Here is a 483,619-nt window from a genome sequence, read left to right on the forward strand (position 1 = left end):
GCAAGCCAGAGATGCCCCACTGACCATGGGAGCAGGGAAAGGCTGAGCCAGAGCCCAGAAGGGGCCTGTGGCAGCACTGGTGTGTCTGTGCCAAGGAAAATCTGATTGATGTGTAACCTGCTGGAGTTAATGTTCACCCAGTAGCGTTCTGTGACAGCTAAACTTTAGACTTAGCTCAGAAAACACCAGCTGAGTGCAAGAGAAGATCCTGGCAGCCTCCTTCTCTCTGCTCCTCAACCACAAAGACATCTTCAGAAATGGATGGAGCCTGGGTCTACCTGGTGACAGGAGGATGTGGGTTTGTGGGGGAGAGGATTGTAGAGCTCCTGTCTCGACAAGACTACATCAAAGAAGTCAGAGTTTTTGATTCGGTAGCAAGAGAAGAAGTAGAAAAATTCAGCACAGGTAAGAAAAGGGCATCAGCATCTATTTAGTGACCTTAACCCTCCCTTTCCTGGCAGCTGGGATAACACTGGAGATGCCTCAGTCACAGGCGTGGGGCAGGGGATTAAACACACTGGGTGAGGAACAACTCCCAGCTCACAGGTTTTACAGCACAGGACTAAATCTAAGAAAAAAGCCCCCTAGGGATGGATCACCCAAGAGAAGTCTCCCAGTCCCCAGGCAGGGATCAGTTGTTCTTGGATTTGGTTTCTAAGAACCCCCTAATTAGGGGTCTTTTCCTTACAAATTCTGTACCAGGGTTTAAAAGATGAATGGAACCTGCAGCTTCAGTCTTTAAAGATGTTTCTTCAATCCTTTATCTCATGGTCTGGGCACTGCCTAACACCAGGATTAATGCTCAAGGTCTTTTAAAAGTTTCTAATCCAATTAACTCTTAAAACAGACTATGTTTTGTGCCAATCATCACTGTGGATTCTGGACATGCAATTTGTACATCAAATACCTGTCACTGATGTTTTTGTGCCACTGTCACAGCAGAAGATGGAGTCAAAAGAGAAGAACTTAAGGCACCACCCAAAATTCTCCATCTTGCTCTCGTCTACTTTCATTCTAAAAACTCAAACCTACGAATTTTTACCCTGTGACAAACTAAACTACTGTCTATTTTAAATCTTTGTTGTTTTCAGTTCACCTCTAAGTGTTGGAAGCTTTTCCCATGGACTAAGGCCAAAGGCAATGCTTTCCTGGGGTCCCAGCCAGGGGCTCAGACCCTCCTGGGCAGTTTGAGGGGTTTTCCTCCTGCCCTGGACTCCAACAAGTTGTGAGGAGCCACGTGCACTCAGGGCTGTGACATGGGACCTTGGCTGCCCTGCTGCTTCTGCTCAGCCACTCTGACACAAAGGGGCTGAAACAACATCCTCTTGAGCTGCTCCAAGCAGCCACTGCTTCTGAGGGAAATAACTAAAAAATCCTGACAGCAACAGAATCACTACTGCAGGCATTGTGAGATAAATTATGGAAATAATTGAGAGAAACCTATAGCAGCCTTAAAAAAAAAAAAAAAAAGAGGAGATAAGCCTCAGTAAACACTCAGAGATACTGAATTAATCCATTTGATCATATTCTGAGAGCTGCCTTCACACAGGGTTGAGCAGAGTGAGATTTGTTGGGGGGGAAAACAGCCTGTTTTACTGGATTCAGGAATACCCACGCAGAACAAGGCAAGGCAGCTCAGGGTGCTAATGCAGGGCTGGGTGCCCTGTCCCCGGCTGCCCAAACCTTCAGCCTGCTCTAAAAGAGGCAAAAAATGCTGAGGGAGATCCTGTTGGGAGATATGGACAGAAAGGGGATGCGCCCACAGCAAGTCAAGACTCCCAGGGAAATATCCCAAGCAGAACCCTCCCTGGCAGAGGAACTCAGCAGACTGGTTCCCCCGGGTCTCAGGGAGCCAATGACCTTAAAAGCACCCATAAGTGAAGCAAAGGCTGTTTAAACCTTAGGGAGGTGCCCAAATCCATGCTCCAGGAGAGGTCTGTGGCCTGACACCCCAGCTAACCACAGAAAACTGGCAGGAGCAGCCTGAGGGTTCACCCCAACCCCATCCCTCTGCCCAAGGCAGAGTCAGCCCTGCCACAGCCTCCCCCACAGATGTTTATTTGTCCCCAGGCCACCCCGGGCAGCCCATTTATTTCTGCCCCAGCAGGGTACAGTCTGGGTCCTTGATTTCCCATCTAAACTTACAGGTAGAAGAGGTATTACAGGATTACTGTGATTTTTTTTTTTTTTTTTACAACAATCTTCACCATCTGCAAACCACATCCTTCCACTCCATACTGGTTTCTGCTCGAGGCTAAAGCAGCTCTCACACACTCCTTCCTCCTCCTCTGCTCCATCCAGCACTGCACTGCTCCTGTCTGCAAGGAGGGCATGGAACTATGGTGGGCTGTGGCCATCCCATTGCTACAAAAAGCTGATGGGTTTGTCTCCTCCATGCTGCAATTTATCCTCCTGTTTCACCTGTCACTGCAATTGTGCCTTTATCAGTTGACAACAAGCAACAGCTCCTGAGCTGCTCTGGCCCAATTTAATTCCTTCATGAAGATCAGCTGCCTCTTCCCTGCTAAACCCAAAAAACTTCTCTTTGTTCCTATCAAATTTCACCTGTTTTTTTTTTTTTCCCCTCCAGACTCTGTTAGTTCTGTTCAGCTCATACTCAAATCCTCCAGCACGGTCCCTCCCAGCCTGATGTTATCTGCTGATTTAATGAACAAATCTGCCAGATTCTTGATGAAAACAATCAAAAGGACTCAAATACAGCAATAAGCCCCGGAGAGCCCCGGGGCAGCCACCTACCACAGCTGGCAATTCCCTGGGAACTGTAATTCCACCAGCTTTGTGCTCTCCTTAATGGGGCTTATTCAGCCCATGTTTTACTGACTCCTTGTGAGAATGAGGCAGAGTTCCCAAAGCCCTTCCAAAATCAAGACAGATGACATCAACCTGCTCCACAATATCCCTCCAGCCTGTTCCCTTGTCATAAGGACAAAGGAGGTTTATCTGCCTTGATTTGTTCTTGACAAACGCGTGTCAGCTGCTCCCATTCTCCCCAGCACCCCACAGGTGCTCTCTCTCTCACACACACGTGGTTTGAGTGCTCCTGGATATCCTGAGGTTGAAACCAAAATGTTCTGTAATTTCCTGCCTCCTCTTTATCTCCCTTCCGAGCACAAGTGTTTCATTTGCTCTGCTGAACTCTCCCAGTGCCTTCAGGACTCCTCCAAAGTAGCTGATAACACACCAAAAGTGCAGTTACAGCCCTCACCTCTTTAGGAGCCCTGGCAAGAGCTCATCAGCCTCTGTCAATTTGAAAATTCCTCAAGGTCGCTTGACAGCAGCTGCCTTAACACAGGCGGTGTGAAAAAGACTATTTAACACTTCGGCCTGATGGGTTCCAGGCTTTCCTAAACCACAAGGTAGCAGGAAAAATTCCTCCCCCTCCCCAGAGGGCACCCTGCTCCACCTCTCAGCAGGAGCATCCTCCTCTGCTCTCTGGTGCTCCAGACAAGGATTTTAGCTCTGCTGCGTGGACAGTTCCTTCCTTCTCACCCTCTGTTCTCACTGAATCGACTCTGAGCTTTACTACTAAATTAATATTAATACCCAATGTTAATTAATTTCATATTAAAACTCCTCGGAGTGAGTCCACTGATGGTTGGCTATGCTAATTAAGAAAGCAGCCTGACCCTTTGGTAAAATTTCTGTCTCCTCCTCCATCCCAGGCTGCTCAGAGATTCACCTGCTGGCTTGGATTCCATCCCTCCTTTTGGACCATGAGGAATAATCCTCTTCCCACCTTGCTCTGTTAGCTCCTCTCTGAGGGTTCCCACATCATCACAGCTGGAGCCACGGAGCCTTCCCCAAACTGCCCATTGTGTGATCCTCCAGAAATTCCTGGCCCTGGGATGTGTGGGGCTCTCCGGGCAGAGGAGACATCTCCATCCCACAGCAGCAATATTGGCATATTGCAAACCCCTGAGGAGCTCTCCCAGCTTCTCCCCGGCCTATTCCCAACTACGGCAAAGGAAAAAAGGGAAAAATCCTTCTTAAGTGTTACAACAGTGTCTCAAAGCAAGAAAATAAATAGGAGATGCCGAGAGTAATTGTGGATGCAGCAGCTACTGTGAGGAAGGAGGAGGTGAAAGGGAATAGGGGGAAAATTCTGAGTGGCTTTAAGGGAGGAATTTGCTATGAAATGTTTTAAACCTCTAACGTTATTTTCCTTTTTAATCTACAGTATTTGCCATTTAAACAAAGCTCTGTGTGATGCCTCTTGAAATCACCAGGTGTCATTCCCAGCAAGCCCTAAAGTGTTCTGTCTGCAGGAGAGAGTCCAGCACAGCTTCCCTGACCCACAGGGAATCCACAGCCCTGGCCAGGGGTGTCCTGCTGCCAGGGCCACCCTTGGGTGCAGACTGGGAGTTCGCAGTGACAGACCCGGTGATTCTGGATGCAGAGCACCGTGTTGAGTTAAAACCGGGTGCAAACCTGGCTTCTTGGAGTTCAGTTTTAAAAATAAAAATAATTTCCCCGTGGTGTGCCGGATCCAAACAGCACAGCCACTATCAGAGAGCGCTTTCTGAGGGGACATCCCACGCTTTGCAGGGAGGTGAGGATGCTGATTTATACTCTTTTTTTCTCCCCTTTTTTGCACCTGTGTCTCGTTTTCCTGCAGCTGCCACTCGTGTGACGGTGACGCGGGGGGACGTCGGGGAGCCGGGCGCGCTCCTGGCCGCGCTGCGCGGCGTGCACGTGGTGCTGCACACTGCTGCCCTGCTGGACTACAGGGACACGGTGCCCTTCGGGGCCATGAGAGCTGTCAACGTCGGGGGTGAGCCTCAGCCAGAGCCCCGAGCAGTGCCCTGCCCTCACACGCAGCTGGGCGCTCCAGCAGACACGTCCAGCTGTGCTCCTGAACCCTGCACACCCCAGACCTGCCAGCAGGGAAGGTTCTCCCTCTGCCCCTCTGGCCTTGCTCAGGGCTGGCCACACTGCTGCTCCTCTGCACTGCTCACCGAATCTGGGGTTCTGCTCCAGGACAGAGCTTCCCCTGATGGCGCTGGGGTGGTCCAGGACACACCGACAGCGGTAAGGAGCTGTTTGGTGGGTGACGAGGACAATAATTAGAATTAAACTCTGTTTAGATAAGTCCCAGCTTTCCCAGGGATTTTTGCCCTGTTGAACTGCACCCACCAGAAGGGAGTGATGCTGTGTTAATTAGCAGTGATGCTGTTTAATTAGCCAGAGTTCCCAGCTATCACGTATTGACAGGCCACGTGTAACTGAGAGCTCCACAATCCTGTCCTCCCACCACCAGCCAATTCCGTGTTTGGTGCAAGATCTGCTCAGAGAAAATTTGTTCATAAATCTAGGAAATAAGCACAGGCTATAAAAATAATGAAATCCCTATTACAGCAGCAATTCCAGTGGTACCTCAGGCTGTTAGCTACTAAAATAGTCGTTAACCAAAAGGAAGGAGGTTTATTTTTTTTTTTTTTTAATATATATACATCTCCAACTCAATTACTGCTTAGGGCTTTGACTATTTGCTGATACATTCAAGGGTAACATTTAAATTCCAGCCTTCTTTTCATTGCTGTAGTTGTTTTCAAAACTCAATGCTTTTAAGAGCCTGTATTGTGCTCTCTGTGTTCTGAGAATATTCAGAGCCGGAGGGTTCCTGCTGCTTTTTAGTGGCTTTGTGAGCTCTTCCCCTTCACTGTTGCTGTGAGCTCTGTGCTTCAGCACAGGGAGGGTTTACAGACAGCTCTGAACCTCTTGCAGATGTTGGTGACATTCCCAGAAAACCACACACAGGAGGATTTTCCAGTGTCACCGAGTGACTCTTGGAGGAGCACGGTCTGGGATGGTTTAACAGGAGCCTGTCCCTGAATTTCTGCCTCCTCTTGGATGGCTCTACATGGAACTCCCCAAGATGGGGTTCCTCAAAATCCGGAATTGAGAGATTAGTCTGAAGTTCTCTATTAAAATCATGGCAGGTAAAAGAATAAAAATGGTATTTGATACCTGCTTCAGGGAAAAAAGTAGGGCCAGGAGAGGTCAAGTATTTAATCCACTAGCTTCGTCCTCTGTGCAACTCAGGCCACAGAAATTCATCCAATTACTGCCCTAAGCCCAACGATTTGTGGTGAAATTGGACCATTCCTTTTCAAAACACTTGTTGCCTCAAATTAAGGGTGCAAGTTAATGGGCTATCTATCATGGCTTTCAGCAAGCCATAACAATGCTGAGGAGTGGTGGTGTGGCTATGGTTAATTATCATTTCTGGCCAAAATTTACATCTTCTGCTTTGATTCCCTCCTCTGTTTCAACCACTGGCTGCTGAATCCTGTTAGAGCCTTGTTGGCTGAATTGAAGAGATCTCTTCTATGAGAATTATTTTTTCCATCTAGTCACTTAAAGACTTTTTAATCTGCTTTTTGTTGAGCTGAATGGATTTTAACTCAGCTGTTTCTCACCAGGGGTTCTCAGTGAATTTTACATATTGTGATAGGCTCCTAGAGAAGCACATTGATTCTTTTTCACTGGGATTTCAGGTGGATTCGTGTGCTCTGAAATGATCCTAAACTCAGGATTTCCTTGGTAATTTCAGATTATGCCCTTAATAGCAAAGGGAAGAGAAATCCCAAGCCCTCCCACACAAGATGTGCAGGCAGGGCTCAGGGCAGAGCCTGCTCAGCCAGGTACAGAGAGTGTGCAGGTTTCTGGAAGCCACCCCAGGAGCTGCTTTCAGATCTGCCTTGTCAGGTCTGAAGGCCCTCAGTCCTTGTCACTGAGGTTCTCACAGGTTCAGTTTGGATCAAAACCACAATGAAGGCAAAACCCACACCTGCAAGAGTCATAAATCACCTGAACCCACCAAAATAGTCCAAAATAACCACTCTAAATCACACACACACTGACCAACTCGTTCAGCCAGAACTACCTTCCTTAAAGCAAGCCATGTTTTGGATTTATCCGGATTTCACATGGAATTATAAGCTGCCTTCATTATTTTATTTAAAGTCCTGCAGCTATCAGGAGTCTGATGGACTGATTTCACCTTGCAGAGCTTCTGGAGAGCAACACATACAACTACAGCACTGATCCTTTGCCAGAAGGCTGCAGTTCACCAACAACCTGCCCACAAGTGAAAAAACGTGGAGTTTTGCTCTGCCAAGCCCTTATCTTCCCTTTGTCAGCAGCTCTAAAGTCGCAGTTAAGTCAGTTGCCAATGGCCATGGAGGTTCAGCCCCACCAGAGCTGTGGATGTGACTGCTACTCGTGCTCTAAAGCCTCCTCTCCTGAGGAAATGCAGCCCTGACCTGGAGCTTGATGTATTTTCAGCCATAAAAAACAGATGGATTTTTCCAAATTGGAAAAAGCCCAGAATTGTTTTGGTGTGCACTAAAGGAATCAAGGCAAGGTGGCTGATGTTTGTCCTTCCCGTGCTGCCCCACAGGCACTGAGAATGTGTTAAGGGCCTGCTGTGTCCTGAGCATCCCACACCTGCTGTACACCAGCTCCATCGCTGCCGTGGGACCCAACACCTCCTGTGAGCCCCTGCTCAGGTGAGGCTCAGCAAACCCTCTCCCCTGTTTGTGCAGTCAGACAGCAGTGGAACTGCAGCCAGAGGGAGATTTCAGCTGTGGTCACCAAGGAGGAGATTTGTGTTCCCTTTCCTGTCTGTTCCTCTGCTCTTTCCTGAAAACCCTTTCCTTGCTGCTCTGCCCCTTCAGGAACCACAGCTTTTCCCACCCTGAGGCTGGCAGTGATACCCCAAGGTGAGAGTTTGGTGTCCCAGCTGCTCTGCCAGGCTGTCCCTGGATCTACAGCCCTCCTCTGAGCCCTGAAATCACTTTCAGATAAGGTTTCAGGTGCTCAAGGTTTGGGGTATGGCCAAACTGTATCCTGCTGTTGGGTTGGGTTTTGCCCCAGTGCTGCCCCTGCTCCTCCTCCCAGCTCCACAGGGAGCTGCTGCAAGCCTGTGCCCAGCCCCTGTGCTCAGATGTGGGCAGATCTCTCGTAGCATTATCCCAGAAAAAAGCAATTTGCCATGAAATCTTAGGGGGCAGATGAAGGGCGTGAGGCTGCCCTGCAGGATTCAGACTCAGTCCCATCCTTTGTGACCTGCTCCTGACCTGTAAATTGTACCCTTCCATCCCATAAAGTCCTTCTTCCTGGAACGTGCTCATGGGGGTATCTCCTGGGCTGCTGATGTCCCCACTGCAGGGCATTGTGTTCATCCCTTCTCTGCTTCTGACTGAGCCACAGACAGAGAAGCAGAAGCAGAGCTTTAGAAAACTCTCTGTGGCAAAGGTGGCATTGGGATCAATGCAAAGACAGTGGTCAAAATAACAATTTTAAGGGTTTTTTTTTTTGTTTGATCCCCAGAAGTGACTTTGGCAATCAGCTGACAGCCCTGCTCAGGGCTCAGCATCAGGACACCTTTTGTATTCCTGGAGCAGCAGCACCTGCAGAGCATGTGAGAGAGCAGGGCTGGTATTTCTGAAACCCAGCCTGGTTGTAGCCACACAAAATGCTCAGCCCCTGGAAATCTGTGTGCCAGCGGAGCTGGCTCCAAGTCAAGTGGTGTCTCCACAGGCAGCCAGGCTGGACACAGCTGCCTTCAGTCACTTGGCCCTAGAAATTTGAGCCCAGCTAGAAAAGACATAACTTAAAATTACCTACAAGCCTAAATTTCATGCTCACAAGTAAGTCAAAGCATAAGCCTGTTGTTTTGAAAAGTGTCTAAGCACTCAAATCTGTAGAATAAATGTCCGGCTTATAAAAAAAATCCATGAGGACAACTCAACCCACTTGGGACCACAAGCACTGGAGACTGTGTCCCTGCAAAGCTGTGGAATTTGGGCAAGAGCAAATACAAATAATTCCTAAGAATTCATGTAGATACAGCCACATCCTTGTCCTGTGACTTAAGAAAGAGATGTGAACAGATGTCTTGAAAAAAATCATCCCCAGACTGTGCCTGAGCACAGTCCTTTGTCTTGTCATGGTGGCACCAACAGGGACAAGTAAACCCACGCAGGGTGATGGCCATGGAGCCATGAACAGCCCTCCCCACCCCAAACACCTTTTGCAGAACACACTCAGAGTCTCCCATTTTGCTGAGAGGAGGCCATAGAGAGGAGTCTTCAGTCTCCAATTATTTTGATTTTAAACGAAGGGAATTAGATAATTATCTATCAGCCCCCCAGTCCAGACTTCCCCCATCTGTCTCAGGGAGCCCAGAGGTGACTGGGAGCAGCATCACAGGGCTCTGTTCTCCCGACTGAGAGCACAGGTGATGCCTTTCTCCTTCCTCCCCTTCTCACCTCCCCAGCCCATCTGTCCTGCCCTCTGCCTTTTCCTTTTCCTCTGTCCCCCTTCTCCATCATCCCTGGCAGGATTTATTGACCTCCCTTTCAGGTGCTGGGGAATTGGCAGAGACAAAGCAGGAGGAGCCTCTGGTGATGGGCGCGGGGATAATGCTCACACCTCAGCAGCCCACAATAATAGAAAATGCCTCTGTCAGTCTCAATCCCTGGGAGACAGGCACTGCTGAGATACCTTCTGACAATGCTGCTCCAGTCTGATTAGCGTTCCCTTATCTGGGATCGTTTTGAAAAGCAAGAGCATTATGCTGAGCTCTTTGTTACTACCCAGCTTCAGAGGGGTGGGGGAAGGCACACACAGCAGAGCCCAGGAACAGCAGGCAGGTTTGTCCCTTTGTGGAGCTGCTGCTTTTTAACAGCTTTGCAAGGCAAAAAATAATAATAAAAAAAATTGATTAAAATAAAGAGAGAAAGCAATTAAATCTAGAACTTCTAGATAACCCCCCACTAATTGTCTTGGGCCTCTCCTGGGCTTGCAACAAACCTTGCACAATCAATCTTTTGTCTTGCTTGTTTTTTGGTTTGTCTCTTGTTCATGCCCTGTAAACAGGAGAAGGGGAGGAGGGTTTTGTGATTGAAGCCCAGGGTGTGTGAGGAGGCTGCATTTCTGATGCTCCTCATTTATTTCTGTAGCTGCAGCACAAGGAGAGCCTGATCTCAGCTGGGATATCTGACACACAACGTGCCAGACTGCTGAACAGGCAACAGCAGCAGCCACGTTTTACACGGGCAGATCTGAGCACAGAAAAGAGAAAACAACTTGTCCAAGGTCAAAGAGGGAGCCTGAGCCAGAGCTGGCACTCCCAAGGCCCAGTGTTTGACAAAAACATCTCTGCTGCAGGAGATTTATCCAAGCCCATCTGCCACAGGAGGGTGAGGATTCCTCTTTGCTCTTCCATGGGGTGCCCCATGCCTGGCAGATCCTGGTTTGCCAGGGTGGGTTTCTCTTGGATGGCAAAATATAGAGTAAATTAATTTAAAAATGGGAAGAAAGTCTCCAGCAGCACATGGAGGGGGAGAGAGCTGGTCTGTGCTGCCCAGGGGAGCACAGGAGCAAGTGGATGCTCCTTCCCAGCGCTGCCAGCCAGGTTTCCTCACCCAGAGCCCCCTGGAGGTGTTTCATCAAATCCCATCATGGCCTCGGGCTGATCTAAAACCACTGGGACAAAACTCTGACACCCTGTGGGGAACAGAGCTGCTTTCTGCTTTCTCCTTGGAATTATTCCAGGCCCTCTGGGGCCAGCTCCATGTGGGATCCCACAGGCTTTCAGCAGCGGGTTGTCATCCACTGTCACAATCTAGTGTTCCCTGCTTGTCCTTGGCTCTGGGTCCTCTCCTTCTCCTTCCCCTCAAGGGTGATTTGGGAGGGGAGGTGAAGGAGCAGCCCAAGCACAGCCCTGCTATTGCAAGGCTTCCAGGAGATCTCCAGCAGCCCCACCACATCCCCAGCAAACGCCTCCCAGCTTTAATCAACTCTCTGAGAAAATTAAGTAGCAGTTTCTCCTTTTAGTTTATGGCTCATGAGAGGCTTTTCTCTGCCTCTATTGAAAAAAATGAACTAGAATTGCTCTCATTTTCCTGCCCTCCATCTTCTTGTGCTCTTTCCACCTCGCTCAGCTTCTGTGAGCTGCTGAAAAACGTTACTCTGCTGCCTTCTAATTTGCCTGATTGTTATTTCAGTCATGCCATTAGCCAAAACTAAATCCAGCTCTGAGAAATTGCTGCAAACCTGTGAACAGCCTGAAGCACCTGGTGCTCCTTGAGGTCTGATTCCTGATCTCAGAATTCCCATAGCTCCCAGGCAGCAGGAATCCCTGGGGAGCAGGGAATGCAGAGCAAACCAGGCTGGGACAGATGTCCCCAAGCCCTGTGCTGTGCTCTGTGGTCACTCTGTGTCCCAAAATCTGCTCCAGGGGGAACGAGGACACTCAGTACAGCGGGGAGGTGGAGCTGCCCTACGGGAAGACAAAAGCCATGGCAGAGAAAATGGTGCTGGAAGCCAACGGAAAAAAGGTACAAAATCCAGAGGTGGCACCCCTGGAATTACAGCACAGGGAAGGGGGGATGGCTGGAAAGAGCCCACAGCTCCTGCCTAAATGTGACCACATTGTCCTAAGCCTCCAAAGCCTGATATTCCCACATCAGCAGGAAGCTGCCTGACTCTCCCAGGATCAAAGGCTGTGCTTCAGCTCCAGCAGGAGTGTGACTTTGGGAAGGGCTGGGCTAAATTCGGGCAGAAGGAACCAGGTACACCTAGTTCATACTGAAAAAACCCAGTGTAATTTCCAGGCTTTCCAGAGTGACTTAAGAATTAAAATATTGGTGTACCCAGGGCCAGCCCCCTGCCCAAGGCAGTGCTGTGCTCTGGACTGGCAGTGCAGGCAGCAGAAATTGTTCTTCTGTGTTCTTCTAGACAATGAAGGAGAATGTAAAAATGAGACTTGTGCTCTAAAGTGTTGCCAGGAGCATCTGTCCCAGCCTGAGGCCACCCACTTGGGCTGGCTGGATCAATACAAATATTGGTTTGTATTGATCCAAATGGTACCTGGTTTGGTTGTTGCAAATCCTCTTTCGTACACCACAGCTGCAGGAGGGTTCATGCCAGCAGCACTCTTCACCTCTCAAGGAGCACCATGTGGGTGCTGTGAAGAACAAAAAAATTAAATAAAATCAAATGGCCACCTCCTTGTGTTTTTAGGGACCCAAAGCATGTGCCAAGCATGCAAAGCACCTCTGCAAGTGTTGACTCCCCTAGGCCAGTATTGCCAGGGTTTGGGTTTATCTGGGAAACCAAATGCAAGATTCCATCTCTGGATCCATCTAAACTGGATCCCAAACCTGATGTCCCTCCCTGATGTTACAGCTGAGCAATGGTGGCACCCTCAGGACCTGCATCCTCCGTCCCAACACCATCTATGGGGAGAAGGCGACGTTCCTGCAGGAGCTGTATTTGCTTGCCAGAGCCAGGGATGGAGTTCTGAATTACCTGGAGCCCGAAGACACCGAGCGAAATCTCACCTACGTGGGTGAGGGAAGGGCTGAGCTCTTTGCTGGGTGCTCCCAGCTTTAGTCACAGGGGATTTTACACGTCAGCTTAGCCATAATCTCCCCAGACAGAGAGATGAGGAGGGTGAATGAGCACAAATGGGTTTGGAACCATGAAACTTACACTGGTTAAAGGATTTAAAAAGCAATTTTTAAAATTTTTTATTATATTTTTATTATATTTTATTATATTTTTATATTTATTTTTTATTTAAAATTGTTACTTTAAAAGCAGTATTTTGTTGTTTGTTTTATTATTTTATTACTGTTTTCCTAGGAAAGGTTTTCTTTTTTTCCCTTTGAGAAGTGTTTCAGGGATATATGGCAGGGTAGAGACAGAAATTCCAGCTATGTTTTTAAAAATGTTTTTGCAAGGAAAAGACACTTCTTCATTAGAAAAAAAAAAAATTAAACTACCACTGCTTGTCAAGTTCTTTACAGAAAAGGCTGCACTACATAAGCAGTTGTAGTAAGCACAAGAAATTCCTCACAAAACCTACAGGAAGAGTTTGTTCTGGTGCCTTTCAGGGGGATGTCATTCACCACCAGACCATGCAGGCAATTCAGTGATTTCTGTGCAGCACACTTCCATGTCTCTTCCCAAAAGTGCAGATTTTGAAAACGCTGTTAGAGAAGAATCAGGCCCAAATAAATCAAGTGACTCCTTCAAAGGCTCACAGCAGAGGCAGGGATAAAACCCTGGAGCACTGCCTCCTATTCATCCTGCTCTCACTACAAAACACTGCCCTTTTGCTTCACGGGAACCAGGATCACAAGGCACATTAATTGTCCAGCTCAAAGGGGAGAGCAGAGGTCTACAGGATCTCAGAGGCCTGGATTAAGCACTCAGACTCTCTGCAGCACAGCTGAGCACACCAGGAGTGCCTCCCTGGAGCTCCAGAGCCAGTGCTCTCATTCTGCACCAGACAGGGAGACAAATGATTTGTTAAAAAATATGGATATTGATCTAATGCCGATATCCAACTATGGCAGACAAAGACTCTCTAACAGTTTGAAGTTAGAAAGTGGACGTTTATTACATTTAAAGTCAGAAAGTGGATGTTTATTACAACAGGATGGCTCCCAAATACACACACACAATTCACAGATGCTCACAGGGTCTTTTTATGTACGAGAGTGTTGAATACCCAAAACACAAATGCATATTCATAACTCTGGTCCATCCCATTCCCCACTCGTATGGTAATTAGCCAAAAAGCAATTAAGCATGTGTAGTTTGTTCTTTGAAATGGGTCAGTGGGTCCTTCTTATGGGGTGGGTTCTCAAAATGATGAAGTAAGATGGGTCTTCCTCACTTTGACTTTTTAACCTTTTAGTGTTGGTGACACCTGGATCCTGTTTTCTCAAGACTCTGATTTATGATCACATTGTGTTCTTGGAGTCTATTGATTAAGTTGACAGGTCTCCTGATTTATCAGTTCCTTAAATCCGGCTTCTGTTAACAAAGGAAAATTTACCTCAACAATATCCAGTTAGCAAAGGGAAGTCTTACCTCAGCAATATCTAGTTTAACTAAAGCCCTTAATTCTTCAAAATTAATGTCTCGCTGAGCTGCTCCTGAACTCCTGTTTCTGTCATTTCTCCAGGGAATGTGGCCTGGATGCACGTCCTTGCAGCAAGGCAGCTGCAGCTGCAGCCAGACCTGCTGGCCGGCCAGGTTTACTATTGCTATGATGACACCCCCAGCACAAAGGCTGTCCTGGTCAGGTACCAGCTGCTGTCCAGTGCAGACCCCTCGCTGAGGCTGGGCTCTCACATCCCCTACTGGAAGATGTGGTTGATGATTCAGCTGCACAGGCTCATCAGGGTCATCCTGCCTCCGTCCTGGAGACCACAGCCTTTCCTCAGCGTGGCCCTGCTCAACACCATAGTCACCAGCTTCTCCTTCCAGACTGACAAAGCCTCCAGGCACTTCGGCTACAAGCCCCTCTTCACGTGGCAGGAGAGCAGGCTCAGGACTGCACGGTGGCTGAAGGCAGCTGCAGGGAGCCTGGGACCCCCCCAGCTGCATGAAAAGAAGAACTGAACAGCATTTTTTGGGGTGAGGAACTCATCACAGCAGCAGGTTTCATCCAATCTTCACAACCTGCAGGGAGCTTTGCAAACACAGAAATGCTGGTACAGAAACAGAGAAGGAGAAAAACTCAGAGGCTCCAAGTCCTACCCTTGCCATGCCAAAAATCTCAGTGATTTTGTGCCCCTTGGGGGCATTTTAATCCTTCCCTGCACACACACACGGGCTTTGCTGGCCTCCCTCATTGCCATGGTGCCCCCACTGCAGGGCTGACCTGGGGGAACCAGAGAGAACAAGCTCGGGTGGGAGATGGTGCCCAGCAAATTTTCCCTTTGTGGTAAGATCAGCGAAGCAGTTTTGTTCCTGGGGAGCCTTGGTCTGGGGCTTCTGAGCTGTGCCTGGCTCAGCCACTGAAGGGCTTTTCAGAGGTAGTTTTGGGGAGGACAAGTAAAACCCAGCAGGTTCTTGCTCTGATTCAGGGTTTAATAAAAAGAAAAAAAAAAAAATTCCCCCTCCCAAAACTGCCTCTTGTCAGGTGCTTCCTGATATTCTTTACATGTGGAATACTGAATATCTATTCTGAAATATTATCCCCGTAAAATAAAAACCTCCAATCTTTTGTCCTAACAAGACACAAGCTGATTTACCTTTGAATTGTGTGGATGGAGAACTGGTATCTACAAGCCCAAAGGTGGGATTCACGTTGTTTGCAACCCCAAAACGCTCCCCACAGAGCACTCCAGTGGCAAAGCAAAGCAGATTAAAGCCCGTGTTCAGCTGCTGTGCTGGCAGAAAGCAAGTGAAGGCCTTAGGGGCTGCATTTCTGCTAAATCACATTTGAACTGTGGGAGGAAGAGGTCATTTCAGCTCCTTCCATGGCTCTGGGGCAGCACAGATCCGGGAGCAGCACGGCACAGACGATATTTTCCTCGCACAGATGGGGTGGGCACTTCCAGGAGATTCACAGCAAAACTGTGGGTTCTATCAGTTTATCAGCTTCTCTATTTTTAAGACTTGCAGAGAGGCTGGTAAATCTGCATTATGCACAGCGGAGAGTTCAGTTTTCACTTGAGCTTGGAGGAATGGGGTATTTTCACAACACTGGCTCAAGCTGAAAATTCACTCTGCTAACATCACACTTGTGTGTTCTGTGAATCTACACCCATCTCTTGAGTGCTCCTGGAATAAAAGTGTGCACAGGCACAAATAGAAGCTTATTTTAATTACAAGTGCCCTGATACTCCTGGAAAAAGCAAGTTTCAGCATGGCATCCTTGATAGAGATGATGAAAATTTGCTTCCTGTTAGTCCTGGTAATTACCCAGGAAGGAAAGTGGAGCAATACAGAGGGAGCTGCCAAGTTAAATTTGCCGAAATTTGCTCTCACAAGAGAATTCTTCTTCAAAATGAGCTTACCAGTCAGAAATCAGTTGCTCTGCTAATTCATTACTAAGCTCATATAACAAAGAAAACTGGCCCGAAGTGTTGCAATCTGCTCACCGAGAATTTGAAAAGGTGAAGTGTGTAAATTACCTGTTCCCACTATTTTTCCCCTTCCACTTGTGCTGCGGGGAGGAGTGATTTTAAGGAACAGGATCATAAGATTTCTGATTTTTCTATATTCACTTAAAATCTCTTTTGCAGATTTTTTTTTTGCCTTTATCCAAATGGTACCCGACAACTCTAAAACACAAACAAACACACCCTCACCTCCTCACACACATCCCGGAGCATCCCCACGGTGCATCAGCCTTAACCTCAACAGGTTTCGATGCCTCTGAAATAAATGATGGATTTATCCTGCCAAAAAAGAGCCACTGGGTGGAGCTGCGAGGCTGGGAACGGGTCCCTCCTCGCAGAGCCTGGCCGGGCTTGAGCTGAGCTCTGCAAGGACCGAAATCCCAGGCTGGAGGACCTGTCCTCACTGTGGCACTGGGAATTCTTCCCTCACCTGCCTGGAAGCTGGCACCATTTGATCTGCATCTAGCCCTGTAATCAAAGACACCGAGGAATTTTTATTTTTTTTTTCCCACTCGGAGCTCATTAGAATAGGAGTTTGCTTTTTGTTTTTAAAAATAGAAGGGATTTTGGCACCCTGACCTCTGAGAAGCCTTGCACAAGCACAAGAGGCTGATGCCTTCAGTCCCAGTCCCTCAGTAATTCCTCTGTGGGATTTGGAGCTGCTGCAGATATCAGATGGGAGAGTTGTCAAGCCCCAGTCCTATCCCAGATTAATGCCTTACAAGCTTGCCTGCTTTCATAAACCTTGCTGGGAACCTCATCACGCTTTTGTTCCTGTCCTGCTCATGATCACCTATGATTCTGATGCTTATCAGGGTGCAGATGACATGCAGGATAAGCAGAAGGGATTTTCAAAGGAGGTTAAGCGCTGGCTTTTTCAAAACTATCTGAATTAGCTGGCTGCTCAGCTTTTTTTAATACCTACTCACCTCCCAAGCTTTGACAAAAGCAACCAGAGGATTCCCTTTCCCTGGTCATGCTAGAAATAGGGGGAAAAGTTAGACAGCAAAGCCTCTGTGCTATTTTCCAAAAAGATGAGTAAGCTTCCTTTGGCTGCCCTGCCTTTTGGCTCCTCCAAGCTAATGCTGCTGCAGACTTCCTGTTAGATCCTTGATTTTATCAGATTATAACTTGTTTTCCCCTGGCAATGCTTTAATTCTTTCTACTGCATTGGGTTGTCATTGGCTTTTCTTTTCAGGGTCTCAGCCTTATTATGTAACAGAAGCAGCAAAGAAAAAAAAAAAAAAGGAGAAAAGAAAAAAAAAATATATTTCAGATCTGTTTCTACTTCTGGAGAGGAGCCTTTGTGCACAATTACTCATCCAAGAGATTCAGCAGGTATAACTGCTTCCCCCAGGGGCTCCATTATATAATTGGATTTCAGCCATACAAATTAAATCCTATCTTACCCCTTAGTTAAGCCAGGCAGTAAGTATTTAATGCTAATATCCCTGACAACTATTGCAGGGAGAAGCAGAGCCGAAGCACGGAGGAGACAGATGCAGGCAATCTCTGCTGCAGGAGCAGGGAGGATGAGCAAGGACTGACACCTGCTTGTATTTTCAATGGTTCACCTTCCCCAGGACTGGCCAGGCTCAGCTGGAGCTGTTGTGTGAGCTGGAGCAGGGTTCCCCCTTGGCTTTCCACGCTCCAGGAGTGCTCCTGTGTGCACACTGAGCACACTTCAAAGAGCCACACGCCTAACCCTGTTCGAGTTTCTCTGGAAGTCTCTGTTCTTGTGCAACGTCTGAAGGAAGCAAATTTAGCAATATTAAAACTCAAGCCAAACACAAAACCAAGCAAAGAATATCCCCAAATTAAAAAAAAAAAAAGCAAATCTGGGCTGAGTTAGTCATTCATCTGCATTTTCCGCCGCGCTCGGTCTTCTCCCGGCGTGTTCCTGTGAGACAAAGCCCTCTGGGCAGAGCCCATCTCTTTTGGTGTCTGCTACATCAGTCACAGAGTCAGGGCATGGTAATAAAGCAAAATAGATTCGTGGTAGGAGCTCAACCAGTCGGTCTGGTCCTGCAATTGGAACATAATCTCATATTGACAGTGTTTAACTCAGGAGGAGCAGATGGCACCGCGCCAGGCCCCCATCGGCCCCCAAGGATGGCAAAGGTGTTTTCCAAACCCAGCTCCTCGGCTGAGATGTCAGATTTGCTTCTCCAAAAGACTTGGAGCCCCTCACTGATCCTGGCTGAAGCCCCATCTCTGCCCAGAGCCCAGGGCCTGATGGCAGGGACTGCCTTGGGGACACGGGGACAGAGTGGGAGCAGCACCCAAAGGGCAGAAGGCTCCCAAGTCTGCTGGAATTCTCACTGAGCCAGGCGGTTTTAGCTCCACGAGGGTCCAACACACACTGAAGGTTTAATAAAAAAAAAAAAAACCACAATATTTCACAGAAATGGCTATTTTAAATAACTTGTGAGACAGCAGGATCGAGTGTGCCTTCAAAAAGCAAAAATGTTTTAATTATAGAAGAAGATAATACAAACCCAGAGACCAAAAGCCGCACACAGTGTAGGGACGGGTCCCACCTGCTACAGCACCCTGAAAAGGCTCTGAGAAGCCTTGTGCTCCTCCTAAAATATTTAACGATTTGGGTGGGTTTTTTGGCAAGCAGCCCAATAGAGAATAGCTGTTTATCTGAGGAACAGGTAAAGAGATAGATCAGTGTCTTTGTCTTGGTATTGAGCCAACCATGGTCAGGAGGGCATAGAAACTTCTATTTTCCTTCCCTTAAAATGTCCTGGGGTGAAACAGAGACCCTTTTCCCTGGATAGGAAACATCCCCCTGGTGCAGTGCAGCTTTGTCTGCCTGGGACAAAGAGTCCCCAAGCTCTCTGTCCTCCTGGGAGCCTCTCCCTGCCAGCAGCCCAGGGGTGCTCTCAGTGCCAGGGACACCCACCCCTGTCACCTGTCTGCTCCTGTCCTCACCTCTGAAAGCTCCAGTGGCAGAATTAACTCCACAGAACACACTGGCAGCAGTGACTGATTCCTTCCTCCGAGCCCAAAACCTGAGCTAAAGCAGGTGAGAGGAGAGGAAAAACATTTATTCCAAGACTCATCCTATGGCAGAGTCCAAGTGCACGCACAGACTCAGCTTTCCAAGGGTGTGGGAGAAGAATACCAAGCTTCTTATAGCTGCTGCAGGAAGTTTAAATTGATTTTTCTCCATTTCAGCAATTAATTCCCATTAATCAACTTACTGTACAATGCTGCACAATAATTCACAAGTTTTATGTATTATATGAATAAAATTGCACATATATTTTTATGTGATTTTCATTTAATTGAATTCCAAGGAGATTTATCTGCCGGGTTATTAATAAATCTTAATATGGCCTATAACACTCAATTGATATTTAATTAACCTGCAATAACTGCCTTGTAAAATGTAAATTAAATGCTTTATTTTTTCCAGGCATAAAACATTAAATCAAGTCCTTCATTCTACCAGCAAAGCAAAAAAAAAAAGTGGGGAAAAAACCAACATTTCAGGCAACCAAACCTTACACCTGAAAACATCTGATCTTTAAAGAGGTTCAAACTGGAAATTAGATCCATGCTTTCTAATCAGTTCTTCTCTCGAGGAGGTACTTTTCCACTCTTCCCACTTTTAAAGATCACAGAATTTGGGTGGATTTAGATGAAACAATAAAATCTCAGGAGGCTTGAAGAGAAGCGAGAGGCGCCCATTACTAATAATAAGGTTGCAAATTCCCAAAGGTATTGTGGTATTTGGCATTTTTCTGAAAGTCTTGGCTCCTGGAGTCTCACTATTAAATGAGAATGTCAATTTTCATTAAAAAAAGAAAAGGAAAGGAAAAGGAAAGGAAAGATGTTAAAGCCCTTTGATAGGGGAAGTTTGCAAACCTGGATGTCAAAGGCATGAGAACTAAGAGACAAAAATACATAAAATTTGATCCTTATCTTTAAAAGTAACAGAACTTTCTGAGACTGAGATGTTTGAAAACTGGGAGGTGGCAACAAATGTTCAAAACAGCCTTTACAAGAAAAGATGAGAACAATCCAAATTATATTTTAAGATCAAACTCTTCTCCTCCCCCTCCCCTAGCAATTTACATAGATCTACATTAAATACTGCAAACTGCAAAAACAACTGGTTCTGATTTCCAAACCAGGAGAGCTGGCTGCCTTTTGCAAGGGGATTTGAAAGCTTCAGGAGAACATGACTGTCCAAAATTGATAAGTCTATAAAGTTTTACTGCCAGAGCATCTAAACGTAGTATATCTTTCTTTTTTAATGCATGGAGGGGCCAGTCTGTCTCTCAATATTTTATTAAACAGGGTATTTCCACCAAAGGACAGTAACCCTCACTGTCTGTAATCTGTCTGCATTAGATCACTTTAAAAGGTATTAAATGGAAATAAAAAGTTAAATGTACCACGGATTTTAAGGGTGTCACAGCATGGAAGAATGAAAATGAAGAGAATGGATTCTGACTTGCGGTGAATGAACAGAAATAAATCCAGAGCTGCTGGAAGGGGAAGCCTGTCCCCACTCAGTGCTCATCCTCTGCAGACACTCCTCCTCCTCCTCCTCCTCCTGCAGCAGCCCAGGGCAGGGATTCCACGGGCAGCTCCAGGGCTCAGGGGGCTCTGAGGAGCAGCAGGAGGGGATGTGACCCTGCAGCCCCCCAGGACCTGCCCTGCCAGGACCAGGCACTGCTTCTGTCCCCAGAGCTGCCAGGACCTGCCCTGCCAGGACCAGGCTCTGTTTCCAGCCCCAGTTTGGCCACTTCCCACAAGAGCACCCACAGGAGCAGGGGTCAGCACATTGTGGCCTCAATGTCACCAGAATTGGCTGGGGTTTAGCAGATTTTGGGGGTTAATCCCCAGTTCCAGCATGGACTCACTGGATTTTCGTGCTGGTTTTTACGTTTACAGCTGGTTTCTTCCTCTCCCCATCTCTCTACATTTTATGATTTTGGGAATTGATCAGGAACAGCCTTTTCTCCTTCTTTTGCCTTTCATCCTTCTAAAGGAGGAGAATGTATCCCACCAGTGTGGGCTTGTGCAGCACAGCCCCTCCCAGCACACTTGTGTTTTCCTGCACTGGACTTGGGAGGGGTTTTTCCCCTTAGAGTGGGTTTCTAACGGAGCTGCATGCAGCACTCGTTAAGGCCTGACCACGACTGACATTTCACATTACCTTGGGCAGCACTTTTGGTCACCTGGGAGCAGCCACAGGAGTCACAGGCTGCTCCTCACGAGGCTGCTGGGAATTCAATCTCAGCCCGAGGAGCAAATGGAGCTGGTCACAACATGTTCAGGATTGAGACCCGAGAACCTCCTCACAGGGGTTTTACCACAGGGTTCTCACAAGCCCAGAGCAGGACTGCTGGGTGCCCTGTGAACACCCTGATTTTGGGGGATAGATCCATCTCCTGAATTATTTCTCTGCCCCACAGTCACCCCCGTGCCTAGTCCTAGTCCTAAACCCCTTTCTGACCACACCACCCATGTTGAATCCCAGCTCCACCATCTTTCCCTTTGAGAAGCACAGCAGGCTGAGTATTCCTGACATTTCCACGATGCTCAGTGTCACCTTTGGCACAGGACTCTGACAGCCACAGCCTCGCTGGGGACAGAGAGATGCCCTGAGAGCAAACCTCTGACCCAGCTGCTGACCAAAGAGCAGAACACCCACAGTCCTGCTGCTGGTGGTTTTACTGGGAGCCGTCCCAGTGACTTACACGGAGATAGGGACTGACTGTGGGGGGATCCCAAACAGGAGACAGCACTTGTGACTTCTGCCTCTCTCAAAACTCACACCGGGAAATGAGCAACTGAGCAAGAACCAGCCACGAGACACATCTAAACCAGCCCATCCTAGCTCTGGGGCCATGCCCTTAGCTCACACATCGGGGTGGTTCCACACAAACCTCTCACACTGCGGATGGTGCTGCTGCATCCTGTCCCTAAATCCGTCCCCACGCCCTGCCCTGGGGCAGGAATAGGGGTTTGACACCAAAGAGAACGATTTTGTGTTCCATTTCAAAGGGATTTAGAAGCTCTGCTCCCTCTCAGAAACCTGCCCAGCCTCCCTCAGAGGCTGTGCACAGGCTTGACATGACACCAGATAATGTTTGTGGGCTCTGGCATAACTGGGGATTACTGCTCTGAAAAGGAGGACTTGCTGAAGTGGCTGTGGTTTAAGGGAGGATTTGAAAGGGGAGAGAAGTACAGAGGGAAGCTGTTCTAGACACTAAGTCACATAAGAGAAGGCTTAAAAACCGAGAGCAGGAGGAAATGAAGGGATCTGAAAAGGAAGGGATTTGGGATAAATGAGTGGAGGAGGAGGAGAAACGTCAGCTAGCAGTGAGATTACATGGGGCAACGTGTGAGCTCCTGCAGCCCCTCTTCTTGGAGTGACGAGAGTGGTGAGAAAGGAGAGATGGCCCAGTGAGCTCTGGGCTGGCTGCAGGAGGAAAATGGGCACCTTCCTGGTGGGAACTGAGGGAATTTGGTGGGATGGCAGCCCTGCTTGCTCAGATCACAGAGTAACTGATGCTGGGAACCTCTCACAGGCAGCTCCAGCTGAAACTGGGACCGAAGGACAGCCAGTGGGGTCCCAAGCACCACGACAGAGGTCAGGAGAGGTGTGGGGAGGAGCACGGTGCTGGCGGAGGCTAATGGTGTAATGTTCACTCAGCAGGCTGAATTAAACAGGGCTGGCTCTGTTCATGGATTTTCCTGCACTAGTTTGCACTGGTTATCACAGATAAGCCCCATTAATGCAACCCTCTAATGGTGTTGGGAAACCTCAATAATGGAAATTACCTGCTCTGCACGGACAGATGAATGGAAGTTACACAACTGCTGCCCTATTTCCGAGAAGCACGGCAGCGTTGAGTGGGTGCAGCCAAATTTCATGGCTCTTATCAAAACCAAGGAAAGGACTTCCATTCAGGAGGTAACCAGGAGAAAAGCAAGGACTTGGGAGCGTTGCCCAACCCCAGCAGCTCTGGACTCACACCAACAGCAGCAGCTCCAGAGCTGGAACAATGCACCAGCTTCAGAGCTTTGACAGGTGGCCAAGGGCCTTACAAAACACCCCAAACAGTTAATGCAAATCCATATTACCAGGCCTATTAATGGCCTGTCATTGCCTGTCTGCAGATGGCTGTTTGGTGCCAATAAGCTCTAGATTTCCTCAATCAGTTATCCTCAGCTGACATTCCTAGCACTGGGGGGATTCCATAAGGTCCTGAAATCTGAAGGACCAACCTCTTCTCTACCCACTGAATCACCATTCCCCCATTTCTGGCCTCGGTTTCCTCCTCTATTTAATGGGGACAACGTCTTGTACCTTCACTGTAGCCACGGGACATTCGTGTCCGACTGTTTTCAGAGCTGAATAATTCAAGCAGACGTTATTTTGAATTTCTTATTGTCTCAATTTAGGTTTTAAACTGATTCTTACAATCTTTCACACACATGACAAAATGATCAAAAGCCACTTGCAGCTGGTTTTAAATCTGCACCAGACTTTCCTGCAACCTGGTGTTTCTGCCCCATTTGCAGAGGACTTGGCAGGGAGGACAGGAGAAAAAAAACTGCATTTCCCCTGTCTCTGCTCCCTTGTCTGTTAACGTGAAACCTAAAATACTCCCCTCCATTTTGGATCAATGTCACATAACCTCATTTCCTCAGCTTAAGAAAAAGCCTTAGATTTTATATGTTGCACTAAAATATGTCAGCACTGCTCCGTTAATAAACAGTGCTAAATCAAAACCAGGCCCCAGTTCGTCGATCATGTGAGCAGTGTCAAACACGGGGAGTGATACCACAGCAGAGATGTAATGGACAGGCTCCTTAGCCCGGCTTTATGGCTGTGAAAGAGAAAAACCTGGTGTTCAGTCACTTCTCATTCACCAGAGGCTGTCACACAATCTCTCACAGCTTTTTGGGTTATGTTTATTTTTCCTGGGGTTCCCAAGGGCTCTACCTTCTGATCCCCCTGCAAAACCTCCTCTGTGACTACCCAAAGGACTAACCCCTGACTTACAGCCAGAACTTGAAGCTTTTACTGCACGTTAGAGCAGATCCTTACCTGATAAATCAGAATATCCCCCATCCATTTACACCCACAGAGGAAACAATTTTCACAATTCAGAGGAACAAGGGCTTTATTTTCTCCTCCATGTTGACTTTTCCTGTGTGGTGACTGTTGAAGCCAAGAAACTTCTCTCCCCCTCACTTGTCAGCAGGACACCCCAGCAGCTTCCAGGGCTGGGATTCAGCACCTCTGGCCACCCTGGCCTGGCAGCACCACTCCCTGCCCCAGCCAGGGCACACCGCAGGTCCTGTGGGCTCCTGGTGAAATTAAAGGAATGAATCCCATCAAACTCTCCTTGTTAGTGCCACCTCCAAACCAGCATCCTGAGTTTGGGGGGCAACAATGAGGAACATGTCCTTGAGGCTGTCACACGTGGCCATTCATTATTCCCATGTTTCTGAAGACCACCGTGAGCAGACAGACCCACAGAGAGCCCATTTACTGCCCCTCACACCTGAAACACGACCAATTACTGCGTACCTTCGGAGATTAATAGTGAAAAAGCTCCTCTCACTCGCCGCTGGAAAGAAAATGTTTTTGGAAAAGCCGTTCCTGTCATTTGATATTGTCCAGTTTTTCCACTGAGAAAAGCCAAATGTGAAAGACACGGGCTGGTTCAGTTTTTCCCTTGGCAATGCCCAGCTAAAGGCTGCTCAGTGTATCCACACACCTCCTCCTGCTGCTCCTGGAAACTGCCAGGGATGAGCACAGGGGTGCAGCCAGAGCCAGGCACTGCCCAAGGCCACCCGGGGGTCGTCCCCAGGGGGATACCTGGGGGACAAATGTCACACAAGTGTCCATCCAGCTGTAAATACTGCAGTGCTGCAGCAGGGAACATCCCAACCCTGGGAGAGAGGAAGGGCTACAGCAGTGCAAGGACTCATCCCTGCCATTCTCAGCTGAAAAATCAGCCACCCAAAAGTTAGTTTGAGTTTGAACTTCCTGCTGTGGTGGATGGAGAGGGGAAACTGGCACCTCTGGAGGGGCGTTCATCCCTTCCCAAGGTGTCTGTCTGAGACAGGGAGGGTGGATTGATGCTGGAGGTGCCAGAGTCTTTCAACAGGGGCTGTAAAAGGAGCCTTGATGATTATCTTGGACTTTTAGGCAGAGTCAGTTAAGGTGAATCTTTGTTGGACAGAAATCAGTGGTGGTTTCGCCTTTGCCTTCAGAGGGGCTGGGTTTTCACCACGGCGATGCGAACAGATTAGGAAAGAAAAACAGAAATAGGGAAACACGTCTATAAGGGAATGAAATATTTATTTCCCCCGATTCACAGAGAGCAATTAAGATATGAAGAGATTAGGGGAACTCTTCACAGTCGCTGAGTGGGCTTACACTGAACAAGAAAGGAGGCTTTGGAAGCCTGCAAGCACAACTTGAGCTCTCACAGCCACCCTGCTTCTCCTCCCAGGAAAAGCATCATGCAAATGTGAGGAGGAAGGAACCGCGGCAGACATGCCATCTGGGAGGATGATGGACAACAAGCTGACTAGGAATAAATAGCAAAATATAATAAATTCCGAGCCATGCCAACAGCAACTGTTGTGCTATGAATTAACAGTGCTATTAAATGTTTACGCACACACTTCTGTCAGCACCTGTCAGCATTTATGCAATACATACGTTGGCAAATCTGTATTACGTTATTTCTTGCAACTGATCTGCATTAATACTGCCCGTGCACATGTTCAAGCAAATTGCTACACTTCTTTTTTTGACCTATCCATGTGCAAAAGGTGCAGCAGTTCACAGGATTTTATGCCTATGCAGCGAATTGGAGGTTTTTGTGCCAGGCAGCAGAGCAAGGCTGGGGGATAGAGGGCAGCAAAGGAAAGAGAAAGAGGAGCAGGGAGGAAAAAGGGACCTGGAAAGCCTCGGCCAGGGCTGGAGGATGCCTGAGGAGATGGTGGTGGGCTTAGGGCAAGGCTGGGTTCACCCCAAACCGGGCCAGAGAAGGGGAGGAACGCTACAAGCCTCCCTGAGCAGGGAACAAAAGGACAGAGGGGGGAGAAGCCCCAAAATCCTGCCCTAGGCTGCAGCCCCAGGAAAAAACACACTTGGCCAGGGCTTTGCTCAACTCGTGCTTAGGGAACACTTATGCTACAGCCAGCATGGACCACATGGACCACAGTGCTCCTCATTTAACTTCCCCCTCTGATTCCCTCTTTTTGCTCTCCCCTCCCTTCCCCAGCCCCGGGTGCAGTAGCTGGGGTGGAGGAGAGAAAAATGTGTAATTAAGGGAGTTGCCACTTGCTAAAGCTGGAGCAAAAGAGAGGGTTTGTGGTGACAGGGCTAAATCTGGGACCCGCCAGTGGCTGCTAATGATGAGAGCTGTGGTTGCTGAGCCACCCAGGCAGGAGCAGAGGCAGAAAAACTGGTGGTTGAAAAGGGGCTGTTGGAGGTTTTGGAGTTTGGGAGGCTCAGGGATGCACACAGGGACAGCCCAGCAGACACAGGCAGGGCAGTGAGAGTGGGAACAGGTCACAGTGGTGCCTGATGTGGACATCCCAGGGTTTGGGCCAGGGAATGCTGGCTCTGCTTCTGTCACTGGTGCAGCAGAGCAGGACAAACACACAGAGCCTTACAGAGCTGCTGCAGGGCCTGGGAAGTGCTCCTCTTCTCCCTCTCCTCTTTGTGCACAGACACCACACACACACACACTTTGTGAACTTTTGTCTGTTTACCCTCGGCTGATGTGAAGCACCTAAAGCAGGGATTTAAAGGAGCAAACTTTTCGAGCTGCTCCTCCTGGTCTCATCAGGGGGGATTTTAGTTGAAGTTGAAGCCACAGCAGAATTCCCATCCCTGCTGGGAGCTGTGGCAGGATGCAGGACAGGCAGAGTTGGCTGACACCAGCAGAGTGCCCCACACACCCCATCAAGCTCAGCTCAAACTCTGGATTTCCAAAGGCCATTTGGGCTCAGCACAACCCACTGAGATGCAGGATGTGTATGGGCATTTTGCTGTGTGAATTAAACAGGATTCAAAGAGAGCAGGGAGCGAAGAGATCTACCCTGGCCATATTTACCTTCAGTCAACAACATGAATTTATCAACTATATTCCTGTGTCTTTAAACACATGATTTTGACTCACACTAAAGAAGGGCTTTTATACTTTACATTGGAATTAACCTGACAAGCGATTAACAGATCATCAAGAATAAGGCTTCTCTTAATAGTGCTAATAAAAAGGGAGATATTCTTAATGCAGTTCCTAGGATTAATAATTGCCATTCTGATAGAGTCAGAATTTCCAGCGTGAGCCATTCCCTCCATAGCCACAGGTGCAGATGGATGAAGCAGCTCTGAGGAGCTGAAGTTGATCACATTTTCCATGTAAAAGGGCACAGTAATTACAACTGATGAGGGTGCTGGAGCCAAAACACTGGGTCTTGGTGGGGAAAAAACCCCAGATTTATAATCAACAGGGGTAACCACAGGAGAAGTTTTAAAATCCTAATTTAAAAGCACTTAGCAGTAGCATGCTATGCTCCTCCAGGTTCTGAGTGTAAGGACACTAAAGGAGAGGTAGGAAGTGTCCCTGGAAAGTGCTGCTGTACAGGGGACTCTTCAGTGGAATTCACTGGGATTTCCAGTGCTCACACACCTGAAACTCATGGGGGTTTTTTCTTCTGTTTAAGGAAGGCACAGAATATTTTATTGCATCTCCAAGATCAAGTGGAGAAGTGAAGAGGTTGTTGTTTAAGATTCAGTTTTGAGGGCTGAAGTCAGCCCGAAGGGATAACAGCTCTACATCCCCATCCCAGAGCTGGAATATCCTCACAAAACAGAAGCATTAAGTTTAATAATGTAAGTGTGGATTTGTGTCTTTAAATAGCACTTGCTTTACCGAAAAAGATGCAGAGATCTTGTCCTGGTGATTAGTAAATCGATGGCACCTAGAAGCTGAATTTCCAGAGGAGTTCAGCCCCCCGGTTTGCAGAGCAGCTTTGTAGCACAGAGTGATTTCTGTTTGTCTAAATGAGTGTTAAGATCCTTGGAAGTCTTTACTCCTGGTTGTGGGTTCTGCATACCTTAAAACACGCCCCTGCTCTCCTCTAACACACTGAACCCCGAGGAGAAATACCAGCAGGGTTAGAAACCACCACCAGATACATTTCCAGCTTGATTGCCTGTATTATCTTAACACCCTGTTGCTCCAAACCCTCTGAAAAGGACATATCTCATCTTTCTATTGTTATTACACCCAAAGGATATGTCTGCACCGCAGTGCTCGGTGAGCTGCCCATGCCAGAGCTCCCTTTGCTCAGCAGGAGAATTGGGGCTGCTCCTGCCCTGCTGAAGGTGGCTGTGAAAAAGCAACGGGGAGCTTTGGCTTGACTCTTTCTGGCAACACACGAATGCAGCAGGGCAACCACTCCTGATTAGCTCTCTCCCCAACACCATCTGTTTTCCAACTCTACATGGACTTCCTGGCACAGAGATTCCTGTTGGAGGATAGGAGCTTGTGTACAACAGTTTACCATAACCAGCAAAGCCGAGCTGACACTCCCTCCCTCAGAGACAGCAACAGTTTTTTTGCTTGGGTGGTTTGTTGGGTTGTTTTTTGGGGTTTTTTTTTTTTGGGTTTTGGTAACCCTTTGCCTGTTTTGCAGGGCTGGTATCCCACTGCAGGGGGGCAGCTGCAGAGATGGCTGTGCCCAGGGCAGGTTTGCTGGCACGCAGTGGAGCATCTCGTGGGCAGGAGATGTCAGGGCCAAGCTGACGTAGGAAGGAAAAGCTGATCCCCCCAAACTGAGCGGGTCTCAGGGCTCTCTGCAGCAGCTCTGGGGTCCCTGGCAGGGCTGCAGGATGAGGGGGTGAGGAGCTGCAGATCCCCCAGAGGTGCCCAGGAAGCTCAGCCCAAGGCAGGAGCTGCACAGCCCCTCTCCTGACACTCCTCCCTCGGGCTGGCAGTGCTGGAGCAGCCTTAACACAATGCAGAACCCAGGCCAAAACCCAAAGCCACTCTGTCTGTCTAACCCTGTCTGGCAGTGGTGCAGTACATTATTACCTTCTGTAATTCCCCCAAGTTATTTAGGGCTGTCTCCTTATTATCTCGATATCTTGGCTCCCATAATAATTACAGACCCAGTTTTACAAGGGCAATTTTTTTTTTCTTGATTAGTTTCCAGGATTCTGTTGTTGCATCAAAGCTGTGCTCGTTTTTGTGTATTCCTGACAGATGTCTACTGGGGGAATTACAGCATGGGCACGCAGAGAGGAAGCCATCCACGGTGAGATTAAGGAAACAAAGGGCAGTTCTGTGAATTTAAAGAAAAAAAAAAAAAAGGGATTTCTCACGCACGTGACGCACACCCAGCTGGTCAGATGAGCACACACACACACACTTTGGCACTTGATCTTCTGTGATTTCTCCCAGCTTTTGCCCACCCACAGCAAAACACATTACAGAACATCCTCTGGTCTGTGCAAGGGCAAAGAACAATTAAACTGAATTTGCCATGTCTAATTTCTTATTCTGTCTGCTCCAGCCAAACCTCTAACAGACCTTCACAAAAGAGATGGTCCTTAATTTCGCTTTTCACAGCAAGGAAACTTTGGTGAGAAGTAATGAAGTGGACAGTTAAAAGCAACTCGAGGAGCAGCTGAGCTGGGATTAAAACAAGAGGTCTGCAGAGCCCTTCCATCCTCACCACAAGCTCACGTGTCTGCTCTTCTCTAAACTCAGCCTGTCCACAGCCCTCTGTGATCTGCTGCCTTCACCAGGCCTTGGCCAAGAATAAACAACAACAACAAAACACCCTGGTTATTTGTACTGCAGTGGTGCCTAAAAAAATACTAATTATCCACAGCAGTGCGGTGCCTGCAGGCCTGAGGTGAGACTGGCACCCCATTGTGCGTTAGGTGTTACACAAAACAGGTTATAAAAAGATGGTCCCTGCCCTGGAGAGCTTATAGACTAATTATGCAAGAGAAGGAGTGGGTGGAAACAAGTTCAGAGAGAGAGAGAGAGTGATTCAGTATCTCCCACAGCAGGGCTTGCCAAGTTCCCTGGCCTCTGAACTGGTGCTCACCCACACCTCGCACAGGAGGGTCCTGCTGCTGCCTCTGGGCTCCCAAAAAACTCACAAAGGCAACAGCTCCCGGCTCTGGGGCAGCCTTGGAATGTGCCTCTGGTCTCTGTCGCCCAAGAGGTGACAGTGGGAAGAGCCACAGGGCCACCAGGAGCCACCCATGTCCCCACCACTTCCAGCAGCAAAGCCCTTGGCCATGCAAGAACATTTTCTGCCACTGCCAAAGGCAGGGGACGGGACCTGTTGGACAAAGAGCTCAATCTGGAATGGCAAACCCTGTATGCTCAGGGCTGGTGATGAGTAGATCAAACCGTGTGTCAAATAAATCAGCCACTCAGTCCAGAGCCATACATGAAAATACAATTAGAGATTAGCCCACGGAGTGCAGAACTGGCAATGCATCAGCTACAAATCATTTTAAAAGCATGTAGCTGATCTGGCCTCCTTAATTCCTTGAGTTGTTGATTCCAATTATCTACAGCCAAGTAGCAAAAGGTTTTTTTTTTTTATCCCAGAAGATTTCTTACTTTTGGATACAATAAAAGTCAATTTATTCGATGATTACTAGGACATGGGCAGTTAATAGGTTGCGTCTGTTCTTTCTCCCCTCAGATACTTCAGAGTGGATCCATTAACACATTTACAGAGTAGACTTAAACAATAATAGTGCTGCTCCTTCTCTGGGGGTCCCCAAACCAACCCACTTTTTGCACGGGGCTCTGGGATGTTTTTTACTATTACAGCTCCAGAGGAATTTACATAATTGGTTATGAATAATTTGTAACTTGTCTAAGAGTCTCCATGTAGCTATCTGATTTACTACAGCTTCCCACTCCAGAACCAGCAGAAGATTTTAATACAGTTTTTAATTGCAAGATCATAATTTAAGCATATCAGTGGTGCCTAATGCAGACGTGGGACGTGGGACCAGCTCCTGTCCACAGCCTCCCCTGTATCTGGCACCCAGCTCCAGGAGGGTCCTGGAGTGCAGAACTCTCCTCCTGCCCTAAGTGCAGACCTCTCCTCCCTCCTTGATGTGTCTGACTCCAAAACATCTGATTTTTACAGGGAGGAAGGAAGCAAAACCCTCGTGGTTTAGGTGTTAATCTCCTGCTGGGGCTGCCTGTGTTCAGGTGATCCCCCTGTGCATCTTTGGTCACTCCTTTATTCTGGCCACAAGGGCAATAATGCATCTCCCCTTGGCTGAGGCTGCTGGAATGGACATGGGGAACACTCCAGGGATGGAGGGATACTCCAGGACCAGGTTTATAGGGAATACAAATTACCTTCATCAGGGCTGGGGTGCTGGAGGAATTAACAATGCAGTACCAAAGACTTGGATTTTGGACAGAAATCTGGATTTAAACTAAGCAGTCTCTTTCAGGAATCTGCCCGTCTCATGCAGGCAGGGAAAAATAAAATAATCTGATTTTGTATAGGTATAGAGAAGTCTCTTGCCTGTACAGAAATCAGAGGACAAGGCCAGCAGCCCAAAACCAGAGAAATGAACTGGGAGAGCCCCTGCACAAAGGCTGAGTGCCATGGCCTGAGTCTTCTCCACACCCTGGGCCAGGTGTCCTCTGCTCTGTGCCCCAGGAATGCTCTGCTGCCTCAGCACTGACATTCCCATGGCAGACCTTGACCTGGATCTGGGAATTCTCCTTTCCCCAGGCACCTCATCCCACAGGAACCAGCTTTCTGCCAAAACCTCCATCCAGTTTGGAAGAAATCAGCCCTCAGATCCAGAGTCACTGAGCACCACAGGCTGACTGCACTGGCTCTGTTTCCTAGGAAAATGGCACCAGAAAAAAAAGATTCCACATTTGCACTCAGTTTGGAAGGAAGTCTAAAGCACAAGACTGCAACAAACTTTCTCTCATTTTTTCCCTATATGATTTTTTTTTACTTCAGCAAACGGAATTTAGGACTGGGTCACTGAGTCAAATCTCTGGCTCCCACAGGAAGCCTCTTCATGGACCCCATTTAATTATTAATATTTCTGCCCCCCCAGTTCAGCAAAATCACAGGAACACTCCTAAATTTGTTTAACTTGAGGCGACTGCTAATCTTCAGCTGCCTCCAAGTGGCATCTCCAAAGACACAGTGCTGATGTGCCTTACAAAACGCTGGTTTAATAAAAGATGTTATATCTCTTTCTCCAAATTTCACTATGCAAAGGGTAAATAATTGCTTAAACTCAAGTGTTTAGTCAAGAGAGCATAAGCTTCATTGAGGCAAGTCCCCAGTGAGACTTAAGGATATGCCTAAATGCTTCCTCTGATTTGGGGACTGAACAACTAATTGGCCTTTGCTATGATAGGGCCTTTACTGGTTTTTTCTCTTTCAGCTACACTTTCTTTGAAAAAAATTAATCCCATCAAACTACTGAAAGAACCACCTCACTTCCTTTAACTTTCTTCCCAACGTGTATCAAAAAGATGGTTTATTGTCCTGAAACCAAACCCATTCCAGCCTGTCAAAACCTTTCTGTAAGGCGGCAGCGAGCTGAATAATACATTTCACATTAAATTACACAACTGTGTCATCGGGCTAACATTAAAGGTAAGTCATTAATAAAAAGAGAAAATAAAGTGGTCCTTAATTATACAAGACATTAAAAGGCTGAGTGTTTTGCTTCTGCAGCACCCTCACTTTGTGAGAATAAACGCTTTAAGAGCGGTGTGAAGTTTTCTCGGTGGAAATCGCGGCTCCGGGGTAATCCCTGCTAATGCAGCCCTGTCCTCTCCCCTCCCAGCTCCTCTGCCTGTGCACAGGGCCAGTTCCCAAACCCCTGCCTCGCTCACTCACGCACCAGCCTCAGCTTTGGTTTGGTTATTGATGGGGGACAGTTTCAAAAGACTCGGGTGAAAGCACTTAATAGCTAAACCTCATTGATTTTCTGTAAAAATAGCACATCCCGGTGCTTTTGACAAACACCCGAGCACACTTTGGAAACTGGAGCCTAACAGGATAAAGGCAAAGGAGCACAGAGGGAATCCAGGCATGGAAAGCTCAGGGTTGGGGCCAGGTAACGAGGATGGTGGCAGGGACAGAGGGGCACCTGCAGGCTCAGGGGATGTGGGGACACACTGTCCCTCCTGCTGCCAGGTAAATCCACATCTGGGAACCCCCACAGCTCTTCTTCAGTCACAAACCCAGTGGGGACAGGGTGCCTTCTGCACATCTCCATGCACAGTGATTGCTGCACCCTGCAAGTGACAGCAGAAACTCCTCGGAGCCAGAACTCCTCCAGGAAAATCACAGACGTAAAGATTTTGGGGACTGAGATAATTTTTTCTTTTTTTTTTTGCCTGCAGAGCACCTTTTCCCAGAAGGAGAACAATCCTCTCTGCATTCCTTCCTGGCTGTTCCTTTCCCCTCTGGCTTCCAGAAATGCAAAGCTCCTGCGTTGAGACCCTGTCGCCCCTCAGGGACTGAGCCAGCCTTGCCCTGGAGCACAGGGCTGAGAGAAGCACCACTCTGGGATGTTCCCCAGGAATTCCTGGGCTTCCACTCCAAGCCTGAGCTAAGGAGAGAACTCCCAACAACTCCTGCAAGCCCTGCACAGCTCCCATGGGATCTCCACCTGGCAGCTGGGCAGGGATAACAGGGTGGGTGCCACAGCAAAGGCTTGGGAAAAGAAGGGTTAAGGACACCCAGGAATATCCGTGACTTGTGCTAAGGATAACCCTGCTCTGCCCACAGAGCTCAGCTAAGTGGAGGAACTTTGCATTAACCTGCTTTTGAGGACTCCAGTCAGGTAGGCTGCGGATCCTTCCCCGGGGGCGGGTGGAGCCCGACTTCTCCAACAAAAACAAATTGGAAGGAAAATTTCCAAGGAAACATGAAAGGTTGTGAAAAGTGTCGGTTTGCGTGTGGAAAATTTTTTGTCCTCTTTTTCCTGAAAAACCAAATGCCTGAAAACAAAAGTATTTTTGGCCAAACCCCTGAGTTTTTCAGTATTTGAATTTCTGAACCATAAAAGAAGAACTTTTCTTGGGAACGGCAGATCAAAAAAAAAAATCCCCCTAAAATTAATTTCCTTTTAGTTTGCATTTAAATTGTCTGCTTTATTATGGCACTAATTCTAGCTTTTTTTTTTTTTTTTTTTTTTTTTTTAAGAAACAAACTCTTCAGCATTGCAGTTATACAGAGATTGAGAAGATCTCTGTGTTGTGGATACAGCCTTTCATCAAGGAGACTAAAATTTTCCACAAAGTTTCAATGCTGGGGAGCCATTTAAGGCTTTGGCTCACGTAGCCAAATTGGCCAGGAATTAGTTTGTAAAGAAAACATCAGGGATTTAACCATATGCACATCCCAAATCACGGCTCTACAATCTAATCAAGTGGGTTTCTTTCTGTAAATGCCAATAGAATATTTGGTACATCTTAAAGGATGCTGATAAAATTCACAAGGTGAAGTGAGATTCCTGCCACGGACACAGTGTGTGCCCCTCCTGTGCACCTTCCAGGTTTCAGCAGCACAGTACAACAAGGTGCATGGGGTGTATTGAAATTAGTTTGAAAACGGGAGGGGTGTCTGGGTGATTTCCTTGTTTGGTGGCACCTTCCCTCTGGTGCCTGCCTAAAATCATCCCTGCCAAACATTATTTACCCCTGGAGCTAAAGAAAATGCTTTGAAGAGCAAGTCTCAGCATACCAAGTGTTAAATATTTCACATGTGCAGGGGTAGCCTTCACATTAAAAGATGTCTCCTTTACCTTGGAGTAATTAACTCATTTGAACTATCCTGAGGTTAAAGGAGGAAAAAAAAAAAAGTATAAAACTGAAACAAAACAGGAAAAAAACCCTCAACACCAGGTAAAGACCAGACACCTGAAGTTCACCAAGCTGTACATCCAGCAGTGCTAACCCCAGGAGATCCTGGATGGATTTGTGGGTGCCCCTCTCAGGGAGAACCCAAAGCCTGTCTGGGCTTCCCTTTATTGAGAGAAGCTTTGCTGAACTCAGAAATGGTCACTCTGAGGTAAAGAAAACAAACAAAGAAATAATTTTTTTTAAAAAAGAACCTTAAAAGAGGGGGTCTGCATCCCCCTACATAAAACCAGTGAGACACCCTGAGAGGGCCAGCCAGCGGAGGAGCAACACCTCCATCAGTTCTTTTCCAGTGACACACCAGGAAAAACTGCTCGTGCCAAAGCATCTCCCATGCTCAGTCCTGCCTGGGCTGCCACTGAGCAGCAGCACACTGCCTGCTCCTCAGCAGCCTTCAGCCCTGAGAAAGGAGCACATTTTTTTTAGAGAGTCCCCAGCTAAAACGCCAACAGTGTGTTCTGGCTCCATTTCAGATCAACTTCCTCTCCACCTCTCACCCCCAGCCTTGGAAACAGTAAGTTGTGATTCATGTGCAAACACTGCTGTATTTCCATTATTATTAAACACTTATTCCCCCTGTCCGTGGGGTGGTACAGGAATTACTGCAAGTACAGACCCCCAAAACATCCACACAATTCTGTGAGAGCCTTTCCTAGGGCTGGATGGGAGGGCAGAGGGCTGGGGATGGTGGGAATGACCCAGAATGACAGACAGAGCCTTGGGCTTTGGAGTGGAACAGTTTTGCACCAGCGCAGCGTTTTCCGTCGTGACCAAGATGGAAATCAGGAAACCAAACAAATGGTGGAGGCTTTGTCCCTACAGCCTTGGGACAGGACTCCCACCAGGCCGATGAGGATTTCCTGGAGTTTCCTGAGCTGCTCTGGAGCCCAGAGTGGTGGGAAGAGCCTTGGGATGAGCAGCACCACTGCCTGTGCTGCTGCCAGCCCCTTCCCGGAGCCCCGCAGGATTCCTGGAGGATTCCTGGAAGCTGCTCCGTGGAGTGGGGCTGGCACTGGGGTCCTGCCCTTTCATCAGCCAAGTGGCACCGAGTCTGTGTCCCTGACAGCTCACCAGTGAGGAGGAATACAATAACCACAATGGGGTATTTTACAGCACTTGGGCCTTTAACCCAAGGACCTCAAATCCCTTTTCAGATGTTCATTATTCCACTATTCCATTATTGGAGATGGTCACAAATGTCCAGAGCAGCAGAGCACTGTAAACTCTTCTCTGTTCTCATTGTATAGGCAGGATCTAAGATGTCAGGTTGAACACCCTGGTTTGACTCCCAGAGATAATAAGGGTAGGCTGAAAATGGATCCTCAGTATGGAAAGGCTAAACCAGGATGTGCTCTCCGAAAAGCTTTCCAGAAAACCTGGCTGGAAATACCACAATGAAAGCTACAATGTGCTGAAAATAAAAGCACACTTGATGCCAGGCCTGAAGGTCACCCTTTCTTAAATCCTGAAAAGCCAGTGACAGAGTCCAGTACAAAACCAGGAATGTGGAGTGCCTTGGTGAAAGCCAGCCCCACCAAACCTCACCAGGGCCACAGCTTCTTTCAGTTTCCTCACCACAAAAGTATCCTATAAGTTCAAAAGTGGAATGAAATTCAGGTGCCTAAACTCCCCCTGCTCTCTCATCTATCCCCACACTCAAATCCCACTCATGGATTCAGGGTCAGCCTCAGCACACGCAGACAGAGCTTTGCCCTCCAAATCTCTCATGGTGCTTTTTCCAGCAGGTCTGTCAGAGAGCTCAGATAAGGAATTATTTCCCTGAGCTCCCAATTCAGTATCACCGTGCCTGAGCAAGCTGCTCAACTCAACAATTCTTGTTTCAGAGTTATAGAGGCCAAGCCTAGCTAATCTTTCTTTATAATTTATTCCCCAAATCCCTGAATAACTTTGGCTGCCCCTCCAACGTGCGCCACGCTCCCCGTAATGAGGGAACTAAACCCTCACACAATGGCCTACGTGTTTTATTGCATGTTCCCCACTGATTAATGCTGAATGCTTCCATACAGAATGTCTTTACACTAAATGCTTCAATATCTATATGTCTATATCTATATCTATACATATATATACTGCAATAGTCCTGCTGCTTTACTTCGCAGCTGCCAATTTGTGCAGATGGCCGTAGAGTATTGAGTCACCCCAACATTCCCCTCCTCCTCCTCCTCCTCCTCCTCCTCCTCCTCCTCCCAACAGCCTTGTTCTCAGTCAGCATTTCACATGGCATTTCCTTTCAAGGTATCCATGGCTATTTTTGGCCCGAGAGTTCCTGGTGTATTAAACGCAATGAGACACATCCTCGGCTGGTGTAAATCTGCACAGCCCTAATTCAGTCAGTGGAGCTGGGCCAATTCACAGGAGTGGAAACAGTCCCATAAATCTCTTATCAGACCAATACATTAAGGCAGCTTATTTAAACTACTTCTGCTCTGGTTGTGTTTATTTACAGATAACCCACAGCAGGTAAGGCTGATGGGTCTGTACCACGGCAGGGGCTGGCTGGGGATGAGGACAGACACCCAGACAGGTCAGTCAAGCACTGCTCTGGGATCACTGAAAAACCTCCTCTCTTTGGTCTCCTTTTGCCTCAATAGCAATTTGTTTCAAGCCCCAAAATGGATGAAGGCAGTTTTAATGTTAAAGGGAAACAAAAGCGTAGCTAAAAGCAAACCCTGCCACACCTCCCCATCCTGAACTGTTTCCTGGTTGCGACATCCTCTATTTTCTGTCCAAAAGCCAAATTTTTACCAGTCTCTAGGCTGGCCTTTCAGAGCAGCCTGTTTCATACAGAGTCTGCCTAAACTCTTGGTAATCCAGCTCAGCAGCAGCTCCCTGTACCTTGCCTACAGCCTGGAGACACTGGAGAGGAGCAGGGCACAAGGGAAAAAACCCAACCCATTAGACTCTTGCCTGCGTTCCTTAATGCTTTGAGGTGAATGATTTAGACTGTAAGAAAAAGCCTCCTGACAACAAGATCTATTAGTGTATGGAATAATCTTCCAAGGGAAGTGATGGAAACATTGCTGTTTGGCACACAGCTAGTGTTTGTCCAGACTAGTTTTTAAATATACAATCCTGAATTGGCAGAGGAAAAGTCTAGTCGAGGTAGTTGCTGTTATCTATCTCCATATTCCAGGATAAATCAGGTCATCTCCTTTGTTCTAGTCTAAAAATTGAGGAATGCACTTAAAACAATTCATGGAGTTTTAATCAGCTATGATCTCCCTTTTATGATCCACATGGGTTGTATCTTATTAAATTAGATATATCTAGCTGTTTCTTTTTAATCATCGAGTTTTTCTAATGTAAGGCAGCAGCAGTGTCTAGCACAGCTGGCACAACCAGGGCTGTGAACACCTTTGGGTCTCTCCCTGGCTATGCCCCAGGCTCCCAGGCAAGTAAATAAACCTCTACTGAAAAATAAAATCAGATCACTCCCTAATTTGGTTTTTTTGTCACTCAGAGAGCCTGGGACTGACTTTGAGAGGTCATGAGTGTTGATGGCTCTGGATAAAGTCACCAGCTGAGGGGAACTGGGGTAAATTTCTGAAAGAGAAGGGCTCAAAGGCGTGGAGATAACACAGCATTTTTGTGGTATAAAAACATGGGAAAAAAGATCCATAGTGCAGACTGAATAAAGACTGAGAAGCACTGCACACTGAGAGTGGGGACTTCAGCCACAGTGCTATTTCGAAAGGTTAAATAAAAGTAATAATGTTCAAAACTGGAAAGAAAGGTGAGTCCTGGAAAAAAAAAATTAAAAAAGCTAAAAAGGAACACGTGGCATTAGCACATTCCTATCTACTGGAATGTGAGGTGTTTCTCCCAGTGCTCCCAGTGCAGCTCCCTCTCTCCTCCTTCAAAGGGGTCACACTTGGGACATCAGTGATGGCCAGAGCTCCTTCAGTGCTGCCCGTGCATCATCCAGCTGGGTGGGACACAGAGGCTGGAAAATGACAAATTCCTGCCCCTTGCCTTCCTGAGGGCTCTACCTGGGATCCCAAGCATGACACAAGAGCACACAACCCCATGAATTCTGAAGGGCTCATGGATGTGATTCCCTTTGTTTTGCACAGGCCCCATCCTGAACAAGGGATGGATTTTAGCCATCACCCTCCAGCGCAAAGAAACCTCGAGATCACAGATCACCAGCCTAAAGCATCTGCCCTCAACAGACAAAGCCTCAGGTTCTCTGAGACTCTTCCCATTTCTTGTGACATTTAAACCATTCTTTGAATTCACTGGAAAGAACTTTTTTAGCGGCACAAATTTGCTCGAGAAACAAGAAATATACATTGGGATAAATGTAAAAAATTATGAATAAGATACAGAGCAGCCATTCCAACAAACATAAATTTAGCCTTATTTTCTTTCCAAGGTCTCTTTATCAGATCTTATCTCCTGCAGGAGACTGATGTTTTTTTTTTCTCTCAACTCCCAAACACTCATCTATTGTTTTGAAAATAAAAAGGCTGACAGCAGAACGGGACATCTTTAGAAGAACGTCTGATATGAGAAAGTCACAGTAACTCTGGCATTGCTTAAGATTCCAACCACTGTTACTTAGTTCAGAGGCTGCACCATTATTCAGTGTCAAATTTGGTCCAGTTGTGATTAAAGAGTGTGCAGTGGGTCAGAATACAGGCAAGATGCAATGGATTTAATAGAGGGCACAAACACATTTGGGGGCACTGAACAGTTTCTTGAGCAGGACTGCAGAACTGAAAATAATGCACGTTTTCTTGAATAATATTTTGTAATTTTGATAGGGGGTTGTGAGCTTATTCTAAATATGATGGCAAGAGGAATTCATGAAACGTATCAAAGCAGATGAAAGTATTTTGGTTATTATCAGCTGTACCCTGTAGCTGCTTTTTGTGCAAAACAATTCCTAAGTTGATGTTCAAAGGGACAAAAGCACTACTCCCCACAGTGAGGAGGTGCTCACTCACTGGTGTCTGCAAACACAGTCTGATTTTATTTTTGTGTCTGGAGCACTACTGCATTTAGTGAAGGAGTTCTAGCCCCAAAGGTGCACATATGGATCTTCGAGTTCTCTGGAAAGCCAAAGCTATTGGGGGCTTCCTGAGCTCCCTGTTATCGCTGTGCAGCATCTGGCTCGTGGTCAGCTGTTTCATGTTACTGACTTCTACATTTGTTTCTGGAGAAATTAGCACAGCTTCCTTCAAATGCTACATTCTGCAGTGGTTTTGGTTTTGATTGGAACATCTCGTTGTTCATCTCGAAATCAAAGTCATTTATGGAAGCTGCAGAATTTTAATGTTCCTCAGACTCAAAAGCATTTGTTTAACCACCACCAGACAAGGAGATGAATAAGAGAGACTGTCTGCTCTTGATTTAGCGGGACCAGATTTTTAGAAGAGTTCAGCAACCAATGTCTGTCTTCAACACACTTAAAACTCCTTTGGACAGCCTGGGGTATTTATTAGTGCTTTAATGAGAATGACTCTCATGAACACCACGACCTGAGTGAACTGGACAGTTAATACACGCTATATATTGCTATATTTCCATCTGAAGGAGGGGATTTATCCATAACTTCAACCTGCAATTTAAAAGCAGCTTTTGAGTGCCATTATTGGTTTTATTGCTCACCCAAAAGGCCCATCTGCACCTCTGCTGAGCTGTGCTCAGGAACTGCTGCCTCCTGCAAAATGATATGCAGGACAAAAACAAAGAGACAGGATCTTCTTAGGTAACTTTTGTTTAAGCCCTACACAGAGAACAGAATAGATTAAAGCAGTGGGAAAAGAAGAGATCAAGCCTTGTGATGTGGCACAGGCTGCTCCTTCCAGCCAACCGCACTTCATTTCTCTCCACTGCTGCTTCCAAGTGGTTTTCCAGGATACCCCTGAGCAGAACTCATTGTAATAACTGGAGGAAATAAATTAATGGAGAATTACCGCAAGGTTCATCTAAGAGGAGTTTTGATAAACAAGACTTCCAGGCTGAGATATTCAGCACAGCCTGAGGAACGTGGACGTTCCCACTGCCATCAAACCCAGAGGGTGTCACTGCCTCTGGGTCAAGCTGGGAAGCGGCTGCCACCACCACCAAAAGCAATCCTGCATCTCAGGTGCAGTCAGACATCAAGATGTTCCCTCAGACTGAAAATTTCTGACAAGGCAAAGAGGTGAAAGCAAAAGCATCTGACCCACCCAGATGGCAGCAGTGCCAGGCTCAGCCTCAGCAGGCAAACTCTGCAGGGAGCTGCAACCTCTGCACTCCCAGTCTCTGTCAAGAAAATTGTGCAATCTTCAGATGGAGGAGACAGGAAAAGGGACAACAGGGGGATCACTGCCCAAATGCCACTCTAGGTACAGAGAGATGGCCCAGACATGTGCAAACCAGAAGAAAAGCTTACAAAAATCTGGGCAAATTAAATATTATCGTATTGCTTCTGTCTGGATTCTGCCCAGGCAGAGTCCCCTCATGGCAAAGGGATAGCTCATCCCTGAGCATTACATTATTTAAGTCTTCTCCAGACCAAGATTTTGGCAGACCTTAATTGGTGCTGGTCTTTAGGCTTAGCTGACTGTATGGAGCAAATGTTTCCCACTTGAAATTATTTTGAAACCACCACTGACACCTCTGCAGCCACAGGTACACCTGGTACTTCTGTATTTTAAAAAAGCCACACACACCCCCCTGGCACTCTGAACCCAGGCTTTACCTCATTTGTACCCATAGGATGCTGGTGAAGTCATCGTGATTGCACGGGATAAACAAAGGTTGACGTTGGCCTGTTTAAAATAGGATTTTTTTAAACCTGTATATTCTTCCCATTGCTAAATCTTTTACAGAGGCTACTAAGGCAGAGAGCTGCTGAGCTAATCCTCTTTGACTCCCTGCCATCCTGGCAGGTACAGCAAAGCCTAAGGTAAAGTGGAGCATCAAAAGGAAAATTAATGTCTTCTAACAGCAATTAGAGGAAATTATTTAGATATAAATCTTGTTTTATATCTTCTCATACTTGTTTTTCAATCTTTCCCCTTTGATTTTTTTTTCCTTTCAGGCTTTTCAGAAAGAAACATTTAAAATCCATCCTGTAAACCAGTGGCATAATTAGCTGCATGTTACACCTGGTATTTTACTCTTCTACAGAGTAATTCCTTTGAGCTTTCTTTTTTACTAAGCCCCGAGGTCTCCTGAAACTGAATCTACTTGTTCTCTCATCTGCTGGCTGACAGGAACCAAAACCTGGGCAGGGATTGTCGGGTGCCCTCCTGCCACCCCTTCTGCCAGCCCCAGCCACGGCAGAGGGTGACCAGAGGTGCCAGCTGTGCCCAGCCCTCCCAGGGCAGGTAAATTCACCTCCTGGTTGCCAGCACTTGGCCTGTGCCATGGAGCAAAGCATGTAACCTAATTGTGCTCTGATAACATCAAACAAAAGTCTCTGTGATCCAGCTCCTGGCACGCAGCCACCTTATCTGGGGTCTGATCTGACAAGGCTGCTGATTGATCAAATCATTATCTGCCCGTGTAGGTGTATCAGCTAACACCATCCAAATTCCTCCAGTTGCTGCTTCTCTCTTTTCCAGGGAGGATTCAGGGCTGGGACTCGGCTCCTGCTCACCCAGGGCAGGCCCTGCTTTCTGCTTCCCCAAAAGGGCTGCTGTGCCCACACTGTTATCACAGCAAACCTGCAAGGAGAAGAGAGAAGAGCAGATATCTCTTCTCAGCACGGAAATCTCCATTTCCAGAGACCAGCTAAACCTGCTGACCCTTCCAGCTCTGCCACATCCTCCAAGCCTGGCTCATGTTGTGCACAAAGTGGCACTGGACTTTTTGGGCTCTGTTTCCACTTCCCTGTTCCTACTCACAGGATGACTTGCTTGTAAAAATCTCAACTATTTGCACCTCTGCAAATCCCATCTCCACATGAGAGATTTCCCTGTCTGGAAATGCCTTGCCCTGGAATTGCATCCCTGTTACTGCCCACGAAGGACAGGGCTTCGCTTTTATGATTCCCTCATAAAGCACCAGGCTCCTTAAATTCTGGAAACAATCTGAGAACAAGATTTCCTCTGAGCAGGAATTACTCCTGCTTTTGAGAAGGTGGAACTGGACATTGCTCTGGAGCTGCACCGAACGTGACCCAGCCTGGAGGGCTGGGGGTACCCAAGGCAGACAAGGGCAAGGTCCACAAAACTCCAGATCCCAACAGCCAACTCTTCATTTTGGCTTTTGCTCCTGTCCAAAGAGAGTGAGTAGGGCAAAGTGGGGTTTAAAGCCTCAGGTGGCCCTTTCTCAGAGAAAAAAAAAGGAGGCAGTCACAGACTTACAGAATGTCCTGAGTTGGAAGGGACCCACAAGCACCACTGAAGCCCAATTCCAGTCAACCACACTGCAAACCTCTGCAGACTCCTCTTGGCACTGAGCTCCTGGTGAAGCCATTCCATTTGTGACATATCCCATCTCATCAGCCCCCAAGGAATAAAGACAACACAGGTGGATGTTTTTCCCAGGAGCAAACATTCTCCTCCTTTTGTAACCTTCTATCTCAGAGTTACACAAAGGCCTTGGCAGGGCCAGGAGATGCTGGACCCATTTTAGCACCACTGATGCAGGTCAGCATTTCATCTGGCCACCTCGTGGCACTTCCCGGAGTCCTATTTCAAAGTAAGCCATCCAAGGTAATTTATGTGGTTTATATGCTTTATTTTATCCACATAAATCATGAAACAAAGTCCATAGGGAACAGGCACTCTATACTTATCATAATATGTAACTTAGTTCCCCAGAGACTGAGTATGTACAGAACAGCTAATAAATGGTTCAAAAAAACCCTGGGTCATTAAATCTTGTTTTATATCTTCTTGTTTCCATCAAAGTATGCAGGAGTGGAAATTCTCTTTCTAAGACAGGCTCCTACTTTTCAGCCAACTGGGAATAGAGCCAGCTGAAAAGAGAGAACCCCACATACAGCCCTGACAGCTGTGCACAAAATTCATGAGCTCAAGAGACAGACTGCTGCAGAGACAGGTGTCCGAGATCTAAGTTTAGCTTGGAAGATTAAAACAGTATCTACTAAGAATGCATTTATTCTAATCCTCTCCGTGCTAGAAACTACACATGCATCGCTGATGTACACATCCTGGAAACACCCGAGATGTGCCTTTCTCGTGCAGGATTTGATCCCATTGTGTTCAGGGATAAAACAGGACAGTGCTGGGAGCACAGGAACACACGAGCCCAGCACAGAGATGTTCCTGCTGTCTGAGGAAGGGATGGGAGCAGTCAGGATCCAAGGGCACTGAGAGGTGGGGTCCAGGCTCTGCCCACCCTGGCAGGGAGCAGCCCCACCCCAGATGTTCCCAACACAGCCAGGATGTCTTATGTAAATAAGAGCTGGGAGGCAGATCAGGTGTGGCTCTTGCAAGACAAATGTGCTTGGGAATTATGTATGATTCCATGTTTAGCTACCCTGGTACAAATCCAGAGTAATTCTTTTGATCTTAAGGCAGCACTGCTCTAAATACCCATGAAATGGAAGAATGTACCCACTGTCCTCACAAGAGGCAAAGGTACAGGAGGACTTGGCTGTGGTGGAGCTACAGGCTGGAGGGAGGATGTTCTTCCCCTCCCTGACTGGGTGAAGAATCCACTTCCTTGTGACAACCACAGATAGAGCAGAGCAGATTTTGATGCCTTAAGCTTGTAGTCCCTAAATTAGAGACAGCCTGGGAAGGCAGGAGATCCAGGGTTTAGATTCTCAAGAAACAAAGGATGAATCACATATTTAGCATCATGTGATGTAGTGCAGTTGCATTTATAATTCTCTATCAATACAGGCAGAAAGTATCATGTGTTAATAGGAAGAACTTGATATCAAAGTCATAAAGTCAACAACAAGGCAGGCTTAATAAACTTCACCTCTCCTCTCAGTAAAACACGGGGAGCAAAATCCCTGGGTTCACAACAAAAATTTTACAGGTTCTTTCCCCTCAGAACATATTGAGCCATAATGCTGGAATTTTTAGAACTATTATCTCTACCAGAGAAACAGAAGTAACAGAAGGAGGGGTATTTTAAAAGGGCAGACTCTTAAACCACAAGATTTCTCCACATCTGTCATTTCTACAGATTCAAGAACGTTCCCCAGTTTTGTTCAGGGCGGGGGGAATGGAATTTGACATTCATGAAAATTTGCAAATACTTGTTTAATTCAGCACTTTCACAGGGAGACAAGATATCATTCCTAAGATCTCATGGCAAAGCTGCTCCTAAGGGTATCACAGAGATTACTGTGTTGGCGCCGACCGGCACAGAATTATCATACATGGCTGGAGCTGCCATGCAATTCCTGCAAGCAGGAGTAATCTCTGCCCTTGCATCATCAGCCCTGGCCAGCAGGAGCTCATGTGATGGGTGCTCCAGACGTGGGGGAGGACAGGAGCAGGGAGGATGTTTTTAATTTATGTATTTAACATATCTGTAATGGGCACCTGAGAACTGAAGCTGCGCAGTAACTTTTCTGCAGCCTCTGGGAAAACCTCTGTGGGGAATTGGCTGGGCAGGGAGAGGATGAGGAGGTGAGGAGCAGGGAACAGCTTCAGCAGGAGCTAAACCAGCCTAGGGGTGGCCACAGCCACACAGCTGCAGAGTTTGTGATTCTGAACACCCCCAGAGCAGGCAGAGAAACCTCTGCTCAGTGGGAAGAACTCCTCATAAACCCAAGGCTGGGTCAGGTTCTCCCACCCCTCCAGCATCACAAACACCTAGGCAATATTAATGATGATAAAACAATAACGAGAATAATCCCTACAAACCCCCGGTGTGGTGGGGAAGCACTGGCTGTCCCCGCAGTGCAGAGGGACACGAGGGCACAGACTGAGCATTTTCCCTCAGAATTACCCATAAAACGTGGCAGGCTTCCAACATGTGGTGCTTTCACAGCAGGATCAGCTTTCCATGCTGAAGCCTGGTTAGGAGGGGGAGCAGTGGGGACTCCATGGGCTGTCCTCAAAGCCTCCTCCTTGGGCTTTCCCAAAGCACATGGCAAAGTGACTCCCAGTTAACAACTCATCACGAAATGAAAAGCATCTCTCCCTTCTCTCTGCTTTCAGGGCAGCTCATGTGTGAGCTGTTTAACTTTGTCTGCTGGCTCCTCAGGGCTGGGTCTTTGGGGTTTTCTTGGTGGATTCCTACCCTAATGCAATAAGAGACACCAAGAAAAAAAGAATTAAAAAATCGTCATTCCAGCACTGATATTCATGAACATCCCCTGGGTTTCTGACAGCTCAAGTGCTTTGGCCTAATTGAGATTCCGTGGTAATTCACAGCTGTTCCTTCCCTTTCCCTGTGTCACCCCTGGGACCCCAAACCCACCACAGCCTCAGGACACCACGGGAGGATTCCCACACCTCACAGCAGTGAGACCCTTCAAGGAACAGTTTCCTCAGGCCTGTGAGGGTGAAGCTTAAGGGGAAGAAGCACTAATATGCATTTGAAATGGAGAGAACAGCCTGCGTGGTGAACCCAACAACTCTGTCCCAGAGGTAAACCCCAAGGTCTCCTTCCCAGGGCTTGGGGACACCCTCACCATCCTGCTCCACCAGGTCAGCGGAGGAAACGAGCCCAGTGAGCCACCAGGCTCATCCTTTTCTCCTCCTGACATAATCCAAGGTCACTAACTGAGAAGGAATGCTCTTTAATTCTTCAGCTTTCAACCCTCCCCAAGCACCGCTTCTTTATGGATTTCAAACCAGTTTGACAATACACAGCTCTTTTGGTGTACGTGTGAGTTTTGGAGCAATGTTTAACAGCTAAATTGGATGTGTGAGTAAAACACACACAAGGCTGCCTAGATATTAGGTGGGGTCTCGTTATATAAATGCAATAACAAAGACCTTTATATTGCAGCAGGCAGGAGCAGCCCGGGTTTGTGCCCAGGTTCACTGCTGGGAAGTGAACTAATAGCTGGGGCGTTTGAGGCACCATTATTCACGGCTTTTGCATTAAGCCATTCCCACTCTTCTAAATTCCCTTTTAGGCTGCCCCTATTATTTTAATCCCTGCTGTTTCCGAGGCCCCTGTGGCAGAGCTCTGCAGGGCTGGGGTGGTGCAGGCTCTGTCCCTGGGGTCACCATCCCTCAGCCACAGCATCAGCTCCATGTCCCCTGTGCCCTGCCAGGGAGAAGGAGCTCCCTGGCCAGGGGCCAGTGCCCTTCAAACCAATCTGCACATGGCCTAATCAGAGCTGTGGTCGGCTCTGTATCCTCAATTGGCTGAGTCACATCAATTTGCTGAGTTTCCTCTCCCTTTAGAAAAACACGCAAGTGCCGTTTTCTAAACATATTAACTCTCTTCGGGCTATTTTGTTGTGTAAACAGAAAGACAAGTGACTGGGCATTGCAGGCAAGAAACCAACACTCACGGTGGCCTGAATCCTCTGCAACTTCACCAGTTTTGTTGCGCCACTTTAATGTATCTTTTGTTTCGTGATGCCATTTTGAGAATTATGCTGCGCCCTTTTTCTTAGACAGCTCCAGCTGTAATTAAGCTGGAAAAAAGCCCATTCCACTGCTGGTTAAACAGAAAGTGCTGCACATCTCCATCCATGCTCAGAGACCCTTCCCAGTGCCCAGAACGACAATGGGATTAACCCTGAGGTTGCCAAGGCCACAAATTGTCACCTTTGCTCAGAGATCTCCCCTCCACTGCCAGTCCTACAGCCTGGTGTTCTCCTGAGCCACGTCTGGAGCCAGCACAGGCGGGAGGCACAGCAGCCAACCCACAACAATTCCACCCTTCCCGCTTCTCAGCACTCCTCCCCAGCTCTGCTGCTCCCTCCTGCCCACGGGAAAAGCAGCCTGGCCTCAAAACCAGTCCCAGGAGGGCCCAAATTGCAAATGAGGAGGGCAACACAACTGGCTTTGCTGCAGGCTGTGAGAAACAACAGACAGACTGCTGAAGGTGACTTCAAGGTCAACATCGAGTTGCTGTTGACGTTCCCTTTCTCTTGGGTTTTTTGCTGGTATCTTCCATCAGCCTCTCCCCATCACTTCAAGTGATCTTGGAGGTTGTTGTCCACCCCAGAACAGCTTTTGGAGAGTGCTCTGTATGCTGTTAGTGAAGCACACCCTAAACCAGGATTATCCCTAGGCTGCCTCTTCGCAGGATGTTTTCCATGCCACCACGTACAGCTCGTACCAAGGCAAAGCTTTTCAGCTTTCTTCCCTTTTGCAGAGTAAAAACTAAAGCCCAGTATTTGTTCCCTTTTGTGTTACAAGATCACAACCAAGCTGCCAATCATCTGGCCAAGGGGGTTATGCAAGAGTCAGGTTTACTGTAAAGTTGTACAAATTTTATAGGACCACAAACACTTTAACTACCATGATGCTTAAAACTCAAGAGCATTTGGAGAACAAGGAGAGTCATTCAGGCTCCACACCATTTTGGCTGCATGTTTTCCAGGTGTATGATTTCACCACATGGAAAAACACAGCCATTGCCAAAGTGAACTCATAAAAACCTTTGATGAGTAAAGTTTGGATAAGCACAAATCATTTGAACCGACAGTTGGTCCAATTCTCAAAGGGGTTTGGCAGACATAATATAATTCGTGGTTTCACACACAGACCATTTTTCCCTTCCCTCCTCCCCACCAGTCTTCACAAATTCGGAAGATGTTGTTCTAGAAGGTGCACTGGGTTGGGTTTGCTCTGTTTTTCTTTTCCCCCGAAGGGTTAGGCACCGCACTCTTGCAACTCAAAGCCATTTGGGGCTGTGAGTAAGCCAGCAAACAGGTTTTCCAGAACTGTGTTTAGATAGTTGCATGATCTGCCTAATAGACATTAAAAAAAAAAAAAAGAGAGAGAGAGAGAAAAGAAAAAGAAAAATTAAACTCTGGGTCTCTCACCACCCATTTGCTAGCAGGCACGTAATATAAGGCAAAGGCTTTAACAATCTCTTCCTCTGACACATTGGAACATGTTATTTCAAGATGTGTGGCGTCATTTAAGGCTGTGCCATGAGATAACAGAGTATTTACATCTCAGGGCTGGGAGCAGGGTTGCTACAGCTTTTAGACATTATTGACATAATATTTTCTTTGATAAACAATCTATCAGGAAATTGTCATATTCATAACTGAGGTAATGCCAGGGACTGAGCAATCCTACACAGTGCAGGAGGCAGCTAGAAATAACATTAGAGAGCACAAACACAAAGGAGATGAAAATCCTGCTCCGAAAGGATTTTGCTCAGCCCTGCTAGGGAGAGAAGAGTTCATTTATCACTCCCAATGTCCTTCTCTATCCACATGGGTAGATCCAGCAGGCAGCAGAGCTTCTGTCTCTGTAAACACAAGCAAAACCTGCTTCTTCCTCCAGAACTGGAGTGAAACACTCATCCTGTGAATAGAAAACTTGAAATTGGCCATTAATTAGGAAGTGTGGGATATTTGAGCTGTAAAATCCTGTGTTTTGCCCTTTGTGATGCAAACAAAAAATTGGGAGAGATCAGATGTTTAATTTCTATAGCATGAATTATAATTCTCAGTAGACTTCATATACCTCGTCTTCAACAAGTCAGCAGTTTATCTGCCCCTTGGGCCAACAGACTTCCAGCAAATCAGCAGGGCTTTTTTCCCCCCACTTTCCATTTGTGGAATTTTTCCACAATTCAGGAAGAATTTGTAAACTGATGTTTGCTGTTTGTAACTTCCCAATGTCCAGAGAAAATCGACAATATTCCAATTGCCAAAGTAGAGACTTTGGGTGGTCATGTGATGTCTCTCTGTCCCTTGCTCAGGTGTATAAAAGAGAATCAGCAACACACAGAATTTCTTGAAATAAACTCACTCCCCATACGAGCTTTGCCATATTTCCTTATAAGCCTTTCCAACAAACACTCCTGAAAATTCCTGCCTGCAAATCCACTGGATGGAATAATCAGGGTAAGCACATGCAAAGTGAGAGGCAAACTCAATCACCTTTTTGTTTGCTTTCTTGGAATTTTTAGAATTTGCTCGGTTTGTCCCAATCCTCCCTCTTTTCACCCTCATGAATAAACCATGTTTCCTCCTACAGGAATTCCAGGATGGGACTGAAGTCGCCCTCACACAAGCCAGAGGCAAACCCAAACCAGAGGCGTGGACAACAATCTCATGAGATATTAATTTTGAAGAATTAAGGACTTTAGTTAAACCAGATATTGCTGACGTAGACTTCCCTTTACTAAATAGACATTGTTGAGGTAAACTTCCCTTTTTTTAACATAAGCCGGATTTAAGGAACTGATAAATCAGGAGACCTGTCAACTTAATCAATAGACTCCAAGAACACAATGTGATCATAAATCAGATAGTCTTGAGAAAACAGGATCCAGGTGTCACCAACACTAAAAGGTTAAAAAGGCAAAGCGAGGAAGACCCATCTTACTTCATCATTTTGAGACCCCACCCCATAAGAAGGACCACCGACCCATTTCAAAGAACAAACTACACATGCTTAATTGCTTTTTGGCTAATTGCCATACAAGTGGGGAATGGGATGGACCAGAGTTCTGAATATGCATTTGTGTTTTGGGTATTCAACACTTTTATACATAAAAAGACCCTGTGAGCATCTGTGAATTGTGGTGTGTATTTGGGAGCCATCCTGCACACTGCCCAGCGTCGTAATAAACATCCACTTTCTGACTTCAGACTGTTAGAGAGTCTTTGTCCGTCGCAGCTGGATATTGGTATTAGATCAATATCCGTATTTTTTTAACAAATCACTCACACCACCATCTTCCACAGCAAGGTCCAGCTTTTCTAAGGACCACAGACTGTCTAAGAACACAAACTGTCACTGCTGTGCCAATTGTCCTTCAAAACACCCATGTGCTTTTTGGGGAGTGTCTCAGGCGTGCCCTGGGGAGGTTGGAAACAAGCTGGACATGAAATATCCCAGCCCAAATGAGCTGGGCCTTCCCTCTGTCTGTAGGATTTAATCCCAACAAACTCCCCTGGACTTCAGTCTTGGCCCTGAGTCGTGACTTTGCTGCCGTGTTCATCTTCCTGGGCTGCTCCTCAAGAGCTCAAGCTCACACAAGCCTAACGATTCCCCTCACTGTTACAAGCATATTCATGTTTGCTGTCAAACGCATGAGTTACTTTTCTCCAGGCTATTGCAAGAGAGCAACCAGTAATTACTGCAAGTGCACAAAACGCTTTTTTTTTTTTGATTTAGAAATGGATTTCAAAATGGGTTTGGTGATTATACCATGGCTCTCCCAGAACTAGGTAGTCGCTGGCAAACTGTTCTTCTGCTCTGGATTTGTAGAAGGTCGGTGCATTTTGATGTCCTACAGAATTATATTTCCTCTGCCCTTCCCTTTCCATCCTGCATGAAGTGATTTTTTACCTTCCTTTTTTTTTTTTTTTTTTTTTTTTTTTTTTTTTTTTTTTTTTTAATTCTGTGCCTTTAGGGGCTTGGTGGAAGATTTCCAGACAGGAGGAAGTGTCCTAAAAGTGCAGCAGAAATGCACATTGAGTCCTTACCGAAGCTTTTAGAGGCACAATTCCTTTGTGGAGAGAGGCTCCAAACCACAGTGTGCAGGGAGAGCCCTTGGGAAAGGCACTTCCCTGCACAGACTCAGGATGGCACCAGAGCTGGAGCTCAGAGCTGGGTTTGCAGCTGGACACCCCACAACTTCCAGAAAAGTCTCAGAATTATCAAACACCGAACAGCACACACACTCGTGATAATCCAACTGTTATTTGGTTATCCACGTTTGAGTTCTGGGCACCTTCCAGAAAAATGTTCTGCTTCTCTCAGAAGAGACCCGAAAGCCTCCAGGTTTCAAGCAGAGAAAAAGCAGCTCAGGAAGCAGGAATTCAAGTTTCAGCTCGTTAGTTTCGTTTCTGAAATCAAATTAATAAATAGGTAATATAGATTTATAGACTTGTTTATATAGCAACTTACAAATATGATGTATTAATATGCCATACTCGTTATATAAAAACTTAATATGTATTAGAGAAAAATTCTACAGGCCCCCAGTGGGTTATCCTTTCCAGAGTTCCGTGTTTTCACTGACTCCAGCTGTTTCTTTGGACATCAGTGGGGACTGTCAGTGGGACTTTTCCCACACATGTTATATAATTACAAACTCAATCCTTGAGTGACGCCAGATTTCACAGATTTAGAAACTACATAAAATCATACTTCTCTAATTAGCTTTTAATCAAGCACCAGCAAGTAAACATTTAAACAGCTGAGCCCAGATCCCCCTTTTTAGAAAATTGCTTCCACTGACAATTAGTGTTGTGAACTTTTCCTATTGTCTTTTTGCAAGAAGAAAAGATTGTTTTTCTTGACAACAGCTAAAGAATAGTTCACCTTTTCATCCCTGCTTCTACAAAGGCAAGAGAAGGACCCTTTATTTTAGGAAAAAAGAAATAGGCTGGGCACTATTTCTGGGGTTGAAGGTCATTAATATGCAACTGGGACCTCATTCCCACCAGTGATTAGAAGGTGAGGGATGAGGTGGCCTGGAAATGGTGGTTTGGAGTGATCAGGTCTCCTACTCCTCTGCTGCCTCACACTTTTCTAAATAAAAATTATTATTTATGCAAATCTCCAGCTCAGGTAACTTGCAGAAGCTCACCACTGTTACACTTCAGGATGCAGGATCATCCCAGAAATCATAACACCTTGCACAGGGACATAAAACTTTGTTCAACATATCTGCACTGCACATTTCTTTCAGTTTTTCTTTCTTTGTGTGAAATCCTCAGCCCTCAGAGAGCATCTACTGCTTCCCTGGGCTTTGATTGCCCTTATTTATCTCTTTATTCATGAATGAAAGCATCCTTAGGCAGAAGGTGGTGTCCAGAGCAGAAGCAGGCAGAGTTTCTCAGCTCAAACTTTTATCCCAGCCCAAAGAAAACAGGCATATTTGGGTCAATAAAAGCATTGCAAATTTATGTTGGATTTGTCACTTCAGCTGAAAAAATAAAAGTCATCAGTCTGAAAGTGCTTACACATTTTCAAACTGAAATTAATAAATTAATTTCAATTAACAAGAAAATATTGCAGGCTCTTTAATGAAAGGAATCATTGTGTATTGAGTCAAAGAGCATTTGATTCAACCTGAGCCAACTCCCCTTTTTGGTCCCTTCACTTACTATCACCATCCCTCCAGAATCCAAGGAGCTTTTTAAGAAACATTTTCCTTGCAGCTTTTTGGAGCAGACTGCTCTGCATGTTTATTCCCTGCAGCATTTCAACTCCTAACTGCCTCTTCCAGGAAAATTTGTGCCTACCAGTACCAAGACCACTGTAATTAAGAAACTGGAGGAATTCTTGCTGGAGACAAAACTGTCCCGTTTGCTGGTAAGCTCAGGGACAATCTGACAGACTTTTTTTTGTATTCTGGGAAATGCAAAGCTGCTGTTGAAGGCAGGTTTTGCCTGTGCCCAGCCTGCTGGGACATGAGCTTGTGAAAATGTACCCTCCTTAGCCAAAAACTTTTTGACTCATTCCATCCAAGAAAAGGATCCTTAAAAAAAAAAAAAATTAAAAAATCAGACCCCCCTCAGCCACTGTCACCCAGGGGTGAGAAACTACTTAAAATACAGAGATGGATCTGAAGGAGTTTAATGGTCTGTAAGGACAGATACAGAGCCCCTCCAGCTGGATGTCACAAAAATTAGAGTAGTCACTTTATGAGGACATGTGGCAAAAGGGATCCCTTCATTGATTCTTCCACCAGAGATCCAGCTAATTACCTGCCAGATGGGCACAGCCGTGCTCAGGGGGGTTGGCTGCAGTGAGAGGGGTGTTTGACATCCCCTGGGCTGCTCTGCTGCTGTCCCCTGCCAGTCCTTCACCTCTGATCTCAGGTGAATGCTCAGGCTGAAATGCCCAGCCCTGCTAGGACATGGACACGGATCCATCGGGCTGTTTTGGCAATGCCCAAATCTGCTCACTGGTTTGCTCTCTCAGCAGCTGGGGACTGCCCAGTCTGCTCAGCTGGGCTCTCAACTACAGCCCTTGGATCCTGAACCTTCCCTTAGTGGCCACAGCCATAAAATGCAGCCTGTCCTGGTGGGAATAGGCTCCAGATTTGGACACAACAGAGTGGGACAGGTTTAGGAGGTTTAGCCCCCACTGAGTGGAGAAGGGGGAGGATTCATTGCTACTGTCCATTCACAAGCCTTTTTGGCTTGAAACCATGGGAAAACCACGGGCTGATGCTTGCTTCCAGTCTTCTCCATCCCTTCCCACCTGGCTGCTGCTTCTCCGGCAGAACAGGCTGGGGTTGCTTCCTTGGAAAGAGCTGGGAGATGCCTTTCTCTTTTCTGCATTCTTCAGAGTCACCCCTAAAGAAAAGGAGCCCCATTTCTGAAACACCCAACACAGGGAGAGATGCTCCAAACCCCACTGATGGTTTCTTTATGGTTTGCAACCCCATCCCATGGCAAAGTTCCCCCAGAAGGGGCACTGCACAGGGCCTGGGCACTCCTGTGGGTGTGATCTGCCCAGTTGTGGTGTGATTGCTCTGGCAGGAGCCTCACACAGCACAGGGAGCACCTGCACAGCCAGCACAGTTTGGGACAAGATTGCTTGTGTAGTCCTAGTCAAGAAAACCTCTTCATCAGGGAGCAAAAAACGAGGCAGAAACATCTGTGGGGCTCATTCCCACTGTAGCAATGTGTCTGAACAGCTTAGGCCACACTGTGCTCCAGCCAAACCATCTTCAGTCATTCCTATCAGAACCCTCTGGAATTCATCAAGGTTACTGAGACATAAGTTGGTCTAAAATAAGAAGGAAGAGGCTGAGAAACAGAATACCAAGACTGCAAGAACTGGATAAAGGAGGGCCATGGAGCACTGGACTGGTACCAACCATATTTCCTGAAAGGTGCCTGCTGAATGCGTGGACGAGACAGAGGCACCAATCAAGTAATGTGTGAACTTTAGAATGTATAAATACAGCTTAATGAAAAAAAAAAAAAAAAAAAAAAAAAAAAAAAAAAGAGGCTTCTGCTTAATCATATTAGTTAGTTGTCCAGAAGTCCAGAGCTCCCTCATTCCCACCTCTTCCTCCTGATAATCCAGCCCATCCCTCCCAGCCCGTGCTGCTGTGCCAAGCTGCATCACACCCCGGCTTGTGGGATTACCAGAGATGGTGTGTGAAAGGGAAAAACCCTGCTGGCTGCAACAGGCACCTCACCCTCTCACCAAGGCACGGCTTGGACTGCAAACGTGGTCCTGTTAAACTGAGCAGCACCAGCAATGCCAGCGTGCCCAGGATAATGGGGAGCACACCCTGGAGGAGGAGAGGGAATTGATGTGCAGCAGCGTGACAGGGCTGGACAGAGGCACCAAGACAACCATTTCCATCACACCAAAGCTGCTAATTGGAGTTTAACTCGTCTAACCAGCCCCTCCGCAGCACATCAAGGACATCAAATTTGCTGCCACCCTGGAATTTGTACTCTCAGGTCTGCATTCCTGGTTTGCCAACATTTAATGTGTGTTTCAGGTGGAGCCAGGATGGGCTCTGGTGGAGCTGATCTTTAATTGTGGGCAGAGACCGAAGGTGGGAATTCAGCTGGATAATTTACAAATGGGAGGTTTGAGGGTTGGTGTGGTGGAATGACATTTGCTTCATCAGAATCCACAGCTGATCAAATTCAGATCCTTGTGCACAGACTTCACAGACCCAAAGAAATCAATGGAATCACCGAGCCTTTGGGACAGAATTTGATTAAGGACACTAAATATTATTTTTGGAATCAGCGAGCTTTCCTAGAATCCTACACAGAACCCAACCTTGCAAAACGGTGCTGTGAGATGCAGAAGATGCAGGAAAAGCAGCATGGAAAAACCAGCACGTGTCATCTCTCTTAGATGGAAGGATGGAATGGGGGATGACCCTGCCACAGGACAAAGAAACTCCTCAGCACCCACAGACCCTCCTTTAGCCAGGCACTGCTGAACACAGAACTTCAAACAGCAGCAACCCAGAGAGGGACCCAGTCTGGCTCCTGAGGTGCTGTTGACCCAGAGCTAAACTAATTAGCCCGTTTCCTCTTCGAGTGTTCTCAAACGCCTCTCGGCCGCGTCGCCGCACACCGGAGAACGCTGGAGCAGGCTAATTACACTGGCAAATGTTTGATTGAAAATTACACTCCAGTGGCGTGGACTGCAAGAGGTTACCTCCCTCTGCCTACAAGAGGCCTGATTCAAGGCTCTGGGGCAGCTCCCCTTTAAAGTCAGCGTAATTTCTGCAAGTCCAGGAAGCATGGAATAGAGAAAAAATAAACTTATTTTTGGCACGCAGGGCAGATTCATTTTACCAGCAGTGCCCCTCTGATGCAGCCCAAACGTGGCCCATTACAGCCTTGAGTGGCTCAGAAGTGGGCAGGAGGAGGGAAACACCACCTTATTCCCCATTGACAACAGCCCACAGGCACAGCTCAGCCGGAATTTTAAGCTGCTAAAACACTAAGCATCGACATGAGACTCTGTCCCAAAACTTCCTGTGGGTTACATTTGCACCTCAGTTTCTCTACCTGTAAAATAATAATTACCCAACACCACCAGTTCTTGTAGGACTTAATTAGCACTTGTCAACCTCTTAGAGCTCCTCAAGGGAAGAGGAGCTGTGCACCACAAAGTACTAATTAATGGACGGAGCCTTTGGAACAAAGTATACGATTCTGTTGTTGTCAGATCTAATAGAGTCATAAAAAAACAGGGCTGGAAGGGATATCAAGAAGTAACCTAGGCTGTCCCCCTGCCCTGAGGCATGATCAAGTATATCTAAATCGCTCTTGATAGATGAATACCCCTAAATCTTGGGATGCTGGAGCTGGGGATTAAAAGAGATAAAGATGGGCTCGTGTTACACGTGGCTCTGCGGAGCACAGGCAAACACTCCCTCCGCACTCGGGGCCTCTCCAGGGCTCTCTGCACTGGCCTGGAAGAGGCTTTGCTGCAGCCACAGTGGAGGCACTGAGCTGCCTGGCTCCTCCTTACCCCGGCTCAGCAAAGGAAAAGCCCCACTGCAGCCTGAGAGCCCCAGAGCTCAAAACTGGAATTGATGAGACTCTCAGAAAGGGAAAAACTGGGAACGAGGCAGAGAGGTATTAAAGGATCCGCTCGTGGTCGTGAGGAGCTTCAGCCCAGAACCAGAAAATGAGTGCAGGTCACCCAAGCCTCACACGTGGCTGGATTGCAGGATTTCCATCCCATAGTACCTTCCCATCATTTCTGTTGTGTTTCCCCCACTTTTCTCCCCCCTCTGCAGTCCCAAGAGCCCATCTAGAACACCCTTGGGCCTAAGGTATCATTCAGATGTGGCTCCTGAAGCACTGCACAGCCTTAAGTGGAAAACTCCCTTTTTTAAGCTACACAAAGATTTTTAGAGGGTTTTGTTAAATGCTTTAATTGTAAAAACGTGTCAATTCAAGCCCTCTTTCCAAGACATACACGCAAAGTACAGTAGGAGATACCTTTTATTTGATTAACTTCATACAGGAAAGCTTTTGAAACTTATACTTTCTTCATCAGCCTGGTGGATAAAAGCTAAGCCAGGCAACTGATACAGCGCTGCAGAAGTTTATTAAATTAACCAATTAAACTGAGGCAATATACAATTTACAGAGGCCAAGGCAAACAATAGAAGGTGGAACACACTCCCGGGGCCGAGGCGATCGAGTCGTGTCAGCGTTTCCATGATGAAGCTACTTCAGAGTTACTGTGGGAGGTGTGTCATAAAAAAAAAATATAAAAAAAAAAGGTAAATGGTTTGAACCACTGAATTCAGTCATTCGTAGGGATCCCCAGACATGCCCAGGCGGATGGAGGAGCAAGAGGCAAACCAGTTTTTCCCTAATTTTGTCACTCCAATTAGAAAGGAGGTGTGGCCTGGGGAAACAGGTTGGCAGTTCCAGGGGAAACAAAGGGAGGCTGGTTCTGCACAGTGCCCTGCTGCTGCCTGGCTGAGAATATGACCATAATGAAAGTGATTAATCAAGTGCAGCACGTTTGTGTGGGCTGAGACAGAGCCTGCCCAGCAACAGAGCCCTTTGTGGGGCTGCAGCAGCATCCTGCCCTCATCCCAGCCACCCCACACCAAGACCAACCAGAGACACAGCAAAGCTGCTGCTGTCCCCAGAGCTGAACCACACAGGTGGATCAGTTTGCCTGCTTTTCACTGTTTGCATTTTGTTCTCATGCAGCTTCAAATAAACTATATACATATTTTTAGAAAATTATCTTTGTTTACATTCTTCTCCTCTAGAAGGAGAAAGATGACGGATGGTGATGTTCACCAACAGAGTCGAAGAGGTGGCAACCTGTGTAGCCAATTTGGACTGTTTGTAAAATTGTGTATATATGGAGTCAAAAAAATAAAGCAGGGCTCTCCTGCTTGACCTCCTGCTGCCTGCCTCATCCTTTCGTGCTCCTAACAGCAGCCACAAGTGGTGACCCTCCGTCACAGACCTGACCCATGGATTTGTCACCTCTCCAATGCTGAACAACAACCAAAGGGCAGACTTTGGATACGGGGAGAATCGAGTACCAGCTGAACTCCCCAGACATTTGGGTGCTTGGCATCAGGTTCAAAGCCCAGTTTTAAAGGCTGCTCCTTCCCTGTATAAACAGTGCAGGTTCTTTGAGTAACGAAGATCAGGTTCTTTAACAAAGATCCAGTGGTTTCACGTTGTATTTCACAGCACACGAAAACCTTTTCATGAGGTGCAAACCTTTTCACACAGGGAAGAAAGAAAGGGGAAAAAAAAAAAAAAGACCAATATGGAAACACTGACACCACATTTACTGTAACAGCCTGATCAGCAGCAACTAAAATTCTCCTTCAAAAGGTTACACCCAAAATGCTTTCTTTGGCCTGTGTACCTTGTATATTGCCTTGGTCTAACTGGTTAATTTAATAAGTTTCAGAGGTATTTAGTTGCCTGGCTCTAGCAGTTGGACACAATTTAAAACCAGGTAGCCTGGCATGTGACCACAAGTTGTTCTTGGGATGGCATCCCCACGGTTCAGTGCAGCATCCCAGCTCTGCTCTCTGCAAACCAAACAAGGCCAGCTCAGTTCCCAGCAGCAAGAGCAGCCACAGGGCTCTGGGGAGGGCAGCAGAGTGACAAATGAGGGGTAAATTGAATTAGCTGGACCCCCTCAGTGCTGCAGCTCTGCAGGAGGGTTTAAAGGAGCACTGGGAGAGCACGGGGATGGCTGGAAGAGGCAGGATGCCACGGCAGATAAGGACCAGCCTGGAGCCCAGGAGACCCACTGCTGTTCCTGCCTTTGCCAGTGGCCCACCACACGACCCTGAAGAAGTAACTCCATGTGGTTTTTTTCTTTTCCTTTCCCCTGTTGCTCTTTTTCTGCTTTGATTATGATGCTTTCCATGTGATTTCATCATCCCGTTTGTACAAAATATGTATTTGCATAACATCTCACACAACAAGGCCCTGATCACAGCTGGGGCTCCTAGACATAAAAGTTATGAAGAGACATATTAGCAAATTCAGTGTGTGAGTTAGCAAATGCCCATTGTGAGGCTTTTGTAACTAACGCTGGAGATTCTCTTGTGTTGTTTTGCCAAGTGACAGGACAGAGGAAGGTCCTGCATGGAGAATGTTGGCTGATGCTACTCTTTACAAGGCAGGACCTGAGGGGCATCTCAGAGATGGAAGGGGAATTAATTAATTTTTAGGATAACAGCAAAATCCTTGAACAATTGCATAGCTCCAACAATCCAGTCAAGACATATTTCTACCCCAGCCTCCAATTTCACCAGATCTTCTCACAGGTTGTTGGTGCCTTCAAACCCAAATTCATTGATTTGGCCTCACACAGACACACTATTCAGTCCAAATCTAACCAAATCTAACTTTTAATCTATGATTAAAAGGATACCTCATGGATCATTCCCAAAATAAACATTATTTCTGCACAGTGTGTTTCCCTTTATACTCATCTCCAAAATGGTGAACAGTGAATGAAGAGGAGAAAAAAAAAATTAAGACAAGTGGTGCCCAATCTCCCATGTCCCAGGTTTGCAGTGAACAACTGTGTGACCAGAGAGCTGCAATAAAAGCCAGCAGCACCAGCAGGAGCTGAGCTGGAGCCTCCAGTCCTGGCAGTAGCAGTGGCAGTGCCCCAAGAACAATCTTTAAAAGGAGCAAGGCAGCAGCCCCTGTCCAAGATCTAGAAACCCCATCCTTCTCCCTGGGGAAGGTGCAAGATTCCTGCTAGCACCCAGGAGTCTGGTCTTACAGCCTACAGGAGGGAGAAAAAACCAGCTGTGACCTTTATTGCTGATCCTCCACACTTTATCCCCTTCCAAAGCCCCACAGATCTCCCCAAAACAGGGCAGAGCAATAACACCAGCAGCAAATGCTGTAGAACAGCAGGAAAAAGCAGCATTTTCAGAGCTTGATTTTTTGACATTTGTCCTGTGAGCTTAAATGCAGATTGGATTTGAACGATGCAATTCCACACAGGCCAGGAAAATAATGGATATGCAAGTTATCATCCTCTACCTGGCAATTCCTGGGGGCCTTGAAGGCTCCTGCAGAGCACCCACTTCACAGTGCCAGGAATCCTAACAGAGGGCCACAATTACTCCAAAGACAATCAGATGGGCAAGTGCAAAAGCGACTTGTTCCAGAGTTCATTGAGACAGTGACAGAATTTGGGACCCTTCACCTGGAGTCCTGCACCCCCACCCCTGGCTCCCCACTGCAGCCCTCAGTGCCAGAGAGCACGATCCAACCGAGCCTGTGCTCGCCTGCTCCTGCTGAGCTCAGTGGGAATTTGCCACAATTTCTGCAAAATTTGCAGTTTAGGTTCTTGCCAGGCAAAGCTGTGGCATTCCCTGCACGGCTGCAGCATGGACAACACTCACAGTTTGGGGTTGCAGCACTCAGTGCTGTGCAGCAGCAGGCACTGCAGCCAGGCAGAATAAACCCTCTCACACTGAGCACTCCTTCCCTGTGTGCTCCAGCTGAGGCTGGATGTTCTCTTCCTAATCTCAGTACCTGGGTGGGGAGGTTTGTTGTTTTTCTTTTCGTATTTTGAAACTCCTGAAATTAAAATTGCCCTTTCAAAGGGGAAGAGAGGCTGGATTGAGTCAAATCCCTGTTCCATTGGGTGATTTGCTGCACAGGCAGCTGGGACAAAGCTGGCTGGAATGTCAGATTCCTGGTGCTTTAACACAACAGGCCCATTACCCTCCCAGTATTTCTCTAAGAACTCAAAGATTCCCTTCTCCAGAAAACACCTGAGCAGAAATGACTCACTCACCGTGTTGGCAACTGGCACAGACCCTCAGCCCTGGTGCCAGGGCTACATTTATATTGTTGAAATACTGAAAGGGGGAATTTTCCTTCAGTGGCTTCCAAAAAGGCTTGTCCATCTCTATTTCATAGAAATATTGAATGTCATGGGCTGGAAGGGACCCACAGTCCTTGGCCCTGCACAAACACCTCAACAATCTCACCCTGTGCATCCCTGGGAGCATTTTCCAAACTCTCATGGAGTTCTGGAAGCTTTGGGGTTGTGCCCATTCCTCGAGATCCTTTCCCTAATATTTTGCATAAATAGTAGCCTTATGCCTGTTTTTGTTAAGAGGGGTAAGAAATAAGTTGGGGTAAAGCATATCTGTGAGACCAGCCATACAGAAAAGTAATTTTTTTCAAGCTCATGGAACATTATAATGCATCTATCTCTAATCAAATAACTTTTTATTTTTTCTGCCTGACTTCCTTCAAAAATCCTGCATATATATGATCGTGGTGTGCATGAGCATGCATCTCTAATGACTTTTGAATGAGTTGGTTGCTTTCAGCCCAATTTGAGAGTGAGGAGTTTCAGAGCTGTCACGTTGCCTCAAGTTTCATGAAAACAAGCAGCTGCATGGAAAAGAAAGATCCAGAGGCCGGAAAGGTGCAGAGTGAGCTCAGCCAGTGTGAGACACCACAAAAATGACATTGTAAAGGCACTGACACTTGGGAGAGCCTCCATGGAAAGTTACAAGTGGCCAAGAGATAGAAAGTCCCAGTACACCAAGTCCTACCTGAGTATTTATTCTGAAGGTCATCACAATAAAAGTCAAAAGAATTACTGGCCTTCAAGATACAGGACTCAAAGGAGCAGCCAGGACAGCTAAATACTTCAAAGGAAGCCTACAAGAAAAAGTCTTATTAATTTTAACTAAATCCTGGGCTGGACATTTCTCTTACACCCATGTAATCATTAATTTCAGAAGAGTGACTTCAGCTATACCCCATGGTAAGCCCCAGATCATACAAATCCACTCTTTATTGCCTGAGCAGTGCCGTTGAAAATCAATAGGATTACTCATAATGGTAAAGTTAAGCACCTGTGAAAGTGTCTGCAAGACTGAGGCCTAAGGCCTGGTCTAGGCACAGCTTTTGTACTTGAAAACCTGGTTCACTTAAAGGTTTGTTTTGTTTTTGGTTTTATTTTTAAAGAAAACAACCGAATAATTAAAGCCATGCAACCACTTTAAAACGGGCACGTTTTTATTGCTATAATGGGAACTTCCAAGGGCACAGCCATTCCCAGGTCAGTTGTGCTGCTCCAACTGCACTCCTGGTGCAGGGAATTGTGCCAACCCTGTGAACAGCAGCCACAACTTCTACACCTTGAGCAGCTCGAGGAGCAGTGCCAGCCACTCAGTCTACTCAAAGCTCTCCAGATAATTCATGGAAAGAGCCTGAAGGAACAAGCAAGATCCGTGTTTAAAGGAGATTTGGTCTGGAGCCTGTCAAAAAATAAGATTTTTTATTTTCTCTCTCTCCATAATTTTCTTGCTCTCCTCTGGGTGCACACCCATAGGGAAAATATTAAAAGCAACACTGAACACACCTAAGAAAGTTTTGAGTCAGACTTTCATGTGTGCAGAATTAAGGAAGGTGAAAAAGATCAAGATTGCCCCACAAGAAGACAACAAAAAAAGGAGCATGCAGTCTGTGGAAAGCACCACAAACTTTAGGAGATGCCAGGAGGAAGAGGGGGTGGAACAGTGAACTAACATGTCTGGATTGCTGAGAGGTCTAAGAAGTTAAAAAAAATGTCACACTTTCAAAGAAGAAAAAGACAAAAGACATTAAGAGTAAACAGGAAATTTGGGAAATCTATTTCACTCAAAGTAGAAAACATCTGGAATGAATTGTCAAGAACTTAAGACCATCAAAGCGAAGTATTAATGAGGTTAAGAGGCAGCTAGGCTGGAGGAGGAGACTGAAGAATACAGGGACAAAGGAAAGAGGTGGAGCTGGAGAGAAACCTGGAGGCAACAGCCTCTTCAGCCAAAGGGCTTTGTTTCTCCCTCTGCTCAATATTTCCTTATCTTCTTGTTGCTCTGGGGTAAACTATGGGGAGTTTCTCCTCATTTTTGCTTTATGGAAAGGAAGCAACTCTTTTTATTTTCCCCCCCCTAAGAGTTCCATGCTGGGATCCATGACATGGTACGTCATTGTTGAGCCTCCCAGTGCTTAACTCGGAAAAGCACGAGAAAACCAAACACACGCCACCTCTTCCACCAAGCAGAGCTCCCTGAAATCTGAAGTTCTCATCCCTCCCTTCCACACTTCAGATTAGGAATATTTCTTACTTTTGTTGCCAAACGTTGCTTGAAGATGAAAACCCACCATGCCTTTAATCAAAGGATTTAACAAGGAGCTCCATGGATTCGAGAGCTGTCTTTCAAAACTTTTTGGTTTAGAGTAATTCAAACCAGGCTGAACAACACCTTTAAAGATGACAAAAAGCAGTAGGCATAAATGAATAAGAAGGAAATACTTAGCATGGCTTGTCCTTTAATATCCAGATCCCTCTCTAGTAGGGATAATCAGAAAGCCATGTTGGCCCTGACTCAAAAGAAGGGAATGGTCTCCCATCTCTGCCTGGACTGTTATTAACTATATTGGTTGCATTCATGGTCATTAACATCCTTTAAAAGATGATCTTGGGATTTCATTTTCCACCTCCCGTTATTGAGCAATGGAATATTCATAAAACAGTAGACGGAAACAACCCAGAAGAAAAAGAAAAGAAAAGCCTCCAAGTTCCCAACCCTGCCAGTAAAATTACACTAAAGCAAGGATTCAACAACAAATTGATTCGGGAGCAGCAGGATATACGCACACACATGAAAAAGCACACTGAGGGGGGATGGAGAACAATAAAACATGCACTTGCCTGTCCTCTGCTCTAATAACCACACGCAAACTTCAGCCAAGCCTGACAAGAGTGGGAGAGGTTTCAAAGATATGAAGTTCCTGTGGGTTTCACAGTGCAGGCAGCTGGGTAAAGGACAAAGATGCACTTGAGGGCTCCACCAAACTCAAGTGTTTATGAGACACAAGAGAATCCAGCCCAGCCTTCATTGTGGTCTAATAGCACAGGGCCCTCCTGCCGTTTGTTATCAGCCAGGCACCCACATCTGAGGAGTCAATGTTTTATTGGGAACATCTGCTCTGGTCTTGGTGAGAGCAGCTGAAGCTCTGCCTCAGCTGCTTCTCCATCAGCTGTTCCCAAATCCATTCCTGCCCCTTTCTGCCCACAGCAGGGCTGTGGGAGGTCACAGGGAAGGCTGAGGGGCACCTCCTCAGAGCCCCCCATGCCCCCACGCACTGCTGGGGCTTTATCTTTAACCCAAAGCTCAAGAAATATGCCTTGGTACTTGGAAGGAGCACTGAGTGAGGCCAAAGGAGTTTTGAATGACTGGGCACATTCAATGTACCTGAGTACATTGAATTTTGGTGAATTTATCCACCAGTACAGTGGTCATTAGAGGAGGGGTCACTCCTTCAAGGAAGTAGTTCAGACCCAGCACATCACTTCAAAGTGGCGTGGCCTCTGGTCTGCCCCTCACTGAACATAACAAAAGCACCAAAATTCCTATTCCTCACATCAGCCCTTCCACAAAATGCCAGCAATGCCCACAGCAGTTAAACTGGCCCAGGGGTCCTATTTTCCTCCCAGTCCTGACATGGAAAACCAATGACAGCAGGGCCTGGAGGATCTCAGCTCCATCTTCTGCACTGTTTTTACCTGGAGATTTAAACACAACTACGGGGATCCATCTAGAATAAAAATGTTATAAATGCATATTATAAAGTTGGCTTTTCACAAGATGTGTACTGTATGATTAATAACTTTGTGGTAAGGATGTAAGTTTTTATTTGTGCTGTTAATAAAGAAAATTAGGCACAGTGGTAGCAGTGATAGAGTAGTTACTTAAAGTGTCTGTTTGGCTGGGATAACACCCAGTGAACATGTAAAGAAGACTCTGCTATTGATACACCAACTATCAGCATCTCCCATCTGAAGAAAACACGGACCAAGGCCCGAGCTGGAGGTGATAATGAAGACACAGCCAATGAACACGCAGCTCTAAAAAGGCAGAGCCAAGGAGGGGCCATGCAAAACAGCTCCTGGAATATGGAAACTTGTTTATGCAAAATTATGAATATTCAACAGATTGATACAATAGGAAGGGTATTTAAAGAAAGTCTCTGAAATACCAGGGTGTGGTCTTGGCTGAATGCCAAATCACCTGGCCTAGCTGTATTTTGCTTTTTTATCTCCTAATTGTCTTATTTTCTATTAAACCTATTTCTTAAAATTTACATAAAAAGTGAATCTCGATTTTCACAAAAATAACGATTTTTTTTTTCCTCCTTCATCCGGGTACACAGCAGGAAAGGTCCTGCCATAAGGACACACTGCCCAGGACTCCAGGGCTTCACCCACTGCAGCAGGCACAAAACACAGGAGATCTTTAACAGTGAAAGCAGGTGCTTGTTTTTCCAGGGACTTTAATGAGTGTTGTAGTGGCTGGAAAAGGTGATAAGCTTTCTATGTTATATGAAAAGCCAGGGGGTTACTTTATATAATCAGCCACAGCTGACTAAACAGGGCACTGAAAGTCACTCACAGCCAAGGGAAGACAAAACAACAAAACCCCCACAACCTTCCCCGTCCCTCCTCCCCAAAGAACCTGTCCCCCAGGCACAATCCCAGCGTTGTTCCAAGGCCTCCAAGCCCCTAATTAAAATTCTCCTTGGAAAAAATCCAGCGGCTTACCTTGGCACACCGAGGGCTGGGCTCCACCTTGGCTGGAGTGGGGACATGGGATGAACCCTCCCCATCCTCTCTGGCAGCTTCCTTGGGGCAGGAGGAATTAACAGCCCCCTGTTAATGAACCTGTGGGGCTGGAGGAGCACCAGGTGTGGGGCAGTTCCTGCTGCCAGCCGTGCTCCAGGGGTTTTTTTCTCCAAAGGTATAGAAACACTGGAGCTAAGAAAGAAGTCTCCAACACGTTGCCTCAAATACTCGCCAGTTGTCCCCAGCAGCAGCTCCAAGGCACGACAGTGCTTAACAAACCAGGGTTTGAGTTTAGCAAACCTGAAAATATTTCACATGGACTCATGAGGGTGCAGTTTGATGTAAAACAATGCAGGTGAAAAAGCTCATGCTCAGCACAGGGAGAGGGGCCCCGGCCAGAGCCCTGAGCTGTGGCTGTAGCTCAGGGTGAGAAGGTAAAACCTGGTGGCATTTGGTGCCACTGCAGAGAGGACACTGAGGGGTCACTGCCGGGCTGTGACAGCCTCTGCCCACACTGCCACGTCTGTGCTTTGCCTTGGAACAAAACTGGCCTTTCCCACCTTTCCCAGCGCAGTAACACACAGTATTTCAGCATTACCTGTTTGGACAAAGCTGAGTGAACTGTAGCACCAACTTAAAAAGAAATCACTGGTTTTTTCCATAAGTCTTTTTGCAATTCCAGACAAAATAAGGATACTTGTAGTCCTTCAGCACTTGGTTCACACCAGTATTATTTTTCCAAGCATTAATTTCTGTCACAGCCTTTGCACTCTCAGCCTGGCTGGGGAGAGGCACGATCCTTGCCGAAACTGGCTAATGCCTGTTCTACAAAGAAAATAAAACAAAACCTTTCTGGCTGCTATTTAATCTGCATCCTTTTTACATTGATATTTTAAAGGCACTGGCTTACCAGGAAATTCGTGGAGATTTATCTCTTTCTGGCCTGTTAGAGGAAGCTCCTCCCCATCTCACTCTACTCTCTGGTCATGAACTTTCTACTCATCACAGCTGTAGTGGTACCTGCAGCTTCCACACCTGAAAGGGATAAGGCTGTTTGCATCTCCCCTCCCTTTTACATAAGTTCTCTTACCCCAGGAAAGGGCAGCTGCTGTCTTTTAATCATTATATTAAAAAGATTCCTGCCTGGCCTGGCATCTGAGCTGTGTATCCCTGCTAAAGCAGCTGACCAAACACGAGCTTGCTCGTATATTTTGCAAAAAAAAATTTATGTTTCTCAGGTCAACAGGCACATCAGGCAATCATTTAAACTGAAAGGGACAGTAACAAATGGCAACAGTTCACCAGATAAGGATTCAAGGAGGTATTGCCACGCTTGACCTTAAATACCTGAGCTAGCAATCCTGGCTCCTGCTTTACAGCCAGTGGGGCTGGACAGATGCTTGCAGGGGCTGAATCAGAGCAGAGAGGAGCTCCAGTGCCACAAAATGCCTGCTCCAGGAGCTCTCTGCCTTCAGCCTCTGAAGAGAATTCCAGCAGAGAGGAGCCTCCTTGAATATACACCACATCCAAGTGGCCAAAGTGAAGTCAGTACATGTGAGAATCCCCCAAGTTCCATGATTCTCATAAAACTTCCCAGATCTGTATGTCAGCAAACTGTTTTTTCAGATACTGTGCCCACATGTGCTTGAAGGATCCAGACTTTGGCTCCTCCCTATGGCTCCCAAAGCCTTGAGTTTGGAAAAGGGCTCCACAGCAGGGAAGGGACCCCAGATGCTGCAGCTGGGCAGAGAGCTCTGCACAGCACCAACACCCCAGGAGCATTCACAGAGCTGGGAATTCATGTCCTGGGTCCAGCCATGGCCCTGGGATTTGGAGACTTTTCTGGTGCAAGCCATGGGCTCTGCTTTAGGAATCCAAGGGGATTTGCTCTTGCACATAACCCAGCTGGATTGAAGTTGTTTTTTGCCCATTCACAGTAGGAAATCCCTCTCCTTGGGCATGAGAATTGTCATAGGATGGCTCAGAGAGATGTGGCTCATGGACATCCTGCTGGTGACCACCTGAGTTCAAACAGAATGAGGAGAAAATGAGGTGAGGCCCAAAGGTGCAGAACTTTCTCTGTACCTGCAGGCAGGTGAAAGACCAGTGCCCCTGAGTACAGCTAAAAGCATGTCCAGTGTGAATTCTCACTGATAAAATCAGGAGACATTTCAGGGATGACAAAGCAGAAGGAAGAGGAGGAGGATGAGACTGTCCCAGGGTAAGATTCTGTTCAATATTAACATTTTAGAGGGTGAAACAGAGAACATACAAAATATTTGGATGATGGGCTATAAGCTAAGGCAGCTTATGTGGAGTTTGGGGGACTGGGATAGAATTCAGGACAGCTTTAAATTGAAGGGGAGAGAGAAAGCCAAGGAGAAGGAATCAAAGATCAGTGCAGGTTGTTACATGTTAGGAGAAAGTAAAATTCAAGGAGTAACTGGTCAGGCTGCAGCTGCTCAGGAGATGATCCAAGGTTCCAAGCACAGATTGATCAGGTGTCACCCCAGTGCAAGGACAGTGTCCCCTGGGCTGTGCTAAGAGTGCTGGCGCCTCTGACATCAGCATCTCGGGGGTTTGCAGTGGGAAGCCACCACAGGGGATTGTCCAGACCAAACCACCAGCTCAGAGCAGCATCAGCTACAGCAGGATTCCCAGGGCCAAATCCAGCTGGGTTTGGGATATTTCCAGCAATATTTGGGAGCTCCACAGCCCATCTGGCCAAGCTGTTCTGATATTTGAGCACCTTCACAGTCCAAAAACATAAAGGGGCTTTCCTGTATTCCAGAATGCCCATTCCCTCTCATCCTGTGCATGGACACCTCCGGGAAGAGCACGGATTTGTTGTACTCGGCCCCATCACCCAGGTCATTGATGAAAATGTTGAACACTTTTGGCATTGTTTTCAAATAGAAAAATCAGGCTCCAGACAACCCACACCTCGTTAACATCCGTGAAAACTGAAGGTATGTCCTCAGATAACCCCTGCTGGCACATCACCAAGGTAGCAGAGGCAGAGGGAATCAGATCTGAGGAACTTTCTGGGATAGACAGGAGAAGCTACGGGGGGATCAGAAACAAGCAGTTATTAAGGAAGAGAGGTCTGGAATAAACTTCTACCCACATTGCCTAGAAACATTCATAACCTTCAGTGCTGCTGAATCACAGAGGGGGGGATTGCTTTGTTTGGCTTTTTACAGACAACCAACCTCTGAAATAATTATTCCAATCTTGCTGGTGCTGGAATTTTGTGTCCAAGTTGGCATATGACGTTTAAAAAACAAAATATGTACAAATTTAAGGTAATCCTAAAGAGAGCAAGAAAAATTAGGAGTGGAGAAGATTACTGGGAGGAAAAGTTGGAAAAAGAATGTTGAAAAAAGAAAACTAAACAGGCTTCCACTGTGCTAACGTCATTACAGAGAGGATGCAAAGGATGAAATTGGCTTAATTTGCAGACAGAAAGATTTAGGTTAGGGGGAAAAATGTATAAATCTAAGGCTAGCTTTGGACTTGAGGCTACCTACAAAGTTTAGACAGGTCAGACAAACGTTTGTAACAACAATCCTGCCTCTAAGCAGAACAACAAACTGGGGGAACTCATGAGAACCTTTTCTCTGCAGTCTCTTTCAAAGGCTGCTCTACCCTTTCACAAGGTTTTGGAAAGGTTTATGGGATTAAACTTTCAGGAGTTAATAAAATACATTATCAATTCTATCCTGCTTTGTTTTTTCCCATCCAAATAGCAAATGTTTGTGAAAGGGCTGACACTGAAGACCAACTGCCAGGGTTCATGCAAGTTCAGTTCCCATCTGATCATTTTAATGATGCTTGGTGAAAGTCTGTTTTGTGGAATTAATCTGAATTCTTTGTTCCCTTTGGTTGTTTGAATCTGCATCCAAACCCCATGAGCACAGCCCTATGTCCCCTATGGAAATGGAGACTGAAATGAAATTGGGGTTGATACAGGCTTGTTTTGAATCTTGAATATTTTCATGATGTTTATCTGAACATTTGTCCTTCCCCTTTACAGAAGGGGAACATGACAATCCCAGATTGTCTCTCATGATGACCCAAGGGTCCAAGGTGCAACCAGATTGGTGGCATGACCCAATCCAAAGATCTCCTCAAGCAATCTGCAAGAGGCTCCTCAGCTGCACTGCCCTTGAAGTGCCATAATTCTGGGGTAACAAACAGAAAAAGAAAAAACAAGAAATGGATTTCAGATCAAGATAAAAGTGCAGCAACAAGGAAGGAGCAGAACTGCAAAAAGCCTGAAGGCACACGGGGTCAGATGGAACCCGGGGCTTTGTGCAGCCACAAACCACTTCAGAGGGTCTTGAGAGCTCTGGTGGTTGGGAGCACCCCGGTGGTGCTTCACTGTTTGGTGCTGCAGGGCATCACAGCTGCACCCTGGTTTGGTCCCACCAGGAACCAAAGGGAATTTGGACTGAATTCCAAGCAGAGCCTCTGGTTTAGCTTCCTCCAGAAAAGTTACCCAGGTTGCTCAAGGTAAGTGAGGGCAATCCAGAGATTTGCTTCAAAATTGCAATGCTCCAAACTAAACTGCTCCTCATGACAAACCTGGCTCAGCCTGATCCACGCTCAGGTCGCCCTGATTTCCATCCTCCCCACAGCTCTGAGCTCCTGCCCATCTGCAGGTGTGAGTCTGCAGCAGGGAAGGACAAAGTGACCTCAGCAACAGCCAAACATGGCAGAACTAAAGAGGGATGGCAGCTCCCAGAGTCCAGAAAGGAAATTTAGGGACAAGAAGGTTTCTTCTCAGTCAGCATCTGCTCTGTGTGTGTCTGAGCCCTAGTGCTGGCTGCAGAGAGGGAGGGAGAGGGTGCAGCCAGGGCAAGGGAGAACGTGGAACTGCTCAGACCAGACTCCCATCAGCCTGAGAAGTCACAGAGCTGCACTGGAAGAAGCCATGCAACAGTTACAGATGAAAAAAGACTCGTCAAAAACTGTGCTTTGATGGAAAAGTGTGACCTCATCTTTCAACAGCATTATCCTCCAAGTTTTTGCCTCCTGCCTTGCATGAGGAGAAGTAAATCTCTCAAGATTGAAGGCCAAAGGTAAGCCTGTGTGCTCTTTCATCTCGTCCTCAGCCTCATTCTGAAATCGTCACACAGTGTAAAAACCATAAGCACGGTCTGACATCTGATGCCTGAGTGACTTCAGCTCAGCACTCCTTTGGTGGGCAATGTGATTTTGTGGGGCTTATACGTGGCAGCATTACACTTTGTACATGTGTTTGTGCCACACAAGAGCATTTTACAGACCCACCTCTCCAGAAATTTCCAAATTAGGTCTGCAAATGAAACCTCCATTTTGCAGCCCTCCCCCATGAGCAGCTCAGTTCTTCGCTCAGAGGAGCTGTCACTTGCTTGGGTCTGCAGAAGAGCCTAAAGAAGAAGCTTATATAAAAATCATCTTTTTGACTGTGCCAACAGAAAATCCTCAGCCTCCATGACCTCCCACTGCCAGTCTACAGCCCCATCCCATGGGCAGTGGTCATGGACCTGTGAGGAAAAACATCCTGGGGAGAAAAAACAGTGGGTGAGCCAGGAGGTGCAAGGACAGGTCGTGTGGACCCTTGTATTGCAAGAAGATTTCTGAGTCACCAGAGCCCAGTGAGGCTCCTCATTGTGTCAGACGGGACAGCTCTGGGTGTTGTTTCAATTGTTACAGGAAGCAAGAAGTGCTAAAGCCCCATCCACACCTTCAGCAAGGTTTGTACAGGAAAGGAGTGATTTTTGCCCCAGCTGTGTCCACTGGTATTTTTTAAAAGACATCATTCCTACCAGAAACAAGAGGGAATCAACTTGTTATATTGGAAAAACAGTGCTGGTGCAGCAGCATTCACAGAGCTCCTGCACTCAGGGGCAAGGAGAGGTTTATTTTATGAATTTTCTGTGTGCTAAGAGCCTTCTCACTCCAGTTGTTGTCTATCTCTGAGGTGCACAGAGTGCAGGATTTTGCTGGAACAACAGAAAATGCAGGTAGGGGTGAATGTCACATCCCTGAGTCATGCAGGTGTTAGAGCTTTCTCATGGAATTTCTGCCGCTCTTGAGGAGGGCAGAATTCCACACATTGCCCTAAAGTTCTTTTCCTGCAAAGCCCAAGGAGATGGAAACAGTGGCTTGTTGCTTCCTCTCAGTGTCTGTGGGACTGTGGCTCCAGCAGGCACTGATGCACAAGGAAAGCATTTTCATGAGCTGTTAAAACAGCAGAAGCTTGTTTTCCTTTGGCTGCAGCATCCTTCTGCCTCCCACGCAGGAAGTGTTCATGCAATATTCCACATAGGCAGAATACGTCCCGTTCCTAGAAGTCTAAATACAAGAAACTGTAGCCCATTTAAAAACCAGGCTGCCCTTGGATTGGAAAAGTGAGAGGTAATCTGCTTTCCTGGGCTACAGTTCCCAAATTGTCCTCTTTGTCCCCAGAGTTGATGATCTTTGGCCAGACACATCCTCGCTGTCCATGTCCCACCTGTAACCCGAGAGAGATGGCCAAGGGTGACAGACCAAGTGTTACTGTTGTGTCATGGACAACCTACTCCACATAATAAAGATGTCTCTGAGGGAGGAAATTAATAATTCCTGGATTCTAAGTGCACCTAGGTAAATTTTACAATGAGAGAAACTGCCAATATTCCACTATTTCTGCTGCTTTGCACCAAAGCAAATGAGTCAAGTGGTTTCCGGAACTGGCCACATCACTGGGATGGAGAGGGCATATTGCATATTCACAAGAGCTTAAGATTGTTTTATTTACACTTCCATTGCTAGGGGCTGTGGAATGGAACATAATTCTATTTGCCAGACACTCTTCCTGGTGCAATAAGTTGGAGGAATTCTCAATTAATACATGGAGCTTATTTACAAAAGACAAGAGGTTAAGTAAGACTGCAGCGCCCAATGAACCATCTGGTGAACATTAAGTTTGTCAATAAATCACAAAAGCACCAGTTGATCAAAAAAAAATTCCATTTCAAACCACTGACGGGAAAAAAAAAAAAAAAAGATGGGGGGAAAAAAACCTCACAAAACTGGTATACTGATATTTTATAAAAACAGGAGCATTAAGTAACTTTAATCTATTTTCAATTATTTTATTGGTTCACTTCTGATGACCACACAGCTTCACATCCTGGATGCTTAGCCCTTTGTCTTGTGCACAAGAGCATCATGCAATAACTCAGAGCATGACCACAGGAGAAGCTCCTCTCTCTGCCCTCAGTCTTTCTCCTCACCGTGGGTGATAACATAGCAGAGGTTCTTGTAGTCGAGGTTCCCAGAGACATCTGGAGGGAAAGCAGCAAACATCTGGTTGATCTGCCAAGCAAACAGAGAAAAGTGTCACAGACTGTGGGACAGCAGCAGGGACAGATTTTCATTTTGAAACCAGCTCAGCTCCCTGGTGCCCTGGTCCTTTAACCACCATGGAAAAGTTTTCCTTGGGCTCCATAAAATGAATAAAGTGAAACCCAGAGTTGGAACATGACTGATTAATAAAGTCCTGCCAGAATCCCACAAGTTCCCTGTTGAAAAGAGCTCTCCCTGAAGCCCAGGGAAGCCCTGGCTGATAAATGTACAGTCCAGTCTCTGTTCTGACTGGAACAGACTGTCCAATCTGACTGGAACTGCTCTGTCCACAGACCAACTCCACTCCATCTCCTCTTAGGAAAATAAAGTTCCCCTAAATTCCTCCTAACCAGTAGAATCCATGCTCAGTCTCACACAAATCACCAAGTCAGTACCTTATTTCAGATTTCAAACCAAATAACTCACAGAAATGGAAACCAGAACACAGTCCCCACCCAAATCCACTTGGATTCCAGTAAATCATTTGCCCAGCTGCCCATGGGGAAGAACAGCACGAGATAGGCCACACTTGCACTTGGATGGGAGTCCAAAGAATCTGTTTGACTTTGATTTAGCCATGCAGCTCTTCAGAAGAGATGCTTTGAATTGTTTCTAATTGCCAGAGCTGGCATCAACCTCCTCTCAGTCTGGATTTCAGCTAAATTCATGCATTTAAAGAGGGGCGAGGACTCAGTGCTGAACAGGAGCTGGAGCTGGATTCCTGTTGTGAATAAAGTTTCTTACCTCTTCTTGACTGAACCGGTCTGCCTGTGTCATAAGCATTTCTTTGATGCTGTTCAAATAAAACGAAATAACCTGATTAAAGGGTGATAATGGCACATGACAATTCAGATGGCAAGATCCCTCCTGAAGTTGCATGAAAGAAAATCTGTGTGACCGCATAAATTAGAGCTGTTAATCCTTACATGATATTGTAAGAGATTTTCTGTGGGCACCCATCAGTGTCAATGCCTCGCTCTGCCAACTTATTTCTCTTTTGTGACATTTTATAGAGGTTTAAAATTGTTTAAGGTTATTACTGTAACTGAAATACAGCAATTTCATATGCTTATCTTAACCTAAAATGGTAGGTTTCCTCACTTGCTGCTTAAAGTTTGGATCACTTAACAAAGCCAAAAAGAGAGAATATTTTCTGTAAAATCTGGGGATGAAAGGAACAGAGCATGAAATGAGAAGGAGGACTTGAAAGAGAGCTCCAGCCTCTGTTCAGAATCCTCACCCGAGAATCCTTTATTTGCATGCAGCCATTCCCAGAGGAGGCTGTGGGGCTGCAGGAGCCCTGCTGCATTTCACGGTGCACTGTCTTGATCTGGAGCCACAGCGCTGTAACACGGAGCTTATCCCACACACAATCTGCATCCCGTGCAATTACATCAAAGAGAATATTTTGGGGGCAGACTCTCAGCTGATTTACCCTCTGTTTTAAACCCATTGTGAGGAGGCAGTCGAGCATGTAATTTCTTTTTTTTTTATTTTTTTTTTTAACCTAAGTTTAGAGGTGAATAGAAAAGCCAGGAGGAATTATTTCTGTTTCTAGTCTAACCCCTGTAGATAAAACGTCTTTATACCTGCCCCAGCTGCTCATGTGCTTTGGGCAGCACATGCACCACGTGCTGGGACATCCACCAGCATAAACTCACTTAAATTCACATAAACATCCCTTCAATAACACCAATAATTTCCCCTTCCTGTAGAAGAATTCCGATATTAATCTCACAGTTTTCCTTCATGCTGAGGAGGCAGAGTTGTCTCGTTTTGTCACTACCAAATGTATTAGTACATTATCAGACACAGTTCTGGGGCAGTAAAACAAACTTAAAGCTGTGATAAAAGGTGAGCAGTCTGTTGTACAAAACCAAAAGCTGAGGCAAATACAGAAAGCTGGTTTGCTTTGTAGAATTGAAAAAAGGCTGCTTCTTTTAAGAATTTGTTGTGGGGAAGTGAGAGCGGCAGCTCTTCTGGAAGAAGCCCTTTTTGCTTTTTAAAGGGAATATTTAAAACTATTTATAATAGAAATCATGCCTGAACAGGAACACTTCCAGGGGAGAAAAATTCACCTACCACGGGTGCAGATGTTCAGGCAAAACAGTAAATCTTCCCTTTCTGCTCCCATACACTGCACATGAGAAAAGTCCCCCACACAGAAGTGCAGTTTGGGTGGTAAAGCTGCAATGGCACTCAAAGCTCTGACAAATGTGATTTTTTTTTTTCCAGGAAAAGGCTCCACATCCCAGATTGTAACAGGGCATATACACTTGTAGCTACACTTCTGCAGCTCTTGTTGTTATCAAGTGCATATTGGGAAGCCCAGGAAGGGAAAATTGAAAACAGAGGTTTCTGGACAATGAATAAGGATCTTTCCCAAAAGGACAAGTGTGAAAATATATGTGCAAGCTTTGGGACACACTCTGAAGTCACAGACACAGCTTAAGCTGTTGGATATATTTTTCCTGCATTACTTCACCATTCTCTGTAGTTAGCTAAGTTTCTTCATCTCTTCATCTCAAGTTTCTGGTTCTGTTCTGTTCCTCTGGCCATTTGGGATGGGACTGCATTTTTGAAGGCGAATTCTCAAATGATCAGTGGGTGCAAGAGTAGAGAGACCATTCCCCTCAGCATAAATTGATTATTGGATATATATGCCCATATATATGCCCTGGACAAACAGCATTAGCAAATGTAAATAGGAAGTGTGATCCAGGAAGGAGCTTGGTGAATAGAAGGAAGCACTTACAGCAATTTTGTCCAAAGTCACAAATAAACTTCGTGGCAAACAAGCCTGAATTAAAAAGAGATCTGGGCACTGTGTGTCTTCTATTCACATGCTTAAAGTATTTAGGGGAAAAGAAAAGATCAAATATCTAATTATAATCTTCTGATGCACAGCCCAGTAGGCTCTGGCACACTCGTAAGGAAGAAGGACTGACTAAAGGATCTATGCACATTTTCCATTATTTATTTTATAGGGAAACAAACACTCACAATTTCCAAAGCCAGAAATTATGCACTATTTTCTTTTTGTATCTTGTTTTCTTTAGAAGGCTTATTTTCTTCTCAAAAAATACCCCCAAAATCAAACCAAACCCCAAGTCTTATAGACCAAAAAACCCCAAAACAAAACAAACAAGCAAACAAACAAAAACAAAACCTAAAAAAACCCCCATTTGCCTTGACTTAGGAGGCTAAATGTTATCCCTTGTCCTGTCTCACGTCAATTCCTTCTACAGTAACAAATACCTTGTTGCATTCTGATATTAAAAAAGCCTTTTTAAAAATTATCTGTGAAATCTCTGGGACATTTTTGGTTTTCCTTTGGGTTTGCCCTTTCTACAGTGCTGTCTTGGAGGAAAACAGGTGAGTGGGAAGGAGCAGAGCTCTACAGCTCCGAGGAGGATCATCTCTAGCTCAGCCAAACTCCTCCAAAGTGCAGCCTGGGACCTTTTCCATCCCCCTGGGTCCATTTTCATCTGGCCCAAATCTGAGAGGTTTCATTGGCCTCAGCATTAGGCACAGTTGGTGTTGGCCTGACTCACCCTGCCCCACGAGTGGCATTTGGGACTGAATCATCCAACCTTTCCAAACACTGCCCCAGCTCACACCAGCTGAGAATGGGACCGAGAGCATTTTCTCTTTTTGACATCGTGCTGTGGGAAGGGTTTTTATGTGTGGTATAACCATGCAGACAAACAAAGTCTGTCACTGGATTTGGAAGTAAGTTATAAACTCCTGGAGCTTCTGGAAAGGTTAGGAGGCTCCATCCCAGCTCCCATCACATGGACTAAGTGAGTCATTTCCAGACTAGAGGTGAAAACACGCAGAGGGAAGAGACACAAAAATCCCCAGAAGGATGTTAACTCCATGAACATAAAAAAGGATTTCTGATTAAAAGGTCAACATGGCTGGTTTTGGAGAGAAACATTCCAGGACTTTTTAATACGGAGAAATATTATTTATTAGCATTAACTGTCGCATTGAAATGGTTGCATGAGCCAACAGAAAAATTATTTCAAAACTTCAAATGTCTACATTTTGGAAGCATATGAATAGAAGTTAAACCTCAAAGACATCCACGGAATTGATTTAATGGTTTGTTCTGTAATGATCAACATTACCCTCGGGTCTAATAAGTAAACATTATGCTCTGTTGTGGTGATGAACTAAAACAATTGTCTAATGTTAGCTGTGCAGTGGGGGTGGGGACAAGGTTGACCTTTTCCATCAAGGAAAAATAAAATATTTCTCTCTCATCTTCATTTTGGAGTGTGATACTGCATTCCTAATTTGCCCCAAACTCCAACTGGCTTCCAGCATCCAAGGAATGTGGAGCTGGACACAGGGTGGCAAGCTGCAGATTTTGTATGCTGGATATTGTTACAGATAGTGGTGGGAAATAAAACATTTCATGGGTTCTGGAGTATCAGAAGTTAGTATTTCATGGCTGTGATTTCACTGCTGTGTGATCTGCCCTATTTGGCAACAGACTACATTAATTCTGTTGTTTGACTCACTTTTGATATGATCCCCTGACTCTTCTGCCCAAGTTGTTTGGGTGATGTTAAATTCAAAACCATCAGGACAACTCTTAACCCTCCGCTCCTTCTGATTGATTGCTACATCCACTTGTGTTTTAATTAATTTGGAAGTTCTTACTCAAAGGACTGTCTCTCATATTTTGCATATTGCAAAAGTTCTCAGACCCACTGGGGCACTACCATAGAAAACCACCTTGGTAAAGGAAAAAATATTGTACATGAATTTTACATTTTCAACTAACTTTCATCAATAATTGCAGATAATGTCATGGAAATCTCCATGGGGGTTCTGGTCAGAGGCTATCACAACATAAGCAGAAATAATTGATGCAAATACAATTTTGTAACTCATTGTTCCCAGATAGACTCCTTGTACATATCATGATTTATAAAATCTACCTGAAATGGCTGCTGCAGTAGAAGTACAGATCCCAAATTCACTGTGAAATTTCAGCATAGGAACAACTTTAAACAAATTTAAACAAATGTGCACAAATCTAGGTACATAAAACTTCTCTGGAGCAATAGGTCCAACCTCCTCATCCTCTGCCCTGATTTGATATCATTTCTCTCAGTCACCTGAAAGTCCTGCTTGCACTATTCTGGCAGTGCAAAGAGAGTTTGCATTTGTGCAAATGCCTCTTAAAATCCTTTTACATTGCTTTGTTGGTGCAACAGGATATGAATCCAAATTAGTTCCTGCCTCCTTATTTAAAAATAGCCATATTGACAATAATTGCCAGATTATTAATAGTATTATTTGGTTTGGCTCTCACCGTATCTAGTGGAATTTTACAGCAAATTATTTCTAGAAGCAGAAGGCTCAAATGATAAACACATAAAAAAGGGAAATGTCCTGCACTAAAACCATGTCTCAGAGTTAATTAAATTGATCACTTTTTTGAAGAGGGCGGTAGCTTTTCCATTTTAGTCAAGCACTGAGAGTTAGGCACCAGACATTCATTTTAATTTTACATACGGAGTTAATTTACAAAGACTCATGTGTCGATTTATATCCAGACCTTCAAAAAGAGGCTATCTAATGGCCTACATGTGATTATATTTCCGTTGGCTCTTGCAATGTCTGAAGACAATAACATCTCTTTTTGGTATACAAATACATTCATGCAACAGCCCAGACTTTTAACTCTGGCTTACAAAGCTAAATGTTTCTCTGCCTCTTAAAATACTGTGAAAAATACAGCTTTTAAGCAGTTCTTTAAAACTGTGTTATTATTATTATTGTTGTTATTCTTCTAAAGGATTGGAAATAAACTTACTAGTCTGCCTTTATGCGGCCTTTTCCTTCTGGGTCGAAAATCTTAAAAGCATTCAGAATGGTTTCTTCTGGGTCCGTGCCTGAAATTAATGAAATATAATTTAGAAGCCTGGATGTATTTCTCTGGCTGCAGAATACTTGCTAAGTAATTACATTGGCTTGAAAACAGTGCAAAATGGAGAATTCTGCAGTTGTGGGTTGGGAGACAAAGGTTCCCTAAGTCGGCAGCATTTGTCATGTCAGATAAACAATAGAGGTGAATAGTTCAATGCTCAGAAGCTTAAAAATAATAACTCATATCTATTCTATGTCTGCAGGAGAGAAAACTTCCAGGAACTGGTCTCCAATATCAGTACCCAGAGGATTAGTGGCTTTCAGAAATGAAAATATAACAAACTGTTTCCCTCACTGGCTTCCTTTAATCTTGCACTGTACGTTCCTTGTAAAAACACTTTTTGATGTTACTTGTTCTTGGCCATATAGAGAAGAGGTTATTTCCCTCACTAAAGGAAATGGAGCTCATCATAAAATCCAAATGCCAATGGAATGCAGTGGAAACAGGATGATCAATGTGAGATGGGGATCTGCACTTACATCCCATTGTGCCCTTCCCCTTAAGTGTCTCTTCATTAAGTGTTACTTACAGAAACAGGATGGTTTAAAGAACGAGACTTTGGCTACAAGATTTTGCTTCTGCTCTTAGCTTGAAGGGCCACAGATTTTTGGTATGTCTTTAATATCCCTGTCCCTCTGTTCCCAGCAGTAAAATGATTGTAATGGTCTTCCTTTTCTTCCTTCCATTATCTATCCCATGTCTTTAGACTGGAAAACATTTGTGTCAGGGACTCATTTTCACAGTGCCCTAATCTTGGCTGGGGCTTCTGACTATTCTGTAATTCTGCAGAATTTGAGTACACTCATTTTCAACCCACACCAAAGGATACACTGTGTACTCTGTTTCTGACTATTCCCCGATATTTCAAAATATTACCGTAGTATCCATAATACAAATCTTTGTAACTGCGGGAAACCAAATTTACAAGCAGATGAACTGATTCCATGGGCAAAATGAAGCTGTTTGGTATGCTGAAAGAGTGATCAAAAAAGGATACAACACAAAGGGTTGCAGATTCAAAGTTTGTTTCGAAGTTTGGCAGAGGTAGAACCAGAACAGAACCCAGCCAAGGTCCCCTGCTCTACAGGCTCTCCTGATGCCTTCACAGTTTGCTTTGTTTGAAAGATTTCACAAGGATTAGCAGGATCCTAGAGGCTATAATAGTGAACAAACCTCGGGCTGTATGGCCTCCTCCTTGCCACACAATGGCCATGTATATCATTTTTGCCAGGCTGTAGGCAGTGTATTCAAACTGCAGAGAATCTGTGATCAATACAAAGAGCATTGGTGTTTAATGAGTGTTTTGATTGTCCCATGAAGAGAAACATCCCCCAGCTCCAGGGAGAGGGCTGCATTTTAAGTAGTCACCGCTGTGGGGGGGATTTTTTTTTTCCTTACTATGTTTTACATTTTCTACTCTGTCATATCCTTGGACTTTGGCTTTGAAGAGAAGCAATGCAGCAGGCATTCTTTATTGATTAGCTGGTAAATAAAGTGGTTTCTTTGATGTGCGGCATCTCTGTTTTCTGTACAAATTGTATTATTCTGACTCCCTGTAGAAGCAGCTCCATGTGGTTGGCATTAACATAAACCGAGTTTTGTTAGCTGTTCATCTGGCATCATAATCTCAACATACAAAGCTAAAGCTCATCCTGAAAATCCCAGCTTCCCCTTTATGACAGAAATCAATTATAGCACAACAAATTTTACTTAGAAAGCACCTTTCACCAAATTCTCTGAGTGGTACTTAGCTAATAAAGAGTGTTGCAAAATTGCCATATCCACTTCCTCTAGCCCTTTCTCCCTTTCTAATTGCACTACAAAGGCTCTTCATCCCAATTAGTTTTGATTGGGAATGTGCAGTCTTTTGGCTCTGCTTCCTTTGCATGACAAACCCAACCAGAAGGGCATGACAAGCACAGCTGTGATTTTCCCTTCACCAAATGGAAATTAAAAAAACCCTCCTCCTTTGCTAGTAGCCAACAGGAAACCTGCAGACAAGAGGGTTCTGCTTTGCCATTCACCTTCCTGTGCTGGCTCTGCTTTTAGGCCACAGGATTGGCAGGGCCAGAGGCTTTGCCAGCTCCAGCAACTGCACAGGGCAAAGGGGAAGAGGGGAGAGGAGGAAGAGGGGAGAGGAGGAAGAGCTCAATTCCATGCTCACAAATGGAAGGGCAGCAGGGCACCCCAAAACAAGCATTCACATATCCCAGGAGGAAGAATATGGAGGAGGGCACTCCCTGCTCTGCCAGAAGACACCTGGAATGTCCTGGTGGAGGTACCACAGACAGGTCGATGTCTGAGGAATAAAATCCCCTCCTCAGTTAGCCTTCTCCATCACCTCTGTGCTTCCCAGACTTCCTGCCCTCTTTAGCAAGAGTGTCTTTTCTCCAGAACCAGCTACATGAATTCTTTCTTTCAGACCTCTCTGTTTTCTATTCCAAGCATAGAAAACTCTTCACTGGAATTGTGTTCAGCAATACAAAGCCACAGCCCAGCAACAAAACAATAAATGTTTCTGAGAAGATAGGATCAGATTTTTCCATTTTTCTATTCATTAGTTGTTTTAACAAACTTCTGGAATGTGCTTGGCTAAGGCCAGCCCTGCCTTGAAGGCTTTCACCTTTCTCTTATGCCTGTAGGAAGATGACTGGAGTTCTATCTTGGCCTCACATCCCCTCTCTTGCAGTTTCCAGCCATTAACTGGAGAAGAGATATGAATAAACTACCAGCTCATACAGCAAATTTACTACCCACATTTCCTGAACTTCCCCTAGTGTTCCCTATATATTCTGTGGCAATGGATAAAAGCCCTCTCTCTTATCATTGTAAATCCACTGAAATTTAATTATTTCAATTTATCCACTCCATTAAGGGTTATTCAGTGAAATCTTCACCTAATGGCAAAATCACTATTAGCCCTCAAGTGACACTGAGGCTGGGCCACTGAGTTACAATGAATACAGAAAATGAGGGAAGCCCATGTTTGCTTAATGTGACAAAGGAGTGCAAAAAAGGTGAGTGTTTTAGAAACGCTTCAAACCAGCTAACACTGGGAATGCTGTGACTGGAGCATGAGTTCAGCCCAGGAGCCTTCTGATGGTGAATAACTCCCCTGCACCGTGCTCCAGGCTGCTGAGGTTTCATCACTTTCTGGATCCCAACTCATCACTTTCATGTTAGCTTGTGTAAGCTAAATCACACCTTTGAATTGTCCTCTGCATCGTCCCTTAGCCTTTCATTCTTCCCCTCTGTCTGCAAAACTGGAGATCCCTCCTTGCCTCTAAGCACTGTTCTGTGGAGACATTATTATAATTTGCAAGGTGCTGAGATATTTCAGTGCCGAGGATCTTTGACAGATACCTCTCCAACCCCCCAGAGGTGCTTACCTTTCAGCTTTTCCCCAAACATAGTGAGGAAGACAGTGAAGTTAATAGGACCTGGCGCCTCCTTCACCATGTCTTCAAGCTCTTCATTCTTGACATTCAGACGACCTGCAGCAGAGATCATTTTTCATAATAAATCACAAATTGTGTTTCAAAAAACGATTCCCATTCATCTCCTCCCACTGGGGAGCTCAGGGCTCTGTGCAACTTTGCTAATAACATGGTAGAACACAACTCCCGAATACCCCAGTGAAAAAGAAATTGGCAGAGCTGGCTCTGAGATCAAAGGGTGACTGAAGGAGCAAGAAGGATAAATAACACAGGCATGGCCAGCAGTGGACGAGAGAAAGGGCACTTCCAAATAAACTGCTTTCTGGGTTGGGGTTTTTTTGGGATTTTTTTTTTTTTACCTCAGGTGAAATATGGGCCCCATTGATATTAATATAAGAGAGATCAAAGTGACTGAAGTGAATCCAAGGTCTCAGTCTTTGCCCTCCTGTATATTGAGCCACCTCTCTGAGTAGAGGGCAGATGGATGAGCTGAGTAGTGGTATCCCTTCCCCATCCTTGTGCAGCCCTATTGATGAGAATTTAGACCCTGGCAACCCTCCTCAAACTGAGTGGTAATTTGCTGTGAATGTACTTTATAGGCATTGAAAGGCTTCACTGAACAGGAAAGATAGCAGAACTTGGCCTTAAGAAATAAATATTTCAGGGTAACAGTAGCTACAGGCCAAAGTTTGCAAACCTCATTGTCACAATAAAGAGTTCAGGAGCTTCTGCTCCTTGCACTGACTCTGCTGGCGTCTGATTCCACCCCAGGGAGCACTAAAGATTCTTATCAAGCTCTTTTTAATAAGCTCCAGATGGCAAAAGCCCAAATGCCTACATCACTGTTCAAGCCTCAAATACTGCAACAAGGCTACAACTCCAGGTTTGGGATCATGAGCACTTGAATTTTTTCTTTCCTTGGGAGGATTTGCTCTGATCTTCCTGATATAATCCAGGCTGTGATAGCCATGGAATGGACAGTACCTAATCTCATGACAAGCACATTTCACCCCACACAAACTCACAGCAGCACAGAACTTCACATGAAGCCCTCCCAGGTTTGTGTGGGCAGAGGGGCAGCTAGTCCATGACTGCAGTGCTAATCAGTGAGTATTCCATGGCTCTCAGATGAAAAAGGTGCAGCCTGGGAAGGCTGGATTCAGAGACAAATCAGAAATGCCTGGCATGGACCCCTGCTTGGGCAGGCTTCTTCTGAAATAGTTGCAGGGGAGGGATCAGATCTTCATCCCACTCCCTACTCAGGAGACTTTCCAGCTGGAGCTCTGGAGTGAGATCCCAACTACCACAGGGAGGAAGGTCAAACTGAACAGCTTTCCTTTTGCCCCCTGTGTATCTCATTTCTTCCCTCACTGTCATTCTAACACCAACCTTTCTCCTGTGCTTGAAACTGAGACAGTATATCTCTTAAGCATTGAATTATCAGTTTACCTAGTGCAGCAAATGTGTCTCTCAAGTCTGCTTTGTCAATAAAGCCATCTCTGTTCTGATCCATGATGGTGAAAGCCTGTGGGAAGGAAAAGGAACAGGTATTGCCATTTCCATTGCACAGGACAGTGCTCCAGTCACACACATCAGTCCATGGGAGGATGATATTCATGCTGTAAAAAGGAATATTCAACTTCCTTTGATTCCTCCACATCATTGCGCTTTCCTCACTTTCAACACATTACTGTATCTTGGCAAGGGGCTTAATTAAACCCAGCCAAACTTCTTCTTACTAAATTAATGCTCAGTACAGCGTGCATTGGGTTGAAGCCAATGCTGGCAGCTCCAGCCATTCAGCCCTTAACCCATAAAAGTTTGAATTAGGGAGGCTTTAGTAAGGGCAGATTTAGCCAGAGGTTGCTCTGTGTCCCCACACTCCATTCTTTGAATGAGACTGAAATGTTTCTGTAAAATATTTAATTTCTGTGGATATCTCTGTGCTATCAACCTGAAGTCGATTCCTCCTGAGCCTTGGAATGATCCATCACACAGAGAAAGCTGAACTTTCAATGAGAAAGAGAAATGTAGGTTTCATAATATTATATATATATAATATATTATATTTCATAATATTATATTCATAATATTTATTCAAAGTTTTTTCTCCTTTCCAATTCACTGCATCTGTGAGACTGAGCTTTGTGCTCTGACTGACACTGATGTCCTGACTTTAAATACTCTAGTCTGGCAAAATTTAACTTTCAATAGAAAAAAAGTTGGGTGTTTTTTCTTTTTCTTTTCAGCCAACATAGACTTCATGTGCTCTAACCACTGTTTACCAAGCCAGCTCACTGCTCATCTATCTGTTCACCCATTTGTGTGTCCATCTCTTGGCTGCCATCACACTTACAGTGTTCCATTGATTTGGAAAGATTTCAATGGCCTGAAATTCCCCTGCTCATGCTATGGGGAGTATTAGTTGATCCTGGCATGACTCTGGAGCTGGTTATCTGACAGACACATCAGGATGGGAGAGTATCTTTGCAATGGTCAGGAATTATTCTTTCTTCAGCGTTCTCCTGAGATTTCAGTAACTTGCAGAGTTTTAAAGTCCTACAGGGTGCACTTCTTCCCATGAACAAGTTGTCTCCACACATCTCCAGGTATTTTCTCCTCCAGTTTCTTGCAAAGCCCCACTGCTCACAGCCCAGTTTGCCCATGAGACTCCATTCAGCATTATGTTCATAATCTTACCTTCCAAACCATCCCCTTACAAAAAATTAAGCCCAAATCTTTAGAGATGTTTTTCCCTTGCTTTAAATGGTGATTCCCTACAATTTGGAAGCAAACCAGAAAGAAAATATGAAGAGCAAAGCTGAACCTAGGCAGCTCACAGGAGACAGGAAGAGCATCAGGCACTGTAATGGATGAATTTTAAATAACATAAAAGGCAATGCTGAAACATTTGCTGATGAGCTGGTTGAAATCTCTAGATAAAAATGTTCTAATCCAAACCAGCTTTTCAGAAATATGTGTCCCAAATATGCAGTTCTTAGACACAACATGGTTTTGGGTTTCACTTGACCACTCCAGTGCCTCATGCTTTTGCCATTATTCTGCCACCATCCCCCCTAGAAATGCTCATGATATCATATTTAGAGAAGATCACATAATTCTGTCCAGTTCTTTTTGTTGGTCCATCCTCAAACAGTAATTCTTGAAAATAAAATGGAAGTTCCTAGGACATGGAGAAGAAGAGAGTCAAACGTTCCCATTGACTGTGGGGAAACGATTAGTGATTCCAATTAATTTAGTTGGGTCATATTCCCAGGCCTTGCCTTGGGGTTTAGTCTCATCCATCACTGAGCTTTCCTGGTGGGAATCCTCAAGAAAATTAAACTTGAAAGCCATGTGAAAGCATAAAAAGAAACAGCAGATATTTATCAAACTGGAAATTCCTTTGGAGATATGAGATATAAAAAAATGGGGGAAAAATCAGTAATTTAAAATGGCAAATCAGTGCAGAATGTGATGGTTACAAGGACCCTCTAGATTGTCCACACAGAAAAAGAGCATTAACTCATCAAACAGATTATCTGTCTTTTATATGCTCCAGCTTTTAGGCCACCCCATCACTTTTACCTCTTCACAGGTAACTGGGCAAAGAACCTACAGTGCAACAGAACAGCAAATCCCTTGGGAGCTGAAGGATGCTTCATTCATCTCTACGTGTTGTCTTGTTTTATTGGCATTTGTGGAGGAAGTCGGCTGAGGGTTTCTTGGCATTTGTATTTCTAGTTTGTGGGCAGCCTTAGAAGGGCACAGATGAACATTTTCTGTTGCTGTTGTGGAGCAGAGCACGAATGAAAGCCCTGGCTCAGCCTGGCATCTCTATTCAGGACAATACTTGAGCATGTAAGACTATTCTTATTTAAACTACCACTTAACTTTAAACATGTGCTCAAGTGTTTTCCTGAATCAGGGCTGAAGTGGATGAGAGGATGCTTTTCCTTTTTTTTTAGGGTGGGGGATTAGGGTGCTTTTCAAATAAGTCTAGAGCTTGAAACAGGGGAGTGAGTGAGGGAAGAAATGAAAGAAAGAATGAAAGAAAGAACAAACAAACACACAAGGAAAATGATCTACCAGCCAAAACCACAGGGATGATTCAGAAAACTGTGTGTTCTATTAAAGCAGATGGAGAATTGAATAAGGATTACAAACAAAACCTATGTTATTCATTAGCAATAACAGGAGACTATAGAGAACAGCAGAGTAGTGACCAACCTCTTTGAACTCCTGGATCTGGGTTTGTTCAAACATAGAGAAAACATTGGAACCACCTTCAATCTTCTTTTTTGCCTTTTTGGGAGCCTATAACACAAATAAGAAGATCAGATACATATTCCTTTGTCTGTTAAGCACCCATGAAAACAAATTACATCTTCAGCAGAAGGTAAAAACTACACAGTCAAGTAATACAAGAGGATTCTGCTTTGTTATTACAAGGTTTTAAAATTAAATCTTACAGACAGATAGATTTAGATATATGTATGGGATTGAAAAAAATACATATCTTTATACAAGGAATAAAAGTTGCTGCCTTATGAACAGATTGAGGCCTTTTGCCACTCCCTGCTGTGTCCTGGGACCCCACAGCTCAGAAAAACCAGGACAGTTGGTCATTGTGCTGCCTTCCAAAAGGTGAGGGACCCAAAGTGTGACTCAGCATCCTGCCTGGTGCACTGCTGGTTCCCCCCAGGAGCTGCCTGCTCCTTGGGCAGGGTCATCTCCCCCCCAGAGGGTCCCAGAGCATTTCACACAGGGGCCATTCCCCTTCAACACTGGCTCTGCAGAGCTCAGGGGTGATATCCCTTGGTGTGGAGTGGTGTCACTTTGGAGATATGAGCTAGAATTCCCTGCCTGCTGTTCTCAAGAAATTCCAGAATTCAGGTAAGTGCCTACAAGGGCTCCTCCTTCCCAGTTCCCATGCTGGGACTGGCAGCCAGACTCCAAACCAGGCCCTGCATGAAGACTCAGCTCAGGAACTATAAAGGGAAGTTATATCATTTCCTACTCACACACAAATGTTTAAAAAGCTGCTCAGTCTGGACCAGCACTGACAGAAGAGGTTAACCCTTCCCAAGCAGGAGCACCTTCTCCTCTTGGAGTCTCTATTCCTGCACCAACCTATGGCACTGCAGTGCAGTACCTTACCAGACCATGTAATTTCAATATTCGAGATAGGCATCTTAAATGAAAGGGCAGGACTGCTTTTATCACCATACTTGAGTCTGGAGGCTGAGACAGAGCAAGGCTGGGGAAAGAGCTACAATGATATCTAAAAATCTAATGCTCACTAAAAATCAGTTAGAACTAGGCTTCATTAAATATCTTTGAATAAGGGCCCAACCAGCTTGCCTAAGACAATGCAGTTCTTGTTCTGCAGTAAAGAATAAAATCTGTGATTCCAGAGGATTACAGAAGTGTTTTAACCACAGTGTTCTCCTTACTTGGGGCAGGATAATGAGCTGCATTGCCTTTTGAGTTCCCTTCCAGACAGATTACTTTTTTCTTTATCATTTTTACTTTTAAACTTCATTATCATAGTCCCACCTGGTTCTCGTGTCACAGAAAATTAGTCTTACTTAGTTTGGGCTATTCTGCATGAAACAGAAGGCAACTTCTACTGTCTCCTTTCATCAAAATAAAAAAGCCTGTGAAAGTTCAGATCCAATACTGATTTCAAATATCCTGAGGAGCAGAGCAGCTCAAGGAAATATTCCCACTTGACTCTGCTTGAAGCATACATTGTCTGATCAATTTAATTTGCCAGGCAGATTTCTGCACTCAACCACCCTGGTTTAGATCCCTGGATATGGAAGGGGGGAGATTAGAGCAATGTTAGACACTCTCCCACATACCCACACTCCAGACCTGTCAAGCTCCTATCAGCTAATTCAAAGAACTAGAATCTGGAAATAGGAATGGAAATTAAGTGAAAAATATACTTGTAGTGAGGATAAAAACAAGGATAGAATGTCACCAAAGGCATGGAAAAAATAAGTTAATAAGTGGAATGTTTAATGAATGTAGAAATATTGATTTTGGAATAAACAGATTCCCTCCTCCTCCTACACATGAAATAAGTGTTATTTTGAGCAGTAATGGGCAATCTTCCACATAACGTGAGGTGCCTGGAGGAGGCTTTCAACACTTGCAGATCGAATGGAAATATTCAGAACAATCCCATGTATTTACATGTGTTTTTTCCCTGAGGTGAAGCAGATGTTACCCAGGGGAGAGCCCTGCCAGCTGTGGGGGGACTGACCACAGGCCTGGGGCTTGGATGGGGCACTGGGGCTGGTCCTGCTGGGCTCCTGCAGCTGCTCCTTCTGGACACAAAACAGGCTTTGCCCTCCTCATGGTCTGTTCTGCTGTGGCCAAACACAGCAGCCATGCTCAGCCTGATAAATATTCCCCGTGCTAGCAAACCATCTGCATTTTTTCAGCTATCACCACAGCCATGGACAGTGGGGTCCAGCTCTTCTAAATGCCAAACACTGGAAATAACTCCATTATTCCTCAATTTATTGGGTTCTCTGGGCTGTAAGGCTTCAAGCAAGGGCTATAGCTCTAAGGAAGGATCAGATAAATGCAAAAGCTGCAGCTCAAGATCTATTAGAAACAGACCAGCAAGTCAAAAACCACCCAAAAAGCTTCTGTACATTAGAGAAGTCCTTTTCAAGGCAAAGAAGATTGAAAACTGATTATACAGGGAACAACTACTGTGCTATCATAGAATCATAGAATGTTTTGGGATGGGAGGAACCTTAAAAGTAAGTTTTCTTCCAGCCTAGGAGAAGTACTAGAAAAATTCATCCTGACGTATTTGTTCACTGTTACTCTCTGGTTTGTTGTCTCCACGGCTGACAGAGGAAATCAGTGCCCATAATGCTCAATCAGTTTTTAGTTTTTCTGCTGGAGGTCTGGATACGGATCCTATTTATGACCTGCTCATAAATAGGAGGGGGCTGAGACCACAAATACATTTCACAGGGGTCCATGAACATCTGCCAGCTGGGGTTGGTTTCCATCACCAGGTTCAAGCTAAGCCTTGTAACATCCAACATTGAACACCTTGGATTGCCAGCTCCCAGTACTGGGACTGCAGCTTACCTGCCCTCAAAAGCCAGGAAATTTGTTATCACAGAAAGAACTGCACCCCAACTTTGCACAAGCAGGGAGGTGCTGTGAGGTGGAAGGCTGAGAGAGAAGTAGGTGGAGCAGGAACAGAGCAGAGCTCATTTTCTTTCTGGTGGGTAACTTGAATTAAAAGACAGTTTTAAGAGAACAGAAATAGGTCTGTGTTACAGAAAAAAATTACTCTGAAAATAGAATAGTTCTGTGCTGCTGTCTGACAATCCCAAACACTCCAGAATTTTTTTAATGAACACAGCCAGGATTCTGACTCCAGAGTCTCTCTCTGAAAGAATGACATATTAAAAGGAATATCACAGAACTGAACAAACATGTGGCTTCTAAGACATCAAGGATTTAGTAGGTGACCCACAGAGGAGAAAGTGGGTGACTGACACATCACTTCTGCCTGCCTTGATTTCCCCACTCTTGAAACCAAAGTGTGCCAGGCTGCACTTTGCAAAGATAGAGCAGCTCTCATTGCAACATGTGCTGTGAGACTGACATACAAAACGTGCCAGATGAGAAACTGAAGAGCTGAGGGTCCCCTGGGCTCAGATTCCGAGGCCTCAATAGCACAGCAGTGGGAAGAATGTTGCAACAACTGAACAAGCCTATTAATATTCCTGCCTGAGCGTATTAATCATCCCATTGTGAAGAAAACAACACTTCACTTTAGAGGAGAAACCACAGGCTTGTCGTGTATCACTCATTTGTCTTACCAGTGTTAGCACTCTTTCAATTAGCCTGGATTTTAAAGGGTCTTTTTTGTTGTTGTTGTTTTGTTTGGTTGGTTTTGGCTTGTTTTAGAGGCTTTAAATGAAGAAATGGAGCCATACCAGAATCTGGTCCCAAGAAAACTCTGTTGTACCAGACATTTTCTTTGAGCTGAGTTTCCCTCACTGAGGTTCTTTATGTTTCTCCTTTCTGGCAGTGTCAGGGAGCCCAAAAGAACAGGGGCGTGCAGGGACACAGGCAGGCAGAGACAACGGGTGTGTGTAGCCTTTGCCTCTCTGGATGTAAGAATAGGGATCCATTTTTTATATGCTGCAAAGGTGTGTGTGGTGGGGATGTTCAAGGGAATCAGAGGGAAAGTTGATTTCAGGGTGACCCAGAAGAAAAGGAGTGGGGAATCAATTTCTGTCTCTACATACAAAGGAGGAAAGAGATGAAAATACCTTGTTCTTACTTCAGAACATGAGGCATTGTTTGGTCTGAAAAATTCATAAAGAGGTGATGCTAGAGCAGATCCATGACACGGGATTATTGCAGAACTTCATCATCTCCACCCTTCAGTGCATTTTGCAGACAACTCAGAAAAATATGGAAAGCCAGGCAAGATGCTGCAGGTCCTTCAGTGAGCAAGGTTCTTCAGTGGCTGCTCAGAGGCACACTTGTACCCTTCAGTAAGCAGGAGGTAACCAACTTGGCATTTCCTGCAGTGCAGGAACTTCTCCACGGGCAGTCAGGAAAGATGAGCAGCACTCTGCCACAAGCCACGGCTTTGGTTTGGTTTGGTACGGTTCAGTTTGGTTTGGTTTGGTTTGGTACGGTTCAGTTTGGTTTGGTTTGGTTTGGTTTGGTTTGGTTTGGTTTGGTTTGGTTTGGTTTGGTTTGGTTTGGTTTGGTTTGGTTTGGGGAGGTCACTCCCTTATTTAGTCCATCATGCTCTAAGCCCCTCAGAAAACACTCTTAATAATTAACAATGACACAGTGTGGTGCTCCTGACAGCAAAGTCAAAAACACAAACAGAAACTTTTCCCTACTCAGCCACTTTTTGTATGTTTTCCTAATTTTTCTACCAGAGACAATCTCAGTGGGTAAGCCCTGCAAGGAGAATCAGCAGTGGACACTGCTAAGAGCCTGATTCCGTTGTCTTGTACCTTTAAGTGTTTATTCAGTCCAGGACAAAGCAGACATAAGGTACCACCAGGTTTTTACTGTTTCACATTTTGTACTTCCTTCCTCTGCAACTGCATCTACAACTACAGAAAAGACAGAATCATCCATCATTTTGCTCAGACTCCGTCCCCTGCTGTGATCCACTGTATGATGTTAACTCTCAGTTACCATTACTTTTTCATCCATCACACTCTCTCCTTGTTTTTCATCCACTCTGGGATCTCGGTGCTGATGTTTCCTGTCTTCGAATTTTTGTTACCATCAAATGCAGCTTCTGAATCAGAAGTTACATCTCAGGCCTGGACAAGGGATTGCTGCAGCATGGGACAGGATATTTGCTGAGTTTTGTCTTGCAAGTTTGTTCTGCTGAGATAGTTTACACTGCATCTGCACCAAACATCCCAGCTATGGACAAGCCACCTCTTTTTAGAGTGGTTTAGGTCCTTTCCCTGGCAGGTGAGCAGCACAAGGCCAACCCAAGTGCATGCATTTGAGGGAACAGTCTACAGGAGTAAGCAACACAAACTGCTCTAAGGGCACGATTTGCATTTCAAACAGGCATCAGCCTCAGAGCATTCAAATAAACCACGTTATCAGAACTGAGAAACAGAGGATCTTTTTATTACCTGCTCTGCAGTGGCAAACAGACCCCTCCCTTCTCATCCTCACTCCATCTTGTGTGTAGTCCCAGCCTGCACACACCCACACAGACACACCTTTGATCCCTGACAGATACAAAATTCTGTTGGGCTGCAGCCTCCAGGCCTCACACTCCTGGACACTGAAGTGCTCTCCTGCTCCCCACAGAAACCCTTCCCAGGCACAGCCTCCTCCTGCAGGCACGCAGAGGGAAGGTTATCTCCCCAGAGTCATCCCAGAGCAGCTGATAACCTCCAGCCGCAGACTCCAACACCTCCAGGACCCCAAATCCAACAGAGGAGCCAAAATCCAACAGCTGCTTTTCCCAACCCAGCAAATCTTCTCCTTCATATGAACAGTCCCTGTCTGCATGCACAGGGCTGTCACACACATGGGTGGACACATGGACACACACACAGACACACACAGACACACATACTCATGGATACACACAGACACACACATGGACACACACACAGACACACGGACACACACACGGACACACACACGGACCCACACACAGACACACACACTCATGGATACACACAGACACACACACGGACACACACACAGACACACATACTCATGGATACACACATGGACACACAGAGCTGTCACACATGGACACAAATGGACACACAGACATGGGCACACACAAACATACACATGGACACAGACATGGACACACACAGACACACACATGGATGCACACACACACACATGGACACACACACACCACACAGGGCTGTCACACACACTGACACACACATGGACATACACAGACACAGACAGGGTTGTCTCACACACACACACACATGGACATACACACACACACAGACACACACATGGACACACAGACACACACAGGGCTGTCACACACACACATGGACACACACATGGACACAGACACACACAGGGCTGTCACACACACAGACACACACATGGACATACACAGACACAGACAGGGTTGTCTCACACACACACACACACACATGGACACACACACACACACACAGGGCTGTCACACACACATGGACACACACATGGACACACACACACACAGACACACACATGGACACACACACACCACACAGGGCTGTCACACACACATGGACACATACATGGACATACACAGACACAGACAGGGTTGTCTCACACACACACACACACATGGACACACACACACACACACACAGGGCTGTCACACACACACATGGACATACACACACACACACACAGGGCTGTCACACACGCACACAGACACACACATGGACACACACACACAGGGCTGTCACACACACAGACACACACATGGACACACACACACAGGGCTGTCACACACACACATGGACACACATACACACACACACACAGAGGGCTGTCACACACACACACAGACACAGACATGGACACACACACACAGGGCTGTCACACACACAGACACACACATGGACACACACACACACACACACACACACACACAGGGCTGTCTCTCACACACACACACACACAAACACGTCAGCAGTGCCACAAGCAGCCCCGTTTCAGCTGGTGGGGTCAGTCAGCGTGGCTGTGCTGTGGTCAGTGCCCGTCTCAGTCCAGGTGGCACATTCCAGCCTGCAGAGCACATCTGATCAGAATGCAGGCTATTTTTGGGCATGCAGCTCCCCTCAGCATACAGAAATTCGCTATGAGGTGTCACTCGAACTGAACAAACACAGAAATGTTTGGGGAATAGGAAAAAGGCTTCCCTCTCCTTCCTTGTGCCTCTGCCCTTCCTTCTCCCATCAGCACTGAGCATGGAGGGAGACATCACAGACCCAACTCGTCTGAAATTCCCTGGAATAAACAGAGAGCAGTAGACAGTTCTCAGAACCCCATTCCACAGCACTTGTGTGGTCTGCTCTTGTTAGAAAAATTATCTCCCTGAACCCTGCCTCTCTCACTGTCATCAGCCCTGGATGTCAGAGCCTAGTAGCACTGGCTGACTTGTAATTATTTTTTACTATGCTGCTTTGTCTGCACTAATCCTTTGAAAGTAGCTTTACTGCACATCTGAAATATTATGATGCTATAAAACCTCTGTAATATTTATAAATCCCTTAAGACATCATAAAGAGAGAAAAAAACCTCCCCACAGAGTTCATCTAGCATAATTACATATACATTTCCCTCTGATTAATAAAAAATGATCACTTCCTTATGTAAAGATATTCTTCAGCTTTCTTTCATTAAGGCTATTTTTTTCTTTCCATTTTAAATCTGTTTCATGTGTCCCTGTATAGTAAGGTACCTCAGAAGAGATTTTCCCAAAACAAAAGGCACAATGAAAAGAACCACCACAGAGCATCGTCAGTTGAGCTGGGAGCGAGGAGACAGACGAGTCTCTCACTGTATTTTCACGTCTCCTAACTTAAGCATTTCATCACAGAATGTCCTGGAATATCTTCAAACATCAATGAGTGTTGGTGTGTCATTGAACTAAGTAGGTAGGGAAAAAAACTGATAAGTGAAATCTTGGGGGGAAAAAAAAGAGAAAAAGAAAAGCTAAGACCCAGCACTTGTCCCTCACAAAAAAGGGCTGGCTTAGACTTTACTGAGGCTGATTGAAGGGAAACCTGTAAATCCACACCTGAAGAGACATAATCAGCACAAGGCACTGGTGCCTTCTGAAACACTGGTGAGGGACAGGATTAGTGTGACACCACTGACACTGGGCTGGCACTGGCTGAAACTGGAACCTGTTTTGTGCATGGATTTTAGAAATGCCATTGAATGTGGGTTTGCCCAGCTCTAAACAGCACGTGGATCACATTCATCACCTGCTTAAATAGGATCAAGTTTGAGCTAAGCATTGAGAAAGCTTTTCATATACAACTCCCTCTCTGGTGTTCTCCACAATCAAATATTCCATAGCCCCAGGGAGCCACTGGGCAGCATTGCTTTTAGACAGCCTGAAAAGCACCTACAAAAAGGAGCAAAATAAACAAAGGCAAAATCACCTGCTCTTTTTTTTTTTTTTTTTTTTTTTTTTTTTTTTTTTTAATAATATTGTTGTAGTCATTCTTCTGAATTTACAAGACAAAAATCTGCCCAATCTGCCCACAGTTCCTTAGGCAGGAGTTCATTGCTCCTTTGGAATCACATCAAGTGAGGTGGCTGGTGGAGTCCCAGAGCTAAAAGCCACCAGTGAGCAGGGCAGAGAGAAGACACAGAAATTTCTGCAGTGCTTTCTACTTCTCCCCACAGTCACAAGAGCAATGCAGTCACAGTTCCAGAGCAATCCCTTTCCCTCAGTCCCCACCACAGCAGACTTTAATTCTGTCTCACACCAGCCATGCCAGGAGTGTGAATGTGGGACAGAGCTGCACAAGCTCTTCCTTTCTGCACATTCATCTACATTCTCTGCCTTCCTCATTTGTTAAATAGATGCAGAAGAGTCCTTGGGAGTTCCCAGATCACTCTGTGGGGTACATCTGCATTCCGGATGTGAAACTAAGGTGAGATTTCATGGGATGCTGTGTGATTGTTCCTGCTCTCTTTGAATCATTAGAGTCAGAAAGAAATACACAGATAAACAGATATGGGGAAGGATAAAACCTACCATGGTGCTGCTGCTCCTTCCACCCCTTCTCTGCCAACCAGTCAGCCAGCAAACACAACGCCAATTGTCTCTTTATATAGTGTCACCAAGGAATAAAAATATGCCTGCTCCAAGTTTAGACAATAGATGTAAGGTTGGAAAAGTGCAGTAATTGGATCCCAATACCATTCCAAGCATCTGTTCCATGCATAGCTTTTGCTTTCACAGAAATAATGCAGCAGATAAGTAGAGGAGGCAGTTGGGATACAATTGTACAGCACTCACAGCAAGCTCGAGCTGAAGGGGTTTTCCCATGTACTGCTAAATAATGAACACAGGGCATGCACTGGAAGATTTTAAGTGGACATGGCATCCTCAAAAAGCAGGAAGGGAAACACACTCCTTGAGAAAATGCTGGGGAAACCAGCAATAATAATCCTGGCCACTTCAGTAGCCCCAGAGCCTGGTGCAGGCATTCAGAGCTCCAGAAAAACGCGTGAGGCTCTGCAGGACTGCATCTGTACCTGGAAGGTGGGAAAGCACCTCTCTGCAGATGGCAATAAAGTGACCCAGGTCGGGTCTCTTTTCCCTGAATCTATAAACATGCCTGAAGTCCAGGGCCATATCCCAAGGTACTGCCAAGTGGTGGAGAGTCATGGACTTCAAAGCATGAAAACAGAGCTGTGTGGAAATGAATATGGCAGTGGGAGAGAGAGGAAACAGGAGGCAGCGTAGGAGCCACAGGGGCTGTGTCTCCCAGGGAATGCTCATGGACATTATTACACATTCCATCCCACTGGAATTACTGCAGTGGGCCAAAACATGAACCAGTATGAAATGGCACAATTCCACTGACATGAAATCATGGTTCCTGAAGGTCTGATCTGTGTCTCCCAGAGTATCTATACAGGAACATCAGAACATTCAATTCAGCAGAAACAGTAGGTTTTTCAGGACGCTGCATCTGAATTTCTTCTCTCCATCAGTCACCCCAGCCTTGAGTCACAGCAGTGCTTAACCAATTGACTGAACTTTGAGACAGATGTGCATTTAAGTTTCTGGCTGAACAAGGACCTTGTTCTTTCTCCAGGTCCAGCCCCTTGCAGTGCTGTCATCTCTAATCTTAGATCTGACTGCGTGCTCTTCAGGGCAAGGACTGCTTTAGCTGTTGTGGGGCACCTCAAACACCTACAGGGATAATTTAGTAATAAATAGGCATAATACAGCTCATCTGGCTTTAGTGAAATTGCCGTGGATGCACGTTGGAAGTTAGCCTGGTGTTCATCGTTCTGACTTAGTGACATTATACCAATCCCCAGTGTAACAGAGCATGAAAATAAATCCCTCAGTCCTTCTGCCTGCAAGTGCCTGCTGGAAAGCAGCCCCAGGTTTGTGTCCTAGGCTGGGTCTGGAAACCTGAAAAACTCACAGTGAGGTTTCTGAGGGAAGTCGTACACAATTTCCAAGGTTCACTGTGATAAAGATGTCTCATGTTCACAGGGTTAGATCCTGATTCATCAAAGCTGTTAAGCATCCACTTAACTTTTAGGGAGGAATAGTCCCACAGAAATCCACAGAACAGCTCACAAACCTTCATGTGAGAATGTGGTTACTCATTCTGCAGGATCAGTGCCCTAATTCCAAGAACAGACACAAATCAGCAGCAACTTTGTCACAGAGTCCACTGGCCTGGGATTCCATCCTGTGAATTTTGTGTCCTTTCTTGGAATAATCCTTATCCTTTCACCCAGCCATTTCATGGTTTTGTCCTAGCAGCTCTGTTAACAGACTTCTGTATTGTTTTATTGGGAGTTTTGTTTTCTCTTATCCAGTATACCATCAATCATCATTGTTATTATCAATTTGCTCCTTAGTCTTGTAGCTTGATCTGCAGGCATTTTCCAATAGTGCCTGTATTTTCTGCATTGATCTTTATCTTTTCACAGAATTTCTATATTAAATGAATCCTTCCAAGCTGTTTTTAAATGACATGACACGTTGGGATAAAACCCACACAATGCTGTATGTTTGTAATGCACATGTCCTGAGAGACCAGAACCCTCTCTGCTTAGTCTGTGAAACGAATCCACAGAGGAATTAAGGGAGACATACATCTTGGCTTTAAAGGTCTGCTTGCTTCTGCAACTGCCTCCAAATTATAGAAAGGCTCCAGACTGGAGAGGGGAGGGAGAGAAGGGGGGAATAACATAAGGACTGAAAAAGAAAGGCTTGAATTTAATTGCCCTAAAAATTTCAATCATTCAATCTGTAATTAGAGAGCTGGCTGATTCAGAAAGCAATTTCATTTGGAAAAAAAAAAAATAAAAAAAAAGAGCCCAACAAGATAATTGATGCTAAGTGAATATTTTACCTGAAATATTAAATACCAAACTTAAGTCTGCCTCCAGGGCCCTTTCTGCTACCCCTTTTTGATCTGTCTTTCTCCTTCTTTGTATTTTCCTCTCACATGACTCAACAGAACAGGACACTCCTTCAGAGAATCAGATTGTCACAGGGACAGGTTTATTTGAACTCTCTGTGCTGTGGAGGAGACAACATAATGATTTATTAGTAAAGAAAATAATAATAGGAAGTCTCCTGAGATGCAGCCTGGCTGCAAATCTCAGTGAAATTTTCCAGTGCTGTCTCTGTGTCTGGCCATGAGCACAGTCTGATGTCCTACCAAGGGGAACAGTTTTCTTTAGGAGCTCATCAAGTACAGGGTAACAGCTTTCTTTGTCAACTTAACAAGGATTAGCAGAATGTTTCATGTTTAATTCTGGACTCTCTAATGCCAGGAAATGATACTTCAAGGTAGAGCTGTGCAGTCCTGCAGAGCACTGTGGGTGTCAGTGTCACAGGGGTCTGATTGCACAGGTCTCTTGGCAGGATGGAAAGAGGAGCTGGTTTATTGCACACTGCTCAGGAGGGGTAACTGCTCATTCTCTGGAATTAAATGGCCTAATGAACAAGGGCAGAATCCCATACACACCACAAAGCAACGTTGTGTACCTGAAAATTAGCTAGATAATAATTTATGCTGCATTTATAGATGGAGAAATTATAAAGAAAATGCACATGACTCGTTGGATTCCGGCTTCCTGTGCTGTTCTAAGTGCTCACCTGTGCAGCATCTTCACACAAAATGTTACACTTTATTCCTGTTAGTAATGTTAAATTGTAATCTTAAAAGACCTTTTAAAGTGAGATTCTACATCTATTACTGCTCAGGAAGCCCACATCAAATGTATTCAGGTGCCTTTGCAATTTCCATCTTTGAGACTGATCATGAGAGTGTTTTGATCTGTATAACACTCACCATCTAAGAAGGCAGATGACAGGTCTTGGGGACAAACCTCGTGGGGAGATGGGATGCCAGATGCAGTGCCAAATGGAATGTGGCCTTTTTTTGCAGCCAGAAAAAAAAGATCCACTAATGTTGAATATGCTATGTAGGAGATGTATGGCAAGTGCTTCTGTAAATATTGGGGCTACTGCAGGTTATTGCAAGTTTTGAGACCAACTTCATACCAAAACATGACCCTGCTCCTGCCCACAGAGAGTATCCTGGCCTGCCTTTGAGTGGATTCCTTCTAAAGAGACCCGTGGCAGTGAATCAGGCTTGGGAACATCCTGCCAATAGGTGGGAACAATCCCCTGACCTTCAGGAGAGCTGCATTCCATCCTCCACACCAAAGGACTCCAGTTTCTGTGAAAGTCCTGGAGCTGAGCAAACTCTGGGTCAGGAGTATAAACCAAGGCACTAAAGGGAGAACATCAGCTAATTGCAGCAAAGCCACCAGGCAGAACCATCAAGCTAAGGTGGATTTCAAGCCCTCCAGAGAAAACAAGCAACTTGCCTTGAACCACCAACTTTTCCTTAACACCTTAAATTTATCAGGAGCTCCCATTCTTTTAAGAGCCATAATAATGCCCTTTTCTTTTGTCTGTATAGTTGTTCTCTCAGTAGCTGATTAAATTCTCCATACAGAGGACAGGTTACCCCGTGCTGCTCAGGATGTGTGGTCTCAATACTGTATTTTGGAGCCTGGCAACAAAGCAAATCTCAGGCAAGTGAGTCTTATGTTCACTGTGTACAGAGCTCCTGCAGTACAGGTACAGAAAAGAACTATTACAGATATCTCTGCAGAATTTTAAATGAATTAAACAGTGCAAATCCCACTGTGAATCTCCTCTTTCTGTCGAGCAGAGACACAAACACCATTTTGGAAACAGCCAGGGCTGCTGTAACTGTTAATTAAGTTCTGTGCATTTGTTGTTCAGGACACTGAGTGCAAACCTCCCTCTCTGAGCTACCCCTCCCTCTCTGAGAATTCATAGCCACTATCTAATCTGACAAAAACTGTGTACTCTTTTATACTTGGAGGTCACTTTATGTTACTTACAGTGTGTTGCATTATGTCAAAAGGCATAACAGAACATAATGAAAAGCAGACTAATATAACTCAACCTGACATCAATGACATAATATGATGTGGCTACTGAGAAATGCACTGTTGTCATTGTTTTGTGTTTTCATCTGATACCTACTTGCCATTCCAGCACGGGGCATTTGTTGCAGAATTTGGAGAAGAAAGACTGAGCACACCTGATTCTGCTGTGGGTCCCCAAATTTTTGCCCTGAGATCACCTGGTCGGATTTGCTGGGGGGGGTTCCTCCTCATCTACACTAGCAAGAATCAGGCTCTAAGAAATCATCACATAAAGAGCAATTACATTAGGAAAGCCATCAAGTTGGAAAATGCAGCTCCTGGGAAATGACAACACTGTTACAGTCCCTGTAACCTTAGCTCTGCCCTCCTGAGCAGTGCAGGAGCCTGCACTGTTTTTCCTGCAGGACGTCATTTCATTTTGCAGGACTGTGTAGCAAAGCAGCTGTTCAATATTTCTCTTAACTTCTTCACGTAGTCTGTGGTCCCATATCTCATTTGGTGCACATCAAACAAATCCTTTTGTGGCTCAGGTACTTTTTTTCTTCCTGTTTTTATTTGCTATTGTATTGTTCTAATTACCACAGTAGATGTGTATTTCAAAACCAAGGCTGAATCTATCTTCCCAGTGCACCCACAAGGTTGAAATGTGCTGTTATTCCTTCCTTGTTCCACAGACAGGGAGCAGATATACAAAATTGCATCTATAGGCCCAATGGGAAGCCTGTCCTAGACAAGGCTGCAGCACAAGGCAGCAAAATTCCAGCCTTTTATTTAATTATTTAAAATATTATTTAAATTAATTATTTAAAATTAATTATTTAAATTTTTTTTACATAATTTTTTATTTTTATTCCCTGGCTGCTTTATCCTGCCCAGATCCTCCCTCAGTGGAAAAAGCAGGCATGAGCCTCATTTGTGGAAGCCTTGGGCAACAAGAGGTGAAAATGGATTGTTCTGGTGATGAATCCATCCAGCAGAACCAAAACAGGAGACCCAGCAGTAACCAAAACAATTGAGCTGGTGGACTATAAGGAAACCCACTGTACCTTCCACTAAAATTTTACAGACAAATCCATCAAAAAACTCATCTCTAGCCTCTTCTCCTCTCTAACTCACACCATAGAGTTTTATGTATCAGTTTCAAGCCCGTGTCTTCTGGTTGAGCTAGAACCTATTTTTAAGCTGTTGTGGTTGTTATTAATATTATCTTCTGCTGATGGTGGCTGACCAAGCCAGCTGCAGCCATGGCTGCCTCAGGGACAGAATTCAGCCCCCAGGGACTCTCAGCCAGGGTGGTCAAAGGAGCCACCCTCACGTTCCACACTCCACCTCCTGCTGCTGGTCATTCCAGGGCATGGACTGTTTGGGAAGCCTTGGAAGCAGTGGGACAGATCACAACATTATTGCTGCAAGACAGGATTTGATGAGAATGTAATTAGTTTCTGCTGACAAAGCCTGTTCTTCCTGGCCAGAAACCCTGCTGAGAAGTTCGGGTTTAGCAAAGCAGAAGTCAGGAGTGCAGGGAGGTTAAAGGAAAGCTAAAGAGCTCTGGGAAAGCTGGTGAGGTTTAGACATCTGCCAGCATTCTGGCCAGGTATCCCCACAGAAAGGAATTACATTCACTTAAAACTTTCAAAGAATGAAGGAACAAGACTTGACAAATGGTTCTCCCTGTCAGAAATTTTACCTGAATATTTCTGTCTTTTATTTAGCTTTTGATGCGGTCAACGATCCCATTTTCTGTTAGGATGAGATTTTATTTTCTAAATTAATCTGCTGCATTTGCAATTTCTGTCTGTGCCAACACACATGCATAATTTTTACAAATGTTTCCAACATGACATGGAGCTTCCTAGAATTTCAGGGAGAGAAATTGGAGTTCTTCACCTGAAATCTTACAATGTAACGTTCTACCTCCTCTGACAAAAATCAGCATAGCAAAATCCAATTTTATTTACAGAAAACAATATCTAAATATTGACCCAGTGACTAAATTCGTGGCAGGTGTTTGTGGTTTAATTGCAGGTGAGTCTCAGAGTTGGTTGGGTCACATCACACTGAGATTTGGAGCCAGTGGTGGTCCATTGCAGACACACACAGAGTGGAATAGGACACAGGCAGCAGTACCACCTCAGAGTACAGCACAGATTTTAGGCTACACCACCCACAAAAGCACTAGAAAAAGACTGTCAAATGAGGGACAATTCAAGAATTTAAATGCAGTGGAAAATGCCAGCTGAAATAGTCACTTTGGAAATTATGGATATTGTAGCTTGGCATTGCTTTGCAGATGTTGAGTGTAGAACATGGTAATATCCCTCCAGCACAATAGCTGTAAATCCAGGAGCCACAAAGGCATTTAACAACTTTTTGTAAATGTCACAAGTTCCTAATTCAATCCTTTGGCACTTTTCTGAAAAAATTGTTATGGGGCAACCATCACATGGCGTAGTAACAAACTCCCCTGTTTGTGCTAATGAAACAACCCACACGCCTAAACCTGGCATAAAATTATGAGAAGGACCACAGCACGTGAGAAAGGTGTCATATTCTGACCTCACAAACAACAGTGTAAACCATTTGTCACCTCCTAGAAAAGGCGGGATTTTTTGGGACTGACCACCATGAGACTGAGGACAGAATCTGGATCCTCTGCAGCATTCACAGGGTCATGGAGTGGTTTGGGTTGGAAGGCAGCTTTGGAGCCAGCTTCTCCCTAGTACTGGGAGCTGTGGTTCCACTGCAGTGCAGGAGCTGCAGGTGAGATGTGCAGGAGGGAGGATTGTCCTGGCAGAGGAGGCACAGTTGTCACAGTGGGTGACAGCACATCCTGCCAGTAAAGGACCTTCAGGTGGGACCCTGACAGTGCCCAGCTCTGAGATGAGCTGAATATCTCCTGTGAAAGTCTTCAGAAAACAGACAGACAGATTCACAACGGTGCTTCAGCACCTTCGACCCTCGCACTGACTCCCTGGGGAGTACTGCCTGAGTACTTTGGTGTCTGTGGGTAGAACATAGAGATCCAACAGCCTGAGCCATGCCTGAGTGTCTTTGCTCCTGCCTTTGCCAGTCTGTGCTAATCCTTACTCTGAGCTGAGACTAATCAGCTTCTTTTAACTTAGGACCCCCCAAGCTATCCTCGTTCTGTTGGATGGATTACTCTGTTGTGACATGTCTCGACCTGCTGTTTGACTCAGTTCTCTTGCTAACCCATTTTATATTCCTGGCACTTCAAAACACAGACATTAGTTATGTATGCATGTGAGCCAACCCCAATGTACTCAGAAATGCAACACAAAATCCCCTGGTAGTTTGAAAATACACATTACAGTCACTCAAACAGGAGGAAATGCAAATGCCACACTCAGACACATTGGCATGTTCCCATTTAGTCCATACAAGTATCCCAAAAGCAGGACTCCACACCCCACAAGTCATGTTTTAGAGGACACAAGGTTTGAAAAATAACAATAAATTGTCATAATTGCCTCTCAGGTGGGCTGAATTACTTCTTGAGGAACTAGTCTTCCTCACTTGTCTGTGAAGGAATTACCTTTAACTTGAGCTTTTTGGTTTAAAAGCAGTCTGCGCCATGATTCCAAGATCTTGGCCATACAGACACTCCCTAAATCCCAAAGCCTAAAGTGCAGAACATGAGAACAGACAACTTTTGTAAGGAACAAACTTTACCCACATCGTGCCTTTCAGTAGAAGTCAAGACCAAGGCTTCTAAAAGTCAAAATCTCACCTGAAAGGAGGAGCAGCAAACAGGTCAAGGTACATCCTTCACTAGGGGGTTGCAGGTTATGGTGACACTGCTCCACAATCCATCTGTTGTCCCCTCAGCAGGGATGGAAGCTGCTCCTTGCTGAGGAAAACAAGGGCAGGAGAGAAGAGCAGAGCCCAGGTAGCTGCAGGGTCAGCAGGAGCCAGGTCCCTGCAAAGGGGGGACACTGAGCACACGCTTTGTCCTCAAAATAATTTGGGAGAGGCACTGCCATGGTACTGCTCAGCACAGCTGTGGGTGAACATCGTGCACCTCCTCACTGAAAAAGTACAGAACAATGCACTGAGGAAATTCTCCTTTGGGAAAGAAAAAATATCTGGAATCCAAACTGGGAGATGCTTACAATGAATAACTGTGGCTCCCAGCCTACAACTGGAATGCAGGTAATAGCAATGACTGCAGAGGCAGGGCCACCACAACTTCCCACAGGGAGCCAAGAACTTAACAAGCTCCTCAGAAGACAGAATTATACAGCAAATAGCCACCTTTTTCAAGTTTTTACATTTCTTATGGTGAGTAATTCTCCCTCATCAATGCCAGGCACTGAACTCATTCTGTATTGAAAGGAAAATGCAAACTCACCCAGGAAATTCTCTGTGTTCAGTTTGAGACATAAGGATGCCACTCAGAACTCACTGGTCACGTGTATGTATCAGTTATTGGGAGCACAGAAGCAAACAAAGCCCCCCAGGTTAGTCTGCTGTGAACTCCTAACCTAAAGTTCTTAAATATGCCAGGCAGAAGGAAATCCAATTTTCATTAACCTCATTAAGCCAGACACTCTTTTTCTGCTGAGTGCCCACTTCAGTGAGGCAGGTAAATGTACAGTCTGTTTAAACCCTGTATTTATCTCTTGTTTCATGTGTTTATATATGATCAACCCCTCTTCTCTCATTCAGCCACTGTAGCTGTGCACTTGTGCAGAAACCCACGTGGATAAACGTGGGTTAGTGATGAGAGAGAGGTCATTTGCATTTTGGTGTTTGTCAGTGTGACATGCAAAGAGTTTCATGCAAGGAGGCATCAGTTACACATCATCCTGCTTTTGGGGTTTATAATTTTATTTTTTTTTTAAATATAAGGAAACAGACAAAGATTTGAGGCTAATAGAGGTGCAAAGAACTACCTTTAGTAAATTCAGTCATCACTCCACACTTGTCCTGGGCAGTTTGCCTGCTTCTTACCAGCAAGCTGGCAGGTCATGGAAGAAAGGACAGACTCTGGGTACATTACTCCTACATTACCTTACTCCAGTCTTTAGGTCAAGGAATGTGCTATATATCCTGAGATTTCAGTAGCAGCTCTTGGGTACTCAGAGATTTTTTAATCAACTCACTTATCTACTTGACAGAACGTACAATTTTAGTTCCTCGTGTATAAGACAGGATGTTGAGGTGTCCTGCAATGCTGAGTGGTTTAAAAAAAATGCACCCCAGAGCTCTTCAAGTAGCTCTTCCTCGTTGTAAACCATGCTTGACTTCCTGATTTGTTTGAGGAAAAAGCCACTGAGTGTGTAGACATCTTTTATCCCTCTTAGCCACAATTCCTTTGAGAAATCCAACAGCGAAGGTGGATACAATTATTGTAAATAATGTTGGATAGAACCCAGAGCAGATGAAGGTGGGAGGGTACAGCTCAACAAGAACAGAAGTGGTTTCTAATGAGAGAGGGAATATTTCACTCTCAGCATGGCTGTTATTATGTCCTACACATTAATTCAGCCGAGAAGTCTTGAAGTAGCAGAATGGGTTTGTATTCACTGAAGTGGAAGGCACTGGCATGGCTGCCTTCTTTTCTACTCTTACAATTAATACTTTCCTGATTTCTCAGAGAAGAAAATATGAGAGTTGAACCCTGTGAGGCATGAGGCACCTCACAAGGTCTCAAAACTTGCAATATTGCAGCCTAGTCCATTCACAGCAGTATATATTTCACTTTCAGTTTTATTTTGATTGTTTTCTCTATTTTTCCTAGAACTGTTGGACATGAATCACCTTCTTGAAAAATAAACCCTAATAATTCTATCAGAGATGTGAATTCTTCTGCCCAGGAATACCCATGGTTGGATTGTTTCCTAAACCCTCCCCTACAGTTCTTGTGGAACTATCCACTTTGCCCTGAACTGTCCTTTGTACAACAGAGCAACCAGCACGTGAGCTGGTGTAATGGCTGGCCTCAAAATCTAGAGGTTTTTCTCCATCTTTGTTTAAATCCCTGTTCCCTCACTGTGCTTTAATTCTCTAGACACTCCTGACTTCTGCACAGGTGGAGGTCACCAATCCTTCCAGCCAAAATGTGAATAAGTTCCTTTTCTCCTTTCCCTGCCAATGTCCTGCAGGAGCTGCAGGGCAGGATTATTGTGCTATTTATGAGGATCTCTTTTCATGCTGCTTTCCACAGCTAGAGCTGACAGGAAAGAGAAGGACAGGAAGTGTGAGGGGATTATTTCCAGGCTGACAGAGGTACCCAGGAGTAACATCTTTGGTGGCGCCATTCTAAACCCTTCATCTCCATTTAAGAACTTTGCATTCCCAAACCTGCTAAAATCCTGAAAGTTTGAAGTGGAATTTTGCTACGGTTAATTTAAGTCAAATACAGCCTGAGTGTTTGATTCCCTAAAGGATCTAACTATAAATCATATATCCTTGTGACATCTCCCATATCACAGAAGAAGAAAAATGCCCCACATCCTTTCTCTGTGTATTTTTCTTATCACTTGCCTTGCACTCACATCTTCCTCTCCCTGTGCCAGGAGCTTGTTCCTTGTTCCACAGACCTGCAGCACCCAATACAACACACCCCAAGCCCACAACCTCATGTCTGGGGTGCTATTGCAAGGCTGGTAGACAAATAACTGTAGCCAGCAGTGAAATCTGCTTTTGGGCAGCACAGCCCTGGAAAGGAACAAATCCAGGCGAGGGCTGTGTGCCTGCAGCTCCCACTGACTCCAGGCCAGGCTGTGGTAGCTGGGCAGCTCTCAGCATCTCACAGGATTTATTCTGCAGAGTGTTTGCTTGTGAGGAAGGCAGTGTGTGACTGCAAACCACAGCTCCCAGCCACTTCTCCCTGGGTGTTGAGTGAGAGGCTGAGCGCTTGCAGACCGGCCCTTACCTTTCCCAGGCGGGAATAAAAACAAAACACGGAGCTGAATTTATCTCCAGCCAGCGGAAATTTCATATTGAGGGTTACAGGCGTCCTGTGCCTCTTAAAAGCAAGTAATAAAATGCTGCTCTCAATTACAAATTGTATTTACATTTTAAACCCCCATATGGTTTGGGGGGGTGGAGGGAGGTTTCGAATGCATTAGCAGCAGCGCTGTGCCATGATTAGTTACAATTTTTTGCTCTTTGTAATGAACAATTAATGTCTCCACCTTTTTTTTTCTCTGTCTCTTGCAAACGGAGCCTGTGGCTATGCCAGATATAGTCAGTAAAGAAGACACAACTCCTGCCTCATGTTATGAACCAAAACAGGCAAATGCATGAAGATGACCACCTCTAAAAGGCCTCTTAGAACAGGACTCACATGCTGAGTATAAATTCGATAACAATTGATTTTTCTTATATAACTTCTGGGGCTGAACTCTTCAGTGTGTAGGGACATTTAACAGGGAAATGCAAAATGCATGCAAATGTGCGCAGCTCCATCCTTCTGTGCTAGGAAACCCAAATCCCTTCTCCCTGCCCTCAAGCACTGCTGAAGACAAAGCACTCCTTGTGTTACATGGTCACAACAGGACCCACTAAAGGATTTTACCCCAATATTCTTTTAAGTCCCCTTTAAGTACCAAAAGGCCACAATTAGGTCTCCTAGGAGCCTTCTCCAGGTTGAAAAACCCCAACTCCTCCAGCCTTTCCTCATAGGTGAAGTTTTTCAGCCCTCATTTTTGTGGCTGGCCTCCTCCAGCAGATCCTTCCGTGTGCTGGGAGCCCAGAGCTGGATTCTCCAGCTGGGAATCCCACCAGAGCACAGGAGAGGGGCAGAATGTGCCCTCGCCTACTGCCCACGCTGGAGAATGAGCCAGCACTCAGGATCCCTCCTGACCCCTTCATTCCCAGCTTGGATTGATCCCAGGGGCTGCCCTGCAGAGCTGGGAACAGCTGGGTGCAGAGCTGGACTGGGAACAGAACTGGGCTGGGAACAGAACTGGGCATAGAACTGGGAGCAGAACTGGGAGCAGAACTGGGAACAGAGCTGTTCCAGTTTACCACAACAAACCTGTTTTGGTTTTATTTACAAATAATACATTTATGACACAAAGGCTATAAATGCTATTTCATTACTTTTACTGCTTATTTAGATATTTCCCTAGAGGGCTAATACAGCATTACTGTTGTGTTGTTATTTCGGCTTCTGTTTTTACAGAAGTTTAGTTTGCAGCTAAACCATTTGGCCTAACTGGGGCTAGGCTGAGCTCAGAGCTCAGCTTTGGGTGAGGAGCACATTTGGTGTAATTAGATTTGTGGGTTTAGGTGTTTGGGGTTTATTTTTTTCTGTATAACTCCATAATAAAAAGAAATAGCTGTAATTTATAGCCCAGCATTTGGCAAGTGGCTTGTCTGGTCCTGGATTATTTTTTAATGACTGAAATTTTAAATTTAGGTGAGAATTTCAAAGAAGCTCAGTACCCACAATTAAGGCAGGTGTTCAGTACTGCCAAGCTCAAGCATTAAAAAATCATGTATCAGGCATGAAAATACCAGTATAAACTCAAAATAAGAAGACGTGGACACAAACTAACACCCACACATGCACGTGGATATAAAAGTACCTCTGAATAAGGCTAATATTTAATTTTGTATCAAATTCACTCCTAATGAAAATTTATGTTTTCATATAGGATGTAACATTTGTGACATTGAAAAAAATCTTATAAACAAAACCATTTTGATGTTGGATTAAGTATACTTAAGGCAATAAAATTAAAAATATTTTTATTTTGCTTAATAAGCAGCAGTTTTCAGTGAGAACTTGGGACTAAATTAGTCTCTATCCCACAATATTGCATCAATTTGGGTCATGGCTTTGGATTCCTTTCTTTAGCAGTCCATTATTTGTTTTCCATGTGCATTTTTTCCCAAGCTTTTCTCTATGATAATGAAAGCTCAAAAATTCCTGGTTTGAGTTTCACACAAGCTAAGATTCTCTAATCATCCAGCTTTGGGAACTCCACACCTAAGAAGAACACTAAGCATGATAAGAATCATAAAAATATCAGGAAAAACATGAACAAGGTGTGTTGCTTTTCTTTATCGAGAAAGCTGAAACTTTGCTTTCTTTACAGAAGTTCAATCCCCAGCATGAAAAATACTTGCCCATAAAGAGAACTTCTAAGACTTTCTGGAAGACATAATTGCTCTTTTAGGTGCCTTTGTAGAGCAAATACTCATCAGATGGTACAGACAAATGCCAACAGAAAGAGACAAACATGCAGTCAAAACATGTTCTGTGAGTGCACCCACATTGCAGTGCACATACATGAGTGCACTTACAGAACATTTACTGCACTCTGGGAATGGGATTGCAAATGTTTGGGCATCGGGAAAGAGGGAAATGCAGCATTGACCCAGCTTCTTCCAGAGGTATCCCCGAGCAATGGAAGTGTGCTGTGACTTCCACTGAGCTGGGATCCAGTCCTCAGAGTGAAAAGGTGAAAAAGGCTCTGCAGGATTCTGAGAGCAGGTCCTCCTCCAGGACTCCGAGAGTGTGTCCTGCATCTAGAACACTGAGTGTGTCCTGTATCCAGGACGCTGAGAGCAGATCCTGCTCCAGGACTCCGAGATTGTGTCCTGCATTCAGGACTCCGAGATTGTGTCCTGCATTCAGGACTTTGAGAGCATGTCCTGCTCCAGGACTTTGAGAGTAGGTTCTGTATCCAGGACTTTGACAGCAGGTCCTGCTCCAGGACTCTGAGATTGATTGTGTCCTGCATTCAGGACTTTGAGAGCATGTCCTGCTCCAGGACTTTGAGAGCATGTCCTGCTCCAGGGTACTGAGACCATGTCCTGCATGCAGGCACAATGGGGAAAGTGCTGATTGTTTCCTACTCCCCCAGTGCAAAAGGGGACTGCAGGGACTGACACTGTTTTTCCTAAAGCAGAAGCCCACTTGCCCGTGTTATTGTATGCACAGAAGTGATGCCTTGGTGCTGAAATCCCGAGAAGCAGTGGCACATTAACACCACGCTGCTGGAACACATCAGGGCAATTGTGCTCTCGTGCTGTGTTACTGACTGCAGGGCATCGCAGGAACAGCACTCCAGTAACCCAGTCCCCCTGCTGAGGTGAAAGAAACATCTTAATGGGAGACCCTGACATTTCTGCAGGCCCATCTACATTCCTGCAAATCAACACAGCGATTGCCCTCGCATGAGGTCACAGGGAGCCCTGTAAAAACATTCAATCACAAAAAAGTGCAAACCCCAAGTCAAAACAACTCACAGGAGTAGTGAAACCGTACTGGGCTCCCAGCTAACTGCACTGGCTGGGGAAACAATCAGGGTGGTGAAAGAAGGGCATTTCAGAGCTCCTCAAGAAAAGCTTTAACAGTGTTCTATATCATGAGTCAAAAACTCAAAAGCCTACACAGTGGTCACAGAGCAATTCACTTGGAAGAATTCATGCAAAATGTCATTTGTTCTGGCTACTGGATCTGAAGCTACCAGGGCATATAACTGTTTATTCAGGTTTTAAAGCAACACTGATCCTCCAGCCAGGCCTGGGAACATTTCAGCAGACCCTGCAACAGAAAGAATTACCTATACAAAAGAGCTGCACGAGATAAACTGAAATAGTTTTTAAAAAAGCATAAGCCCATCATAGAGATTCTCTTTCCAGTTCCAGTGACAGCCTGCTGTTCATATTGATTTTGGGTAAGTACAGCATCAGCTGGAGATTAAACCTTGTCCCACCATGGCTCTGACACTACGAGTCCTTCTTTTGTCTCAGCCAAAGCTCAGTCAGTGTAAGGGGGCTAAAATGGAAAGTTTGTGTAAAGTGAACCAGAACATTGTCACCATGTAGAAATCAAACTGAGAACTAAACACACAAAGGCCTTGTCTCCTTCCAAAGCTGGGACAGTGGGGATCAACAAGTACTCACCAGTCCAGCTGGAGCTCACATTCAAACAGCCCCTGAAAGCACCAGAGGAGATGTTCAGTGATCTGGCCTCTAAAGCACAAAAGCATTTCCATGGGCAAGGTCCTGCTTTCCTCTGCAACAAAAGAAATTTTATTCAGAACTTCCCTTGGAGGTTTTGGGTTCATTTTGATTTTAAATTCCTTTCATCCTGAAATCTTGGGGCTTGATTCTTACATCTTGAGAAGTCCTTCATGTGTGTGGAGAGTGGAAGTAAGAAGTTTCGTACTGAGAGTGTCGGACAATCCACACTCACCATTCCATGGGCACAACATGCACATCCCAGTGCCTGCCTGTTCCTGCCCAGGGTCCCAGGGCAGAGCCACCTCCAGCAGCAATGCAGGCACCTCGGGGACACACGAGTGGCCAGAGTGCTGGCACCTGTCCTGTTCTGCCAGCCCTGCCACAGGGAATGTGGCCTCTTGCAGACAGGTAGGACAGACCACACAGAATGTTCATTTCTTGCCCAACCTCAATAAAGGACATCAGAGTTCATCTGTAGAATGAAGCAACTCAGTTCAAACAGGCTCTCAGCAAGCCAGTGGCAAACACTGACAGTGGAACCTCTGTCTTCTACGTCCCAGAGACCAAGCTTTTGCTGCTCATCAAAACTTTACAACATTTTTATTCAATAGCATTTTTGCTAAGGTGTTCTTCCAGAGGTAGATATCCACTTCTCACAAAGTGAAGGCAATCAGGTTCAAGCAAACCCATGATGCTCACAACAATCTTTGAGTATTTAACTGGGATTTCATGGAAAATTTGGGATTTCACTAAAAAATCTGCAGACTATTTACAATGTTTGTTGTGCGTTTGGTTTGCTGATGGTGGTTTTGGTGAAAAAAAATTGAGTGAAATCTGATTAATCAAAACAATCCTGTTTCTGAAAGAAGACTTTGGATGTTTTTAGATTTCCAGACTAACTCAGAAAAAGACCAAATTTTGTGTCAAAACATGTAAAAATATGACTGTTCAGATTTAAATGTCAAAAATAAATATTGTGTCAGTTTGTGAAGAACTGAGCACAAAGCAGCAGCAAAATGTGAAAATCTTATCATGAAACACATAAATATTACTTCTTACCCAGCTACACAGATGCTACTACACAGCAACAGATCCCATGAATGTGCATGGGAGAATCTCATCAGCAGGAGGCTTGATCTTTAAATATTAGAAATACCTAAAATGCCAGAGTGACAGCATAAAGGGCAAACAGATTTCGTAAATCATTCTGATTCCAGCTCTCCCTGAAAAGGTTGTAATGTCACCTGCAAAGTATCCAGAGGAGTAATTATTTCTCTTTTAAGTGAACACTCAAAACTTGGAGCAGCCCATTGCTGTTTGTTTCTGTTGGGAGCTGGTTTGTGCTGTGTCTGAAGGGCGATTCCCATCCCGTGCCCAGCACACAGCAATGAGGTTAAATTTGTGTGGATGATATCAGCTATATGTAATTAAACCAGCAGCCCATGGCTGGGCCTTTCTGTGCCCATGTTAGGTGTTAAATTAAGGTCTGATTAAGAGTGTGCTGCTGCAGTGAAGGTCAAGGACTAAAGATCACAAGCTTTGTTTCATCTAATAACAATAAAGACTGTCTGGCTGCCAAATACCACAACAGCCCTTGTTCTGCTATCAGACTGCTGTCCAGCTAGAGGGATCTGATTTCACTGGTATCCCTTTTTAAACCCCACTTCTAAGAGGGTTTGTAGCTATTTCATCTGTATTAAGCAGCGCTGTGTTACCCGAGGCTATACAGAGCATTCTATATGATCAAAGCAGAAATGCAGCGGCTTCTGACGAAGAGTTACCGTGGCTGAGGGGAACAAAATATCAAGGAAGGAGAAAAAAAAGGTACAGAGCTACAAAATACCAGGTCATGCCACCAAAGTAAACACCCACAGGTAAGTTCAGAACAGGAGACCACACAATGGTGGAAACTGTGCACATGTGTTTGCTTGGAACAAATCACAGGCTTGTCCCACCAGCAGCCAGCAGGAGAGATGTGTCACACAGGAGAGACAGGAGATAAAAGCAGAGTGGTGAAGAGAAAAGCCAGCAACTTATTTGTAGGATGAAGACAAGAATTGGTGCATAAGGGCTTCTCTCTGCACAAGTGTTTTCCACAAAGGCAGGTCAGGAGGCATTAGCAGAGCAGTTGTCTGTTAGGAAAGAACAAAATTCCTAACAGCCCAACAAAGTCTGCTCCCAGAAGATGCCCATATCCTTCTCCAATGAGTACAGGGTGCTGGGACATGCCAGTTTCCTGAAAAGGAGGGTGGAGCAGAGTAAAAACCATATGGCCCCAAAATAATCTCTCACAGACACATCCTATTCCATACTCTGGGTTCAATTTCAGAGCAGATACTGATTCATTTTTCAAGAGTCATCTGAAGTGTCTTTCATTTGCTCCTAGTACTTCATAGACTATTAATAGAGCAGTGTCATACCTGGAAGGACAATTTTGTTGCTCTGCAAGGCTGCACACAGAAAACTCCTCACAGAGACACGCAAACACACTAAAGCCAGAGCTTGGTCAGTTCTTTGTGAATTGTTTGATACATGTGATCAAAAATGTTCCTCGAGGAGTCCTGAGCTTTACATTTCAGGATTGGACTTTGTTTCCTGACAAGCTCTGAGTGAATCCCAGAAGATTCAATGGTTCAGCTCAGCATGGATTAGCTTCCAACTCCTTGCTGTTGCTGCTGAGCTACAGATCCTGCAGAGCAGACTTTGGGAGCTCCCAGACTTCCTGGAATATGAGTTGCATCAGAAATACGGTGAACACCACAAATCAGCCAAGTGTGAAAAATCACTTCTCCTGAACAAAAGAAATACGTTCGCCACCAGGAGCCAGTGCCTGAACTGGAAAGCAGCACTTTACTGAATTGGGAAATTCCTGTACACCTCATTTCTCACCTATTCATGAAAATACAATGAATCATGTGCTAGTCCCACTTGAGTCCAATTTTCTAATGATAACAAAAAGCTTTTTCTGTCACCACTTAAATTTCAGAACACCAAATCTAAAAAAAATTCCAATCGAAGTCAAAGGTTTGGTTTGGTTCACTTGATCATTCTTATTTCTGAATTTTGCAAGCCAAGACTGTATGGTGAGAACCACAGTTTTATCGCCATGTTCGAGATGCTGGTGAAAGCTTCTAAACAAAAGGTTTAACATTGAACATAAATATCCATATCATCTGGGTGACAGAGCTGAGAAGTCATAATTAACTACTGCAAGTCACAGGAAGCTGCTCTTGGAAGTGACCATTCATTCTGACAATTGAACCACTGCTGCTGAGGTACATTTCAGAGATGTAAATTTAAGCACTTCAGCTTGGATCCACATAATATCCAAGTTCAGTACAGGTAGGAAGTCAGACCAGCACAGCTCAGCCCCTTGCTGGAGCAGCATGACAGCATCATGTCCTCACATCTGTGACTTCCCAGGGTGAATTCCAGGGACTCTGTCACCAGCAAGTGGCCCAGGGATGGCTTTCACCACAAACAGGGAGTGAACTCAGGCTCCTGCTCCTGCCTCTGGAGCTGTTGAGGGAAGGATTGCTTTTGAAACCTTTCCAGTCTTATCCTGGGGAGCTGCATTACGTTATCTCAGTATCTGCACCAGTCCCTGAGCTACACTTAAGCTCCTATAAGAGGGATTGTTGTACATATTATTGGTAATGTCATTTATTTATTTTATGCAACTGGAAAATTTAAGAGCAACCACTTCTCTTCTGTGCTGTGTAGATTAGAGTGTTCACAGTAACACCTGCTTACTGAACAGACAGCAAAAAAAGCCCTTATATTCCTTCTTTATTGCAATTTATTATTATAGCTTGAATGGTTCCTAGTGACTTCCTAAGATTAATGTTAATATTCTAATCGGAGTCTCCCCTCTGGAGTTTTATTGTGGATTTTGAACATTCATTTCATTTAACATACACATGGGACAAAGTCTGGTGGTTCCAAAAATATTTGTAGTTGGAAATCACAGTGATTTTGTGTTAGGCTCGGTGCCAAAGAAATCACAAATCAGAAGTCTGTTATAGAGTAGTTCTAATTCCTTGGCATCAAAACTCCTCTTTATGTATGTGCATAGTGTGATGTTTTCCTGGGCCGTATGGCACTAACAATTAACTGAGAAATGCACTGCTTATCTATTTTTCAGGGTTTCTGGTGGAAATAGAGAGCTTGTCTCGCTGGCTGGGGATTCACAGGGATTTTATGGACTTCCTGTGTGAGCCAGAGCCTGCCCATAGGATATGCATCACTCTCTATCACAGCTGGTGTTTTGAACCAAAAGTGTGGAGTAGAAATTTCATCCCTGATTTTTTTTGGCTGGATTGATTGTTTAGTCTAGGAACTCTCAAGGAGACTTTCTAGGTGCTGGAATTCCTCTTATTCTTCAGTCAGCAGCTGATGCTGTATGGTGAGCATCAGAGTCTAGATTCACATCTTAGTGAGCAAAGATTTATGTTCCTCCTAAGGCTCCTTGACGTTAATGAGTATTGCAGACATGTATCCCCATGGATTAAGCTGAGAACATACCCCAGAGTGTGTGTGGAGTTTGTCATTAGGGTATCAGACTATTAAAACCAACAGAGAAATTCCAAGGGTAAGAAAGCAATTGGATCTCTTCCCTCCTCTCTGCTGGAGCACATGTAAGAGATACACTTTAAATCTTCTCCTGTTTCCAGCCCTCTCACGCCGACTCCTGCACTCGTTTTTGGTTGTTCATGACTTCAAAGAAGAATTGGTTGCCACTTTTAAGGCACTTCCCATAACAACATTATGGGGAGTATGTTGCTGGAAGAGAATATTTCTGTAGCTTTATAGTGGTGTCTAATGAAGGAATTTCCATGTGGCTGGGGGAGACAGGGGAGGATTTTTCCTCAAGTGGCTGTTTCAGGGATGGGATCAATACAGTGGGATGACCCTGTACACTCCATTATCTGGGGATTGTGACTCCTTAATGAAGGGCTATGGATCCTGGGATGTGCCACCTGAGAGCAGATATCAGCCACCAAAGGGACAGGCTCTGCTGCAGCACAGCAGGCTGGGTCCTGCAGATCCATGTGCAGTCCTGGCTCTCTCCCCTGCCCTGTGCTCCAGGTTTTGAGGATATTTTGGGAGGCACGCAGTCTGCTCTATCATCTGGACATCCTGGGGACAATTCAATTGCAACCCAGATAAACCAGACACAGAAAATAGACTCCAGATGTAAATTCAGTCTCCCCCAAAGCCACATGTAAAACTGACCTGTGGGGGAGAGTCAGTGCAGAATTACCACATCTCTCAAGCCCGTGATCTACCTACAACAAACAACTTTGGAGCCAGGATTTTTGGATTATCTTCCCAATATCCCAGCCATAGGGCAGGCACAATTACTGTGTGTCTTGTTGGTAGAAGTTTTCTGGGCTGACTCTTGTCACACGTGAGGTTTACTAGCCCTGTCTAATCCTGCCTATACCAGCACACTGCAAGATGGAAATAAAAACTTTATGTGTTCCCTCAGAGCCACTTGAAACCTTTTGAAGAAAATTTTCATAGGAGAATTCTAATTTAGCTAATTTGAAAGCACTGGATCCTGGATCAGTGGCTCCCCTGGAAACACACACTTTGCTTCCCCAGTAAAAGGAAGAAAACAATACTAACAGAGATTTCTAAAATCCTTTAAGATCTGTGAATATAAAGGGCTGTCTGTAAAGTGTTTAGAAAACTTCAAAAAAAAAGGTGCTACATAAATGCATATTTATTGCAATGCTGACATTCTTGTGGCAGCTCTGAATGCAGAATCAAAAGCAGAGGGGGCAGAATGTAACTCAGAATAAGAAACTGTCAGCCTCTAGCCTCTATCTTCAACTACTTTGAAATGTTGCAGACATTCAGAGAATCTAGTTTGCCAATATTGTATGTCCTACAGTAATTACACCAACCTGGAATATAAATTTTCCTTCCCCTTTCCGAGAGAAGGCAAAGCTCTTAGAGATACACACAAATCCCACAAACTTTAATGCCTGTACCTAATGTCAGGCAGCAGAGTTGTCCCACTGATTTCAGCAGCCCTGCTCAGATGCATGTGTGGAAACATTTGTGTGATTAGAAGTTAATCATAATAAATGCCAGTTCATAAGAGATCCCTGTGTAAACAATCTATTTCTGCATGCAAGTGATGATTTTATTGCTGTTCTGTAATTCTGTGTAGAGGCTTTGTGAAGAAGTCTTATATTTTCTGAAGCACTAGAATGGTTCTGATAGTGTTTTTCATTGCTAGCTCTTTGGGGGCTAATTAAAAGAAATATCTGTTAAATTTATTCATTGCTTGGTTCCTTGAAAGCAAGAGGCACCTGGTGTAAACATTAAAAAGAAAAGCAGGCAGCAGCCAGACCTCACTGTATATTAGATGCATTAGGACACTTTATTTATAAATATGAAATTGGTTTTAATGACTTCAAAAGGAGGAAATGCCAGGAAGAGCATAATATGAGCAAGCTCAGTAAAGCTGTCATGAGGATGCCTAAACCCACAAAAAATCTAGGAATTGTACTTGCTCCCCCCTTCTCCTCTTAAATAGGAAGTGGCAATTCCAGCTGCAAGTGGCAAAAATGTACGTGAAGAACTGCAGCACTAACCAAGAGAAGCAGCAGATGAGATGGAGCACCCCAGTGCCTGTCTGCAGGGGAAGTGCCACCAGTGGGAGATCAGAAATAGCTCATTTCTCAGTGAGCCAAACCCTGAATTTTGACCCCTATGATTTAATGTAAAATCTTTAAGAATGATAAATCCATGCTTCTGTTGGAACAACATTTAAAGAGGCACTTACATTGAGCATCTGCTTTACATTCACTTGACTTTAGTTTCAAACAGGCTGAGCACTGCTTTGTTCTGTTCCCACTACAGGCTTCAATAAATCAGTAATGAACAGTGACTCAATACCTTATAATCCAGCATACATTCAGCACTGTCCCACAGAAAGATGCAATAAATTAATGATCAATAGGCTGTGCAAGTGAGGAATATCAGCAATGGTGCTGAAAAAGTTCTCCTTCGTGAAGAAAAAAGTCTACCCTAAAGGTAGATTTCACCTCAGGGCATGTTATTGCAACAACATGCTGATTTGAGAAAGGTATTTCACAGGAGTAAATCTGACGTTAGTGAGATCAATGTCCAGCTTTAGTGGGAGGAACCACAGCATCTTTTCTCATTGAAAGAGCTGAAGGTTTGATCCAGGTGTAATACACAGGAAAAAGTCCAAAGAGGTAGAAAGATTTATGTCACAGGAACTCTCATCCACTACTGCTTGGGCACTTAAAAAAAGTGCTAAGCAAAAGGAAAGTTTGACCTAAAATGATGAAAGAGCAAACTGATTTTGATAATACAAGAATGAGGATTTCATTCCAAGTTAACCTGTTATGTGAAAATGTAATATAAGCCACAGATTGTATCAGGTCTCCAATGCTCCTACACCTCTTTTAAGTGACACTTGAAACAGTTGGCCATGCAGAGGAAGTAATTGCTTTAATCGTGGTTGGGATGGAAAACCTTCAGTAGTTATTGTCCTCTTTTCTTGTAGTGGAGAACAGTTCCTAGATAAGCAGTGTGAGGAAGGCAGGTAGAACCTTTCCCATGCATTTTCTCAGTTTTAGCACTGTACAGATTGATCCTGTGGGCAGGGAATGTGCCATGAGTGGAGGAGAGAAATTAGGAGACCTCTTGCAAAAAGAATCTGTAGCCTAAGGATGTTTTCTGACCTCCTGGAATCCCATGGGTGTGATCTTTCCAAAGGGTGATTTCTCAGTTTTAAAGAAGCAGAGTTTTGCTGACTTTTTAATCACACCAGAGGTGTCTTGCTCCTAGGGCAGGAACTTTTCCTCATGTCCTTGCAAAGCAAACAAGCAGACAGTGGTTTTCCATCCTGCCCTGACTTTTGGAAGCTGTCATCTCTGCCAGTTCTGAACTTTCTGGCGCTGGAGAGACCAGTTCAATCCTGAGTGAGGGAACTGAGCCACCTCCCAAATCCCCATCACACTTCCCACAGGTTAACACCTGTGTTTTCCTTGGAGGTCACTCCATCCAACAACTAACCAGGTCTGGCCCTCTTTAACTTAGGAGATGCAAGCAGCAGGATTGTCCAGACCTCCAGAATCAAATATGAAACCCCAGAGAGCCTCAGATGAGGCAGGGAGCACAGCCCCAGCACAGAACTGCTACCACAGGACACCAGGGCAGTGAGCTATGGACAAATCCTCCAGCCCAGGTTTCAAGTGATTCAGGGACAGGCCCTGGCTGGGTTCAGGATGAAAAAGAGGGGGAGCTGCAAAGGCTGCAAGTTATAAAGTGACTCATTCCTCCAAGCTCTGGTAGGTGAGACTTCTGCTTCCACCAAACCAGGTGACATTTAGCCACAAAAATATTGAACGTGCTTTTTACAAGGATGTGCATCACTGACTATGATAAAATACAATGGTGGGGGAGAGTCAGGATGCAGCTTTTTCATTGCAACTCTCCATGAAGGAAAAATGGCAATAAAAAGGAAGTCTTGGCATAAGGAAAACATCCCCATGAAATCCTGCCTTTTAATCTTGGCCGCAATCTCTTCTCATCATCTTTCCTGCTTTTTCATGCTCTGCTGCACTTTTTATATTGTTCACTTTATCAACTTCACCTGTCTCAAAAGTCAATAAAAGCAGAGGCCACAGTTTTAAAATCCAGGCAAATGAACTGAGGCAGCAAACTTCTCAACTTCTCCAGAGGTGCTGACTGCTCACAGCTGTCAGGAGCAGCAACACAACCTGTGGGTGATCAGTGCCTTTAAAAATCACTTAAGTGCTTGAAGAGGAACATAACTGGAAAACACAGAGGATAATACTTTCAAAAGCTTCTGACTCAAGAGTCACTATTTTACTTTCAGAAGTGATTTAAGCACTTGGGAGTTCAAGAACTACTTAAAAATCAAGTGCATTCTGAAATGCATAATACTTTCTGTGAATGGTATACTGATACCTCTTCTGGTAATGTACTTACCCAGGAGTTTTAGGCTTCTCAAAGAGATGATTCAATGTATTGAAATTCCAGTCCAGGATTGGCCACACTCTCACCTACACAAGCTCCACCAATATTCTGATGGGAAAGTAACTTCCCATGCTTATTGCCTGAGGAAACCTCAGTAGAAGAATGACCTAAACAGCATTGCACTGATTGCTGTTGAACAATGTGAGGAAAGACTCTCCTGCACTTTTCAAGTGCCTCTGATGGAAAATGCTTTTTTCAGGCTTCCTCCTGTTACCATTTTTCCCCTGACATCTGTTATCACTAAGGCAGCAGTAGAGTCAGTGTCCCACCACGATGGATGTGAGCTCCCAAAACACTCTGAGCAGGAGGAAGAGATTGCTAAGTGTACAGAGACAGCAAAGGCAGTCATGTCATGGCTTAAGCCAGCTTGTTGATAGAGGAGGTTTACAGCTGTCATTAGTGAAATGGAGAAGAGGCTGCTGACACAAGCTCACACCACTGACAGCTACAGATCAAGAAAAAAAATCTCATTCCACTGCTGAGCTGTTGGCCTGAAATTCTGTTAATATTTATCCAATGTGCTGATCTTTAACATTTGGATTGCAGCTGGTAGCAGAGAGTGGAACCAGCCTGAGACCTTCGCAAGGTGAGTGTGTTGTGTGGCCAGAGGCAGATTAAAGCTTGACAAGTCCTGCCAATAGTCCAGAGGCATTTGCACCTAAAGGTGCAGCTTGTGCCTCCTTGGGCTGAGCTACCTGGATCTTCAGCGGTTCCTGAAGGCAGTGGGGAGGATGGGATGCTGCACATATCCCATTTTTCCATCAGGGATGTGGTCAGTGTCTTAGGAAGACAGAACAGCTTGGTCTTGCCTCTGAAACAGAGGCTTGCAGGTCACTGTTTGTGGGTGTTCTGTCACCACCCTTGCTGCCCATCACTGCAGAGTGAACTAGAGCACACTGGGGTTAATATCTTGGAAGTATTCAGGTTTCAAGCCTTTTCTCCTTGGAAAGATGTTTTTAATAGAAAGGCACATGCTATTTTCTCTTTCAGCATATCTAAAGAGAAGGAAGGTTCTCCGTAACTGTTTTAGAATCTTGTTTCTATGATTGAGTTCAAGCTCTTTCCTTGGAACAGCACTTTAGTGGTTCTTTCTTAATTTAGACAAGGTTTAAGTCACATATTTTGATGCACTCAATTTTCTTTGGTTTTCTCTCATACAGAGAACTTGTTGGCTTCCTGTTCTTTAACACCATAGACCACTCCTAATTCAATCCTAGCCACCTACCTGGTTACATCCAAAAAAGTTTTCTCTCCTGGCCTGATGTGCTGCTTAGATCTCTCTCACTGCAAGAAACCTTCCCCTCTTCTGCTATTCATCACAGCAATTTCTCATGCTCTCTTCAGCTGTTCTCTCCACGGGCTGGTGAAGCTGGTACGGTTATTATCCTCTTTATCCTGTACAAAGTTTAAAAAAAAGAAGAAAAGATTATTTATGGATAACACTGGGGACCACCCATACAGCAAGAAAAATTGAGAAAAAACTGTTGTTTTCATGCTTTGGGCATGCATAGCCTGGATCAGACAGCCCTTCCCATTTGACTTCTGTTCTCAGTAAATATTTGTAGCTTTGCTGATAAAGCAGTGCTGGATTTCTCAGCTGGGCTTCCATATGGACCATAAGCTGTGGCACTGGACTACAGAACCTCATTCAATAACAAGCCTTCTTGAATAGTCGTTTGTTTCATTCTCTAATTTGGTCATGAAAAATCTGTTTAGGAATCAAATGGCAGAACAAAATCTCCAAATACAGCTGCTTTGGCTGTATTATTGATTGCTATGAGGCCCATTGCAATAGTAAAAAGGGCTCCATTTTTTTTTTTATTGAGACCTAAATGCGATAATTCGTGTATAGGAAATGGCAAAAATGTGGAGGATTTTTAATATATAATATTATTTCTATTTAATGCACCTTATCTTTGTTTTAGTCTGGTTTTACTGATGAACAAAGCACATTTCTTGTTTGTGCCTGCCCTGGCTGTGCACAGAGAAGCTTCTGAGGATGGGCAGTGCCTCGTGGGGAGCTGAGTGCTCTGACCATGGAGCAAGCAGAAGCTGCAATAACCTGAAGGAGTGAGTCCGTGCCCAGGGTGGGGATCTGGAGTACACAGAGAGATGTATCCCAGGACAGCCCCTGTGCCAGGAGAAACCCTGTGAGCAGCCACAGGACAGGTTTGGCACAGGGCTGGTGAGGGATCTGAACATCTGACTCGGAGCTCAGTATCCTGGCTTGCCCCTGACCCAACTTTCCAGTGGGACACCCAAAAGTCATCACTTTTGTCCCCTGGAAATGACTTTCCATCCACCTGCACACAACTCAGCCACAGGGAGGTTTCACTCTTGACTCAGAAGTCAAAGCTGTTGGCCACTTCTAAGTTCACTAGTTTGCAATCAGTAGTTTCTTCCCAAAAGATAAAATATTACTAAGAGAAAAAAGACAGAAAAATGAAATTACTTCAGATCATAGTTTTACAGGTTTTTCCCTTTTGGAACTAACAACTCCAACACTTCTCTTTTGCCCATGGATCTCAAAGTGCTTTATAAAAGCAACAAACATCACTGACAGCACTTTACAGTGAGGGAAACAGAAGCACAAAGGGGAAGGTTATTTATTTGAGAACTCTTCAAGAGACCAACAGCAGAGGTAGGAATACAACCAGTAATCTGCTGGCTATGAAAGCTGCTCTCTGGACAGGCTGCTTATGGTGGTCACATTTCTAATGCCAATAAAATCTGTGTTTCTGACCTCTCTGACCCCCTTATCAGTTCTCCCCTTCCTTCTCAGCATACACATTCCCAGTTAGTAATCACATGACAGTGAAAGTCCCTCTGGGATGGACTTATTGCTTCTATTACTAAAGCTTCTTTTTCCAGGCCTCTTTCTTAGGTACTGGTTCTGGAGTTTATGAGATAAATTTTATGTTTTGTGCAAAGCAGGGAGATTAGGCATGGGGGAGGTTCAATGTGTTCAATAGGTAGTTGAGACAACATCTTCTATATAAAGATTATTTCAAAACTGCCCTCGGTGCAAGCTGCAGCTGAATTTAAATGCAGCCTTGGCTTTTTTGCAATTTCCTGCCAGAAGAGCAGCTCTCAAACTGTTTTGAAATAAAAAGACACAAATGCTGGAAGGAGGCAAGTGGGCAATTGACCTCATCAGAGCTCAGTGCTGGTGTCAGTCAGGCGTTTTCCAACTAGAGGGGTTTGGGGTTTTCCAGTCTTTTGGGGGTCAGGGGAAAGAAAATCCTGATTTCTCAGAACTGAAATGTTTTGCAGGAAACACATCATTTGCACAAAACGCTTTCTGGGAAGAATCTTCCTGCTCAGCTTGAGACTGATGGACAAAAACTGATTAGGAAAGGATCCCAGCGTAGCCAGGAGCCCAGTGGTCAGCATAGCACATTCCCTGGTGACGTGGATTTACTTTACACCATGTGATACAGGAAAGGTTGAGTTGGCTCCAAATAAAGCAGAGCAAGGATTTGACACAGTATTCACACAGCCACTGAAAATACCCCAACCTTGGAGTCATCCTCTCTCCTCTGCCCTAAGAAATGGGATTTTTATGAAGTCAGAACCCATCCAAGAGGAGCAACTGTGCTCAACACATAGATCCTACTCAAGGAGGTGTTTCAGACCATAAACATGAACCTACATCCTACAGAAATATCCTCAGCACCAGGCTTTGGCATGCTGTGAGCTGAACCTGTTTGCTCACTTGCTCTTTCTTCAACAAGCAGCCTTATTTTCATTTCGATTTGACAAATATTCTAAAACATGCCCTTTTTTACTGAAACATATTTTGCTCTTTAGTCAGCTTTACTCAGCATTTTAGAAGGGAGTCCTTGGTGTGACACCAGACATTTAATATCTGCCCCACTTTGGGGTTGCCACTGACACCAAATCTAAAACAAACCCACACAGAATGAGCATTTTCTCTTACCTCACCAGGCTGTGAATCAGACCCCAAACTCCAACAGTTTCCTGAAAGGTGCCATTGGGTTTAATAGAAAAGAAAAGATGTTGAGTTCTTTACACTAAACCATCATTTAGAGCAGCATGGCAGTAGCCCACATTGGAAAGATCCCTGGGCTGCTGCTCTCCCTTCTGGACATTGCTTTGTGTTGATTTTTTTGTTCCTGACCTTGGAGAGAAAGTGGCAGGAAAGTGCAAGGTCCTTGCACAGCTGGGAGCAGATGATCCCCGTGCTGCAGCTCTGTAGCTACTGCAGAGCTGGTTTGTACTCCCTTCAGCTACTGACTGCTCCTCACTGGGGTGTGAAGAACTGCAAACCTCCGTGGGATGCATCAGGTGAGTGAAAATAAGTGAGTTCTCATCAAGAAAGGTTTCAAATCTCCAGCATCAAATGATCAATAGTGTCAAAGTTTGCCTAACATACATAATAAATAAGTCCAGAGAGAAGTGAAGGAAGGCACAATCTGCAAATGTGCCAAAGAATTCTGTGATGTCCCAACAGTGAGGAAACCGTGGCAGGCTTTCTCAGGTCAGAGAGGTACCTATGGTGGAGGGCAGGATTGTAAAATACAAAATTTTAGCTCACTTTCTTTGGCTGAGGCAAATAATTAGATCCCTCTTTCCAAAACTGCTCAGGCACACAGGAGGGATAACGCTGACAAAACTTTCTTTAACCTGTTCAAACTCCCATTTGGAAAGAAGCTCTTCCCCAACCCTACCAGTATAAAATAATGCTTTACTCAAAGCTAATTCTCCTAAATTAGAGTCTTCATTTACATGGAAGTAAGGATGGCAGTTTGAAGAAACATTAGCTGAAAGGTGCTGAAGAATAATGGCATTTTTCTATCATTACTATGAGGAGGAAAGGAAACTGTACATCACATGGAAGGTGACCAGCTGCTCCTGTTACATAATGGATGCGGACATTGCTGATTCAACAAATGCTAAGAATACAGAATTTATCTACAAAGACAGATACTCTTGTGTCCACATCAAGACTTTACTCAAATATATGGCAGAAATATACCACATATTTCCTGGTTATTTCTCTTTGCATGCTGGTTTATTTCATCTCTTTTCCCCCCCAACACTTTTACAGGCACTGAAGAGGAGCAGTGGGGGGAGATTGGTGCTCTAGCAAGCAAGGACCTCATCTTAAACATATAACAGAGAAAAAAAAATCATTTCCAGACTAGAGAAGACCTAAGCTTTCCACAGCACTCACTGAACCTGGGTAAGATTTAAAACTTGAGTGGAGCTGGCAGGCACATCACAGCCCACCTTCAGAGTGGCTGCAAATGAGGGGGAACCCAAGAACTAATGATCAGCTAAATACTCAGTTCCTTCTGTCAGTAAATTCACAACATATTCAAGGAAGACCTCAAAAAAACCTCCTCAGACAAATTTTGAGTACGTTGTCAGAGGAAGGAAATAGCTCTTACTGAAAAATAAGCCAACATTTGTTAAATAGAACAAATCATGGTGCTGAGACTGCAGCTGAATTCAAAGAATATTCTACAGCCTGGAAGAAGCGTTGGGAGAGAGAAAACTTCTATTTCACACAGACATCTGGTGCTTACAAATCAGAGCTGGATATTTACTGAGGTAAGATTACCTCACCCTTGACTCTGTTTAATTCCTGTCCTTACCTTGGCAGAATTCTGGTTGTATAAAATACTCAAAAAGTGTGGGAAACAGAGACATGAGGAGAAAGACAATCAGTGAGGTGTCTGTACATGGTCATGAATTCATGTTTGGCAAACACTGAATGGAGATGGGAGCTTTGGGATGCCAAAGGTGGAAGCAGGGGCCTGATGGTTCCTGAACAACAGCTCTGCATTACAGATACACTTGACATGGAAATAAAAAATAAGGTACCTGGGCTCTCTAAACTGTTTCTGGTTTCTCTGCATGAGACACACGATTTCCAAGGGTTCAGCTGCCATTTAAATAGCAAAACAGACATCCTGGTTTTCCAGAGATTATGAAAAAAATCCTCTCCCTGCTCTACATCCTGGAGTGTAGAAGCAGAGCTGGCTGTATTTCATTTGGGGAAGCAGAGCTCCATCAATTTGCACAAGGCAGGGAGCTTCTGTTTCCAAACAGACCATGAGGAGAGTTATGACCTGCAAATCAGGCCAGAATATCCTTGGCTCCGTTTCAGGATGCAAATACTGCTTTTTCTCTTAGAAATATTAAAATTGAATGATCTAGCGAGGAGGTCTTTTTCTACCTGCTTTGGTTATGGGTCTTTTGAGAGATTAGCTTGACTATCAAGTAGCTTTTAGTGTTTATCAGTGGCCACAAGATCAATTTGCACTCTTAGAAAATAAATACAATTCTTGCTTACAGTAAAAATCAAATGTGCAAGTAAGGAGGAAAAGAAGAGAGAACAGGATTAATAAATTACAATTGTTAGCAAGCACTAACATGTATCGAAAATGGCAAATTCTCTGGAGTACAGCTGAGCTTCTTTTATTCAGGTCAATGACTCTTTTTGTGATTCTCTTCTCTCAAAAAGAGCATTTTTCAATGATTTATGTATAATAATCTCCACATCAGCATACCGTATTTTTCACTATTTTTGTTTGTTAAACATGCAGCAAGGATCTCACACTGAAGCCCTTAGCCTTGAAAATCCAGCTGGGATAGAGGCATAAAAATATACATGTAAAATAGAAATATTTATTACTGAGGCTGATATTTATGATTTGACATGTAGGTAAGGGGAAAAATACGTCATTTTAGATTGCTGAGTTAAGGCTTTAATGCTGTGAGTTTCAGACAGATATGTGAGGGCTGTTTATTAAGCAAAAAAAAAGAAAAGAAAAAAAGAAAATCATCCATTCACAGGCCACCAGAGCAGGAAACTGCACTAAGTGTTGCAAAAGCAGCTTGTCATTGGTCTGTGCCAGTGCTGGCGGCTCCAGCCTGCAGCAGTCAGAGCTGGACAATAAAAAAAAACAAACCCAAAACCCCCACAAAACCAAGAAAAAAATCATTTAAATGGTTCAGATTACTTGAATCAGTTCAAACAGATTTGCAATTTGTTGGGTTGAGGGTGGGTTTTTTAGGACTGAATTCCATCATGGCAGATTTTCAGCCATCTCTGCTGCTGTACTTCAAAGTGCTCAGCCACCACAACATCCCAAGTGCCTGTTTCAAGTGCTGACGTGCTGATTCCTTGAAAAAAAAAATAAAATTCAGGTGTCCTTTTGTTTGAAGTTTCATGTATTACAAACTCTTGTCATCCAGTCTAAGAGCAGGACAGAGCCCTGTGACAAAAAGGTCACGATTCCCAACAGTGAATCAGGAGGGTGAATTATTACTTGAGGTAAATATATGAAATATATTTATATTATATATATGAAATTTATATATTTATATATTTATATTATATAATATGAAATATTACTTGAGTGTGTTGTTTCTTTGTCTTAAATCACAGCAGTTCCTCCATGGGAACACCTCTCCCCAGGCTGGAGAGCTCCCAGGGAGCCTCAGATGATCCCAATTCACATTGGACTATCCCACCAGTGAATCCATGTCTGGGCTAATTCTTATTTTCCCTCAGAAGATGTGAGAAATGCAGAAGCCACATATGGGAATTCTACTCTGGGAAAAACAGCACCACAAGTGAATAGTGACAGCATTTTGGAGGTTATAATTTGTTATAGAAAATACTCCAATATTTTTAATTATTTGATTGACAGGTGAAAATCTCAGCAGATTTCCATTCCAGTATGATATATAATTTTTACCAGGTCATACCATACATGTTCCCTACCGATGTAGAGGATTCCTTTGTCTTTTCTGTCAGAACAAAAACTCCACCAATATCAATTCCATTTTCAAATCTGAGTGGGAGGGGGGTGGACAGACCCCACACAGAGAGGGGGAACCAGGGGGGGAAATCAATAGATAAAAAATCAGATTTCCAGTATCTCTCAGCTAACAGGTCTGTCCCACCCTGGCCAAGACTTTAAAGGTAACCAAGCCTTCTCACTAGAGCTGTATTCTCAAAATTGACTGGGTACTTAGTAGGCACTGAAGTCCATAAATATTTCACAAGGAAAAGAATGCATTTCCCAAGCATTGACTAGCTACATATATTATTTATATGAAACCATAACTTAAGTTGAAAAACAATAAATGCTTCAACAACAGGCCTGTTCACAACCTACTCCATTACTAAATAAAATGGGTCCTGCCTGCTCCTGAGGATCTTGTAACTATGCAGAAATTCACTGAGACCTGCACAAAAACCCAACCTACAAAGCTGCAGGATGAGATTGCAGTCACTGCACCAATACCAGTTAAATTACTTGAAATTACGTGGACAGGAGATTACAAGACACTGAAAATCATTTACATTTCATATTTGCGTTGTACTTGATGCTCGTGTTTGAGGTCAGGTCTCCTACTCTAAATTAGGGCAGGGAAGGTACAAGAAGGGAGAGGTGTTGCCTCCCTTTTCATACCCAAACCACCAGAGCTCAGGGAGATTAAGGACCCCATTTACCACCACCATGCTCCCAGCACAGCTCACCAGTGTCCTTTTCCAGAGCAAAAAGGTGCTACAAAAAAAAGATGAGGGTCAGAAAACCCAGAGATTGCAGATTCCAAATTGATGCCAAAAGACTCCTGAAGACCTTGGAACTGCACTGAGACTTTCCACTTCCCAAACAAGTTAGCTACAAAACTCTCCCTTCTTGGTGAAAGATCTTCAGACAGGTTTTTAAATGGCTGCTTTGTCATTCAACCTGTTCAACCCCGCAGAGGAGGCCTCTCAGAGGAGGTGTAACAGACTAATGCTCTTTTGCCTGAAGCACTCATAACATTAATGGAAGTTAATTCTGCCGGTGGAAAAGGTTTAAGTGAGTTTTGCTAGCTCATAACCACAGCTAGGGAGAAGGGAAAAGCTTTTGGAACAAGTGGATCCAAGATGTAGGCATTACCTCCACCATTTATGTGTTTACCACTCAGCTGGCAGCTAATGGCCCATGTATAAACTCAGGATGAAAGTGGGTAAAATAAATCGCATTCTTTGGAACAACCATCTCCTCTTTCAGTGGCACAGAAAAGAAAAAACACATCCAAAATGCACCCTGAAAAGCTATTTTGAGTTTGTTCTTTTGGCAAGACACAGAAAGTGCCAAGATAAAGTCAGTCAATTCAGTATTGTGAAGGGAGGGGAAAAAGGCAATAAAAACAGTGGAAGCTCTGAAGACAAGACTCACCTCAGTGCAGACAGCAAGGAAGATATTTATGCACTATTTATACCACTCCAAGTGCAAATTTTGCCTTGCATCGATTACAATTCACGTCTCAAAGATCTTTCTGCAGCTCTGGCATAATTCTAATAATGCAGAGGCTGAGGAAAAGGGAAACTGCAGCCACTTTGGGCAGGATCAGCTGGCACATCCCTGTCCCCTCACAGCCCAGGACATCACACACATCCTGACAAACACCCAGACAGAGCAGGAAGCTGCAGCATGACAGAGGCTGTGTTAGCAACAGAGAATTTCCCAGACATTTCCTCCTTGTTTCCTGGCTCTGCCTCCATCCCCTGCCCTCAGTGGGAGGGTTTGGGGTGCTTGGTTTTGCCGTGATGTGCTGGGGCCAAGCCCTTGGCCACGGTCAGAGGAAGGAAGGAGGAGCATCAGTGGGATGTCAGGAGGTGAAGCTGGCTGATGTCGTGGGCCAAGGCAGAAAAGTGTCCCTGCAGCCACTCCAGAGCTCCCACTGACTGTGCAGCCGTGGCAGGACTGACCCAGCCCTGCTCTCCCGCTGTCCCCTGCCCTGGCAGAGAAGAGCCCAGATCCCCACCCCAGCTGAGCCCAGCTCGGAGCACTGAAGCCCACCCACTCACTACAGCACTGCTGGTTTACATGGCAGGTGAGAACTAATGCAGCGTGGTTGGATCCAAGAGCCCTCAGCAACAGACAGGAAGATAAATAACTTTGGGAAAGGGGGTGTTGACAAGCAGAGACTTGTGGAAAGTGACTGGAAGATCAGGAATCTGCACACCCAGCTCCCCCTACTCCTACAGCAGCCAAAAAGCATCCCCACCATCAGAGCATCACTGCTCTCTGTGCTCTATTTTCCATTGAAGAGGCATTTCAGGGAAGCTCTGCCTTGGCTGAAAGAGCCAACTCACCCTTGACACCTGCTCCTCCCAAGGCTGATGCCAAAGAGGATTTCTGGGGGTACCATGAAGATATGGCCAGCCCTGTGCTCCACTAAAGCCAGACTCCACAGCCTCTGGTACAGCTGGTTCTTTGCCCCAGCAAACTGATCCTCCCCACTGAAAATTCTGTCACCGTTGAGCAGGAGGCAGAGACTGACAGAATCTTGAAAGGATTATTCAGCTCTGTGGTCCCAGACAGTGCCCTAAAAGACTGGAATGTACATCCGGTTTGGCTTCCCCTTATTCCAGCACCACACACACCTCCAGGAAGTGATTGCCTCTGATTTCTGCAGCACTAACAGATCAGTGACCATCCTACAGACCTGAGTTAGAGCACAGGGAAGCTCCCAGAAATGTGCTGTGTGCAGGGTGTTGGTATCCATGGACTGCCCCAGGAGATCCCAGTGCCTCCTGCTCATCCTCAGCTGATCCCACACGGAGGACAGAGGATGAGAGCAGGTCTGTGTCCAGCCCAACCCCTCTCCACACCAGTCTCAGGCAGGGCTGGATTTGCACAGGCTGCTTGTGAAGGCCTGGGAAAGGAAACCCTACACAACAGTGGGAAATCACATCCAGCTCTGTCACTCTGAGGGCTCACACTATAAAACCTTCATTGCTCCAATCCGTGAAGCAAAATGACAAATGGCTCCAGTCAAAAGCTTACAGTCAGGACTTAAATCTTCCACCACCCCCTTTCTGCCTGAATTCATTTTAGGTGTTCTGTGAGATAAATTGAATTTTGCATTCTTCCAACTGCAAAAATAGATTGTTCTAGCTATTAAAATAAATATATGAAGAAAAAAAAATTGAAAACATGGCAAAGAAAGGAAATATTAGTGTACTCAGAAGTCAGAGTTATGCTAAAGAATCACAGTGGTACTGAGACATCTGTGCTATATTTCTGCAGGGGCAGCAAGGAAGAAAGAAAATAAAGGGGGGGGGAAGGAAAAATCCCACACCTTTTCAGAGAGAGTCTTTTTGAAGAGAGTTTAAGGCTAAAATAAAAGTAGGTGTCATAACTTCAGCTGCACTGCACCAGCTGACTGACTTCAGTGGGAGCAAGGGCCAAAGTGTTTTAATCTGCTCATAGCTCCAGGAGCTGTAGGGCATCCCCTGAGCAGTACGGGGGGCTGTGCCTGAAGGACAGATTTTGCCTTCATGGCTGTGTTCTTCAAGCAGCCTTCCTCCTCCCTCTTCCACAGGGCTCCATACACCATTTTTCTCAAACTGGCCAAGTTCAGAAGACACTAGAGAATCTTAATTGTCCAGGAGGCTGTGGTTGGATGTCCCAGGACAGGGGCTGCAGGGTCCTCCTGGAAGCTGTCCTGGTCCCTCAGTCACCATTTCGTCCATTTCCTCTTTTCACACCCCTTCGTACTGGTTAATTATTTCCACCAACACTTCAGTGAGAAGTTCTACACTCCTCAAGAAGTGAAAGCTAAAAATTCCAGATCCCAAAGCTCCAGAGGCTAAAACTGAAAAGGTTGGTACCTACCTGTATGTATGGCTGGGCCCCTGAGACTACAAAGCAGCAATTACCACTTCTTTGAGTCTTCCACCACCTCAGTCACCCACTAGACCCATCTCTTGGGTCAGCCCCTCTGACATGTTTAGTAGAATATTTTTTATCCTGACAGTTGCAGATCAAGCTCAACTGCATCAATTTACTAGACTTGGGGAAGAAACTCTTGAAAGAAGAAGACACTTTTAAGCATCTGATCTTTTTCTTAGAGAAAAAATATTTTTAAGTTGATGTTTCATTTCTGATCAAATAAAATATTTTGTTTCACTTTAAATTTTTACTGATTTTTTTTTTAATTCAGCAAGTAAACCAAAAAAATTATTATCAATTATTTCCACAGTGCTGCTTAGACTTGGGCACACCGAATAGATTTCAGTGCAGACAAAAACCAAACAAGTGCTGCACTGCTAACTCTGCCCAGCTTACTCTTAGTTCTGCAATAGTGGATTTTTTTTAAAGCTCCAGCTCCTTGAATCATGTGATTCTATGAATATCTCAGCCTGTTTTCCCACTGAAAGTAGAGGTCTGATAATTTGAGTTGCAAACATAAGCTCACATGGTGAAGCACTAAATGCCCCAAACAAGAAAAACATGTATTTTTCCATCTTACTGATTTTAAAGTCAATCTCGTCATATGGGGCAGATATTATTTGTGATTTTTTTGAACTCTTAGGGTAGAAACTACTGTAAATTACTTTCCAGCAGCTATTTGAGAAAGAAATCTCCATCCCTGAGGCTTTTGACCCTTCTCTGTTCTCGGCCTCCTCCCCTGTGTTTTGGGGAAGGAAACCATCAGGCAGCTCAGCCCAAACCCCTACAAACAGCAAGAGTTAATTTGGTGCAATGTATCTGAGTGTAGTAACTGATTACATTTTTCCCCAAAGGAAACTTCAGTTAATTTGGTTAGTGACTCATATGCCAGGCTGCCAATTACAACACAGATGATTACACACATAAATTCACGTCGGAGTGGCTCAACGATCACAGGGAAAGGAAAAAAAAAAAAAAAAGAAAGAAAAAGAATTTTTAAAAAAGGCAGAAAGGGGAAAAAAAGCTCCCCTTTACCTTCCTGGGGCTGGGGGCGGGGGAAGACCCCACCCTGCAAGGTGCTGGGTGTCCCTGCAGGCCCCTGGAGAGCTGGGAGACTGGGACGTGCCATCCCTGCCATGGCAGTGTCTGCAGCTTTCCATTTGGGATTTTCACTGCAGAAATGTGTGGCACGCTCTCTAAAAGATCGTTTGCCAGTATCGTTAGAGGAATCCATACACAAAGAGAGCAGGAAGGAGGTTAAATGAGCAGTGCTTGGCAGTACATCAGTAAATCATTTAAAGATAACCTGTGCATACCAATACCCCCCTAAAAAAAAAAAAATCCAATTAAAGTAACTTATTGCAAACCAAGTCCCATTTCTGAAGTGCTTTATATTCCTAAGGAGGAGTGGGAGAGGGAGAGGAAAGAAACAGGACAAGGAGTGAGAGTCTGATGCTATCACATGAGGAAAGCCCAGGCTGGGGATGGGAAAAGAATTCCTACATGCCTCATCAATCGGAATCAATACCAAGGGGGCTTGGCCAGGCTCCTGAATACATATATTCTGAGAAAATGAGACTTTGCACTTAAAAGCAATAGGAAGTTCTGACATTGGTGGAGAGCGTAGGAGGAAGAAGGTTTTCTTTTATCTTAAAAGAAAGATACTTCACCGGCCTCAAATGTGTTTCTAGCTAGACATCCCTCCAGATAAACAGCTGCATGCATTTCCTGCAGCCAGGGTCAGCAGGCTGCTCTGGGGGAACTCATGCAGCTCCTTGCTGGGGAGGTTGAAATCCTTAACAAACAGCAATTAAGCTTCGTGGCACCAGGGTACTATTATATCAGTTTTACAAGGGAATAAAAGGAATGTGGCAGCAAAGTGATTTGCCCAAGGTCATCCAGCGAGTCGGTGGCAGAACCAAGTACTACATGCAGATGCCTGGTCTCCCATCCTCACCTCTCGCCAGCAGACAAGTCCCCTACCTTGGCCTTCATTAAATAACCATTACAAAATGTATTAATTTTAATTTGGAACTATGTAAATTGACTCTTTCCCAAAAGACAGCAATTGGCTGTTAAATAAATACCGAGTGATTATTGCAATCATGTTTGCTGACGAGTGGATCATCAGCGTAATGTGCTGGGTTCAATAAAAAGGTTATTGCCTGTCAAATAAACATGATGGGCAGAGCCTGGACTGACATGGGACAAATCCAACAGTCACGGGCTTTGGTGGGAACTTCAGCTGCTCAGCACCTTTTAGAGGCTGAGTTCAAGGATTTTTTGCACTATGTAGAGAAAACTGGTGCTGCCAAAGCAGCACTAACTCCGTCAGCAGGATGACCTCAGGTCAGATCCTGGCACCTTAAATTTGATTGTGAGGGTAGTTAAGTCTCACCAATCCCTGTAAAAACAGCCCCGTGTGCAATGCTGCTCTTAACAAGGGTAAAAGTAGTAGAAGTAAGTCCTGTAATATGAAAGGATGGGATAATTTCAGGATTAGTGTTAAATTAAAGGCAGAAGAAAAAGCTTCTGTTTTTATTGTAATTCAGCAGGAGGAGAGAGCTGTAAATACAGCGGAATGGTCCGATTAGGTCTTTCAGAGAGATGGCCTGCACAGAGAGGGAAGCTACTTTAAGTTGCCGGTTTCTTTTGTTCTTTTGTGTTTTTCCAGAGCGTGAGTTTGTAAGAGTAGTGTTTGTTCTCCATCAGACAGCCAAGGATGCCTTTAAAAAAAAAAAAAAAAAAAAAAAAAAAAAAAAAAAAAAAAAAAAAAAAAAAAAAAAAAAAAAAAAAAGAAGCTCCTGCTTGTCACTGGCGGTCACACAGTCACACACTGAGGCAAGCACCTTGCTGGAAACCAGAGCCGCTGTTTTCCAGGGTGTTTCTCTGTGCCAAGGTGCACAAGGACATCATCCCGGTGAACCCCCCGAGCACCGCTGCCTGCTCCGTGTGTGCGGGGAGCCGGGCCCGTGTTGCAGCGCTGCCGGCCGCGCTGCAGGAGCGATGCTCCGGACAGGGCTGTGACAGGGCACTTCCCGCGGACGGCACTAGGTGGTGGCAAGCCGCTGGCGAGGAGCGCAGCGGAGAGGAGCCGGCAGCGAGGCGCTGCGGAGAAACCGGCCTGATTGAAAGCCCTAATGGCTCACATCAAGGGCTGATGTCCTCCCGCACGCCGGCACAGGGACGAGCTGGACCGCTCCGAGGGAACAATTCTGACCATTCTTATCTGCGGACCTTCCCAGGCTGTTCTTTTCCCGTTAATGTTTCCTTAGAATAGTTACTTTTTTTTTTTTTTTTCTTTTTCTTTTTTTCTTCCCTCTCCCTTTCACGTTTAGTCCGTTTAGGGTTTTGCTGCTGAAGGATTTGAGACAGGGATTTTAGGAGACGCGGGCACTGCTTGATTTCAGTTTGGGAAGTGTGCAATGCGTCCTCTCCGCCGCGCACTCGCATCCGCGCTCGCACAGGCCAATTAGAATGTTAATAATAATTAAGTGTCTTACTCCTAAGACGCTCCTACACAGGGGAACGCTAAAGTGCCAGTCAGCTCATTTCATTCCATGCAGGCAGACACCTCTCCAGACCTCGTGTGTTTGCTAAGGGAGAGGAGCGATTCCGGCTCCGGCCAATCTGATTCCAGACGATCTGCTCATCAAACAAATTAGAGCAGTCTACAGAAAGAAAGTTGCACCAGAAAAGAAGTCCAGCTGTGGCAGCTGAGCTCTAAAACTGAGGTGCAGCAAATAAATAGGGGGTGAACCCTATAAATTTCCAGTGTGCAGGGGTTTGTGGGAGTCTTTATCTAGCTTTGGTTCACACGCTTCAAAGCGGCTCCATTTCAGATTTGAGATAATCCCCTAATTAAACACAAACTCAAGCCTTAAGCTGCATGTCATCTGATTTCTACCCCAAAAATCAGAGCTGGACAGACTCCCTAGGGCTGTTGGGCTTGTTCAGCTCTGAGGTTACAGTGGAGAGGACAGCAAAGGGCTGGCCCAGAGGTCACCTTCCATCTGTGAGAGCCACATGAGTCCCACCTTGCCCAGCTCCCAGGAACGCTGCAGTCTGGCTCACAGCTGACCACAACGTGCTGCTGGTTCACAAACCCAGCATTTCAGATGCTTGCAAGCAGCTACAACCTTTGGTGGGCGAGAGGACCGGAGGTTTGCAAGATTTCTTGGGCTCTTTTCACGGCTTGCTTTTCAGGGAAGGTCCAGGAGGGATCTGGGAAGAAAAGCTTGGATAGAGTTCTCATAAGCAGAACCTTTTGAGTGGCTCTGAAGAGCTCTGGAGTTTAATTGTACCTGGCTAAAGGGAATGAACTTAGTACGTTTCTGATACCTGAAATGTTATGGCTACTTTTCATCCAAAGCTCTATTTTCAGAAAAAGGAAAAAAAATAAAAAAGAAGAAAAAAAGCGAGGCAAGAAGCAAAATCTCCATGAGCAGGAAAACAGAAAACTCTGTTTATGCAGAGCACACACCAAATAAACCAGATACAAAATAAGTTAAAGCGAGACTGAGTCATTCACATTTCCAATAAATTAAAGGGGAAAAATCCTGTCATTTTTCACTCTATTTCACATCAGAGAGCAATCACAACAGACTATTCACTTAATGCGATGATGACTTTACCCCTGCCCCCAAGGGGTTTCTCTGCCTCTCTTGCACAGCCCTGAAAATTATCACATTTGCCCCCATTTTACATCTCTCCCCACACCCAGTTTGCCCCATTTCAAATGCTTTGGCTTCTTACATCTGCTGTTAGTCTCTTTTCACTGTCCTTTGATTTTTACCAGCTGCAACAGAAAAAAAAATACACAAAGCCATGTGTCTGATTAGATGTGCATGACACATAATGCTACACCTGAATGTACAGCTGAGTTCACTCTGATCCAGTTTTCCCAAAAGATCAGAAGTCTGAGCAAAACCAAGCCAATCCAGGAACCCAAACCCCATAAAGGAGGTCCCCCTGGGTCCTATTTCCAGTTTCTCCACAGATAACCCAAGGAGAAGCTGTGGGCACAACTCACCACTGTGGTAGGAATTTTGCATACCCAGCTTCAATTTTATCTCCAGCCCTTGGGAAGTAAAAAGCTAAATGAGGATTTTAAAGTGAGGACTCAGCTTCCTGTTGAACTAGAACTTTTCTAAGTCACCATGGAGTTGGGAAGTTTTGTTAAGCCATGTACAGATACTAATGACTTTTATTGCAGAAGATCAGTGAAAAAAAGTCATTGCACTTGGGTTAGGAGAGACCTCAGAGATCCCTTGTGCAAACTCCTGCTCAAAGCAGGACTAAGTCACAGTGCTGTAACACAGGATCTTGAAGCAGAAGAGAGCAGATGTGGGGATGTTTCCAGGTAAAAGTCTTCCCTGAGCTTTTCAGAAATTTTTATCCAAGCTTAGCAGTACAAAAGCAGAGTTTGCTCTAGAGCACAGCAGCTGCTATGTTACTCAATAAAAAGATTTTCTATATTGCATTGCTGGTGTGCACTGGGCTTCTAAAAGCATTAAAGAAGGTAAAATCAGAAGTGTATGGTGGAAACCAAAAGGGAAATGGCTGCATTTGAGTTTAGCACAAAAACCCAGTTATAATTTCACAGGAGAACTGAGGGAGAATGGAGTAAACTCCTACACTGCTCTTACTGCTTGGAGATTCTGCCACAGTGAGGCTGAGAGCCGAGAACAACCTGGAGACTCAATGTGGGTATTCACTCCCACAGGGATGCTGCTGACTGACTTCACTGGAACTATATTTGAGCAGAATGTTTCAGATCTTCTGCCCACTTTGTACGAGATCAAATTCCATCCACTCACTCATAGGCAAGAACTTCTGCTTTCTCAAAAAATTAATTGCAAATTTTGAACACAGAATAGTAACACAACATGCAAAAATAAGTTTGAATAACTCGAGGTGATTTGCACTAGCATTACTCTGCACACAAATTCTCAAGCTGTGGAAACAATGAGGTGTCCTGATACTCATTTTCCTCTCAGCTGTACAGTAACAAACAAATCTGTTCCATTGTTATTGAAGGCAACAGTGAAACTGTATGAGAATATCTGAAAGTGGAAGAAGCTTTGAAAAAGTCAAATAGTCTGAGCTTTGTAATTCGCTGTTGTCTAATAAGACTAATGTTAGTTTTTGGACACATCACCATCTATAAATTACAGGAAAATTAGCTGGGCAATTAGCTGGAAGCAAAAAAAGCATCCTCATAATCTGTAAAACACAGCAAACTATTTTATAAATAAGCATTTGATCAAACAATCATTTGATCTTAAGAGCTGTGTAATCAAAGTTTTCAGTCACTTCTCCTTGGCTGCCAAGAGTTTCAGCCTCACGGAAGTTCTATCATTTTGTCAACCTCCAGTGCACAGAAATGTTGAGGCATGTCCCCACAAGATGATCATCTGTCTGGCTTGCAGTTAAAGCCATGAGATGTTACTTTTTACATTAGCTGAGAATTGCCCAGTTGCAGTTTTTAAGTTTGTTAAGGATGACAAAGATGAGCATGACAGACTCCTGGTGATTAAATGCCTCTTGGATTTATTTCACAACGCGCTAAATGTTTCTTATGATACAATCTTAAAATTGGAATGAACTGATCTTGTACCTACTGAAGTTTATGACATGATGAATTCTCTAGAGGGTAAATTACAATGAAACATTGGTAGCAAATTACGTGATTATAAATGTAGCTCATCAAAAAACACCTCATGACAACAACATGAACTCTGTTCAGTCATTCAGTCTGATGTCAGCAAACATGACCATTTTCACCTGATACAATCATCCTCACTCAGGGGGGAAACAGGCTTCAAAAGGAGCTAAAATGGTACAAAAGCTGAACTGGAACACTTTGCTGAGAAACACTTTCTACATTATATGTTAAAAATTAAGGGAGGTGTGCATGCACTTCACAAATATTGAATTTGGACATGGTATATTGCTCTATATTCAGAGTCCTGGTTCTTTCAATTTCTTATAGTTTGTGGAATTAATTATGTCCATTTCTACCTCAAATGCAGAAGGGGAACAAATAATTTCCTTGGATAAACGGACTTGAACAGATTGCAGTAGACCACAAAATATTGATTATGTTAAGTTTGAACTTCAAATTAAGGCACAAATGAAGGTTAATTCCAGTTATTCATGTAAAGAGTCTCATGACTTGCTTTAAAAATATATTGAAAAAGTATCAAAACTGGTCATAAGCACTATTTTCAGTAACAAATTGACGTCTAGAGGACTGAATTGTGTATTCAAGGGTAGTAGATGTGAACATAAGGACCAAAAAAAATAGATGATTTGCTAAGGGAAATGACATTTCTTTAATTGCTCCTTCAAAAGGGCGTTCTTTCCTTAATCACGTAGTTCTTTCCAAGGTAGGTGATCGTCCTGCTCAGGATGCAGAAGACATGCAGTGGTCAGAGCAGCCCTGGATTCCAGCCACAAAGCCTCCTTTGGTAGTCCTCAGACATCAGCAAAGTGGAACAGTGTGTCTGACTGCCAGGCTGCAGCTGGAGACAGGCCAGGAGGGTTTGGTTCCACCTTTTCTTGGGCAGATTCAGCTCAGCTGGATGAGGCTGTAACCAGAGCTCCCCATGGGCACTTTGAACTGTTGTGTGCTCTCTGCCATCACCACACCAACCCAGCTGTGCTTTGGCACAGCAGCTGGAAATGGCCAGCTCCCAGGGGTCAGGGACCTGCCCTGTGTTCTGGAAGTAGCACTGCATTATTTTTCACTTCCCTCCAGGTAATCAGGATGCTGTTGCTGTAATTAGTATTAAATTTGCAGTATAATTGGTCTGGAGTCCTATATGCACATGTCATTTCAGGACACTGCACTGAATCCTGAGCTCACAGAGCCACAGAAACAACCTCAGTTCTGCTCACACTTCCTCTGGAGCTGTGGAGGAAAATTCAAGCCAGGGAAACTGAGTCTCTCTCACAGTAAAACCAAGCCAGTGTGAAGACAGTTTGAACAAGCTGGGATTTGGACCTTTACTGTCTCCTGAAGGTTCAAGCTGACAAGATAGACACCACTAAGGGAATTCGAACTTCTGACAGGCTCCAGTAGCCTGAAACAGCTTCCTGGGTGAAATTGTATCCCAATGTCACAAGGGACTCTCCAGCTCTGACAGTCTCTCAACTAAGGTGGTGTGGCCAGCAGAACTTCCCTGCTTACATCTGTGGTTTTGACCACTTTGAAATAAATCCTGGGGAGTGTCTGTCTTTAGCAGCAAGGTGGACCAAGGCTCTTCCACATACCTCTACAACCCAGTCAAACTCTCCTGGTGTTTTAATATAAGGCTTTAGGAAGCTTCATATGGTTGTGTTTCCTTTTTAGCATTAGCACATACCCACACCCAGCACTTCATTTTCCTAAAATACAAATGTGTACATGTATAATAAAAACGTTGACAAGTCCTAGTCAGAATTTAAGAAGTTTTAGACCTGGAAACCTGTGCACCTAAAAAAGGATAAAATGTACCCCTTGCACTACTAATTCCTGATTCACAGCCTGAGGATGCAGAGCAGCAGTCCAAGGGGCACGTGCTACAGAATGTCAGCTGGCATCAGCAAAGGTGCCATGGATGCTGCAGAGCTCTCGTGTAAGACTGCTGACTGTTTTCATGGCATCACATGAAACACAGAAATAAATAGCTTCTCTTCTATGATCACAGCATGAAAGTTTTGCTTTGCTGTCTATCCCTTCTCATTAAAAGCATAAAACACAACACAAGACAGGGATTAGACACAGAGCAGGCATACGCAACAGAGCCACAGGGAAGAGCTCAAGGAGTAAAGGGATTGGCACATGTGCCAATAAAGGCGGCCCTGGTGGCAGCTACAAGTTGCACCCTCAGAAGCCAGAACTGAATTTCACTCAGAGAACAGAGGAACAATAGGCACAGACACTCCAGACCACACAGGCGTGTACACCCAGTTCCTTCTTCTGAGCTTCAGTGCAGGTGTTAAAAGAAACCTCTCCCCCAGCAAACTGTCATAAAACTGCTACTTTTTCTTTTCTCAAGTCCTCTTAAAAACAAACAGACATACACACTCTTTTCCTGTGAAGCAAGTTTAGGGTTTTTTTCCTATTTAAATTACAAACACATCAGAAGTCTCTCTCACCACAGCGCATCCTGTCTTTTCTCTGTCTGACATTTAGAGTACAAACTCTTTAGGGCAGGCTCTGTCTTCAGTTTTTATGTCTCATACAGAACCAAGACATATTCTCAGTGTTAAACAGTAAGTAAAAAAGGCCCATCTACATTCACAAGGTTACATGATACATGCCCAGCTTATCTGTGATACACACATGGTATGGTCAGTAGAACAGGTCTGTACAAGCAAACCCTGCATGAACACACAACAAAACAGATCCTGACTTGTGTGCTAGGGCCTGCACACCTGGTACAGTGTACACAGGAGGGCCTTGTTCATGCATCTGACGTTTCAAAGTCCCCAGGATCCCTGTAGACTGGAGGAATGGGGAGAAGCAGGGAGAAGGAGGAGTGCAAAGGGGAGCTGCTGTGTCCAGCTCAGCTCCTCATGGTGCTGTTGGCAAGTGGCTGGGGAAGGTGGGAATGACTCAGGCACACAAACATTGTGCACTGGACTGTAGGGCTGAGGAAGGGTGAGAACCCCTGCCCAGTGTGACCCTTTTCCTGGGCAAAAGCAAAGCAAATCCATCTCTCTCAGCAGCTCCAAGCAGCAGCTCCAGTCAGGCGCCATGGTGACATCAGCCCTGCTTTTGCAATTATTTAACCTCTGTCGTTCAGATCAGCAATGAACCAGCAAGGGTGACTAATACACACATCAGCCCTGCAAAGTTATCACCACACCAAACAGGGGGCTGGCCCTCAGGAGTGAACTCTGCTTTCAGGAGCCTGGTTGGTCTGTGTTTGGGGAGCACTGTATGAAATTGAACATTCCAGGCAAACCTCTGTGCCGTGGCAGAGTCAGTCCTTTTGCCAGAAGGATGCAGATGCAGCAGATATTTGCTTTTTCTCATTTCTGTGTATCATTTTGCACTACTCCCCTCCAACTCTGGCTCCTGCTCTCAACTCCTCACAGAAGCACGGAAAAAGTAGCTTCTCTTAACAGACATGTACAATAAACATGCTGATACTTGAGACGTAAACTGAGAGGCTGGCATTATAACAGAGCCTCTAAATCGACCTCAGGACCTTGTTAGCATAATTAGTGATAGGACTGGTGGCTTACAAGATCCGGGACAGAAAATGGAAAACTAGTAATAACAATAAAAAAATGCAGTTGTATCCTAGCAATCGCTGGGATGATTGCTGATGGTTCAAAAGCAAGTCATATCTTGCGTGAGACAAATACATTTTATATGATGTTTAATCTCACAGGAATTCTGCCGGAAATACTCAGAAGCTTGTTAGGGGAAAATATGAGAAGCTACTCATGTGAACAATAAAAGATTCTTGTGTGGTGGAGCTACTGTGATTCCCATGCTGCTAATAGGTGCACATCTTGCAATTACAAGCATACTGAAAAATAATGCTGCATTCAGTGCTCCTATTTAGTAATTTGAAACTTTGGAGAAGAAGACAGTCCTGGACATCTTTCCAGCTTAAACACAGGTAAGATGGAGAAACACAGGAGAGGGAATTAGTTCAAGATCACCTGGAAGTCAGTGGCAGAGCCAGAAATAATAGCTGTCTATAAGGGATCTGAGAGCACTAATAAGTTTTAATGGCCCTAATCAGTCTGACCTGCAGCCTCCACCCTCTGCCCATGGTCAGGAGTCTCACCGAAGCTCAGCCCTGGGTCTTTAGTCACCAAATGAGCAGAGCTAAGTGCCTGTCCCCAGCTCACACACAGAGGTGCCCGTGCCTGTCCAGTGACCTTGTTGATCTTTACCCACTAATTTTCCAGCTTGACCTGAGGCCAAGCTCATCATGGTGGACCTGTCTGGTGATAACTGGGCTGTGTCTGACCATTATTAGCCTCACTAGGCCTGATCCTGACCTGTGGATTCCCTTCCTGGCTTGAGGTTGGGTCTACCTCATCACCACAAAATTGTCTGATGCTCTGGACTCCAGGCTGAAGTTGGCTGCCACTCCCAGGCCAGTCCTGCCTGCCTCTCTTGAGGGCTGTGGGGTGGGCCCTGGCTGGTGAGGACCCTGACCTTGCAGCCACATCATCCCTGTCAGTTTTCTGTGTCTCTGGGAGCAGACAGTGCCTGCTGCATCCTGACAGGACCCTAATACACCACCCTACCTCCCTTGTCTGCATAGCACCAAGGGCAGGAAGAGAAATGCCACATGTGAACACAGGCAGAGAGAAATAAGGTACAAACTCAAACTGGAGCTCTTCTTCGTCCCATGGTTTAAGCATGTCCTTCCTCCCACTTCACATTGGAGATGGCAGCACTGCCTGCCCCACTGCAAGGCAGCAGCAAGAGACATGGAAGGGGTTACAGAAGGAGGTTCATGTCCTGCATCAGTGTCCCTTGAGAACAATAAATCCTGGCTGACAAGAGTAGGAGTGAGAGGAATCAGGCTTTAGCAAGAGGAAGTGATCACAGCAGAGGGCTTGAGAGCAGGGGAGGGAAAGGCAGAGATTTGGGAAGGGGGAGCACTGTCAGATTACCCAGTAGGACAGCCACAGGAGGCAGAAGCTGTTCCTGAGGAGAGATTTGTGTTGGGCTCAGCCAAACTTTAGGGCAGCTCTGGTATTTGGGGCTCAGAGAGGCACAGGGGTTCAGCAGTCACTGGATGGAAGGTGTGAGCAGCAAAGAGCTCACAGCAAAAAGGGCCAGGTTGTCCTTTGCCTGATGTTAGATGCATTCCTGCTCCTAACTGCAGCTGGGATCTGGCATCAGATCCGAGCTTTCCTGAGAGGTCTTCAGTGGAATGCAGCATTCAGCAGGGTTTATCTTGCATTGGGGGACCTGGATGTCTGGTGCCCTGGCTCCGTGTGTGGAGGAAAGAATAGCTCATCCAATAGTTTGGGCTCTGACTACAGTCTCTCCTAAATTAGGCTTTTCACACAGAACAGCAGGAAACTCACATACAGCTCAGGCTGAGGTTAAAAGGCAGAAATTGTCTAAATCTTCATATACAGGCAATTATTGGCCTTTTAATTTGGAAGCTAAAGGAGGTGACTCAACAGAAAAGGGTTCAGGCTGAATCAGCAAGATCTTTTTTTGGGAGTTGGATATACAGCAAGAAAGCAAAATAACTTAGAGGCAGGCAGGAAAAAAACTGTGTTGTGGAGGTTCAGGGTATGGAATGCAGCTTTTGCCATGGACAGCTTCTCTGCTTTTCCCTCTTCCATTCCTTAGACTCCCATGTACAACCCATGGAGTCAATTAAGAGAAGAAAAAAGTTAATACCTCCATAGCATAGTGCTTTAGGTATCTACAAACCTCCTTAGACTCGGTTCACCTATCTCCACACAAAAGCTTTTCCATGAGAACTGGGCCTTGCCAGAAGTTTATTGTAATTTGGAATTAGAAATCTCTGTCAGCTTCACAATTCACAAGGCTGAAGGAAAGCCCCAAATCCAGGCTTTTTAGAGGAATGGATGTAGTGAAGGGAAACTGTGGATTACACTTCTCTGGGGTCCTGCAAGTGGCTAATTAACCCAGAGAAGCACTGAAATTCCCTTAGTCTCTCTCTGCTGGAGACACGCCAAGGGACTCTGCCTTATTCTTACATGAAGCAGGATCTGAAAAAAGATCAAAGGATGAGACCAAGATTTCATGGCTGGTGAATCCGGCAAGTCTACAGAGAGTTTCGATATGATCTTTAAAGTCAAGAGAAAACTTCTCTGCTCAGTGACGTGTTAGTTATGGGATGTTCATTTTCTAGCTTTTACTATTATGAGTGTTAAATTCCTTGTGTCAATTGATGGCCTTATAATTTAACACCCTTCACACAGGAAAAAAATTGATGCAGATGCAGTGTGAGCTCAGGTATATTTTTGCAATGTGAAGTCTGAGATTCTTTCACTTTCAGAGAGATTTGGGACATTTTTTTGGATTCTTTGGAAAAGGTTACCTTAAGCAACTGTGTCCTTATAGAGTTACCACTGAAGGTAGTGAGCAAAGCTGCCCTGTAAGTAAATGCTTTTAGGGAGCAGCTAGCAGAGATGGATGAGGTGTATTCCCGCCCCTTTGCCCTTTCTCCAGAGCACTTTAAAGCACTCTGTAATCATAAATGTAGGAAGAATTTGCTTTCCTTCTGTCCATCCCCACCCTGCTATGGGAAAGAAAAGAATTATTATGACAATTGGGCAATTGCAAAGCAGAGTAATTAAGTGATTTGCCAAAGGCCAGGTAGCCAAACTGGGGAATTGAACCCAGGAGTCCTCACTGCTGCTCCTCCTCCACAGCCAATACACACAGACCCTGAAAGGTCGAGATTCTTCTTCCCTGGGGAAGATTTCATTTCCTCCTTTGAACGCTGAGGGAGGGGCCCCTCTAAATCACAGGTTAGGCAGGCACTCAGTTGAGTTAACACGATGTACTTCCCTGCACCGTGTCTTGGAGGTGTAGTTAGGTGTTACTACATGCACTGCCGCAGCTCCTGGAGGTCTCTGCCAAAAGCAAGCCCCATTGTGTTGGCCACCGTTCACACACAGCATGAGAGAGTCCCTGCTCCCAAAGAACTTTAATATTCTTTGATATTTCTGGGAAACGATTCATGAGAGCATTTCAACACAAAGTACAGGGCCTGTTTCTTCCTTTTAACTTAGATTGCACCAGGATAACTCCACTCACTTCAACACAAACCTGTCAGAGATGAGACTCCAGATCCATTATGTTGCAGTCTCTCTTTTTAAAAACACTGGAGCATGTATAGCAAATAATCAGGAAATTAGTGGACAGGTGGCATTAATTTTCTCCAATGTCACCAATTTGGTTGCTGTTGTGGAAACACAGCAAGGCACAGCAACTGTTATTTCAGTGCAGAGAGCCATCCCTGAGCCCCAGATGGTGACCATATGATCTTTCTCTCCTATGGACCATAGACACGTTTCCTACCCTTAGAATTTGACTTCTGCTTGCAAAGAGGGCTCACCTAAATCTGCCTTCCCCCACAACACCTGGGTGCAACACAGGTCCCTTCAGGAATCCAGTAAAGACCCAGACAGAGGGTAAACAATTTGTGGAAAAAGCACAACCTGACTCAATCAGAATTTCTTCCATGAATAGCTCCCTATGTCAGAACGTAAGGCCCCAATTCATGGGGAAATCTGGGACCCATTTCCTCAGGAATTGCCAGCTATTTACTCAGAGAAATACTGCATTCTGATTTTGTTTTCTGGACAGTCTGGGGTGGGCTTTATGCTCACGTGAATAGACTGGATTTATGCTGGGCTGGTAGCAGTGACATGTGAAGAGATGTGTACTTCTAAAACTTGTGTCCTCCAGCACCTCATCTCCTTGGCAGAAGGTGTCCAGCTATCAGGAAATCTGATCTGCTGCTGTAGATGAACACACTCCTCCCAGCCCAACTTTGTCAAGAATCCAGAAACTACACCTGGCTGGTACAAAGTAATTTTCTGTCATCTCCTTGCTAAGGAGCCCATGAACTCCCAAGGCCCAACACACAGCTCATGATCTGGAGAATGTTGGATTATAAGGGGCTAATGGTTAATACACAAGAACCATCCATGGGGCAGAGGCCTGTACATCCCATAAAACTCACCTCTCTTAGAGTTCTCTTTGCACAGGTGACAGATATCCTTCCTCAGGAAAGATACTCCTATGGTGTCCTATACTCTGGCGATGGGACTTGTCTGTGGAGTAAGATGTTATAAGAGAGGAATGAGTCTGGTACTGTCTGACCATCAAGCAGTAGCTACAATGATCTCCCAAAACCTCCAGAGTGTATAATGCACCCTTTTCAAAGGCCCAGCCTTAGCCACACACTCCTGTACAAACAAAATTGGATCTAATTCCAACTCCTATGGCCTTTCCTAGAGTTAAACAAAGCTTTGTGGAGCTGAATGATAACAAACCACAGAGGGAGAGAGAAACTGCATGAAGAAAAAAAAAAAAGGCAAAATATTGTCCCTGACATTTGAAAAATTCTTATTTGCCTAACTCCCCTGATTTCAGTAGAGCTGTATTACTTTATACCAGCTTCCAAGTTCTTGTCTCTTTTTTTTTTTAAATCTCTCTTCTAACGAGGTCTGAAGGCAGCAGAGGAGTTCAGGCAGACGTGTGTAGGCTGTCTCAGACAGCAGGGGCTTCAGGCAAGAAGAATTTCAGGCCAACAGCGGCAAGAAAGAGAAAAGGTTGGTGGTGGAGGAAAAGAAGATGAAGAGGGAAGCAGTGAGAGGCAATTCTTGTGGTTTGGAAGTTCCTGTGGCTCTGTGTACAGTCAGCATTTCTGTCTGCAAACAGAAACATTTCTATTTGCTTTGCAAGCCAGATTTCTCAACCTTTGGCCTTCTGACCTTCACTGTATCTGGCACTGATCAGGTGTGAGATTGCAGCTCCTTGCTCGAAGGGGCAGAGCTTTTTCTCTTGGCCCAGCAGCCAGATGAGATGGGGCTCCCCAGAACAAGACTGACACTCACCGTGGCAATGGTGGTGTGAGGAGAAAACCCCAAAAACACTCTCTGATGAAGGTTTACCTCAGCTTAAGTTTTTCCATGTTGTCCAATTCCAATAAAGCCAGACTTCAAGAATGAGAAGCCAGGCTTGAGCTGCACATTTGCTAAGAAGGAGACCCAGGTTCCACCTGCTCAAAGGTACACAGTGCTATCTCTGCCAGAAGAAGAGGAAAGCAATGTCTATATTTGACCATTCTGGCCATTCAATTTGTCCTTATCAAATAAAAATAAAATAAAGTTTTTTTGAAGGCAGTACAGTTTCTTTATACCACATGCCCATGTTTATTGACATATAAAATTCCCTGTTTGACTACACCCCACCCAGGCTCTTGTACACACCTGCATAAGTCTATAATTTTATCCCATGAATCATTCTGTACCATCAGATCACACCCAAGTTGCCAGAACTTTAAGGAAGTGGCAAGTTCATTGTGCTGGTTTCCATCTTTCAGTTTTAAAATAGAAGAATATTTTATTGGTGCCCTAAATCCACAAGTATTTCTAAAAAAACCCCTAAAAAACAGCACCACAGGCAGAGAGACCATGCATAATTAAATGCATCCAACAAAAGAGAGGGCAATGGAAGGGAGAACTAATAAATTATCTTTAAGAGGAGTTTGGACCCATCTTGCAGAGGCTGTATCTACATCACGTGGTGCTGCAAAACTGAAGCATTCTAAATGGGTCAAGCTCACCAAAAACCATGAGACTGAAGAAAAATTGTAACTTCCAATTTAAATTAAAGGGGTTTGAGTTATTGTCCTCTGGATTTTGCAACCTTGGGAGACTGTTGAGGCCATGGTTTTAAGCACTTAAGCAGCCTTTGAAGGACTTTTTTTCCCAGGAAAGTGGAGATTTGCAGCTAAATTACTTGTGTCAATAGCTAGGTGTTTAAGCAAACAAGAGAAGAGGTTGCAATCCGAAAAGAAATCCAAATGCCATGGTGTACAGGAGCAGTGCTGCAGTGGTTCAGGCTGGTTGGAGAATGTTCTTTATTAGAAACACAAAGTGAAGCACACCCAACAGCACCCAGAGATCTGCAGGCAAATGTTTGCATTTTTTCACTTTTGTTTACAATGTAGAACATACTTCTATTTTACCAGAGGTTTCTCACTTTTAACTTCTCAGAGTTCTTTCAGGATTACCAAATACTGCTGGGATTGACTGGCTCTGTAGTTCCTAGGATTAGGCTCCATGTGCTTCTTGACTTGCAGCCATTTGGCGGCCGCTCCATCGTTACACAAATGTAACGTGCAGCAATGACAAGAGCTTCTTGCCATTCAATTATAAAATGACAGGCAGCCAAATAAGAATTTGGGATTACCTCCTGGGCAACTTAAATTTATGTAATATTGCCTTTGGGTTGTTTTCTAGCCAGGACTCTTAATTGCTAAGAAACGTGTTTACAGCTTGGTATGTGCATTATCCATTTGGGACCGTGACAGGAGTGACAGAATGGTAACAGAGATTGCCCAACAGTTTGGAAGAGGCTGCCACTAGTGGGGAACTCCACCATGGTGCAAAAACTGGACATCCATAATAACAACTGTCTCTGACCCAGTCAGGAAATAAAAGAAAAAGCGACGCAGTGATTGAAGCCTCTTACCTGCCTAGGAAGGGTCGAGGTTTGCAGAGATGATTGGGTGCCTTAGAGCCCAGATCTAGTTTTTCTCATCCACATTCATCATGCTTTATTGCTTGCTAATGGAACGACAAAGAAGAAATGGTCTAAATCTAATCATGCTGCAGTTGAGTCTGTCTGTAAACCCGCAGCAACATCGAGTATCAGATACCCAAGGGGTCTCCCATGCACACACTCCCTCTGGTTAATGGCCTCCCTGCTCAGCACACCATCACGACAGGGCTCTTTAATTCCCAGCTCTGCACAGCCCCACTGACATTTCCATTTGCTGGCCCCTCACCGCGGTGTTTGGTGCTATCAAAGAGCCGCCCGCCGCTCCAAGGGTTGCACTTAACCCACCTCCCTCTCCCCGTGCTCCCAGATCCCCTGTGATTGGCAGCAGGCTCTGGGCAGCAGACAAGGTGAATCCTGTAAACATGGCAAGAGATAAGGCAACAGCAAGGGGAGTGATAACCACAAAAGTAGCTCACAGGGTTCAAGGGATGGAGGAACATGCACTGTTTATTTTCTGCGCTCTTGGATCAGCTGCAATTCCACATGTAAGCAAACTCATTCTGCCTCAGCTTTAGGACCTGGAAAGTCCCTTAGCACTGAGCATTATTTAACAAAGAATATATGCTTTCTTTATCTTTTATCTATATAGGAAACGAAACAAAAACAAAACAACCGAGACATTTGAACAATGCCTACAGCTCTGACTTAGGCCATGTCTCTGCCCTTGTTTGCACTGATGTAAATCAGAGATCGCTGCAAGAGATTTAAAATTGGCCTTTAAATTTCTTATCACATCACTCCTCTGCTCTGCCAGTGATCTGTTCCGTGTGTTTCTAACAACAGTGCCCATGCTTTTGCCAAGCCACAGTTACACATGGAATGCTTTCTCCCTCTCCAGGTACACACAGTGCCTGTCACCTCTTCTACTTTCATATAACATACTCAGCTTTCATCCTGATCCCAAGAAGTGCACTACCAATTATACCAATCCCAAGGTTTTTTAACTCATTTCCCCAGCATTTGCTCAGCTGGCTTGCCCATCCCATTTGTTTATGATGAATTTTTTATGACATAAACAATTACTTATTCCCAGGTGCATTTAACCAGAAGAGCAGGAACAGAGACAAATAACAGACTTGGGACTGCCTGGGCTTGCATGGTGGCAGCAACACTACATTTACAGGCTTCAAAGGCACTGATAGGGCTCCTTCTGCATTTTGGGGGGCTCATGACTAGAACTGGCTGGCAAAAGGTGATTTTGAATGCACAGGGAATTGCTTATTTTTGGTTGGTTTAGTTTAAAGGAGCACAGCAGCACTTTCACCTGAGAAATCTGAGGGTGAACCTGGTGGGGGAGTAACCCACGTACAGACATGAATGTGCACACAGCTGCACACTGACACACGCCCTTGCACACCCTTACACACTCACACACCACCTTGCACCTCACACACGCACACACTGCCTTGCTGGGGCACGTGCCATGCCACAAGAACACGATGTGAAAGGCAAGGCTTGATCTGCATTTCTGTCTCTCTGCCTTGACCCCTAATGCTCTCAGCACCACCACAACTCCTTCAGCAGCTCAGCAGCTCCCTAACTTCTGCAATATCTGGGGCATGGACTAAATTCCATGGTTTGAATAATGCCATTGATTTTTTAATTTCTTCAGGAAAGTGATTTATTCTGTCCTCAAAATCCCTGTAACTGATGTGTATTATCCAGCACTGCCAAGTTTTGTCAAGGGTTTGAAAGGGTGAATAAAGACACAGACACAGTTTTCCTCTAATGTCTGCAGACTACTCCTACCTCTAAGCTGCCAGGTAATATCATACAAGTCATATTAGCCCTTGTTCCCTTTCTATCCATGGCTGACATAATTAGTGGAGAAAAATTGATGTAGCTGATGGTGACACAAGGCTGAATCTGCATCAGTCTGAAAACCAGGCAGCAACAGCACTGAGTAACGTGACAAACTACCCAACCCTATATACAGTGTATATTTCTCCATAAAACCCAGACAGTGTGGCCTGCACGGTTTTCAGCTTGGATGCTTCAGCAATAAAAAGGTTTTTGATAAAGAAAGTTTAAGAAATAGGATATGAAAGTCTGTATCAAACAGAAATGATCCCCAAGGTGCATTAAGATCTGACAGTCACCACTCAATTAGCAAGTGAGAGACAGCTGTCTGTCTGTCACTCTTTCTCTTCCTTGAACACAAACACATTCAAAGTCAATCCAGATCTTTTTCTTTCATCAGCAGGTTTAGCCAGTTACCTGCCGGATGTGGAACAAGTTTAGGTACCAATTCTTGTAACTCAGTAATGGTCCAGTGTTATTCTCCCTCTTTCTACTTACAATGTCTGACAAGCTAATTGCCAAAGGAAAGAGAAACCTTCTCCCAGACACTGCAGCTCTGGGACTCAGGTCTATTTAGATTTGCCATTTGTCTGTCCCCGTTTCTAAGCACAGTTCAGAGAACTCTCTGTGAAGAATAAGGCCCTTTCTCCTGGACCCTTTGAGAGATTTCCTATTAGTCACCAGGATAATTAAAGGTTCCTGTTGCATTGCATTAGCACCTTTCATGTCATTAGAGTCCAGCTGCAGTGTGAGAATCACATATTTGCTGAGACTCCTGTGCCAGCCAGCGAGCTGGGAGCAGAGCTTTACATTTCATCACTTTGTAAAAGAAATACAATTAAGCAGTGTTCCCTGATCATATTGCAGCTTGCAAGAGGGGCTCTAAGCACCAATCACTGGAATGTCTGACCATGATTGTATTGAAATGATGCCTTGACAGGAGTTTATGAACACATTGTAATAAATCCATGGCCACCTAAGACTCCGTATTTGTCAGTGAACTGCATATGAAGCTGCTCAGAACCCCCAGTGGAAATGCCCATTGTGCCTGGGCACAGCACATGGCATCTCCACTTGACTTGCAAGAAAACCTTCACTCTTTATTAGTATTGCAGGTGCTGTGCCACAGGGTTGGGGAGTTCTGCGTTCACCCTGCAAAGGCTACTGGTGCAGAGATTTAGTTTATTATAACATTGTTAATTGACAGACTTGTATGCCTGTCTAGTCAATAACAGCCTGCTAAAAATATGCATTAAGCAGAGAGAATGAATCAGCTGCTAATAGCAGTCTGCCTGATTGTCAGCTTCTATCTATCTTCAGGATTTGTCGGAACCTTGTCACTATTGTGCTCCGGCAGCTCCAAGCCTGTAACATATTTATCCTCCAAACACCCCTCTGGGGCAGGGCGGTTGTTGCTCTCACCAGTTTACAGATGGGAAACTGTGATATTGAGAGGGGGAGTGATTTGCCCAAGGTCACACAAGAAATCTGTAGCAAAACAGGGAATAGTTCATCAGTCTGGCAACCCCAGGGGGATTAACCTACCCCCTGCCAGGACATCCTTCTTGTCTCCTTCCTCTTTCAAATCAGCAGAGTTACAGCGATTTATACCGGTAGAAATTCTTTGAAATTCCTTGAGAATGCAGAGTCTTCTATTTCTGAGTGGATGAAGTATTAACTGTAAGGCCCCCTTCCACAATTCCAAAATGCTGACATCCCAAAGTCAGACTTTAAAACATTAAATTTACAAAACTTCTTTAAAACTAGTGCCTCCTTTAAACCAAGTTTTTAGCTCTTCTCTTTGGGTACATTTCTTGTGGCTGTTAAAACCTCTAGCACCAGGTATAGGGAAATAATGAGCACTCTACACTGCTGTGGGGAGGTATACAATGAGCAGCAGTGTCAGAGAGAGATGTGAATCTGTGAACTGGCCTTGAGCCTTGGCAAGTACATGAGTCCTTTAGTTCATGTATCAAATATGTTTGCTTGTAATTCAGTAAGCCGACATAGGATTTTAGGGAACATTAACTCATGTTTTACTGTGATGCTGTGATTTATTATACTGTTGCTATTATTAATGCTTCTTATGTGCTATGCAGCGAACAAAATTAAGCTAGACGTGATCCTTCTCCTGAAGTTTGCCTTCCAAATAACACATGATAAATGAAAAAAGATAAGGGAAGACTGGGGCAGCTGATCTCAAGAACATGGACATAAGGTGACTAATAATGGGCTGGAAACATGCCCAGGTTGTAGGCACAGAGGCTGAGCAGTGCCAGTCACGCTGGAGGGGGAGGAAGGTAATCAGGTGAGAGGAGCAGAGCCAAATGCCCATTCCTGCAGCATGGCTCTGTGTGTCCCATGGCATTGGCTACACACAGCATCAGCCATGCCCGTGGTGCCCCTTGAACTGCCCTCTGCCACTGCCTGGGGAAGTGGGGCCACAGCTGTGGGCCTGAGTTTAGAAACCAGAGATGAGTTGTGGATGCTCCGTCAATGGAAGTGTTCAAGGCCAGGTTGGATGGGCTTTGAGCAACCTGATGTAGTGCAAGATTTCCTTGCCCATGGCAGAAGGGTTGGACTGGATGGTCTTTAAAGGTCCCTAACAATCCTACAATTCTGTGAATTCTTTGTATATGACAAGTCTAGAAGTAGGACAGTAAAATCAGCAACATCTAGTCGAAGGAAAAAAAATTTACACTTGCTTATTTTTGCCTCATACACTTTTTCAACAAGTGCCACACACATACTCCACAGTGTCAGAGTTGCCTCCTGTATCTTCCTGCATGCAGCTTCAAATCCTCAGTGTTTCAGGACCACCGTTCTACACAGGGAGTCACTGTCAGAAGAAAAGCACTGTGGTTTCTCTTGGGCTGGGTAGAGACACAAACCACCAGTTTTAGTTCCTCTGCCTGCCTTTCCTCCTTGTGATTCTCCACAGTTTTGTTGGGGTTGCTTTGGGAAGTCAAACTCCTCACTCCATTCTTGTATGCCCTCCAGGCAGCTCTGGCTGTAACAGGGGATGGTTCTGCAGCATCCCCTTCCTGTCCTTGAGGTCTGTCAGCCTCTCCATCAAGAGGAGACACTCCAGCTGAGGGTGCAGCTGCTGGAGCTACCAGCCAGCCAAGGCTGCTGGGTGACAGCACTCAGAGGAAAGGAGAAGTACCCAGAAAGGCTTGACCAGCAGTGCAATACACACAACCCTTCTCCTTCCTGGAAAAAGTGAGGGGTTTCAGCCTTTTTGAGAACCCCAAAGAATTTTTCTCCACCTTCTTACGGGTGGAGAGGTTGGACAGACACTGGACTTAACCATTCTCAAACCCACCCAGCCCACTTACAGTTTGTGCTCAAAAGACATGTGTGTGGAGTTAAGTAAAGGAAACTTCAAAGCTGTCTAGCCCACTGATCCAATATGGAAAAACCTTATTTAAGGCAGGTAGTGATGGATACAGTCTCAGCTTTTACCAAGACAGACTTTGCTGAAGGGAGAACTGGGCTCTGAAAGCTGTAGGTTCCTGTCCTATGAAGGAAGAAGTGAGATCAGGGCCTCAGACACAGTGTTATTTAAAAGTCTGATATGTCCATTTTCAACTCACTGAGGTCTGGCATTGATAATTTCTAGTTCTCCTAAAAGACTAGAGTATCAAAGAGGAGCAGTGAAGGGTCTGTGTGCAATGAGTGTCATCAAGGGAAGATTGTCCCAGACAGCTGACAGTGAGTGAGCCTGATGAGTGGCTTCACCTATTTGCAACTCTGCATCAGCATCTACCAAATGGAGACAACAGCTCAGGTCAGGGGTGATGAGACTGTGGGCCTGTACTTGAAACCAGAGTGATCCTAAAGAGGAAGGTGCCCGGGAAATTGCAGGCAGCATTATAATGGTAAACACCAGAGAGAGTATGTTCTGTAAGGAGCTGGTAATCCCTCTAGCAAATGAGAACTGAGTTAACTTCTGCTTTTCTCTTGTCTGCCCTCCTGGCAATATTAATTATTAAGGAGGTGAAGTCAATTCAGAACCCCCTAACAGTCCATGACAGTCTCACTATCACCACCTGAACTTCCTTGGCACCACACAAGTACACGGGTAGTGGCAGACACAGAGCTACTAAAGCCAAGGAGATGCTCCAGAATGTCAGCTACTGGAATGCTCAGAGATATTAATGAACTCACAACTTTTCTGTAAGATGGGTCAGTATTGCTAACCCCATTTACAAATAAGGATATTGAGTAACACAGAGGGGAAGTGACTCACTGAAAACCACCCTGTATTAGCGACAGGAATAGGACTCAGATCTCATGACTCCCATTCCTGAGTCTCACCCACTATTAGATCGAAGCTGTAGAGCTCCACATTTGCTGAGGGCTGGAAGAGGGAAGAAACAAGAGGTGGGAAGGGTGCGGAGCTCCTTTGAATCAAAACTAAATGCAAGTTTCCTGGAATTAAGCCACCACTAATTTCAATAAATTTACTTAGATCTTGAGCTTTGGGATGGCATGAGCAGCTGTGAATCATCTTGGCCAGTCAAAGGAATAATTAATTGTTGTGGGTAAATCTCAAAAGGTTTAGGGGTCAGGTAAGGTAAGCAGCAAAGCTTATCCTTGACTGCTCTTTTCTGCTCTGCAAACTGGAGGCACTCACTCAAACACTTACCCCGTGGATTCCTTATGCCAGATCTGTCCATCTGTTGCACACACTTTCTGCCTCATCTTCTATTTTGATTATAAACTATTCAGTGCTGGAATTGTCTCTATTTTAGAGAGTTTTATAGTACCTGCCATTGCACAGCCTTGATATATGTGAGGATAAAGAAGTACCAGAGGTTCAGCCATTGCCCAAATAGTAATAGAGGCTGAACAGTTTGGCTTCTGAGATTTTTTATGCTTCCTGATTATAGCAGGAGTGGTTTCCTTGTGGTGCTTTGATAGTTTTGCTCCCAGCACAGCTCGCAACCAGGAAGTACAAGAATGCAGAGCAATGATAGTGAGGATTTGCAGAGCAGCTCAGCATGCACCATCAGGAGCAGGTTTGCAAGAGGGCTCAGCTCCCATTTAGGCACCAAAATCACTACCTAGATTTAAAGAGCTGCCAAGCTGGTGGGCTACAGAGCTCTTTAGAAGATCCAGCCCTCATGGCAGCCTCTGAGTGTTTGAAGATCTGGCTCAGTGTTTTAGATTGAAAAGGATCCGAGGCTGTGTGAAAAGCAGTGTTGGGTATTGTTATTTTTCCAGGTTCTAGCCCCTCTCAAGTATTGTGGGATGAGACATGCAGAAAAGTCTTGTGTTGTCCATTAGCTCTTGATTCCGAACCAAAATGCAAAGCTTAGTGTAAAAGGATGCCTTCTATTCCTACTCTGCTGCCCTGAAAACTCAACTCCTCCTTAGACAGAGCCTGAGGTTTGTGATTTCCCTTCAGTTCCTAAGGCTCTTAACCAGGCCAAAGGAAATCTCATGGAAAAGGGAGCACTGAGTGTGTCTGTTCCTTCCCAGTGTCCCTAATCCTCAACTCATCCCTGCGTGAGGGAGGCAGTGCCCCATGTGATGGATTGTTCCTCAGGGTCAGGGCTCTAGAACGGGACAGGGTGTTTCCCATCTGGACTTGTTACCGTTCCTGCTTCTTTTCTGTTCCAGTGCAAATACTGCCAAGCTATTGATGGTTTTGAAAAAGTTTGATTTTTTCACTGGGTAGAGCAGAGGCACTGCAGGGCTCAGCTCTCACATTCCTGTGGAAGCCCTGAGAACCTCACTGAGAGCCCATAGGCATGGAGGAATTTAAAAGCCCTCAAGCCATGTCTGAACTGAGAACTTCAGAGCACAGACTTTCAGGTTCAGTTTCATTTTGAAAACGTCTGTAATGAAACATTTTGATATTTAAAAATTATTATAATTTACTTTTCCTTCCATGGGAAATTTCAAATATGTCACCTTTTTTTTTTTTTTTTTCTCTCCCCTGAAATAGAACTCTACATCCACTGCATAAATTTTCCAGGAATTTTCCCAAATTTCCAGATTCTAGGATTACCTATAAAGCAGACACGCTGGCTTTCAACCCTCTTCGGTGCCATTGCTCCACAGTCTTTTTTCCAATTATGATTACATTTTAAAGAAAGAGTTTATAATCCCCAGCCAAAAAAAAAAAAAAAAAAAAAAAAAAAAAAAAAAAAAAAAAAAAAAAAAGCTTCTTTTAGGTTCCAAGTCTGGAGAAAGGTTCCCTTTTGTTCCTACTAAAGAGATATGTTGCCTGGTGCTGACTGGGAGCAGAGACACTCCTGCATTCCCAGCCCTGACACTAACTGCCCCTGTGGCCCCAGGCTAATCGCTTAAATGCTCTGGCTCAGTCTCCCCATTGGTAAAACAGAGATAATGATACTTACCATCTTCTTCACAGGGGTGTTGCAGAGGAATAATTAGTTTGTGTCTGTAAAGCACTTTGAAGATAAAAAGCACAATACAATTGATAATAATTATTGCTATGCAGACTGGTTCTCCCTTCCCCAACAACTTACTGGTGCAGAAAGGTAAGGAGAGCCCTGAACTGAACTGTCTCCCAGTAGAGCCCCAGTTATAGCAGAAGTGTTTCTACGCCAAAACCATAAGCCAGCCACCCCAAAATTTTTGAGCTTGAAATGTGCTTTAGTGACCCTAGTTCTAACTTGCCCAAGTTAGATGTGTCGCTGCATGGAAGGGAGATTTGTTTTTCACTGTCTCTTTTTCTCTAGTCCCTGGCAGTTTTTAATAGCATTTTGTGCCTTCAAAAGCTTCCATCAGTCCCTGATACCTCTGCCTTGCCTGGCATGGGGCAGCAGCTTATTATACACGAGTTCGTTACAGCCTTGGCTTCAAAGCTCCCCGGTTCAAAGGGTGCCAGAAGTGTTGAACAGGTCAGCACTTTAATGCTGATCCACACATCTTTAGAGGGCAGTAACATCGCCACAGTTTTGTTCCTGGGGGAAACAGAGAATAACTGGTTTGTAGAGTTCCCTTTGGCCTTAGCGCTGGCCGCAGAATTGGATGCTCCTGGTGGCAAAGATCAAGCGTCACGGAACCCTGGGGTGGGTGAGCCTGGAGGGCTGTGATGTAGTGAATGAGTGAAAATGTGCCTTTGTGAGTCACTGACTTGTTCTTAATGGCAGCTGTGGAGGAGCAGGGAAGGATAAAGGAATAGAGGGGTAAAAGAGCAAAAAGTATCAGAAAGGATAAAATAATCTAAACTAGTTCTTTCCACGCACTTATTTTTTGAGACAAGTGATAGATGGACCTAAAAATTATCAAAAATCAATATCAGAAACTATTACTTCAAAGATACATCCTGCAAAAGCTGATCCAGATCCTCTTCCCAGCCTGGGGAGGGAACATGGGGGACAAGGAACAAAACGACCTAGATATGGAATATTGGTTAGAATATTTTTCATTTGCACATAGACTTGAACTTCACATACTGAGAGGCAAAGTCTTCTGCAGAAGGCCCTTCTTGCTGCATTTATGACCCAAGAGGAAGCAAGAAAATGGAGAAATAATTCTGTTCCTGGGAGATCCTGAAGACCATTTTCCAAAGACCCACTTTGAAGAAGTAGCATTTGAGTCACAGGACATAGGTTCAGGCTGAATCCAAATCTTGAAAGTAAACACCCAATCTTCCTTTCTGGTATCAGCCAAAGCAGAAGAAGCCATTTTTGCACTGGGTACATTCATTGTCTGTTAAATTGATCTGAGTCAGAAATGGTACCAGGCCCTGGAAGAGCTTTGCACTCCCTGGTTTTAATCAAGTGGAGAATGCCTGAAGGCAGAATTTGCCCTGCGGTGTCTGGTTGAGAGATTGATATTAGCAGATTGCTTTGAGTAAGAGAACCAGAGATTTTGGAACAAGCAAACACAACAAAAGGGGGTCTGTGAGGACCTTGGGAAGAGCTGTGTTCTGCAGCACATGAAATGGATCACAACCCAGCCCTATCTGAAGGCTGCAACGTCTCCTGGGCTTGATTTATTGCAAAGCATCACTTAAATACAGACACCTACAGACTATAGATACCTAGAGAGTGGGTAGCTCCAGATAATTACAGAAAGATTATTTTGATGGCTTAAGTAGAATGTGGATCTTTCAGTTGAGATGGATGAATTTCTCAGTGAGGAATGATTCAAGTGAAAGAGGAGTAAAAGATGTGGACTCTAACGTAACAGGGTCCTGCCCAGCTGCCTGATTTCAACTCGGTTGCGAGAAAAACCAGCTCATAATTAGGACACCACTAATTTCTTATTTCTCTTGCTTCATCCCCTTGATTCTGGTCCCTGGGGAAGGGGGTTTTATTCACATAGAGCACACCTGTGGTAGCTCCTCAGTCTGCACAGGTGAGACTTGCATTTCTGAAAGGCTTTTTTTGCCAGTACTTGCCCAGTTTCATACCCAGAGACCTGAACTTCTGTTTGCACAACCGTAGAGACTGCTGCAAAACCCTACATTTTTGTGAGGATATGGAGTGCACAGGTGCCAGTAAAAGGTAGAGATTTCATTTGGGAAGGAGGTGATGCTGCATTTGGCCTAAGCTATGGAAGTGTAGTTCTTCTGAGTCTCAGGTGAAACTGTAAAGCTTCCCTGTCTATAAAACTTTGTCCTCCTGCTCAGTTTGCCTTAGGCTCAGCCATCCTTGCACCTTCAGAAAAATACTCAGAAATACATTTCCCTCCTTCTTTTTCCAGGGCCTGGGTGGCATGATCTCTTAATGCATCTGCCTGTTTATGTTAGCAAAATGGAAAGCAGCTTTGTTTATGGAAAAGATCTATTTTTGTTTTACTTTTTTCTCTCAACTAAACTGACTTTTATCCAGGATCATGTTTTGCTTGGGGAAAAGAAATGTGCTGCAATTCTTAGCCTTAGCTTAAAAGTCAGGTCAAGAGGAAAGGGGGAAATCCTGATCATATTATTTAATTTTGTAGGATTATCCTGCAGCCTGGAAATCTAAAAGGACGGAAGAGTTAATATCCCTTCTTCCCTGCAACTTCTTGCTCTGTGTCCCTGTGCAATGACATTTGCTATTCTCCCATATATATTTACACAAGCCAGATCAGAAACAAAATCAGTATTTCCATCTTCTGGGCAGGGGGACAGTGTGTGGCATCCTGGGGAAAAGGCAATTTCAGAAGCCATCGTGCTCCCCTGAGGATAAATCATGTCACTGTGTGTCTTTCAAGTTCCTCAGACTTTGATCTTGTGAGAGATCGAACAGGATCAGGTCATGGATGGTGGATTTTGAATGCAGACCCAGACAGGGCATCGTGACGTGGAGATGATGTGGTGAGGTGTGGAGCACAGTGTGCAGCCTTTTCCCTCTGCAGCCATGGTGGAGAATCTGAGAAACAAACCCGTGTGTGCAAACCACCAGAACATAAAAGGTTCTGCTCCTGGCTTGGGAGGAGGTCTGGCCAGTCCTCGTCACGACACACTGTTGTGCAGGTTTTGGCAAAAGCTGACACTGGAAGCTTGGTTCTGATTCCAGCTGTGCTGCTGACTCACAAGATGGATTTTGTCAATTCTCGTCATCCCCCTCAAGGAGATGGAGATCACACCTGCCTGTTTTGCAGAACTGTTCTGCCCTCTTTGCATGTGTAGTATGGAAATAGGGGTTGTATGAAATGTGGCCATCACTATATGATATTTAAGATGGTGGATTCATGGTGAAACCCATCTGTAAACATATAATATATCCTTAAAGCTCTGTGACATAGGGAATATATGATCCCAATTTCAACTATGAAGGTGTGTTGTGGAAAACAGCAGCAGCATTTTCCACTATGAAGGTTGTCTGACTTTTCCCAATAACGTGTGTGTGATTTTCTATGATGTACATAAACATATCTGCATTAAAATCACTGTGTTGATGCAAGGTTGTCTTGATTCCAATGCAGGGCGCTCGAAAATTATGGAAATTACAGATTTTAGGTAGGTCATGCAACTTGAGTTCAACCCCCCAGTGCGTATGGCTCCATGACACAGTCATTTAGCATATAACCACACACAGATTTCATTCCACATTTTCCCTGCTTCCATTTTCAGAACCTTGTGCAAATCACGGCACCCTTCAGACTAATATCCATGGGAGTCTTTAAATACAAGCTGTTAAAGTGACCTAAATGTAAGAGTTTGCTGCTACTACCCAGTAATAACACGATAGGATAGCCAGGGTAGGCACTTTCAAAAAGGATAATGAACAATGATAATAACCCTTAATAAGTCATAAGAAATAATAAAGTAGGTAATGAGGTGCCAGTTTTCACAGTTAGCTGTGAAATGTTTCTCATGTTGACTTGAGAAAAACCATATAAGGGGATGAAAATGGCCATTTCTGTTGATTTACTCTCACTTCCAACATTTCTTCCTAACATCAAATTTGTGAACTGGAACAACGGAGCTTAACCATGTTCTGATACATGTTTGGTGCAGAGAAATCCTTTGAAAAATGTGGAATCAATTGAAGAACAAGGAACAATAAGATATCAGCTAGTTTCTGGCTGATTTCCCATCTGACATTGTAAAAGCATCCAGGACTATTTGTTTAATTTGAAATAGAACAGTGAGCCATGGAACCATCCTGGAACCCCTCCTAGCACATATGCACATACACAGACCCCAGCAACTCACTCCCTACCCACAGCCATCTGTCATGTGTGCCAACTGGAGCAAACCACTCATACTCAACAAGGAGCTCATTATAGCTTCCTCTTCATCCACGGGGCTTTTGGAAAAGCTCACAGTCAGGGCGAATGTGCAGCAGGGAGGGAAGGCATTCAGGACTGGGGTGCAGTCTCTTCCATTGCTTCCTGTCCATATCAAAGTGCAGGCATTTCAGTGATAACCATTATTATTGTCTCCCAGGAGAACGTCCCTTCTTCCTGGAACCCTGTTATGACTGGTAGGCAATCCAGGCTGACCTGCTCTGGACTGCCTCAAGAATTTATGTCATTTTCCTTATCTGTAAGTGTGTTTCGACTCATTAATTTAATTTAAATTTTTCCCAGTTTCCCATGACCACTGGAACAGATTTTTTTGCCATTCACTGGAGCAGATTTTCAGGAGATACCACAGTTCAGTTCCACCATCACAAACTTCTTTCGCTGTGATTTCACTTGTGGTCAGCCCATATTTGTTATTTAAATGCCATTTCCTAACCTTGAAACTCCATCAACTCTTTGGGATGGAGATGATTTTATTACCTTGAATTATTCAGTGTCCAGCACAGCAAGGACCTGATCACAAATATTGCAATATATTAAATAAGAAATGGCAAAGCTACAGAGGAAAACTCTGGCACAAAACCAAATCCTTTTTCTTAATGTCTACCTGAAGCAGATGCTAGTACTACATGTAACGTGTGGGGCTTTTCTGATTTACACCCTTGTAAAAATCAGTATTCAAAGCTCCTTTTCATGTGCAGCTTCCATCTAAGTAAAGGAGATACTGCATATCAAAGGCAGCTGCACCAGCCACTTTAGATTTATTAGTAAATCCATTGAAAAAACATTTCCAATGAAATAAATCTCAGCCTGCTGACTTCCTCCTATTCTTTACTTATCCTCTTATTGATTTTTGTCTCAGAGATTTAAACCTCTCAATTTGTTTTACGAGACACTTGTCGAACAGATGACAAGAAAAAAGACAGTGCTGGATATTTTCTTTAGCAGTTTTAAGAAGAAATAAAGAGCATTTCTTTGAAATTAGTCTTGCTCCTGTGACACAGTAGGAAGAAAATATCTGACAAGCCCTTTAGAAGGCATTATCTCCGTGCATAGAGAAAGCTTACGGGCTGCCACCAACACAGCTTTGTGGCAGCAGTGCCCCAGAAGCTCATTGACAAGTTTGACATGTAAACAAGCTGTTGCTAAAAATATTTAACCTGGGGGACCCTGGCTAGTTGAAGGGGCTAGTAATGGAATACAGATCCTTTCACCTCCAGGCATCTGTTCCAAGCTACGCCATTGACTGAAAGTCATTATCGCTGGATGGCTGTGCTGAGCAATGAGTAGGTGGGCTCTGCTCTGTGTCTCCTGAGCAAATTGGGGCATTGCTGAACCACGCTGGGATTTTCAACAGAGAGCTGGGGCCTGGCACCTTCTGGTGGCTGGGGCCACTGCTCCCAGGAGGAGAATATCTTCAGTTTATTTCTCTGCAGCTCCCCTCCAGGGATGTGTCACCTGGCAGGCACCTGTGCCTTTGCTACAGCCCCTTCCCAAGCTGCTGCTGCTGTTCTGGAGGTGAGAGAAGATGGAGAGAGAAAACAGAGGGGAACATCCATCCCTACCCCACTCCTGCCTCCTGCCTGAGCCTGTCCCAGCTGATGAATGCCAGGCACTGCCCTGGAACCCAGATGCCAGCCAGTCATTTCTAAAGGCTCCCTATTTGATCCTAAAGGTACTCTAATTATGCTTTTCCAGGAAAAGATGTACATAGGCTAAAACACCACCTCCACCTTGGAGATCCACCTTCTGAAGCAGGAGTGACAGTGACAAGGCAGCACAAGGGACACTCCTGGAAGTGACATTCATCCTCGGCAGGACACTGTTCTGCCAGACCAAGAGCCTCTCCTCCGCTCCACAGGGCTGAGAAGACAGGGAAGGGGAATTTCTCTCCCCACACATTTTAAACTGCTGTTTCTTCACTTACCCTCCTTTGCTCTGGGCTCCGATGGCTGTGCCAGCTCTCAGGCAGGCAAACAGCCTTCTCTCCAGTTTGTTACTCAGCTTGAGCAGCTCTCCGCCTGTAATCATGCCCTGAAGAGAGCCCCAGAGGCAGTGCCACCACCCACAGACCCTGGGCTGTGTTAGCCCATTTTGGTTCCGTTTTAGCTCTGTTTTGTTCCCCAGAGGAGGCAGCGGTGCCCTCAGGACAGCGGCCAGGCCTCGGCCGTGCTCTGGGGCCTCCTTCCCTCAGCAATGGCGGTGCCATCAGGGGCCTTGCATTGCCCTTCACAGCCTCCCTGCACAGCTGAATGCCACCTCGTGCCACACACGTCATATTAAAAAATATATGTATACATATATGCCATAGATATATGTATATGATACAGGTGGGAGAGATTGCTCCCAGGCCGGGGATTTGCTGGGGTATGGAGGCCCTGACAGGGCGGGATGGCTGTGAGAAGCCAGCCTGGGGAAAGAGGTGAGAAATCCTCACTCAATCCCTGCTGTCGAGAAAAAAAGTCACTTTCCCAAACTTGGTGTTTCTGCCCCAAAGGCTTCAGGCTGTGAGGGGACAGCGGGTGCCCTGTGAGGGGACTGGGGCTGTCATCAGCCATGAGCCCCTCCTGAGGGGGATTTAAGGCTGGTCTCTCTGTGCCACAAAGCAGGAGGATTTGGATCCATTGTGTTGTTTTTATTGGTATTTTTTTAAATTACAAACCTGGCACCTCTTCTAGTTCCCATTTACAGCGTTTTCAATTCCCATTTACAGAGACATCTCGTCCCAGGAGCTCCAGGGCAAACTCCCTCTCCACAGGCACAGGGACAATGTTGCCAGGCAAGGTTGGTGCTAATTTAACTTTGGGAATAGCAGGAACAATAGGACTGGAAGGGGCCTTCTGGTTCATCAGACTAGTCCTCTGTTGTTAGAGGCAACTACATTATATAATCCCTTTTGCAGATGATGCTGGCTCTATCCTAAAGCGAGCTGGGTTATTTTTGTCCCCCTGTGTCCATGGGAAGGCCCTTGGAGAACCTGCCTGCTGTAAGGGCATCTTCATCCAAGGAGCGTCTTGCTCACCACAGAGCATTTGTTATTAATCTCTGACCACACAGCCCAATTTGAATCCTATTACATTTCATTCCTAATGCTGCAACGCCCAGGATCATGTGAGTCTTCCCCTGGAATACTCTGGCCCTCCACTTTTACAGCACTGCCCTTATTTTGTTTCACCAGCATAGTCCTACAGCAAGATCATTGATTCTGTTTGATATTTTTATCAGTCTAAAGGTTTTGCCTGGAGAAACTGTCCCAGTTACATGCCAGCAGACTCCCCTTCAGCACAGCCCTCATCTCCCTTTTTGAAGGGAATACATTGAGCAGAGCTTATCCAACCTGCATAGATCTATTTATCCCAATACCTTTTTTTCTTAAAATTCAAATTCAAGGCTGTATCTGCAACTAGTGTTCTTCTATGACATATTGTAAGGATGTCGTGTCCCATGTTGGCTGAGAGCTTTATGAACTCCAGCCCCCTGGAGAAACCTTGGATGCCACACCTTACTGTATCTCTTCTAATATATCAGTGTATGTTCCCTATATTTATAACTTCCATTTTCTTTTCCTCTGACTCCATGCAGATTTTTTGGACACAATAGCTTTTCACCCTTTCTACAGGACTTGTTTCCATCTGATCTTTTGGCAGGACAGGAGAGAAAAGGAACAATGCAAGACCTTAACTATTTAGTGCAGAAAATCCAGAGGGATCTTCTGTTTTCTTGTATCCTGACTGTGCCATGGATGGTGGGCATTTCAGAGGAGGGGTCCTGTTACAAAGAGACCTCTTTCCCACCCTCTTTTCTGGCACTTCTTAGAAGGCCTCTTTGGAAGGGACTAATGGCCCTCTGGGACAAGCCCTCTTCTGCCAATAACCATAGGTCAAAAGTTAAACTGAACAGTGGAGAATGAAAACCGGATAAAATGCACTATAAATCTTGACATTCTAATTGAGAACTGTCCAGTGCAAACTGCAGTAGTGTGTCTGGTTTACCTCAATGCCCTACAAGAGGCCAGATCCTGCTTTCCTTAATGACTTGAAGTATCCTACTGATTTTGACTGGGACTTCTCACTTGATTAACACAAGCAAGATTTGGTCTTTGAAAAGACTTAAAGTTTGATAGTTAATGCAATTTCTGCAGCCAATCAGCAGAATGATGGTTTTGATTTCACAGTAAAGGCATGATCTTCTCATCTTTCAGGCAACAGTGACGTGGCTGTGTATGTGTGTGTCTGGGGACAGAGATTTGCAGGACAAGAAGATCTGTGGACAAATACAGCTCATAAAGAGAATGTTTTACTGAAGTGAAATTTGCCTGAACATATCACGTCGTCTAAGATGTTTTATAGATATTTTTGTTGTCTGAGGTAAGGGGAAGGATTACACCTCTTTTACAGACTGGTGAATTCAGAGCATAAAGAATTTAAATGACTCAGCCAAGATTACACAGTAACTCAGTAGCAGACCCCAGCAGAGCCTGGGGTGCCAGTGCTCAGAACACTGGCCCAAACTGTCTCCTTGGCCTTGTCATCTCTGTCAGATGTACCTCACTTTCAGACACTTAAAATACAGAGTCAAAAATAGAAGAACAGAACTTGTTTGTTCCTCTGCTTGTATATTAAACATAACTTCGCTTTCAGTGAATAGTTTTGTTGTTTATATTTTCATGGGAATTCTAATCTTTGAAGCAATTCATTCCAGACTTTTGCTATTCCCTTTTACAAAGCAATGCATAGATACTGGAACAGAACTGCTGCTATTACAAGCAGACCACTGTGGTTCCCATCCTGGAAGCTCAAGAGAACTATCCTGTAACATTAGACTACAGCAGTGCTTTATTAATGTTACACCTTGGAGCTCTTCTCTGAATAGGAAACTTTCCTCCAAATTTATTTGAAATTATATCCCTCGGCCCTGAGCTAATTTTTTTTTTCGGCCTGGTTAACATCATAAAATGGATCATTAATATGTCCTTTGAAAGAGATGCCAGTTCTGTGTAGCTCATACAGTCTGTATGTGTCGGTGCAAAGAAATTTGCTCCTACTGTACAGGATGTGTGTGCCAGAGAAGAGAGAGAGGGTTAAAAAGGGAAAACATATACTGGAATGTAGTGGCATAACAAATCCATCCCTAATCTTGAAAGCTCCATAGTGCATGAGTAATGAAACTAAGGATGAATTATTACAACTTGCACTCATAATTTACAGGTACGAGTGTATTATCTTACAGCATAAATATTCCATTTAGGCTTTGTGATGGGGTTTTTCTCCATATAGGAAAATAAAAGTAGTATTAGTCACACGTCCATAGCTTTGTCAGTGGTTGCAGAATGTTTTTCTTTCCAAGAGAAAAGCGTACTAAATAATGCAAAGCTTCTATTTAGGCTGCTTTTTCATACATTGACACTTCCAAAATCTAGAAACAGTTCTTTTAATTTTAAGGGCTACAATTTCTGCTCCCTTTATTCCTGCCCTTTATCATCTTACACACCATATTCTTATAGACAAGGGGGAAAAAAAAAACATTCCAGTGTCTAATAAATCTGAAATCCATCAGGGGCTGCAAAGTGTTCATTCTCCTGCCTTGGTTCAGATCGTGTTACATTCAGCAGCACAACAAATACACTTTGTGCCCCAACACCAATGCATTAGGCACTTTCCTTCATTTTTCCAGGGTGGGAACTAAATCCATTTTTTAGAGTTTTGAAAATTTTTGACAAAAAGAATAGCTGCATAATTGATTCACAAGCAAGGAGAGGGGGAAATCACATTACAATAGTTGTTTCTGAGCAGAATTTTAATATTGCTAAAGGACTTTAAAAATATTTTGTGCTTCAAGCCCTCTCTAGCATGCAGTGCTCTGCCTTTGGTTTTCTGAGCTAATTTATGGGAAACTCTCTGTGTGCAGGTCTCAGTAGTCCTTTCTTGCTCTTAGACCTTTTGCTGCCTGTTACAGTGAAGTTGCACATGCTGTGCTTTCACAAATGGGAATTTTACTTTTGTTCTTTCCTGTTGCATTTCCCTAAAATAAAATACACTGAGGGGGAGCAAGTATTTTGTTACTGTTTGTATAAGGAAATAATGTAATGTGGGGCCAACACTTTAGGCACACCAGGACTGATTTTCTAACACATGATCTCACAAGTATGAGAGATTTTATTTCAAAGAGCTCAGTTCACGGCTATGGACGTAAAAGAGGAGTAGACTAATAGGTGTCAGGCAATTTAATAGTTTCTTTTTGACCCTTGTAGACAGCTTTTTTTCGAAGAGCTGAGCCCTCAGCCAGGTGAGTTTTAGAAATCAGAATCCAATTATGCTTCTAAAAACAATAGCACTTCTCTCAGATCCCTTACTCAGTTTCTAGTTCTCTGAAAGGGAAGCATTAATAATGAGCTAAATCGTTACTAGTGAAATGGCCAGGGGAACATATTTATGAAATGCTTTTAGATTCAGGGATGCTAAGAAACATTAAAACAAATAAATGATTTGTCGAACAGACCTGTCAAGTTTAAAAATATCCATGGAGACAATATTTCAAAACTTGTTCCACACAAAAATTAAGTTGCATTTATCAAAAGCGGAACTATTTGCTGAGTATTGACCAGTGTGTACAGCTTGAGGAACAAACTATAGTTTAGCTGATGTAACTGGGAACTTCCACATAGCACAAGTTTTCAAGTCTGCAGACACAAAATTTGAAGGGCAGTAGCAAAGAAAGAGAAAGAGGAGAGGTGCTGAAAGACAAACTTTCAAATGAGCACATGCTGATCTCAAAGAGCTGCTGCATTTGTGTGCACAGAATTTAGAGGTAGGTTACCCTCATACATAAGCATTTTCCAACATACCAAAACTAAGCCCTAACGTATTTCCAGGTATGAAAACATGGGCACGGAGGGGCCTGTAGATCTGTGGGACAGAGCTGCAATCAGGGTCAGGTGCCAGCAAGGATTCACTGTTGCATTAACATTTTTTCTTGTCCTCAGCTTAAACAGAAGAGACAGCAGAGCAAACACTCCAGCCCACCCCATTGTCAGCTGCTGTGCTGGACAGAACAAGACTAGAATTCACTGCCCTTATAGCAGGTAAAAAGATAAATTACGTCTTCCATGTTACTTCTGCCAAAAAAGTGAGGTCTTTTTCCTCTTATCATTAAGTCTGATAATTTGAGTGTGCAGTGGACACCTGTGTATTGAAGAAGGTGCTTCTGCTGCACACTGTTTTCATCAGTTTACCAAATGTGAAAGACCATAAATGTTACTGGAGTTTCCTTTGAAAAAACGGTGTTCCCAAGGCTGGCATGAAATTCTTGCCTGAGGAAAGGATGTTATGGTCATTTAGAAATCATAGGTGGAACCAGTGAGATAGCAAAGGGAAAAAAAGCACTGTGGAGAGGCATCTCAAGGTCTGGTGGTAACTCCTTTCTCTGGCTGGCCTTTGGGTGGCCTGCAACACCACTGTAAGCTGTAAGAAGTCCCCCATTTAAGCTGAAGATGGTCACATTTTAAAACAGAAGTGTGTTTAGAGCTGTAGTCCCCAGTGAGGATTTCTTAAGAAACGGTTGAAACTGTCAGTACTTTAGGAAAGCTGGAGGTATTGCTGCCATTTCCTATGAGATGATGTCTCTCTAAGTATGAAGGGTGGTAATAGGACTACTTTGAGCAGATTAGGTTAAATACAAAACTTGACTTCATTAATGCTGATAAAAACACAGAGCTCAATATTCTGTGCAAAATTATATTTTGAAGGAAAACCTCCTTTTAAGTAAGACTATGCCAGTTCAGAACTGTTAAATTTGATACTGTTGTAACATAACACATTTCAAAACTGAGTGTCAAGAGGTAGAAATGTTCCAGTCCTGTAAGAGCAAATTCATAAACTTTAACATTTTGGGTGGCCTTTGTTTCTACTTTTTAAATGAATTTCCATCAGAAAATTTTGTGTGGGAAATAAGTGTGGCAAAGGATCTTAAGGCAAGTAATCATTCAGTGATTGTTTTAGGCTCATTATTCTTATTAAATAGTGAGTAAAGTAATTATAATTTATCTATGGCTCTGTATTTTTGTTTGCAGTACAAAGCTGCAACAGAGAGCTCAGCGAGTAACCTTGTTGCCTGAGCAGCACTGGCATCTCTGATGATTCTTGTACACTAACAGGGTAATAATAAACAGAAATGCCTTTTGAATTACAAGATCCACTGGAATCACAGGGGGAAGGTCAGTGTTCGCCAAATTAAGGAAGACAAAACTGGCATGAAAGGAATTTTATGTTGGAGCTTCTCAGAGGGGATTAGAAGTGCTTTCTTAATAGTGACTGAAAGGGAGCTGGAATGGTGTCACTGAATGTGCAGACATTGCCCTGCTTGTGCACATCCACACACAGCCACCACATACAGCAGCACAAGGACCAAATGCATGAAGCTGCTGCGATGTTTGAGGGGGTTTCAAAATACATTTTTTTTTCATCCTTCATCTCCACATGCTAAATATATAATAAGATACCTTGTTTTCTTGCCCTGCAGACCCACATGACCAAAATGAGGGACATTAGTAAGTGTTAGAAAAAGTATTCAAGTGTGAAATGAATTTCTCAAACATTAATAAGTATTTCTAGAACCTCAGTTTCATAATTTGACAGTTCCACAGTTAATAAATCACAGCAAAAGGAAAGTGTGATAACAGCAGAGCAAAAGGAAGCCTGGATCTATGAAGTGCAACTGAGGGATAAGTGAAAGAAGCATGCTGATGACCCTGAGTTTACTTTTGGGTTTTCTGAGCTTTCACTCAATTAAATTCATTCCTCTCCTCTAAAGACCTATTATGTGCCTTTACCTACGTTCCTAACTGATTTTTCTTGTAATTCAGCTCCTTTGCCAAGTTATTTCCATGATTTAAGGAGTACTGATTAAAAAAAAAAAAAAAAAAAAAAAAAAGAAAAAGAGTAACACAGAGATGAAAGGAGCATCCACACTGTATTCGAAAAGGTTTTCTGAAGAGGTGGGTTGATTTTAATTAACTTCCTGAATGAAACAATTCAGGTCTGGAGCTGGAAATCTCCAATAATCACTTTTTGGCCTCTGGATGAAAAAGGGAGTCAATTACACAAAACAATGCAACAAAAAGGCAGTCAATGGAAGGAAGTAGTTCTGTGTATTACACAGTACACACATTAAGAGAGGCCCAGGATCCAGAGGCCCAACACAAGATTAGTCCCCACTGCAGTAGACACTAAATACGCATTTCGAGAGACAGCCCCCTTACTCCAAAGCTTATCTTCTCTGCAAGACTACTTCCTGTTTATATATTTTGAGCATTTCCCCTAATTCAAACTAGATGCACAGAAAAAGCCTTAACTTTATTGTGAGTTGCTATCCCAGGCGTCCCACAAGCTGCAGTTCCAGTTACCCAACAACTGATGTGACCATAATGGGAACATCACTTGGCATCACTCAGCTGTTCCTTCATCCCTAAATCTTACCCTCTGTACCACATTTTGTGTATTCTGAAAAGTGGTGGGTTAGGTTTTCCTCAGGGGGAGTTAATACAGAACTAGAGGAAATGTCCAAAATATTTCTGTTGCCATTAAGCAAGACAGATAAGAATGAGAGAACAACAATAACAAAAAGATCTGATAGAGGGAATGCCTTGCCCAAGCTCATGATAAGAGGGTAGTGAGCAGATCTTCGTTCAGCTCTTGCTGCTGCAGCATCCACAGCAACACAGCACATCCTCACTTCAGACACACATCTGTGCTACTGCATCTTCAACCCACCCAGCAAAGCTCCCAGGCTTCTGCTGAGCAGGAGTGTAAGTCAGGAGGGCTGTGCTAAACCTGCTCAGTGCTTTCCACTGCTGGGAGAGAGAAAAAACCCTTGAGAGGGAGTTGCAAGTCTGAACTCTGTCACCTGTCAGTTCCACTGACATTAATGTGGTAATTCTGGGTTAGGATTTGGTTTAGAGAGGCATCCTCAAGCAGCAGAGCACACCGGTTTGAAAGCAAGAATATTTATGAAAGGTTGCTCTGGAGTGGTTGTTTTTATTGATAAAATTCAAACCAGAATCTGACCCACTGACTCTAAGCCCAGAATACAATATTCAATGGTTTAACCATCAAGGTAGCATCTGTGGTGAGGAAACAAAACCAGCCTTTAAAAGTGATATTTCCTTTATGACTCCTGCTCTATTTTTCCTTTTGTCAGCATAATTAGTGAGTTAAGGAGTAAACAGAAGGGGGTTGTGAGAAAAGTAGGGAAGCTTCAGGGTTGTGCTTTTATCAGAATGGCACAAGTCCCATTGCTTCACTCTGAATCACCTGATCTAGGGATTTGGCAAAAGAAATTTTGAAACACTTGAAAAATGAATGAAAATGATCCTGGATGGGAGGAAGAAAAGCTTAAAGTAAATAGCTTAAGTCAATGTGTCCAAATGTCACATGTAAGGATGGCTCTGCTCTGCTTAATGACAGGAGAGCAAGGAAGGTAAGGGGGAGGAAGGGACCTTTTTGAAGGGCTGTTGTTCTAATGTACCTGTGTTTATTTTAAAAGCTTTTCAAGGAGGTAGGGAGGGAAGCTACTGTCTCTCAGTGATAAAAGTTGAGTGATTGAAGACCCCATTTGGGGGCAATCTGTTCTCTGTCTCTGTAGTTGCCCACAAAATCCCTGATATGCAGGTAAAGCAAGCTCAGGAGAATGTGGCTGGAGGGACAGGACTAAGAATCAGTACTCCTGTACTTTTTTCTGGTTCTGACACTGACTGTGTATGCAGGCAATTGACTTGGAAGTTCATTCAGTGCAAGCACCTCTCTGGCAAATGGGGACCTCAAGCCTTTCCTCCCTTCCTAAGACAGGGAAGCAGTGAGGCTGAGGGAGTGTCTGCCAGACAGATTGGGCTCATGGTGAAAAGGGGCTCAGGTAGTACCTGGTGGGTAAAACAGACCAGTGTGCAGAGCAGATCCTCACAGAAGGGATTCTAATTCCTGTGTCTCGTCTGTTCCTGCTCTAATTAGCCGTGGTGTGTGGACACCTGCACCCACCATCTCCCTCTGATGTGGCAAATAATCTCATGGTTTATGGCTCTTGTGTTACAAAGGGATTCTTGCACAGTGTCTGATATTAAATATCAGGCTTGAGTCTACTCTGCTGTGTGTGAGCCAGTCTGTTTTAAAAGACAAAAGCTTTTGCTTCAGTTGCTGTCATGTACAGACACTGTAACCCGGCTCTTGTGGAGAAAGCTGACGGTGGAACATCTCCCGGCAGGTTGCTGAAGATAAAGGTATTCGTGGTTTTAGTTCCAGGAGATTGTTCAGCCAGAAGTTCAGAGTCAGTTCCAGCACTCGCTGACCCCTGCTGTCCTCACACACCTCAAAATGGCCCTTTTTTAGCAGAGAGGAAAAATCTCTTTCTCCTGCCTCTCTCCTGTGCTTGCTCTCATGTAACGTTGTCCTTTACGAACAATGACATATTCTCACTGCTTCTCCTATGCCCTTCCATTGAGATGAAAAGCTAAGTCCAGATTTGTTTTTGCTGTCATTCCAAATGAAGCCAGAAGAGCTATTCTGGGAATCATCTGCACTCTGCACTTTACCTAAACAAATTTGAAAGGACAGGTTTTTGAATGCAACCGATCCTGCAAGGTACACAGGGCCTTTAGTCAATGAGAGAGAAGGACAATCCCAGTCACACTGGGGAAGACTGGGTTTTTTCATTGCACATGCAAAATCCAAACCTGATCTTTCTGCTTGTTTCGGGATGTGATCAAATTAGTCCTCAGAAAACGTAATAAACAAGAGATAAGAGAAAGAAAGAAAGAAAGAAAGAAAGAAAGAAAGAAAGAAAGAAAGAAAGAAAGAAAGAAAGAAAGAAAGAAAGAAAGAAAGAAAGAAAGAAAGAAAGAAAGAAAGAAAGAAAGAACAAGAAAACAAGTAAGAAGCAAGCAAGCCTGTAGAGAAAACAACTAAATCAGGAAAGTCTGAGGACATGAGGCCAAAGGTGGAATACAGATCCCTAAGTGTTGGTCCTGTTCAGTCCCCAGCATGCCTGGTGACAGAATGATTAGATTTTCACACACACATAACACTCTGACTGTGCTCAGCAAACTGAGCTGTTTTGCAAATCTGATCATTTTTTGGTGCTGTTAAACAGGAATTGAGCTCTTAAAAGGTGAATGCCCAAAGCCTTTGAACAAATTGTGTTTTATTCCTGCAGACAAGTCCTTTACACTGGTGTTTCCTTATGGCTTGTTGCTCCCAGCCCAGTACTGTACTTTGGCCTTTTTACTTTACTGTGGCAGAGCCACCTTACAATAATTCTAAAAACTCTTAAAATGTCTCACTTAAATTTCTGTGGCCAGGTTTCAACAGGGCACATGGTGAACAGGAGGCAGAGACAGACGAGGTGACAGATAAATTACTGATAGACAGTATAGACAATGGACAAAATGACGAAGATGAGTTGGAATTCCATACAGAATGGGAACAAGTAACTTTGAAAGGTCATAGATGGAAAAGAGGATGCTTCTGGAGACAGGGAAAGACCTAATCAGGATAGAAGTAATCTTCTCCTAAATTTGAGGGAGACTGGAATCTTCCTTAAGCGTCTTTTTTCCTGGTGAGTGCCAATGAGACAAGAGGAATTGCTTCTTGAAAGAAAGGCAGTTCAAGAACTACAAGCTGAGATCATCACAAACAGGCTAGGTTAGTCTATTAATACTGAAGTTTAGTATTAATATTAATAATACTAATACCTACTATGCAGAGGCATTTTCTTATCTCTTCTATGACTTTTAGTAAATGAACACAAAATTTCCTAGAAATAAGCCTGACTGCTGTCCCAAAGCCAAAACAAACAGCACCACCCCAGCAAGTCTTCAGATAAGTTTGGATGGTGTCTAGTACCAATCAGCACAGAATTCCTGGACAAAGAGAATCGAGGCTCAGCATGGCACAGCTCAGGAGGTTTGAATCTCAGTTAGGTTCTATGTGCCACCTTCATTTTCTCTAGGTCACCACTGGAATGAACCACAGAGGGCAAAGAGTCACAGATTCTGACCCCTCAAACATCTGCCTGTGTGAGTTGGGCTCTTTGTCCTTGAGGATCTCAGGCTGTCACTTAATGGAGCTGCAGCCCAAGAAAGGAGACAGATGGTACTGATGGGCTGAAATTATACTCGGCTAAGTGCAAAGCTATAACTGCTATTTGTCATTCCAACATCACTGATTTGTCTGGAGCGAAAAACAAATAACTTGCTGGGGGAGTAAGCAAGTGCCTGGCTGTGGCCAGGCCAGATTGGAAGTGGGTGTAAGGCTCAGCACAGAGACCCAGGTGCCATCAGCACTCGAGGGAGGTTATTAGGATATCATTTCAGTTTCTTTCTCTGTCTGTCTCTCTCACTCTCCGCTTGCTGTGGAGGTGGAAGGTGCGGGTGTTGTGAGGTGAACTGGGGAGTGAAGATAAAAATCTGTGGTAAGGAAATGCTACAGCTTTATCTCTGTTCTTTGATGTGGCAGGACAAATTAATTGATAACAGAACCAGCCAAAGCAGATGTGGTCATGGCCTCCTGAACTGCCCTATTGCAAGGAAAGGGCCGAGCAACATCAAAGACAAAGGTCAGCCAGCATTCCCCGGGCACAAAAAGACAAATCATGACAGGAAAATAGCTCAGGCTGCCATTGGGAAGGAATTATTACCACAAAAGATGATGTCTGGCACATGGCCACTATCCCGATCAGCTGGACATGGTGGCTTCTCCTCTCTGCAATTTCCTTCTGTACCCAAAGGCAGAGTTTGGGCTTAACATGTTCCTGTACAAGTGACTGTCACTTTGTGTGCAGTAGCACAGGAGAATTAAAGCGCAAAACAGAATCCAAAGACCTGGCCAAAGCCTGTGCAATGAGGTTAGAAAACCAAGTTCATTCATTTCCATGTAGCCATGTCTTTTGAAACTACCACTAACCTATTTATTTCCTTTGTACAAAGAGTAAAAAGATTTGGTTTCTAGTCCCAATTTTATCATTTCCAGGCTGTGAGCTGTGAGTAGATCAGTTCTTCTCTTGTCTCTGACCTTGTAAACTGGAGGTGATGAAGTTTACTCTGAGCTCCAGAGCTAACAGGACTCCAGATTATATTAGTATTTCATATTGAGTATTGTTGGTCTCAGCCTTCCCCTTTACTATTTTCTCTGAACATCTTGATGTTTTTCTAACATGCTCATGACCCATAACAAACATTTCAGGAATCACCCAACACTAAACCCTCATAGCAAAGGACCTGAGTGCCCAGCCCTTCTCAGGCTGGTTTTTTTGCTCCTTCTTTCTCTATCTGAGAACAGAAATATTTGTCCTTCAAATATTGTGACCTTCAAGGCTGAAACCTTCACTCCCTTGACAAGTGATTATTAACAAACTTGGGGTTTATATGTTCCCTTTTTCCATTGTATTGGATTCCTTATATCTTTCAATGTACTCATCCTGGCATTACCCTGCAGCATCAGCACAGTGTAATAACCCAGCATGTCATTAATCCCTTTTTCTTCACCTGCTGTCCAGGTGTTTTTCCAAGCTATGTCTCAGTTTCTCATCAGGAGGAGATCCTGACACTCATCTCATGCCTCTGCCCATTGATTCACTGCTGGTAAGAAAGCCAGCAGACCAAAGGATTTTGGCTAGAAGGCAGCCACAAGACTTTCCACCCTCATTCCTGGGCATCCCAGGACATGGAATCATGTAACAGAGAGAGCTGTGCCACAGCTGAAATATACCCAGAATATCTAAATGACTGATCCACCCTCCCTGAGGAAACCTGCAGCTTATCAAGGGATCTGAGCACATATTCCAGGACTTGATGCAGGGCTTTAGCTACTGTTCCATCATTCACATGAGTAGAGTTACTACACAGCACACTGACTGTGGAATTAATTTCTTTTCACTACAATAAGGCAGTTCAGCAGCACAACTTGGTGTTCTCAGGCGTCCCAGGAGAGTTGCACAGCACTGGCTACCAAGAGATGCTCAGTTGTTCCACTTTTAAGTGTCCTTGTGCCCATTATAACATTGTAATAAAAATAACCAGAAGCGGGTATGTGTTCCCAGCAGGCATCAGTGATTCATAGCAAACTGTAAAAACCAATGCATGACATAGATAAAGGCATTTGAAGCCCCAAGACACAACTGTGGTGTGTGTGTGCACCCTGCACTACGTCACCAGGAGCCAGAGGACTGCAAAAGCAAGCAACAATAACTCGGTGGGACAGGTCACATTTGGCATCAGCCAGAGCCCATCCTGCTCCTGCACAAAAACTTAAAGGAGAGATCACAAAAGTAGAAAAGCTCTGGGAGGCAGCCTGGACAATGTTCTCTGAAGTTTTTCCTTCAAGGAATATTGGCAGATTAAGCCACAGTGCTCCTCTTTTGCTCCTCTGTAAAAGCAAAGGGATGTCAGCTCTCCCGAAGGACCTCAGCTCTCCACTTGCAGACCTGTGACTCCCCTGGGGGAGGGAATATCTCCATCACAGTGTGATGCCTACTTGGTTTTTTGTTTGCTTTTGTTTATTTGGTTGGTTGGGTTTTTACTGGAGACAAGGGTTGAGTGGCTTTTGTCCCTCTTACGCAGTGTAACCTTGTGGACATGGAAAGTTACACTGCAGGGAAAAGCTGGATGGAGAGGCTGGTAAATGTGTCACAGTAGAGAAATAAAGTATTTTATACTTAGTGGGATGTTTATAGAGGTGAGAGCAGCTACACCTTCTCAGACCTAAAAACAGCTCTGCTGGTTTTGGGGGGAACACTCCCATTTGAAAAAGCGAGAATCCAGCCCACTGAAGTTATCCCTTGATTTAAATTCAGTGTAAACGCGAGAGAGTTAGACCCAACTAGTGCAGCTCTGGCAAGTCTGAGGAAAAGGGGAACTGGTGAAATTTGTAGCTGGAATGTGAGAGGCAGTACCAATCTGGGCTGTGGGTATGCACACCAGGAGAGCTGGTCCTGGGCCTCCGAGTAACCCTCATTCATCTACAGCTTCTCTTTGCCTTGGTCTTTCTGTCTGTCAGGGTGGGAAAGTGACATTGACCCTTTTTTGGAAAGTGATGTGACAAGCACAAAGTATTAGACAGCTGTGGGAAGCACTGAGAGATCTCTTGGAATTACAGATACAGAAACAAGGAAAGATTTTGTCAGCTGGATGCAAGGACTAAAAAAAAAAAAAGACATTCTGACATGCTATTGCTGCTGAAATACCCTCCCTGGAGAGGTCTGGCGAGGGCATTTCTCAGTGCCCACTCTTTATCTGAACTCCTCCGCATGCCTCAATCCTAATCCAGCACAGCAGAGACTCATCCTATTGTGTTAAAATCAAATGCACTTACAGGTAAATGTCACTCTGCCATAAAAAGAAAGGAAACCACTTAACTTTCTGTTTCTTTGTCTACCTGCCTCCATAATAGTTCTTGTCAATTTACATTATTCATGACTACCAGAGAGAACTTAAAATGTATCTTTCAATGGAATATAATGCAAACAGTTTTGTGTGTGGGCAGGGTAAAACAAAATAATAATTACAATACACGATGATAGTGCTTATAACAAAATATTATTTCCATAAAAAGACTTCTGTGGCAGGATTACACACGCCAGCAACAATAAAAAATAGCAAGAAAGTAAAATATCTCTGCTGGCGTGTTAGATTCTATCAATGACACTGATGGTTTCATTGTCTAAATAAACACTGTGTGTAGATAAAGTGTGACCTGTGAAGTGAATCATTAGATTGACAGGATAAAGCAAATCAACTTTCTTCTGTCTTTTTGCCTCCCACCCGACACATAATCAGACTTCTCCCTATGTGGGCACTCCAACCGCAAGCATCTGTCAGGATCAGCTATTCTTGTAGCTTAGGTTTGGGAGTTTATGATAATCTGACAAAATTGCATCAGTCCATTTCAGACATTTTTCCTCCTCTTTCCAGCAACACGGCTACTTAATGTGATGTCTTTAAATGAATATTAGCACAGGTAATTTGATTTTGCAACTTAGGATAATACCCTTCACTGTATGTCTGCACGTATCTGTGTGTGCACATCAAATGTGTGGAATCTACTTAGAAAGAACACATGGGGCAATGCAGCTACCCCAGCCTAAACCAGGGAATGGAAAACCTAAAGAGAAGATTTTTCCACTGCTCTAATTGAACTCCTGCTGGTTTTTCCTGGTAGATTTATTCTACTTTATTGTGAAGTAAATGCTGTTGGATTAAGGGTCTCAGTGTACCAGACCCCAAAAGATGTGTGAAACACTAAGGGGATACTCAAGAGTACATAACACATTAATTAGCTCTACTGTCCAAAGCCAGAACAATAAATATTAAGGTGATAGAGTTGACACAAAATAACTAAAGCAAAATCATGCCCAAACTCACAGCTCCTAGTGAATCCAAAAGGCAGCTGACTGTGGAAAATAAGATGACAGAGACATACTCTCCTACAGCCTCAGTCAGGACATCCCACAGGTCACAGGCCACACAGTGACGAGCACTTGATGCAAACAAAACTGTTAAAAAAATACACATGTAGAAGTGATTGGACTGTGCTGCACTGTGTGAAAAATGACAACCCAGAACATCACCTGCCTACCTCCAGCTCCTCTGAAATTGCCACTGTTAAGAATTTTTTGGCAATATTTTTGCTGGAAGAGGTCCTTCCCAAGTTACTACAGAGCCTTGATGGACCCCCACTTACTAGTCTTCCCCAGGACTCTGGTGACCTTTCTGTAGGCTGGAGATGTTTCAGAAACTATTAATCTCTTCTCTGGGGTGTGTAGAGAAAACCCACGGAGAGAAAGGCTTCCACGATCTTCCTCAGCCCCGTCAACAAAGATCAGAGCCAGAAACTGGGTTTCTTGCTTGGCAATGCACAGAAATAAGGACAAAGCTATTACGGGGCAGGGCTCTGTAAAGAGGAAGGGCTGAGAAAAAACCAAATGGAAAACAGTGCTGCTCAGTAAATATTGATAGATGTTCCCTGCTCTCCCTCCACTGCTGCTGCACAGAGATTCCCTTCCCTGCTGCCTTTCAGACTGTCACTCTGCACACTGGAACATTGCTTCCCTTCACCTGAGGGCTGATTCATTTACAGCAGGTTTCTGCATTTGCTCTGGGAAGTGAAGGGGTAAGAGAGGCAGGAGGAACCTTTCTACTCAAGACTTCGTTCAAGGACAGCAGCACAAATGCAACCCCAGCTAACCACAAGAAATGAGGTGAAAGGTTTTGTCAGTGTTGATCAGTGTTCATTTCACTAGCACTGATTTCCCATTTTGGTGGAAAGATCAAGGGCTGAATGCTGAATAGGAGGAAGACTAAACCAAACTTTCTTCTCAGGAGATGATCATTGTGGGTCTTGAAGCATATTAGCTGGGTATTATAAGGGGAAGAAATGCTGAAACTCCTGCTATGCCTGTTTGGCAGATAAAGAATTTCAAGCTCTGGGGCAGACAGATCAACAATACATTCATATTAAGAAGTGTCTGTGAGATTCGCTAACGACTTCAAGAACCTCAGGGCTGGGACCATGGCCTTTCATGTGTTTAGAAAGCACACAACTCAACTGAGCCTTGGTCTGAGCAGGGCAGCCACATCTCTGCAGCACAGGGAGATGTACATCAGTTCTAGGGGCAAATGTGTGTGCCAGAGGAACTGTACAGCTCAGCACTTCAGCCCTCAGACAGGTTTCAGTCTTAAATGGCCTGTCCAATCTTCTCTCCCCTCTACTGAGCAAGGGCTTCTCCCCAAACAGAGAGGGGTGGTGGTAAGGTCCTGAACACCAGCTGAGAGCTGAATTCAGGTCTGGTTGCCACAAACTCCAGAGTGAGTCCCATTCCTACTGCACCACAAGCTTGGTTCTTAACTGAAGTGAAAGAACTTGGTATGGGATGCTTTGAAAGTGTCTCAGTTACTTCAGAGCAAGTGACTGAAGTGCTGTGCTCTCAAGCTTCTGGCCCTCAGAGCAGCCCAGCTGCTCTCTCTGAACAGCATCCTGGAAACCAAACTGAAAATTCAGCGTAGAAATGTATTGTGGAGTTGAATTTGATGACTTTTTCAAAGCACCAAATAAATACTGAGTGTCAGTTTGCTGCTACTCTGTGCAGGCAGCAAAGGGAGAGTGAGGTGAGGTGAGGTGGAGGAACAAGGTTCTCTCACTAGATTGCTTCCAGTCAGCCACCTCTGCTTTTGCCATGCAAAGCTGAGGCAAAACTCCCCATTCTGCTACCCCTCCCTATCATTCCGGCATCCTGGCTGCTGCCAGATTTCCTCTTTCAAATCAAAAAGGTTCAAAAGTAAAATCTTCTCTTGTACAGGGTGTTCATGGAACTCTTTTGGGTCGAGCAGGATCTGAGGCCAGCGTGCTGTCACATGCCAGAGGGGAAGCACTGCTGCTCAGAGTTTATATGGACAGCAAATTTATCCTGGCTTTAGGAGGTCCTGCTTTCTCTGCCCCCTCTCCATCATAATTAGACACATCAAAGAGCTGATCTGTCATCTGAAATGGCAAGAAGCCTAACATTTATATTAGAAGGAGTCAAGCCCCAAGCAAGCAAAGATCAAGAACATGATGGTGAATGTGCGGGGGAGATTGAAAGTCTGTCTTTGGACCTCAAGGAAGCTGAAGCGATGGAAAATGCACAAGCAGAGAAGAAAAGGCTATCAACCTTCCAATTAAAATCCCCAAGGATGAGGCTTTTGTCTTGTTTGTATTAATCAAGGATAGGAAATCAGACAACTCAATGAGACAGGAGGAATTGTAGTGAGAAGTGAAGGGCAGGGAAAAGCTGATGGTCACTTGGGGATGGGTGCACACAGGAGGAAGGAAAACAATGACTAAAAATTTAACTACAAGGTGCTTAAAGGAAATAAAAAATCTCCCCAGGTGTCGGGAGTGTTCTAAAGGCAAGACTGGCTTTACTCATCCCTCGACCTAAGCAGCAGGCTTTCTTCAAAGCACAGACCTACTCAAATATGCTTATGCAAAGAGCTTTTAAAGCTTTTATTGACAGCACTTAACAGCTACGGCTTTCCTGAACCTCAGCTCGCCTGAGGTGAAACTGTGTGGGTTTAATGTCTTCCTCTGGTCAGGGATGGTGCCCTTCAGTCAGGGACGTGCTGGGCAGGAGCTGGGTGCAGCACAAGGAAGGCTCTTGCCCACCTCTGGAGCTCTGGATCAGGAATTCTGCAGCTGTCCCTGCCTCTTGCACCCACAGGGAGCAGATCTCAGTCAAACCCGTGGTGATTAGCCCAAGGCAGTAGATGGTGTCAGTGTCAGAGCCAGGATTAAAACTCCAGTGGTTTTTGGCTGCCAGTCTGATGCTCGAATCACTAGACCACACCTCTCATTATAAAATAATTGTCTGATTTTCCCTTTGAAATCAAAGCTGTTTACAATTATATGGGAGAGAGCAGGAAAATGCAACCCAGGATGGTTCTCTTTAAAAGCATTTGCACCTTCTTATGTAAAATTTCAGTTTAAACAAACTCTGTGCATGCAGTGGTTAGGGGACTCTAATCCCTTCTTTTCCTTTTATTTGACTGTAGGATTTCTTGTCCTTTTTGGATCTCCAGATTGAGGTGAATTAGTATGTTTTTATCTTTTTGAGAACTGCTGATTGTGATGAATATAAAACATCACATTTGGAACACAACATGAATGTCTACTGCTATATGAGTAGCTAAAAACTTTGGCTGTGGATATCTTATGGATTTATGATTGTTACATAAGTGCAAGTTATTTTCTGAAATTAATTCAAAGCAAGATCATACCACCATAAAAATTAGTATTTAGCATGTGTTTCTGTATGAATTAGGTAATTTTCTATTCCTACTAATGAAGCAGTTAGATTTTTTAGCAATTAAGTACTCATAAGTAGTAAACTAGTGACAGACAACTTACTGAATGCCTTGAACTTTCCTAAAAATCTGCAGAGCTACTCTGGCATTTCAAGCTGTGCAAGTATCTAAATCCTGACTGAATTAGGCCTGATTTAGTGCCACAATGGGACACCACCTTTGGAGGGGTTTGACAGAGTTGCACTGAAACTTATTATTACTGAATAGATTTCTGCTTTCCTATATGGAGCCTAGGAGAGGTTTTTTGATACATTGCACCTAATTTAGATAAGACACATCAACAGGAGTCTTTCCCTCAAGTCTAAGGGGCTTTGGACAGGATCCTGGATACCTAAAAAGTTGTAGACAAGTCTGTATTGCAGTCAGCCTTCATATTTAGATGGTAATGTATATTGCTCATGGTTATTATGAAAATGATTCCAATTAGAGATACCAGATGCCTTGATATGAGGTAAGCTAAGGAACCTGTCTTTAGCTAAGAAATCACATCCAGACCTATCATTAACAAAAAATGGCTAGAGCTGTTGATATTTAAGACTGCACATAAATATTAGTGGCCAAAAATTGTGCAATATGGCTTTTCTAATATTTTATAACTCAACTCAGCAAGAAGCAGAAGATGCAGAAATGGTATTTTCAATACTGGCTTTCCTTCAAGTGAATTGCACTTCTTACAAGTTCCACAGCATCTCCTTTTTATAGATACACATTAGTTCATTAGACTATCACTTAAGCTGGAAAATAGAACTAAAAAATACATTCTCAGTGCAAAGCCTTTGAGTTAACACCACTCTTGGAACTCTGCAGATCTCTCCCCTGTGGAAATAAACTACAGACACCCAGAGGTAGATTACATTTTATTATCAGTGACTGCAGAGTCAAGTCCTCATTGACAAGCGAAAGTCTTGGCTAAGGAAGGGAAGAGGAAGGGTAAAGGAAGGTTAATTTTAACCCCCAATAGCCGGTGTTCTGTGTATTTCTTTGTCTCCCTATGCCCTGTCTGCAGGAACAGACGTTTTTCCAAGCTCAGGTAGGGCTTGGGTGACATGTGTATATCCTCCTCTTCCTGGGTGGCACATCACAAATGTGTTGACACCAACCATGATAACCACACTTTGTTTTAGTGTTAAGCATAATGATAATGATGTAACCTGAGATAGGGCTGTATTGTAATTACACAGTTGTGCCAGTTATTACATAGTTATAACACAGATCAGCTCCTTGATCAGATATGCCCAGGAGCTTCTTTTGCTTTACGCCTAATGCAGGAACAGAAAACTAGATCCCTAATTAACTTTGATTGAACCTTGATTAGATAAGGGAGTGGGGCCAGTAGGCACCAAGCAGGCGGGGAAGTCAGCCCGTATGTAGATATGTTCAGCGTGTAGGCACCGTCCTGACGAGTCATAGGAAAGAGAAAGGAAACTCCCTTTTCAGGAATTGATACCTCCCGACAAGCACAAAGGAATTAGCCCAGACTAGCCCTCAGAAATGCAAGAAACTTCTCACCTTCCCCATCCTGCAATGCCCCCACCCTATTAAGATGAGATTCTCAAGCAATTCACCTTGGGAACAGATAGATTTCTATCGTTCTCTCCTGCCACCGCAGGAGGGAATTGCAGAGAGAGCTTTGCACAAAACACGATTATTTCTCCAAGTATTCACTCCTCACTCCTTTATTTCTGCTAGAAGGGCTGAATTGTTAGTGCCATGCAAACAAAGTTCATTTGGCCTCGAACAGTTTCATTGAATATATGATTTAATAAAGGGGTGAATGATGCCACGCTCAGTTAGCTGAACTTGGACAGCTGAAAACTAAAAAGCAACAGATGTACCTGAGAAGAACACTCATCATTTTGCTGGTGAGACAGGAGATGTGCAAAATGCTCTCTCACTTCTCCAGAGCTGCACTGGCTCTACAATAATTAGCAAAAATACCGACAACCTCCAAAACTTTGGTATTTTAGGATGTGTATTATCCATTTTTCAAGAGTAGAATAGCACATTAATATTCCCCATTTATGGTGACTACATACATTTTTCTAGGAATTATTACTGCTATAAACTCAACAGGAGCTCTAGGTTAATATCTCTTAAAATCTAATGAATGCTACTAATCTAATCTACTTGGAACAAAGAAATAAATACAACTTGGGACACTCTTGACAAACTTTCTTAATCAACTGAGTCTGATTTTCTTTTCCGCATGTGTTATACTGTCATATTAATTCCTAACCTTTTTACAGAGTCCTTTTTTTTTTGTCAATATTCATTCCTGCTTGTGAAGACATTTCCTTGACCATAGAACAGTAGGAAAGTGCTGCTGTGGCATTTTTTACTACCCTGTACATGGGAGGGAGCATAAACTAGAGTTTTATAGAAGCAAGAACACGTGAGCCCTGTTCTAGCACAGTATTTAACTCCTATTCAGTGAGTATCATATTGAATTCTGGAAGGGTAACAAGCATATGCCTTACCATACCCCTCTGAAAGATTTTAAGTTATTTTAAGCCAACTTAGGTTTATTGACCCAAAGAGTAAAAAAAAAAACCCTCTCTCAAATAAAACCCACTTCAGTACCTATCCTGGTGTGCTGTGAATTGACAGTACACCACTCTCAGTAGATGTTATCACACAGACTTCTCTCAGTCACTGAATTACTCCATTGCATGCAACAGCCAGCTTTCAGTCCTTCAGACTTTAATATTATCCAAACAAGATTTTTTTTCATAATTCTCAGTGAGAACTGTTTATTTTCCAAGTACAGGCTTTCAGAGTCCTTTGATACATTAATTATCCATGAGGTGTAGAAAAGCATGGCAATCATTTTTGTCAAAGGCAGGGAAAACGGACTCATTTCACTTTTGCAACACTCAGGAGTGGCTGAGTGTTCCCTTTCACACCCACGACTGCATGAGCCCACAGACACAGGTATGAACTGAACATGGGCAGCTCACTGGTGAGAGAAACCTTTCCAAAGGTGAGTGAGTGAAAAGCACAGAACCTGTCTGCAGGTACAGCTGGGGTCATCCTTGTCAGGTTGTTATGGATTACAACCATGTGAGGGATGGGGTCTTACCACTTCCAAAACTGGCACTTTTGTTGCTTCTCTGTGTGCATTCTCCCTTCTGGTGCCTGCTCGAATAGAGGACAGATCACCCAAACCAGAAACTTTATCTCGAGCCTCATTCAAACCTCCCATCACCAGCTTTTCTGAGGGATCAAAGTTACAAGCACGTGCTCAGTTATGAGTTGATGAGGAGCCTCCCTGATCCTTGGGTGTTTACTTTCAGGATATGCTTCCACCCTCTGCTGAACCAGAGGCAGAACCTTTAGGATTGAGCCACGTTTCATTTATGATTTTCCTGGTTGCAGGGCAAAGCAGTAACAGTGACACAATAGGAAAAGCATCCTGCAGCCCTCCAAGGAGTGTGCAACAGCCACAGAGACTCCAGTGCAAATAAACTCTCTGATGATACTGATTTGGTTTCTGCTGAGTAGGACCTTAGGAGTGAGATAACCAGCACAGCTCCAGAGAGCTTGGATCTACATTTGTCCCACTCCAGTCATTTTAATTTTACATGTAAAGCAGTTCTGCCTCTGGCACAGGGACAGAAAGCTGTAGTAAATGGTATACAGAGAATTTGGTGATCTGTGCTCCTGGGATCTGAACCTCCAAAAAATTATCCTTTATTTAGAGCTCTAAGGACAGACTGTTTGTAAAAGTACAACACTGCCTTTCTCTCTTTTCCATGGCAAGGAATTCTTCTGCCAGGGTTGGCTTCTCTTCCTCCTTTGACAAATCAACACAGTTTCAGCAGGAACTTCATTGACTGCCAGCGCTGTGCTACCAATAATTTACCAGAATTGAGACACTTTGGTGCTTCCATTCTGCGCAACTAATTTATCTCCCACATGCCCAGATTTGTTCCATTTCTGGTTTACATACTGGAGGCTCAATCTTACCCCAACACTGGGCTCTGTTTCCAGGCTTTTCAGAGGATGAGCCGTCCCAAGGATTTGGAGGGTGAGATAGTGGGTGTACCTTAAGGTTCAATTGAGGACACACTGCTGTGCATCTTGGAAAGGAATTAGAGACTTGCACGAACACTGTAAATTAGAAAACAAAAGCATTTGTTGATAATTTATTGAATTTTAAAGGCTTATGTAAAGTTTTGTGATTTCTGATACGTCAGCTCTAAAAGCCCTTTCTGCAGGATTCCCTTCAAAATGGAATTACAAATGGGGCCTATTTGAGCTGTTTGCAAAGTTATTATAAAACCAGAGTTGAGAGATGCAGGCTGGACTGTGGAGAGAGCTTCTCCCAGGATTCATTTTAGGGTGAACTGCATGTACAGCAGGGAGGGGTTGCATCAAGCTGAAATGACATTGCTCACATTAGCTTCAGTGCTTAGATTCAAACATGTATTAACCTGGGAAATAATATAAATGCCATTTGAAAGCCTATTCTTATAACATTTCTGACCCACTTCAGACTCCTTTCGGTAATCTGGGAAGGGACCTTTGTTCCCATGGCAGCCCATAATTTCCTGAGTGAAACAGTTCGGCTGAGCTCTGAATGACAGAGTCAGGCATTTGGATGCTTATCTTGCTTCCAAGTGTTCCGAGGTTCCTCATTTCTCACTTATTGCACAATGCCCCAATCTCACTGGGAAGGTGAGAACTGGATCAGAAAGAAAATATAATTGCTTTTTTTTATTAGCTTATGATACAGTCCCGCCCTTCTGTGTTGCCAGCTTACCGAGTTATTCACAAATGATGATATACATAGAGGGAATTATATAATTATCAGCCTATAATTACAGGTATATAGATATATACATCCCCCTGGAGGAGAGCTGGGCTTGGCACATACCTGCTTGTAATGCTGAGTCTTTACAGAATTCATGCCCATTTTAAGTAGAAGATTATTTATTTATCAAATGCTTGAGACATTTTATGAAAAACAAACCCAAAAGAATCCTTTGATTCTTTTTAATAAAGTTCATAAAGTAAGTAACTGAACAGATCCAGGCATGCAGGAGCAAACTCTCTTGTGCAGAGTGAAAGCAGAGACGTTTCTCAATCGTGGTGAATTATTGGTAGCAAGCATTGGCAGTCAATGAAGTGTTTGCAGCAGCAAAGCTGATTTGTTGAGGGAAGGGAAGATGCCAGTCTTGGCACAGTGATCAGAAGCCAACACTTCTTGAGAAAGCCAAGTCCACGCTGTATCCCCACAGACACCTTTTTTTTTTTTTTTTTTTTTTTTTTTTTTTTTTTTTTTTTTTGTGAAAGCTTTACACAAAATTAGTTTATCTTATGATGCTGCTTTAATGCTGTAACCATAGATAAACCCTATTGCCTTCCCACTCTGTTTCAATGCCTCATTTTGTCATTGGGGCAGATAGTGATTCTCAGCTGATATAAATCAGCAAAGCTCCACTGATTTTTAACAAAGCTGTGCCAGCTTCTGCTAGCTGAGGGTCTGCCTGGATATTTCTCTAGCTGTAAAGCAAAGAATCCAGCAGGCAAAGCTGATGTAAGTTGGATATTTTTTTTGGCTGGTTTTTCTTTGTTCTATCTTGCAAATGCTGCTCTCATTCATAACTGCTTGGATGCTTTCAAGTCTGTGTGCAAGAGTTATGGGCCCTAATCTGGCTCCTACAATGGTGCAAATCTAGGGTAGCTCTAGTTAAATCAAAAGCATTACTCAGAGGTATTGCACTGCTGTAAAAGCACTGTGCTTGTGCAGAGCAACTGATCTGTAAATCTCATAATGTGCCCAGGATCTTTCCAAGAGTTTATTTGCAAACAAACCAACAAAAAGAATCATCGTGGCTAAACAGACTGATTCCAGCCCCTGGAAAAGGGACTGAGCCTCTGCCAGGAATCAACTGTAGACACTTGCTAATTACAATTTGTGGCCAGCTTACCAAGTTCAGTAAAGGAGAAAACTGCCCCATTTAGATCCTCTCTCCCAGTTTGATGACATCACTCACATCATTATGTTATGATATGCCAGATGGGAAAATTTGAGGTGGGGATGAAGTGAAAATCCCGGTTACACCTTTTCTCCAGGCTATCTGCCTCTCCATCATTTTACAACACCACAGAGAGTCTCAGACAGTTTGACTCTGCCATCCCCAGCTGGTTTGGACCAACCAGATAAATGCTGAACCATTAAGAATCAATACATGTTTCCACCATTGTGACAGGTTATGCTGCACGTAGCTAACCTTACTTTAATTAGTTTATTTAAGCTCACTAGTACATTTAAATAAAGAGGGATGGTAATAGTATAAACTCTGTAATTTCTGTTGCCTGGGAAAAAAAAATAAAAACAGCCCTGCATCAAATGCTTATTGAAACTGAAACATATGTATTAACATATGGCAGAATTTCACTTACTGTATGTTTTAGTGCAGAGCTGATGAGGAAGGCATCTGTGCTGAGAGCATCTGAATGGAGGCTCAGATAATGAGCTGAGCTCAAAAAATACATTCTGAAAGGTTGGGATGTGTCAAAGTGCCCCGCAGTTGATTTGTGTCAGAGCTGAAAGAATACACTCCAGTCTCACACAGGTACATGGCTGGGCTTTCCTTTCTGCACCAGGGCCCTTGGGAGTCCTCCTCTGCTGCTCTGGGCTCCTGCTTTGGAAATCCTGGACGATCCTAAACCCCACACAAGTGGTCTCACACCAGAAATACTGACTTGACTTCTACCTGGAGCTTAAGCAAGCACTGTTACAGTATTGCTGTTTAACAAAAGGCAGGTGAATTGGGGAGCCAAAACATCAAGCTCAGGTCTGGGTTTGAAGTTCTCTTCAGGGCAGCAGCTCTTTGGAGCTGGGGTTTGGTTTTGCACTCTCTCCCGATGGGTTCAGTTGTGAGCACAAGTTCTGTCCTCAAACCAGACACCCTGAGGCACAAAAGCAAACTTCCCATGCTGATCCTCACCCGGGTCATGCAGACCCTGAAGTTTTGCACCCAGCCAGGTATTCTGATTGTGGGATGAAGCCCTGAGCACTGTGACTGTGAGCCACTTCTCCTGCTCACAGTGATGTAGGCTTTCACCAAACTCTTGCTGCCAGCTCCTGATATTATTACTGGGCACTACAAAGCCACATTATTCTACACTTATTTACTGGAAGTAAGATACAAGGATACCAGGTGTAATTGCTTTACTGCCTGAAGGATAGAAGTCTTTCTGCTTTGACCACAGTAGGACACCTGCATCCCTCAACCACAGCTTACCTGGCTCCTGCAAGCTGCTTTCAAAGCACCCAGTTGCTACTCAGTGACCCAGAAAACAAGTTTACCACCTACTCACAAACCATCATTTTGAAGTGCTGTGCCTCTTATTTAATGCAAGGAATCTTAAGGTTCTTCAGAGTGTGGGCTGTGTATTAAATGTGTGAACCACTTGTGTACCATTGTGCAAATCACATCTTTTGATATGAAACTGTTCTCCAGGGATAATTCCTTAAAAAAAAAACCCAGTGGTTATTGAGACCAAGGAAAAGTATTTAAGAGGTGTACATTGCTTTCCATGGAAGCATATACAATCTTCCAGGCATGGAGCTTAGGGACATGGTTTGATGGTGGGCTTGGCACTGTTTGGTTTACACCTAAATTCAACGTTCTTTTCCAACTTAAATGGTTCTGTGATTCTGTTAAATAAAGAAAATAAGTTGGCATGACTCAAACTTTCTGTTTCTCTGAAACACCAAAAAAAAAACCCGTGATGCAGAGAAGTAATCTCTCTGTACAGATCAAAATTCCATTTTCTGACAAGCTTTGAATCTGTTGCATTTCCATTTTTACCTGTACTGAGGAAAATTCTGGAGGCCCTGTCATGAAGAGATTTCAGTTTGTGGCCCTGGAACATGAATTGTTAAAAATTTATTTATTGAACTCCACCCAGGTACAAACTTCTCCTTCAGAGGAAGGACAGGTTGTCTAATTTGGGGTAAAGCTACACGAGGGATGTCTTGTTCCTGCAGGTGCAAATGCCTTGGCTGAAAGTGTAAATGTGCTGCACTCACTTCAGTTGTTGAAGATGGCATTAATCCTCTTCCTCTTCCTCCTCCTCCTCCTCTGCTGGGTCTCTGCGCTGGAGGTCACCTCCCACAGACACGGCACAGACAGGAGATACCTGCCTGCTTCTCCCTGCTTTGAGACAAAATCAAGGCAAGTAACTTCAGCTCTTTGAAGGCAGGTTTGTGCTAAAGACCTGGATTTTATGCTGAAGTGGCTGACACTAATATAATTTGGGGGATAAGGGGTAGCCTTTGGCAGCAGACACTGAGTTGTATCATCCTCAGCCAACGCAGGAAGATTTTCCAGAGCTTGTCTCTTAACACCTTGAATAAGCCCCCGACTTAAATCCACCTTGATTAAGAGCAAAATAGATTATGTATGCACAGGAGCACACAAAATAATATTTAAATGTCTGCTCAGGTATGTAAATAATGCTGTGAACTGAGTCTTGAGCTGTGCTCTCAGTGAGGCACAGGCCTGGACAGTGAGCTTGGCTCTGCTGGGTCCCAGCCCACTGCTGCAATCACAAGACTATTCCCCAGTATGGATTTGTCTATCCTCTGTGTCTTTTCCATCATCTCTAAACTTGAGTGACTCCTATGACTAATGTGATTGTAAGTCATAAAACATTAAGTTATGACACAATCAAATCAAAGCCAAGAAATTCATAGTTAGGGTGTAGGCTACATTCTTAACTCAAAACCAGAAAAGCAGCATTACAGGGTAAACAAAAGGCTGAAGTGTCAGCCCTCATTTTTCATTTTTGGGCTCTTATCAGTTTGTATCAATTTAAGCCTTTTTTAAATATGTAATTTCTTTGACTTATTTTTTTCCCTCTAGGAACTGAAAATTATTCTGCTTTGAGGTCTGGAACCTGCCATACAATAAACACTACTTAATTGGGACATGCTTAATAGGGATGGCCACTTTAATGGGACATCTCCTAGGGAACCTATTTATGTTAATGAGACTGAATGACAATGACTGCTTCTTAAGTGGGGCAACAAAAAGGAAAAAACTCCACTTAACAGAGATGCACTCAGCTGTTACTAGTTTGTTAAGTGCTTAACCAGGTGTTAAATAGGTCTAAAATTCTGAGCTTCCATCTTTTAATTCAAAACTGGAAAATTAAAACATTTGCATCATGATGAAATGTAGTGTTATGATCTGTAAAGTGGCATTTAGTGTGAAGTAAGGGCCAGACTTTTAGAACAGAAGTTCTCCTCTCCAAAGAGAGGTCCTCTCTCCAAGCATGGAGCTACCTGTAGATTGGATTCATTCAGATTCATGGCGAAAGGTAGCAGTGAACCCTATTTGTTCTGTTTATGAATCCTGTATTTTACCATCTCACCCCAAAATCTTTCCATGCTGTAATTTGAATAAAAAGATGGGAGAAAAAAAAAAATAGGAAAGCTTCTTAATTCTCAGCGACCCTTAGGTCCCTGAGATGATATCTGAAGACTTCCAGGAACCTCCAAAAGCCTGTAAACCATCTTGAAGGTTATTCTCTCCCTGTAGCTCTTTTGTGCTCTGCTGTTTCTCCTCTGTAAATATGTATCCACGTTTCAGGGGGGGAACAAGAGACCATGTCAAGAAGTTGTCTGCAAAACAAAAATCCCGTCTTAGACGACAGCTATATGAATTTGGGGACTCTCCCAGGCAAACCAAGACATCTGATTATGCCATTGTATCCTGTTTGGCAAAGGAGAGAGTGAAGGGAAGTGATAGACATGAGGGGCAGATGGAGTTTGCCTAATGTGTCTGTTCTTTTCTTCGCTGCCTTTTCAATTTAAGAATGTAGCAAAATAGCAGCTGCTCATAATTTCATGAATCAAGAAGTATGTAAATTTCAGCTACAAAATTTGTTGCATAGTTAGACACACACACACACGCACAAAGAAGGGGGAAAAAAAAGGAAAAAGATCTTGCTTGCATCTACAACTTTCTTAATCTGGCATGCAAATTTGGCTTTCAGGCCTGGTTTGCCTCTCATTTAGCAGTGAACCCGAGTGGCTCAATCGATTTCGCTGCCGTCATGTAGGATAATTCCGTGGGATAATGGAGAGCCTGGCATGAAAAGCTCCTTTGGTGCTCCTGAGCCACCACGGGGGTTTGTGCCCTACCTCTGCTGCTGGGCTGCAGGTGGAGGGAAGGAGGGAAGGGTTTTGGTGGGAATGTTTCCCCGAGCAGGGGCTGGGAACAGCTACCTGAGGATGCTGACAAGCACCGCAGACCGAGATGGAAATCACTCTCCTCCTGTTTCAGTCCCTAACAGCCCCCCAAACTAAAAGATGGAAAAAGTGACTGGAAATGTATCATCCACATGTATAAAACAGTGCTCAGGAGGGGCTGGGATCGGGGCCTCCACACACCATACAGCTGGTTCTAGTTTTCAGACAAGATTTACTAAACACATGTAAACCGTGCGTATCTGTTTGAATACTTTTTGTGCAAATAACTTCCTCTGTGGTCAAGCTGTTCCTCTCAGATCCAGGCTACAGATCTGTGCTTTATACTCACCACTTTTTTACCCTTGGATTTCCACCAGTATCAGTTCACACTCAGAGTACGAAACTGTGAAGGAGGGAGCTGAGCTGAGCTTGGCAGCAAGAGTCAGGAGAATTTACAGTGCAAAAACACTGAGCAAAACTCATGGTAAAGGGCAGGAATCATCCCTGGCTTTGCTCCATCCGAGGCAGTGGGGCAGATCCTGAGCAGCTGTAAACAGCCCCACCACTGCACGTTCCTCAGGAGCTGCAAGAATTTCTATCAGTTGGCCCAACAGCCTCTTGCAGAGATGCAACATTTCATCAGCTCTGGTGGGGTTCCTCCTGATTTACAGCCCCTGAGCGAGCAAGCAGAGCCAGGGGCTTTCTTCAGCAATTAGAAGTGCCCCACAATTATATCTGCCAAGTGCCATGACTTCCAACTCTAAACACAGAGCAACAGCTGAAACTGGATATGAAGAAGCAGGAGGGGCAGAGTTTTATGATCGATATTTTATTGGAATCATATAAAAAAAAAAAAGAAAAGCATTTCACATATTTCATGGAGGTATTTTATGTGCAAATTTAATATGAATCCTCTAGTTGTTAAACTCTTACGTGATCTATGTACTTCAGAATATAAAACACACTATAGGACAACTATGAACAAGTTTATTAAAACAACTTGGGCTCCTGTTGACATCACCAACCGCACAAGTGCTTGCTCAGATCTTATCAGTCTCTCCTTATATTTCAGGTTACCTACTTGCTCGTTTTCCCTATATATCTTTCATTGTTACAAGAATTCAACTCCTGGGCAGATCTCACAGATAAATCTGCTTGTCTGTTTGGGGAATATGGCTCTAGTTCTAATTTTGCAGACTTCGTTCAGGCAATACTCCCCCTGACTGCAGGGATTTTTGCCTGAGTAATCCTTTCAGAATTGGACTCTCCGTGATTCTCATTTACTTAACAACTTGGCATTACATCTGTAAAATATTAGCCCGGTAATGTAAAATATCAAATTAGATTTATGCATTAATCTAATCTATATATATGAAGCTTGATAGTCAGTTCTGTTACACTGCATTATTGCAATTCCAGGCATTCTGTGTCATTTCACATTTGTTCTGATGATGCAAGAGAACCAAGGAGTGAAACTGATAGATCAAATTTGGTAGCCCATGCATGTAAAAGTCTGAAACTTCGAACAAAATTTAAAATCCATTTCCCCTTTCAGATAAACCATGTAAATGTTTTCATATCAATCACAAATGAAGAAGAGTACACACAAGAAGCTAATCTGAAATAATCAACACAGTAACAAGCTATTAAACAGGAAAAAGGTCAAAATACGTAGTCAAACTGCAAAGTATTCTCTAAAAATCCTTGAAAAGGACAAATAAGCAATTGTTTCTTTTCTGTGTGACAGTTGCAGTCTGAAAAGTAAAAAATTACTCCTCCATGCATGTTCATAAACTGCATTTATAAACACTGTGCACAACTAAATTATATTTGTTTCCTCCAGGTTGGCTCCCCTTGAACATTTTTCTCCTTCTTGCAGTTTTTGCTTTTTTATATAATCCCTTCATGAAAGCAGGTCTTATGCCCATGGCCCTGCTTCAGCAGTCAGTCCCAAACAGCAGCCACTTAAGGACAAATTAAACTAAAGTTCTGTGTGTGCTTTGGTACCTTTAAAAACTGGATTCTTGGAGACAACCCACCAACACGTTATTCTTACATCTTAAAGCCATTTACTTCCCTTTATGAATGCTTCCAATTTGTTTTACTCTTGTTGGGCCGAATCCAGCTTGTTATTTACAGAAAGAACACAACAAGATTAATAGGATGTGGTCTGTACTAGCCCACACCCCTGGAAATTCATAGTGATCCCATCAATTCTGTATAATTTCTTTGGATTCATAGCAGGTTAAAGCCCAAATCCTGGATAATGCCAAGCAGATGCAGACAAGGGCCAGCACGTAAATGTGGAGGATCATGGCCAGAATAAAACTGGATCTCTTTATTCCAAAGAAGAAGGTAATGTTTAGATACAAAATATTACATGGAATTTTTTTTCCTCCCCTGTTCGGTAATCTGTCACCATCTGGACACCAAATAGGAAATGATGCAACACCAGGGGGAAAAAACCCAATTTATTTCATACATGTTACTAAAGAAAGACTGGATTGATGTGTGACCCCAAGCACTTTGGCTCACTCGTGTGTCACAAGAGTCACAGGTATGCTCTCTTAAACAGGAGGTTCTCCACACTGAAATGTTTCCTGTGGGACACAGCATCAGTTTTGCCAGTGGATGGCAGCTGCAGTGAACTCGGGGCTTCCTCTAAGGCTGTCTATTTTCTCCCTTTCTGCATTAATTCAGAATTACTGTTTCTCCTTCCCCAGCATTCTCATGCAATCACCCCAAACACAGTTGTGTTTGCAGAAAATCACAGTTGTGCTAAGTCAGTCACAGTGTTCACATTTCTAAGAAAAGATGTGCTTCCCCAGATGAAACCTCACCCTCATTATTGGAGGACAAACCACCTCAGACACCCAAACCACCACAGATCACAACACAGGCACCCGTGGGGGACCCACCGAGGGATGTGACCACCGTGGGGGGACATCAGGAGCAGAAAGCCCAGCTGGAGGACAGCAGCAGAGGGATGTTCCCTTCTTCTGTCCCACGTGAAGTGTTCTTGTTTGGAAAGTGAAAGAAAAACCTTCCTTCTCTTTCCTTTGCCAAGGCAGCTCAGCTCTGCACTCACCCACTTCTGTGCAAGGGAAGAAGGGGAACTGGAGGTGAGGGAGCAGCTCTGAGCTGCTTCATTTGCACTTTCCTCCTCCTCCTCCTTGCTGCTCCTCTGCCCTGCAACCCTCGATGGAGCACGGGATTTTGTTCTCCCAGTGACCACTGGTGCTGCACAGAATGGAGAAACTGAGGCAGGATCCAGGGAGTCCTTTCATGCCACGAAGAGCCCTGTGCCAGCCACAGCTCCTGTCCCCAGCCACAGCCACGAAACCACTCTGCTGCCACCGGCAGAGTGGCACAAACAAACGGAATATGGTGAGGTTCAGAACACAGAAAGGCATTTCAAATAATACTGCAGGCTTCAGATCCTTATTCTAAAGTAATTTGTGGAATATTGAGGATTCAGCAGAAGCTGGGAGAAATACCTGGCTGGGACAGAGTTAGTGGAGGTAAAAGCACAGCCAAAATGGACCTGAACAGGGAGGGAGAGGGGAAGAGCAAGGACCTGAAGAGAGGAAGTGGCTGCATGAAGTGGGTGAGGGTTTATGACAGGAATAGCAAGAGTTAAATACCAAAAAAAAAGCAAAAAGGATGTGCAAAACCAAAACCCCAAACCTCTAAGGGAAACCAGTAAAAGTAAAAAACATTAAAGTTTTCAAGTAAGAAAAAAGGTGGGAGTTTTTCCTGGGAACATAACTTACTAACTTGTCTGCTGATCCCTTTAGAGGGCAGAAAAGATAAATTCCCAAATCAAGACCAGCTTAAGTCAGACTGAAGAGTGCTGCATGGAGCATGAGGCCAGAAGAGGACTCAGTGTGCCTCCCATCCAACAAAATCCTGGCTCTGGTACCATCCTGTGCATGGGATATGGGATGAGAAGGCAAGCACAGGGCTGACAAATTAGAAATTCAGTATCAAATTTACTCACTTCAGCTTCAGGGAATGCACAGTCCAATAGATCCTTTCCTCCTCTAATTCTTCCTGCTGTTCCAGATGTTGGCCAAAACACAACCATGCATCTGGATGGAACACTGGCTAAGAAAAGCAGCTATTTGAGGGAAATGTTGTGGGAGCTCTTTTGGGGTCTTCAGTAACTCCTGCTGCCCGTGGCAGACACCACTGCAGTGCCATCCCATGTTTGTGTTGGTGTGGGTTAATCTGCAAATCCCCAAGGAAGATCTGTTGTGGGTTATGCTGGATCCTCATAAATGTCTTCAGAGCTACCCAGCATGTAACCACACCGGGCAAATTTACTTTGCTTTTAATTGTGGCTGTTTTCCCTGCCCTCTGTGAGAATTGCTTTCTTCTCTTCTTCTTCTCTTCCACCTGCTTTCTTCTCTCCCACCTGTATCTGTGGCTGTGCAGTGCTCACAGGATAACAGAAATCATAGGATTTTGTGCTTGGATCCTGTGTGCTGCCATCTACGTGATTTCTGCTAAAACTTTCCCAATTTCCCAAAGAATGTGGGAATTGCCATGTTGGTTGGGGAAACAAGGGTCCATCCAGCTGAGTGACCGCAGCTGGACACCCAGGTAATTGTGTGCAGGCACAGGGGATATTTTCCCCTGCTGTTTTCCTTGTTTCCAGCCACTTTCTGCTCAGGGGCTTTCCTGAGTTTCTACATGTCACAGTGTCCACATCACTGGCCAAACCCTCAAGCAATTTATGTGCTGCAAAACCTCTGGCTACTACCAGAGCTATAAATCAAGCAGAATTAGAGTCATTGACAATAATTGGGGAAAAAAAATCTGTGATTTGGAAGACATATATGAGTTTTGATCTTAATTTGGACTAAATCTCCCAGGAACATAAATTATCTGTTTGGCTGTCTCTGTTCCCTGCCATCCCTGTGGAACCTCGCTGTGCAGTGGCACGGAGCAGTAAAGGATATTTCAAATCCAGTTTAAGGTGAACAGAAGGGCACTTCCACAGTGGAGAGGGTTAGGATTTTGGAATGAGGAGCTCCTTTCCAGCAGGCACTGGCAGCCAGGGAAAAGAATCAGCTGAAGAAAATGCAAAGATGAGAGCCGTGAAGTGAGGAGGGAAGAGGCCGGACAAGGAACAGAACAGGAGTTACAGAGAAGGCTCTGGAGGAACTCATTTGAGGAAACTGATAGAAATTTGGAAGTCAGTTTACATGAAAATGAGGAAAAAAAAAAAAACAAAAAACAAACCTCACAAGAATCCTTAGAGGAAAGACCCAAAAGTTACAGGTGCTGGAAGAAGCAGAACCTCATCTTTCAGTGTCCTAACCAAGAAAATCAGCCAGGTTCATTAAGTCATTAAGGCAAAGAGAAGCCCAAGTCCAGTGATAAATACTGGACTGATTGTCCAAAATATCCTCATGAATGCAGACTGATGCCCAGGGGAGCAGCTGTGCTAAGGAGCTGCTCCCAACCAGTTTGGGACCTTTGGAATAAAGATCCATTTTCTTCAGTATTCCAGATGACATGAAGAATAACAGGAACAATTTTCTGTGATGGCCCAAAGTGCAAATACATTCATTAAAGAGCTGCATCAGTGAGATCATATGACATTAACAGGTAACAAATTTTAATGAGATTTTCACCCAATTCCTAAAACTAAATCTGCACAACGTAGTTACAAATATTTTGGATGTATCAAGCACTACTAGTTGCTGCCATCATTGGAGATTTAAACTTCAAATCCACTGTGCTTCCTTCTTCAGAACTCTATTAGTGTCCGTTGAAAGAAGTTAGCATTTACACAGCTCAAATCTAACTTCAGAAAAACCTTCCTCAAACGAACAGATGACAATGATTCCTCAAAACGTAATAACCCAAGAAAACTTTATCCTAACCATCTTCCTGCCAGGGTGCACCCAGTTTTCCAAGCTCCCTCTCCCATGGCACACAGGTACATTTCAGCAGGAACACAAAGCACCTTATCGCTTGCTCCAAGGAGCTCTGTAGCCTGCAGGATCTTTGCAGAATCCAGCCTGAAGAAATGCAGCACTTTGAGAAAACAGAGCTGTCAAGCAAGATTTCCTTGGGCTTGCTGCCACACAAAATGGCAAACGAGGGACTTGATCCTGCATGGAAGACAATAGGAATTATAGGTGCTCAGCGTTTGTCTTCTGGCAGAGTTAAGATTTCTCAGTAATTCCCCAAATCAGCTGTACTGCTGTATACTTATTCAAAATTACATAGCTAAAAGCTTTGGTACGTAGCCACAGAGCTTTTATTTCAAATTGGCAATAATGTAACTTCTGCAAAAAAAAGAGACTACAATAATGTTAAAAATATAAAACGTTATTTATATCAGGATTCATTTGTTACCCCATATGACAATCATTCATATTTTTTGACAGATATAAACCTCCGCTTAACACATTAGTATCATAAATATTACCAGATATAACACAGTAATTTAATACCTACCAAATGTATTTTAAAATATTACTCAATTTAAAACTTTGGATTTTAACCAGATGTGTTTCCAGAAAGTGATTCAGGTCAGATGCTTTTTTCTTTTCCCTTTTCTGTGCGCGCCCGTTCAAAGCGGAGCGTTCCTATGTGATTTATTGTGCCACGACTGTGTGCCCCGAACCTAAAACGGCAACACGATACTTCATCCTCGAGGCTTACACACCTGCAGTCCAAACTAACAAGAGAAAACATCCACATGGCACGGCAGGAGCCTTTGAAATGTCTTTTTGCAGTTGCCTGGACACAGAACAGACTGGTAGAACAGGGAGGCAGCGGAGAAAGGGTGAAGACAGGAACTCCAGCCTCTTTCATCTAGAAAGGGGGGACCATGGAGAGATTAGAGGAAAGGATTTTGATTAGATCACTGGAATGTGAAATGATGCTTCCCAGGATTAAAATCCTATTTTAGAGCTACCAAACCGGTTACGGCGTTACTCGGAATTCGGAGGCTCACACGGCTCCATCCCTGCTCCGTCCCCGGCTGTCGCTCCCAGCACCCCACACCCTCTCCCTGGAGCAGGGGCCCCCGGCCGGGCACCCCAATCCTCTCCAGCATCAGCCCAGCAAGGAGCTGCCTTCCCTCCAAGCATGGCATTCCTGGGGGAGAAGGAGCTTCCTTCTCCAAGGGCATCCTTGGGTCCAGCCCCACGGCAGTGGCGTGGAGGCTCTTGGATTTTGGTCTCATTGGGCCCCCAGTTTAGATCACCACGTCGAGGTCTGACCTTTTCATAACCAAATGCCATTAGTTTTATTCCCAGCACAGACAACCAACAATCTGAAGGTCTGTAGTCGTCGGGCTGATCATTACGTGGAACCCATTAACATAAAACCCGCCATCGCAATTAGTATCTTTGTAAGCAGCAGCCTCAGCAAAAAGTGGAAATGGAGGCTGAAATGATGGTGCTCTTCCGAAGGAGGCCGGCAGCAGATTGGGAAATAATCTGTGGCAATTGCTCTGCCCGTGTCTCTGCTGTAACTTCTCCAAAGACAGAGCCATTTCCAAGCAGGCAGCCCACGGGTTTGAGCGAGCACTAAATTCACCCGATGATCAAACACAGTTTTAGAAAAAATCTACAGTCGCTCACTTGGGGGGGGAAGAGATATTATCCTTTTACAGATGAAGTGCAAAACAGCAAAAGTAGCCGTATTTGGAAAAATACCGTGCAGCTTATTGAATCCAGAGGGGACAGGTACAGACCGTGGGTTTGCCCGTTTCCCAGTAAAACCAGGGAATACTTTCGAGGGGGGCAAGGTATCTGCAGGCTGCGTGTGTAACACTGGTTTATTTTGTTAGATGAGCCTGCTAAAATGTTCTGTGCTTTTCAGGAAGGGAAGAAGGAAAATGTTCGTATTTATAGCAACATTGTTGTTTAGAACAAAATAAGTTATTTCATCCTTTTAATCTCCGTTTCTATGGATATCCCGCGCGGGGCTGGGATGTGATTTTCCAACCTCCGTGCGATCCGTGTCCCCTCGGCAGCGGCCGGCGGCACCGGCCGCGGCAGGGAGCGCCTGTCCGCGCTGAAGAAATCCCGTTCCAGGCGCTCCCGGACCGCCCCGGACACCGGGAACCGGCTGCCCTCGATGCACTTTTTCATTGTTGTTTCCCCTAAACTCCCCGCACTTGGCTAATTTTAGCCCCGCGGCTCCCCGAGCGGGCTGCCCCCCGCCCCGCGGCTCCGGGCACCATTTGCCGGGCGATGCGCTGCCACAACCCGCACCGCGCCCGCACCGTGCGCCTGTCCCCGCACCGCCCCGCATGTCCCCGGCGCGGCATCCGCGCTCCGCCCGCCCGCGTCCGCGCCCGCTCCCCGAGCGCCCTAACCCCGCACCGCCGTGTCCCCGCGTCCCCCGGCCCGGCGCGGCCCCGCTCCGCGCGCCCGCGCTCCCGCCGCCGTGTCCCGCGTCCCCTCCCGGCGCGGGGTCCCCGCGGGCGCGCGCCGGGGGCGCCGTGAACGCGCGGCGCCTCTTCCACCCCCCCGCACCCCCCCCGCACCGCGAAGGCGCGGGCCGAGTCCGTGTTCCGGGCGGGCTCCAGGCCGGGATTTGGGCGCTCCCTGCCCGCCTCCCTCCCCCTTGCCCCCCGCCCCTCCTCCCCCCTCCCGCCGGCTCCCTCCCTCTCTCCCTCCCTCCCTCCCTCCCCCTCCCTCCCGGCTCCTGAACTCCAGCCCCTCTCTCTCTATCAGCCGCTCACTCTGTCTCAATATGTCTCAAGATGGCGGCCAATGTGGGATCGATGTTTCAATATTGGAAGCGCTTTGATTTACAGCAGCTGCAGGTCAGGCTCCCCCGCTCGCCGCACCGGCCGGGCCGCGCCGCCGGACCCCCCCCCCTCCCTCCCTTCTCCGCCTTCCCTCGGGCCCGGCCTCCCCCTCCTCCTCCCGCTGCCGGCCCGCGCCGCCTAAAGGGAACCCCCCGCTCCGCCCGGCCGCGGCGCTCCGCTCCCTCCGCCCCCCCCGCCATCGATCACCGGCCCCATCGGAAATTGATCCTCTTTGTTCAATTCATCGATCAGCCCAAGATGGCGCCGGAGCCGCCGCTGCCGGGGCTGCCGCCGCTTCGCCCGCTCCGTCCCGGGCTGCTCTTTCCCCGCTCCGCGCTCCCCCCCCGGCGGCGGGGCCGTGCGGGGCCGGCGGGCGCGGCGGGACTCCCGGCGGCCGCCGCTCATCCCCCGCCCGCCTCTTCCCTGTCCCTCCCCGCCGCCCGCCGCCTTCCCGCCGCCGCGTCCCCGCCGCTTTTCCCCCGCCGGGAGCCGGGGAAAGTTTACCGAGTGCCGGGACTTTGTGTGGGGGCGCCGGGCGGGCTGGCGGTGCAGGCGCGGAGCGGCGGGGGCTGGGGGCGCTGTGGTGCCGGGCGGGCGCTCCCCGCCGCCGCCGCGGGGTGCCGGCCCTGGCTCCGCTCCGCTCCGCTCCGCCGCGCTCCGCCGGCCGCGGGGCTCCGGCCGCCGCCCTGCGGGCACCGCGGGAGGGCACGCGGGGGATCCCGCCGCCTGGGAAGGGAGGAAACAGGGAGCGGCGGAGGGTCCCGCGGGGTGGGAAGGGGCGAGCGCCCGGTGCGCCGAGAGGGGAGCTGGGGAGGGCAGCGGCGGCGCCGGGCGCGGGGAGGGCCGCGGGGGCGTCCCGGCCGGCGGGGAGCATCGCGGCGCATCTCCCCGCGGCGGCGGGAGGGCACGTTACATAATTCACGGGCTCTCCGGCCTCTCCTGCTGTCCGGGATCTGACAGATGAGCGGAATATTGATGCTTTACTGTGCCGGCTCGGGAGAGCCCAGAAGTGCCGTTTCCTGCGAGGGAAAGTCCTCGCAGAGCGGCCTCCCTTCCCCCGGCCCCGGGGGGAACGTCCCCGGGGGAATCGCGGCCCCACGGTTTAATTGAGTTGCCGGGCTACAGATAAGGCCGGGGCGGGCCGGGGGGGTTGTCAGACGCTGTATCGGTGCTGCTCCCGCCGTGAATGGGATTGCAACACGCGTGTCTCCCAGTTGATTGGCGCAGGAAGGCGCTGCCCTGCCTCTCCAAAGCCGCCGCTGCCTCCCGTTTAAATAAATTGGCTCGAAAGCCGGCGGCTGCCCACCCTGGCCCCCGCGGAGGCGGCGTTGGAGCCGGCCGGAGGCTGCGGCAGGCGGAGGGATGGTGCGCTGATGCCGGGCAGAGCCGCATTCCCGCTGGAGGTGAGGGGATGCTGCCGGGGTCTGGCTGCGGGACCCGGCTCCTGCCGCCCTCCCTTCCCCTGGGCCGGGCGTGCGGGAGCGATGCTCAGAGTCCCAGCCCAGCAGCCCCCGAAACGGGAAGTGCTGCGTGGGATCAGTGCCGGGAGGCCGGTCCCTTCCGACTCTCAGGTGCATTAGGAGGTGGGGTAAAGGAGCGTTTTGTTCCAGGGTTCTCTGTCGTCTTCCACCCCCCCTTTCGCGTTTTATTGTTTTCTTTTAAAGGTTTTGGATTAAGGTAGACTTGGCTGAACTTTGCTAACTTGAAAGGGTTCTTAATAGTGACCCGGAATACCTACAGGAATACAGAAAATGAGATCCAGATGTAGAATTGTATAAAATAAAATGGATTAAATTAAGATGTAGTTAAACGAGGTCTGACATCTCTAATTGGGGACTTTTGCTTTTGCCTCTGTGTCCGTGTGGCTGTACTTGCTTAGCATAGGAAAATAAACGCTCCGAACGTTGCTGCCGTGGCGTTACATTTAACGGTGAACAAGTCTAAATATTGCCTATAAAAATAAAGCCTTCAGAAATGCTTATTGATTAAAACATATTATGCTAAAGTATCTATCATGTAAATTAAATTTTAAAATGTAATGAACACAGCCGAATGGCATTTTGATAGATTGTTCCATTCTGTTTTTAGTAAAAAATAGCTCACTTTTATAATAATTTAATTTCTGTGCATACTGTAAAACCTGTTGTGGAGTATCGCCGTGCAAACCTTAATCTCGTTTTTTGCAGACTAAATGTGACAGTCTGACTTGAACAGCTTGTAGCTTCTCCTTTGAAGCGTTCTGGTAACGCCAGCTTAGAGTTGTTTGAACAATATTCATTACCTGCTTTTGAGGACGGGTGATTATTTATCCGTGCTGCGGATTGAGGCTGTTCACCTGTTGGCAGGTTCACCAGGCAGGCTGTGAGCAGCGCCGAGTTTGTTCACTTTGCATACACTCTGTCTGCAGAGAGCCCTGCAGTGACCCAGGAGGGAGCCAGTACCTTCCTCCTTATGCAGAATAGTTAATTTGTTTCAAATTAGCTTTTTCTTTTCTTTCTCCTTTTTTTTTTTTTTTTTTTTTTTTTTTTTTAAGAGGCAGTGTAATATTTACTGCCACTTGCAGATGAAGCAATGTGCTTTTAAAACCATTGTTCCCGGGGATGAAGTTCAGTCCCACAGAACTGTCCATGCCTCTCTCCTTCCCCGTCCTTCACTGACGTATTTCGAGCGTGGAATTGTAGAAAATAAAAATACTTCCGCGTACGCTCTGTTCCAGCGTGAAAGCCTGGAGGATTTCTGCCGAACAGAATTCCACCTGAGCGCTGTGAAGTGTAGCTCAGGGTGTGAGGGCTTTGGAGCTCTGTGTGCAGGAGAAAGTCGTGAGGAGCTGGGACTGGGCAGTCCCGGATCGCTGGCAGCCAGCGCCGCGGACCCGGCTGCTCCCAACTTCCTCTTCCACCTTCTGTTAGAAGGAGACATTTAACTGTTGATGAGCTTCGACCTGCCTTGTCGTATTAAGCAGCAGGTTTCTCCAGATTGTATCAATATTAATTAAAAACAGAGCCAGGAACACTTTAGGGTCTGGCTTTTTAAATTATTTATTTCCTTTCGCTAAATAACCCCTTGTTTATAAGGAGAGATGTTTCAAGTGTTGGAGACAGGATTAAATAATTCAGAACTTGGATTAAAGAACAAAAAGGTCTGTTCACAAATGGAATATGAGATGCAAAAATGGCAGCTTCCTACAGGTATCAAACGGGGCTCTTCACTGGAGACTGTACCTGCGAGGCACGCAGCTGAACATTAACCCTTTTCTATAGCAAAGGCTGGCACGATTCCTGTAGAAACTGTGGAGCTGGCATGGCATTTCTGCCTCAGTTTGCTGTGGGGTGGTAGATGAACCCATGTTTAATGGGGGAGAGTTGCAGCACTCAGAGAGATCAGACCCTCACAAACAGTGAGTCTCGTGTCGGTAAATTCAGATGAAATCACTGGAGAAATGCTGCTGCCCTCGAGTCAAAGCTGCACGTCCCGTTTGGAAGCAGTTGTGTGATTGGAATCGGTGCAGCAGCGTGAAGGTAACCTGCTGTTCCGTGGTCCTGGTTTGTTTGTAGTTTGTGGTGTCACCATCACCTTCACTCTAAAAACAACCTTTTGCTGGAGAACAAGAAAAGGAGCTGCGTGTTCCCGTGGGCACAGCATGCAGCTCTCCTTGACAGCTTGCTTAATATTTCTGAAGATGTGTGTATATATCAGTATCAGAGGAGGCAGCTGGACTCTCTGACCACCAGGAGTAAGTCTAGCCTGAGCCACAGCTCTGAGCTGGATCTGAGGACAAATGGAAGAAGTTAATACCCTTTGAAAACTTAAACTCTCTGTAGTTATTTTGACAATAAACACAAGTTCTCAAAATGTCATTGTAGCTTTTTAGGACAGGCTCACATTCTGGTAAGAAGTACAGTTTCTTATTGCTTTTGAGCACAACGGCAGAACTCGTTACCATCAAGCTGGGGAGTGAAAATCTAAAGGCAAATCTTGCTAATGTGTTTGTTTTTTAAAATCTCATCCTGGTATTGCATCATATAGGATTGAAGTAAGGATGGAGTATTAATTCTGTGCAGCCTGTGACTAATTGTTTAAGGTAAACCATTGATCTTATAAAATCTGTAACAAAATCTGGAAAAGCGAAGTTGTAATGAATAGCTTTATATACTGAAGTACTTCTGTTACTGAATTGGAAACAGGTGGAGTTGTTGGCATGTTTTAGTTGGGTCTGATGGTACCAGAGCACAGGCTGATCTGTGAAGGAATTCGTACGTTTCATCAGAAGTGGAATTAGTGATCAGGTCTGAGTGTTTAATGTTGTGTTTCTGTGTGGGTCATTGTAGAATTGTTTCTGTCCTAAAAGCAGTGGTTAGGAGGTTTTCTGTTTATAGTGGTAGCTGAATGTGCACGTGGAGGAGAGTCTCCAGCTGCTGTACCTGCATTTCTGCTCCCCTCACCTGCTCAGAGAGGTGTAGTGGAGGCAGCTGGCTGTTCCTGCAGGAGGATGCAACAGAGAGAAGGGAGGGATGGCAAAGCCAGGGCACTGCTGCCGGGGTACTCCAAGAGCAGTCACTGCTCCCCTGCAGCAGGAAAGCTTGGGCAGCTTGTGGTGGTCAGGGGGATGTCCCTGGACACCCACCACACGTGACACACCAGAAGAAGGGCCCTCAATGTACTTCTGGCACAAGAACTTGTCTTTCTTAGGATTCCTTGAGTCCTGTTCCTTGGGGATAAATCTCGCTGAGAGCTTTTCTATCTCTTGTTCTATTCCTGCAATGAAGTAATGCCCATCAGAAATGTGGCAGAGTCAGTGCGTGCTTCGGTCACTCTGCTCCAGTGCCAAGTTTGTGGTTAATTGGATGATGTATTGAGAAGTGCAGTAGGGAGGATTTGGAATATGGTAATGGTTGGGAGTTTTCTGGGAAAAAAAAAAATGCCCTGGTTGGCTGTGTCTAACAATACCAAATAAGTAATGGGTGAAGCATTTGCTAGAGAAGAAATTACATGCAGTCTAAAATTCCAGTGAACAGTTATTCTTTATTTGCAAGCTGATTTGTAATGCAAAAAGTGGATGTAGAAAAATGCATAATCCAGAGTTTCAGTTTGATCACACTGAGGCCAAGAATAAAGGCAGTTTATATTTATTGGGTAGAGAACAGACATGTATGTGGATGACTGGTATTTTTTAAGGCATCAAGCAGGCAGTGTGCACTGCCTTGTAGTTTTTCTATGTAAGCAGGGTGGTAAGTTCCCATCTTGTGTGTCCAGGTTTTTCCTGCACGTGTGCTTGGTTCTTTCCCATATCCTTTGTGGGAAGGCCTTGAAAATACAATGTTTCCTGTATTGGGAATATAGTGACAATAGCCCACTCTGCTGGAATGGGGGAGTGGGGAGAAAGATGTGAGGATGAGAGGGGGAAAGCTGAAATGGGATTGTTTGCAGAGGACAAGGAGTGTTGGGTGAAGAGACTTGTGCTGGAGTGCTCACACATGGAGTTGAGTGTACCACGAAAAATGAGAGAAACTTGGACCTCAGAAATAGTCAGAAATAGTGTGCTTAAATTAGTGAACATAAGATAAATCTTGCTCATATTGTGGCATATGTTCTTAGCTTGTTTTTGTTGTCTGTGGTTCGACAAGGCAAATGAGTGATTTCTGCCTTTATTGGCAGTTATAATGAAGAAAATAGAGGGTGTTGCGCTGCTTGGATGGTGAAGAACGTGGAATGCAGACAGATTGTTGGATGTTAAGCTTTTATAAAAGATTAAACACAGTTGGGTGTAGGTTGTTGGATGTAACAAAGGTCTCCTCTGCTGTCCAACAGCACTTGGATTTCCAGGAAAGCACTAGCAGTAAGGAATTTGCAGTAGGTTTGCACCACTATACCCTGGTTGTGCTTCTATTCTATTTCCAGCGTGACACTGCAGTTCTCACTGGTGTTACTTGGTCCCTCCCATGACTTAGCAGAGTTAAACATTTACCCCGAATAAAGGTAATTTTCGGTATGAAGGTGCTAAAGGTGCCCGACAGCTCCTGTGCGTGTGTTACAGCAGGCAGGGGTTTGATGCTGGAGCCTGTCACGGTAACATCTAACAGCTTTTTGCCTCCCTTGGCAATTCACTTGCCCCTTGCCGTGCAATGATTCCATCCCTGTGTCGGCAGTTGGGGTAATAAGGAAGTTGCTGTGGGGCTGGAGCTGTGCTGCCTTTCCCTGGGAGCAGGGACAGCGCCTGGGGTGTGCTGCTCATCCTCCTCCCGGGGCTCATGGACCCAGGGATCCGCTCTGGGAGGACAGAGGTGAGGATGACTCGTTTGTGAAAGGCAGAAAAGCAGATGCACGGCAGTGTTTTAAGCTGCTGTGTTCAGATGCTTTGAGTTCCCCCTGTGTTGGTGTGTCTGGTTGGGAGCACTCGGAGGCACGCACGGATGTAGGCCACGGCTGTCTCCGAGGCTTTTCACAGGAGTCATACAGCAGAGCTGAGCACATCCTGTGGCTCTGCGCTTTTGTGTGGAAATGTACCTTAGTGAGTGAGCAAACCTGGAGACTGCAGCGTCTGGAATGCCAGCACGGGCTTTCTGTGAGTGATATGAACCTGTAGGCTAAAATATGGGTAAATGGCAGCACAAATTCCATAGGAGGGTGACCATTCTCTTGCTGAATCCGGGGATTTTTGTATAGGTGAGCCCAGGTGTGCACTGCACACGTATTCAGGTGACACCAAACCATGATCTGATCCACATTTTATCAGGAGGTGGGATGGTCCAGTGCTGCTGCTCCATCACGTCACCGTGGGATTGCTTTTATGGGCTTGGGGAGGGTGTGTGCAGGATCACTTCTGACACATTGCAGAGGTCTTTCCTTGCTGAGAAGTGTTGGCTTCTGTCTGTGGCTCACGTGTGACAAGCTGAGGGCAGCATTGTTAGAGGGAAGTAAAATAAAAGCAAGTGGTGTGGGGGGAAATGACACTGCTTAAAGGAGTGGAGGGGATAGAGGGAAGTGGTGAAGAAAGGAAGGAGATAAGGAGTGACCATAAACCTAGGACTTCGAAATGAAACTTCTTGCTGGGAGAGGAGAGCTTATTTTAGCCTGTGTATAAATACTGGGCAGTGCACAGGGCACTGTGGTGGGTCTCCCAGCAAATGCCAGGCTGAAGTGTTGCCACCAAATCCACCTCACCCGCACTTGCTCACTTTATGAAAGGAGCACCTGGGGTTTGCCTGCAGGCTGTCCTTGTGGGAACATCCTGGGGAGATTTGTCCATGAGATATGAGGGGATGGTGTGATCAGAGTGCACTGGCAGGTTTTTAGTGCTGCCCTGTGACAATCAGGGTTTGTGTTTCCTGGTAGCTTTCTGTCCACCTGTGTGGTATTTTCAGGTGTTACGAATAGGAGAAGCACTCTCATTGTTCTTACTGGAAAATAAAGGAGGGGGTAAAATCCCCAGGGAATTTCATAGCTTTTGACTTGATTTTTTCCTTTTTTAAATGAAGTGTCAGACTAGGTGTATCTTAGATGGCAAAAGCTTGTGTGTTTTTAGTGGAAATGCCCTGGCTCATTCCTGTAGAAGCAGAACTGCAAAGCCAAAAGGGAATGTTGCCAGTGGTGAGATGCAGTGGAAGTTTGATGGGTTAAACTTTGCTCCTTCTGCTCTCAGTGGTATCTCTGTGAGTGTTTGTGGTTTCATGGTGTTGCTGAACCAATATTCTAAAGAAAACGAAAGATTTCTCTTACCAAGGGTGAGCTGAAGCTGGTCTGTATCAGCCCATCAAAAATGTCTGTGTGAGCGCTCACTTTGGGCACTGGTGCTGGCACCCAGAGCCTTGAACTGCTTCGGATTCAGTGTGAGCACAGTCAGGAGGTGGCAGTGACTCTCAAATGAGTTGGGAGTTGCAGTCTCACTGTCAGGAGCTGCCCCATCCCCACTCCTGGCTTCAGCCCCTGAACATGTCCCTTGCCTCCACTGCTTTGTTCTCCATCTGGGAAACACTGATAACGCTCCCAGCCCCTCTCTGAGGTTCGAGATTGTGAGTTAGCACTTACTGTTGTGTTTTGCTGCTACTTAATTCTGTCTTGTGGATAAATAAGACTCAGTGGTTACATTTTCTGCACCTTCATTCCCAGTATTTTAAATGGCTCAGTCAGAGAACGTGCTGATTTGTGGGTGCTTTTCAGGCTTTTGCTGAAAACAATTTCTACAGAAATGAATGTGAAAAAAGAACTGAGCTCTTGGTTGTCCTAAAAGAATATTGAGAATGACTGGTACTAAATCACTGGAAAAAAATGTTTCTTGCCCTTGGTTATAAGAGTATAATCTAGAGTTACTCATACATAGATACACTCTTACTTTTAAACATACCTCCCTGTTGTTTGGTGTAATGTACAATTTATCAAGTTTCCCTTCATATTTCTCTGTATATTGAAGGCTGTTTAAAATTTACATTATAGGCAGCCAGCGATATGAATGTTGGATTAAAAATTCAGCAGTTTGTGGTTGCATCATTTCAAGCTTCAGCCCAAGGTTAGAAACAGCTCCCTGTTCCAGCAGGACTGGCCAGCCTCTGCCAGGCAGGGGCAAGGAGGATCTTCAATCCCAAGCCACGCTCTGGTGGATTTAAGGACAGTGACTGGGAGCCTTTGAGCCCCAGAGAGAGCAGATGTGCAAGGCAGTTTTTTTGTGAAGTGCTGGACCTGTACTTGAAGGCTGAAATTCATTATTCACCAAAGACATAGCATGGGATAGCTTGAAACCTTTTCTTACATCAACTTTTCTCTTTTATCCAAATTACCCAGGCTTTGTAGTGTATCAGCAGCCTCCTTGGGCTGTCAGTGGGGTTGGAAGTTTGCTTTCTCTGTGCTGCTTGTGCCATCAGGAATATCCATCTCCTGTGTCCTGCCCCACGCTGGGGCTGCGGGCTCCCTGAGCTTGGCAAAGGTGGATAAACTTTATCCCTGTTCAGCACAACACCCAGTGAGCATTGTGCTGGATTCTTAGCACGTGTGTAGTCAGAGTTTCTGGCTGAGCTTGGCTGAGGGAGCTGCCCTTTCTAACCCAGGCCAGGGATGGGTTGTGAGCAAAGATGAATCCATCCTAGTCCAGCAGCCTCTCATCTTTGCCTTTATCTCATGTTTCTAATCAATTCCATTCGTTTTCTTGTTATTTTGTTGGTGTGACACACAAATGTTGTCACAGTAGCTCAATAAAATTTATATTTGTGTCTTGTCTGTAATTATTTTTTTATTTTATTTTTATTGGGTGTTTACACGTTTTATTGCATGTTCACGTCAAAGTAAATTTGTATCACGTTGTCACTTAAAGATGTTTGCTTCATTTTCATCCATAAATAAAATGTACCCTTTGTCTAGCATCTGAAGCACGAGAATGTTAATTTTGTCAGTGAAAAACATGTCTGTTTTCTGTTGCTGATCTGTGTGTGTTAATATTGATAGAACTCAGCTTTGCTTTGGTATGTCTGGTATGAGCATAGTGTCTTTTCTAATATTAATTGTGGGGATGGGATAATATTAAACATTTAAAAACAAGGAGCCAGTAGTCTTGCAATTGATTTTCTGTGGAGAGACTTCTGTGCTGAGTTGTTTACACATAGTTTCTTTTAGGTGAGTGCAAGTGTTTCATGGATTTAAAAAATACAGTTGAGTGCACTGGTTTCTCCCCCCTCCCCTTCTTCCAGCTCTGCCCTGCCTCTTTCAGGAGCTCTAGTTTGCTTTTGCTTATAGGTTTCTGCACATTTTCTTTGGCATGAAGTGTGGCTTTTGAAATTCTTGGGATGCTGGAAAAGGGCAGCTTGCTAATATTTGTGTCCTCAGCTCATCTCTTTGCTTCTGTTCACAACACATTTGTCTGTTTTCTTAGGCAAATGTACTTTATACTCCTAATGACCACTTGAAACTCAGAATATCTTTTTTATTCCTTCCAAAAGTGAGGGGATACTTGTGGCCATGTAGGGGTGAGCTCAGGGGCTGCTGTGCTCTTGCTTCCCAGGTTGAAGCAGACAAGTAAGGAGGGAAGAACTGGTCTATAGGAATTTATTCTGTACTTTGTAAGAATTTTATTTTTGTACTTTCCTGATCCTGCGAGACTCTGGGTGCCATCAGTGTTACTGACAGTCCCTCACCCCTGCAGGGCTGAGGATTAATTCCCTAGTTAAGGTTAGGATTTGAATCAAATTAAACTGTTTTACTAAGTCATGCTCTCAGTTTTATGTCCAAATTTTGGTTTGCTGTTTCTGTGCTCATGAGGACGAGGTGGTTTCACATTTTCTTTTAAGTGCAGGCAGAGTTTTGGTCAGTCCCCTGGCTGGAAAGTTGATTGTAAAAGATGAGTTCTTTGGTACAACTTGTGATACACATTTTTTCTCTTTGTGAGGCCTTTGCTGTGCTCCAGGCCATCAGCTGCTGAGACCAGAACTGTGTGGGATTTTTCTCTTGGAGTGATGTGTTAAGTACAGCACAAATGATTAAAACATCACACATACTGTGCTGTGATCAGCTTGGTTTAGATGATAAATTAAAATCTGTTAGCATCTGAGATGTTCTGGCATATCTTGAGAATAGTTAGTTCTTTAATATGCCAAGCTAAGTAAAACTTGATTAGTGTCACTATCTGGGATTTTCTGTCCTGTAAATAGAACTTGAAGTCTAAAATTGGAACTGTGAAAACCTACTTTAACTGGGATTAGAAGAAGAATTTAATAGTTCAGATTGATTTCAGGATCTTAGAAAGTGGTCACTATGCCCCAGAGCTGTTATATGTGCCATCTTCTTAAAAATTAACTTCCCTGCAAGGGCTGAAAAGTTACTTTGGGAGTGCAGCACTCTCTGCTTGGCCATCCAGCCCAGTGTGCTGGGGTTGGAAAGGTGCTTTCTGTGCTTGGCTGTTGCCTGTGTGCCAAAGGGTGTTGTGTCTCCAGGTCTTGGCTTTGTGCTCCTGATACCTGGCAGGATCCTCTGACTGGTGAAAGGTGATGGCAGGAATTGGGGTTAGAGCTTTCTTCTGCCAGTGTGAAAGGTCCTGATAGCAGGAGACGACGGCTCTGTGTGATAGTTGTCATTTTTTGGGTGCCCTTTGGTTTTGTGTGTGAGATGGATGAGGTGGAGCTGGTGAGGCAGTGGGAATGCCTGGGGTGGGAGAGCACAGCCACTGCCGCTGGGTGGGCTCCAGGGCTCTGGCCTTGCTACAGGGATGTCATGGCAAACTGCACTCACACTTCAGAGTGGTTTGTGCCCTATTTGTTTGCTGTAATCATTTTACCAACCACTTGTGAAGTTAATTTCAGTGGTAAGAAATATTCATTCCACATCTAGTTGGCTTTTTTTTTTTTTTTATTTAAGTTGTTGGTTGGCAGCAGCCCCTTTGTAGGGTGTCTTGATTGTCAGCTCTTCATTATAAATTTACTTTCTAAATGCTGACTTAAGGCCTGACACTTTGTTTGTTTAACTGTCAGTTACACTACTTGGGAGACCTAATAAAAGCCTCTCAGATCTTCCTATTGAATTAGGCCACCCTTTACCACCCCAGTGACTGAAGTAAAACAACTGCAAGAGTCTCTTTTCCCTGTCTATCCCATTTTTGCTGGGAACCTGCTTCGGGTGCCTTCTGATCCTGTCCTCACTGTGACAGTCGTTCTCTGGTAAAAGGTCACTGTAGTATTTTAATTGGATTTTTCAGCTGCAAGGAATATAAAAATATAAGTTTATTAATAGAGTGGCTTTGATCTTGAAGGATTCCAAAACATTTGCTGCATTGCACGTACAGGAATGGTTTAGTTTTACTGCTCGTTCAGGGATAATCAATTTTGTTGCGGAGCATGGAAAGCTGGATGTTCTTCCTGGGAGGTCAGAGGGAAGCAGGGGGACATCTGGGAAGGCAGAATGTTGTTCCCCCACTGGAATTTCCCCAGGATACAGAATCAAATTGTGACGCTATTTATTAGAGATGCCAAAGGATCTTTCATAAGTTGTTTTGGTTTTTTGTTGTTTTTTTTTTTTTTTTTTTCATCTGAGATCTTTGAAAAAGGTCACAGGCAAAAGACAATTAGAGAAACACTTAAATGACCTTGTTAGTGTATTTCTGTGGAATTATTGTGCTTTACAGCTATTGCTGCTTTACCCAGATGGTTATTGCTGGTTTCCATCTGTTCGTTAAGGAAAAGTAAAGACAGAAAACGGAAGCTTTAACTGGGTTTTTAACCAGAACTTTCAGGTTTTATTTCTTCTTTGACCACGCCAGGTTAATGTGTTGGGTGAGCGCGCTGCGGTTTCAAGGCAAAGAGATTAAAGTGAGAGCTTGTCTGCTCAATATGGGTCATGACAACAGCTTCCTGTGTTTCAGGCACCCTTTTCTTTGAACAGTCCTCAGGTATGAAGTGTGATATCACCCTGGCAGGGAGCCAGGCCAAGGGAAAGGCGCTGACCAAGGTTGACATTATGGAAACCATTTAAGAGTTCGTGGCCAAAAGGATCCTCAGCTCATATTGCTGCTTATTCCCAGTTTAACCTCAGGGCTCTCTGTGTGACTTCATAACTCCCCCAGTGGAGTTTTCCCTGGTTTTACTAAGATCTGCTCCCTTGAAGGTTGAAAACTTTAAAATCTCCAAGGCTTGCAGGTGTCAGGGCTTCCTGCTGGCACTGATGGAGGTGAGCTGGCACCACTTTTAGTGTTCTTGTGCTCGGGGGGATCCTCCATGCCTCAGTTCCTGCAGAATGGTGGGAGAAGGAGCCCCAGAGGGGCCAAGGGCATGATGTGCATTTTCACCTGATGATGAACAAAGCACAGCAAAAACTTCTTCCAAGTCCCATTGTCCTGCTCATGGCACTATGAGTTTTCTTCACCCGACTATTTTCTTTGAGCTGGTGGATGATTTGTTCTCACAGAGCTGTTTTCAGGCAGAAATTTCAAGTGGGGTGGAAGAAGGAAGCTGTCTGGAGGGAGAGCTGTTTGCAGGGGTCCTGAGCAGGGTACACAACAGTGGTTTTATTTCCCTGCCTCCTTTGCCAATTGCTCAACCAGATGTCCTCAGTAGTTTGTGCTGTAAGATGTTAAGTAATTAGATCATTCAGATTCTAGTTAAACATAATTAAAGCCCTGTGTAAACTGAGTGAAGCTGACAGGTTTTATAGGTTGGTCATAGCAAAAATATCAGATGATATAGCTCAGCATTAATACAAAAAGATTTAAGCCTCCCTACCCTCAAATAAAGGGGTGTTTAGTCTCCAAATTTAGTCCTTAATTAGAACTACAATTTATGGAGCTTGCTAAAAATGTTTTCAGGATCTTGGAAGCCTCACTCAAAAGTGCGTCCGTGTAGTGCTTGCTGGTTAAAGTTTCTTCTGTACCCCTGAATTCAAAATAGAGAACTTACTTAGCAGTTATTACGTCAAGTTAAACAGAAAGATAACAGAATTTTACAGTTTTTATCTCGGTAGTTTAAGTTAGAGGGTAAGTCAGTGCTGCTTCGTGCCTTGAGAAGGGTTGGAACAAGCAGCACCATCTCTGGGTGCCTTTCCCAACGTGGAGCTGATTTGCCTTTTGGGATCAGCTGGGTGTAGCACAGCCTGTGTGAGCTGCCTTGGCTTCCAGCAGTGGCTTCCAACTCCCAGCACGCTGGGTTCAGGAGCATCACATTCCCTTGGTTATTGTTAAATAGCAGAACTGGAGAGAATCACCGTGAAATGCCGCCGTGTCTGCAGGTGCTGCAGAGAAAAAGAGCAAATGTGAGATTGTGAGCTCAGGGCTGAAACAGGAGTTCCGTGTTCCAGCCTTTGATTATTGTTGTTTTATTGCAACACTTTGAAGCTAATCTTGATTATTTCTCTCCCTCGTTTTACAGATATGACACGTTATTTTGTTGTTTGTTTGCTGGCAGGCGAAACATATTTTCTGAAGGAAAGTGTTAACAGATCCGCTGATAAAATGTCTGTCTTCTAAAAACTGTCTGAAGACAAATTGAGTATTTGTCTACATGTGCTGTTCACACTGTTGTACCAAACAAATTAACAAGATGATTCTTGTCTTTCCTAGGATGTAAACTTTCTTTTCCAATGTTGTAGGAGCCCAAAGTTGTGAACTAGACCCAGGGTGATCCTTGTTCTGCCAAGTGGTTGTCAGTTTACTGTAGCTAAGGAAGAAAATTTAGGTACAGAACACCCACAGGAAAAGTTAGGCTGGAAAATTCACATTTGAGCAGTAAAGGGGATTTAGCTGTTCGACTTAGTTAAAAAAGAAAAATCAGAAAGAAGAAAGCTGCAGTTATTCCTTGGCAATCCTAAATGATGAGGTTGTCTTGTTGGGTACTGAAAACAGCTCCTTTGCATGCACTGCAGAGTTATTTCATGCAATAACTTCCCACGTCCCCTCCAGCCTCTCCCCAGCACGCTCAGTTATGTCACTGGTGTGATGCTCGGAGCCTTGCTGTCCTGGCTGGAATCTCGAGCCTGTTTCCAAGCTTGTATTTCTCACTTGGCAGCACAGGCTGCGGCTGGTGGGCAATCTGCCGTGTCCCTTTTTTGTCAAACATCCGAGTTGGTGTCTGACACTGAATCCGGGAAGAGCGACGGGGGGAGGGAAATAAATGTACAGCGGAACTGGAGAGGTCTGTTGGGTGTCTCTGTGCATTTTTCTGTAGTTGTTGCTCAGGATTGATCCCCAGTTCTTGTTGTGATAGAATGATGGGGGTCCTCCTCTTGCCTTTTGTATTTTAAGTGATTTGCATGACCTGGTAAAAGTCAAATTTTCAGCTACTTTTTTTTTTTTTTTTTTTTCTATGAAGTACTTATCTGCTTACAAGTGAAAAACTCAGTTTCAGGAAAATCCCCTGAAGTTCTTTAGAGACAAAACAGTTCTGTCAAGGTGTGTGTATGTGTGTGTGTGTGTGTTTGTGTAAACACACAAGCTCACACAAGCACAATCTCCTTTCTAGATCAGCTCCCACCATGCAAAATACAAACCTGAAAGGGCTATAATTGATTATGTGCAATAGGAGACAAACAACCAAGATTTTGGGAGAGGGCAGGGTGTGGTCCAGATCTGGCAAAACATTTAAGAACTGAACATTATTTTTTCAAAGGTAGGGAAACTTTAAAACATTGGTCCAAGAGTTAAGACTGGTTGGGAGAAGGAAGAGAGTACAGTAAACTGAGACGTCGTCTTTGTAGGGGGAGGCGTTGGGGGAGGAATTAGGAAGAAAGAACACACAAGTTTAGGTTAGTACATGTTCATGTTCTTCTGGTTTTTTAACTTCATTTGTTTCCCTGGCAGATGTCCCATGGCTTTGAGGCCTTTGTCTGTGTGAGAGAGAACATGAAGGAGGGCTTGGCAGGACGCTTGGGGTTGTGTGGAATAGCTGGTAGTCATATTTATAGTTGGTGTTGTCTCTTGGCTTGTGCAACTTTGATAACCAGTAATCATTCTGTAAAGTTACGTGTTGTGTTGGCAAGTCAGCTCTCCCTGAGTTCCCTCCACCAATTCTGCATTGCAGATACAGTCATGTACAAGTTTTTGTAAGGTCTGAACAGGACTTGTCACATCTACAACTTTACTTTCTGTAGACACCCCCCATTAGTCTGTCTTTTCAAACTTCTTCATGCCTCAGAAGACATTACATGCAACCCTGCTTAATTGAGTTGAAAAGAAACGACATTTTAAAAGTGATCCAGCAGTCCTTAAGTGATGAGTTTTTGAACCTTTGTATCTTTTTTTTATATATATATATATATATAAAAATGCGTGTATATATATATATTTATGCTACATCCTCCTTTGAAGGCACTACATGAATTTTGCAGTGATTGTTGTACCTCAGCATTCTATATTGTTTTCTTCTCACTTGTTGAAATTCACTGTGGACTTGTTCCTGCTGCCTCTACATTCTGCAGGGGAAGAGGAACAATATTTGTCTGCTGTGCGAGTTTGAACCTTCTGGTTGCCTTTTCCTTTCTCTGTGTTTGTGGCTCTAAATAGATTTATAACTCTGCAGCTTTATGCCTTTAAAACACCTGCTGTAATTGCCTAGAAATATCCTCCATGTCAGCCTTTATTGCTTACTGTGATTACCCTTCTGGTAACCAGGCTTTTTGGCAGACTCATAAAATAAGTTTCTCATAATAGGATTCCGAATGGAGTTAAACAATATGCATAGTTCAAAGTGCAAATATGTTTTACTGGGGAAAGGATATTATTCTGCTGTTCTTTGATACCTTCAATTGGACTCTTCAGAAGGTGCTCTGCATTGAGTGTATGCCGAAGTTTAAAAACATCATCTGTGACCCATTTCATTGATGGAAGTGTGTGTGGGCCTCTGTATGGCAGGTCTAGAGGTAAGAATAATGTGCAGGCAAGCTCTTGAACCTGTGTGCATTGTTTTTTTATCAATTAGCAGCATTTGTACAGAAACTGTACAAAAGATCGAAAAAATGCTGCCTAATTTTGCTGATTTAACACCTAAGTGCTGTGTGATTGCTGAAAAAACAACCAAAAAACCTGTCATTAGAGGGGTGTACCTTCAGCTTGAGGCTGGTGGTGTGCTTCCCAGCAGGGCAAGGGTCCTGTGAGGCTGTTGGAGGGGTGATGGAGGAGCTTTCAGGATGTGGCAATGTGTGATGTCTGCTAATTCTCCACGCAGAAACTTAGCACAGAGTTAGGCATTCCCACAACAGCAAAGGCAGAGAGGAAGGAAGATCCTCAGACAGTTGAACTTGGTGTTGTGCTCCCTTGATCTTGATGTCTCCTCTGGCATCCTTCAGGTGGACAACAGAGGGTTGGGAAATTCTGGTTTAACATTGCAAATCAACCTCATGTATTAGTTCTTGTAAACTGTTTCTGGAGATTGCAGGATTGAGGAGGTGTTATTTATCATCACTTTTAGCTAAAGAGTTCCACCCATGCAAAATTCTTAGTGCTAAGAGAATTACACTCCGTGGTAGGCGGGTTTTTCTCAAAATCTCAAGCAGAGGAAAAGGTGGTGAATAGTTATTTTTGGGCTCTTTTAAAATTTGAAAATAAAATTACTGGGGTTAGCCAATGTTCTTTACATCAGCAACTTTATCCTCAAGGATATTTTGGCATTTTTTGCCTTTGAGATTTTGGCTAGACTTCAAAGGATCGATGAAATTCCCTGGGACAAGCGGGGTGCTGTAGAATGGTGGAGACTGGGGTTGGAGAAGATGAAGTGAGTGTGGGTCACTTGGTGCTGCTGGTGTCTCTCAAATGAAGTAAGCCTTGTCCCACACTGGAGCAGGAGACCTTCCAAGGACATGCCTCAGAAAATGCTGCTGAGGGTTCAGTGTGGGTGCAGTCCCTCTCCCCTGACTCCCGTGGTGTCCTGCTGTGAACTGCAGTCGCTGATGTGGGGTCTGGGCTTGGTGACACTTGTGCAGGTGCTTGGTGCTGCTGTGCAAAACCTGCTGGAGTCGTGTGAGCCATTTCCCTGCGGGACAGGGGCAGCGAGAAGCTGAATTTCCTTTTTAGGCGTGGAGTTAGTTTATCGTACGGCATAAACTCAAACACTGTGGGATGGCAAAGGCTGTTTTTTAAACTAGTTGGCTTGTTGTAGCTGTGATAATATGTGTTGATCAACCCTTTTGGTGTTTGCTACAAAATTTATTCTAAAAGGCATGGTAGCTCGTTCTCCTTGGTGGCAGTCCAAATCGTCTCTGCTGCCAATCTTGGCACTGGTGCCAGTGGTTTGCTTTAGCTGATCTAAGAATATAATACAGATGGTTTGATACTCAGCATGGAATATACAGATGGCTCGAAACTTTGGGATTGCTTTATTTCATTCCATTGTTTCTTCTCGGTATATCAAGTATCTCTGGATATATATATATATATATATATATGTGAGATTATATATATGTGTGAGAGATATATATATATATAATTGCTATTCTTAAAACAATCTGATCTGTATTTGGTTCAGCTTGTGCCTGTCGTTGCTGTAAGAATTTGGCTGCTATTTTGTGCAGGTTCCACGATCTGCGTGTCAGTACAGGTGTGCTTATTTATAACACACAAGAATACTTCTGTGGAGTTGTTTGACCACCACACCTGTACATTCTCCAGTTACATGGAGTGCAGAAAGCACACCCCAAAGAGGGAGCCTGTAGATCTAGAAGTCCAAAGTTTGTGGTCACCAGCACTGACTTTGTTCAGTGTGGTGCTGACCCTTGCAGTGACATCTTTGCTCTTGGAGCAGTGAAGTTTTAGCCCTGTGCAATGGCTCAGGCAGAGATCAATGAGCTCTGGCTGAAGCTTGGATAGTTTGTTTTCAGTGCTCATTGCAGCCTGTTGATCTCTTGCCAGCAGAAGTTTCTAGGTTGGGAATTTTTCTGTTGCATACAGGTGTATGACATCAGTTGTATGTTGGCAGGACAGGGTGTAAATAGAATCATGACAGCATAACTCGAGTGCTCTCTGTGTACACGATATATTGATGTTCCAGCAGTTGATGCTGACACAGAGATTGTCTGGGCAAAGGGTAAAAGTAGCCTCTGCTTTGATGTCTCATGTATGGGACATCCTCATATTCTTCAGGTTAGGGCACCGACAGCTCTGTCCTTTGTGTGGAGCTTGGGAGGTGCTTGTACAGACTTACTTTTGAGCAGTGATTTACTTAGCTGCCTTCATAAGGCTGTTAAAGTGTTTAACAACGCAATTAATGTAATTTAAGGACAGTTAAAAGCACTAGTGGTTCTTTTCAACTTTAATTTTAAATGCTGAGACAGATTAAGCAGTTTGAACAATGACATGGTTCTGCTCTATAGCCACTGAGCATATAAATAAAACATGCTCCAGTGCTTGGTGTTTTGAATCCAAAACATACAGACCACTGAAATCAGTGATTATGGATATATTGCCTTGTTTTGGGATCATCAGATATCTGACAAGTTAAGTGTGATCAGTGCAAGTCAGTATTTGGATGGCAAATCTTTAATGAGTATTTCACTACTGTAGGAGTGGTGATGGTGATTTCAACATGTATGTCTCTTGAGTTTGCCTCAGTTCTACTGCAGATGTTGGCATGATGATAATTCCTGAGACGAGACATCAAATAGGTTTGTGCATCTCTGAGTGTTTCCTGTTCCATGTGCATGGAAGCATTTTATCCAAATATACACTTATTTTGTATGTGTGAATAGTTTGCTCTGCAGGCTTTCCCCCATATATTTCATCGATGCTTTAGTTAATACTCTTTATATTATTCATATTCTTAATACAGAGAAGTTCATGTGTAACTAAACAAAATTATGAAGGAAATTTCATAAGAGTGCCCTTGTGATGGAGCTGCCAGCTGGGTCCATTTCTGGGTTCTCCAGCTCTGGGAACTCTGTTCCCTTGGCACCAGAGGCTTGGCCCATCCCCTGGCTGCTCTGGAGCAGGACAAAGGGATGATGGCCATCCGTGGTGATAAACTCAGCAAAAGTGAAGTGGTGCATAACTGTTCTCTGAACCAATAAAAGCAGCCAGGGCAGGGGGGATGTTGTGGGAAGCAGCGTTTTCCAGGGAATGCAGTGAGGACACTCATGTCTGGAGAAGGAGCTCGCTGGAGGGATGTGTAGATTAAAGGGAAACATGAATTTAAAATGGAGCGTGGCTGTGTAAGAGCTTTGATGAAATGATCCTCTGCCCTGTGAAAACAAAGACACCAAAATGGTACGTGGATGAGGCAGGACCATTAGCTGACCTCAGAGTGCAGTCTTCCAAATTAATGGTCCTGGAGCAGCCAGCTGAGGTGGTTTGACTCTAAAAGTCAGATGTTTGGGAGCAATGTGTCTGCTGAAAGTGGCCTTAGCTCATAGACATTTAAAACGTTTCAGTTTTGAAAAGGTAGTTTGTCTTTGAAGAAAACAGGTGCTTGTGTGATGTGTCTATTGGGACAGTCCTTTTCTACCAGCCCCAAGGACTTCAGCTCTGTTTCAGCCTTATTGAAGAAAAAATATAGTTCTTAAAAATTTATCTTCATCCTTCCTCAGGAAGGATCGAGCCGAACACTGGGGTGTTTCCCAGAGAGCTGGTTTCGGAGTGACTGACTGGTAATGATGAGTGACAGAATTAGCATAAATTCCGAGATACGGCTGCCTGGTGCCAACTGGCTGTGTGGGTATAAGAGTCGCTCTTGGGAGCGATGACAGAGCCTGATTTTTATCCCTCCCACCCCCCCACTTTCCCACCCAGAGTGCCGAAGATCCGACTGGATATTAAATACTTGAAAATCAACCTACTTAGCAGCCTGGAGCAGGCTCCGGGGAGGAGGTTTGGGAGGGAGGGGTTGTTTGGGGTGTCGGTGTCGCACACGGGGATGTCGCCGTGGGGAGCGCCGCGCTCCGGGGGACACCAGAGGTGGCCGTCCCTGCTGGGTGCCTGGCTGTCTGTCCCAGCAGCCCGAGCTCTGTGCCTTACACGATTCCCCGGCAAGGTTTGCTGCCCGTGGCTCCCGGCCAGCTTGTCATGTCGCTGTTGAAAACCCCAGAGCACCTCTCCAAGCGCCGGGAACCTGTCTCGATCTGCCCGGTAACCGCGCGCACGGCAGGGCGGCTCAGCTCCACCGGGCTCTGGCCACCACTGACCACCTCCCCGGGGCTGGGCTGGGCCAGTCACCTGCCCTGGAAAGCCCAGGGGAGCTGGTGGGGTGGTCACCCTGCGCTGGTTGGATGCCAGGCTGGGCAGGGCGCTGGAGCTCTCCGTTCTGCTCCTGGTTTGCAGCCCTGGCCTGGGAGCACTGGAGGCATGGACAGGGAGCTGGGCTGGTGGAAGGGTCAGGAAAGGGCTTCCCTGGGGCTGTGGCTGCTGCAGAGCAAGAGGGGACCTGCCACTGGTCCTCAGGCTTGGAGATGGTGGGTCACAGACACCTCTCTCCTTGCTGTGTCCTCAGGGTGCCATCTACCACCTCTGGATACCCATGGTTATAAAAACAGAATCAGCTAGAGATCAAATGCACCATCTCCTGCAGCTTTGGCTGTTTAGGAATGACCATTCCATGTTGGACCCTTCCCTGGTGATCCCGTGTGCATGCTGAAATAGTGAGGCTGGAAGATGGGAATTTCTGGATGTGGGCAGCATCTCCCAGATGCACACCCTGCCAGCAGCACTGCCTTGTTCCCAACATGTGCTTCATCAACTGGATAAATAGAGGAGCTGTTCAAATGGGGCTACTGAAAAGCACCTGCAAAATCTGTAGTCACTGCTGAAACCCCAGTCCCTGTATGTTGATTAGGCTCTTGTTTTTAAAAAACTTGTAGTGAATATGTTTAAATTCTGCAACGAAGATATTTTCCCTAATTTTTTTTATTTTAAAATACACTTTTAAGATTGGTTGCTGTGATGCTGAAGAATACTTAATGCTTCTTGCCTCTTACTGGTGTATAAATGCAATCCTGAAACGTTGTGAGTTTTTCTAATATTATTTGTAAGATTATTATTGGATGTATTTCCCTTTTTTGGGGGGTGGAGGGGCTTACCAATGAATTACGTGACTTCTTATGAGAATAACAGTCTAGGTAATGTTCCTATTAATTTTTTTTCCTAATTGCTTAGAATAATTATTCTGCTTGTGTAGCATAACTTTATTGGGCTTTGAAGGTAGATTTATCATGAAATTTCACAGGTATCATTTTATTTAAGTTGTCTGCTGCTCCCCACCACCACACACAAAGTACAGGTCGGTTCATGCAGGTTCTGTGCTGTGTATTACTGCTTCTGTTGTTTGGGTGAGATAAAAACTTGTTGAACTACTAAAGTGGACAGAGTTTAAAATTACACATTACTTTCCTTTGCAGCCATAATATGTTTGTTTTGGCAGGCTGTCTCTTCACTGGAACATGGAACAGTTCCTTTTTTTGCGATTATTCACTGTTTTCGGTCATACAGCACCAAGTATTATTCACTGCCCTGGAAAAAGTTACTCCTTCACAAAACAAAAGCATAGGAAGTGTTCGGAGCCTCCCTCATTTTGGGAATTGACAGGTATTAATGATGTGTGGGTACCCAGAGCAGTGCCAATGTGCAGTAAATGAATGAATGTCACGGGGGGTTGGTGGCTTGGGAGCCTTCCCTGGGTGTCCAGGTGCTGTGGGTGTCCTGGTGGCCAGGACAGTGCTCCTTGGATGCTCCACGGAGCAAACACCACGTTCACCTGGGCTAGTGCTAAGCTTCTCCCACATGGTGGAGCTTTTACCCTCGACTTGACCACAAAAAGCCATTTACAAAGTGCGGAGAGGCAGCTTGGGAAAGGAGAGGGCTCTGCTCGCCTCTTCCCTGCTCCATAAAATCTTCGTGCCTTGTCTGCTGCTGGGTTTGCCCTGCACAGACATGGACACCATGGCTGTGCTGACTGCTGCGGATCCAGCAGCATCCAGTGCCTCTGAGCCCTCCTGGATCCCTCCTGTGTCCCTCCTGGATCCCTCCTGGAGCTGCAGTAGTGCCCAGGCAGTGCCCAGCTGCTGAAAACCCCCCGGAGCTGATTTCCAGCTGGAAAAGGCTCATCAGCTCTAACAGTGTGTCTTTCCATAGTGCAGCTACAGCCTTTCTAAACCCCCAGTCAGCTTCTCCGTGGAGAAACTCCTTGAGAAGAATTCAGGCAGCAATCACACATCCACACACGTTACCAGGCTGGCTCAGCAGAGGCAGAGGGCTCCCAGCCCCAGATCAATTCCCATCAAATTCCCAGTTTATTCTGATGAGCCAAAGAGGGAGAACATGTGGTTTTCCTTAGTTATGTAGGGTCTGAGGTTGGTGAGGGGTACCAGGGGCAGGGCAGGGGGCAAGTGACCATAGAGAAGAGAGGAACAGGACACCAAGCCCCAATGCCACTGGGGAAACAGGGAAAGGGGATGCCGTGGGGTGGGTGATGGACCTGTGAAACCCAGGGAGAACATTGCACAGTGTCTGCAAGGATCCATGGGGGAAAGCCTTTGTTACACCTGGGGCATCTTCAATCTTCACTTTTCCAGGGTAGGGCAGTTGGAAATTCCTTTAATTGGCACGAGGGGCTCCACAATCAGCTTTGCATCACACCCAGCAGGTATTGCCCCCTTCTCCCATTCTTCACCATTCTCAAGCGTTTTGCTGGTTTTGTCATCAGACAGGAACAGTGTAAAGAGTTAGGGTTAATGATTCTTACAGCAAACTGCTTTTGTAAGAAGTACTGAAGAATCTGAGAGTTTGTGTGATTTGAACCAGGCTTAGGAAGTGAAAAATAAAGTCTGCTGCTGAGAACAACTGCCTGCTTTTCAGAAATCAGCTCTTTCTTTCTCATTACTGGTTTATAGTATTGTGATGCTGTGCAGCCTTTAAAAGTCTTCTTTGCTTATTTGGTCCAACTGTGACTCATTTTAATGCTTATCTATTTTCTAATAATACTTAGCACAAGAGGTGTCCTTTCCTTTTTTTTTTCCCCCTCAGGATGTGCTGTCTTTTTCTTTTCTTTTTCCTTCTTCCAGTAAGGAAAACACCATTTCCTCCAGCGCAAATGAGTAATGGTGTTGCAGGTCAGTTCAGACTTTTATATTGCCACTTGTTTACATGAAAGTGATCTGTTCTTCTGAAAATCCGTAATTTTCATGGAAACCGTGCATTAATTTCAAACTCACCCCGTTCACAGTGCAGGAATGTATTTTCCCTACATTTTTCCTAAGGTTGGAAATCACAGTTGATTTTTCTGCTGTGCCTCTAATTTACTAGAAAATCAGTTTTGCTGCTGAAGTCCATCAGTGCCCGTGTGGCTGCTGCATTCCATGTTCTGCCACCTGGCCCCTTCTCCCTGCCAAACTTTGGATTTCTTGGGTCTTTGGTCTTTATCTTTGCTATTTCTGAAGCAAATCCCTGAAACATTTTTTCTCTCCCCCCCCAGACTTCTTCTGCCTTGCTATTTTTTCCCCTCTTCATAAAAATAAATTGCAGAGCTGATCTGGCTGTTGCATATCTGCCCAACTACTGTCCCATACCAAGGAATAAAATTTCCAGCCCTTCGTGCCTATTCCTACAGCTCAGCTGGCTGCATGCTTTGATTTTTCATTACAGGGCCCTTTTAGAACAGATTTAGAAGGGTTTTATCAAGTGATGATGGGTTAAGTTTTATATTTTATACAATGCAGGAAAATGTTTTCAAATAGTAACTTAGCGAATAAAATGATGCTTTCAGTCATTGGATGGTTTTTCTTTGGCAGTGGGAGATGTGGATTTGTTGGTTGGTATTTTCTGGGTAACAGTAAATAATGGCTTCTTCCCATAGACTCAGTAATATTTTAATTTTGGTGATTCAGTCTTTAATATAAATACAGTAAAGTGACAGGCTTCATGCCCTTAATATTTAGGGCTTTTAGTCATCCTTAGAATTAATTCTGGTTTCTGCAGAAGCATTCATTATTAAAGAAAACACACACTCAGATATTTAATTACTTGGATTTCTTTTTTTTTAACACATTCTAGGAACACCTGCAGATCCTAATAAAGCCAGTGAGGATCTCAGACCCTAAAAACTGCTTAAATTTTTACAGTAACATGGGAGGAGGGGATGGATTAGGGTGGAGGGCAGGGTACTGTGAAGATTCTTGGTGTATATTTTCAGATGTCTTACTGTATTTTTAGCTGGTGGGTATGTTTGGTGTCATTCATTTTAGGCAGTAAGACCATCTATTCCATGCTGCTCAAATTTCTGGATTTTCTGTAAAACACAGTGGAATTTTCTTGTGGCGCTGATGCAGAGTTGGCTGATTCTCAGCTGTGAAAGAAATACTTATGTTGATTATCTTTGCTTCACTGTTTTCTTTAGATTTCAAGAGGTTGTGCTTAACATTTCAAAATTAGTTAGAGGACTCCTTTCAGACTGCTAAATTATACCTACAGAAGGCTGCAAAGTGAGCTCTGCGTGCCTGCCTCAACTTAGCTGCTCTTGATGGCACTGCAAATAAATTATATATGTAAGCAAATTATTTTGAAAGCAGTAGTTTTTAAATTGGGACAAGGCTTCTCTGTGTGTTCATACAGCTCGTGCTGTAGCTGGTTAACAGGTGAATTTGAACCTCTTCCAAATTTGGTGTCAAGTTTTCAGTCAAGAACAATGCACAAATTCTCCTTTCTGCCCTCTGCAAAGAGGAAGGAAGGGGGAAAAAAAACCCCAAATCTATTTCAGTACTTTCTCAGAAGTTTACTTGTACAAATTTCTCTTTTTCTATGAAAACTATACTGTAAAATTCTTGAGGAATGCTTGAATAATTGTGCTTTTTTTTAGTGAATCCTATAGATTATTGAGAAGGATCTGTCTGGACTCTTTACAAAACAGTCATTTAAAAATAACTAAAATATTTAAAACAATAAAGTATGTAACAAATGGCAGCTCAAAATTTTGAGTAACTGTAATATATTTTTGAATCAACATGAGATTAAGAGATGCTTTTGCATGTTTATGCAGGGTGGCATTTTTGGGCAACATTTTTTCCTTCACCCTCAGTTCTCTCCAAGGTCTGTCCTGACCCGAGAGCCCAACTCTGCTTCACACAGCCAACACAGACATCCCCAGAGTGAAGAACTTTGCCTTCTAGTCAGTTCTTTTGTTCTCTGTGGTCTTGTAATTACATTTTGTTAAATGCAGTTCTCTCCACTGTTGTGGTGCAGAGGAGTTTGAAGGCAGGGAACTGTGCATGTGCTGCAGCTCCTGTACGCTGCGAGGAGAACAATGTCTCTTATCTTTTTCCGTTATCTCCGCTTGCCTCACTTTTTTGGGGGGTTGGTTGCCACCTCAGGAACACATTGCTGCCAAATGAATGTAGTGAAGATCACAGAAATCGAGCTGGAGGCTTCGGGGTGACTTGTTTCACTTGTAAATGAAAATATTCCGCCGTACTCTGAGGTGTTGTTTTGTTCCAGAGAAATCAGCACACCGGATCGAACTAACTTCATTGCTCTTCGAGTGCACTTTATTACAGACATTCTGACTCGGGTGTGTTCTTAGGGGTTTTGTTTAAAATTAGGGATGAATTTGGGTGCATCAAATGATCCAAAGTGAGCGTTTGCCTCTGTTGACAGTGCTGGAGCTGTGAGCTGTGCTGTGCTGAGGTGCCCTGGGAGGCAGGAGCTGCTGCTGGGGTTTGTGTGTGACCCCCCAAAGGAGCAGCAAGGTGGCTGCCCTTGAGCCATGAACCTCCTGGGCTAATCTGAGTGGCATCCTGGAGAGTTCTGCCGCAGCACTCAAGGCAGCAGCACAAACTGATGTGACTGATGGTATTTGTGGATTATATCAACATCAGTGGATTATCTGCAGCAGCAGCAGGAGGAGGAGGGCTGGAAACAAGAATGAATAACATACTAAACAACTAACTACCAGTGCCTAATGAACAGGAAAAGTAGGAGAATTACAAACTGGAGGGTTTCACAGTTGTTGTATACTTGACATCCTTTTGGTAATTTCTGTAAGAAAGATTGGGAGAACCTAATGGAGGGATGACAGTGAATATTAGGCAATTTTCTGGAGGACAGAAATCATTTTGAGCAGGGAGTTGAAGTATTTGTTACAGCTGGGTTTAGTTAACAGAAGGTGAATTGGGTTTACCATTGGGGGTGGTAATGTCAGGCACAGCTCTTGGTGTCTTGCAAATGAAGAATTTCTGAGCAATGTAATTTGTTTCAGCAAGAATTGGTTTGCTCAAGTGTTTTACTGGTAGCCAAAGGGAGTGAATATTTACAGGAAAAGGCAGGGAGAGGAATTTTATCTTATAATCAAACCCCACCACTGTATTAAGAACCAGTTTGCTTAAAAGGTGGCATTACTGGACAGCATTGCAGAGAGCTTGAGGTTTTGACTCAAAATAGGTTTGGCAGCACTGAGTAAGAGCCTCGTGTGTGTGTTTGTCTGCCAAGCGCAGTATTGAAACGATGGGAGCGTGTTTCTTTGTCATTTAGCCCTCTTGCAGAGAGCAGAAAGATCTTAACCAAAAATTACAAGACATTTTGATCCAGAAACTCCCTGCAGCAGCTAAATTGTTGTCTTGCTGTTCATATTTAATGTTATCCTTGGCTCTAGAAATAAGAATTTAAGTGACTTGAGTATCCTGCATACGTGTTTTTGACATCTTCGGTAGAAGGTGTCGTTCCAAGAGTAGTTTCTTCCTAAATAAAAAAATAATTCTGTAACTTTCATGTGTGCACTGTTTCTAGGTGTAGTTATCATAGGCCTAAATTATTTAAACCATAAAGCAGCATCTTGCAGGAAATTTCTATTCCTATGATTTTTTTTTTAACCGTATAAATATTTCAAGTCTATGCAAAAGACAAACCTTGTATAAAAATACTATATCACCCATGAGTAGGAGAAGTTATTAAAGGTAGGCACAGGCTGAGTAATGAAATGGGGACATCAGGTTCCTCAGAATAGCCTGTTACTAAGGGATGCTGAATCCAAGGTAAAAACTCCTGTTTCTTCTCATTTCTAGGTTTTTTCAGGCCTATTTAACTATGCCTTGAATATATCCAATCTGATGTTGATGATGGTAGTTACTGTGGATAATGATCAGCTGTTGCAGCAAAAGGATGCACTCAGATTTTTAATTTAGGAAGCAGAATGCTGATTTTTTTATAAAGTTGGCCAGCAAGCAGAAACCAAGATGATGGCAGTCTTGGATGTCACTTTAGTCTTCTCTCTGCTTTCCCAGGGATCAGCAATAGTACTTGGAGACTTGAGTGGTTTGGTCAGCATTACCTTTTTCAGCCTTTATATTTCCATAATAGTTCATAAACCTGCAAATAATGGTCTGCTCTGAGCTGAGCCAAAAATGAGTAATTTCCTTTTTTCTCCACAGTACCTCAGAACTAGTCTGTAAGATTCTCCCCAGTGGAAGAATGAGACATGTAATATACTGGAACCAGGACTCATAAGAGAACCAAAATTAAATTAGAATAACCCTAAAAATTCTGGTTTGATTTTTTTTTCCTGCATGTGCAGAGTAGTCCCTTCATCCTTCATCTGCCCAGTTGCCATTTTAATGAGCTTTTAGGTGTTTATTAGAAGATGGGCCATTAACTTGCATCTGTTTTCCACTCCAGGAAATTGGCTATTATTATCTGTTTTCTTCCTAAATTATTGGCTATTCCCTGTATGAGACTTTGCCCCCTTAGATACGGTATTAAATCTGGTCTTGATGCAGGCAGAGTCATCTTGTGCCTGCTCTGTTTTCCTGCTGTTGCTGCAAACAAATGTGAAGAATCTTTCCAAAAAGAAAAATCCTCAAGGATCCTTCATTAGGTGTACTCCTGGGAATTGGTAATAGATACTTGAATATCATTCATTTTAGGAGCAGGATTTTGATGCCTATTAAAATCAAGGTGCACGCTAAATATTTACCCTGTTTGTTTGGAAATGTGTGTTCCTTGGAGCAGAGCTTCTCGTGCAGAGGAAATGCACAGCTCACCAGAGCACCAGAGTGATGCTGCACAGGGGTATCAGGGTTTCCACTGAATTGAGACCTTCATTTCCCAATTCCCAAATGAGGCTGTGCAGGCCCTTGGCTGGCCTCGTGCAGCAGCAGATGGTACAGCAAGAAAAGCTCGTGAGTTCTGGGGGCCAAGGCTCGCAGCAAGCAGGGAGAAGGAGGAAAAAAAAAAAGAAAAAAAAAAAAAAAAAAAAGGAAATGTTAATTTAGGAACTCAAAAAAAAATCCCCTGATAAAGAGAAGGGAGAAATGCCAACGGGAAGAAACAATAGTGTTGCTCTAAAAAGTGGTGTTCTAAGCTCAGACCTAGGACTGAAGCTGTCCTGATCTCATCTGTGCAAAGTCTGTAAAATCCAATTACTCTGATAACTGGAATTTAAATAACTAGAAACTTTATGTCTAGTCTTGTCTTGCTTTTAGCTTTCTTTACAGTGGGAAAAAGTGTCCAAGTCAGTGATAAGGAACCATTTTATTTGGGGAGGAGTTTGAAACACCACCCAAGAATGATGTCATTCCTGACACTGTTCATATCCTGATTGGAAATCTGCAATGGTGAAAGAAAGAAGTATGTATTAGGAATTCTGTATCTTTATAAACCTATTAGGCATTGTTTTAGGTGTTTTAAAACGAGTCTTGGCATATAGAGCAGCTTACTGGGTTTAGAGAAGACTGATCTGCTTTTTAACTGCAAAAAAATATATATAAATCATTGCTCAGTGCATCTGGTAAAGTGATAGTGCTCAGATTTTAGGCTTCAGTGCCTTTTTTTTTTTTTTTTTTTTTAATGTATTTAAAATGGAAAAGGTACCTGAGGTCTTCGCAGGTAAAATCCAACACCATACTTTAAAACATTAAAGGAGAAAAGACTTGGAAGCATCTGAAAAGGAAGTGGATTGTTAGAGTTGCTTGAGAATTTCTTTTGCTGTCTGTTTAGGTAATCATAATTAAAAAATGCCTGAATGATCTTAATAACACATGATTCAACTGACAAGCACTAATTGCTCTCTATCAGGCCAAGAGAAGATGAATGTTGTCAAGAAAACCACAAGTCAGACAAGCTGATTCTCTTCTAGTCTGACACCATGTTCCCATGTACAAACCAGTTTTTACTGGAGTCTTTCCAACATCAAAAGAAAATCCTTGCCTTCCCATTAATTTTTGTTGCTGGCAGGCTCGAGCTGTTTGTGACGAGTTACTTTCGTTACTATTGCTGGGCTGCTCATGCACAGGGTTGTGCAAAGGCAAAAATGTAAACAGGTTTCTCAACTTCTCCTTATCTTTGTAGTTAAACTGGGCACATTCTTACACTGAAATATAAAGCATTAGGGATAAAAAAAATCAAACCACTTTTTGTTTTTTTTTTTTTGATTGTCAGTGCAATCTTTTTCTTTTTTTTTTTTTCCTTGCCCTGCAATGTGCAGTGCACTGGGCCAGGTATGATAGCATTCTTTTCCTTCAAAGATCTTTTTTGGAGACAACCTATGCAAATGATGTCGTTGCAGTGAAAAATCCCAGTTTTGTATAGCAGATGCTATCTGGCAGGATTTCCTGCTAGGTGATGTGTATCTAGTGCCATTTTTTTCTTTTGTTTTAAAGATGCCTTTTTTTGTCTGTGCTCTAGTCAAATGAAAACCTTCTCTTTTGTTGCTTGACTTTACTGTATTTCTTGATTTAGATACAAGCAGTAGGAGATAATCCACATTGTTTCATACTTTCCATTTATATTTGGACATGGGTTGCTTCATGGTGGTGTAAGGGCATGGGTCACTTGGGCAACCATCTACCCAGATAAATCTACTGACCTTTCCTGTAAACAGGGCTTAAACAACAGTGCCTGCTTTAAATTCTCACTTAGTCACTCCAGTGTTAATTTTGAAGGGAGATTGTGTTATGTTTTAATGTAGGTGTGAGACTCTTAAAAAAAAAAATAAAAGAAACCCTGGGATCTTTCTGTAAACAGAATATCTCTTTTAACCAGATATTTTAAGTTGAATCATTAAACCTCTCCCCAGAGCTCAGTACTGCCAATTCATCTTTTAATTAGTTTTTCTGAGGAAGAGGGATATTGACTTGGTTGTGAATGCACCCTGCTCTCTGCAAGGACTTGAACTCAATCCACTTTCTGGTTTTATGGAGAAGAGCAGAAATCAGCTCCTTAAAACTTCACTGTAATTCTCAAACTTTGGTTCTTAAACTGTCAGTTTTCAGTCTTAGGAACACTTCCCTGCCATATCTGAGGACTGTTTTAGCTATTTGGTGGCCACCTTTAACATGTCTGGAGACAGGCAGTCTTAAAAGGACTTTGTGCAAGTGGAAACCGGGAATTGTCACTCAAATTTGGCACTTTAAAAAGAATCCCCTGTCAGCATCTTGGTGCTAAAGCTGGAACCAGAGTGTAATGAACACCTTTTCCTTACCAGATTTGTTTGCTGGTAACAAATCCGCCCTTGCTGAAGGGTAATGTTGAAGTGCAGAGGGAAGGATGGCTGATGAACATGTGAAGGGAGCACTGAGCATTCCTGACTTGTTTTCCAGCAAGTCCCAGTCCCCCCTCTTTGCAGGGTCACCCTTATAGATATTGTTCCCCAGAGCTTGGCTCACTGACAGTAGAAATAAGTAAATAAATCAGAGTAGAGAGGCAAGACCGTGAACTGACAGTGGGTTGATTTGTCATTTCAAATCTCCTGAAAACAAAAAAGTACCTGTGTTTCTGTGTCAAAACTATTATCAAATCTAGCTGAAATTATAATAATCCCTGACAGTTTAACAACATCACGGGTTATAAAAAGCATCATGGTAAGTTCCTTTTCTCAATTTTTGCATGTGATGGGGGAACAGCAAATTCCCTTTTTCCTCAAATGGTGCCCAGTGCTGCACACCCAGGGATGAGGGGACGTTTCCAAATTGGAGGGCAGAGCCCCGTGCTGTCAGCTGGAGTTGATCCTTTCAGGGCAGCAACAGGAGAGGATTTGTTTGTTCCTACTTCAGAGTTTTCTGCAGGAAATAATGAGAACCCTAGAGTCTGTCCTGCAATGACAAAATCCTTTGCTTCTGTAGAAAAGTGAACAACTATTTAAAAAAGGAACAGGGGGGAGGAGGAGGGATTAGCTTGGAGACTATAACTGTGTTACCTGAAAAGCACCAGCCAGTCATGGGATATTCTGAAAATAGCCGTGATCAAATCTAGTTTCAATTTTTCACAGTGGTTTAGAAAGGATAATTCTGGCATGCATTTGAGTAAAATTATATTTAAAATAACATTGCTCCAGCACCTTCCACTGTACAGAACAGAGCAGTGTCGGGGTACCTGTAATATCAGAGTTCTTATATTTTGTGATGGTAATTTTTTGCAGTGGGTTATTTAAGAAATAATTTGGCAGTTTGTTCATGGACTTTATAGAAAGTCTTAAAGGCAGGTATCAAGCTGCTCCTCAGGAGCAGATCTCCCTCCTGGGCTCTGGTGGGCTGAGCAGTGGGTGACCCCAGTCACGTTTGATCATAGCCGTGATCAAATCTAGTTTCATTGTTTCACATTGGTTTAGATGGGATAGTTCTGGTGTGTGTTTGAGTAAAATATATTTAAAATAATATTGCTCTGGCATCTTCCACTGTACAGAACAGAGCAGTGTCGGGGTACCTGTAATATCAGAGTTCTTATATTTTGTGATAGTAATTTTTTGCAGTGGGTTATTTAAGAAATAATTTGGCAGTTTATTCATGGACTTTTTAGAGAGTCCATCCCCTTGGATATTTGTCCTAAAGGCAGGTATCAAGCTGCTCTCCAGGAGCACATCTCCCCACCGTGCTCTGCTGGGCTGAGCAGTGTTTGTCCCCAGTCACGGCCACGGAGAGGGGACATCCTTGGTTCTCATGAAGAGATTCTGAGTGATCAGAAAAATCCATATGGAGGGTGCTGGCGGCTCTGGGCTGTGTCAGTGACATGGTGTCCCTCAGCCCAGGACAGCAGCCCTGCAGGTGCTGAGGTGTCAGTGTGTACCTTTGGTGCCCAATCTGTGTGTGATGAGCGTGTTGTTTGGCACGGCACAGCCAGGCAGGAGCGTGCCAAGCAGTGATAAGCAGTGCCATCTAGGGTTGAGCCTGGCCAGGAGCTCATCCTCGGAGCCCTGGCTGAGCACTCAGCCCCAGCCCAGTTCTGGAAGGTGTCCAAGGGCAGAGTGTGTCATTACTCACACAGAAATACGGTTTTCTTTAGATGATAATACGTATTTTAAAAGTACTGAGCAGCACGCCCTGAATCTTAACAAGAACTTCTAATCCTCCTGTTATATCCAAAATACATACCTGTGCCAGGGGGACTTAAAGGTTGTTTTTGCTGGGTCTGGGATGTTAAAGGTTGTTTTTGCTGGGTCTGGGATGTTACGTGAAGTCTGGGGTGTTCTGTGGTGTGTAGGGAGGGGATGAAGCATTTGGGTTGTTCTTTAGAACCAGAGGATGTTGTCTTCTGGCTGCTGCCTGTGGGAGAACTTCTGCTTGAGGAAAAGTTACTGCCTGTATTTGAAGAGGAATGATGGAGTGTGATGATCCAGTTGAGCAGAGCTGCCCACGCCAGATGAGTTACCCAAAATCACTGAGTATCCTGTCTGGATCTTGATGGCACTGCAAACCTTATCTTTTTCAGAGGTGGGATTGGAATTCAAAATTTCATCCTTTCCATGGGGCAACATGTTTGAAGTTCAGAGCAGCAGAGTCCTCTCACAGCACAGTCATGTTTATGCCATGCATCTCCTTTCCTCCTGCTTTGCAGCTGAGGCATTCCTTAGGGGCAAAGTCTGTGGAAAAGTCAACTGCAAAACTGACCCAGAAGGAAAAAAAAAATTTGTTTTACAGATGAGGTTTGTGTGTAGCTTTGGGGGAACCCATTAAAGTTGGCAGCAGATGCTCTGGTCTTGTCAGCACCATCCAGAAAGACCGTGTGGTTTAGGCCTGGGATTGCAGTTCTCCACAAACACCCACATTATTTTAGGGTAAGGAGCTGAGGAAGGTGCCAATGGTGAAGTTCTGGCCTGTCCTTCTGTGCCCAAACTGCCCATTTCTGGTGCTTGCTGGGGACACTTGAGCAGAGCCTTTGCACAAAGCTGTGGAGGGCAAAGCTGCCCCAGCCCTCAATCCCACATCCACACACAAAATGTTTCTCTCTTCAGGCAAACTCAGGAGCCAGTTCCCCTCTGCTGGGGGTGCCTGTGGGCAGGCTTAGGTTTGCATTAATTTTCAGCAATGTTTAAGTTCAAATGACTCTTAAGTTACAACACCAAAATCCTACTTCAGTGGACAGACACAATTTGCTTCCCAAAATGCTGAGCAGTCTGGGCCACCTTCTGTTGCCAAGTTAGAGCAGGATGTACGATGGCCTGTGGATTTTATTTTTCTTGGTTTTTTTCTACTGGGAGGTTTTTCTGGGTGGGAAACCTTCCCTGTGGGGCAGGAATGTAGTGAGTTTATGTGGGGAGAGGGGCTGGAGGAATAGAGCCACATCTGTCAGGTGCAGCTTGTGCTCCACAATTCTTGTGAATTCTGTGGGCTTGAAGGGCCCCTTCTGACCTATATAATACCCACCCTTTGTTCAACTTTCAGTTCATATTGAAAATTATTCATTTTCCAAGGAATTTACTTGCCTTTTGGTTGTGTGCTTTAGCCAGGGGGGTTGACAGTGAGCTCAACCTACTTAAAAGGTAGTTATTTTAGAGATGCCCTCCACCCCACCCCAAAGCAGCAAACGTGGGTTGCCTTGGCCTTCCAGATCCCTGCTTCTTTCTGTTGGAATTTCTCTATTTGCTAGCTTCAGGCTTGCTGATTTCCTTATTTATTTAAATTTTTTTAACCCTTCAATTTTTTCCCCTCTGAAAAGAACTGGTATAAACTTCTTCAGCGTGTTCTTTCTTGGCTCTCCTGATCAAATGACTAAAAGCTGGAGTGGGAAGAATGTCTGGCCTTCAAGTCTGTGATCTGCTGATTCATAGATAAATATCCTATAAAATACATAGTTGAGCTGCTCTAAGTTTAGGGCTGAATATTCTTTCATGATCTGTTTGGGAAAGCAGCCACAACTTGAGTCAGAGTTTCCAGTTCAGTGTGTCTTGGTTCCAGTATGATTAAGTTCATCAGGCTGACTGAAAGTGAAGTCCTGGTTCTTGCTCCTGCATGCTGAACTCATCCAAGTGCCCTTACCCTGTTTGGAGAGCCAGGTGAGCCAGCCTTGATGTCCCCCAGGCAAAGCTGCATCACTGTGGGGCTCAAACAGAAATATTTGTGATCCTGGAGCATTTGAAACTCATCCTTGCAGGGGCCCAATTAGATAAATTAGGCCTGGATTCAAAGTATTCAAAAGAAAAGTCTGTCTGTCAAATTGTTTAAGAGTACGGGCAGAGAAAAGCCCAAAAATTCTTTCCCCTCCCTTTTTTTTTCCCTGCCCCCAAAAGGGAAGTTTGGAGAGGAACTGGTCTGTGAAGTGTTTAGTTTTCTGTGGTGAAGAAAATAAATGTTTTTGTAAAATTTGCACTTGTAGGGGAAGAGAGAAAAGAGAATAATGAAGATGAGTGCTGAATACAGTGATATGCGGTCCCTGCTTGTTTTTTTGTGGAAAAAGAAATTATGTAGCAAAATAAATTATGTACAGTCTGAGAAGCACTTGTTTTCTTTCTTGATCTTGTTAAAGCATTTCTTAACACAATGGCTTTTTTTCTCAAGTATTAGCATTAATTACTGAAAATGTTAATAGGTTTTGTGGATTGTACAAGTGGGAAGACTAGCAACAACCTGATATTTCAAAAGAAAATAATATTCCATCCTCCAGATTCAAAGATAATTCAGGAAAGTAATAAAAGCTTGTGAAATCACATAGAAGAAAGCTTTATGTCACTTCACTCCTTCATCAGATAGAAAGCAAATACCTCATTTCATTGGCCAAAACTCTGTGTCTTGGAAATGACCCTGTAAATTTTATTTTGCAAGTCCCTGACTTCCGTGCATTTGAGTGGTCTCTTTGCTGCCCTCCTGGAGCAGAAATCTCACACCCTCTGGGTCCTGGGGCATTCTGGCACTTGGGGCTGCTGCTTCCTGCAGCACCAGCCACCACTCTGTAAATCACACACTGCAGGGCTTCATTAAAAATTTGGAGAACCATCTTATGACTGGGCTGATGATCTCATTTTATCCATACATGGTACTTATTAAATAAATACCTTTGAAGCATAGGAAACCGTCTGGGAACTGACTTGTGTTTCTTCCTCTGCTCTGTTATCTTAATTTGATTGGTAGGACAGAAGGCCCGAAAATATTTTCTAAGGGAAATATACATTGGAAATAAAGCAGTGCTATTCTTAGCTCTCTTTGCAAACTTCCTACTTTTCTTTTTCCCTTTTCCCTTGTGGCTTTGCTGTTCTTCAGGTGCTTTAACTTTGCATGTACTCTGATTTCCCCCGAGGGAAGGATTTGGTGAAGTCCTGAGCACGTTTCAGACCCGACTCCAAGGCAACAGGAGGTTTTCCAAGAACTAATTCTGCCCGTTTCTGTGAGAGTCCTTGTCAGCACATTTTTTTTTGCTGTAATGAAACGGTGAATAAACCCGAGTATTTTTGGTAACAGTGGTACACCACACCTCCAGGGAGCCTGTCCTTTTAGAATGGGTGTGCTTGGAGACCCAGGAATTGCACATCTTGTGCCTGTTTGTGCTTCAGTCATGAGGAAGTGTTTGTGCCAACAGGCTGGGACAGAAGCTCTTGGGAGTGAGCTCTTATTGTTTCACCAGGAAAAAGACTCAGCCTCTCACCTTCTGTTGTTATTAGTTGGAAGGCTGTGAAACCTCACTGAAGGTGTCATCTCCTTTGGTTTGGGCTCCTTTGGAGGAGAGGCCCTGCCATTGTGGGCACAGTGGATGGGAGGAATCTCCAGTGAGATGTCCTGCCTGAGAAGGACCTGTCACCCATTCTGTGTACTTGTCCTTGCAGAGCACTGGGGCTCCCCACAGAGGAGGTTCCCCCACTGTGACCTCTCGGTGCTGTACCAGCTTGGCAGTGGAAGTGCCCCTTCTGAGCATCCCAGAGAAGGATTTTGGCTGTTCCTCCTTAACTCAGACCCTCCCAGTTCAGATTGTGTCACTCTTTGCTTTAGCTGTTAGTTGAGCTCTTATGACGTGAGCTCTTAGTTGCTAGGCCTTGTAGAAGGCCCCTGTGTTAGTAAAGTCAACAAGTGCTTTGCACAAGGACGTTACTACTCATCTAAAGCTTAATTTTTACATATTGCTGTTGTTACCTGTACAGAGCCAGCCTCTGTATTTGTCAGAGAGAGCAGCAGCTGGAAAACTCCTGAGGAAGAGGAGGAGGAGGAACCAACCATCCAGCATTTAGCCCAGCGTTGTTGCACATTGTGTTCTGGACTTCCCAAATTGGATTGAACGTTTTGATTGAAAAGATTGTCAGCACTATGCAAATGAGAGGGAGAAGTGAAAGTGCATCTCGTGCAAGTAATTCCTATGTATATAATTTGCCATAAAAATTTATATTGCAGTCCTTAAAACCTTCAGAGATTTATTCTGTCTAGGGAAAGGTGATTTATATGGTATTAAAACACTTTTTATGTTCCAGTCCTTTAGATTTAATGTTTATTGCCTATAAAAATGAAATCTTCCTGTGGATATTTAAAAGTTTTGGTACTGTGTGAAATATATATTCAGCTTAGAATCTGAAATGCTTTAGAGATGCAGTAAATAAGTGATGGAGTGTTACCTCAGGTTCACCAGCCTCGGCAGTCCAGCCTTACTCCAGGGCTGAATCCATTATGAAGGTGGCATTCTGCTTACCTTAGACATATGGTAAAGGAGAGCGTGTAATGACAGAAGTAATGTGTAATTTTGTCATTTTGTTTTGGCTGACTATTTAGGGCACTTTGTATATTTGGTTTTTTTGACTGATGTGCGTAGTCAGTATAAAAACGCAGCAGTGGCTTTATTCCTTACCCACAAAGGGCTGGATTAAAGCACAAGATTAGGGCACACTGCAGGAGTGTCAAAGGGAGGAAAGGCATTTTGCATCATTTCTCTAAATATCCTCTGCTCGTGGTAATGGGGGAGCAGGACTGGCAGTGCAGGGCTGCTGCAGTCCCTGTGGATAGCTGGGCAAGGAGGAGTCCAGTTCTCATCTAACTCTTGGTGATTTTTGCTATCTCTGGTATTGTCTGGGCAGAGACACAGAAGGAACTGTACTGCCTTGAAAGCACAGCTCCCACCCTCACCCTCTCCCCTTTTATCATGGACAGTTTTTCAGAGCATAATCTCTCTGTCTAGAAATGTATCAAATACAAAACATGGAGGCTAGAGGAGCAGATCAAGTGAGGCTTTACACAAAAATAGGAAAGTGTGTGTAGGTGGTTGTTTTGCCTTGTAGCTTCTGTAATGGTGGTGCCCTGGAGAAGTGACTGAGGTAACACGCTTTGCTTCTTCCCAAACGTTTCCCAGCGTTTCAAGGTCCATCCCACAGCAAACCTGAGCCAGTTCAGCCCTAAACAGTGTCCTGTGAGAGAGATGGAGGAAAGGCTTGGGGGATTTTTCTCCTGCAGCTGCAGGTGGATCAGTGCACATGGAGCACAGAGAGGAAAGGTTGATTTACAGTCAGGTAACTCACACACCCAGAGATGATGTGTGGAACCAGCGTTCAGGGCTCAGCAGCAGTGCCTGGTGTACATCAACCAGCAGCCAGCTATCCCTTCCCAAAGTGCTGTTTTCTAGCAGGAACCTGGCATTCCTGTGGGTTCCCCTGCAGCCCCAAGCCCTGGTCCCCGGCGTTCTCACACCTCTGCCTCCTCCCCGTGTGGGAAGAGACGGGATGCAACTGGGATGTCGCAACGCCAAGCAGCCAAGGGGATGGCAGCAGTTCAAGGAGAGCTCTGCTGAAACTTCCCAGGGCTGTAAGTGTCTGTGCCCTGGCACGTGAAAGCCAAGGAAGCGTTGGAGTAGCAGCAAAAGTCAGGGATGTAAATGCAGCACTTGATGCTGCATGTTCAGCAAAGGTGTTTTGTTTGGTGTTTAGAGGCGAAGCCAGCCAGGTGTCCTCAGGTCTGAGTGGGACAGACATGAAAATACCAAAGAAGTATCAGAATAAAACCTTTGTTCAGAAAATAGACAACCAACCAACCTCCCAACAAAACCTAATGCACCTCTCCTCTCTGTTTTTATTCTGGCTGCAGGAGAACTTTGGGCAGCCAGAATCATATTCTAAATGTCTTTTTGCTGGGTGTTGTGAAAGAAGTGCCGATAGGGTTGAGAAATACGATTTAGCTAAACTTAAATGAAAAACAAAAGCTGAAAAAACCTCTCAGGCATTAGCTGGTGTTTATTGGTCTTGATTCCCTCATAGTCCAGGTTTACATCTCTAACCTGAGGTGACTGCTGCATTTCAGGCTTTCTCTTCCCCCACTGCTGGTTCTGTGGATCCTGAGAATTTTCTGCAAGGTGATCTCAGCCATCTGCTTTGGGTGCCTGTCCATAATGCAAAAATTAAACTCTGAGATTTTTGGTGCCCTGAAATCTGAAAATCCTTATGAGGTTTTTAGGCTCTCTGGGATGCTGCTGTTCGAGCAGATGTCTGCAGATGTCTTTGTGTAGAAAAAAAAATTACTGTTTTATTTAGATTATCCTTTGTACTTATCACCCAGATACACTTCCAAAACCCAGCTCTGGCGGTCTGATAATTCCATGGTTTTGTGGAGTTTCATATTCGTTCACTTGCTGCTTTTGCAGTAAGCTTAGTAGCTACTGTACACCCAGAAATGAGTCTTCTTTTAAATACATAGGTGTTCTTTTTTTCATCTTTTCCTAATCATAAAAGATCTAAACTGAGCAAGAAAGAAAATCAGTTTCAAAGTGAAACCTCTGTTGTTTGATACAACGTGTAGCATGTTGTCTCATCTCAAAAAAGGCATTTTTGGATCGGTTTCATATTGTCAGTCCTGGGGCTTTAGAGTGTTCCATCAGTTTTCTCAGCAGAAGTGTTTGCTGGCATTTGGATGAGGGTGTCCAACCTCTTGTCTGCATATATGAAAGCTAAAATCTGGCTTCTCTTCAAGAGTGTCTAGATAAAGGATGAGGTACTAGAGGCAGTGAATCTGAGAGAGTAGCTCAGAGGTAATCCAGCTATTTATTTGTGGTTTGCTGAAAAAGCACATGGGGACAGAGCATGGCAACAGCAACTTCAGGCTCTTCACTAAAAACCTGCTCTAGGTCACAAGTTCAGTACTGGTTTGGGGTCAAAAATGTGTTTCTGATTAAATCCATAATATAGACAGGAAATTGTTCACGAGGACCTGACGTTTGTTCCTAAAGGACTCTGATAATCCTAGAGTCATAAAACACTTGGCTTGGAAGGCACCTTGAAGATCAGCTACTTGGTTTCAGCCACAGCAAAAGAGAAGGGAGGTTATTTCCATTTTATCAGAAAGTGGGTGCTCTTTATTTCAGTTTTCATACAGGAGAGAGAGATGTGTGTGCGTTTATATATAGACTGAAAATCGCTATATGACAGAGTGCCTGGGAAAGACACAAACATAAATGATTTCTTGGTAACGAGATCTCTCGTGTCCCTGGTACATCATCTACCTCCCCAAACTGTCGGGAAGCAAAAATTACTGTATTGGAGATAACTGTATTTGTAGTTTCTTTCTGAGCGTGGGGAGGGAATGAAGTAATCTGTTCCATCAGCTTGTAAAACTGAGCTAATTAACAGACAATCAGCGCTGATTGAGACAGCTGCATTCTTTACTGCGGGATTGTAAACACAGAGGCTTCACAGAATTGTTTTTACTGCCCTAAAGTGCAAGAAATTGAAATTGTATTTGATAGCCAAAATTAAGGACTTTTTAGTGCCAGTGTATCATAGCGAGGTTGACAGTGCCACCGCAGCTAAATCTGTTGTTTTCATTCTAGGGTGATTTGTTACAGTGAATAGTGGAGGAATTCTGTAAATTGTCAGCAAACAGATTTTTTTTTTCTGGTTAAAAAAGGGGTTTAGCTATCCTGTCTACCTTAGTTGTGATCATGGAGCAAGTAGATGTTGGCTGTCCATGGCTTGGTGCCTCTTTGGAGGCATCTCCTGATTGGAAATGCAAGATTTGCAGTGTTTAGAAAACTATTTTATAAATGCCTTTCATAACACATCACTTCTGGAAGGTCTTTAAATATTTCCTGATGTACAGTTTGGGGTATGCTATTGGAAATGTTGGTTTAAAAACAGTCAGTCCATGTTAAAAATACAGAGAATAGTCCTTGTGGCTCTGAACCAGCACCATTATTAGCATGAAGCATGTTAGTTTTTGTTAAATGCAGTTCTGGCTGCTGTCAACTCCAATCCAGCCTCCTTGTGACTGTACATCAGCTAATTTTACTTCATGAGTCAATTCTGCTATTTTCCTTTTCATGTCACAGAAAATGAGCTTAACTAAGTACTGCAATATGTTGTTGGGAAACACCTAGAAAAGGCATTCTGCATTCCACCGCCTCTGCCTCTTGATTTCACTGCGGCGTCAAGTGGGGTTGGTATCTGGTTATCCAGATTAAATGTATAAAAACCTGTAAAAAAATCTCTGAAGGGCTTCAAAATCTGGTCTTCTCACTAATTGTCCAGAATATGTCACATTTGCTATTGGCATTAAATGCCAGATATACATTTCTCATCGAGTGTTGTCATGCCAAACTGAGTCAGTGTTTGGGACTTGGATCAGAAAGGATACTAAAATGCCTAAATGGGGCTTTTTAGTAGTAGGAAAAGCCTAAATAAAGAAATTGTTGCTTTCTTGTTTCCTATTTATATCTATAATTTTTTAGAAAACATCCAGCAATTGCATTCACAGGCAGCTTCTCAAAAAAAGCTGTATTTTTGCCATCATGGGAAACTGCCTAAACCTCACAGCAATGCCCAGAAAGTCAACAAACTCAGACCAAGGGAGGAAGCATGTTAGTCAGGAGTCAAGGACCGTTCCCTGGAAACCCTCTGCCAAATACTCTTCCTGCTTAAATTGTTTATCAAACAGCAATTTCATTTGCCAGTAATTTTCTTCTGATCTTGTTTTTGTTACAACTTGATTTCTTAACACGAGTTCCCCATCCAGCTTCCTCCGTGTCCCTGTCCTGTGCCCGCTGCTCCGTGGGGAGCAAAGACCTCCAGTGAAGGGAAAAATCAGAATTTAAATGTGTCCCTGGATCAGTAAAAGGGGAGGTGAAATTGGGCCTGTTAGAAGGGGGCCACTGGACAGCGTTCCCATTATATATTTTATAGGTTTTCCCTAGTGCACATGCCTGTGGCTTAGGATTTTAAACTTAAAACAACAAAAAATTCCAAGTTATGCCTAGCCCCATCTTTCCGAGCCAAATTTGTCATGGTAGGATAGTTTATTCATCCATTATCCCATTTCTGCAATGCCCAAAAACATGAGAAGGGAGCAAAACACGAGGTGATTAGTTCAAGTCCATGGTAATTTTTTCCCATCCCTGAAGGAATTACTTCGTTGAAATGTGGTTTTAAAAGTATTTTTAGGTTGCTTTTTCAGTGTGTATTTGGACTTTTGTTGGTAAATATTTTATATCCCAATGTTAGGAAACAGCTGAAGGAGCTTTGAGATTGGAAATTGCATTTGTAGACTGAAGGATTATTGAATGGTGGCTGGGATGGACTCGGTCTATAATGGTTAACCTTGTTAAAAAAATTAAAATTAATAACACATTTCATCAAAGAAAAATCGTGAATTTTTGTTCTAGAACAGAGCATAGTTAGGAGCTGGGAGAAGTTAACTAAAAGCTGAACAATGAGTTCATTTTCATTTCGAATAAAAATAAAAAGCTTGAGGGTTTTTTTGGTTTGTTTTTTTTTTTTTTTTCCAAACAGCAAGTTCCCAGAACTCACACTGAAACACACCTGTGTGTGTATATATATTATTGATTTATTGGTGGCAACCTGTACAGCAAGTTATAAATCCTGGTCTGTGTTACAGGACGTGTCTTGCTTAAAGCCTGGTCATGCTTCATTTACCAGCACAGCTTAGGCTGGAAACAGGAGTAACTCAATACTGTAAATGATGTAACAGAGCTTAGGTAAAGACTTGAACTTTCTGATATTTAAACCACTCTTCTAAGACTACCTTTTGCCTTTGATCTGTGGTCAAAAGAATTATTTGATGTAGCTCATGAATCTGATGTTTCTTGGAAGTAAGACATTTGCTGAAGGTGTGTTATTACAAAATGGCAGCGTGATCCCCTTCCACCTGAGCATGGGCCGCTGCCTTTGGGCTTCAGACAAATCCAAGAGTAGAGCATTCACTAGTTTGTACTTATTTATCAGTTAATTGCCTTTTCTTTTGTGTTTTTCCAACACAAGGGCCAAGATTCCTTTTAAAATCGTCTACCAGAATTTTCATTTGTGGGTCATGGGTGCTGTGCATCTCCTGGCTCCTAGTTTGCTGGGATCAGAAATGTGGTTGAGCTGCTGGTTTTCCCTCAGTGAAAACCCTTTTCTCTGTTCCCTGTCACCCGTGTGTGTGGAGGGCTGAGGAGGGGACAGGGGACATTCCTCCTGTCCTTACTGGCTGTGACAGAATGGAGGGGATGGGAAGGGCAGCCTGATGATCTCCACACTGGGTTTTCATGTTCTCTGTGCCACTTCACCAGGGGGTAATTGTCTGCTGCGCTGTGCTCAGAGCTGTGGTCACTATGGTCACTGTGGTCACTATGGTCACTGTGGTCACTATGGTCACTATGGTCACTATGGTCACTATGGTCAGCTGGCTTTGTGCTTTGGGCAGCCTTTGATCAACCAGTGAGACAGGAGGTCAGGCAGATGGACTTGACACTAGCCCAGGCAAGGGCTGTGCAAGCAGCAGAGAGTTTCCTTTGCTTTCCCATCATTTATTTCCTTTGGCAGAAGATTATGCAGCTTGAATCCCCACCACTGTGTAGCTGCCCTGAAAGTCACAAATACTAAGCTGAGGCTTTTTTTTTTTATTATTTCTTTCACAGTGATTAACCAGCAACTACACGATGAACTTAATTTTCTCTGTGAAAGCCAGCCCAGGGCAGCTGAGCGGGCGCTCACAGGCTGTATGGTGATTTTACAGCGCAGCCAGCGGATGGTGGAGAGCAGATTGCTCCAAGCTGCAGCAGCCCTCAGCGCTTCCCACTGTCCCCTCGCTACAGCCATCTGAAATCCTCCCTTCTGGGAAGCCTCGCTGCAGCGACACTTCAATTAACTCATTACTTTTTGGCTTTTCCTGCTGTGGGTACCGAACTCTTGGGTTTAAGCGGAGGAGTGTGAAGAAGCTGGTGCGGGGTGAAGCTGTGGGCAGCTCCTGGCCGGCGATGTGCTGTGCTTACAGAACCAGCTCTCCCTGCCCCAGCAAACACTCACTCCTTGGGGAAATTGGTGTCCTTCCAAAGCGTGATGAGGCGCGATGAGAGCCCAAGCAGGGTGTTAAGGGCTGGTGGGGTGGTTTGCTGGCAGAGTGCGGCCGTGTCAGCCCGGGCGGCGGGCTCGGGTGAGGCGATGGAGCTGCTGGCGGCACACTGGGGCTCCTGAGGGAGAGCAGCCCGGGAGAGGGGGACACGGAGAGCAGGAGTGTGCTGGCTCCGGAAAATCCGCCCTGAAAGTGGGTTTTGGGTCAGGGTGAATGCTGTAGGGCTGAGGTGAGGGTGGGTCAGGCGGGAACAAAGGGATTAGTCTGGGGTAAAAACTCAGGAGCAGGAGGAGGAGAGAAGCTTTGGGGTGAAGGCTGAGGTGCTGTGAGTGAAGCCCGAGCCTTATTTCTGGAGAGAGGTCATGAGGCATTAATTTTGAAGAATTAAGGGCTTTAGTTAAACTAGATATTGCTGAGGTAAGACTTCCCTTTGCTAACTGGATATTGTTGAGGTAAACTTCCCTTTGTGAACAGAAGCCGGATTTAAGGAACTGATAAATCAGGAGGCCTGTCAACTTAATCAATAGACTCCAAGAACACAATGTGATCATAAATCAGAGTCTTGAGAAAACAGGATCCAGGTGTCACCAACACTAAAAGGTTAAAAAGTCAAAGTGAGGAAGACCCATCTTACTTCATCATTTTGAGACCCCACCCCATAAGAAGGACCACCGACCCATTTCAAAGGACAAACTACACATGCTTAATTGCTTTTTGGCTAATTACCATACGAGTGGGGAATGGGATGGACAGAGTTATGAATATGCATTTGTGGTTTGGGTGTTCAACACTTTTGTACATAAAAAGACCCTGTGAGCATCTGTGAATTGTGTGTGTGTATTTGGGAGCCATCCTGTTGTAATAAACATCCACTTTCTAACTTCAGACTGTTAGAGAGTCTTTGTCTGTTAGAGCTGGATATTGGTATTAGATCAATACCCATATTTTTTTAATAAATCAGAGCACATCACCTACCTGGTGCCACTGTGAGCTGGGCTGGAGACCCTCAGGCCTTGTGCAGCCATTCTGCACCTGGCTTTGAGCAGGGTGGAAAGAGGGAGTAAATAATGCTGGAGGAAGAAAAACTACCTTTTGACACAAATAGGCAGTGTCTCATTATTTTCTTGAGTGATAGAAAAGGCTTGTTCAAGTCGAGACCTTTGGCATTGGATACTCTCCAGTTCTTTGCATGTTCTAAAAAAGTTTTGAATTCAAGGTGTAGAAGAAAAGACAGGAATAATCATCTTGGCTCTGGCACTGCCAAGCTTTTCCCCTCACAGTGATTTTGTTGCTGGCATCAATATTTGTGTGGCTTCTTTCTGCTGATTGCAGCTCCTTTTGAAAAGCCAGTGCTACCTTTTGCCCTCTTGCAAGATAGTTTGCTTACACTTTGTGGCCCTGGCTGTTCTTGTTGTGAGCAGACAAAGCCACAACACCCTTTCTTTTTTACATTTTCTTTTTTTTTTTAGTAGTCTGCTAATTAAGATAATTTTATTGATGGCTCCATTGGCACCTCTGTTCTTGCTCTCTTTGTTTTATGCGGTGACCACCACACACGTTGACTCCCTGTCCCAAAAGCATTGTGTGGAGCCCTAAATTTGTTCCAGTTAAAACTTGTTTAAAAACTTATTTGGAGTCAAATTACTTCAGTATGCGGAAATAAAATGGGTTTATTGAAATTTTCTAATTCTACATGTGAAAGGTATTTGCATCAGTTTGCCAAGTGGCAAAATGCTTCCTAAGAAATGTGTTCTAATGCTTGTGGGTTCTTACTATTTTTTTCCCTTCCTCTGGGAGTGTAAATTACAGGTATTCTGGTCTTTGTTATTTGTTCAGCAGTCACTGCAGAGTTGTAAGATGGGATCTTGGTTCTTGAGATGTTGTGCTCTTGTTGAACTGTCTGGTCTTTCCTTTTGCTTGTTTTAGAAGGGGGCTTTACAGCAAGGCTGACACAAACTCTGCTCACAGAATCCTTACAAAGTTTTACTTTTCTAAGCACTTTCAGCTTAGAACTGGGGCTGCCTTTTACAGTCAAAACAGACATTAATAAAAATTCCCAATGTCAGCTCTGTGGTTTCTCCCCCAGTCATAATCATGAGCTTTATCAGGTGAACGTGGCTTTGTTTTTCCAGAGGAACACACCAAGCTTGCAAATTTATAATTTCTGAAATATTTCTGAAATACTTACATAATCTGTACACTGGCTTCTGGAGAGGTGCAAATGATGAGGGTTTGAGACTAAAGGGTGCATTTCCTCATGGAGCAGTCAGGAAAATGTAAAATTTCCCCAAGGCAAGTGTGGAGAGTTGTGTAAGAAATTTCTACACTGGTGTCATCCTGGCACCAGGAAATTTTCCTTTAATAGGATATTAGAAATTGCATGAAGCTACACTGAGAGCTTTGATAGATTTGACAAATGCAATCCTGTGAGAGGATGAAAACAAAAACGAAACTTCCAAAAATCTCCATTCAGCAGCAGATGATCAGTAGACTGAGGAACTGATTGAACTGGTGATTAAGGGAAATACCTGAGATACACAGAAACAGGATTTCGGGGGAAGTGGTTAATGCTACATTTACTGGTAAAAAATTCCTAATCTACATGAAGTTGTAGTTTGTGTCAGTCCTTGTAATAAGTAAAATTGGGTTTATGGTGAATCACAGAATCATTAAGACTGGAAAAGGTCTCTAGGATCATCAAATCCAACCTGTGACTGATCTCTCTACCTTGACAACTAAACCAGAGCACTGAGTGACACATCCAGTTGTTTCTTGAACCTTTCAGGGATGGGAACTCCACCACCTCCCTGGGCTGCCCATTCCAATGCTTTGAGCACCTTTTCAATGAAAAAAATTCTTCTTGGCGGCCTCCTAATCTCTGCAGCCATGCTTGTGAATTATTAAAAAATATGGACATTGATCTAATACCAATATCCAACTATGGCAGACAAAGACTCTCTAACAGTCTGAAGTTAGAAAGTGGATGTTTATTACAACAGGATAGCTCCCAAATACACACACACAATTCACAGATGCTCACAGGGTCTTTTTATGTACAGGAGTATTGAATACCCAAAACACAAATGCATATTCAGAACTCTGTCCATCCCATTCCCTGCTTCTTTTTTCAGTCAAAAAGCAATTAAGCATGTGTAGTTTGTTCTTTGAAATGGGTCGGTGGTCCTTCTTATGGGGTGGGGTCTCAAAATGATGAAGTAAGATGGGTCTTCCTCACTTTGACTTTTTAACCTTTTGGTGTTGTGTGACAGCTGAATCCTGTTTTTCCAGGACTGTTTGATTTATGATTGTATTGTATTCTTGGAGTCTATTGATTAGTCAGAAAACACAAACATAAGTTGACAGGCCTCCTGATTTATCAGTGCCTTAAATTTGGCTTCTGTTAACAAAGGCAAGTTTATCTATCTTACCTCAGCAATATCTAGTTTAACTAAAGTCCTTAATTCTTCAAAATTAATGTCTCACTTAAGGCTTTCAAAAGGCACACCTTAGGCTTTAGACCTTACATCCACGTCTGGAAGCCTACCAGGAAATAATCAGTTTGTTTTCAAGTTGTGATATGTATTTCTTGCTCCACTGTAGGAGCTGTGTGGTAAATGCAGCAAGGATTAAACATTTAAATATGGGAGAATTACAAAAGTTTGGGTTACAGTTATGTCACAGTACTTATAGATGGTTATTGCAGGTTTTTGTAACTTCTTCCACGTGAGCCATGGGAATACTGGTTCGAAGCAGGGACTGAGGACTAGTTATAGTTGCTGGAGCAGCTTTGGGGGGAATTGGGATGCTGAAGTGTGGTGGTTTCTTTGGTTGTGAAATGCCCATGGCAGGGCAGTGGCCAGTAACTGTTGGAAGCAGATGAGGGAATAGAAACTTCATAAATAACCAAGAAAGTACAATTTCTTTCCAAAACCGTTCCCCTAAGTGAGTAATTTTTAGGACTCAGCTTTGAGAGCAGCCACCCAGCAGCTCCCAGGCACAGAAGGGGCTGACTTGAATCTTCTTATTATGGAAAGGAGGGGCCTTGTTGTGCTGAACTGGTCAGTGGTGCAGACCTGCTGCTGGGTGATTATCAAAGAACGCATCTGGTAGGCAAAGACATGTCAGCCCTAAAGGAAAACAACCTTGAAACTCGCCTGCAGTGAGCCTGCAGCTTCGGGATTACTAATGGCAAGGCTGGTGCCAAGAAGGGGGATTCCAGTGCCCCCATCCTCACTCCAGCTGTTTGCCCACCTCCCTGTGGGAATGGTGCAGCTCCAGGTGGGCACAGCTGGGCCCTGAGCAGGGAGAAGTCAGGAAGGGAAGGATGGGATGTTCTCAGCAGGCTCCCTCTGCTCTGGTGGGTCTCACACAGCCATGTCACCGTGGGGTGACAGAGGCACGATGAACAAGGGAGTCTAAAAGGGTCTGGAAGTATTTGAGAGAACATAAATTCACTTCAAGGTGATTGTTGTTACACTGGATAGTGGATTGACCTTCCTAGTTTTAGGGGGGTTTTTTATTTATTTCTATACTGCCTGAAAGAAAGCTTTTAATGTTTGTTTTCTGGGGACTGCTTCTAATGACTCCCACACTCAGAGGAGCATAAGACTTTCTTGTCTCCTCTCCTCCCACTGCCTCCCTCCCACTCCCAGCAAATTTGTTGAAATGGGTCAAAGTAGAAACCCTGGAGAGAGTTCTTTAGTTATCTCTGAACTGTGCGTGCCCTAAATCGATGGGACTTTGGGGCAGGGGGAGGGATAATGGTTTTGTTTGTTCTCTCAAGATGTGCTCCAAGCAGTGACTCCCTTTCTGCAGGTGGCTGGTTTGGGCCAGAAAGTTCATTAGCCAGTGTGGAATCAGTGGAACTGAAGCTTCCAGGCTTTGAATCCTTTCCACAGCCAGGTCACTGCTGCAACACCTTTGAGCCCTGGTTTTTTGTTTGCTTTTCATTGGAACCCTTTTGATTTCAAAGGTGTGAAGGATGATACTGAGACATGGGCTCCTATTTTTGACTCTCCAACACACTTCTCTCTGTGCAGAATTACATCTCCTTTTACTTGTTATCTACTTGGAGAGTGTTTGCAAGGCTTGGGAAGGTGTTTACATCTGAGTGTTACACAGTACTCAGATTTAAAATATTCAAGTTACTACTCTTTGCTCCTTAAAATGAGCTTGCTTGCAGAAATAATACATTTGCCACATGATTTTTTTTTTAAGATTGGGCTATCTCATGAGACTAAATCACAGGAATATGAAAAATCTGTCATTAGTCCTTGTGGGTTGTAATCCTGTATCTATCATTAGATTTAAATAAATGAAACTTGCATTGTGTGCGGTTCAGATCAAGCAAGGACAAAAAGATTAGCAGTTTTCCAAACAGTTTTCATTTGGGTCTTATTAATTATGACATGGCTTGAAGATTTAATACCTTATTCTTTATCAGCTCCTGGGGTTAGATACCTGCTGCTCAGCTGGGGTTGCATCTCATGCTCTCAGTTGCTCATCAGTGCAAGATCTGGAGCTCGTGGGCTCCAGCCCCCAGAGTCAGCCAGCTCAGTGCCATGGTGTGCTGGCAGCTCTCCTTGGCAACGTCTGTGCCTGATCTGTCACCCAAGGAAATGTTTTGTGGGGAGGAATTATCAGACCTGTCCCAGAAGGAATTCAGAAAGCGATGGGAAGGCGCCTGGTCTAAGTGCAGTATCAATCCGAGGGTGGGAAAACCCTTTGTCATTTGCTACCTGACTCTTCATTGTAGCACCAAACATGAAATTTATTATTTTTTTTTTCCAATCACTTCTTTTTCTTCTTGTCTCTAAACTTGGAAGCAGAGGCCTTTAAAAGTCTTGCTTTTCCATTGCTCAGGTTCCTTGCTAGCACTCGATCTCGGGAGCCAAAGCACTTGGTTCTTTGCTCCACTGAAATTCCCTCTTACTTCGTGATTTGTGTTTTCTTTGCTTGGCTCTAAATGTGTGCTTCCTTTTTAAATATAGTTTTCCAAGTTTCTGGCCGTACCAGATTGTTTATATTTTTTAAAAGCCTTCTGCTTAGCCGTTATATTGCTCTTTATAGTACTGCTTAACCACATTGGTTTCTGTTGCTCTTTTTTCTTGCATAAACTTAGCTGGGATGAATTTCAAATGTGGTTTATCCAACTGTTAAGTATTTCCCACTTTTCTGCAATAGATTTCACATATGTTACAGAATTCCAAACCAAGATCTGGTGGACATATTGCCCTGTTTCTTTACTCAAAGTCAGATATAGAAAGACTTTTAAGCATTTCAGTGACAATATTTAGGTCACTGGTTCCAGCACGCTGCTTGGCTTCAAATCCATTTGTCATATTGAGCTGGTTTCCAAGGATTAGGATAACTGTGATCCATATATTTATTAAAAACCCGTTATTTTATGCTAATAAACCTAAAGGGGGGGAAAAACTATTGGTCCTCTTGATTTGGGAACTCAAAAGGTTTATTATTTTCCATCCAGAGGTCAGACTGGGGAGTTACATAAGACACACGTGCATCCATCCAGGATTTACATTTACCCGTTCAAAAATGTATCTAAAATTAGGAATCAGGCTTTTTCAGAGTATTTAGACAGTAGTATTGGTATCTAGTAACAAATCAGCAACTTGACCACCTATCTGGGACCTGGTATTAGACCTGACAGGAGGTCCCAGGTTTGTGCTTTTGGTCCCTTACAGGAGGTTGAGTTATGAACAAATTCCAGAAATGTGCCAGGTTTCTGGTGGAGGACACTGGGAGTTTTGCAGGCAGGTTGGAGGCACCTTGGCCTGAGGGAGGAGGTGAAGGTACTCTTGCTCTAGCATGTTGTTCTTACTTTTCATGAACTTTTCTCACAGCCAGGTTTTTTTCTCTTTTTGAATTAATAAGAGGATAAAACAGGGCAAAATTTCTTTTATGAATTCTTGACTCTCCCAGTGACTTGGGGAACGCTGTTTGTAGCTGAATGGGGAGGGTGGGGAAACACTACATACAATTTCCACGTATTATGTGGAAATACTGCAGAAGAGGCACAAACTGACACAGAAGATTGAGTATTGTTGGTTTATGCACTGATAAGTGACCCGTTCAATTTATTATGGTGACATTTGGAGGCACAGCAATGAGTGGAGGAATTGGGATGGGGATAACACACTTGGAAGAAGCTGGAAAACAGTGGGACCTGTGCTTCAGCTCAGTAGGAAATGCTGGAAGATACTCTGGCATTAGGTACCATAAAACCATATATTTTTATAAAATATTTGTTTTATATATGGCATCAGGTGCTTATAAAAAGATATATTTTGGAGAGGAAGTGGAGATGCCTGCTAATAACCTTGGAGGAATAAATTCCAATAACAGGAAATGACAGTTTTGTATTCAAATAAGGCAAGAGTTAAATGGAACAGAGCGCTGCAGTGGCAGTATGGAATTAGATACAGCATGTCATAGGAGATTAAGAATGACTGAAGCATAACCAGTCCAGATTCAAGTATAAGGTTAACCAATATTTGCATAAATAAGTTTTTATAATAGGGTAACTCAAAACAGGGAAAACCAGTATCTTTAAAAAGAAGGCAGGTGAAAATAAACCTGGTTTGAATGTGCCCAGGATCTGTGATCTTCACTGGAAGTGGGTATTGATTGGGAGGTGTGTGTTGTGTGCCATTGCTCCTGTCCTGTGTAGTGCTGGGGTGGAGCCATGGACAGCTTTGAGAAAAGGGGAGATGCTTTGGTTGCAAGGTGGAATCCAAAAGGTTCTAGAGCTCCATTTGCTGTTATCCAGGAGGTCAGATCTCTGGAGGCCTGGTGCTTGTTCTTCCATCCCCATATTCTCAATAACATGATGCATGTATGAGGTTTTGGGGGAGTTTTTTTTGTTGTTGTTGTTGTTGTTTTTTTTTTTTTAAATTTCTGTGACAAACAGAGCTCTGACTGTATTTTGTTTGTGGTTTTTGTTTTTTTTTTACCAGAGAGAGCTCGATACCACAGCAACAATATTGGCGAACCGGCAAGATGAAAGTGAGCAGTCCAGGAAAAAACTTATTGAGCAAAGTCGTGAGTTCAAGAAAAACACTCCAGAGGTAAGGAGAGAAGTCCCAGTCTCTTGCTGTACTAGGTGGTCTTGGCATGTGGAAGTGATGATTTCTTCTTCATGGTTTATTTCTGTAATTTTCTTGTGTGTATTGTCAGGTCCTTATCTAAACCTGCTCATCTCTGATGTTTTCCTCATCAGGGAGCTTTTGCATTCTGTGAATTCTGAAACGGGGATTGGTGTTTCTAGAGGAAGCATCAACACTGGCCTTCAAATAGGCTTGCTCTAAATTATATAATAATGTAAAACCTGGGGAATTGCAAAAAAAAAAAAAATTCTTCACCAATCCAAACTCTCAGAGCACTTGGATTTAGAAAGTGACATTTCCCTGCCTAAATAAATCTATATCAAGGCCATGACTTCAAAGATGCTCATTTTTCCATCAAAAATCAAATTAAGTTTCGCTGTTGATTTCACTGGAAGCACAACAAGGTCAGGGCTGAGCCAAAGCCCCCTGGGAGGACGTGCATGGAGCACAGGTGTGGGGTAAAACTTGCAGGGGTAAAACCAGTGAGAGAAGTGGGAAAGGTGAATATTATGTGTGAGAAGCTGGGAGTGTTTAAACTGCTCATGTGCAGTTACCTCAAACCCACAGATAATCTCACTTGGTTCCCTGCTGAAAGCAGAGCAGTGCTCAGGGCTGGCTGACTCCTCTGTTTGTTTTGTGGATTTGGGGATTTTTTTTTTTTTCCCCCTGCTGATTGCCAGCAATCTGTTCATCCAGGAATGTTGTGGCGTTTCAAAGCCAGCTCCAGATAACTGATATGCCAGCACCAACTCCTTCCAAGGCTCTTCCTGGGAGAGGAGCAGCAGGCAGCTCTCCGAACCTTCAGTGCTGCTTCTCCAGCAGCAGCTGCTGCTCTGCTCCCTGTGGCTGCAGAAGGAGGGATGCTGCCCCAGGGGATGGGGGAGCAGGAGGGACTGGTTGTTTATCTGGAGGCTTTGTGGGGTGGAAATCTGTTCTCTTTGAAGAAGAGAGGATTTGGGGACTGCAGCTTTGAAGGAGCAGGATTTATTAAAAGGGGTGATGAGTTTGGAGAGTGAGTTCAGGAGCTGTGAGAGGGTGAGTTGATTGCCTTTGCAAACTGTTGGGAAGAGAAGGAGGAAGGAGAGGAGTGGAAGAATAAGGAGAGTATAGGAAATTGTACAGAATCCAGAAAATACATGGATTTCTGGGGCCACATTTTCAATGGTTTGCTAGAAGCTTAAGTTCGTACTACAAAACCTAACTTGTTTCCTGCTGCCTTCCTTTTTTTCTGTAAGTAAAATGACAAATTCTTCAGAATGTGGTTGTAGCTGCCAGGTCCCATCTGATGGCACGTTAGAGATTTCAGGAGGATTTCTTTAGGCCAGTTTTATTTCTGTGGAGCAGAAGGAGAACAACAAACAAAATCCTACAAGTTACTACACTTTTTAAGTGCATTGTGAGAGCACCTTAGTAACTCAGTGAGAGAGGAATGTTCAGAGGCAAATAGATTCTCTTACAATTACTTTAAGAGATATAGTGGGAAATTCTGTGCAATTAGTCCTTTCCAGTAAGTAGGATATAGAAGTTAAAGCACTTGATGGGGAGGTTTTCAATATTATTTTACAAAATACGATTCTGTACCCTCTATTCTCTTCTAGATATGTGAGGGTTTAATAAATTAATTAATTAGTTTATTTTTTAAAAATTATTTATGTTTGTTTATATGTGAGTTTTTTTATTCAGGGACTACATTCAAAACAACCACCTGAACATCCCCAGTGTTGGAGGAAATTGGGATCTCTGCTAGGTTCTACATCCCCATCTTTTGTCTTATGAAACCACATTCCTTTAGAACCTTGCATGAATTTTTTAGGTTCTTTCATTGTCTGCCTTCTCTGCCATGGTGCTCTTCTGCAGCTTTGCTCCTGAAGAGCAACTTCTGCTTTGAATGAAAATAGGAGCAAAGAATTAGAAGGAAATACCTGAACTGTAGGAAGAGGCAGCTGTAGCCAACTTGAGAAGTAGTTTTTGCCCCCAGGGATGGAGGGAGCTCAGATGTGGAAGGTCTCTGCTGTCCAAGGGATTTGGTGTGGGAGATGTGGGTGTCCAGCTATCCCTGCTGGAAAACTGCACTGGATTTCCTCCTCACACAAAGCTTACAGCTTGTGCAGTGTGTGTGTTCACCTTCAGTTGTTTTTTTGCACTCCCAAAAAGCAGGGAGGTCTGTGAGCATTGCTCAGAGCTTCAGCACTTTGGGGAGGCACTTGGAAATCAGAAGGCAGGATCAGTAACTGCAGCTTTGTCTGGAAACCTCCCCAGGATGGGAAACGTCCTTGAGGGGCACAGGGAGTGCACAGGGAGCCACTGGCATCTCCAAACTGATACATTTAAATTCCTAAAACAGCCAACGTGCTCTTTTTCATAACAAAAGGGTTCTGTGGTAGAAAACCAGCCTGGATGCAGAATGTTCTTCAGATAGATAAATAACCCAGTGTACAGCTCAGTTTCAATTTCCATGATGAAGTAACAACTTTTTTGGCATTAAAAGGAGAAACAAAGCCACAAAGATGGAATTGTCAGATGTAACAATCTGTTTCAGAATTGTACTTTCCATTTTGTGTTTCACTCTGCTTGCATCCCTGTCGGTGCAGCCCTGGTTTAGGCTGTGCCAGCATCTCTTTTCCTCTGTCCTTGCCAGTCCCACCATCAATCAGGAGTGGATTACCTTGACTTTCCTATCCTTTGCTGCCTCTGGACTTTCTGTAATACCAGTCTGAAAGTCATCTCCTGTGCAGCAGAAAAGGATTCCAAAAATTGCTAATGAAGTTGAGGATACTTCTGTTTCTTTTTACTTTCAAAAATTGTGACAGATCTATTTGGGTCATTTCTGCCCTTCCTTGCAAATTATCAAACTGCTGCAAAAGCAATACAATGTTTTCATGTTTGGAGGAATGACCCTAGGGCTTTTGGTATTTAAAAATGTTAAAATACTATTTCTGTCTTGGCATACTGGGAGATGACTCTGGGAAGAAGTATCTCATGTTTGGGAACTTTATGAGAACAGAAAATTCAGCAGTGGCTGTGCAGAAACTTTCAGAAAGGATTCTTAACCTGTTACTGCAGAAATACTCTTTACCTCTTCACACTTTTTAGGAGGTCATGTCAGACCTGCTGCTCAGAGATGTTTTGGAGTATTTTCAGTCTCAATTTGTTTCCCCCTGAGCAGCTCCTGTGGAAGGCTGAGACTGGTCAGGAGATTACTTGAAACATCAATTTTACATGACTGTTACTTGGAAGACATCTCAAAATATATCATGTGAATTGACAACCTGCATCAGATGATTATTTTCCTACAGTGACAAATCCTGAACTGTCTTGACCAACTGTGGTATTTCTGGGGTATTTTAACCTCTGTGGAATTCTTGTTTTACTTAATCCTGTCCTCATATGCCACTTCTGGTGTGAATAATGTTCATATGACCATCTTTGAGAGTTGGGATTTTCTAGTCTCTAAATAATCCCAGGTGCACAGGTTAGTAATTTTTGGCATGAAGTGTAGATAGTTCCTAATGTTGATAACCTTGCTTTTGTTTTTACCCAGATTCTTAGTTCAGCCACCACTTTTGGCTTACCCAGTTCTGTTTGACACATTGAAAAGCTTCTCTAATACTTCCACTTTTCAGCCTGTTGAAGCAGTAACTCCCCATTGCTTTTCTCTAGGATCTGGCACAGGAGCCAGGTGATAACTGAGCTGTGGGGTTTTTACCAGGGCTCCTTAACCTGGGCACAGACCAGCCTGGGAGCCTGGGAAATGAAAGAAAGCAACTAATTTTGTCATGGAAGATTGTGAGCTCTGCGAAATCAGGCAGATGTGAGGTGCCTGCATAAGGGCCAGATTTAGAGACAGGAGCTGGACCTGTTGTTGTGGGCCCTGGTTTTTATCCTGATGGATAAAATAGTAAATTGGATGGGTGATTCCTTACTGGTTTTGCCCTTTGCAGGTTCTGGGTTGTAAATGAACTCAACTGGTGAGATTGAGAAAGTCAAGATTACCTTTAAATGCCCAAATTCCCATCTGAATCCTGTAAAGCAGATGAAAGGTTCAGTGGGCAGAGTTATGGAGGGATGTGGGAGAACCTCTAAGCACAGGAACATAAATTTTCAAGCAAAGGTGCTCTGGAAAATGGACTATGGGAAAGTGCTAGATAATAAAACAATACCTGAAAATAATACCTGAGCACTGACTGGGTGGAGGGGGCAGCCTGCTGAATGCTGAGCCCTTGGTTAATCCAAACAAATGACATTTACCTGCCTACATCAAAGCTGTTTTCCACCCAAACCATCCCTGTCACCCCCATCGTGCTCCATCACAGTTCTGCAGTGCCTCAGAGAGAAAGAAAGATGCCTGTGAAATGTTCTGTTACACAAGCAATGGTTTTGTTCTTCATCTTGTGTGTCAAGGTGGTGCGTATTTTTAAGAGCCATATAAATATAAATAATGAATATAAAAAATATATCATTATAATTGCAAGTCATAAGGAAATTCAGACAGCTATTATGGAAGGGCTCAGTTTTTCAAAGTGCAAAATGCTTAAATTCTTTGCCTCCAGTGTTTCTGGAGTATTCTGTTGAAATATCCAATCTCTACAGCAAAAGATAATTTAATTAAGGATAAAAAAAAAATAATTCTGCTGCTTGAATTAGTTCTTGAAATGAGAGTAGGATCTTCAGAATTGTGGGTAATGTTGATTCCCAATGATTTTGCACAGTCAACTTTGCTCTAGTCTGTGTGACAAAGTGGAAATAATAACAAAATCTACTGAAAACACAGAGTCTGTCTGAGGATAATTGATGTTCTCAATGTCTGTGTACAGAGGGGTGAATATTGATTTGCTGCCATCTACAGCTGGGTTGTTCCACTCCTTTTATTGTTTTCTTTTTGCCTTCTCCCCTCCTTTTTCCTTTTCCCACTTTCCTCTTTTTCCTCTCTTCTTTCCTTTTTCCTCTTTTTTTCCCTTTCCCTCCCAGTTTTCACTTTTTTTCCTGTTTGATGAATCCCTCTCCTTTAGGATAATATTTAGGTGGCCTGTCCTACCTTCCCATGTTTTTATTCTTAAAAGCTTTGTTTGCCAGGTAAATAATTTTTATGATAATTTGTACTACATGGGCTTGGTATTTCAAAAGCTAAATGGAGAAGTACATTATTATTATTATTATTATTATCATGTGACTTTTCCAGAAAAGTAATAAAATCTATCTCCCTATCTTTAAATGTGATCTAAACACCAGTCTTGTGGAGCCAGAGGGGTTAAATCAGGTCTAACCTTGTCCTGGATGGATTATTTAATGCATATTTCACTTTAGCATATTCCCTTTGTTCACAGGAAACCCATCAGTGTTTCTAACATCTATTTCCATATTATGATCTCTTGCTGCCTTTTTATTGGAAGTGAGAGGACACTAAAACAATTACAATTCACAGTTGTATTTTTCTAGGATTGTCCTAAAGCTGACCTCCATTGACCAACACTGCCCATTCCTACCATACTCAGCAAACTTCATTCATTGGGTTTTTTTCAATAATTGTCTTTATTGTCTTAACTTGTGCTGTTCCCAGCAGAGGGTGGGCAGCAGAATCTGCCATTTATTTGGGAATAACAGGGCTTGAGAAAGTCCTTTTAGCAAATGAGGCCATATTTGGGGGATTATGGCTGTGTAGGATTTCTTAGTTCATGGTTTTCAAACAGCATTTTTAAAGGTCTGAAAGCCAGGAAAAGAGTTTCTCTGACTTGCAGAAGTCATGATTGTGTTGTGTGTTATTAGGCAGAGAAGTTTAATTTAAAGCATTTTTCTGAAACCACATGACCTAGGCCACTTTGAGTTACTGTTGCTCTCTCCATTTGCTTTCAAGAGACTCTTAAATCAATTTTCTACAACACATTTACCTCAAAAGTCTTTTTCTGTAAATCTGAAAATCTACAGGCAATTACTTTATTCAAGAGTTCCAAAAAAACATTCAAGTGAGGGATACATCTGATTCAACCAAGTTCATTAGAGTAGTTGAACAAATTAATTCCTCTGAAGTCACTTGCTGTTAGTAATGTAGATTTCTTTCATTTGAGCATTCTTGAGAGCTGAAGAATTCACTTTTCTTCTCCCAGCACTGGTGGCAGGTATTGGATTTCAGTAACGCCAAGGGTGCTGCATTTTCCATTGCAGAAAAGGAGAAAAGGGGATATTTGGGGTATTACTGTGGTTTACAAAGGCACACACTTGTAAGCAAATATTTACAAGTTAATCTCTCTTGTTAAGCCTTTGATGCTGCAGTGAGTTTGTGCTGTCACTGAGGCTGAAAGAAGGCAAAGCAAACAGTTTGTTTTTGCCTGGTTGTTCTTGCCTTTGCTTGAACCTGGCAGGGCTGACCCAGTTGGAAAGTGGCCAGAGCAGGCAGCAGGGCAGGGGAAGGTTGGGGGTGAGGGCTGAAAGAGGAGAGCCTTCTCAAGGTCACAACTCAAGGAAAAAAAAAAAAAAACTCACTCTGACAGAGCATTTGTCATCCTTCCTCCTGCAGAATGGTCGTACTTTATGTAGTGTGCATTAAGATACAACGTGATTTATTGGTGTATCATTGACTGGCTTTTAAGGGAAAATATTGTCATTTCTTTCAGCTGAAACAGCTGAGATTTTTCTCGCTGTGGCACCAACAATTACCCAGCCGTTCTTACATTCTGTTTTATGGTAAGCTGAGTATAAAACTTGGAATTTATATGGACATCACTGGCAAAGAGAGTCTGAAGTTCAGTTCCTAAAATTACTCAGAACAATAGTTTGACTTATTTTGAAGAGTTATAAAAATAACAGGCATCAATATCCCTGCTCTTCTTCCTTCTTCCTTCCTATGTGTATTTACCGAGCAAAGAAATAATTAAACATCTTCGATGAGTATTTTTCCCTTTTTTGACTTTGTGAGCAAAGGTTCTGTAACCCTCAACTCATCTGCTGGACCCCCTCAAAGTCACTCAGGTGGAATTAAAGGAACACGTTGTTCTCATTAAAATCCCCACGTTGTCACAAATAACTCTTTCATCAGGGGCTGCCAGTTAGGAGAGCTTCTTGTCCTTGCTCTGACAGTGGATAAGTGAATAGTTGTATCTGCTTGAAAGAAAACCAGAAACTATTAATATGGCCACTAAAAATACTCACAAACCAAATGCCCAAGGTACAAATGATAGTTTGAAGTTTTTCTATTAAACACCCTCTCAAATGCCCCAAGTTTCTGCAGGGTCACTCTGCTGTGGTCAGTTTTGGATGAAGTCTTGATTTTTAGAGGAAGAAATGTCTGTAAAATGGTCTTAAAACCTATTTTCTTCCAGGAATTTTGAGTGTGTTTTTGCTTGCTTAAAACAATAAAAAAAAATGCTTTCTGGTAACAATTTTAAAGTAAATTAAATGACAGATGAGAATTAGAGCAGTTGAGAGTCATTTTTATTTTGGAATTCTTTTTGCATTAACACATCTGCAGTGTTGATGAATATATGGAAAAATGAAATTGTGCTTCTATCCTGCCATGTCTCCAGTGTGACAATAAATCACCTTTTTTTCCTTTTAAAATGTCTGGCCTAGTAATTTATGTTTGCATAGCCCATTACTAAATTCATAGTAGGTGTTTTAGTTGGCAGGCACAATTCCAGGGATTCAGTGGACCTATTTTAATACTGAGCTTTTGTTACTGTTCATAATTATGTGTAGAAATATATGTATTTTCTTAATTATAAAAAACCAGCCTGCTTTAACTTTGGATCTCCTCTCACTTCCTCCACACAAATAGTGCATTAAAGCTTTGAAAGAATTAGTGCTTTTTTGACTTGAGAAAAGAAATGGATTTACCAGGCTGAGGGGTTTTGTTTTTCTTCCAGTTTTGAAGAAACAAACCACCAAAAAAGTAATAAAGTACAAAAAGCAAAGTTGTGATGCATCCCTGGTGCTATTTAGAATTTTTGAGGATTCTTTATATTTTATAGACCAGTTGTAAATATTTAGGGCAGCATCAAGACAGTATGCAAATAAAAGAAGTTTTATTAATAACCATTATCTGGCCTGTGGTAATAAATATGTATGACTCACATAGGAATAAACCCACCCAATAAATATAAAAGCCATACAAAACCATTAACAATTTTTAATGGACTTGCAGATGGAATAATTTAATGCAACTGTAGTTACTCAGGTTCCAGCTCCTGTAACTATTCCTCATCTCCTTGAAAGCTTTCATCTGAAATACATTGCCACCATTCAGGATTCCACCTTGTCTCTGTTTAAAACCATAAAGCTGTGGTTTCACAATTTTTGAAGCACTAATGCTTATTTATGGCCATAGTTCTGCACTTTTTAAGTACAGGGGTGGTTATTTATCTATCGAACACACAGTGACTTTCTAAAAAGGGAAGTTTTTCTTTAGAAGCAGCAGCACTAGGGCAGTGTTCAGCAGGAAGGATGAGGGAATGAGCTCTGTGCTGGTCCTGGGGGTACCCTGGCACAGGATTGCCCCTGGGACAGACATCACTTCATTTGTTCATTCTTGTCACCCAGGGACACTGGGGTGACACTGGGGTGGTGCTTTCCCCATCCCTGGAAGTGTCCAAGGCCAGCTTGGATGGGTTGGAGCAACCTGGGATAGTGGAAGGTGGCCCTGTCCCTGTGGAACTGGATGAGCTTTAAGGTCCCTTCCAACCCAACCCATCCTATGATTCTATTATTATTATTACTTACTAAGATTGAAGCTGTTAAAGGTCCCAAACTTGGGACACTTTTGCCCCAAAATGGTTTTCTTGTGGTTCTCTCAAATGAAAAATGCTCAGTTCATGAATGAAAGCAATGGATGAGGTAGATACAGCATCATCACATCTCGTGAAAAGCTTCTGCTGTGGTTTGTTTCCTACTGGGTAAATAACAGTAATTTAAAGTATTTTGAAGAGTATGTCAGGTTTGACAGCGTATCCAAGTGTGTGGGGGTGTGTGGGCACCAAGGACCTTCTAATAAACTATTGCAAAAGCAGCTTGTGTTGCTGGGCTGAATGCTGCTGGACCAGCTGCTCTGAGGAGAGGCACCTGCGAACCCTCTGCAGGTTCAAAGCTGCTTTTAATCCCCAGCTTTCCTCTGCTGGGAGTGCTTCCCAAAACGCCTGATGTGTTCAGCTCCTCAGCCCTGTTCGTCAGCAGCGATGTGAGCTGAACTCTTCAGCAGTGTCTGTGCACTTTGGGACGTGCCCACGCCTGCAGTGGGCTGTGCTGAGGCTGCTGCTGTGCCCGTGGCTCTCCAAGGCAGCTTTAGTGCCTCCCTTGGCTGGCAGCTCCCTGCGGCTCCTTTCAAGCTGCCTGGGCCTGGCTGCACCATGTTCCCAGTGCCACTTCTCCCAAGCCTCCATCAGACAAATTAACCTCTTGCTGATTATCCCCTTTGCCTCTGAAGTCGTGCTGGTGAAGCACCAGAGCTGGGATGGGTCAATGGGCAGCACTCAGTGCAAACAAGGAGCCAGAGGTGGGCTTGGGGCTGCACTCACCTGCCCTGCCCTTATCCTGCCCTCCAGTGCCTGGATACTTGGTTATCTGGAAACCTTTGCTCCTTGGGGAACTCCATCCACTGCTCCCAGTGGAGTATATCCATTGCTTTTTGGGAAATTGTCCGTTGTCTGTGGGAAACCATCCACTGCTCCCTGCACCAGCTCTTCAGGGCCTCCCTGGGCTGGGCAGTGCTCAGCTGGAGGAGCTGGGATCAGATTTGCAAATCACTTTGGAGCAATCCTCTCTTGCTTTCTAACAGAAATCAGCCAGGCACTTGGTCCCAGTGATGGGCAGTGGTCCCAGTGGTGGGCAATGTGCATGTGAGACCAGAAGGAAAAAAACCAGCCTGGTTCACTTCCATGCTGATCAGTCATGTTATCACTCATGTGAATGCTGAAACTCCACTTAAAAACAAGAGTTGGGTGTGGAAAGAGCACTCCAGTGTGTGATACACCTTCAAACCCTGGCATCTTACTGCAAAGGGCACATGTTGCTGCCCACGGTGCCCTTGGTTCATCCATGCAGGTAAAATAAGGGCAGTGATAAAGAAATGAAGTGCTGCTTTGTTAGGAAAGGGAAGACAGACATTATTAGGCTAAAAAAAGATTCAAACAAAATCAGCTAACTGGTTGAAGTTGTTCTTCAATTAATGCTTGAAAAAGCAATAAGTTTAAAATGTTCTTTCAGTCAGTCACAGCAAAAGGCATATATTAAGCTCACCTGTTGAGAGGATTATCTCTGCTAAACACACTCATTTTACTTGAGACCAAAATAGATCCTTAAAAAATTAATACTGAAATAGGTTTACAGGCGATAGAGAGATTTCCTTCAGACCTGTTTTGTGGTATGCTCATCTGCTTTTTCAGGAATTTTAAGCACTGAAGGAATGAAGTCAAAGCTGCTGCTTGTCTTTGAAATGGATGCCTCTTTGATAAGCCTCTGATCTCTGTACCCAGAGTTGTAGTAGCAGATTCAAACACTGATTGTAAAATTGGGAGACTAAAATGTAGCCACGACAGCTTCAAACACTCTGTCTCTCTGTCAGATTCAATGCACAGGACATTGCCAGGAGTTAAAACGATGCAAAATTAAAGTAGCCTACTAAATTTACCTGCCATGGAGAATCCACAAAAGAACTGCCACTTCTAATCCTCCAATTCGGTTCAAATTATTATTTTTTCAAATTGGACTCCCTGATCTCTTCAGCTCAAGCTGTTGTAGAGATTTGAAGAGCTGTCTCTTCTTGTCAGATCACTGGTTTAATAATAATAATATCTTACATTTATAGAGTCCTTTTCATCCTGCAGCTTCCCAAAGTGCTTTACAAGCTCTCTATACACAAAATCATGCAACCACCTCTTGGGTGGCTGCTGCTCATCAGCTGCAGGAGTGTCTGGCAGCTCCTTACCCTCCCTCCTTGCTCACTTTAGCACCAGGGAGGGCTAAAACACATGGAGATGATCCCAGTGTATCCCAAGGGGATGAGAACCACTGCTGAGATGTCCTGCCCACCCCAAAACTGGGGACACAGTAAAAAACAACCATTGATTTTGCTGGGGTTTTTTCTGATGATTTTAAATTATTATTTCATTGTACTCACAGTCTGAAAAATCCCTGTCTCTGGAATTTGAGGGAGCAAGAAGAGTAACTTTGTACCACTCCTTTCAAAAATATACATGGGAAAATGCAGATCCCTTGAATACGAAGCAGTTATTTAAAAAAAGAAAAAAGAGTCCAAACCTCTACCCAGATGTTCTTACTCATTTGTTTTTGTTGGAGACCCATGGAGAGCTGTTCTGACCTGTCAGCAAGTGCCTTCCATGGTTTCTCTGAACCTCCAGAACCTGGGGATGATGGTGCAGAACAGATTTTTGTCAAATTAGTTCTAACTCTTGAGGTAATGATTCCTGGGAGGGAAGAGGCATTGAAGTGGCATGAGGCTGCTCATTAGTGGAGGAGGCACAAAGTGAGAGCAGCCACTCTGCCTTGGTTCTGCAAGGGAAAATGGCCAAGAACACACTGATGGAGGTTTAGACACAATTAATATAATGAGCCCAGGTTTCTGTAAGGATTGATCTGGCTTATTTTTTTAATGCCTTTACTACTCCATGGTTTGGCTTCAAGTGTGCCCTTCCCAAGATTGCTGGGCCTGAAAGGAATATTGAAAACAAACCAAAAAAACCTGGGGACTGCTGAACGTAGGGGTCACTGACAGTGTGCAGAACATCCTGCTGCGCTGTGCTCATCTGAATTTGGATCATGTCCAACCTCATAACTTTTTCAAATTATCCTGAATTTTGTGTTCTAGATACCATTAGAGACCATTTACTGTGTCCAGATTGACTTCAAATAATCCTGCCTTCTTCCTTACCACCCTTTGGGGGTGGAGAGGATGCTAATGAGGAAGGCTTCTCTTCTGCCTGGGGGAAGAGGTTTTACTTCAATGGTTTGGAGCCAGGAAGAGGGAAAGCTGAGGCCCAGACATGGTCTCAGAGGCCTTGAAAATGTGGAAAAATAGAAAGTGTACATCCATAGACACTAATACTAATGGACACTTATCCTGTCTCTGGCTGTAAATTATTGAGATCCTGCTTCTGTCTGGTAATGCAACTTAATCAGAATCAGTTTTACTGCTCTGACCCCATAGGGAACCTTCTAATTTCATTTTATTTTACATTTTGTCTAGTCACTGTGCTAGGAAGCTTTGTATCCAATCTCCTGGTGACATTTTGAAGTTACATACTGTTGTATTTACCTACAACCCCTGGAACCAGGAGGCTGCAGTTCAGTGCCATGGCTTTTTTCTTGCAGCCCTTCAGCTGCTGGTCAGTTCAGAGGCCACAAGCTGCCCAGCAGTCCTGCACTCTGTTCAGGGCTGGGGTGATTTAAAACGTCCCAATGCCATGATTCCTTGAGCAGAATTCCCCAAGGCAGCCTGCTGCTGGGCTGTGCTGTGCAGAGAACCTCCCTCTACAACTCCTGCACCCTGCAGCCTTTTCGAGTTGCAGCTTTTGCTTTTCTCTCTCTCAGTCTGATGCCTGTGGTGTTGCTCGTTGACTTCCCACAGCTTCAGCACTGGATCTGGTTTTTTCCAGGCTCCCCATGGGCAACAGCAGCTTTGTAGGCAGGGGGAACCTGGAAATCAACTGAACAACCGCTTTACACACGTGCGTGGAGATGAAAGTCAGTTTTTGGGGTATCCGAAGGTTTGATGGTGACGCAGCATTTTAGAGCTCCCATGGAGGGTTTTGCCAGGGCAGTGGGGAATGGTAGGAGAGCTCACCCTGCCCATCCCAGCACTGCCTCTGGCAGTAGGAGGTGACACTCCAGCCATCCCCTGTTCCTCCATGAAGGACAGTCACCAATTCTGTGCTGTGCCAGCTGCAACAGCACTTTTACCTTCATAGACAACAGATGACAAGGGAGAGGCTGAAGGATTGATGCTGCTGCAGATCAACATCCTTCCTGCCATTGAGGTAGAACACACAACATCTGTTTGTAGTTTCCAAGGACAGTATTCCCTGCCCAGTGCTGGTGGTGCCCAAGAAGATGGGGTGTCCATCTCCCACACTGACCACGAGGTGAGCGGCGCTCGTGCACCTCTCAGTTCAGTAACTACCATGTTTTTGTTCTCTCAGCCTGGTCTAGCAGGTTTTTTAAAGGGATTACACTCCCAAGCCTGGGATTGAAAGCTGGGTTTAATGAGTTTGATGAGCCTGTGTAGCAGACTTGCAGAGAAGCCAGTCTGTCTAAATAGCATTTTTAATAAATTCCCCCAGCTCCGGAGATTAGCGAGATCAGTGCGGGAGAGGCCTCCTTCCCCATGGAGGGTGCCACATAAAGACAGGCTCCTCTGATCACTAACATGAGTGCCAAAAATTAGTGTCTTTACACTTAAAACAGTGGCTCTCTAGTGGCAGAGCCCTCTGTCCTGGGTCAGCACTGGGTGTGAGGAGTGTGAGGAGTTGGATGCTGCGCCGTTGGATGCTCAGCTGCATCTCCACAGGCTCCTACCCTCACCCCATCTGCTGTGGGGGATGCTGCTTGCACATCTCCCAGAAGTGATAACTTGCTCTAAAAAAACCCAAAGCCAGCCTTCAGGATTACTTATTAAAAGAAAAGTATTCTGTGAATTCATGTTGTTTCCGTAAATTTCTCTCGGAGTTCTTCAACTGCGAGCTGGCAAAAAGGCACTCGGATGTTCTCTGGGTGTGTATTTGCATGTAGATATTTCTGTGGATGTACACACTTCAAAAGTGGCTCTGCTCAAAGATGAAACTGGTTATAGTGTCTTGGAGCAAGTGTGCTACTGAATCCCTCCAATTTCCAGGCTTTTCCACTGAATTCTGCCTCAACAATAGTGTTGGCACATTTTTAGATGTGTGAATACATATAAATAAGTCTTAGAACACAGCAACTGATAAGGGATTTTTTTAAGTGAGCAATAACTGGGTAAAATATGTAAGGGTAGCTGGCTTGTCTTGTGGGGTATTGACTCTTAAAACCTGTTGCTGGTCCAAAATTAAATATTGCTGTTCTATTTTCCAAATCAGTGTAATTATGGAATGGGAAAAAAAAAAAAAAAGATTTCTGCATACCTTTTAATTTTTATTTTTAATACAAGATAAAAGGGACAACATATTTTGTCTGTAAGTGTTTGAAATATTAGAAGCATTTTGGGGAGCTAGCTCACTTGGCAGAGTGCATGTTGTTGGACTGCTGTTCAGAAAATGTAGCAGTTTTTGGTGGGAATGAGCATTTTAATCAATCTGATAACACACTCATTTTTGTGACCTTAAAAGAGCAACTGTCTAGTCACAAACCTGTGATGAAATACGTGGATAACTTTTCAAAAAATCCCTCTTATGACTGCAGTGATCACACACAAAGTTCTTAGGCACATTCTGTTTCTTTTTTTAAATACCTTCCTACTTTAGAACACAGACGAGAGAGAGTTGATATTTGGGGGCATTGTTGTCTGTTTTCTGCACTTCTTTAAATTACACAATCCTTTTAGAGTGTGAGCTGTTAAAACACACCCCTACTTTAACCCTGTACGTATGACCCTGGGAGATGGGGATGGGGACAGCAACATGAAGAAACAGGAGATAAAATTTGAACACTTGTAAGTTGATTTTCCCCAGTAATAGTTCTTTGATGGTTTGTGTTATTTTCAGCTCTGTAAAAGAGGGTGGAAAAGTGGGGATTTTCCCCTGTTGCTGCTTGGCATCATCCACAGCATCATCTGCAGCATTTAAGGATAAGCAGATTTTGAAGTGCCAGCAGCATCTCCAGGTTTCTTTCTTCCTCAGCAATGATCTGAAGGAAGAGAACGAGGCCCACAAGTCCTGACTTGCTGCTGCCACATAGGAAAGGCTCTAATTGAAACTTTGGCTTTGGCTGCATGTCCCTTTCAGAAGTATTTGCTTTGTACCTTGCAGGATTAAAAAAATTGGAAGTGAAATACAATCAGGTGTAAATGATGTTATATAAAATCTTATTGCCAAATCTTTGCTGTTAGGAAATAAAGTATTTTTTATTGAAATGAATAATTTAATTCTACCAGTGTACTGATTTTTTTTCTTGCTCTCAGAGTAGGAAAATTGGCAATTAGTATTCCAATAACCCAGTCTTATGGAAAGATTTGCCTATTGTTAGATATGTTATAATTTATATATTACATAAAACCTCGTGTGTTCCGTGCTTTAATATTGTTCAATCATTTAAAATTTGTGCCAGGAATCAGAATCTAATGTTGGAATTAAAGTTCAGAACATTCAACAGCTGCATTTATTGACTACAGAAGATAATGAAGGGATAACTGGTAGATATGTTGTGCTTGAACCATCCTGGGGTTTAATTCAATTATTTAAGACCCTTGGACACAATATTGAAGTGTCTATTAGTAAAACTTGCACGTTTTCTCCTGTGTTGACGCCTTCTAAAAACCAAAAGATTGGCTTGAAAATGTCAGTGGAAGCTGGGTTCCAAATGGCAGGGAGGTGTATTTGGAGCTACTCTGCTGCTGCTCCCTTTCCCCCCCTTCTTGTTTAGGAACAAATCCTGTGTTTGTAGTAAGGATTTTATACAGTGATCTGCATTCACTGGTGCCAGCAGCAGAATGGTGTTTGTTTAATAAAAGATTAAGTAAAAAAAGTACCTTGGTGTTTGGTCTCCAGTGCAGTCACTTTATGAGCTGAACATTCCGGAGCCAAAATAAGAGAAAGGTATTTAAATCTTTGAAAAGAAGCTATTTCTGAGAGTTCTTAGTGGCTTTTCTTAATAGCAGTGGGTGGATTTAAAAAAAAAAACACCAAACCAAACCCAAACGTGCTTAGCAGATAAATATAATGAAATTTATCTTTTTAAAACCAGGGTCATTCAGGTTGGGATCTTTGGTTGGAGACTTTCCAAAGATGGATGACTAAGTAAGAGAAAACAATTCCCAAAGCCCCTGGGTGGAGTTCCTAGACTGGTACCAGCAAATTCCCAGAAAGGAAAACAATTGCTCCTTAATTGGAATTCTTTCACCCGAAGATTATTCACTTATCAATACTCTAAAAATATCCTAAATAGTTTCCCAGAATTCTAAGGAACAGGAGTTGTTTTTACTGGGGCAGGTGTGTCATGCTCGTTCAGCAATGGTAGATCTGCCTTATGATGCTTTTTTTTTTTTAGTATTTTTTTTAGCATTTTAGTAGTTTTTCTTTAGTATTTAAGAGCAGAAAGGAAGAAACAGAAAATTAAATTAGGTGTAGTACAACACAGACTGCTTCCTGTAAGGGAAGACTGGGAAAGGTCAAACAGTCTAAACATTTAATTACTTTTTTTTAAATGTATATTTTTTCGATTATTTCTCTTTTGTGTATTTCTTCAGTGGAATATTGCATTTTGTGACATATGAGATAACAAAATTACATTTTTCAGTGTGAGTATCTTGGCTTTTTTCAATAGCTCTCGTGGAATGTTGTGTTCTGCTGAAGGGGGGGTAAATGCCTAATTTTTGTGCACAGTGTGACATAGTGAGTCTGTCTGAAGGAGAAGACAGCAGTAGGTATTGCTTTAATATTTGTAAAATGCTTTACAGATGAACACTAAAATGCTTTGTAGATAAACACTCTGCAGACAGAACAGATCATTGGAAATCTGTGGTCTTGCCATAGTAAATCTTCAGGCTTTTAAAATTGCAGCTGCACCTTTCTTATGCATGAGCTAATTAGGAGCTGGTTCATGGTAAGTTGGTGAGAACAGTAAAAACCAGGTTGTTCTCCACAAAATATCAGATACTTTCTTCAAAATTAAAATTCTTAGGATTGATCATCTATAAAATCTGGAATCAACCAAAAATATCCAATCCTTTTCATTGTGGAAAGCATCTTAATTACTTTGAGGAAACTTCCTAGTTGTATAAATCTGGTATTTTATTGTACAGAATTTGCTGCTTTGTTGTTTACTTTGAATTTACTCTTAAGTTTTTACATTAAAGGCTGATGGTAGATTCCTGCCCACTTACCCTGATTCACGTTTATCCTCAGTGATACCAGTAAAATGCTTTCTGCCCCGTTTCCTCTGACACCTTCTTCTGGAGGAAGGAATCACTGAATCTGTATCACAAAAATCTTGTTTGAACTTTTAAAACAAACTCCTCTGTTGGGACTGCTGAACACTCTCTGAATATTCTGTGTTTATTCTGGCCCTTAGGCTGGACCTGGCAATACAGGAAACCAAGCCAGAGGCTGGAATTCCCAAAAAAACTTCCCTGTGAAGGAGAGATGTTTCTCAGGAGCTGGAGTTTCCTGATGGTTGAGCAGGGGGTGAGATGGCAGCGGGATCAAGGGGGAGATTTCTGTGAGGAAGAGTTCACATCCAGGACGTTTCTGTGCCAGGGAAATTCTGCCAGGGATGCTAGCACAAGTTTTGTATTATGTTGAATGTTTCTTGTCTGTGTTTACTGTCCTGTTAGAATTGTTACAGGTTCAGTTCTGGCACTGTGAGAACTCGCAGTCCACCTTCTGTTTCATTCTCTGCCCATTGCTGAGGAGCAGGAAGGGTCAAACAGAACTTCCTAAGAACCTGTCTGCAGGAAGCACTGTCATTAATATGGATTGCAAATGCCTGGAGGATGGAGGTTTTATTTGCTGCCCATCAGTGGTAATTAACCCTTAGCCTGGCAGAGGCTGGAGCTCTGTGCAGCATCGATCCAGCCACAGCCCTGACTGCTCTATAAACCAGCAGCTCCAAGCAGAGATTTCATCTACACACACGTGGAATTTTCCATGCCTTGCAGGACAAGATAATACCTTCTCTCTTAAGAATGGTGAGTGAGGCTTAGGAGAGTTTTGAGAACCAATTGGACACAGAAAACCTGTTTCTCAGAGAAGTGGAGCACTTACTCCTGGCCTGGCCTCTCTTTATTTGACCATCTCTTTCCTCAACTCTTTAGTGATTCCAACTAATCAGATCAGTTACCATCATGAGTGTCTTATGGGTTTGTCTCTTACCAGAGATTTAACAGCTTAGGCTGTTTTGTTTTGTTTGCAAGATTAATGGAGGTATTTTTTTTCCATGGAGATGGTTAAAGTTTTAGTATTGTTTTTGTCAGTTTTGAGTAATTTTGGTGGCTTATTTATACAAGAAGTTAGTTTATATACTCCAGCTTGTACTTACTCTGGCTGGTTCTCTTAAATCCGTGTAAAGTAGCAAAGTAGAAATGCACAGTAGAGGAAAAACTGGAAGAACAAACCTCTGGGTAGAATCTCCATGCTGCTTTAAGCAGATCAAGCTGCAGTGCTGCTGCAGGGATGGTCTCACCCTGCACTGCCCATGTACTCTTAGCCCTTGCTTGCAGACAATTTTATATCTGTTTGTGCTTAAAAGTCAGGTATTTAGTTAAAGACTGGCAAAGTGATCAGTAATCCTGCATGGGATTACTCACACGTGCTTGTGGAACGTGCTTCTCAGGAGCCAGATCCTGCAGGATAAAACTCCCCATAAAATGGAGCAGAAATATTTTCAGTAGAGTTCCTGAGCCGTGATGGTTTCTCCTCTTGCACAAGGGCATAGTTACTGTCTTTATTCCTTTTTTTGCTTCATCTGAGGAGAGCAATTCTCTGTGGTTACACTGAGAAACTCTGCCAAGCTCACAGCTTCTCCTTTCCCCTAATTTGACCCCAACTGCAGAAAGTTGCCTGAAGTTCTTGCTTTTCTCATCCACTGAAGCGAGCAGGTCCTAACAGGACTCCTGAATTTCACCAACTGCCTTATTCTGGGTTGGCTCCATCTTATCATGTGTAAGCCTGTTACTGGCCTCCAAGCTGGAAGTGCAGTATTCCCCAAGCAGAGGTATTTGGGAAAGGTTCTCACAAAAGAGCTGTCTTGAAGTTCCAGTTGACCTAAATGGCTTTTCATAGGAAGATGTTCTGATAAAGTCTGAACTGGGAATGGTTGCTCTCAGAAAATGGTTTCCCTGAAGGAAATTACCTGAGAAGAGGTCGGGGTTAAGGATCTGAATTTCCTGAGAATTTGGTCAGGATCTCTTTGCTGCAGTGATGCTGTGGAATTAAACAAGAGCTGTGCATGCCCTGCACAGAGGGTTTAACTCTGAGCCACTGAGGTGGTTTCCACTGTAAAAGCTTTTCCAGTGCCAGTGCAAAGAGAGATTATGGATTTAAGGTGAACATCTTCTCCTAAATTATAATTTAAATTATGAAGACTCTCAGAAAGTCAGTCTAATCCTGAAAACACAAGGATCTGTTATTAAACCCATTTGCTTTGTGGCAGTGGCCAAGCAGACACTGGTTTCCACCTCTCCTTTCCTGTACTTCACCCAGTTTTGATGGCTGGGAGAGGGTTGGTCATTTCCTTTATTCTGTTTTTCGTTTTTAATTCTGAAAGGTTTTGTGGGAAAGGGGAAGTGCAGCTCTGCCCCAGAGCACACAGGAATGCTGTGCAGCAAATGTGGGATATGTAAAAGTGGCACCTGATGGTGTCCCCACGTCCCCCTGTTGTGGTAAAGACCACAGAGGGAAGTGCTTGAGGGTCCTGGCCCCCCACCTCAGGTGAGACTCCTGGATCAGATACCCCGAGCACAGGATCTTTGAATCAAAGAACAGGAACAAAGATGAAGAAATTCCAGAGCAATTAACTTGTTGTGCAATATTTAAATTATTTTTAATCATAGTTTTACCTCAAATTATAATTTAAGATATATCATGTAATCACTAGTAATACAAAATGAAAATGGAAAGGGCATGTTCTTTCTTCTGAACATTCTCCATATAATAATCAGCTAATAACTCTGTCTGCTTTAATTCAAGAAGTTCCACTCACTCAGTTTTTAAGTTGGCAGGCTGCTTTTTAATTCTTCTCTTCTAATTTGTTGCAACATGTATGAAATACACGGGTTAATTTGAGTAAATACAGTCAAGTTAATCAAAGGAAATGATTGCAGAAGGAACCCAAGAGGGGAGCTGGATATCACTCAGGAAAGCATTGTGTAGCTCTGCCAAATTAATTAAATACTACTGGTTAAAAATCAAGGGTTAGTGATAAGAATCTTGTTGAATTTGGGCTACAAGTGACTTGTTTCAGTGGGTGAAACGATGACCCTGTTTTATTTCCTGACAGGCTGGAGCATTCTCCTCCCTCCTGCCCCTTTTAACTCGGAATTTCCGCGTGGATTTCCCGCGATGGGCCGAGCAGGGAAGTTCTGTGCCCCTGTCACACAAATCCTGGAGGTGGCTGCTCCGTGGTGTCCCTGCCCCAGTGGGAAGTGTCCCTGCTCCCTCCAGAGCCATAATTAACTCTCCAGAGCGCTCTGCTCAGCGCCAGGAAATCAACCCCAATTACTGGATTCCCCTTGTCACTAAAGCCACTTCACGGCTCCCACTAATTCCAGGTGGCAAGTCCCAACTTCCCGTAGCAAAATCGCCCTTTTTTGCATCATTTTGCTGCTTCTCGTTCTGTCGTTTCTATCTCTGTTCTGTTATTTTGGCTCTGTTAAATTGCTGTTGTAAGGAGAGTTATGGATCATCCCGGAAAATTCTCATTTTTGCAGGGATACTGTGGAAATAGAGGAGGTCTGGAGTTGGGCTTGGTTTTAATATAGCTTAACACAGATCAAAAGGGGGCAAACCCCCTAAAAAATCATCTATAGATTGGTGAAAACTGTGTCTGGACTTAAATGAAGGTTCTTGTTGGGGGATTAAGTCAGTGCTGCAAATTAAAATATCTTCAAAAATCCCAGCTTTTTCTTCTTGTCCATCCCTTGGCTTATGGCACCTTTCAGACAGCTGCATTTGCTGTGCTGTCAGTATCTGGTCCAAACAAATGCTTGGTTCCATATTTAAACAGTTCATTTTTTTTTTCTGGCTTCTCTTGAATCGGGTTTCTTAAACATTCCACAACCAAATTCAGGGAGTTACAGGCAACTGAGACAAGAAATTACTGAGTTAATCTACATGACAGAATAACGCATTTCAAATTATTTCTCAGCTTTCAGTGTTGTAGTGCAGGTGGCAGAGGCACAGCCTGGGTTAGCTGTGGCATTTCCCCATGCAGAGGATGGATCTGTAGTTGGTGGGTGTGCTCTGGAACACCTTGACTGGGATGAGGGCTCTGACAGGAGAAATTTCCATGCTCTGGGTGTCTGAGATCCTGCCCAGCCAATCTGATCCAGCTTTTATCCGTGAGTATTCAGCTAATGTGATTATCTCTTCCTAAACTTGTTTCACATAATGAGTTCCTGGTTTGTCACCTATTAATAATCTGATATGGAGAACTGAATTAATGGGTTCCCCCGGATTTCTCCAAACATTTGCTCCAGGGCCAGATCATTGGGTATTTTAATTCAGTGGTAGATAGTGGTTTTGACAAGAAGATTGGTTATGTTGGGAGTTCATTGAAACACATTTGCTGATGGGTTTTTATAGTGGTAGCTTTACTTTGAGTTCTCAGGTAACATCCTTAGGATTAATACTTTGGTTTCGCTCCAAGTGCAGCAAATAAATTTTGTACTTTGATTATGATGTACAACTGTCATTAATGAAACTGCCATAACTGCTGTAACCACCATGGATTTTCACTCTGTCCTTAGGCAGAGTTGATGAATTCCATGGGCATGAAATGCAAAATTCTTACTCTGCAAAACTTGCCAAAATTAACTATTTGCACTTTTCTTGATTGGCACAACAGCAATACCCTATAAAGAAATAGTCTCTATATATATACACACACACACACATATATATACACCCACCCCCTTTACACCTCCTCCTTTTTGCATCTGGCCCATGCCCAGAGAGGCAGCAATGTGGCACCAGGATGGTTTTTTTCTGGTAAGTGGCATTCTGCAATTTTTACCTTCCATGACGCAGAGTAATTTCTTCTTGTAAAATCCCAGTTCCTTCCAAGCAAATTTAGACCTGTGCTGTCAAAGATCTGTGTTTAAATGGGGCTGCAGTACTGGGGGTGATGAGCACCACTAAAGCTAACTCAGAGCCACGGCCACTGGTGCATTTATTGATATTTGCTTTGTTATCAAAATATTTTTGGGGTACATCATTAAAAATAATGTTCATTCTCAGGAAGTATTCTCAATTAATATTTCCACATCCCTCGTTCCTTTTATTGCAGTAGCTGTAACTCTAAGCATCTTCCTCTTTTGCTATTAATATAATTCACCAGATTCTTCATAATTCAGAGAGTTTTCTTCATTGGCCAGATTCACCTTTCTCACTGGTAGGACAAGGAATAGGAAGAATATTTCTAAACTTTCAGAACAGAAATATAATATACAAAAAATAGCCCATCGAGCTTTGTGGGTCTGAGATGATCTATCAGAAGATGATTTTCCCCACTGCAGCCTTGCCCAGGAGCTGCCTTTAAGGAAGGGATTTGCTTATTTGGGTTGAAGGTTGGGAAAACTGGTGCTGGAGCTCCTGCAGTGGGGAATCACTGCAGATCCATGGCTGAGAACACCAGAGTGTCACACACCTGGTCACACAGCCCCAGAATTTCACACCAGCTGCCTGCTGGAAGGGGCAGGGCTGGAAATGTGGCATAAATTCCAAAGCGCTGCTTCTCTCTACTGTTTTCTTTGTGAGCCCATTTGAATGATGTCTGAGGATGGATGGCTTTTATTTGGAAGGAAAGTTTTGCAGGAGCTGTTCAGCAAACTGTAGAAACAATAGGAAGTATAACAAAAAATACCCAAGGTTGTTTTGAGATGAAGGTGGTGTCTTGGATATTGAAGAGTGCTGTAAATAAATAACATTTGAGGGGAGAGGTGGTGGAGTCTCCCTCACAGAAGGTATTCAAGGACTGTCTGGACACAGTCCTGTGCCATGTGCTCTGGGATGACCCTGCTGGCCCAGTGAGGTCCCTTTTAATCTGACCCAGTCTGTGGGAACAGGAATAACTTCTCTTCCATTTTAGTGTCTCTTGAATAATGATCATATTCAGGACCTTCCCTCCAGACCTTCACAAACTCCAACATACTGGAGTTGTTTCCCACTGGAAAATAATTACTGACGTGCAAGTTCAGAGATCTGTTTGAGGTCCTGGCAGCGGCTTGGTGATAATTCAGAGCAGGACTTGGATTTCCTCCTCCTTTTAACTTGATGTTTTAAACAATGACCCTGGGATTGGCTCAGCTGCTCAGAGCACGGTGCTGATAACATGGTTTCTGTCCTGTGTGAGCCAGGCACTGAAGAGTTGGACTCAATGGTCCTTGTGGGTCCCTTCAGCTCAGAATACTCTGTAGGTGAAGGCTCAGTTAGATCTGAGGGGTGTGAGTGGGATTGGAAGGTGGGAAGCAGTTCCTCCTCAGGCTAACCCAGAGTGGGGTTTGTAGGTTCAACAATTAACCTGTGTCTGTCCCCTGGTTTGGGCAGCCTGCTGGGCACCAGCACTGAGGAGCTCCAGAAAACTCCAGAAAAGCAATGCAGGGGTGAGAGCTGCCGTGAGTCAGCAGGAGCTGGAGCCTGGGGTTTGCAGGCTGTGGGTAACTCTGAGCCAGCAGGATTTGGGGATTAACACCAACTCTGGTGCTGCATTTTAGGTGTGCTGTGGCTGGGGGCAAGGACAGCTGGATTTCGTGTCCTGGTGGAAGAGAAGAGCCTGTCAGGGCTCCATGAGGGTCGTGGCTCCACGTGGCAGCTCCTGGAGTGGAGGTTGTCACTCTGGGTGTGAGAGGAGAGCAGCCACAGCTGGGATTTCAGTGCTGCAGCTCGAGAAGAGATTTGATGGTGGGAACTTTGACGTTGATTTGGGTTTATTCAGAAAGTGACTTTGGGCAGCTGTCGTTTGTTATGAGGGTTGTTCCAAATCAGCCTCATTTTTCAGGGTCCTGAATACCAGTTACAATGCAAAATATGTTTTTGGGGGTAATGGAGCTTCCCCCCACTGTGAGCAGCAGGGGAAAGGCCAGGTGGGACAGGCCTTGGAGAGTGGAACAATACGGTTTTAAGGTCCCTTCCGACCCAAACCTGTGATTCTGTGCTTTCACTCTTCACAACAAATCTTGCTTTACTTTTTGTTTTGTTTTGTTTTGTTTAGTTTGGGTGGGTTTTTTTTTTTTTTTGTGGTTTTTTTTTTTTTTGTTGTTGTTGTTTTGGTGGTGGTTTTTTTGTTTGTTTTTTGTTTTGGGTTTTTTTGGTTTTTTAAAGATTTTTGGGGTGGTTTGGTGGTTTTTTTGGTCAGCTCCAAAGTAGTATTTTTAGAGCCAGGGCCAAACTGCCAGAATAGCACCACCAAGATTCATTCAGTACTGGGACCAGCATTCAGACTGGAAACTGGGCTGTCAGTTTTCTCCCAGCTCAATTCACTGGAGTTGGAATGATCGCTGTAATCACTGATCTTAGGCTTATTTTAGCAAGGAAGACATTAACATCATTTAACAGGGTTTTGCCATGGTCCATAAAATGGACCTAAAACAAGAAAAATGGCTTTTTGTCCACTTGTCTGTGGCTTTGAACTGAGCTGGATGAAGGCTGTGCCCAGAGGTGGCTGTCCCTTGTGGAGGGACTGTCCTTCCCCTGCCCACGCTGGTGCTCTCTCAGAAGGGTTTTACATCCTTCTCACTAAAGAATCAGGGAAAAGAGGAATTTGTGTGTGGAGAAATTGTGATAGTGTGCAACACAACAAGAATTAAAGTCCTGCTCTTTCCTCTGAGACTGATTATGAGGAGGGTGGAGTTGGTTGCAGTTAATTTTATTGTGTTTTTACAAGTCATACTGTTTTTTTTCCCCTTCCCTGTTTGTTCTTACTTGATTTTTTTGGGAGGATTCAGTTTTTGCTGTTTAATTAGTAGGGAAGATATCCTCCTTTTTAGTCTTGCATCATGTGTTAGACCCGTGTTCTGACATGGTGGAGCTTGTGGACCCTTTTAAGTACAGCTTCATTATTTATAAGGCAATAATCAGATTAATTTCGTAATAGTTTCCTGCTAATCCTGCCATTGTTCCTTAACTCAGAACTAACAAAAGCACAATTTTAATACCATTTTAGTTGCTACAACATCCTTCTATTATTGGTTATATTTTTATTAGAGAGTGCGTTCAAACAGTTTCCTAAAATCTTAAAATGATTGAGCAACATCTTAAAATTGCAGCGCTTTTACTGCTGATAGAAGGACAATTTCTCAAGCAAATCCCCTTTTTATTAAAATCATGTTTCTTTGTCGGTTGAAATTTGTAGGAGTTTTCCTCTTTCTGTATAATCCCAGTTCCTTGTGCCAACCAGATTTTTTTCGGGCAGTAATATTAAGTCTCACTTAAAAATGTATTTCATTTATGGAAAAAGATCCTTTTAGTGATCCTGAGAGCATTTATAGTGGAAGTACTTAACACATTGACATGCAGCAATAAACTGCAAAATCCTAATTACTTGTATATTACTTTGTTACTACTGAAGGAACTGTGTTTGAACATCACTTCCTTTTTCAGTGTGCAAGGGGCCAAGGCCTTTTAATGGAATTAATTATTTTTCTGGTACCTTCTTCAGTTCTGATTTATAAAGTACTTCTCTGCTGTGTGATACAGGACTGTGCCATTCAGGAAATCCTGTGACATTAGGTAGCTAAGAACAGAAATTTTACCTCATGCTAAATTAAAAAAAAAATCCCAAAAACGAAACCCTGAAAGTTTAAAAAAGAAGCCTTAAAAAAGGCTGTCTGATTTCCTGCATAGATAACCATATTGATTTCATTCTCCTTTAACTGCTGTTCATCTCATCTCCAATAGCATTTTAAATACTCCAATAAAAATGTATATATAATTACAAAAAGGCTATTATAATCAAACTGTAAAGGTCGTCAAGCAGATTTCTGAATTGATGTGCCTAAAAAGTACATTATTTTCAATGATGATGAAAACTTATTCTTTCTGTACCCAAAAGGATGATGGGAACTGCTTCCATCCAGCTGGAGAAGAGACTTCCCCTCAATAGCTCCCCATGATAGGGTCATTGAGGTGTCAATTACATATTTTATATTTATAGAGCACTTTTCTTCAGGAAAGATTCCTAAGTGGCCTCCCAGGTCCTACCACACACACGGGAGATTAATGTATTATTTTTCCTTTTGAAATTGGAGTGGCTCAGAAATAGTAGGTATGTTCTGTTAAATGGATCCTCTTGTCACAAAAAGACTGGCTGAGATAGAAGGGGGTTGTAGGCGTTCCTGGACTTGTCACATGAGCTTTTTTTCCTGGATTATGTACACTGGGATGATTTTCTTTCTGGGAAGGGGCTTCCCTAGAGCAGTGACCCCACCTCTGATTTCACTTATTCTTGATGCTGATTAGAGAGAGAATGAAAGTTTAGAAAGCAACTCCTTTCATTAGGAGCTTATGTCCTCTTAGAAACTGTATCTATATTCTGCTGTGAAGCACCAGATGAAACATCATTTTACAGGACCATCCTATGTGGGTCTCAAATTAGGGTGCTAATTTAATTGCTTTGAAGGAGCTTGACAAAAATGGGCATGATTTCAAGGAAGGAGTGGGTTTTTTCCTTATTTTGGGGATAGACTCATTATGTCAGCAGTAATTACTGATGTGTTAGAGTTTGGTTTATGTGCAAAACCTACAGCACAAGTGCTGATCACTTGTTAAATTTTCAGTGCCTTCAATGCTCAGGTTGGCTAAGACTCATGGTTCTTTATGAGGTTATTTTTTTCCAAGCTTTTGCTCTCTACATTCTTTGGATTTTTATGAGCGAATAAGTCTTCAGTGTCTCTCCTTGGCCATTAATTCATTGCATTAAAAAGTTCTTTGCATGTTGCATTTGACATGGCCCAAAGTTACAGATGCTCGTGTTACAGGCTGGCTGCCTTGTGCTGACAAGTAAAGCACTTCCCTACACACGTGGAAGATGCATCTATTAATATTCTGTAAACCAGGGGTTTTTTTTTGTTCTTCAGGATCAAAGCTGGTATGTTAGCAAAACCTTCAAATTCCTGTCTTTTAACCTGCTGGTTAGTTTGTAGGGGTATCTATTCCTCCCTGCTTTATTGCAGCGAGCTACATGTATCTCTCATGCTCATTTTAAGATCACAAAGCAGCTGTTGTTATTCTGGCATTTAAAAGCGACTTGAATGCTTTTTTTCTTAGAAGGAAAAAGCAGGTAAATTAGTTTTCTTCACAGCAGTATTAGCAGTACCACCAGAGGTGCTGAACAAGGTCCTGGAAAATGCAAAAAAAAAAACCCAGTTAGCAAAGAGGTCTTGAGAGAAAGGAGAGGAGGCAGGTAGTTCTGGGAGACTGTAATTAGGGCAGATTTTATAAATATTTTTGTCTTCCTAAAAATGCCAGCATGTATTATCTCAGTCTGTGCTGACAATAACCAGCAGCAGGGGAGAGAGGAAGGGGAAGTGGAGAGAATTAATACACAGCCCACTAACGTGGCCATTCTTCTTTTTGTACAAGCAGCTGAAGCAGAGCAGGAGTAAAGAATCACAGCCCCTCTCTTCCCAACAAGGAGCTGGTAGGAAATTACAGCTTCATATAGGAAGCCTCCAAAAGCCGTGATGTCTTCAGATTTTCATGTTAAATCATGCTCAGAATTTTATAGTTTGGAGCAAGTTGTGTGCCAGAATCCCAAACGCTTCGTTGTGAAAGCAGCTTTGCAAAGTGAGAGAGGAGGAACAGTCCCAGCTTCATTATGAGCCTGTTGCAAGGAGCTGCTTTGTTTTTATGGCTTTGTATGCTTTGGCTCAAAATGCAGAAATCAAACAGGAGCTTCTTCTTGTCATTATACAGGTGCATGAGTCAGCTTCTTGTTTAGTTTTTCACAGCCTTTTCAATTGTGCAATAAAATCGTGTTGAAATGCATTTTAGTGCTAAACACATTGTTTCTCTAAAAGCTTCACTTTGGTTGTCTCTAAAAATATTCAATTTTCCATCCACACAATGAGAATTGAAAAACAGGAGGGGTTTGTAGCCTGGCACCCAGATTTACCAAAGCAGGCACAAGGTGAATTGTGGCCATGCAGCTTCAGGTCAGATCAAGGTAATGAAAACAAAAAGTGACCAAAGAAGCCTTTTTGTGCAAATATTGTTATTCTTAATGCTGGTCTTTGGAGAGATGAACACTGACTGGCAAGGTCTAGGGTGGAAGCAAAGGAAAATGAGATTTTGCTGTTTAGGATGTCCCCACACTCTACGAGGAAATGCATTATCCACACCAGAGTGGAAAACCATGTTTTATGTAATGTAGAAGATTAGAGGTGATTTTCTTCTTCCACTTAAAAAAAAAAAAAAAAGGCCAATACAGAACAACAACAAAAACCACCTTTAAAATAGACCTAGTGGATTTTTATTTTTTTTTTTTTTAGAACATATTCCTTTTGCCCTGAATGGAATATTCTAAAAGATGTGCTTAGAATTCAATGCACCATTAGTCTTGATTTTCTTCCTGTATGACTGAAGCAATTGTTTCAACTTTACTTCAGGTTTATTAAATGTAGAAAGTATCAAAGAAGCATGAAGCTTCCCACTCCTTAATGGCCTTGATTCCTGCCAAAAGTGCATATTCTTCCACTGCATCTTCCCCGTACGTGACTGCAGGTCCAAGTCCAAATTATTTGTTGCTTAGCTGAGAGCAAATAGGTTCAGGGAGTTTTCCCTGCCAGATTCAAAGCATTAATGCTTTCAAAACAAATAAATTCATTTTTTTTCTTCCAATTAAAAAAAGAAGTCATTCCTGTTTGAGCAAAGCATGAGAAATTGCAACCCTCCCATCGTGGTGATGAATTTTAGGATATAAAGCCTTCCTCCAAGCAATGTGAAATGCTTTTTAAAAGGAGCATTTGGGAGAAAATAAATGAGCTTCATCTTGTGCTTGAGGAATTAACTTTCATTTTAGTGCTGGAAATTGGAAACACCAATCTATGGAGTGAATAGGAATCAAGTAGAGAAAAGAGGAGCTTGCTCCATAATTCCAGGTGTTTAAGCATTTCAGTTTCTGTGGAGAGAAGTTAGGTTCATCCTTCTGTTGGAGTTTTCTGCAAGGCTTTTTAGCAAAGTCCAGGAAAAAAAAAAAGGTCTCTGCCAGTTTTGGGCTGCTTGGTTTGGTGTTTGTATTGAATGAGCTGCCCAGGGATGTTCAGGGTGTGCAGAACTGGATGGAGCAGAGAGGAACCAGCACCTTGCCTTTCCAGTGTGTTAAACGGAGACTCAGCTTGACTTTTTTGGAGAAAAGCTGGCCAGAACTCAGGTTAGATGCTCCATCAGCTGTACCTGGGAGGTGTTTGCTTAACCTCCCATTAATCCCCATGTTGATGGAGGCTCACAGACAGTTTTTTCTGGTGCTTTTCCATGACAGAACAGCCCCGTTTGGAGCCTTAGTCCCTTTCCCTGTGCTCTGTCCATAACATGGAGAACACGTTCCCGCCTGCCTCTGTGGAGCAGTGTCTCACATTTGAAATCCCACCTTCTCCATCATTTTCTTGTTCCCAAACCAGCATTCTTTTGGTCATTTATGACCAGATCAAAAGAATCATTTTGATCCTTATTTTGAAGCATTCTGTGCTTTGTTACCCAGTTTCTCCTGCATCACAGAACTGCCCCTGTTCCTTCTTTGCCTGCTTTGTGCTCATGCCAGGGAAGATGCTTTCATTTTCCTGATTCCTGAGCAGGCTGAGCTGCCCTCCTGCCTTGCCTTGCCTGCAGATGAGGCTTCCTGGGCCTCTCTCTGGTTTCCACTGCTCTGGAGGTTCTCAAATTGAGCGATATCAGTTTTGAAATGCAACACCCAAAGCCAGCAAGGCCTCAGCTGGAAGATTTTGTCCGACACTCACTAGAGCAGAAGAATTCTTTCACATCTTATTGGCCTTCTGTGTGGGTTTGCTCTTCCCAGAACGATATCTGCCTCCTTTGAAACAGAAGGACACTGTTGAGTCATGTTCAACTTGTGATCCAGCATTATCCCTACTTTTTCTTTTTTTTTGAAAACTGCTGAGTACCCAGTTGTTCCTGCTCAAGTGCAGTCTTTCACATTAAACATTTATATTGAATCTTAGGGTTTACGGGGTTTTGTGTTTGTTGGGGTTTCTGTTGGGGTTTTTTTCAGTCTGTGAAGTTCCCTTGGGTTGTAATCCCCTCATCTGTCACTGGTGCTGTACACGCCAGGCTCCTGTTCTCTGCTGATTAAATTTATCTCTCACAGAGTTATTGGGGACAATGGAGTGGGGCAGAGCCAGGCCAGACACTCAAAGAACCTCTCCCTGCACATCAAAGGGTTTGATAAACACCTGCTGGAAACTTCTCCCTGTGTGCTGCTTGGTGTGCCAGAGCAGGTTCCTTACCTCCCTGCAGGGTGTGCTCAGCAAGACTTCACTGGAGCCTCCCTCCATTCCAATTCCTGGTTTTGCCTCAGTTCTTCAAGCTCCTCAGCATCTCAAGGAAGGAGATCACTTGCTTTAACAAGTTGTTTTTGTGACAATTTAGAGCTGCCTATGGGCTTTCCTCTAGATGCTTATAACCTTCATTTCTGAGGAAGTGTCCAGCCCTCCCTGTCCTCTGCTCCTTTTTCTGCCACCTTAAAAATGTGCTGTATATTTGGCCTTTTTAGGTGCTTTTAAAGGTAACAGCAAATACCTTGAATGATTTGCCAGTTTTTCAGCAGACACAGTGACAAAGTTTATGAAGCCAAGCCAGTCTGAAAATACCTAAACCCTTTAATTGACATCTTTGTAATCTGTTCCAGATAAAGTTTGAAACCCTTCCCTCTTCTCTCCTCATGTTATCCATCTCCTGACAGGCTTTGTAGTAAAAGCTGATGTAAAAAGACATCCCTTGTGCTCTTGATGTCCCTTTCCCACTGTATGATCTGCCAGGAGTCCCTTTGCTTGTCATTCCACTGTTCCTTTATTTATAAAACGTGTTTCTTGCTGCTTGTTGGATTTCTTGCCGGTTTTCTCCCATTCTGAGTTGGAACACTCCTGATTTAATTTCCAAATGTTTATACTGTGTGTTTATACTTGCCTTTGGCAGTCTCACCCAAGTGTTTCATCCCTTTCATTTGAGGTCAGGGAAGAGTTTTGCTTGAGCCATTGGGCCCTTTTCACACTCCTTCTCCTTGGGGTTTGGACCTGGGTTTTTAATTGCTGTTATTTAAGTTTCTGCCAAGCTCTTGCTTAACTTCTCTCCCCCTTTAGGTTTGTGTCCTCTCTCACTCAATCTACCAGTTTTGTGAATTTGTTACTCTGTTGTTTTGAGTTCTGTGTGTCTCACAAAACCCTCTCCCTCTTCTTCCTCATTTGGAGTTCAGAATAAATTCCCACTATAAAAGCTCCCATATTTGTTCTCTGCTTTTGGCTATGACTAGAGGCTTTTGTTTCCTACAGGTATCTAAATTTTGGAGTCAGTTTTTTAAATCCTTGAGGTTTGAAACAATCCTTCCCCTTTTTTTGGCCCCTTTCCCATCTCACTGTGCATTTTGCACAGGGCATCCCCACTGTGAGCAGGATCCCAGGGCTCTGCCCAGCTCTGTGCTCAGTACATGCCAGCAAACCTGAAAGCAGCAGTAACAAGGTGTGACAGAACTTGATTGCCCTGATTTTTACTCCTTAAAAATGTGCAGAGTCAAGTCTGCGGTGGTGCTACTGACACTGTGATTGGATTTACAGAATCCACTGATGTAAATCCGTCCTGACTGTGTGTATTGCAGCCCTGGCTGGACTCTGGATGTGTATGCATTTATTCAGGAGCTCGTTGATCATAACTGATGAAGACAGGGGGTGGGAGGGCAGAATTGATAACTTTCTGGGGAATTCTAGCAGTAGGTAGGTAAGGAAATGAAGTATCTTATTAAACTGGGATAAGCAGACATGCTGACAATTCCTCAAGAGTCATTTGCTGCCCAGTGCTCACAGTAGATGTGCTGGTAGGAGGCACCTGCATAAGAAGTTTGATAACGAGGTATCACAAAGCTTGGAGGAGGTACCTGAAGGAAAAGCCCAGCTCTGGTAGGTGTCAGTTCTCCCTGGGACAGTACCACAGCAATTCCTCACATTACAATACTCTGTTTTAACCCTGTGGCTGGTGCTTAACTCTGACTCATGAGCCTGAGCATTATTTGCCCTCAGTAGCCCAATTTCTGACTGTTTGGGGTCAGAATAGCAGTATCTTCTGCAATTGGTGCTGCCCACTTGTGTTAGGAAAAAGCTGGGATTTGGGTTGGTAAAACAAAAACAAAAGGCTGTAAGAGTCTGAGCATCATCCTCAAACCAGGATATTGCTGATAATCCCTCCTCACCAGAACTGAGTCCTGCTGTGGTCAGCTGGGGAGCCACCAAAACCAGGAGGCAGGGATTTGGAAGGCAGCTCTCCATGTGTAAGGACGTTTTTAGTGTGGCCAGGCACAGTGAACTGTGGTTCATGTGCAGGGCCAGGAGTGGAGCAGGGTGGTGCAAGCTGAGCAACAGGAGAGGGGCTGGCCATTTGCCAGGACACAGAATAAGGATGAGGTGAAATGATTTAAGGCTGGTGGAAATGACTGAAGACAATAGAAGATGTGCTGAAGTTGGGATGGGAGGTGAGTTCGGGCATTTATCAGGAGACATGAAAACTCTGTATAAACTTCATTGTTATGCTCCAATTCTGACTTCACACTCCCGGTTCCGTCCTCATAAATAAACCTTACAAGAAGCAGAAAGATGTTTTTATCTTAACCACGATGACAACTGTATTTTAATCATGCTGGGTTTTTTTTTTCTTAATGTTGGCATGATAGGTTTTATTGTGTGTGGAGCTGGGAGGAATTGTAGGGAGATGTGGCATTAAGTAGATGAGGGGACCAATAGAGTCCATGGATTCACTGCTAACACTTGCAATAATTGTCCATTACTACTTCTTAAGAACAGCTCTCCTGCTCTTAAAATTGCCAGCATGGGGTCCTTAAGAACCCCATTTTGGGTGGAAGGAAACACAGTTGTAATCAAAACAATGATTACCATCGCCTTCATTTAAATGCAGAAGGAGAAACTAATGTGTGCTCTAAAGGGATGTAAAAAATTTACAAGTAATTCCTGGTTTTGAGGTTAGGTTTCTGATGTCCATGGGGAAAAAGTTAATTTCTTACCTTTCACTTTCAAGTGAATATTTTTGTATTCATTTCTCACTCTGCATTTAAATGAAGGTGATAGTAATCATTGTTTTGATTACAGTTGTGCTTCCTTTCCCCTGTAATGGTGTTCTTGAGTACCCCATGCTGGTCGTGCTAAGAGCAGGGGAGCTATTCTTAAGGAGGAATAATGGACAATTATCTGAGCATTAATAGTGAGTCTGTGGACTTCTCAGGACTCCTCAGCTCTCAGAGAATTCTCCTTTTCCTCGAAGGTGCAGGGAAACTCCCCAATAGTCTTACCTAATAACACAAAGTTAAATTTTGCAGCTCTCCATCAAGCTCGCAGCAAATGCAGCTCCGTCTCCATGTCTCACACAACAGAATTACAAACAGATTCTGCCTTCCCTGTCCAGGGCTGTTGGACTCCAGGATTCTTGTGTGTAACTCTTAAATACCAAACTGCAGAAATACTCTATAACTGTCAACATAAATACAGACTTTTGTGCCATTAGTAATGGGTGATGACAGGCTGTATGAAGAACACATTCCCCGTCTCTGCCATTCTTCCTTTCTCCCACTCTCCATCCACCCACTCCTTTTCATGTTACTACTATTGTTATTATTTGTCGTAGCAGGCGTCGGATCTGGGAGCAGGGGATTAAATGAATAATTCCATTTGGCAACAGGCAGGCAGCAGCATCAGTGCTGGAATCCTTTCTGTTCTTTACTAATGTTGATGCTGTAGAATGTCATCAGGAAGGAGGTGGTTGGCTGGAAACTTGCAGATAAATAAATACAGGGGGGGTTATTTGGTCAGTTTTGTTTGTTAAGGCATTTTACTACACAGGAGCAGCAACACTGCAAAAATACTCTATGCATATGTTTTGCAATGCTTTTTAATCGTGATTTTTACTTTAAAGCCAGAAATATAATGCATTTTATTTAGAATTATGGTGCTAGTTGGGGTGGCTGTCAGTACAAAGGCTAATGCTATTTATTAAGGCCCTGGTTTTATTTAATAGCCAGATGAATGGAACAGTTAATAAAAGAAATATTGCTTTATTCCCTGACATTTATGTCCTTGGTTTCCAATAAAGAATTGAAATTATGAATAGTTGATGGTTTAAATTGATGTTTTATGTTGAACGCTAGCTATAATTTCCCCTCTGAGGATTGTAATACCGAGAAACAGATGGTTTTTCACAGTAACAAATTGCTGTGTGTGTACTGGATATAGAGCTGCCTTTCAGCTCCCTCCACCTTCCCCTGCTCAGCCCGAGCAAAGGCACTGCTGCTCTTCCCAGGACAAAGCCAGAGCCGCAGGAAACTCTCCACCTATTTTTCCAGGTGGGCTGGAGATGGGAAAAGGGCTGCAGAAGCTCCGTGTGAAGAAGTGAGCAGGATAAACACTGCAGCTCTTGGCTGTTCCTCCTGTCCCAGTGTGCTCTGGCAGGCTGTGGGCTTCCTTCCCTGGGGCTGCTGGAGGTGGAAGTCCTGGAAGGATGGGGAAAGTGGGGAAAGCAGCAAAGATCTGAAGTTAAACAGCTCCAGTCCAGCCCCAGCCGTTTCTTCGCTTTGGATTTGTGATTTTTGGATTTCTGCAGCCGGTCCGCAGTGTCTTGAGGTTTTATTGGCGTTTGGTCTGAAGGAAATGAGTGCTAAACGCTCTTGTTTATGCGTTTTTAAACTGTTTTTCAATAATTGTTACTGTGGGGAAGTGGTGTGAGATGATTAGTGGAGAGTTTGGCAATCCACATTAAAAATACACCTTTTTATAAGCTAATTATCAAGGGAAATGGTTCGTAATTACCACTTCTAAATGTTCTCTACTAAGGTTTACATGTAATATTTGGATCAAGAGTCACTTTAAGCTCAATTTAAAAGCAGAAAGAGGCAGAAAACAGGAGGTTAAAGGGGTATGAGTGAAGGGAGGGATCACAGCCAGGTCTGTCCTCCACAGCTGGTGGGTGTGAGGCCACTGCTGGACTTCAAAATGCTGCTGCTATTGGCAGAATGAGTATTTGGCTTTTCACAGATCCTTCTATGATAAATCACGTTGCTGACACACAGTTAAAATACACGGGCTTCAAGCTGAAAACAGCAGCTATTTCATACGAGACATTAATTGTTCAGAGCCGAATTGCATAGATCATAGGATTAAATTTTTAGTACTAATTTTCAAAAGAACTCTTACTCTAAAAAATGATGTAATGCTTTCAAAATCCTTTTTTTTTTTCCCTTGGAAGCATGAGACATTTCTACTTACTCAATCTTAGTGTCCTGAGACTTCTCTATAGCCTACAAGATTTGGACCTGAGCATGGTTATTGCATACCTTGACTGTAGACCACTATAGTGAACTATATTTTTTATAAAGCAGTGAGGTTGCTGGAATGAAATCTGAGTTGTTTAATTTAGTGTTACCCTGATTTTTCTGGTTTAATGGCTTGTATTCAAAACAGTGAAGAAACGCATCAGAAATCCTGCCCTTTACTTTTCCCCTTTTGGCTTAATGTCAGGAACTGGCACATTACAGCAATTTGTGTGGCCCTGCACCAGTGCTAAGAGAGATAAAGCACTGAGAACACCCAGAGACCAGGGCTGGAACTCAGTGTGGCCACTGACAAGGACAGGAAAGGTCGAAAAAGGTTAAGATGGTTGGGAAAGCCATTTCACATGTATCAGCTGTGGTGTTTAATAAGTTACCTGGAACCAGTCTCTAGCAGTTTGTACTGTGGAGCCTAAGCAGGAAAATTCAGCAGAAAACCTGTCTCCAATAAGTGTGGTGTGGGTTATAATTTAAAACAGCTTGCTGGGACCAGCTTTACAGGGCTTGTGTAATGAGAAAGCTGCCATCAGAGTAATTTAGAAGTGGCCTTTTGTCAGTAGTTTCTAAGTATCACTTGATTGAAAAATTCAAGGTGTGATTGCCATCAATTTTGTGGTACAAAAGAGTGGTCAGGTGGAGGTTTCTGCATAAGCAGCTGGAGAAGTGAGATCAGCCCAGGGCGAGTGAGAGCCTACAGTGGTTTGAAGTCAGCGCTGAGGGATGTTAATAAACTTTATTTACTGGCTCTTGCCCCAAGGAATATTGTGCTAATGCAGCCAGGGTTCAGTTGCAGCTGAGGGGATAGTGGGAGAGAAAGCAGAGGGGGGATCAGGAGATCTGCACACACAGAACAGAAGTGACTTACACTTGGGCGTGTGTTGTCTTTAACTACAGCTCTGGTTCCTCAAAGTTCACAGAGATGACATGAAGAAATAAACAGATATTTTCAGTGCTAAAATAAGCCTGGTGTTCTCCCTCTTAGAAGGAAAAAAAGTTTCTTTCTTTCTTTTCTTTCTTCCTTCCTTTCTTCCTTCCTTCCTTCCTTTCTTTCTCTCTTTCTTTCTTTCTTTCTTTCTTTCTTTCTTTCTTTCTTTCTTTCTTTCTTTCTTTCTTTCTTTCTTTCTTTCTTTCTTTTTTCTTTCTTTCTTTCTTTCTTTCTTTCTTTCTTTCTTTCTTTCTTTCTTTCTTTCTTTTTTTCAATTTATTAGAAATATGGATATTGATCTAATACCGATATCCAACTATGACAGACAAAGACTCTCTAACAGTCTGAAGTTAGAAAGTGGATGTTTATTACATTTAAAGTCAGAAAGTGGATGTTTATTACAACAGGATGGCTCCCAAATACACACACACAATTCACAGATGCTCACAGGGTCTTTTTATGTACAAAAGTGTTGAATACCCAAAACACGCATATTCATAACTCTGGTCCATCCCACTCCCCACTCGTATGGTAATTAGCCAAAAAGCAATTAAGCATGTGTAGAAATGGGTCGGTGGTCCTTCTTATGGGGTGGGGTCTCAAAATGATGAAGTAAGATGGGTCTTCCTCACTTTGACTTTTTAACCTTTTAGTGTTGGTGACACCTGGATCCTGTTTTCTCAAGACTCTGATTTATGATCACATTGTGTTCTCGGAGTCTATTGATTAAGTTGACAGGTCTCCTGATTTATCAGTTCCTTAAATCCGGCTTCTGTTGACAAAGGGAAGTTTACCTCAACAATATCCAGTTAGCAAAGACCTCAGCAATATCTAGTTTAACTAAAGCCCTTAATTCTTTAAAATAATGTCTCACTTCCTTCTTTCCCCTTTCCTTTCCTTTCCTTTTCCTTTCCTTTCCTTTCCTTTCCTTTCCTTTCCTTTCCTTTCCTTTCCTTTCCTTTCCTTTCCTTTCCTTTCCTTTCCTTTCCTTTCCTTTCCTTTCCTTTCCTTTCCTTTCCTTTCCTTTCCTTTCCTTTCCTTTCCTTTCCTTTCCTTTCCTTTCCTTTCCTTTCCTTTCCTTTCCTTTCCTTTCCTTTCCTTTCCTTTCCTTTCCTTTCCTTTCCTTTCCTTTCCTTTCTTTCTTTCTTTCTTTCTTTCTTTCTTTCTTTCTTTCTTTCTTTCTTTCTTCCTTTCTTTCTCTCTCTCTCTTTTTCTTTCTCTCCTTCCCTCTCTCTTTCTTTCTCTCTCTCTTTCTCTCTCTCTCTCCCTCTCTCTCTGTCTTCCCGCTGTTGGCCTGGAACTGTTGTCCAGCATTGGAGGAGGTTGGCTCCCGGCCCAGGATTTCTGTCTGGTGCCCTGGTCTGAACAGGAAATCCCAGGCAGAGCCGGGGGCGCATGTGCGGCTCAGCCCCGAGTGTTCTGTGCCTTGTCCCCGAGGGAGGTGTCCCCTGGGTGCTGCAGTGCCTTTGGGGTGCTCAGGAGCCTGGGGTGGCTCTGAAAGAGGCTGAGACATTTCTTAATCCTCTGTCTTTTGGTTCAAAACCCCTCCACACCTCTTAAAACGTTAAACTTGGTCGCTTTGACGAGCGTGTTTTGGACAGCAATAAGCAGTGATTTTTATGTCAGAAATGCAAGGGTCTATGCCAAATCAATCCACACTCCCTTTTTCCTTAATAGCTGCATCTGCTGATGATTTATTTACTTAGGAAAAATAACAACTGATAACGAGTGAGCGTGTCTGTGATCTGAGGTTATCCTTCCCCCAAAAATCAGAGGTGTGGGGGCCTCTGGCTCTTGCTGAAGGAGCTGCTGTTGGCAGAGCTCTCACGCAGAACATGCCAAGCCTTGTCTGTACATAAGAAAGTGGAGGTATTAGGCAGCCATGCGCTGTAAGGAAGAAGCACCCTGAATTTCCATCTCCTAATCCACTTGTCTTTTTTTTTTTTAAGTACATGTATGCACAAAACATTATTATAGCACTTTTTAATAAATGGAATAATAGTAGACTTAGTGTTACATACAGGAGATTATCATCTTCAGTGATTGTGTGTGCACAGCTTGTGTTATCAGAAGATTAAATGAATCTTAAGGAGACGCTGCTTCACAGTGAGATTTGATTTTCCCCTGCACGAGGGCTTCTTAAATTATTGAGGCAGACAACACTTGGCAGTGGGAAAGGCAACGGGAGGAAAGCTGTGAGCAGGGCTTTACCTGCCCTGTCAAATGGCTCACCTTGGCTCAGGGGAGAGGGTCCTATCGCTGGGAACACATGGGCTGAATTATGGGCAGATTAAGAGCTTCCTCCTTGGCTTAAGGCAGCGCAGCTCGCCCAAGGACTGCTGCTCCCACCTCCTCCTGCTTATTCATCTCCTGCACAGACCTTGGCACGGGGCACCATGAAAACTATCACCTTAAGTAAATCCTCATAAGCTATTCATGTTCCTCGACAACTTTGCTCATGCTGTTTGACTCTCAATCCTCTGCCTCTTCGGTTCTCTCACATATTAACGAGTTTGATCACTGCTCCATATAAATGAGGCATAATCTGAAGCTGTCAGACCTAAACTGTCTTGAACATACACTAAGTGAATATATTCAAATTTCTCTTTAAAGCTGGGAATATTTATAATAAAACTTGTCAGAGCTTCAGTTAACAGTTTACACTGGAAGTATTTTTGGTTGTGAAATACAAAAACAAGTCCAAAAATGACTTTCTGAGCTGATATTTGCCTTGCATATGGAAAACTCGTGTTGTGATTTCAACAACAAATGAGAAAATTGTCAAACTTCTATGAAAATTAAGTAAGCTCAAACTTCTATGAAAATTAATTAAGCTGAAACTCCTATGAAAATTAATTAAGCTCAAATGAAAAAGTGTTAAAACACTTCAGAAATTTATCCTAATGTGACTTTTAACAATCACAATAAAAGAGCAACGGGCGCTGTTAGCAGTGCTTTTAATTTGGGTTGTGCTGCCTTTTCTGTCACAGCCTGAAACTGGATATCTATCGAAGTGCAAACACTGGACTCATTTTTTTTTTTTTTTTTTTTTTTTATCCCGTGATGTTCCCAGTGAAGAATGCTGTGTAAAAATGTCTCCTGGCTCTCTCCTGTTTTCCCTTTGAATGCTCTCTGGTTGTACCTCTCGCTCAGACTGCATCTGTCTGGGCTCTTCCATCCTGTCTGATACAAGGCTGCATCCTCTCCTGGCAGAGGCCAGCACAGACACAGCCTGAGTGTCCTCTGCATTTTTCTTTGTGTTACTCTAGTACGAGTTTAAAAAAAATTCAGGGATTTTTACCCAGCACAGAAATAAACAGTGTATTATTGTTACAGGACTTAAAATATGGAGTTCCTGACATCAAAGATGTAAGACAGGCTGGCTTTATTAGGAACTGGCAAAAGGAGCAGTAGTAGGAGCAAATGATGTCTTTTTTTAGCTACTAGATAATGCTTTGGAAGTGAATGAAGGCTGCAGCCTGTGAATCTCATTTCCCTCCTCAGCCACCTCGAACACAGAGGATGAGTAGATCTCAGCAGTGTGTGTTGGTGAGTTAAAACTGAAACCCAGGCGAGGTGTTGTGAAGTCCTGTGAGGAGTGTGTGTGGTGTCCCAGGTGACACGGGAGAGGTCCCGCTGCCTTGAGCATCCCTGAATTTTGGCTCAAGTCTGACGGCAAAAGCGACACCGTTTATCCCCTAAATGCAAAACCTTACCCTGCCTGGTCAGAAAACATTCTCTGTGTCTAGTGGCGTGTCCAAGGCAGAGCAGACACTTGAACTGGAGTCGACTGCAATGTGGGGCAGGTTTCCTGAGCCTGGATGTGGACAGGAAATTGATCCTCCAGCGCAAGGCCGGAGCGCCAGGAGCTCATTCTTCACTGAGATAACCGGGCACACACCGCCCCAAGTTAATCCCTTCGCTTGCAGTTTGGTATTTACATTCACTTCAGCTTTAAACAAGCATTTAATTAGTTCTGAAAGTGTATTTTGAAAGCCTCCGCGTTGGACCTCGCAGATAATGAATGGTGCCTGCGAGTTTTGTTTTGTTAGCGGAAAGTGAAACCAGATGCGGCTTCGCCATCCAAGTCTGGCCGGGTGCCGTGGGAGATGGGAGTTTGTGTCATTGGGGAGGATTTGGGGTCCTGCACTAAAGATGGTCACTGTGCTAGGGAAGCATCTTGGTTCCTCACACACTGTTTAAGTTGCTGGAACGACATTCAAACGCATAAAGCAGCGGAATTGGATTCCCCCGTTCCAAAACAGCAGGAGGAAAAAAAAAAAAGGGGGATTAGTTTGTGGTTAATTTAATAACCCCCAAGGTTGCCTTTACAATACACCTATATTCATCTCTTTATTAATTACGTGGTTGTGCTATTTAAGCTGCCTTTCTGTCCTTTGGGACCGAATTCTTGTCCTGGGTGAGAACCCCGGCTCCCTTTTGTGTTGGGCATCATCATGTGATGGGAGGCAGGGATTGTGTCCAGTCATTCCTGAGTCATTCATGGGATCTGCCGCTTCCCTGCAGGGCCCCTGGACCTGACCTGCTCTGAAACTTGCTTTTTGCACTTGCTAAAGGTTTGTGTGCTGTGGAAAAACCTTCTGGAAGCCGTTTCTTCTCTGGTGGCTCTCTAAAGAATACCCATTTTAAGATTTACTTAAAGCAGCCCTGTGTCCTCCCTTACTGCTCTTGCCCCTTGGGACAGCCTGTTAAGGATCCTCCCCGAGGGGATGCAGATCCAACTGCGTTTGTGATGCTCTTAATCCCCAGCCTGTCTATAGACTGAAATAAATAGAGCATTCACCTTTCTGCTCGTGGATTCCTTTCAAATACAATTTCAGCCTCACCTGTGGCATCCCGATTCATCAAGATCTGTTCTAAGCACTTCTGAATCTTATTGACCACTTGTTTTACAGGATGATAAATCCCCCGTTCTCCCAGAGCAAATAGATTTAATAGAGCAGGTTTTTTTTTTCCCCCTTGATTTATGTTTGCCATGAGCAGAAAGCAGGATTTCAGCATCCAGCAGACACTGCTCCACAATTACAGAGTCACAGGCAGGCAGTGTCTGTTTTGCTGCTGAATGACAAATATTGTGAGAGGATTTGGTGACAGTTTATATGTTCATACAGAACCAAAGCACGTGGTGCAATTGTCGCTTCGAGATTAAACTTTCTTGAAACCTATTTTTGATTTTAGGGGATGCCTCCGAGACAGGGACTCAGTAACTTATGGGGAGGGAATGAAAATTGGCAAAAAGAGTGTATTAGAAGCAAAAAGAGTGTATTAGACTGGAAAAGTAAATTGAGATTTTTTAATGTGTGTATTCTTTAAAAAGTGGAAGCAGTGTGTATTGTACAAAGTTTGCAAGATGACTGTGGACATTTGAAAATTATTTTTATCCCTCCTTTTGTAACATCATAAGGGCATAAAAACAACCCTAATTGCATTTTAATGAGCCACAGTGTTAGTAGTGCCTAACATCTGAAGAAATGAAAGACTGACCGTGCTAAATTGTGCCTGTGTTGTACAATTAGATGGGCTGGAAAAACCAAAATCGGGGTTTGGCTGAGGGGCTGGGTCCATGGTGATGGCCCTGTGCTTGTCCCCACTGTCACAATAAACAGCCTGGGCTGCAGGAATTAATGACAGTGATGCCCCCACACTTTATGGATCAGGAGATTAAATACAGACTGGTTCCTGCAGCTGCTTGCTCTTGTTACCGTGGGTTTGTGTCATTTTTGTGGGTTTGTGTCTTGCACTGGGGTATTTATGGGATGTTTGGGCCTGTCACTTCTCAAACCTTGGGGAGTCAGAGCCAGGGGAGATAGTCCAGAACAGTTGTGTGTATTTATTATCATCCTTACATTAGAGCAAGACTTGTCTTAATAATGAAATCCTTCCTACAAGAGCAATATCTCCCTTGAAAACCATATGTCAATAGAGCTTTAAAATTGCTCAAATATGAAGAGGACGTTACACAAAATAGATGGATTCTGCCAGCCTAAGGAATAGGAATTGACATTTTTCAGAACAGATGTCATTGATAATTTATAGCTGGCTTTAAAAATTAAACTTTATATAGAAGCTGGCTTAAAAATGAAGTGTTGTCAATGTTCTGAGTGCATGGGGTACATTAAGCAGAAACGCTGGTGTCACTCAGTGGTATTTAAATACTGCAGAAGTCAGGAGCGGCCGTGTCCTCTCAAAGTCTGCTCCTGTTCAATATTAAAGGCTCATGTGAGTCTGCTTGTTTCCAGATGATGTAGCTGCACTCCCAGGAAGTGTTTTGAAACTAGTAGTTATTGATTTTTGTCCCTTACACTTCTGATTGAAACCTGCAAGTGAAGCGCATGACTTCTGGAGAAAAAGACAATTTTACGTCCAAAAATACCAGCTTGGCTTTGTGGTTTATAAGCTGGAAAAGCTTCATATTGATGCCCTCCTAGTTTTAAAAACAGAGTGGCAGTCCTCTCTGAAAGCAGAGGCATCTGTTCTGTGTGCACTAACACAGAGCTGGGGAAGTCATTGGAAAGCTTTCTGGTGCTTTTGCAAAATCAAAATTTCCTTTTTTTTTTCCCCTCCCTTAAATACATTTGTTATTAAACTGCTCCATCTAAAACGAAGTAGGGGTTAATACACATTTTGCTAAGTAAGAAAAACAACCAAAAAAAAAAAAACAAAAAGCCCCAGCCCAACACTGGAGGCTCAGCCCAGGAAGATGGGAATTCTGAGATAATATTCAATGTGCCCAAAGGGACAATGCTGTCTCTTGTTGTCACTGCCTATATTTAGCCACCGTGCTCATATGCAACTTAAAATACCTAGAATAGCAAGAAGAAAAAAAAAATTCCCCCTTCATTTGAAGTGGTTCAGTGTAGGGTTGTTAATTTTGGCTTATCACAGCTGACACTTGAGCGAGGGGGGAGAAAAGAGCAGGGTGAAGCTTTAACTCTCTGCACATGTGCCCCTGTGAGGAGCCCTCCTGACTCCTGCAAAACTTTCTCGGCTGCCTTAAATGATGTGCCCCCCATTTAGGAGAAGTTCACGGGTCATTCGGTTGATTTAAAATCCATTGTTGTTTGTGCAGCTGATAAGGGGTGAAAAAGCTATTAGTTAACAGACCCGGGGTCAGAAACAAATGTTAATAATTCCAGCTTCCTACCCGCATCAACTGAAATTCTGATCACTTCATGTAAACAGTGTGATTTATACTTTAATCCTCCAGTTTACATGAAAATAAGCCACAATTTTCACACTTTCCAGAGTGTTTCATGCTGTTGCAAACTTAAGTTTTTGCATTTTATCCAGTTACTGAAAAGATAATGAAGTATTTCTGTATGACAATCTGGCAAATATTTATGTTTCGGGGACATATTACACACTTCAGTGTGCTGGTTTTCAATGGGAAATGCTCCCAAGCATCAGTTTAAAAAATGGGGCAGAAAAATGAGAGAGAGCAAAGTCCTTGAGGAAACAGTGGCCAAGCTGTTTATGGGGGGAATGACCTTGGCTGGTTTGGATCCCACTAATGGCTTATTTATCCCCAAAGTGAACTCCTGGTCAGAAGGAGGGTGCTGAGCACACAGGGCTGGGGGAACAGGGAGCAGGAGGCTTTGTGCTGAGTGGGCAGCAATGAGGAATCCCCACTCCAGCCGGGAATCCGGGGGAGCACAGCCCTGGGAGCTCATCCAGCAGGTCAGCAGCAAGAACCACCCTGAAAATTCAGATTTCAGATCTGACAAGGCCGGAAAAAAATCAGATGGCAGTGCAGGGAGCTGGTCTGTGGAGTCACACTCGCAGCTGGAACTTGACCCAGAAGGAGTTTTTGTTGTGCAGTGCTTTCCCTACATCTGCCCTAAGGAAAAACCACTCCTGGAATGCAGCTGAATGATACCTGCTCTCTCCCCAGAGGTGCTAACAGTTGTTTATCCTCCTGCTATCTGATGATGGCACCGAAATGTTTCCTTGTTCTTACACAAACTTGGGGAGCAGCATCAAAAACAATCCTGTCTGTTCTGATGGCTGGCTGGCATGTGTAAGTCCATGGCATGGGTGAACATCTCAGTCCTCAGGTCTGATGGACCTTCTAATGCTGCACAAGCCAGTTAAAAACATTAACAATTACTTTTTTTTATAAGCAGATTATCAGGATCCAATAAATAGAAGTTATAAAATCAGATAAGTCGCTTGATTAATCAATACCGGTCCAGAGATTCTATGATGTTGCCCAATTTTACTTTTTTTCCATTTTTCCCCCTCTGGTGGTCCTCAGTGGCTGCCCTGCCCTGGCTAAGAGGGAGCTCTGTGGTTCAGAAGTGTCAGCATCTCTGGGGCTGTAGTCAGGTGGAAAACCCGATACGCTCTGGGTCTCAGGAGTGCTCATTCAAACATTGCATTTCCAGACACGGCGTGCCTTCAGGAATTCAAAATAACTTCTTCTAACTGCGCGGTGTTAATAAGCAGCTGGGTGAGATACAATCTCCTCGGAACAGGAGCTTTTTCTTTCACTGTTTTATCTGCATTTCCTAGGAGTGTTTCACGGGATGGGGCATGACCGTGCTTCTATTTTGTGTTGGCAGCTCTCAGCTCTCTGTGACTCTGCCCCACTGTTCTGAGTGACCTTCCTCATCGGCTCAGGTCTCACCAGGGCCATTATTTGTAAAAATACAAATCCTCCTGCTCAGGAAGAGGCTGGCTTTTGGGTATTTGTTTTAAATGTCATTTAAAAGTGAGCCCTGTAGTGGTTTTTTGCATTCAAAACTCAGAGTTGGCTTCCAGTCTTTCAAGTTTTCTGACTCTGTTTCACTCCTGGCTTTGAGGAGCTCCTGCCTGGAGCTCTCAGTGGCCCTGGATGTCCATTTTTTTGAGGCATGTGAGGGATATTTAGCTTAAAGAAGGTGCTTGAACTTGGTGTACCCTTTGCTTTGGATGCACAGAGAAGGTTTTGGATGCAGCTAAAAGCCTTCAGTATTGTCTCACATGCTGCTGGCTTTGATGTACACACTTCAGCGTCTTGTAAAAAGGATCAGATGCATAGAAGAGGGTGATAGGAAGAAGTTTATTGAGCATTTCTCTGGATAAAGGGTGTTGCAGGCATTTCTGGAATTCCTTTGTGAGTCCCTCTGTACATCAGTCTGGCAGTTTTGACCTTTTTTTTTTTTTTTTTAAGTGTGGATTTTGCCTCTATTGCCAGTTTGTGCTTGACTTATCGTGGCACTCGGAGTTCCTTGGTATTTCAGGTAATAAGAGATGGAAAACATCTGCTGTTTGGTGAGGTGCACCTCCAATGGCAGCAGAACTGTGTGAATGAGAGCATGAGCTCCACAGCATCACAGTCTGGGTCACTCCTCACAGAAATGTATTGCTGAGAGAGAGGCAGGAGACACTGACAAAAGTTAATTTTTACTGAAGTGTATCTCAATTCAAGGTTTTTTTACTGCCTTGCAATGAGTGGGAAAATGCTCTTGAGAAAAGTAGTTGTCAGTTTATGTCTAATTTAGCAGAGCTGCAGCTGAGGAAGTTTGCCACAAAGGCAGGAATAAGGTAAAAAGTTTGAAGCTTAGGTTAAAACGATGGCAGATAACTGGATCTGTAGTTGCCATATATAGTCATGCAAGAAAAAGTCTGTAGGAATCCTCCAGACGTTTATGGACTTCTCTGATTCATCTATCAGAGCCAAACAGCTCCAGCCAAGAGATAGGGAATTTGTTAAACTGCACTAAGTTCCTAAATTGCTGTAGCCCAAAGGAGCAATTCTTCCTTTTATAGGGGGAAGAGTAGGAGGGAGTAGGCAGGGAGGATGGTGCATTATTAAGTCTCTTCTTTTGGTAAGAGTTTCAAGAGATGAGTAACATTCTAGATCTCTTAAAAAAAAATAAAACACAAACCCAACAAAAAACAAAACACAAACCACAGACAAAAAACTTGAATTAATTTCCGTTGCTCTCATCAAAAGCTGGCTGTCTAAATTTAGCCATTTCCTATAGACACTCAGCTTATGCTGGCAACAGTCAAACTGTTTGTCCTCAAGTGCAATTTGTCACCTCCCCCTTCTAAGTTGGTAGAAGATAAGCCTGTATTAATTCTGCTGATTTATTATTATACAAGTGTGCCTCATTTTAATCTGCCATCGAGCTGATTGTGTTCAGCTCCAGCTCCCTGTGTCTCCCTTCCTCATCTTCCATCCTCTGGGTTCCTTTTCCTGCTCTTTTTATCTCCTTTCTCTCCCCACCTCCTCCCAACACTGGAGCAGTTCACGGTTCAACACATGAATTTGGGAATTAATCCCAGCTGAGGGTATCTATTACATTTGTGAGGGGATGCTGCTGCTCAGAAAGTGCTTTATGTGGATTTTTTTTATTTCTGAAGTTCAGCTAACAAACAGTAAACGTATTGAATAAGTCTGTAGTGAGCTCTTGCTTTCTTTCATCTGGATGATTCATTTCTATCTACTGTGTGCTCCCAAAGCCATGTGCATTATGGGCCTGAGCCTGTTTCCATAGGAATTTTGCCAGGAAGTGTAAAGGCAGCAAAAGTTTGTTTTCTCCGAATTGCTTCACTCACTGAAGCAACATGAAAAGCTCTGTGCTGGGTTTTTTTTTTATTTAGGTCAGCAGGATGACAGTTAGATTAATTTCGAAGTGTTTTTACCAGGTATGCTAAATTAGATGTAGTAAAACCTTTGGGTCTGTATCCTGATGTTTTTGAGGTTGTCATTTTTTTTTTTCCCCCCTTTGAATTTCTCATCTTTCTTGGAATCTGAAGTTATCACGTCTGCTGCATCCAAAGGGTGAGGCCTGAACCCACAGTCAATGATTGGAAGAAGTCACAAAGAACATAAAGACAGCAGAGATGATGGTCATGAGAGTTTTAGCAAATATAGGACATGTATTTGCAGGACAGCAGGCTTTTTACTCAAGTCCTCATGAAACAACTTGTTTCTTGTAGGAGCAACTGGCTTTTGAATAAAACTGGATGGTCAGGATCAAGATTAAGAAGAAAATCTTATAAAAAGATTAGCAGAGGATTGCGTAGTATTGGATTTTCTTGCATTGGAATCAAAGCAGAAGGCTGACTGTAATGATAGAAATCAGTAAATACACCTGTGTTCTTACATGCAGGTATGTCAGAGTGTGATTAATGCACGGGCTGCTCACAGCTCCATTTGTAATCTGTGTGCACAAGATAAGTAAGGAAAAGGATTTTGCAATTTCTGATGTCCCAGCAGTGCCTCCTCCCCAATTCACAGATGGCCTGTAAGATCCACGAGGAGAAACCTGGCTCCTCATTATTATATTTAACACAGAATTATTCTTCTTGGAAACTTCACTTGACTGCAAAGCAAGATCCTTGCATTCTGGAAATCAATAACAGGTTTTTAAAACATGAATGTTTTTTAGTAATCTCCCTTTTCCTAAATGAATCAGTACATTGGGATTCATGATTTCTGAATGGTTCTACCCATCTTTTCCTTGAGCCAGAAGAGAAATCCCAGTCCCAGGAGCCCAGTGCTGCCAGGCAGCTCCAGCCCCTGATCCATCATCCCAGAAGGCTGGAGCAGGGTGCACTCTGATTCCAGCCCTGCTTGTGGGGAGGGAGTAGAGAAAATTACAGCTGCAATTATGGTTTCACATTAAGTATTCTTCTTTCTAAATCCACCGTGTGAAGCATTAGGCTGTGTTTGAACTGGTGTTGTTAATTGGACCACAGCACTTAGGTGCCTCTTCTGCAGAGTCATGGCCCCTGTCATTAGCCTCTCATTAGACACGTTAATTTTTTAGGGCTCATAATAATTACCTTTTTTCAGAAGTTCCCCATTTTACACTGAAGAGAAACCTCTGATCTGCAGGCTGTAAATCTGGATAACCAGGGGAGCGTTAGGAATACTTTCTCTACAGACTTTCAGAGTGGGAAATACAGTGGATGGAGGATGAAATCCTGCAGGACGTCCTTTGGGAGTAGTGTTCAGGATCTTTTTCACTGGAAAACTCAAATCACAGGGGCAGAGCACTTGTGGAACAACATGGAATTTATGGAGGGGCAGAGCAGTTCTGGTTAAAATTTGACAAATGTAGATGAGGCTGAGTTTTGGGGATGTAAAGCTATATTGGGATGCACAACCAAGCAGTCAGTTTGTTTCCCATTTTTTTGGATAAATGGGCTCATCTGATAAAATCTGCAGGTGCTTAACAAAGCTCTAATTAATCTTTGCTCTGTGTAGGGATCCTGGCCTAAGCTGGGAATGGCAATTCCTGGATTTCACTGTTGTGTGGTTGTCCTGCTGGCAAGAAAATATTTATTTTGTGTATCAGATGGGTTTTCATTCCATAAATAAGAGTTCTGCTGACCTGGGATGGTGCAGACATGGGTTTTCCCATGACAAGGGTCTGTCTTGGCACGTTGCTGTCACCTCAAGCCCTCAGCACTGGGTTCAAGAGAGCAGGAGGGACAATTGCCATGGAGCCATTATCCACTGGGAAGCTTTTTGAAATTAATGTTTGTTAAAAGTGGCGCTTAATTTTCTGTGTGTGTTGGTGAAACTGTTACACAAGTCATCCTTTCCTTTTTTTCCCTGCTGGAATTTTAGTGACCAGGCTTTCATTTCACTAGAATTACCTCCTTACAAAGCTCCACCTGTATCATTTTTGTTTGAACTATTTTTTTTTGTTGTTGTTTCCTAGCAACTCTACTTTTTAAGTTCTCCATAATTCCTGTTCAATGTCTCCTAGCCACTCTTAACTCACTGGTTTATAAATGACACCAGGCCTGTCACATGATGCTAAAAAGCTGAGTTCACCACATTAATTTGTAAAGTTAGTTAAAAAAAAAATCCTTTTTCTATTCTGCATAGTGTATGTGTGTATATATACACACACTTCCATACATACAGATGGGTGCAATGTTCCCCTCTGGCAGGGTGGCTTTTTAAACAGTTGGGAAGGTCCCCAGGCTGTTTGGACGTGGCTGCACAGGCCCAGAGTAAACCTGTGAGCTTTTTGTTTATTTGAGCTTGGAAGCAACCATAAGAGGATTCCATTAAGACTTGGGCAAATTCCATTGAAAGCAAAGTCCCAGCACGGCTCCTTCCCAAATGCTCCATTTTTCCCCAGCTTGGGAAGAGCACAGTTTGCACCTTGCCACTGCAAGGGGCCACAGCACCTGCCCCAAAATTCTCCTTTTTGACCCCTTTTCCCATGGCTGAGTAGGACCCACACAGTCTTAGGAGTTTGGTAGAAACCAGGGAATTTCCACAAAGAAACTCTTGAAACTTTTCCGTGGAGTCGTCCATCCCTTCCTTTGGGATTGTCATGTGGCTGCAGTCTGGCCAAACTGTCTGAAGTGGTCAAACAGCAAAAATTCCCTCTCTTTTCAAAGAGAAAACGCTCCCTCAGTGTTTATTCTGCTTTGCAGCCTCTCTCCCCCTGAATGACAATGGCCAGGGTTTTGCTCAATGCTCCACTCAGAGCTGGAGTCTGTGCTCACTAAATCAGCCCTTCACAAATGGAATATTTTTTCACTTCTTGCTGGGTGGGTCCATACACTGAAAAATAGGTCAAGAACGGTAATCTAAATCTACTGCTAATAAATAATTAAAGCTAATGGAATTTGCACAAGATCTGTGAGCTTGAAATATTTCCGAAAGTACTGTGGTGTACGTTTTGCTACTGTAAATCAAGATTTTTTATTTATCATTGTGCTACGTTGAAACGTATCTATAAATGTAACTTTAAAAGGGTTTGGGTTTTCTTTTGTACAGAGAAAACACTGGCATGTTAGTGTACTGAAATAACTAAAAATATCACAGAAGATTGATAAGATGGTGATTCATTCTTTAATGATCGGATTTCAAGTAAATATTTCAGCAGCCTTAAGCAATAAGAGGTTTTATATCTCATTAAATCAAAGTGTAAATTGAGCAATAAATTGTTTACTCATATGATTTGCTTTGCCTTATATTTTAGGAATTAAGTAAGTCATCTAAGCAACTGCATAATACCTGTTTGAACAACTATCTGGGATTTCAGTTTCATCTCTTTTAGATTAAAGCAAAGGGGAACTTGCTGGAACTAATTAAATATAAAGACTTAAATGTTTCCTTTAGTACACCCCCGACCACGTGTTCCCAGGATTCCTGGTGGAAAAAACTTGGAATATCCTGGATTTTTCATAATACAAAGAAATAATATTTAAAACTTATGCCCTGGTAGGTGAGTGTCTGAGTGATCCCAACCCTTCCACCCATTTTCCCATAGCAGGGCAAAGCATCTGTGCCTGCTGCCTCTCTCTAATTAACCAGCAGAACTGCTTACTCCTAATTATAGTTAACTTGCTGATTTGTGTGTTTCATGGTGACAAGTTGTGTCCTTGAAGTACACAATAATCAAACACACCTCAGAAGTTGATGCCAGCGTTCTTCCCAAATCCTTCATGCTTGGCTGCCTCTCCCCTCTCCCCCTTTCAGCTGTATTTATGGGAGGCTCAGCAACATTCTGGAGATAATAGTGGGGTGGATGGAGTGTGTGCAGCTCTGGCTGTGAGGGCACGTGGATAAACATCCTCCCAGTCTCTAGGAACAGACATCCACCTCTCCTCTGCCTCTGGGGAGAGGGGCAGAAACTTGGCACAGAGTTTTTGTCAGGAGAGCTCCCCTTCAGCTGGAATCGTGGAATGGTTTGGGTTGGAAGGGACCTTACATCTCATCTCATTCCAGCCCCTGCCATGGACAGGGACACCTGCCCCTAGCCCAGGCTGCTCCAAGCTCCAGCCAACCTGGCCTTGGACATGTCCAGGGATGGGAAGTGTTGATGGAATTACAAACCTCCTCCTGCACAGCCAGTACGCCCCAGGGCTTGTCTGGAGCTTATTCTGTGTGGGTTTTTTTTCTTTTTCTCTCTGTTTTAAATTATTACAAGGAAGAATCTGGGGTCAGGCTGCCCAGCCCCTGCCAGTTTGGAGCACAGGGCACTTGTCAGTTCTTCCATTCTTTGCCTTATTCCATGTGGGCAAACAGGGAGGGGAACACGAGAGGGGGAAGCCTCAGCCTCTCTCGGGTGATGAGGCTGCTCCACAATGGGTTGTGACAGCTGAACTGCTGGTGTCACCCACGCTGATAGCAGTGGGCTGCTTCTCATTAGGATTCCTGTGCCAGACACCGTGACATTCCCCAGCCCCTGCGTGGCTCCAGCAGACAGAAATACAGAACAATTGGTGGGAAATGAGGCCCAGGCTGGAATTCTCAGCCAGGTTTTGGGGTTGGTTTGTCCCACAGTGCCTGTGTAGATGATAAAGGTGTGTAGGACAAGCTCAGCTTGGCTGGGCCACTTCATCAAACTGGGGTCGGAGGGCTCTTGTTGTGACATTTCGAGATAAGCATTTAGGAGGTAAATGAGATGGAGCAGCCCGTGAGGAGATCAGAAGATGCTTGTGTAGCTTCAGACCTCAAGTAAATTACAAATCCAGCCTTGGTAGCCTGGCCATTGCTGTGTCCTTTGTACTGTACACAGGGTATTAAGATCCAGATAAATAATGTAGTTTAGTTGTCAGGAAGACGCATTTGGTTGCCCAGGATTTCAACACAGATTTATTCTTGGTTTATTTTCCGTGGAGCTATTTTTAATGAGAGTGGGAAGGGAGTTAAAAATTATGTGGATTCAGATTTCATTGTTTAGCTACTTGATCAAAATATAAACTCATTGTTTTTACTCTTGTTAAGAGGAAACGCTGTATTAGCTTTCAGCCATCGGATTTGATTCAGATAATGATACAGCATCCTAGTTCTTGGGCTCCTCATCAGATACTGAGTTTGTCTGTGAGCCCTTTTCAGAAAAGTGCTCTACCCCTGATAAATCATCCAGAGAGAAAGAATGCATGTATTTAGATGGCACGGAAAAATAGGCTAATAATGGGATTGTATTCCTATACTCAAATATTTCAGCGTGTCTATGTTGATAAATTATAATTTGTTTTAATGTTCAGTTGCATGGACCCTTTTCAGCTGCTCTGCTTGGCCGCAGTGTTTTGGTAGCTCTGTGAGGGCTGGAGCCTGGATGCTTTTCCTGTTTTGATCACAGCCCAGGCAGTAAAGGCCACCACACTTTAAACAGATAATAAATCACCCGGTGTCCTTGCTAACCAACACTGCAGATTCCCCTGGGTCTGAACTGAACGTCCTTCTTCCTGTTCAATTTAGTGGAAAGAAGGTAAAATTCTGTTTGAAGTTCAGTGTAATATTTTGAGACAAAGTCTGATGAGAAATTTTTCCAAACTGCCAAAAATAAATCTCCCCAGCAGAGCTGTGACTCGAGGCATATGTATTCCTGACTTCTGTCTGTTTATTTTTATTTCCCTTTGGTTGTGAGCTGTCTCAAGTTTTGATGTTGTTTTGCTGAGGAAGGAATTATAAAAGTACCCTATAAACTCCTTCCTATAAACTCTTTCCAAGGGCAAGCCAGGAAAAGAGGGGAGAAAAGAAAAAGTGGTGTGAAAAAGGTGTTTATGCCTTTTGCTGTGGTGTGTGCCATTTATCCACTCACCTGCACAGAGATTTTGGCTGAGTTTAGAACACTGGATCACATTCCTGCAGTTCCCTTTCCTGGCCTGTTTGCTCGGGGAAGGGAATGGCAGTGGGATGCTCTGTCTCAATTGTTCAGCTGCAACAAGATTTCAAGTTATTGTGAAGATTTCAAGATGTGAAAGCATTTCACCCCGTTCAAGTGTGTGCTCTGATGTGTCCTGGGATCGCCCTGGATGGAGTGCAGGGGGATTAACCCACTGCTTGCCAGTGGAGCTGAAACACCCTGAGCTGCCTTCTCCTCTATCAGGAAATATTTCCAAAGCAGTTTCACCCCCACCACAAGCTGCTGTCTGAATCAAGCACATGTTTTCCCATGATGGCATGAATTTTGCTTGGTAACGTTCTGATTGTTGGGGTGAGTGTTTAGCATCCTAAACTTGCTAAATGAATGGATTTGAAAGGTTTTCTGCCTTTTTGTTTCTGTATTCATGTCTTTGGGATGCTCCTTCTATTCCTCTCCACCCTGCTTCTCTCCCTCTCTGCTGTTACAAACAACATCCCTCATTATTCAAGATGAATATGAAGGTGAAGTCCTGACATAGTTTATATCATGAAATAAAAATGCTGCAAATCCAGTCTTTCAGCAGTCAGGATGTGCCAGAGGAGGCAGTTAAATAAAGGATCTTGGCTAGAACTTGCCATGGACACAGGAGCAGGGATGACATTCTCCTGCCTCTGGATCTGGGATTACATCTTCCTGTGTTTCTGCCTTCACTTCTGACATCACTTTTCTGGCTGGTGCCAAACAAGTCAGTAAATTCAGAGGCAATATCAGGGACAAAAGCCCTAAACCCAGTGATTTTCAACCAGTTGAGATTTTTATTTCAAGAAAAGTTGCCTTGCTTGGATGATATAATTTTTCCTGATTTTATAAAGGGTGCCCACATCCGGGCTGTAAATCTAATTCTGTTTGTAATTTCACTGGGCACTAAAACCACCTCTGCTAGATTTTGGCCTTGAATCTGGGCATTTATTTTGCCATCAGTGGTGATTGTTAACTTTTTTCAACATCAGTATCATCAGGTTACAAAGAAAACACGTTCTAAAAAGTGCACAGCCCCCTGGTCTCCCTGAGGAGGCAGGGAGTGGGGACAAGCTGCTCAACCTGCCAGTTTGCTTTGCTGGAAGTGTAATTTGTAGATGTTTGTGATCCACAAGCACAGTGTCCAACCTTTTTGTGTCCCAAAACAGGCAGCAGGATACATCAGGAGCCATTTGGGTGACTTGGCTTGGACCAAGAACAGAAGCACAGCTTGGTTCATTCTGGAGAAGGAGCTCAGAAAGCTGCAATATTATCCTTGACTTGATGGGGATTAAGCTGTATTTTAGTGCAATAACCATGTCAGAAGTGAAACTTGAGTGATCATTTGTCTTTGATAGCTTCATTTGCCTTGGGCCCCCTAAGCCATTTCTCAGGGAGTGGGAGAACTCCTGATACTCCAACTCTCTGCATGACTTGTCATTTAAATGACAAAAATCACTTCTCTCAAAAGCCTACTTTTCCTTCAGGAAAATCAGATTAAACCCAGGGCTGAGAGTGTTTTGGTGAGTGGTTTAACATCCAATATGTTGCATGACTGTAGATGTAAAAGTAAATGTGTTGGAAAAGAGAATTTCCCAACTTTTTAAGGTCACCTTCTTTTCTGAAAAGCTTGAGGCCTCAACAGACCCTTTTCTACATAGAGAAAATGCTTCAAATACGTCTTTGTGACCCCCTGCAGGAGGTTCAGGTAGCTCAGGGACTGTGGCCTGTGTGCAGGAAGGAAGATTTCATGGTTCCTGAAGCAGCTGGTGGCTGTTCCAGTTGTCAGCAGATTCCCAGAGCATCAAGGACTCAGCATTGGAGGGGCTGTCCAGAGTCTGACCAAATCTCACTTGGCCTTAAAAATGGCTCTTTAGCATTCCCTTAGCACTAGTTCTGCTCAGCTGAGCCTCAGAAATCTCCCAGGATGGGGAATCCACCCTTTCCCTGCAGCAGCATCAGTGCTGCCCTCCCAAGAGACCCAGCATCAGGTTGTTGGTTTCATCCTCTTCCAGATTTATTTCCAGGTGTAAGTGCACTCTGAAGTATGCTTGTGCCCTGTCAGTGGCAAAAGCAGGAATGCAGCATCTTGGCTGTGCATGACTAACAGTGTCCTCTGCAAAGTTACTGGGTTTTATTCTTCAGACACACACGTAATAAGAATTAGACCCAAACCAGCTTAAAAGTGAAGCCACAGAAAATTTTATGTATGATAAATATACCTTTTTTTGTCCTAAATTATCTCAGTTGCTGAGTAAAAATATGCTTTAAACCTTTAGAGTGATTCTGTGGGCAGTATTTGAATGAATTTTGTAGCACTGTGTTTGCTGTAATTTGAAAGAAGAAATTTTGAGTTCTACAGAAACCAACAAATAATACTTGTCATCTTCAATGAGCTCCAGTTCTCTGATGACTAAAGCCAGAGCACTCTTGGGAAAATAATAAATAAAACCGAGATTTCACAAAATGGCAACACTTCTAGTTGAAATGATGGTCCAGCATCATCTTCCTTTAAGCCTGGCTTCCATTTGTGGGAATTTCCTTGGCATAAGTTCAGAGGTGTAGCTGCTGTGGAGGTAGATAGAGGCATTTACTGCTAATCTCATGAATGTTTCAGCTGAATTAGGAGACTGAAGGCATTCAGTGCTTACCCACCACAGTTTGGATAATTAATACCATTTGCAGCACGTGCAGGTGTATGTCAAACTGGAAATTCAGACCTGCTCAAAGTGAACTCCAGCTATAATTCTGTAATTTTAATCAAAGCTGCCACAAAATGCGATCAGAATTGAAGTAACGCTTGAGAACTGAGAAACAACATCAGGAAAAACATGCTGATGACTTGTCCTTTGCAGTTTTTCTGATGGGATATCCTGCTTCTGTCTTCCAGGACCTGCGCAAACAGGTAGCTCCATTGCTGAAGAGTTTCCAGGGAGAGGTAAGAGCTTCTTCTGGTTCTGGTGATGTTTTCAGGGCTGCTTCCCATGAGCCTGGTGTGCTGGGGGTGTGTGTGTGGCCAGCTGGGCACGGAGCCCCCAAGGCTCAGCCCTTTGCATTTTGTGTGTGCAGGGAATGTCAGGAGCCTGAGGATGGAGAGGGAGCTTTTCCAAGAGCACAGCATGACAGGACAAGGGGGTTGGCTTCAAACTGACAGAGAGTAGGTTTAGATTGGATATTGGGAAGAAATTCTTTCCTGTGTGTTGCTGTAGGACACGATGAATGAACAACAGTCAAGTCGTCAGGGCAAAAAGAGAGAAGTTTATTTTTCTACTTCAGTTTCTATAGATTTTGGACAGTGACTGTGGATTGGAGGATGAGGTTGCCACCTCTCCAGCCACACTGATCAAACTAAAAGTTCATCAGTTGTCCCTCCTCAAGAGAGGAATAAGAAACAAGAAGCACACTTACTATAACATCACTTTGTTTGCATGAAAATCTGTAAGAAACTCCACTACAAAAATACAAACCTCAGAAGGGTGAAAAATACCAGAGCAACACTTGGGAGGGTGGTGGGGCTGTGGCACAGGTTGTCCAGACAAGCTCTGGCTGCCTCATCCCTAGAAGTGTTTAAAACCAGGTTGGATGGAGCTTGGAGCAACCTGAGACAGAGGAAAGTGTCCCTGCCCATGGCAGTGGGGTGGAACAAGGTGATCCTCAAGGTCCCTTCCAACCCCGGGTCGTTCTGTGATTCTGTGATACACTGGGTTTGTGCTGGACAATCTAAACTGGTCACATCTCTTTGCTCTGAGCCTCCCTGAGCATCCTGTCACTGTGGCAGGGACCCAGGTGGCACTTTTAGCTTGCTGGGCCTCACTGACCCTACAGGCTGAGCTCCTGATGAATGCACTGTAGTGCACTGTAGTGGTTTCATGTTCACCAATTTCTGTTTTTCAAAATTAGTGCAGTGGTCTGAGTGTCTCCTAGACAGGATTTTGATTCCCATTCTTTTCCTTTAGTGTTTGTTAATAAACCCATCTTTTAAGTTTGAGCCTGCTTTGCTTTTCTCCTAATCCTATCTCACAGCAGGAAAAAGACTAAATAATTCTAGGAGACACTCAGACCGCTACACTAATTTTGAGAAACAGAAATTGGCAAACGTGAAACCGCTACATGCACTCGTAAAACACGAGGATACTGCAAATTGTTCTCCCTGCAAAGCTTTTCAGCTGGAAAACCTTGTATTCCAGAGGGCTGATGGAAAGCCCTGGGCTGGCAGGTGTTGGTTGGATGGCCACAGCCCCGCTGCTGGCTCCAGCTCGAGTTTCTCTTCACAGCACTCACCGAGAACGCACCAGCACAGTGCTCACGAGTTTAAAAGCCAACTGTTGTTATTCTGAAGGGTTTCTATAGGCAAAGGCAGCTGGGCCAATTAGAGAGTTTTCCAGTTTTGCTGTGGCCAGATGGGAGCCGTGGTTCTGCTCGGAAAGCGTCAGGGAGGGAAGGTGGAAATTACATTTGTCCTTGTAAAGCTCTGTGCCTGCGTGGGGGGCTGGATGGAGGCACACTGAGCCACATTACAGAGCTCTGCCCCTCCAGAACTGTGTTCCAGCACCTCCTCAATCCCTGACTCGTTCACTGACTTTAGACTGTGGCAGTTCCATCAGCACAGGGCAGTTCAGGAGTGTGTTTGCAGGGATTTAAGTGCACAACTCCCCTGAGTGAGCCTTGCAATCCTGATCACTTCTACATCTTACTAAATCTTACTGCCAACTAGGCAATAATCCCTCATTTAAAAGCAGCATGGTACTTTTTGTTTTACAACCTGATTTCCCAAGTCTTGCTAGAAATAAATAAATAACCAAGATAACTTTGTCCTTGATATATCCAGCAGACATTTGTGAGAACAAAGAATGACTTGCGTGGGTCCGTTTGCCAATGGAAATTTACACTTTAAAATTGCTCCGAGTGCATTGAGGTGCTCTTAGAACCTTTTCACTTCAGTTTCAAGCTTGCAATGCACTGAGTGAAAAGTGCATGTGTGCTTTCAGCACTGTTCTTTAATGAAGGGAATGTCTGAGGATCAAGTAAGAAACATCAATTTTGAATTTGGCTGCAGTGAAGGAGATTCTCCCATTAGATCTTCCCTGGTGGAGACAGCTCCCTGTTACCTTGGTATGGCTCACACACACTCCTCTCCTGTAGTTTTGCTTCACTGATAAAAAAGTGAAGTTTATTTTGGTACAAATTCAACCTCACCAGAGTAAAATTTGTTGTTGTAATCCCGTGTTACGTAAATGAAGCACAAATACACTAAGAGATTGTGCTGCTGAATCTCTGAGCTGGTGATTCCAGTCTCCCTAATCGAGACAGGGTTTCAGAAACCTAAAAAACCTGAACTAATCATGATTGACTACATAAATGCACCACATTAAACTGTGAATTATGGTATTTGATTATAGATGTAATTACTGTATCTTGTTTTGGAGACAAATCAAAATACCGAGGATATGAGCCTGTTCTGTTGAGTTATATTTGATTGTTCAGGATATAGATCTGGTTTCTGGTTGTTGTTAAGGCTGACTTTCTAAAACATCAGGAGATGACTGCTCTGGGTATCTCAAAAACAAGTTTTGTTAAGCAAATAGGCTTCTCTCCATTTCAAATCCCCAGGAGATGCCTCGATTCCTGTCCCCTGAGAGGCTCAGGGAACAGCACTGCTGGGAGCAGACACTCCCCTCAGCAGTCCCCTGGGACTGATTGTCTTGCAATAATTTATTACCTGCCAGGTGATATTTAATGTCCTGGGAGGAGCTGGCAGAGGGACCTTTTGGTCCCACAGTACCTGTGGGATGGGATGTGAGCAGGGAGGAGGAATAGGGAAAAGAAGTCCCCTGATTTTACTACACAGACATCAGTTTTCAGCCCCAGATTTGTCCCTGGAAGTGTTCCAGGCCAGGCTGGATGGGCTCTGAGTAACCTGCTCTGGTGGAAGGTGCACATGGCAAAGGAGCTGGAACAGCTTCACACCCATCCAACCCAAACCTTTCAGTGATTCCTTGACTGTGGGGTTTTAAAAAAGATCAACAGCAGTGAGTAAATAAAACAGAGGTAAATGAGGAAGTGATGGGGGTAAATGTTTTTTTAGGGCCCTTTCTGTTGGAGTGTCCTGGAGCAGGAGTAGGGAATGCTGGAGGAGCAGCCTCCATACATACAATACTGTACAAAAAGAATGCTCCAGGCATTTCAGGTGGGAATATGGAACTTTGGGGCACCACCAGCTGCTCACTCACAAGTGAAGAAAAAGGTTCCTGCCTGATGTACCTTCTCTATTTCCCTGTGGGAGAGTCTCCACCATATTTTTGCCTCCACTGCTGCTGCTGCCCCATCCTTTGCTCAAACTGCTCTTAGACAGAATTAGGTGCTTTTGGCATGGAATAATAAATTAGATTTTGTCATGGAATAATAAATTGGATTCCACATGAGAAGGGAAGTGGGCTTTTACCATTCCCATTTGGGCTGAGCTGCCACAGGACTCTGGGCTTTAGGGAGGGCCAGCAGATCAGAGGATGGAGGCAGCTCCCTCCTCTTAAGCACAGGTATTTAAGCAGCTTTACATGGATATTGCTGTGTTCCTGCTCCCCACCCCCTCCTTAGCACTTTTTCTGGTGTGATCCCACGTTCAGCACAAAATTGGTTTTTTTTCCCCTCTTTTTGCTGGCCTGGGGGGTTCAGAGCAGCAGCTCAGTGCAAGGGAGAGGTCAGGAGACCAAAGCCAGGGGCAGGAGCAGCAGAAATGTGTCAGCTCAGGTTGACTTAAACTGTCCTTGAACTGTGCCTGGGTGAGCCTGAAGTGACTTGGAGAGAGGGGAGGTTAAGCTCAGGTATTTCTGTCCCCTCCCAAGCACGATTTATGGGGGCTGCTGGTAAAACCTGGGGCCAGTTGGCTTTTTTAAACAAACCCACAGGTCGCTTTAGCCAATTTTTCTCTTCTTTTTAAGCATGGAATGTTGATACTTCCCCCCACTATTTTCCCTTTATATCATATGAATTTATAAATACCGGACAAAGCAGAACATTCTGTATTCCTTAGTTATTTATCTCATTCATTGAGATAAAAACTGTTCCAGTTATCAAATATTCAGTTTCCATTAGTACTTGGAAATAACTTTTTTTTTTATAGATCTCAATGTGTTAAGTAACTGGATTTTTTATGGTAAGAGTTAAAGTAAAAGCACTATGAAATGGAATTTAGCATACTACAAATTTTCAAATGCATTCCTAGTTCAGCATAAGCCCCTATTAATTCATCACTGGAGAATAGTTTTATTATAGTACTTTTTCCTTATTTAGGATCTTAATGGAAATTTGAAGGCAGTTTTCTAATTTAACAGAATGTTGTGTCTGCTTCAGAGCTGATGGTATTGTTCTTTTGAAATCTGTGGGTAACTTTTCTGCCTTCCCTGGAAGATTTAAGGTCTGGGTGGTGTAAACAGGCTATTGTGAGCAAGACAGTTAAAAGTCATTAATTTCAGAAGTGTAAAATTCCTGTCATTTTAATCTTAAATCTCTGTCTTGCTTTTCCTTTTCATTGCCATTAACTTGAGGATGCAACTTATTAATGGTTTGCTCTCCCTGTGCTGGGCTAAATACAGGACTGAACCAGGAAAGGTTAAAGAGCTTTGCCATGCAATCATGAAATTACTATTATATGTAATTAGCAAGGCACTCCTGCAAGCAGCCATCTGAAGAAGCTGTGTTTTGGATAGGTCACTGTGCTTCACCATCCATCAGTGGATGGATATTTGTACATTAAATCTGAAAAAGAAAAAAAAAAAGGCAAAAAAGAAGGGATGTTCTTGGGCTATGTTAATTTACAGAACTGTGGTATGGGAGTCTGATGTTGGAATCTGTATTTGTGAAGTCATCAGACAGATATTTTAAGGCTGGGAAAGGATTTCCTGAGGTCATTAGCATTCTTTTCATGTGGCATAAGAGCACTGTCCAACAGTAATGCAGTAATCCCTCATTTGGAGAACCCTCTAAGGCACAGACTCCAAAACAACATGCTGGACTTGATGTCTGTGAAAGCCATTTCTCATATTCTTCTCTCAGAGCAAGTACTTTTAAGGGTATTGCCATTCTGATGAGACCACTCTGGCTCCCCACTCAGCTGAATTGCTCTTTAAACTATTAATTTGGTCAGTTGAGTAATTTAATAATTTTCCATATGCAGACAACAGAAGCTGAAAATCAGTTTGATGTGCTGGAACTACTAATCATGTCTTTGAAGGAGTACTCTAATAATGTGTGCCTAAACCACTTCAGACCTACGTTCCTTCTGCAATTTGAAGGACTATTCCTGAGCTGATACTCATATTTTTCTATTTTGCCCCCCTTAATTTCCTTATGTTAAATTTCCAAACCTAATTAATACAATTTCTTTCCTGTACGTTCACTCCATGATGGCTCAATTAGAGCAGCAGTAGAACTGTGGTTCAATATTCAGGCCAACTTCATAATTGAAAACACATTTTCTTCTCAAAAGCTGCAGCTGGTTTGGTTCTGCTCATGCAGAAAAGGATATAACCTTGCATAACATAGGAAATGAACGGTTGAGAGAGAAGCCAAATTCAATTTCAGTCAGATATTTTGAGGATAAGTCCATGATCTATGGAAGCAAGGGAATGAAAAGTGTGTGTATGTGGAAAGCAGCGTGTTCAGCACTCTATTAATCACGGCCAGCCTGGGTGCTGTTGTGTGCCTTGCGTTAGCACTGATGCTCGTAGGGAGGCTGGAGAGCAGCCAAGCACTCCAGAAGTTAACCTCTTAAAGACCCTGAGCTGCTTTCTGTTGAATAAATGTAATTTTGTGGTCAGAAATAAATGCTTGTGATGTAGCAGGAGCTTTGAAAACAACAGCGTGGCAAAGCTATTACAAATTGCTCTGTGTTGGGGAAGTCAACAGCATACATCAAAATCCGGAGCTCGAGTTTGGGCCCAGAGCCTCTCTGCTTTTCAATGGAAGTCCCACCAAACCCCTCTATTTACCAGAAGTTAATTTTTTTTGGCAGTTAATTCTCTTTTAAAAAGCCCACTCTGCATCTCAGTTGCGTTCCCTAAAGCAGGGAGAGGCCGTGACCTGCTCTCGGGGTAACTGCAGCTCCACAGCGCTTTCATTTCTTTGTTTACAGAAGTGTGTCAATGATTATTTATTTATTTTTGGCTGGCTTGATTGCAGTTTAAACAACATCTTTCCTGAGGAAGGTGATTTAAATATACTCCAGCATCCCAGGGGCAGATGAGCTCTCCCTGCTGAGCACATGGGGTGGCTTCAGCAGGGCCAAAAGCATCCCCGAGAGGGGACACTGAGCTGCAGGGGAGGGACACAACTGCAGAGACTCAAATGCAGCCAGAGCCTCTCCTATTTTATCCCTTTTTCTTTCCTGGGACAGCTCTCAGCTGTGGGGATAACAGGCAAAGTCCCAAACCTTACACATCCCACCAGAAGCAGTGACAGGCACTCCAAGCTCTTGCAGGTTCCTTTCCAACTTGCAGGCAAGTTGTACCAAGACAGCAGAGACTACCAGGGTAACTTTGGGGAGGATCAGCCCAAATCCTCTTATTTTTACATAATTGACAAAGTGCTGAAATTCCTGTTGGCAGCTGGTGGGCTGTCTGTACACTGTGCTGCTGCCAGGCACTCGGGGGCAACGGGAACAGTGGTGGGAAATTCAGTTTGTTCAGGATTCCGACAGGCAGCACTGGTGCAGCTCACAGGGTCAGGAGTGTCTTCTCATGCTCAGGAGAAAAAAAAAAGGGAGCTTGAAGTGTGCTGGAAGGAATGGGGATGGGAGGGCTGGGCTGGGCGAGGTTTTCTGCCGAGTCCCCGTTTCTCCAAATACAGAATTAGCTCTGTATTTATTACAGAATTAGCTCTGTATGTATTACACAATCACCTCTATTTATTACTGATTTACTATGAGGCTCTATACAATTTGGCATCTGGTCTTGCTTTGTCAGAAAAGAGAAGCAAGAGGGTGAGCTCAGTACAAAACCCCAGGAAAAGGGTGCATCTCGGTATTTATGTGCAGGTGGATTTTGCACAAAGGTGGTTGATGAGCTCCTTCTTGCACAGATTCCTGTGACCTAATTTTTTTTTAAAAGACCTAAACAGATCATCCACAAGGGAGAGGAGTGACTGTGGGTTCCAGGTCACTGCTCAGAGACTGGAGGAGAGGTGCAGGTGAGAACACCCACTCACCTGGCACGTGGCTCCTGCTGCTGGGAAGCTGGGGGTGATGTGGGATAGCCCAGGCTGCTCCCTCCTGGCTTCCTCCCCTTCCTCCCTGCCCCATTTCCCACACCAAACACGCTGGGCTGGCGTGGCCAGGGTTGTTCTCCATCCTTGTGCTCTCACAGAACCCTGAGGATCAGAACTGGCAAGCTCTGACATCTCCCTCTTTGGTGACAGAACAAATGATTCGCTGATCTGTTCACCAGAAAGGTGTTCCTTCGGTTTTGGGGGGAGGATGTGTCCCCTGTTCAGAGGTCAGCTCTTTGTTTTACCTTTTTGGCATTAAGAAAATTCACGACTGGCCTGTGCTGACTTGAGGAGAGAGGCTGGGATGCAGAGTGTAGAATTACAAGGGTAAATAATTATTCATTGTTCAGTCAAATTGGGGCACTTCATGTCTGGCTTCACACAAGGTTTTTATACCCCTTAAAATACAGGTACAACACAATTTGACTAGCACCCACACTTGCTAATTGGAGTAAAACTTTGCAAATCAATCCTATTTCCACAGCAGTCTACAGATCCAGGCATCCCTGGGGTCAGCCTTGCTGGAGTTACTGGTTTGTGACACCAGAAAACACCGTGAGGCTTTGAATGAAGTGTCAGAGGGGCTGGGATGTTTGCATTAGCTGGTGTTCAGTATCCTTTATCCTTCCATGAGCAAAGTCCTGATTTCCAGGACCAGGCTGTCCTTTGATTTGTTTTAGTTGAGCATGAAAAGCACCAAAGCCTCCAGGAGAACTGTATCGTGTTGTTACACCAGAGCGTGTAACACGAACTAATACAGCCACAAACAAAGTTAATCCACTTTCATACTGTAAAGATTGATCAATAAAAGACAATTCTGGTAACATTTGGCTCTCTGAGCCTCCCTGTGCCCTCCACTCCCTGTCACTGGTTTTGTGCAGGTGTGGCACTGGAGCCATGGGGTGTCCTTGCCCCAGCTCTGGGTCTCCACCTCCTCCCAGGTGCTGAGCCCAGCAAATGCACAGCATGAGTCAGTTCAGTTCGCCAGCACAATGGAAAATAAGTTCTTCCTCTCCTTCCTTAGTTTTTCGCTGAGCCACTGAGCTGAATCACACCCCGGGAGAGGCAGGAGGAGGGAGCAGGGCTGGGATGGATGGCTTGGGAGCTGGGTGAGAGCAGGAGCTGGGAAACCTGCTCTGAAATGCAGAGAGAGGTGAGGAGGGAGGCAGGTGGGTTATCCAAGGCTCCAGGAGAGGTCCAGCAGGGACAGCACACCGCTGATCCCAAGGCAGGGTGGCTGACAGGATTTAATCAGATCCGTGGCTCTGCTGTCAGTATCTGCAGGCACATGTTGGGCTGGGCTGTTTTACTGGGAAGGAAGATCAAAGATTGGAAAAGCAGCAAGAAGCTGTCCTGTGAGAACATTCCTCAGGGGATGGCAGCGTTGTTTGTCTGGGAAAATCAGGATTTAGCTGGGCATGAAAGGAAGAGGAGGTTTTAAGGGTTCAAGGTTGCAGCTGTTTCACAGTGGAGGGAACAGAATTGAAAAGTTGAGGCGTTTGAGTCCTTCCTAAAGCTCTCTGCCTAATTTGAGGTTAAACCAACAGGTTGGTGAGGCAGATGTGCCCTTCCCAGGCTCTTTCCTGGTACCTGTGTCCCGACCCAAGCTGCTTTGTTAGACAGACTGCTATTGGATCCACTGTGAAGTCCTTAATTCTGTGAAAGAATTTATAGCCCAGCTAAAATCCACGCCATATGCCTTAAGCAACTGCACAGAAATACTTGCTTTACAATTTTGCTTCAAAACTGTTTTAATTGCAAGAAAGCTAAAAATAAGAATTTTTTTTACTTTTTTTCTTTCATCAGTGGCAAAATAAAATAACAGGGATGGTAAATAATTTTTTATTAATTTCTAAATTAAGATGCTTTATTTATTTATTTATTTATTTATTTATTTATTTCTGTAGGTATCTCTTGGTATTAAGAAAGGGAAATCAAGCCAACTGTATTACAGAGGCTTCAAATATAGACTGATGCATTAATAATCCTGCTATAGCCACCACTGGATTCCAAGGCAGTTATTCAAGAATACCGTACCGCTTAAAAGAGTGGTGCTTTAATGAGTTGTTCTCATGTTTTTCCCTTTGTTTCATATGGTTCTTCCAGTTCTTAATGGTGTTTTGGTAACTCGTAGTAATTGAAGACAAATGGAAAAACTTCGTGATGCAAAACAATACGACAGGAGATGTGTAAGGGAAAAGGGATGGGTGTCTCCTTAAGGCATCCATTTATTAAGAATCAGAACAGAAAACTAACTTCTCTTTTAAATAATTTAGTTTTGTTTGATAGGTTAGTTCCAGGCTTTGTGCAGAACAGTAAAAGGCATGTTAAGCTGGTTAACAGGAGTGAAAACTAAACTGGAGAACTATGAGGATAAGGGGAAGAGCTGGGACTGCAAAGTTCATATTTAGCAGAGTGGCGTGGACACTTGTGTTTGTGGTTCTGAGAGTAAATCACCAGCGCTTTGGGAATGCCAGACAGACAGAGCACTGGGAACCCCTCACAGAGGAGCTGTCTTTGGGATCCTGAGGGCAGCACCCCAATCTCCCAGCTCTGCTGAACGATCCAAGTGGATCCAAGATGAGCAGCACACGTGCCAGTCTCATGCTCAGAGATGTGTTAATGTGCTGATGTCTCTCAGTTCACAGAATTCAGGTGTCAGTGCAGGATGTGCTGGCAGCTGGCAGTCCAGCTTCCTTGCAGAGATCTTCAGCATCCTGTTCCATCTTTAAATTCAGGAGCAGACGTGTGCATCCTTCAGTCTGCCTGCAGTCCATGAGGCAATCCACGTTCATAGAGCCCAGGGCATCCCAGCCCTGCAGACCCCTGCTCATGACATATTGGGGCACTAAACAGCAGACTTGAATTAATGCTGAAATCTCCAACTGCATAAAAACTGACAGATTCCAAACTAAAGCCACAGGCTTTGCTTTTTATCCCTCTGAACTTGGCTGGACTTGGCTGGAAGAGGCAACATTAAACCTGCGTTCAGCACCTTCCCTGGCCTAGGTGCCAGATTCTACAGTGCTTACATAAATGTGGAGATAAATCCATGGATTTCATTGATGATATTTTGATTTCAGCCAGGTGCAGTGGGTATTAGACTGGGACCAAATGCTCCTGAGCTAGGCTGTCCGTGTTTTTGGGGGAGCAAGCCAGCAGTGTCAGACAACAAGGCAGAGTGGGATCAGACCACGGAGATCTTCATGGGCAGCTGGAAGGAGACAATTCCAGAGGGGAAGGGTGACCTTGGTACCCTGAGCATCAACTCAGGAGAGCACCTGACCTGGAGAAACGAGGGGGATAAAGGGAGGACTGGTCTCAGCCTGTGTCTGGCTCCTCCACGTAGCTGCGGCGATGTTTTGGGGGTGAAGAGTGAGATGAAGGCTGCGCTGAGCAGGGAGGATTCCTGGTGTCTCAGTTCTGTTATCTCACTGCAGCACCAGTGGTATTATCAAGACAAATAGGATGCCAAAACTTAAAAGTGAACATATGTTTCTGGGGGTGGTGGGGAATACAGAGGTCACCGTTGTTTCTTTCTGCTCAGAGAAGACATAATGGGGCCTGGTTTAGATAAATTAAGATTTGGAGCTAAGCTCGTGTCAAGACAACGCGAGTGTAATTATAAGTTGACTTCTTGCAGGGTCCCTGAAGTTTTTAGAGTCAAATAAAAATGTTCAGCAAGAGTTTTATAATGTAGTTCAATGGTTTAATGTGAGCTGATTGCAGCTCAGCCTTGTTGGCTCCTGAACCAATTTTACTTTGATTTGAAAATTTTTTCAGTGAACTTCCAAATGTTTCCATGTCATTTCAGTGCTCTGTTTCCTCCCTCTCTGGACTTAATTTATATTTTGCTATTTTTGATGTCTTTTTCCTCCCATATTTCCTTATTTCTTTATGCACCTGGGTGCTGGCATGCCAAATAATTTTTTTATTCCAGTTAAAGTTGTCATGGTGCTTTTTCTAAATTTTATTTTAAAATATAAAATAGTTGCAGTGCTCATTTTTAGTAGAACTTTAAACCAGACGGGTTGATTTATTTATTTTAACAACTAAAACATAAAACCATATTTCTGCCTAGTGGGATTGTTTGGAATTCTGGTTCTGAATTTGAGGGTGAAAAAAGGTGTAAAATACCTGTGATTTACAAACTGCTTCCTTTGGAAAGTCTCTGATCTCCTTGCAAGATATTGTTTCAAATCTGGTTTATATTTCCATCACTCTATAACTGGTAAGGAGCAAATAAACCATACCTTCTATAATACTTAGAGAGAATAAAAGTACAAATGCTCTTTATTAAAATGTGGAAAAACTGTAATAGGAAAACAAATCCATCCTGTTATTTCCCAGAAATGGAAGCATTTAAGTGCTTTGCTTTTCATAAAAGGGGCAAATGAATTTTTCAAAATACAGTACAGAATCAGTGCTGTAATGCTAATTGTATTTAATAATAGTAATTTAAATTTGGCTGCTCTCTGCCGAGCAGCAGCGAGAGAAAATTGTATGTGGGAACGTTGAAGTCCAGAAGTGTAACATATGGTGTGGTTTGGCCTTCAGAGAGTCTCCGTGCACCCATGAAACAGCTCAACTGCACCAGTGGCCCTGGTGGTGCCCTTCCTTCTCACCCCGTCCCCGAGCAGAGCCTGACACTCCCCAGCAGGGATTGACACATCCCGGGGCCTCCCTGCCTTTGGCACTTCGTTCCACAGGCTCATTTCGAGCACTCCTCGTGTGAAAATGTTCCCTCCGAATCGCTTCTGTTCTCCTCCCCTGATGAGCATCAGTCCCTCTGCGATTGCTCAGATTCTGATTATTAAGTGAGTTATTCACAGCCATCAGTCAATCCCTTGCCCTGTGGCACATCTCCACTGCCTTTCCTGGTCTTTCTTGGTAAACTCTGGAAGAGCAGCACGGCCAGCTCTTCTTGAGAGTTTATATCTGCTCTCCACATCCTCCATCATTTCGCCATCTGATGCTCACTTATCACTTCTCCAATACTCTTTGATCGGTTGCAAATAGGTCAGGGGTCAGTTACCACACCTCCACCCATCTCCATAAATTAATCCAGATCCTGGGGGATGTAAGCAAAATAGGAACTTGGTTTATTTCTTTAAATACAGCCTGGTATTGTGTTGCCAGAACTTGTCTCTTCCCAGCCTCTCTCCGTATCTCCCAAGATTTCCTTGCCGCTGCTGCCAAATGCTGTGCAGACGCTGCCCGTGTCCTTATTTCCCTCCTTGACCCCTCCTCCTCTCCTCCAGGCCTTTTCTTGGCTTATACCTTGTGCATTGTGCTTCTGTGTGATTTCTGCTGCTGTCCTTGTCCTTTGGTTTCTCTGGCCTCAGTCCTGCCCCTAATGATCCTGACGAGTCCCCAGCCACGGGGCTGATCCGCACCGGTCTCCGCTGCCGGCTCCCGAGGTTATTTAATCATCCACGTCGTAGGATTGCTCCTCTTTCCCTTCCCAGATCTTCCTCTTCTCTTCACAGAGGCCACAGAGAACAGAGTTGGCACCAGGGCTGACCTCCCAGCACGCTGCTGCTTTGCCTCCCCTCCTCTTCCTCTGGCGGGCACCCGGCTCTCCCAGCGCTGCAAATCCCCCTCCTGCAGGATAAAATATCAGATACTTTCCTGAAATACAGATACAGTAAACTCTGGCCATTGTTTCTGCCTTATCTACCGAATCAATAATGTAGAGAAAGAATTCAAGGACGTTTTTCAGACAGGGCCTTCCTTTTTTTAGGCCGCGGTGACGTCCGCACCTTTAAATGGTTCCATAATATCCACTGCCTTTCAAATACACAGAAGAATTGATATCAGGCCTTTTGTATCCGCAGTTCTTCAGATCCTTCCTTGCCTTTTATTAAAATATGGGAACGATAATCTCCATGCCTTTGGTTTCCTGATTTGGGTAAGCTGCCACAGAGCTGTGTCAGGCTTTCCTGTTTCCCTTTCTGTCCCTCTGCTTTGGAGCATTAATTCCCTGGATCTGATCCTGAGTCACTTTGCTTGTTTATTGTCAATATGAAGCAAGAGTAAATCCTCTGGTTTCTAGTACAATAGGAAAATACATGTTTACCAGGAAAAAGTTGCTGTGGAAGAAGTATTTTATTCTCCGAGCCGTTAAGCTGCCTTTCCTTGTAAAATGGAGTTTTAGCTGAAAATACAGACGTAGGGGAAAAATAACAAAATGATAAAAATAAATTTTATAGATGAGTACTGTATGTGTTACAGAACACACGGAGAAGCTGGTCAGAGGAGCTCAAGAGTGCAGAGCTGCATCAGAAAACTTCTTTGCATGTAGAAGATTCACAGTTATTTAGTGTTAAGTATCACAGGGTGCTCAACAAGTTCATCTTTTCATCTCCTCACAGGCTTATTGGAAATAATAGAAAAAAATTATTTGCCACAATAAAGGCAGAGTGGGACATCAGAAGTGGCCACAGTTCTGTTTGCTGTGTTAGATCTCAATAAGTGGTGAAGGAAAACAGTTTTGAGGAGAGAATCTGCCAGGCAAACACCAGGCTTTTTATAAAGATTTAAAGGAAAGAATCACAACAGGCAGGAGAGTTCATGAAATTATTGATGCTTGTTATTGGGCTGAAAAATGGACTTTTAAATTATATTTAGTACAAATGTAGCAGGAACAGTCTTTTAAGACTTCTTCTATAGGAGCTGTACACAGGAGACCTGGGTTCCCTTTTTAGGTACTTACTAGTTTTACATGGAATTATTAATTTATATTTATAGCTCTGAGTGTGAGAGTGGTACTGGAACAAGACTTCAAGCTTCTTTTCTCATCTCCCCTTGTAGATTGATGCATTGGGTAAACGAAGCAAAGAAGCAGAGGCAGCCTTCTTGAATGTTTATAAGAGATTAATTGATGTTCCAGGTAAGCAAATTATTCCCTTATTCTGAAAAATTAATGGTTCATGTTTGTATGAATGCTACTGGGCATTTTTCCTACCTTTAATAAGGTAAATATGAGTAATGGTTTTGTTCTGGAACTGATAGACTCCTGTATTGTTTCTAATGGAGAGAACTGTAACTGTGGCACATTTCAGGACTTCTCATTGCATTTACATGTTCATGTTTGTATGAATCAATTTATATTATTATGATACTGTGTGATCCACAGTATTTTGTTTGTTAGAGGGTTCAGACAATTTTAACAAAACAAAACAAAAAAAAAGGCATCTTGAAGCTTCACCAAGAACCAACAATATTTCTACTTTTAAGGGCTAGAGAAAACTTTTCATGCCTTCCAAAATAAACAAAAGAAAAAGCCTTACTGAAAAGTAAATCACTACCAAATTTCAATTCTGTGCAGTGTAAATGTGATCATAAATTTTATTCAAAGGCCTTTATTGTATGTGTTTTCAACTTCCCTTTTGTTTGGCATCCGATCTTTCTTTGTTTGGCATTTGGTTTCAGTTCATTTCTTTTTACATTTTGGGAGTCGATTTTTTTTGTTTTCCCCAGTGGTAAATAAATAACTGCCTGAGCAGATTTTTCTTTCTGCAGCTGTACCCACAGCAGAGAGGGAGCGAGGAGCCCCAGTCTCCACTGCCACATCTTGGCCTGACTGAGCTGTTGACACATGGACTCTGTGTGTCACTTTATAGTCTTATAGAACATTAACATTATATATATATATCATATTCAAAATACCTCAAGAGGTGTTTTGAGGTGTAATTAATACTTTTAAATACTTTAAAGGCCTCCTAGTACCCTGACCTTTACTGGTTTTACCGTTCAAGGAGTGCATTTCATGCATGCTTCAAATAAAAATTAATTTTTTAATGTTTTAATTTAATGATTAACTGGTTGAAAGGTCAGTGTTTTCAGACGCTCAGTCTGAGCTAAAATATGTATTTTTTCATGCTTTCCCATTCCTAGTTGAGGAGTGCCCAGTGGCCAGTCCTTCTGTAAGGATGCGGGGACTCACCACGCTCTTCCTGAGCCACAACTGCCTTGGAAATGTTGTTTTTAGGTTAGTCAGCTGTGGTCTGTGAGTTTTCCTTCACTTATTTCCTGCTCAGAGTCTCAGTAATGTTCCAGTGAACACAGAGCAGCTCCCTCTGGCCACCTGCTCGTGCCATGGGAGGAGTGGGTAACTCAGAGAGGGTCTGGCCATCACGGGCAGTTTGCCTGGCACCAGCAGCGTGGGGCTGGGATGGGCACCCGCAGCTCTGGCTTGGAGAGAAACACCTCCCAATGAAAATTAAAACATTCCCAACAAATCTGCAGCCTGGGAGTCCAGCAGTGAGCACTGGGGAGAGGCACTGCAGCCCCTCCAGCTCCACACTAACTGTGCTGCAGTTTCCTGCCATAATTTGGGAGCTGAGTAGGTTTGAGTTGGAACAGTCTGGCTTTTTTCACAACTGAGACGTGGTGTCAAACAAGAGCTGTGTGGGATCCTTCGTGTGCTCTTGTGCAGAGGCTTCTTTCTGAAGCCTGGCAAGATCACAGGTGCTGGGATCTGAGCAGCAGATCACACCAAGCCTTGAGGAGAAGGCAGGATTTATATCCCACCCGTGCTGTTTGAAATGGTGAGGGTCTTGTAGGAGAAAGAATTTTCTCTTTTCCTTCACTTGCAGGAGCAAAATTTACAGCCCTGCTCCCACACCCTACAGCCTCTCTCTTGCCCCTCCATCCCCTGCACGTGCCTTATGTCACCTGTCACAGAAATATTTCTTTGAAAGTCTTAATACACATAAAAACTTCAGCCTGGCTGAGTTGGGAGTGCAGTGGAGCCTGTGGGATGAGAAATACCCTCAGGTTTTAGGCCCATGATCTTACCTGGAGGTCTGAGGTAAAAGTAAATTCCAGGTTCTCCAGGAGAAGTCCAGCCAGTCTCCTGTAGCTGCGTGCAGGCATAACAAATACTCACAGTTTACACCACACACTGCAAGGAGAAGGAAAGCAGCCATCAGGAATGCATGGCACTGGTCTTTGTCACTCTGCTTCGTTGTGTTCCTCTATTATTTTTTTTTATCCTCCTCTCATGCTGTGTAGTCTGCTCCCTTGGGTGTCCCTGCAGGGCTGGGCAGTGTCCATGGAGAGCTCTCCTTTATAAACACCCATCAGCGTTCATTTATCACACCTCTCGCTTTGCCTCCGTGCGCCTTTACATATCTTTTGACCTGTTCATTTGGTATTTCAAATATTTAGGTACACTTTTAGCTCCCCAGTGCTGCTGTGTTTTCTTTTTGGTGTGAGAAGGGAGCGATGATGTTTGGGGGAAGCTATGCCTGGAATGCTGCACAGTGGTTATTTAGCATTAAGCATCGCTGTTACATGACAAGGGTGCAATTTTATCAGACTTTCAATATCCTTTATAGGACCATATAATAATTGCAGCTGAAGTCTAATTCCCAGCAGCCAATTTTATGGTTCTTGAGGAAAGCGTGTATTTCTCTCCTCAGTAATAATGTGCACACTTTATATAATTAAAAAGGGCTTCTATTTTAATTTTACTATAAAATGATCTGTATTGAAACTCCAGCTACAGTGCTTTATGGATTCAGCAAAGTTTAATGATTTTCTTTTCCTGACTTGAGCAGAGTTTTCACTCAGGCTCACCAGTAAGGAATTTGTGGGAAGGATGGTATTTTACTTGTAAATTTTCCTATGTACATCGGGGGATTTTTCTTTAAAAGATAAAACAGACCTTTTATATATCTCTCTCCAGCTTTATGATGGTGGTAAAATAGCATTATCATTACTTTGTGCTCCAAAATTTATCCTTCCTAAAGGAAAGTACATGTCAAGGAAAACATTTTGGTTTATGTACATTTATACAGCTCATATCGTTCTGTCTTGCTTGAGACTGAACATTTTTAATTAATGGAATTAATTTTCTCATTTAATTGCCTTATTTTCAGTATGCAGTACAGAGCAAGGGAAAAGCGAATGCTGCCACATGAATTGCACTAATCAACAAGGTTGTCACAACTTACCTTTAAAAATAATGTGAATACATTTATTTTGAAGTAAAGGGAGGCTGGGTCTGTGTTTTGAGGAAGGCTTCTTCCATCTGTTCAAGATTCCTTTGTCTCCAGTTTTATAAAATAAGTGTATTATGTATAACACCCTTGGCTTTTAGGGCCGTAATCTTGCAAGCACTTAAAGTGAAATTGGAGCCTCGTTGTGTGTTTGGAGGAGCGGTGTTGCCTTGCAGAAATGGTATACTCAAAATTCCTTTTCTTTTTCCTAAGTCTTTAAAGGAAAAATAGGGAGCATTAAAAGTGCTAAGTATTTTTATTTCAAACAAGGAACTACTTTTTTTTTTTTTTTTTTTTTTTTTTTTTTTTTTTTTTTTTTTTTGAAACAAAACTTCAGTGTAATTTTCAAGTAAAAGTTACAAGGTGGAGACCAAGTGAATGCCAGGTGTCTGTGTCTGGACAAAGTGGTTAAGTAAAGTGTTCTTTCTGCAGTGGATCACTGCTCTTACTGCCCAGTGCCACGGTGGATTTGCTCAGTATTTTGTCTCAGTATTGCTCCTGTGTAGGCAAAGAACAATTCTGCCTTTAAACACAAACTGTGCTCTCTGGATGTGGCACAATTAAACCCAGTTGGGTTCAGTCCATAGAACAGGAAAAAACACAGAGTTTTTTTCAGCATGTGCACGTTTGAGAGCGAGGGAAGGTTACTGCAAACTGCTCTGGGTTTGGAGGGGCTGTGCTGCCTTCCAGGGCTGAGCCAGGAATGGAGGAATGGGTTTCGTTTCTCCTTAATGGGAATTTTCTCATCAGGAAACAAAACAACTCTGGGGGTGTAAGAGGGGTGTGTGTGTGTGTGGTTTTATTGGGGACTCTTCCTGGCTCTGTGCTGTGATCAGATTTGGTGCTGTGTAATGTCTGTGATGTGGGGTTTAGCTCAGAGGATCTGCTATCGAAGGGAATGGAACAAAAAAACAGAGAAGGTAAAAATAAGATTTTTTTTTTTTCTTTTTTTAATGCGCCCTGTCAAAACAATCAAAAGCAATAACAGTGAAAGATGGCTGAAGTGGAAATTTTATCTTTCCCTTGCTCTTTGCCGTCATAAATTGCACACCCAGCCGTGGGGGCTGTGTCTCACAAAGGGGTTTGCAGGAGGAGCAGGCTCCTTCCTAAGGAGTTTTCCACACACCTACATGTAGTATTTTAGTCTACACACAACCCCAGTTCAGCCTTGCAAATTCCAACTGCCCTGCACAGGGCGTTCTTTTTCCAAAGAATGCTTTAGCTGAGAAAACAGAAACTTCTTTTCGAATAAATGAGCAGTAAAGCACTAAACAAGTGTGAGGCAATTACTTCTAAAGGCAGAAATGAAAATTATTTGCAGTGCTTGCAAATAATCAGCCATTTATCAGCCTTTGCCTTTTGATTATTTACAACTCACGGCCCTCTCCAGACTTGCACTGCTGCTTGGGCTATGAGAAAATTCCATTTAAAGTGTATCTGATCAACGTCCTGAGGTTAAAGGTGATACAAGAGAAAAACAGGTTTGATTTTGGATTTGATTGGGGTTTTTTTTCCCCCAGAAAAATTACCTGCTGCTTCTGTTGGAGGTGATAAACGTGTATGAAGTTGTTGTGTTTATGTACATCCTGTGACTTGTTCGGATTTTTGGGGAAAGTGTAGTGTAAAGGAGAAAGGTTAATGCCAGCCTTGGTAAGAAAGTCTGTATAATAAAGACTTTTACAGACCCAGATGACTCATGGTGTGCTAAAATTTCAACCTTAGTACCCCCAGGCTTTTCTGCCTATAGGGAGAGCTGGGTGAATGTAAATTTAGGGGACAGTAAAGAGAGGTGAGGGAAATGAGGCTCACTCTGAGGGAATGTGTTTAAGCACATCCCAAAGGAGAATACTAAAAAGAGTTTGAAAAAGTTAATACTTGGAATGCTCCTGGCTGAGATAATGGTTAATTGGTTGGCAAGACTGTCTAAAGAGCAAGATCAGGTCATAGTATATAAACTCTGAGTTTGTGGTACATGGGGGCTGAACAGCACAGACCATTTTTGAGAAATGTTTGGTATCATTGCAGTGCAAAAAATTTTAGGCAGTTCCTCCTCATTTGTTAATAATACATGTCAAAACTGTCACCCCTTTCCCAGTAAAATATGTTGGAATAAAACAAAGGACAGACCCATAAAATGAACAAGTTTATGGTTTTGCTGCCCCAGACTGTACAAGGGAAATGAATATTCATAAAAGGCACATTCATGTGCCTTTTCTCAACCTTAGAGGGAAAGGAAAACAATATTACAGTGAGTACTCTCAGGGGGGAAAGGAAGCAAAATGAACTTGCTAACAGACACAGAAGTGGCACAGACACCCCTCAAACGCAGCAGTCGGGTGTCTTTCTAAACACACTTGAAAATCTGATAAAATTAAGCAGAAAATTGAGCATAGTTAATACTTGAAAGAGTGAAAAGCCATAAACCCCTGTGGCTGCAGGCAGTGATTTAGCTGGTGAGTGGATCCCATCTGAAGCCAAAATCCTTGATGCGTCACCTGCGTGTTTAGAACAGGCAAAAAGAAGGAGCTGCACAAACAGGAAAATCTGGAAGCAAAAATCTCTAAAAAAATGATGGACTGTAGAAATGTAGTGCTTCTCCCCAAACTGTTCTGCAAATCTAAAAAAGAGTGGGAGTGAGAGGGACAGTTTAAAGTCCCGACTGCAGACGGGAGATTGGAGCCGAGTTCTCCGAGGGCCAGAGCTGCCGCCTTTCGTTTTCCAGAATCTCCTGAATCACTCGGGATGCTGCTCCAGCCTTGGCAGTCCAGTGCTGAGGAATGTACAAGTAGCTCATAATCACTTCAGCCTCCTTCCCCGTGGGGCTGGAATTCCGAGCTGCAGGACAGGGCGCAGTTTGGGGTGTGTGGATGTGTCTGGGTCAGTGCCTGCTGGTAGGGCAGCACTGTCAGAGTTACACTCCTATTGTCACATGGAGCACAAAGTCCTGGCCACTTCCCACCTTTAGAACTCATTCGCTTTATCCTTCTGTTTTGAAACCTATGTCAAAATAACTGAAAATAGTTCTGTTACCTGAATGTGTGGCTTGAAGTTGGGCTTGTCTGATCACATCCTTTTTTTTCTCTAGTTTTTCCCGTTGAATTAATAATTGGATAAATTCCTTTGTAAAAGCCGGAATAAATATTCAGAGGAAGAAATATCCCTAAAGCATTCACTTTAAAAAATTTATTGTGTGGTTGTCAAGCCCTATTTTACTTGGTAGGCTGGAGGCACGGAAGGAAGAGGTGAGGTGCAGATAAGGGGAAGGATGCAGGGAACAGGAGCAGGAAGAATGTGCTGTAGAAGGAGATATCCCAGCAGATATCCCTGCGGGAAGGGGCAGTGTTCACCTGCAGGGAGAGGTTGAGAGCAGCCCCGAGACTGGAGCAAAAGGCAGAGTGTGCTGGGCAGGGAGAATATCGGACTTTCCCTTTCTCGGCTGCAGGAATGTGAACTGGAATTAGAATAAACCCCGGCTTTCGGAGGGTTTAGTGCTAAGTCTGTTCAGAGGCTTTTAGGAGAAAGAAGGGATGAATATAGCAGAAATGCTTTCAAACATAGTAGAAGGCTCTTTTTCTTTTATAATCTCGAAGTAGGAGAAATGAAACTCGAAGTACAAGAGTTTTTTCTGTAACTGTCCTTTGCACTGAGCTCGCTGTGTGAGCAGAAACTCCAGCGTCCTGGGGCATTACTAGAACACTAACAATCAAATTGGAGCCTTTTCAGTTGCAGTGGCTTCTCTTGTAACTCATTAGGTTCTTTTTCAGCTGACATAGCGCCATCAAATACTGCCCTATTATGCAAACCCCACGTTTAATATTAAAAACTTTTCTGAGGATTTGCTTTGGTTACTCGTTTGAAAATAGAGGGAACTGCAGTTCGTGAGGGAGTCGATCATTTACTTTGCCTTACGTGATTTTGTTTTGATTCTAGGATAGTGATGCATCTCAATCCAGGGCATCTTTCTGCCAGTAACCATTCCCGAGCTGGGAGATAAATAAAGAATGTTTTAAAATAATAGCCCACAAGCTGTAGGGACCACACTCTGGGAGGGATCTCGATTGTGGTCACATTGCCTGTAGACCATCCCGTGCTGTTTCATTTAACCCTGCAAGCTTTGGAGAACTTGTGCCGTGATTAATGGGGAGGAAAGGCGCCGGTCTGCTGCCACTCCTCCATCCCCACGCAGGGGGGTCCCATCAGTCTGGCTTTGCTGCTTCCAGAGGTCGGCACAATTTGGGAATACGCTTTTTTTTTTTTTTTTTTTTTTTTTTCCTGGTGAGGAAAATGAGAGTCCCTCACCCTCTTGTGGGCGCTTTGAATTCCCCGGTACAGGCTGCACAGAACGCTCTGACAGCCGGAGGGTGAGGAGAATGCTGTTAAAAAGTGGGGGAAAAAAATAAAAGGAAGACACAGATGCCAGTCCTGTGGGATGGGGGAGTAAGAAAATATGTATAATTGTTGATGGAAGGAAGAACCTTTTCATGGTTTTTATGAAGTGAGGGGTTGGAGAGATGATGAGCTTTGTTTCAAATGGAATTACGGCTATAACTCTTCTGTCCCTGGGCTACCAGAGTCATAGGGGAACGGGAGCAAAGCTATCATTTATTCCATGAAATCTTTGTCTCAGTCTCTCTAGGCTATTTCAATTTACCCCTGAAATTTCTGGGGAATAATTAATGAATTAATTAAGTATGCTGTGAGGTGTTTGAATATTCAAAAGCTACAGTGTAATTATTATTTTTTCTAAAACACATTTTCAGGTTATTTTCAGACACGCAGTCTCCCACGAAAGCAGAGTTAGGGCATCAGAAGCTGGTGGAGCTTCTCCTTGTCTGTAATCCAGGGATCATTCTCCGGCAGGAACACTCCCCACAAAGAGCAGCGTCGCATTTAGGAAGGGCAAAAAAAACTTCCTTTACTTCGTGACCAAAGTATTGTGACAGCGGGGCCGAACTCCTGGCTCTTCGAAAAAGTCAAATCGTGCTAATAAAGCTGTGTTTTAGGAGGATTATGATGATTTTTCCCCCCTCCCTTATCGTTTCTGGTGAGCGATCACCGAGAGCTTTGCTTACAGCGGGCAACAGAAATTCAGTCGCGTTGAAAGAGACGCGTTGCCTTCCTTGAATTATTTTTAGATCCCAACCTTAGGAAACACATTTCCAGCGATATAAATTATTAATTGCCCCTGTAGTTCTGGCACTGTTTCATAACTTGCTTTCTTATCGTTTCCAGTGTTACAGGCCTGTAAATGAAGAGGGAGGAGGGGGGTTATTAAAAGGCAAGTCCTTTGTTTTGGAAGAGGCTCTTTGGGAGCTCCATGTTACGATAGCGAAGGAATAGATTCAAAGGAAAAGAGGTTTAATTTAGATATTAGGAAGGAATTGTTCTCTGTGAGGGTGGGCAGGCCCTGGCACAGGGTGCCCAGAGAAGCTGTGGCTGTCCCTGGATCCCTAAGTGTCCAAGGGCAGGTTGGATAGGGGTTGGAACAGCCTGGGACAGTGGAAGGTGTCCCTGCCCATGGCAGAGAGGAACAAGATGAGCTTTAAGGTCCCTTCCAACCCAAATCATTCCATGACTCTGTGATTTCTATGAGTGTATTTTGTGAACAAGCCGAGAGCAAATCTCGGGCAGGGCAGAGCGGAGCGCTGGGCTCTCGGTGGGGGTGTCACCGCACGGCCAGAGCCCGTCTGTGGTGATTTTACAGCGTGTCGGGAGCCCCGGGCCCCGCACCGGCCCCGCACCGCCCGGCCCCGCACCGGCCCCGGCCCCGGCCCCGCACCGGCCCCGGCCCCGGCCCCGCACCGCCCCGCACCGGCCCCGCACCGGCCCCGCACCGCCCCGCACCGGCCCCGCACCGCCCCGGCCCCGCACCGGCCCCGCCCCGCACCGGCCCCGGCCCCGCACCGGCCCCGCACCGGCCCCGCACCGGCCCCGCACCGCCCCGCACCGGCCCCGCACCGCCCCGCACCGGCCCGGCCCCGGCCCCGCACCGCCCCGCACCGGCCCCGCACCGCCCCGCACCGCCCCGCACCGGCCTCGCACCGGCCCCGGCCCCGCACCGCCCCGCACCGGCCCCGGCCCCGCACCGCCCCGCACCGCCCCGGCCCCGGCCCCGCACCGCACCGCACCGGCCCCGCACCGCCCCGCACCGGCCCCGGCCCCGCACCGCACCGCACCGGCCCCGCACCGCCCCGCACCGGCCCCGCACCGCCCCGCACCGGCCCCGGCCCCGCACCGGCCCCGCACCGGCCCCGCACCGCACCGGCCCCGGCCCCGCACCGGCCCCGCACCGGCACCGCCCCGGCCCCGCACCGCACCGGCACCGCCCCGGCCCCGCACCGGCCCCGGCCCCGCACCGGCCCCGCACCGGCCCCGCACCGGCCCCGCACCGGCCCCGCCCGATCCGCCCGCGCCGCGCTCCAGGCCGGGCTTTGGCACTGGCCCCGCGGGGCTGTGGGCTGCTGTGGGCTGCGGGCGGGCCGCTGGGGGCCGGACAGAGCCTTTGGGGGGCCGGACAGAGCCTTTGGGGGGCCGGACAGCGCCTCTGGGGGCCGGACAGCAACTCCACGGCTCCGGACGGAGCCTCTGGGGGGCCGGACAGGCCTTCGGGGGTCTGGACAGCCCCTCTGTGGGTCCGGGCGGTCACTGCGGGGCTCCGGACAGTTCCTCTGGGGGTCCATACAGTCCCTTTTGGGGTCTGGACAGCCCCTCTGGGGGTTCGGACAGCAACTGCAGGAGTCTCTGCAGTCACTCCGGGCTCCGAACAGCCCCTTCGGGGGTCCCTGCAGTCACCCCAGGGTCCCCGAAGTCACCCCGGGGGTCCCTGCAGTCACCCCGGGGGTTTGGACAGTCACCCCGGGGGTTTGGGCAGTCACCCCGGGGGTTTGGGCAGTCACTCCGGGGGTCCCTGCAGTCACCCCGGGGGTTTGGGCAGTCACCCCGGGGTCCCCGCAGTCACCCCGGGGGTTTGGGCAGTCACCCCGGGGGTTTGGGCAGTCACTCCGGGGGTTTGGGCAGTCACTCCGGGGTCCCGGTGCTCTCCCGGGCCGGCTGTCGGAGCCCGTTCCTCGGCACTGCTCCCGCCGAGCAGCGCTCCGCAGCCCCGGGCTGAAATATATGTATTTATATAAATACATTTGGGGAGAGAGAGGGTGATTTGGGCCCCGCGCGCTGCAAATTGTACATTTAAACAATGACACGGTTTTTCCACTGGGTTTGGCAAACGCCGCCACCAGCCCCTGTCGGTGTTGTCGGGGGTCCTCGGTCCTCACAGCAGCGACTGCCACGGCCGAAGGGTTAAAGATAAACTTTAAACATTCCCTGTCCCGCAGGAGCTCCTTTTCCATGAGCCGAGGTTGGGCTTTTCCCCCCTCTCCTTAAATAACGAGGGTGGTCCCAGCATACTCTATATCGAGACAGCTTTTCATCAGTTGCTCATCAGCATGCTAATTGCCGTATGACTAATTATGCCCTGAATTCCAGTTGATTTTCTTAATGAGACAGCTGGGTTAATTATGTAATCGTATGATTACATTAGCCCAGAGTGCCCTGGCGAAAAGGGAGGCGGGCGGGAGCGGGGTGTCACCGGGCGAGGGGCAGGGGGTGGCCGCGGTCACTTTGGCCGTAGCCATGGGCTGTGACAGCGCTGATTCGGCCATCCACGGCCGTGTTGTGTCTCGGGGATTGAGGGTGGGTTTGGGCTGAGCCATGTGCGGTGGACGTTGGGTTGTAGAGTCATGGAATATCCTGAGCAGGAAGGGGCCCGCGAGGATCATCAGTCCTACACAGCCCAAATAACCCACCCAAATTCTCCTGGAGCTCTGAGCCCTGGGGATGCCCATTCCCATTCCCTGGGGAGCCTGGGCAGTGCCCAGCACCCTGTGGGGGAAAAAACCTTCTCTTGATACCCAGCTAAACCAGCTCCAGCCATTCCCTGCTGCTGTCCCCGGTCACAGAGAGCAGAGACCAGAGCTGCAGCTCCAGTGAGTCTCCTTTCACTGTCCTCCAGCTGAGCAAACCAAGTGCCCTCAGCTGCTCCTTGCACGGCTCCTCCTGACCCTTCACCGTCTGCGTGTCCCTCCTTTGGACATTCTCTAACAGCTTTAAATCTTTCTCATATTGTGACACCCAAATCTGCACCCGGGGTGCTGAGGGGCTGCCTCATGTAATGTGTAGTTCAGGCAAAATCGATATTCGAGTTTCTTTTATAATTGTTTGTAAAGTCAGTACTTTGCACACCTAAACAGCACCAAAAAAAAAAAAAAAAAGGCTTCCCTTGCCCTGCTGTTGAAAAAAATATTCATTTTCATATTCATTTTCAGGGCATGTGCGTAGTGTGAGAACAGCCTGAGAGCTGCAGCTGCATCGCACCAGCTCGTTTGATGTGAAGTATTAACCGCTATAAAAATCACTTCGCATTTGTAACATTAATTGTTTTCTCATCTGTGCCCACTGAGACGTGTCCGTCCTCCTCCTCTACGAGGGGACAGTGAGGTGTGTCCCGCCAGGGGCTGTGCAGTCCCCGGGGAGGCAGAGGCAGGAGCAGCTCTGCGCGGTTGGGAATTCTGTTTCTGCGGTGGGAGCGGGGAGGAAACGTGCCCAGGGATGGGATCCAGATGTGCTGGGCTGCCGGCGAGCGCAGGATGCTGGGGGCTTCTCTGTGGGTATGGCATGCAACAAGTGGATCAGGAAAAGTGGGCAGAGTAGGAAGCAAGAGGGGAAAAAAAAATGCACTAAATCTAGTGTAAAAATACACGTCTCAATCTGCTCTTGGGCAGTGATGATCTTGCAAAATGCTTCTTTGAGTTTTGGATGATCGGATCCCTTTTACTAATTTTCTCTTTTTTTTTTTTTTTATTTATCCTGTGCCTAGCAAGGATTCTGGAATTTCACAAAAGACAGCTCAAAGCAATGTGTGATGAGGTTTCCATATTTTGGTGCTCAGGGAGGTGATTTTTCTCTCTTACAGACCACAGAAAGGGCATTTCCTTTGCTGCCTCTCTCCATAAGCCAGGGCCAGTTGATTTTTTTGAGCCGTGTGTGCCTGTTTGTGTAATGAATCGAAAGTTTTGGTCCATTGCTTGTTTAAAAATTCAGTGACCTCCTGTTAAATGACATGAAACATACTTTGCAAACCTGGTTAATATAAAAAGGTATGCTTTTCCATGCATGCATGTGTTGGGAAAGGGAGAGTATTTTTATTTATTTTTAATCTGCTTCACTCAGGTAGGAAAAAAGCCATTGTGACTGTAAGGTTTATACTTGTTTCAGGTTAATTGATGTTTATAAATACTCCAGAAATAACAGGTTTTTAGGTTTTTCAAGCTAAAAGGCCGTGTTGAAGCTTGCCATGAGAAATTATTTTTCTCTTTGCCCGAAATGTCCTGGCTGGTCATTTTACTGTCTTACAACGATTAGTTTTCTTTAATGCAGTTTATAAAAATTAGGTCTAAGAAGTGCTTCACCCATGGGGTTTTTTAACATGTCCTCCAGCAGTATTTGGTGGCTGCAGGCCATTAGTCCTTCAAATAGGCTCTAGTGAAGTTTGAAGTTTAATGCACAGAGACTTTTTTGTTTTACATTTTGTTTGTTCTGCCACTGTTTTGCTACTTGAACATTAACCTTTAATAGAGCTAAATTAAATATACATGTCCTGATGAATAATTATGAGATTGCGAGCATTTTCATTTTGTACATGAAGCTTCTCAGGGATTGCAAATTTGACTAAAGGTTTCGTCATTATTCACTTTATAATGCCCACGTTATTTTTGTCTTTTAATTCTTTCCTGATTTCAATATAAAAAGCATTTTGTATTAGAAGCAAAATACCTCTTGTGCGTGTCCCGGCTTTTCACAACGTGTTAAAATGAGGGTGGGGAGAAGTGAACCCACAATTTTGTCAGGTTCAGTTTCTTTCATCGTGGCACTTTGTTTCATAGAAATACCCACAGCTGAAGTTAAGATCCCGGGCTCGTGGTTCCTGTAACAATTTCAGACGTGGCCAGAGAGAGACAATCCAGCTTTTCTTTGTGCTCAGCAGATGAATGTCCCGGGCTGGCTCTTTGGGGGATGCTGAGCTGCAGGAGTGTGACAAAACTCTGCTCCTTGCACAGGAAGGTCAGGGACCTCCATGGGAGCAGGGGAATGTTGTGACAGCCCACACTGTAATAGGACCATCCATAAATACTGCAGAGCCTTCAGCTCGTGCTACTGCTGCCACTTCAGCTCTCTAATTCCTTACCTGTACCCCCCTGTCTCTGCCACAATAACATTTTAAGTTTGATTTATTATAAATATTTTAATACAGATAATAATAACGAAAAGTATTTGGCCTAAAAAGCATAAATGAAAAAGCTATGTAGTCATAAACTATGTATGTACAGAGAACAGATGACAAGCAACCTAGATTTTGTATTATGAACAGGGTAATGCCATAAGCTGTTGAAGAACCCGAGTAACAAAATGCAGCAGGCTGCTACTTAGAATGTCTCTGAGCTCAACATAACCCAGTGCTATTCTTTTATAAACTATGCAACAACGCTGGCATATTGAAAAACACACAGGCTCATGCTTAATGTGTTAACAGAGGTACAATAGACTTATTATGTGTTTCCAGAGACTGGAACTGAGGGTGGTCTGAAAAATTAATGACTGTAGTGGTTGAAAATTAAGTGAACTCCCTAATATATACTGTTGTTGATCCACTGAGTTTGGTGTTTAGCATTCCTCAACAGGAGACTAAATCTTTGCAGCCATTTCACAAGAGATGCTGGCGCCCATAGCAGAAATATATTCAATAATCTTTTATAAGTCCATCACACTGCAGAGTTTTCCTATCCTGACTGGGAAGAAGGCCCAGAATAAATCACACATGCACATGTCAGGTGTGTGCTGAGAGCCCTCTTTACCAGAAGGGGATGAACATCAGAGAATTAACACTGTGAGGACGTTTGATTAATAGTCTAAGGAAAAGAGAGATCCAAACCCAAGGTTCATGGAATTGATTACATCCACACAACGTTTCTGATGATTATTGATCTGTCAATTAGAAAAAGAACCACTCAGATCTCCATGGTCACAGAACCTGTTTGAGCTCTGCTGTGCAGGAGGGCACAGTTTGCTTCAGAAATTCACTCCTGCACAAGTAGAAGCCTGGTAGGGACAGTAGCTGTCAGTGAGCTGTGCAGTTTGATTGCTTTTCATCCAAAAATTCTCATTTTGCAGTAAAAAATGTGAAGCTTAAAACCCTCACATGCCTTTGTCTCATGACTGTCTGCACCCAGGAACACTGTCCTGGGGATTAGTGCTGGGATGGAGAAGCTGTGTGTGTCCAAATTTCATGGAATCACACAACGGTTTGGGTTGGAAGGGACCTTAAAGCTCATCCCATTCCACCCCTTGCCATGGGCAGGGACACCTTGCACTGTCCCAGGCTGCTCCAAGCCCTGTTCTGCCTGGCCTCGGACACTTCCAGGGATCCAGGGGCAGCTGCAAACAGGGCAGGCTGTACTGGGACCTCACCATCCTCACAGCCAAGAATTTTTTCACAGTATCCCATGTCTCCCTGCCCTCTGGCAGTGAGAAGCCATTCCCTGTGTCCTGTCACTCCGGGTCCTTGTCCCAAGTCCCTCTCCAGCTCTCTAGGAGCCCCTTTTAGGCTCTGGAAGAGGCTCTAAGGTCTCCCCAGAGCTTTTTCTTCTCCTGGCTGAACACCCCCAGCCCTCTCAGCCTGGCTCTGTATTTAAAGGGATCATAGATAGAATGAAATATTTGTTTTTTTGAAATTTGCAAGATATACAGTGAGGAATGTACAGGTCTAATAACTCAAAGAAGGGCCCTGCTGGCTCCAAAATGGAGAAGAAAGGACACTTGTGCTCTGAGTTGCTTGGGTCACAGAAGAGTTCTTGATGCATTTTATTTTACTGTTTCTTTTTCAGATCCGGTTCCAGCCTTGGATTTAGGACAGCAGCTTCAGCTGAAGGTTCAACGCATGCACGATATTGAAACAGAAAACCAGAAACTTAGGGAAACTCTGGAGGAGTACAATAAAGAATTCGCCGAGGTGAAAAATCAGGGTAGGTTTCAACTGTATTATCAGCTTTTCATGCAGACTGAAATTTGAAGACAAGGATTGAATTCAGTTTTATTTCTTAAAGATAGAGGTGGCAGCAGCATTGAAATTCAGTAGAGGAAGTGCAGTAGTCTATTAGAGCCACTTCTGTGTTTGTGTGGGGAGATGGGCTGTGGGCAGACTCTTCAGATTTCCTAAAAGTTTCATTTGCTGTGGCACCAAGTCAGAGGATGGAGTTGTTATTCTGCATATTTGGTGGTAGCCTTCAGCTCTGAAAATTACACCTGACTGACGTTACTTGTGACATTTTATGAGAGGCAGTGCTGGTGCTGACATCAAGCTGAACGTGGGTGTTGGTACTTGCAGGATGTGCAGCTTGCACAGACAAACAGAAATTCAGGATTTTGTACCCACATGTGACTCTGTACAAAATGGAACTTTTTCTGTACTGTCTTTCCTTATCTAAATGTACTGCTGGAATATATTCAGCATTTGCACTTTATTTTTACTCTAGAGACCATCCATAGAGCAATGTAAATACAAGCTATTACTGTTAAATTATTTAAGTTTTAATGAGACTAAAGTACACGAAAATACATGAAAATCTCAATGAGATTTAAAGCCTGCTGGCTTTAAGACTGCTTAAGTTTTCTTGGGATTCAGTTTCCTGCACCAGGAAGAGAATTTTCTCAGCCATGCACTTAGTTGCCCATCCACAGGACTTTTCATTTCCATCTTTACTGCCCAGTTCTGAATGGTGGAAAGGTAAATTGTCTGGGCAGTTGGAAAAATGGAGATTTTATTTTATGTTTTATATTATGGAACTGTCACACCTAAGTAACATTTGACAGCTGTGTTAGCAACTAATTTGCTTTTGTTAAATCTCATTTTTTGTCGAGGGAAAATCTACGTAGTTAAATCTTTTGAAATATATTTTGTTTTCACATGGAGGGTGTGACCCCTGGAGAGGACAGGTATCAGCATGCCAGGATTTGGGCTGGACTGCAGGAGATGTCATGTTGGAGCAGTAATGCTCCAAGCAAGACTGTATTTTTTGCTGGAAATGTACAATCATTGCAGTTCACTGTGCAGAGTTTTCCTGAGGCTGTGCATCCAGTACATCCAAGCATGACATGGGGGTTCATCCCACAAAGTGGAAAAGCTCTTGACTTGTGGAGTTTTTTGCTATAACCACTCAGAAGTGACATTTTTGATTTTCCCTGGTGTGCTGGAATTTCCTTTCCATTTCCCCACTGTAGCCTTTGTGTTGTTTTTCACTCCAGTGCAGTGGTTTCACTCTCAGTTTCAAACAGGGATTAATAAGCTATCCAGGGAAAAGGCTGTTGTTAGCTGAGGGTGCTTTGATCAGTTAATCTCTTTGTTTGGAGGGCTGGTATGAACTCTGTGGTGCCTGTAAGAACTTCTTCCAAAACTGGTATAAATGGCAGTGCCTGACAAGCTGTCGCTGACCTGAGCACTGAAGGAGGCACTTGGTGCTTCAAGCAGTGTAGAGGGTTCAGCTGTACTTGTCCAGCACATCCATTGTTAGGTGCTTAAAGGTAAAATCAGATTTTATTACGATTTTATTACATTTTTTCCCCATATTTGTACACTTTTTGTGTTCATTTTTGTAGTTCTGTTTTCTTCTAAAATTAGACATTGAAACTTAGTCAAGGTGCAATTGCATGCATTTACATGGGATTATTTTGCTCTCTGCTTCTCCATATACCAGAATATCTTTTGCAGATTTTTATCTGAAAACACCTGAGCAGAGGTGTCTCCAGAAGGCAGCAGCATCCTGTGCAAAGGGAGCATCTTTTGCTTATTCAGGAAGAGATCAGGATTTGTATGACTTCCCAGATCTCAGGGAAGAATTTCCCATTGCTTAAGAAAAAAAAAGAAGTGACGTGTCCTTTTCACGGCCTGTTACTCAGTAATGAGCCTCAGCTGATTTCTGCACAGCCAGCAAAATCCTGCTCCTTCAGGCAGAGGCAGCTGCTTTGCTGGCAAGCATTTTTACCAGTCTTCCCCTCTTTTTTGTGGTCACCGTGGACCAAGCTTTAGTAGTGCCCAGACAGCAGATCATGTCACCTGCTACCTCCTGTCTGCTTCCCAGCTGCCTGCTCAACCCTCAGCATCAGGATTTTGAAAGGATTATGTGATATTATTGAGGGAGTTTTCCCCCTGAGCCCATAGGGTTTATTTTTCATATTAGGGTTCATCTTCCTAGGATGTTTCTGCAGGACATGAAACTTTTCACGTCCAAAAGTTTTTATTTTTTCCTCAGGATTTATTAGTGGTATCTGTAAGTAAGTTGATGTCTTGCATCTTGGTGTGAGCACTCTGAACTGTGTTGCTGCTGGGAACCTTCTGGCAGTCCAAGGCTTTTTCCAAATTCTGTTATTGTTAGAGAGCATACTCTGGTGGATGTCCTGCTTTTCCTCTCCTGAGCCGTGTCAGGATCCAGTCCTTTCCTTGGGGTGGGATCACAGGGCTTCCATGTAGGAACAGATCAGGGCAGTAAGGAGATGCTGAGCTGTGCCTCTGCAGGTTTCTGCATTGCTCTCATCCACTGCAGGGCATGGGGAAATTCAGGAGAGCTCCTTGATCTGAGGGAAGGGTTCTGCAGATTCCCTGGAAGGCTGCGAGTGCCTCAGAAAGTGAAAACAGTCAATGTTTGTGTGTAAACCCTGGGGTGGATGATGAGGCAGAGACAGCAACTGGGACACGCAGAGCTGCAGTGCCTGCTGTTAATGGAGCAGTTGGATGTGGGGTTTCTCATCAGCTGGGAAGCAGAACAGAGCTGTATCCCAGAAATGTGTTCAATCAGTGTGAGATTGCATCTGTGCATGAACCATGGTGGAGCTGCCTCTTAGTGCGTGAGCACAGTCAGGTGAATTAAGTGTCCTGTGTGTAAATGCATACTTAAACCTACACTGGGACTTTATTAATCTTCCCTCGCACTGAGCTAATTTTAGGCTAGTCAATAAGGTGATATTATATTTTACAATTGATTTTTTTTTCCTTCTTTTTTCAAAAAAAAATTCGTGTTAGAGGAACCTTCTTCACTCTGCTTTCCAGCAAACTCCATTGATCCTTCTCAACCTAAACACTTAAAGTTCAATTTAACATTTAGGGAGTAAAAGGTCTCCAAAGGGACTCATATCCATTGATTTTGTGTCAGAGTTGAAGAGCTAAAGTTTAAAACACACTGAGCCTACAGGGTAAAGCAAGCCTTGTGTTGTGGAACCACGTGGAGCTGTGTAAACTCATTCCTCCCCTATTGTTTTGCTGCAGAGGTTACAATAAAAGCACTTAAGGAGAAAATCCGAGAATATGAACAGACCCTGAAGAACCAAGCGGAGAACATAGCCCTCGAAAAGGAACAGAAGTTACAAAATGATTTTGCAGAGAAGGAGAGGTGAGTGAGTGTGTGTGTGTCTGGGTGCTGGGGAGGAGGAGAGAGGGATTTTTCTGTTTAATCTTCCCAGCCAGGGCTGGTGGCTGGAGACAGCTCATCCATTGAGTGATTCCGGCGATTTATGCCTTTGACACGGGATCATTTGATACTCAACTTTGCCCAGGAAAACAATCGGGAGAGTGTGGAAGTGAAACAAGGACAGATTGTCTCTTCTCCCTGGTGTGGTGGGGAGGAGTGTCGTGTTCAGGAGGGTGCAAACCTGCTTTTATTCCTCCCTGGCTGTCCTGTCCTCTGTGACACCAATCTGTCTCCATCAGGCAGAGCGATTCCTGGTGTGTCCCAGGCTCTGCAGCCCTGGGCTGGGGCAGATCAACCACTGCACCCACAGCCTGGGCCAGGGATGCACCATTCCTGCTCCCCTGGGAATGGCTGAGAGACACAGGGTATCTTCCTGAATTGTCCTGGCAAGGTTTGCATCTTCCTACACGCCAGAATTACAATAATTACATTATTTACTATGGATTTAAAAAAAAACAAACCAACATTTTTGATGAATTTCTGTTCTTTTGCTAATGAGCAGGGAGCGTTTGAATCTTTAGGTTGGTGGGCAAATAAATCAGGCAGGAGAGAACCAAGGGGCTAAAGAGGGAGTTCTGTCAGGCTGCATTCCCTGCCTTGAGAATTTATTTCTCCCGTGGAGCAATAACACTGAAGCTATAATATGCTCAACACAGCGTGGAAAACCTTCAGTTCACGTGAGCTTTTTAGTTGGAGGGTTGGTTGTTTAAATTCAGGGCTGAGTGGGGGAGAATCTACCAGTGAATGCAAAGCTTTTTTTTTCTTTTTTTTCTTTTTTTTTTTTAATTCATCAATACCTGTGGGTTGCTTTTTTTGATAAGCAGCTTGTAAGGAGTGCTTTTAACAACAGCAATTTCAAGGTGTTTAAAAATAAAACAAAATGGCAGGTCGTGGAATGCAAATAAAAGTGTGTGTAAGAGAGGTTTGGAGGTCTCAAAGTACATGGTTCAGTATGAAGGGAACTGACGCATGGTTCTTGCTATAAATAGTTATTAACCTGGTCAGCAGTGTTGGGGAAGAATTTGTGCACCCTATGGAGTGCAGGCAGGATGCTGGTAGTTTCATAAGCCATTTCACAATTCTGAGATGTGCAGAATATCCTAAAAGCAGTGTTGTAAAAAGCACGGCTCCTGGGAGATGTTGGAGCAGCTCCTTTCAGAGATGAGTTTTATAACTCCTGCAGCCTGGCCCTTAGCAAGGAGTGCAGTGGCTGCTTGGCCAGATGATGTAAAAATGAGTTTATCTGGCACAAACAAGAAAATGTTGCCTGTGGACGTAAGAAATGTGAGCATATTAAAAGTTTTGCTCGTGTTCTATAGAAAATACCACTGTGAGATTTGTTTTGAAATATGTGTGTTTTCTTAAAGAGTAGCTAATAATATTGCTGCATTTGGCACCCATTACAGCTCTGATGAAACAGCTGCTGCATCTATTCACTCTATCAGTTATGGCAACAAATTCCTTCATTATGACACTAAAATGGAAATGTATCATTCTTCTTGTACTAACTTTGTACAACAGAGGGTGCTTGGTGACAATTTTCTCAATGTGTGTGACATTTCCAAAACAAATTATGCTCAAGAAAACCTTCCACTGAAGTTGTCATTTATATAGCAGTCAACTCTTTATAATGTTCACAGCTTATGTTATGAGGTGGCTACACTGTTAAAATTTTAATCAGTGGGGCCACAAAGCAGGAGCAGCATCTCACGACGTGACAGCGTTCCTGGGTCCCAGGGAAGCACCAAGGAGCGAGCCCGTGTGGTGTAGGCAGATCATTCCAGTTGAGACATTTGTTCCCTCCATCCCCCAAATCCTGAAGGCACAGATGAGTTGTTTGACGTGATCACGAGCTCTGCTCTCACCTCTCCTCTCCCCTTGACAGAAAATTGCAGGAGACCCAGATGTCGACAGCCTCGAAGCTGGAGGAAGCCGAACACAAAGTTCAAGCTTTGCAAACAGGTTTGGCTTGGCTTTTGTGACCTTTTCCAGGTGGTCAGGCGGGAGGTGAGAGGACAGGGATGGTTGGGTGTGTCAGCACTGGGTGTGAAGCAGCTCTTGGCGTGCAGGGAGGTCCAGCAGAGCTCAGATGTGCTTTGTGAATCAGAGCAAACGCTGCTGTTGCAGCTGTCGTTGGCAAATACAGGCACCGTGGAGCACACACAGAATCAGAGCATCCCTGGAATTACAGCAGGCCATGGAACTTATCCTCTGTGTGTGTTCTGCTTCCACACATTTCCAAACTGTGATAAATATCTGTGTGAACCCTGTTTCTTGCCTGTTGCTATGACTCGCCATTAATTTCCATCTCTGCATACTTCGAAATTCCAGGTCTGGACACATTTGGCTTCGTTTACTATGGGAACAGAAAAAAATTTATTCCCTGAACTATTGCAATAAGTACTTCAAAGCAATAAGCAGTTTAGCCAGCTTAATAAGAAACTAATAATGTCTAGCTTGGTTAAGCAAAAAGTGGAAATTTTTGCAATATAACAGAAATACTGTAAGAAATTGTGAAAAAAGTGAAAACCCTGTGGTTTTTTCTGAGCCATAATGGTTTGCCTAGGTAGAAGGGTAAAGGTAAGGAGGTTTACAGCTTTATTTTTTTTTATCAGGACATGTGCAGCCTTATTTATGACTGAATACTGCTGTTTCAGTACTGTAATGCTTCATGTTTATGCCTTTTAGCCTTGGAAAAAACCAGGACAGAACTATTTGATCTGAAAACAAAATACGATGAAGAAACTACTGCAAAGTAAGATTTCCCTGTTTTCTTTCTATGTCTTCCTTCAGGGTATCACTGATTTTTTTTGTTTTGCATCTGTCTGTTGGAGGGAGATGAGATGAGGGAGGCTCAGGCATCCAAGTTTTTGGAAAACATGGTCATAATTTGGCTTCCTGTGGAGAGATTATTAGTTTTTATATTTTCTTCCCCCCTCAACAAGACATGTCTCCTGGCACACACACTGCTGCATTCCTGGTTTCATTCTCAGGTGCTTCATCTGTGTATCTCTTAGCCTGTATACCTCTTGTATTTTATCTAGAAATAGGGCAGTGTCAGAAATAAGGTTTTCATTGTGATCTTCCCATCTTGGTGAAAACAAAGCTTCAGTTAGTGAAGGATTTCTGTTTGACTCTTAGGCACCCTGGTTCTTTCTGCTTTTGGGGTAGTAGTCCTTGCTCTGCCAGGTTCACCCCTAATTACAGAGAGCAGCATTTTGGGCAAAAGTTTCCTTGTTTTCAAGTGGAACATGAAGGTAGTCTTAAAAATATATATTCTTGTCTGGTTAATAGCTACTGTTTCCAATTATCCTCTGGTTTTATTAACCATCAGGGCAGGGAACAACAAAAGAGACAGACTGCTGCTGGTTTCCTTTGAACCCTTCATATTTAAGGAAAGTTAATAATGAGAAGGAATTCTCATGATCAGCAGGATTAAGCACAAAGAGTCATTTCAGTGTCTGGAAATGGGATGGGAACGAATCAGCCATTTCAGATGGCTGGGACACTCAGGGGAAGGGCTGGGACTCAATGTCACCTCCCTCTGCCCACTGCCCAGGCTTGAAAACCAGTCAAACTGGCACCAGTTTTAAATTTCTTACCCCATGGTTCTGTGCCTGTCGAGGATCTGATTCCCCACTGAGGATGTGGGGAACTCAGCTGGAGCTCACAAAATTCAGCCCATGGCAGTTTGAACAATCAGCACTTAGAGTTTAAACACCTTTTATGTCCTTCAGGATAATCTTTCAGGTGAATTTTGGTCTGCCTCTGCAAGTCCAGTTTCCTTTGAGCTCCATGTAGGATGAGTTCTTGTGAGGGGATCAAAAGTATTTTTGTTCCCTCATTGATTCATCCCTCTCTGAGGGATGTAAACAAATGGTTCAGATGGAGCCTTAAATTCCTGCAGATTGACTTTGTTTTTTCCTGCACATAGCTGATATTGTTGCTGTTATTTAATCTTGCAGTCACTTCTGAGAGAACAGGCAGAGATCAGTGGTTGTAGGCACTGAACCTAATAACCCCTCACCCTTTTTAATGTGTTTATTTGCAGAGTGCTTCATTTTTTAATACTGTTTCCCTAAGTGCTGTAATTTATCTTACACTGAGCAAAATCTGTTCTCCACAGTATTTGTTTGCATTTCTAATCTCACTCTTTCAGGGAGATTCACACAGAAATATTTCTTTTTTATAGGATCTTGAGAATGACTCTTACCTAATTTATATAGAATTACATAAAATTAGTAGCATCTGCAGTAACAAGAAGTTTATTGTGTTCTGTAGCAGGATGATTATGGAGACTGGGTCTGGAATATCGTGGCCATGGAGCTGAATCCTGAAGCAGACATTAAGCTTGTACTTTATCTCCCAGACTAATGTGCTGTGAAAACAAACTTGTAGGTCCTAATAACAGCAGAAATATTTTATCATTGTTTTGGATATTTATGGCAGGAATGGTTCTTGCATAACAACAGTTGTCTGTAGAGTTTGCAGCCCAAATTTTGCAATATGGAAATCTAGAAGGACATGAAAAGGGAACTGAATGTAGACAGTGAAATTGAGTCATCTATTTTAATTGTAAAAGCTGGGAGAAAGGCTGAAAAAACACCAATAAAAAGGGTGAAAGACAGTTTGATTCTTTTCTTAAAAGAAGCCCTCTTTTGATCTAAGTCTGAAAAGCTACTTGTATTGCCAATTTTAATTCTATGTTTTAAAAACATGTGATTTTTATCTTAGGCCAGAATTGTTAGTTTTACAGACGCTTATTTGATGCAGATGAATTGGAGTGCCTTCGGGAAAAAAACAGATAATTGTCAATTTTTTAAAGCTAACAGTGCTTTTAAGATTTTCAGTCTCAGAATAAAGCTGTCTTTCAACTGCTTGAAACTGAAAAAACTTTCAAACGAGGCAAAAAAAAAAATACCCACTACCAAACCCGAGAAGCACAAGAAATAGAGAGTGAGAAGTCTTCATTATCAGCATTGAGGAGTCTGGATTTTATCCTGGAGCCTGGTTGTGGTGATCTGAAAAGTTGGGAGTTATTATGTCAACTTGTTGGCTTTATCTTTTCACAATGTCCCGTTCAAAGTACTCTACGTGCAAAGGGAGGGACAGAGGCACAGCCAGGCACCTTCAGATGAGATCAGCGGCTGGAATTAAAATTTCCAGTCCAATTCTGTCATCCCCACGTGCAAAATTCCCAGCAGGTGGGTGTGTGCTGCCCCTGAGCCCCAGCACAGCCCCGGGCCGGGCACTGAAGGTGTTAATGACAAAAAGAAGTTTATTATGTGCAGTCATTGCAGTCTGTCAGCTGGAATATCAGAAGCTGCCTTTGACAAGATGGCAGGAGCAAAGTTTTCCATGTGTAGGCTTGAAGTAAAATGTAATTAGCCTTTATGTGCAGAACAAGGATCCATTGATGAATACAGCTGGTCTTTGTTTTCTTCTGTCATTGAGTGTGGGAGGTAAAAGTGTTCTTCTTCATGTTTATTAATACAAGATTCCTTAGACAAATGGCAAGCACAGTTTAATATTTGTTGGAACACAGAGGGGCTTGCCAAAACAGTTGTTGTGTAAGAGGATTTCAAGGTTTTCAGATTATAATCATCTCTGGGTTAAATAAATGAATGATTACTCTGCCTTTTTCAATTAAAGAGGCACATCCTCTCTCGAGGCCTGACACTGATTTTGTTTGCTGTCCCACACGTTCCTATCAGCAAACCTGGATTTAACCAGCACTAATGAGTTTGATCTGGAGATTCTGTCAGACCTCGAACTGAAAAGCAAACTCAGACTTGAATTTCAGTAAAATTAAAAGAATATTTGGGTTGCTTGGGGTTTGTCTTTTTTCTAGTGCAACAGATTTTTCATTTTTCTTTCTTTCTTTGTAAGAAAAGAAACATTCTGTATACATTTCCTCAGTTTTCCAGGGACAAACTGTTCTCTCTGACAGTGCTCTTTCACTTCTGCAAGTGCTTGGGATGGATTCCCAGCTGAGTGGTTGGATTCCAGTTTTAGATCAATTCCAGAGCCACCTCTTTGCTCCGACCCCTGCTCTCCCCCAACCTAAATGAATTCTAATTGGAAAAGGACCTTGGGTTGCAGCACATACAGTAGGCTTGTTACATTACTGTTAACATGTGGGTTGAGGCTCCCTGCCTTTGATGAAAGAAAATATCGAATTTCACTGAAATGCTCCATTTTCACCAGCCAGCTCTAAGTAGTCTTGTGAGGATTTCGGGTCCTGCCCACTCCCCCCTCCAATTCTGCAATAAAAAGCCTTCATAAACAACACAAACCAGAAAATGCTTAGGTTGAGGTTGTCAGTCAGAGCAGCTCTGCCACCAGCAGTTTTGTTACCAGTGGATTTTCTGTAAGATTCAGACTTTTTGTCCCTCTAAAAGTAGCCCAGGAATGGAAGGGAGAAGGAGCTTTTCATATTTACTGAAGCAGCCATCCAAACACAGCTACTTTCAATAACTTGGAGAGAAACATTTTGCCTCCAGTACATGGGCAGAGAATTGTTACCCTTCCATAGATCAGACTGATTATTGGCTTTTTTGGCAGCACAGCTGAGGATGACACAGGAGGACAGTGGGAACAGGTTTGTGGGTTTGGGCTCTTCGGGGTGAACAGTGCTCTTCTTCCACATCATCAAACTGACCTGTCCTTAAGGATCAGTGTAGGATAAAGTTGTAGAGATGTGCTTTTCTGCATGGAGGGAGTATAGGATTAGGCTTGGAGACAGGGGGGACCAGAAGTTTTGGAGAATTCCTGAAGAGTTATTTCTGCCTGGAGTTTCGTGGTGGAATTGAAGTATTCATCTGAAGTTTTCTGTTATATTAGTGCAAATCTCAGCTAACTTGGACTTCAGGGGAATAATTCCCAATATATAGTGAGAATTCAATTATTTACTTTAAATCCTTTTTTTTAACAAATCTTTCTTGGTTAAGTGCTGGCTGGTGCCAATGTATCACTTCTCCAATGTTTGTAATCTTCCATTTTGATGGTGCTCAGGGTCAAACTGAATAAAAAAATAAAATTGTGCTCCCTCCAGCATCACATAATTACTGTGATAAATGGTCTCAAACGCTGCTTCCCCCCATTGAGCCTGAAGTGCTGTAGTTAGGGTGGTGGTGTTGGACATGACATGAAATAGCTTCTATTTGCTGTGCCTCTGAGGTCTTAAAGTTTCCTATTTCCTGTTCCTTTGATGAGTCATTAACTTCTAATGCTCAGCCTTGGAATTATTGCTGTATTTAAAGTGATTCCCCTAAAAACAGGAGAACTTCATAGGCCATGTCTCTTTTCAGAGTTTTTCCCTCAGTTTCCTCGTCCCAGTGCCACCAGTGAAACCCCAGGATTGGTGGCAATGAGAGGATGAAAAACCAGGGAAGATGTTACAGAGAACTATTTTTTTTCTTTAAGAAAAAGAAAAATGAAGAAAAATTGAATGTTTTGAATCTTACAGAAAGCTCTGTCTGCATTTAACATTTGAGGTTCAAAGTTTTTACTGAGCCTTATGCAAAACTCACCAGGCTGAAAGTCACTGTTATAACATTAATATTTTGCTTAAAACCTACAAGTGAAGATGAATGGAAATACTTTAGAGATCTGCTTCTTATTTTGACCTAAAGCTTTGGTGTGAAAGAGGGCTCGAGAGCAAACCAGCTCCTTTTTGTCACATACTTGGTTCAGCCTGCAGTCACACCAGAAAGGCTGCAAAGTTGTATGGGAAGAGAATTCAGTGTTGCTGTGAAACACTTGGCTCTGTGAAATCCTGAGTGCTTGCTTGAAGCACTGGCTTTACTTTTGGAGAGGGAAACTGAGGCACAAGGAGTGTGGCTAATGCTCAAAGGCAACAGTCTAGCCTTGGCTGGAGCCTGGAAATATGCAGACATGCCAATGAGAGACCACAAACTGACAAAAAGGTTATTTCTTTTCATTTTTCATTTCTAAGGGGGCTTTTCTGAGAACTCCAGCTAAATGAAGCCATTGGAGTCAGTAGGAGTTCGTGCTGTAGCTGGGCTCTGTTGCCTCTTTTGTTAGACTTGTAATGCTTGCAAATTAGTTAATGTAACTTTCTGACAGCACCAAAGTGCCCTAGGTCCTCTCAGGGCTTTTATTTTGTTTGTGTTTTAACCTCCAGTGAGACTGTTCAGTTCCTTTTTCTAGTATAACCTAAAAGCTGGTGTTATTTAACAACCCAAAGTAGAAAAACATAGCCTTAGGGTATCCCAGCATATTCTAGTCATCACCCTGTTATCTGTAACCTTGGGCTGACATGAGATCCTTAGATGGAAATCTTTAAATAAATGCAAAGCACTTTGGCTCCTGTGCCAGCCAGGCTGGGGGTCATCCTGGCCACGGTGCAGCCAGGGCTTCTCCATGGGAATGAGGCTGCCTGGAGAGGCCTTGGATGTGTGTGAAGTGACAGGGGGCAGGAGTGTCCCCGTGTCCCTGTCCTGTCTGTCCCCACGTGCTCTTGTGGAGCCACATCTCTCCGGGCTGGGGCAGCTGCCTGGGCCCAGGGACAGATGGACCACGGGTGTGTTCTGCAGTCCCAGCCTCCAGCAGGGATTGCCTTTCCCTGAGAGGACAAAGGACATTCCAGCTTTTTGAGCCATCTCACCTCAGCAGGTCCTGTTACCTGTAGCAGCTGAACTTTTGGAGGGGTGAGGAAGAGGAGGAGCGAGAGAGAGGGAAAGAAAAGCTCCTGGCAGAGGCACATCTGCCCCCAGCAGGGACAAGGTCCTTGGGCTTGCATCTCCCAGTCAGCTGAGCCTGGATTCCATAGGCAGCTCTTTCATGTGTGTCTGCAAATTACAACAGTCTCTTTTTTTTTTTTTTCTTTTTATTATTTTTTTTTCCAATGCAAAGTAGCAAATCAACAGAGTTATTTTGGTGCAGAAGCGCTTCCTGGCGAGGCCTTGTCTGTGACAGCAGGAGGGCACGTGGCTGTGCCCTGCTCCAGCTCCTGGGGTGGAGGGGAAGGAGAGGGAAGAACCCCGGGATCTTCAGAAACAAAAGGTTCAGCTGTTTGCAGCCCTGTGGTGACCCATTCCCAGCCCCCAAGAGCTCTCCAGGTGGTGCTGCCTTAAACTGGCAGGTGCTGCAGTGCTTGTCTCTACCTGGCCACGTGTTTAATGGGTGATTTCCTGCACTGGTGTGGACTGGAAAGTCTCCTCGTGCTCCAGGGATGGATTCCAGCTGCTTTTCCCACTCCCACGCAGGCAGAGAAATGAGTCAGGAAAGTTCTCTGTGCTCCCTCATTTATTGAAAGAGATGAGAACGTCCTGAACAAGGATGGAAGTTCAGGAAACTTGGTGAGATCCCAGGCACTAAAACTCTGTATCCTGGAAGACAGCCTCTTTCTTCTGCCTTGATCTTTTTTCCCTTTGGAAATCTAGGTGTGTGCTGTGAGAGCTGGCAGCCCTGCTCCCCCAGCTCCCACATTGTTTCATCCAGACAACTCTGACATTCCCCCAGTGCTTTCATTTGGGTTTTTTCTTTGCCTTCTCCACGAGCAGGAAGGTGTGAGCCATCACTGTCAGGGGCTGCATCTGGCACAGCTTGCCTTATGGAAATATCCCTATGCTGTTTTCTGATTAGCAAGATTTTTTCACCATCTCATTAAACCTACACCTAAATGTAGGTGGGTCTGAACCCAACCCTGCCTTAAAAAGTTGCTGTGATGCCCCAGCTATCAGCCCCACCAGACTGCACAAGCAGGGATGTAATCCTTTCCACAGTTACTTTAAAAATAAAAAGTATTTCTGATTTGTGTCATCAGTTCATATTGTTGATTTAGGGAACTCAGGGGTCTTCCCATTTCTGAGGGTAAAGGCTGCAGAATGAAGTCCTGTGCCTGCACTGCTGTACAGGTCATCCCTGCTTTAAAACTCCCAGTTATTTCTCCTGCCCACTCCCATATAATTCTTTGAGTTTCCTTTTCCTCATGTCCCAGGCAGAAGCAGGGCTGGAGGGAGGTGTCTGCATTGGCACACACAGGAGTCACCCCTGCATTTGCCCTGTGCTCTGGGTGCAGGAGAAAAGGGGTTTTGGTCTTTGCAGACTTGGAGCAGTTTTGGCAGCAATAAGGCCATAAAACAGTGGCATTTCCAGTAAATCCAAGACTTTCCTGAGGAGCAGCTGGAGCGTGGGGCAGGTCAGTGTGAGGGTGTGGATGTGACAGGAGCCTGTCCTGCCTGCTTCAGCCCCCTCTGATCCTCCTGGTGACATTACTTAATGGGACCTAAGAAATACTGTCTCATTTACATATCCTCTGATCTAATTAAAAGACAATAAGGCCGTGTGGGATTGCAGTTTCGTGTCACAGAAAATATCTGGTGTGGGGAAATAGAATTGCTTTATCTTGATGAGATTTTTTTTAAAAGGTAATGTTTCAACAAAGAAGTTTAAAAAAATACTGTCTTTGATCAGGAAACTGAGAATCCAGGAGAGAACACTGATTCAGGGATTTGGAAGAGCTGGGTGTTGGCCAGCTCTTGGAGCAGAAGGGATAAGGCAGGATGGTGCAGACACTAAACCCAAGAAAAACAATAGACAACATGCAGGCCTGTTAATAACTTCATTAGCATTCATGTAAAGCATTAAATAAACAAATGAATAATACACAAATCCTGTAAGCCTGAGATTGTTAACCCTTAATGCCTCTCTGGTGTTTCTGCAGGAGCAGAACAGGGCAGAGGCTGGGGTTTTGTGCTTTGCCTCCCAGAGTTTGAACACATGGAGAAACCGAGTCACAGGGAGATTGCTCAGGGCTGGGATACTGGAAGGCGACCAGTACTGCAGCAAGGATCCCACCTGAAAATCAAGGCAGTGCACAGAGGAAAGGCCCTCTGCTTCCCCTGTTTTGCTTGGATGCAGCTGCTTGAAACCCAGGATAAACCCCAGCTGATCGAGTCTTGCTTGCAAGCTCTAAGTGCCTGTTTGTAAGAAATTTTGAGCAAAAATTAAATTTGACTGAAGCACTGCCTTGGGGTTAGTAACCTTTTGTAGCAGATTTTCAGTGCCTTTTAATAGCTGATCTTTGGTTACTTGTGATCACCAGCTCTCCAGCCTGTCTTCATTCTTTCCATGGAGCTAATGAACTTTCAGGGAATAGTGGGGGTTTATTCCCTCCCCCGTACAGGTTTTTATTAGTGAGGGGCTTTAGGCTAGTCTGGTGTTGATTTGTTTGTGCTGGGCATAAATCTCCTGGGTTCCCTGGGGACTGCACCCTCAGGATGAATTCCTGCCCTCCTGCCCCTCCTCATGGGGCTGAGCCCCTCAAAACCCAGACTGCTGGGCTGAAGTCACTTGGGTTTTCCACTATACTAACAACCAGATATATTCATAGATATAAAATAATACAAATAGAGTGCCATGGCAGGTTTTGTCCAGTGGTTTCTATTTTCTTCCTTTGAGCCAAAATCCATCTCTGGGAAAAGGGAATCTCTCTGTTACAGTTGGTGCTAAGCAGAGTTTCAGGGGAGGATTGTGAGCAGGTAACTTTTTTTTTTTTGCATGATTTCCTCAAGAAATTGTATTTACTGATGTTTCATTTCCTATGTATTTCCTCATTTATGGGATGGGGATTATTAATCTGCCTGAATACAGTGGTCACATCAGACAGATAACCTGAGGGACACATATGGCTTTCATAAAAATATACCACCCATTTCCATCGTTGTGAACTGTGTCATCCACCAGTTGGGCTGCCATAAATCGCTGTGAAATGCACACAGCCTTAACCAGTAGTGAGGAGCACATAACTTAACCATGGAGTAACTAACCATCTTAATAAATCTACATTTACTCTTTGCTGGAGACACTTCAGGGAAAGTGGGAACAATTTCTACAGCCTCTTATCCCACGTGGTCATGGTAATGTAAAGGGTAAGCAGAGTTCTTGTTCTGCAGAGAGATCCCTATACCCTGCTCTCTGTTTCACCCTCTGTGTTTGGGAATCTGTGTAAAACAAATAAAAAGCCCTGCCAAGCAGCCAGCTCTGCAGCCAGAGTGCCCAGCACCCATGTGCAGGGCCGTCATTAAAAGATTTCATGAAACAGCCTTAAAAATGAAAAGTTTCCTTTCCGAGAGAGAGAGAGATAATTGAACTCATTGATTTGTTTCACGGTTTGTTTGCCCTTTCATTCCCTTCCTGAGGTGCTGTTTGTTGAGGAATGTCTCCAATTGCCAGAAAGACAGTGGGGTGTCTAATATTTCCCCGCCAGCTCTCCTTTCAGCCAGAGCAGAGTACTGTGGCAAGCCTACGATATGAATTTTTAATGCAGAACTTTATAACATAGCCCTTGCAGCACGGCTGCACTACTCTCTTGAGCTTTCAGATTTAATGCTCTGATGAACAGAGCACAGACTTGGGGCATTCGACAGCAGTCAGAATTAACCCCTGCCTTACCCAGGGTGTAGCACTTCATTTCCCTGTAGATTACCACACATGGGATGGAGATTCCGAATGCACCCACACAGCCAGGGTTTGGACTCCCAAAATGATCTAGGATACGTTTTCCCTCTTTTAATAATGGGAATTTTTGAGGCTGTTCGCTTTTCCCAGGCTCAACAACGCTGCAGTCATTCTGGAGTGGATAAAAGGACACTGTCTTGCCCACTGTCTGGGCTCTGATAACAGCCCAGGCTCAATGGCCAGAGAGAGAAAAAAGATTAAATCAGCTCTGTAATGCATCATGGAGATGAATTTGCCATAGGTTCCTGCTCTTGCAGATTGGATCATTTAGCTGTTCATGCAGTGATAGTCCATCTGAGGGGATTTGGCTCAGTTTGGAATGTGATCTTAACTAGATGTGCATGTTCCTATTTGTCCATCTCCTTATTTACCTAGCGAGAAGTGTAGGGCCCAGCAGTGGAGAAAAGTAGCCCAAATACTCTCCAGGGCTTTAGCACATGTTTGTTAGTGTTGAATTTCATCTGCTGTAAAGCTGCCTCTTCAGCTGGTTTAATGTCTGGACTTTTTACCCTTCTGTAGTTTTGGCAATATTATTTATTATTTGGCAATAATAATTCTGCTTTTCCACAGTTAGTGTTGCAGTCCTGATCATCAGCTTTTCTGTATCAGTCCTTCACTTCTTAAACAACACCACTCTTAATGCATTATCTGGAGGAATATTGCTCTCAAAACCCTCCCCTGTCTCTCTGTGTAGCCTTTGGGTTTTCCCTGGCTGGTTCTTTTTTGGCAGCGGTGTCACAGCCAGAACCGGCTTCATAGGGGACTTCAGCAGGATTTTGTCAAGAGAAAATTTATATTTGTAGGTTTAACTTTGATACTGAAGAAGGAGGCTGATGTATTTCAATTGTGATAGAGCAGGTGAAAGCCAGAGAGAATTAGCTGGGGCACAGGACAGGCAGAGGTGTTAATGGCATTTGGAGAAAGACTTAGAGAGGAGCTTGTGCTCAAGTGCTGTTAAACCACTTGCCTTAAACCTTTGTGAATGAGGAACACAAGTTGTTCTTAACTGATACCAAAATAAGTACATTTACACTGTCTAATCTGAAGTCAGCATCTCAGCCTTGCTGAGACATTTACACGTTTGTTTCAGAGGAGGTCTTTTAAACAGCTTGTCTTATTATTATAGACCCAAGATTGGCTTGGCTTCCTCCACTGTTATTACTGACTCACAAGATTAAGGTTTTCAAGGCTTGTTGCTAAATGCAGACAGATCCTGTTGGTTCATTCAGTAGTTCTAGGTATCTGTTAACTTCTATTTAAAAAAAAACAAACCCAAAAAGCACTGTATTTTGATAAGAATTCAGTTTGAGACTGGCTTATGAAAAGGACACTCCAGTTTTTATTGCTGTAGTGGTAATTACCTCTGCATCTTATTTTTGTTGTGTCAAGCTCACTACCTAAACCAAGGGGGATGACTCAGTTGTGCCATATGTGAAAAGAGCACACAGGGTAAGGCCAGACTTCATTAATGTGGGCAGTCTTTCAGCCCTTGGATAGGAACGTGGAAGTGCTGTTCTGGTGCTTGCATTGTGGCTGTAAAAATAAAGGTACATAAATAGAAGCACATAAAATGCGTGTGCTGATCATTCATTTGGACATCCATTAGGTCATTCTGTGGTGAGTGGAAATATTCTTCTTTCCTGGAGACCACACCAAAGGAAAAAAGATGCATAGGGCATCTGCCATAATATTAATGCTGTGTTACCACAGGGCACTGGTATGGACAGTTTTAATCATTCAGCCCTTTTTCATTGTTTTACCTGTGTGATGCTTTATTGTGGGAGTCTTCTGCCTTTACTGAGCCAAAGTGGAAATATTTATTTAATGAGTTGTAGCAGATTTTTATAGCAAAGGGGTAGAGTGGAGGAATATGACTCATAGGAAGTAAAAAGATGGACAAATTCAATTTAACCATTTCTGTTCCTCACCACAGCCCTTCCCATATAGAGAAAGGGAAGGAAGATTGCAGGGGAGAAGCAGCAGAGTGTCCTGCCATGGATTCCAGAGATATCTCTGCCTAATGCTCCCTGTGTTGACCCAAATCCAAGTGATAAGCAGACAGAGTCCTTTGGAATGTCTCCACTTGGATTCTTGGATGACCATTGTCCATGGCTTTGAAGGTTGTCTGCATGGCCAGAATGATCTTTTCTTGTTACTGACCCAAGATAAAACATTGATTTTTTAAAATTATTATTTTCATTTTTTTATTTGCATGTAATCAGAATAAAATAGCTGCTGTAGTAGGTTATGTTTCTTAATTACAGCTTTTGATGCTGAGATATGCAGGATCTAAATCAGGAGGCTGTATCTGGACTTGCTTAAACTTGGGGCTCAAAGCCAGAACTGATACACGTTCTACTTTTTAAAATGCAAGTGAATGCCTGGAATGGCTCATATTTCTAGGGCAGAAGTTTGAAATAATTAAATTGCAGCAGAGTACACGATGTGGGTGTCTTTGAAGAAGGTACTCCTTGGTAATACGCAGCAGCACTTTTAATAACTTCCCTGTCCTGGGCTGGTTTAGATCCGTGGAGCCAGTTGGGAAATGTGCATTAGCATTGGAAGTTGCCATCTGAGTGACAACAAACAACTCCTGCTTCTGGAATGCTAACAATGACAAGTCATTTGGTACAGCCATTTGCCAGTTTAATGGCTTAAGCAGCTTAGTTTTAATTAAACAGCAGCTTCTGTGTATGATATCAGGGAAAATAATGTTCTGCTTACAAGTGGAGTTGTTTAGTGTTGTCTCTAACTTGCTGGAGACACCAACAGCCTCTTTGTTCCAGCGTTCAGCCAGTGCACTGTCTGCCAGTTCATATCAGAATTTGTCTGCAGCAGAGCAAACAAACCCTTTTGGGGTATGGAGAGCCCAAATCCATTGGTTAAGTGCAAACTCAGCCTTGCCTTTGTGGCAGGAGCTGTTCTCTGGGTGGGAAGAGCTCCAGCCATGGGCTACAATTCCAGGTGTGGTTCCCACAGAGTGTGTAGGCTGTGGGATCCTTCACCTCTCTGCCAAACTCCAGGAGACATCTAGGGCCTGACTCATAGAGGGGTGAAATTCCTGCCTCCTGGCAGAAGGTGCAGCTGGCAGTGAACAAAAAGTGACTGAGGTGTTCAAGGCTGGGTTGGCCAGGGCCCAGAGCACGTGGAAGGTGTCCCTGCCCATGGCAGGGGAGTTGGAATGACATGATCCTTCAGGTCCCTTCCAAGCCAAGCCATTCTGTGATAATCTGCTGGTAGAAATGAGGGGTTTGGTGCTCCATCTGAGCCTGATTTCACAGAGAGGAAATGACAGTCAGGAAAAGCCTCCATGTCCTTCATTCCCTAGAGCCTGGAAGCTGGAAACACAGTTTTGTGGGATAGCTGTGCTGGAGGTGACGACCTTGTCACCCTCAGGAGTCATTTTGCAGGTGGCAGATACAAGTTTGGTGGGGACTAACAGAAGAAGGTGGCATTGCCCCTTGCAGACACAGTTCCTGTTCTGAATCGTGCTGCTTCTCATCTAATACCTTCCCAAAAAGCCTTTTTTTAATTTGCAAGGAATAAATATGTGGCGTGGGCTCACTGTATTCTTTGGCTAATGTTCCTTGCTCAAAGATATTGGTGTGACCTGAACTTCTGCGTGGCAGGTGAAGGTCTGACACTTGCACTGTTTCAGATCAGACTTGTAACATCACTTGTGGACAACTGATTATCAACAGCCTTGGTTTCAGAGCCTTTCCTCTGGCTTCTGCTGCCTGCAAATGTCAGCCCAAACACTCACTCCGTGTTACCTGATCCCTCTGTGTGCCAGGAGCTGGGAGCTCCAAGGAAGTAGACAAGGAATTTTCCCACCTTCTTTATTTGTCCTTTTCTTTCCCATCCCTTCCTCTTCAGTCCTCACGTACCTTGAAATCAGTGTGGGCAAGTTTATGCAAAATCTGATGTTACACCCACGTTAATAATAATGAGGCAACCAGAGGGTTTTTGAGGTTGAGGAGGTAATAATGCACAAGGTTTAGCTCAGTTGTGCTTACTGGGGCAAGTATTGCACATCTTGAATTAGAACCTCTTGAGACTCAATGCAGCCTAACACTGTCTGATTTATTTAATCACATTTACATGAAATCAGATATATTCATCAACAGAGAACATCATGAGCAAATCAAATGAAAGCATTGCTCAACACAATCTCTGGTAGGAGAATGCATCCTGGAAGTTATAGGTAGTAAATAATCAGCAGTTTTGTTGCTTATTCCAGTTTGTGGTCACTTAAATTCATCAGCAGTCTTTCCTTGGCTTTTCATAGGGATGAAGTCTTGGAAGTATGTTGTGACTTCTTGTGCAAATAGAAAAAAAAATCACCCGTCATGTATCATTCTCATTAGAACAGTGAAGGTACTAACATTGCTGTTAGAATCACACAGGTATTGTAATAATGCCAAATTAGGCATTATTGGGGTTTCATCATCTTGGTAAATCAAGGACATGTTCTTGTTTCCAGTCACAAAAGGAAGATAATACAGAGCCCTTCTTCACATCATGTGCTCAGAGCTGATGTTTTAAAGCAGTTTATCCTTCCTTTCCCAGAGCTATCTACTTTTAAGGGCTTTGTTTTGCAGGCTGCTGCAAATACATTTGCTGCCTGCATTAGTCATTTACAGTACTTAGATCCTGTAACTATTAAATTGTTAACATTGGGAGCCAGCTATAATTATCTTTTTTTATTATTATTATTATTAATGGGCATAGTGCTTTCTTTCCTCTCTAGCTTTCCTGAGCATTTGAGGGGTCTTTAATGTATCTTACACTGAAGCAGCATCTCTGATCCCTGTTTGTTTTCTTATCTCTCTAAAATGCTCACCAAGAATTTTTTGTCTTCATGATGTTTTTGCTTTCTTTGGATGTGCAGAATGGATATCCCAGGGAAAAATACGTGGCAAAGCTTTGGTCCTGCAGAATCAGCACCTTCCAGGACTGTTTTTAACAAGAGCTGCTGTGGCTGCACACCCACGAGAAGCAGCTTTATAAACCTCATGCAAATCCCAATTTCTGTAATGCCTTGCTGGGTTTGAACCCTAAAATAACAGAAGAAAGGCTGGTTTCCAAATTTTATCACTGGCTATGGTACTAAATGTTCTTTTTATCCATGTTCCAGTCCAGAACAGGGAGATTTCTTCTTTTATGTAAAAGGGTGGAAGCTCTTAGTTTAACAAAGGCCTTATTGGTTTCCTGGTCAAGTAAGGCCATAAAAACCAATAGTTTTGGTCTAATTTGACTTTTCTGGCCTTACTTGAATTTTTCCATGTCTGAAACCATAGAAACTGGTGGTGCTTGACTTCAGCATTGGTGGCACTCTTTTCCCCAGTGTTGATTGTTGGGTGGGGAAGCCAGAGGGAAGATGATCCAGCTGATGGTGATGTTGTTCACATCTGGGGGAATATCCATGGACAGACTTTCCTTTGAGCTGCTGATGAAGGCCCTGTGGATCCGAGGGGTGCAGGAAGGCTCTCAGCTGTGCCATGGCCAGGCAGGCTGCACTGACATCAAGTGAGCTCTGTGCTGATGGCCCTGATCAGTGATTTTTTGTGTGCTCTGCAAATTCCTGTAATTCCACTGGTTATTGCTACGAAATCACAGCAATAACTGTGAAAGGCCACCAGTCATGAACTGCAAATGTGCTGTGCTAAGGTTGCATCCTTTGATGGAAAACTCCAGGTAGCCTGGAAGTTAGAAATGACTGCGGGAGATCCCCTGGTCTATAAGTTCTGACTGGAACTTGAACCTTTTAGCTGTGAAGATTTCTGTCCACAGAACAGCAGTGACTCCCTTGTCTTTCCCCTGTTTGTTGCCTTGGGACTTCATCATAATTGTTGTAGTTTTAAATATACAATATTATTGTGTTGAGCATGTCTGACCAGCTTAACTCATCAGAAAACCATTCCAGCAGAGGGCTGGTAGCTGATAATGGGTGTACTTTTGCCCTCCTCTCCAGAAGACAGTGGCCACTAAATATAGCAGCACGAGCTTTTTTTTTGATTATGTAACATCTCTATCTGTCTGTACTCTGATTAAATAATCTATTTTCTTGGCAAAGCAGTGCGAGTTCATTTTGTGTTATTGATCAACACCATATTTTAGCTGTGATACAGATGACTTATTTGTCTTGCTGCCTGTTGGATTGATTTCTGTCACCATTTTGCCATCAAGGGAGCTGGCAGTGGTGGGACCTGCCAGGCACGTGCCTGTGCTCATCCAGGGCAGTGTTTAATAATCCTTCTGTGCAGTGTGTGGTGGATAAACGTAACAGTTTTTATTACTGTTTTTCAGTCAACATATTGTCTGATGTTTGTATGAGCTAAACTTTTATTATTTATCGTTTACACTCACATTGGCTCTAGTTAATTCCTGATCCCTTGTACCTTTTACTTCCATAGCAGTGGGACTAAGTTTAGCTTTATACAATACCCTAAAATAACCTACATGGCCAGGGCCTGTGGGAGACCTAATTATTGACCATTTCTTGGAACAAATTTTAATAAAAAACATCCCTGGGTTAAATTCTTGAGCCTTACAGTGTATTTGTGTATCCTGCCCATACAGACCTCTCTTTTATTTCTGTCATAACATCAAATAAACTCCTGCTGAAAGGTTCAGCCCATGGCTTGGGAAGATTTCCTGCAGCCACCAGGAGAGGTGATGAGGAAGGAGACAGAGCCAGAGAGCCCCATCCTTGCTGTTTGTAGAGCACTGGAGGAGCAAAGTGAGGTTCCCTGGAATTCACTGCACAGTGCCATAAAAGGAACTGAGCCCAGGGAGAGCAGCAGAAGGCTAAACCAGCTCTTTTTGGGAAGTTCCAAGGTTTTACACATGCAGAGTGCAGGAGCTGCTGGCACAAACTGTATGCTTTGGGAAGGGAAGGGGGAATTGCCCTGGGCTCTGACCTGGGGAGTTTGGTGCTGGAGCAGAGGAGATGCAGGTGGGACACCAGGCAGTGTCACATCGTCACCTTTACACCTCCTCAGGTCCAGGAGCAGCAGGGACAGTGTTTGGCACTGAGGGTCTAAGCTGGGTGAAATTCCTCATTAAGCAAATGCTGGGTTTGTGGCTCTGAGAGCTGTTGGTTACTGAATTAGCCCTGCAGCAAAACCCAGGCAAATCCAAAAGGCTGGTTGGCATTTCCTTACTTCCCTTCTCTCCTACAGCTGTTTGTTCATGTAGGAAGGATGTTTTTCATCCACTCGAGGATTGTGCTCCAGTAGAAATGTCGAGGAATTGTCATTAGCAACACAAAACTAATATTTCCAGTTCAAACTCCCCTTCTGTAGGAATAAGGAAACCTGTTCTATTAACTGTCAAAACAGAATAATCAAATAGTTCCTTACCACGGAGTACAGCATTAGTCAAGCCTGAAGCTGTTTTATTTCAGCAGCATTTTAAAGTCTCAGCAACTGTTGAAAGGGAAATAAAGAATTTGAAAAGTGTTTCTGCAAATAACATTTTAAAAGGTTAAATTAGAAAATCCTGCTTTGTTGTCCTCCAAGGGCTTGCAGTAGTACCTGGTGTTGTTGGGGTTTGCCGTGGAGGACTATTTAAAGTAATTTTGCTGTCTGGTTTGGATTCTGTGTAGACAGGCAATCTGTCAGTCATATTAGTGAGCATCCCTCATAATCCAATACAAGTGGCTGCTGAAGTTGGAAGAGATTGAGCAGAGTCATATATTCAGCAGAGATGTAAAAACCAAACCTCGGCTGGCTCAGGAGGCTCGAGGGAAGCTCCAGCACAGCAAGTGCCCAGGGCCAAATTGTCATCCAGCTCCTTGACCAGCTCCTGGGGGCTCTGGGGCTGAGCCTGCTTTTTGGGTGTCCCACACAGTGAAGGGAGAGGAGAGAGAGGGAGGCAACTCCCTTATCTGAAGGCCAGGAGGTTGCTCTGTGTCTCAGGGGTCTGCCCACATGAGTGATAACGAACTGGTGCTTGTGCAGGTTTGGACAACACCTGCCTGTCCTCCTTGCCCTGGTTTGTTTTCCCTTTTGTGGTCTCACATTCCCTCCTTTGTTTCTTTCTGCCTGGTATTTTTTTGTTTGTTTTTTTTTTTTCTGCTTTGTCACCTGGGTCAGCAAGATTGATGCTGTTGATAGCTCTAAAGTGAAGCTGCAAAGTGCTGACATGATTGCCATTTGACAGGAGTGGTGTCTCCATTCAGAGCAAAGCTGCAACAAATTGGGAAGAGAGAAAACCGAATTGGTAATTGAATACATTATTATAAAGACAGCAATCATCCTGGTTGTTAATCTTCAGCATAGCTCCTGGGAAAAGTAAAACCTACTCAAAATATAGAATAAACACATCTCTATTGTGCTTTCTGCAATTTTCATTCCCTTTATTGAATAGAAGGACATCAGTTGCCTTTCTCAAAGACCATGTAATGCTATTTTCAACAGCCAGAAGGAAAGAACTTGCTTGAGGAGCTAACAGAGAATGGGCACATCACCTGTGTTCATTTCTAAGCCAAGAGCATCTAAAGCATTCTCCAAATACATCTCCCACCTGAACGCTGTGTTACTGCAGAGTCAGTGTTCAGCTTTTCTTTTGCACAACAAGCCTGTCCTTTACACTGAGAAAGGCAGAAGGTTGCATTTTAATGCAGATTCCGTCACTAAATAATGCCTTTGTGTTGCCCATAAACCACTGTCCAGATGCTACAGGTGGTTTGACAATGAAAGCAGGATATTGTTGTGTTGGAGTGCCTGTTGGTTAATGTGCTTGGTAAGAAATAGTAAATTGGAGATTATTGGCCTGGTGGACACATTCATTGTGTTTCCTGGCAATAAATCCTTCAGAAGGCCGTGCAGGATGTTGTCTCACCCTCCACAGCACCAGTTCAGACTGGGTAAAGGCACAGATAATTAATGACTGGAACAGGTCTGGCTTTCCCTTCTTTGGGGTGGGGTGTTTCCCCTGGTCCCTGTTCAGTCCCTGGGGGTTGCTGGTCTCACAGGGCACGAGCTGGGCTCTGGCACTGCTCTGCTGGGGACCAGTAATCTCCCTTTGCTCTGTGCCTGGCCAGTGACACCTGCACACAGAATTCTGGCTGCGCTCTCTCATTTTCAAACTGACTAAAAGCTGTTGCACTGAAGATAAACTGGGGGGAATTAGAGAAAAGCTTTTATAGGTTCTTACAGTGATGGACTAAGACACAGAATAAATAAGGGGAATAAGGGCAGAAATCAATCGATACCTAATTTTTCCAAATTACTGAGCTCCTCAGCTCTCTCTGTGGTTAAGGGGAAGAGAAGATGCTGAGTATCTCTGGAAAGAAACTCCTAAAGATTAATCTGGAATATGAATGTTGTTACAGTGAAAATTCTGAACAGTCTCCAATTTTTTGAGGTTGTTTTTGCTCTAAAGAAAACAAACATAGAGAAATCTGTGATTTTGGCAGTGGTCTAGTATGAGGGAAGATTGTTCTTTTGGGGGTTGTAACTGCTCAAAACCTAAAGGGATTTTTCAAATGTGACATGGTGACTCTAATAAAAACAGAAAAACCGAAAAAAACCAGCAGTCCCTCACATATCCTTGACAAGATATTTGTCCTTATTTTGCACATTGTAACTGCAGTGATATTATTAAGTAAATTTAAATATTTGTGTGCATTTTAATCAAAGCACAGATAATTCCTCCTGCTGATTCTTCAATCTAAAATATTACCATTCCAATAGAAGAGAATGACACTTAAGATGCCTGCAATTAAGGTTTCTGGTTTTGGCTAAACCATCTATTTTAACTCCATGAGTAAAAATAGGTAAATCATCGCAAGGTTTTAATTTTCCAAATATCAAACTACTACTATGAATAAAATACTACTATAATAGTAGAATAATAGTAGAGTAGAAGTATAGTATGATAGCAGCAGTAGAGTAGAATCCAACTGCTATTATAGTTATTAATTATAATTATTATATATAATATATAAAATAACTTTGGTTTTGTTTTTCTATTTAATAATATTTTAACATATAACATTTTAAACTATTATTAAATATATAAAAATAAAATTTAGTTGAAGAAACAATTGTAAAAGAGCTTATGTGAGTTGTAGAAGCCGAATTAATAAGATTTGCTCTTTTAGGAAGGTTTTATTTTATACTTTGTTACACATTTTTTTCAGTTAAATTAAAAAAAGTAAAGGTGGCAAGTTCTGAAAACGTAGCAGGTTCTGCTGCTGAGAGCATCCACAGCCCTACAGACCACAGCCTTTATCCCAGTTTCCAAAGGAAATGGAGCTTCCCCGAGCTCTGTTTCACTGGCAGCCTGCTTGCAGCTCCACGGTTCCCCTCCTAAATTAACTTGGAAGCTGCTGATTGACTTTGGCAGTAATTAACAGCGTTAGAAATGCCCGGCACAGGGAGCTCTGGAGGAGCTGGGAATGGGAGGAGAGGCAGGCAGAGAACCCACTGGAGAGCTGCAGGTCCATCAGCCGTGTCTCCGTGGCTGGAGAGGGTCTTTAATCTGTATTTCCCTACGGTTTGTGGGTGGGAGGTGAAGAGGGGACCCTGAGGGAGGGACGTGGGGGGATCCCAGGAGGGAGCAGCTAAAAAGCCCTGATGGCACAGCCGATGGTGTTACAGCAGGTGCTGTCCAAACAGCTCCATGGGAACAGTCAGTGGGGAGCAGGGCTGTGTCTGGGCCTTGGGGAGGATGGTTTTATCCCGGACTCACCTCCATGAGCAGCACCTCAGCAAGCAGCTCTGGCTGTCAGGTGGAAGTGCTTCCAGCAGAGCACGTTCTGCCATGGAACTGCTCAGTGCAGGGAGGATTTCCTCACGGCAGGAATGCCACAGTCACAACAATGGGGCAGAACCCACCTGACTCCACCACTTCAGAGGCTGCTCCTTGGGTTTCTTTCTTTCTTTTCCAGTTAAACCCCAGCTTTGAACTGGGGTTCTTACAGCATCCAGTTCAAAGCTGCTTTTTGGAGCCAATCGCTATCACTCAAGTTTATTAAAATCTATTAAATCTCCCTCAGATGGTGTTTAATTGGGGAACAAATTAACTGCCAGCTGAAGTTCTGTGAGCAGACTGCTCCAATGCTCAACTCCTGGAAGGGGAAAAAACACCCAGAGAACAGGGAATGGACCCAGAGCCTCCAAGTCCCCACCTGCCCTGCAGGAATGTGTGCTGGAAGTCAGGGAAGTGCAGGGCAGGTGGGGAGGGCTCAGGGTTTGCACATCTGGGAGTAAAGTGAACTAAGGTACCATTAATAAAACAGTCACGTCCCAAAATGACTTGTAAAGGGTGAACTAGAGTTTCTGCCAGTGTGGACCACAAACCCACCAGTGGAATAGGGGAATGGAAAAGGATCCAGTGTCTGGTGTGAGATGGACATATTTATCCTGCTTGTGTCGGGATCAGAAAAACTGAGGGGATGGAAAACCTGGGGACCAGTGAGGAACTTCCTTTGTGTATGAAGAGAGCAGCTTTCCCAATAGAAAAACCTCTAAAGCTCAATCCAAATGTTTGAGTTCTCAGGAAACAACGATTTCATCAGCAAATCTAACTACGGAGTGAACCCAAAAGACCCCAAATGAGGACAGTTCAGGGAACACAAGGTTTAACAGTGCTGCTGCCTTGATGTGATTAATAAGGCTGCTGATATCCCACATCTTATCAGCTGACTGTAACACTGTTTTGTATATTTGTTATCTCCATTCTGCATTGTGGTGTGGGTGGATAAATAGAAATACCATGGAGGCGACAGGAAACAAAACAAAAATAATCAAACATGTTTATCACTAGAGCATTAAAATGGCTGCTGTGGCAGACACCAGATGAATTATGCAATACATAACTTAATTCTCTGGGCCACAGATGTTTCATTTTTCCTGCAAGAAGCTGATTGAACCTTGAATGACAGTTTCAGGCAGTCTTTGATTGCTCTGTGGGTCACATGCTTGATATGACCTGCATTTGAGTTGCTTTCTACATGCTGTTGCTTTATAAAACATGTAAAATTGACATCGTGTTGGCTGCTCAAGGCCAAGTCAGGAGCAATTCCGTGGGTTTGATATGCTTTGAGTGCAAGGAGGGGAGAGGGAAGGGTGCCTGTGTTTAAATTCTGGTGTGTTATCGAGTCAGCTGGAGTCAGGAGAGGGGAATTGCAGGAAGCTCTTTCAATTTGTACCAGGAGGCACGAGGAAATTGGGAGTTTGCTGCATCCAGGTCATCTCATGTTGTTCGGAAATTCTGTCACATCAGGAATGGCTCCTGCTTCCCAGGGCACTGCCAGGAATGTTTGTCTCAATCTGAGCACAAACACTTGGCACAACCTGGAGGTTTTGTTCCCCACCCCAATTTTTTTCCCCATCCTGCAGATCTCCTGGGCCTTGTGCTGCTGCAGCACCTCAGTCTCAGGGCCTCGGTTGTGGGTGGGATTCTGACATAAATACATGGAAAATTAAAGATCAGAATGTTCTTCCTTGCTGTTCTCCATAAAGGCAGGTTGAAGGATCACAGCAGAATGGAATTGCAGGGTCTCTGCTTGTGTCCCAGTGCAGGACCTGCAGCAGAACCTGCAGTCTGGAGCCCACAGCTCCAGAGCTTCCAAATTTCCCACCAATTTTCCAGGCAAATTTCCCTCAGGAGTTGGTGAAAATGGATTTTTTAGACAAGATTCTTTGTTTCTGCAAATTTCAGGTGCAAAAAATTGTCTTGAGTTTCAACACCCTCTTTGAACTCCACTGTGGCCCAAAGGATTGGGACCAGAGATGGGAGGAAACCCACAACAATCCAAATTTGGGCACTCCTAATTTCTGATCTTAACAGGGGGAAGCAAAAACACACTGAAAGAAAAACATCTGATCAGGATAAAAAGGATTTATTGCATTTCTTTTCCTTTTTGTGATGGGCAGAACGATTGCTGCTCGTGCAGTTCAAGGGATCTGTTCCTAAAGAGAGAAAAACACAATGAGAGCTGAGTAAGAGTTTTTTAAATGAAGGGTTAAACAGTCTGGGGAGCCAAAATCCATACTGGCCGTGGTGCAACATGTGCAAATATGTGCCACATAAGAAAATAGGATTGCCATCAAATAAAAATGATGGATCATCTGTTTATATATTGGGGTTTTTTTTTTTAAATCCAGCCAATACATCTTTTCTTTCTTCCAGCTGCTTACATTAAGTGTTCTCTGGTTTGCCGAGCGTGCCAAGGTTGTGTGTGTGTGACACTGTGGGAATTGCAGCTCTGGGGTGCTGTGAGTTGATGTTGTCTGTAACATATAATTCTTATTTTCCTCTTTGCCTTTTATTGAGCATATCAATTAGTGTCAGTCATATCAGTTTCTCTCCAGAAATGATGAAGAAAACACTGATGATCTTTAGAAACTGTTCTCTCGTGTATCACTGGAATAAAGCTGTTTTCTGTTGTCTTTAAAACTTTGTAATTGCAAACATGATGGTTTTCCCCCTGAAATCCTGACTTAAAACATGAAGAGAAAACAAAGTGCTGTGCAGGTTTTCTTGGAAAGCACTTTTCATATGGACTGAAAGATATTTTATTCTATAGGGTCTTTTCTCTCTAATGATTGAGATGACTCTTGGTTTGATACTGCTCAGTATCTTGGGCTTTGTAAGCAATTTCTGTAACCTTTTTCAATATTTGATGATCACTTGACACCTTTCAAGAGCCCAGGCCCTGGTTTGTTTGAAGATGTCACCTGCAGCTGGTGTGGCTGCTCCATCCTGGTGTGCTCAATGAGGAACCCTTCCCTGAGATTTATTCCCTGGATCTGTGTGCAGGGGCAGAGAGAGGAGACCGGGATGGATTCTAATAAAACAACAACAACAAAAAGACAGGAAAAGCCTTGGCTCTCTCTGCTTTTTGCTGAGGGAGGAACTTGATTTAGTGCAGGGCTCTGGGCAGTGTCCAGTGGACATTTCCCCACTCCCAGATCAGTGCAGATGATGTGGGGTGTGATCACTGAGCACCTGAACCCAGCCTGCCTTTGATCTCTCAATTTAAACCTCCAGTCTTCCACTGCTTAGCAGAGAGGGGATTTTTTTTTCTTCAATTGAGTCCCCAGGAAAGGAAACACCCAGTTCATTACTAAACTTGGTGGATTTATGAATCCCTGAACAGAGAAATTCTTTTACAAGAGGCCTGGATTTATATGACACTGGAAAAAGGATTATCTGATCTGAAGATCCTTTGAGGGTTGCTCTGAAAGGAAATATTAACCTATAGCTCTTGCAATTTGAAAAGTAGATTTGAGAACTTAGCAGTAAAAAGTGTGTGAGATCTTCCCCTTTGACATGTTCTGCTGAAATCACTTTTTATTTTTTTTTGTTTGTACAACCCTTCTGCCCAGCACTGGCAATAAAGGTGAATTTATCATCTGGGGATATTTTTTGGATTGGAATAATTATGAATTCTAAAAAACATGTAAATGTGTAAACAGCGATACTCATAAAGTGCCAAAAAATAAAATGAGTGGCTTTTTTACATTATCTTCCTTTGGAAACTTTCTAAGAAAGTGTTTATTGGTTTTTTTTCTTTCCTAGAAATTAGGCAACAAACCGTGGGCACCTTGGCAGGTCACTGAGGAGCAGGGATTAGATGAGGGCATCTGCAGCAGAGCTTAGGAAATGCTTTGAATTTGGGCAGGGAGTTTGTCATCCCTCTGCTTTGCTTAAAGAAAAAAAATAAAATTGAATATTCAAATGCTGTAATGCTCTTGTGCCCTGAGTGAATGCCGTGATCATTGGGCTGCAGGCAATTCTGCCATTGTTTAGTGATCCGAAATTGCTGCCTAGACCCAGGAACCTTCCCTGATAAAAATTTCATTGAAACCTGAAAAAAAAAAAAAATTCAGTGCACTGCCTTTTGCTCTTTTTTTTTTTTTTTCTTTAAATGTTTTGGCCCCTGTTCTTCTTTTCTTCCCTTCCCAAATATCCCAAATAACCTCACATTTTTTGCCTTGTGCTGGCCAAGTGCTGGGTTGCACTGCCTGTGATTTGAAGAGGCTGAGCTGTTTACCTAATTTGGCCAAAATCTGCTCTGTGCCGATCACAGATATACGTTACAAGGAGGATTTTTCCCTTTTTTTTTTTTTTTTTTTTTTTTTTTTCCTTAATTAAACATAAATGCACATTAGTTGATAATGTCTGCTTTTAGTTTGAAATTGCCTGTGTAAATGTTTGGGTAATTAGAACATTTTAACAAGCCCCACTGGCTCCATATACCGTTTGCTCTGACTAGTAAACTTTTACATGTTTATAAAGAAAACAAATGTGTGGGAAAAAAAAAATGCTGTTTGTTTTTTGCCAAACCAAAGTATTAATCTGCCCTGGTAGGGAAGTTTCTTGGCCACGCCACTGACTGCAATTTCCAAAGTGTCATCTGTATTTTTCAGTCCTTCCATGTATAAAGAATCCAACAGCAGTTTCCTTCAAGGCTGAGTAAGTTTGAATGTTTAGGGGGCTGTAGCCACAAGATTTGGCAAACCATTCACTTGTCATGTTAATAAAAAAGGAATTGTTTCTGCCTCTTTAAGCTAGTAGCTAAACGAAGGGCTTGGATCAAGTGGATTTTAATCATAAAGTCCAGATTCTTCTTGCTTGCAAGTGAATAACTTCGTGGTGTTCAGAGTTTTCATCTGGTTTAATTTTATTTAGAAAAAGAACTGAGCTTCTTCCCAGTTACCAACCCTTGAATTTGCTGACTTGTTATGCTGTTCAAACCTAATCGGTTTTCTTGATCTTAAAATGAAAATCGAGCCTTTCTGCACTTTTTATTTTCCCTAAGCAATTGAACTGAAAAGTGAGGTGGTTTGGGTTCTTTTTTTTTTCAACTCCTTAAGTTGTTTTTTATAGATGGCATGTTAGCTTTGAGGGCTGTTTCATGACTGGTAAAAGCTTATACCTTGTAAAATCCATAGCTTTTAATGCATTTTGTTTCTCACTTCAAACACAGTACTGAGACAAGAAATAATAGAATATTTCATGGTCATGCTGTTCCAACTGTTCAGATTCAGATTCTTTTTATGTGGCAATGGTTTTGTAGCTCCAAGTGCTTGGGCTTAAAATTTGATTTCCTAAATTCTTTAGTCTGAAAACATTGAAACTTAGAACAAGCTGTAATACACCCTGAAGGACTGCCTTGCTTACATGATTACTTTTCCTCTACCACGGAGATTACAAGCAACTAGATCAGATAAATGATTATATTACCTGTGGAATGCAAAAACACTGGGTAGATAACGTTTATTCCTGAAAACAGCTTTTCCCCACTCTTCTTCTCATGATCTGTGTTAATGTTTAGAAGGTATCACCCTTGACCCAACCTGATAAATGTTGGGTCACAATGTGGAAATCTGGGCGTAACTCCCCATAAATATCAGTGTATTTGAGCAAAACATCTTCTTGTTATTAATTACCCTCATTCTCTGTATCTGAAGAAAAAACTTTTCTCCTTCATCTCTTGGGGTGATGGGGAAATTGAGATACTCATGAGGGGCCAAGGTGTGTGTTCATTCAGGAATAAAGAAAGTAAAAAGTGAAATACTCACATCTCTGGCTCCTGAAAGTCAGTTTAGTTCCCGTGGGGTGACTTTGGTCACAGGTAGATTCTGGGTAACCACAAATTTATTGACTGGGTGAAGAAGTTCTTCTCTGTGAGGGTGGGCAGGCCCTGCCACAGGGTGCCCAGAGCAGCTGTGGCTGCCCCTGGATCCCTGGGAATGCCAAAACCAGGTTGGACACTGGGACTTGGAGCAGCCTGGGACAGTGGGAAGTGTCCCTGCCGTGGCAGGGGTGGAACAAGGTGATTTTCCAAGGTCCCTTCCAAGTTCCCTTCAAGATTCCCATCAGATTTTCAGTGCAAGACAAGCCTGGAGTTGGATGCTGCTTTGCCTGCCAAGTCTTCCATTGAAATAAAGAGAAATATTGAAATAGGAAGGGCTGAAAATGAGCAAATGTAGTGGAGGGTGAATACATCAAAAATGACCTGTGTGGGACTCACTCAGTGAGCCAAGCAGAGCTGCCTCGTGCCTGACAGGTCTGAATTTGACACAGTCCTTTGTAAACAATAAATCAATGCAGGTTGTTTCTGTGAGTGCATAAAAGGTGTGAGAACTGTAATTTATTTTATAATAAATACTTGTGCTGAGCAAACAGTGAATGCAGCTATTAGAGACTTTCTCAAATAAGTGATTTTAGGCTGCTGAGTGCCAGCTACTGATGTGGTAGTCAAGCTTTTAAAATGAAAAGCCTGAATTCCTTTTGAAGATTCTCCTGAATGCTGTTGACACTTGTGCTAGGAAAGAATACAGAGTAATTTAATTCATTACTTTACTTAAAGATAACGTTTATGGTTGCAGCATTACCCTCCATCGGTGTGCAGACTGCTAGGCTGGAGGTGTTTACTTGAATTTTTTTGGAGATGTTGCATCCTTTTATTAGGTGTGCTGGAAAGATTGGGAGAAAAAAAAAAACACATAGGAGGGAAAGGGGAGTTCAGAATCAGTCAGCTGGTGTGTCTGGATCCAAGGACAAAGGGACAATTTTGCCTTTGGCTACAGTTTGACACTTTACTGGATTCAGTCAGAATTATCTGCGCACGCTGAAGGGCACAAATGTCATTTTTATGGCATTCTATATCCTCAGTTGCTTTTTTTTTTTTTTTGTAATTGGCTGTGTATCCCAGTGCTGTAATAGAGCTCTTAAATCCTGACCCCGGCCAAAATGGGACACAAATACCAGTATTAATATTTCTCTCCATTTTAAATGCAGGGTTGAGTCTTTTCACCTTGTTTTTCCATCACCATCTTGTGTTTCCCTGGCAGCCACCCACCTTTCCTGTGGCTCAGGGTGCTCCTCTGCTTTACTGCTCTTGGTTCCCTCTCCCCTTGGTCCATTGGTCTCAGATATCCCTGTTCCTTCCCTTGCTTGTCCATCTTCTCCAGTTTCCTGACCTCTGGCTCTCCTTACCTTGCCCCTTTCAGGGTGGCTGAAGGTCCTTGGATGGGTCCAGACTCCCTCACTCTTCCTCCCCTTCCCACTCATCTTTTCTCCATCAGAGTCATCTTCCTTTCTGCCAGAAAAAAAGAGTTTCCTTGGCTGAGCTGAAAGCCCACCTTCTGCTCCCAAAGCCAGGCACCTTTCCTCTCCCAATCCCAGGGGATTTTACCTTTGAGTCTTTCACCCCTCTCAGGTGCTGTGTTGTTCCAGGCCTTTGGCTGATACCTGGCACCCCATTTGTGCAGAAATGCAGGGATTTTATTTTCCAGAGAAGGAGAGGCAGCTGGATTGGCTTCAGCTGGAGCTGGTGTGCTGGGATGGGACATTCCCAGCTCTGCTCTGGGAGCCCTGTGACATAACCCAGGCTTCATTCACCGGCTCCATACAACCTGTGGCATTCACACATAAATTGAGCCCAAATGCAGAAGCTTATACAAAGAGGATCCTTAAACTATCCTGGCTAAAAATATTTGTGAAATGCTGGGAAGCATCTTTTTAGTGTGTTGGGATGTTCTCTTCCCTCTTCTCTCTGTTACTGATACACTGTGGGGTCACTTGCATGGGCTTTGGGACATCTTTTTACATGAAATACTGTCATTTCCGTAAGTGGGTTAGTAAGTTTTTTGGGCCTGGAGTCTAAAGCAAAAGATGTTTCACAACTGCAGAGGATAAAGGGATGGAAAGTGTTATGGCAGGCTGCTGTTAATGTGCCCAGGTCACTCTTGTGGCTACTCCCTTGAATCCTTCTTTGCCCAGGCAGTGGTTGTTCAGTTCAGTAAGTAATGACCATTATTTATTAATTCCAAACATGGTGTGCAGGATTTCTGCCCAGTGTAAGAGCACATTAGCTTCTTCTGCACAACAAAACACATGTTAATCTGTTTTCCATTATTGTCCAAAAGACTTTTTCAGAAGGCACTTCATGTTGCCTCAACATTAAAGGCTGTAATTAAAAATAATTTTCCATTAATTTATATACATGCACATTTACTTATTATGATCTTTTGCTGCATTTCCCTAAGTGTACTCCCAAAAGCCTAAAATGCTGTTGAGGAATAAATCAATATTCACTGTAATGATCCAGTGTGGAGTGTGCCAGAACCCTGATGTACTTCAATTAACCATCTTTCCTAACAAACACCTGCACAGGGAAATGGATCTTCTGTGGGAATCAGCAGAAAAACAAATCCTGACTTTTCTGCATGGGCAGAGGAAGGGGATTCCAGTATTTCACAGCTTTTATTCATAATGATCTGCTACAGATTAAAAACAAAAACCAGACATTATGGTGTTGGCAGATTGCAAAAGGACTTGCTGGTAAAGCTGCTGTTCAGAGGAGATGAGGACAGTGTTTATTGCTTCCATATGCTCCAGGCATGCAAGACAGGCAAAATGTCTGGGGAGAATAATATGTCTTCTTATATTGATACAGAACATTCTTTAGGGCTGTCAGCCCATTTTCCTGGTACCTTTCCCAGGTGAGAGCCTGAGTGGGAAATATCTGCCCATGATTGAGCATGAAGATAAGAAAAGATTGCTTAAAGATTGGAAGGATTGGCTCCATTTGTGAAGTATTAGAAATGCTGATTTTTGAGAGGTCAGGTCTGGGAGCTGCTCCCTAACACAGAGATCTGAAGGATCTCTTTTTTCCTTGACTATTTGTATAGTTTTCAACCCTTTGACTTTCCAATTCAGCTTTGCAAAGTGCATTAAGAGTCTAAATTTAGAGTTTGATAAATTTGTGTCAAAAGCCCCTCTTTTCCACGTAATGTAAAATAGAATTTCTTGGTCTCTTTGACCTCTTAATATAGATATATATATTTATTTTTTTTAGCCAGATTAAGAACCAAACTTCTGGGCACACTGAAACAGAAGAGTAACTGGTTGCATTTGTATATTTGGGGAGTTGACTGAAGAACAGCAATCTTTGATTTCTGCATAATTATCACTTGGGAAGCACCTTTACATGTTTGAGAAATGATGCTGCCTAGAATTTTGGGGAGTGAGACCTTCAAAGATCCAATGAACATGCTCAGATCTCAATTTGCCCGTTGCATTGCAAAACAGGGAGCAGGCAGAGGAGCTGGAGATTTGCAGGTTGGTCCAGAAAACTCCAGAGGATCTCACCAGTCAGGAGATGAGCTGCTCAGTCCTGCTGTGTCCTTTTTACAAATCCATATTGACAACTGGGGGTGTTTGTGGGCCTGTTGCTGTGCCTGGGCTCGTGCAGCAGCCATTCTCTGTGATAACAAAACTTCTGCTCTCTTGTTCTCCCAGGGCTGATGAAATCGAGATGATCATGACAGACCTTGAAAGAGCGAATCAGGTAGGATTTTAAATGAGTCCCCCATAAAATTCTAAGTGTGACTTTGATTATTCTTTTTTTTTTTTAATTCTCTTTTGGATTTCATGACAGTTCTTTTATATGCGCTTCGCAGCCATAACTGCGTGGAGTAAGAAAATATGCAAATTTCCAGCAAAATACAGCTCTTTAGGGATGCTCTGTAAGGTTTGTGTGCACAGCAGAGCAGTGCTCGCCATATATTTACCTTCTAATAATTTAAACTTACGTTTCCCACTGTAGTTATTCTTGGCTTGGTGTTTCTAAATCCGTCGTGTTGGCCCCTACTCAGACATGCAGGTGAAGGGTTTCCCCAAATTAAAGGGCCTCTGGCTGTGGCTGTGGCAGGGCTGCAGGTTTTGGAGACTTCTCCAGACTTTTTTTTTTCACACCCCCTTCCTTTTCTGCTATGTTTTATTGGCATATTTATTTTTAGCAAGGGTTGGATCAGACTGTTCTTTCTGTGCAGGACCACGAAGAAATTGCCATTTGTTCCTGCAGATGTTAATTTGGGCTGTGAAATGTCTGTCTGGCCATCCCTCACAGTGCACACACTGCTGACACCAGTGACAGAAACACTGAGTTTAACAAACCCACACCCAAGAGCCAAGCACAGAACCTTCTGAGTGAGTGAGGTGGTGGAGGAGATGGTTGTGGCCAGGCAGGATTCCATGGCAGTGGAAATGCCACAGGGTGATGGTTTCCCAGAGGGAAACCTCAGCCAGGCATTTGCTTATCAGTGAGCTTCATGAATCCCTCTGCCTTTACAACCAGAGATTGCAATCTCAGGTCTCCCAGGCTGTGGATTTACAATCCAGCTGCAGTTTACCTAAGGGCAGCTCCATTCCAGCAGGAATAGTGGCAGCTCCTTCCCCTGCCTGGCTCCTGCTGTCAGCAGTGGCTGTGTGAGCCAGACCAGGTCACTGATCCTGTTGAAAATGTACCCCCTGCTCCAGCTGCTGGTTTGTTTTGTCTTTTCCCTTTTGCCAGATCAGCTTTCAGCCCCCACACTCCCCTGCTGCAGCTGTCAAGTTTGCAGCAAGTGCTGTTGGCCTTTACATGAGTTCTTGGAAAATTGGAAAAATGCAAATCACAGAATCATTTCCACTGGAAAAGCCCTCCAAGGTCATCCAGTCCAGCCATCACCCAGCTCTGCCAGAGCCACCACTAATCTGTGTCCCCAAGGGCAGATCCACAGGGCTTTGAAATCCCTGGAGGAATGGGGACTCCATCCCTGCCCTGGGCAGCTGTGCCAGGGCTGGACAACCCTTTCCACTAAGAGATTTTCCCTGATACCCAACCTAAACCTCCCTTGGAGCAGCCTGAGGGTGTTTCCTGGTGTCCTATCACTTGGTACCTGGGAGCAGAGCCCAAATATCACCTAAAGCCTCCTTCCAGTTGTAGGGAGTGAGAAAATCCCCCCTGAGCCTTTTTTTTCCCCAGGCTGAGCCCCCCCAGCTCCCTCAGCCCCTCCTGGTGCTCCACAACCCTTCCAAAGCTCCATTCCCTCCTCTGGACACACTCCAGCATCTCAATGTCTTAATGAAGCCAAAATCATATTTGTAAGTTGTTGAGTTGATTATTTAGTCAGTAAGAAGCAAATTGGTGTTTGTACAGTGGGTTTTTAGTTCTGTCAAAGAACTTTTGTAGACAGCATTAAATATTTATGAAAGTGCTAGTAATTATTTGAAAATATGTAGACTTTTTAGAAATTATGTAGGTGTTAAAAATGTTTTGGTAGAGTTATTTTGTGGTTTTTGCAAAGGCAGTACATTTTGCAGTGATTTACCCAGTAGCTGGGTTTTTTTCCCTCAGTCTAAAGGGGGCTGTAGTTAAAGCACAGGTATTTCTGAATTGCTTATTGCCTCCTAAAATGGATTATACCTATTTATCCAAAAATGCTATTTTTCTATCTCACTGGTACAAAGCTGCAGTGTGGGTTGATATTTTTTTTGTTTGTTTTAACTTCATTGTGGTGCTTTTCTCGTAATTAGGTAAAATTTATAACTGCTGATGTGCATAACCCTTAGTTTGGTTGTAATCCTGCAAAATTTGACTGTCCATTAAACCAGAGTGCTGTTCATCTGAGCTGTTGGAACACCAGAGGAGGGGATTTGGTCTCCCCTTTCCCCATCTCCCTCTCCTGTTCCTGCCCCTCTGGCTGCTGTGCTCCATCCCCTCCCAGACAGCAGCTCTGGCACCTGGGGGACCCTCCACTGAGCCCCCTGAGCTCAGCAAGGGCAGGAAAGTCTGGATTTGGGATGGAGGGGCCACTTCTGTTCCTGTGGCTTTAGCAGCTTGAGGCAGCTCAACAAAACATGGGAGAAGGCACTGAAAATCACAGAATCATGGGATGGTTTGGGTTGGAAATGACCTTAAAGATCCTCCAGCCCCACCCCTGGCCATGGGCAGAGACCTTCCACAGTTCCAGGTGCTCCAAGCCCCAGCGTCCAGCCTGGCCTTGGGCACTGCCAGGGCTCCAGGGGCAGGGACAGCTGCTCTGGGCACCCTGTGCCAGCCCTGCCCACCCTGCCAGGGAACAATTCCTGCCCCAGAGCCCATCCAGCCCTGCCCCTGGGCAGTGGGAAGCCATTCCCTGTGTCCTGTCCCTCCAGCCCTTGTCCCCAGTCCCTCTCCAGCTCTCCTGGAGCCCTTTAGGTCCTGCCAGGGGCTCGGAGCTCTCCCTGGAGCTGCTCCTCTCCAGGTGAGCAGCCCCAGCTCTCAGCCTGGCTCAGAGCAGAGGGGCTCCAGCTCCAGCCTCTGGAATTCCTCCAACAGTTCAGTGTCTTCCTTCTACTGGAGCTCCTTCTCCAGCTTCTCCAAGGCCACAGAGTCCCTTGGTGTCCCCATGAGAGACACAGAGGGACTCTGTGGCCTTGGAGGAGCTGCAGAAGGGGAGGGCAGGTTCACCTGGAGAGGGGCAGGAGCTGCTGCAGTGGCTCAGCCCATTTGCTGAAACTTGCCCATGGAGTCTTTGCCTTGTGTGATGCTTTACCTTTATAAAACACTTTGATGAATTAGATCTCATCTTTGCAGCAGCAATTCCTGTGTTTTACCTCTTCATGGTTGGAAAAAAAAAAAAAAAAAAAAAAAAAAAGGGAATTAAATCTATTGCACAGGCCAGAAAGAGTGAGTTTGCATCAGGCTGAAGTGTTACAATTGCAGAAACAAGTACTTAACCTAATTATGTATTTAATAGTTAAATTAACATTTCCTTTTACCATTTCAGTAAGTGCTCATTCCCCATTATTAAGGCTACCTTTAAGGAGTAGTGCTCAGCACGACTCCTGCTTTGTTCAGGGGCTGCCTTGCTGATGTGGATGTGATGTTTTGCTGCTCTGGAAGTAGCACTGACCCACACTACTGGGATTTCAGAGCACAGATTGACTTGTTTTCACTCAAAATATGGGAAAAAGAAATTGGTGCAAATTTTTGTGTGCCTGACATTTCTTGAAAATGCCTTTCCCAGTTACTGCCCTTTATAAATCCAGAGCTGGCACTTCACAACTTCCCTTGCTGTTGTGAGAACTCCTCTGTGGCTCCTGAGAGGTGAGGAGTGCCTTTCCCCCTCCCCTTCTGCAGGAGCAGAGGGTGGATGTGCTCCCCTTGTCCAGGTGTCCATGAAATGATCAAATCCACGGGCACAGAGCTGATATTGTGGCTCCCACCCCGTGTCCTGTGGGGTGAAGCAGGGACCATTCTTACCTTCAGCTGCATCACCTCTCTTCTCCCAGTTTTGTTTTTTTTTCCCTCACTTGGATCCTCAATTTCTTTTCATGCAGGAGTTTTCTGGGCTACTTTGCATGATACCAACCCCAGAACAAATTACTGGCTCATCAGAATAATTGCCTTTAAATGCCAGTGAGCTTTGCAATTTTCTGCTCAGAGAGAGGGAGGGGTAGTGACCACAAAGCTCCCTCCCTCTCCATTGTGTCGTTAACACAAGGTGTAAAACTGAATTTTCCCACAAAAAAGAATAGTGGGAGACATTAATCCCTGGCTGGGACAGAGGTGGGTGCTGGAGGTGAGGGGTGGTGACAGCCTCTTCTTCCTCAGCTGCTCACCAGGAGCTCAGGGCCATTAATCCAGAATCTGCAGTGGGGTTTTATGGCAGGGCTGGCAGAGATCAGGGTACACCACCTTACACCCCCTTGAGGGTGACATGGGTGTAACCCTTCCCTTTGAAAGTCCTGAGAGGGTTCTTTTTCATATAAAAAAGGCAAACCCAGTGCATTAAACTGGTCCAGCTGCAGCTGCCTCCAGAGGAGCTGTAGGAGGGATGTGAGGTCTGAAGCCCAAACCCCCATTGGTTTCATGGTCAAAGGTGCAGTTCCATCACCTCCCAGGCAGCAGGAGAACCGTGGCTGCAGAATCCATCCCCTCCTCATCCTCGTCCTCCTGTGCCTCAGGTCTGTGCAGGAACTGAGGGTACAATAGAGCCAAGTACAATAGGAAGGGCTCCTCTTCACTTTATTAACCCAGCAGCTCAATGACAAAAGTTGATAACATAACCCACATAACCCTGCATTTCCATGAAGATTTAATAATGCTGTAGTTTGGTGAAGGGACTCGTTTTATTAAGATTTCATTTTGCACAATAAATCACTGCATATTTTCTGATATGCTACGAAGTATAAGAATAAATAATTAAAACTAAACTACCCGTACTTGTCAAAATAAATGATTTATCATAGTTTGGGATACAGCATCTTTGAATTTTTTATTGTTTGATTCCCAGAATATTCTAATTTCCAATCAGGGAAGTTAATGAAGCTCCAGTGTACATTTCTGCATTCACAGCAGTTACAGTTGTGTGACTGTTTATTTTAGACAAATATTTATGGTTAGCACTTTCCTGTACCTTTTCAAGTTTACACCTTCCCAGTAAGTGTTTATGGCAGCAAAGTTCTGCTGCCAAAATGAATCTTTTGGGACGACAAACTTATTCAAATGAATTATTGTTCTGTTTCTGTACTTCATCCAGGAGCCTGGAATCAGCCACTTGTGCCTGAGAAAGGCAGAGGTTTTGGTTGGAAAGAACAACTCCTAGGTTGTGAAAACAGAAATATTTAAATATATTTTAATATTTAAATACATTAAATATATTTAATTTTTTTTTAATACAGCAGGACTCATTTTAAGGTTTTAATACTGAGTCTAAATTTGTAGCTTCATGTCATTGATGTGTCCAGATCTCTTTTCTGCCTTTATATATTGATCATCTGATTAAAAAAAAAAATAAAATATAAGGGGCTTTGTAACTTCAGCGTCCTGTAAAGAAAAAGCTGCTTTTTCACTTTTAAAACCAAAAGAGAACTTTGGTTAGGGTTGTTTGATCCTGGGTTATTGTATTTTAATCTGAAAGGGGAGGATATGGATTTGAAAAGCAAACTCAAGGATAGGTATCCTTAGATTTTGATGGTGATAAGAGAAAGAAAATATGAGACTTCTTGTGTGTGTGTGTGTGTGTGTGTGGGCTCTGTTGTGTAAGCCATAGAAGAAGAATTAATTTATTTTTTCTTCTATTGTCCCTTTGGAAAAGGCCAGTGTTTCCATTGGTTCTCTTTCCATCTTCACAGTGCTGATAGTGCTCCCAGATTTCTACTTCGTATTTTTTCTGGGGAAAGAAAGTCAAATATAGAAACTTCTAATACCAATAAATCAAGGAAACTGTACTTTCTAAAATATAGCAGCTTTTTTTAAAGAATCTAGACTGGATCAATATCATTTATTCCACAGAAATGTATTGTTGGCTTTAAAGTGTGTAGGGGAAGAGTTAGTGAATTTGAGCATTTTTGTGGAGCCAAACTGCCACTAAAATACATAAAACAGTGTCTGCTATAAAAGTGGAAAGAAAACCTCGCCAGGGTGTTTTAGCAGAAATGCTGCTCTCAAGATTATTTTTTATTTCCTTGGGTATGGCACCTTCCTGTCTCCAACAAATCACATTTGGAAAATGGTTCGAAAAGATATTCCTGCTAAGTGAGATTGCCATAAAATATGTATGTTTTTGAGCAGCAGATGGAATAAATTCCCCTTTTCACTCAGCAGCACAAGTGCAGCACAGTGCAGGTGGTGCTGGTGCTCTGGAGGGTTTGCTGTGAGCACCACACCCCTGATGAGGCATCCTTGGGTTTGCACTGCCATGAGGAAGGGAATTCATCCTGCCTTGACTCCTGCATTGCACCAGGGCTGACACAGACACTGCCAGAGGACTGGCTTTTATTTCTGACTCCCTTGGCAGTGAACTGGAGTCTTTCATTGTGTGCCTTCACCCTGGGAATTGCCCCGTCCCTGGAAGGGCTCCAGGCCAGGTTGTGATGCCTTGGGGAGGCTGAGCTGGAACAGGGACTGGACAGAGCTGGAGAATAAAATAGATATTTATTGAAAGGACTCTAGAGTACACTTCGGGCAGGACAAGAGCCTGAGCAGGGCTACAGCCAAGGTGGACCCAAAATGGTCACAAAATGGCTTGTGATGAGATCTTATATTTTTTTAAGTTTTGGTCCATTTGCATGTTGGGGTTTAATTGTCCCATTCCAGCTGCAGGCTGTGAGGTCCCATCCTTGTTCCTCCCTCCAGCCCACCCTCGTTTGTGTTTCGGGGCTGAAAGTTGTCCTTGGTGTGCAGCAGGAGAAGGATTTGTTTTGTGTCCCTGCTGTGTGCAGAGCTGAGTGACACTGACTGTGAGCTCAGAGCTGCACCCTGGGCACCACAGAGACTGGAAAACATGAAAATTAAAACTTAAGGCATCATTTGGATGGGCTTGGAGCACCCTGGGATAGGGAAAGGTGTCCCTGCCCTGGCAGGAATGAGATAAGATTTAAGGTTCCTCCCAGCCCAAATCATTCCATGGATCCAGTTGAGTTACTCTGCTTCATGGCAGATGAAGTCATTCACTCAGTCCTGGGATTTCACTGTCTGTAAAATGGGAATAATAATGTTTACTCTACAAAGGTCATTTGAGATCCTTGCACAGAGAAGTTCTCTGTAAAGGCAAAATATGGTTAATATTATTTTCATGCAAACATGAGTTTCCTGCAAATGCCTGGCTATCAGTTGGGAATACATTTATCTGGCAGCCTTTCAGCACACAGAGGAAAGTGCAATAGCCTGAAGACAACCCAACCTCCTCTGGTTGGTGGAGTTTTTTTCCTTTCTTTTTTCCATATAATTCTCCATTGTTGGAAAAAAATTGGTGCCAGAGCCCTGAAAAATCTTCCATGTTCCTGATGTTCTGCTAACCTTGCTGCTGTTCTGTGGCAGTTAGGGCCATCTAAAGGTTCTACAGCAAATTTTTATATCTGACAAGTTAGCAAATTAAAGCCACATTGAACCAGTGTGTTTTAATTGATGCTGTACTCCGAGAAACACAGCTTTTGCAGCAGCTTGCAAGTCTGAATGTCAGCTCCAAGCGTGGTGATTGCTGCCATAACCAGGCTCATTAACTGCAGCAGAATTACTTGTGATAATACCCACTCCTCGCCCATAGGAAGGTTTTCCCACATACAGCCCTGAATTTAGCATGGAACGAGGAAATAGAGTTCGGCTGGTGGAACTTTAAGGGAAAGGTTATACATTTTTTTTTTTTCACATAAGTATCTCATTTTGCTGTTCACACCACTGGTCTTTGATCAAATTAACATTTTACTGTAAGTAGAAGAGCACTCGGTTCATGCTATTCATTATCTTGTCAGGAAACAAGGAGAATCATTTAAACTGGATATATTGTGTAAGGCTCTTTTTTTTTTCCATTTTTAATTGGAAAGCACACGGCAGCGTTACAATTGTGACCTCCTGGCTCCACTGTGAGCAGCACAATATTTACCTGCTGCATGAAGGGAAATGGAACTATTTTGAAATATTGTGTTACCAGGCAGGTAGTTCTGTACTAGAAAACAGCAGTGTAGGAATTAGGAGGAATTATATGAATGCTGAAAATTAGGACTTTGGGCAACACATGAGCTTCATCAAGGCCATTAGTGTGACTGTCACTGGTCATTGAGGGGTTTTTTATAGGCTGTGCATAGGGTTTGGGAGTAAGACACCAAGAGTTTTAGCACTGGCTGGTGAAAAGCAACTGTGCTGGGGCATTTCCAGTACCTAAAGTGGCTCCAGGAGAGGGACTGGGGACAAGGGCTGGAGGGACAGGACACAGGGAATGGCTTCCACTGCCACAGGGCAGGGAGAGATGGGATATTGGGCAGGAATTGTTCCCTGGCTGGGTGGCAGGCCTGGCACAGGGTGCCCAGAGCAGCTGTGGCTGCCCCTGGATCCCTGGGGCAGGTTGGACAGGGCTTGGAGCAGCCTGGGACAGTGGAAGGTCCCTGCCCATGGCAGGGGGTGGCACTGGATGGGCTTTTAGGTCCCTTCCAAACCAAGCCTTTCCGTGATTCCATTAATCTCTCTGTATGTCTCAGCTGAAGTGGGACAGTGCCACACAAACAGAAGGTTTTTTGAACTTCCCAGTGGCTCCAAGTTGTGTAAGATTCCTTGGGTTTAGCCATTTTCCATCCTAGGCGCCTGTCTCTGGCTGCACTCTTCTTTCTTACCTCAGGAAAAATTGTTTAACCATTTTTAAGAATAAGATTTGGGGGGGGGGGGGGGGGGGGGGGGAATCCATTTTCCCCCAGATGTTATGAGATTTTCTTGCTGTTTTGGTGAGGAGCCTGCTGTGCCCAGATTTAATGGAAGGAGTTTGACGAGAGACAGTTCGGGTTTTTTTTCTCAGGGCTGTATCTTCTGTTGTTTCAAGTAGGAAAATAATAAAAAAATAATAACTAAAAAACAGCCTCAAGTTTGGCCAGCCTATAAGAGTCTGGAAAAAAAGAGTTCACAGAAACTCAGCAGAATCTGGTTTGAATTTGTTTAGGCTTTGCTGCTGGTGCCTGTCCCAGGCACGCTGCAGTCTGTCACTGCTCTGGCTGGGTGAACATTAACCAGGCAGGTTTTGCTTTCTCTGGGTGTGATGTGAGGTTTTGTGGGGGCACAGGGAGGGGAGAAGCTCCCCAGGCTGCCCCTGCCACAACTGGAGACACCAGCATGGGAGCAGGACGGGGAGAGGGGATGGTGATGGGGAGGGAATGGGGACAGACACTGGGACAGGGACACTTGGAGGACCTTTTGTGAGGACATTTGGAGAAGAAGCAACGAGGAGAAGAGAAAGGAGGAGAAGAGCAAGGAGGAAAAGAGCAAGGAGGAAATCGTGGGGGTAAGGCTCATTCTGGAAGTTTGTGGATGTTCATTAGGTCGTGTGAGGTACGAGCTGGGGTTTGCCTGCCTGGAGCTAAAGGCACCGTGGAGCACAGAGAAGGCAGAAATGGTGCTTCCAGCAGCCAAAATGAATTAGGAAGGGGGCAGAGTGACAAGCAGAGAGGGGTGGCAGTGAAGGAGGCAGACCCAGGGGCTCTGGCAGGGGAGCACTGTGCAGGGTCTCGGCTCAGGAGCACACAGGGACAGCTCCTGCCAGGCTGGGAGCCTCCAGCTGCCGTGCAGGGACATGTGCCAGGGGCTCCAGGAGCCCAAACAGCTGCAAACAGGGCTGCTGCCAGTGCAGTCATTCATGTCCTGAAGCTGTGCTGGTGCTGCAGCACAGCTCCCATGAGGAGGAGATTAATGCCAGCAGTGGAGGAGAGTGGGATTAGCTCGGAGCAAATGAAGTGCAGGGGTCACACACAGGACAGGAGGGCAGAGCAGGAGATCCACTCACCATCCGTGTCCCTCTCAGAGCTGCATGGAATCTCACTGGGAAAATCTCCTTGGAAAAGCCACAGCAGGTGCTGTGTGGTGCCATCCCACTCCTGAGGCCTCACATGGGATGGGTGAGCACCAGCCTCGGGCTTGGCTTTTCCAAACTTGTGAGTGCTCAGATTTGAAACTCCCGTTCTTTTAACAGGGTTTTGTGTGTCATTTATAATTTATATTCCAATAGCACCCAAAAGTGCTTTCCAGACACTGAGCACATCTGTAATTCTGGCTCTAAAAAGCTTCCATTCTGTGAGAGGGGAATAAAAAAGAGGGAAAATGACCAGTCCTTCCCAAATAGAATTGCCCAGAGTTTGTGCTGATGTATTTTTAACAATGCCTAGTATGAAATCTTGCCTGGTATTATTCCAAGGATCACAACAGGTGTTGGGAATTGGCTGGGGAGGCTGTGCAGAAAGGGCAGCTGACAGCTCACTGTATATGCAGATGTACCACCTATTAGCAATATCCTCTGTGGTTTGCTCGCATGCGAGCTGAATAGATTCTCCAAACAATGCTGCACTGAATGGAAGCCATCAGCAGAATTGCTCAAGGCTGCAAAACCCATTACTTATACAGCAGTAGATGGAAGAGCAAGTGCCACAGTGTAGTAACTTGTCCTGCTTTGCTGGAGTTGTTCTGCAGTTATTAGATCAATATATGTAGCTGCACATCTAATAAAGTACCAGAAAATAATTTATCTCAATGTGTATTGTTAGCTCAGTATTTATCCTAATATTATCCAGCCACATAAACAACATAAATCCTTCTTTTTGTGCCTTTTTTTTTTTTTTGGCTGCTGTTTCCACATTTTCCAAGCACACAATAGGTTGTGTCCCTTGCTCTGATTATTGGAGCCACGTCACTGCACTTTTTACAATCACGTTTTAATTACAGCTGTGGAACCTATGCAAAATCATTTAATACAATGTTGTGAGCAAATAGCGCAGATGATGCGTTTAGTATTTGATTGCTGTTAGTTTACTCATTGATTAAACATGCACAGTCTGCTTTGGCTGGTGAGGAAGTCAGAGACCACACACACACACAGGGCTATAGGGCTTATTCCCTGGAGGGTCTCTATTTCCTAAAGATTTTATATTTCCTATCGATATTATATTCATTATAGGTTTTATATTATTATAAGTGGTATATTTGCTATGGCTTCAATATTCACTATAATTTTATATTCACTGCAGGCTTTCTATTTCCTCTGTGTTCTATATTCACTATTTTGGATGACCTAGGTTTTCCAAGGGATTAGCAAGGAATCTGTGGCAGTTTGGGTGGCTCAAAAAAATGGGAGTGGGAATTTGTCATTCCATAAAGGAAGGGATCCATCAGCTGGTCGAGAAAAGTTTTGACCTTCACTGGTGGCAGCTGATGGCTTTGGTAGAATTGGTGGTAGGTCTTGGAAGTGGAGATAGAAAATGATTTTGGCTCTTTTCTGAAAGCACAGCATGATTTGGATGGAGTAGCCCAGGCAAAAGGCAGTGATCACTCAAGGAGGAAAAGCAGTGTGGTTTTATAACAATAAAATACATTTTTAAAAAAAGACAGAAGACAGTCTTGCCAGGAGGAGTGTATATTGTAAAAGAACCAGGTTTTGTTCCATTTCTAACAGAAGCTTACAGACAGTTATGAAAAGGAGTTTGCTGCTATTTATTGCCTGAAGTTACTGATCCATCTGTCTCTGCCCAAACTCTCGTACAGACAATTTTCCCTCATCATTCTGACTTTCTCCTTTCTATTATTATTCAATATTTAGATGGGAATTTTGACCAGTGGCCAAGTCAGAGGCATATCAGCTATTGCGTAAATCCTCAGCAGCTGGTAACTGAGCTGTGCAAAATTGTCACTTTAGGGTTAAATATTGTTGAATAAATAGACCTGCTGAAAGAACAGAATCTAACAATTCATGTTTTAGGGAATAATTACTGCAGAAAGACAGCCCACAACATTGTATGTGTGTTTGAGAGAGTGGTCAGAATATCTTTTAATTCAGCATTTACCCGTGAGAATTATTCCCATGAGGAGCCTTGCAATAAAATCTGCTTGGTCTATGAGAATAGAAAGAAATTGAATAAAAAGACTCCATTTCCACTTGTATTTATTCAGTCTGGGAAATTCAGTGGGCCGCAGCATTAGTATCAGCAGGGGATTCCTTGCTCCTAGCGTTAAATTACTGTCATAATCGCTCAATTATTTCTTCCTTGTACTGTTTAAAATAAAAATCCATCACATTCTATGTTTTTTTCTAACATTTATTAGGTTGAGTGTTTAGGAAAATCAATTATATTCAGTCAGGCATGAATTGATGAATGTTCTTGTAATAATTGTCAGTTGTTAAACTGAATGTACTTTCTCTTTTCACCCCTTTTCATTTCCTTCAGAGGGCAGAGGTGGCTCAGAGAGAGGCAGAGACCTTAAGGGAGCAGCTCTCATCAGCTAACAAATCTCTCCAACTTGCTACGCAGATCCAGAAGGCACCTGATGTGGTGAGAGAAAATATTTACTGACTCTTACAGGTTTCTGACATTCCTGCAGTACAGCTCCTGCAATTTATGCCCACAGCTATAAAAACAGCGGGTTGAAGTCATATTTTAACTGCAAGGGAACGGTGTTCCTTGGGGAGAGTGGTGGGGTTCAGCTTCTGGGGGGGTTGGTGGCTGGAGGAGCCCAGGGGAAGGACAGAGGTCACCTGGCTCTGTGGTGATCCATCACTCCCTGCTCCAGGTGGACAGCACAGCTCCCAGGAATCATTTCACAATGGCTCAGAGCATCGGCAGAAGGAGAAAGAGGGGCAGCAAGAGAGCCTTGGTGGCCATCAGCACGTGGCTGCCCGTGGGGCTCCTTCCCCAGGGCACCCAGAGCTCCCTGCCTGCTCTGCCTCTCCTCTCAGAGGAGCTGGAAATACATTTGGTACCACCCCAGTTCTCACTGGGGTATCTAAACTGAGAATTACACCTATAAATCCTTGGGAGATGGAGAAGATACCCTGCACTCCTGCTTGTTGCCTGCTCTGTGTGGTTCTGAATAAAGCCAAGGCTGCTGATGGGACCTGCAGGCACAGGGGGCTCTTACAGGGCTCCAGCTGGCCCTGGGTGAGCAGGTATCACAGATGAGCAGCCAGATCATTTTGATTTTTGTTTGCCAGAGGAGAAATAGGAGTATTTAAATGTAAATATGCAATTAAGTGAAATTTAGTCTACTTCTAAGCGGCAGATTTAAGAAACAAAAGAAATCATTGCTTTTTTTTTCTCTTGCAAGCCCTTATATGTGCTTGACACTGATAGCAGAGGAACACATGGCTGCCTTTAAAAATCATTTGCAGAGAACAAGTAACAAACCATAAGTCCTCCAGATCTGTTTAGTTGTCTATTAATACAACCCAGTATTTTCTCAGAGAAGTCAAAAGATAGACAAGTAGGCTGCAAAACAAAAAATAAAAAGCCTGAATATCACTTGTAACTCTGAATTACCTGCCTCTTCCTATCTCGTGTCCTAGTCTTATCATTATTTTAACATTAGGTCTTTCTTGTATTTAATAGTACTTCTGCACTTCATTTATATTTAATATGACAACTACTGCAGGATGAAAATGATCATTATCTATCTTATTTCAGACTCCACGTTCTAGTCTCAATAGGCACAAGCAGCAGATGATTATACAACTTGTGATGTTTCATGCAAGCAAATTAGAGGTTTTTTCAAGTTAAAAGTGTAATTCAGTGTAATAGGAGAGCGTTGTTAACTGCTGTTAGTACATGCAGCTTTCTGGGAGTGCAGCGGGGTGTAGTCACTGAGAATCAAGCTGAACGTTCAGGAGATATGGAAAAGGGGATTTTGTGGTTCCTGTATTCCCAGCAAGGAGCTGTGGAGTGTATTTCCATCTGCTGCAGTGTCATCTTCCATTGTCAGGGTGTCGCTGGGTGAATTCTCAGCTCTTGCACCACAGATCTTTGGTTTAGGGCTCACCGTCTTCATCTCCCTCTTGCTGAATGGATTCTCTCCTCCTTCACTGGTGCTTCTGAGGAACAGCCATTAACTTCTCACCATTAACCTTTCTCTTGGGCTCTGTGATGGAATGTGTGCCCCTCCTTGGGCTGCCCAGTGTCCCCAACGTGGGCACAAGGCTTTCCTCACATTCCCCGTGGAGGAGGCTCAGAGCTCCCCGTGCATCACAGCTGGAATCTCCCAGCACAGAAGGAGACAGAGGTGGTGCAGTTAGTCTCTGATATCTTCCCTGAATTGATCTGCCTTCTTCTGGACATCTCTGTCCTCTCTGATTCCTTGTCCTCCCAGGAAGTCAGTCCAGAGAGAAGTTCCAGACTTGAGGACAGATTTTACAGCCGTGGGAAACTGGAAGAAGGAAGATTTAGGAAACGGAATTTCTGAAAGTGGTGACCAAAGGCAGAATGGCCTTGTCTTAGAGATGTCACATCTCCCTTCTTCCCTGTGGAGGGATGTTTGCAATAATTGTTAACATGAACAATTTTCATGCAAGGAGCAAGTTCGTTGGAAGTAGCAGTTTGGGGCAATTTTTGACAATTTTGCCTGAAACGTGCAGTGTGCATGCAGAGAGCCACAGGCACATGGCTCTGCCGTTCCTGATTAAGAAATTCTGCTCCATTACTTCGGAATATTTTATCTGATTAGTATTTTGTAAGCAGAGATTTTCATAGTTGTCAAAGCATTTGGGCTATTAATAATAAATAGATCTAAATAGAATCCTTTGACTTTCACGGCTGCATCTTTCCAGTGCACTAATGAAATAGGGAAATTTATTCCCTCTGTTCTCCCTGTGTTCCCAGAGAGCTGTCCTGGGCTGGGGGAAGTTCATCTCCCAGATTCCCAATGTCAGGAATCCCAGATTTAGGAATCGTCTGCCTCTTGTGCCCACCCAATGCCGTGTTTGCTCCTTGCCAGACTACCCTGAATTCGGGGTTGTTGCCTTTTCCTTCCTGTTTTTTGTGGTCTAATCCTCCTTTCCCTGCAGGAGCAGGCCATCGAGGTGCTGACACGCTCCAGCCTGGAAGTGGAGCTGGCTGCCAAGGAGCGCGAGATCGCCCAGCTCGTGGAGGATGTCCAGAGACTCCAGGGCAGCCTCACCAAGCTGAGGGAGAATTCCAGCAGCCAAATCTCCCAGCTGGAGCAGCAGCTGACAGCCAAGAACAGCACACTCAAAGTAAGGCTCAGTTCTGTCTGAAGGATGGCTCAGACATGATGATATTGGGGTTTGCTGTGTGAGTTTCCTGCGGTTCTGTGGCATTCAAGGAATCACAGAGTGATTTGAGTTAGAAGGGACCTTCAAATCCATCCTATTCCACCCCCCTGATACATTGTTTTCTAAGGGATCAGGTTTTTTTAGTTCTAAATGGCCTAATCCTCACTGGTTTGAAATGTTAAAGGCTACCTTTAGGATTAAAATCACCACCAAACCCCAACATACATTGGCCATGGATATGTAATGGAACAGTGGAACTGAAAAGGCACAGGAAATCCCTCTTAGATTTTCAAACTTTCAATTCCCATTCCAGTTATACATATTGAAGGTTTGCAAGAATTGGTTTATCTTTCAATTTGCCTGCTACCCCCTCCAGTTCTCTCCACTGGAAATGGGAAGTGTACCATTTAGGGCATAGAAACAAGCAAAATCAGGACATGGAGAAGGCTTTTAGCTTCAATAACCATTTCATTATTTTTAACTGTGTATTTGCTGCACAATAGTTCCCATTAATAATCAGCAGTCCAGCCCTATACTCATTTGTATAGGAGCAGCACTGCACCAGAACCAGAAGGAAGAGCTAAGAACCCTCTGAATGACCCTTTTACCTCTCTCTTGGGCAGTTTCACTTTCCCTGTGCTGAGCCCACACAGTTCTGATCTCTGAGTGAGCATGAAAAATGTTTCCTGACGTGGGGTATGAATCAGTTTCCTGTAACTCTGGTCTCCTTCATTGTTCCACCATCTATGAGCTCCGAAGTGTAAACAAGATAAATTTATCTATTCCATTAAAGACTTGGTAGTTCTGCAGGTTTGATAGTCTGAGAGTTTTCTGAGAGCAGGAGGCTGATAGTTCCCACTCAGCTCTGACTGTGGCGTGGGCAGCTTTGCTCTATCAGGATGATTTAATGTTCAATTGAAACTCTTACAAATTGCTCTAATTCTGACATTTTTTAACAGTTACTGGTTTTGCTGTGGTGGAGCATAATTCACATGGAGAGGGACCTGTTAGGAGTGAAGGCTGAAGTGTTGCAGTCAGTGTTTTCTGCATGTTTTAAGCCAGCTTTGCACAATTTTTATGAAAATTCGGTGGAGCAAAGGACACTTATTATGTAACTCCATTGACAGGCTCAATCTCTGCCCACCTGTCACCATGTGGGCACCACTTTTATTGAGGGAGAAAAGAGCTGCCCTGGTTTTGAGGGACACATTCTGCTGGCTACACCCATGTTCGGGGAATTTTTTTATTTTACTTTTTTCATAAAGCCTGATAGAAAATATCTTGAGTCCTTGCACTTGACAGATTTTCTTGGAATAAAGCATGTTCCTGGTGAGGTCAGTATTAGTTTAGCCATTAACTTCAAAGGGAGTAGGATCACAGAAATGACAGAGCAAGTCTTTGATTTCCATTTCAGTAATCTCCTTCCATTTTCTCATAGCCTTGCCTGGCTAATGCTCTGTATTTAGCTTTCTGTTGATAGTGTCTGATGTAGTGCCTCTATTGATAACATTTTAGTCATTTCAACCCTCTTTAACCTTATTTGTTGCGACTGTAAAGATATTTCCATTCTTACTTTCACCCCAAAGTGCTGGGAAAGGCTGTGCCAGGCACATGTTGTACAGAGCACCAAATCTCAGTGATGATGTGCTGATCTCCTGTTTGATTATGGAGGAATTGCTGCTGAAATAACAGAGGTTTTAATGGTTGCCTCCACAAAAAAAAAAACAACTCACAGTTTCACAAATTAAAGCAATGTTCTCAACCTGTATCTTGGGGGAATTGTTTAATACTCTATGACTTAATGAAACAATACAGAAATACTTCCAAAATTATTGCTTCTTTATCTTCATCTGATCTAATAATCAAAACATGTCCTCTAGTAACAAGAGTTTTCTCACTCTAATTGTATTAACCCTTTGTGGCTGGCTGCTAGAACATCCCTGCTCCCCAGTTAAAATTCAGTAACGTGAGTTGATCACTCTAAACTGAACACCAGTGTCCATCTAATAGTTATTTAAATGTTTTAAGCCCCTCCATACAGCCCCTGCTGTTTACCTGTGCCACCTCAGTTAATAATACAGCAGTGGTTGTATTTGCTAAGTAACACGAGAAGGGACCCAATGTCTGCATGCTCTGACATGGGTTCATTCACACCACAGATGCAGGGCGGTTCTTTAACTTGGCATATTTGCAAATCTGATGTGCAGAAAAGCCACCAGTCCATTCCTTCTGCCCTCTGGCTCCTGCATTTTTGTGCGTTGGAGGTCACTGGAATATATTTTGTCTGAATTAACCAGGTTGATATTTAGTGCAAGATATTAGTTCCTCCAGATTGTCTCACAGCTTGAACCTTTGTTATCCTGTGTTCTGTGCATTTTACAGGGTTCTTGGAGACAATTACCATACTAATACATTTTAAAACAGTCATTGACTGGGAAGATGCCAAGTGCCTAAATGCTCTGTTTCTACACAGGCACTGCATCCTCAGTTGTTAGTTTATATTGTTTAGTAAAGTAGATGTTTAGGTGCACATTTTCCATGGCAACAATCTCTATATTAGGTACTTGGGAATGATGGATGTGTGTGTTTTTTGTACGATCCAAAGTAAAATATTGCTGGTTGTCAGACTGCTGTAGCAGCACACAACTACCTGGAAGTTCAAAACAGCTGCATTTTGTCAATATCTCTTTTTTTCCCCCCTTTATTTTTCTACCTGTGTTTTGTACCTAAATTTTCCAGAAATACTCTGCCAGGGTATGGCACTTCCCTGCACAGAATTACATTTAATACACACTGCATTAAAATGGGAGTCATTAGCTTTTCTCTGGTTTATATCTGTTTCTACAAAAGGCTGTTTTCTTAACATACTCTTGCATAAGTAACTAACTTATTAATTCAGGGTACTGTTTGTTTTAAATTACTTCTGGCCCTTTTTATACTGAAAACTGGTATAAATTGCCAGTTATTCCTGCTGTAAAAGCTCCCCTGCTCTAGGCCCAAAATATTACAAGTCACAAAGTTAAGGAAAGGGTGAATTGCAGTGAATTTTTGGAGCACCAAACAGAGACAGAAGGACAAAGTGCCAAGACCAAGGAGAGCAGAAGGATATCTTGGGGTTTGGCAGGTGCTCCACTGCCTGTGACCACTTGGAAAACTCTCAGCTGTGATGCTGAGTCTCCTCCCAGTACCAAGGGCTCTCTGGCTCACTGGCTTCATTTAAAGATCCCTCTCCAGCCCGACCTGATGCACTGAAAATTCCACCTGGGTGCCTTGTTGAAGTCACTCTGTTCTGCTCAGTGGTGAGCTGCAGCTTGAAAAGCTGCCTGAACTCCTGGTCTGCTGCAGCTCACCCTCCTCAAAATGGGAGAGCTCAGGCCCTGGGACTACATAGTACATTCCCATAATGAGGTTTCAGAATGTATTATAAATCATCAAAACCTCCAACGTCTTTAATATTTGTAGGATTTTCCCGGTCACATCAACCAGGATTTTTCTAATTAGATCTAAACACCTGAAGCACTATGTCTGCTATCCAAGGCAAAGTCAGTGCTTCCTATGGTTCCAGACAATAACTGGGATTTGGTAAGGAAAAAAAACTACTAAAACCTGCCCTGTATTTATTCCAGGTTAAAAAAAAATTGTTGTAGCTAAAACAGACACTTCATTTTTCTTTTTAACACAACCAAAATGACTGCACAAGCCACTGATGACAACGCTGGGGCACGAGACCTTTTTAAGAGGCCACTCATTTCATCAGTGTCCCAGAGAGTGCAAATTCCACACTGAGCAGCAGTTCCTGTGATCCATTAAGAGCTGCTCCTTGAGCAGGGCCTGGCTGCTCCTGCAGGGAGATTCCTCTTGTCAGCAGTGCTGAGGATGCTGGGCTGTGGTGTCAAACAGCAGGAACAGCACCTGGAGAGGGCTGTGGAATTGATAACGTGGGTCCACTTTGTCACTGCTCCTTAATATCCATGCTAATGGCAAGGCAGAAATGTCAGCAGTGTCAGAGCTGCTGAGGGCTGGGTAGGAAATCCTTGAAAACATGGCAGGATAGCTGGAGGTCCCACAAAGCCACACCATGCTGCTGCTGGCATCTGAAGAAGCCTCATTGAAATTACTGAGATGGCTCAAAGCGTGGATTCAGTGTCCTCTGGGTGCTGTGCTGCATCATTTTGGGATCTGTACAGCTCTGAGATGGGTGATACCCACACACTGACTTACTGGGGAAGACAGCACAGGGAGCAGGTTCCCAGCTCTGTTTGTTGGCCTGCCCCAGCACTGCCTCCATTCCCCCAGAGCTGGGCTGCTGCACTGCTCTGTGGGGCTGCCTTTGAAACAGCTTTGCTAAAATTGTTTCCAGCAGCCCTCCACTGCCCTCCTCCTGCATCCAACGAGCAGCCCAGAGTGGGTGTAGGATCTTGAATTCCCTTGAATCGCCTTCTTGAATTCCCTTCTCCCCTGAAGACAGCCTCTCCTGGACATAAAGTCCTATTTTTCTTTTTTTCATGTCGTCTGTTCCTTTCCTTTTCAAAGTCCATTCTCTGCCTTTGAGGTGATACGTCCTTGTGTTATTTCTGTTTCCCGTGACCTTTGGGATTCTGGGCCAATTTTAACACCAAAAATGAACTGAAGCAGAGCTAGCCTGAATTTATCCATGGAAGTTGCAAGCCAGTAAGTTCTGTTCTTTGCCTAGCTCAGGTGTGCCTGCGCTAAGCAAAGAAACAATTGAAATGGATGGTGCCTTGTGCGAGCAACGTAACGGCATCAATTATGTATCACCATGTTTTAGGCCTCCTGAAGCATTTACCCCGTAGTGATGAGCCCTTTGGTGGGAGCTGGGTAAGGTCCAAGTGTGTGGCATTGAGTTCTGGATCGTGGCAGCGGGTTTGGCTCAGCCTCTGGAGCATCCTCACGGCCAGGAGAAGCCACTGAGGCCGCCCTGGGTGGGGCAGAGCTGCTTTGGGGCGGCCCCAGTGCTCCCCGCCTGGCCTGTAACCACAGCAGTTCCTGCAGTCAGTAATGCCTGGAAAAGCTCCTGGTGCAGCTGTTCTGTTTGGGCACGAGGTGCTGTAGGAGCCTAAGGCATTGCAGTCAACAGCAGCTCCTTCAGTCTGCTCTTTTTATCATGTAGATAAGGTTATCAAGAACTGTCCTATTAAGAATACAGTATGTGCCAAAGCATCCTGCTTGTTTACTCAATCTCCCTGAAAATTTCAGCTGCTCTATTTTTATTTTTCGCTTTTCTAATACCTTCATCCCCAATTCTCTCCCCTGAGCACATGGCAGTGACACTGCAAACAGCCAAATTGGGACCCACTGAATTCTGTCATGCTTGGCACTCTGTAAACAAAGGATGAGCGAGGTATAATTGTGTTTACGTTTAATTGGTTATAGTTTGTTTTCTAATATATGTAAATTAGGTATGAGTCATTAACCCTCACTTGTGCGCTGCTGTATATATGGAATAATTTGAAGATGATTTTCAAAGCCTGCAGAAAAAAAAAACCAACAATGTAAATAATTAAATCCGTGTTCTCTCTTTTAAAGCAACTGGAAGAAAAACTGAAAGGACAGGCTGATTATGAAGAGGTTAAGAAAGAATTAAAGTAAGTGTTAAATGCTTACATAATTTTTTCACAAACTCTGGTTGAACAGTGCTTGTTAAATGAAGCCACAAATCTGTGTTCTTGGAACAATAAAGAATTCAGTCAAAACCACAAAGACGAGGAAATTGGGAATATTGGCAGAAATTGCATCCAGAACCAGTGGAACTGCTATATCTGAGACTGCTCGTTTTTCTTGCAGCAGAGGATCACAATAGCAAATAAAACACGTGTCCATGAAGAAAAGCCACTAAAACTGTTGTCCACAAAGGGTAAAAAGTTTCAAAATCTGTGGTGTTTTAGGTGGACCGGTCTTAAAAAATCTCCATCCAACAGCTGAGGGTAATGTGGACCAGAAATGTCATGCAGGGCCTTTGGCCATGGTACCTTTTCTCTGCTCTTACCTGCCAGTGTTCAGCACTTACCAGTTTGATGCTGGGCTTGTTTCACTCTATATTTTTGCTAATATATTGTGGTTTTAAACTAAAGCCACAAACAGCCCCTTCCTATTTCAAGGGATTTTCTTAAGAGACTTAAAAGAGCCTCATTTTAAACTATAACAAGATAAGCTGTCAGGTTCAGAAGAGAACTTTTCTGACTGGAAATATGTTTAGTGTCAAGGTTTAAATAACTGCGAGAAACTCCCATCTCTTCTTTCATCATTCTGGCATTTCTGTGTGTGTGTGTTTTAAAAAGGCTGAAATAACCCATTCCCTGGTTTAATGAGGTATTTCAGATGAGGCTGGTAGTCATGTGCTTTTGTTTACACGTCCCTGGAGAATATGGGAAGCAGATTTGGATTTGCAAGCCCCACAACTGCCCAGCCCCTGGTGCTGATTTATTCAAGCCACGCTGGCTGAGGTTCTGGTTCACCACCAGCTGCAGCACACCCTGATGCAGGGGTATAATTTTCACTTAAATTAAATGAATTGACCATTTCTTTGGTAAATTTACCTAATTATTACCTGGGCTCAAAATAGCATCATCATTTAGTGATTGGGGGTAAATGCATCCATGTCCTCTCCTGAGTTAGAGGAACAGCCTCAGGTTTTAGCCAGTTTATGTCCTCATATGTAAAGCAGTGAATGAGAATAAGGCCACAGCCTTCCAGATTCTTGTATTAAATATTAAATGTAAATGTGCTGAAACAACAAATGAATTTTGGATCCTACCTGGTTTTTACAAAGGTTTAATACAACAGGACCAGGACTTTAAAGCCACACGTAAAGTACCAAGAACCCAATATACTCATTGAATATACTCATTTAAGCTTACTTTGCATTTGTACTTTAAATATAACCCTGTATTCCTGGTGATTATACCAATATTTTAATTTTTTTTTTTACAACACTGACTTACATGAGGTCAGGGAGGGAAAAGCAGATGAGAGAAGCTGTGACACAGGAGGCTTCATATGGTGCTTCTTCTCAGGATGAGCCTGCAGTGAAATTAATGGGAGGCTCTCCTGGAAGTGGCCCTGCTTGGGTGCCAGTAAATTAACCTTGTTTTCCCAGCTGTTCCAGCTTTTATATCCCTAATTTGTGGATTGATAACTGGCTTGTAAGGGCCCTGGGGTGCATCACCATCCTGTGGGATGGTCTGAGGATGTTTGCCATGCTGCATCCTCCAAACGACTGCTTCACACCATTCCCTTGCTCCAGCTAATCCTAAAGGTGTGCTGAGGGCTGAATGTGCATCCCCTGGCAGTGCCAGTGTGATCTCAAGTGAGACTTGCTGTAAATGAGACTGGGAGAAGTCTGTTGCTGTAAATCTGGAGCCCTCACATTGAATCCTTGTGCCCTGAAACACTGACAGAAATGAACTGCTCCATAACATCTGCAGCCAGACAGAAGAGATCTTGTCAGTAAGGCAGGAAGAGAATTTTTTTTAGGTGTTTTGGAACTGATGTATTTTCCTTAATCCTTCCTGGGATGTTAGAGGCTGAGGTGTCTCAATATTAGCCAACTTCTGACTCTGGGAGGAACTTCGGTGGGCCCACGTCAAGATGTGGCATGGCAGGATTCTTCACTTTCTGCCTTGGCTTTTGTGCCCAATGGCTTCTAAAGCTATTTTTGAGATCTGAGAGCTCTGTGTGTGCTCTCAGTTCCCTCTCGAGTAGCAGGACAGCGCTGACCCTGCTGCCTTTGCAGTCGGGATCAGACGAACAGAGAGTGGAGCTGTCCCAATGCACTCCTCGCTTTACAGTCAGATCTTTCAAGTCTTCTTAGATGTGCAGATTTAAGTCACAAGATCGTTCCTTTAAAAAGCAGGTAACTGATCTTGGAGCCACAGATTGAGTCAAGATCTCATGGGCAAAGATATTCCTGGAATCCAAAGAAGAGACGCTGTGCTTCCTCATATTCCTGAGGAGAATGTGTCTTTTGTGACACATTTGGAGAGTCGTTTTTGACATGTTTAACTTTTACATTCTTTTAAAAATGAACCGCTGGAGTGAATATTCCTCTTAGGACAATTAGAGGTGCCATCAGCTTCATTTTTAGTATATTTTGTGTTTCAACTATATAGGAAATTACCTGTGAAATTGTCAGTAAGTTAATTCAGTTAGCAAAGGATCCCCTCCAGGTAGGCAGAGGTCAGTAGGTTTCCAGCCAAGGTTTGAATACACATTGCCTGCACCAATCTCATTGGAAGCACAGCTGCTGCAAGACCCAGAATCCTTCCTGAAGGTCCCAGCTGGCAGGAGGTGCTCAGAACCAAAATGCAGCAACTTGTGCAAGCAGAGGGATGACAGGATTGGGGCTTTAGAGGCGGATTTTTGGTGTGGAGAGCCAAATATAACCATAAAGGAGTTTATCCTTCCAACCATTGTTAGCCTGGTTCTGGGGGCAGCACGGTGTGGTCAGGGCACCAGCCGCATCTGCTCCTTTTGGGAGAGAGCAGCTTTTTCTGGTTTAGCCTCATCCAGGAGGAAGGAAGGTGTTTGGAATGCAGCTGGATTGCTCCACATGGCAAAGCCACGTGTGGTAAGTGAGGGTCACTGCTGGTCTGAACTGAAATGGGATTTCCCATGGGACGTTTGCCACGTGATAATTTGCTGTTCAAATTTTGGGCTTGAGATTCAGATGGGTGTCCTCATTTGAGCATCATGAGGATGTGCATTAGGACTGGCTGTCCCTGCAGAGGCCATTCCCTGCAGAATTCATGGAAACAGTGACCTGCCAGTGGCTGGGGTTTTCCGTGGGTGAGTCTCTGTGCATTTATCTCCCCCAGCACGTCAGAGTCCTGGGATGCAGAGCTGTGCCTCCAAAGGAGTGTCCCTTGAAACACTGGCTTTTGGGGATTTGCCACCTGAGTCACACAGTGATGCCTCTGAGAACTCGAGGCTTTAGTCCACATCCTCTCCCCTTGGCTGGCACGAGTCCACTGATAGCACAAAGGGGTTGGTTTTGCACATGGCTGAGCTGTTGTGTCCACACAGAGTCTTCCCAACATCACTTCATGTGCTGTGTGTGGGGTGATGCCTCTCCCCCAGAGCCAGGCAAGAGGTGACACTGAGTGATGCCATGTAATGAAAGTGGCTTCATTAATTACTATATTTCAGGGAGGCCTGTCAGGATTAACCCTGTGTGCAGTGAGTCTGCACAGATGCAAGATACATGAGGTCTCTTTCTCAGATCGACTTTCTCCCTTGTGTTTGCTGTAACTTTGAGTGATCTTGAATGGCCCAGAGACCTGATTGCCAGAGTGTCACTTAATGCACATCTAACTCTGGATGAATGCAGGAACAGGGGCAGGCAGTTAATGGGTGCCTGGCTAACTCCTCATGGCATCCAGAACTAGTTCCTGTGTTTTAATATTGGACTTCTCCCTTTTTTTCCTCTCAGTTTCCACATTTCATGGAATCACTGAATGTTTTGAGATGGGACACCTTCACTATCCCAGGTTACTCCAAACCACATCCAGCCTGGCCTTGGACACTTCCAAGGATCCAGGGGCAATTCCAAAACCTTTAATACATGATCCACAGCTTTTAATACAGTTTAATACATGATTAAATAGATTGTTCCTGCTCACAGAGTTCCTGGTGCTTTATACATGACAAATGCTGTATAAACACCATCTATATGTGTTTATATGTTTTTCTTCGCCAAATGAATGTTGTCTTTGTACAATAAGAAGCTGAAATCATTTATTGCTTCAGTCTGAGGAAGTTCATGTCCTGCCTGTAGCAGGCTGTTTTAAAAAAAATTATCCAGCAAAGCACAGTAATAAGTCTGGACTCCTGTAAGGATCTGGTTTGCCAGACAACACAGCTCTAACTGAAAGCCTCTGAAAGGAGACATCCTCTGACCACTCACTATTTGTATAAAATACTGACAATGAGACTATCAGATTCTTCTCCTAATGTACTTATAAATATTTGGATCCTTCATATTTCTTAAGAAATATTGGCCCATTTTGTCTTCCCTTTGCCATAGAACGAAGGGGTTATAAAAGTGAAAAACTGCCTTTTAGCCTGTAGTGCCTTGGTTAGGAAGATATTTGTGCATATTTTCCTTGCTGGTGAGCTGGTGTATATCCTATAAAGTGCTGTAGTGTGATGGTGATTCCCGTGTTTGGTTGCTTTGCTACAACTTCGTCATTCCCTTCCAGCTTCACAGATAAATTTATATCGTTTCTGACAGCTTAAAATGTTAGATCCTTATTAACCTTTAAATTTACGCTGTAAACTGGCCTGGTGGGATTGCATATGGAATGATTTAGATGATGCTTGAGAAAATTTTCTTACCCAATAACTGGTTTGAGGAGTTATTCTGTATTCATTAGGAGGTTGTGTTACTGCAAGGAAAGTTGTCATCACTTGTGGTGTTGCTGGAGAACAGGACATGATAATGTTAATAGTCATTAGCAGAGTTGTTAAGAAGAGGAGAAACAGAAAATAATTTCTTTTTTCTGCTTTCCACAGTATATTGAAATCCATGGAGTTTGCACCATCTGAAAGCTCTGGTGCGCAGGTACTGAACTTACTTTTGTTTTCTTACTTGTTCAGCAACTCAGTTGATTAACAAGAATTTTGTCTTGCAATTCCTTGGTGTTGACATCGACAGTTTCCTGTTGATGTTGAGGCTTCTGGGTCTATCGTTGTTTTCCATGATGTTTTCTCATGTAAAAAGCTGAACTGGACTCTTTTTTTTGCCTGTTAATTTCATTTAAGTGGTCAAGGACAGAGTGACGTTTCAGCTGTGCTGGAGTAGATAAACCAGAATGTTGTGAAGTTGAGTCATTTAAAGATACTGGAGGTGGTGTACGGGCAGCACACTGTGCAAGGACTTCAGCATTTTTAAGTATTTGTTAGCCTTGAAAATTTCTTTTCACAAAAGAAAACAAACCTTGGAGTACTGAGAAACCTGTGCTGTGCCAGCAAATTAATCTTACTTCAGTTTAAAGGTTATGAATTAAATTCCTGTTTCTGAAACTAAAACTGAATATCGATGTCCTGGGATTAATTTTCAATGGGTTTTTTAATGATCGAGGGTTAGGTATTTAGGGGAGAGTGAATAGCAGGTTTCTCTGACTGATGTTGTTTTGAACAAACTGTTTCTGCTGAAACGCAGCATGTCAAGGAAATGCTTAGCTTGGGTCAGTTGACCTAGAAGGAATAATATAACCTTAACTCCTGTTTTAATCAGATTAAAAGAAGTCTACAGCTTTTAAACTGAAAGCATGCCAAGACCATTTAAAAATAAGCAGGATTATGAAAACGTTCTGTTACATGTCCCCAAATAATGCAGAACTGATGAATGATTTACAATGAAAATTAAACAGTGAATCTCTTCCATGGCTCACCCCAGAGCCCGGAGTGATTCCTGCCCATCTGCCCCGCTGCCTTCAGAGACCAGTCGAGCACTTGCGGTGGCTTTTTTAAAATATTTTTCCCTCTGAAATCCTTTCTTAGTGCCTGAGTGAGATTCTCAATGGCTTGAGAACCAAACCTCCCCCGTTTTGGTTTCCTCTAGGATGCATCCAAGCCGCTGGAGGTGCTGCTGCTGGAGAAGAACCGCTCGCTGCAGTCGGAGAACGCCACGCTGCGCATCACCAACAGCGACCTGAGCGGTAGGTCCACACAAATTTTGGCTCCTCTGATGCCTCTGCTGTCCTGTGATGGGAGGGAGGGCTGAGTGAGAGCTGAGTGTCTGAGCTAATGCATGGCAGGAGGATTGAGAAGCGACAGGAGCGCTGAGTGACGTTGGATTTGTGTAGTTTTATAGGCTGGATGATGGAGTAGAAGGTAGAGAGTCTATAAAGGTGAAGGAAGAGGCATTACAGGCTGTACCAGTGTTTGAGGCTGTCTTCTGTTTTGGGAACGAATCCATCTCTTTCCCACACACACAGTGTTATGCAAAGTGTTTGCATGTAGAGCACAGTCTTCCTGTCTGATACACTTGGATATACCACCAGCAGGTCAGCTTGGGAAAGCAAAATCCTTTCTTTCCAGCGAAGTGTGTTTGCTGTTTGGCTTGCCTAACGTGGGCTTTGACATCTTGTGTGCACATTTTTTTAAATGGCAAGTCATGGAATTTCCAGATTCTTGAACGATGGTTTTTGCAGCTGGAAGAAAGTTAAAAGTTGCCACTGGCCCTGGGATTACTGAATTCTGAAGTGTTTTCCGACTTTAAACTGAGAGATCTTGGTGCATCCACCTAATGGTTATTCCTTTATTCAAATTGGTTTGTTCCAAAATGTAAATGTTTGCTGCATTTGGGTTCAGTCAGGTCCAATGAGTCGTATCTTGAATGAGAGACATCAGAGAGACTTGCTGTCTGTAACTGCATTTATTTAACTGTATCACTGCACTTCATGTAACTGTTCTAGTGTTAATGTCTGTAAGGGGGATTCTCCAGGCTGCAACATACAAGAAAGGTGCAAACATGAAATGCATGTTGTTTGTTTTGGGGGCCTTGTTTGGCTTAAAAATTTCCAATCATGGAAAAAAAAATTTAAAATAAAAACTAAAAAAAAAACAAAAAACCTACCAAAACCCAACAAATGAAAACAAACCAAAACCAAACCAAACCAAAACTCCCACCGCCACTCCATTGGCCCATGTCAATCTGCACTTTATTTTTTTTTCCCTTTGCGGGGCAAACTTTGCATTTTTTTTTTTATCTTGGTTTTTCCCTCTTTGACCCCCCATAATGCATTATGTTTGACCTTCCTTGTAGGGTCAGCCAGGAGAAAAGGGAAAGACCAGCCTGAGAGTCAGCGTCCTGCAACCTTGCCGGCCTCCCCTCCTTCCCAGTTGCTCCGCAACGCGGGGGAGCAGGCTTCCAATACTAATGGTACACACCAGTTCTCACCAACGGGTTTAAGTCAAGACTTTTTCAGCTCATCCCTGGCGAGCCCCAGCTTACCCCTGGCCTCCACAGGAAAATTTGCACTAAACTCTCTCCTCCAGCGACAGCTAATGCAGTCCTTCTACTCCAAGGCAATGCAGGAAGCAGGAAGCACAAGCATGATTTTTCCAACAGGTCCATACAGCACAAACTCCATATCTTCCCAAAGTCCATTACAACAAAGCCCGGATGTAAATGGCATGGCCCCGTCTCCCAGCCAGTCAGAAAGTGCTGGGAGCATCTCTGAAGGAGAGGAGATAGACACGGCCGAAATTGCACGTCAGGTGAAAGAGCAGTTGATCAAGCACAATATTGGCCAGCGGATATTTGGACATTATGTGTTGGGACTGTCGCAAGGGTCTGTGAGTGAGATCCTGGCCCGGCCTAAGCCATGGAATAAACTGACTGTGAGAGGCAAGGAGCCATTTCATAAGATGAAGCAGTTCCTGTCGGACGAGCAGAACATCCTGGCTCTTCGCAGCATCCAGGGCAGACAAAGAGGTAAGAGCTCCCCAGCCCCCTGCTCCTCTTAGCTCCAAACATTCCAAACCAGGAGCTTCTCCATCCGGGGCTGTTGTGTGCTGCTGCTGCTGCTGCTGCTCCCACCCAGGTTCAGGTGCCAGGTGCAGCAGGTTCAGCCCTCCAGCCCTGCTTTGCAGCACTCAGGCAGGTTCGTATCTCTGCTTATGCTTTTTTTAGCCACTGGCTGGTGCCTGTCAGCAGGAGGGAGCAGCAGGGACACTCACAGCCCTCATTTCCCAACCCCTCCGTGCCACAGCTGAACACGGAGCAAAAAGGGTCAGCAGCTACTCGGGGTATCAGCCCTCAGAAATACTTGGGGGTTTTTATGTGAGGTTATTTACTGAGACCAGGCTTATGTTGTGTCTTGTGTGATTATGTTTTTTCCCCAAAGTGTTCTGACAAAATAGGGTAGGTGATGCATGAGATGAGTAATTAAAACACAATCCCAGTTTAAAGCAGCTTTGCATATTTAAGGCAGCGATTTTAAGAAGTAACATGCATTTCATTGTGATTCATCTTAAGGCTGAGATTTACATTTAGAGAAACTGAAAAGTAAGTTGTTTACAGTCAAGAAATATTGGAAAGGACAGGCAGGGTTTTCCTAGATTTTGTTTAATTGGAAGCACACACTGTTAGATTTATAATCTGTTCTTCCTTTTGATGATTGTACTTGAGGGGATTATCTGCCCATCTTTAACCTCTTCATTTTTGGTATCTCTAGACATTTATTTATATCTGTCTAATCTCCTTTCCGAACATAGCTGTAATCTTTATTAACAAATCAGCCAGCCTTGCTTCTTCCCAAGTGGCCAGTTCCTCCTGCTCAGGGGCCCGAGGGGCCAGGAGAGCTCAGGGCCAGGCTGCCAGCTCCTCATGTCACACAGCCCGTGATGTCAGAGCAACCATCCCCTGATTGTTTTGTTCTTACCAAACTTGTTTTTCAACAGAGAATCCAGGCCAGAACCTGAACAGACTATTTCAGGAAGTACCGAAACGAAGAAATGGGTCTGAAGGTACGTCACAGGCAGGTGTTTTTCTTTGCAGTCAATCCCTAGGAAGTGGAGTGTGCTTTAGCTGTGTGTTTCCTTAAAACTGTGCAGTTTGATTCTGGCCTGGAATCTGATAGAAAAACAGACAGTAAGTATAAAACAAACCATGGGTTAGATGAACACTTTGCTTTTTCTAATTCTGCTGCTGCTGTACTAACGTGACCCTGTTTGGATAGTTCTTCCCCTCCCATCCTCCCTGTGTACACAGATAAAGAGAGAGGAGTGATAGAAGTGGCTTTATAAAGTCATCAGATCTATTGAAATGCTCTCTTTGCTATTTTTATGGTTTTGGAGGGACAAAGTTGCACAGTTACAACATCAATTGCATACTGCTTCTGCTCTAGATTTACTTCTTTCTTCTCATGAGGCTTATGCTGACAAATTCCACCTAAAACTTCCACAGTGCTTAATTAGGGTGATGCTTAGTTCAGTGTTATAGATGAAAAAGACAGCAAGATAAGTGAACATCAGATCCATACGTTTACACTGAGGAGGAAATCTGCACATTTTTGTTACAGATTACTTGCAGAATTTTTCTTTTAGTAAGACCAGAAGGAAGGAAAAACAAAAGCCAGTACACCAAAAGCCTATAGTTATTTTGACTCCAGTCACAAATTGCCTCACTTGCTTACAAACAATAATCCCATAATGGAAAATGCAGTTAAGTGCAGTAGCACTCACAGTTTTCCCTCCTTTTCTTCCCCTTAGAGGTTAAAAACAAAACAAAATAAAACCAAAAAAAACCCCAAAAAACCAGAAGCAAAACCAAACAACCAAGTAATAGCTCTTAGCTGGAGAGTACTTCAAATGGTATCTGCGTTTAAATGACTCTTTCTCTTAATGTATTAACCTCCAGAAGGTTAAAAATTGTTTTTATTGAGTTACTTTTTAATTCTGTTTTGGGCTGAATGTATACTCATCTTAGTTTGCCTAGCAGCTGATGCCATTTTTAACTTGATTCCTGGGCTTATGTTTTTAGCTTTCTTCTTTTCCCATCCAGTTCTTTTCCTTTCTGTTTCCTCTCCCCCTCCTAAAAAAAAAATATAAAAAAACCACTAAGCTAAAAAGAAAAGGAAAAAGAATAGATCTATATATATTACCATAGAAAAGGAGTATATGACCACCTAGTTCTTTCTCTGATGTTCTCACCATTCCAGGGCAGCTAGAGACAGGCACAACGAGGATATTTTGCTTGTATTATGTTAAGTAAATTTTATTATGTTGTGTAAATGTTGGTAAAGGTCCTGTGCAAGTTGTCCTCAGGTTGTGCTGGCCGTGTATCATATACAGTGTGTCTTTGTGTTATAAAAGCAGCCAAATAAGAGTTTTCCTGGTGTCATCAGTTGTGTCTTCCTCCCCAGGTAACATAACCACACGAATCCGAACCACAGAGTCTGGCTCTGATGAAGCCATCAAATCCATTCTCGAACAAGCCAAAAGGGAGCTGCAAGTACAGAAAACAGGTAAGGGCTCATTTTGTCTCTGCCTGCTTTTACTGCAGAATTTAATTAAAACAATTGCCATGAGCTTTCTGGTCAGTTAATTATATTCTTAAAACCTTCAGTGTAGGTTTGAAGAGGTTTTTTTGGAGATTTTTATTGTTATTCAGTGGAGTTGTTTTTCTGTCTCTGAGGCATCCTGAGTTAAGGTCGCACGTGTCCCGGCGTGGTGGGGTCTGCTCTGCCCTGCTCCCTGTGGGATTTCTGAGCACCTTATCCCTGTGCAGAGCTCTGAGCTCCTGGCTGCCCTCCAGACCTGTAGGAGTCACTGAGGGGGACCTGCAGAATCCCTTCTTCTCCCAGTTTGCTCCTTGGAAAGGGAACAGCTCCTCCTTTCTCTCCTCTTCTGTCTCGCTCATGCCCCAGGGACATGGGACAGGGGCTGGATGGATTTGTTGGGGTGAAGGTCACACTTCAGGCAGCAATTACCAGTCCCAGCCCCATGGTACATCCTGTACTCATATAGGCACACTCAGTCCTGACTCTAGATGACTTTATTTTTGGTTACAGAACATATTCAGTGAATGAACTGGCAAATCCAAAACACATTCCCTTTCCCAAAAAGTCCCTCTTAGCCTGAGATGAGTCTAATTTCTCATTGTATGCTGTCATGTAATTAACTTTCTGTCTAGTCCATAGCCCTCTCAGTTTTATGAGTTCCCAGTGCTGCTATTGGGCTGAAGTAGAAATTGCTGTGCAATACTTCTGTTTCATTTTTTAAAGTAAATACTGATCTACGGTTTTGGATAGTTGTCTTTCAAATGAAAACTAAGTTAATCTCATGGCAGAGTATAAAACACTAGTTAATATATGATCTAAATAATACGACTTTATACAGGAAATTATTACATAGAGAAAAAATATGGGCTTTGTGCAGGAAACTGCAAGAATGTTATTCAGTAGCATGTTTCATCTGAGAGTCTCAGACTTCCTTTCAAATATTAATTCGGCCTCAAAACTCCCTGTGAAACCAGCAGATAAAACAACAGAGAGAATCTCACTGTCTTTTTTTCCTATTTCTCAGCTTTTCATGTATTTTGCAGTCTGTGACAGGAAGGAATGTAGGGAGGCAAATTCAGAAATGCATTCAGATGAGCCGTAGTATTACTGGAGCTGTACACAGTGTTGCAAATCTTATTTCACTTGGAGGCCACTCCTTGCAGTGTGGGGCTCCCTGCTCCCACCTGGTGCTTCCCCACTTTCCCTCTTCTCTGCAGAGCAGCTTTCAGAGGAACTGGTTTCCAAGCACTGGGGACCTCAGTGGAGACTGAAATAGAAGCAGATGCCATTGCAAAACCTCCTGGCTCTGCAGAGATAATTCCCCACCCACGTTCCAGTCTCTGCTCATCCCCGACTGCTGCAGCACAGCCACCCAAATCCTGGTTCCCCACTGGAATGCTGCATTTGGGGGTTATCTCTGCTGAGAGCACCCGTGACTCCACCCTAGAGCTTTGGATAAGGGGGAAGGTGATGGCCAGGTATCAGCCTGGCTCTGGTAGAGCTGGTTATTTCAGTGGTTGGGACAGTGGAACAAGAAAACAGGAGCATATTTAGTTTGTCAGTGAAATAATGATGATCATCTCTTCCTAAAGTTCTGCCTTTGTTGTAATTTGTGTGTTGTGTTTTTGAAGTTAAAAGGTCTCACCTTATTTATGCTGTAATAGTCTGTCCAGGTGAATGCAGCTGTGTTCAGTTCTGAGTGCGTGTTAAAGTCATTTGTGGAGAAAAGAGTGAAGTGAAAGGTTAAATAACTTTGTAAATGCAGCTATAAAATGTTATTGACCACGTGGGGGTGGGGGAGGAAGAGGTGAAGGCTTGATTTTCAAAGGCATTTATTTGAAATTTTTTACAATAGTGGAAGGGCAAGTGATCCCAGACTTGTGCAGCTGAGCCTGTGCGTGCAAACATCCAGCACTTTGGCAACTCTCAAAATTTTCCAGTGAAGAACTTTGGAAATCTTACCTTATTTTGAAAAGTGCAAATCTTTGCTTAGTGAAAACTCCTCCCTCCCATCCAGAAATGTATTGCAGCTCCCTCTTTTTCTTTTCTTTTTTTTTTTTTTTTTTTCCTGTCAGGGCAATGTTTACAGTAGCACGTGTTGAATATAAAGCATTTTCCTCTGTTGCATTTAGTCTTTTGGTTGTTTTTCATAGCTGAGCCGGCTCAGCCGCCTTCTGCCTCTAGCAGTGGCAATTCTGATGATGCAATTCGATCCATTCTGCAACAAGCCCGACGGGAAATGGAGGCACAGCAGGCTGCCCTTGAACCTGCCTTAAAAACACCACCTCTATCTCAAGCTGACATTTCTATCCTGTCCCCCAAACTAGTGTCTACACCTGCAATGTCTTCGGTTTCCAGCTATTCTCCTTTGGCCATATCCCTGAAGAAACATTCATCTGTCACTGATTCCAGTATCTCTGCATTGCAGAACCTCTCTGGGCTCAAAAAGGAGCCTCAGGAGGCACCTGTTTTAGAGCTTCATGGAATAAGTGATTCTGCCCAGGGTATGTTGAGGCATGTTAAAAATGAGTTGGGACGTGGTGGTGTTTGGAAGGACCATTGGTGGAATACTGTGCAGCATGAGAGAAGAAATGCAGCTCTTCCCGAAGATATAAAAGTTGAGGAAGCCAGTGGTGGAAAAGAAAAGGTCAGCAATCAGACTAGGCCAGATCGTAGCCAGCTCCAAGGACCGTCTTCTTCCGAGTATTGGAAAGAGTGGCCAAACGCGGAATCTCCGTACTCGCAGAGTTCTGAATTGAGCATGACCGGGGCCAGTCGCAGTGAGACACCACAGAATAGCCCCCTCCCTTCATCCCCTATCGTGTCCTTGTCCAAGCCATCCAAACCTTCGGTTCCTCCACTGACACCCGAGCAGTATGAGATTTATATGTACCAGGAGGTGGATACGATAGAGCTAACGCGGCAGGTCAAGGAAAAGCTAGCAAAGAATGGCATCTGCCAAAGGATCTTTGGGGAAAAGGTAAAGAAAAAGTGGTTCTCTCTTGTTTCCGCCAGTGTTGTGATTGTGCCCTCTGCTCCTGACACGGGTGCAGAGCCAGAGGGGGACGTGCCACGGGTGTCCTGTGGAAAAAATGTTTTTGCTCCGTGTGTGAAGTATTTCAAAAGTAAGCTCACTAAAGTATGCGTTTGCCTGTGTGGTAGGAATTGCAAGGGTTTTTGTGCAGGGATTGGCTTCAGCCACTTGGAATTAGGAATGGGGCCCCAAGTTTAGAAAACTTGAAAGCTGAAGCAAACGTTGCTGAGACTCAATATTTCATGCTTAATGTAATGAATTCGTGGAATATTTGAGTAATACCATTGTCATAAGTGGAGAGCCTTAACTTTATTACAAGCGAAGATTATGGACACAAGAGCATTTTTCCTTTTTTGCTATTATTTGGAAACGTGCACAAGGGCATTAAAACAAACACACGGAAAATCCCCTAACTCTCCTTAGTCTGAAGTCAAGAATTCCAAGTCGTTTCTAATACCTGGTGCTCAGCACCTCAGTGTGCTCTGAGATGTTTTAGGGCTGTGTTTGATTACAGATAAGGCTCCCTGAAGTTCTCACGTCGTGAGCCCTAAGCACTGAGCACGTGGGATTTTGAGGGTCCCTAACCACCAGAAAACCCCTCCCAGGCTGTAAAACGTGTTGGACATTTGTTGTTTCTTCTTCCTATAAAGAATTGAATCAATGTAAAAGTGTAATAGGAGCTGGCATCGCACTATTACCTTCTCACTAAGATATAAAATGAAAAGTCTGACCTCTCGGGGTCTTTAAAGATCCCATGGCAGCTTTCATTAAGGATGATTTTTAACTCTTGTACCTGTGCTGAATTCTAGGCAAGTAATTGCATTCTGCCTGTCTGAAATTCTGCACCCACTCACTGCAGTCAGCTGTATTCTTAAATATTTACTTATGTGGAGCAGCCGCTGCTACAGGTGAAAACACATCGTTGTAATTCGTCCCCCAAAAATCAACCAAATATAGGCCTAGTCTCAAAAGTCCCAATTATTTTTGTTTGAGAACAAAATACATGCCAGTCATTGCCTGTTTCATCTGCCTGTGTGTGCCTGGACTGGGTGTTTTTCCTGTTAAAACTGATGAAACTGTTTGACACAAAATATGAAAAGCATGCAAATCCCTCACCAGGCTGCTGCCACCCAGATCCTGCAGGAAAAAAAAACACCTTCCTTCAGAAGGCAACACGGCAGGAAGAAAAGCATTTCCATCCGAGTATCCAGAAAAAACAGTTTTTATAATTGTCCAATTTTTACAGTTTTTATAATTGTCCATATACAAACAATTTGAGCGCTACAGTAAAGGAAACCAAAATGACTTAAATTCCCCCCGTTTCCAGTGCCAGTGTGTTAACGTGCCATTCTTGGTTGCTTCACTTCAGGTATTGGGGCTGTCCCAAGGAAGTGTCAGTGACATGCTCTCCAGGCCAAAGCCATGGAGCAAATTGACCCAAAAAGGCCGAGAACCATTTATTCGTATGCAGCTCTGGTTGAATGGTGAGCTGGGACAGTGTGTCCTGCCTGCACAAGGGCAGCAACAAGGACAAGGTAATTAAAATTCCACTATGTTGTTTGAGTTGAGGAGGAGGAGGAGATTTTTTTTCTTTTTTTTATTTTCTGTATTTTTTTATTTATTTTTTTTTTAAATTTGCAGTAAGCCAGCCTTGCACCAGTGCTGGTCCAGGCGTTGTGGAAGTGGCACCATCCACCCTGGCAGCCCAGCCAGTCCCTAAGGGGACGTGCTGGGAATGTTTACAAACGTTTATGTGTCATTGATAAGCAGCAGTTATCAAGTTCCTCATTAGGGTGATATTATCTAGGCATGAATGTGACACGCAATCCCAAAAATTTTGGCCAAAGAGCTGGAAAATGTTGCGCGCTGTTTCCTAGGGTTGCACAGGGGATTTTGTGGATTGTTCCAGGGAGAATATCGATTGCTGTCTCAGGAGGTGAGCTGGAAAACTAAGCTTTAAAGGGGGAACGCTGGGTTGCAATGACACTTTTATTGTGGCTGTCTCTTCCCCTAATACCTATGGACACAGAAAAGGCAGGCTGGAGCCTGGCCTGGGTCCTACCTTTCTGTGCCATGAGTTAACTGAGCAGTGATTCCTTGCTGAGATCAGTACTTTGCTATTTGTTGAGCCTGCTTACTGTTTAGTTTGTGGTTTGGCATCTCCTTTTATTGTTCCCTGATTTTCCTCTCCTCTCTTATCTAGTCCTTCACTCTGTGACATCATTACAGGATTCCCTACAGCAGGGATGTGCAAGCTCAGGTAATCAGCTGGTTTCAATGATTTGCTCTGAAATAATTCTCTGTGCTTTTGTTGCGTTTGCTTTGATGCTGAGAGGTTTCTCACGTTTTGTTGTATCATGCAGGAGTCCCTTCAGGTTGTTTTTTTTTTTTTATTAATGCAGTTAATTCCTCCTTCTCTCCTTGTTGCTATGGCAGATGTAGGGAGCACGCATATTTAGCTGCATATATTAGGTAAAGAGACTCTGTCTGATCTTAGAGATCATTGGCTCTGTAAGGGAGGTTTTTTTGCCATAGTTCAGCTTATCAATGTGACATGTGACAATGGCTGTAAAACAAGCCCTTGGTTTGTAATGTGATCCACATACTCCAGCTGCCTCACTCGCTGGTAGGTTTTTTTCCACTCTCCTTTGCACAAAATCTGCTTTGTTAATCCGAAGGTGGGGAACAGACCACGTTACGTCTTTTTCAAGCTTCGTTAAATATTCCCAGCTGACTTTTTTTTTTCCCCCACTCTTTTCCATTTGCAAAAAATAAAAATAGATAAAAAAGCAGATGCAGCAAAGCTGAGTGTCAGGGAAGTGAGTGGCTGAAGGCTTTAGAGATGGTCACAGGATAGGAGGGAGGCTGGGGCAGGAGAGAACAGCTGTGTTCCTGCTGTTAGATACCAAACTCTACCCACACAGCCTCTTTACCAATGAAATGCTTCACTGACGTAAAACACTCCAGAAAAATACCCATTGCCTGCTCTGTGCTCACAGCCAGTGCCCTGTGTTAGAGAACTGCTGCATTTCAGGGCACAGACAGGGATGGGTTGTGCTCTTCTTCCACCCTTCTGCTATTCTGAAATACTCCTTTTTTTCTGCAGCTCACTGGCTTTACTCTAAATGTCCCAACCAAAGTGCTTTTTTCTCTTTACTGGGGAGACTATTTTGCATTCTAAAAGATTTTACTAGAAGAAAATTCGTGATGATATTCTGTCCACGTTTTTCTTAAGGAGAACAGTTGAAAATAAATACATAAAAGAAAAAAAAAATGCCCCCAGTAAAAACAAGCCATGAAAACAAAACCAAAATGGGAGAAAATTATTTGCAATCATAGGGCTATTGTTACTTATAGCCAAGCATTTAGGGAACATGGAAATTTCCTGTGATGGTTCATTAAAAACATGCCATTGAGTACTTTTTTTTTTTTTTGTGGCATCAATGCCGTGCAAGAGTGTCACAGTCACAAACGCCCAAGACGGCGTGGAAAATATGAGTAATTAATTGTAGCCATTTTAGGGGGAATTTGAAATCAGAGGAGCTGGGAAATGCTGCATTGTTATTGCTAATCTTCATATTTATGACTAACTCTAATTATAAAAGATGGAAAGACAAGCCCATAGTATTAAAATCCGACCACCTTCTGGATTCCCGGGGGGATCGCTGGGAGCTGAAAGTGATTTCCTTCAGGAAGTTCAGTTTTGCTGCTGGGATATTTTGTTCCCTCCCACACTCCCAGTGTCGTTTGTCAGTTCCTGCCCTTGAGCTAATATTTTGTGAGGTGACACGTTCCTATCAGCTAATAAAATCATGTTATTGATGATTGTCCTCCTTCGTTCCTTAAAGCCGACTCACAAATGAGAAAATGGGCTCGTGCCCTTTTCTACCTCCTCTCGGAGGATTAAAAATAGAATTGTTGTACAAAATGTTCTTTTCTTGGTGCCTTTCTCTGTGTGTGAAGGAATAAGGAAGGTTGTGACACCAGGCAGAACAAAAAGAGCAAAAACCAAGTTATTTGAATGAGGAAGGGCAGTCTGGTAATTTCCTTTTATTAGCAGCTGTTCTGTAATTAAAAATGCAGCAAACAGTTTGGAAAAGGTAATAATAATTATGCATTTGTGAAAGATCCATCACTCCAGGGCAGGGAGAAAAAGAAAAAAAGAGAGAGAGACAGCTCCAATTTTCTGGTCTTCTGAGACATTTCCCAGGAAAATCAAGGCAGAGAAGGTTGCATACTTGTAATTTTAAAACAGAAATTAATCAGAACAGTTTTGAAACGAGGAAAGGTCTGGAGCCTTTTCCATGTAATATAATTGGCTTGGAACTTGTTGAATGCATGAAGGGAAAGAAGTGAAATTAAACTAACACACTCAGTGGCTCCTGAGTGCTTTGCCAAGAAGGTCTTCAGTGTACAGAGTGTCAACATGCATAGTAACGACTCAAACTTTTATTAGCTGGGAGTATTTTCATTACTGTTTGGCTCTGTTCTATCAAACTAGCAAGGTTTTCTGGATTTCTGAGCCACTCAGTTACATTTCTAGATCATAAGGTTTTGATTAACACCTCATTCATGAAAATCTCACCTTTTGTCCAGTCATTTTCCACTTTCACGTGTGGCCAGATGGGCCCATCCGTGTTTCATATCATGAGTGGATAAACATATATGTATTTTTATATATGTTGAGATAGCAAAGAGAAGCCAGGCTTGGTTTTCTTCTTTGGAAGCTGTATTCCTGAACTACATGAAAAAGCAGACTATACCAAAATGACAGACAGGTATAGACCTGTATTTTCTGCCTGTGAGCTTTCTTCAAGGCTTGGTGATTTTGTGCAAGTTTCAGGGTACGCGTTTTACACAAAAATGGTATCTGTACCCTAGGTGGTCAAAAATAGTATTGCTGTGTCTTTTCTAACATTTTTTCTGTGTATTTCTTTCCACCTAAATGCTCTAATGCCCTTGGGTAAATCTGCCTTTTTAATGATTTATGTGTCAAAAGCATGGACCAAATCACATGGAAAAAAAAAGTTGAATTAGTGTCACCCAACTGCATCAGCATTTTTTCGTGATGAATTTGGCCCTTATTTAGTTGCATTATTGCTGATGGGAGCCAGGGTGGGTTTGAACAGTTGCCATGTGCCAGGAGAAGGCTCAGATATTTTTCTAAATACTTGTACTGTGCACAGCTTTTATTAGTTGGTTTTATTTTGGGGGTTTGTGCTGCGTATCTATAGGAGATTGAGACAGAGTTTCCTTTCTGGTGCTGTTGATTCCGTGGCTGCTCGCAGGAAGACGGAATTTTTACACTCACTTTTTTTTTTTTTCTTTATCCTCTGTGAAGGACATCCACTCTCTATATACTACATTAAAGGCTTGCAAATACTCAGTGGGAGGAAGACGTGCCTTTTTGGTGTGTGTTTCTGTAAGGGTCGTCTTATGACCTAATGTGGAAATCTTCATTTGCCGATACAGCTGCGGGTGATCTCAGGGGATTTTGAATTTCCCTTTTGTTTGTCTTCCTTTCTGGGTATCATCCATCATTCCTAACCTCATGCTGCTTAGCAATAGTAACACTCATGGGAGTTGAAGAAAGGATTATAGCAGCATAAAATGGGGAGCTAATTAGAGCTTGTTTCAAAATCAGAATCTAGCTTGAGATAATTGCATATTATCTGGTGATTTAAAAACCCGAGATCTACTGTATTTAGATCAACTAAAATATGCATAAAAGCTTTCTTTTCGAAATAAGGCGTTTGTAACAACGGGGAGATTACTTCTTATCATCCCTTGGGAACAGAAATCGGAAAAACCTCAGGATGGTTTAGTGTTGTGATATTAACAGAGAGATCAGGGGTGTGATGGCAAAGCCATTTATTTATGTACTACAGATTCCTGTAACATTTTCCAGTGCAGAAGCTGCTGAGTGGGCAGGTAGTTTAACTGTGTGCTGGGTGGATATTCCCATTTTCCTGATCCCAGGAGAATTCTGTCACATTGGCTGCTCTGGAAGAAACAAAAGTAGGGAAGAGAGCATGTTCCAGGCTGGCAGCCCAAATTTGGGAATACCATCCTGATGCACTTCTGGGAAGAGCTTGGTAGCTTTGTGGCGGCAAAGGAGAAGTTTTTACCTCCATGCCCCTGTGTTTTATCATCTTTTCTTGCATTGTTCTGGTTTGTTTGGGTGGGCTGGGATTAGCACAGGGAGAGCTGAATCCTTACACTGTGACATCACCAAAGTGATCAGTGCAGTGATGCTGACAGACCTTCCCAAATTGGAGCTGGTTTTTGCTGTTGAATCAAAAAAATAAAAAACAGCAACCACTGAGAGAGATGGTTTTGCAGTCATTTGCTGGCATTCCAGGTTAATAAAAATGTACGACATGAAATGTTTGTGGTTAATGTAGTCTGTGAAATGGAAGAGAAGGGAGATCACATGGCTCAGACAGCCGACTGAAGGAATTCCTTGCAGAGATGTTTTGTGTCTGATGACCAATTATTGAGTCTTGGACTTGGGAAAGTTGTGGCCTTTTGTGCTAGGTGCAAATGTGGTTTTAAAGTTCAGAGCTGAGTACATCAGCCAAAGAGTTACCTTCATGCTTGTCCCTGGAGCACCCTGGCACATCCTGGTGAAGTTTCCACATTCTTTCTGTGTGGTTTGGGATTGGGCTCAGGAGCAGTTGTCCGTGGCTGTCTGGATTTCAAACCATAGGGTATCAGTTGGCTCCTGATAAAGGCAGCTGTTGTAGTCTGTCTGTAACGTGTGTGATCATCTTCTGTGCCATTTCCCTGACACTTGGACCACGAAAACCTCCCTGGCAGCCTTTCTGGTATCAATAAAACCTGGAGAATCTCTGTCAAGGCACCTCAGTGGGACCTGGGAATGCAGCATGAAGTCAGTGCCTCAGGTTGATTCTGAGCATGACACTGGCTCAGATTCCTGGCCATCAGCTGGACATTCCTGTTTGCTGCTGAGCCTGTCCTGCCCAGGCTGCCCCCACAGCCCTGCTCCTTCTCCATCAGTGATGCTTTGCAAATAGTCAGTGTTTGTGGAGAAATTCCTCTCCTGGTTGTATCCTTCTCTGTCCATGGGACCACCCAGTGATTAAATCTGCAGAAAATGACTCTGTCCTTACTGTGGTCACGGCTTTGCTGTTACAGAAGGGCTAAAGTAAAACACAAACTCAGGGAGTGAACACTTTTCTAGGCAGATACTCCTTGTGACTCAATTACAATGTTAATACAGCAAAGAGGAGACCTGTGCCGGATTCTGAAGGCAGATTTAATTCACTCCAAAGTGTAGTTATGGACTCCTAGCATTTGTTTTGGAGAAGTTACCCAGTCACATTGCAGCTGTATTTTATTTCTGTGGTTAATTTGGGAATGCAGGTCCTTGACACTCACTCTCCCCCTTAGTGTGAGATCCCCAAGCAAGGAGTTCAGGTGTGGCTCTGCAGCAGCACTGAGCCAGGCACAGCAGTGCCTTATCCTTAAAGTATTTGTTTTCAAAGAGCAGAATTAATAAATGAATTTTTTTTTTTAAGCTGTGTGGAAAAAAGAAACTTTCCTGGCCATTATTGCCTCAGGCTTCTCAGGTAGTTCAGAGAGCAGCAGTTGGCATGAGAGTTGCTAAAAAGAGGGTGTAGTTAGGGAGAGAAACCGTGGCCATTGAGTAGTCGAACATTTTGTTGTGTTTGATGGGGACGGGCATTATATAAGCCACAGCAGCACCTAAAAAACCACCAGACCTTGAGAGAGGAACATGAACGAGCCCAACTGGGTTTTCTGGGGGGTTCTGACTCTCTGTAAATCCCACTGTTGCGCATTTCATCACTTATCTCTTCATCCCGTGAATTCCCAGCGTTTCCCTTGCCCCGTGCGTGCATTCCCCTGGGGAGGGGTCTCACACTGCCAGCTGCACACCACAGAGGGGCTGGGTGGGAAAGGCAACTTCCACACCAACTGGAGCAGCACAGGAGAGAGGCTGTGGCTCTGGAGCCCCAGCACAGGGAGACGGAGCAGCCCCAGGCAGGGTCAGGAGCCGGGGTGTAGGCTGGGCTCTGTCCCCCCTGGGCTGGCAGCTGCACAAGAGCCTGGAAAGGCGCTTCTCCAAAGGGAGCAGATGATGTTCTGTCGGGGATAGAAAGCTCTGGCAGCTGGCAGAAGCTCATGTTGGTGTTTTGGCTGCTGGTGGGGAAAGGAGGGGGGCTGCAGGTCCAGCCCCGTGGCCACTGGTGGGATGGAGATGGCCACGGTACCCTCGGCCCTCCTGGGCAACAGCCCAACTGCTGCTCAGCAAATTACCAAATGCTCCTCCACTGGAGGAAAATTACCTTGCTTTCAATTCAAAGAACAGATAATGGACTATTTTCCTCCCAAAATACTGGGGGAAAAGGTGTGTGAGCACCGAATGTGCAAGTTGTTATTTCCGTCTTATAATTGGGATGGAAATCCTCTTCGTCCAGCAGCTCTGAAACAGGGAAATAAACAGCCTGTTCTGGTTATAGAGTTACATATTGCTCCATAGCAAATCATTCCCAAGATGAAAAAAACCAGAATATTACCAGAAAATTAATGTCTTCTAAGTTACCTTCCAGCCTGTCCTTTGCATTAGAGTGTGAGAGAAACTTAGAAATTTGTCTCACTTCATTTGATATGTGTTGGAGGGTTTTTTAACTTGCCAACAACCTTCCAGAGAAACAGCAAATGAAAGAATCCAGTGATTATTTTAAATCTGATGAGAAATGCAACTTGTGTTGAAAACAAAGCAAAGTGGATTTGAGATCAAATTTAAATAAAAGTGAAAAGAGAAAGATAGGCAATTAAAAAGCCAATGAAAGGAGAAAATACAATTACAACAAGAAGTGTAAAATAGGCCCAGTGATACATGTTCAGTACTTATACTTGTCAAAGATATTGCTGATGGCAACTTGCCACAGAATCAGAGGAGGGGTTTGGGTTGGGAGGGACCTTACAGCCCATCCAGCCCCTGCCATGGGCAAGGACACCTTTCCCCATCCCAGGCTGCTCCAAGCCCCATCCAGCCTCACCTGGAACATTCCCAGGGATGAGGCAACCACAGCTGCTCTGGGCACCCTGTGCCAGGGTCTCCCCACCCTCACAGGGAACAATTCCTGCCCAATATCCCATCTATCCCTGCCCTGTGGCAGTGGGAAGCCATTCCCCCATTGTTCTGGCCCTCCATGCCCTTCTAAAAGCATCCCTCTCTGTTTTCTGGCATGAGGTGTTCCCTTCTGGCCTCATCTCCAGAGCCATCTCCCCTTTCCTTGCTGCTTTCCCAGGGATCCTGGGATGAGTTCCCACACGAAGGAGGTGTGAGACTGACCACGGTGTAACCACAGCTGTGGTTAGTGTTTGTTTCTCTGGTTCACCCCTCTGGAACTTGGGTCCTAAAAATAGTGCAAGTTTGAACTGGCAGATGTTTCATTTGTCCTTTAGGAGAGGACCAAAATTAGCCTCTCATTTGGCACCTAAATAAAGCAACTTAACTGCCTTAATGCGAACTTTGCAATTACTGTCTATTGAAGTTGCAACATTTTGTTGTGTTTGATGGGGAAGGGCATTATATAAGCCACACCAGCACCTCAAAAGCCACCAGACCTTGAAAGAGAGAGGACGAACATGAACCAGCCCAACTGGGTTTTCTGGGGGGGGGTCTGATTTGGGTGATTGGTTATTTCTTTTTTACTTTTTTTGATCCAAGACAGGTGTTTTCCCTAATGAAGGTTTCATTAAAAAAAAAAAAAAAGAAAAAGGCAAAAGTACCCTGGAAATGCTCAGAGAGCTGTCTATTGTAAAGGGAAAAAACATTAATAAAAGGACAGCAATGGTTTCTGTAATTTTCAGAGAAAAATCTGCACAGAATGCCTGAAGCTGGGTTAGCAGTGGGACTCCCCAGGGGCAACAGAAAGATGTTATAATCAATTACCACATCATAACACTGATGTATGATAATTACTGAGTGTTCCTCCTGAGATAGTGCAGCATTTGGCTGGGATGCGGCTCTTTCATGGTCCACTGCCTGATTAATATGCAAATAATAGGCTGATTGCATGATGAATGCAGAAAATGAGTTCGCTGATAACGTGAGCACCGAAGCGGGAAGATGATAAATTACTTTTACTGACTGTCCTACATTAAGTACCCTTTCTCAACAATTTTATCACAAATTAAGTAAAGCAGTATGGAGAGATTATGAGGATGTGTAAAATAATGTACCTTAATAGCTTTTATAATATTGTTGCGTACAATGTAAATGTCATTTTGTTTCAGCACTTTTCTCCAGCACTCCTCCAAAAAGGAGGATCTTTAGTGCAGCGCTGCACAGGGTCAGTCTGTTTCTCCCTCTGCTGAGGGTGGGTTGGGAAGGAAAGGAGGGAAGGAAAAGGAAGGAAGGAAGAAAAGGCAGCAGTCATTAGCCTGGGATCCATCCCATATGGACATAGCCCGTGGCAAGGGGATGTCCACATTGTTTAGAGGGGGAGATCTCTCTAAATGCAGTGCACAGTGCACATATGCATCCTGCTGCAGCCTCTGCTGTGGAGCAGACACAAAATCAAATCTCCAAGAAGGGTGTGGAAATACCTTCACACTCAGGCTCCTGATACAGGAGGCCGACAAACAGTCATAAAACTGGTGCCACGTTCAAGCAAGTTGGTTTAACACCTCAAATCACGAGGTCAGCAAGTCAACAAAGGCACCATAAACTGCAGCAGAACCTCCTCGAGGAGGCTCTCACTCTGGTTTTTTCCAAAGTGCATTGTGCACGCGTTTGTCTTGATTATACTAAAAATATAACACTGTGGGGTTGTGGCGTCTTGATTGATTGCTTCCATGACATATTTGTTTTAGCACTCAGAAAATCCTTAATAAAGCGTCTGCACACAAGCTGGTTTAATAATAAGGTTATTGAAAATATTTTCCAGCAGTTATTTCTAAATATTGATTTCTAGCTAAGTTACAGAAGCACAGAAAAATCTGAATATTAAGTAAAGGTTGGCAGAGTAGAGCAATGTCTTTTAGAGCAGCCATGATTCTGCCATTAATTACCTAATTTAAAATATGGTGTATTTTTAGAAAGGAGTTTTTTTATTGGTTATGGGCGATGTGTAAAACCAAAAATTATAATTCAGTTTTCAATGGCAAGATTCCACTTCTGGCTCAGGAATCATAGAATCACAGGATGATTTGGGGCTGTTGGCCTGACCTGGGCATTGCTCTGATGTTTTCAACTGGGGGTCTAAACCTAGCTAAAATATTCTTAACTTTCCCCTCGTTTTTTTCAGTGTTTTATTGTAAAGTAGTGCTTAGGGCTACAGAGGCCTCATCTTCCCCTCAGGCTATTGCAAAAATGCCCCTTTAATTCTTTTCCTCTGAGGGTTTTCTGCTGGGGTGTGGTTGTGTCAGGGCTTGGTGTGTCTGCCCCAGAGTCAGATCTCAGGACAAATTGCACTTGAACTGATTGACTCCAAGTTGTATCTTCCTGCACAAAGTTGCAGACATCCTTTGGAGTGATCTGTACTCCCCAGTCCTCCTGACTCAGTGGAAGTCTGATGGTTTCACTTTATGTAGCCTTAAAATAGATCTTGGTGTAGCTTTGGGCACAGCAGTGGGATTTCTAGAACTCAGAGGCGTTTGTGGCTGCAGGTTTGTTGAAGGGAGAATTGGTTGCCCAACTTCTTCAAGTACTTTTAAACATCCAGCTGTAAATCTCTCCCCATGAGCCTGTCACCAGCTCCCATCTTACCTGCTCTTTTCTCAACTTCATCTGGTTTCTCCAGCTCTTTCTGCTTTCCAGAGCTGAAAACATTTTTTAACAGAGGTGCAAAGCTAAAACAATTATTGAAAATACAACTTAAATTGCAGCAATACCTCGTAATCCTTCAGCAATACTCAAAAGCAGATTTTTTTCAGGTAATTTTAACATCTACCCTGATTATTCAGTTTTATGTGCTCCTGACACTAAACATATACTCATATGCAGAGTGGGAACCTTTAGTTTTATATTGCCCCAGTAATGGCAGAGTTAACCAAAGCTGGTTCCTCCCCTTTCCGTGCAGACACACATACATCTGCACGCTTTCCTAAAGGGTTTTTTCCTTTGATCCCTCCCCTCATCCACATAAAATTTCCCTCGGAGCCAAGACCCAGAATAACATTTTCCCCAAAGTTACAACCTTTGTGAAGCAAACAAACAAACAAATCCTCCACAGTCAGAGTGGTGGCAACTCCAGCGAGCGCTCACAACTCTAACTGCACGTACCTACGTGTCTGACATCATTAGAGATGCAAACTGCAGGGAGCCTTGTGCACTCCCTACACAGGACTGGGGGAGTTTATGACTGTAGGGAGGATCATATTTTCATGAGCCACATTAATTTGCAAATTGTGACTAGGCAAGGTTCACTCACTCAAGAGTAAATCCACCAAAAGCACTACCTGGGAGAAGGCGCTTTCACGCGTATTTTCTTTAATTAGTCAGAAGAGGGATGTGTTGCAGTGCTCTCCCACAAGTGCTGCACAGCTTTATTACGTAGTTGAGGCTTGTGCTGCACCCACTGTTAGGGAGGAGAGTTGCTATTATGGTGCTTTAAAAGATTAACTTTAGAATGCTAATTTGTTCTCATCCCTGGAAGTGTCCAAGGCCAGGTTGGACGGGTCTTGGAGCAACCTGGGATAGTGGAAGGTGTCCCTGCCCATGGCATGGAACCAAAATGAGATTTAAGGTCCCTCCCAACCCAAATCATCCTGTGATTCTCTGATAGGACCCTGCAAAGGCAGCCATAGCTAAAGGTAAAATCAAATAGAAGATTGGAGGGAAGAAATCTCTCCCTGAAATTTTCACACCTTTGAAAACTGAATATACCAGGGTTGTCCTGGGGATGTTGATCAGGCCCTGAGTCTCAGGGCAGCATTCACCAGGTTTTGGTCTACAAATTGGATGGAATGGGCAGCCTCATCATCAGGGAAAGGGAAACTAATCCAGTCCCAGTGTGAGACACTTTGATCTCAGGCAACCTGCCAGGCCTCTTGTTGTCCATTAGCTCATCTACATGAGGAGGTAAATGCAGCCCTGAAGTAGCAAATGCTCTTTTAAGAGATTGCTGAGAAATCTCCTGTCCACATTTGTCTGCTTTCATCTTGCCCACCCATGTGCTGATCTGGGAGTGAGCAGAGCCCGGGATGCTCCCGTGGGACGTGCCCATTCCCCCCAGTTCCTCAAGAAGCAGCTTGGATTAGTTTGGAACAAACCTGCAGCCTGAGCTATGGACAGTGGGAAAAGTGGTGCATCAAAGCAAGAGCCAGTGAAATCATGTTTGGGCTCTCATCAGAATGTCACAGAGTACCCTGTCATTTTGTTTTAGCAACTTGTCCTTCCAAATGCGCAGTTCGCCTTATGGCATGCCAGCAGTAAAAATGTCACTTACAATAATTACTTTTTGGTGAAAATGCTTGCTGACTTCCTACCTTCAAGCTGTTTTTTACACAGTGGGGAGATAATAAGAAATGACTTTATCCTGACTGCTCAAATGAACACTAAATGGAATTTAGGTTATTATTGCTGCAGATAGAGGACTGTGTATTGAAATTTAAATAGTGGATCAGATAAACGACAGAGATTTGTCTCTGAAAATTATAGTGGATCCGTTTTTTCAATCCACTTCTCCCTGAAACTTAAGGCAGCTGTTGTCTGCCTGCTGTCTTTAGAATATAATATTTTTCATAATCCTTTTAGAGGCCCCTGAATACCTTCTGTGTTTTGCATGGTCTTCCTCAACTTCACCATGTTCTGTGCCTCGTTCCCCATGAGTCCTTTTGCAGTTTATTAGCTAAGCCTGTGTTAGCAGCAGGCCTTGGACAGGAGCACTGGTGTCTCAGGTGTGCTGGGAGGAGAGACTGAGAGCAGCCTTGTGGTTTGTGCTCCCAGATTCCAATGCTCTTGTTCAAGTCTCTGAACTTTGGATTTGCAAGTGGATGCAAAATCAGTTTGCTGCCAGAAGTGAGGTGGGGTCTGAGCAAAAGCAGCAAACCTGCAGCTCTCAAAATGCATAGGAGAAGCTGCAGTGGAGCAATCTGTCTGTGCTGGCAGAGCTGATGCCTCTGGGACTGGTGAAACCTTCTCTGTGTCTCAGCACTGCTCTGTCATCTGAATCCCTCCATGGAGGGGATACATCCAGCCCTGGTGTCAGCTCCTGTAGATGTCTCAGATCTTCTGGGAGCTTGGAGCAGGTGGCACCTGCAGGTCTTTGCATCTGAGATGTCCTGAACTTGAGAAGTAGCCTCCAGCTGAGGAGTGCTGTGGATCTGAGCTGTGCTTCAGCACGGAGGGACCTGTTGGATGCGTCCTGTGGCCTTGGGAAGAGTTCCTGGACATCACAGAATTGGTCCCTCTTGAGCAGTGCCCTGCAGTTCCGAATGTCCCTGAGGTCCTGCAGACCTGGTGATGCTCAGGAGAGCTGCAGGAGAGGAGCCCTGCACAGCCTGGGATTCCTCACATTCCACATGGCAGAGCACCAGCAGACCTTGCAGAGGGCTGAGACTCTGCTGGAGGAAGTGTTTCCTGGTGATTTGCAGGCTATCAGTGGGAAAATGAAGCAAATGAGCTTCCAGCATCCACTACTGGGGACCCCAGCATGGGTGGGAACTCTTGGAGAAGGATAAGAAAATCTGGAGTTCAGGAAAACCACCTGTAATCAATGGACTGAGACCAGAACTCTCGATTTCAGACCTGCTCACATTTTCTGAAACTGCCATGGCAGATGCTAGGGGGAAGATATAGGGGATGGATGGGACCAGAGCAGCATTTGGATTCATCATTGTGCCAAGGAATGCAAGACCACAAAGGATTTTCTCTGTTTGTGTAACTAAGGCAGGGTTAGTTTGTTATGGTTCTCAACCAGGTTTGTAAAATACTCAGACCCCAGACCTGTTTGCTGAATTGTTTGCAAAGTTAGTTCAGGTTCTTACCAGATAGATACTAAGGGATGGGGAGGGAAAGGGCTGTGATGATGGTTTGGGGTTTTGTTGTACTTAGATGGTCATTCAAGCAGCAATTTTATATTGAGAAAATGGCATTTTAAAAGAAAAAATGAGATATTTGTGTAACGTTGACTTTGTTTCCACTGATTAATACATCTTCATTTTAGACTGTGCATCCCTCTCTGATATTGTAGGAAAAACCAGAAGGGAAGAATTTCCTGACTTAAGTGTGCTCTTCCAGGAGTGAGTGTCCCCAAGCAGGGATATCTGTGCTGGCAGACTGAATCAGGTGTATTTGTCTTTCTGGAGACACATTTGCCTCCAAAGCCTGGAAGTTCCCCTTCAGTGCAGGATCATCACTCTCCCTGAGCTGTCTCAGCAGCTGTGAAATAGCCAGTGTTGCTGTTTGGTTCTCTTCGTGTCTTGGCCATGAATGGGGCCCAATTCCACTTGCCAAACATTTCAGCTTTTTTTGCATTTCTGCAGACATCACTTCTGGTACCTGATTTGTATTTTTGATTATTATTTCCCATGCTGCATATTTGAATGTGCCCCTTAAAATCACTTGGAAGGGCTTAACTTCCCTATACTCCTATATTTTGAATTAATAATGTAAAAAAGTGCTGGTAGAACCTTTGCTCTTTCATGACTCAGTTCTACTTCAAAAGTTTGGATTATTTAAGTGCATTTATGTCTTGAGTGTTTAATGACATTTGTCAACACCCACCTGTAATTGTACAGAAATTACTTGGGGGGTTTTTATCATTTAAAACTGTGATTTTAAGCTGTGTCTTCATCACATGTGGGGTCTAATGGTCACCATCATTCCATAAAGTCATTTTTGGGGACACCCTGTTTCCCCCAGCCTCTGTAAAGCCCAGGACATTACTGATGTCTTTGGCTACCTGAAAGTTAAAAATTCCCCAGGTTCTGCAATGACCTTGTCACCGGTGATGCTCTTGATCTCTTCAGCTCTTCCAGCACCTCATTTTTGAAGCTTTGGAGCTTTTACTTCACATCTTAAATTGGATGCAGGCTGTTGGAAAGCAAACCCCTTTGGTACAGCAAAGTTTACTTGGGATTTATTGAAGTAATTTCATCCAAAGGTGGTGGCTGTGGAGTTTGCAGGTTGTTCTGTAATGCAGTTTTATATTTATATTGACAAAATGGTCCTTTCCTCCCTAAACACAAATGTGAAAACATCCAGTGAATATTACTTTTAAGAAACAGGATTGCTCTTCAGTTAGTGTTATTCTTCAGAGCAGTGTGGGGTTCAAAAAGCAGAACAGGTTTTAAGGAAATAAGCTTCCAGGGTATTGTTTTCATTGGAAATGTTCAATTGCTGCTTTGGAAATCTTAATGTATATTTTTCAGATATCCTGAATTTGTGTCTTTGTCTTGTGAGGAACTTCAGAGAAATGAATACAGCCAAATTATTTCATAAAACATGTGAAATGGCTGTGGATTGACAGTTAAATCTGGAATACTGAATACAGTCAATTTTCCCCTTTGTTCTGTCAGCAGTCACTTGTACTCTAAATGTCTATTTAATTTTTTAAGTAGATTAAGGGGAAATGTTTGCATTATTTGATTATTGAATTTACTTTCCCAAATAATGGATCTTTTCCTCAAATATTTATGTGGTCTTGAAAATGCTTTTCCAGAAGGGAAAAATGCTAAAAATGAATGGGGAACATATTTTGAGTTATTTGTAGTACGTGTACATAATGCCTCGCCTGAAATCACTGTGCACTTGCCTTTTGGTGGGGGAAAAAAAAAGCAGTTTGTCATCTGTACTGCCTTCCAAAATTAGATTCTGATAATCCCACCTTTTGGAGTAAATGAGCAGCAGATTGGTCTTAAAAATGAAATTCAAGTAAGCTCTTGGTAAGTGATATAAAAAATAAATAAGCTAATATGTGAGCAGCAGAGAGCATCTCGGTGATAGATGATAACACAGATTACCTTTGTTGTGCTCATAATTAGGCTGGGCAGGGAAAGGAGAGGGAGAAGGAGGCATTAAGAAATGCTTTTGTTTAGTCCTGTGTGGTTGGGTTTGGTTTGGTTTTTGGTGTTATTTTTAAATTATTATTATTATTTTGTCTTTTTTTTTTTTCCCCCTGTGCTCCGTGTGGCTCACCGTGCACGGATGAGGAATTGTGTAGGAAATTTGCAGCTGCTCTAGTTACTCAGTAAGATTTGTATAAGCTGGCACAAGGGACAAAATTAGAGGGAAGTTGAACGAGTGCCGTGCAGTTTATTAGCTAGGCAGCCATAATTTTGACCTTGCTGTGGGTTAAAGGACACAGACCTGAGAAGAAATCTGTTTATCATGTAGGGAATTCATGCCATCCCTGACAGTGTACAGTGAACAAGATGGATGATCTGCCAAATTGGTCCCTCGCATGGGTGAATCAGGGCAAATTTACAGTACCATTCCTTTGCTGCTCCTGATACAGAAATAACATTTCCCAGGGATTCTGGTCGCTTGGATGATGACCCAGGGTGAGCAGAGGAAAGAAATAGGATTTGTAGGATCCCCTTTACCTTAAAGATTTACATGTACCTCCCTTTCCTTTTCTGTCTGCTTCTTTTGCATCTCACATAAAGCACTAAGGAAAAAGTCAGATTTTTAGGTTTGAGAGAGCGACTTCAAGTGAGTGTGTCAGGGAAGCTCTTGAATGCAGCATGGGAAAGCTCCTGAACAGCAGACACCATTATCCTCTGCCCTCTGCTCCATTTGGGCCTGACTCTGCCTGGGACAATATTTTCCTTCAACACTTGGGATATGTTCCTCTGCTGCACAGGCTTCATGCTCTGGAATGATCTGACAGTATTCTGGATAACAAACTCAAAAACGAGTGAGGTTTGCTGGCAGCCACTGCCTGATGGCACCTGAGAATCCTCTGTGGTGGCAGCACAGGGCTCAGAAAGCTCTGGGCTGTGTTGGAGGGACTGGATTGGGGTGAGGTCTGGTCTCCTTGTGCAGCTGAGAGCTCTGTCAGCTTCCTGCAGACAGCTGGGGTGTGTGAGGCTGGAATCCATGTCATTAACCCTGGCAAGAAATGGGTGGGAGGCAGCAGAAAGGAGGAAGCAGCCCCACAGAAATGGGAAAAACTGGATGGAGAAATCGCCTGTGCTCCTTATCTCCTGAGTTATTCTTGTAAACCACGTTGCCTGTGTGTTGTTGCTTTAAAGAAGGTTCAGCCTGTACCCTCAGATGTCTGGAATCTCTGAATAAGCTCAGTCAGTACGTTCTGTGAGAGAGAAATTTATTAGGGGAAAACAACATTTTGTACAGAACCTATTGTTGTTGGCAAATTAACAGATTGGGAAAGCTTTCTTTGAATGAAACCAAGTGTCACAATAACAGATTTGGGTGTCTCCTGATCCACTCACTATCTTTATGTTGGATTCTCAAACACTTTAATTAATACAACATAATTACAAACTGTATTTTAATCTTGTTATTTCTGGACAAAGAGAATTGCAAAAATGTGATGTGTGCGATAAGAAACAAAATGAAATCAATAAAACTCTCAAGATAGAGCATTGTATCAGTTGTAGAAAATCCCTCATTGACAGAACGAAATAGTGGCTGAGTGAGTTTCTTACAAGTCACAGAAGGAGGTTTAAACCAGTCTAGAATGGTAGCTTTAAAACCATCCTTATATAAAAATGTTGTGGCAAGCAAAACTGAGATTGCCTGACCAAGGAAATTGCGTGCAAACTTACAGACTATTGCAATTCAGTTTTTCCTGATTTTTATTTGTATTTGCACATCTTGTCTATGAGAAATCAGAGACGACTCAAGATAAAATTAGAAAATAATTCTTGTTTTTAAAAAGAGGCTTTTTAGTACCCAAGTCATAGCAAGTAGCATTTTGCATACTTAGGCATTTCTTGAAGTAGGTAGAATATAGATGAGGAGGAAAGTTAAATATCCTGCAATCAAAACATTACAATTATGCTAAAGTGGGGACTTTTTTCTCTTTTTTGTTTAATTGCAGAAAGTACTCCAAAGACTTCTGCCAGTTGCAGTCCTGCTCCTGAATCTCCCATGAGTTCCAGTGAGTCAGTGAAAAGCCTGACTGAGTTGGTCCAGCAGCCCTGTCCCGCCATAGAGACGAGTAAGGATGGCAAATCCCAGGAATCCAGCGAGGCACCTGCATCTGAATCCCAATCCACCACCCCTCTGCCACTCTCAGGCCACTCAGCACTCAGCATCCAGGAGCTGGTGGCCATGTCCCCTGAGCTGGACACCTATGGCATCACCAAGAGGGTCAAGGAAGTGCTCACGGACAACAATCTTGGTAAATGGCTTTCTTCTCATTTCTTGATCAGAATCCTGTGTAAGTGTTCATGCTTTTGTTGTTGGCTACTGTAGATGTGTATAAGGCCTGGGTTTGACTCTGGCCTAAGCTTTAATCTGCCAAAAAAGGTACCTAATCTTTCTAAAGTGGTAGAAAGCTCCTTTCAGATTGTCACACTCCACTTCAAATGTTGTCACACCCTTGTCACTACACCTCTAAGCTCTGCTCCTGGCACAGCAGCCAGGTACTGCTCCCACCTCCCAAAACAGAGCCCAGCAGCTGTCAGGACCCCCAGAACCCCAGAGGCAGTCAGCTCTCCCCTTGGGAAAGGCTGTTTCCCCCACACTTGCAAATTCCAGCCCCGTTTTGGGTGAAGGAGAGGAGCCCAGTGTGGTTGGAGAGGGAGGTGCACCACAAGCAGGAGCACAGTGTCCCTGCAGAGCTGGGAGGGGAAATCCAGACTCAGCTGAGGTTTAGATGAGCCTGAGATAAATGCACAGGGCCACTCTCAGTTAATTCTGCTCAGAGATGTGCAAAGCTGAGGCTGCTTTTGCCTACAGATGGGTTTTTGGCTGTTGAATTCAGTGTCATGACTGTTTGGAGTAGTCACTGGGAATAACCTGATGGGAGTGTGGGAAGTCCACATTAACACTGTCACTACACCTCTAAATCCCTGGTTCTTCATGTCTTTAACCCCTGCTTCCCTCTCAAGGCTTTGGGAAATGTTTCTGGGATCCTTTGAGGGCTCTAGCAGGAGGGCAGTAAGGCTGGCCCAGTGTTACCTGCTTCTGGGTCTTAGCAAGGGATTCATCCCACCTGCATTAGGTGTTCAGGGGAATGTCTGGTGCTCTCCAGAAGTACCAGTTTCTCTTCCTTCCCTACAAATAGGACCAAAAGTTTAGATTTAGACTGATGATGTTACTTACGTGAGAAGAACTTTATTCATATCATCTAAAAATGATGATTGTAAAAGTAAAAACTCCTCTATTTTAGTATGTGAGGAAGCCTTTTTTTCATCTAGACACAGAATAACATATTATTGTCTTAAAAAAATTTTAAGGGGTAAAAATATTGGGATGGGGGAGGTCCCAAGTTCTCTCATTTAACATAAATTTGGGAGAAAAAAAAAGGAAATGGCCCTGCTCACTGACTTACCCTGAATGAGATTATGTTCCACTGAGCCCAGCAGAATTCCTTACCTGTGCATTTGGCTTGGGCAGATGGTGGTTGCTTGTTCAGTGGAGAGAACATAAAGTCCCAAATCCTGGTGTGGGTTTGCAGATCCAAGCCCCTGGTTTTTGGGCAAAATGCTATTGAGTTCTCTGCCTGCTCTGGTGCTCCAGAGAGGTTTGAAAAAAAAAAAAGAAAAAAAAAAAAAAGAAAAAGTATTTTTGTTTACATTTGCTTTGATGCCATTTTTACTTAGTCTTTTTTATTTCCCATGATTTTTGTTTTCCTACAGTGTGGCTGACAAGCCTAAAAAGCAGCAGAAGAGCCAGGAAATGTGCCCCAAACTCTGCATTAGGTGTGGAACCAGTTTCAATGTCTCCTTTTGTGCCCTCAGTGTGCTAGTGCACCAGGTTTTCTGGTGCACAGGTTTCTCTGGTTTAGTCCACTGGGCCTTGTGAACCTGTCACAGGCAACTGGTGGTGGCTGAGGTGTCCCAGTGTCACCAGCCAGTAAAGACCACAGTTGGACAAAACAATTCAGACTGAGTTGGGGGAACGGCTTCAAATTGAAACAGAGTAGGCTCAGATGGGATTTTTGGAAGGAATTCCTCCCTGTGAGGGTGGGGATGTCCCAACACAGGGTGCCCAGAGAAGCTGTGGCTGCCCCATCCCTTGAAATGTCCAAGGCCAGGTTGGACAGGGCTTGGAGCAGCCTGGGACAGTGGAAGGTGTTCCTTTCACCAGGAGTTGGAACTGGGTGATCTTCAAGGTCCCTTCCAACCCACACCATGCTCTGAAGGTTCTGTGGCTCCAGCACACGATGCTGGCAGTGTCCACACTGAGATGCTGCTGTTCTGAGCCCCAAAAGTCAGAGTGTCCTCAGTGATTCCCTGCAGAGGGAAGCAGATGCACTCAGCTATTTGAGGAGAGGGAATATTGAGCATTTTGTAGGAAGGGTCAAGATAATCCATGAAACCAACACAGTTTTGTCCATTAGGATCTACACCAGTGGGAACAGGCATGAAAGATGGGGAGGAGTTTTAGGAAACCTGTGCTTAAAAATATTCCTGTTATTGACAGTGCTCTGATGAAGATGGAGCGTGATACACCTGCTACCTCCTGAGGATGATTTCTGACACCTTCCCCCTTAGCTTGGGAGCCTTTCAGGTGTTTTCTGCTGTCCTGCCATATCCTGACATAAAATAAACAACACAAACATCTTTAGCTTTGTTCTTAACACCTAGAGAACATGATGTTACCTCCTTCCACATTTGCATTTTTAATTTTTAGGCCGTAGTTTGAGGTTCATTTCCTTCAGCAGCACTGCCAGCACTGCTCATTCCCAACCCTTTTGCAAATCTGTGCCCCTATTCCTGTTGATGTGGCAACACAATAACAGATTTTTAAAGTAGTTGTGTTATCTTGCTAGTAGCTGGCAGGTTTACAAAGAAATGGATGAGGCTTTGCTGATGTTTTTAAATACTAACAGGGAGCAGGTTACCCCAGCACTACATGTGATAAAAACATGAAGATAAAATTGATAATATTTCCCCTGAACTACCTCTTTTGTCTGATTTTCCTGGTATTGAGGGTAGTGGAAAATCACTTATTACTCAGGAGCTTGAGTGAATTCTGAATGTAGGTTTCTGTTCAGTCTGTAAGAACTGTTTTCAGGGTTAGTTTTACAGCTTCTTAGCAGAGTGTCATGTTAAGCCCTGTTCTCCTTTCCCCTCTCTGCCTCTCATTATCTCAGCTGCTTCCTCTGAAAGCTTTGCAGACCCATCTGCCCCACACATCTGAGTGGGATGTTCTGCAGCTTCTCACTGGTCCCATATTCCCTCCTCTCTACATACAGGCAAAAAAAAAAAAAAAAAAAGGCCCCACCAGGGCAAAATTCTTGGGATGTTTTTAAAGAGAAGGAGGAAGGGAATCTTGGAGTTAAGCACAGGGGATGGGTCTGTAGAGCAGATATTTGCCAGAGCTGTGTCAGGATTAGGGAAGGCTTTGAAGGCAAGAGCTGGTGGTGATTTTGGTGTGGGCTTGTCCTGCAGAGCTGTGGGGTCAGCAGCCCCCACTCATCCCCATTGTCCCTTAGGGATCTGTTGGTTACCACTTGGCTACAGACGCTGGGATGTGAATGGAGGAATGTTCTGCTGTGTGTTACTGAGAGCACTCAAAAGCTGAGATCAGACACAAGACCCTGAGGCCCAAATTTGGGGTTTATGGAGAGATCTTTGGGTTACCTTGAGATGCCATGACAGCAGCACTTGTATCTTAAACCCTGGTGACTCAGATAACTCCAGGGTGTCTCCTGTAGCAGAAGTTGGTATCAAGGCAGTGCAGCTGAGGAGGAGCACTGAAGTGAAGGGGGTTAGAAAACTGTGTGGTTGGGTTTGAGCTGCACAGGCTTTTTCCCCAGTCCTGGATAAGTTAGACCTTTCCCATATAAAATCATTGGCAGCAATGCACATATAAACACTGTACACTGTAAAGCATTTGCAGATTTTACCCAGCCAGATGACAGCGTTTTGTAAAAGAACTAAAATTAAGGATTCTTAACTAGAAATACTGTAGAGGTGGTAAAACAGAAATTGTATTGCAAATTCTGATTGTCTCTAGTGGTTAAGGTACAGTTAGATCTCCACAGATAGTACAGCACAGAAATTCCATACATGTTTCTGTGAGGACATTTATACGGCCATTGCTGAAGGGGGAGGTTGCATTGCTCTTGGTTCACTGATTGCTGGAAATGTTTGGATTGCCCTGTTGGAACAAAGCTGTGGCACTGCCCTCCTGCACAAGGGCTCAGTAGCCTCACTGCTGTCACTAGTTGCCTGCTTAGCTAGAAGTTCAGTTTATTTTTCCTCTCCTAATTTTATTTTTTGCACACTGTTTCACTGTAAGGTCCCCAAACGTGTCGAACTCCTCCCTTTATCCCAGGCAGATCCTGAGGATTAAAGCTCAATATTTACCCTTCTAGTGGGGGGCAGAGCATTTACTCTCCTAAATATCTCTCCTGGGTTGTGAAGCAGTCCTGAAGTCAGAATAATTGAGGAATGATCTCGTGTTCTTCTCCGTGTCTCGGCTGAGCGAATTCATGCGCTTCTCAATTTCGCATTAGGTCAGCGTTTGTTCGGGGAGACAATCCTGGGGCTGACACAAGGCTCTGTCTCAGACCTGCTGGCTCGCCCCAAGCCCTGGCACAAGCTGAGCCTGAAGGGGAGGGAACCCTTTGTCCGCATGCAGCTGTGGCTCAACGACCCCAACAACGTGGAGAAGCTGATGGATATGAAGCGCATGGAGAAAAAAGGTAACGGGGAGCGGAGTGCTGACTCACCCCTTCTGCTCTTCCCAACATCAGCCTGGCTTTTATAGCCCTCCATAAATAGTGGAGAGGCAGCATTGATCCACTCTTAGGAGGGTTATGCAAAAGGACTTCCCGACGGCTTTTTTGGAGCTTTTATTTGATGCTCGCTCAAGCAGATAGGTCCCAAAATAAAAAGAGAACAAACACACAACAAAAAGCCAGCCCCATACCCTAAATATTCACCAGCTGCTGGGGAATCGTTGCTGTTTTCTCCTATAGATTAATTACTGAGGCCCTGGTGTATCACTGATAACTTGCCTTACCAAATGAGAAATGTGAGTTTGGGAGCTGGCTTTGGGTTATTAGTTAATAGTGCCGCAGCTGGGCACAGATGTTGGGCTGCAAGAACTGTGCATTGATTCCTGGGAAAGCTCCTTGCCAGTCCTGCACTGATGGTTGCTGAGAGGAGAGAAAAATGCAGCCTTTATTACAGGGTATTGCAGAATAATGATATTTGTAGCCTTTATAGGGAGGGGGAAGGTGATTGTGTTAATACAATAAAATTTGTGTCGTGCTCACATCAGACAGGGTCATGGGGATGGACCTGTGAGTGGTCTGAGTTGTTACTGGGTATTTTAGTAGGGAGTACATCCTGCAAATTTATCCAGCTCTCTCCATTTAAAATTCATCACTAAAACCCAGTGGTTATTCAGAGCCCTGCTTTTAGTATGTTCGTGTGATTTTACAAGAGAGACTCGTGGGCTGCCATTATCAGCAGTTAACTAATTAATGATATATACATCTCTGGAGCTACCCCTTAATGATATTAGCACAGACATCATTAATCGTGTACACTGAAAGCTCTGCTGTTGACTGATGTTCTGAAAGCATTTACACATTTGATCAAGAACTTGGTGATTATATTTAAAATTGCAGTGAGGGAGCTTGTGGGAAAATTATAGTCTTGCAGGCTTTTAAGAAGAAATTCAAACCCCTGTCACAGTAACTAGTATAATATAAAGCAGTGCAGTATCTTAGCACAAATCGTGTATGATCTTCCATGGGGAGTAAAATCCACTTGGGTTTCCCACTTACAACTGTAAACCAAAGGGAATCGTGAGGGGGTTTGCTGTATTAGAAACATGGCAGGAATAAAATTGTCAACTAGCTGGATTTTTATAGCCTCACAGAGAATATTGCCCATAATGCAGCAAAGTAAAATAAAAATAATTTAAAAGTAGTGCTGACAATATCCTTTCAAAACTATTTTCTAAACTGGATTCTTATCAAACAGTGAGCGATACATATGGTCTGTAGATGGCATCTGAATAGAGATAAGGCCATAAATCATTGAGACTCTGCACTGAGCTCTGAACTGTGCAAGTGCTGTCCTCAGAGCAGAGCAGTCTAAAGTGAATTCAGCCCTGTATTTTCTGCAAAATCCTTTCATGCAGGTAAGGATCCTGTGATTTAACCTTTTAAATTGCTCCAGAGCCACATTAAGAATTTAACTTTCCCTTCAGCTAATGTCAGTTAAAGAACAATGCGACTGGGTCTGCTTCCAGTGAAACATTATTATCAATTATTTCTCTGCCACATTTTATTAAGGGAGTAAATTAATAATTATGATAAAGGTGAGCTGCATATCTTTTTTTTTTTTTTTTTTTTTTTTTTTTTTTTTTTTTTTTTTTTTTTTGTTCTACTAGTCTGAAGTTTGTACTATAAATGTCCCTTTGAAGAGGTTCTGAAAATTTGCAATGTACATTAACCAACCTCTTTGGAGGGAGCTGGGGGTTCATGCTCACCAGGCTGAGACATTCTGCACACCTTTCCTGCCTTGGAAGAGTTCATTCCTCTCATTACCTCCAGGGTGTTGGGCTGCTGGAACATCACACTCCTCACAGAACAGCACTGCTGTCAGAAGAAAATTGAATTCCCTTTATTTCCCCATTATTTCACTTTTTAATAATCTTGTTCAATACCACATAAGATCAAAATTATATTAAAAGAGGCTCTGTTTTATCTCAGTGGGCAGCTGTGCAATGGTGTCTGTGGCATCCATAGCTGGGCAGATGCTGGGGACTCTTCCCAGAGGGACATGTGGGTGGAAAGGTGTAACTCAGTCAGCCTCAGACCCACATCCAGACCTTTGCCCAAATTACAGCTGGGCTTCCTTTTTTTTTGCATATGTCTCATGAGAAGCAGAGGCTGGTCACAGACAAAAATCAAACTCCTCCAAAAATTAAGTGTTTGCAATTTGGATTCCAGTTTGAGCCTTGCTGTCACTGCAAATGTGCTGAATGATCTCCTTACATTGTCCACACGCACAAATATTTAAAAATAAAAATTAAAACGGAAAAGCTTTTAAAAATGTCATCTGAGTTCTCAGAGACCAGCATTAAAGCCTGAAGTCTGAGTCCTAATTCTGCCTTTGGCCCAGTGGAAATTTGTCCTGCTAATAGATTACCCTCCAGAAAACAATTCCTCTGACAGAGCAGTGGGACATCCTCCTCTTTATTTGTATTTTAATGAAATATGTGCTTTTATAAAATTTGTTCCATTCCCATGAGAGCAACCCAGCTCAGCCAGTGCACCTTTTGTGATCCCAGTGTGAGGTTACAGGGGCAGAGGAAGGAATGGCATCTTTCCCAAGCTCTCACAGCTCCAGATTGTCCTTTGCTGTTTAAGACAGGAGCTCTGCCCTGCCAGAAATCTCATCCTTTGGAGAGCAGACAAAGGGAAATCCAGCACATCCTGGTCCCTGAAACTCCAGTTAGAGGTGGTCTGAGCACCTTTCACATCTCCATGGCAGGTTCTGTTTTGTTTTGTGGCCTCCTTGAAGCTGCTGCCCATTGCTGAGGTGATGGATGTTGTCCTCCAGCCCCTTGGTTCTGCTGTGCAAGGAAACAAGGGGGCCTTGCTGTAGTTTGCATGACAATGCAAGTTGAAAATAAAACCCAGGAAGGAGCTTTGTGATTAAACACCTTATAGAAATGTGAGACTATCTTGCTGGAGTGATTCATTCCATGGTTGAAGGTTGTACCAGTTCCTGGAAGGCTACAAAAATAAGGCCAATGGGTCACCTTGAAATAAAGCAGGGGTTTTGCAGTTTTACATCTGGCTGGAACAACTTAAATAGGTGGATTTTTAGAGCAGATTTATTGGGAAAAAAAAGAAACAACACACTTTGTTTTTTATGGTTATTTCAAACGTGTGCAGGACTGTATCACGTCAGAGTGATGGATCACGAGCAACTCACGTTGTGTTCCATATCAGTGATCTTACACAGTAGGCAATCCACAGGTAATCTGTCATATTCAGGAAAAACAAAATGTGGGCCATGCAGATACCCCCAAAGGTTACAGAGAGTGTTCAGAATTCACTTCCATGATAGTACAGCCACAGTGCCAAAGGTCCCACTGGAGGCACCATGGAGAGGGCAGGGTGCTGGAACCCACTGGAGCCAGAAAACCCAGCCAGTCCTGGAGGGAGCCCTGCCAGGAGACATTGGCTGGGGTTTGAACACTGCAGTTTATTTGATTGCACTGAATTTTTATTCATTGTGCAGCCTCAGCCTGAAGGCAGAGCTGTGGGGAGAGAAAAATTGAATTTTTGAAGAATTTGGTTGCAGACCAGTGTGACTGGCCCCTCAGTGTCCCTGGCTCCAACCAGAGCTCCTGGCTCCTGGAGATTTAATGCTATTGGGATTGATGTCAGGCTGGTGTCATCTGGAACTTAATACCCAAGGTTATCGAATTGTAGCTCGGGAATACATAAACTCTTAAATATCTAGAAGGTATTTAACAGGCCATTAAATATTTTATTGACAAGATTCCTCTATATTTGCTGTTTTCAGCCTGCTCATTAGCAATGCTTGTGCATGATACTGCCAGGTGCAGTAAATCCCACCTCTCCATGCCCAGTGTAAATCAATCAAGTCAGTGACAGCCTTTGCTGGGGCTCCTTCCTTGCAGATTTTGCCAGGATAATTCACTCCCAGTCAGGGAGGAGAGTCAGTGGCAGGATCACAGGCTGCTGCCATCAGCCTCACCGAGCCCATCAGTGCAGGCAGAGCTTTCTTTAAAGTGTCTGTGTTTTGGAAGGAGCTTTGTGTATGGGAGGAGGGTGCTGGGGGCTGGTTTTCTTTCATAACCTGTCACTGCCACGGCAGAGAGCTGTGGGGAAAGGCAGCAAACGCCTGACAGGGTTGTTGAGCCCATCCCTGGCATCTCCGGGCTCCAGGCGCCATCGTGTGTTGGAGACGGCTTGGGAAGGGCTGGGAATGCTGCAGCTCCCCTTCCACAGTCGTGTTTTCCTTCATGTCAGAGACACCTCCGTGTACACCTGAAGTGTTTTAATCACCAAACCCCTTTCAGTCAAAAAATGGAGCACAACTGCCCCAGTCAGGGCCTTACGTGGGAGTTCACTCCTCTTGGAGGAGTGAACCTGAAATGAGTCGTGTGAACTGAACCCTGTCATTCGTGTCCCACATGCATTGTAAAGGCAGCAAACCCTGGCAGGTTTCCAGCTGATTTACCCTCTTTTCTGAGGGTGAACTCAGAAAAACTGAACCCTGTCATTCCTTGTCCCACGTTCATTGTAAAGGCAGAAAACCCTGGCACGTTTCCAGCTGATTTACCCTCTATTCCTTCCTTCTGCCTCTTGCATTTGGTGTTTGGTGACGCCCCATCCTTCCCATCCCCTCCCAGCGGCCCATCCCTGTGTCTCCCCCCTGCTATCCCCCTGTGAATCCCTCAGCTGGTGCCCCCACCCATCCTGCAGTGGTAGCAGCCGTGGCTGACCCTGTTGCCTCCCTTGCAGCCTACATGAAGCGGCGGCACAGCTCCGTCAGCGACAGCCAGTCCTGCGAGTCGTCGTCCGCCGGCATCGACTACAGCCAGGGCGCCAGCCCCCAGCCCCAGCACCAGCTCAAGAAGCCCCGGGTGGTGCTGGCACCAGAGGAGAAAGAAGCTCTCAAACGAGCCTACCAGCAAAAGCCATACCCATCACCAAAAACCATTGAGGAACTGGCCACGCAGCTCAACTTGAAAACCAGCACCGTGATCAACTGGTTCCACAATTACAGGTGCGTGGCCTCCCGGGAGCCCTGCTCCTCGGGGATGTGTTGGCTTGGCTCTGGCAGGTGCTTCTCTCAGCAGGCTGTGTGGGGTGGGTTGTGCAAAACAAGCGGCTTTGGCGGCAGGGAGGTTCTCACTAACACAGTGCTAATGCTCCAGACTAGTTTTAAGTCATCCCTGAGGAGCAGCAATACTCACATATTGATGTAAGTAGTGCTTTTAAACAGAAAGTCTGGCTTTTGGGGTGGGCGTGGATGTAGAGATGGCCACTGATGAATATTTATGAAGCCACTGCAGCAGCCCAGGCTGCTGTGTCTGACTCACATGTGCACACTCACAGACACGTGTTGGGTGTGTGGTGGGTGTTGTCACTGGGTGGGGGGTATTTGGAAACGTCCTTCACTGGATGCCATCAGAATTGCCCTGCTTTCACTGTCATTTTCCTGCATCGCAAAAAAAAAGGAGGATTTTCTTTTAGGCCTTGAGTCACCGAGCTCTGAAAATAAGCACAGTGTTTGTGCTGTGTTTCTGGGAGGTTTCATGGAGTCCTGAAGGGTAGGGAACCAATAACCCTGAAGTCAGGTGTGGCCAGAGAGAGGGACTTGTTACAGGGGCCTGAAGTGCCAAGACAAGAGGGAATGGCTTTAAACAGCCAGAGGGCAGGGCAAGATGGGCTACTGGGAGGGAATTGTTCCCTGTGAGGGTGGCAGGCCCTGGCACAGGTTGTTCAGAGAAGCTGTGGCTGCCCCTGGATCCCTGGAAGTGTCCAAGGCCAGGTTGGACAGAGCTTGGAGCAACCTAGTCTAATGGAAAGTGTCCCTGCCCATGGCAGGGGGTGGAACAAGGTGAGCTTTAAGGTCCCTTCCAACCCAAACCATTCAAAAATTCTATGATTTATTTCATTGTTATGATTAAATCACCGAGTCCCACTGAAATAAAATCTTGGTCTGTTCAATTCCTTTCTCATTTGAAGAGGAACCTTCTCCACATTTGAACCCCTGAAGTAGGTTTTGGCCTGGGGACAGCCATGAAAAGAGACAAGGCTGGAATAGCACATAAGAATTATAAGGATTTGAATAAACACATTATCAGCTGTGCTTGGGATTGGAAGTCCTAATTAATGCAGCAGACTTTTCTCCAAGAAATTTGTGCTAATGAATATTGAACAGGTACAGTTAAGCTACCAGATTTAATACTATTCTGCTCCTACACTCGGAGCCAGTAATGTTCCTAATTAGTCCAGATTGCTAAACTTGTTTGTTTTTAAAAACTGCTAACATTTAAAGGGTAGGTTTTCACTTTGGCCCCTCTCAGCTTTTACCGGGGAAGTTGCTGAAGCAAAAGCAGCAGAGTTTAATGAGCTATCTCCGAAATATCGTGCACAATAGTTAAATAATGTTTACAGTAAACAATACAAATTTTTTTAAAAATCGAGTAATCATATTTACACTGAATTTCGCTGCCTTGAATTCAGTACAGATGCAGCCTCTTTTCACATCTCAGAGCCCTCCAAATGCAGGCCTCTTCCAATTCCCACTTGCAGGCAATTACACACACAAGTTGGAGGGATGCCTATGGAAATAGGTTCCCTTCGGCCTGACAGCAAAATGTGCTGTTCTCACTTGGGCAGACGAGCGCGGGAGCGCTGGTGGCAGGTGTCACCTCCCTCATCAGCACCAGATCCCTGCCTGGGCGTGTGCTGCTCAGAGCCTTCAGCCCCACCTGCCCGGGGAGGAGGTGCTGACAGCTGGACACAAGATCAAACCCTGCAAACAGGGAGCTGTGGGCAGCGCTCGGGGCTGAGCACGGAGTGATCTGGGGCTGCTCCCAGATGTGCTGCCGGGACTCCAGGGCTTTCCAAAGCTGTGTCTAGGCTGTTCGGAGCCCTGTGTGCTCTGAGCACTGAAAATTCAAAACACAGACCTATTTTTTGTTCCCCTTGACAATAACTTTCTTAGTTGTCATGCATGAATTTCTCTTACATCATGTGTAGGGTGTTGCAGAAGAGGGACAGGTTCTGAGAGGGGAGCAGGGTCTGGCTGTTCTGCAGCTCATAGGTTATCACAAATGGGTGGTCTTTCTTTCGGTCTTCTCTAGGCCACACTTAACTTTATTTATCTCTTTCATACTCTCCCTCAGCCATTTCTTTTCCAAACTGAAGAGGTTTTTTTATACAGAAGCAGTTCCACATCTCAGACCATCTGCTTGTGCTTTAATAGTAATTTTTTTGTAGCCTTAGATAAGGGAGGGCACAGATTTGGACAAGTTTGTCTTGCTGTCTCTTGGGAATCCTGTTGCAGTGATGCTTTTCCTTTCTGATTCAGCCCAAATCTCACTTTCCAAAGGTGGTTGCTACAGCAGGATCTACCTTTATATTCGCCAGATGGAAAGTCAGCATTAGCATTTATTTCCTGCAGCACAAAGAAATGCTGAAAAAATATCCTCAGCAGGCAAAGGAATAATTCACTTCAGAATATAAATGGGTATAAAGGATTTTGACATGTCTGCAAACTTCTCCAAGTCTATGGCTTTGCATTCATACCAGTCAGAGAGCTCTCAGAATATGCAATAAATATCCCTTGCTTTGCACCAGTGAAGCACAGACAGGACACATCAGAGTTTGAGGCCCTGATGTCTTAAGAGTGGTACAGAAAAGCAGGACGGAGGAATTTCTATCCCATTCAGCTGTGGAAACTGGCACATAAAACTCAATAAAGCCACAGAGGTGATACTACAGACACATCAGGAAGGAAACCTGGAATTGTAATCCAGCACTCTTGGATTCTGAGTGGATTCTGAGTGTATTTTTCAATGAACTCCATATTGTGCTGGTTTTGATGTTGTGTAAAGGCTTGTCCAGGGAGCTGCAGCAAAACACCCAGGAGGTCTCTGATGTTTTGAGTTCCACTGGTGGAAGCCAACAGGGTGTGTGGATGTCGAGGCCAACACCTTCCCCAAGAGGAATGCTCTCTGGAATCCTCTAGCTGCTGTCACCAGCTCTTCTTTACCATAAGAATTTAATTACTATGTTAATCAGGAGCCAGACCAGATTCCAGAAGCAACGTATTGGGTGTGAATTCCAGGGATTTCCACAGACATGGGTTTGATGTTTGTAGGGCTGTGGTCAGACTCTCGGCGAGGTTCAGTACCTGCTGGAGCTGAGGTATTTTAAATGCCATGCAGGCACAGAGCTCTGACCAGCCTCCTCTCCTGACCTGGGGGATGTTACAGAAGCACCATGTTCTGGATCAATGTCCATGCAGGGAGATTTTTAGGCATAAATAGAGCCTGATAATCGATGTTGCAGGATGCGTGCAGTTAATGGGAATAGAAAATTAATGTTAGCACCTGTGGGCCTCTGTTAGGTGAATAATATTCTCCTAGGGAAAATTACAGACCCCCTAAATCCTTCAGAAGTGTGGAGTCAGCGAGTACTGCTGAAATACTCTGTTGCATTTCAAGTAAGTCAATAAGATCATTAGCTTCAAAAGCAGTATTCAGGTGGTGTTCTCCACTTAGCTGAATGTTTTTCCATTGTCTGCTGTCTTCCATAGCACAGTTAAGGAAAAATAGAAAATCCTTACAGCCATCAGTGCTGGGACAGCATTTCACTTTGGTTTGCAGGCCCTTTGGCAGTTCCCTGTGGCTGAAAACAAGAGGTTTTTGTCTTCACCCTGAAAAGTATTAAGTTTTGGTAAACTCTCCCCAGGCCTGTGGTCCCATCCCTGACACCAGATCATTGAGGCTCCCTCTTGGGTATAAATTAGGACTTAAATTCAGTTCATCACTTGTCCCATGGATGCAGCAGGACAGAGAAAGGATTAGCCCAGACCCTAGTGTTTTTCCATAAAATTTTCTGTACTTCTGAGGATTTTGGGAACTCGTGAACAGAGAAGGAAGAGGGAGGAGAGAAGGAGGGTCTGAGTTAAACGGCAGAGGGTTCCATCAGTGGTGTGTCCTTGCATGTCAGGCAGTTCTACCCACACGTGGAATGCAGTCATTCCTGTGAAAGGCACTGCTCGCCTTGTCACTGTTTGTGTTCTGAAATTGATTTTTTAAATAAAAAATGAGGCAAAAGCCATAGACTGGCAGCCTGTCACAGGCTGGGCTTTCTCACAGTGCTTTCAGCACAACAGGCTTGGTTTCATCATCATTCCTCCTTGCTGTCCAGGAGAACACCAAGGGGCTTGTCCAGCTTTTTCCTGGTTTATTTTTTATTTAGGCAGACTGGCTCATTCCTGGTAGAAATCTGAATTTTTCTGTGTTTACAATCCACTTTATTCTGGATCTCCTACAACTGTATTCATATTTTTGGTTAAAAATAGTAACTTCTCACCAGGGAAGTGATGGAGTCACCACCCCTGGAAGCGTTCAGACAATGAGTCAATGCAGCACTTGGTTGGAAATTGGACTGTATGGTCCCGGAAGTGTTTTCCAGCCTTACTGATTCCCCAAAAGGGCATTTTCAGTGGAGTCAATGATTTGAGAAGTCTTCTCCAGCCTTAATGATTATTTTTTGTTTAGGTAGACTTGCTCATTCCTGGTAGAAATCTGAATTGTTTTGTGTTACAATCAACTTTATTCTCCTACAACTGTATTCATATTTTTTGTTAAAAATAGTAACTTCTCACCAGGGAAGTGGTGGAGTCACCACCCCTGGAAGCATTCAAACAACAAGTCAGTGCAGCAATTGGCCATAGGGTTTGGTGGAAATTGGACTCGATGGTCTTGGAAGTATTTTCCAGCCTTAATGACTCCACAAAAGGGCATTTTTAGTGGAGTCAATGATTTGAGAAGTCTTCTCAAGCCTTAGTGGCATGGAACGGGTGTTATTAGTGGAGTTGATGATTTCGGAAGTCTTCTCCAGCCTAAATGATTCCACAGAAGGACATCTTTAGTGGCATAGAACGGGTGTTATTAGTGGAATCGATGATTTCGGAAGTCTTCTCCAGCCTTAATAATTCCACAAAAGGGTGTTTTTAGTAGAATTGATGATTTCAGAAGTCTTCTCCAGCCTTAATGACTCCACAAAAGGGCATTTTTAGTGGAGTCAATGATTTGAGAAGCCTTCTCCAGCCTTAGTGGCATGGAAAGGGCATTTTTAGTGGAGTCGATGATTTCGGAAGTCTTGTCCACCCTTAATAACTCCACAAAGGGACATCTTTAGTGTCAAGAAAGGGCATTTTTAGTAGCAGTGGGCGTCTCCTTGCCCCCCCGGCAGACTGACATCCCTCTCCCCTGTCTCCTAGGTCCCGCATCCGCCGGGAGCTGTTCATCGAGGAGATCCAAGCCGGGAGCCAGGGCCAGGCCGGGTCGAGCGACTCCCCTTCGGCCAGAAGCAGCAGGGCGGCGCACGGCTCCGAGGGGGACAGCTGCGACGGCGTGGACGCCGAGGGCCCTCCCGACGCCAAGGCCGGCGGCCCCGAGGCGGACGAGTCGGGCAGCGCCAAGTCTCAGGGAGGGCCCGCCGAGCCGGCTTCGGAGGCCGGGGAGGAGGAGGAGGCACCGCGAGGCGCCGCGTGCTCGGAGAGAGCGGAGCCCGAGAGCCTGGAGGACACCGACGACGAGGGCCGGCTCCGAGCGCCGCGGCAGGGCTCCCCGCCGGCACCGCAGCGCCCGGGGGACGCTCTGGAGACACTGCCAAACTCTGCCGCCGAAGGGGATGCCTCTACCTCAGCTGCCTCCGCCTCAGTCCTTACGGGGGAGAGCTCCTACAAGTCGAAAGAGAGTTCGGAGAGAATCTCCAGCGTGCCAAGCACGAGCTCGACGCCGGCCGCAGGCTCGCAGAAAGCCAACTCCCTGCAGAGCTTGTTCGGCTTCTCGGAGGCGGCCAGCTCCAGGAACACGCGAGACAGCTCCCTGAGGAAAAAGAAGGCGGCCAACTTGAACAACATCATCCACCGCTTGGAGAAGGCCGCCAGCCGGGAAGAGGCCGTCGAGTGGGAGTTTTGAGATTAAACTGGCCCAACTCGGGAGAGCTGGGAAAAAGTCAAAACTGGACCTCTACTGGGTTTTATTGTGTTCGCACTTAACCGCCCTGCGGGCCACAGGGCAAAAACGCCATAGGCCAAGGTGCATATAGAAATCAAACGAAAAACAAAAAGAGAAAAAAAGAAAAAAAAAAAAAAAAAAAAAGGAGCGTTAAGCCCGATTTATGTTTGTGTTTTCGAGGAAGAAAACTGAAATGTGTAGTCAAGCTTTTTTGTACCCTGAAGTGTTTTTATTATTGCCCTAAGTGATTTCCACGATTTCTGGAATAACTCATACAGCTTTGCCTTGTGCCCTCCTCTTTGGTGTGGGGCTTTAAAAAAATGAAAAACAGGAAAAAAAAAAACCTTAAAAAAAAAAAATCTTAAAAAAAAAAAAATCAAACCCACATATTAAAAGGGGGCTTTTTATCTGCCATCTAATGGCTACAGAGCGATAATACACTATTATCTTCTTAAACCAGGAAAAAAGGGGAGATTTTTCAAGAAAAAGAAAAAAAAAGAAAGTTTTTTGTAGCTGTTCAGTTGCCACTAAGAGATTGCACAGTCAACCGACTCTAAACACACTAGTTTGGATTCCTACATATTTTCAAGAAAAGAAAAGAATCTTGTTGTTTGAAACTTTGAATTAAAAAAAAAAAACACATTTACTCCACATATTTTTTAACAAAACAAAAAAAAAAAGTCACATCAGGAAAATATCTTAATTTGTGGTAGCTGACTTAGTGTTTTCTTGTAAGTGAAATAGAATATTGACACGTAGTGCACATTGTTTCATAGCTTTAACTGATTCTGGTCTTTTGCAGCCCAGAATTTGTTTAATACACTCCATTTTAGGCCAAATCAGGACAAAAAAAAAAAATCTGAATCTAGGTATTTTATAATCTGCTTTTTAACCTCTAACCACAGAGCACGCTGATCAGACCTCATATCTGGGAGGTTTAGGAGACAACTTAGAAGCAGCATGTACTTGATCATTTCACTCGGTTCGTAGCGTACAGGATTTCCTTTCAGCAAAGACCAGATCGCTCCAAAAACGTTGGCCAGTAACATTTCAGCCTGCTCCTTGGGGGCCCAGCCCGTGTCCCCGACATCCAGCTCACCTGGAATCCTTGGGGACGCAGCTCACGTGTCCGATCGCTGTCACACACACCACTAAGAGGGGCGTGGAGCTGCCGCAGACCCAGCCCTCCTCCTGCTGTCGGTGGCCATTTACTGACTCTCTTCCCACCACGAGCACTGAGTTTTAAATACGTTTTAGTTGTGGGAAGCTCCTTTGGTTTTTTTTTTTGGCGTGGATAAAGAGTACATGGCAATGACCAGACGGGCTCTTACCGGGGCGGAAGCAGCCCAAGCTCGAAACCAAAACCTTCGTGCTCTCGAATCCCAGCCCGGCCCGTTCTGCCCTGCAGAAATACAGCCTTCTCCCATTATTTTATGCACAGGTTAGGGCTGATCAAAGTACAAATCCAATTCTAACTTGTCTCTAACTCCTCCTGTTGTCTATATGTATATGCGTGAGCATAGAGGTGCGTGGAAGGATGTGTGTGCGTGGGTGTGTGCGTGCAATTTTATACGTCTGTGTATTTTCTTACGTACTTGTGCACACATAGAGTGCATTACTGCCACCTTTTTTCAATAAGCTGTTTTATCAGTTATGGCTTCTACAAGTTTGCTAATTTAGACTCCTTTATTGCCATATCTTTAAAACTAACAATAGATGATTTCGGAATATATATATATATAAATATATATATATATAATTTTTTTTTTGCTTATTTATAGGTGCTGTATTTTATTATCTGATTGTTAGGAAGGGATGAAAGGGGGCAAATATTCTTTAGAGGGATAGACTGCCGGCAGTATTGGGTATAATTTACAAGATGTAGTTGTCATACTGTATATTATTGATTGAAGACTTTTTTGACCGTATTGTGTATCATTGAACTTTTGTCTTAGGTCAGCATCTTTTTGATGACACTTTAATGGTGCATTCATTACTTCTTAAGTTTAATTAATATTACTTTTCTGATTTTGGGGGAGGGAGGGATGGGGGAGAGGAGTTCCGACTTTAAAGGTATGTTCCCAATATTACACCTCAGTGTGCTTGTATTAATTCATTAGTAGGATTTTTGACTGTAAGATGTGAAACCACATTTCTTGCATGATGTTTTAGAACTTATGTATTTCATTTACAGTCTCTTAACATGCGACAGCAGCACTTAGCGCAAGTTTTCACAAATTTAAGAATCAGTACACTAAAATCCATCCTTCTCATGACTTAAGGAAAGAAGGCTCTAGGAGGCTGAAAGGCAGGGATTTATTTCCGATTTTCACTGCTAGCTGTTTCAGGATTCCTCCTTGGGTGACTGGGGACTCGTGATGTGAAACTAAAGCTGAGGAATGGAGAGAGAGAGAGCAGCTGCCCCTTTCTGTGCTGAGCTGAGGGACAGTTGGCAGGGACAGACACCAGGGTGTGGCAGCACGTGCTGGGAGCTCTCCTGGTGTCCCACCAGGAGCGTGGCCAGTCTGTGGGAATGGGGTGAAGCCAATGGTGACCTCTCTGTACCTGTCCTGTGTCCTGGTCTGACTTCCAAAGCACAGCTCCGTGGATAACACACGTCCTGGTAGGAGTTCACATACCTTAGTACAAGTCACAACGAGCTGCATCTCCAGCCAAGAGCAAAACTGCTGCTCAGGAGATGCAGATATTTTCTTAGGTTCTTTCATGATTTTTATTTTTTTCTTTGTTGTTGTTTGGTTCAGGTTGAGGTTTTTTAATTAATTCTAGGCAATACATTTGCCGGTCTGTTCCTACTGTCCTTGTCTGCTGATTTGAGACCCAGGTGCTGGATGCAGTCAAGTGGTTACTCTCAGCTTTCTCCATAGTGAGGGGTGGGTTTTATTTTCTGTTTGATGATTTTTTAATTTTTTTTTTTTAAGTTAATATTCCCCAAACTGTTCTTGTGCCTGTGTCTATCTGATTGCATTCCATGATGCTTACTGAGAGCTCTGGCTGCATTGTACGACAGCAGAACTGTGTTCACAGGTCGCACGCAAATGCAGCACTTAAGGTCAATCTCTCTTCTTGATAAGCAATACGTAAGTGCCTTGAAACATATCTTCTTTTTCTTTTATTTTTTGTTTCCTGTTTATTTTTGGGTTGCTTTTCAGGTTTCCACTGGTTCTTTAGGATTCTTTAGCATCCGCCCAGTTTTTAATGCTGTAATGATTTTTAAAAAGCATATCTGTAGCTTGCCCTAGAGGAAATCTTTCTTTCATAACACTAACTGTTAATTCTAAGCTCCATTATTCCATTTGAGTCATGTAATTTTGCTGGATAAAGACAGCGTTCAGAAGTCAGAAGTCGCTCCATCCTGCCAAGCGTTGTCATTGGGATCTATTATAAAATTAATCAAATAAAATGCTGTCAGTATTTCCTATATTTTTGGCACTTTATTAACGGCTTAGCTCCTTTTTGCTGTTTCATATTTAATGATCTGTGTTGAATGTGGATTAGCCTGCTGAGATGCTGTTGGGGTGATCTCCTGCCCAGAGTCCCTTTGGGTCCCTTGGTGACACCCTGGTTCCAGGGCAGGGGACGAGGAGCACCCTCAGACCTGGAGCTCAGAGATGCTCCCGGGGTTTGTCCCGGTGTTTAGCCAAGGTCACAGCTGCTTTTCTGTTCCAGTGGAAAGTAGGATGGATTAGTTGAACTACTGCTGAGGTTCTCGGGTTGGACATGAGTTACCTGCTGGTGTTTCTGGCCAAGGCCCCCCAGTTTAGAGGCTGAATTTACCCTGCAGGGTGTGAGCGATAGTTGGGATCAGTTTGGAACTCACCCTCGGGAGGAAAATGTGCTTTGGAATAACTTTTTTTTTTTTTTTTTTAACTTAATTCAAAGGATAAAAAGTTGAAGGAGAAGAAATGCCAAAGAGCAGCACAGTGGCTGTCATCCCTTGGGTGCTGATTCCAGGGGAAGGGAATGTGTGAAACGTGTGACATGGGGCTCATCTCACAGGGCAGCAGAACCCTCGTTGCTGACGTTTCTTTTCCTGATGGATAAAAGCACAGGCAGTTTTCAGGAAATCCATCATGCCAGAGCCGGTTTTTCCCTAAGATTCTTTAAAACCATTTTATTTTCTCTCTCTGTTTCCAGTTCCATGCTCTTAACCAACACTCTGCATGAAGGGCCAGGGCTGTTTTAATAGAAATACGTTTATATTGCAGTTAAACTGTTGATTTTTCTCTCTGGATGATTAGGGAAGGAAAAAAGTGCAGTGCTTTCTTTGCTAAAAGCCAGGAAAGAGTATCCTGTGGCAAAAGGGTCATGCAGTGGGATTGTCAATACACTTCCATTTTTCTGGGCACAGATTTCAGACAACAGCATTGCAGATGTTTATTGGCAGAAATGCATTTAATTACAGTTGCTTTTGATGCCATAAAATTTGACCATTTTATTTATTAATCAGTGAAATGCCTATAAATAGAGCCACCCTTTAAAGGAATCCATATCAGTGCACTCTGCCCATATCATGAATTAGTGAGTCCTTTAGTAATAAACTCCTTGCTGTAATAGGAAAGATCTATATTACAGTTAAAAAGAAAAGAGTATGTGCCTTTCTCGTTAGCTAAAAGATCTCTGCATTATTTTTATGTAACTTGCTGATCTGGGATTGATGTAGAGCAGGGGGATCATGAACACCACAGAATTCTATGCAATATTTTCCAATCAAATTACTTAAAAGTCACTGTTTTTCAATCCTTTAACAGGAAAAATAGTCAGTTAGAGAAGTGCATCATTCTGCTGGTAATTCAAACTGCAAAGCTGATAAATTGACATAAAATAGGATTGAAGGAAATGTGACAAATTAATGTGATGAAATAATGGAAAATGCTAACAGTGGTTGTGGTCCCTACAGCTGCCATCAGAAGTCTGTCATCTCCCATTTTAAAATTAATAATTTCCAGTATTCTTAAAGCTTTTATGAATGAGAATGCTCCTGGCAAAAACAGGGCAGATTAGAAACAGGGAAAAAAATCTTATTTTGACCATACAGAAATTATGAGAATACATGAGAAAAAGTAATTGTGTTTGGACACTTAGCACTTGGATCCCAAATGTTTTATTTCAGTTGAAATGCCACAGTAATCTGTGCCTTCAGCAGGGCTGTGAGAGACCAGTAGCTTGGCAATTTATTGCAGACTGAAAGTGAATGGTGACATTTTTAACCTGCACATGGTGGGCACTGTTTTGGCTTCATTTGTGTCTCTTGCTGCAGAGGAGTTTCTGAAATTCTCTCTGATTTCTCTTCACCCAGGAGATGTTTTCTGTCTTCAGCCACTCAGTGTGGCCCAGCTCCTCTTGGAGACTCAGAAACAAGAGGAGGAGAAGGAAATTTGTTTCTTAGGTGGGGACTGGATTTACCATTCCCTAAAACCAAGTCAAGGCTTTCCTGTCAGTGTGTGTGGCAGTTTTGGCCCTGGTGTGACCTCTTGTCCCTAAATTTACCTCACATGGATAAAACATTGGCAGGACTGGGTTGATTCCTGCGTTGTTCTGCCTTCCCCTTTCTGCTCTCTGAACATCAGCATTTTCTCTGTGTTGCATATACAATCAACTTTTCTGAGAATTTAAAAATTCTGTACAAAGGACAGACCTTCCTTCCCCCCATCCCTCAGCAGTTTAAAGTCTGGGTTTAAATTGCAAGGAGAATCACTGGCATGGGAAATACAAGATCTGAATTTCTTTTCTGATATTACCTTTGTAGCAGTCCCTGCCTCCTTCACATACATTTGAGCTCTGAAACGTAAAAATATAATTCCACCAATTTCTTCTTTCCTCCCCATCTCTTTTATAGGATATATTGACTATGCCATGTATAAAGTACAGTTAATAATGGATTTTATAGCAAGAAAAGCTCTTTATACCATGCCTAGGGACAGATTTGTCCTACATGACCAGGTCATGGACTATACCCTACCCTATTAATATGCAAGGATAAAATGGTTTTATGCTCTGAACGTGAAATTTATCCTTTTGGAGAAGATTAGCGTTAGGCCTGTGCACTTAAGTTTTCAGAAAGCCTTAAAAACAGGTGTGGAAGTGGTGCCATCTCTGTCCTCAGGGATGATTTCCCCCCAGCCAAGTGGTACTGTGGCATATTTAATAGCAGTTATTAGTTATATGGTCATTTTCCAGTTGAAGAAAGTCATTCATTGAACTTTATTCGTGGGCCCCTCACCAGCATCCTCTGGTATAATCCAGGACCTGCTTTTCCCAAGACCTGGGCATCTGTATCCATCCCAAAATCCTTGGCTCTCTGGGAAATCTGTGTTTCCACAACTCTTGAGAACGGGAAAAAAAAACCCTGATGGGATTACTGGGCTTGATTGTCATTGCTATTCACAAACATCTTCTGGCACTGACGTGCATTAGAAGGAAATGCCTCCTTTTAAAAAACTAGTAAGATTATTGTATTTTTTTCCTTGTCCGGCTCTTCTGTAAGGAATAATTCTGCCAGTTTCAAGCTTGCTTGACTCACAGTGGTGGTGGGAGATTTTAGCCACAGTTCTGTAGATTTCCTCTTATTAAAACTGTTGATTTCATCACATCAATTCAGTTTCTTTGGACTTTGAACCAGCTGAGTGCAGAGAGCAACTGAACCCTTAACCATAACAAAAACAGTGCAGCAAAGTGAATGCCCCTGTGATGTCTGTGTTTGGCTTTCTGTTTGAATTCCAGAGATATTTGTAATACATAGTACAGTCTTCACCCAAAGTTCTTTGCAAATGGAGAGCCATGCCCAGAATTTCCTGCTGTAGTGGTGCCACACCTGATTTTTGCACAGTTCCTGTGTAATTCTTGGTAGTGTCACAAGAGCACAGCCCCTCTCTTGGCAACAAGAGCAAGAGTTGTGTTCTCTTCTGTCTGTGTGGGTAATTAGTATGCATTTTTGGGAGTTGTTAAATGTGTCCCTGTGCATCATTCCAGGATGGAGAAGCCCCTCTGTGTATTTAACATTTGTGTGCTTGGTCTTAATGGTGCAGCAGAATTGCTGCAGCCAAATTGGTGAAATCATTTGGGATGTAGGTGAGCGAGGGCTTAAAACCAATATGTATTTTAATGGGCAGAGGATGCCATTCCCCACTTGTCAGAGCCATTCCCTGCTGTACAGAGGGGATTAGCCACTGGAGAGACCAGGCTGCTGGAGATGCGTGGGTTTAACTAATGAGGACAGGGAAGATCATGCTCAGAATACATAAAAATGATCCCGCGGGTCTGAGATGTGCAAGAGCCAAGGAACTGGGAAGGAGGGGTCAAACCTGGTCTGTGAGTTTGGCTTCCTGCAGGAAGTTCATATCCCAGGTATTTGCACACATGAAATGTTCTCTCCTTTTATCCATGGACAGTGAAGAAATATTTAAAACAATCACAAAACCAGCTGATGAAGTAAATTCTAGCCAAGTATGGAATTAAAGCATGCAGTTCAGCCTTGCTCTCCCTTAGCTGAAGATTCAAGTATTTGTAGGAATCAGGTAGAAATTTTCTGTTAGGCAGCTCCTCTTGAAGGCGAGTGTCTGTGCTTTCAAGAGAATAAATAAAACTTGGCACTTGACTTGCTCTGAAGTACAATCTTGTCTCCAAGTAACTAGGAAAAATATTTTTGCAATCAGTCTTTCAATCAGACTGTCCTGGCTTTTATTAGCTTCTGTTGGACCCTTCGTGCTGTTTTGATGTGTTATTTATGTGTGGGTAAGTTATTACTAGCTTTAAAAGTGTTTCCAAAGTATCTGGTTACCTCTGGATGCTGGTACAGGTGATACAGGGAGTACTTGAGCATCTGCTTTGGATGGAAAGGAGGAGCGTAGAGAATAAGCAAGGTCACATCTGTATTGTACTTTTCCTTTTCCTTGATCAGGGCTTCCATTTCCTTCTCACCTTCTCTAGAGAGATGGAGTTCATGGGTCATTCCTTTTTTCTTGTGGGAGAAAGATTTTAGTCGAGCTTGAAATGATTTTATTTTCACTCCGTAGGCATATCATCAAAATCCTGTGTGTTGCCACGTTTCCCGTTGAGTCTTTAGGTTTTGCTTCCTGAAATTTACTCTTTCACTTTCTCTACTCGGAAAGCTATGTGCCTTATTTCCTAATCTCTTTGTGGAGAATAATCTAAAGCACAGTGATCTGGCTTGCAGCTTTTTTTTTTGTGGGGGGTGGGAGGTGGGAGGTGGGTGGGAGCAAAAACGGATGGAGCATCCCAGTGTCCCACCACTGGCACGAGCACTGTGTGAGGAGTCTTTGTGCAATAGAAACTCTGGGTTTGGATCTGGGGCCCTTCCAGTCCCACAGGCAGTGAGGGGGAGCTCCACTTCAGGAGAATCCACATTCCTGGGGGAAAAGAAACTCCCGTGGCCCCGTGGGTTGGTCCCCAGGGAGAGGGCTCAGCCCTCACCCAGCGGTCGATGCTCGTAGGGCTCAGCCTCGCCCCGTGCGCTCCTCGGGCTGGGAGTGTCCCAGAAGGTTCCGTGTCCCTTCGTGCCATCAGTCACCCCTGCTGTCCCCATTCCCGTGCCCCCAGGGCTGTCCTGGCTCTGGGTGGCCAGGCACTGTCCAGTCATTCCAGTCAGGATTTGGTTTGGTGCAGAACAGGCTCTCCCCACCCCGGCATCCCCTTCCCTTCCCGAGCTCGCTCTCTCTGCAGCATCAGAAGGTGAAACACACAGAGGTGGCTTGTGATTAGGACAACAATCTGATAGTTCCTATTTATGAGATTAATTTTTAACAGTTTCTTTCTTGTCGAGGTTTTTTTTGGTTTTGGTTGGTTGGAGTTTTTTTAATATAAACACAACAGGAGTATTTACATATCATTGGTTTGGGTTGGAAGGGAACTTAAAGCTCATCCTGTTCCAACCCCCTGCCATGGGCAGGGACATGTCCCACTAGACCAGGTTGCTGTCCCCTAAATGGATGTTGGAGAAAGCTTGGGATATCCTAAAGATGGAGCAGGTGGTTCATAGTATCCATATCATTGTGCCCCTGTTGTGTTTTCTAGAGCAATCATTTTTTTTTTTTTAAGGAAAAAAAAAAAGTATTTTATCTAAATGCCTAATAAATAATATTATTTAAATAGTTTTTTAAGTAATTTAGGACTGAGAATAAGAAGCCTCAGTTGTGAGAGAAGAGACTTAAAATATACAGAGAGAGAAAATAACCCTGAGCCTCCTAGAGCCTCTACTGAGAATTTGCTAAAGACGCAGAGCCCCTGGTCAGAGCACATTGTAATTAACTCACGAGTGTTCATTTAAAATGAGAGACTGGTTTCCTGTGATGTTCATCTTTGTTGGCATATGTTTGACTTTCTGAATTCAGAGCTGATTCCCTTCTCATTCAAAAGTTGGTCAAGGAGAAAAAAAAAAAAAGGAAAAAATAAGGCAAAAAATAATAATTCACCTTCGCAGCAGCAACTTTTCCTGGTGTGAGCTCTGGAAATCCACGTTGTGCATTGTCTGTGGCACAGAGGGGTGGCTCAGTCTTGCTGCCAGGTGGAGATGTGTTCAGACAGGCTTTTCCCTCCAAGGTGGCCCTGGGGAGCAGCAGAACAGCCAGACTGCAGCCCCAGATCCCAGCGTGTCCAAGGCAGGGACAGGCCAGGCTCTGGGCAGCACCAGCCAGTGCCAGCTCCCCCTGGCATGGGCACTGCAGGGCACAGCACCACTTCTGTGACTTGGGAAGCAAATTTGCACTTTGCCTTTCGAGGGTGTCCCACTAAAAAAAAACAAAAAAACAAACAAAAAAAAAACTATCCGGCGAATTTCCCAAGTCAGGTTCTTTTTCCTTCTGGTGTAGTCCAAAAAGAAGCTGAAAATCAGAGTTCAGAATGCCCTAGTGTCAGTGTTGGATCAGCTCTGCCAAACAAAAGGTTGTTCCTCTGGGAATACTCTATGCATTTCTGTGGTGAAAAGCATTTTCTCCCATTCCTTTGCTGGAAATGCTGTGAGAATGTCACACGTACGAATTTGGACGTCGATCCCAAAGCAGATGGAGGCTGGGGAGGGAGGGGGGGTGTTCTTTTTTTTTCTTTTTTTCTTTTTAATTGTTCCCCTCATGTCCCTTTTCATTTTTTTTTATTCTTTTTTTAATTAAAAAAATTAACTCTTTGCATTTGTGCAATAACTACTTGCCATGAGAATGGGCAGACCTTGGAAATGCCCCGACTACTAACACAGCACAAGATGAACTCGAACAGAAAGTGGTGTACTTTTTCCTGAGAACTTTTTTTTTTTTTTTTTTTTTTTTTAATAATAAGCTCAGTTTTTACCCCAGTGTATTGTGGTGTCTTACATTTTTAGCAGTATTTTATATTTTTTTCTGTAACGCACTAAGTCTTAGATGTTTTTAGAGCTTGTTTGTTATATTCACAATCACGGATTTTAAAAAAGAAAAAAAAAAAAGGAAAAAAAAAAAAGATCCTCACAAAGACCCAATTGACCAAAAAAAAAAAAAAAAGTGTCATTTTCTTTTTTTTTTTTTTTGTACAAGTAGCTTTGAGAAGCCCACATTGTGTTGCTGTGACTCATCTTTTGTAACATTTTATTTCTTGGTATTTGTTTAAACATAAAAAAAAGTAAGAGTTTATCTGGCTGGCAGTGCAGGGCAGCGCTCCCTCGTCAGCAGACGGCATTGTTTCTGTCTTTGTTTGGTTTAGCCATAAAATGTTTGTTCTCAGCACTGTACAACGGTCCCTATATGATATGGAGAAGCAATATCACTGTATGAAACTCACACGATGTATTATTATTATTATTCACTAGCACCCTAGGTGTGATAATTGAAGTAAATATCTTTTATACAAACACAATTCCGCGTGGGCTGTCTTTTATTGAGGTGAGACCTGAGTCCAAGCAGCAAACATTTACATTGTGCTTCTTTTGGTTTGGTGATGCCCAGAGGGATCACAGGGATGGTTTGGTGGGATTTGTCTTTGGCCAGGGGAGGAAAAATTTACTTTTTGTGTATCAGTTCCTGTGGGGAGCGTGTGTGTGTTTCCAATGCCTTAAATATTGAACTGGTAGATGTCCAAAATGTTCAGTGAAATCCAAGTGTGGCCATTCCTGCTGCAGTCGGTGTGAGGTGGGCACCCAGCTTCACAGACAGAAAATTTGAGGTCTGAGACTGTCGAGGGGGATTGTTTTGAGCACCACAGCAACATATCAACTAATTAAAAAGGGAAAAAAAAAATTCAGCTACCTGAGGTCGGGAATGCTTTAGGTTCAGAAATGAAAATGTCAAAGAATTTTCCCAGATACTTTGCTCACTGTTTATTTTTACAGATCTTTTATAGGAAAATAAATTCCTCCTTTAGTGCCTTATGGGATGATCCTATAAATACTCTCAGTATTTACAGAGTGAGGAGTTTGGTAAGGAGCAGATGCTGTAATCAGTGGGATTATGTTTAGAGAAGCAGTGGAAGAAATCGATTTTTTGGATGCTCTGGGTGTCAGGTAGAGGCTGTGTGGTGTGTGTCTGTGCTTACCTGGCTGCTCTCTTGTCCCTGGCATGCCCCTGTCTGATTTTTTTGTGACTGGAAGGTTATTTTGGGGGACTTACCTTGGTTTCTACCATCTCCTGTAGTGCATCCCTGACACATTTCTCCTCCCAGGCTGTCCTGTGCCCTCTCCCAGGGGGTTCCTGTGGAACAGGAGTTTTGGAGGGCCAGGATGGATATTTGCTGTGGTTCTGTCCTGAGAAGTCTGTCCTGGAGAGCAGGAGTCCCAGCCTGGGATCTCCACCCCAGTGAGGGTGGCACTTTGTCCAGCTCCATGTTACTGTCCAAATGTGTGTCTTTGCCATCTTTAGGCATGGGGGAAATTTCCTCAAAATGTATTTAAAATGCTACTGAATGCCTTCATTTCATGACAAATGTGCATTTTCTGGTTTTGAAGAGTCTGTGACAGGTTGTTCCACAGGATGGAAAGGTTCATGGTTTAACACCTTTTTTTTTTTTTTTTTTCCCTTCTCTTTAATAACTAGTCCAACTGTTGATTGCTATAAATGGTATTATTGTGTATAATTTGACTCTGATTTTTTTAAACTTGATGCCAAACAGCTAGACTTTTAAAATGCTGTGCCTCAGGTAGGTTAATTTGTGTATTTGTAACCTGCACTTTTCTTCAGGTGGTATCAGCATGAAACTCCTAAAATGCCACACGTGGTCATAAGCAAAGGGTGTGTTACACTTGAGAAAGCCGTGACCTGGAGAAGGTTCACAGTAGCTCAGAATTTCGCATCTTGGGATAAAGCCAGGCTGTTCTCTCAAGCCTAAATCTCAAAAAAGTTGATTTTTGGGAAGTTAGGAAGGCAACCCAAAGCACAGGGAAGCATCTGAGAGGTCAGGAGCAGATATTTATGGTCTTCCATGGAGACAGTTGGATCTTCCACCCTAATTTTATAGGGGCAGCCCTTCAGAAGAGTGTCAGAATTCTGTCTTTTTGGAAGAAGTGTAAGCTGTGTGTTCCCCTAGATCTTTACTGGTGTGAACTGGGACATCACTGTGAGCTCCTGCTGGGACAGAGGGCTGGGTGGGTGAGGTCTGCATAGGAAATGTTACAGGGATTTGCTGGATTGATGGGAAAAGTCCTTGTCTGTGGCATTCTTGGGTGCAGGAGTAAGCCCACACCTCAGTGCCAGGGTCCTGGCTGTGCTCCTGCCCCACCATCAGTGAGAGCCAGTTTGAGTTCAGTGGGAAAAGGGATGTTTTTTTCACATGGCATCATGTTCCCACCAGGTAAGAAGCTGTGAGTGCCTGACATGGTGCTTTGGAGCTCCACTTCTTTCCATTTGGAAGTGCTGTCATTTTCTCCCCAGTATTTCTGTTTCAATGGAAGTGGTGAAGGAATTGTGTACTTGCCAACAGAGGGCTTCAGAAAACATGATTTGATTACAGCAGAGCATTTTATTTTCTTTTTGCTCCGAGCTATGGGAAACTGATAAGAAAATTCAAACTGTTTTCTTGAACTCTTCCAAGTTACCCATGTAATTATCTTAGTACCCTTGGAAATAATCCCTTCTTATATGAAATCTCTCTCCTTACAGGGTGAATTTATTAAGCAGTACTGGGTTTCTTTGCTGGGAGCTGTTTATTTTGGAGTGGCTGAGCCAGGAGGAAGGGGAAGGAGAAATCTTTCCAACCTTCCCTTCCCAGCAGGCCCTCAAAATGTGAAAAGAAAGGGAGAAAAGCAGGGGAGGGAGAAGAGATCTCGCCTGCTCCTTTTCTGGCAGAGAAACCCAGAGAGGTGGGAAGGAGCCCCCAGAAAGTCATGGAATTGTTTGGGTTGGAAGGGACCTTTAAAGGACCTTTTCCACTGTCCCAGGTGCTCCAAGCCCTGTCCAGCCTGCCCTTGGACATCCCCAGGGATCCAGGGACAGCCACAGCTGCTCTGGGCACCCTGTGCCACCCTCAGCATAAAAAACCTTCTTCCTTAGAGCTCACCTGGATCAGCCCTCTCCTGGGTGGAAACCAGCACCCTTGTCCTGTCAGGTGCAGTTTGGTGGCTCCTTCTCTCTTCCCCAAGGCCATTTTCCAAGGTGGCCCTGAGGAAAGGGCAGCAGGGAAGGATGCTGATGTTGGGATGATCACACCAACTGGGGCTTTTCCTTGTGCTTCCTTTGTCACTTGGGCAGACAAGTCTCAGATGTTGCTCTCAGGGTGTGGAAGATGATCTGCTCTGTACTGTCCCTGTTTTCTCTCATCTCTTTGGCAGCCCATGGAAGCTAAAACTGAGCAGGGCTGTTCTTGCTGCCTTCACTGGTGCCATCCCTCCCTGTCTGGAACTGCTCATCTTCTGTATCATCCCTGAAGGGCCTCGCTGATGTTCTTGATGTCTTCTCTTGCAGCTTTGTATCTGCACAGAAACCTCATCTCTGCGCTCCTGGAGCTTTTCCAGGCCAAGTATCTGTGCCTGGAGACCAGGGAGATTGTGCTGGAACTTACAGGTGGCTTCTAGAGATGTCATCATTCTTTTCTTTTCATCCTCTCCTTGGTTGTTCTGCCCTTTCAGGAGGCCTGCAGAAGGTCTGATCAGAGACTGCCCTCATGGCAGGGACAGATGGAACAGGACAGCCCAGAAGCAGCACTGCAGGCTGAGATGATTCCCAGACTAATAATCCAGGCATTCTGGCTACTCAGGAGCCAGATCTTTTCTCCTTCCCTGGAGGTTTATACAGAAGTTGCTTTAAAATGCCCCCAAAGTCCAATTCTTTTGTGTTTTTCTGTTGTATTGCTGAGATCTCTGGAGCACTTGATCTTCACTACCTTTAATTACCCTGGGGATGTTTTTGGAGCAGTGCAGCCCTTCTAATAACAGATTTTTCATTGCCCCATGGGAGGTGAGATGCACCTCAGCAGATGGCTCAGCTGGGCTTTTGCACCACAACCTGCTCTTCAACCTTTACTTCTGAGCAGATTTGCCCCTCAGAGCCCACAGACAGGGCTCTGGTGACTTTTAGAAAGAAAATTCAGTCATTCCCTTCCTCCTTGTCCTGTTTCTCAGCCCACTGACAGCTGCCAGCAGTGGTGGCCCCAAGGAAAAGGCTTTGCATGAAGTTGAGGTGGGTTGAGTGACTCCCACGGACTCTGGGCCAGGCAGAAATGTTGTCCCTCACCATGAAAAGGTCAAGACAGAACTGGAGCCATGGAGCTGAACAATGGTGAAAGGCCTTTGACAACCTTCCTGTTGCAGGAAGGGTTTTGGCTCAGCTCTTTCTGCCTTGGCACCTTCACAGACTAAAAAAATGAAGGCAGAGAAAATCATCTTGTGCCCCAAGGGTTGGATGTGCAGCTTTTGGACCGTGCGCTCCTCACCCCTCCAGCTACACAGCACAGGGTCAAGGTCGAGTCGTCTCCCGTTGGTTCTGCTGGAAGGGAAGCAGGACTCTGGGCAATAACAGCCTTTTCCAGACTTCCTTAAAAGCTAAATGCCAAGTGTTTCAGGAGCCTGAAACTGGGCCTGAGCTTATGTGTAAACCTTGGGAGCTCTGGCATCAGGCAGAGCTGGAGGTAAGACTTTGTTGGCTTGGAAATGCTCTTGGAGAGTGATGCCAAGAATTCTTGGCACTTTTTTTCTTCATGGGGGAGAACAATGATTTCAACTTGGATGTAACTGTCCAGTCATGAACTGGAGTGGCCCAGTGTGGGGAAAGGTGAAAGAGCTGGGAAAAATCAAAGGTTCCATGGCAGACCCAGTTTCCTGTTTCTTCCTTTGGCTTCTGCTCCTGGCCCTGGCACTCTCAGACGCTCCTGTTTGTGTTGAGTGAGTCTCCAGCTTTGAGCCTTCGTGCCAAGGCACTCCAAGGTTTACTTATCTTACCATCATCTTCCTTCCAGTCAATAAAATAGACTTCAAACCTTTGAAGTAGTGGCTTTCAGTGCACTTCAGTTGACTTTTCAAAGAGAGCGTGCTACATCACTTCTCGGCTTGTTTTCTTTTTTACAGTTATGTAAATTCAGAGAGGCCAGACAGTAAATGGAGGGAGATTAAAAAAGTTCCACGAGGCTAATCAGGGTGTGAACTTGCAGAGCACCAGCTCATTTGCCATAACTGCCCATGTGTGTGCTCCTACCCCCACCCCTTCAGCTACAGCTCACCTCTCATCTCCTCGGGGCTCTGAGGAGCCACATGAGCAGTTTCCCCGGTCCCATGGATGTGTAGCAAGTTACAGCCTATCTCACCCCAAGGTGATTTATTCATCTGTCTGTATCCACAGTAATCAAGCCACCATCTTATGGAAAGATTGCCTCTCATTCATTTCTGTCTGGCCTTATAACTTCAAACCAAGTTGCTAGTATGTCTTAATTCTCTCCATCTGTGAAAACAGATGCTGTTTATTTTGGATGATTTGCCAAGGGAGCCCAGTTGCTGGGGCTTGTTACAGGAGTCAGAGTTGCTGCTGCTCTGTGGCAGCACTGGGCTCGTGGTCTCGGGGGCACTCCTGATGAGCCCCTGCATCTGCCAGGCTCTGCTGGGGCTGTTTGCTTCAATCATCACTTCAAGGATTCAACCTGCAGCTTTGGAATGGCGAGAGACTGGCAGGGCTGTTCACAACTAGAGCGGTGAGAGACTCGTGTCAATCTTTCATTCTCAGTTTGGGTTTTGCTTCTCCTCTGCGTGGGGCACCTTTGTGTCCCACCACATCACCTGTCCTTGGTGTAATTTCCAGAAAAATTCATGCCATGGCAGTGTCATCCATGGCTGTGCCCCTTGGGCACACAGAATTCCCACAAGAGACATTTCTTCAGAGCGTTTTCTTTGAGCAGAGGCTCTTTCTGAGTATTCATTCAGCATTTGGCAAGGTATCCTAGAACTATTAAATGGTTTGGTTTGGAAGGGAACCTTTAACATCACCAAGTCCAGCCCCCTGCCATGGGCAGGGACAACTTCCACTGCAGCAGGTTGCTCAGAGCCCTATCCAGCCTGGCCTTGAGCACTTCCAGGGATGGGAATAACCCAGTCCCAGCTTCTGATTTTCTGTGCATCAGACAAGGGGAAGCCAGCCCTTGTCCATGCCAAGGTGGCACCAGAGCTTCTGCCAGTGTGTGGCTGCCCAGTCCCTGCACTTCTGCTCTTTTTTTTAAACACCAGAGCTGGCAGAGTTTGAGGCTAAACATCCGTAGTTTAAAACCCACTTTCCCCAGGACTTCACCTTCTTTTTGTCCCATGACCTTCTGCAGCAGCTCTCCTCCTCCTCCCCGGCCTTTGAGGTTTTTGCACATCTGAGGGGTCAGGGCCAGGGCTCTGCAGCTCAGCAGCTCTGCGAGGACAAAGGCAAATTCCCATTTTCTGGGTCTGAGTGCCTGAGCTGCCCTGCCTGCCTGGCAGAGCTCCTGCTGCTGCAGGTGACGAGTCACTGGCACAGAGGTGACGGGCTCAGGGGTGGCCACAGCCCCCGTGAAAAGAGAAAAGTTATGATTAAAGAACAAGGACCAGCAAAAACCAGCTGTGAGGAGTGACACGGGCAGGGAGATGAGAGGGAAGCTCCGTGGGTTTGGTGGCTGTCAGTGTCAGGCAGGGTTCCAGCCTTTTCTGGTTTTGTGGATGGTTTGCAGGGGACTGGTCAAGGCTGAATGAGACCTAAGGGAAGGGAGGATGCAGATTCCTTTAAAACTGAGAGCTCTGCTTCTTTGGTGACCCTTTTTTCTCTTAAATTGAAAAACTCAGTCCATCTAACTCAGAAGCCAGAAGGATTGTTTAAGAGGGAGATGCAGGGCCTGGGTCTCCTTCTGCAGGCTCCAAAGCTCAGCTCTGCAGAGGGTTTTGGGCAGGGTGGGAGGCTGGAGAGCACGTCCTGCCCCAGGTGACCTCCAGTGTGGGGAACCTTGGGCAGGATGCTCAGCAGTGCCCTGTGCAGAATTTGGGCCCCCAGCCCACGTTTGGCCAGCAGCAGCTTCCCCAGTTACATTTTAATGCGACTTTTAAAGACAGCCAATTGAATAATTAACCGTAGGGAAGAAGTTTCCTTCTTTCTGGATCTTGTTGATTTAAATATTTTTGCATCAGGCCACCCATGTTTTGGAGCAGGCAGGGATTCCCCATTCCTGGAGAAATACTGACCTCCAGTGGGATGTGCCTTTAGCACAACTACTCCTGCTTCATCCCGAGTCTTTTATTGGGGCTCTAAAATGCAAAAATGCCGAGAGGGGAAAAAAGAAATCCATGTGTTGTGTTCAAAGCATGTGCCACCTATCTTCCCTGCAGTGAGGGAATAACGTGGGAAGGGGAATGGCTTTAAACTGGATAAAGAAGTTTATCCAGTCTAAGTTTAGATTGAAAATTGAGAGGGAATTGTTCCCTGTGAGGGTGGCAGGCCTGGCACAGGGTGCCCAGAGCAGCTGTGGCTGCCCCTGGATCCCTGGCAGTGTCCAAGGCTGGGCTGGACACTGGGGCTTGGAGCAGCCTGGACTGGTGGAAAGTGTCTCTGCCCATGGCAGGGACTGGAATGGGACGGGCTTTAAGTTCCTTCCCAACCCAAACCACTCTGTGATTCTATTACACGAACACAGTCATTGCCTTTCTTAATGTTCAGGTTGAAAAAGACCTTTAAGATCATCATTTCTCCATCACTGCCAAGCCCACCACCAAAACTGTGTCCCCAAGTGCCACATCTCCCAAAAAAAGGGGGGAATTTGCAGCAGCAAAGACCCTGATTCCTGGGAAAGGAGTGTCAGTTTGGGCATCACTGCTGCTCTTAATCCAGCCCTGTAGCCAGGGCATCACTCCCCGTGTAAGGACCTCTCTGCACAGCTGGTTCCAGGGTGTGTGGAGCATTTCCCAGCCTGGCAAGACTGGGAGAGCCGGAACTGAGCTGTGCAGGTGCTGCACCCTTTGTCTGAAGGCTCAGAGAGGGCAGGAGCCCTGAGGACAGCCTGCCCTTGCTGCTCCCCAGGCAGCCCCTGCACTCCTTGCTCCCTGGCTGTTGATAAATGAGGAAGGTTTTGGGTTGTGTTTTTTGTTTGTTTTTTTTTTTTTTCCTTCCAGCTGTCTGGAATTTAGGGGAATAATTACAACAGGAATTATCAGGAAGGGACTGGAACAGCTGGGATTTGAGCTTTCACCCACCTGGAAATCCAGGCACAGAGGGACAGACCCTGTGTCCCCATGGTGGAGGTGCTGCCACTGCAAAACAGCAGCTCTGAACCTGGAGCTGAGCAGGTTTTCCAGCCAGGGAGAGGCCCAGCCACTGCTGGCAGCAAGGGAGAAAGAGGAAACAAGTCGATTTCTGCTGCAGGACAGTTTTGGGATGGATTTGCCAGTTTGCTTGCCCTGCAGTGCTGGTCCCGTGCCTCTCGCTGTAGCTGCAGCTCTCCCCTGCTTCACATCTGGGCTGGGGTTATATGAGGGGAACGAGAGGGTTTTGTTTTGCTCCTGGAGCATTCCAGCAGTGCCTGTTGTGGTTTAGGGTGTGGGTTTTACTCTGGGGGGCAGTGGAAAGAGGGATCCTTTGTAGAAAATTGGCTGAGCAGGGATGGCCGGGGGCTGCCCAGCCTGGCCCCGTGCCTGGGGCAGCAGTGGCCCCACCTGAGCCCCTCCTGGGGGGTGTCCCCACCCTGCTCCAGGCCCCCACCATCTGCCCTGTGAGTGCCTCTCCCAGCCCCCACAGCCAGGGGAGCCCCTTCCATCGCTCCTGTGAGGGCCCAGGGGCTGATCCCATAAAGGGTAAGGGTCTCCCCAATGCCTCAACCCTGGAGGGACCGAGGCAAATGGGGAGAGATCCCCTTTCAGGTCATGGTGAGGAAAACCTCCCTCCCGTGGGGCTTTGCAGCCACGTGTTAATATTTCTTTATTATTTCGTTGTTCTATTGGTTTGTTAAGTTTACGGCACCCTGTTACCATATATACACCCACGCCAGAATGTTCTTCCTTCCCTTGGACCCCACTGGGTTATTTTTGCCACAGCACCCCACCCCTGTGATCCTATTAGCCCCCCTGGCTCCTGGCCACCCCTCTGCACCACTTTGCCCCATCCCTAGTGGACCCTGACCTCAGCACCACCGCATTTGTGTGCTAGAGAACCCTGGATCCTTGGCCCCAGTTTGGCTCTCATTCCTGGAACACATCCCAGGCTGTACCTATACACAGTGCACACAGCATGCACACAATAAACGCTGTCTGTATCATCAGCCCTTCGTTAGCAGAGTGCATCAGCCCAGGGCTCTCAGGGACACACGATGCTACAACCTTTGATGCTACAACCTTTCCCCTGCAGCCCAGACCTGGGGATCAGCTCATGGGCTCAGCTCCCCTTCACCCTCTCTGGCTGTCCCCCCTCTGCCCAGCCAGGATGCTGCCTTGGGGCACCAAAAATACCTGTCTGATGCTTTTGAAGTAGCTGTGCCAGTGCAGGCAGCTGTCTCTGGCACTGGGACGTGGCACTGCTCCTTCCCAGGGGCTGTGCCCAGCCTGGGGCATCCCCAAGGAGGGCTGGAGCCCTGGTGCCGAGCAGGGATTGCTGCTGTGGTCCTTCCTGCTGCCCCCAGCCATAAGGAGAGATGAGGGCTGCTGCTCTGGGGCTGCTGAGCCCTTGGGCACAGTTTGGGGTGTCGGTGGCAGCCCTGGCTCTGTTTTGCAGTGCGCTGTGCCGAGCTGCAGCTCCAGCTGACCGAGGCAGTGTCCACCCTGGCTGGGCAGAAGGAGCTCGTGGCCAAGCTGGAGCATGACCTCAGCACCATCCAGGCCCTGTCTGCTGTGCACCGCCCAGATGCAGAGGTACCCCTGCACATGGGGAGTGTTCACCTCCTCTTCTCTTTCTTTTTTTTTTTTTTTTCCCCTGTTCTTTCCTTCCTTTTCTTTCTTTCTGATAATTCACCCAGCAGAGATTTGCCTGGTGCCCGTGCAATGGGGAGGTGCTGGCGTGGGAGGGGATGGTACCAGGGGCATCCAGGAACCATCCAGCCTTTCCCAGGGGTTTGAGGTTGAACACCAGCCTTCCCAAGCTGGGTCAGTCCGGACAAGGGTCAGTCCTTGTCCTTGCAGGGTGCCTGTGCAGCAGGGATGAGGCTGCAGCTGCCAGGGGAGCAGCAGCAGGATCCAGGAGGGAATGCTTTGCCCAGGCACCTTTGGGTGGGTGGGAAATGTTTAATCCCTTCTGCTTTGTGCTGCCCAGGGTGCAGCTGCCCCCGGCCTGGAGAAGATCCCTGAGCCCATCAAGGAGGCCACAGCGCTGTTTTATGGTGAGAGGGGGGAGCCAGGCTGGGCTGGGACACCCCAACCGTGGTCACTTCTCCAGGGATGGCAGCGTGAGGATGCTCCTGAGGCCCCCCTGCTCAGTGTGTCTCTCACTGGGACAGTTTTCCAAGCTTTGCCCATCCTTTGGCTCCTGCCAAGGGGTGCAGCAGGCACGTGGCAGGCCTGGCTCTGTGCTGAGCTGGTGAGCCCAGGCTGAACCAAACACCCTGAGCCCTGTGCTCTGCCTCCTGCTCTTCCCACACCAAACCCCTCCAGAGCCAGTGAGTGAAACATTTCCTGTACATCAGCCCCTGTGCTGAGGTCTGCAGGAGAAAATGAATCAAAAAAAAAAATTAAACCAACAACTTCTTGCTCCTCTGGGGGAAAAAATGCCTTTCCTTGTTTTTTCCTTGGGTTTTTTTTCATTGTTTGTTTTGAAAGGTTTTGAAAACACAAGATAAACAACATCACAGCAACAGTCCCACCAAGCTAAACAACCTGCAGCCACCCATCCTGCTCTGTGAATAACTGCTCTGTGCAGCTGGTTGAGTCATGGCCTTGGGGACACATTTCTCCTTGGCTGTGAATGCCACTGCCAGGAAGGAAGAGCAGGGAGGGATAGGCACAGCCCCCCAGGCACCCACAGAGCCCCATCGTGGGGGGGCACCCAAAAAACGGGCATAGCAAGCTGGTGGTGGATGAGGGGTCGGCGTGAGGGAGAGAGGATTGTGGCTCTGGGGCTTTATTTTAATGCTGCAGCTGCTGCAGAAGCCAGAGGAGAGAGTCTGGCAGGGATGGGGAAGGTTGGGGTCAGGGAAAGGCAGCCATGGGTTGTACCAAATAATGCAATTGGTTTTCCTGTCCACTTTGAGGATGAGTCCTCAAAAATGGAAAAAAAAAAACCCAAATCTATTTATGGTTTTGTTGTCCCTGTTGCAATAACTGCACAGGGGTTGATTTGGGTGGCCCCAAAGTCCCACAGCAGGAGAACTTTGAGAACGCCCCTGGGATGGGTGGTGGGCATCTACCAGGTCATCTCTCACACCAAACCTCATCCACAGGTCACCCTCCATCCCCTGGCCCCTCATTCCCTGAGGGGCAGGTGGACTCCCTGCTCTCCATCATCTCCAGCCAGAGGGAACGGTTCCGGGCCAAGAACCAGGAGCTGGAGGGGGTGAGTCTGCTGGGGAGGGGCCGGGGGCTGCAGGACCCCAGCCTGGGCTGGCTGCTCTAGGGAATTCTGTCCCTGCTGCAAGCAAAAGGAAAATACATCTGCTGTGAGCAGGAGCAAAGCCTGCCCCAGCCCCTCGGTGCTGCTCCAGCTCAAGGACAGGTCCAAGCCCCTGTGTCCTGTGCTCCTGGCACAGTGTGAGGGGCTGCCGTGGAAAAAGCACCATGGAGAGGATACATTTGGGGGTGACAAATTGAAGTAGAGCTCAAAATAACATTTTCAGTGCTGTCCTGATGCCTTGGGAAGGCTGACCTGAAACAGACTGGACAGGGCTGGAGAATAAAGTAGATATTTATTGTAAGGCCTTTAGGGTACACCTTGAGCAGGACAGGATCTGAGCAGGGCTACACCCAAGGTGGACTAAGAATGGTCACGAATTGGCTGGTCACGAAAACTTACATTTTTATAAGTTTTGTCCATTTGCATATTGGGGTTTAATTGTCCCATTCCAGCTCCAGGCTGTGAGGTCCCATCCTTGTTCCTCCCTCCAGCCCACCCTTGTTTGTGCTTTGGGGCTGAAAGTTGTCCTTGGTGTGCAGCAGGAGAAGGATTTGTTTTGTGTCCCTGCTGTGTGCAGAGCTGAGTGACACTGACTGTGAGCTCAGAGCTGCACCCCTGGGCACCACAGAGACTGGAAAACATGAAAATTAAAACTGAAAGCATCAGTCTGGTTGTGTGTGCTCCTGTGGGAGCCACGTCCCATCCCAAAGCCCCGTTAGACCCTTCTCTGCCCACTGAGAGGTGGGCTCTCAGTGGGTCAGGACTATGAGCCTCCTTCTGCCACACCTGGGGCAGTTTTCATTAAGGAGCAATTTGCATTCAAAGCCAGGGGGGTTTAGTTCCTGAGCAGGGGCTGAACCCTCCTGGAGCCCGCTGTCCCTCCTCACCCCGAGCAGGAGAACAGGATGCTGCAGCACACGGTGCACGCCCTGCAGAGCGAGCTGGACAACCTCAGAGCTGACAACATCAAGCTCTACGAGAAGATCAAGTTCCTGCAGAGCTACCCTGGCAGGGTGAGTGCCCAGCTGGCTGGCTGGCTGTCCATCCTCGGGCTCACAAGGACAGACAATCTCCAGGCACAGAAATTGCACATTTCCAACATGCAGCGTGTGTGGAAGTTGGAGCTAACTGGGGTGGGAGAGGAGGCAGTGTTCTGTCAGAGGAGCAGAGACCCAGCCTCCCTGCCAGGAAGGCAGTTCAGATCTGTGCCGAGGGCTCTCTGACACCTTCAAAACCAGAAAACCCAAATGTCCTCTCTAACAGAGCTGCTGCACCCCTCTGATGCTCACTGGCTGCTCCAGCAGGCAAGTGTGGCTACTGCAGCCTGCCAGAGGTTAAATGGGGACCTCCTGCAATAAACCCCTGCAGTTTATCAGCCTGGAAAATACTTCATCCTGTCCCACTTGTGCTCATTGCTGAGCTGCTGGTATCCAGCAGAGAGAGAGCTGCTCCCTGAGCAGCCAGAAGGCAGACAGGAGAGAAGAAGCCGGCCCAAAATCATCCCGGTAGTGGCAGGAGAAGGCTGGGAAGGGGAGCCAGGCTTTGCTCTGTGTCCCTCGGCAGGTTCATCCCTGGGTTTGCAGGAGGCTCAGGCTGCAGCCTGGAGCTTTCCCCGGTCACAGCCGGGCTCTCCTGACCTCGGGCTTTTCTTAGAAATGCACAAGTGCCTCTCGCAGAGGGGACACCCATTCCATTCCCTGCCGTGCCTCCCGCTCCGGCCGCTGCCTCTCCCTGCTGCCTGCACCCAGTCTGGTTTGTTAGGGATATTTTAATAGCACCGGGAGCCGGGAAACCTCCTCCAGCGGTGCGGGACCTTATTTGGTTCTTTCCTTTCTGTGTCCCTGATGACGCCGGGTTGTCCCCTCTTGTGACATTTTTCCCCTTTCTCCTGCGGAATCTCATCTCCGTGTTTATCCCCCTGCCACAAGGCAACCCCTGCGTGCCATTGCCGTGAGCTAAAGAGCAAAAAGCAAAAAACCCCTGCAGACAGCAGCGCCGGGGGATTGCATAATTCACCCCCTAAACCAACTGGGGCATGTGACACCTTAAAAATACTCCCGGGAGCTGAGCGCAGAGAGCCGGGCTGCGGGCACCTCCCCGCCCCTAAATCGGGCTCTGTCCTCATCACAGCCACCCCAGGGCTCGGGTTGCAGCGTGTCAGGGCACAGTTACTCGAGGTTTACACCGAGGTGTAACAACCAGCCCCAGGGGTGACCCTGTCTGTGCGCAGGAGCGGGTGCAGAAAGGCTCAGGAGTGTCAGCGGTGGCACGGGCACAGGGAATTAGCCCCGGAGGAAGGTGGCAGAGCCTGCAGCAGGCTGTGCCCAGGGCTGGCGGCACCATGGGCTGATTCCAGGCTGGATTTGGGCAGAGTGATGTGGAATCTGCAGCTCCTGCAGAGGAAGGAGGAGCAGGGAGGCTGTGGGAGCAGCCCGGGCTGTGCCAGGGGAATTTCTGTCCCAGGAGAGGGATAAAATCCAGCCTGTCTGAGCCCACCCACATCTTTCACTTCTTTCGAGGGGTTGTGAATGCCCCATCCCTGGAAAGCTCAAGGCCATGCTGGATAAAGCCTTGATCAGGCAGGTCTGATCTGCCAGGAGCTGTCCCTGCCCATGGAGGGACATGGCAGCAGGGCTTGGGACAGGTGAAAATTAAAGTCCCTCCCAGCTCCTCAAGGTTCTGACCCCTGATTCTAAGCCTTAGGCCAGGAAGGATTTTACTGGACCTTGTGGTAAAGCTCTGGTTATGCTGAGGCAAATAAAAGCTTTTGAGATGATTGAATGAAATTTTAGCTGCAAGTGAAATACTTCTGAACACATAATATGGTTCATTTTCCTTCATTTTCCTTGCCTTTTTCCCAGCTCATAGCCACTCTGTTTGAACAATTATTTCCTCCTCCTAAATCACTGTCTCCCTCCTACCTGGAAAGGAATTCAGGGTGGGATTTGCAGCAGCCCAGGCGGGAGCTCTGAGGATGACACAGGTGACAATTATTTCATGGGAAGGGCCAAAACCAGGGAGAAACAGGAGAAACAGGGAGTCCCCATGGCAGAATCCCCCGATGTAACAACCCAAGGCCCTTTCCAACCCAAACCATTCCACAGTTTTAAGAAGAAAGGGTTTTGTTCAACAGCTCCTGTTGTGCTTCTCCTTTCTGAAGGGGACAGACGCTGTCAGCCCCATGGGTCAGCTCTGGGCTGTGCTGCTCCATCCTTTGGGGGTCATTTCTTCCAAAATGGGGGAGCTCAGGGGTTTGTCCTTGTGCTGGGTGTCCCCTCTGGCTCTCACCCTGCCTTTGCTCCCCCAGGGCAGCAGCAGGGATGACACGGAGCAGCGCTACTCCTCCCAGTATGAGGAACGCCTGGACCCCTTCTCCTCCTTCAGCAGGAAGGTATGAAAGGCTCCCCCAGCACCCTCCCTCTGCATCAGCCCCTCTGTCTGCTCTGGGATCACCCCCAGATGAAATCCAGAGATCTCTGATAGAGTGAAATGTACTCAAATGTCCTTTGCTTTCAAAAAAACAAAAATAAAAGTCACTGTGCCCAGCTGATGGCAGGGGGCAAATAGCAGCATCCTTGGGCACAGTGTTCCTTCCCTGTTTTGCAAACCCCAAATCCCCCCTCTGAGCCTCAAAACCTTGTCTGGTTTCCTTGCAGGAACGCCAGAGGAAGTACCTGAGCCTCAGTCCCTGGGATAAAGCCACGCTGGGCATGGTGAGTGGCTGCTCTGTCAGCACTGGTGGGAGCTGAGAGGTTTTAAACCCAGTGCCTGCAGGAGAATGGGCTCTTGGGCAGTGGGAAAGCCCCAACCCTGCTGTCCTGGGCAGGGGGGCAGAGCACAATGGGCCATGCTGGAATCTGGGTTAGGAGCAATCCCCTGTCCTCCCTTGCTGCCCAGGGCAGTGGTGGCATCACCATCCCCAGAGGTCTTTAAAGGACATGGAGATGTGGCACTTGGGGACATGGTTTAGTGGTGGGTTTGGCAGTGCTGGGGCAATGGTTGGACTCAAGGGTTTTTGAGATCTTTTCCAACCTACACAGTTCTGATTCTGTTGCAGGATTCCAAGCAGCTCTGGTTTGTAACATGGTGTGGGGCTCAGGGCTGCACCCCAGCCAGCAGCAAAGCCTCCTGCATAGGAGACCCCACACATCTGGGGAGAAAGAGTGTGAGGGGCTGCAGAGGGTCCAAGGGAAGATCTCTGCCCCACACAGCACAGCATCCTCAGGCACACATTGCTTTCTCATTGCATTCTCCATAAAAACCCCTTCCCAAGCCCTGATCCTTCCTGCTCTGGCTCTCCCTTCCAAAAAGCACCAGGGAATATCCTGGTGTTTGCAGCAGCAGAGGGTCCTTGCCTGAGCCACAGAGGCCAGGAGGAGACTGCTGCCACTGCAGGCTTGGGCTGCCATCTCTTAGGGTATAACTCTCTGAGCTAAAAACGTGGTTATTGAGGAAATCTGACTTATACTGGAATTTGTGGCATTAACAGCAGGCTCAGGATGGGGTTTTGGCTGAGTTAACCCCTGGCTCTCCAGCAGAAGGAAGGTGAATGTGGGACTGTGGGGCTGCAGCAGCCCCAGAGCACAGAGATATCCTGTAATAAAGGCAGAGCTGTCATTTGCATAAAAACCAAGCAAATGCCAACATGAATATGGATTGTGTGGCGTGCCAGCACCACGGAGAATTAATGAAAGGCATTCACACACACAAAAAAAAATCCCAACCTGACTTAGGGGAGTTATTCCTTGGGAATATTTAAGAACATAATCTTGTTTGTTACAGCAGCCTCCGCCGTGGCCGTGAATAGCAAAGACGATTTGAGCCCGGAATGGGTTTGGTGGGAGATCTGTGGGTTTTAATGCCAGCTTTGGAAAGCCTGCGTGGTGTTTGGGGAATGTGCTTATGTCCATAATGAGTCCCTGGGTTACAGCAGGAATAAAGAGTGGCTATGAACCAAGGCAGGTCCTTTGCAAGCCACTCCTCTGCTGATTTTCATGCTTTTGAAGGGATGGACGGGAAGGTTTTCCCACTGGGATCTTGCTGTGATGTGCCAAAAGGGCTCAGGCATCATCAGGGCCTGGCTGTGGCTCAGTGGCCTCTCCAAAACGAGGGGTGGGGGGCGATTCAGCCCCACCTCACAGGTTTCCAGCCCCCAGTGAGCTCGGAGAGCCCTGTGGGGTGGCAGGGGATAGGCAGGGATGGAGAGCAGACCTTTCAGGACACACCAAGGGCAGCTTCTGGGAACTCCAACACGGCCTTGGCTCCGGTGCCCTGCTCAGGACGCAACCAGGAGATGCTGCAAATCACAAAGTTGCTTGAGCTGATGAATTAAAAATGTGCAAAGCTTAATTACTGCCAGAGTTTCTCTGCGGAGCAGGGACTGAGGCAGGGCTGGCACAGCAGGAGCAGGGAGAGCCGCTGGAGAGAGCTGGGCTAAAGCAACCCAGAATAAACCCCAGAAGAGTTTTCAGTGGGGGAAAGCCCACACTTGGCAGCCCTGAATCCACCTGGGTTTAGGCAAATTCGGGCGGAGAGCATAGGCACTTGTGCAGCCACTTTGGAGGAGCATCAGCACTCAGAGGTGGGCACAGGTGGGTGGCAAACACACCTCACTGCAGGGTTGTGATGGGGCTGGCAGGAACAGGCTCCCAGCCCTGGCCAGGATCTCTCCAGGCCTGTTTGAGGAGAGCTGGCTACCAGTGATCCACGTTAAAATGGGATTTTCCATCCTGTTCTTCTCCAGGGGAGGCTCATCCTGTCCAACAAAACCGCTCGGACTGTGGCCTTCTTCTACACCCTGTTCCTGCACTGCCTCGTCTTCCTGGTGAGTGTGTGGGCCCCAGGGGGTGGGCTCCAAGACCAAACATCCAGTCTCATCCCCTGCAGGGGGAATTTGGGCTGGTTTAAGGGGCTGTGCCAAGCAAGAGCATTGCCCTGTCGGTGTCAGTGGCTCTGGAGGCACGGCAGGGTGGGACGTGGACATGGCAAGGAAAATCCCCCTTGGATTCACAGGGTGGGAATCCCACCGTGGGTGGGCACAGGCAGGAGCTGGAAGCTTTCTGTGTGTTCCTGTTGTTCCTGGGATCAGCCCAGGGGCTGTGGTGCTGGGAGCTCACACAGAGCTCAGTGTGTTCCCAGTCAAGCCCTCTGCTTAGTGGGGAGCAAAATTTTAGTTAATTGTTGTGAATCTGATACCATTAATGATTTTAGGAACAAAACACATGCCCCTGAGCCCACAGTATACCTGGCTCTAGACCTTGTGGATCCTCTTGCTGAATGAATCTTTAACCTCCTGTTCAGTGGATTTCATTTGTTGCCTCTCCAGGTTTGAGCTCTGGCTCTCCCCATGCTCCTGATGTGCCCTGTGGCTCTGCTTTTTCTCTAATTTTCAAGTTTCCCCAAGTCTACATTAGGGTTGAAAGTAGAGAAGCAGAGGTTTGGGAGGAATGGAGGCTTCAGCCAGCCCAAATCTCCTGGGAGTTTGTCATGGTGCACTCCTCCTGAATTCTTGCATAGTTTCTGAGAGTTTATTTGTCATTTCAGAGAGAGAGGGGGAAAAAAAAAAGCCAAACAAATCATCAATAATTAAATGAGGAAACGAGATGAAAGCCAAATCAGAACAATATTTCTGTCCTGCTCTCAAAGTTATTTTGGTGAGGAAAGGAGCAAAGGAAATAAAAAGTTAAACATCATTAAACTTTAAAGCTCTAACCCAAAAAAAAAAAAATTCATAAATATTACATGGCTGGAATGATCTTACATCAACTAGACACAAAAGAGGCTGAAATCCAGCACTCAGCACTGCCTGGGCTGGGGATGAACTGTGGCAAGCCCCTGCTCCTCCATCCCCACAGTGGCAGTGACACCTCTGCCACGGGGACACTTGAATGAACCCTGATTTGGAGCCTGCTGCTGGCTGTTTGTGTGGTTAGGGTGATTCCCTGGTGATGACAGCTTACAAATCCCCAAGGCTTGAAGGAATCAGTCAGGGATGGGAGGGCTTCTCCCTCTTCCCAAACCCCAGCACTGCCTCCTGCCTCCTCACACCTCGGCTCTGCAATGAAAACACCGAGGCACGAAGGTAAAAAGGAGCCAAGCCAAGCACTGACCTTCCTTAAGCCTGTTCTAAAAATACACCTCCATCCATGTGCAGCCCTGAGCCTTATCCCAAACCACCACAGCAGCACTGTCCCAGTAAAAATAACCCACTGGGAAAGGTCATCTTGACCATCCTGAGGGCAACCCCTGCAACACACTGGGGTTCCCCACGCTGGTGATCACAGAATCCCTTAAAGATCCTCAGTACCACCCCCTGCCATGGGCAGGGACACCTTCCATTAGCCCAGGTTGCTCCAGGTCCTGTCCAGCCCGGCCTTGGACACTGCCAGGGATCCAGGGACAGCCACAGCTTCTCTGGGCACCCTGTGCCAGGGCCTCTCCACCCTGCCAGGGAAGAATTTCTCCCTGATATCAAGTCTAAACCTTCTCTATCAGTTCGAAGCCATTCCTTTGTCCTGTCACTCCACGCCCTCGTCACAAGCCCCTCTCCAGGATGGGGTGGCAGGGCCAGGCTGGCTCAGCAGTGGCACAGGCTGCAGTGAGGAGGCACTGGGATGGATTTGGGAGCAGAGCTGATGCCATCCCTTGCCTTGCAGGTGCTCTACAAAACGGCCTGGAGCGAGAGCGTGGGACGGGACTGCTCCGCCTTCTGCGCTAAGAAGTGAGTGAGGACAGGGTTTGTCTGCTGGGCTGGTGCTCTGCAGCAGATTTCTTGGGGCACCCCAGTGCTGGAAACTGGCCAGTTCATTGGGCTTTAGACCCAGTGAGGGACGGGTGGGAGAAAAAGTTCATGGAACAGGGCAACCTCTTGTGTTCGGTTGGGTTTTCCAAAGCCTCTCCTGCGGGCAGCCCTTGCCCTGGAGGAATCCTGATAGAGGCAAAGGTGATCCTGGAGACCTGGGCCAGACCCGTGCTGTGATTCCAGCTCCCTGCTGCCCGTGGCTGGAGCAGGGCACGGTGCTTATCCTCGAGGAATGACCCCTTGGAATCTGCCGGAGCGCCTTGGGGCTTGCTGCAGGTTCACTAACGTGGCTCTGCCCTCTCCCCAGGTACGCTGACCACCTCCACGAGTTCCACAAGAACGGGGACGTGGGCAACATGTGGCAGTGACAGCTGGACACGACCCCATCAGCTCTCTCCAGCCCCGCAGCAGGAGCTGTCCCCGCCCCTGCCGGCAGCTTTTCTGTAGCTTTGCTTTGTAGGATGAATGAGCCCCACCCCACTCCCACCCGTGAAATTAAAAGCCTTCAGCGAAGGGAGAATCACTTCCCAGCCCTGGAAAGGCTGCAGCAGTTCCCATGCTTTCCTGATTTCTCAGAGAGCTCGGTCTTTACCGAAACATATGGAAAATACAAGATCAGAGGTGCTCTTCCTCCCAGATCACATCTCTCTCCCACCCTGTTTGAAGTCCAGTGGGCTAAATCCAGCCAGAAATGGGGAGGAAAAGCATGAACCTCCTGAACTTGCATTTTCAGGTGTTGTGCTATTTGAGAATTCCTGTTTTGCTGCAGCTCTGGGGATCTCCTGCCCAGGCTGTTGGGCACTGGCAGATGCCCCTCTGAACTGGAGCCCTCAGTTTGGGAATAGTTAGGACTTAAAGGGCACGAAGGGAGGTGCTGCTGGTCAGGCCTGACCTCACAGGGATGCTCCAGATTCTCCTTGCTGGGATGTTTCTGCCTCTTAGGAAACCACAATCAAATCAAGCAATTGCTGGTGATTGGTTTTGCTGGGTCATGAACACTGAGCTGCTACTTTGGGTTGCTTTGGGGAGACAGAGGTGATAGGAGATGCTCCAATTAAAAAGAGCAGGTCCAACCCCCCCTTTCCTGCTGTGACCACACGGTGAGGGGAGATATTAGCTTGTTAACGTGGTCCTCAATTAAAATTCCCCTCTGTAGACAGGAGAATAGCATTGCTCCCAATTAATATTTCATTGCAGGCTCCCCTCCATTCCCATCCCCGTTGCTGGGAAGCCAGGGCCTCTAACAGAGCGTGCAGACAGGGAAAGGCCTCACATCTGCCACGGGCAGCAGCCAGGGTTTATTTATAGGAGCCGTGGCCGACGGCAAAATGTAAAATACTCATAAATTGAAGGGAAGGATAAACCCCGAGAGACCAACCTGCACCTGTCCCGCTCAGCACAGGGAAAACCGAGCCCAAATGGAAGGGAAGCAGCTCGGGATGCAGTGAGGGGTGATGCTGCTCTGGCTGGGGCCCTCTTCAGAAACTAATCAGCTTCAGATCTGAGGGAGATGAGCTTCGGCTGCCTGAAATCAGTAGATGGGAAACACGATCCAGGGAAGGGTGGGCTGCTTTCTGAGGCTTTGTTGGGAAGGTTAAATTTGCTTTTTTTAGCGGCTGTATGTGGCGTCTTGGAATTGCAAAACTTCTGCAGCTATTCACACTTGTACTCCTCATAAATGACTTAAAATAGACGTCGAGCTCTGTTGGACAAGCGATAAAATAAACTTAGCCATGCATTGACTGGGTGGCTTTTGTGCTCCGCTTCCTTTTTTATTTTTTTTGGACTTTTGATATTAAACAACTGCGAAATGTCCTGCTCCAGTCCAAGGGCAGAGTGTGCAGCTAATTTTAGAAACCCATTACAGCAGCTAAAGGCAGTGATGTCTCGCAGCGCCGGGGAGGGCAGGACCTCTGTCCCCATGTGCTGCAGTCAGCTGCCATCAACAGCAGCACCCCACGGGCCTCAGAAAGGCTCTGGGGATGGAGGGACCATGGCAATTGAGCCCAGGCAGCTCCACATCCTGAGATATTCTGGATATCCCCACGTGGCTGTTGGCAAAGGCACTCCGGCTGGATGGTGTAAATTTGCCTGGATAATCTTGGTGAGCTGCTCACGATCCCCCTCTTCCTGAGCCTCCTTTCTCCTTGCTTTTCCAGCCCTGGGGGAGCCCAGCAGCCCCAGCCTGGCAGAGCTGGGCTGCTTTGGGTTTTAGGCACAGCAGTGTGAGGGGTCTGGGGAAACACTCTGTAGGGAATAGCACCAGGAGCTGTTCCCCACCCACCACCTCTGTGCCAGAGGTTTTCCAGCCCCTCGGAATATCTGGGTCCTTCCAGCCCTCTGGAGCTGCTGAATTTCATCCCTCAGGCAGAGCTGTCACCTCCTTCCACCCAAAATAAAAACGACAAGCTCCTTGATTTGTCCCAAAATCCCTCCCGGGGAGGGCAGGCGTCAGATGTGGGCTGTTGTTTTCTCTTCTGGTCTCACGGTTTTGCAGCTTGCAGCAGCTCCCACTGCCATGGCACGGCCCTGCCTGCCCAGCTCACCTCGGCTGGCTCATCCCAGCCCTGGTGACCCTGCAGCAGCCCGGGGATGTCCGGGTGTCCCCGGTAGCCGCTCCCAGGAGCCCGGCTCTGGCTGCCAAACCCTGTGTCGGGAGGCAGGGAGGGGAACCCTGAGCTGGGGAGGGCTCTCAGGTCACTGCCTGCAGCCTCAGCCAAGTTTTCTGAGCTGCTTCCCAGAGCTGGGCTGGAGGTGCTGGGCTCCAGGGGATCCCAGGGCAGAGCGGGATGTTCCTGCTTAGGACAAAACCAAATCCTGCAGTTTTTGGTGCCTCTGGAGATGCCCCCTGAATGTGAGGGGTGTCCTGGTCAGGCACAGGGAGATGATTCCTCCAACCCCCAGCACATCCTGGCAGCCCCAGCCAAGCTTGGGAGCGCTGGCAGTGCTGTGTCCAAACCCTTTTCCTGCAGAAAGATGATGCTGTGCATCAATTAAAGCAAGCAGGAGCCCCAGCTTTGGGCAAGAGCTCCAAACCAGCTCCCCCTGTGCAGCGTTTGCCTGCAGGGGAGCAGGAATAGCACTGTCCCTGTTGTCCTGGCACAGCCAATTCCTTATTCCCTGCCTGCTCCAGCACTGGGGTGTCACTGGCTGTGCTGGGGTTTGGGGACACACTGAATTCTCCTTACAGCCACCTACAGAGTGGCTACACCCCCTAAACCCCATTTTCAGCTAGGCCCAGAGGGCAGCCCCAAAGCACCCCACAATCTGTCCCTCTCTTGGAAGAAAATGGGCATGGATTTTTTAACTAATTTGATTACTAATTTTTTTTACTGATTTGATTCGAAAACCCTTTTTTATCCCTGAGCGATTCAAAAGAAAAGGATTTCAGCGACCCCTTGTTCTCCCTTGCTGTTATAAATTTAATTATGGGAAACAATTTTAATTAGTATCGACAGATATTCAGGAAAATAATTATGGGCAAACCTGTGCTTCTTATATCTGCTTAACCTGCGAATCTCCCAGCCCATCTCAGAGACCCAGGCTGAATTTTCGGGGGTTTATCTGCTAATAAAAGGCTCCTGGGGGAGCTGGGCTGGCTAACGAGATAACAGGCTGCTCACATCTGGGTCACAAGTTCAGTTTTTTGCCGTGGGCAAAGGAGACAAGACAGAAATCACTGGCAGGATGTGGCCAATCTGTCGTGATCTGGGGCTGCAGGGCTGAGGGGGCTGATCGCTGATCCCACTCCAGCCCGGCGGATTCAGGATGCTGCTGGGTACCCTGGCAGCTCCAGAAGGAGCAGAGCAAACTGCAGCAGCAATTATTACAGAGCTATTAAAAAAAAAAAAAAAAAAAAAAAAAAAAAAAAAAAAAAAAAAAAAAAAACCACACCACTAATAATGCTATTTCCGAAAGGTTTCCGTCCGGGCGCCTCATCCCTGCTGGCAGCGGAGCTCCGGAGCCGCTGTCACACAGGCAGGCACCGGGTTTGCGGATGGAGAAGGGAGAGATCGATGGCTGGAGGCGGCGGAGCCAGCGAGGCTCGGGCTGGCAGCAAAAGGAGCTCCAGAACACCGACACGGCAGGAACGCGCCGCCAGCCCGGGTTATTTCAAGTTCAGGGTGTGCCCCTGAATGCTGTGGATAAACAGAGCGTGGGGCAGGGTCAGGACGTGGACACACGCAGGGAAAAGGGGGGATGAGATAGAAGAGGTTTGGGTGTCTCTATAAAGGCACGGACACAGCCCCCGTGGGGGGAAAAGGAGGGAATCCATAAAGGTTTGGATATCTGGCAGCAGGAACCTGGCCAGGCTGGCTACAGGAATTTATTTTTGCAAATGTGGCTCGAATTATCCACTGCAAGCAGGTAGGGAAATGGTGGTGCTGCATCTCCACCACTGGATGCCCTTAAATCCCAGCGGAACATGTGTCACGAGGACACGCTGCAGTTCAGGCAGGAATCCCAGGCAGGAATCCCAAGGATGAACAGCGCTGCAACCCACGGACCTTCATCCTCCTCGTTCCTTCCCTTACACACGGAGCAGGCTCAGCTGCTGGGCTCCGTGGGCTGTTTTCAAAAGGACAGCAGGGTTTGGGTGCTGGGGAATCCCTTGGTGCTTTTGCTGGGACACCCTGCGAGAGGGGACAGCAGCCAGCAGAGGGAATCACAGCAGGGTTATCCCAGTGATGGGCTGGCAGCATCCTGCTGCAGCAGAGCTGGGCACCTCTGCCACGAGATCTGACAACACGTGAGCCCCCAACCCTGTTCAAAGGGAGACTCGGGGCAAAATCCCTGTCTCCAGCAGGCCAAAGAGGCTCCCGGTGCTGTAATAAGTGTTTTATTGCTTCCTGTTGTGTGAGACATTCGGCGGGCCGGGGCCGAAAGCTGGTGCAGCAGATGGAGAGTCCCCCTGGCTCCCTCCGCCTGCTCCCTGTTTACAGAGTCTCCCTGGAGATGCGCAGGCTTTTTTTTTTCCAGCTCCCAGGGGAAGGGAAGGATCCTCACCTCGCTCCCCCCGCCCCAAAAGGCTGTTCCATCCACTGGGAATGCTGAAGGGGTTGTGGGCAAGGATCCCTCTCCAAGGGGTCCCTCTGGGGACACAGCCAGGGCCAGGGGTCACCACAACCCCCTGCCCTTCATTTTCCAACGGGGAGATGGTGTTTGGGCACCCCTGGTACAACCTTCTGTGACTTGTCTCCTTGCCCAGAATAACCATCCCCACCAGCAGCGGGGCCAAAAATATTCCTGGTGGGAGCGGGACAGAGGGGACCCGCCAGGGTTTGGCCACAATCCCCATCTCCCCGGGGCAGGCAGGACCAGACTGGCAGCCCCAGGGCTCCTCCAGGAGCTGAGCATCCCGCTGGGTTCCCCGCAGGGAGGATGAGGAAGGCGATGCCAGGGGGGATTTATGAGGTGCGGAGCTCTCCAGGGATTCCAGCAGCAATTCAGCTCTGGGGTGAGCCCTCAGCACACCCCAAATCCTTGTCCTGAACACCCAGAGCTGGGGCCTTTCGGGTGCCTGAGGCTATGGAAACCCTTCCCACGGCGCTGGGGCAGGCTGTGCTCAGGTGAGGCTCGGCAAGGTGATCCTGCAGGTTCCAGCTGCAGCAGGGTCAGGGAAAGGCCCCCCGAGTGTCTCTTGGGGAAAGAAAGGGCTCTGTAGGGAATAGTGTTGTTTTGGGGGGTGTTTTTTTGGTGTTTTTGGGTTTGTTTTTGGTTTTTTGTTTTTTTTTTTAAACAGACTCTTGGATGATTTAAAGGCTTGGTGAAGATGTTTAGCACAGAGGAGGGCTCTGGGCTAAATGAATTCATGATCCCACTGATGTTCCCTAAAGCCTTCATTTTTGGGCAACAGGGAATATGCACTGCAGCATCCTCTTAGCTCCCTGCCCAGCCAGGAAAGGGCTCCTTGCCTTAGAAAAACTGACTTTATTCTGCAAACCCTCCCCTCTGCAGCATCCCACCAGCCCAGGGATTTGGGTTGGAATTAGGCAAGACATTGCCATTCCCCTGCAGAGAAAAAGCCCCTCAGGGCTCCTACTGATGGAGGGGACTCTAAGACCTCCTCCAGGAGCAGAGGCTGCAGATCCCAAATTCCTGGGAGTAGGATGGCACCTGTCCTGTCTCTGTTTGGTGTCCCCCTCCTCTGGGGTGACACAACCTCACTGACCACCTCCCCGTGCCCTGGCACAGAAGTGGGATTTTCCAGGGCTTTTTCCCAGTTCCCCTCCACACACCAGGCCCTGCAGGTTCACAGGGTTATGGGATTTCCCTGCCTGCTGCTTTGGGCCACGTGGCTTCATTTTGGGATCTTTTTCAGGGGCACTTTGCCCACCAGCCCTGCTCCTCACACACGCCTTGCCCGGCTCCCCACAGGCTGCTGCAAAGACGGAAGCTTTCAACGCCAAGGGAAGGTTGGGATTTTGGAGCTGCTAACATTTTTAAGAGCTGCTCTGAGTCCAGGCAACGATGGTTTTTCCTTTAATATTTAATGGTTTGTTTTTTTTTTCCCCTTTCTTTTTATATTGAACACACGTGCAAGGGAGCATTCAGAGCTGCTGCAGGGGAGCTGGCCACTGCAGGAACACCACGGCCAGCCTGACCCAGCAGCGTGGGGCTGCTTCAAAGCCAAGGTTGCCAGAAGGGCATTTTCCAGCCTGTAGGAAAAGCAAAACCCTGGAAAACTGCAATGAAAAAGCCACTCGGAGCAGCACAGTGAGAAATGCTGGGGAGAGGAACCTGCACAGCAAAGATCAGCCCTTTGCCAGCAGGAGCAGCACAGTTTTCCCCAAGGTTTCCAGCTGCTGTTGCTGGAGTGTTTTGCAAGTGGGAAAGGTGAATGCCCTTTTGCTGTGTCTGAAATCTCCAGGGGGTTGGCTGGAGGCTGCAGAGGGACCTCTGGGACAGTGGGATCCTGGAGCAGCGGCATGAGGGAATCCACAGCTCTGTGACACCCAGAAAGAACAAGGAGCAAGGATCTGACCTGGGACAGAGCCAGGGATGTGCGCTGTGGTCCCCAGCTCCATCACCGTGGCCCTGGGTCAGGACTGGCAGGGAGCAGCCCCAGCCTGTCCCCAGGCAGAGGCACCAGATGCAGCTGCAGGAGGTGGCTGAAGGGTGACGCTGCTGGAAACCCCCTGCCAGGGCAGCACAGCCACGGAGAGGGTGTGGGGAGGGCTTTGAAGCCTTGTCCCCCACCGTCTCTGTGCAGGCAGAACAAAGCCTCTGACACTATTTCTGCCAGCAGAGCAGCACAAAGAACAGGGATATTTAAGAGACAAGCCACAGGCAGCTGATAACCTCTGACCTCTGCCTGCAGAAACAGGAGGTGGTTTGGAAGAGAAGGTGCAGGAGGTGCCTGCCCCCTGGGAGAGACACAGACCTGGTCACTCCAGCAGGGCCAGCACAGCCACAGGGAACAGAGCCCTGGGGTGAGAGCCGGCAGGAGAGAACACACAGTGCTTTTGAGGGGAATTTTTTTTTGCTAAAGTTTCAGTTGTGCAGCCCCAGTTGACGTGCCCTCAGCACAAAGCCTGGTGTGTGAATGCCCGCCCCGACACGGGGCTCTGCCCCTGCCCACAGCAGTCACTGCACGCTCGGCGAGCTCCCCACCTGAGCTCTGCCAGCAGGTGCCGAGAGGGGGCTGGAGCACGGGGACAGCATCGCTTTTCATTTGCATCAGCAGGAGGAAGAACAGCAGCAGCAGCAGCGCCAGACTCCAGTGGCTTCCCCCGCCGTGGCCCGAGGGAGGCAAGGAGGTGTCCTCAGAGGTGTCCTCAGAGGTGTTGTTGTTTGGGCAACCCTCTCTCAGGTACAGGGATGGGACTCTTGGGGATGGTCCTGTGCAAGGTTAGGAGTTGGAATCGATGATCCTTGTGGGTCCTCCCCAACTCAGCTTTTTCTGTGATTTTGTAGGAGGAAAAAAAAAAAAACACCACACTTAAATAATATAGAATTACAGGACAACACAGGGGTCAGTCGAGAAGGCAGGGATGCACCCAATCTCCCTGCAAACATGCTCCCAGGAGACACAGAGAGAGCACAAGCAGATCCTGCTGGTGCAGATCCGTGGCATTCCAGGGGGCCCAGTGAGCTCCATCCCAGCAGCAAGAAGCAGGACAGACTTGTCCTTCTTGGAGGCATCAAGATCAGGCAGAACGAACCACTGTAAGATGGGAAATGTTGAACTGTGTCTGCTGATCCAGAGCTGACCACCCCCTTTTTGCTCCTAGTTCTTCTCCCGGCACCATCAGGGATGCAGAAGGATCAAGCCCTGAACCCTTTTTCCACCTGACAGTGAGATTGCACTCCCTCCCCACTCATCAACCCCAAATAATTCTCCCTCCCATCTGAGTCAGACACTGAGAGGCCACTGAGCACAACCCTGAACAGATGTTTGAAGCACAGAAGAGCCGTCATGGGGTGAGGGACAGGCTGTGTGCACACAAAAAGGATGTGGGGTGAACTGTTGATGCTCAGAGCTGGCTGAGCACTCTCCAGCACAGCTCCTGCGCTCAGCTGGTGTTCTCCATCCAAACTCCACTGGTTATCCCACAGAAAGATGAGGATGGGTTTTGGTCCTGTTTTTGTATCCCTTTCTGTCTGTACATCCTCCCCCAGGGAATTTCAGCTGGTCTGGCTTTGTTCTGGTCTGTGGTTGGGCTTGTCCATCTCTGAGGTCACCCTGGGAGAGCATCATTCAACCAGGGCTCACAAACACTCTGGGGAAGAAAAAGCTCAGGTCACAGGGGAAACATTAAACACAGTTTTTGTGTTGAAAGGAAAGGGCTTTGCTCGCTCTCAAAGGTAAATTCTGAGTTGCAGGGTGAGGAGGAGAAGGGAATTTGCACATCAAGGTCTTCCCACCAGTGAAGGCTCCTCCAGCCCCATGGCTGTGCTGTCACTGCCTGTTTGCCTCCTCTAACACACCAAAGAACATCTTAAAACAATTTCTCCTCCACAAACAAATACAAACCCAAACCACTATTTCTCCAGGTTCCCTCTCTTTTCCCCTTTCATCCCTGTGACATCTTCCTCCAATAAATCCTCCCCTTACATCCCATTAAGGATGCTCCTGGACAATTTGCAGCTGTGACAGCCCGGGAGATGCCTGGGGCCTGTCTGCCTGGCTGACAGCTCACACACGCGCCCGGCTTTGCCCTTCCTGCGCCACCGGATTGTTCCATGGCTGGGCTACCCCGGCCACAGCGAGCTCCGAAACTCCTATTCCCGGGACGCTCCACAAACCCCTTCCCCTCCCGTCTCCACCGCGGGTTTGTGGCCTTACAGCCGGAGGGTTTTGCTAGAAAATCAGCCCCAGCACCGCGGTGCCGGTGAGCCCCGGGCGGGCGGGGATGGAATCGGAGCGTGCGCCGGGAGGAGCGGGCGGAGGGCGCGCTGCCGGAGCTGGCACCGCTCGGATGCCGGATGCCTCCGGGCACAGGATTTC

General features: G+C 44.6%; 3 protein-coding genes and 1 long non-coding RNA gene across 10 annotated transcripts; 3 read left to right on the top strand and 1 right to left on the bottom strand.

Annotated features, from left to right (window-relative positions):
- The first annotated feature begins 209 nt into the window (after window positions 1-209).
- HSD3B7 (hydroxy-delta-5-steroid dehydrogenase, 3 beta- and steroid delta-isomerase 7) lies at window positions 210-16,024 on the top strand. The gene is made up of 6 exons (XM_066333664.1): window positions 210-405; window positions 4,637-4,792; window positions 7,424-7,532; window positions 11,270-11,369; window positions 12,220-12,382; window positions 14,009-16,024. The coding sequence occupies exons 1-6, from the start codon at window positions 258-260 to the stop codon at window positions 14,446-14,448; spliced, it is 1,116 nt and encodes a 371-aa protein (XP_066189761.1). The 5' UTR covers window positions 210-257; the 3' UTR covers window positions 14,449-16,024.
- Window positions 16,025-73,134: 57,110 nt separating this feature from the next.
- MYL10 (myosin light chain 10) lies at window positions 73,135-96,166 on the bottom strand. The gene is made up of 7 exons (XM_066333665.1): window positions 96,122-96,166; window positions 87,064-87,150; window positions 84,283-84,358; window positions 82,786-82,890; window positions 79,283-79,361; window positions 74,194-74,242; window positions 73,135-73,419 (listed from the first exon to the last, which is right to left on the bottom strand). Exons 1-7 carry the CDS (start codon window positions 96,122-96,124, stop codon window positions 73,321-73,323), a joined length of 498 nt encoding a protein of 165 aa, XP_066189762.1. The 5' UTR covers window positions 96,125-96,166; the 3' UTR covers window positions 73,135-73,320.
- A 105,678-nt stretch (window positions 96,167-201,844) lies between these two features.
- Window positions 201,845-475,915, top strand: CUX1 (cut like homeobox 1). Of its 7 annotated transcripts, none has more exons than XM_066333199.1 (24): window positions 201,845-201,981; window positions 253,809-253,919; window positions 309,766-309,813; window positions 323,949-324,027; window positions 339,079-339,216; window positions 342,510-342,633; window positions 344,597-344,673; window positions 345,400-345,466; window positions 375,469-375,517; window positions 387,670-387,774; window positions 390,276-390,464; window positions 396,051-396,109; window positions 401,034-401,082; window positions 402,085-402,181; window positions 403,291-403,962; window positions 404,931-404,996; window positions 406,394-406,495; window positions 408,685-409,511; window positions 410,935-411,100; window positions 411,769-411,825; window positions 428,573-428,875; window positions 433,166-433,354; window positions 438,173-438,437; window positions 443,679-455,277. In XM_066333199.1, exons 1-24 carry the CDS (start codon window positions 201,919-201,921, stop codon window positions 444,379-444,381), a joined length of 4,605 nt encoding a protein of 1,534 aa, XP_066189296.1. In that variant the 5' UTR covers window positions 201,845-201,918; the 3' UTR covers window positions 444,382-455,277. The 7 variants fall into 7 exon arrangements, with proteins under 7 accessions (XP_066189296.1, XP_066189299.1, XP_066189301.1 ...); XM_066333202.1 differs by having other exon boundaries at window positions 403,597-403,962; XM_066333206.1 differs by lacking the exon at window positions 201,845-201,981 and adding an exon at window positions 247,281-247,641.
- Window positions 331,064-332,150, top strand: LOC136370029 (uncharacterized). Its single transcript, XR_010745112.1, has 2 exons — window positions 331,064-331,364; window positions 331,903-332,150. It is a non-coding gene; the product is annotated as an uncharacterized lncRNA (long non-coding RNA).
- Window positions 475,916-483,619: the final 7,704 nt, after the last annotated feature.

The sequence above is a fragment of the Sylvia atricapilla genome, chromosome 20 (genome assembly GCF_009819655.1).
Source record: "Sylvia atricapilla isolate bSylAtr1 chromosome 20, bSylAtr1.pri, whole genome shotgun sequence".
Classification (NCBI taxonomy): domain Eukaryota; kingdom Metazoa; phylum Chordata; class Aves; order Passeriformes; family Sylviidae; genus Sylvia; species Sylvia atricapilla.

Coding starts and splice junctions, on each gene's coding strand:
- HSD3B7 (XM_066333664.1), top strand. CDS start 258: ATGGATGGAGCCTGGGTCTACCTGGTGACAGGAGGATGTGGGTTTGTG. Junction 4,793..7,423: donor GAGAGCTGTCAACGTCGGGG/GTGAGCCTCAGC, acceptor GCTGCCCCACAG/GCACTGAGAATGTGTTAAGG. Junction 7,533..11,269: donor TCCTGTGAGCCCCTGCTCAG/GTGAGGCTCAGC, acceptor AATCTGCTCCAG/GGGGAACGAGGACACTCAGT.
- MYL10 (XM_066333665.1), bottom strand. Junction 82,891..84,282: donor AGACACATTTGCTGCACTAG/GTAAACTGATAA, acceptor TCTCTGCTGCAG/GTCGTCTGAATGTCAAGAAT. Junction 73,420..74,193: donor ACCGGTTCAGTCAAGAAGAG/GTAAGAAACTTT, acceptor TTTGCTTGGCAG/ATCAACCAGATGTTTGCTGC.
- CUX1 (XM_066333206.1), top strand. CDS start 247,564: ATGCTTCCTAAGAAATGTGTTCTAATGCTTGTGGGTTCTTACTATTTT. Junction 387,775..390,275: donor TCCAGAAGGCACCTGATGTG/GTGAGAGAAAAT, acceptor CTTTCCCTGCAG/GAGCAGGCCATCGAGGTGCT. Junction 428,876..433,165: donor GCTCACGGACAACAATCTTG/GTAAATGGCTTT, acceptor ATTTCGCATTAG/GTCAGCGTTTGTTCGGGGAG.